The sequence below is a fragment of the Geotrypetes seraphini genome, chromosome 1 (assembly GCF_902459505.1).
Source record: "Geotrypetes seraphini chromosome 1, aGeoSer1.1, whole genome shotgun sequence".
Taxonomy (NCBI): domain Eukaryota; kingdom Metazoa; phylum Chordata; class Amphibia; order Gymnophiona; family Dermophiidae; genus Geotrypetes; species Geotrypetes seraphini.
Window position 1 is genome coordinate 409,029,042 of NC_047084.1, and position 503,509 is coordinate 409,532,550.

The 503,509-nt window shown below is 43.8% G+C and overlaps 3 protein-coding genes across 8 annotated transcripts; all 3 read left to right on the forward strand.

Moving 5' to 3' along the window:
* The first annotated feature begins 56,681 nt into the window (after nt 1–56,681).
* On the forward strand, nt 56,682–258,568 carry FSD1L (fibronectin type III and SPRY domain containing 1 like). Of its 5 annotated transcripts, none has more exons than XM_033918462.1 (14): nt 56,682–56,805; nt 78,869–78,964; nt 100,933–101,064; nt 107,096–107,197; nt 132,190–132,212; nt 156,273–156,394; nt 162,622–162,831; nt 169,900–169,998; nt 176,821–176,950; nt 196,979–197,014; nt 213,207–213,307; nt 221,405–221,656; nt 231,630–231,718; nt 256,118–258,568. In XM_033918462.1, exons 1-14 carry the CDS (start codon nt 56,794–56,796, stop codon nt 256,238–256,240), a joined length of 1,527 nt encoding a protein of 508 aa, XP_033774353.1. In that variant the 5' UTR covers nt 56,682–56,793; the 3' UTR covers nt 256,241–258,568. The 5 variants fall into 5 exon arrangements, with proteins under 5 accessions (XP_033774353.1, XP_033774383.1, XP_033774363.1 ...); XM_033918480.1 differs by lacking the exon at nt 56,682–56,805 and adding an exon at nt 57,371–57,389; XM_033918492.1 differs by lacking the exon at nt 132,190–132,212.
* A 6,605-nt stretch (nt 258,569–265,173) lies between these two features.
* Nucleotides 265,174–337,629, forward strand: FKTN (fukutin). 2 transcript variants are annotated; one of them, XM_033918506.1, is made up of 10 exons: nt 265,174–265,348; nt 270,953–271,124; nt 281,670–281,729; nt 289,387–289,590; nt 292,763–293,040; nt 309,695–309,827; nt 310,671–310,800; nt 321,502–321,635; nt 328,740–328,867; nt 336,408–337,629. In XM_033918506.1, exons 2-10 carry the CDS (start codon nt 271,020–271,022, stop codon nt 336,619–336,621), a joined length of 1,386 nt encoding a protein of 461 aa, XP_033774397.1. In that variant the 5' UTR covers nt 265,174–265,348; nt 270,953–271,019; the 3' UTR covers nt 336,622–337,629. The 2 variants fall into 2 exon arrangements, with proteins under 2 accessions (XP_033774397.1, XP_033774406.1); XM_033918515.1 differs by lacking the exon at nt 281,670–281,729.
* Nucleotides 337,630–442,660: 105,031 nt separating this feature from the next.
* TAL2 (TAL bHLH transcription factor 2) lies at nt 442,661–443,014 on the forward strand. Its single transcript, XM_033961101.1, has one exon. The coding sequence runs from the start codon at nt 442,661–442,663 to the stop codon at nt 443,012–443,014; it is 354 nt and encodes a 117-aa protein (XP_033816992.1).
* Nucleotides 443,015–503,509: the final 60,495 nt, after the last annotated feature.

Genomic DNA, 503,509 nt, shown 5'->3' on the forward strand with positions numbered 1-503,509 from the left:
TTAACTATGATTTTTGTGTTTAATTATGAAGATCTCAAGGAGAGAGGGAAATTGGACTATAAGCAATGATTGAAGAGGAGAAGGTGTGAGGCTGAAAGTTCACCTAGGATAAAATTTTACTGTATGGTAAATGCTGGTTTAGTTTATCAATAACTTAAAATTAATGCATGTGTTATTTCTCCAAATTTATATTTTGGATTTATATATGCCTTATTGATCCCAATATGAGCACCAAAAGTTGTGTTAATGTGTTTTTTACCATTCAGAATGAAAATGAACTCGTAGGGAATTAAACTGGAGAGTTATGGAAAAATAGTCCTACCTTTTCATGATATTGAATATTCCTTTAGTTTTGTGTCATAACTGCCACAGAACAGAGGTGACTTGGTGAAAATGTATGGTCAGTTCCCTTTTTTAAAATTTTCATTGAAATATCTAAAAGATGTGAAAAGATTGTCCTTCTCTTGCAAATTGGAAAAATATCAGATGAGGCATGCTTTCATTTTCTGCAGAGAAGACAGTCTTAACAATATCCAGGTATAAAGAAGCAATAACTCACGGTTTCCTGTTTTTATCCCCTTAAATAACTCTACAGATCCATACTTTATAGGAATTGTAGTCCTTTGTAGCTGTTTTGCTTAGAATGCGATATGATTAAAAGTCTCTTACTACCCCCTGCCTGTGCCCTTGCCATAAACGTGAACATTGTTCGACTAACTGTAATAGAACATGACAAGAATATGGCATATCTATGGGGAGTTTACAGTCATGTCTCTGCTGTTGTGATTTTTCCAAATGTTACTAAAATGTCAAAAGTAATATTGAAGATGAGAAAAATTAAGTTACTTGCACTAAAGCTAGATTGTAATAATGTTTAGACATATGATGCACCCACTCACTGAAGAAGAGGGCAAAAGTTCCAGAACTGCCCAGCCTAAATGTTAGGTTTTGAGCATTTTCTTGATCATGTGCTTTCTTTCCAAAGGATCCTGTGTTGGAATGGACATAAAGCTGTCAGTATATTTGGGATATTTTTTATAATTAATTTGTGCTCTTGGGGCATTGCCAGCTAGAGTCTTTTGCCTGAATTCTAAAATGATAGCACTGTTTTGCACTTTTGGTTCCTGCTAATGTTGTGCATGTAACATAGTATTAAAACATTTTATTCAGTGGACTCTTTGGCATATAATGTGCATTTGACAGCATTACCCCCTTGTATATCTATCTGCAAGTTGCTTTGTAAGGTAAGAGTTAAGATTCTATCATTTTTGAATAGTTCACTGGGAATAAACCAAGGTAGGGAAGCTGGCTATTCTGAAGCAGACTAGCCATCATAAGAACATTTCATACACTAACCATCATACAACTAATTTTCTCTGCTTAATCAAAAATATTCTCCAGTTCTATACTGCTGAATAAATAATAGTTGGTAGCCTGTTAATAAAGTATCTCACCTAACGAATATAAAACAAAATGCTCTTGACAATTCATAAGAGAACTTTAAAGACGCCTGCCCAGTGGCTCTTTAGCAAGTGCTGTGCTTGGCTTTATGAAAGAGACAGGAAGGCCAGCTCATGCCAAGGATGTTGCACAAACTGTTCAGAGCCTCTAAAAAGAAGAATGCTCCAGTCATCACTCAGTGGTGGTGCCCACTGGCTGGAACTGCAGAGCACACTCACTAGGTTCTGAAGGAAGCTGCGGGATTTGGTTCCCAACCAAGGACTGCCAGTGCAATTCCTGGGCTAGGGAATGCTATATAAAAGAAACAGGAGAAATTTTGGATAGTAACAAATAAAGACCCATTACAGTGAAACCCCATACAAGCTAGTATGATTGAGCTGAAAACCCAACAGAGCAGGAAGTAACATTTTGAGCCAAATATTAAAATAAATATATATATATATATAGAGAGAGAGAGTGAGACACTAGAAAAAAAAGACTTTGTGAGAAGTGATCCTTATACATTCGGTTGGCCATGATGATAAAGCAAGACTTTTAAATATGCATTTTGTATGATAGATATTTAAAGTATGTTTCATTCTTTGAAAAGCATTATTACCATTTCAAATTAGAACACACCATTGCTGCAGAAAAAAAGGAAATCCCAGAAACAACAACATAAGAAATTGGATCACAGTACAAGGAATGCCCTGGGTCTATCCTCAGAAGGGATCAAAAACCTAATCACAATTAATAAATTTTAAAAGAGGGGAAGAAAACTGGACCAAAATGTCTCTAGATTTATATAAAAGGTGTTTCCCCACTTTGCTATGTAGTATAGCACCTTAGTGTTAAGTTTTATCACTCAATTTCTTCTCAAATCCTTCAACGGCTTCTGCACATTGCTATGTGCCAAATGAGTTTAGTAGAGAGGACTTTAATCTTTTATGTGTTTCACTTTTTGATGGGTGTATGTGGATCAGCTGCTTTGTACTAAAAGTTTGTAAAACACTAAACCTTTCATATAAAACTTTTTAACATTTTTTTGTGGGGGGGTTACTTTATTGTTTGCCATTTTAGCTTTGTTTTGAATTTGAGAAGGAACAGCAGAAAGCTTCTGTAGCAATAGACTGGTGAAATATCGGAAAAGAACAAAATGCAACCAGATTCCAGCCTAAGACAGAAGGGATCCCATGGGATATGCCATTTCTGTTGCAGCCTTTATCATGCCACAGACATTAAGCATAGGTCTCAGTAAGTTTCTGAAAAAAAGATCTGCTGCACTATGTATACTTAACAGCTAGTGTTAGAGGACTACTATTGTAGATTTGCTGATGTACTGTCTGCAGCATACTGTATGGTTTCCCAATAGACATGTAAAATATGCACTTTTTCTGTTTTGGAAAGATTGTTTTATAACTAAATGAAAAATGACCAAGATGTAATAATCAGACTTTCTCTTCAAGACTTCCTGTTTGTCTGCATTCTGATGCAAACTGTATTTTAATGCTAACATGTACAGAAATTTTTTTATGTAACAAATAAAACTTTTTTAGGAAAACATGTTGGTCTACTCCTTCACTAACAGTGTGCATGTTAATGATGAATATTTATAATGATGTAAACAAGAGGAGAAAAAAGGAACAGAGGAATCATGCAGTGTTTAAGTAGCAAAAATACAAACATCTGTTACATACATAATCATTTTTGGGGGGGTGGAGGGGGTACAGTCAACAGTGTCTCTCCTGGTCCTAAAGCAATGATCACTTTGGTCCTGGCATTCTTTGGCAAGTTCAAGGCAAAGTTCCCATTTATACAGTGTTTATATTGGCTTATGAAGTGCTTTTGAACATAACTAAAGGTAGTTCTGTGAATTATTACCTAAGCCTTTTTGCAAATCTCACCATTCTACTCCTTAGATAACACTGAGACAAAGTTTGTCCCCATTCCTGCGGACTATGTCAAATGCTCTGTTGACAATTTCTGGTGATTGTAAGGATGACAATGAGAAATCGACTGAGGACAAAGCAATGGAGACTTTGATCCAGTGAAATACATGCAGACCAAGGCAGACACTTGCAAATTTTGGATATAAGAAGAAGAAGCAGGAGAAACAGCAGAGCAAAATGTTTTTATTTTAAAATTTTCTATTCCGCCTATTAACTAGGTGGATTATAATTTTCACATGCATAATTTAGGAATGGCAAACATAAAATGTACAAATTTAAAATAAAAATATCAAACCCTGATTTCAAGATTTAGGGCTCCTTTTACAAAGGTGCGCTAGCGTTTTTAGCTCACACACTGGATTAGCGCGGGCTATAGTGCGTGCTACCTGAAAAACTACCGCCTGCTCGAGAGGAGGCGGTAGCGGTTAGCGCGTGCTATTCCGCACATTAAGGCCCTAACGCACCTTTGTAAAAGGAGCCCTTAGTTTTTGTAGGAAACTACCAATATCTTATTTGTAGAATGCTTTGACAAAGCACAGTTACTTACCGTAACAGGTGTTATCCAGGGACTTCAGGCAGATATTCTCACATGTGGGTGACTTCACCGACGGAGCCCCGGTATGGACACTTTAAAAGTGCATCGTCACTTTAAGACCAGTGTTCTCCCCAGAAATTTTTTCCAGCCGGGTGGCATGAAAAAGTAGCCAGGTGGGGCGGGGAAATTTGGTACTGGGGAAAATTAAATGTATACTATTTTTATTAGTTAATTATTATTATTTTCCAATGCTCAATATGACTTCCTCTTTTAAGGTTTGACACTTGTGCCAGAATATTTGAACTAAATTTAAGAAGTATCCAATTCTAGAAGTGAATAATTAGATATTCACCCTCTTTCAAATAGTATAGAGGTTTAAAAAAGGGAAATGCGTTAATGAAGTCATTAGGTTCAATCTAACCATTTATTTCTGCATGAATTTAAACAACTAAAAAAAAAAAAAGATAAATATAGCTCATCCAGTCATACAAGAAATGGCTGTACAACACCTCTAATAATGTTTTGATCACTAGGTTCCTTCCTGAGGTCTCACTGAGGATATGAAATAGATGCTATCCCCACTTCCAGACCTCTTCCACATAATTTATGGAGAGGTATTACTGAGCCTTGAAGGGCACCTGTGTGATTGATCTTTATCTGCTTCTTTTTTATTTTGCTATAGTGCAAAGTAAGAGCTAGGGCAAAACAGTATAGGTAAAGATGCAGGTAATAATTAGCAATTAAAAATATTATTATTATTAAAAATATTTTATTTTTATTTGCTTATAATGTCATTTGAAAGCTGCTTGATGATAATACAACTTTAATTTAATTCTTTATAATGTGTGTGTCTGTGTGTTGGGGGGACAACACCTACGTCAACAGTAAAGTTAGAATAGGGTCATTAAATCCAGTAGTGCACCTAGTATATATGACAGCCAGTGCTAATCATTTTTTTAACAACCCCCTCCTCTATATAAAAAAAGATATTTTTTAGTAATAATCCATGAGTCACACAATAAGGGTGCATCTAGGAAAAGGCAGCATCTTAAACACTGCAGTGAGCACTAGAACACCAACACACGCATTGTAAAACTAAACAAACCAGATCCTACACAGTCAATTGATCCTGTAGTCGATGCTAACAGAAAGCCATGTCCTTTTCATACACACAGAACACAGATACACCCTCGCCCAATATGGAATAATCACAAACTAAAAATAAAAATATGTAGTCAAAAGTTAAACTGAACCAAGAAACCAGACTCTGCATACAATGCAACACCACAGAAACAGTGACACATGTCCCCTAATACTGTGCAAAATATAAAGACAGTAGATGTAAATTTGAAAAAAACTTCTACATAAGTCACCACTTTACAAATTAACAAATAGAAATAAAATAATGAGAAATATGAAAATACCATTTTATTGGACTAATCCATTTTTCAATTAGCTTTCAGAGGCCAAATCTTTCTTCAAGACAGTACAGTATACAGCTGTTATGGTATCCTGTCCTGACCTGAGGAAAGGGGTTTATTCCCCCCCAAAATTGCCTTATTTCCATTTCCTATTGATAAATTTTAATCAATACAGTTACAATACTACTTGATTCTACGTAAAGCAACAAAAATATTTTTTTCTACCTTTTGTCGTTTCTGCTTTAGTCATCTTCTCTTCACTCTCTTCTTTCTATTCAGCATTTGTCCTCGCTCCCTTCCATGCAACATCTGTCTTCTCTCTTTGCCTCTTTCACCCAGTCTCTACCCTCTCTCTACCTCTTCCATCTACTGTCCACCCTATCTCTTCCCCTTGCATCCACTGTCCACCCTTTCTGCCTTTTCCATCCAGTGTCTGCCCTCTCTCTGTTCTATATGGTATCTTCCCTCTTTCTATGTCCCTTCAATAAACTCTATATCCTGTGCCCTTTCTCTCCTTTGTACATGATTTATTTCAGCTTCAACCCCTCTCCATTTTTTGTCTCCACCCCTCCCCTATGCTCTGGCATCTCTCTCTTCTCCTTTCCTTCCTTCCCACTCCACCCCAAGGTCTGACATCTCTATCTCCTTCCCTTCTCTCCCCCCTCTCCAGTATCTGCCTCCTGTCTTTCCCCTTTGGTCCAGGCCTCTCTCTTTCTCTCCGTCTTTCTTCTGTGAGATCATGTTGATATTGAACACTGAATAATTCTTCCACATTCTCCATATCACTGTACTGTAGTCTGGTCTAGCAGACTGCTTTGGCACTATTACATGGGTATTAGTAAATTCATTATGAATCAGCTTTCCACACAGAATGCCCAAGTCTCTATTTCTTGTGCTGTGTTTACATCTGCCAGCAGCAGAAACTTGTGAGACAGATCCCTTGGCAATACTACACTTCGGAGCCCTTTGACCATCTGGTTCTGTATGGCTGCAGGCTTTAAAGCTCTGTTTACTGGAAGAGACTGTCCAGCATACATAGTTGCATCACTCTTAAGGATCTGATCAGAGATTACATTAGACAAGGTGGTATTTTTAGGCATGGAAAAACAGGACATGTTCTCAATCTGTTCAGATGCCTTCAAATGCCCTTTAATGTTTGTCTGATCTCGGGCTAAATCTTGCCTCCTGAGCTGATCTTCAAAGGAGAGCGGAGTGAGAGCCATATTGGTAGTGAGATCCGTTTTGGGCCGCATGTTGTGTGGGGCTGGACTAAGGCAAGTTGTAAGCTTCCTTCCATCGCTGACCTATCTTCCATAAGTCAGCAACAGAGGGAAGCTTACAACTCGCTGCTCTTGCTTGCTTCGGGCCTTCCTCGTTGCCGGGTCCTGCCTTCACGGAAACAGAAAGTAGGCAGGACCCGGCAGCGAGGAAAGCCCGAAGCAAGCAAGAGCAAGTTGTAAGCTGACCTGTCAACTATAGCGAACCCATGCTCCGGGGCATGTGCATGCCGACTTCCCTTTTCCCCCCTCGGGACATGACTTCCGGTTTCGGAGAGAAGTGGCATGCACATGTTAGAGCCCCAGAGCATGGGTTCATGTCTCTTGCTGGCGTTAAAAACTAAAAAAAAAAAGTCAGGCTCCTGCGATTCAGGCTGTGCTGAGTCAGTCTGGTAAATCGCCAAGCCGGTGAGAAGGATTTTTTTTAATGTTGAGCAGAAGGCGGCAGCAGCAGCAGGATTGCGATCGAGATTACAGCCGGGCACTCATCTAAATTAGCTGGGCGGAGCGCCCGGCTGAAAGGCCCTGGGGAGAACACTGAAAACTTTCAGCAAGTTTACAATAGCCTGCACCGCGCATGCGCGAGTGCATTCCCGCCAGGCATAGGCGCGCGGACCCTCAGTTCAGTAAGCCAGCCAAGAAGCCAACCAGGGGAGGTGGGTGAGTTGTGAGAATATCTGCTGGCTGTCCCTGGATAACACCTGTTACAGTAAGTAAATGTGCTTTATCCCAGGACAAGCAGGCAGCATATTATCCCATGTGGGTGACTTCCAAGCTAACCAGAATGGGATGGTGGGAGTGTTGGCCTTTAGGAAAATAAATTTTATAATACTGGCCGAAGTGCCCATCCGATCTGGAGAAAGATTCCAGACAGTAATGTGAGGTGAATGTGCGAACTGAGGACCAAGGTGGCAGCTTTACATATTTCCTCAATAGGGGTAGAACTTAGGAAGCTGCCATAGCTCTAACTTTATGGGCTGTGACACGACTCTCCAGTTGCAGTCCAGCCTGAGCATAACAGAACAATATACAGGAAGTCAACCAGTTGGAAATTGTTCTCTTGGAAATAGGATGCCCCAATTTGTTAGGATCAAAGGAGTTGAAGAGTTGAGATGATATATGCAGCTTTGTTCTGTTGAGATAGTATGCTAAAGCTCACTTGCAATCCAGAGTGTGAAGAACCGCCTCTCCTGAGTGAGAGTGAGGTTTAGGGAAGAAGCACGATTTATTGAGATGAAATTCAGTGACAACTTTCGGCAGAAACTTTGGATGTGTGTGAAGAACCACTTTATCATGGTGGAACACAGTGAATGGTAGGTCTGTTACTAATACTTGCAGTTCACTTACTCTTCTGGCAGAAGTAATTGAAATGAGAAAAACAACTTTCCAGATAAGATACTTGAGATGAGCTGTAAACATTGGTTTAAATGGAGGCTTCATCAATCTAGCAAGAACTACATTAAGGTCCCAGACTATTGGAGGAGGCTTGAGAGGTGGCTTCACATTGAAAAGTCCCTTCATAAATCTGGAGACCAAAGGATGATCAGTAAGAGATTTACCCTCCACTGGTTGGTGAAAAGCTGTAATAGAGCTGAGATGGACTCGAATGGACGTAGTCTTGAGTCCTGACTTCGACAAATGAAGAAGGTAATCCAGGACCAGTGAAACTGAAATGGATTGTGGATCATGATGAAGAAGACACCAGGAGGAGAAACGAGTCCACTTCTGCTGATAACATTGTTTAGTGGCTGGTTTTCTGGAGGCTTTGAGAATAAGTTGCACTGGCTGAGAAAAGCCAAGTTCAGCTGCATTCAGCCTGAGAGATACCAAGCTGTCAGGTGTAGAGACTGAAGGTTGGGATGTAGAAGTGCACCTTTACTCTGCATAAGAAGAAATGGAAATATTGGCAGAGACATTGGCTCTCTGGCATTGAGCTGAAGAAGAAGGGAGAACCAAGGCTGCCTGGGCTACCGAGGAGCTATGAGAATCATGGTGGCTGACTCCTGCTTGACTTTGAATAGAGTCTTTAGAATGAGAGGAGAGGTGGAAACACATAGAGAAATTTGCGTGTCCAATCCAGTAGAAATGCATCTGCCTCCAGACGGTGAGGTGAGTGAAGTCTGGAGCAGAACTGGGGCAACTTGTTGTGGAGAGATGCAAACAAGTCCACTTTAGTGCCCCACTGAGCAAAGATGGAATGGATAGCTGCAGAGTTGAGCGTCCATTCATGAGGTTGAATTCTGCTGAGCTTGTCCGCTAAGCAATTCTGTTCCTCTTGAATGTAGACTGCTCTGAGGTAGATGTTCTGAGCAGTCACCCACCGCCAAATCCTTTGAGCTTCCTGACAAAGGAGGAGAGATCCCGTGCCGCCTTGCTTGTTTGTATAATACATTGCCACTTGATTGTCCGTGTGAAGCAAGAGGACTTGAAAAGCTTTGAGAGCATAGTAAATCGCTTTGAGTTCCAGAAGATTGATATGGAACTTCCGCTATACACAATAATCCCTAAGTAAATGAGCAAATATAACTACTTCTTACACACTAAGTAATTCCTTATAATAATAATTCCTGATTAGCAGCAATCTATTTCAGTTTATCACCCAGAGTAATTAACAACTCCTTTCCTGTAACCAATCAGAGATCTACCTAGTCCCACTTATAAGAAAAATGATTCCTAGCTCACCATTCTGCAGGTCAAGCCCCAGGGAGATAGAATCAATCCTTTCTTGACGTGGCATGATGTAGAATTTCTCCCGGTCAGCAAGAGTCCATTATTTACTGAAGTGAGCTGTAAACGTCTGTCAGCAATATTTCCTTAAGTGATATGAACACCAGGTCTGGATAAAAGTCCTGCTCCTTCACTCCCTGGAAGAAAGCTAATCACAAGAAGTAACTTCTCAGTTCTTAATTATTATAAAAGGTGTGCAGAGAAAACTATGCTAAGATCCAAGCCACCTTACACCTCAGCACAGACTAATTAATTAGACACCTTCTCCTTAGTTCTCATCAGATGATCTCTCAGAACCAATCCAGAAATAGAACTTGGATGAATAGCATTTCTATATAAAGTCCCGTACAGGCCTTGAGAGAGAGGCGCCTTAGTTAGATAAGAACAGCATAGAAGTTGATGACTCCCCCAAGTTCACACGGGCTGAGCATGTAGGCATAGTCAGATGTTCTTGACTGGAGAAACACATAGTTCTGATGAACATACCCAGAATGCGTCTGGCAAGCAGCAAAGATGATTTCTTTTTCTCTTGCATGGTTCATGCTGGAAAGATTGTTCAGGCTTTATGACGTCAGGGAGAAAGCTAACCTTCAGGTGTGTGAGGAAGGAACCACCCCTACAGACCAATGACCTTGAGTCTATAGACCATCCAGATGCGCCCCAGGTGTAAGTGGACACATCCATGATCAAAATGTTTTGATGAGGCATGTGAATAAAAAGGCCTCTGGAGAGATTGGATGAAATCATCCACCACTGCAGTGACTGTCGAAGAGATGATGCAACACAAATGTGTTGTGAGAGAGGATCCGTCACTTGGGACCATTGTGAAGCTAGAGAGCATTGAGGTGCTTTGAGATGGAGCCTTGCCAGAGGAGTCTCGTGGACCATAGATGCCATATGGCCCAGAATAACCATCATTCACCTGGCTGATATGGATTGGAGTTGATCCACTTGATGACAAAGCTGAATCAGAGCATCCTGATGATTCTTGGGAAGGAATGCTCTCAGCGTAGTGTGGAGAATGGCTCCTATAAATTGGAGTCTTTAAGACAGAAGAAGCTGTGATTGAGGGAAGTTGATCTTGAATCCCAAGTTCTGGAGAAACAAGATGGTGTGATTTGTTGCTAGCACATCTTGACAGGATGGGTCCTGAAGACCCTGTGATCTCAAGGCCACTGCTACCACAACCAGGCACTTCATGAAGACTCTGGGAGAAGATGCCAGGCCAAATGGTAGGACCTTGTGATGGGATGGTGATGGGAAGCCACTTGGAAACAGAGATATTTCTGGGAAGCCTGGTGAATTGGGATATGATTGTAAGCTTCCTTGAGATCCAGAGAGCATAGCCAATCGTTGTGAGCCAAGAGGGGATACACAGTGGCTAGAGATAGCATTCAAAATTTTTCTCTGACCCAGAAACTTGTTGAGTTCTCTGAGAACTAAGATGGGTCGCAGACCTCCATCTTTGGCACTAGAAAATAGCGGGAGTAAAACCCTAGGTTTTGTTGATCTACAGGAACTTCTTCAATGGCATTGAGGAGAAGAAGGGACTGAACCTCCTGAAGAAGATGAGAGGACTGTCAAGGGTTGAAATTAGACTCTCTTGGAGAATGATCTGGAGGGAGGGTGGTGAAATGCAGAGAGTAACCCTCCCGAATGATCTGCAGCACCCAAAGATCGGAGGTGATGAGCACCCAATGATGGATATAATGTTGCAGGTACCCTCCGATTGGCTGAGGAAGAGATTGAAGTAAGGGGACTGAGGCTATACTCTCGAGGAGCACATCAAAAAGACTGAGTTGACTTGGCCTGAGCAGCAGGCTGGGTCTTAGGAGGACGTTGTCTCTGTTACTTCTGTGGAGGCCGCACTGGGGCAGAGGATTTGGCAACAAACTGCCTTTGGTAGGATGAAGCAGGCTTGAAAGGTAAAGATGAAGCTGTTTTTTCTTAGGTTTAACCAGTGTCCCAGCGAGTCTCATGTGCTGAGAGCTTTTTGTAGTGGTATCCACTGAATCCCCCGAAAAGCTCTTCTCCCAAACAAGGCTTGTTGGCTAGTTAATCCTGGTGGTTGAAATCCATGTCGGAGACGCTAAGCCACGCTAGTCTCTGCACTGACATGGTAGAGGCTCTGGAGGTGAGTTCAAAGGTGTCATAGGCCGAACGCACCATATACTTCCTCAACTGAAGCACAGAAGAGACAAGATGTTGAAACCCCTTCAACTTGGCTTTTCTCCAAAATGTAACTCCCTCCCTCTCCATTATTCTAAGTCCCCCTTTTTCCTTCTGTTTACCAATTTCCCTTCCTCTTTCCATTGGAGTTCCCTTCTTTTTTTAAGTCCTGTAAACCGTGTCGAGCCCCACTTCTGTGGAGATGATACGGTATATAAACTTAAGGTTTAGTTTAGTTTTAGTTTAACTTGCAGGCAAGGATGTACCGGTACTTGTGGTATGCAGGAAACTGCTTCATAAGGTGCTTGAGGCAGCATGAAAAGTAAAAATTAGTTGACAGCTCTGTTAGCCAACATGGAATTTTGATAGAGTCTCTGACCAAACTTATCCCTAGTACGGCCCTCTCTACCAGGAGGACCAATGTATAGACATTAGCTGAAAAAGACTTTCTTTAAAGTAGACTCTACAACCAGGGATTGATTAGGTAATTGGGGTTATCAAATCTTGGGAGAGAAATTACTTTGTAGAGAGACTCTAGTTTCCTAGGTGCCACCGGTACTGAGAGTGGTGATTCAAGATTCTTATAAAAAGTTTCCCTCAAGATGCCATGCAAGGGGAGCTTCAGCATTTCCTTGGGAGGTTGGTCATAGTCTAGAGTTTCCAAATATTATTTACTATATTTAGAGTCAGCCTCTAATTGCACCGAGAGATCCTTCCCCATCTGTCTTATAAATTGTGAAAGACAGTTTCTCAGTGGGAGAAGTAGCCCTAGTTGGAGAACACCTGGGAGTGGATGATGGAGAGTCCTCAGCAGAAGATGGTGATGGATCCTGGTTGGAATCTTCCTGTAAGTCTGAGACCTGAAGCAGAGAAGGAGAGTGTTGCTTCGACTGGTGTGACTCCAGTGTCTCAGAATGTTTTCTCTTTTGAGACAACTTGCCCAATTTGACGGAGCTTCTGTTAGAATGCCTGGAAGAGGATGAATGACGTCGAGGAGATGGAGATCGATGTTTGGCGGTCTGATGCTTCGGTGCCGATGTGGCTGAGCCGAATCTGTGGGTCGATTTCCTCTGATGCACCGGAGGAGCATCGATGGTGCTGGGAGTCCTGGTCACGTTAAGTTCAGGCTGGACTGGTACCAGAGAAGTCAGTGTCAGGAGTAGCAAGTGAAACTGGTCCCTGAGCTCCTCCCGAAGCAAAGTATCGAACTTTTGCCTCAAACTAAGCACCGGTACTGAAGGCCTCATTGCTGGTACCACAGGTACTGCGATATGTTCCAGCAAGGATGATGCCAATGTTGAGACACTGCTCAATAAAGGAACTGGTTGCTGCCGGGACTTGTGCTTGGTTGGCATAAATTGGCTCAATGCCTTTGTGACCTGTAGCCCTGATGGGGAAGGGGCTGGCTTACCTAAGAGTGTGGTATGCTGCGACACCGGAGTCAATGTCGGTGCCTCTAGCGGTGTTGAAGTCTTTGATGCAAACGGTGTTGAGGGTGGCTCTCCTTCCATGGTGACACGGAAGAGTTTTTCCTCCTGCAAAATACAATTTTTAATTGTTCATTTTTGCAAGGAAAAGTAGCGCTTACAGGTTTGAACATGTTGTTCGAGATCCAAACACTGCAGGCACCAGCTATGAAAGTCCGTAAGTGAAATAGTGCGAGATTTTTAAAACCCGTCAGCGGGTGTGACATGGATGGGAACACCGCTTCAGCCAAATTAAACTCTATGGCTGAGGTGGACGAGAAGGCCCTGCCAGGCCAAAAACTCGCAGATGGTGAAAAAAATGAATAACTTTTTTTAAAATTTATTTCAAGTTTCAAGTTTATTCAAAAATTTTATAAACCGCCCAATCAGCCTTCTAGGCGGTGAACATTATGTTAAAAACATATATGGGGTAACTATACATCCTTAAAACAATAATCATAATTCAAAACATTTAAAAACAATACCAAAACAAACAGGAACGAAAAAGGGAAGAAGGATAGAACTACAATTTATCAAGTAAGAAAGAGAACATATAGAGAAAGGACAAAAGGGAGGGTATCTAAAAGTAGATTAAAACTATGTGGCCCTAAAAAGAGCATTTAGGTCTCGAAAGCATCAAGAAAAAGAAATGTTTTTAATTTTGTTTTAAAATGGTGAAGATTTGATTCTTCCCGTAAGTAGACCGAAGTATTACTCCAAAGAGATGGGGTGCTGACAGAAAAAATGGTAGACCTCATTGCGTTGATAAACTTCAGAGATGGAACATATAGAAAATTTTTCGTCGAAGATCTCAGAGTCTTAGAAGAACAATAGGGAATAAGAAGGTTATTGATAAATTCTGGTTGACTATTTTGTCTAGTTTTAAAGGTTAGTAAAAGAATTTTGTATGTGATTCTATGTTCTACTGGCAACCAATGGGCTTTATAAAGGAGGGGAGTAACATGGTCTGACTTCTTTGCATTAAATATGATCTTCACTGCAGTGTTCTGTATAATTTGGAGTCTTCTTATTTCTTTTTTAGTTATGCCCTTATAGAGCGCATTACTGTAATCAATACAGGAAATCACAAGAGAGTGGATCAAGATATTCAGAGAAGTAGGCTCTAACGCTTTGGATATAGATCTAATCATTTGTAGCTGGTGAAAACAGCGCTGCACAACTACTGATATGGAGATGATAATTGAGTTTACTGTCGAAAGTGATTCCGAGTAATTTTAAGGAAGACACAACTTGAATACATTTAGTTTTAAATGTAATGGGAGATAAAAGGGAGAATCCTTCTTTGTTGGGAAAAATCATTAATTTAGACTTTTCAATGTTCAAAGAGAGCATGTGTAAGTAACCAAGAGTTGATTTTTTTTTCCAATTTTTTATTTATGAGATTTATTTCAGTTAGGTCGCTTAAATCTATTGAATGAATTAATTGCACATCATCTGCATAGGCAAACATTGTAAAGCCAATGGATTGTCCCAATGTTAAAAGAGGTGCAAGGAAAATATTAAAAAGTAAGGGAGATAAAATCGAACCCTGTGGGATACCATAATCTGTTGTAAACGGGTCTGATGAAGTTTTATTAAACACTACCTTAGAGGAACAATCTGTAAAAAAAAAGATGAGAACCAATCCAAGACCTGGTCTGTGATTCCAATGTCATTCAGACGGGCCAGAAGGAGCTTATGATCAATTGTATCAAATGCAGATGATAAATCTAAAGAAATGAGTAAAACAGACTGATGGTGATCGAGATGATAAAGAATTTTTGTAGTCAACCCAATAAGTGAAAGTTCTGTGGAATATTGACGGAACCCTGTTTGGTGTGGATGTAGTACATTTGTTTGCTCAACGAAATCTGAGATTTGATGGAAAACTATTTTCTCTGTAAGCTTAGCAAAAAAAAAGGGGTATTTGAAATGGGTCGGTAATTTGAAACTTCATGTGCACTAATTTTGTAGTCTTTAATTATTGAGTAAATAATTGCTTCTTTCCATGCTTTTGGGAATGTTCCTGTAGTTAAACTAGAGCATATCAGATTTAAAATATCTGAACCGAAGAATGAAAAAAATCGTTTCAGAAAGAGTGGAGGAATAATCTTTGACTTAGAACCTTTTATGTTTAGTGTGTTTAAGGTTCTCTGTAGATCCTGAAGGGTGGGTATGTTAAATCTTGAACATTTAGACAGATGAAGACTTGCAATTTCAGCTGGATTAAATGATGAGTTTGTAAATTCAGATTTGTTTAAAAACTTATTAGCAGAGTCATCTGAACAACAGCTGACAGCACTTGCTTTAGAAAAGCAACTTCTGATCTATTGGACTTTTGTAGTGAAATAAGAGGCAATGGATTGGGCAGAAGGTAATTGTACAGTCAATTGTGACTCTTTCTGCTGCGTAGTCAATTTTTTCACTATGGTATATATAATACAGAAGAGTTTTTAGCTTTTTTATTTGTCTAGAATAGTAATTCTTCTTAGATTGAATTATTTTAGCTTTGTAATATGAAGCTTGGTCCTTAAATTTATTTAAATTTTGTAGTCTTATGCCGCCAGTAGTATAATGGGTACACCTCATGTCAAACTGATTGACAGGTGAGATAAGATAAGGATCGACCAATCAGCGTTCACTTCCGGGTTAAGCCCCGCCCATTGTCCCGCCTTAGTCTCCGCCCATGGCCCCGCCCCCACCCATGGCCACGCCCTAGTCTCTGCCCATGGCCCCGCCCCTCCCATAGGAATGAATGGTGGTAGCCCCGCCCATGGCCACACCCCCGTCCATGGCCCCACCCCACCCTTCACCTAAGCCCCGCCCCTGTCCCCACCCCTCAAGCCACGCCCCCACCCATGACCCCGCCCCCTCAAGCCCCGCCCCCGGAAATGCACTTTTGATGACATCACCGGAAATGGGGCATGTTTAACCCCAAAAATACGCTTTCTGATGACATCACCGGAAATGGGAGTGCCTGCCCCCTACCGGAAATGCGCTTTTTTGATGACATAGGCGGAAATTGGGTAAATGACGCGGCGGAAATGCGCTTTTCTGAACACGTAGGCGGAAGTAGGGTAAATGACGCGGCGGAAATGCGCTTTTCTGAACACGTAGGCGGAAGTAGGGAAACAGACTCGGTCAAAACACCCACCCAGAAAAGAAGCGTCTTTATTTTAACAGTTTTTAGTTAAAAGACAGGGTTTAAGAGCTCACAGATAGAGCAGAGCACAAAACAAAAGGCATTCACAAAATCTTTCCTGCTTTTTAAAACAGAGTAGGGGCAGAAACAAACGAGAAAAAAAAAAAAAAAAGTTGCATTTGCTTTTAACACCCTTTTCAGTAGGAATTCTGAGCTAATGGTTAATGGGTCAGCTCCCCTATTGTCATGGTAACAGCTGATAAGACCCTTGCAACACCCCTCCCCCTGATAAAACCAAGGGGAGAGATGCGGAAGTGTGTTTAAACATGTCTGAACTTGTCCCGGCCCCTACTGTTGTCTTAACAATCTGAAAAAAAAAAAAACACAAGGCAAAAGTCTTTATTGAAGCAAATTTATTATGATCCACATGCGGCAGGAAGCTATGGAGGCATTAACCCTCTACTTCAAGCGGCTAAAAAGAGTGATATAACAGTTCGGAGAAAAGATGTGGTGGATTGGGTCACCGGTCAAAACGCATACAATTTACACAGACCGGCTAGAATCCATTTTAAAAGAAATAAAACAACAGACAGTGGCAAAGTGACTTAGTCAACATGTCAGCCTTTGCCCCCTTATAACAACGGTTACAAATACATCTTAACGGTAATAGATAACCTGTCAAAATATGCACGGGTCGTTTCTTTAAAAACAAAAACCGGTCGTGAAGTTACCGAAGCCTTTGAAACAATATTTAATTTAGGGCGTACATCTGAAAAACTTCAAACAGACAAGGGTAAAGAATTTTGTGACCCATAATGATGTTAAAGCAGCTGTAGTGGAAAGATTTAACAGGACTTTAAAATCCATAATACCTTTACTTACCAAGACGTCCTACAGGCTATGGTGTACATCCGTATGGGCACGCGTTTCCGGTTGCCGCGCGGCGGCACACGTACGGCACAAAGGAAACATAAGTTTAACCCCCACCCTGACAGGTAACACCCCCGGAAATACGCTTTCTGGTGACATCACAGGAAAAGGGAGTGCCTGCCCCGACAGGAAATGCGCTTTTCTGATGACATAGGCGGAAATTGGGTAAATGGAGCGACGGATATGCGCTTTTCTGAACACGTAGGCGGAAACAGACTTAGTCAAAACCCCCCCACCCGGAAATGAAGTGGGGTTTAAGAGCTCACAGATAGAGCAGAGCAGAAAACAAAAGGCATTCACAAAATATTTCCTGCTTTTTAAAACAGAGTAGGGGCAGAAACAAACGAGAAAAGTTGCATTAGCTTTTAACATCCTTTTCAGTAGGAATTCAATGTCTGTCACGAAGGCTCGTAGATTGAGTTACTTTCTTAAAGATCGTGATGTAGAAAAAGAGGGTTACCCAAAGACCGAAAAACTGTACGAATCAGACAAAGAAAATATGGATCCCTTTAACACGCAGGTAACTGAAAAAAGGCCTACCAAGAGGCCTCGTAACTTTCTTAAAGACTGTAATGCGGAGAAAGAGGGTTACTCACCGTCTGAAAAACCGATTGACTTGACGGCAGATACCGGGGAGCATACGCACGAATTAACAGATTCTGAAATACAAGAGTTTCCAGATGCTCAAAAGCTATATGATTCAGACATAGAAAATGAAGATGTAGGCTATGAACTACCAGAGGATAATGCTTCAGATATTGAATTTTATGAAGCCGCTGCTGAAGCCGAAGCAACAGACATGTTGGAAAAGCCAGGATCTTTCACGGTAAGAGAGAGAGAGAGAGAGACACACGCACTTTTTATTACCAGTGGTCGTTGAAGGGGTTTATGAAGCTGTATGTGTTCATGTGTTTTAAAAAGGAAAATTTATTTCTGTATGTTTGTTTTTTTTTGTAGGGAAGTGGCGGATCTTCACGATCACAGAAACCTGTGGACAAGGTGTACAAGCCGATGATAAATCTATCATGTTTGTGTTTTTTCTGCTCGTTTCAAAGAGAACCGGCGGTGAATGTGCGTAAACCTGAAGATTCTTGTGATTATGGACTGTGGACAGGCATAGGCCTTTCCAAAACACCAACAGAACTTAAATCATTTATAAAGGTCGTTGTATACTGCGTTCTAAATAAATGTCTGCAAGGCGTGAAGGATGAAGATTGTGGAGCCTGCTTAATACGTACTGGGGGGCAAAAACACCACGATTGCTTGATATGGGGACATAAGGAAATACAGCAGAAACTCAAAAAAACTTGTGACATGCTATGCCTAGGACGTGTGGTAAATGTAGTCACATTTGTAGGCTATAAAATGAAAATATTGATGCTTTGTAATGAAAGCATTAATATAATCATTGATTTAATCAGAGATATTAAAACCTCTATAAATGGGCCACGGCTACTCAACAGAATGGTCAATGTCATGAGAGATGGTACATATGTAGAGATTGTAAATGATTTAATCCGTGACACCGATTATAAATCATTCTTCAAAAGAAATGCTTTTTAAAACATGTTTTGTTTTTTATTCTCGGGATTGTGGGAAATACAATGTGTAATGGTATGTTTGTTTGTATAAAAGTTTAAACATTTTATTGTTGTAAAATAAAGATTTTCTTAAAAAAAATAAAAAAATATAAAATGTGTGGTGTGTTTTAGAAATGTATTATCAACCCAAACTAAAACAATAGAAGGTGTGACAGGTTATAAGGAACTAGGTTCTAGACACGTAGGGGTCATTTTGGTGTCTAAATTGACTAACCAAGACAAACAAGTTCTATCAGAGGTCTTAGACATACAATAAAGCCTTTGTGAACGGATAACCTCTATAGAGGGGATTGTAAGTGTATAAAATAAACTATGAGAAGACCAGCAAGCATTCTGGTTTTTGTGGGTGCTACACCGGGCCCCCGGATACATCAACTGCTAACATGGTGTGTAGAAAAGGGGCTTTTATTTTTGGTTTTAGGGATATCGTTTTTTCTTTCTCTGAATCTATCATTGCATTTAAAAACAGGAACGGGGATCTGATGGTAGAAATAAACTATCTCTTACCAGAAAAAGACAACGGATATTAAACAGTAAGTGACAAAAGTATTATATGGCACATATGTTGGTTTTTAAAAACAGCATGTACAAAACATTCTTTTTTCGTTATGATTAGACCAAGAAACGGCTGGAGAGCCCACATCTTCTACATCGACATGTTCTAACCAACAACCGGCTCCTTACCGGAAGCCAAAAGATAAACGAAATAGTAGGTATCCTGGTTTTGTAAGGAGACTAGGGTTAAAAGAAAATGTCATTACTTTTATAATGGTTGATGGGGAAAAAGTATTAACGGTTATGCTATGTTATAAATTGTAGATCGGGAAAATGTTAGAAAGTCACAAACAGACACCGTGAAGCCGACAGAAAAAGTTTAACAGCACAGAAGCACAGCCGGACAGCACAGAAGAAGAAGAATGTTATGAAGTTGATAATTATTCTGATAGCAGCAAAAAGTGTCAGAGGATGGTTCAAATAAGGGTGCATTAGGTCCTTCTGAAGATTCAGAACCAATCAACTATGTCCAATTTGTGAAAAGATGGGATCGTAAACTGGACAAGTTTCATGGTGTGCTTTATTCAGAAGAATTTCGTTTCATTAATTTAGACAGGATAACATCATTAAGTGATGCTCAAAATGCTATACGCCAAGGCACCCAACATATCCTGGACGATGTTAACAGCAGAGTATCGCCCGGTGACTACGTACAAGTGCACCTACATTCGTCACTTTTTCACAACTCCTTGTTTTCTGGTAAATTAAATCCCGAATCGCTAGATGCTGATGATTTCTTAGACCAGGTTGCTAAAATCCTTCAAAGTCACAGAGAAACACAGGTCTGTGATTTATACCGTGTTGTTGTACTTGTAATAAGAAACAAGGGTGGTGGGGGGTCGTAGGGTGTTAAAATCTATACTGTTTAGCCAGATTTTGCAGAAAAAAGGATGTATTTAATAGATTTGAATAACACAGGTAATAACCTGTGTTTTGCCGGTAGCCTTACAACCCTTATATCCCCCCCGTAAAACTCACAGATGCTGAACTGTTAATAGGTGCTGAAAAGCTACATAATGATTTGGGGTGGTCGGTACATAAAAAAGTCATGCTCGATGATGTAGCAACCATAGAACAACATTTAAAGATAAATATAAGAGTTGTGTTTTATACAAACTCTTGGTGTTGCTTTAAAACATCAGACCAGCCCATTTATCCAAAAAACGGTTTTCTTATCGCTACATGACGATCATTTCTACGGCATAACCGATGTCAAAAAATTCTATGGTGAGCGTAATTTCTGTACTTTTTGCCAGAAGCCCTATAGTCACGACCACTCCTGTACATTATGGTGCCGTCTTTGTTCGACACAGACATGTTTGAACAATGACGGTATACAGCAGAGGTGTCCTAACTGCAAGATGTGTTGTCGCTCTAAAGACTGTTTAGATAGACATACGCAGCTGGCGCAGAAAAAAGAAGTGGAGTGTTTATCTAAAACACTGTGTCTGAAATGTGAGTCCTATGTGAACGAAAAAACATAAATGTAAGGGTAGGATGTGTAAGCTATGCCGTGAACCCTTAAGCGGTGATGACATACACTTATGTTTTATGACACCCATCGATAAACTCAAAACATCTGAAAAGTATATTATTTACGATTGCGAGTGTATGCAGGAAACAGGCTGGCACATTCCTAATTACATATATGCCGAGGACTTGTACGATACAAGAAAATGGGAATTCAAGGGTCTAGAGTGTATTTTTGCTTTTATACAGGTTTTTTTTTTTTGTGACAAAAAAAAAAAAAAAATTTAAAGACTATACCTTCATAGCCCATAATGCCAAAGGCTATGACGGGTGTTTTGTTCTTAGCCAACTGTTAAAGGAAAAGATGGACACAGATCTGTTGGTTCAAGGTGGTAAGCTTTTACAAATCACAGTAAAACCTTTAGCTATAATAGTTAAAGGTTTTACTGTGATTTGTAAAAGCTTACCACCTTGAACCAACAGATCTGTGTCCATCTTTTCCTTTAACAGTTGGCTAAGAACAAAACACCCGTCATAGCCTTTGGCATTATGGGCTATGAAGGTAGTCTTTAAATTTTTTTTTTTTTTTTTTGTCACAAAAAAAAAAAAAACCTGTATAAAAGCAAAAATACACTCTAGACCCTTGAATTCCCATTTTCTTGTATCGTACAAGTCCTCGGCATATATGTAATTAGGAATGTGCCAGCCTGTTTCCTGCATACACTCGCAATCGTAAATAATATACTTTTCAGATGTTTTGAGTTTATCGATGGGTGTCATAAAACATAAGTGTATGTCATCACCGCTTAAGGGTTCACGGCATAGCTTACACATCCTACCCTTACATTTATGTTTTTTCGTTCACATAGGACTCACATTTCAGACACAGTGTTTTAGATAAACACTCCACTTCTTTTTTCTGCGCCAGCTGCGTATGTCTATCTAAACAGTCTTTAGAGCGACAACACATCTTGCAGTTAGGACACCTCTGCTGTATACCGTCATTGTTCAAACATGTCTGTGTCGAACAAAGACGGCACCATAATGTACAGGAGTGGTCGTGACTATAGGGCTTCTGGCAAAAAGTACAGAAATTACGCTCACCATAGAATTTTTTGACATCGGTTATGCCGTAGAAATGATCGTCATGTAGCGATAAGAAAACCGTTTTTTGGATAAATGGGCTGGTCTGATGTTTTAAAGCAACACCAAGAGTTTGTATAAAACACAACTCTTATATTTATCTTTAAATGTTGTTCTATGGTTGCTACATCATCGAGCATGACTTTTTTATGTACCGACCACCCCAAATCATTATGTAGCTTTTCAGCACCTATTAACAGTTCAGCATCTGTGAGTTTTACGGGGGGGATATAAGGGTTGTAAGGCTACCGGCAAAACACAGGTTATTACCTGTGTTATTCAAATCTATTAAATACATCCTTTTTTCTGCAAAATCTGGCTAAACAGTATAGATTTTAACACCCTACGACCCCCCACCACCCTTGTTTCTTATTACAAGTACAACAACACGGTATAAATCACAGACCTGTGTTTCTCTGTGACTTTGAAGGATTTTAGCAACCTGGTCTAAGAAATCATCAGCATCTAGCGATTCGGGATTTAATTTACCAGAAAACAAGGAGTTGTGAAAAAGTGACGAATGTAGGTGCACTTGTACGTAGTCACCGGGCGATACTCTGCTGTTAACATCGTCCAGGATATGTTGGGTGCCTTGGCGTATAGCATTTTGAGCATCACTTAATGATGTTATCCTGTCTAAATTAATGAAACGAAATTCTTCTGAATAAAGCACACCATGAAACTTGTCCAGTTTACGATCCCATCTTTTCACAAATTGGACATAGTTGATTGGTTCTGAATCTTCAGAAGGACCTAATGCACCCTTATTTGAACCATCCTCTGACACTTTTTGCTGCTATCAGAATAATTATCAACTTCATAACATTCTTCTTCTTCTGTGCTGTCCGGCTGTGCTTCTGTGCTGTTAAACTTTTTCTGTCGGCTTCACGGTGTCTGTTTGTGACTTTCTAACATTTTCCCGATCTACAATTTATAACATAGCATAACCGTTAATACTTTTTCCCCATCAACCATTATAAAAGTAATGACATTTTCTTTTAACCCTAGTCTCCTTACAAAACCAGGATACCTACTATTTTGTTTATCTTTTGGCTTCAGGTAAGGAGCCGGTTGTTGGTTAGAACATGTCGATGTAGAAGATGTGGGCTCTCCAGCCGTTTCTTGGTCTAATCATAACGAAAAAAGAATGTTTTGTACATGCTGTTTTTAAAAACCAACATATGTGCCATATAATACTTTTGTCACTTACTGTTTAATATCCGTTGTCTTTTTCTGGTAAGAGATAGTTTATTTCTACCATCAGATCCCCGTTCCTGTTTTTAAATGCAATGATAGATTCAGAGAAAGAAAAAACGATATCCCTAAAACCAAAAATAAAAGCCCCTTTTCTACACACCATGTTAGCAGTTGATGTATCCGGGGGCCCGGTGTAGCACCCACAAAAACCAGAATGCTTGCTGGTCTTCTCATAGTTTATTTTATACACTTACAATCCCCTCTATAGAGGTTATCCGTTCACAAAGGCTTTATTGTATGTCTAAGACCTCTGATAGAACTTGTTTGTCTTGGTTAGTCAATTTAGACACCAAAATGACCCCTACGTGTCTAGAACCTAGTTCCTTATAACCTGTCACACCTTCTATTGTTTTAGTTTGGGTTGATAATACATTTCTAAAACACACCACACATTTTATATTTTTTTATTTTTTTTAAGAAAATCTTTATTTTACAACAATAAAATGTTTAAACTTTTATACAAACAAACATACCATTACACATTGTATTTCCCACAATCCCGAGAATAAAAAACAAAACATGTTTTAAAAAGCATTTCTTTTGAAGAATGATTTATAATCGGTGTCACGGATTAAATCATTTACAATCTCTACATATGTACCATCTCTCATGACATTGACCATTCTGTTGAGTAGCCGTGGCCCATTTATAGAGGTTTTAATATCTCTGATTAAATCAATGATTATATTAATGCTTTCATTACAAAGCATCAATATTTTCATTTTATAGCCTACAAATGTGACTACATTTACCACACGTCCTAGGCATAGCATGTCACAAGTTTTTTTGAGTTTCTGCTGTATTTCCTTATGTCCCCATATCAAGCAATCGTGGTGTTTTTGCCCCCCAGTACGTATTAAGCAGGCTCCACAATCTTCATCCTTCACGCCTTGCAGACATTTATTTAGAACGCAGTATACAACGACCTTTATAAATGATTTAAGTTCTGTTGGTGTTTTGGAAAGGCCTATGCCTGTCCACAGTCCATAATCACAAGAATCTTCAGGTTTACGCACATTCACCGCCGGTTCTCTTTGAAACGAGCAGAAAAAACACAAACATGATAGATTTATCATCGGCTTGTACACCTTGTCCACAGGTTTCTGTGATCGTGAAGATCCGCCACTTCCCTACAAAAAAAAACAAACATACAGAAATAAATTTTCCTTTTTAAAACACATGAACACATACAGCTTCATAAACCCCTTCAACGACCACTGGTAATAAAAAGTGCGTGTGTGTCTCTCTCTCTCTCTCTTACCGTGAAAGATCCTGGCTTTTCCAACATGTCTGTTGCTTCGGCTTCAGCAGCGGCTTCATAAAATTCAATATCTGAAGCATTATCCTCTGGTAGTTCATAGCCTACATCTTCATTTTCTATGTCTGAATCATATAGCTTTTGAGCATCTGGAAACTCTTGTATTTCAGAATCTGTTAATTCGTGCGTATGCTCCCCGGTATCTGCCGTCAAGTCAATCGGTTTTTCAGACGGTGAGTAACCCTCTTTCTCCGCATTACAGTCTTTAAGAAAGTTACGAGGCCTCTTGGTAGGCCTTTTTTCAGTTACCTGCGTGTTAAAGGGATCCATATTTTCTTTGTCTGATTCGTACAGTTTTTCGGTCTTTGGGTAACCCTCTTTTTCTACATCACGATCTTTAAGAAAGTAACTCAATCTACGAGCCTTCGTGACAGACATTGAATTCCTACTGAAAAGGATGTTAAAAGCTAATGCAACTTTTCTCGTTTGTTTCTGCCCCTACTCTGTTTTAAAAAGCAGGAAATATTTTGTGAATGCCTTTTGTTTTCTGCTCTGCTCTATCTGTGAGCTCTTAAACCCCACTTCATTTCCGGGTGGGGGGGTTTTGACTAAGTCTGTTTCCGCCTACGTGTTCAGAAAAGCGCATATCCGTCGCTCCATTTACCCAATTTCCGCCTATGTCATCAGAAAAGCGCATTTCCTGTCGGGGCAGGCACTCCCTTTTCCTGTGATGTCACCAGAAAGCGTATTTCCGGGGGTGTTACCTGTCAGGGTGGGGGTTAAACTTATGTTTCCTTTGTGCCGTACGTGTGCCGCCGCGCGGCAACCGGAAACGCGTGCCCATACGGATGTACACCATAGCCTGTAGGACGTCTTGGTAAGTAAAGGTATTATGGATTTTAAAGTCCTGTTAAATCTTTCCACTACAGCTGCTTTAACATCATTATGGGTCACAAAATTCTTTACCCTTGTCTGTTTGAAGTTTTTCAGATGTACGCCCTAAATTAAATATTGTTTCAAAGGCTTCGGTAACTTCACGACCGGTTTTTGTTTTTAAAGAAACGACCCGTGCATATTTTGACAGGTTATCTATTACCGTTAAGATGTATTTGTAACCGTTGTTATAAGGGGGCAAAGGCTGACATGTTGACTAAGTCACTTTGCCACTGTCTGTTGTTTTATTTCTTTTAAAATGGATTCTAGCCGGTCTGTGTAAATTGTATGCGTTTTGACCGGTGACCCAATCCACCACATCTTTTCTCCGAACTGTTATATCACTCTTTTTAGCCGCTTGAAGTAGAGGGTTAATGCCTCCATAGCTTCCTGCCGCATGTGGATCATAATAAATTTGCTTCAATAAAGACTTTTGCCTTGTGTTTTGTTTTTTTTCAGATTGTTAAGACAACAGTAGGGGCCGGGACAAGTTCAGACATGTTTAAACACACTTCCGCATCTCTCCCCTTGGTTTTATCAGGGGGAGGGGTGTTGCAAGGGTCTTATCAGCTGTTACCATGACAATAGGGGAGCTGACCCATTAACCATTAGCTCAGAATTCCTACTGAAAAGGGTGTTAAAAGCAAATGCAACTTTTTTTTTTTTTTTTTTCTCGTTTGTTTCTGCCCCTACTCTGTTTTAAAAAGCAGGAAAGATTTTGTGAATGCCTTTTGTTTTGTGCTCTGCTCTATCTGTGAGCTCTTAAACCCTGTCTTTTAACTAAAAACTGTTAAAATAAAGACGCTTCTTTTCTGGGTGGGTGTTTTGACCGAGTCTGTTTCCCTACTTCCGCCTACGTGTTCAGAAAAGCGCATTTCCGCCGCGTCATTTACCCTACTTCCGCCTACGTGTTCAGAAAAGCGCATTTCCGCCGCGTCATTTACCCAATTTCCGCCTATGTCATCAAAAAAGCGCATTTCCGGTAGGGGGCAGGCACTCCCATTTCCGGTGATGTCATCAGAAAGCGTATTTTTGGGGTTAAACATGCCCCCATTTCCGGTGATGTCATCAAAAGTGCATTTCCGGGGGCGGGGCTTGAGGGGGCGGGGTCATGGGTGGGGGCGTGGCTTGAGGGGTGGGGACAGGGGCGGGGCTTGAGGGGTGGGGCCATGGACGGGGGTGTGGCCATGGGCGGGGCTACCACCATTCATTCCTATGGGAGGGGCGGGGCTTAGGTGAAGGGTGGGGTGGGGCCATGGGTGGGGGTGTGGCCATGGGCGGGGCTACCACCATTCATTTCTATGGGAGGGGCGGGGCCATGGGCGGAGACTAGGGCGTGGCCATGGGTGGGGGCGGGGCCATGGGCGGAGACTAAGGCGGGACAATGGGCGGGGCTTAACCCGGAAGTGAACGTTGATTGGTCGATCCTTATCTTATCTCACCTGTCAATCAGTTTGACATGAGGTGTACCCATTATACTACTGCCGCCATTTTCTTTCAAAAGATCTCAATTGTAAATACAGCAACCATGTTGTGCTTTCCTATGATACTGTTTTATTTGGAATGGCTATGAGGAAAGAGAGTCAAATTTCGGCACATAAGAAACTTTTATTAATTATGACAGGGGTGGCCATTCAACATATTACCAATAATTGGAAAAATTACAATAATCTTAATTACACATTCTGGTGGAATTCGTTATGCCATATTTTTAAGATGGAAAGGGCAATAGCGTTACAAAAAGGGAACTATAATAATTTTATAAAGATATGGGGGCCATTGGAAAAGTATTGTGATGAATAGACAAACTCTTTTCTTTTCCTTTTCTTACTCTTTTTTAGATTATTTAGCACACAAGTGGGGTGGGTGGATTTGGAATGAAATTAAAAAAGTTATGTTATGATAAATTGCATAATATAGTATAACTAGTGTTTAAACCCGTTAGATTAACGGGTGCTAGAATATATGTTCAGACTTAAGAGTGAAAACAATTTACTAAAAACTTACCATGAGAAGTTTAATATCCATTGTATGGTTGATTGATTATAAGTTTTTCTATTTTTTCTTGCATGTAGTGGGCTTAAGAAATTTTTACATTTCCCATTTGTCCAGCAGATCTGTTTACAATTTAAAAACCCGAAGTGACTGAAAAATATATAAATGACAGGATTTTATTGTAAAACGCTGTCCCCTTCCTAACTGTCTATTTGTCTCATTGAATGCTGTATGTCCCTCTTTATATTTTTCCTATCTGTCTCCTTTTGTTGATTTTTTTTCTGTGTGTCTCTCTCTCCTTGTGTATTTTTTTTCCTTGCAATCTGTCTCTCTAAGCCTCTGTCCTTTTTTGTGTGTTTGACTACCACCTTCTGTCTATGTGTCTATCTCCTTGTCTGTATTTCTTTATTTCAGTGTCTCTCATTGGCAGTTGTATGTTTTTTTGTGTGTGTGTCTTTCTCTACTTGTGCAATGTTTTTTTTTTTTCAAATCTGTCTCTCTTGCCCCCTGTTCTTCTGTGTGTGTTTGAGGGCCACCTTCTCATTGTGTGTGTGTGTGATGTCAGGGGTCTTTTGGGGGAATAATCCTATTCTCTCACTTACCTTTTTTTTTTTTTGATCGCACAGTAACTGCACGCCGGCACAGAATAGTTGTTATGAATTAAATAGGCAGAGTGACTTGTGGAAGATAAACCGCCACTGGACACTCGATTAAAAGCGAAGTTACCGCGCACCGAACATGCACACACGTGCACGGAAAATTGTTATGGCAACCATAGAACGTGAATGTTGTAACCCCGACGGAAAGTGTAGAAGTAAAGTTGTTTGCATTTTGAAATTAAAACAACAGTTTGTAAAAGCATTAAAGGATCAGGGAGCAAGGCAGAACTTAAAACAGGAAAACCTTGGCATAATTATTAGTAAGTTTATAGTTGCCACGGCGGCTCCTCTCACGATCCCCGCAGGCGGGGATCGTGAGAGGAGCCTCCGCCACATCTTTGAACTTATAAATACAATCGGAAAATACATTAAGGGAGCACAATACATCAAGGGAGCACTTGTGCGCGAGTATGTTCTTACAGGGAACGATGGCGGCGGCGGTGAAATACATCAAGGGAGCACTGGTGCGCGAGTGTGTTCTTACAGGGAATGATGGCGGCGGTGAAATACATTAAGAGAGCACTGGTGGGCGAGTGTGTTCTTACAGGGAACGATGGCAGCGGCGGTGAAATAATTAAGGGAGCAGTCTCTGTGATTTTCTTTGTATGGTAAGACTGTCAGTTGTCCGATCTCAGGTTTTATCCTTAAGACGCCAAGAGCAATACATTAAGGGATTTTCTTTGTATGGCAAGACTCTTACGCATGCGCACTCCTACCTGCGGTGCCCTACAGCTCACGGAAAACGGGCTCACGCAGGTGGGAGTGCACATGCGCGGCTTAGCATTTTATTATATTAGATGCATGCTTGTTGGGAAATTGATGAAGGGTGGGTGGGTAGGGATTTTTTTATACTATTAGATTTTATGTGTTAGAGATTATAGTGCTATATTGGAATTATTTATGATATATTTTTGTGCATTGGCTATTTGATTTAAAAATGAATAAAGATATTTTTTTTAAAAAAGATCAATTGTCTTTTAATAAGGGTAAATTGAGGACTGTACCAGGGATTTCTTTTTTTATGAAAAAGAAAATAAAGAAAGAAGATAAGAAAATCATGAGAGCAGGAAGGCAAGAGACGATCAATGGCCATTGAAATGTGATGACTTAGCTCTGCGGAAACTGAGGGACCGCACACCTACGTCGGGTGGGAAGGCACTCGCGCATGTGTGGTGCGAGCTATTGCAAACTTTCTGAAAGTCTTAAAGTGATGCACTTTTAAAGTTTCTGTACGGGGGCTTCATCGGTGACGTCACCCACAGGTGAGAATATGCTGCCTGCTTGTCCTGGGATAAGAGTTTTCAGCAGTTTTTCTAAACATTTCAAATCAGAACATAGTCTTGAGCCATTCATTGCATTCCACAACCTTGGACCAACCACTGAAATTGCTGCCATCCAGGACTTTTTATAATACACATTATGAGTATGTTAAAGGGACAATCTCATTGTCAATTGTGAGCATAATTCGTGATTTGGCTTGTATTATCTCATGGTTTGTATCAAATAACAGGGTGCCTGTCTGTAGAGTACATGATGTATTATAGTCAACATTTTGTACTCAATATGACATTCAAAAGGCAACCAATGTAATTGTTTCAGTACCAGAGATATATATGATCATAGCAAAACACCCCAGTAATCATCCTTGTAGCTGTGTTTTGTACCACTTGTAAAGCATGTATCTTTGACTTTGTCATATCCAGAAATAGAGCATTACAAAAATCCAATTTAGTAATGACAAGATTTTGAATTATTATTTGAAAATCAAGCATTGATAACATTGACTTCATTCTAGAGAGTATTCTCATCTGCAGGAATGCACTCTTAACATACAAAATATGATTTTCCATTGATAAGTGACTATCTGAATAGACATCCAATAGTCTTATAAACCAGGGGTGCCCCAATGGTTGATTGCGATCGACCAGTAGATCGCAAAGGCAACACGAGTTGATCGCGTTGCCTTTGTGATCTTTTTCTCCCTGCTGCTTCCCCAAGCCAGGCCTGGTGTGTACAAGCGCTGGACTTACAAAACTTCACCTCTGACGTTAATTCTGACGTCGGAAAAGAAGTTCTGGGCCAGCCAATCGCTGCCTGGCTGGCCTGGAACTTCCTCCCTGACATTAGAATTGACGTTGGAAGCAGCAGGGAGAAATCGTGTTGTGGGAGTAGGGAAAGAATCGGAGCAGTGGAGAAATTGGACAAAAAGGTAGGAAAAATTATTTTTTCAATTTAGTGATCAAAATGTATCCGTTTTGAGAATTTATATTTGCTGTCTATATTTTGCACTATGGGCCCCTTTTATTAAACCACAGTAGCAGTTTTTAGCGCAGGGAGCCTATAAGCATGGAGAGCAGTGCAGGGCATTCAGCGCAGCTTCTGCACTAAAAACTGCTATTGCGGTTTAGTAAAAGGGAAGGGGGTATATTTGTCTATTTTTGTATGGTTGTTACTGAGGTGACATTGAATAGAGTCAACTTCCTTGATCTCTTTGGAAAAACCCCCAGAATATGAATGATAATGAACACTTTCTCTGCCTTTCAGTGTGCTTTGTGTTTTGTTTTTTTAATTTTATTGTTGGTAGATCATTTCATCCATCCATTTTTTGATCATATTCATGCAATCTATCAATTTAATCTGCACATGATCTATTTCTGTTTCAGCTGGAAAGGAAAAGCAAACGTCATCTGCATAAATTCGATAGTGGACATCTAATTCCTTCTATACCTGCCCCAACGAAGCAATGTAGACATTAAACAGCAAAGAATTTGCAGAGAGAAGTGGGTTTGTGGTCACAGGGAGGACAGGGGGAAATTTACTTGAGCGGGTGTGGGCTGATAAAAAGACAGGCTTAGGAAAACGAAAGTGAAATTAGCAGGAAAAACACATGCAGAATGTGTACCTAATGATTTTGAGAGATGGCAGTGGAAAGATAAATAACCATTGTGCAAAGGTCAAACAGGCTGAGGGAAGAAGTTTTTGGGATGGTCAAAACTTGACAAGAAAAATAAGAAATGTCATAATGTAAATGTTCCCTAGAATTGACACGGTAATGTGATAAGAGGTCCTGATAAACAATCATGGCCTATATGCATCGTGTAGATTGTACATGCCACCTAGTGGCCATTGTAAATGTCTGATGTTAGATATACAGTGGTGCCTCACACAACGAACTTAATTGGTTCCAGGAGCAAGTTTGTTATGCGAAAAGTTCGTTATGTGAAACGCGTTTTCCCATAACAATACATGTTAAAAAAAATAATTCGTTCTGTAGCATAAAATATGCTAAGATGACATAAAAAAAGATAAATTTTTTGTTATTATTTTTATTTAGATACATCTAAAAACATACATCTCCCTGTCCTTTTACTTCCACTATCTTCCTATCCCATCTCTATTCCCTTTTGTCCCTCTCCCCATGATCAATCATCTCACCACCTCTCTCTTCCCTCACCCTCAGGGTTCAAGATTGCTTCCACCCTTTTTCCTGTTGTTCTCTCTGCCTGTCACCCTATGATTTAGCATCCCTTCTGCCATTGTCCAATATTTCCCCTTCTCTCCCTCCCTCTCATCCCCTGCTCCAACATACCGTATTTTGACTGCCCTTCCATCCCCAGGCCTGCCAACTTCCACTCATTTACTGCTTTCTCCCACCTCTGCCAAAGCCCGCCCCCCCCCCCCCCCCGCAGTGATCGGCAACACCAGACACCCCCCCTCAATCGGTGAAACAGGGCCCCCCCTCGATCGGCAAAACAGGGCCGGCGACTGCTTTCTCCCGCTGCTGTTGAAGTCTGTAAACAACTTTAACACAAGCCACGGGGCTCTAACAGTGCGTATGCTGCCAACGGCTTCCTTCCTCCTTCCCCTCATGATGTAACTTCCCATTTGGTTGATGGAGGAGGAGGAGGGTAGCCGGTAGCGTCACGCACACTGCGCGGAAGGATGCAGCTCGGGCGACTTCGTTGTGTGAAACGAAGTCCGTTGTATGAATCAAGACCTGAAGTTCGTTGTGCGCAGCGTTCGCTGTGCGAGGCGTCCGTTATGCGAGGCACCACTGTATTTTATATGTTATTGTTTATGCCTGTAATTACTCATGCCTAATACCAGATACTGATTTAGCCAATGCTGATCAGAACCCCAGGAGAAACTGCTAGCCACAGAGTAGGAAATGCTTTTGTAGCACCATTGGAATAGTAACACTTTAAGACTAGGATGAAGCATTGTTAAGAGCAGAGAAAGCACTGCATAGATTAAAGTTTTGAATGTCTATCAGGATGGGATGCTTGTAAAGAGATAGAGGAACCCACATTTCTGCAACATGTTCAATATATTTAGAAATAATGTATGATTATGCCGCATGTTTTTAGAAGCAGGAAGTAACTACTGAAAGGGAACCACATTAATTTGTAACCATGGAAAAAATTAATATGTTAATTAAGTGAACTGCCTGGCAAGAAAGCAGCAATAATCAAAAGTTTGACGAGAATGCTTAGACTGAACTTATACATTGTGACTTAGGCGATCTAAAAACAGATATAAGTGCCCAGAAGGTATCCAAAGTGACCAGATACCTACTGTAGACACAAAGTACAGACCCCCCCCCACACACACACACCATCCCCCAGTGAAAGTATAGACCCCCACACACTCCCCAGTGATCACTGGTGCCCCCACCCCACAACACCATAAAAGTCTGAATAAAAACATATAACTGCTTCCAGAACATTAGCACCTGTCATAGTAAAGCTGCACAGAGGTGGCTTAAGTAGTCTGGGGGGTGGGCTAGTGAACCATAGAGAGGAGGACCCAGGCCACTCTAACCACTGCATTCATGGTAAAAAAAAAAAAAAAAGTGAGACTGAAAGGCCACTTTGGGCAGCCACAAAACTTAGAGACTTGAAGAAAGCACAGATGTTTATTCAGCATATGCGAACCTCTGAGCCCCAAGCTGGCTTCAGAAGTCCCGAAACCAGGAAGTTACAGAGATATTTATACATTCTTCTGGCTATCAACTGAATTCTAGAAAACCTTTTTACGTGTTACTTTTCTTAACAATCATTGGTCCTAAGCTCACACTAGCAGGTCACTGTTACATGTCCAGGAGGGCGGAATACAATATTGTGTATGCTGAGATAGCCATAAGAAGCTAGAATGCCCAAGCTAAAACACCCAGTGCAGGCAGGCTAGAACATCAGATAAATTAGGTCTGCAATGAAACATAATTCAGCATTTTATTAAAGAGAAAACTTAGTTCAACCCTTAGAAAAACCAGTCCCAGACTCCTTCAGGCTAGTCGAATGAAGGAGGAAGGAGACGAGCCTGATAAAGTTTAAGAAGGAGGAAGGTCAGGATCAGATGTAGGTACTGGTTCATACTTGGGAAGCGCAAGGGCCATAGCAACAGTGGAATGGTCAACAGCAGAGTCAACAGTTCAGTGGAGCGGCTTTATGGGTATCTGGACCACACAGGGCAGGCAGCAAAGGAGCAGAGAAGACAGCGCGGCAACCAGCAAGATGGTCTTCATTGCTGTGCCAGAGAGCCAGTCTGAAGTGAGGCTACACCAGATCTGGACAGGAACATGAGCCAGTTTGGTGATACAATCCACAATTTCCTCAATCACTTTACCATTGTCATCAAGTTCAAGGCAGCAGTTGGAGAGGTTGAATTTGCCACAGGCACTACCTTCTGCCGCCAGCAAGTAGTCTAGAGCTAGGCAGTTCTGATAGATAGCAGTGCGCATTTTAGCAATGGCCTTGCCAATAGTAGCCAATGCACAAGCTGTTTCATTGGTAATGAGTTCAAGAACAGCCTGCAAGCAAATGATGCGATTAAGCATATAGATAGGGGTCTGATAGCATAGCAACCATCTTCGGCCCAAGTAGCAGGTCCATAAGCAGCGATGATCCATTCTGCAGGACAGTCATCTCCCCATTCACCTATTTTTTTTTTTTTTTTTTAATTTATAATATTTATTTATTGGGCAGTAATAACACCAAATAATACAACACCAATCTTGTACAAAGCATCAATACCAACACAGAAACATAACAAGATAAACCCTGCCAGTACAGGTATGCAGAGCTTCAAAACAGCCCAATACAGTGTTTTACTATTAACCCCCAACCGCCCTACATGTGAAACTCCACTCTTCCCCTTCCCCCCAAACCCCCCCCCCCAAAACCCAAACCCAAACCCGTATGGTGCATAACACTCTAAATGAGAATATACCAAGCGAAGGAGAAAAAGAAAAAGAAGAAGTCCCTAGATAAATAACTCCCTAGAGTAAAGAGACCAGGACAAAAGTCCCAGCACATTCAGTGTGAGGGAAAGAGCGCATGAACCCCCACCCAGGCCTCACTGTCCAAACGATTAGTTATTCAATAATATACTCCGTTCCCTATGAGTAAGGGACAACCAGTACCCCTCCCACACATCCTGAAACTTAGCCCATCTGCCCTCATCATGGGACCCCGTCATCCTGCGCTCCACTAGCGCTAACTCAAATAGGGACCCTTGCCATTGGGGAAAAGATGGGATAGATGGAACCCGCCAGAATATTAAGATGGTCCTCTTGGCCAGGAGCAAAGCCTTAAACACAAACAATTTTTGTCCCCCAGAGCAGCTGGAGAGAGCCGCTCCATCATAGAAGAGCGCCACCTCCGGGGTACATGCTGGGAGCGTGAGGGATATGGAAGACAGGAAAGCCCACACTCGCTTCCAAAAAATCTGTATGAGAGGGCAGCCCCAAAACATATGTCCCAGGGTAGCAGAAGTCACTGAGCATTTGGGACAGCGCTCATGCTCCGCAAAGCCAGCTCTGCAGGCTCTCCGGGGAGAGATATACATTCTCTGGAAGAATTTATACTCCTGTTCTCTGTGTAGCATATTGCATGAAAGGGAGCGCAGGAAAACAAAACAATGGGAAAGCATTGTGGACGTGATAATGCAGCTCAGGTCAGCGCTCCATGCCCCAGCCAGGAAGTCAGCCCTCTCCGATAACAAAGGCAACCTTAGCTCAGTGACATAAAAACGCAGGCGCGGAGCAGAATCCTCCCCCAAAGCCAGGCATTGACCCAGTCTCTTCGCCGCCACAGCGCTTCGGTCGGCCCCCTCAAGCCCAGCAACATAGTGGCGTAGCTGCCCATAACTAAAAGTATCCACTCGATCCAACCCATATAAAGACGCCAGTCCCTCGGCAGACAAAATAACTCCACGGTCGTCAAGAACATCCCCCACTCTGCGAATTCCCCGTGAATGCCAGAGCCGAAAGACCCGATTGTCACTGCCCGGGCTAAACAGGGGGTTCCCCATAAGTGGTAACAGTGGAGAGGCATCATAAGGTACACTCAGATGTTTACAAAGCAATTTCCAGATGAGTCTCATATAGGCCCACACCACGTGTCCCCGTTGTAATGGGTCCAACTGGGCCGAGGGGGCATGTAGCAAGAACAGCCCGGAGACCGGATATAAAAAGTCCCGTTCAACCGAAAAAGTCAAGAAGGAGGAGCTCTCTAGACACCAATCTCGGACCAGTCTCATACCACACGCTAGATTGTAGGCTCTTAAGTCCAAGAGGCCGAACCCTCCCTGCACCTCCGGTAGCATTAACACACTCAGGGGCAGTCGGGGCCGTCGCCCCCTCCACAAAAATATCCGCAGGGCACCATACAATTCGTCTAGGTCCGCCCGGCGCAACCATATTGGCAAAGTCTGTAGCAGGTACAGCCAGCATGGCACTATCATCATATTATATAAAAAAATCCGACCTGCCAAGGAGACCGGCAAAGCTCCCCACAGGCGGAGGCTCTCAATAGACCGCCGAAGCAAGGGTCGTACATTTATCTCATAAAGGCGTGATAGAGATGCAGGGATGAAGACTCCCAAATATTTCACCTGTAGGGAGGCCTCCTTCATGGGGAAATCCGACCAATTATGCGAGATATTTAGATGGATAGGTAAAGCCTCAGATTTAGATACATTAAGCTTTAGACCCGATAAAGCTCCAAATGTAGCAAACAGATCCAACAAAGGAGAGAGATGTGAAACCGGATCGGTGAGGAGAACCATGATATCATCCGCGAAGGCCATGCATCTCAGGGATGAACCCCTAGTCTCCACACCCACGATCGAGGGATGGGTGCGAATACCTAATAATAGAGGTTCTAAAAATAAGATGTAGAGTAAGGGGGACAGGGGGCAGCCCTGCCTAGTGCCTCGCTGTAGAGAAAAAAACGAGGACGGCTGCCCATTGACCAGCACCGCAGCCTCCGGATTTGAATACAGGGCTCGTAAAGCCCCCATAAAAAAACCCCCAACCCCATATCGGTGCAACAATGGGAACAGAAAGGCCCACTCCACCCGATCAAAGGCCTTTTCGGAGTCAAAACTAATGGCTAAAGCTCGCTGTTTCTGTGAAGCGCAATGGGCTAATGCAATCAAAAGCTTACGGACATTGTGACCCGCCTGTCTCCCCTTTACAAAACCCGCCTGTTCCACCCCTACCAACGAGGGAACCAAAGGGGCCAGTCTATTAGCCAATATTCGGGCCAAAATTTTTAAGTCAACGTTGATGAGTGAAATAGGGCGGTAGGACTCCACCATAAGCGGGTCCTTGCCAGGTTTAGGTAGAACTGTTATCAACGCCCGATTGGATCCCACTGGGAACTGTCCCCCGTCCACTGACTGTTGAAAATAGTTTCTCAGCGGGTCCGCCACGTAGCCTTGCAGTATCCTATAGAACTCCCCACTATAGCCGTCCGGGCCCGGGGACTTACAGAGAGGAAGAGTCTTTATTACCCCCAATACCTCCTCCCGGGTAATTGTGGAGGCCAATCTTTCTCTATCCTCCTCTGAGAGGCACGGCAAAGGGAGAGAGTCTAAGTAGTCTTGAATCGGAACATCCCTATCCACCACTTCCGCCGAATAAAGGGTGCTATAATATGTAACAAAAAGCCGTTCTAAGTGGGATTGTGCTGTCACTAGTCGCCCCCCGGCATCTCTGAGAGAGGTAATGGAGGAGGATCCCCTCCGCGCCTTAGTCAACTGAGCCAGCATTCTACCCGGCTTGTTGCCAAAACGGTGTAATCTATACTTATAATAAAAAAGGGTTTTTTGGGCACGCTCATGTAATAGGGCATGGAGCGCTGACTGCGCCATTTGGAATTCCCGTTTATGGGACCCCGTAGGGGACCGCAGGGCCAAAAGCCTGCTCTCCCTAACCTTGCGCTCAAGGGCCAGAATCCTGGCTGCCAACATCTTCTTTTTACGAGCACAGTAAGCCAGCACCGCACCCCTGAGCACCGCCTTAGCTGCTTCCCAGAAAAGACATCCATCCCCAACATGCTCACTATTGAATTCTGCGTAATCGCGCCACTGTTGTTCAAGGAAGGTTTTAAATTCAGGGTCTGAGTACAAAGCTACTGGAAATCTCCATTTTCCCCCTCCACCCTGTTGGCCCCCTGTCAGATTCACATCCATCCACACCGGAGTGTGGTCAGAGATGACCAGCGCACCTATTTCTGAGGTATATACTTCTGAGAAGAAAGAGCGAGATAGAAAGATAAAATCAATTCTAGATGAAGAATCATGTGCTCTAGAAGAATGTGTGTAGTCCTTTTCATCAGGGTGCAAAGTTCTCCAAACATCCACCAGATTCAGTGCATCCATCCACGCCAGGAGCCCATTGTCAGATCTACCCGACGGCCGGAGGTCTCCCCTGACAGAATCCAATACGGGATCCAAGACAGAATTAAAGTCCCCCAAGAATATCATAGGGACCCCCGGCGTCTGAGAGATGGACAGTAGAATCCCCAAAAGTTTCTTGTAAAAGGCTCGTTGGGCACTATTGGGAGCATACACTGATATCAAAAGCACTGGTCTATGAGACAGCATGCCCTGAACTATCACATAGTGGCCCTCTGGATCTGAAAGAACTCGGGAATGTACAAAGGGTATCGCTTTATGGATCAGCAGGGCCACCCCGGCCTTTGCCTTAGGGGAAGAGGCTGAGTAACACTGGCCTACCCACGACCTTCTCAATTTACCATGTTCCTCCTCACTAAGTTTAGTCTCTTGCAACCCCACAATGTCTGCCTGGTGTCTCGCTAAGTGTTGTAAAATCTTAGTCCTCTTAATAGGGGAATTAATACCCGAGACATTCCACGTCACACAGCGCACTCCTCTCTTAGGGGACATCCCACACAAAGATCAGATCAACCCTCAAACCACAGGAAAAAGAAACCGTTGCCAGGAGTCCCAGCCCCCCCCCCAGCAACCAAACATCCAATCCTCTTTTATCCGTGTCCACGTCAGCACCACACACATCCCCCCCCTTCCCTCCCCTCCCATTGCCCCCAAATCCCATCCCCACCCGTCCCCACCCCACCAGATACCACCACTCCAACAGAGGGACTCCCAGAGGCCCAGTCCCCCTCCCCCGACCCATGAAAAACAGTATCCCAGGAAATCACATATCGAAAGCACAACCTAGCAAGCCAGTAACTAAACTTATAAGTGGGTCTGTACCCCATCCCAGCCAAGTATAACAAACCCAATTACTCCAACTGACTACAGCTATTGAACCCATAAGGGAAAACCCACCAAGTGAGTCCCTATAAGCCAGCAAGTAGTATAAGAACTTATTCACACAGACCCCAGTTCCAGAGAAATAGCATACATCAAGAAAATCCCACTGAAAGCCCCTGTAAGGGGCTCACCCACTCTTCAGCAGTCCTAGGGCCGCCAGTCAATAGATGCCAGGAACCAGAGCGCCCACTCAGGTGCGAGCTGCCAAATCAGGGAACCAGACATTCAGCTGTGTGCGGGCCGCCGCACTCGTGTCAAACACTACAGGTTGTCCATTGTAAAGGACCCGAAGTTTGGCAGGAAATTGCAGGGTAAAACGCAGCTGCTTCTCCACCAGGATTTTGCAGACGGGTGAATAGCCTCTCCACAGGGCTGCCACTTGCGCCGAATAATCCTGAAACAGCAGAATCCTATGGTTCTGGAATAAGAGTTCTTTCCGTTGTTTAAAGTTCTTCAACAGCAAATCCTTAAGAGCGAAATTCAGAATGCGTATAATCACTATTCTGGGTTTAGGTGACCCCTCCTGCTTTCTGCCCAGTCTGTGGGCCCTCTCAATCCTGAGCGGGCCGAAGGCAGAGGACACAAGCAGCTCCTCTGCTAGCCATTTTTCTAGCACCGCATGTAGGTCTGAGTCCAGCACAGTCTCTGGGATGCCTACCAGACGTAAGTTGTTTCGCCTGGAGCGATTCTCCAGGTCTTCCAGCTTGTCCGACGTGCTCTGGACTGTGTGCTTGAGCTGGCGCAGTTCTTCCTGCACCATAGTAAGAGAGTCCTCAGTAGTGCTCACTCGTTGCTCCACCTCAGTCACCCGATTATTGAAAGTTGTCACGGAGGCCGAGAGTGTTGCCAGGGATTCAGTGACCTGATCCAGCCTGGTCCCCAGTGCCAGAACCACCGCCTCCGTAATTCGTGCGACCATGTCTTCGCACGTGGCATCCGCGGTTTCCGTGGCGCCCGCCATTTTGCCTTCGGCCCACGCTCCCGACTTCGGCTTTTCACGCTCTTTTCTGCCGCCTCTAGTTGTCATATCCGGGGTTCCTTTGTGGACAAATTTGTCCATATAATCGCTGGCTTGTTGCTAAGTATTCTGGGGTAGTTTTGTGCAAGGATTTTCGATCAAAAGGGCCGGTGCAGAGGGAGAACAGCGGAGCTCAGGGGAAACACGTCTTCCCTGCGCTCTGCACGGCCACGCCCCCCCATTCACCTATTTTAAGGGAATTAGTGGCAGTAGACCGCTTTTGGCGACCCCTGTTGTCGAATACAGGGGCTCCCAGGTGTTCACCATCGGCCAGCGGTAAGAGGAAGAAGCTGGGACGGATCATGCCAAGTACACATGTACCAGTCCAGTTAGCAGGCAACTAAGAGTAGGCAAATCGATCACAGGGCCAATATCGACCATCAGGAGCTGACCATCGTTCATAGGAAATTCCTTTAAGCAGTGTCTGAAGGGTGCTAAAGACAGTGGGAAGCAACAATGGAGGTTCGCAAGGCCCATCGTGAAGGTCGTGGACCTGACGTAAAAGTGAGGTTCAACATTTCCAGCTGCTTTGCCTCCCATGACCACTGTTCTCCCATACCAGTCCCTCTTCATACAAACAATTGCTAACATTAATAGTCTGGCCTATAGTTTCAGCAAACTGTATAAACAGATTTCTAGTGATTACAGGAATATCAGTATCTACTTTCATAATTTCATAAAACTGGGGAAACACTACAGAGTGATGGACAGGAGCACGTGGGCGAGATACAATACAGACATATACAACAGTGCCTGGGTCTAGTCCTTTACCATCAATATACAATGCCATGCGGCCTCTGGCCTTGGACATTGGCATTCCAGTTATGTGGGGCAGTGATAGTGAAAACCATGGGATTGCAGTAGCCTGTAGTACACAAGGGGCCGGGGCTAGGACCTAAAGTAAGGGAGGCAGAGGGGGTATTAGGGGATATTTAGTGGAGATCAACTGCTTTTACATCTAAGCAGCAATGAGACCAGCCACAACCACCGAGAGTACTCAGACCCGATCCTACCAAGAGTGTGAACTCTTCCCCCCCTGCAATCCGCTAAGAAGATCGACTGTCAGTTCCGGGTGGCTTTCCCGCAGAGGAGAGAATCCTGCATTCACCGTGAACCTCATCTGGGGCAGCCTCCTTGGAGCGGCTGGGGCACGGGCAGTGTGTCTGGGAGGGAATGCATGGATGGGAGAACATCGCAGGGGAGGAGACATAGGCATCCTGGGACTGTCGGCCAGAAGAAGCCCTTTCTGGATACGTCAATCGCTCCTCCTAAACTTACTTGCTCCACTTCATCACTGACGCTGACCCATTCTGCTTCTATTCCTTTCTCTCCTCTCTTCTACCTTCCAAAGTATTTAGATCAATGCTGTCTTTTTAAAATGTTTATTTTATTTTTATTTTTCCTCTAACTCTACTTTTCACTTCACTATTACCCTCCAGGTACTTTAGTTAGATTGTGAGCCTTCGGGACAGTAAGGGAATTTTCCAAGTACCTTTCTTATTTCTAATCTTAATGTATATTTTCTGTAAACCGCTTAGAACCTAACGGATGTAGCGGTATATAAGAAATAAATTACATTACATTACATTACATATTTGTGTGGGTTATTGTAGGTAGCCCACGAGACACATTACAATAAAGGACAGGCTCCACCATTAGTGAAGGTTTCCTCATAGGGACATTTCTTAAAAGCATCAGGTTATACAGACATATATACTTAGCACATTTGGTATAATAACGCTGTCAATCTAGGGAGCCACACAAAACTGTATTAGGGGTAGTACCATGACCTTGAGCAACATCAAATAACACACATGCATCAAAATACAAAGACACTGGGCGAGTGAGGTCTACAATAAGAGTCTGGTTAATAAGTGGACCCTCAACATTATCAATGCAGATTTCCGCCCACTTTTAAACTTCAACACCAGTAGGTTGTAAACAAATAATACCCTCTGATGTTTGACACTTTTTGTACTTAACTCCATCATGCAAACAAACATCAGGCAAAGGAGCTAGGGGCACTTATTAAGTACAATAGGAAAGAACTACAGAAGAAACATAAGGCAGTGAGGGCAACACAAATATCAGATATATATAAGACAAAAGGCGCCTACAATGCTAACATAGGAAGCTCATTTTTCTTTCAGGCACAACTTAGAAAATCTCAAACAATTATACTCAAGACACTTGCTAAGTACAGTGGTAAATATTCAGAACTTTTGAGGTCTTAGAAAGCTTCAGTTGAAGATCCGTGTTGTAGTGGAACCAAGTTTCATGTCCGGATACCTTGACAACTTAAGAGAAGAAATTAGGACAGTAAAAGGACCTATCCATCTAGGTTTCAGGGGGTCTGACTTCCAAGTTTTCAGCCATACTGTATCCCCAGGGATGTATCCATGGACTTGTGTAGCTATCGGTAGTGGGGCCCTTTTCCAGAACCCATTTGTGGAGCTCTTGAAGGGCCTTAGCTAAAGATTGGACCTGACTCTGGAAGATATCTGATCCCAGAGTAGCAAAGGAACCAGGGTCTGGATTCACAATGGGTGGTGGCCGGCCAAACATGAGCTGAAACGGGGACTGTTTAGTAGATTTTGACAGGGTACATCTGATCTGAAAAAGAACAGAAGGCAACAGGACAGGCCAGGGCAGATTAGTTTCTTCAATTCGTTTGGTGAGAAGGGTCTTAAGGGTTCTGTTCATCCTTTCAGCTCTGGGGGTGGTAAGCAGTATATAATTTCCATTCAATTTGGAGGGCCTGAACAGTTTGTTGGACGACATCGTAAATGAAAGCGGGGCTGTTGTCACTGCCTATGGAAACAGGGAGACCAAAGCACGGAATTATATCATTCAGGAGGGTGTTTGGTTACTTCCCTGGCACATTCAGTGCAAGTAAGGAAGGCTTTAACTAACCCATCTAGTCAAGGTGTCTGTGAAGTCTAGGAGGTGACTGAGGGAACGGAAGTGGGCATGTGGGTGAAGTCTACAGACAGAACCTGCATCGGATATGTTCCAATGAGTTGGTGTCCAGGAGGTGGCAGTCGTCTGGTTGGGAAATTTATTCTAGAACAGACAACACACTGTCGGACCGTATTCCGGACTAGCTGATCAAGGTGATTGATAAAGAAATGTCTCTTGAGAGTCATTTTCATAGCTGGTTCTCCAGAGTGCGCCAGATCATGGCATCTTTTGACAATCGTGAGGGCCAGATGTTGAGGAATGAATATGAGGGTACCTGCTGTGCTTGCATTTGAAGTATCAGTGTGTGGGTCTGGATTGGCACTTGAATTGGTGCATATTTGTATCCACCCCCCTTTCAGGACAGACTGGCCCGAAAGAGTGCGGGCCCAAGTCTGTTCCTGAGAAGTGTACTGGGATGTAAGGGTGTCCAGAAAAGGAATGATGGTGTACAGAGGAGCCGAAGGAGGGGGGCAGAGGCTGGCAGTTCGGGCTGTGTGGTCGGCAAGGGCACAATGGTGAGCTCGACAGTGCATAACCGCGATACGGGAGGGCAATTTGACGGCCTCTAGGAGGTCAAGAATGAGGGGAGCATGATGGATCAGGTGGCCAGAGGCTGTAATGAAACCTCAATGTTTCCAGATGGCCCTAGGGGCATGCAAGGTAAGGAAAGCATATTTGGAGTCAGTGTAGATGTTGCAAGACTGAGAGGCAGAGTGGCGCAGGGCAGAAGTGAGGGCATACAGCTCAGCTTCTTGGGCGGAAGTGCCAGAGGACAGGGGGCCCATGAGTAAAGGGGAAGTGGCAGAGACTACTGCGTAGCCAGCGATACGGGCATCAAAAGGGGTGACAGACAAACTGCCATCCGTGAAAAGAGTGAGATCAAGGTCCCGGAGTGGGATGTCAGTGAGATCAGGACGGGAAGAATAAACTAAGTCAACGGTGTCAAGGCAGTTGTGCATGACCAGCTGGTAGGAGACGGGAAGGAGAGTGGAGGGGTCAAGGAGGGAAGAGACCTGAGGGTTTTCGCAAAGAAGGGCTTGGTATTTAAGGAGGCACTCATTCGTAAGCTATAGGGAGCCTTTATGTTCTAGAAGAGAGGTCACACAGTGCGGGACAAAGAGGTCAATAGCTGGCCGAAAGTGAGTTTGTTAGCGTGGTGTAAGAGATCTGAGACGGTGGCAATGGCCCAAAGGCAGGGAGGCCACCCGGCAGCAACAGGATCCAGTTGTTGAGAGAGATAGGCAATGGGCCTAAACCAGGAGCCAAGGAACTGGGCAAGGACCCCGGCTGCAATACCGGACCCTTCATGAACATAGAGCTGGAAAGGTTTGAAGGGGTCAGGAAGGCCCAGGGCAGGAGCCTGAGTCAGAAGTTTTGCAGGCAGTGGGTAGCCCGATCCTGGAGTTGGGTCCAGAGAAAATGGACTGAGTCCGCGCCCCTAGTGGAATCGCATAGGGGACGGGCTATGGCAGAGAAATCAGGAATCCAGATGTGACAGTATCCTGCAATATTGAGGAAGGTGCGCAGAGTCTTGCGGTTATCAGGGACAGGGAGACTACAGACGGCCTGAACCTGGGTGTGAGGAAGGCACCGGATACCCTGGGAGATTTGAAAGCCAAAGTAGGTGACACGAGGAAGGCATACTTGAAATCAGTGTAAATATGGCCACAGGAAAATTTAAAAGGCAGACCCACTATCTAAAAGATTCAAGTAAACTGTCTACTAGCACATAAGAATTGTTCTCAATCCCTATTCTGTATCAGGTTCCTACCCCATAGAGCTGACTTGTAAAAATTAAGTAAAATTCAGCTCTGGGTCCACCCACTAAGCAGTGTAGTCTGACACAAGTGCACTCTAAAGCGGAGTCCCTTCACTATCATCTGACTGGCAAAAATATTTACTTCCATATAAAGGTGTGTCACAAAAGCATTCCTAAAAATTACATTCTTATACCTAAAAGTTACATTCTTATACTAAGCTTACACGATTTATAAAAAGAAATACATAAAGCTTGGAATATACAGTAAAACTTTGGATTGCAAATAACTTGGTTTGCAAGTGTTCTGCAAGACAAGCAAAACATTATATTAAATTTTAACTTGATATACCAGCAACGTCTTGCAATACAAGTACATACAGTATACAAGCATCACATTATCACAACTGAGCCAATGGTTCCTCTCTATGATGCTGCAGGAGTGCAGTGACTGTTCCAAACGAGCGAGGTCTTGCAATACAAGTATGTATATTTTTGTATTAAAGTTTTGGGTTGTGGAACAAATCGTCTGAGTTTCCATTATTTCCTATGGGGAAACTCACCTTGATACATGAATGCCCTGGACTACAAGCATGCTTCTGGAATGAATTATGCTCGCAAACCAAGGTTTTACTGTATTCACAAAAGATAAACCAAACACACAATTTAAACCTTTTGTTACAATCAACATGCGTCTCAGTGCTATTAAATTTGTATCCCTGTAAAAGGGAAGCAGGAGAGACCTACTCCCCCTCCCTTCAGAATTTCACAGAGGAGCAAGAGTTGCTTAAAGATCAAAGAGATCAAATTACAGATGTAGTACTTTTCAGAATTTCCTTAGGTTTAAAAGATACATTCACACACATTGTCACTCATGGGATCCCATCACACCACTTACATAAAGCACTAACAAAATCGGCTATTACCCTGAACCAGGTCTGCAAACCCTGATTTACCATGTATTTCAATGTACAGAAAAGATGGGCACTTAACCTCCACCTTTGTTAGGTCAAGTGTAATTAAGTTGATTAATCATCTAATCAGACATTCAGGGCATTACACAATTCTAAACATACTTTATAAAACAAACATGGAGAACAAAAATTCATACTGGATAGACAGAACTCATAAGGAACCCGGGATAGAAATACAAAGGATGGGGATTTTGAATGTCATGCACACACAAAAAACCTACACATATATGCAGATAAACGGTCCATGCAAAAAGCAATCTCTGTACTTTCGTACAATTTTCTACCTTTCCAAATACAGCACAATAGAAATATAGCCAGTTCTAACCAATTCCCTGACTCCTGAAATGTTCAACCTACACCGTTTTTTAGGATGCATCCGAATCGTGCTGAGCCCTGTAAATACAAACAGCTTACGTCTATTGTCTAATTTCTGATCTATAGATTAGTTCAGTTTCGTTTCCCAAACAGACAGACACAGTTCCTAGAATCCCTTCCTGCTATTTTAATGATGGATCAAGTCATTTACTAAAGCAACGGAAAAGAAACAGGAGAGGAATGATCAATTCCTCCACTTACCAGTTTGGTGGCCAACCCCAGACAGATACCTGCACTTTAACCCAGGACTCGATTAATCAGTTGAGCCAGCCAGAGCCACGAGGTCTACCAATCCCAAGGAGAGGGACCAGCTAGCTTTGCAGACAAGTTGGTTCTCAGACCAGACACAAGTGACCAATCGAGTAGCCGGCGGTCAAAAGACCTTCAACTCCCTGTTTGGAAGCGCCAAATGAAAGGTCACTTTGAAGCCACAAACTTTAGAGACTTGAAGAAAACACAGATGTTTATTCAGCATATGCGGACCCCTGAGCCCCAAACTTGCTTCAGAAGTCGCAAAACCAGGAAGTTAGAGATATTTATACATTCTTCTGGCTATACAACTGAATTCTAGAAAAAACTTTTCACGTGTTACTTTTCTTAACAATCATTGGTCCTAAGCTCACACTAGCAGGTCACTTATCTAAGCCCTGCAGTCTCTCTGTTACATGTCCAGGAGGGCGGAATACAATATTGTGTATGCTGAGATAGCCATAAGAAGCTAGAATGCCCAAGCTAAAACACCCAGTGCAGGCAGGCTAGAACATCAGATAAATTAGGTCTGCAATAAAACATAATCCAGCATTTTATTAAAGAGAAAACTTAGTTCAACACTTAGGAAAACCAGTCTCAGACTCCTTCAAGACCACTAAAACATCCCCAAACCCTACTGTACTGCCATATAGGTTCCACCTGCAGCCATAATGGCTATTGGGGTGGTAGACACACAGAACACAGAAAACACCTTCGCCTAGTATGGAATATGTAATCACAAACTAACCCCTCCCCCTTTTACAAAATTGTAGTGTGGTTTTTAGCCTCGGTGGTAACAGCTCAAATGCTCAAAGAATTCTGAGCGTTGGAGCTGTTACCACCACGGCCAGCAGTAAAAAATGCTCTACGGTTTTGCAAAGTGGGGATAAAATAGAAATACGTAGACAAAGGTTAAATTGAACCACCTGCAAAAAAATGCAACACCACAGAAACAGCGATTGCATCTCTCTTAAAGCAAAAAACTTTTTCTACCGTGTCTTCTCTGGTTTCTGCTTTCCTCATCTTCTTGTCACTCTCTTCATTTCATCCACTGTTTACCTTCTTTCTGCCCCTTCTATATGGCATCTTCTCTCCCTTCACCCCCATTGGTCTGGCATCCATTTTCTTCCCTTCCCTGGCATCTCTTTCCTCTCCTCTCTTTCCCTTTCCTCTTCCACACCCCCAAGGTCTGGCATTTTACTTTCTCCTCTCCCTTCCCCCCACTTCCATCAACATCTGCCCCCTTTTTTTCCCTCCAACCCAATTCCCTCCCATATCTTTCCCCCTTATGTCTCGCTCCCCTTTCCCTACACAGCAATTCCATCAGCATCTGCCCCCTTTGTCTCCTTCTACCACTCTTCCATACCACCCTGCCCCCTTTCTCTCCCTCCACCACCCTTCCATGCTCCTTTCTCTCTCCCTCCAAACAAATGCAAGGTCCCATGCTGCCGGCTCTGCTCTCTGATCTCCATGGCAGAAGGCAGCCCGAAAGCAGAAATCATTAGAACAGCTGGTGGCATGGACAGCAACGCAGACGACTCTGCTCCAGGAAGGTCCCGCAATGACTGAGTCTGCCGGTCCATCCCCTTCCGACGTCACTTACTTGCTCCAGAAGAAGTGATGTCGGAAGGGGATGGACCGGCAGATGCAGTCATTGCGGGATCTTTCTGGAGAAGAGCCGGCCATATTGCCGTTGACGCTGGAGGGAGGGGCCATCACCGTTGATGTCGCCGGGGGGGGGGGGGGGCGTTTCTGTTTGAAAAAAATTGCAAGGTGAGTTGACTTTTTACCTTCCTTTAGTGGGCCCCCCACCCCCGACAATTTTGGGCCCTAGGCACTTGCCTACTGGGCCTAACCATTAATCTGGCCCTGGGAAGAGGCACTGCAGATCAATTTGGAAAGAGGGAATGGTAAATATAATTACATTAATGGGAGATATGATAGAAACATTTAAATAACTATGTGGCATAAATGTGAATGAGTCAAGTCTCTTTCATTTGAAAGGAAGCTCTGGAATGAGAAGGCACAGGATGAAGTTAAGAGGTGATAGGTTCAGGACTAATCTAAGGAAATACTTTTTTACAGAAATGATGGAAGAAGTGGTGGAGACTGAATTAAAGAAAGCGTGGGATAGGTACGTGGGATCTCTTAGAGAGAGGAAGAGATAATGGTTACTGCGGATGGGCAGACTGGAATGGACTTTTGGGCCCTGATTCTGCAAAGTGCTCCCGATTGTAGGCAGCTGTATGTGTCTTACAGCTGTCTAATCAGCCAATCAGGAGGCACTTTTTCTAAAAAGAAAAATGCTCCCCAGGCAGGCTGCCTATATTAAAGGCGCCTCCAGGGAACCTAGAGAGGCCCGCAAGCCCGCCTAAGCTCTCCTAATTCTAGGCGGTAGCCTTAAGCGAACCTAGGCGGCCCTACGCGTCTCCCTAGCAGAACGGGAGATGCTTACAATGTAGGCTAGCAAAATGCTGGCCTACATGGTAAGTAGACGCGGCCGCTATACCTAATCGCGGCAAGGATCTCCCTGCCGTAATTAGTATAGCAGCTGCGGCTATGGCCGCAAGTCTCCCCTCCCCCCCCAGCGATCGTGGCAGGAGGGTGCCCAACCCCCCCATGCTGACAGAACCCGCCCCCCCCCCCGACAATCACAGCAGGAAGGTGCTCAACCCTTCCCGCCGACAGAACCTGCCCCCCCCACCAACGATTGCAGCAGGAGGGTGCCCAACCCCTCCTACAGACCCCCCAATGGCCCTCCCGTGGGAGATTTCACTCTATGAGGAGACTGGCATGGAGATTTTTCCTCAGACGTGTCACAAACCTCAGTAGAGGAAATGGAGAAGTCAGCATCTGAATCAAACTGAAGATGCAGACTTCTCCATGCGGTTGTGAAGATGAATTGTGATGATGTCTGTGTTTGCACTGATACCCATCAGATGATGAAGTCTAAGCTGAAGTTGGGGAGCGTGGACATTTAGAAGCATGATCAGGAGGATGCTTCTTTTTGGATGAAGTCATTGAGGAAGACTTGGTATGTTTAGAAGCATGATGAGAAGAGTGATGTTTCTTACATGGGATCAGTGTTAGAGACCTGTGACATTGGGAAGTATCTGCAAGAAAATGGTGTTTCCTCTTGAAAGAACATTTGCTGGAATGAGAAGGCGATGATCGACGATGCCTTGATGAACTTGAATGACAAGAAGATGCTGTGCAGGACTGATGAGTTGATCGGTATTAAGAGGTGCTTCGATGAGGTACCGAAGAGCCAGACCTCACAGTGTCATGCTCAGGCTGAGCCGGTACCAGAGCAGTCAGTGCAGAGGTCATAAGGTGAAACATGTCACCAAATTGTAAGCGGAAAAGCGCATCCAGCTTTTCCCAAAAAGACAGCACCGGTATCGTCGGCTTTTCTGTCGGTACCAAAGGTGCCTCGGCTCGCCTCGGAGAGGGTGACTCCGATGAAGATGCAACTTTCGATGGAAAAGAAGCGAAAAAAAAGCGAGTCATAAGAGAGGTTATCACTTGGCCGGCATGATTGGACTCGATGCCTTAGTGGCCTGCGACACAGATCGGGAAGCTGGTGGCTTCTTAACAGGCTTACCAGAGGGAGCGATGTCCTCCGACACCAGTGTCAGTTTTGATGGCTGGGAAGTTTTATCGACGTTCATGTAGTGCCAAATAACTTTTCCTACTTCAATTTGTAGCTTTTGATGGTATGTTTCTGAAGCAATGAACAGCATGAACAGGACTCAACACGATGTTCCAGGCCCAGGCACTACAGACACCAACAATGTGGGTTTGTGAGAGACATGGGCTATTGACACCTGCTACACTTCTTATAACCCATCAACAGATGGGACATCGATGGGAAGAGCATCTCAGGCAAATCAAACTCAATGAATGAGATAGATATGTGACACTCTGCTCTCTAGACTAGCCCACAAGCAAGTTTCTTTCCTGTTCCTCTTTCTCCTTCCACTGTTATGATTCCCTTACTCCCCCTCCTACTGATATTAATGATCCCCAATCTCTCCCCAAGTCACTGAATCTCTTAACACCTCACCACTCACTCTTTAAACCCATTACCTCTCTCTCTTCCTCTTATCCACTTTCTAAAGATCCAACACTTTCTCTCTCTCATTCAATCATCCACTCTCTCCCTGCTTGAACCTCACCCGCATCACAGCAGCAGGTGCCCCTACCACCTTCACCTCCTCTAGCTCTCTGCCCGCAAGAGGAAAAAAATAAACCCTGCATTATTTTTTTTAAAGAAAGAAAAAAGGGAGAAAAGAAAATACACGAGAGTGGGAAGGCAACAAGGCAAAATTGAATGATATTCAAAAAATACAACTTAGCTCCATGGAAAAACTGAGGAGTCGCAAGCCTAGGTCGGGCAGGAAGGCACTCTCGCAAGTATGGTGTGGTCAGTCGTGAACTTTTTAAAATCCTTAATGTGGCAATACACTTTTTAAGCTGTCTGTACCAGGGCTCCAAGGATTATGTCACCCACATGTGAGAATATGCTGTCTGCTTGATAGGGATAATGGATGTTTCCTGTCTTATAGGTGGTTGAGGGTGCTAAAACCAGATAGATGCAGCCCTTCCTGGGGTCAGAATTGTAGGATCCTGGTACATCCTGAAACATCCTGGCATATCCTGTGCTTTTGATAGGGAAAGAGTGCATAGACTGGATGTTTCCTGCCTTATAGGTGGTTAAAGGTGCTGAATCCAGATAGATGCAGCCCTTCCTGGGGTCAGAATTGTAGGATCCTGGTACATCCTGAAACATCCTGGCATATCCTGTGCTTTTGATAGGGAAAGAGTGCATAGACTGGATGTTTCCTGCCTTATAGGTGGTTGAGGGTGCTAAAACCAGATAGATGCAGCTTTTCCTGGGGTCAGAATTGTAGGATCCTGGTAGGTCCTGTGCTTTTGATAAGGAAGGAGTACAAAATGTGGATATTTCCTGCCACTGTCCCCCGCCCCCACTCCTTCACTTTACTTTGTATGCTATTTTTATTTTTTCTTTCTGGAACAATATTGATTGTATTTTATGCCTCTTTCAGTCCCCCACAATCACTCCCTGCAGCAGCTTCCACTATTTAGCTCTGCAATTTGCACCAACTGTGTTGACTGATTTTCTGTCATTCTGTAGAAGTCCCCTCCCCTTTTGCTGACATCATTGTCTTCTGCCAAGCCCACCCACAGAAGAATAGAACTGCATCATAGAGGGCAGGACTTGACAGCCTATTGCTGTTATTAAAAAATAAGCATTCCATTCTTAAGATGGTCTTGCCCTACATCCTGGAGATCCTGAGAATCCTGGTTTTTACCATGTTCCGCTGGCGATTCTCCTGCTCCTCCAGTTGGTCTTCAGCATGGTCACCTGCATATGTAAGTTTTCTACCATGACACGGGCCCTCTGAGCCTCATCTTCCTGCTCGGAGATTCGTCGTTCCGCCTCCGAGAGTCTTTGAGAGTGGGCATCAAATTTCTCGTTTATCCCATCCACCGCTGATTGCAATTTGTTACGGTGGTCTTCCAGAGCTGTGGTGACCATTCTTGAAATCTCTTGGGCCCATTCTCCCAGGTTAGGAGAAGCGAGGGTTGGTGCTACTGCCATCTTAGAGTCAGGTGTGCTGATTTTACACTTTGAAGCTTTGGCAATTTTTTTTTTTTTTAATAATTTTGAATACATTACAATATCCAATAGTTCAAAAGAAAAAGGAAATCACATAAAACAATACATAATCAAATCATACATACAAAGCTCCTTTCAAGCCCACATTAATGGGGAGTATATCTTGCTATTTCTAATAAAATAAAGTTCAAGAAATATAAAGGATAATGATTCTTGGTTCATATTTAATGAACCCTGAATCATTCCTTAAACTGGGATACTATTTATATTAATTCTCTTCATATTTCTCAGCGAGGTGAAACAAATCTCATTTCTATTTCTTTTCTCTTGCAATTAAAAATTGTTGTAGTTGTATAGGATCCCAAAAAAATATTCAATATCTTGTAGCTTAATCAGACATTTACAGGGAAATTTCAGGTAAAAGGATGCATCCAGTGCCAACACTCTATCCTTCAATTTCAAAAATTATTTCCTCCTCAACTGTGTGGTTCTGGATACATCCGGAAAAATCCTAACCAAGTCCCCACAAAATTTCATTAACCTGTTTTTAAAGTAAAGTCTCATTATCAACATTTTGTCCATCTCGCTCATGCATGTTATTACCAGGGTGGACCGACTCTGAATCACATCCTGTGTATCTTCTAGAAATTCAGTCAAATTTACCTCTGGTGTGGTCAGATGGTCCACCTCCTGGGCAGATTCAAGTTTTTTTGGAGGGATTTAATAATAATTATTTATTGGAAAATTCTCAGCATTGGTCATTCCCAGTACTTCTTTAAAAAACTTCCTTAATAAAATCTCAGGTGACAATAAATGAGTTACTTTATAAGTTTACTGCATTGAAGCTTCATAAATGGGGAAGATTTAACAGACTGTGGTGCTCTTTTGAGCGATGGTATAGTACTTGTTCTTAATGTTCTATGTGTTAGATATTTGTACTAGAATGGGTAGCGGGGTGTATGGGAGGTGAGAGGGCTTGGTTATATTGCTTCACTATGAGAGGGGAGTGGGAACAGTTTTGTAAGCGTTACTTTTGCAATGAGCTTTGCTCCTTTGGTTATGCTGAATGTAGAACATTGTATTTATGATTTTTCTTGTGCTTTTGTTGTTCTTTTTCAATAAAAGGAGCAATAATAAAAAAAGGGATAGTAAACAAGAGTAAGAATGTTAAAATGACTCTATATCGTTCAATGGTGCGACCTCACTTTGAGTAATATGTTCAGTTATGGTCTCCTTATCTCAAAAAATATATAGCAGAACTAGAAAAGGTTCAAAGAAGAGTGACCAAGATGATAAAGGGGATGGAACTCCTCTCATATGAGGAAAGACTAAAGAGGTTAGGGCTCTTTAGCTTGAAAAAGAGATAGCTGAGGGGGAGATATGATCGAAGTCTACAAAATCCTGAGTGATATAGAATGTGTACAAGTGGTTTGATTTTTTACTGCATCAAGAATTACAAAGACTAAGGGACACTTGAAGTTACAGAGTAATACTTTTAAAACCAATAGGAGGAAATTTTTTTTTCACTCAGAGAATAGTTAAGCTCTGGAACGCATTGCCAGAGGATGTGGTAAGAGCGATTAATGTAGCTAGTTTGAAAAAACGTTTGGACAAGTTCCTAGAGGAAAAGTCCATAGTCTGCTGTTGACAGACATAGGGGAAGCCACAGCTTTCCCTGGATTGGTAGCATGGAATGCTGCTACTATTTGGGTTTTTGCCAGGTCCTGTGACTTAAATTGGCCTCTTTGAAGATGGGCTACTGGGCTAGATGGTCTAACCCAGTAAGGCTATTCTTATAGGGGGTTAGAATTGCAAGATCCTACATTTTTAATGGGGAAGGAGTACATGGTATGGATGTTTCTTGCCTTATAGGTGGTGAAGGGTGCTGAATCCAGGTGGATACAGTCTTTCCTGGGGTGCATATTTACTGTATGTGGATTCTGGCAGATCCTGTGGTTTTTTTTTTATGGGCAAGTAGGGCTGGCTATAGGTGTTTTATGCCTTACAGGTCAGGAAGGGTGCCAGTTCAGCTGATCATGGATCTGTACTAGCTCAGCTGAGAGAGACTCTTGTCTGCTGCTGGCTCGGCTGATTGCAGCTCTGGTGCTGGCCAGTTGATCGCAGGCAGGTGAGAAGATTTTTTTGAGGGGGGGGGTTTGTAGTGGGCAGAGAAGGGGTAAGAACTGTGCCTACCTTTGCTCTTCTGAGCAGATGCCAGGCACAGTTCTTCCCACTTTTAATGAGGCTGCGGTACACAAACATGCATATAATTTGCCTGCTATTGTGCTGAGAATCATCCCATAAATTTAAATAGCTCCTAATATGGTATTTATTATCATGTGGTTGGTGTGTTATGCATCCTGCCCTAACCCTCTGAATTTGGGAGGCCAGGCTACTCATTACTCCCAGGGAGTTCCGACTACCAACTGATCCTTGATCCCCTATAAAGAAGGCCAGGTGGCACTGCTAGAGCCAGAAAGAGGGGGATGGGGGACACACTTCTATTTCTCAAAGCCACCTGAAGAGCAAAACTACCCTGCAGCTGGTGTGACTGCAGGCAGAAGAGCTACTGCACTTATTTTATAGGAGGGCTGAAGATAATTTGCACTCTGGATTAGGCTTTTCTGTTAAGGTTGAAAAGTTCTCTTCCAAAGAACATGGGATGACAGCAATAATCTATAGCGCTCCTTGGAATTGTGTAACCTTTGAACACAAGCAGCTTCTTGTGGAAGACAACTTCCACCTTTTGAATAGTTTCATACATTATTCTAGCCCTAGCCAGAAGGTGCTGATCTCCTCCTGCTGCAAGTTTAGAAACTTAAACACAATGAGATAATCACTCAAATAGATTTCAACAACAACAGTTTCAATTTTGTTTATGAATCTTGGTAGCTTTTTGTGCTTGGAATCATGAAGCCCCGACACTACTGTCTCACCGCCCAATCATCGCATCTTAAAGCACCATTTGTAGATGGCATAAGTTTAAACTGAATGGCTTGAAGTGCCAATAAGGCAAAGCTACTTCTTCATCTGTATACTTTTAAACAAAACTGTAACTTATCTTGTAGCTTGCGTGTAACACGTTTCATATCTGCTTCAGGGAACCCACAAAATAGCGAGAAGTTTTTACTTATGAGCAGTGTAGACTTACTGAAAGAACACTTTTTGCTTTGCTGATTAACCTAACATTTAGGTTAATCAGCAAAGCAAATCATAAGTTAGGTTAATCAGCAAAGCAAACAGGGATGAAGTGCGAAGTTATAAAATTTGCGGATGACACAAAACTCTCCAGTAGGGTTAGAACTGTTGAGGAATGTAAAGGACTATGAAGGGAACTGAACAAGCTGAGTGATTGGGCAAATAAATGGCAGATGAGCTTCAATGTAGAGAAATGTAAAGTCTTGCACGTAGGGAAAGGAAACCCAATGTACAACTACACGATGGGGGGGATGGTATTGGGGGAAGGCAACCTAGAAAAGGACTTGGGGGTCTTGGTGGATAAAACAATGAAGCCGGCAGCACAATGCGCAGCGAGTGGCCTCCAAGAAGGCGAACAGAATGTTGGGCATTATCAAAAAAGGTATCACTACCAGAACCAAGGAAGTTATTCTGCTGCTGTATCGGGCGATGATGCGCCCGCATCTGGAGTACTGCGTTCAATACTGGTCGCCATACCTTAAAAGGATATGGCGATACTCGAGAGGGTTCAAAGAAGAGCAACAAAAATGATAAAGGGCATGGAAAACCTTCCATATGATGAGAGGCTGGGGCTCTTTTCCCTGGAAAAGCGGAGACTTAGAGGGGACATGATAGAAACTTACAAGATCATGAAGGGTATAGAGAAGGTAGAGAGGGACAGATTCTTCAGACTGGCGGGGGCAACAAAAACAAGAGGACACTCGAAGAAATTAAAGGGAAACAGATTCAGAACAAATGCTAGAAGTTCTTCACTCAGAGGGTGGTGGACACCTGGAACGCGCTTCCAGAGAATGTGGTAGAGCAGAGTACAATTTTGGGGTTCAAAATGGGATTGGACGAATTCCTGAAGGAAAGGGGGATTGAGGGGTATGGTTAGAGGGATACTATACAAGGCAAAATGTTTTAAGTAAAAGATCACCAACAGGTCTTTGACCTGGAGGGCTGCCGCGGGAGTGGACTGCTGGGCGCGATGGACCTATGGTCTGACTCGGCGGAGGCGATGCTTATGTTCTTATGGGTTTAAGTATATTTCCTTATAATCACTCAAGTGGAAATTCCTTGAGTCCATCTGCCCCTGTTTGTGTGTAAGTTTAGAAACAGCAGAGGAAGGAGGAGCAGCTACATCTGCTGCACTGTTTACAAGACAGTAACATTCAATTGCCTAGTAATCAGTTTAAATAAGTGACCAGCTTATTAAAAATCATCTTTTAAATCCAAAGTGTTACTGAGTTATTTTTTTCCCCAATGCCTGGATAAGCTACAGGCTGTTTTGATTGCCCCTCTGGCTGTCATTTTGCAGGGAGTCCCGATCTCGGCTGGTCCGCCCATACAGGAAGAGAAGGGCACATTATTAGGGCGGGACCAGGCAGAGAATGAATGAAGATGTCAGCAGGGGGACTCCCAGTAAATGGATAGTAGCTGTGGCAATAAGAAAAGAGGTCTGCTGTTAAGGTAGTCCAGGATCCGTGGGATCCTGCCTTTTTACCAGGATTTCAATACTGTTAAATCGTAGAGATCCTGGGTTTACCTTGTTCCCGCATAAACTTGAGTGCAATGAGGGCCCCTAGAAGACGTTTCGCAGGCTCCTGACACACTTTACCGCACACACGCGAAGCCTAAGACAAACTTCAGCTCGTCTCCATTCCTCCAAGTAGTTCCCGGACGACCCCACCCCAGGGGGGGACTCAATGAAGAAGCACTCAACAAGTCACACGTAAGCCCCTCCTCCTCTCTCTCAAACCCAAACCTCCAGCTCCAATCCACTCTCTCTAACTCACAGGTGTCGAATATGCATTGAAAGCAGTGCATGCACATAGATCTCATGCATAGTCGTTGGGGAAATCTTGAAAACCCGACTGGATTGCGGCCCTCGAGGACCGACTTCGACACCCCTGCTCTAACTCATTCTCAGACAGCCCTCATCATTCCCTTCTCGGTTGTTCTTCCCGCCCCCGACGCAACTTCTTCCCTTCCACCGCGGCCGCCCCTGACGCAACTTCCTGTCTCCTGCAGGGTGGAACGCGGCCCAGGCAGAGAAGTTGTGTCAAGGGGCGGGGCGGGGGCCGGAGAAGGAAAGCGGCGGGGCAGGCGGCGAGCGACCTCAAGCATGAGTTTGAAGGTAGGATGGAGGGGGAGGCGGTGGGTGGCGGACGGGAGGCCACGGGAGGGGAGAGGGGAGGGGTCGGGGCGTATGGGAAGGGGAGGGCAGTTAAATGACTTGGTATCTGCAGATTGCCGTCGATGGGAGCTGTCCAGTTTGTTCAATAATGGGAAGGGCTCTGGCTTTTGTGCAAATATGGTGAAAAATTGAGCTTTCTAGTTCACAGTCGGCACAGAGAGAATCTTTTACAAGCACTTTCATTTACGTCGCAAGACTGTCTCCCAGGATTCAGATCTCCTCATCTCCTTTTGTGCATGGCTTCCCCACCCTGAAGCACGCATATCTGATGCGTTGTCGAAGGGATTTGAAGTTTTCGTTTGGCTTCTTCTCTGTCCATTCTGAAATTGGAACAGCATGTGGGACTGGGTTCTTTCCCATTTAGACACATGGGTCAAGAATCGGCAACGACTTCCTGATAACACATGCAATACAATACTGTGTCATATGCGGTTTGCAATAAAACTTAGATCAAGTTTTTAAGTTAAGGGTACATTTTTAGAGTGGGAGAAGCGGTATGTCTTTAGTTTCTTCCTGAAGTCAAGGTATGTAGTGGGTTGTCTTAGTTGTATTGGTAGTTTGTTCCAAAGGAGGTGTGGCCTCGAACATCTTATGCCATATTTTTTTTTTGAGGTGATGAGAGAGATAGCTTGAAGTGTTATGATTATACATGAATTGAAGAAGGATTGTGAGACTTTGATATCAGATGTTTGCCCCTCCAAGTTTTTTCCATTGATAGCCTTCACGGTCCACAAAGCAATCTTGAATTGGATTTTCTTGTTCACAGGTAGCCAAATCAGTTGTTCTAATAGTGGACTTGCCCTATCATATGTTTTCTTTTTGAGAATTAGTCTTGTGGCCATTGCACTCAAGTTGTGGTAGTTGGAGTGTCTTGTGTTCTTTTTCTGTAATGCCACTGTATAGTGAATGTAATGTAATGTAATTTATTTCTTATATACCGCTACATCCGTTAGGTTCTAAGCGGTTTACAGAAAATATACATTAAGATTAGAAATAAGAAAGGTACTTGAAAAATTCCCTTACTGTCCCGAAGGCTCACAATCTAACTAAAGTACCTGGAGGGTAATAGAGAAGTGAAAAGTAGAGTTAGAGGAAAAATAAAAATAAAATAAACATTTTAACAAGACAGCATTGATCTAAATACTTTGGAAGGTAGAAGAGAGGAGAGAAAGGAATAGAAGCAGAAGGGGGAGCCGTTATACAGTAGAATTCTGGAGAAATTTAAATGATAGAAATAGAACAAAACAAAGACAAAAGGCAAAACAATAGATAAGATTAAAGATAAATCATAAGCTGGAAAGAAAAATAAAATAAAACTTTGTCTTCAATCCATGGTTTCAGCGTCAGTGATGAAGTGGAGCAAGTAAGTTTAGGAGGAGCGATTGACGTTTCCAGAAAGGGCTTCTTCAGGGAAGAGACTTGGCAGACAGTCCCAGGATGCCTATGTCTCCTCCCCTGCGATGTTCTCCCATCCATGCATTCCCTCCCAGACACACTGCCCGTTGCAGTAGTCCAGGTGGGGTATTAGGACAGCTTATGCTACTGTCCTGAAGCTGGTCTCTCTTAGGACTGGCCTCATTACCCTCAGTTGTCTCATCTTAAATAACAATTTTTTCACTAGTGAGGTGATATGCATGTTGTAGGTTAGGTTTGAATTAGAGAATGACAGGGGGACAAACTTTTCCCTGTCGCCACGAGTTTTGTCACTGTCCCTGTCCCATTCCTGTTAGCTTTGCCTTAACTGCACAAACCTCAAGCACTTATGATTTTAAAGTGTTTGAGGCTTGTGCAGATGAGGACAGAGCTTACAGGAATGGGGCAGGCACAGGAAAATGAGTTCTTGCATTTATGCCCCGTGTCATTATCTAGTTTTAATCAAGTGGAACTCGCAGTACTTTGGAAGAATTTTCTGTTTAGCCTCTCACCTGTGTATAGTTCTAGTTCTGTGCTTGGTAGAGAATTAGTCTCCGAACCATAATATTTTAGTTTTAGATTTGTTTAGTTTGAGGAAGTTTTTCATTGTCTAGATACTTAGGTCATCGATAGTGGTTTTCAGGTAGTTTAGGCTGCTAGTGAAAGACTCTTGGGTTAAACAGAGAATGAAGATATCATCGGCGTAGGAGAAGAGGTGAGCCTGGATTGAGAGTAGGTTATTTCTCAGTGCTCTTAGGTCAGGGGTGTCCAATGTCGGTCCTCGAGGGCCGCAATCCAGTCGGGCTTTCAGGATTTCCCCAATGAATATGCATGAGATCTATTAGCATACAATGAAAGCAGTGCATGCAAATAGACCTCATGTATATTCATTGGGGAAATCCTGAAAATCCGACTGGACTGCGGCCCTCGAGGACCGACATTGGACACCCCTGTCTTAGGTAGATGTTAAATAGTGCAGGTGATATTGGTGAGCCTTGTGGGACACTACAATTGGCTTTCCATGGTTGGGATCTCTTGTCTTCCTTCCAGACTTCATATGTTCTATATCTTAAGGACTGTGAGAACTGTTGTACCATCACACCTTGCACTGCTAGTTCGTTTAATTTGAGGAGTAAAAGAGAGTGGTATGTTGCAGAGATCTCAAATTGTAACAGTATAGATTGTTTGCCTCTGCTGAGTTGGTTTCTTATTTTGGATGTTAGCTCGAGTAACAGGAATTCAGTGCTGTGCCTTGGTCGGAAGCCATGTTGCAATTTGGTCTATGATGTTAGCTAGTTGAGGCCATGGGATCCCCACTATTGATCCGAACTTAAGGCTTAGTTTAGTTTAGTTCTTTGATCAGGACAAGGTTTGTGGCTTTGAGTATGGGTGTCAGTACTAGGCTGTATAGAGAGAGGCATGACTAGTAGAAGAAAGATGCCCCTGTACAAGTCGATGGTGAGGCCCCACTTGGAGTATTGTGTTTAATTTTGGAGACAGTATTTGGCAAAGGACATAAAAAGACTTGAAGCGGTCCAGAGGAAGGTGACAAAAATGGTAGGAGGTTTGTGCCAGAAGACATATGAGGAGAGATTGGAAGCCCTGAATATGTATACCCTAGAGGCCTAGAGAAAAGAAGGAACAGGAGAGATACGATTCATACGTTCAAATACTTCAAAGGTATTAAAGTAGAACATAATCTATTCTAGAGAAAGGAAAATGGTAAAACCAGAGGGCATAATATGAGGTTGAAGAGTGGTAGATTCAAAAGTAATGTTGGGAAATTCTTCTTTACGGAGAGGGTGGTTGATGCGTGGAATGCGCTCCCGAGGGAGGTGATGGAGAAGAAAATGGTGACAGAGTTCAAACAAGCATAGTATGAACACAGAATATCTCTAATTGGAAAATAATGGGTATACATTAAAGGAACTAAAGCCAGTACTGGGCAGGCTTGCACGGCCTGTGTCCCGTATATGAACATTCAGTTGAGGACGGGCTGGGGAGGGTTTCGATGGCTGGAATGGTTAAGATGGGCTGGAGTGAGCTTTGATGGAGACTCCAGTAGATGGAACCTAAGCACACCACTGGGCAGGGCTCTGGGTTTCTGGCCCAGAAATATCTAAGAAAAAGGACCATTTAAACTTAATTTATGGAGCTTGTATGATTGGGCAGACTGGATGGACCACTTGGGTCTTTATCTGCCATCATTTACTATGTTACTTTGATTGATATAGTTTTGGGATAGTGTCCATTTTGTAAGCATCTGTTTATTAGGTCTCTGTCAGCCATAGCAGAAAGCTAGGGGGGGGGCCTGAGTTAGTACCGTTTCCTCCCCAAAATAAGACCTACCCTGAAAATAAGCCCTAGCATGATTTTCAGGGTAGGTCTTAATGTAAGCCCTACCCCCATCGCCCCCGCCGACCCATCTCTCCCTCCCATGCAAACCCCCGACCGGGAGCTGAAATACTTGGAAACAAATAGCCGTGTAAGCAGTACAGGCTGGATTGTGGCCTGCCCTTCTCACACCCGGCTGTTCCGTGTTGCTGATGACATCATCAGTGATGCGGCAGATGAACGCCCGGATGTGAGAAGGACAGGCTGCGATCCAGCCTGTGCTTCCGACACTGCCGTTTGTTTCCAGATATTCTGGCTCCCGGTCGGGGTTTGCATGGGAGGGAGAGATTGAAGGGTCGAGGGGGGAGGGGAGGTGTGCATGGTGGGGGGATGGGAGGGATAGAAAGATGATGCACAGGGGGATGGGAGGAAGGGAGGGATAGAAGCTTTAAGGGTTCTGCAGCACAGGGGGATGGGTGAGAGGGGAGGAAAGATGCTGCACATGTGGGGGAGAGAAAGGAAATAGGAAGAATCGGGGTGGGGTGGAGTAGAGAAAGGGAGAGATGATTATTGTACATGAATAAAATAAGACCTACCTGAAAATAAGACCTAGTGCTTTTTTTGCTTCCAAAATAAAATTCTTTTATTCCTATAGGAACTTCCACTTTCACAACCTTAAATTGCCTTCCCAGTTTCAAAAGAAAAATAAACTTATGTTTCTCAATAATAGTCCAAAATGTGTCTTCATTACATCACAGCAATAATCTATGGATTCCAACTACTTTCAAAATACTCTTTCTTAGTTGGATACAGTCTCTGCTGGCAAACACTTCTGGCAGCTATAGACTGGACCCGCCTCTAAACTCTCTGGATGCAGAGCTCAGGGCCGAAGGGACCTCCTCCCACAATTACTGTTGGTTGTGGTCCCTCCCAACTAGGATCCATAGGACAGTCTAAGAAAAAACACCAAAAGGAAAAAGGTCTCCCACTATTGCCAAGGCTGGGCAGTGCTAATTGCCTCTGCCTAGAAACTCTGTGGTTCTTGCACAAAAGAATGCAAGGAACCCTCTCAAGCCACTAAGGCATTCAGTAACCTCTATTTTACCTTGTAGGTTACAGAGACAGTCAGCCCATTAAGTAGCACAACCAGTCTCAGCCTAACTTCTTTAAACCCCATTGGTTTCCATAGCCCCACTGGTCAGAATCATCACTTCCTTCTTTATAATCCATGGCTTCTTCCTGGTCTGCAAAGTCTTCACTGTCTGAAGCGTCTCTCATGCATACCTCTAACTTTTCAGCTTCTATACAGTTAGATCTGACTTGGGTGTTAGGCTGAGGTGCATTGCTCCGTGCTCTTGGAACTGGTCTTCTGTCTCCATGCGTTCTCCTCTGGTACAGCGTGGGTTGGTTTAGTGGCAACCTCCTTTCTGACCACTGCTGCTGGTCCCTATAAGCTTCAGGATAATGAGCAAGAGGTGTGGCTTGTTCCTGCCTAAATTGAGGACTGGAATGTTCCTGGTGTTGCCTGGAATTGTGTTCCCCATGAAGGTCAGGTGATGTGTGGTGCATCGTCACCCTAGGAACAATATCCCGAGTACCTTTAGTTCCCCTCACCCATTGTTCTCCCTTCTCTAATTCCGGCGAAAACAAATAGGTACTTCCTTGCTCTTCACTGAACATTCCCTGTCTGGCTGTAGTTCTGGGCTGAGGTGTTGGTGTGGGTAGTGTTTTATCTCTTTGGGTGAGTATTTTCCCTTGCCTAGCCCTAGGCTACCCTGCTCAGTCGCAGGGCCTACCTTGTGACAATGCTTGTACGTGGTGTGCGTGTTGTTGGAGCGGCGCCGGCTTAACAGGGGAGTTCAGAGTTCCTGCGCATGCATCTGGAGGATGGCATCAAGCTTGAATCAGAAGCCGGGAGGTGCTGGTGGACGGCGGAGGTATCGACCGAAGAGGGAGGAGAGCCGCATGGGGACCCCGGGGAAAGGAAACCACCATGCTGCAATCTCTTACAATTATGTCCCCAAGAGACTGTTAGTAGTTCTTTTAGTGGACTGTATTTTGAGACTTGTCCTTCTAGCCGAGGCTCTCTGCCACTTTGGCATAGAAGCCTGCCCAGACTCACTGTCACTTTCCCATTGGTTCTTTTTGGCCAGTCCAGCTTCCTCTTATAATGATTCACTCCTGCACGAGTCTCTGTTGTTAAAAGAAAAATTTAAAAAAGCCAGGTGGATAGAGGCCTTTATAAGCACTATGATGACCTTGAAGTCTTTGTGTTTCTGGGAATAAGTTAATACTGTATAGGTTTCAATTTTACTCCCATCCCAAGTAAACTGCCAAAATCCTATCCTTAATTGTGTAGTAGTGAAGGCAAAGGCCACATCCCAAGGCAAACTGACTCTGTGGTCCCAGTGCTCAGCAGATCAGGTGGTCACAATTAGTAAATAAATACAAAGACTAGAGACAGTATGGAAAGAAGCGCAGGCTAAGTTGGAAGATATGGAGAATTATACTTGGTGATACGACCAGTGGTGTAATAAGGGTAGGAGGTGCCTGGGGGTGACGCCCTCCTCTCCATGCCTCCCCCCCACTCCTTCCTGCCCCCTATTCCACACTTGCGTTCTCCCCCCTGTAGCTCTTAAACATCGCCAGTGTGAGTGGCTTTTGTAGCATGCTGCTCATGCCAGCATTAGCTTTCCCTCTGATGTCACTTCCTGGCCCCATGACCCGGAAGTGATTCAGAGGGGAATCAGGCTGGGGCAAGCAACAGGTAGAAGTTGCTTGTGCTAACGAAGATAATACAGAGCTACGGGGTGGGGAGAGGGATGGTGCAAGCGTAGCGTGGTGTGGCAGGGTGGGGCAGAGAGGTTCCAGCACCCCCACTGACTTAGCACCCCTTACTACGCCAGTGGTTACGACTCAGAATTAGCTTTTACTTCCACCAACCACTATGGAAATATCAGTTTTCAATTTCAATTACCCTTTCAGTTGAGTTAACATGGCTTTCATCACTACACAAATCAAGAAGTCCTGCTGGCTTCCAAATTTGTTGTTGACACTTTCTTGACTCTTTTTGTTGATAGTGTGACTCCAGATGATACAGGAAGCAGAACTCGATCCCATTCAAAAATGATGATGAGACATACTGTAAATATGAGAGCTCTCCAACTAAGCTACCATCTCCTAGAGCAGGGGTAGGCAATTCCGGTTCTCGAGAGCCACAGGCAGGTTAGCTTTTCAGGATATCCACAATGAATATACATGAGATGTATTTGCTTGCACTGCCTCCTTGAGATGCAAATACATCTCATGCATATTTATTGTGGATATCCTGAAAACCTGACCTGCCTGTGGCTCTCGAGAATCGGAATTGCCTACTCCTGTCCTAGAGTGATGTCAGGGTGCATTTTTAATCTCAGAGAGGAAAGCCCAGTTACCCTCTAAATTTTCCTATAAAGGCCAGATCTGAACAAGAAATTAGTTAACAGTTGTGATGGACTTGAAGCAGGTTTTCTAAAACAGTGTTTCTCAACTCGGTCCTGTAGTACCCCCCTTGCCAGTCAGGTTTTCAGGATATCCACAATGAATATGTATAAACTTGATTTGCATACACTGCTTTTATTATATGCAAATTTATTTCATGCAAATTCATTGTGGATATCCTGAAATCCTGCCTGGCAAGTGGGTACTCCAGGATTGAGTTGAGAAACACTGTTTTAAAATACAGATGTATATACTGTATACCTTGAAGGCTTCCCTGAGCATGCCTACCACCGCTCTCTAAGATGAGCAGGAGTCCTCCTTCTGCATTGCTACCAGTAGAGGGTAGTGCTTCAATACTGTGTTTTCAATCTTGCCCATGGAGATCAGAGGCGATTTTTCAAGTTAGAAGTGAGGTAAGAAGAGCAGAACGTTTATCTAATCTAATCTAATCTAAACCTTAAGTTTATATACCGCATCATCTCCATGAGAATGGAGCTCGACACGGTTTACAAGAACTTAAAATAGTGGGTAGAGAAGAAGAAAAAGGATTACATGAACTTATGTGTAGAAGGGGGGAGAGAAAGGGGAGAAGGATAGAGCTACAATTTGCTGAAAAGCCAGGTTTTCAGTTTTTTGCGGAATAACTGAAGGGAGCTCAGGTTCCGCAGTGGGGTGGTGAGGTCGTTCCAAAGACCTGTGATTTTGAAGAGAAGGGATTTTCCCAGTTTGCCTGAATAGTGGATGCCGCGTGGAGAGGGGAAGGCTAGTTTAAGCCTTTGGGCAGTTCTGGAGGAGTCGGGACTGGAGGAGTTGAAAGACAGTGGGATAAGAGGAGGCAGGATTCCGTGAATGATCTTGAAAGCCAGGCAGGAACATTTGAAATGGATTCTGGAGATTATTGGGAGCCAATGAAGTTTGGCAAGGAGTGGGGAGGCATGGTCAGACTTGCGTTTTGAGAAGATCAGTTTGGCTGCAGTATTCTGGATTAGCTGGAGTCTTAGAATACTTTTTTTTGATAGATTTAAGTAGATGGCGTTGCAGTAATCTAGTTTGGAGAGGATGATGGATTGGACAAGGATGGCAAAGTGTTGTTGGCTGAAGTAGGATCTAGCTTTCCTCAGCATGTGAAGGCTGAAAAAGCATGATTTTGCCAAGGAGTTGAGGTGGTCATTGAGGGAGAGAGAGGAATCGATAGTGATACCAAGGACCTTGCATGAGAACTCGAGCTGTAGTGTATCGCCTGTGGGTAGTGTGAAAAGTGTGGGCAGGTGTTCAAATTTTGGGCCGAGCCAGAGTAGTTTTGTTTTAGATTCATTTAGTTTCATCTGTACCGAGAGGGACCAGGCACGGAGTCTCATTATGCAAGCTGTAATGTTTTCATGGAGGTTGGTGAGATTCTGGTCAGACTCAAGAAGGACAAGGATGTCATCTGCATAAGTGTAGATTGTTTCCAGGGGGGATAGTTGAAAGAGTTTCAGGGAGGACATGTAGATGTTAAAGAGAATAGAGGAAAGGGGTGATCCTTGAGGGACACCGCAAGATGGCATAAGACAAAAGATGTTGATGATCATGAAAGCTTTAAACTACGCCTAGTGGAATATTTAGGTCTATGTGAAAATGAAGGAAATCATTAATATAAAGAACGAGTTGTAGGTGTTTTAAATTGACCACAAGAATTATTCACTACAGTTAAATATTTGATTGATGGTGCTGTTGAATGTTATGATATTGATGAAGAGAAATATGCACAATTCTTAACTGACAAAATGGGGGGCGACCAGTTCCACTCATTGGATGAAAATTTGGTTATGGAGACAGATATTGAGAGGAGAGTATGGAAGGTATTTGATGATATTGATGAGAAAGAGGTTTGTAATGCCATTCGTAGCTGTACACCCACAAGTGCTATTCAAGATCCATGTTCATCATCTATCATGAGACAGATGGCAGAGAAGGTGTCCCCTGAAATTACTAGAATAGTTAATAAATCATTGGGTGAGGGAATCTCCCCAAAAGATTATAAACAATCTACTGTAAGACTAGACCTAAAACGGAAAGGACTGGATATGAGTTTTATGAAAAATTTTAGACCAATTTCGATAGTGCCTTATATAGGTAAAATTTGAAGAAAATTGTTTTGCCTCAGATGATTTTGTGCAGGAAACTGGGTGCTTGGATTGTAACCAATTTGGTTTTCAGAAAGCTCATAGTTTAGAGCTATTATTGATATCATTATTAGACACCTTACGTTTGGTTACCTTACGTTTGGATATCATTATTAGACACCTTACTTTAGTTACCTTACATGTAACTTTTTGTTTAATATCTTTAGATATATCAGGAGCTTTTGACTCAGTAGACCTTCAGAAATTGTTGTTATGATTGAAAGATCTCGGGATGGGTGGTATAGTCCTCAAATGGCTTAATTCGTATTTGATAGATCGCTCTTTTCAAGTAAAAAATGAGAATAAGATCTCGAGTAAATTTCAGGTGAGGAGTGGAGTCCCCCAGGGATCGGCGTGTTCAGCATTATTATTCAATATTTATATGGCCACAATTCCAGTCTTTAGGGGTTGAATACCGCATATATGCGGATTATATCATCTTCTTCCCAGTGTGTGTATGGGGGGATTGGTTAGAGAAAATGAGTAGTTATATGAGTGAAATTACTGAATGGATGGAAAGACAAGATTTGAGATTTAACATAGAAAAGACAGAGGTAATGTTTGTGAGTAAATCTGACCGGGTCAGTTGGCCAAAAACATTAAAAGTGATAGATGAGGTATTGCTGGTGAGGGAGTCAATGACAGTTTTGGGAGTAAAACTGGTACCAGGACTTATGAGTTGTCAAGTGGTAAAGACAGTGCAAGTATGCTTTGCACAGATACATTTATTGTATTGTTTAAAACCAATGCTGTCACCAGTTGACTTTCGTGCTGTTGTACAAGCAATGATTTTGTCACGGCTGTACTACTGCAATGTCCTGTACCTAGGAATAACTAAAGCCAGGTGCAGGGCATTGCAGGTGATCCAGAACGCCGCGGCCAGATTGATAACCGGCATGCCAAGATATGAGCATATTACCCCATATCTCCAACAACTGCATTGGCTACCAGTTGTATTTAGAATCCAATATAAAGCAATTATGCTATGTCATCAATTTCTATATGGCACAATTCACAAATTTTTTTTAAGAGTTTGATGTCTGGTTACCAATCATCAAGATCATTATGTTCTGAAAATTCAGCACTGTTGAAAACAAAGGCCAATCCCAAATATGTGGAAACGAATGCTATGACCTTTTCATATGCAGGAGTAAAACTGTGGAATGGCCTTCTTGGCCAGATTCAGAAATGTGGTGATAGGAGTTCATTCAGGAAACTGATGAAAACACAATTATGTTCAAATATATTTTATAGAGCTCAACAAAGCAGCAAACAAGAAATAAACAAATACAAGCAAGCTCAGCATTTTAAATAACAGTACCCAATGCCACAGAACGCAACCTCCCAAGATAACCCCCACATCCCAACACAACACAACCCAAAATAAAGTAACCCCCCCCAAGGTCCTCCTTCCAAGCAATACACTTTCAGAAAATCAAACAATTGTCAGGTTTACCCAATGGAACAAATGGAAACAGAATGCAAAAAGTCAACAATTCAACAAGCGGCTGCGAGCCAGCAGGTTCATAGTTGTCCAGAAAGGCTCCCAGGTACGCTGAAAAATACAGCCTGGAGGAGAAGAAAGATCGATCACATCACATCGTTCCCACATCAAGAGGGAAATCATCCGGCATCTCCAAAGAGAGTAATCTGGAGCTGCAGCTTCAAGCCAGGTAAGTAAAAGGCACTTCAGGGCCACTAGTACAGTCCAGTTTAGGAAGGTGGCAGCTCCCCGCACACGTGGGAAATAATGAGGAACAGTTCCAAATAATAACAAAGGGGAGCGGCAGATGGTAATGGTCCAAATGCGCTCCACAAAGACAAAAACAGCATTCCAAAAAGCCTGAACATTAGGGCAAGTCCAAAACGTGTCCCAAGCCCGCCTCGGGAGCCCGACAACGAAGACAGGCAGCAGATTCCCGCAGGTGGGATAAATAAGCCCTCTTGGGGGAGATATACAAATGGAAAACCAACTTATAATGTTCCCAGAAAGTGGTATATTTCCGAAAGGCAGGCAATCTACGGACAGCATGCAGAAGCACATCATCCGGCAAATCCACCGCCAGGTCACGCGCCCAAGCATCCCGTAATGAGGAATGATCAAACAAGGGGGACTCATCTTTCAAATGGTGATGATGGAATTTGAGGGGGACTAAAAGTTGGGAGCCTATAGTGAAGGTCGTAGATAACAGCTCATGACAAGAGGCATTCAAAGAGCCAGAGGGTGAAGAAGAAATATAATGATGAATTTGCATATAGGCAAAATAATCAGTGGGTGGGAGACCAAACTCCTTCTGCAATTGCAGAAAATACTTAATCTTGCCATCATCATCAACCAAGTGAAATACATAGTGAATTCCCCTCGTTTCCCACTGAGCAAAACTCGGCCCATCAATCCCAGGTAGGAAGGAGCCATTAAAGCGGATAGGCAAGAAGGGAGTTACAGAAGCAGAAAAAGCATGGAATTTACAGACCCAGCGCCAAACCTTCCGCAGGGGACGGTGAAGCACTTTTGCAGGGAGAGATTCAGGCACAAGAGAAGGAAGAGAATGAAAATAGGCACTAAAGTGAGTAGAGCGAAAACAGAAAAGTTCCAAAGAAGTGTTAGTGAACTCTGAAGTACCCCTAAAAAGGTCATTAATGTGGTGCATGCCACAACCGACAGTCAAATAGCGAAGGTTCAATAAACCCAATCCACCCCTGTACCACGGAACCGTGGCTCTCTGATAAGGCATATGAGGCCGCTTTCCAGACCAAAGAAATCGCTGAACCAAGCGTACCAAGCGTCTCTCATCTCGAGAGGACAAATAAAGAGGGAGGACCTGAAAAACATAGAGCCAACAAGGGACAATAAGCATGTTGTAAAGATGCACCCGACCCAAGAGGGAAAAGGGGAGAGTACCCCAGAGCTGCAATTTATTCTGAAGGGCCTGAAACAACGGTTCCACATTCAAGCGATACAAAGTGGACAAGTCCTGAGGGATAAGGACCCCCAAGTTGAAAACACAATTATTTGTTGATGCATTTGACCTATTGTAAGGATTGAATCTTTCTGCCTTTGCTTTTATTTGTTCTGACCTGTTTCAATATTTTTGACAACTTTTTTGTAAACTGTTTTGGAATAAAATGGTATAGAAATTTTAAAAATAATTAATTAAATAAATCTCTAGATACAGGCAGGTTCCCTGGAGTCCTGCAGAACTTGCCTGTCCCTCATTATTGAACATGTGATAGTGAAACAACACCCCCTGCTGCCAGGACTGTAGATAAAGGACTCCCACTCAGCTTAGAAGGAACAGTAATGCCCATTTAAAATTTGTATATTGTTGCTTCCACATATAAATAACACTTTCTCTAAATTATTTTTCCCTATATGCATCATGTTACGCTTGTCCACATGAAATTTCATCTGCTTCCTAGCCTCATCAGGTCCTCCTGCAACTCCTCATAATCTACTTGTGATTTAAAAACTTTTGTCATCTGTAGATTTAGGTGTTCATTTTCAAAAAGGAAAAACGTCCAAACTCTGGCATAAAGTGGCAGATTGATGTTTTTGTTGCCAAAAATTCACTATTTTTAAATCATATTTTGTAGATGGATTTCTATGGTGGCTGTCTGCAGTGCTTCTAAATCTGAAGGGGGTGTGCTGAAGGTATGGTTTGGGAGGGACTAGGGCGAGCATATAATTTGGATATTTTTCTGCAATAATTACCATACCGTACCATATAATTTCTTATATCCCGCAATTTTCAACTAGGATTCATTGTGGGCTACTAAAGAGTTACAAAGACAATTGAAGCTATAGTAAGGTTACTTGGATCCTAGATGGGCATGACCCAAGTGAAATTACAAAAAGAAAAGATATGTCTTTAACATTTTCCTGTAGTAGGTGGGGCACTGTTAGTAGTACGTTATTCCAAACTTTGGGTCCCTGAAATGCGAAGGTAGGTTTGAATAGTTTTTTCCATTTGAACTTGGGGGGAAGGGAAGGCCAGTTTGAAGTACTGCATTGTTCTCAAGTTATGACAAAAGTGTGTGATCTTAATATTTGATAATAGACCATGCAAGCGATCTTAAATTGGACTCTCTTTTTTTCATTGGCAACCAGTGCAACTCATCCATTAATGGACTATCCTTCTTTAGAATATGTTCAGGACACAATTTAGATGTTTGGGGCTAGACCTGTTGTAGCAACTAATAAGTGTCAAAAAAGGTGCCTAAACTGACAAGATGCCCACTGGAGGGATGAAGGCATGATCCCCCCCTCTCCCAGTGGTCACTGACCCCCACCCCCCTCCCACCCACAGAGATGTGAATGACAAATAGTACATACCTGCCTATATGATACTTAGCTTCAGATGTTATGGCCAGTCCTAGTAGAGCAACAAGCAGGTTCTTGGAGTAGTCTAGTCAGCAGTGTAGTAAACTATAAAGATGGGGACTTGGGCCCCTATCCCACTTTAACTAAGTACACTTATGATGGATTATTTGAGCCTTCATATACTGTACCTACATATGGGTGATACCTGTAAGCATAAGGGCTATTGGTTTAGTGGGCTCACCATATGCTATAAGGGGGTTATGGTGAGATATGTACCTAGGGCTTTTTATATGAAGTTCATTGAAGTGAACCGTAGGGTGCCCCATTGTTATGCTGGGATGTCTGTGTGGCCAGTCTACTAAAACTGCTGGCCCCTCCTACATTCCAGTAGCTTATTTTGTGCATTTTTCTTTGGATGTGTTGGGGGGGGGGTTTCCCACAAAAAAATTGGTTCAAAAAGATAGACGTACTTGAGGACAAGCACATAGGCCATTTTTGAATCAAAAAGATAAGACATTTTTCTGTTTTGAAAATGGTTGTGGTCACTACTTGAGTTTTGTGAGTGTTTTGTAAAATGTCCGAACTCTGATTTTGACGTCATATCAAAAATGTCCCTCCACATCACTTTGATTGTTGCTATTCTTAGTTCATATCCTTGGGGAATTCCATTATTTATCGTTTTCCACTGAGAAAACTGACCATTTTGCCTATTCTGTTTCCCATCCTATCCAATGACTTTTTAAAAATTTTCTGAAGAGCCTCTCATGAGGAATTTCTCCAAATGTCTTCTGAAAATTCATATATATACAGTATTAACTTTTTTATTCTTGATTATATGTTCTATTATACCTCCAGAAAGAATCCAAGTTTGGTAAAGCAATATTTCTATTTGCTAAATTCATATTGCTCTCCTCTGTTCATGCAGTGTTCCAAAATTGGATTAGAAATACAGTGTGAAAATTTAAAATTTGGGCAAAAATGGGTTAAACCATGTTGCTCTCAGAACTCTAGGATATATACAGTATAGGGGCATTGTCAAAAAGCTAAAATGTCCCAAAAATGGCATAAATCGGCACTTGGACATCTTAATTGCCAAGGCGTCCAAGTGTCAATTTTCAAAACTGTCTTTCTGGACGTCTTGTGAGTTATTCTACCCACTGTGTGTCCAGAACTACAGGGGGCGTGTTGGAGGCATGTTATGGGCAAGCTTAGACTTGGACATGTTGCAGTAATAATCAAACTTTTCCCAAGATGTCCTGGATGGAACTTAGACATTCTGAGGTAGACTTGTTTTAAAACCATCTAAGTGGTCTCCTAGTGGTGCCGAGGAATGGAGCGGAAGCAGGAATGCTGTGTTCCTCCACACTCTTAATACTACCTGCTAAATATTGGTTTCCCTTTGGGAGACAGACTTGTCCAGTGGATGCTTTCTAATTGATATCAGTGTGGAACCTCTGTTTGGTTATGGAATTCAGAGTGGCACATGGAACCTGCTGGTGACTATTCTGTGTGTTATGACATTGGATATGGGCAATCTTGGGTTGTTTGGGGTTTTTTTTTTTTTTGCTTCTACTACACATCATGCCCTCATGGAATTGGGGGCGCTATAGAGAGCAGGACACTTTCTGACCAGGGACAGAGGTAGCAGTTCAGATGATCTGCTTGAAACCACTTTGTATGTTGGACCAGTTTGCATTTGTCTCACTGTCTATGAATTTTTCTCTTCTTCCCTTTCTGGACATCCATACTGCTTCTGGCTGCAGTGTTGTGATATTCTTCGTCCATGCTTGCTCCTATATGGTCTTTTTACTCTTGTTTTCTTTAACGATATACCCTAAGGCAGTTGTCTCAAACTCAAACCCTTTGCAGGGCCACATTTTGGATTTGTAGGTACTTGGAGGGCCTCAGAAAAAAATAGTTAATGTCTTATTAAAGAAATGACAATTTTGCATGAGGTTAAACTCTCTTTATAGTTTATAAATCTTTCCTTTTGGCTAAGTCTTAATAATATTGTAATTTATAGCTAAAGAGACATATGATCAAGAAGCTGTTTTATTTTACTTTTGTGATTATGATAAACATACCGAGGGCCTCAAAATAGTACCTGGTGAGCCGCATGTGGCCCCTGGGCCGTGAGTTTGAGACCACTGCTCTAAGGGGAACCTACATGTGAATTTATGGTGATGTGCTTTGGCTTCTTTGAGTCATCAACATCAGAGTGTTTTGTTGTGTGGGTGTCTCCTCAGTAAAGAATGAAACATTTTGTTTACTATATAAATATCTGATATCCCATTGCCAATATGCAGGTCAAGTTTCATTTTCTACTGTACTAATACCAGTTTGAATGTTTTAGACTAGGTCTACCTTTGGACATGATACAGAGTGTGAACTGAAAAGTGGATCTTTGTATGCTCAGATATTTAGGAGAGTGGCATAGCATGGAGGAAGAACAGATAAACTACCTTGAATAAGGTGTGAGACCATACAGTTGGTGACACTGCATGGCTTACAGCTGAGATATTTTCTTGCAGTATGGATAGGGATGACTCAGCAGACTAGATGGACATGATTAAAGCTTTTAAAAACACATTGGTGAATGTGAGGTCTGTTTAGGGAAAAGTGTTGAACCAGAAAATTATTGTAGGGAGAGATGATGCCTGGCAGCTAGGGGAAGATTAGACTCAGTGGACCTCTCTGGTCTGCATTCAGCTTAGCAGAAAAGAAAACCCAACAGGTCCGCAGTGAATGTGGTACAGCCGAAAGCAAACAAAAATTGCAAAAGTGATGTAAATGATGCAGGCGTTTATTAAGTCAATAAAAAGATGTAGAATCCAGCATTCAGCTTAACCAGCTTGGTAGCTATTGAACTCTGCAAATTTGGACTCTAGTAGCGATTTTAAGAAAGCAAGTCATTCTCCCAAAAAAACGCTCATGCTAAATGAGGTTGGCAGAGAGTAATGAAGACTTGCTAAATTTGAAAAAAGAAAAAAACACAACAGCAGGAGAGATGTCCACTCTCTCCTGCTGCCAAGCGACCCCTTTTCCTCTTGAGTTAGGAGCTTCATTTCTTTAGGTTCAGGGACTTTCTCTCTCATTTTTTTGCTAATTTGAAAAGCAAAGTCATATTGCTCAGGCAGCTAAAACACCTCTTAATAATTAATTGTAGTGGAAAATAAGGCTCAGTTTACTAGTGAGAGGAAAACAGTCCAGGGAAGCAGAGTAATGTACATGTATGGAGAGGAATCTGTAATAAATTTGCTACATATTGTTTCATCTGTGATCGTTCAATCCAACGTTAGAATGTTTTTTTCCTTTTTTAAAACTGTTGGTATTTTTATGTTGCTTTCTCCTTTTTTTTTTCTTTGTATCTTGTCTCTTCCCCCTCTTCCATGTAGTAGCCCCACTTCTATAAGCTTCTACCTCTTCTTCTTGATACTTTTTTTTCTCCCTAGTAACAAGAGGTAGCTCTGGATGGTGATTTCTCAGGTGTAGAGCTAGGCCTGGCATTGGCATTGGCTTTTGGGGCAATATTCATGACATTGACAGCAGTTTGTCAGGTTGGGTCCCCAACATTTGTTATTTCTGCTTGGAATTGGCTTGACCGGATGCTAAAGAATTGGGTACAGGTTACCTTGCATCTAGCTGTTTTCCAGACCTGTGCATGGAATAGTACTGGTAGCTCCTTCGGTGACTGATTTTGGGGGGATTTTTTGCCACTGTTGTTTTGGTTTCATCAGCTTCTACTTAAGAACATAAGAATTTGCCATACTGGACCAGACCAAAAATCCATCTAGCCTAGTATCCTGCTTCTAACAGTGGCCAATCCATGTTACAAATACTGACAGAGTCCCAAAATTGACAAGATTCCATGCTACATGGCAAAATTAGCTTTTCCCTTATCTACTATAACAGTTTATGGACTTTCCCCTCCAGGAAATTTTTCAAACCATTTTTAAAGCCAGATATGCTAACTGCTTTAACCACATCTGGCAACAAGTCCCAGAGCTTAACTTAAATGAGCGGAGGAGAGGCCTAGAGGTAGAGCAGCTGCCTCAGCATCCTGAGGTTGTGAGTTCAATTCCCACTGCAGCTCCTTGTGACTCTGAGCAAGTCACTTAAAACTTCATTTCCCCAGGTATAAAATAAGTACCTGTCTAAAATATGTAAAAAAAAACCCAAAACAAAACAACCCCCCACAGAAAAAATAGATATGAAACCCTATCCCTTTTATCCTTTAACTATTCATGGAGTGAAAAAGTATTTTTTCTGTTTGAGTATAATCATGTAATTGGAATTGGAAACAGAAATAAGGAATGCCGACCTGGATGTGGTGGCGATATCCGAAACCTGGCTTACAGACTCCCACGGGTGGGACATGGTCATACCGGGTTACAACTTGCTTCGCCGGGACAGAGAGGGTAGGAAGGGAGGGGGTGTAGCATTATATACTAAAGATGACATTAAGGTCACGAGAATCTCAGATGTCCAGTATACTGGGGAATCCCTTTGGGTTAATTTGGCCAGAGGGAAGGACAAATGCTTGTATCTTGGCGTAATTTACAGACCCCCAAGACAACAGGATGACCTGGATATGGAAATAATCGAAGATATAGAAAATATCACCTTGCGTGGGGACACAGTATTGCTAGGTGACTTTAACATGCCTGATGTGGATTGGGTTACACTTACCTCTGCTTCCGGCAGCAGCAGGAGGCTATTAAACTCTATGAAAGGAGCAAGCCTCAGGCAACTGGTGTTGGAACCGACAAGGGATCAGGCAATACTGGACCTGATACTTACCAATGGAGAAAGTGTCACAGAGGTCTCGGTGGGCGACACATTGGCCTCCAGTGACCACAACATGGTATGGTTCAATATCAGGAAAGGTTTCACTAAATCTACTACACTAACCAAAGTCCTCAAATTCAAGGACACAAATTTCAAAGAAATGGGAGACTTCGTTCACCAGGCGCTACAAAGCCAAGAAGAAACCGATAACGTGGAAGACATGTGGTCGACTTTGAAAGCAACCATACAAGAAGCAACAAACCGCTATGTAAAATCAGTAAGTAAACGGCGAAGGAACAATAAGCCACAGTGGTTTACTGTGGAGATCTCAGACCTGATCAAGGAGAAGAAAAAAGCATTCATCTCTTACAAATAATCAGGGAAGCAGGACTCTAGAGCAGACTACCTGGCCAAATCAAAAGCCGTCAAAACAGCAGTCAGGGAGGCTAAATTCCTCATGGAGGAGTCTCTAGCAAAGAACATCCAGAAGGGAGATAAATCCTTCTTCAGGTATATCAGTGATAGAAGAAAAAACTCAGGCGGGATTGTACGTCTTAGGAAACCAGACGGAGACTATGTGGAAAAGGATTCGGAAAAAGCCCAACTATTAAATGAATACTTCTGCTCAGTCTTCACCCGAGAAGCGCCAGGGCTCGGCCCTCAGCTACAGACAAGGGTTGGCTCAGTTGACCCGTTTAGTAACTTTGAGTTTACGCCCAGCAGTGTCTACGGTGAGCTGTCAAAGCTCAAGGTTAACAAAGCAATGGGGCCGGACAACCTGCACCCCAGGGTGCTTAGGGAGCTGAGTGATGTCTTGGCGGAGCCACTGTCCGCACTCTTCAACCTCTCCCTTAGTACAGGCAGCGTCCCGTTGGACTGGAGGACGGCTAACGTCATTCCACTCCACAAGAAAGGCTCAAAGATGGAGACAGCAAACTACAGACCAGTGAGTCTAACATCGATAGTGAGCAAACTAATGGAAACTCTAATCAAACACCAATTAGATAAGATCCTGGATGAGGAGAATCTACGGGATCCCCGACAACATGGATTTACTAAGGGGAGATCCTGCCAATCCAACCTGATCAGCTTCTTTGACTGGGTAACGGGGAAGCTGGATATAGGGGAGTCCCTGGACATCGTGTACCTGGACTTTAGCAAAGCATTCGATAGCGTACCACACCGCAGGTTACTGAGCAAGATGAGTTCTATAGGATTAGGTAACACATTGACGAAATGGGTTGGGAGCTGGCTTGGAGGTAGGCTCCAAAGGGTGGTGGTGAACGGCACCCCCTCCGAAATGACGGAGGTGATTAGTGGAGTACCACAGGGCTCAGTCTTGGGCCCAATCCTATTCAACATCTTTATAAGAGACTTGGCAGAAGGGCTTCGAGGTAAAATAACATTATTCGCCGATGACGCCAAACTGAGTAATGTAGTGGACAAATGCACAACAGACGAAGATTCAGTGCCCGACAACATGATGCACGACCTACTCCTACTGGAGCGATGGTCTAGGACATGGCAACTCAACTTCAATGCCAAAAAATGCAAAGTTATGCACCTGGGCAGCCAGAATCCATGCAAGTCTTATACCCTTAATGGCGAGATCCTAGCAAAAACAGTAGCAGATCGAGACTTGGGGGTAATCGTCAGTGAGGACATGAAGTCTGCCAATCAAGTGGAGCAGGCTTCGTCCAAGGCAAGACAAATCATGGGCTGCATACGAAGGGGTTTCGTCAGTCGTAAGGCGGAAGTCATTATGCCATTGTATAGATCCATGGTGAGGCTCCACCTGGAATACTGTGTGCAATTCTGGAGGCCGCATTATCGCAAGGATGTGCTGAGACTGGAGTCGGTGCAAAGAATGGCCACCCGGATGGTCTCGGGACTCAAGGATCTACCATACGAAAAATGGCTTGACAAATTACAGCTATACTCGCTCGAGGAGCGCAGAGAAAGGGGGGACATGATCGAGATGTTCAAGTATCTTACGGGCCGCATCGAGGCGGAGGAAGATATCTTCTTTTTCAAGGGTCCCACGACAACAAGAGGGCATCCGTTGAAAATCAGGGGCGGGAAACTACGAGGTGACACCAGGAAATTCTTTTTCACTGAAAGAGTGGTTGATCGCTGGAATAGTCTTCCACTACAGGTGATTGAGGCCAGCAGCGTGCCTGATTTTAAGGCCAAATGGGATCGGCACATGGGATCTATTCACAGGGCAAAGGTAGGGGAGGGACATTAAGGTGGGCAGACTAGATGGGCCGTGGGCCCTTATCTGCCGTCTATTTCTATGTTTCTATGTTTCTATCTTGGAGTGTCCCATTCTTTTAGTACTTGGTTTACTCTCTCAAAATTGATTCATGTTTGTTTATCTGTTCAACCCAATTCAGGATTTTCTTAGTGCCAGCTGCAGTATCCTGTATGCTTGGGTTGTATCTTCTAGTAAATGGAGGTAGAAAAGTATATCACCAGTATAAGGGCTAATGCTCTTTGGAAAACTCCAGTATTTTTTCTGCCTCCAGTTCTGGTGCATCTGGTCTTTGGCCTAGCTCCCAGCCATGCAGGCTATAATGATCTTGCTTGGTAGAGCTTAATGCCTTGTTTCCAGTTCACAGACTAGACTTGGTAGAGCACCTTCTGTGGATCCTCAATCTTTTGCTTTGGGGGGTTCACTGTGTAGTATGTTGCGATTTTATGATACTGTGAACCTGCTTGCCCCAAAATGAACAAATTAGTCCTTTACCTTATGTAGGGAAGAAACTCAGATGGTGTTGGTTATGCTTGGAATAGAAACTGGAGTGACTTCAGCTGCTGTATCATGAGTGTTAAGGATATTCCGGCAGCAGCAAGCCCCATCCTCTTTTGTCTCTGTTTTATCTATGAGCTTCTGGGCTTGATCAGAGCTGTGCATGTTGCTAGATTAGTGTGAAGAGTATTGAAGCCCCCTTATCTCTTGCTGACTTGACACTAGCTTATAGTTGCTGTAGTGTACAAGGGACATACCTAGAAATACCTAAGGTATGATTTATGTGTTTTCACTGTGGTACATATTGTACATCCTTTGTGCATTGGGAACAGTAGAATTCTCTAAAGATGCATTATAGAGCTGTCTCTTTTTTCTACTGGGAAGGAGGTCTCTTTATTTTTAGGTAAAATGTGTGCTTGATTTAACACTAACCTTTGGAGTTACATTACATTACATTACATTAGGGATTTCTATTCCGCCATTACCTTGCAATTCAAGGCGGATTACAAAAGAATTATCCAAGATGTATTACAACAAGAACTTACAAAAAAAAAAAAAAAATTGGTCATTTTCAAAAAGAATAAGAAATGGGTATGGTTATTTGTGTGGGTAGTTGGGTTTAGTGAGAGGTGGAGTTTGAGACTTGCGGTATTATTTCTTTTTTCAGAGTTTTCTTGAAGAGTATGGTCTTTATTTCTTTTCTAAAAGAGTTAATTTACATGTTGTGTTTCTCCCTCTGTCAACATTCAGGAAGCTTTGCAAAGGATCATTTCAACTTTGGCAAATAAGAACGATGAAATCCAGAACTTCATTGACACGTTAAATCATACATTAAAAGGAGTACAGGTGTGTTTGTCCTTTTTCTCACTTTTATGTTAAGTTTCTTCCTCTCTCTGATATGTTGGGGTGGTCATGCTTCCTTCCTGACTTCATGTGACACATAATATCCATTTCACTGTTTTGTCACCTGAGGTGCAGCAGATGAATCGAGAGACCAATGGGATAGCCCACATCTACCAGCAGATAGAGATAGAAAAACTGATTAACAGGTGGTCCTATTGGCTGGCATGCCTCCTGTATCTTCAGTATGCTCTATCTCCCAGCAGGTGATGGTCGCTATTCCACTAGCTCCTGGAGTCTGGCTGTGAATGGACACTTACTTCTCCTGTTGAGATTTTCTCTTCAGTGAGTTACAGTGCTATTTCTCCTGCTGAGGTTTCCTCTTCAATGAGACAGGGGTGTCCGGCTGAACGGTGCCGGCTTTAGGGGTTACACCTGGGCCCCCCAGGTCCCTGCCTCACCCTCCCTCCATTGATAGAGGGTCTGCCTGGGTCTCCATTTTTCTTCTTTCCCTTCAATTAAAAAAAAAAAAAAAAAAAAGAAGGTAGACCCAGATACTGTATTATGACCTGTTTGTCCTGTCCAACGTCGACGTTTACCGGCTTCACTCAGCACTATCCAACTGCTTGTGCTTGTTTTGTCTGTTCCGACATACAAGGCGGGTTCTGAGTCCCATGAGTACCACAGCTGTTGTTTTGTGTTCTGTACGCTGAGGTGTTAATTGGGCAGCACTGATATTTGGTATTTCCAGTGTGCAGGTCAGTTTTTGGAGGCCTCTGGTTTTGTATCTTGCAAGCCGTTGCATAGCAGATAGCCGACGGTGTGCACTTTGGCTCTTCTGCTCTCGGCAGAATCAGGTTTCCCGAGGCTGTAATTTTCAGCGGGACTGAGCTCTTTTGCTGTCGGCAGTGCCACAGCGTTTTCTTAGGCTGTGCATTTCATCAGGACCGAGATTGGTTCTTCGCTGTCGGCTGAGCCGCAGTGTTTGCTGAGGCGGGCATTTTCAGTGGGACCGAAGTGCCTGGGTTGTCGGACATAGATGGGTTCGCTGTTCTTTTTTCTGCTTTACAAAAAAAAAAAAGAAACCATAACATATCGCTGACGCGTTTTTTTGGTCTCAAGGAGTGTTTCTTTGCACTTTGCCTGGGGTTTCCAATGCGTGCTTATGTTCGGCGCCCAGCCTTTTAGATACGGCAGAGTGTGGCATGGACACTTTCATTTGGTGTTTGCCTGCCCTGTTCAGATGCCCTGTATTCCGGTTCGGTCCACGACGTATCGCGGCTGAGTGCCATCAGGTTTGGAGTTTCCCAGTACTTTATGCGGGTTTCTCCTTGTCTCTCTTGGGGTCTCTCGATTTCAGGACTTTGCCTTCTGGGATGTTTTGTTCTCTGGATCTCTGCTTATCGCTGCAGATGGTTGGTAACGCTATCGCTAAATCTTTCATTGCAATTTCCTTGAGATTCCTGCATTGCAGCTGAGTATAGGGGGGCGCGTGGTTGCCGAATGCCATTTCTCCTATTCCGGTGACAGGACCATCTTCCTTTCTTTTTTGAGTGGCAGGTCCTCCAGGTTTCGGACTCTGTTGAGAAATAGTCTGGGACCGCCATCTTCTACTTTCTCATATTAGATGGCCCACCTTGCAGCCAGCAAATGCTGTGCAGCTACTTGTGGCCCGGGGCAACCTTTTGGTGGACAAGGGGATGTCAATTATTTCACTGAGCCTACTCCTTGGAAGGTCAGCTTGAATTGATTGAGATCGTATCGAGTCCCCTTTTGCCATTTTACTCCCGGGTCAGGTCTCTATGCTGTCTCTCTGTTTTTGCCGCAGGTTGGTTTTCCAGAGGGGAGAAAGATATCTGGTGGTTGGTTTCTTATCTGAATGAGTCGGTAAATGCAGTATCTTGTATCGTGTATCTTTACTTACTAGGCAATACGTATTTTCGCTACCATTGCACGGAGATAGTAATGTTTTCTGAGTGCCGATCTACTGCTTCGGACATCGCGAACCTGGAATTTTCATAGGAGAGTTCCTTTCTTCTTCCAGATCTTACGGTTCTCGTCCAGCCATTCCCTGACTTTCTGCTCTTCATGCTGAAGGGGACTTGGCTTCCTCTAACTCCTCTTGAGGATTTCTCATGAGTGGAGATATTCTATGATCTCAGGTCAGGGGGCCTTGGCAATTTTTTTTCAGGATGCTTGTGGCTTTTCCGGGTGCTTTGCCTCCTCCGGTTTCCGTTTCCTTCTTGGAGTCCCATGTCTTGAACTTCCTTATGTATTTTTAGTTCTTCCGGAACTAAGGGAAGTTATTCCATTTACTTCATGGTGCCTAGGACGGGGGATTTGGTCTGTCTGGGGTTGGATCTCATTCTGCTGAAGTAGTTTCTCTGCGTTGACCTGTCCGAGGAGAAACTGTGAGAATGTTTTCCTTTTCACTATGGTCACTGACTCTGCACTTGCTTCACTTGCCTCTTTTTGAGCAGCGCTATCGGTTTTGAAAGATGCTCTTTCGCCTAGCCAGGGCTTCCCAAAAGTTATCGAATATGAGGGTTCCTTTCTTAGCTCACTGCTTGCGTTGGACTTCTTCCAGCCGGGTCCGTCTGACGAACTCATATGGGTGATTTCTTTTCTCCTGGTCTTTGGACGTGCATCTTTAATATACCTCAAGCTCCTTTCTCGTGCACTACTTATTGGAATATCAGGGAGATTTTGTTGTTCATGTGGGGGAGCACGGTGTTTCTTGCTGGAGCCAAGGGCAATGGGTTGCTGTCTCAGGTTTGCCGCCTTCTTAGGGCACCAGGAACATGCGCATGGGTTTCGGTAAAGGTGCTGGGTTCCAGGGTGCTGACTCCACTGGAAATTTAGGCTCGCTTGCGCGTGAGCTCGCTACAGCAGTCGCTTTTATTCCGGGGATTCCCGGTATCTCCAGGCTCCAATTGTATTATTTAGTAGGCTCCTCTGGCATCGCTCAGTATCCTTTGGTGGCTCTGCGAGATTCATCCTTTCAGGGGCAGGCCTCGGTATTTGCTGGCTTGGCTCAGAGTCGCCAGGCTGTAGGTTGGGAGGTTTAGTGCCTTTAATCCTCTGCACAAGGAGTTGGGTCTTCAGGGACGGCTCACTACTCGTTCCTCTTCTAGCTTGATGCATGCTCAGGCTACCGTTTCAGGTGTTTTCAGACCTTTCTTCCAGGAAGACGATAATGGTCTTTTAGGGCAGTGTCATGACAGTGGTGTTTCTCTACAGCCAGGAAGTACAGGATGTACTCAGTTGGTGAGTTCTGTATTGGTTCTCCTTCAATGGGTGGAATCTCACCTTCCTATTCTGTCAGCGCATCATTTTACAGGACAGGAGAAGGGTTTCAATGGACTTTCTCGTCACAAAATCTGAGCAGAGTCCGTCTATTGTATGTTACAGGGTGCAGCACTGGGTATGCCTTTCAGCACTTTGGAAATTGTGCCTAGGGATGGTAGTAATAACGTTTTCTACATCCTAGAAATTGGGAACTCTTTGCTCTGGCATTCCAGCTCTTTGTATAAAGGTGAGATCTGCTAGCACCCAACCTCATGGTCTCATCTCGTAGTTCCTGGCTTCCTAGCTTCTTCAGCAGATGCAGAGAGTGGCAGTCAGAGGGGGTAGCAGAGTTTCTTCTTTCTCGCCTCTGGTTTTCTTAAGTGTTTTCTCCTGGCTGATGTTTGGATGGATTTGCCATCTCATGCTCGCTTTCAGGGCACAGTGATCAGAGGATCTCCGGATTGGCTGCACCATCCTTGCTATGCGGATCTGATGCATCTTTCGGCAGCCTACTTGTGGAGATTCCTGGTTTCTCCGGATTTACTCTCCTGGGGTCTGATCAACGTAGCTACCGTATTTTCGCGGATATAACGCGCACCCGTGTAAAACGCGCACACGGGTATAGCGCGCAGAAATCACGATGATATGTACAAAAACTTTTGTATACCGCGCTCACGGGTATACCGCGCATGATGCCCGACGCTCCTTTCGCCCGCCCTGACTTTCCGTGCGCTGTCCCGACTCTCCGTTCACCCCCCCTGACTTCCATGCACTGCCCTGACTTTCCGTGCGCTGTCCCGACTCTCCGTTCACCCCCCCTGACTTCCGTGCACTGCCCTGACTTTCCGTGCGCTGTCCCGACTCTCCGTTCACCCCCCCTGACTTTCCGTGCACTGTCCCCCCTTGAAGTCCTGTCCCCCCTTGAAGGTCTGTCCCCATCCTGAAAGCCTGATGCCCCCCCCCGACGTCCGATACATCCCCCCCCCCGGCAGGACCACTCGCACCCCCACCCCGAAGGACCGCCGACTCCCCAACAATATCGGGCCAGGAGGGAGCCCAAACCCTCCTGGCCACGGCGACCCCCTAACCCCACCCCGCACTACATTACGGGCAGGAGGGATCCCAGGCCCTCCTGCCCTCGACGCAAACCCCCTCCCCCCAACGACCGCCCCCCCCCAAGAACCTCCGCCCGTCCCCCAGCCGACCCGCGACCCCCCTGGCCGACCCCCACGACACCCCCACCCGCCTTCCCCGTACCTTTGTGTAGTTGGGCCAGAAGGGAGCCCAAACCCTCCTGGCCACGGCGACCCCCTAACCCCACCCCGCACTACATTACGGGCAGGAGGGATCCCAGGCCCTCCTGCCCTCGACGCAAACCCCCCTCCCCCCCCAACGACCGCCCCCCCCCAAGAACCTCCGACCGCCCCCCCAGCCGACCCGCGACCCCCCTGGCCGACCCCCACGACCCCCCCACCCCCCTTCCCCGTACCTTTGGTAGTTGGCCGGACAGACGGGAGCCAAACCCGCCTGTCCGGCAGGCAGCCAACGAAGGAATGAGGCCGGATTGGCCCATCCGTCCTAAAGCTCCGCCTACTGGTGGGGCCTAAGGCGCGTGGGCCAATCAGAATAGGCCCTGGAGCCTTAGGTCCCACCTGGGGGCGCGGCCTGAGGCACATGGGCCCAACCCGACCATGTGCCTCAGGCCGCGCCCCCAGGTGGGACCTAAGGCTCCAGGGCCTATTCTGATTGGCCCACGCGCCTTAGGCCCCACCAGTAGGCGGAGCTTTAGGACGGATGGGCCAATCCGGCCTCATTCCTTCGTTGGCTGCCTGCCGGACAGGCGGGTTTGGCTCCCGTCTGTCCGGCCAACTACCAAAAGTACGGGGAAGGGGGGGGGGGGGTCGTGGGGGTCGCCAGGGGGGTCGCGGGTCGGCTGGGGGGGCGGTCGGAGGTTCTTGGGGGGGGCGGTCGTTGGGGGGGGAGGGGTGTTTGCGTCGAGGGCAGGAGGGCCTGGGATCCCTCCTGCCCGTAATGTAGTGCGGGGTGGGGTTAGGGGGTCGCCGTGGCCAGGAGGGTTTGGGCTCCCTTCTGGCCCGATATTGTCGGGAAGTCGGCGGTCCTTCGGGGTGGGGGTGCGAGTGGTCCTGCCGGGGGGGGATGTATCGGACGTCGGGGAGTCGGCCGGGCAAGAGGGCTTGGGCTCCCTCTTGCTCCGATCGTGGATGCGGGTGCGGGTGGGAGCGCGTGCGAGCGGTCGTTCGGGGTGGGGGTGCGGGCGGTCCTGCTGGGGGGGTGAATCGGGCGTCGGGCGGGGTGGGAATTATGTTTAAAAACTTTTGTATACCGTGCTCAGGCATATAACGCGCGAGGGGTATGCGCGGTAGGTAAAAACGCGTATAACGCGCGCGTTATATCCGCGAAAATACGGTATTCGTCCTATGGTGGTGTTAAGTCTTGGCTTTTGAACCGTCATGGATGACGTGTGAGGGTTATATACAGCATGTTTATTCTCTTCTACTGGTGAATCAGACATCTTCACCTGTGGCTTATGCTCCCGTTTGGTGGCTTTTCCTTTCTGGGGTATTTCTCGCCTTTGGCACCCTTATGAGTTGGCTTTCTTTTTGGGCACAAGCGTATTGCCACGGGCTTAGCGTTCAAATCCCTTCAGCTTCACGTGACATTCTTAGCTTGTTAAATGGGCTAGGTATCTCGCTCTTTGCTTGCTTCTCAGCTTCCTGTAGTTCAGGTCCTCAAGGGAGTACGGTGTATTCGTGCACCTCTTAAGATGCCCTGTCTGGAGTTCGATGTTAAGGTGCTTCTTCGCAGTTTACAGGGGGCTTCGTTTCCGCATTGTCTTTTGAGACTCTACCAGGTGGTGATGTTTCCCACGGTGTTTCTTGTGACCTTGGCTTCAGCTCGGCGGTTTTCTGAGTTGCAGGTCTTGTACGGCGGGGATTCTTATTTCTGATTTACTTGTTCTGGGATGTCGGTTCGGACAGTACCTCACTTTCTTCAATGCCAGTCTCACCTTTCCTTCCTTATTCCTGGGAGGCGGAATGGGGGGGGGGGGTGAGCTTTTCTTCACTGCATTTTGTAATAGTGCATGCCTTTCTCTGCAAGCTAGGTTTCTAGCGACTTTTAGCCCAGTGTTCTCCCCAGGGCCTTTTAGCCGGGCACACCACCCAGCTAATTTAGATGACCGCCCGGTGAATCCTTCTGCTGCCGCCAATGCTCCTTTCCGGGCTGAATCCGCCGAAAATTTTGTTTGATGCCAGCTTTTTTTTTTTGTTTTGCCAGCATGCTTTTACTTGCTTTGGGCCTTCCTCGTTGCCAGGTCCTGCCTACGTTCTGTTTCTGCGAACGCATGACCCGGCAGCGAGGAAGGCCCGAAGCAAGTAAAAGCAGTAGGTTGTAAGCTTCCCTCTGGGGCTGTAACGTGTGCGTGCCAGCTTCCCTTCGCTTCCCTCCCCCCCACGGGATGCAACTTCCAGTTTCGGAGAGAAGAGAAGGGAAGCCGGCACTCACACGATAGAACCCGGGAGGGAAGCTTACAACTTACTGCTTTTACTTGCTTCGGACCTTCCTTGCTGCCGGGTCCTGCCTTCGCGGAAACAGAAAGTAGGCAGGACCTGGCAACAAGGAAGGCCCGAAGCAAGTAAAAGCAGCAAGTTGTAAGCTTCCCTCCGTCGCTGACCTATGAAAGATAGGTCAGTGATGGAGGAAAGCTTACAACTTGCCTTGTGACTCTACCAATGGGTTTGTGAGCTGGGAGGGATGGGAAGAGAAATGCTGCTGCTGCTGCACCGAATAGGGGAGGGGGAAGAGAAATATTCTGCTGCTGCACCCATTTTGGGGGAAAGGGAAGAGAAATGTTGCTGCTGCACCCAATTTTTTGGGGGAGAGGGGGAAGAGAAAAGCTGGTGCACCCAATTGGGGGGAGAGAAAAGCTGCTCCTGCACCCAATTGGGGAGGGGGAGGGGAAGAGAAGTGCTGCTGCTGCACCCAATTGGGGAGGGGGAGGGGATGAAAAGTGCTGCAGCAGCACCCAATTGGGGAGGAGGAAGGGGAAGAGAAGTTCTGCAGCAGCACCCAATTGGGGAGGAGGGAGGGGAAGAGAAGTGCTGCTGCTGCTGCACCCAATTGGGGAGAGAGAGGAGAGAAGGAAGACCAGGAAAGGAAGAGGAGAGGCAAGAGACGCCAAGACCATGGGAGGGAGGGAAAGGAAAGGAGCTACCAGACCATGGAGGGGGGGAGATATGTAAGCGCATATGGAGGGAGGGGAGTAGGGAGATACCAGGGCATGGGGGGACAGAAGGGAAGGAGATAGAGATGCCAGACCATGGGGTGAAGTGGGAAGGAAGGAAGGAAAGGAGAAGAGAGAGATGCCAGAGCATAGGGGAGGGGTTAAGCTGAAATGAATCATGTACAAAGGAGAGAAAGGGCACAGGATACACAGTTTATTGAAGGGACATAGAAAGAAGGAAGATACCATATGGAACAGAAAAAGGATGGACACTGGATGGAAACGGCAGAGAGGGTGGATAGAGGATGCAAGGGGCAGAGAGAGGGTGGACAGTAGATGGAAGGGGTAGAGAGAGACGGCAGAGGCTGGGTGGAAGGGGCAAAGAGAGGACAGATGTTGCATGGAAGGAAGTGAGGACAAACGCTGAATAGAAAGAAGAGAGCGAAGAGAAGATGATTAAAGCTTTACGTGGAATCAAGTAGTATTGTAACTGTATTAATTAAAGTTTATAAATAGGAAATTGAAATAAGGCAGTTTTTTTTTGGGACTAAACCCCTTTTCCTCAGATCAGGACAGGATACCATAACAGCAGGGGTGCCCAAATGGTCGATCGCGATCGACCTATAGATCGCAAAGGCAATGTGAGTCGATTGCGTTGCCTTTGCAATCTTTTTCTTCCTGCCTCCTCGAGCCAGACCAGGCAGGTACAAGTGCCAGACTCACAAGACTTCACCTCTAACGTCAATTCTGATGTCGGAGAGGTAGTTCTGGGCCAGCCAATCGCTGTCTGGCTGGCCTGAAACTTCCTCTCTGACGTTAGAATTGACATCAGAGGTGAAGTCTTGTGAGTCCGGCACTTGTACGTGCCTGGCCTAGCTCAGGGAAGCAGCAGGGAGAAATCAGCGTGGTGGCTTGGGGAGGCAGGGGGAGAGAGAAAGAAAGACAGGCAGGGGGGGAGAGAGAGAAAAAGAAAGGCAGAAATAAAGAGGGGGCAGGGGGAGAGAGAAACAGGCAGTCAAGGGGGAGAGAGAAAGAAAGAGAGACAGAAAGAAAAGGGAAGTGGTAGAAAGAAAGAAATATTGGATTTATAGTCAGAAGAAGGCAGTGCAACCAGAGACTCATGAAATCACCAGACAAAAAGGTAGGAAAAATGATTTTATTTTCAATTTAGTGATCAAAATGTGTCCGTTTTGAGAATTTGTATCTGCTGTCTATATTTTGTACTATGGCCCCCTTTTACTAAACCGCAATAGCGGTTTCTAGCGCAGGGAGCCTATGAGCATCGAGAGCAGCGCAGGGCATTCAGCGCATCTCCCTGTGCTAAAAACCGCTATTGTGGTTTAGTAAAAAGGGAGGGGGTATATTTGTCTATTTTTGTATAATTGTTCCTGAGGTGACATTGCATAAAGTCATCTGCCTTGAGCTCTTTGAAAACCCGCGGAATATAAATGATAATTAACATTTTCTCTGCGTACATTGTGCTTTGTGTTTTTTAAAATTTTATTGTTGGTAGATCATTTTGACTTGGTTACTTTAAAAGTAGCTCGCAAGCCCAAACAGTGTGGGCACTCCTGCTGTAGAGCCATTCTTGGATGAACTATATTTATCTTTTTTTTTTTTTAGTTCTTATCCCAGGACAAGCAGGCATGATATTCTCACATGTGGGTGACGTCATCTACGGAGCCCCGGCGCGGACAGCTTTTCAAGCAAACTTGATTGAAGTTTCAAGTTTGCACACTGCACCACGCATGTGCATGCCTTCTCGCCCACTAGAGGGCGCATCCCACCTCGTGGTCCTCAGTTCAAATTTTTCCGCGGAGCAAGAAAGCCCTGTGGATCTGAGCTCCAGTGTTTTTGCCTTCTAGCTGCCGCGTTTAGTTTGTTTTTCCCTTCGAATTAGTTCGCGGTGCTGTTTTCCTTTCGTTTCTTTTCAAAAAAAAAAAAAAAAAAAAAGTCTTTCGTTTTTCGTCGGGCTCCGGGGGCTCCCGGAAGCCGTGGCCGCGGGACGTCGGTACGTTCCCGGCCTTCTTCTTTTTCTTCGTGGATGTCCCGTCCTGTTACGGGATTCAAAAAGTGCAGCCGGTGTGAGAGGTTGCTTTCCATCACTGACCCTCACCGGTGGTGCATTGTCTGTCTTGGGCCCGAACATCCGACAGACTCGTGTGATCGCTGTGCTACCTTCCAAAACAGGGCCCTCCGTCGCCGTAAGGCAAGAATGGCCGAATTGTTCGCCGTCGACGCGCCGCCTAAGGCCTCGACGTCGGCCTCGGCTTCGGCCCCGGCCTTGACCTCGGCCTCGGGGGCCTTGGCCTCGCCTCGGCCCTCCTCCTCGAAGGCGTCGTCAGTGAAGCAAGCTTCGGGTAAGTCCTCTGTTCCATCCCCTTCAGCAAAGAAGCCATCCTCGAGTCAGGCCAAGGCGGGTGGGTCGACCCCGGCCCCGCATCGGACCTCGACTCCGCACACCCCGAGGGAATACTCGAGACCGAGGTCGCCCTCCAGGGAGTGTGCCCCGGACTCGGAACTCCCCACCTTCGTGGGGATTCCGGCCTTCCAGGATCTCCTCCGAGCTCTGATCTCATCGGAGCTGTCGGGAGCCCTGGAAGTGTTGCAGCGTGCTGCGGTTCCGGCGGCCTCGACCTCGGCCTGGGCGCCTTCGGTCTCGGAGGCCCCGGCCTCGGCTCCCTCGGGAGCCCCGGCCTCGGCGACCTCGGTCTCGGGTACTGGGGCCCCGTTCACCTCGGTCTCGGCCCCGCCCCGGACCTCGACCTCGGGGGAACCCCCTGAGCGGAGTGTAAGGCCCAAAGAAAAGTTGCGCAGAGTGCGCCGTCTTTCCTCCTCTTCCTCCGGGTCTTCCAGACACGCCTCGCCCTCGACGCGACCTCGGACGGGGCGTCGATCGAGGAAGTCTAAGCGGCCCCGAGGCTCGCCTCGGCGCGACCGTTCCTCGTCGTTCGGGGGCGAGGCGCTGCAGGTGTCGGAGTTGCGCCTCGACAACCCGAGGCTCCTCCGCTCACCCCATGGGAAGTCTTCCCGGGCCGCCTCGCCGAGGAAACGGGAGAGTGTCCCACGAACCCCGGGGTCCTCACCCAAGGGTTCTGCGAGGAGGATAACTTCCCCTTCCCCCTCGAGGGCCCTCGAGAGGGGATCCTGGGATTCGGGATCGGTTAGGGATCCTCATTATTCCCATGAGGCCTCCCCCCTCTCCTCGGTGGGGCGGTCGAGAACCCCGTCTCCCCAGGCTAGGCCGTCCTCATTTTCATCCTTCGTTCAGGACATGGCCCAAGCCCTGGGGATTGACCTGATGGTAGGCTCTCGGTATTCCAAAGAATTTTTGGAGGAACAGGACCTCCCCAATCTTCCTAGGGAGGTGCCTAGACTCCCTCTCAACAGTGTCCTTCTGCAAACCTGGCTGCAGAACTTGTCAAACCCTCTTACAGTCACGTCTGTGCCTTCAAAAATGGAATCAAAGTATAGGACGATTCCCCCTAAAGGGTTCGATAAGGCGCAGCTCTCACACCAGTCTCTTCTGGTGGAGTCTGCTCTTAAAAAAATCACAACCCTCACGGGTTGCTGCGGCGGTTCCACCAGGCAGGGAGGGGCGGACCCTGGACAAGTTTGGCCGTCGCCTCTATTCAAATTCCCTGATGGCCACCAGGGTTCTAAATTACGCCTTCACCTTTTCCTCCTATTTGCGGGGTATGGTGAAGGACCTTCCTCAATATCGAAACTCGTTACCGGACTCCCAAAGAGCAGGATTCGATAAATTTATGTCCAACCTGTCTCAATTGCGGTTGTACCTATTCCACGCAGTGTACGACGCCTTTGAGCTGGTTTCGAGGGTGTCGGCCCTCGCGGTGGCCATGCGCCGCTTGGCCTGGCTTCGCACCCTCGACATGGACCCAAACCTGCAGGAACGCCTGGCAGACTTGCCTTGTGTGGGGTCCGAGTTATTCGACGAGTCATTGGATGCGGCGACCAAACGCCTGTCGGAACAGGAGCGCTCTCTAGCATCCCTGGTCCGCCCCAAACCTAGACCCCCGCCGCAGAAACCCTTTCGGCCTCCGCCGCGCCGATACCCTCAGAAATCGACCCCGGCTTTCTCGAGACCGCCTCCGAGACGTCCGTCTCAGCGAGGCAGAGGGGGACAAACCCAAGCCCAGGCGCAGGGCCCTTCTAAGCCCGCACCTTCCTTTTGACGGGCTGAGCGGACGGGGCGGGTTCCCCTCCGCACTTTCACAGGAACCCCTTCCTATCGGGGGCCGTCTTCGGTCCTTCCGGGAGGCATGGACCGGGATTACCTCAGACGCTTGGGTGCTCCGGATCGTCTCCGAGGGCTACTCGCTCAACTTTGTGTCCTCGCCGCCGGACAGTCCACCAAGTTTAGTCCCCTGCAACCGTTCGCAGCTACCGACCCTTATAACCGAAGCCAAAGCCCTCTTGAAACTTCGGGCGGTCGAGCCGGTCCCCAAGGACCAGTGGGGTACGGGGTTTTACTCCCGCTACTTTTTGGTCCCAAAAAAGACCGGGGACCTGCGCCCCATACTGGACCTCAGGAAGCTCAACAAATTCCTGGCCCGGGAGAAGTTTCGAATGCTATCTCTCCCGGCTTTGTACCCCCTCTTGGGGGAAGGGGACTGGATGTGCTCCCTCGACCTGAAGGAAGCATACACCCATGTTCCGGTGCACCCCGCCTGTCGAAGATTCTTACGATTCCAGGTGGGGGACCTCCACCTCCAGTACAGGGTACTGCCCTTCGGCCTGGCCGCGTCCCCACGAGTATTCACGAAGTGCATGGTGGTGGTTGCAGCAGCCCTCAGGTCACGTGGACTCCATGTGCTCCCTTACCTGGACGATTGGCTCATCAAAGCCCCGACCAGGGAGGGGGTTATCTCAGCGACCCGACAGTCTATTGCCTTCCTGCAAACTCTCGGGTTCGAGATAAACTTTCCAAAGTCTCAGTTGAGGCCGTCGCAGTCTCTTCAATTCATAGGTGCGGTGCTGGACACGGTGCGCCTACGCTCCTACCTGCCGACCCAGCGGTTGGAAACCTTGGTACGGATGAGCCGCCAGGTCTCCCAACTATCGAGGGTGTCGGCCAAGCGCATGATGATGCTGCTGGGCCATATGGCCTCGACGGTACATGTCACGCCGTTTGCGAGGCTACATCTGAGGATCCCTCAGTGGACCCTCGCGTCCCAGTGGCGTCAGGAGTGCGACCCGGTGTCTCGCCTCATTTCGGTAACTCCGCCCTTGCGGAAATCGCTGCGTTGGTGGACAGACTCTTCAAATCTGTCCATGGGGCTATTGTTTCGCACTCCGCCTTTTCACAAGGTCCTGACCACGGACTCCTCGGAGTACGCGTGGGGAGCCCATCTCGACGGTCTTCGCACGCAGGGCCTGTGGTCGGCAGAAGACCGTCAGTGTCATATCAACGTGCTAGAGCTGCGAGCCATCTTCCTAGCACTTCGAGCCTTCGTTCACATATTGCAGGACCAGGTGGTCCTCGTCCGCACGGACAATCAGGTGGCAATGTATTATGTGAACAAGCAGGGAGGAACGGGGTCATGGCCCCTCTGCTCCGAAGCTCTTCGCCTCTGGGAGTGGGCGGCCTCCCGGAACATCTTCCTCCGGGCGGTCTACATCCAAGGAGAACGGAATTGCCTGGCGGACAAACTGAGTCGACTTCTGCAACCGCACGAGTGGACTCTACACTCAGCAGTTCTACGCGAGGTTTTCGCTCGCTGGGGAACGCCACAGGTGGATCTGTTTGCCTCTCCGGAGACACACAAACTACCATTATATTGTTCTCGGATGTACTCGCAGGACCGTCTGGAAGCGGATGCCTTCCTACTCGACTGGGAAGGGAGGTTCCTGTATGCATTCCCTCCGTTCCCTCTGATCATGCGAACGTTGGTACACCTAAAATCGTCCACGGCCACGATGATTCTCATAGCACCTCGGTGGCCGCGTCAGCACTGGTTCTCCCTGCTGCTCCAGCTCAGTGCCAGGGAGCCTCTCCCCCTGCCTGTCTCTCCTTCTCTGCTGTCTCAGAGTCAAGGATCCATGTTACATCCCAATCTGCAGTCATTGCACCTGACAGCCTGGTTTCTTGTTCCCTGACTCCTCCGGACCTGTCTCAATCGGTGAAGGAGGTGTTGGAAGCCTCCCGCAAGATCTCGACGAGGCTTTGCTATGCGCAGAAATGGACCAGGTTTTCCACCTGGTGCTCGTCTTTTCACCTGGATCCGGTATCAGTTCCGGTATCCTCGGTTTTAGAATATTTGTTTCATTTGTCGCGCTCCGGCTTGAAAACCACTTCGGTGCGGGTTCATCTCAGTGCGATTTCTGCTTTCCACCAACCTCTGGAGGGACGCCCTCTGTCACTCCATCCCTTGGTGACACGCTTCATGAAAGGGTTACTCAGGGTTTGTCCCCCTCTTAAGCCTCCGTCTGTCGTGTGGAATTTGAATGTGGTTCTGGCTCAACTGATGAAACCCCCGTTTGAGCCACTCAACAAGTCCCTCTTGAAATTTCTGACTTGGAAGGCGGTGTTTCTAATTGCCCTCACCTCCGCCAGGCGGATTGGGGAGTTGCAAGCCTTGGTTGCGGACCCTCCTTTCACGGTCTTTCATCACGACAAGGTGGTTCTCCGCACCCATCCTAAGTTTTTACCTAAAGTTGTTTCTGACTTCCACCTCAATCAGTCCATTGTCCTTCCTGTGTTCTTCCCGAAGCCCCACTCCCATCCTGGCGAGACGGCGCTTCACACGCTTGACTGTAAGAGGGCGTTGGCATATTATCTTCAACGCACCAGGTCTCATCGGAAGGTTCCTCAATTGTTTTTGTCCTTCGATCCCAATCGATTAGGGCATCCAGTTTCCAAGCGCACTCTGTCTAACTGGTTGGCCGCTTGCATTTCCTTTTGCTACGCTCAGGCTGGCCTTCCTCCCCCGGGTCGAGTCACGGGGCACAAGGTCCGAGCGATGGCAGCTTTGATAGCTTTCCTCCGATCCACTCCGATGGAGGACATATGTAAGGCTGCCACTTGGTCTTCGGTTCATACATTCACCTCTCATTACTGCCTGGACACTTTATCCAGGAGTGACGGCCGGTTTGGCCAGTCAGTTTTGCAAAATCTGTTTTCCTAAATTGCCATCCTCCCACCTGCCCTTTTTTGGTTAGCTTGGAGGTCACCCACATGTGAGAATATCATGCCTGCTTGTCCTGGGATAAAGCACAGTTACTTACCGTAACAGGTGTTATCCAGGGACAGCAGGCATATATTCTCACAACCCGCCCGCCTCCCCGGGGATGGCTTCCTTGCTAGTTATGGAACTGAGGACCACGAGGTGGGATGCGCCCTCTAGTGGGCGAGAAGGCATGCACATGCGTGGTGCAGTGTGCAAACTTGAAACTTCAATCAAGTTTGCTTGAAAAGCTGTCCGCGCCGGGGCTCCGTAGATGACGTCACCCACATGTGAGAATATATGCCTGCTGTCCCTGGATAACACCTGTTACGGTAAGTAACTGTGCTTTATGCAAATTGAATGTCTGGAGGGTCTTGCTCCATTATTTGGAGAGGACTAATGAATTCCGGCTGTCTGATCACCTTTTTGTTCTAACTGCTGCATCTCGCTGTGGTATGCCGGCGTCCAAGTCCTTGATCGCTCGATGGATTTGAATGGCCATTTCCGCAAATTATATCACCCGCGGTAAGCAGCGATGTAATGGCATGTGGCAAGCAGCAATGTAATGGGCCAATTTCACTTAAAGTACTCTTGACAAGAAGTGTGGCTGCGTCGCTGGCGGAATCTTGCACAATTTATTCTGATGAAATTTGCAGGGTGGCTACTTGGTCCTCTCTTCATACTTTTACCAGGTTTTACCAAATGAATGTGGCGACACGTTCTTATGCCATTTTTCAGGACCTTGGTGTTGAGGGCATGCTCTTCTGTCCCTCCCTAACTACCATGACTTTGGTATGTCACCTAGCGTAAGGAATCTGGAAGGGACGTAACAGAATGGAAGATTAGGTTTATACCTTCGATAATCTTCTTTCTGTTAGTCACTGGAGGATTCCATACGACTTAGTTGTTTGGAGTAGCCTGCTCCTTTCAGCCTCAGTGATTCTCCTTACAGGCTTGAAGATTTTCTAGCCAGTGACCAGATCCTGTGGGGAGTTTCTGTGAGTATGCACATTACCGAAGGCCTTTCTTGGGGTGCTCGTTGCACATAGCAGGTTAGTTCTACATTATTCCTCAATGTTTTTCTGAGTAGCTTTTGTGCCTGTATATCACTTGTTAATATTTTGCAGAGCAAACCAGTTCATGAATTACTTATGTTGATGGGGATTCTCCCCGTACCCCCTTGTCATGAATTTGTTAAGGTATGTTGCTGGGCTTTGGGACTTAACTGAATATGTTTACTAGCTCTCAGGCTAAGGGGATGGAGCATGTGCTCAGAAAATTTGTGGATTTCTGCAACTCCCAGACTGCGGGTTGGGATTGAACACCTAGCATATGGAATGCTCCAGGGACTAACAGAAAGAAGATTATCGAAGGTAAAAATTAGAGAATGACATGGTGGTTATTACCCGCGGCTAGCCGCAGGTAACCCGCCGAAACGGGGAGAGAAAAAATAGTGGTCGCTGCAGGGATGGGGACAAGGTCATTCACCATCCCATGGAGCGGTGAATGGTCTTGTCTCCGCAGTGAGGCAATCAGTTGTTCAATCTTCTCCTGCAACTTCCTGTTTCCGGTTGCATCAGAGGAGAAGATTGAACAACTGGAGCAGTCACGTGTGCGCAGCTTTTTGAAAGCGTGTGGCTGGGCAAAAAAGAAAATCGGCAAACTCGGCATCTAAGGTGAGATGGAGGGAGGGAGTTGGCGGAATGCTGCGATTGGGCGGAAGGGGGCTGCTGTGTTCCCGGCTCACACTAGGAAGGAGGGAGTGAAAGGGAAAGAGATTCTGGGCCAAGGGGTTGAAGAGGGACAGAAAAACACCCACAGCAGGAAAGAAAGGGGAGGGCAAGCAGGTGAGCCAGATGCTGGAAGCATGGGGGGAGGGGAAAGAAGCTAGATGGGTTTGAAGAGAAGAGACACATTGGTGTGGAAGAGGAAGAGAGGGGAAATCTGGACACAGGAAGGTAACAGAAACAGAGGGGAAATTATGTGCATGGTTGCATAGGGACAGAGACCTAAAAGGGACATACATGCCATGGGGATGGTATATGGACACGGGGGGGGGGATGCCAGATACATAAGGGAGATATTAGAAATGGGAAAAATAGGAACACAGAAGCAAGATGGTTTGTGGGGATGGTACAGGGACCGAGCTCGCAGGCTCCAGCGGCTTGCACAAATTACATTGTAACGCACCACGAAGCGGAAGGGAGGGAGGGAGATAGATAGTCCGCGTGAGGGGAGCTGGAGGGTGGTAGAAAGGAACAGACGTTGAAGGAGGGTGGAGAGGAACAGATGCTGAAGGGAAATGTGGAAGACAGAGTAGGGAGAAGACGCTGGAAGGGAAGAAGACAGATGCCAGACTATGGGGGAGCGGAGGGAAGAAGATGGGTGCCAGACCAATTGGGGGGAGTGGTGAAGGGAGAGGCACAGTAACAGAGCAAATGGAAGATGCGGAGAGAAGACACACAGTGGATGGAAGGAATTGAATGAGAAGATGAGGAAAGCAGAAACCAGACAACAAAGGTAGAAAAAAAAATTCTATTCTATTCTATTTACATTACATTACATTACATTAGGGATTTCTATTCCGCCATTACCTTGCGGTTCAAGGCGGATTACAAAAGGTTAATTTAAAAAACAGAGTTACAATGATTAGCTAGAGAGGTAAGTTGTAGATCTTAAGAACATTTAGCGGGTTGTTGAGGGTGGGGTGGTTTGTAAGAGAGTTAATAGGTGGTCATATTGGAGATTCTTTTGTTATTATTAGTGCAGTAATGGGTAGATCAAATGTCAGTTTTAAAGTTACTAAGAGGTCGTGTTGTTATTGCTGCTTCAGGAATTTCTTGAAAAGTGTGGTTTTTATTTCTTTTCTGAACGTCCTATAGTCTGGGGTGGTCATCAGAAGGTTGGAGATCTGGTTGTCCAGCCTTGCGGCTTGAGTGGCTAGGAGGCCGTCGTGTAGTTTTGTTCTTTTTACTTCCTTGATTGGGGGGGGTATGAATGGGGAGTGCGTTTTTCTGTGTCTGGTAGTGGGTGCTTGGATGAGGCGATTGTTCAGGTATGATGGGCTGTCTCCGTGTAGGGTTTTAAATAATATGCAGTAGAATTTGAATTGGATTCTTTCTTGGATTGGGAGCCAGTGTGAGTTGATGAAGGCTTCAGTGATGTGGTCATGTTTTTTCAATGAGTAGATGAGTCTCAAAGCTGTATTTTGGATTGTTTGGAGTTGTCTTATCGTAGTTGCAGGGCATGGAAGGAAGAGTATGTTACAGTAGTCCAATATACCTAGTATTAGGGATTGTACTATAAGTTGGAATTGTGTTCTTTCAAAGAATTTTCGGACTTGTCTCAGATTTCTCATGACTGCGAATGATTTTTGAATTGTTTTATTTATTTGCGGTTGCATAGTGCAGCATCTGTCTATGGTCATGCCTAGTAGTTTTATGGTGGTTTGGATGGGATATTTGATTGCGTTTATATCTAGGTTGGTTGTGGTTTGGATCTTGTCATTTTCTAGGAGGATGAATTTGGTTTTGTCTTGGTTGAGTTTAAGTTTGTGATTTTTCATCCAGGTTGTGACTGTTTCAAGTGTTTGGTGAAGTTTGTCTGTCATGGTAGGTTTAGAATGATCGTATGGGATGAGGATGGTGATGTCATCCGCATAACTATAGGTGGTTATGCCTAGATTATCCAGATGCGTTCCTAGAGAGGCAGTGTAGAGATTGAAGAGGGTAGGGGATAGTGGAGATCCTTGTGGTACGCCGCAGGGGTTTGACCAGGATTCTGACTTTTCTTTGTTTGATTTTACACTGTAGGTTCTGAGTTTTAGGAATCCTTCAAACCAGGAGTATACTTTATCTGAGATGCCTATTGCATCTAAGATCTGTAGAAGGATGTTGTGGTCTACTAAGTCGAATGCCGCCGTTAGGTCCAGTTGTATGAGTAGCATTTTTTTCCCTGTACTAAGTTGTTGTCTGACGGTATCCATAAGGGAGCCTAGTAGTGTCTCTGTACTGAAGTTTGTTCTGAAGCCTGATTGCATGGGGTGGAGTAGGTTGTGGTCCTCTATGTAATTGGTGAGGAGTTTGGCTACTAGGCCTTCTATAATTTTGACATATAGCGGAATTGAGGCTATAGGTCTAAAGTTAGATGGGAGGTTTTGTGGTGCTTTTGGGTCTTTTTGGATTGGGGTGATGACAATTTCGCTGAGGTCAGCAGGGAATGTGCCTTCTGTGAGCGTGAATTGGATCCATTGTAGAGTTATGGTGCGGAATTTTACACTAGAGGTGGTAAGGAGATATGAGGGGCAATGGTTGAGGTCACAGGAGGCATGGCTGTATTTTTTGTAGAATTTGTTGAATTCTGACCATTGTATGTTAGGGAATTGAGTCCAAATTCTGTCTGCTGCGGTTGCCTCTTTTCCTGTAGGGTGGATTGTGATTGGATTTTGATGGGATGGGTTAAGGATGAGTGTGGCTCTGGTGTTGGTAATTTTGTTCTTGTAGTGTTCTGCTAAGAGGGTGGGTGATGGTGGAGGGGTGTTCGTGGTGGTAGTGTATGGTTTGGTGTCTGTTAATTCTTTCAGGATTTGGAATATTTTTTTGGAATCTTGGGTTTCCGTGCCTATGAGATTAGTATAGTAGCTTTTCCTCTTATCTTTTAGTAGATTTTTGTATTGTTTGTTGATTTTTTTCCAGTCGGTTTTTGTTTGATCTTGGTTCTTTTTTCTCCATTTTCTTTCTAATCTTCTACACTGTCTTTTGAGTTGGAGTAATTCATTATCAAACCATTGGTCTGATTTCCTGCTGGTTCTGGTTTTGGTTTGTAGGGGTGCCAGATCATCAAGGATGTTGGTGGATACATTTTTCCAGTGGGAGATGAAGTTTTTTGGGTTGCAGTCTTGGATAGTTTCGTCTACATTTGACCAGAAAATGGTTGGGTCGATATGTTTGCGTGAGGTATATGTGGTTTTTTTTGATTGAGGTGTGTGTTTGGTCTTGGTCCAATTGATGTTGAAGTTATAAATGTAGTGGTCTGACCATAGGGATGGGGACCATGTTCCGTTAGGAGTTTGGATTGCTGGATTGGATGGTTGGTGAGACATGAATGCAGCAATGTCCAGTTGATGACCTTTTTCATGGGTGGTTTGTGGGTTTAGGATCTGGAAGGATAAGGCATTGAGGAAGGATAGACAGTTATTTGCTGGTGTGGAGGTTGTGTCTTCTAGGTGTAGGTTTAGGTCTCCTAGGATGAGGTTATATTCAGCTGTTAGTGAGTTTTGGTAGATGAAGTTTTCAAATTCAGGTCTCACTGTGGTCCAGTTTCCTGGTGTTATGTAGCAGAGCAAGCAGTTTAGAGAGTTTTTTAGTGTTGGGTTTGTGAGTTGACACGCTAGGAAATCCATTTGCGGAGTGGATGTTTTTTCAAGTATGTTTAGAGTTAGGGAGTTCTTGATTATTATTGCTAGTCCTCCTCCTCTTTTTTTCTCTCTGCAGGTTACTGTTATTTTGTATCCTGGCGGGCATACTTCTTTTATTCTAGGGTCTGTGTCTGAGGTTAACCAGGTTTCAGTGAGGAATAGGCAGTCAAGTTTTTCTGTTTTTATCCAATTTTTTATGTTTTCTGTTTTGGGTCCTAGAGCTCTGATGTTAACATAGGCACATGTAAGGGAGGTCGTGTCGGTCTGGGGAATGTAAGTTGTTTCCGGGTATATGAGTGTTGTGGGAGTTGGATGAGATTTTGTTTTCGGAAGTGTTGATCTTCTTCTCCAGGTAACAGTAATGGGGTGTTGAGTGCTGGTGTGGTGGTTCGGGTTTCTTGATGTGAGTATTCTTCTGTTGGGAATTTGGAAGTTGGTTGTACTGGCGGATGTGGTTGTGGTGGGTAAGTTGTTTGCTTTTCTCTTTAGGATAAAGTAGTATATTAGTTGTGTTGATAAAAATTTATAAACAAAGCTCTGCCAGCTGAACATCTCTTTCTCTAGTTCAGCAGCCAGAACTTTGATTTATAAGGAAGGATTACGCTAAATATTGCAGTACTGAGGCTTGTATGGATGCTGCGGGGATGGGACGGTGAATGGGATGGCAGTGACGGTGATGGGGCGGTGAAGGGGATGGCGGTGAAGAGATGGTGAAGGGAATGGCGGTGAAGGGGACGGTGGGCCGGGGACTGGGCAGTAATGGGGACAGATTTTTTTCCCCTTGTCATTCTCTAGTAAAAATCTAATCTTTCAGTCTGACCCTTCTACTTTGTGGCACCGGATGCCTAGAACAAACTAACTGACTTGGTACATCAAGCTCCATCCCTGGTAGTATTCAAATCCAGACTCAAATCCCACTTCTTTGAAGCTGCTTTCAATTCCAAATTCCAATCCAACTGCTAAGCACCCATATCTGTCTTATCATTTCCTCTGTAATTCCCCCACTTGACCACTGTACAGTATATAGATGTACCTTTTTTTTCCCAGTTTGTCTGGCTCAACTAGATTGTAAGCTCATTTGAGCAGGGAGCATCTCTGCCATGTTTTGGTGTTCTGCATTGCATAAGCCTGGTAATGCTATAGAAACGATAAGTAGTAGTATCTGCCAGTGTTTTGATGAGTTTGCTTCTGCTTTATACCTTGGCACATTGTTTTTTAACTTAATAGGTGTCACCTGCCAAAACCACATGCCCTGAGGTAAGTTACTGATAAGAGCTGGGAATTTCAAGTGACTCCATAAACTTTAATAAAAAGTTTACCTTCAACGAGGGGAACTATTAAACTCCTCCAACCTCTAACCCACTCTAACATAAATTGATTATTATGTAGATGAGCCACTCCTTTTCTGAGTCAGCACTTTTTAAGGAAGTGCAGCTTCCTTGAGAGTCAACCTTTCAGAACTGAATTTGGATGTATAATGCAATAGTGTATGCTCCCTACATACGCCAGGGTTATTCCTTGTTCAGTAGCCTGTGGACCTACCATATTTATGTACATTGGTGTATTTCTCTCCATGTCAGAAATGGGAATATGTTCATATTGCAGCAATATAAAAACTCGGTTCTCAAGGGCCACAGTCCAGTGGGATTTTCAGGATCTTCACCATCAATATGCACAGAATACAAATAAAGTTCATGCATATTCATTATGAAAATCCTGAAAAATCTGTCTGGGTATGGGAATCAAGGGACAAATTTAGGCACTCCTGTCGTTCAGTTTACTTGAGAAGAATGTGATAGCAATGTGAATATGATGGTAAATCAGTGGCTCTGTTTCCCAGGCCAACTCTTCAAAAGTCATTACGGACCTGGATGAGGAATTTGATGGTCTGTATTCTGTTCTGGATGAGATGAAAGAGAGCATGACCAACACCATCAAGCAGGAACAGGCTCAGAAGTTTCAGGAGTTGCAGGTGATTTGTTGGGGTTTGTTGGGGACTAAAATGCAGTGATGCACTCTTCAGCTGGACTGGAGGAGATGCAGCCATTGCTGGAGAATTTTGAGTGCACGAAAACACTTGATGAGTTTTGTTATACACTATTTTTCTAATCAAAATCTCATCATGATATGAAGAGGAATAATTGTCTAGTGGTTAGAGTAGTGGACTGAGAACCTCAAATCCAGTGCTTTAAATACTTCTTCTCCTACTGACAAGCGATTTACCTCATTACTACCCCAGGAACAAAACTTCAAGGGCAGGAAAATAACTAAACCATACCTTTAACCCCCAGAGACCCAGTGTTGTAATATTACAACATCACATTTAAGGCTACAAAATAAACCCTCCCCCATTTTTTTTCTTTTTAAAACTTCATGTACATTACTAATAGAACCTATTGTTCAGTTCTGCAACACCATTGGATGGTTGAATGTGTAAATAGGTCTGTTTATCTGGCCATGAAGTCATACAACCCTGTTGCCTGCTTTGGAGTATATCATCTTGTTGTTTTGGACGGGATACATCAGGACTAAAGTAAGTAAAAAGCTTGAAATATTTTTTTATGTGATCATTAATATGTGTAGATCATGCAGATTTTATGACATCATTGAATATACTGATTTTAAGAGATTTAGAGCTGGTTATTTCTATGTTGTAATTTTACAACAGTGGGTCAAAGTGATAGCAAGGTTTTGTCTGCACTCCCCTGAGACCCAGTGTTGTAATATTACAACATCACATTTAAGGCTACAAAATAAACCCTCCCCCATTTTTTTTCTTTTTAAAACTTCATGTACATTACTAATAGAACCTATTGTTCAGTTCTGCAACACCATTGGATGGTTGAATGTGTAAATAGGTCTGTTTATCTGGCCATGAAGTCATACAACCCTGTTGCCTGCTTTGGAGTAATGATGTCCATTCCCTCTGCACACCACTGGAGTACTTTCAGAAGTTTGTGACAGAAGATATGATCAACGCTCTGGCAGATAACACAAATCAGTACAGTTTTCAGAAGAAAGGATCATCTATAAACACAAACACAAAGGAAATAGAGCAGATGATTGGCATGTATCTGAAGATGGGTCTTGTCCAAATGCCTGGAGTCCGTATGTACTGGGAAGCAGACACAAGATACAGTCCTGTCGCTGATGTAATGTCACGAAACAGATTCCAGTCTCTGTTGACATCATTACATTTTGTGAACAATCTAACCGTGTCTGAGATGGAACAAAAAAGTGACAAACTCTGGAAACTCAGACCATGGCTTGATGCTTTCAGAGAGAAATGCCTAAAAGTGGTCCCTGAAGAACATAACTCTGTTGATGAAATGATGATCCCTTTCAGGGGGAAATTCAGCAGCATCAAACAGTACATGCGTGGCAAGCCAAACCCATGGGGGTTCAAGCTGTGGGCAAGGACTGGAATCTCTGGTATACTTTGTGATTTTGATGTGTACCAAGGCAGTGTGAATGGAATACGGGCAAGATCTGAACTTGGACTATCAGGGGATGTTGTGATGAAACTTGCTTCCACACTTCCACATAGTCACAACTACAAGATCTATGCAGACAACTTTTTCACCAGCATCCCATTGATAGTTAGGCTGCTGGATTGTGGAATTCATTACACAGGAACAGCCAGACAAGTGCGCCTTCCAAACTGTAATCTTGAGGATGAGAAAAGCTTGAAGAAAAAGGGAAGAGGAAGCTTTGATGTCAGAGTGGAGTCAAATCACAACATTTGTGCTGTGAAATGGTTTGACAACAGACAGGTTACACTTGTGTCTTCCTTTGCTGGCCCACAACCAGTGGAGAAGATTCAACGCTGGGACAAAACTGCCAAAAGATTTGTTGAAGTTGAGAGGCCTTATATCGTGGCTGCCTATAACAAATTCATGGGCGGAGTGGATTTGTTAGACTCATTTGCAGCAAAATACAAGTTTCCACTGAAGTCCTACCGCTGGTACCTTTACATCTTCTGGCACACCATTAACCTAGCTGTGATCAATGCTTGGCTCCTGTACAAAAGGGACTGCAAAGCTTTGGATATCCCAAAGAAACAGATGCTAAACAGGAGAATGTTTCAGGCCCAGTTGGCATCTTCTCTTATCCTGATCAGAACGGCTGGGTCAGTGTCAAAGCGAGGGCGACCATCTGCAAGCCCAGTTTCATCAAGAGGGGGCACCTTGACTTCCCAAAAGAGGCAGTTTACAGATGATGGAGGTTCTTCAGCTGCCATGACAGCCAAAAAGTCAAATGCACACCCTCCAAAGGAAGTTTGCAAGGACATGATTGGACATTTTCCCATCAAAGCCGATAGAGGACGGTGCCGACACTGTGCAAAAGGCTATACCAACACACTTTGCAGGAAGTGCAATGTTCGCCTGTGCTTTTCAGAGCAAAATAACTGTTTTTGGAACTACCATAACTGAATAAATGAACAAATAAAACATGCACATATAGGGCTCGATTCACAAAACCGTGCTATGAAGATAGCACAAGTGCTATTTCATAGCGTGGCCGTTTTTACCCGTATTTGCGCTAACATGAAATTTTTTGTGCAAAAACACGAAATTTCTTGATTACCGCTGATAGAAGTCAATGGGCGCTTCACAGGGAAAAATTTGCGTTTTTATATGATACTCATTTTTTGTATTAAATTGATAATAAAAATTACTTTTTTCTTTATTATACTATTGTTGTTGTGTATATACATAAACTTAGGTGGGTCTTTATAAGCTGTAAAGTACAAATAAACTTTTAATTATTCCTTACATGTGTTCAGAGAGAGAGTGACACTATTGAAATTCTGCTACCTTACAGGCCCAGCGTTGCAATTTTACAACATCCTCCCCAAAAGTTACTAAAATGTCAAAATAAAAAAAAAAAAACACTGATTTAGGGATCACAAGCCTCCTATAACAACATGTGAACGTTCGAAAAAAATTTTTTACGTTTTTTTCTATATTTGGGTCTCTGGGGGTAACTCACTTTGAACTTGGGTTTGGAAAAGCAAGTGTACAGATTTAAAATCCAGATCTAAAGTGTAAGCTTTGCTCCTCTTCTAGTTTCTTGTTGGATTTCACTGAGTGGGTGCACCAATGCCTAGAACAGGGGTGTCAAACTCAATCACATTAAGAAGCTGAAATATAAAACACAGGTTGTCGTGGGCCAGACCCCGCTCAATCTCCGCCCCAGACCCCACCCCCCATAATACCATGTTTCCCTGAAAATAAGACAGTGGCTTATTCATTTGGGGCCCAAAAATGGTACTAGGTCTTATTTTCGGGTAGGGCTTATTTTTTTCATATACATGATCATCTCTCCCTTCCTCTCCTTCACCCCAATTCTTCCTCTTTGCTTTCCCCCACATGTGAAACATCTTTCTTCCCCTCTCACCCATCCCCTTGTGCCTTCCCTCTGCAGCATCTTTCAGTCCCTCCATCCCTCCCATCCCCCTGTGCAGCAGAACCCTTGCCCAGCTTCCATCCTTCCCTCCCATGTCTCATGCAGCAGAACTCTTTGCCCAGCTTCCATCCTTCCCTCCCAACCATCCCTCTGTGCAGCAGAACCCTTTGCCAAGCTTCCATCCTTCTCTCCCTCCCGTCCCTAAGCAGCAGAACCCTTGAGCACCCGCTGCACAGCCGAACTGCCAATGACCCTCTATCCTTCCCTCCCAACCGATCCCCGCCAACTGCGACCATAAATACCTTGCTGTAGAGGAGCATCATCAGTACACAGAAGGCCCCAGTGAGAAGGCCGTGAAGCAGCCTGTGAGTGCTGATGGCCCGACGCTCCTCTACAGCAAGGTATTTATGGTCGCAGTTGGCGGGGATCAGTTGGGAGGGAAGGATGGAGGGTCAGCGGGGGTGGGGCAGGGGAAGCGCGGCTGCCTATGACTAGGGCTTATTTTTTCCTCTTTCTTCTCACCTATTCCCATCTATCCATAAGAAGCATTTCTTCTTATCTCTTCCTTGCCACACCCCTTGCTGTGCACCATCTCCTCCCTCTGTCTCCCCTTCCCCTCCATCCCTTTCTACCATCTCATTCCTCTCCCATGGTCAGGAAACTCTGTCGTCCCCTTTCCCCCTCATATATTCTTGCATCTTTCTCCTTTCCTTCCCATAGCCTGGAATCTCTCTCCTCTCCTATGGTCTGGCATCTCTCTCTCCTTCCCTCCCCAAGGTCTAACATCTCTCACCTCTGCTCTTCTCCCTGAAGTCTGGCATCTCTCTCCCCTCCTTCCCTTCCATTCCGAGGTCTGGCATCTCTGTCTCTCTGTCTGTGTCTCTCTCTGTCTGTGTCTCTCTCTCTCTTTTCCCTGACCAAAACATATGACGGGTGTTCAATAATTCATCTACCTGAGTATGAAAGAAAGTAGCAAGCTTGTTGAAACAACTCTGTGATTGTTGTGACATGTCTCAAGGTTACTCATGCACAGTTTCGGCTCAGTGCGAGTCTAACATTCCAAGAGACAGGATATCAGGAGAGTCTCATGCAAATCAAGTAAGAAACTGCTAGATTTGGAGCACCATTCTGTGATAAAATTTCTAACAAAAGAAGGGAAAAAGCCAAAGGAGATTTATGAACGCATGACTGCAGTTTATGGTAAGTCTGCCCCATCATCCTACAAAGTAAAATTTTGGTGCAAGCAATTTAAGTGGGGTAGAGAGCCCACTGAAGATGACCCTCACACTGGACAGCCTGCAACTTCCACAGAAATGTGCAAGAAAGTCAAGGATTTAATTTTCTCAGACAGACGAATTAAGGTTTCCCAAATAACTGAAGAAATGGGCGTCTCCGCAGGTACAGTTTGGAAAATAATTCATAAAAGTTGGGCATGTCTAAGGTTAGTGCAAGATGGATTTCAAGGATACTGATGCCATGACAGAAGGCCACCAGGCTCCTGTGCTGTCAGGAGAACTTGGAGATGCTCTGTGAAGATCAAGTGAATTTTTTTACATCATTTGGTGACAGAAGATGAGACTTGGGTTTATCACTGAGATCATGAGTTCAAAATGAAGTCAATGCAGTAGAAGCACACGTTATTCCCCCACACCAAAAAAGTTCAAAACGGAAAAACATGCTGGCAAGGTCATGGCAATTGTCTTCTGGGATGTTGAAGGACTTTTGAATCTGGAGTTTTCTATACAAGACAACCATAACCGGGGAAAAGTTACACCACTTTGCAGGATTCAATCAAGGAGAAAAGATGAGGAAAACTCACAGCAAACGGTGCTGCTTCTTAACGACAATGCACCGGTTCACGTGTCATGACAATCACAGGTTGCCATCTAAAGAATGTGGGTTTCAGCAGCTGAACCATCCATCCTATAGTCCTGACCTGGCTCCTTCGGATTATTTCCTGTTCCGAGTTTTGAAGAAATCTCTCCGTGGACAGTGGTTTTCAAGTGATGAAGACATCAAGGAAGCTGTGATGTCCTGGTCTGAAGGTCAACCATAATGATTCTTTTCAAAGGAGTTAAAAGTTATTGCAGGAAAAGTGGATGAAGTGTATGGAGCTATCAGGGGGACTGTATTGAAAAATAAAACAAAAACTTTTTGAAAACTCTTTTTTGTCCTACTGAGGTAGATAAATTATTGAACGTCCAATGTCGGTTGAGTGTGCTTCCTTGAACGAATGGTTTGTGAACTTCACAAACCACTCGTTCAAGGAAGCACACTCAACCGACGCGAAGACCTTTCAGGTTGAAACACAGACTGTGTTGGGTCTTCTTCATCTTAAGATTGTGGATTACCCTCAGTTTTAATAAAGCCTGCACCAGTGACATCGGATTCCACTGTTTCTTTTGTTTTGGACTCTCATTCCTCTTTGGATTCAAGAGGTCAATTTCTTTGTTTGTTGTTATCCAATTGTGGGCCTGATTAATTTTGCTATCTGAGGAAAACATCTGTTACAAGTATAAAGCAACACTTTATTTTATGGGGTTTACTACAGGTACATTGGATCCTTATAATAACTCCTGTCCTTTCAATCCTAGAATCAACTGGCCCAGTGCACAAATGCTTTGGAAAGTTCTGAGGAGCTGCTGGATTTTGCCTCCCGGTCTTTGGACATTAAGGAGCCTGAGGAATTTTCAAAGGTAGAAATGTAACTTGAAATGAAGACAGCGAATTGGAGACATTCCTGTACTCCTTTCCCTCTTTCTTTCTTTTTTTTTTTTTTTGCACTCTGAGCGGTCTTATTTGTCACAAAAGATTTGCATGAGCTGGGATGTCTTGATATGATATACTGGTACTGAAATCTTTTGCAGAGGATATAAAAAATCTTCTGTCTTATGTAATAATTTTCCACCCAGGGACTTGGTTTGAATAAACTGTAGAAGCTGAGAGAAGGCTGCTGAGAGCAGAATTAGCTCCAGATACTCAGTGCCAGGCCATGTCCAGGCTAGTTAAAGTTGTGTTGGCTGCTAGATCTTAGGTAAGTCCTCGACGATATTCAGCTGAGACCCTCATAAGACACTTATGCAGGCCCTGGCTGAAAATCAACTGGGACCAGCATAAGGGATGCAAAGGCTAGCCAAACCCCCTGCTATCTGCCCTGCCCCCCCTCCTAATCCCACATCATAGACACCTAGGGTACGATGGGGTCTAAAGGGTAGGAGTGATGCCCACTGACTATTGTCCACTGTGGTTGCTGTAACAAAATGGCTGCCAAGTCCTCTAGTGGCATCCTCACCAAATACTACATTTTTAGTGTTCTAACTTTAGCTGCTCATTTAACTAGTTAGTGGTCTGAATATTGCTGATAACTGGTTAAGTCCCAGCTTCTCACAGGCTCTGCCCACAGACCACCCAGGTACTAACTTGACAATGCAGGGGCAGCCTTGGTGATACTCAGTTTCAGGTAACTCGATAGTGCTACTGAACATACTACTGGGTATGATCAATGGTCAATCAATCAGTGCTACTGGGTGAGATCAATGGTCCATCTAGTTTTCAACAACTGTCAATCCAGGCCAAGAGTACGTGGCAGAAACCCAAATAGTAGCAACATTCTATGCTACCAATCCAGGGCAAGCAGTAGCTTCCCCCTTCTCTGACTCAATTGCAGACAAGAACTTGTCCAAACTATTTTTAAAACCCATCTACGCTAACTGCTGTTATCACATCCTCTGGCAACAAGTTCCAGAACTTAATTATTTGTTGAGTGTCCCCTGGTTTTTATATGTTTTGAAAGAGTGAAAAATCAATTCACCTTTACCCATTCTGTACCACTCAGGATTTTGTAGACCTTAATCATATCACCCCTCAGCTCTCTCTCTTTTCTGAGTTGAATAGCCCTAACCTCTTTACATTTTCTTCATACAAGAGGAGTTCCATTCCCTTAATCATTTTGGTTGCTCTTCTTTGAACCTTTTCTAATTCTGTTATATCTATTTTGAGATGCAGCTACCAGAACTGAGCACAATACTCAAGCTGAGGTCTCATCATGGAACATTACAGAGATGTTATAATAATCTTGGTTTTATCATCTCTTTCCTAGTTGCCTATTTGTTTTTTTGGCTGCCACTGGGTGGAAGATTTCAGTGTAGTGACTACAATGACACCTAGATCTTTTTCTTGAGTGCATCAGGGAACTTTGATTTGGATTATTTTTTCCAAAGTGCTTCACTTTGCATTTGTCCACATTAAATTTCATCTGCCATTTCGATGCTCAGTCTTCTAATTTTCTAAGGTCTTCCTGCAAATTTTCACAGTCCATATGTGTTTTGACAACTTTGATTAGTTTTGTGTGATCTGCAAATTTAATCACCTCATTTGCCATTCCAATTTCCGGTACAGAACTCTGCAGCACTCCTCTATTTACCCTCCTTTATTGAAAAAAAAATGGCCATTTAACCCTACCTGTGCAATAACCAGTTCCTAATCCACAACAGAACATTGCCTTTTATCCCATGACTTTTTAAAAATTGTTCTCAGGAGTGTCTCATGAAGAACTTTGTTAAAATCTTTCTGAAAATTTAGATATACTACATTAACCAGCTCACCTTTATTCACATATTTATTCACACCTTCAAAGAAATAAAGCAAATTGGTGAGGCACGGCTTCCCTTGGCTGATCCCATTTTGTTTCTGTCCCATTAAACCATATTTGTATGTGTGTTCCGTAGATCATTCATGATAGTTTCCACTATTTTGATAGTTTCCATGGTTACTAGTCTGTAATTTCCTGGATCATTCCAGAAATCCTTTTTTAAAAAATCAGCATTACAGGGGATGGGGCTTCAGGGGGTGTTAACATAAAATTCTATTGGTGAACATTGTTATCACTGTGCCAACAGATCACTAACAACAGATCAGCAATTGTACGTTTGAGTGTGTATACTATCCAGTCCAGGTGATTGTATACACACTGGGGTGTATAACATTTATCACTCCTTAATTTGTCGATTTAGCTCAGTACATCTTCTAGGTTTATTGAGATTTTTTTTTCAGTTCCCCCTGCATTGTCACCCTTGAAAACTTAAGCAGTCACCAGCAATTTAAATGGGCAGGAGCCTTTCCTGCTGTGTTTTGAATATTGGACAGAAAGGTCCTTTCTGGAACAGGTTTCATCTTGATAAAGAAAGTGCATTATTGGCTAGCCAGTCTGGTAAGCTATTGATTCCCAAAGGTAAAAACTACTTCTCCATGGGAAAATCCAAAAGAAGAAAACAAACTGCAGAATTAGAGGATGGCATGCAATAAACAGAAGTTTATTCTTGAAAAAAGACCTGACACGATTCGTGTTTAGGTCCAATAGCCTGCCTCAGGAGTCCAAACAAAACACATAAAACATAAATATACAAGGGTGAATCAGAAATTAAAGGCAATTGTTAAATTGCAAGATAAATGGAACAGAGCTTTTGAAATGTACTCATACATTGCATGTTGGATAGTTCATCCATACACAGAGCAGTGCTCATCCTTTAGTCATGTGGCAGCCACGAGGTCAGAAACATGGGCACTCCATTGCAAGATTGCACCATCAAAGAACAACGTGCAGTAGTGTGCTTTTTTTGAGCAGAGAGAGTGAAACCTGTGGAAATTAAATGTCTGATATTGACTCATATGGACATAACAAGTAGCACCTTGAATCAATGAAAGGTTTGAGTGGGTAAAAAAAGTTTAAAGCAGGTAGAACAGATATAACTGACAAAGGTCGTTCTGATTGCCCATCAACATCACACACACAAGAGCACATTGACAGGGCAGATGCCTTGATTAGAGAAGACCGACAGATAATGGTGTCTTCAATGGCTGCAAATTGGGATATCAGCATTTGCCATAATGCATGATGACTTGGGATACAAGAAAGTCTGCGCACAAAGAATTCCCAAACAGCTTACTGATGTGCACAAGCAACAGTGTGTTGAGGTTATGACCCAGTTTCTGAGACAGCATGAAGATCTGAGTATTCTGAAGAGAATTGTCACCGGTGACAAGACGGGTGAATCACTGCAACCCGAAGAGCAAAAAACAAAGCATGATGAAGTAAAGAAGCGGTGCTCACCTGGCTTTGGGAGCAGCCAAAAACTTCTCTGCAGGAATGCAAAAGCTAGTTGAACAATACAACAAATGCTTCATCTTGCATGGAGACTATGTGGAAAAGTGACATTTTCAGTTGCTCACAGTTAGTTCTATTAAAGCCGTTAAATGTATTTTGCCTTGATTTACCTTCATATTACAGAAAATCCATCTGCATAAAATCAAATAAAGAGACAATGCATCAGAATAACACCTAACAAAAGGGCAAATACTCGTAAATACAAAATGAATTAAAATATACACAGAATAATAGCATACTTCAATGTATTAAAAACACCATGTAACAAAATTTATTATTATTTTTTTTGTTCCTGGGTAATAAATGTTCTTTCTTAATTGCCTATGCCACAAAAGTATAGAAAATGACTATCGTTCCCTTCAAACTTTGCTTTTGTATCTAGGACATTAATATTTTGAAATTTATCTTTTTTGACAGCAGTAGGAATCTGCTGTGCTAATTTTGTCCATATGCCTTAATAATAGGGCCTCTTAGAATAACTTCTCAAAAGCTTTCTAGAACTTTCCGTCAATATAAATAGTAGTACAGTATAACTATAGATATCATAAGCCCACCAGCTCAGATCAGTTCCAGCTGCCTATGTGGTAACATATTTGCATTGTTTTAGATGGCAACCAGAAACTTCTAACATCTAGCAGATGCATTTTGCTATATATGCGGCCAATATATCAAGACAAGAGGGAAAAAGTTCTCCATAGAAGCATCTGCTAAGATATGTGATGCCTACAAGGCATATTTGAGCATGCCTATTGGGGATCAAGACAAACCTTGGTCACCGCACTTCACATACGAGCACTGCCAAAAAAACTCTCGAAGGTAAGACAATTTTTTCTCACTTGGATGGTGGAATTTTCTGCTATAAAATTTCTTGGAATGTTTAATTTTTTAAAATATTTTAATTTTAAAATTTTCAATGTTGTTTGAAAATATATATGAATATGTTGCAAGAATATCTTACACTTTAGTCATAGGTGAAATAAATGTATTGTTTTCATTACCAAAATTTCATTTTATTCTACAGGATGGTACAGAGGGGAAAAGAGCTAAGAATTTGGTGGGAACCCATTTACCACTCAAGCAACTGCTACTTCTGCATGGTGGTCCCTTCCAAACATCGAACTGGCAAGCATGCATCTGCAATCACATATCCGGACATTCCTTCATGCTCTGAGCTTCCCATACCCACTGCCCCAGAGAGAGAGCAGCTGTCTTCAGAAGAGAGCAGCAAGTCAGAGAGTGAGTTCCAAGTCCAGCATCGAGCTTTTGATGTCAAGGCTCAAGTAGTGGAACTTGTTGGATAAAAGTGTGCAAGTAAAATCAAAGGAAGCGTTGCCAAGCTTTTTCCACCTTCTTCACCCATCAAGATGATCTCTCCTTCTGCCACAATATGACCAGTCTGTTTCAGGCAATTGGAATCGCCTGTAACCTGAAAGAGTGCTGTTTCTTCGTTAAAGCTCATCCAGGAGCATCAAAGTCTTGTTGCTCCATAACAGGAACAAATACCCTTCTCTTCCACTGGCTCACCCAGTGCATCTCAAAAAGGATTACAACAGCATCAGGACCCTATTAGACACCTTGAAGTATGATGAGTACAGCTGAGAGATCATCAGAAACTTCAAAATGGTGGCATTCCTAATGGGTTTCCAAGGTGGTTTTACCATGTTTCCCTGCTATTTCTGTCTTTGGGACAGCAGGGACACAAAGGCACACTACCAAAGGCAGGACTGGCCACAGTGGACTGAGCTCTTTATGGGGAGAAACAACATCAAATAGGAACCACTGTGGACTCCCAGAAGGTGCGGATGCCATCTCTGCACATCAAATTGGGTCTAATGAAACAATTTGTCAGTGCTCTAGATAAAGAGTCGGCAGCCTTCAAGACATCTTCCCTAATCTGTCTGATGCAAAGGTCAAAGCTAGTGTCTTCGTCAGACCACAAATAAAAAAGATCCTGGAGTGCAAGGAATTTCCCCAAAAAGCTAACTAGGAAGGAGAAAGCAGCTTGGAACAGCTTTGTCTCCGTGGTTCTGGGCTTCCTGAGCAGTCACAAGGCTGAAAACTACGTGGAGTTGGTTGAGAATCTGGTAAAGAATTACAGTAAAATGGGCTGTAGGATGTGTCTCAAAGTCCATGCCCTTGATGCTCATCTTGATACATTCAAGGAGAACATGGGAGCATACTCAGAGGAACAAAGTGAGTGCTTCCACCAGGATAATACTGAACTTTGAATGGTGCTACCAAGGACAATATAATGAGAACATGATAGAAGACTACATCTGGGGGCTGATTTGTGAAATCAATATAATCAGAAATCTCAAAAAAACTGCTCGCATCTTAATCTTCTGTGGTCATCTTTGTATAACTTAAATATAAATGCATATATATTGTGATTCATATGTTGCTTTTTATGATTTTATAAGAATGAAAAGATTAAAAATTCAGCATTTTAACATTTTAAATAGTTATATTGCAAAATTTAATTATCCTGGTCACAAAAGCAAAGTTTTTGGGAAATAACAGACATTTTCTATACCTTTTAGGCATAAGCAATTAGGAAATTACACTTACTACAACAAAAATTGTGTTACATAGTATTTATATGAGTTCTTATCCTGTGTATGGTTGATGTCACGTTTAGTGACATGCAGCTTTCTCTCATTTTTAATATAGCTTTCTTGGAAAATAGTTACATGAGTATATTTCTCAAACTTTCTCTCCTTTTCTGTTGTACTAACAGTAATAACTTTCGGTTCTTCACTCACCAATCTCCGGATTGTAGTTAATTATGAATAAGACAGCATTTTTTAGCTTTCATTTTATACTGTGGTGTTGGTACCAGTTGGTAATGTCATAACTACCTGTTTTCTACACATTCGTCTATTTCTGTAGTGCTGGGGCTTTTTAACACTGATAAGTTCATTTTATATTGACAGACATCATTTTGTTTTGTTTTGTTTTAACTGTTTATTTCCATCATTTATGTAATTGTAATCATAAACTACATTGGGAATCCTTTTGTTTTTGTTCTATTGTCTCTGGACTTTTACAGGTTTGTTGACATGTGCATCACTACTTTTTTCAATATCTAGTTTTGGTTTTCAATACATTGAGGTATACTGTTCTGTTTATATTTTAATTCATTTTATATTTACTTGCCCTTTTGTTAGGTGTCATTCTAATGTATTGTCTCTTTATTTGATTTTATGTAGATGGATTTTCTATAATATATTTTATGTGTATTTACATAAGAATGTAAAAACAGCCATACTGGGTCAGACCAATGGTCCATTTAGCCTAGCATCCTGTTTCGACAGTGGCCAATCCAGGTCACAGGTACCTGGCAAAAACCCCAATAGTAGCAATATTCCATGCTACCGATCCCAGGGCAAACAGTGGCTTCCTCCACGTCTGTCTCGATAGCAGACTATGAACTTTTCCTCCAGGAACTTGTCCAAGCCTTTTTTAAAATTAGCTATGGTAACTGCTCTTACCCTATACTTTGAAAATGCATTCCAGAACTTACTATTCTCAGAGTGAAAAAAATATTTTCTTTTATTGGTTTTAAAATATTACCCTGTAACTTCATTGAGCATCCCCTAATCTTTGTAATTTTTGATAGAGTAAAAAGTTGCTTCACTTGTACCCGTTCTATACCACTCAGGATTTTATAGACTTTAATCATATTTCTCCTCAGCTATCTCCTCTCTTAATCTGACGAGCCTTTACTTCTTAGTCTTTCTTAATATGAGAGGAGTTCCATCCCCGTTATCAACTTAGTCGCTCTTCTTTGAACCTTTTCTAATTCCACTGTACCTTTTTGAGATGTGGTGACCAGAATTTAATGTAGTACTCAAGGTGAAGTCACCATGGAGCGATATAGAGGTATTATAACATTCTTAGTCTTATTTACCATTCCTTTTCTAATAATTCCTAGCATCTTGTTGATTTTTTGGGCTGCCACCACACATTGGGCAGAAGGTTTCAGCGTATTGTCTACAATGACACCCAGATCTTTTTCTTGGGCACTGACCCTCAAGGTAGACCTTAGCGTCCAGTATCTATGATTTGGGTGGTTATTACCAATGTGCATCACTTTGCATTTTTCCACATTAAATTTCATCTGCCATTTGGACTCTGAGTCTTCCATTTTCCTAAGATTTTTCTGCCATTTTTCACAGTCTGCATGCATTTTTTAATAACTTTGAACATTTTAGTGTCATCTGCAAATGTAACCACCTCACTCATCATTCCAATTTCCAGATCATTTATAAATATCGCGATCTTAGAATTGCAGGGTTCTAAGTGATAAATTTCAGTATTTTTAACGCCGATGACTTCCAGGTTCTCTCTGACATTATCTTTATATTATCATGTAGAATTTGGAGAAACTCTGTTCTGGTGTTAAATTAATAAATAAATCCACACATGTCATTGAATACTAAATTGCCCCACAAACCTCCACTTCAAATTCCTGAGAATGACTTTCGGTACAGTTAGAACCATGTAATTCTAAGGTCGCGATATGTTAAATGGCACTTTTCCTGCCCTGCAGTACTCCACTATTTACCCTTCTCCAATGGAAAAAAATGGCCATTTAACCCTACCCTATTTTCATATGTTTTAGATTTTGGACTGCTGAGGCTGGCAGTTTGGGCCTAAACAGAAATCATGATGAGTCTTTTTTCAAGTATAAACTTCTACTCATTGCACGCCATCCTTGCCTTTGCTGTTTGTTTTCTATCCATATTGTATGGAGTAACAAACAATCTTTCTAAAATACATACCATTCATGCAATTCATAGTCTGGAAATCTTGTATAGATATGACCACATGTCTGCTTAATAAACTGAAGAATGAAAGCTGTGTTAACAAGCACTGAAAGATGACAGTAATTCTTGAAGAGCTTCAATGAAATGAGTCTTTTCTCCAAGATACTGAGACCTTAACTTCCACATTTTTGATTTTTGCAAATTGAAATGCTTTTACAGTTATCAAGGAACTTCTTTTGAGGAGTTTTGCAGAATTCTACTAGGACCCATAAAATATCATTAAGGATAACCAATGTTAGGTAATATTCTGCTTTTGTGTAATTTGTCCAGGCAGTATTGATACTGGATCACCATCAACCTGATGCAATATTCTACCAATATGTCATCATAGTTCTTGACCAAAGTACTTAGAGCAAAATGCCTAAATAGCCATCTGACCTTGTTCAGAGGATTAAATGCGTGGCTTCTTACCAATGGCAGTATTTACACTGCTCTACTCCAAGAAGGCCTCTATTTCCCTAGATTATGTCAGAATCTGGTGAATTCTTGAATCCTGGTGTGGGGAGTGGCTCTGACTCCCTGAAGAGCTCAGATTTCCAATATTTTGTGGTTTCTGTAGCTAGGACTGGCTCTGAGCTCCCTGAGAGTCCAGGTGGTGGCTCTAGCCAGTTCTCTTGGGAATGCACTGTTCTCAGTCTTGGGAAAGTAAAAAATATCTCTCTGGTTTTGTGTAGGGGTAGCTTATTTGCACTATGGGCTACACTCTTTCTTCCCTTTATGTGTCCTCAATTTGGTGCTCTGGGTGCTGTCTGAGGCTTCATTGGAGCACCTGTACTCGATGTCCACCAAGGACCTTAGGGAAGTGTTTCTGATAGCTGTTACCTCTTCTTGTAGAAGCTCTGAGCTGCTGGTTGTGTGTTGCCTAGACTTGTATTTATCATTCATGAAGGACTCGGGGTCCCTGTGTATGCTCCCCTCCTTTATGCCAAAAGTGATGTCTTCATTCCATGTTAATCAAGAGGTCTGTTTGTCCTCCTTTTTGCCGGAAGCTCCATGAGCTAGATGTCCAGAGGATGCTGTTGAGTACCTGAAGGAGACAAATTTTGTTTCTGTCCACCTCGTTATGCTTTCTATGGCCCTTGGAAGGGCCAGGCAACCTCTTAATCTCCATTGTGAGGTGGATCAAGGCAGCTATTGAATCCACCTATATTGGCAAGAATTGTCCAATGCCTCAAGGCCTGATAGCCCACTCTATTTGGGCTCAGGCTGCCGCCTTGACAAAAGCTCAAGCAGTGTCTCTTGAAGACATTTGCAGGTTAGCAATTCTGGTTATCACTTCATTCCTTTCCTAAGCAGTACAAGTTAGACATGTTGACTAGAGTCTGTTTGGACTTTGGCCAAGATGTCATTTGGGGGAGGGGGGCTTATCTTCCCCTGTCCAGTAGACTACTTTTGGTACATCCCATTTGTGAATGGTGCGAGAGAAGGAGAAATTACGTCTTACTGTATGCATACTGGATTGTTCCAGGAAGCACCTCTGCTTATTCTGGTAATGTCACTTGCAGAATTCAATGTTATATACCTCCACCCATTATGCAGAACAATGTTGCCGACTAAAGAAAAGAAAATTATTTGGTAAGACATAATTTCTCCTTTCTCACATTAGATTTGCGAAAAAAAAAGTATAAATGCTGTGTATAAGCAATTCTGTATCCTCCCATAAATGCAATTTGATTCCAAGCATCATCAATGCCTAAATCCTAATGGAGTGCAACACAGTGGTGGTCTGTCAGATGATGAATGGATTGCTGTCACACCATTATGTCTTCCAAACATTAGCGATGCATTATCCGATGTCATATCAAAATCATTAATTCAAATTGATTACCAGCTTCTTCAGTTCATGCTTACAATATTATGAATTTAATTTACTTATATATCCTCAAATTATGTATAAGTGAATAAATGTTTAAACATATAAAAAGTGCTCAGTGTCTTATCTCTTGCATGCGAGCCACAATGAGATCATTTAGGGACCATCATCGCACTTTTGGGTCCCTTATTGAACTTTATAACTGATCTTATAGTGCAAGACCATCCAACAGGTGCTAATACTGTCTCTTATGCACTATTAAATAAATTATTGCACTTATCTTATTTATCTTGAATGGTCAACTCTTGTGGCTCTGCAGGCTTGCTGTTCCAATGAGAATTGGTGAATAAAAGTGTCCAAATTGTGCAAAAAGTGCAGATATGCAAAATATTGGGTTTTCTCAACTCCCCAACTCAGTCCTGAGTTTCGCCGTGATGGCTTCTTCAGGAGGAAAATTTACTAAAATAAATATATAAATGAATACTTTGCTTAAACAGGGAATGCTCAATATATCTGAGGTAATATATTTTACTTGAATAGCCTTAAATTATAGATCTGGTTCTGTGATCAGACCTGGGAGCTTGTTATTTAACATAAATATATTAATCGGGTAGATGACAATGCAGTGAGTTCTTTTGACCCATGAATCACTTGACAGGGCCAGGACTTCTTGGCATCATTGGTAGCATTAGACAACACATGTAGAGTTTCTTTTTTTTTTTTTTTTTTAATTTCTTCTGAAAATTTATTTTTGAACAGTTGACCAATGTAATTCCAATATTTACAGCTTTAGTGTATGATTGTGAATGTAATCATCTCTCAGAAAGCAGCAGGAAACCATGAGGCCATCTCTTATTCTTCTATACCACTGTAGAGGATAGAAGCTGAAAGCTGTACATATCTTTCTTATATCCTGTTTCATAGTGCTGTATGGCTTTCCCAAATTAAATTTGAGTTGGTGCCATAGCCATACATGATGAATATATTGGATGAATTTATTATAATATAAAGATAATGTAGCAATAAAAGTTAAAATAATAAAATATTTAAGGTTTACTAATGAGCAAGTGCTCGACTATTAAGTTTTAGATTTTAGTTGTTTAAGCAAAGTATTAATTGTGCCTGTTTGGAAACATTTGGAGGCTACTCAATGATTTTTAATTTAATACATAAAATGCAATTGTAGAATTTATATTAATTTTCCATCTAAACCTGCATTGTGAGTAAATGCGCATGGAATGAAGTTAAAATACATACTGTGTTACTTACAGCTGAAAATATGCTTGCTGGTCTAATGATTTATTATGTATTTTTTAACGTACAGTGATGACTGGTAACCTATGTCATTATTCCATAGTAAATACAAAATGTTATCTGTAAACGCTGAATATAGTCCTACATTCATTCAGTATTCATCAGTGTAGCTTTGGAGAAAGTTGGATATGTTTTTCTGTGCTGAGCAAGAAGGCAAAGGAGGAGCTGCTTCTGCTCCTCATTCTTTGTGAGACTTGAATTATACTGCTGCATTAAAGCAATTGCTCTTTTAGCAGTCAGTGACTACTATTATTATTCACGGTTTTTAGCTTGCTGGCTCCTCCCCCCCAAATTACATCAGCTTGCATAGAAAAATCGCTGATTCCAAGTGTTTACAGAGAAAATCACTGATTCCCAGCACTTTCTTCACCGTGTTTTGCCTCTCCTTCAGGAACAGGCCAGGTCTCCCACCATGTTATTCGTGGTTTCACCATATTCACGATGGTTTTTAATAGAAAACAGCGAATAACATATGAAAAAGTTATTCGTGGTTTTTCTGTATTTGGGGTTCTGTTAATCCCCTATCACAGTGAATATGGAGGGAGAAGTGTAGTTTGGATCATCTCTCCAGTATGCAGAATCTATAACCAGAAATCATTGAGCCTTTTCTTGTTAATTTGTGTCAAGAACACCAAAGAAGACATAAGTTTTCTTTGTTATACATGATGCCAGGGCGATGGGACCGAGTGACTCGTGAGGGCAGTCAAAACGTTTCACCAAACTTGTGGATTGTGGAAGCCAGAGGTTTGCCACCATCATGGACTTTATTTCATTGCTTAGTCTGTCATCAAAAAAGGCTAGACCAGCCAAAATTTCTGATAAGTACCACAGTTGTCTGGTGAATATTGTTGACCCAGCCTTGGCAACAGCCCTTTTCTGATTTTTCTGGAGTTCTGAAAGCAAAAGCAAGTCGTTGAGTGGTGCTTTTACAGGAAGAGTTGCTTCATGCTAGTAGTAGATGTAGATGAGGCTAATAAAGAGTATCAGTTCTTTGATGCCCTGCTTTTCTTTGGCAGTAAGATAGAATTGATGCTGGATCAGAAATATCTTAATAATGTAGATGGCCTTCACCATCCACTGTGCATGGTGGAAGGCCATGGGTGCTTGAAATGATGGCTTCGCTTTATCTGCATCTGCCAAGAAAAATTAAACAGAACTCAAGAAGCTCCTTGTGATACATTCAAGGCTGCTCTGCAGAAAGTTGCGATTTCTCTTCAAAGGACCAATGTGTCCACATAAAATGTATTGTCCGCAGCAACATCATGTGAATCTTGGTCTATGTATGGCCAATTTTGCTGAAATCTTTTGAACACTCCAACATCTGGTACTCTACAAACTCCAAACAGTTGGATGAAGATGCGTCCAAACACCAGTTCCATCATATAATGCCAACAGGTGAGCCATGGTAACTCTTGGCCTACTGATGATTCATTGAAGGTGAATGCACTGTTCTTCAGGCCTGTATTACTTGCAGTGGTATCAAATATCAGCTCCCAGACATGTCTCCGAAGACTCCACCCATCCAGTACTGTGAGCTAGGCTTCAGTTTGTTGTTTGCCAGTTCCACGGCCAATTTTTAGAACTCGTTAACCTCTCTTCTCTCTTGCCAGGGACAAGGACTGCTATTCTGTCGATCATGTCTTTAATTTCAGTAATGTCCAGGAGGAGTTCTTTATCCCAATGCAGCAGTAATGAAGTTTCTGTTTCATCAAGGAATTCATCCTTCAGAGTTGGTGCCTCTTCACAGTTATTGCACCGTAAACATCGTTTCATTTACATCATGACCAAGTGCTTTGACAACAGCACCAATGATAAATGTGGCACCCCCCTGTCTGGCAAATTAGCATAAATGCTCCGGCAACTTCAGGATGTGCAAGGATGTTCACCTTTCGGCTATTTTGACTGAGAACTGGAACAAGGGATTCTGCTGACTTCAAAATCAACATCTGAATTTGAAAAATTTTCAGAGTCAATTTCAGTAATATTTTTGGGAAAAAAGTAGCAGTTGGCTGTGTAGAACTACTGGCAATGCCATTTTCTGCCTCTGCTTTGACTGCAAACTTACTAAATCTTTCTTGTGCGCTCTTTCTATCCTCCTTTGCAAGTAGAGTGTCAATGCCGGCCATGCTGCATGACGAAACATCTTGCCTCTGCATGATTAGAAATTGTCTGTCTTTGATTTTCATTGTGACTAAAGCATCACTGGTAGCAACATCAAAAAGATGAATGAGGCATTCTTTGAAGGCTTCTTAATTCACCAGATCACGTACATTGCATCTGTGCCAGTTCTTTTTTAGCTTGTCATATAAGAACATAAGAATTGCTGCTGCTGGGTCAGACCAGTGGTCCATCGTGCCCAGCAGTCCACTCCCGCGGCTGCCCTTAGGTCAAAGACCAGTGCCTTAACTGAGACTAGCCTTATCTGTGTATGTTCTGGTTCAGCAGGAACTTGTCTAGCTTTGTCTTGAATCCCTTGAAGGGTATTTTCCCCTATAACAGCCTCTGGAAGAGTGTTCCAGTTTTTTACCACTCTCTAGAAGAACTTCCTTACGTTTGTATGGAATCTATCACATTTTAACTTTAGAGAGTGCCCTCTCTTTCTCTTCATCTTGGAGAGAGTGAACAACCTGTCTTTATCTACTAAGTCTATTCCCTTCATTATCTTGAATGTTTTGATTATGTTCCCTCTGTCTCCTATTTTCAAGGGAAAAGAGGCCCAGTTTCTCTTAATCTCTCACTGTACGGCAACTCCTCCAGCTCCTTAACCATTTTAGTCGCTTCATTAATATGTGAATCCCTGAGTATTCATTGATGTGGTATTCTTGCATGCTGCCAATTTTTCAAAACCTTGAACATGGCTGGATGAGCTGCTTCTTTCAAAGCAGCCTTTTTGTCAGACTGTAAGTACATCTTCAATCAAATAACATCCCCATTGGCTGGAAGATGTAAACTGAACAGTGCCCTTCCCTAGCAACCATATTTCAGCACTGCTTCTTGTCTTTGACATTTTTGCTGCTTTGTTTTAATCCTAAAATGTGACATCAACTCGGTTTTCAGCTGCCTATTTATCACTAATCTAACTTTCTGCTTTGTATTAGTACTAGTACTAAATTATTATTATTCAAATAACAATAAAACTGTTGTCAATAACAACAGCTTCAAAAATTAGTTATTTAGGATCCAACCAATACTAAGTAATAGTTTCTAACCACATTCTTGTGAATAGCCAGCCGCATTATTGAGGATATTGTAGGGCCATGAGTCTTCTAAATTTCTCCTAAACTACTTCAAATTTTAACTATATCTCATCTACGTAGAACATATTCAGACTTGTAGAGGCATGATCTGATAAGGTTGAATTTTTACCACAGTATTGTGGACCACCCCAATGGTTACAAGCTAATAAATTAATTCCAGCAAACATAGTTGCATATGTAAGATTGCTAGCTTTTCTAAATGTAATGTACCATATCAACGTTTGCAAACAAAAGTATTTGATTTTCACATGCTCACAGTTGAAAGTACAGATTGCCACATTGCATTGAATACTTCACGCTAAGATCGCTATTTACACATCCAGTGAATTCAAATGAATAATCTTTAGTTCTCCAGCTGTCTGCAATTTTTGTGTATTTCTCTATGTAATCTTGAATTTCCTGCACAGACTTGATTGAATTTAGCTTGACAGCTAGCAGGATGTTATCAATTGATCTCATAAGCAAATCCCAAGCTTTATCACAGCATACTCATAAGTTTTATTATTGACATGATTTTTTATACAATCCAGTTTCCATTTACTCCAAATTTTGCCCTCTCCCAGTTAACCCCTGCTTTCAAGCATATTGTAAAGATATCACTTGTTTCAATGTATTCAGAAATGTCTCTGAATTGCGCATTTGTAAAGATGGTAAAGGGGATGGAACTCCTCTCGTATGAGGAAAGACTAAAATGGTTAGGGCTGTTCAGCTTGGAAAAGAGACGACTGAGGGGAGATATGAGTGAAGTCTACAAAATCTTGAGTGGAGTAGAACGGGTACAAGTGGATCGATTTTTCGCTCTGTCAAAAATTACAAATACTAGGGGACACTCGATGAAGTTACACGGAAATACTTTTAAAACCAATAGAAGGAAATTTTTTTTCACTCAGAATAGTTAAGCTCTGGAATGCGTTGCCAGAGGATGTGATAAGAGCGGATAGTGTAACTGGTTTTAAGAAAGGTTTGGACAAGTTCCTGGAGGAAAAGTCCATAGTCTGTTATTGAGAAAGACATGGGGAAAGCCACTGCTTGCCCTGTATTGGTAGCATGGAATATTTCTACACCTTGGGTTTTGGCCAATATGCATGAGAGAGATTTGCATACCTGTCACTTCCATTATATGTAAATCTCTCTCATGCATATTCATTAGGGATATCTTGAAAACCTGACTGGCTGGGGGTCCCCCAGGACAGGTTTGGGAACCACTGCTTTAGAGGATTGAAATGTTTCATAAGGTGTTAGTTAGTCTTCATGGATTTCTTGAATAGCAGGGTTTTTATTTCTTTTCTGAAACTTTTGTAGTCTGGGGTCACAATTAGTAGATTGGAGAGTTGGTGGTCTAGTTTTGCTGCCTGTGTGGCATGATGCTTTCATGTTGAAAACACTTTCTAGTAATGTGTCTGGAAAAGGTGGCATTTGGGGCACTTCCCTTATCCTTGCTGAAGGTAGTGTTGCTGTTTCATGTTAACAAGTCTATTTCACTCCCTATGGCTCAAAATGGCTTAAGTCGCTGGATGTCTTTTCAACATTGAAGAGTTCCAGTGCTCAGATCATATGTTTGTTATAATCGGCAGAAGAAAGAGAAGACAAGAAAAGTGACATGGTTCATTGAATTAAGGGGCCTATAGTGTTAGTGTATTTTTGGGGTAGACCGGTGGCAATAGCCTTGTAGACAATTCTACAAGAGCCCCAGCTATATCAGAGGGAAAACATAGACTGATTCTGCTGCAAGAAATTTGCAGAGCAGCTGTTTGATTGTTATTACATTCATTCACGAAGCACTACAGACTGGACATGCAGACATGACAAGATGTAGAGTTTGGAGCTAGCCTACTGTCTGCAGACTCTGCATTTTCCTGCCCTAATTAGATACTGTTTTGATACTTCACATGCAAAGAAATTGGACATTACCTGCTATTTTATTTCCTGTAGTCCTTCAAGCCCACCCATATACTTTACAGGAGAGAATAAGTAACCAAGGCAGGAAGAGAAGAGTTAGGAGCGTTTTTAGTTGGGGGGGTTTTTTTTCTTCTTTTCTAAAATGTTAATGGCTTCTGTCATTTCTATGAAGAGGAGTGATTCTCATGGCTGTGTTAATAAAATACTGACTAAATGATATCATTGAGTTAGTAGTTCTCAGTCTGCTGATAGGGGAAGGTAAACTGTAGGGACTTGAGGAAAGAAAATTAGCAGGTAAGGTGTAATTTCTCCTATGTGGTATTTCATTTGCTGCTGATGTAAACAAAGATAAATTTGTGGTATTAGGGTAATCCAATTTTTTTCCCTTTTTGTAATGTTTTCTCTGACCAAATATGTTTAGGGAGTAATTCTATAAGGAGCTACCTAATATTAATCAACAAGAATGCACATAAATGGCCTCTTATGGAATATGAAAGTTTGATGACACTGGGTGTGGGCATTTTACCCAAACAAGGTTGGTATAAGCGATTAAAATATAAGCATGTTCTCTGCCACTTACATTAGTATTATATAAAGAAAAGTAGGCACCCACCTACATTTCTTTATAAAATATGCTTAAAACAGGTACCCAATTACCCCCTTTTCCTGGATGCACTATTAAGAATTGTTTTTAAACTGGTAAAAGGCAATAGAAGGGGCAATAAGGAGCATTTGCTTAATTGCAGGATGAAAGTCCAGTTGAAATCATTTCTCATAAACATAATTTACCAGTATTCATATCCAGACATCCCAATTTCAACAGCTGCACAAACAATGAGTGAGATTTTTTGTTTGTTTTTTAATAACAATGTTAGAAAAAAGCCACACTAAAACTAGATTTGAGCTTTCCGGCATATTTGGTTTCTGTACCTGCAGAGGGCCTTCTTCAAAACAGATGATTAATTTTTATGCCAAATTGGCCTGCAGAGCAATAGGTTCAACTACTCATCAGCTTTGATCAAAAACAGGTTAATGGCAACAGTTATGAAAAGGATAGTTCTCAAGCTGGAAAGTGAAGGGGCTTAATTGTCATAGGAAATCTTTTAGGAATGTTGCATTAGTAGTAGATTTGCAGAACAACTCACTGACACTGGACTTGATTGATTCCGTATTGGCCATAATGTCAGTTAATAATTTTAATGTGCACACAGGATAACCCAGGCTGGTCCTGTTGTATGTGGCATGTTTTTTGTGCACTCTTCCAGATGTAGCTGATCTGGGGCTTCAAGGCAATAGCAGGGGAGCTATGAACCCTTTAGGGCCTCATATCTTATAGATCAGTTGTTAATAACCTGAAAATTGAGGCCTCTAAATGTTAAAAGAAATGTCTTCAAGAGTAAATTTTGCAAATAATATGAGAGAAAAAAGTGTTTTGTATATAGATTGTAGTGACATTGCTTTAGCCGTTGTGGTTTATGTTTTTGGGTGGGACATTGGAAGTGCACCTGTGTGCCTGAGTTAAAAATTGAGCATCATAGTGCATAATAGTAACAAGTTATGACTGAGACTCGTTATAGCCACTGAGACTGGGTATAACTGTAAATAAGATTCATTAGATCACATTTGTAGATCATAGTAATTGGACCTAGGGAAGCTGAAGAGGAGGTAGGAGATAAAGGACAACAGGGCTGGCTCCAAAGGTTATGGTGCTCCAGACCTACTTCTGTTTTGGTGCCCCATCCCTCTTCTGATGCTACTGGCCAGTCCTGACAGGATGCAGCTTTATAGGCCAGCTGCCACAAGGAGAGAACGCCATGTCGGTATCAAGCAGCAAGGAAGGACCTCTCTCCTCCAATGCTGGCCCTCCTTCAAGCAGTGGCCTATGAAGCTACATCCTGTCGGGACTGGGCAGCAGTATCGAAGGAGGGAGGAGTTGGAGAGTGTTCAAGCCATCTCATAACTTAACTTATAGGCTGGTGCTGTCATAGCCCTAGGCATTTAGCACCTTGGGTTAGAGCAAGCATGCCAAACTCATGGCCCATGGGCTGCATGCAGCCCACAACAAACATCTTTGCGGCCCAGCCAATGTAATCCAATAAGTCATAACTAGAGTCGTGAAATGGCTCCTGCAATCCATCGGTGCCAAGCAGTCGCCTACCTAAGCCAGTTGAAAACAATACAATGTACGAGTATAACCAGTTGCTTATTCTTATTAAGTACTACGATGCTGATGCCTTTGGTACCCAAAAGAAATTTGCGCCTCTAGTCATAAGAACATAAGAACATAAGCAGTGCCTCCGCTGGGTCAGACCTCAGGTCCATCCTGCCCAGCAGTCCGCTCCCGCGGCGGCCCGAACAGGTCACGGCCTGTCTGAGACACCAGAAGGGGCCCCCTTGCCACCTTGGTTTCCCATTGAGTTTTATCTTCCCATCGAAGTCCTAACCCTCCGGTCTTGCACATGCACGACCTGGTCGGATTTCTATACTTATTACTTGGTTTGCTTTCTATACCTGTGTTACATCCCAGCACCTCTCTCAGTATCCCACGATCCCCCTATCCCTCAGGAATCCGTCCAATCCTTGTTTGAATCCCTGTACCGTACTCTGCCTGATCACTTCCTCCGGTAGCGCATTCCAAGTGTCCACGACCCTTTGGGTGAAGAAAAACTTCCTTGCATTTGTTCTGAACCTATCTCCCTTCAGTTTCTCCGAATGCCCCCTCGTGCCTGTTGACCCCTTCAGCCTGAAGAATCTGTCCCTATCCACCCTCTCTATGCCCCTCATGATCTTGAAGGTCTCTATCATATCTCCCCTGAGCCTCCTTTTTTCCAGAGAGAAGAGCCCCAGCCTATCCAACCTCTCGGCATATGGGCAGTGTTCCAGCCCTCTTACCAGTTTCGTTGCTCTCCTTTGGACTCTCTCAAGCACCGCCATGTCCTTCTTGAGGTACGGCGACCAATATTGAACGCAGTATTCCAGATGTGGACGCACCATAGCTCTATACAATGGCATGATGACTTCCCGCGTCCTGGTTGTTATGCCCCTCTTTATGATGCCCAGCATTCTGTTGGCTTTTTTCGAGGCTGCTGCGCACTGTGCAGATGGCTTCAGTGATGCATCTACCAGCACACCCAAGTCTCTCTCAAGACTGCTGTCTCCCAATAATGCCCCCCCCAATTTGTATTTGAACAGCGGGTTCTTTTTACCTATATGCATGACCTTGCATTTTTCCACGTTAAAGCGCATTTGCCATTTGTTTGCCCAGTCTTCCAGCTTGTCCAGGTCCCTTTGCAGGTCCTCACACTCCTCCCTAGACCTAACTCTGCCGCACAGTTTGGTATCGTCTGCAAATTTTATAACCTCGCACTTTGCCTCTTTTTCCAGGTCATTGATAAATATGTTGAAGAGTAACGGCCCCAGCACCGATCCCTGTGGCACACCGCTCGTGACTCCCCGCCAGTCAGAGTATTGTCCCTTTACTCCGACCCTCTGCAGTCTACCCGACAACCAGTGCTCGATCCATCTGTGCACATCCCCTCCCACCCCGTGGTTCCACAGTTTCCTGAGCAGCCTTTCATGTGGCACCTTGTCGAAAGCCTTTTGAAAATCAAGGTAAATGATGTCTATAGGTTCCCCATTGTCCACCCGACTGCTTATTCCCTCAAAGAAGTGCAGAAGGTTCGTTAAGCATGACCTTCCCTTACAGAATCCATGCTGGCTTGTTCTCAGTAGGCCATATCTCTCGATATGCTCGCAAATACCATCCTTGATCATAGCTTCCACCATCTTCCCTATAATTGAAGTCAGGCTCACCGGCCTGTAGTTTCCGGGGTCACCCCTCGATCCCTTCTTGAAGATAGGTGTGACATTCGCCAATTTCCAGTCCTCTGGTACCTCTCCAGTTTTCAAGGATAGGTTGCAAACATGCTGGATTGTGCCCGCTATTTCTTGTCTTAGTTCTTTCAGAACCCTTGGGTGGATCCCATCCGGGCCCGGCGATTTGCCGCATTTTAACCTGTCTATCTGCTTGAGGACATCCTCCTTACTTACCTCTATGTGTTCTAATTTTTCAGCCTGTTCCCCACTCATGAGCTCCTCTGAGTCTGGTATATTAGATGTGTCTTCTCTCGTGAAAACCGACGAGAAGAACGTGTTCAACCTCTCAGCTACCTCTTTATCCTCCTTGATCACTCCCTTCCTATCCCCATCGTCCAACGGCCCCACCTCCTCTCTCGCTGGTCGCTTCCCCTTTACGTAACTGAAGAATGCCTTGAAGTTTTTCGCCTCCCTGGCCAGCCCCTCTTCATATTTCCCTTTTGCTTTTCTAACCTCTCGGTGGCATTCCTTTTGGCATTTCCTGTGCTCCTGGTGATTTTCCTCCGTTGGGTCCTTTTTCCATCTCCGGAAGGACACTTTCTTGTCGTTTATTGCCCTCTTTACTTCTGTTGAGATCCAAACCGGGTCCTTTGACCGCTTGTTCTTTCCACCTTTCCTGAAACTTGGGATGTACATTCTTTGTGCTTCCTGCAGGGTGTCCCTGAATAGGGTCCAGGCGCTTCCTACAGTCTCCATCTTAAGGACGTTTTTGAGCTTCCTCCCCACCATTTCCCTCATAGCAACATAGTTCCCTTTCCTGAAGTTGAGCGCAGTTGTTGCGGTCCTCTTTACTGTGGGTGTCCCCCTTTCTAATGTGAATCGGATCACGTTGTGGTCACTGTTGCCTAGTGGTCCTCCCACTTCTACCCCTCTTGCAGGCCCCCCTAATCCGTTTAAGATGAGGTCAAGAGTAGCACTCTCTCGTGTTGGTTCCTTGACTAGTTGCTCCATGAAGCAGTCCCTCACAGCTTCTACAAATCCTGTTTCCTTAGTCATAGCCCACCATTTCCTTCCACAAATACTAGCAGTGAATCAGACGATAAAAATAGCTACCACACCATTAGTTTTGTATTGACTTGTTTTGTGCACCTAACAGGAAATATAGGTTTATTTAAGTTACATTTATTAATTTGTGCAATTATTCTGTGTCTGTTAAGTTAATATTTAAGAAAATATATTGATTTTTATTGAAATGTTTTATTTTTTTGTGTTAACGATTACTCGTTTATTTCAGCTCTTTGTATTCAGTATGTCTTTACAGAAACCAAGTGGTAGTAAAACTAAATGGAAAATTGCTGATGAACATCAAAATTTCCAAGAAAAATGGGAATTGGAGTATTTTTGCTGTGAAGTAAAAGATAAAATAATTTACTTCATATGTAATAATGCTATTAGTGTGTCAAAGTTATATAATAATAAACAGCACTATGAACAGCATAAATCAAAATATGACAATTACAAAGGATTAATAAGACAAGAAAAGTTGAAAGAGCTCAAGTTGGGACTGAAAAAACCAACAGTTCATGTTTACTAAAGTATCACAAGAAAGTGGAGCAGTGGTGCATGCAAGCTACGCCTTGTCGGAGTTGATAGCTAAACACTCAAAACCTTTTATCGAAGGTGATTTCATCAAGGAATGTCTAATTAAAGCTGCAGAAATTGTTTGTCCTGGAAATGTGAAGATTTTTCAAACAATCTCTTTGTCATGAAATGCAATTGCAGAAAGAATTACTGATTTGGCCACCAATTTAAGTGATAAAATCAAAGCAAAATCATCTAGGACTCTTTTTACGAAGGTGCACTAAACGTTTTAGCGCATGCACTGGATTAGCGCACTAGCTGAAAATCTACTGCCTGCTCAAAAGGAGGCGGTAGCGGCTAGCGCGCATGGCAATTTAGTACTCGCTATTCTGCGCGTTAAGGCCCTAGCGCGGCTTTGTAAAAGGAACCCCTAGTTTCAAAGCTTTTTCTATTGCCTGTGAAAAGAGTACGGATATTGGGGGCTTAGCTGTGTTTCTTAAGTTCAAACAATTTTTATTGATACAAACACAGCAAATACAACACTAGCACACCCCAAAGGTGCACAGTACAAATAATAATGCATCATATACAATAATAGAACAAGCATATACAATAAAAAAGTAACATCAACCAAACTCCCTTCCCTTCCTTCTCTACATAGGGCAAGCGAGATTAATGAGGGTGAAAAGGTACTCCAAAGCCCTGTACTCTTATGAACCCCAAAAATGTCACACCACCCCTTCTCCCCACCTGAACCACTTATCCTATCTTTGACTAATTGCCAGAACCTTCAATACACCCCATTTCCCCTCCTCAAACCCCCCCTTTCCTCCCCCCCATGACACTCTCCAAACCCAACTAACTAACAAATTAGGACACCCATCTTAAAACCGCACTGCGACCCTTAGGATGTAAGACTTGCAGATAAGGCTCCCATATATTCAAAAACAACATCTTTCATTTCCTAGACCCTCCGGCATCTCGCGCTTCCCAAATGACCAACTGATGCAATTGGTTCCGCCAATACCAATATGCCGGAGGGTCCAGAACCATCCAGCACTGAAGAATACATTTCCTGGCCAGTAAACACATCTTCCTACACAAAGCTCGATGCCCCCTAGGTAAATGGCCAAAAGCCTCTGGCAAATCAAAGACAAAGTGGTCAGGGGAAGCTGTGTTTCTTAATGCTTGCAACACGAATTTCAACATTTTTGAGGAATTATTGGAACTAGTACTGATGCGTGGCATTACAAGATATATTTAATTGTGTTTATGAACTTCTGCAAAAATACAGTTTACCTCTGTCAGAACTAACTTCTGTAGCTACAGAAGCTCCTTCAAAGGCCGGAAAAACCAACGGTTTTGTAGCATTACTGCAAAAATAAATAAAGTGAAACTTGTGACGGATCCAAGATTCATCATACACATTGCATTATACATCAAGAAGTATTATGCACAAAGGTAATAAACATGGAAAATGTGTTGATCAATTTCATAAAATCTTGAGACTTAAATCGGTGACAATTTTCTGCTTTCTTATGTGAATTAGAAAGCGAATATTCCAGTTTGTCCTACTTTACCGAGGTACTTTGGCGATCCTGCTCCAAGGTCCTTAAACAATTCTGGGACTTGAAAGAAGAAATATGTCAGTTTTTAATAACTAAAAATCAAGACACAAGGCTCTTTTCTGATCCAGTATGGTTACAAGATTTATCCTTCATGGTTGATATAACACTTAAATGATTTAAATTTAAAACTGCAAGGAAAAGATCAGATCATTCCGAACATATGTGATCAAGTTAAAGCATTCCAGTGTAAGCTAGTTCTTTGGGAAAAGCAGTTGAAAAATGAAGATTTAACGCACTTTCCGATATGTAGCATAGACAAATCAAGTTTAGGAGAAATTACATCGTACCAAAAATATGCAGAAAAAAATTTTAAACCTTAGAACTGAGTATGAAACAAGATTTGCAGATATTAAATCTTTGGAAGACAAGTTTTCTTAATAAATATAGAATCAGTACATAATCATATGCAAATGGAAGTAATTGAGATCCAGTTTGATTCAGATTTGAAGACAAAATACAGTGATGTTAGCTTGCTTGAATTTTACACATATCTGGCAAAAATTTGCATATGAAATTATTTCCATGTTTGGAAATACTTATCGGTGCAAACTGTTATTTACACTTATGAAAGGAAATAAGTCTCCTATTGGATCCAGAATTACCGACAAGATTTTCCCCAAAATAGGAAAAATAGTAGCAGAGAAGAGATGCCAAATGTCAGAAAGAAAACATTAACTTTATTGTTGCTCTTGTTCTTTTTTTTATACAGTACTTTTCAAAATAAAGTTAAATTTCTGTGAAAAATTACATTTTTGCTTTTTTGCGGCCCACATAAACTTAAACCTAGTTTATTTGGCCCATGTCAGCCTTTGAGTTTGACATGCTTGGGTTAGAGTCTCACCTGGTCCATAGGTTAAGCCAGCCATGAAGGGGCTAGAAGCAAGTGTGTTTGAGATAGGGTCTGGGCCTCTATCGCAAAGTTTTCTGGTTGGCCTCCAGCTTTACCAGTGGTGCAGATTTATTGGCATCCTTATAGAGGACTCTAATTTGTGTGGCAACTCGGAGAGAAAGTTAATGACAAACAAAGTAATTCAACATTTGAAAGAGAAAGTGGAAGATGCTCCGGAATCAGTTTTGTGTGGCTTTTGATTTTTGTATTTATGATAACAGTATTTGTTTTGAAGTAATGACAAATGAAATATTTATCATTGATCCAGAATACAGGGAATTGCTGCATTTCTAATCACTAACTCCAGCTTGGGGTGATGAGCATCTCCATAAAATTGACTGGCTTGCATTGCAGTGTGTGTAGTGAAGAGTCGGGGAGTGGTGTGTGCATCTGGGAATGTGCAGTACATTCTAACTTCTCTCTGCATGAGATTACTGCCTCGGAGACTTGCATGAAAGCACTAACTCTGCCTTCTTTCTTCTCCCTGACTTGCACCAAGGCTGCCAGACAGATCAAAGATAGGTACAGTACCAAAAAACTTTTCCTCCTCCTATTATTACAAATGTGTTTTGTTTTCTTTCTTAACTGCTTTTTGGTTGTTTTAAATTTCATTTCTGTCCAAGACAGTCCTATGCCTTACACTCTCTCAGCTTTTGTGCATTGTCCAGTAGGGCGTGGGGCATAGCTGTTTGACTCCCCCCTCCTCCCCACAGAGCTTTTTTTCCTCTCAGGAGCATAAACACCTCTGGTTTTTTAGGATAATTACAATATGCAAGTTTTGTTCAAGTTTATCCCAGTGTAACTGATGAATATTGTGGATATCTGAAAGCAATGTCTTTTCACAGCCCTCAAGAACCAGAGCTATCAATCCTTGATTTAGGTTGTTATGCAACATTATGAGGTGAGACTGAAGCTCAAAAGCTATCCGTGCCAGTTAGACTCGTTAAAGCAGTCTTACTGGCACGAAAGCTATCCTCCTGATACACAAAAGGGTACTCCTTGGCTGCTACCAATCCTTATAGCAGCCACCGAGAACCCTATTCAAATGCATTACAAGGAGCTCATTAGAATACTCTCCTTGTGATGCATTAAAGAGAACTCCTCCCCCCACCACACCTTTTACAATTGAAACTTTCCAGCAGCTCTAGAACTGCCAGTAGCTGTTGTGCATGTGTTATGTGAGTGCGTAACACTCACACAACAGCTGCGCCCTCCCCAAAACAAAACAAAAAAAAGTCTTCACCTGCTGTTCTCCCCCTCTGCCACTTGGGGCAGGATGCACAACACTAACAACACAGTAAAAAATACCGTGTTGGGAGCAATTTTCTTTTACAGGGTTATATACACACAAATAGCATGCAAATCATATGCTTGCTATTTGTGCAGAGTAACCCTGTAAAAGAGGGGAGGAATGGTGCCTGCTCAGAAGAGCAGTTGCTTGGCATAGCTCCTCCTCCTCTTTGCAGCCACCATTCTCCTCTTCTGCCCAGCTGATGGCAGCTCTGGCTCTGTGATCAGCTGAGAGCCAGCATAGAGGAGAGTGGCGGCTGCTGGCTTAGCTGATTCGGGGCTTCCCCTGCCGGTTCCAGAGCCACAATGAGCCTGCTTGCTCCAATCAGCTGATTACAGCTCTGGAGCCAGCAGGGAAGCCCCGATCAGCTGATCGTGGCTAGCCAGTAGCCTGCACCCTGATCAGCTGGGGCTCTGGAACTGGCAGGGGAAGTCCCAAATCAGCTAAGCTGGCAGCCTCCCCTCTGCTAGCTCTCATCTGATCAGCTCTGGAACCGCTGTCAGTTGGGCAGAGGGGGAGAACGGTGGCTACAGAGGAGCTGTGCCTGGTACCTGCTCTTCAGAGCAGGTACCAGGCACAGTTCCTCCTCTCTTTTACAGGGTTAATCCATACAAATAGCATGCATATGATTTGCATGCTATTTGTGTGTGCATAGCACTTTGAAATAAAATCACTCCCAATATGTACAGTGTTGTACGTCCTGCCTCAAGTGGCATTGAGGGAGTAATCCCTCTAATTATTTTACAATCCATGACCATTAAGCCAGAATAATATCCTTTGTTTAAAGTGTAAGTTTTGATGGTGCTAATTTTACAAATTTATTTTTATCAATTTCCTGTTTCTACTGGTGTGCTCCCTTACTATCACAAAGTTCAGCAAGTCATCCTCTAAATGATAATGAAACCAGGCTCTAGTTTTATCATTTGACTTGATTTAGGAGCATTTGTTTTAAGTTTATGACTAAGACTGATTTTTAAATTGCCTTGTGGAAGGTTTAATTACCAAGTACTAGACTTCTCAAACACAAATAATCAGAGTAAAGAAAAGAGCTGTTATCTCTGCAGTAAATAAGATTTATTTATTCATTAAAAAAAAGAAATAATTTAGCTCACACTTTCAAATGGTTCTAGGCAGGTTACAAAGGGACTTGCACAAAATACTAATCAATACATATCTAGACCAGCTTAGCTAAGAGAAATTACAAAAAATACCGTAAAACAATATTTATTTAAAAAATGGAGCAGGGTGGTGAGTGTTGATCTATACTGGGGAAGGGGAAAGTGAGTGAGGTTTACATAAGAATAGCCATTAGAAATTTTAGCAAATTCAACACTTCATCAGTCTCTGCAGCTTTTCAGTTCAGGATGGAAGAAAATACAGATTCCCCCCTTAACGACCTAATGGAAAAATAGGAAGAAGTGTGTTGCTACCTTCTTGATAAAATAGCCCCAACCACCTGCCTTATCATTACTTCTAAAAAAAATTAACAATCCTTGGTTTACCCGAGTTGGCTCTTCTCAAAAAAACAGCTTAGATCATTAGAGCGACAATGGCATCAAAACAAAACCACAGTCAATCTTTCTAAATATAAAAGCTTACTATCAAGGCACACTACGGGGGTTAGCGCGTCGGACATTTCATCACAAGCTAACCCCCACGGCAGCCTAAAATCCTAACGCCTCGTCGATGGAGGCGTTAGGTACTAGCGCGGCAGGCGGTTTTAAACCGCTACCTTGCAGGACCCCTATAACAGCATCGCAAAAGCCAAAAACACTTCAGCCCTCTATTCCATTCTCAAATCCCTAACTTCATTCACATTAAAAAACCCAAATATTCCCACTAATTCCCCTACTGCCCAAGAATTTGCGGACTTTTTTCAGGAAAAAATAATCAGCATTAGGAACCAGATCAAGACCAAAACTGTTACTGAACCAGTAGAAATAGTAGATGACCACAATCCATTATTCTCCAAATGCTCAGAATTTTCCCTTCCTACAGTCAATGACACAGCGCTTGCTTCAAACATTTAACACAAAAGGATCACAAAACGAGGTCATTCCGCCGTTTATTTTAAAATGTTTCTTTTCCTTTTTTTGGCCCGTTCATACACAAATTTATCTTGAACAGTTTAGCAACTATTACCATTCCTAGTGCTTGGAAGCACTCAATTATTTACCCTATCATCAAGGATTCAAAGTCAGGCCCATCTGTTCTAACTACAGGCCTATAGCAAATATCCCATTTTTGTCAAATGTGACTGAAAGGGTGTTTTTCAATCAAATATCTGAGTTTATCGAAAAAACAAAAACACTCCACCCCAATCAATCCAGTTTTCACAAACTTAATTCAACTGAACATTTTTTACTTGGACTAACAACTACTATTTTATACTTTTTTGATCATATCAATCCATCATACTTGTATCACTCGACTTATCAGCTGCATTCGATACTATCGACCATCAACTTTTACTAAACAGATTATCCTCGGTAGGTTTCAAAGATCAAGTACTCAATTGGTTTTGATCCTATTTCTCAAACTGCACCTCCAAAGTGGTGGCTAATAATTCATCATCTGAAACTTACATTAATAATCATGGATATTTGCTATTGTAGTTAGAACTATCCTTTCCTGCAACAGGATTTTGATTACCTACAGCTCCTCGCTTAGCTGAGCGACTTCCAGGGCCTGAGACTTGGCTTGATTAACAACCAATCCCTTTCTTTCCCCAAGCCTGCCTCTTTAGGCTCCTCCATTTGAGTTTATTCTGAAAGTTAAGGAAACTAACCTGGGCTTGTTGAAGGTCTCTCTTTTTCTCCTAACATTCTCACGGGACAGCTCCTCTACCTTACAAATTAATTCCTGACATTTGTATTCAAGGGATTGCCTAACCTCCTTTAACACTTTTACTATTTCCTCCAGTGCGATCACCTTGGCCTCTACTCCCCACCTAGTCTAGGCACCTTCATCACTCACCCTGTGAAGTTGCTTGACATGCCCTTTCCTGGTTTATGCTAGGGTGGTCACCCACTGGACTACATCCCAATTCGTGAGCTCCTATACTTGTATTAATTCCAAGTCATTCTTATACCTGTATTAATTCCAAGTCATTGAAGGCCCCCTCTTCCACCACTAACTAGAGTTCCTGTTCCTGCTCGCTAGTGCCTGGCTGGGTTCCTCTGAGTGGATAATCTGAGTTCTAGTCTGAGTTCTAGTCTGCTCCCTACTTTTCCAAAGTTTCTCAACCCTATTGGTCAGGTCACTGCATCTACTTTCCAAAGCTTGTTTATATTCAAATATATTTATTGAGCTCAACAATAGTAAGTAACAAGCAAAACAAACAAGCTCAGTATTTTAAATAACAAAATCTATACCTATGAATAACCCAATACAACCCACTCCCCAAAATAAATAAATAACCCCCCTCCCTCCCAGGGTCCTCCTTCCAAATACATTTCAACCCAGAAAAGTTCAACCAGGTAACTACATAAAATAAAGGAAAACAAAATAAAGGAATTCAACAATTTAGCAAGTGGCTTCGGGCCAATGGAGTCATTGTTGTCCAGAAAGGTTCCCAAGTCTGTTGAAAAATCCGGCCTGGAAGAGTAGAAAAATCCAACACATCCCTCCTTTCCCACATCAAAAGGGTAATCATCCGACATCTCCAAAAAGAATGATCAGGAGCTGTTTCTTCAAGCCAATGAATCAAAATACATTTCAGGGCCACCACGACAGTCCATTTCAGAAAAACAGTAGCACCCCTCAGTCGAGGAAAAAAATGAGGAACAATCCCAAATAATAGCAAAGGAGAACAACGAAAGGATATTTTCAAAATGCGCTCCACAAAGACAAAAACAGCATTCCAAAAAACTTGAATAACAGGGCAAGTCCAACACATGTGTCCCAAACTCGCTTCAGAAGCCTGGCATCTCAAACAGGCTGCATTTTCACAAAAGTGAGATAGATATGCCCTCTTCGGAGAAATATACAATCGGAAAACCAACTTATATTGTTGTTCCCAAAAAGTAGTATATTTCCGAAAGGCTGACAATCGACGAACAGCCTGTGAAAGTACATCTTCCGGCAAATTTACAGCAAGATCACGAACCCAGGCTTCCCGTAAATGGGAATGGTCAAACAAGGGGGACTCATCTCTAAAATGGCGATGATGAAATTTAAGGGGAACTGGAAGTTGAGAACCAATAGTAAAAGCTGTGGAAAGCAGTTCTTGACAAGAGGCAGTCAAATAACTAGAGGGCAAAGAAAAAACATAGTGATGAATTTGCATATAAGCAAAATAATCAATGAAGGAAAAACCAAACTCCTCTTGCAACTGTGCAAAAGATTTAATTTTCCCATCATCATCAACCAACTGAAAAATATATTGAATCCCCCTTGTCTCCCACCGAGCAAAACTCGGACCATCTATCCCCGGCAAGAAGGAGCTATTAAAACGAATAGGCAAAAAGGGAGTCACAGAAGCAGAAATAGAATGAAATTTACAGACCCAGTGCCAAACCTTCCGCAAGGGACGGTGAAGCACTTTCATAATGAGAGACTCAGGCACCAGAGAAGGAAGAGAATGAAAATAAGCACTAAAGTGAGTAGAGCGTAAACAAAAAAGTTCTAAAGCAGTGTTAGTGAAGTACCCCTAAAAAAATCATTAATATGTCGCATGCCACAACCCACAGTCAAATAACGAAGATTCAATAAACCTAATCCACCCCGTGAACACGGAGTTGCGGCCCTCGTATAAGGTAAACGAGGACGCTTCCCGGACCAAAGAAACCTCAGAACCAAACATATCAGTCTTCTCTCATCCCTAAAAGACAAATAAAGAGGAAGGACCTGAAAAATATATAACCAACAGGGAACAATAAGCATGTTGTAAAGATGTACCCGACCTAAAAGAGAAAAGGGAAGACTTCCCCAAAGATGTAATTTGTTCTGAAGAGCCTGAAACAGCGGTTCCACATTCAAGCGATACAAATGAGATAAATCCTGTGGAATAAAAACCCCCAAGTATTTCAAGGTAGAGTCCGCCCAACGAAGAGGAAATTCACCCCTCCACTTGGAACGCAACTCAGAGGGAATTGGCATGACCAAAGACTTATCCAAATTAAGAGACAGACCAGAATAAAAACCAAATTTGGAAATAAGATCTAATGCTATCGGTAAGGCCTAGTAAGAACCAAAAACATATCATCCGCAAATGCCAACGTTTTCAACTCAATTCCATCAATATTAAGACCCCGTACATTTGCAAAACCATGAAGAGTACACAGCAAAGGTTCTAAAAAAAGAAGAAACAGTAAAAGGGAGAGAGGGCAACCCTGCCTGGTGCCACGAAGAATAGGAAAAGAATCCGTACGAGTCCCATTGACAAGAAGCGAAGCCAGTGGATTAGAATAAAGAGAACGAATAGCATCAAGATAAAACCCTTCTAACCCAATATATTCAAGAGTACGAAACAAGAAGGACCAATATACATTATCAAACGCCTTAGAAGCGTCAAGACTAACAAACAAAGCTGGAATCTGATATAAATGACAATGGGCAAGTGCAAAGATAACCTTACGAACATTACAGACAGATTGACGCCCCCGAACAAACCCAACTTGATCTTCATGAATAAGCTCAGAGAGATGGCTTCTCTTTCTCAAGGTCTCCACTTCAACATGGGACTGCTAAAGCTCCCTGGACAGTTCAGCCTCTACCTGGGCATGTCCCTGCTGCAACTCTTTTACGTGGGTCTCAGACTTCTGTCACTTGGGCTAATTCCTGTTTTCTTTGCTTGCTATGCATTATCTCTTTTAACAGTTCCTCACGCTGACCTTTGTATTTCTCTCAGAGCTCTTCAACCATCTCTTTTAACTGACTGACCTCTGCTGTTAAACCTTTTTAAGGACTTTCTTTTGCTCCACTTGGGCCAAATAGCGCCCCTCCAGGTCCTTTATGATCCATTTTACCTAGGCCAATTCAGTCTTCCCTCTTTGCCCTCATGGTTTGTTCCACTTTCCACCTAGCCTGCACTTCTTCAAGGAAATTCTCACTTACCTCACTCTGTTTAGAAGCCTTCATTCATTCCGCTTCTAAATAATTTACTAGCTGTGCCCTTTCCTCCTTCTAGTTCCTTCCTGTGGCTGCCTCCCTTTTAAGGATCTCTCATAGGGCTGACCTCATTAAACATGAATCTTTCTTGATCTGTTCAGTTGCTCAGTGGCTACTAATATAGCCTGGGTCCAACCTTTATTCCTTTCTAAAAACCTTCCTCAAACGCTGTTGCTGCTTAGGAGATTCCCCTCAGCTCGGCATCTATCTGGGCTATACTTTTCCTCAGCCCTAGCCTTATGGAGTCTGTATCCTTATTCTCTTGGATGCTACTGGAAACCTCTGTACTAGGTTCTCCCCTAAACCCTTTTCGACGGCCTTTCCTGGAGCTCTTTGGAACCTGGCTCCTTCTGCAGTTTCACATCCTGGATCAGTCCATTCCAGTGCTCTCTTGCTAAGGTCCCCCTCCTCACCCTCAGATATAGGCCCTAAGATTCTTCCTTCCTTTACCCAGTTTCAGGTTTTCCCTTGGGTTCTTTGCCTTATGGCCTTTCTGTTTAGGATGGGCTTTCATCATTAACTCACTCCCCTTGGCCTGCAAACCGACCCAACCTAGAGGACCCTGTGACCGAGACTCCTGCCCTTCTGGGCTTAAATTTGGGGTCTCCTCACACCCATCACCCCCTCCATGAGCATCATCCTCCCTGGACAGTCTCAAGCACCTCAGCCCTCCTGGGCTTTGCTCTAGGGCAGTGGTATTCAACCCAGTTCTCAGGGACCACCTGGCCAGTTGGGTTTTCAGGATATCCACAATGAATATGGATGACAGAGACTTTGAAAACCTGACTGGCCAGATGGTCCCTGAGGGATTGGGTTGAATACAAGTACTCTAGGGTTTCCTCACCACCCCATCAGTCTCCCATGACTGGACTAACTTCTACCCTGGGGAGCCTTGAACACCATTCATCCTTTTGTGGCTATGGCTTCTCTACTTCAACACGCTCCCCTAGCCATCAGGAGTTACTACCAGCTTTTCTTGCTTTCAGTTCAATATTTTGACCTCCCTTATGGTCCCTGGCTTTGGTTCCCTGCTTCCCATTTCTTGAGCCTACTTGCTTTGTGCACTCACCATGGCCCTCCCCCAACCCAGAGTTTCCAAAAAGTCCAAAGGTACCACATTCTTCCTGGTCCCCATTGTCTGTTTCTACAGGCACTCCTCTAGGCTGAGTCCATCTTGGCTCCAGGCACCTCACTTTCACCACCTTCCTCTGTCTTCCACAATCCAGAGCAGTAGTCCGTCAGAGACCCCTGGAGACAAATTGGAGCTACAAAAAACAAGAAAGAGATCTGAATACAGACTGCCTTTCTTCCTAGCTCCACACTTCCCTTCTATTCCCACTCTCAGCTACTCTTACCAGACACTAGGTTATAGCGAGCCTTTTATAAATATCTTCAGCAACCTGTATGACTGCTTCACACTTTGCTAGGTGGACTGACTGGGTTACTTTACTACCTGAACTCTCTGACTCACCTCACACCAATCCTTCCTCTGCTGGCTTGTGGACCAAAATGAACAAGAAACCCATCGCAATCCTTTGGCAATCCAGAAGCCCCAGTTCCAGGACTAAATCCACCACTGCTTGCTCCCCACCCTGCCCAGGTGAGTCTGCACCTTTTCTCACGTCATCCACAACTATGCTACTGCCCTTCTGGTCCACTGGCTCTTGTCCTTATCTCGCTGTGTGCTGGTCTGGCTCATCCTGAACTCTGTCAATCTTTCTCACTGATGACTTAGGGCACCTGCTCCTCCCAACAACTGGATTGAGAAATCCACTGGATCTGGGTCCTGCCTTCAGGCATGCTGGTCACATGATCTCACTCCTGATACCATTATGGCCCCTGCTTCCCAGTCTGACAGGGCGTCACCCTGTCATAGTAATTAATAAATGGCTGGTATTAATATGTGATCAAACACCAGAGCTAGAGCCATTTTTTAAACAATTGTATATCTAGGAAGCCTTGAAAAACAGTGCATAGCCACTGCATTAAGATACAGGATACCTTACTCCATTTACTGGCACAGCAAACAGTTCAGGGAAGCGGCTTGATCAATTCTGGTGAAGTCCACTTGCTTTAAATTTTAGTTTAAATTTTCAACCTTTAAAGACTGTATCCACCAGTAATAATATACCTCTCACCTTATCCCAGAAAGAACAGGAACTGGGGCTGCCTTAATCCATTCCTTTCTCCTGACTTCTTAATAGATAATGTTGGGAGTTTTATTTAATTGGATTTATTATCCACCTTTTCATGAAGAGATTTACCCAAAGTGGTTTACAATACATTTAAGAGTAATCAGATACTCTCTAGGTATTTTTCTTATTTTTTTTTTTTTTTATTAGGATTTTATATACCGCCTATCAAGGTTATCTAAGCGGTTTTTACAATCAGGTACTCAAGCATCTTCCCTCTCTGTCCCGGTGGACTCACAATCTATCTAACGTACCTGGAGCTACGGAGGATTAAGTGACTTGCCCAGGGTCACAAGGAGCAGCGCAGGGTTTGAACCCACAACCCCAGGGTGCTGAGGCTGTAGATCCAACCACTGTGCCACACACTCCTCCACTTATCTGTCCCAGCAGGCTTACAATCCAGCTGTGGTACTTGGGGCAATGAAAGGTTAAGTGACTTGCCACGAGTCATAGGGACCAGGCTGAGATCGAACTCACAACTTCAGGGTGCAGAGACAGCAGCTCTATTCACTAGGCCACTCCTCCCACCCTCCTCCCCAATTTTTATTTTTTTATCTTTAACCTACCCCAGATAACCTGCCCCAGTGACAAGAGCCTTTACTTTCTTTTAGAACTTAAGAATAGCCTTACTGGGACAGACCAATGGTCTATCTAGCCCAGTATCCTGTCTTCACGGCCAATCCAGGTCAAAAGTACCTGGCAAAAACCCAAATAGTAGCAACATTCCATGCTACCAATCGAGGGAAAGCAGTGGCTTTCTCTATGTCTGTCTCAATAGTAGACTATAGACTTCTCCAGGAACTTGTCCAAACTAGAGAATGACACAGGGAAAAAATTTGTCCTCAACCCCGCGACCACCGTCCCTGTCACCGCCCTGTCCCCACTATCACTGTCCCCGCCCCCGCAACCACTGTCCCTGCCCCGTCCCTGCGACTACTATCCCTGCAGCATCCATGCAAGCTTCAGTACTGCAATATTTAGCTTATTCCTTCCTTATAATTCAAAATTCTGGCTGCTAAACTAGAGAAACAGATGTTCAGCTGGCAGGGCTTTGTTTATAAATTTGTATCAACACAACTAATACACTACTTTATCCTAAAGCGAAAAAACAAAACAAAACCAATTTTCTACCTTTGTTGTCTGGTTTCTGCTTTCCTCATCTTCTCATTCAATTCCTTCCATCCACTGTCTGTCTTCTCTCTGCGTCTTCCAGTTGCTGTTACTGTGCCTCTCCCTTCACCCCTCCCCCCCAATTGGTTTGACGTCTCTGTCTTCCCCATTTCCCTTCAGCGTCTGTTCCTTTCCTTTCCACCACCACCTTTCCCTCTTGCCACCTCAGCGCCCTTCGGCATCCCTTCCGGTTGCGTCAGAGAAGAAGCTTCTGCCCACAGATGCACGTGACTGCACGTAGGCTCTGGCAGCTTTCAACAAGTTACTCAAATTTAAAACGTGCCGTGAAGGTAAAGGAGGGAGGGAGATAGATCGATAGATTCAGGTAGATGGGAAGGAGGGAGGGGGCTGCGTGTGATCAGTGACTGCGCATGTTCCCTCCCTTAACTGCGGGGACAAGGCCATTCACCACTCCACACGGCGGTGGATGGCCTTGTCCCCGTACCCACAGTGAGCACTTCCCCCCCCCATTTCGGCGGGTTACCCACGGCTACCCGCAGGTAACAGCCACCGTGTCATTCTCTAGTCCAAACCTTTTTTTAAAACCAGCTACGTTAACCGCTCTTACCACATCCTCTGGCAAAGCATTCCAGAGCTTAAATATTTTCTGTGTGAAAAAAAGATTTCCTACTATTGGTTTTAAAAGTATCTCCCTGTAACTTTGAATATCCCCTAGTGTAGTGGTGTCCAACCTGTGGTCCGAGGGCCCCATGCGGCCCCATGAAGTATTTTGTGCGGCCCCGGTCAAGGGTGATGCAATGTTTTCCTCTGCTGCCCCCGGGTGTTTACCGTCTTGCCGGCTCCCTCCTCTGTCTTGCTGCAGCATTTGCTTGTTTGTGCGGCCCCAGAAACACTTTTTTCAGCCAATGCGGCCCAAGGGAAGCCAAAAGGTTGGACACCCCTGCCCTAGACTTTGTAATTTTTGATGGAGTATAAAATTGATCCACTTGTACCTGTTCTACACCACTCAGAATTTTGTAGACTTTAATTATATCTCCCCTCAGCCCTCTCTTTTCCAAGCTGAAAAGCCCTAATCTCTTTTCTGTTACATCCCTTCCAGATTCCATATGCTAATCCGTAATCCGGGAGTTGCAGAAATCCAGCACTTTTCTGAGCACATGCTCCACTCCCTTAGCCTGAGAGCTAGCAAACATATCTAGTTAAAATTTCTGCAAGCAATCTGTGCAGAAGTTTTTTGCAGTTGCTCTGCATCTTTTCTTGGTTTTTTTGCTTAAAGTTTGCATAAAGTTCACTTTCTTGGTGGTTTCAGTGCCTTGAGACCGCTTCCAAGCAGTCCCTCTATTGAAGGAAAGGATGCAGTCTCGCTGTGCTGGACTGCTGTTTCACAGAGAAACTCTGGTAGATCTGTGAAGCCAGCCTGCTGTATGCTACCCTTACCAAGTTCGGGGCCCCTTCCCCTCGAAGTTTGCTTTCCCGATGACCTTGTCATGGGTTTTAAGTGCAGGCTGTATGCGCCTGGAGTGAAATCCATCTGGGTTTCAATGTGCTTGCTTCCTTTCCTGCCCCTGACCGCATGGTGAGGATCTGTAGGGGTGGAGGTAATCGGTATCCGACCGACTGGCATTCTGAAGATCTTCAACTCTGATCATCTGGAGAAGTTTGAGGCAGAAAATCCTTTTCCTCCACTTAGCTGCTTTTAAAACTACTGACAGGTATAGCACTGCAGAACTGTGAGTAACCCTCCATTATTTCCTACGGGAACTTCGAGGGTGGCTTGCTGAACATTTAAAAAAACATTTTTCACAGTTTCTGAGGGTAGGGTTCTGGTCCCCCACCTCCCCAGACCCCAAATTACATTACATTACATTACAGATTTCTATTCCGCCATTACCTTTCAATTCAAAGCGGATTACAAAAAGAGTTATGGAAGAAGGGTACTATTTTTTATTTTCGGGTTTGTTTTATTTTTGCCATTTTTGGCACAAGTTCCTTGCCGGTGGCCTTCTTGGATTTTTATCTTATCTTTTCTTCAAAGTTTTTTATTTCTGCCTCAATACCCCTCGATTTGTCTAAGGATCTCTTTTCCAAGAGATTTTGGGATGGACTCCCCAGCCCCTAATCTGCTGGATGTGTGTATCGATTGCGCCCGATCAGCAGCCATGTACCACGTGCCATAGCATGAAGGGGGAGGGGCAGGAGCTTCATAATTCATCTCCTCTGTATACTCTAGGGCTGGGGAACTGACCTGGGTCCGTGATTTGGGGGAAAAATATCACCCAGCTGTCCTTCTGGAGTCTGGCGCAAAACACTTGTGTTCCGAATCTAGGGACTCTTTTGGTGGGGCCATGTGCCTCAACAGACCTCTGCTATGGTTGCGGGGAGTCCATTGGAATTTATTCAGCTTCTCTGAAAAGTGTTTTCTGTGGACCCCACTTGTTTGACGAAGCCAAGCATCGGGACTTTCTCAGGTGGCAGAGCTTCCTGTTTGGGAACCTTCTTGTCCTGCAGTGGCAGACCTCGAATGTGCTAGTTGCCATCAGATATTATACCTCTGCTGTCTCCTGGCACTGCTTCTATTTTAGATCTGGCTGATACCCTTGCCGGCACTAGTTAGCTCGGCGGCCCTGAGAGTCCAGATTTAGGTGATGATCCCTCTGTACACAGACTTTTTAAGCATGGTTATGTCCATCTTCTCATTGCTGATGTTCTGAAAGAGCTCAAATTGGATTCTCCACCTTCCACTTCTCAGGCTTCGGTCATGGACCGTTCTAATATGCTGTCTTCCTTTTTTCCATTCCCTCCACAGCTTTGTAGGCTGGTTACAGAACATTGGGACTTTACAGAGAGCTCTTTCAGGTCTAAAGCTATGTCTAAACTTTATCCCCTGGCACCTAATTTTCAGCAAGTTTTTGAACAGCCTAAAGTGAATTCTGCCATAGCAAAGGTTGTCAGGCGCACAGCTCTCCCTAGTGATGGGGGAGTGATGCTTAAGGATATTCAGGATCATTGGATGGATATTCTGTTGAAAAAACTTTTTGAAGTGGCGTCTTTGGGTATAAAAGCAGCTGCTTCCATCACGGCGTGAGCCTGTCATTCCAGATTGCACGATGCGTCCTCTGTGGACGTACCTAACTATCCTCCGCTAGTAATGAATGGTGTAGATTATGTAGTACATGCCCTTTATGATCTCATTCAAGTTCTTATGTCTCTGCTTATGTAGTGTTTGTGTGCTGGACTCTTTGGATCCGTCATTGGACAGGGGACACTGCCTTGAAGGCTACCTTGAGCAGACTTCCTTTTAAGGGCCAGCTTCTTTTTGGTAAAGGTCTGGATGATCTCATGGCCACCCTATGTTTCTCCCTGTGAACAGGTCTCATCAGTCAGCGGGAGGGGATCATAGTAATTTTTGTTCCTCCCACAGTTTTTGACAGGGCTTCACAGGATATTCCTCTTTCATTACAGCAGTTTCAATTCCAGACAGCCTCAGGCCTCTGGTTCCCGAGTAGCGGCTGCTCCTAAGAAACCCCAATGACGCCAGGAGTCAAACAGAGCTTCCTTATATTAGAGATCTCCTTTCTCAATTTTATCAGGAGTGGACTCGTGTGTCATGGGATCAGTGGTACTGGACATCATTCAGGAGGGGCGCAAAATAGACTTCTTTTGTCTGCCTCCAGATCTGTTTCTGGACTCTCCGGCAGGTCAGCCGGAAAAGGAGTCCTGAGTCCACGCTACTGTGCAACATTTCTTAGACATCAGAGCGATAGAACCCATTCTAGAACATGAATCGGGCTTAGGCAGATACTCTTTAAACTTCATCATGCCAAAGAAAGGCTCAGAAGACTGGAGGCCCATTCTGGATCTAAAGTTGGTCAACCGCTTCTTGTGGATTCCTCAGTTCTGCATGGAGACAGTACACACAGTCATAGTGACTATCATTCCAGGAGAGTTTCTAGCGCCTTGGATCTCACGGAAGCTTACCTCCATATTCCAATCTACACGGAGCATCACAGATTTCTGCATTTCCATGTTCTGCAACAGCATTTCCAATTTTTCACTGCCCATTGGCCTCACGATGGCACTCACACTTTCACCAAGGTGATGGTAGTTGTGGTGGCCTCTCTTCACCAGCAGGGGATCCAGGTCTATCCTTACTTGGACGATTGATTGATCTGAGTTCCGCGTCGTCCAGAGTGCAAAAGTGTGGTGGTGTCTGTTGCAGGCATTGGGGTGGATTGTCAATGTCAAGAAGAGCAACTTGACGCCTTCCCAGTCCCTGGATTATCTGGGTCTTCTCTTCGACACCAAACAGGGTTGTGTGTTTCTAAGGCATGCAGACAGAAATTTCAACAGCAGATCAGAGCTCTTCTGGACTGTCCATCTCCAAAGGCCTGGCTTTATCTTCAGGTTCTGGGATCCATGCCAGCCTCCTTAGAGGCGGTCCCCTGGGTCCAAGCTCACATGTGGCCATTAAAGGAGTCCCTTCTTTCTCGGTGATCTCCGCAGCATCATCCCCTTCAGATACCACTTCCGTGGAAGGAGCCAGCTCACAGCAGCTTGAGCTGTTGGCTTCAGGGAGAGGCACTCCGACAGGGCAAGCTTCTTCAGATCTCAGAATGGATGACTCTTATGACAGATGCAGGTTGGGGTGCTCACTGCAGGGACCTTTACATTCAGGAACAGTATACTCCCCGTCAGAAACGTTGGTCGATCAATCGACTAGAGCTCAGGCAATTTAGCTAGCATTACTTGCTCTCCAGCCCCTTCTGGAAAGAAAAGCGGTGTAGGTCTTCTCTGACAATGCCACTGCGGTGGCGTACGTAAATCATCAAGGGGGCACAAGAAGCACTCTCTTGGGCCAGGAGGCTCACATACTGTTTCGCTGGGTGGAACATAAGAACATAAGCAATGCCTCTGCCGGGTCAGACCCGAGGTCCATCGTGCCCAGCAGTCCGCTCACGCGGCGGCCCAACAGGTCCAGGACCTGTGCAGTAATCCTCTATCTATACCCCTCTATCCCCTTTTCCAACAGGAAATTGTCCAATCCTTTCTTAAACCCCAGTACCGTACTCTGCCCTATTACGTCCTCTGGAAGCGCATTCCAGGTATCCACCACCCGCTGAGTAAAGAAAAACTTCCTAGCATTTGTTTTGAATCTATCCCCTTCCAATTTTTCTGAATGCCCTCTTGTTCTTTTATGTTTTGAAAATTTGAAGAATCTATCTCTCTCTACTTTCTCTATGCCCTTCATGATCTTGTAGGTTTCTATCATGTCTCCTCTGAGTCTCCGCTTTTCCAGGGAGAAGAGCTCCAGCCTCTCCAATCTTTCAGTGTATGAAAGGTTTTCCATGCCCTTAATCATTTGTGTCGCTCTCCTCTGGACCCTCTCAAGTATTGCCATATCCTTCTTAAGGTACGGTGACCAATACTGAACACAGTACTCCAGGTGCGGGCGCACCATTGCCCGATACAACGGCAGGATGACTTCTTTTGTTCTGGTCGTAATACCATTTTTAATAATACCCAACATTCTGTTTGCCTTCTTCGCGGCTGCTGCGCATTGCGCCGTTGACTTCATTGTTGTATCCACCAGTACACCCAAATCTCTTTCAAGGTTACTTTCCTCTAATACTAATCCCCCCATTTGGTAGCTGAATATCGGGTTTTTTCTCCCTATATGCATGACTTTGCATTTCCCTACATTGAATTTCATCTGCCATTTATTCGCCCACTCCTCCAGTTTGTTTAGGTCCCTTTGTAGGTCCTCACACTCTTCCGTAGTTCTAACCCTTCTACAGAGTTTAGTGTCGTCCGCAAATTTTATAACTTCACAATTCGTCCCCGTTTCCAGGTCATTTATAAATATATTGAACAGCAGCGGTCCAAGTACAGACCCCTGCGGAACTCCGCTCGTGACTTTCCTCCAGCCCGAGTAGTGACCCTTCACTCCAACCCTCTGTCTCCTGCCTGCCAACCAGTGTTTGATCCATCTGTGTACGTCCCCTTCCACCCCGTGGTTCCACAGCTTCCTAAGTAGCCGCTCATGGGGTACCTTGTCAAAGGCCTTTTGGAAGTCAAGGTAAATGATGTCTACAGGTTCCCCTTTGTCCAACTGGCTGTTTACCCCCTCAAAGAAGTGCAGTAAGTTTGTTTGGCACGATCTTCCCTTGCAGAAGCCATGTTGGCTCGCTTTCATCAGCCCATTTTTTTCGATGTGCTCACAGATGCTGTCCTTTATCAGTGCTTCCACCATCTTGCCCGGAACCGATGTCAAACTTACCGGCCTATAGTTTCCCGGGTCTCCTCTTGACCCCTTTTTAAAGATAGGTGTAACATTTGCTATCTTCCAGTCCTCCGGAATCTCTCCAGTTTTCAAGGATAGGTTGCAAACTCGTTGGAGTATTCCCGCTATCTCATTTCTTAATTCTTTTAGTACCCTAGGGTGGATTCCGTCCGGGCCTGGGGATTTGTCGCTTTTCAATCTATCTATCTATTGGAGGACCTCCTCATGGCTCACCTCTATTGCTGACAGTTTTTCTTCTTGGTCACCATGGAAGATCACGTCAGGTTCCGGTACACTGGATGTGTCCTCGCTTGTGAAGACTGATGAGAAGAATTTGTTTAACCTGTCGGCTACCTCTTTTTGCTCCTTTATCACTCCCTTTTTGTCTCCATCATCCAACGGTCCTACTTCCTCCCTCGCTGGTTTCTTCCCCTTAACATATCTGAAGAATGATTTGAAGTTTTTTGCCTCCCTGGCCAGTCTCTCTTCGTATTCTCTTTTCGCTCTCCTAACCACTTGATGACATTCTCTTTGGCGTTTCCTGTGTTTATTCCAGTTTTCCCCAGTTTGGTCCTTTTTCCATTTCCGGAATGATTTTTTCTTGTCTCCTATCGCTTTCTTCACCTCATTGTTTATCCATGCAGGGTCTTTTGTTCGGTTTTTTTTGCACCCTTTTCTAAATCTGGGGATGTACATATGTTGTGCTTCTTGCACTGTGCCCTTGAATAGAGACCAGGCTTGCTCTACAGTTTCTGTTTTCCTTGAGCTGTTTCTAAGTTTTTTTTTTACCATTGCTCTCATAGCATCATAGTTCCCTTTCTTGAAGTTGAACGTTGTCACTGTGGTTCTCTTCCCTTTTGCTGTACTTACTCCTAATTTGTACTGGATCATGTTGTGATCGCTGTTTCCTAGTGGTCCTACTACTTCCACTTCTTTTGCAGGTCCCCCTATTCCGTTGAGGATTAGGTCAAGAGTGGCATATCCTCTTGTTGGTTCCTTGACAAGCTGATCCATAAAGCAGTCCCTCACAGCCTCTAAGAATTCTGTTTCCCTCGCACAGTTTGAGTTTCCAATATTCCAGTTTATTCCGGGGTAGTTAAAATCTCCCATTACTGTCACATTCCTGTTGTTGCCTTCCCGCCTCAATTCTGCTGCCAGATCTTTGTCGTTTGCTTCCGTTTGTCCAGGTGGACGATAGTATAGACCCAATCTTATGTCAAGGCCACTTTTTCCTGGTAATTTTACCCATAATGACTCCAGTCCTTCCGCCTTTGGTTCTATATCCACCCCGGACGAGGGAATGGAGTCTTTTATGTATAGTGCTATTCCTCCACCCTTCTTGTGGGTCCTGTCTCTTCTATAGAGTTTGTACCCTGACAGCACTACGTCCCATTGGTTATCCTCATTCCACCATGTTTCCGTGATTCCAATGATGTCTAGGTTTTCTTTTTTGGCTATGGCTTCTAATTCTCCCATTTTGGTTTTTAGGCTCCTTGCATTAGCGTACAAGCAATTTAAGTCCTGGTCTTTTCTTTTCTCTGCTGGTTTTACATGTGTTTTGCTCCTCTTACCATCCCCTAGTTGGGCTGCCAGTCCCTCATTTCTGTTCCTTTCTTCCTCATTTTTTGGTGTATCTATTCTGTTCCTTTCTTCCTCATTTTTTGGTGTATCTTTTTCATCTGCAACCTGATTTCCTGATCTCTCCTGTTCCTCTAATTTTATCTGTTTGCCGTTTTTGTTGGTCAACAGCTTCTGTTGTTCGTCTCTTGCCTGTTCCCAGCATTTTTCCCGCTCAGTATCTTCTTTGGATACTCTTGTCCGAACCTTCGACGTCAGGTCGACTATCGGCTTTCCCCTTCTTCTCAGTTTAAAGCCTGCTCAATTCCTCTCTTGACGTTGTTTGCTAGCAGTCTCGTTCCTGCCTTGCTCAGGTGTAGTCCGTCCCTCCTGAAGAGCTTGTTCTTCCCCCAAAAAGTTGTCCAGTTTCTTACAAAAAGGAATCCTTCTTCTTCGCACCATCTCCTCAACCAAGCGTTTATTGCTTGTAGCTCGGTCTGCCTCTTCACGTCTGCCCTCGGTACTGGCAGAATCTCTGAGAATGCTATCTTCTGTGTCCTCAGCTTCAGTTCATCGTCTGTCTCTCTCAGCGGCTCATGTGGCTGGAGTTGACAATGTTCAGACAGACTTTCTCAGCCGACAGATCCTGGACCTGGGAGAATGGTCCCTCTTGCAGAAGGCATTCTGTCTGATTGTGCAATGCTGGGGTCAGCCCCAGATGGACTTGATAGCTTCAGCAGAGAACTCGAAGGCCAGGCGCATTTTCAGTCGATGAATGCAGTGTAGAAGCCTAGGACTGGATGCCTTGGTTCAGCCCTGGCTGGTTCACGAGCTTCTGTATGTGTTCCCTCCATGGCCTCTGGCCAGTTGGCTCATCCGCTGGATAGCGGCACATCGCAGCCTGGTGATTCTAGTAGCTCTGGATTGGCCTCATCGCCCTTGGTATGCGGATCTCATTCATCTTCAGCAGGACGAGAAGCTTTAGCTTCCTCTTCATCACTATTTTCTCAGTCACGGGCTGGTGCCCATGGAGAACCCATAACGCTTTGGTCTTACGGCATGGATTTTGAGTGCTCAGCCTTGATGAAGATTGGTTATTCAGATGTAGTTATCTCGACTCTATTGCTTTCAAAGAAACCCTCTACTATGGCTTCTTATGCCAAAGCCTAGAAGGCTTTCCAATAATGGTGTGCTAAGGATCATGTGGAGTCTGAGAGGGCTCCCATTTCGGTGGTCCTGGCTTTTCTTCAGGAGGGTTTAGTCAAAGGTCTGGAAGTGGCCTCCCTGAAAGTTCAGGTTGCAGACCTTTCATGTTTTCGAGTGCACAGAGGCGCTAGTTTGCTTGCTGGATGTTACTAGATTTATGAGAGGGGTGCTCCTTCTGCGCCCTCCCTTGCATCTTCCTTTCTCTTCATGGAATCTTAACATCATTTTGCAGGGCCTTGGAGAGGCCCCATTTGAACCACTGAAGGATACTTCGCTTCTGGATCTCGCGATCAAGACAGTCTTTCTGATTGCCATTGTCTCGGCACAGCACATATTGGAGCTTCAGGCTCTTTCATGCAGGAAACCTTTTCTCTGTATTATGGTTGCAGGCATCGTTCTCCATACTGTACCTTCCTTTTACCTCCATGTCAACCAGGAGGTTCAGTTGCCTGCGTTTCATTCCACAGGTTACGCAAATTGGATGTCTGGAGAGGACTAACAATTTCAGGCTGTCTGATCACCTTTTTGTCCTGACTACTGCACCTCGCCATGGTTGGCCAGCATCCAAGTCTTCGATCATTCGATGGATTTGAATGGCCATTTCTGCGACTTACATCACCTGCGGCAAGCAGCTGCTGATTTTGCTTAAAGCACATTTGACTAGAAGTGTGGCTGCGTCATGTGTGGAGTCTCGTGTGATTCATCCTGATCAAATTTGCACAGTGGCTACTTGTTCCTCTCTTCATACTTTTACCCGGTTTTACAGAGTGGATGTGGTAGCTCGTTTTGATGCCGCTTTTGGGACCTCGGTATTGAGGGCAGGCTCTTCTGTCCCTCCCTAGCTGCCACCATTGCTTTGGTATGTCACCTAGCGTTAATCCCTATAGGACCCGCCCTCTTTGTATACACTGCGTTGTTTCAAATAGTCTGCTTTTCTGCCTCAGTTATTCTCCTTACAGGTTTGAAGATTTTCCAGCCAGTTGCCGGATCCTGTGGGGATTTTTTTTTGTAAGTATGCACATTACCGAAAGTTTTTCTTGGGATAATAATAATAATAATAACAGTTTATATACCGCAATACCGTGAAGTTCCATGCGGTTTACAAAAGATTAAGCGAGGTACAAATTGATTGAACTTAAAAGGGGAGGAAGAAAGAGAGTTGGTGGGACAGGAAATCCATTTTTGAGGATAGAGAGATTAATAGGATATGGTGATCAATATCGAGGGGGAAGGAGAAGAGGGTCAGTTGTCTAGATATTTTAGGAACAGGTGTGTTTTTGTACGTTTCCTGAAAACCTCTTACGTGGTGGGCGAAAGCAATTGTTCTAGGTCCCTACCCCACAGCGCTGCTTGATGTGAGAGAAGGTGTTCGTGGTGTTTTTTCAGTTTGCAACCTCTAACTGGGGGGGAAACGAAGTTGGAGTGTGAGCTCCTCTTGTGTCTGTTGGCTGAGAAGGAGAAAAGGTCGGTTATGTATGTAGGGGCAAGTCCGTATAGTGCTTTGAAGCAGAAGCAGGCGAACTTAAACTTTACGCGTGCCTCCATCGGTAGCCAATGCAGCTGCCGGTAGTAGGGTGACACGTGATCAAACTTTTTTAGCCCAAAGATCAGTCTGACCGCTGCGTTTTGCATTACTTGTAAACGTTGCATATTTTTTTGGGAAATTGCCAAATAGGCGATGTTACAGTAGTCAAGTAGACACAGTATGAGGGATTGGACCAGGGTTCTGAAAGCCGATGTATCGAAGTAGGCTCTAATGGATTTGAGCTTCCAGAGAGTGAAGAAACCCTTTTTGATTAAGGAGTCCACCTGGTCTTTCATGGTTAGGCGTTGATCCAGAATTACACCTAGTATCTTTATAGTGAGCTGGATAGGGTAACTAAGATTATTGATACTTAGTGGTATTTTGGTGTTAATTGGGTGTGGTAAGGCAACGAAGAATTTCATTTTTTCTGAGTTAAATTTGAGCTTGAAGTCTGTCATCCATTGCTCCATTACGTTTATGGCTTCTGAAGCTTTGGGAATCGTTTCCAAGATGGAGTTAGCAAATGGGATGATAATCGTAAAGTCATCTGCATAACTGAATAGTTTTATCCCCAGCTGGGTTAATTGCATGCCCAGTGAGGACATGTAGACGTTAAATAGCAGTGGGGACAGTGGTGACCCTTGTAGCACACCGGATGGATTGCTCCAGGTTTCGGAAAGCTCATAATTGAAGCGTACTTGATAGGTGCGAGATATAAGGAAGCCACGAAACCAGTTCAACACCTCGTCCCTGATACCGATAGCGTCTAGGCATTTTCTCGTGGTCTACCAGATCAAAGGCTGAACTCATATCGAACTGCATAATCAGGGCATTGAGGCCCCTACTAAACAGTAGATGCAGATTGTCTAAAATGGCCGGGATGCTCGTTGTACACAGCAGTTTAATTTTACATTGTTCCTCAATGTTTTTCTGAGTTGCCTTTGTGCTTGTTATTACTTGTTCAAGTTCAAGACTTGTTTGTGTTTTGGGGGGGATCTTCCCCCATACCCCCTTGTTATGGATTTGTTCAGATATGTTACTTGGTTTTGGGACTTAACTGAATATACTTGCTAGCTCTCAGGCTAAAGGGGTGGAGCATATGCTTAGAAAAGTGTTTCCTTTAACTCCCAGAATGCGGGTTGGGATTGAACACGTAGAGTATGGAATCCTACAGGTACTAACAGAAAGAAGATTATCGAAGGTATAAACCTAATCTTCCATAGGCTTTCCTCATATGAGAGGAGTTTCATCCCCTTTATCATCTTGATCGCTCTTCTTTGAACCTTTTCTAGTTCCACTAAATCTTTTTTGATTGTGTTCCTATGTTAATTGTTTCCCTATAGACTACAAGAATCTCTTGATTTGTAAATTTTGAAATGTATAAAAAGATTCTGTTGTTTTTATTTTTTACTAATCTTCCTGCAATCCTCCCCACTCCCTTTGCTAGCTGAGCTCACTACTCCTAGGCTGAGCCACGATGAAGAAGAGAGTGAGGAGTCTGTATTTGTTGAATACTGTATTTCCACAGCATATAGAACTGTGGCCTGAGTCAGGAGCTGGCTCACCTTTGTCATGTTGTACAACCTGTAATATTATGCTACTGCTACAAATTTATTCAATTTTTTTCAATTTTATTCAAGTAAGTCTGTTTTGAAATATTTATATCATCAAGGTAATTCAATTGTTGCTAGGATGGGGAGGGTTTGCTGCTGAATTACAAAAATATACCAGAGATAGATCTCTCTTATTTAGCATTTTTTAAATTTGGAATGATCAATCCTGACATTTCGGTCATTAAACTTTATGATGATTTACTAAGGATGTGTATAACTCTTCAAAGCCAAACTTAAACCTGGCCCATTTTAGCCTGTTCCAGTTAAACATAATCTGTGTATTTCCCCAAGATCTGTTGGGAAGAATCTGTTAACAAAATTTCCTCAAGATCCTCAACAAATCTGTGGAGCTGTAATGTAGTTCTTTCTGATCCTCTGAACTTGGTGCAGAATTTGCACAGATTGGCATTTAGTTTCAATGAGTCTGTTGTAGATTCTGCTTGCAGTGTATTCATCTTTGAGAAGTTCTTGGAAGCAGATCCATAAAGCCTCTGGGTTTTCAAGATATATGTTGAGTTCTTTTTTTTATGAAGTTCCCACATCCTTCATGTTGATTCTCAGTAAGCCACCTCTCTAGAGCAGTGTTCTTCAACCTTTTTACACTTATGGACCGGCGGAAATAAAATAATTATATTATGGAATGGCAAACTACTAAGACTGAAATAAAAAAAACTCTGTCTCCGCCCCATCCCCGCAGCTCGGTCCCTATTTCCATCACGTGTACAGGGACTGGGGGGGGGGGAGAGAGAGAGATCCATGGTGCATCTTTCCCACTCCCTCTACTGCCATATCCAACATTTTTCCCTCTCTCATCCCCTGGATCATGTGCAGCATTTTTCACTATTGCCCTCCAGCCCCATACCCAACATTTCTCCTATCACCCCTCTCCAACACTATACCACACCTCTCCCTCCATCACTATGTCCAACATTCCTCCCCTTGCATCCCTTTCAATATGTTCCTCTGTTCCCTCTCTACCACCATATCCAACATTTCTCCCTCTCATCCTTCTCTTCCCCATGTATCTCTTACCTCACGCCTCTCTCTATGCCCAACAATTTTCCTCTTTCTTTCTTTCTTTCTCCATGTGCACCATCTTTCCCTCTCACTTACACACTCATCCCTAACAATTCTCCCTTTCTATTCCCTCTTTTGTGTCCCAAGTTCATGCTTTCTCCCTTCCTTCTGTGTCCCGAATTCGTGCCCCTCTCATGTCCCAATGCTCTCCTCCCCCACTCTTTTCTCCCTTACTTGTTCAGGGCCATTCAGCCTCTGCTGAAGCCGAATCAGTGTCCCCTGCAAGCGCGTGTCTGTCTTCCTTCCGGCTTGACTGCTCCTTCAGCGCCAGCTGCATTTGTTTGCTGGGACAGCGCTCAGAGGCTCTTGCATGCTGCTGACCCAGTTCTGGTTCTGGGTCAGCCACATGCAGTGTGCAAGAACCACTGTGCGCTTTCTTGGCAAACAAATGCAGCTGGTGCTGAAGATAAGGAGCAGCCAAGCCGGAAGGAAGATGGACATGCGCTTGCAGGGGACACTTATTTTTTACGGACCGGCAGGAAATTTTTGCGTACCGGCGGTTGAAGAACACTACTCAAGAGAGTATGAATTAGGGAAGAGTAGTAGCTCAGGCCTGATGCTTATGTCTTAATGGTGTGCCTCTCAAATTTTGGCTGTAGGGTCACAATGGCTGCTGCATTTCGCCTCTCTTTGAAACCCAAAGTCAGTGACAACATGAGCCATTTGATGGTGGATTTCTCCCAGGAAAGACAGATGATTCAGACTTTGAAGTTCTTGCCAGGTAAAAAAAAAAGAAAATGAAAACCCCAAAAGCCTTAGAAAAACCTTTTTCTATTTTATGAGGTGATAATGTTTATGCTAAGAAAAATACACCGTATATACTCAAATATAAACTGAGATTTTTGGGCCCAAAAAATGGCCCTAAAATGGGGGGGGGGGGTCTTAGTTTATATTCGGGTCAGTGCAGACCCGCTTCACTCCTGTACAGGCCTCTGCTTGGCCTGCCATGAGACCTGATGGTCCAGCGGTGGCTGGGACAAGAGGGGTCCCTCCTGACCCAGTCAATTCTAATTATTTTCATATTCCTTCCACCTCCCACACATAACTTTAGTTTCCCAGATGGTCCAGCAGTGAATTGCAGCAGTAGCAACCTTCCTTTGCTCCTGCCGTGCAGAGCTGCTAGCTAATTGTCTGCCACGAGTTCTTGCTGGGAAGATCATGAAGGGCATAGAGAGAGTGGAGAGGGACAGATTCTTCAAACTTTCGAAAAATAAAAGAACAAGAGGGCATTTGGAAAAGTTGAAAGGGGACAGATTCAAAACGAATGCCAGGAAGTTCTTCTTTACCCAATGTGTGGTGGACACCTGGAATGCGCTTCCAGAGGGAGTAATAGAGCAGAGTACGGTACTGGGGTTCATGAAAGGATTGGACAATTTCCTGCTGGAAAAGGGGTTAGAGGGGTATAGATAGAGGATTACTGCACAGGTCCTGGAATTGTTGGGTCATCGCGTGAGCGGACTGCTGGGCCCGATGGACCTCAGGTCTGACCCAGCGGAGGCATTGCTTATGTTCTTAGATCACTCCTGCCGTGATTTACCGCTGTACCATCAGGGGTACTAAAAGGCACAGACAGAGCCACTAGTGGCTCTGCATGGGCAGAAGTGAAGGAAGGTCACCAGGGATACTAAAGGTATGCGGGAGAGGCAGGAGGGAGATGATAATAATTAGAATTGGATGGATAGAAGATGAGAGGGATCCCTCCTGTCCTGGCTACCGCTGGATCACCAGGTCTCAAGGTAGGCCCAGCAGAGGCCTGCAAGGCATCAGGAGGGAGGGAGACAGGGTACAGAACCTGGCAGGGAGTGAGGGGGGCTAAGTGCAGAGACGGGGAGGGAGGGAGGGAGTGGGCTAGATGAAGAGCAACGAGGGAGGAGGAACAAGGTGCAGAGCCTGGCAGGGCAAGGCAAGGCAAGGCACTGCACTTGACTATTAAAGAAGGGGATCACGAACAGATCAGAGAAGGTTATCATGCTGCTGTACCGGGCTATGGTGCACCCTCATCTGGAGTACTGCGGTCCAGCACTGGTCACCATACATGAAGAACATAAGAAGTTGCCTCCGCTGAGGCAGACCAGAGGTCCATCTCGCCCAGCGGTCCGCTCCTGCGCCGGCCCATCAGGCCTATTGCCTGAGCAGTGGTCCCTGACTATCCCTATAACCTACCTCTACTCCTATCTGTACCCCTCAATCCCTTTATCCTCTAGGAACCTATCCAAACCTTCATTGAAGCCCTGTAATGTGCTCCGGCCTATCATAGCCTCTGGAAGCACGTTCCATGTATCCACCTCCCTCTGGGTGAAAAAGAACTTCCTAGCGTTTGTTCTAAACCTGTCCCCTTTTAATTTCTCTGAGTGCCCCCTTGTACTTGTGGTTCCCCATAATCTGAAAAATCTGTCCATGTCTACCTTTTCTGTGTCCTTCAGGATCTTGAAGGTTTCTATCATGTCTCCTCTAAGTCTCCGCTTTTCCACGGAGAACAGCCCCAGCTTTTTCAGTCTGTCAGTATATGAGAGGTTTTCCATACCCTTTATCAGTTTAGTTGCTCTTCTCTGGACTTCCTCAAGTACTGCCATGTCCTTCTTGAAGTATAGCGACCAGTACTGGACACAGAACTCCAGATTAGGGCGCACCATTGCATGATACAGTGGCAGGATTACTTCCTTCGTCCTGGTCGTGATACCCTTCTTAATGATACCCAACATTTTGTTTGCTTTCCTTGAGGTTGTGGCGCACTGTGCCGATGCCTTCAATGTTGTGTCTACCATCACTCCCAGGTCTCTTTCAAGGTTGCTTACCCCTAGCAGTGATCCCCCCATTTTGTAGGTGAACATAGGGTTCTTTTTCCCTACATACATGACCTTGCATTTCCCTATGTTAAAGCTCATTTGCCACTTTTTGGCCCACTCTTCCAGTGTCGTTAGGTCCCTTTGGAGATCTTCGCAGTCTTCCGTGGTCTTAACCCTGCTGTAGGACACGGTACTACTCGAAAGGGTCCAGAGAAGAGCGACTAAGATGGTTAAGGAGCTGGAGTTGTCATACAGTGAGAGATTAGAGAAACTCGGCCTCTTCTCCCTTGAAAAGAGGAGACTGAGTAGGGATATGATCGAAACATTCAAGGTACTGAAGGGAATAGACTTAGTAAATAAGGACAGGTTGTTCATCATCTCCAAGGTAGGGAGAACGAGAGGGCACTCTCTAAAATTGAAAGGGGATAGATTCCGTACGAATATAAGGAAGTTCTTCTTTACCCAGAGAGTGGTAGAAAACTGGAACTCTCTTCCGGAGGCTGTCATGGGGAGAACACTCTCCAGGGATTCAAGACAAAGTTAGATAAGTTCCTGCTGAACCAGAACGTACGCAGGTAGGGCTGGTCTTTGACCAGAGGGCAGCCGTGTGAGCGGACTGCTGGGCATGATGGATCACTGGTCTGACCCAGCAGTGGCAATTCTTATGTTCTTAAACACCTCCCCCCCTCGGTTTATATTTGAGTCAACCTTTTTTCCTCCTTTTTGGGGGGGGAAAAAAGGTTACCTCAGTTTATATTCAGGTCTGTTTATATTCAAGTATATATGATATATGTTTTAGGTATTGGTTTTAGAAATCAGTAGTAGTAGTAAAGAGTTTGCTGTTGTGACATGTGTGAGGTGAAGTTTTTTAGTGACACATCAGTTATCTGATTTAAGAAAAAGTTTTTGATATCTTACTACTGACTCCACACGAGATGGGAGGATAGGACTGAGACACTTGGTCGAGTTGGTATCAGAAGTGAGCAATCTTAAGAAGAAGGAGTAAAGTGCTCATGAATTGTTTATGTGTAGGTTATTACAGGAAAGGATGGCTGGTTCTGTATCATGCTGGCTTGAGGTATTTATAAAGAATAGATAGTATCAAGTTATCAAGGATGAATTTTCTTTACGGTTTTAGAAACCCCCATGAGGTATACTGCAGGGGTCTCCTGTTTCTTCTCTGCTATATAATATATATATACGAGTTTTCTGGATAATTTTGTTGGGTTCAGATCAATAGCTCTATTCCTATGCAGATGACATCTTTCTGTTAACAATTGATTTGGATAAAAATTTATTCTCAAAAACATTGACAGATTCTATCAATAAAATTAAAACATGGGCTTTAAAGGTTCAGTTTAAACTTAATACTGAAAAAAAAAGTACTGTTCTTGTACAATCTCTCTTTATTCCGGGGCCAGTGGGTAGGAAGCCTCAAAAATTCAGAAGCTTCCCCCCACCCTACCTCTCTCCATTACATACCTCCTCTCTGAGCATGCTCACCAATCTTTTCTTCCTACAAGCTAGGCTGTAGGAGCTCATCTTTTCTGCTCATGTTTTATTTTGTGATCTTTCAGTATTTTTTGTTCGTGGTTTTCGTCCTCATGCTGTGGAGGTTCCCTGCGGGAACATCCTTGATTGCAGAAAATTGCAAGGCTGTTGGAGAATGTCTGCTTCTGGGCAGGTTCCCTGCTCAGCAGTAATCCCCCTGGACAGCCTGCACATCAGATCGGGACCTTTCCCTTGGGAGCTAGCTCACCCCAGGTTCATCCACTAGTGGGTGTAATGCAGGCTGAAACGGTTCCGTGGAGGCGCGACTAGGATTGGAGCCAGACTGCTTCCCTTTGCCAGGCGTTTGTGCGGCGTGTCCAAGGGTGGTGGAGGTCTCCGGCCATGGTGATCAGGCCAGTGGGGCAGTCAGAAGACTTGAAATCCAGATTTTCAGTTCACTGAGGCAAAGGATCTCCCTGCAAGCTGTATTCAGCTGCATGCAGTTTCTCTCATCAGCACAGTGAGTAAAATGTTTCAGTTTTTCCTGTGAGCATATGGTTATGTGAAAGCAAGCTAACAGCTTGAATAAGAGATTTGGGAGGGTCTTTTAAAAGGGTTTTTTTAGGTGGTTTCCCTGCATGCCCTGTAGGGGACACCGGAATCCCAAGACAACTTAAGAAAGCCATTCCTTTGCCTTTAAAAACTTCTATCAGTAGCAGAGAACAGAGATCCCCTCCCATACATATATCTGAGAATGGACTGAAAAGCCTAACTATCCTGACTGCAGGGACTGACCTGCTCTAATAGAGATTAATCAAACTGAAAGGGAAAGTAGAACTGGATTAGGTAACATGGAATGGCAAAATCTCAAACAATTCCCTTGGGAATTTACAATAGAGTCTAGTCCAGTTTCCTTGGGTGTTTACAACAGTCTAGTCCAATTAGCCCGGCTCCATGTTTTGAAGTTAGAAAATGACGTGGATAATCTTGGGAAACCATCTCCATGTCATTCTTTAAGGAGAGAGGGAAGAATTACAACCACTGACCCTCAAGCCTCGCATTGAAGAATGCTGGTGTAGAAGGACTGAGGTTGAGACAGACACTAAAGAATGACATGGGATTGCTTCTCATGGTTATGTGCAGGGACAGGAAGGGTGATGAATTTTGTTACCGTGTCATTCTCTATTTTGAAGTTCCCCCCTAGTAGTGAGCTCCGCAGCAGGTTAAAAAACTTCTCAGCTGACACAAGTGAGATGGATTGGGAGACTCCTGCTAACCAGGAAAATGAAACTTCCCCGGAGGAGCCTATGGGATGGTATTACTGACTGGCAGATTGGACTCTGAGGAACAATATAATAAACTACTGGAGAATGAGATTTGTTTAAATGGATCAGGGACTACAAAGTAGGGTAGTCCTGAAGAGAAAGGCTAATGAGAGCCCTTCAAAGTGCTGCAAGTGGCTTACTGTATTAGAACTGACAGAGCTAGTGAGTTTTGGTTTGAGAGAAATATTTCCATTGAGTTTTGGTTGTTTGAAGAGACTTTTGGTTTTGTGCCAGCCTTGAAGAAATTCCTCGAGCCTCACTATAATAAATTCCCTTAATCATTTTTGGACTAACTTGTTTACTATGAAAATAGATTTAAGTCTAGACTCTCCAGAAAAGAGTGTAGTCACATGAAACAAATTCACATGAGAACTTCGCAAGGTGTAATTGGGAGTCCTTATGCCAGCCATAAAGCCATAAATATGTGTACTTGTAACTTATAGTATTCTAAGTTACATGTGTAAGTGTGTGCCTCTCCCCCACCTACACACATACCTGGCATGTACATAGTGTGCACACACAAATGCTAGCATTCTCCACATTTATGTGTGTAACTGGCATGTAAATGTTAGCATCTACTTAGGGTGCAGTTTTCTAACTGGATGTCATAATTAAGTGCCCACTTTAAACATGCTTGGAATCTTTTCTTTAATGGTACTTGTGTTAATTGGCATTATAGAATACTAATATAAGTCGGCACCAATGTGCCCACATTTAAGTGCTAACGTGCCGGGTCTGTTGCTCTTGTGAATGCTATTTTGCAAAGGTTGGTCTTGCCCATAACTCTCATCTCCTCTGGAAATCTGCCTTTGCACACTAAGATATTTTAGTTCATAATTATGGAGTAGTAGTTGGTCGCACAACTGCCATTTACTTGCATCAGTGTATACGTCTGTGCATAAATGCTGTATTCTATAAATTTATGTAACACGTAGGTGACGTGTTACAGCATGAGAGGGTCAGTGGTTAATGTAGAATGAGTTGTTGGTCTCCATCTATTTCCCAAATCCATCCCAGATGCTGGCTTCCCATATCAGTTTACCATCCTAGTTGGCAGATCTCAGCAGCATAGTCAGTGGTTGTACACATAAAGATTGATCAGGGATTAAATTATTAAGATATTTTTATAAGAGGTCCTTGCCAGGGTAGGGTTGAAGTATATTGTCAGAGCAGTGTGGGACAATTGCCTTTGTTGAATCAACAGTACTTCCCAATTCTGGTGTCTTTGGTTATATGGACTGAAAAACTGGAAGAAAGCTCGCAACCTCTGGAGTGTATGCATGGTTCTAATACCAAGTTAGAAGTTGCTTGTCTCTGTTTATTAGTTTGCTTTTATTTTCTGGCAGTGCCTAAAGCGCCTGAAATTGATCCAGCAGACTGTCTTGTGGCAGACAACTGTGTGACCGTAGCATGGAGGATGCCAGAAGAGGACAACAAAATTGATCACTATGTGCTGGAGTACAGAAAAACCAATTTTGATGGACTTCCAAGGATAAAAGATGAGAGATGCTGGGAGATAATTGATCATATCAAGAGCACAGAATATACATTGACTGGTAAGGATTATCTAATGTAAATGTTACTATGTGCAGTTTAATAGAGAAATATCAATCAGGCTTTGGTAACAAAGTGGAGAGTAATACTTCTCTCATGCTCCCAGAATAAATATTAGCCTTCCATGGCATTATAATTTATTTCTATGATTACAAAAAAACTCACAAGAATCTGCATGCACCTTCACTATATACCAGGCCCCAAAACTTTATTGTAGAAAACTTTTACCAGTTCCATAACTATTGTAAACATTTTACAAAATGTAAAAAAATAATCTTTATTTGAAATGGAGAGCCTTCATTTACATCAAATTTTATTAAATATTTAATCATGTCCAAAGAAAAATTTCTTAATATTTAAAAAAGTTTTAGAACATGGATATTGCACCTTTTTAAAAATATGCTGGATTTTACAAAGCTGCAGTGGAAGTTTCTACCTTAGGCTGGCCAGGTAAATGCTCTGATGCTCATAGATTTCCTTTGAGTGTCGGAGCATTTACTTTGCTGGCCCACAGTAGAAACATCTGCTGTGGCTTTGTAAAAGGGGCCCTAAGAACATTTTCTTTGGACATGGTTACATATTTGCTAAAATTTGATGTAAATGAAAGATCTATATTTCAAGTAAAGGTCCTTGATTAAAAATGTTTTATATCTATAATAGTCTCCTAGAAATTAGTTTGGGTTTGATTAATTTATTTCTTCAATTTGATGTCCTCTTTCTGTGCACACTTCCAAGTGTTTGGGCAAGGAGGATGCTTCTAGAAGTATTGACAAAGGATATTCATGTCCATGGAAGACTGTGGATACTAATGAGGTTTGCATTAAAACCTACCGTATATACTCTTAATATAAACAGATCCGATTAAACCAAGATAACCTATCCCTCCCCCCCCCAAAAGGGAGAGAAAGGTTCACTGAAATATAAACTGGAGGGAGGGGTTATATTCAATTGCCTTGCCTTGCACCCAGCCCTCCTTCAGTCCCTCCTTCCCTTCCTGCCCAACTCTGCACCCAGCCTCTGATGCCCACTACAGGCCTCCCTTAAGCCCTGGTGGTCCAGCAGTGAGCTGGGACAGGAGCAATCCTTCCATCAAACTGTCCCGGCCAACTATTAACCACCCTGCCTCCCTCCCACCTTCCGGACTTGTTGCAGGCTTCCCTCAAGCCTACCTTAAGCCCTGGTAGTCCAGCAGTGAGCCAGGACAGGAGCAATCCTTCCAATGTCTTGTCTCAGCTAGCTGTTAACCACCCCACCTTCTTCCCACCTCCCGGACCCATTGCAGGCCTCTCCCGGGCCTTCCTTAAGCCCTGGTGGTCCAGCGGTGAGTCGGGATAGGAGCAATCATTCCGGTATCCTGTCCCAGCCAACTGTTAACCACTCCGATTCCCTCCCACCTCCTGGCTCTCTCTCCAGCATACCTTTTGAACCCTGTTGGTCTCTCAGTGAAGTTGGGCAGGAGTAGTTTTTCTTCACTCCTGCCATGTGCAAAGCTGCAATCAAGAAATGACTGCTTAAGTTCCCGGGGCAATCTCATGAGACCGTACTCACGAGACTACCCCAGGAACTTGCACAGCCATTTCTGATCGTGACTCTGCATGGGGCAGGAGCTAAAAAAAATCACTCCTGCCTTGCTTCACTGCTAGACCACCAGGGTTCAAAAAGTATGTTGGAGGAGGGGTCGGGGAGGTGGGAGGGAAGTGGGGTGGTTCACAGTTGGCCAGGACAGGATGCAGGAAGAATCGCTTCTGTCCCGGCTCACCTCTGGACCACTAGGGCTTAAAACAGGCCCACAGGAGGCCTGCAACGGGTTCCGGGTGGGGTCTGGGGGAGCGTGAAAACTCGAGGACCTGAATATAAACTGAGACCATTATTTTTGGGCCATTTTTTTGGCCCCGAAATCTCGGTTTATATTCAAGTATATGCGGTATTAATTGAGTCTGCAGCAAAGATGATAGTAAAAGTGTATGCAGTTATTTTTATTTGTAGTTTCTAAAAGTAGATGCACTTAACGGTATTGCGGTATATAAACTGTTATTATTATTAATGGTTTTTCTGTTACGTCTCTTCTGGAGTCAATACGTTAGGTGTTTTATCTCAACCCACGAACCAGGTCTTGCAGAAAACCACACACTTTTTTTTCCTCTGCTCCTCTGACATGGCTGAGGAACACAGAGTCCCCTACAATTTTTATTTCTACAAGCAAACCGTGCAGAAGTGCTTCTGATTTGTTCTGCTATTTTTTCTTATTTTTTTGCTTAAGTTCATTTTTTTCTTGGTGGCTTCGGTGCCTTCCCTTTTGGAGGGGTTCGCTGCCTGGGAAAGGAAGAAGTTTCAGTGGAGCCAGACTGCAGCTTCACAGGGCAAGCTTCGGGTGGATCTGTGCAGCCAGCCTGCTGTGTGCCGCCATCAGAATTTGGGTCCGTTCCCCTGGCCTTAGATTTAGGGGGATGGGCCGGGAAGGAGCGTGCCGTCTCATTTCCACGAGGCAGACCCGTCGGCTGGATGGCAGCAAGACCCGTTCAGCTGACCAACATTGAAAGGTTAGTTGGGGGAGGGAGATTAGTTGGGGCGGGGGGTCGTTGGGCTTTCTGGCAGGAGGAGTTGGGCATCCTCCTGTCGGCGATTACGAGTTTGGGGGGGAGGGGGTTCCGGGGTTCCGACAGGAGGAGTTGGGCATCCTCCTGTCGGCGATTACGAGTTTGGGGGGGAGGGGGTTCCGGGGTTCCGACAGGAGGAGTTGGGCAAACTCCTGTCGGCGATTACGAGTTTGGGGGGGGAGGGGGTTCCGGGGTTCCGACAGGAGGAGTTGGGCATCCTCCTGTCGGCGATTACGAGTTTGGGGGGGAGGGGGTTCCGGGGTTCCGACAGGAGGAGTTGGGCATCCTCCTGTCGGCGATTACGAGTTTGGGGGGGAGGGGGTTCCGGGGTTCCGACAGGAGGAGTTGGGCATCCTCCTGTCGGCGATTACGAGTTGGGGGGGGAGGGGGTTCCGACAGGAGGAGTTAGGCATCCTCCTGTCGGTGATGGGACAGGCGGCCGCTATACTTTATTGCAGCAGGGAGATCCCTTGCCGCGATCAGTATAGCGGCCGCGTCTACTTACAATGTAGACCAGCATTTTGCTGGCCTACATTTTAAGCGTCTCTTCCTCTACTAGGGAGACGCGTAGGGCCGCCTAAGTTCGCCTAAGGCCTGTAGGCGAGCTTAGGCATCTTGCGGGTCTCCCTAGGCTCCCGGAGGCGCCTTCAGGCCTGCCTGGGGAGCATTTTTTTTTTAAAAACGTGCATCCCGATTGGCTGATTAGACAGCTGTAGGACGTCTACAGTTGCCTAAAATCAGGACGCACTTTTGGAGAATCAGGGCCTTAGGGTCTATCTGCATCAACATTCCAGAGTCAGATTGATATAATGTCCCATAGGCCTTTGCTGATGTTGGTTAGGTCATCTGAAAATGTTAGCTGCTAGCAATGCTAGGCTGACATCGTCCACCCAGAGATATTCTCAGAGCTACAGCCAACACTACAGAAACCCCAGATGCCAGCAGGCTTCAGGTTCTCACACCAGCCCCATCTTCAAGAAATCCCAATGACGCCAGGTCCTTATCCGTGCCTCCTCATATTGGAGGCTGGTTGTCTGAGTTCCTCCAGGAATGGGAATTGATCTTTTCAGACCAGTGGGTGCTAGATATACAGCAGGGACACAAGATAGACTTCTTTCATCTTCCCCCAGAGTTGTTTCTGGATTCTCCTGCAGGTAAACTGGAGAAGGCGTTAAAGGTCTGAGTGATGCTGCAGCGTCTCTTGGACATTCAAGCCGTCAAGCTAGTTCCTAAAAGCTCCAGCAGATACTCCTTATATTTCATTGTGCCAAAGAAGGGCCCAGAGGACTGGAGACCCATACCAGATCTCGAGTTGGTCAGTGCTTTTCTGCCGATTCTACACTTTCAAATGGAGAAGGTGCGGTTGGTCATCACAGAAATGTGTCTAGGAAAATTCCTTGCATCTCTGGATTTGACAGAGGCTTATCTTCATATCCCTATATTCCCAGGGCACCAGAAGTATCTGAGATTTCATGTTCTCCAGCAGCATTACCAGTTTGCAGCCCTTCCCTTTGGGCTAGTGATGGATCACTGCACTTTCATCAAGATGATGGATGTGGTGGCAGCTCAACTCCGCAGGATGGGGTCCAAGATCATCCCTATCTGGATGTCCGGCTGATCAGAGCTCTGTCCATGTCCAGACTGGAGTGCAACCAAGCAATGAAGACAGTTTTCTCTGTTCTACAGCGCCTGGGCTGGATTATCAATTTCAAGAAGAGTCAGCTTACGCCTTCTCAGATGCTGGAACATCTGGGAGTCCAGTTCATGGATGTGTTTTTCTTCCCAAGCCGCACAAACAGAAGCTCCAGGAACAGATCATGAATCTCCTAGTGTTACTGAACACCAGTGCTTGGCATTATCCTCAAGTCTTTGGGTCCATAGCAGCCACCCTGGAAGTTGTGCCCTGGGCCAGGGCACACATGCAGCCTCTGCAGGAGTCCCACCTACTTTGGTGGTATTCTCAATATCATGCTCTTCAGATGCCACTTCCCTGGATGGAGCCAACATGCAGCAGTCTGCGCTGGTGGATTCAGGGAGAATCTCTAGCATGAGACATGCCTCTTCGGGTCACAGAGTGGATTACTCTCATGACCGACGCCAGTCTTTCCAGCTGGGGTGCTCATTGCAAGGACTGTTCCATACAGGACCAGTGGACTCACAACCAGAAGGGTTGGTTGATCAAACGTCTGGAGCTTCAGACCATACACTTGACATTGCAAGCTCTTCAAAACACCCTAGAAGGAAAAGCTGTAAGAGTGTTTTCCAACAATGCCACAGCAATGGTGTACGTGAATCGACAGGCACCAGGAGTGCTCCCCTGAGTCAGGAGGCTCGGATGTTGTTTCGGTAGGCAGAGCTACATCTTCAGGCTCTCTTGGCAGCACACGTGGCTGGAGTGGAAAATGTACAAGCTGACTTTCTCGGTTGCCAAGTCCTGGACTCAGGAGAGTGGTTTCTCTTGCAGAGAGCATTTTGTCTCATTGTGTGGCATTGGACAGACTTGATGGCTTCAGCCAAGAACTCGAAAGTCAGGCATTTCTTCAGTCAAAGAACAGAACCAGGAAGCTTAGGGCTAGATGCATTGGTTCAGCCATGGCCAACTCAGGATCTCCTTTAGGTCATCGAGTCATCTGCAGGATAGCGACTCATCCAGGCCTTGTTATCCTCGTGGCTACAGATTGGCCTCACTGTCCATGGTATGGGGATCTGGGCTGTTTTCAGCGGGACAGGAAGCTCAAGTTCCCTCTTCATCACAACCTGCTCACTCAGGGGCCGGTTCCCATGGAGAATCCCCAGCACTTTGGTCTTATGGCATGGCTCTTGAGCACAGGGCCTTGATTCAGAGAGGATACTTTTATGTTGTTGTTGCCACTCTTTTGAAGTCCAAAACAATGGTGGCTTAAGCCAATGCTTGGAAGGCTTTCCAGCAATAGTGTGCCAGAGACCAGATGAGCCATTGCATGCTCCTATTCCTATCGTCCTTACTTTCCTTCAGGCTGGTCCAGAAAAGGTCTTGCGGTGGCCTGTCTCAAGGTACAGGTGGCAGGTCTTTCCTGTTTTAGAGCACATAGTGATACCAGTTCCTTTACATCTCAACCTGATGTGACCAGATTTTTAGGGGGTGCGTCACTTGGGGCTACTCCTATGACAGCCTTTCCTTTCATGGAATATTAATGTTGTGCTGAGAGAGCTTGTGGAAGCCCGTTTTGAGCAGCTCAAGGATGCGTTTCTTCTGGACCTTACAGCCAAGACAGTTTTCCTTGTGGCAATTGTTTCAGCAAGGTGTATTTCGGAGTTGCAGGCTCTCTTGCAAAGAGCCCTTTCTCCAGTTCATGGAGGTGGGGGTTTCCCTCTGCACAGTTCCCCCTCCTTTCTTCCGAAGGTGGTTTCAAATTTTCACGTCAACCAGGAAGTTCGTCTGCCTGCTTTTCATTCCACAGGGTCAGAATGGAAGGATTAAATTCTTTGAAAATTGAACATGCGAAGAGTCTTACTCCACTACTTAGAGAGGACCAATGATTTTCATCTTTCTGGCCATTTGTTTGTCCTGACTATTCAGTCCAGAAGGGGTAGGCCTCTTCTTGCCCAGTGGATCCACATGGCCATTTTGTCAACTTACATCACTTGTGGCAAGCAGATGCTGTTTTCTCTCAAAACTCACTCAACAAGAGGTGTCGCTGCTTAGTGGGCAGGGTCTCAAGCAATTCTTCCGGCCGAAATTTGTAGAATGGCCACTTAGTCGCCTCTCCATACATTTACACAGTTTTACAGAGTGGATATGGTAGCTTGGTCTGACGCTGTTTTAGGGATCTCGGTATTGTGGGCAGTCTCTTCTGTCCTACCCTAGATGTTGCCATTGCTTTGGTATATCACTTATCATATTGACTCTGGAAGGGATGTAACAGAATGGAAGATTAGGTTTTTACTTTTGATATTCTTTCTGTTAGTCCCTGACTGAGTCAATACAACCCGCCCTCTATCTACTGTGTTTCTCTGTATTGCCTGCTTTTTTTGCCTTGGATGTTTCTCCTTTCAGACCTATGTATCTTCCAACCAACAGACAGGCCCTGTGAGTAGATATCTTTATCGCTGGCTTTGTTTCAGTTGGTGCTCGCTGCACGCAGCAGGTTGGTTTCATGTTCTTGCCTGTTTTTCATGTTGCTTGTTTATTAATTGTTTTCTTATATATTTCCAAGCAGAACAGAACGCTTTTGTATGGTGGGGAAGTTCCCCATGCCACCCTTTGTGTGTATGCTTTGTGCCAGTGCTTTTTGTTTTTTGGACTGAACTGTACAGGGCTCTGTGTTCCTCAGCCATCAACCTCAGCAGAGAAAAAGTGTGCAGTTTTCTGTAAGACCCAGTTCGCAGGTTGAGATAAAACACCTATTGTATTGACTCCATCAAGGACTAACAGAAAGAAGATTACCAAAGGTAAGAACCTAATCTTCCATTATCAATCTAACCCTTGATCAGGCGTGAAATTTGAGGCAAAATACATGAATTTCCGAGCTCGAGCCTGCAACAAAGCAGTGGCTGGGGATTACTCGGATCCTGTGACGCTGGAGACTAAAGGTAACTATTGATTGAGCTTTACAGTTTCTTAGCATTTGTCATCAAGCTATAAAAGCTTGGATTATAGCAGATAGATTCAAATTGAATGTATCTAAATCACAGATTTTGTTTCGATCAGGGAAAACTTCCTCTTCTCCAGTTCCAGAGATCTTTTCATTTGATGGTTTGAAAATTCCCATAGTATAATGTGTAAAGTATCTTGGTGTCTGGGTTAACACTTCTTTATCCTTATCCTTCCAACTTAAAAATATTGTTCAGAAAGTATCTTTTAAATTAAGAATGATTAGAAGAATGAAAGATTTACTTCCATGGTCAAATTTCAGAACTGTGGTTCAATGTTTGATTATTCCATAACTGAACTATTGTAATTCACTATATTTGGGCTTACTAATATATACAGATAGCACAAAATGCAGCTGCGTGTCTTTTAGCAAATGTGTCTTGATTTACTTATTTTACACACATATTAAAAGATTTATACTGGTTATCAATTCAGTGAAGAGTTAAGTGTAAACTTCTGGCTTTGTTTCATAAAGCTGTGAGTGACGGTCATTGCCAATAAGGATTTCTAGTGCAATAGGTGTGTAATTCTGGACGGTGAGGTATTCTCCCCATGTTCGTGAGCCATGCAGAAGGAATCCACTCCAGCTTTTTCACATCTCCTCCTTCACTAGAGGGCTCTTCTGCCCCCTTCAATTTTTCCTTCCGCACGTGAGCCAGAAGGAGTCGTTCTGATCTGCTCTGTATGTTTCTTTATTTTTTCAGGTGTATGTGATTCTCTGGAAAATTTTGAACCATCTATTCAGTCATGGAGCTGCGTTGCCCATGTCCTTTGTGGCATGCACCTGTCTAGCTCAGCAATGAACACCTTTTCCTCAGCTTTGTGGACTGGGATGGCCTGCATGGCGGATGGCTTCTATGACATTTTGAAGGTGCTGGAAAGAGTGTCAGCAGATTCTATTTGGGCCCGCTGAATGCTCTGGGTTCGGCAGTGGGCTGGTTATTTCTCCTCCGAGGCAACTCTGGCGCGGCTACCTTTTCAGGGGCAGTTGTTGTATGGCAAGGATCTGGTTGACCTCTTGAATTTGGTAATGGATCTTCACCCGAAGACCTGGCAGGATAGTAGAGCAAGGCACAAGGGTGCTGGGCATCCTCCCTTGAGTGGTTCCTGATGATATTTTCTTAACTACAGGCAAGATTTTTCATCCTCTTCGCAGAGATTTTCTCAGGATTCCAGGCTGCAGGCGTGCTTTGTCTACTGCTGCTCTTCCTGCCTCACCTTCCTGTATGACCCAATGATGCCAGGATGCCGAGGGCCCCTCTGCGGATAGGAGGTTCGGTCCTTGCAGTTTCGGCCTGCCTGGCTGCACATTATTAAAGTTCAATGGGTCGTGGAATTTATTCAGTTGAGCTGCAAGCTGGTTTTTCTAGCCTCTCACAGACTAGTTCGTGTTTTCTCCTGTCAGGAGTCCAGACATAGTGAGCTTTCTTCTGGCTGCTGTTCAGCGCTTGTTGGATATTCAAGCAGTACAGCTGATGCCAGGCTTACCTTCGGTTTACACAGATACTCTGTTTATTTTATTGTTCCTAAGACTGGATAAAAAGTTTGCAGACCGATTCTGATTTTGCAGCACTTCCATCCGGCTCTTAAGCTTCCTCAGTTCTGGATGAAGACCCTGTGGTGGGTCCTTCTAGCAATGGCGCCGGGGGAATTTCTGGCCTCCCTGGATCTTACAGAGGCAAATTTGCACATTTCCATTTATCCAGATCACCGCAAATTTCTGTGGTTTCATGTACTGGATCAGCTATGTCAACTTTTGGCCCTGTCCTTTGGGCTGACAACCACACCCTGGACCTTCACCACAGTGATGGTGGTAGTAGAGGCTCCTCTGAGTTGGGTGGAGTTGCAGGCTCATCCTTATCTGGTCGCCTGGTAGCTCAGAGTGCCCCTGGAAAAAGGGTTGCACTACAGTAGCGACAGTGCTCCACGTACTGGAATACCTGGGCTGAATTGTCAACTTTAAAAATAAAAAAATGCCCACGCAGTCGCTAGAATAGTTGATACGGTAGCTGGCCATGTTTACCTGTTTGAGGCTCGAAAATAGAAGCTCTGGGCACAGATTTCGTAGATATTGAAGGTGGAGGCCTCTTGCTTGGGACGTCCTACAGTGTATGGGTTCCAGGATTACCAAGCTGGACGTGGTTCCCTGGACGAACACATGCTTGCATTCACTTCAGAATGCTTTCCTCTCTCACTGGGCACTCCACTGAGATGTCTTAGAGCTGAGTCTGTGGTGGATTCTGGAGGCTAGAGTGTGTATGACCTGATGGCTTCATCCTCAATCACTCTGCCAGAGAGTTCCATTAAGCCTTGCCTCCTGGATTGTAGTAACCAAGGATGCTAGCCTTCATGGCTGGGAAAGGCTCACAACGGTTGTCATCCTTTTCAGGACTGTTGGGCTCCGTTACCACAGAAGCGGTCTATCATTGATGGTAGTGGTCTCTGTTAATCGTCAGAGAAGACCCAAGAACTTAATCTTGGCTCAGGAGGCTTGATTTCTTTTCCTTTGGGCGGAAAGTCTTCTGATGCTGACAGCGGCGCATGTGGTCGCGGTGGCCAACATTCCAGCAGACTTCCTCAGCCATCAGTCTAAAGTTCCAGGTGAGTGGGCCCTAGTGCAGTAGGCATTTTGGGCGCTCATGAGGCGCTGGGAGCAGCCCCACCTTGACCTCATGTCTGCGGTGCCAAATTAGATGGTTCCACGCTTCTTCAGTCACAGATCTGGCTCAGAAGTGAGAGAACTGATGCTCTTGAGCAACTGGGGCCTCCAGAGGTTCTTCTCTCCATTTTTCAACCTTGGTTGCTGTTCGGAGGATTGCAACTCACCCTGGCTGCATCATTCTAGGGGTTCCGATTTGCATTGAAGGCCGTGGTGCACAGATCTGATGTGGCTGTAGGTGGCATATAGTCTGCACCTGAGTGTCTTTCCTGACCGTCTCAACTAGGCCCGATTTCCATGAAAGATCTGGGTAGTTTTATCCTTACAGCTTTGCTCTTGAGTGCACAGCTTTAACAAAAAAAAACCCATCAAGGCAATTCGAAGCTTGTCATAGCTAAAGCTTCTTAGGTCTTCCAAATCGTCCGTGGTGTCAGCTTACACTAAGGCATGGAAGACCTTTAGATCGCTGGAGTGACCAAGAACAGGTGAACCCTTATTCGACTCGGGTGTCGCGGGTCCTTGCTTTCTCCAAGCAGGTCTGGATACAGGCCTCATGGAGGCGTCTCTGCGGATCCCGGTGGCTGGTCTCTCTGGTTCTAGATCCCAGGATTGGCAGTTCTCTTTGGAGTTGCATCCAGATGTTGCTTGGTTTTGCAAAAATATCTTTAGGTCTAGTCGCCTGTTATGAATCCATTTCCAGGCTGGGACCTTAATGTAGTGCGGTCTGGTTTGCCAGGCCTCCTTTTGATCCACTGAGAGATGTTTCTCTCCAGGATTTAACTTTCCAGACTTTTTTTGCTGGCCGCTCTCTTAAGACCGTAGAGTTTCCGGATGGCAGGCATTGGCATGTTGACTCCCTTTACTCCAAGTTCCTGAGAGCGGACAGTTCCTTCTTTCTTTTTGCTGAAGGTGGTTTCGGCTTTCCATGTCCATCCGGAAGTGTGTTTTCCTGGTTGTTCAGCTGACGGGTTTCAATCTCAGGATCATCTGCTTAAGTACTTGGACGGGCGCAGGGTTCTCCTGAATTATTGGCGAATCTCTCATGAGTTTTGCTTTCTGACCACGTGTTGTGGTGGCTCATTTGATTCTGCAGGGTTCTTCCATGTCTAAGGCTACGATCTCTAGATGGATCCATACAGCCATTTACTCAACTTACATTCTTGATGGGCTACTATCCCCTATTTATGTTAAGGTGCTTTCTGACAGGTGTGTAGCTTCATCATGGACGGAAGCTAGATCTGTTTCTCCTGAGGAGATTTGCAGGGCGGCAACGTGGTCTTCTTTTCACACGTTTGCCAATTTATGCAGAATGGATGTTGCTGCCAGACAGGACTCTGCCATTTGGGTCCTCGGTCTTAAGGGCCGGTGCAGCATGCCCACCATAGCTTTCATGGGGGACTGCTTTTGTACATCCCTATGGTCTAGATATAATGTCTCACCTATTGCACTGAAAAAGGAGATTATGTACTTACCCTGGAGAGATCTTTTCCAGTAGATAGGCGAGACATTCTAGACGCCTGCCCTGTCCTTGCTGTGCCTGTTTCAGATTCAGATTTCAGTCTTCTGCTTATCCAATCTGTTTCTTGGATACTGGTCAACCCTTTAGGGTTAACAAGAGTTTGTACATATGTATAACCTGTTGTTGGAGTAGTTCTGAACTCCTTTGATGCCTCTGTTGGAGATTAACAGTACTGTTTAGTTGTTTGAGCAGAACAATAGTTTGGTCTGTCGTTACAGGTGCCTCTACTTCACACAGTTGAGTGTGTCTCTCTATGCTTAGATACTGACTGCTAGAGGGTGCTAAACTAGCCCGTGAAGTACTCTAGAGGCAGAATGAACAACCTGTAATGGATTTCTTCTGCAGACCATGTGAGTAGTGAGAAATAACCCTATGGTCTAGAACAGTGTTTTTCAACCTTTTTACACCTATGGACTGGCAGAAATAAAAATTTATTCTGTGGACCGGCATCTGAAGAACACTGGGCTAAGTCGTGGGCCAGACCCCGTCCATCTCTACCCAAAGTCCACCCCAGACCCCGCCCCCATAATAGTACTAATTGCACCTTGCATGTCCCGTGCCTCATCCGGAAGCCTTCCCTCTGAAGTTGGAATGTCAGAGAGAAGGCTTCCAGTTCAGGCGCAGGATGCCCGTAGGAGCCACTGCCTGTGGCTTTGCACTGAATCAGTTAGGAAAGGGAGCTGGCTCGAAGATAACGCCGCATCGATTGCACCGTGGACCAGCGGTTGAAGAACACTGTTTTGGGCCTGATGCACGTACTGGCCCTGTGGACCGGCAGGAAATTTAAGAACACTGGTCTTGAACAAACATGGGCAAACTATGGCCCGTGCGCCATATCCGTCCCATTTAGGTTTTTAATATGGCCTGCCAAACATCTGGCTCTTCTCCACAGCTCATCCAGTGGGGTGGATTCGACACATGGCTAGGCGGGGCTTTTCCTGTGGAGCACCGTTTTTTTCTTCTCGGCTCTACTGCTGATTGGTCAGAATGGTCCCTGGGGTGGGAAGAGTAAGAAAAAGGTCCGCCCCTTAAGTACTGATTGGGGGGAAGTAAGGCATTTCAGCTCCTTCTGGATCTCATTGGATGAGGATGAATTCATGTTATGTCCTGGCGCGCTTTCCAGGTCCCGCCCCCTCCTCTTTTCCTTCGCTTGGCACTCTTGCCCTCGCGCCATAGTAGCGGTTTAAGAATGTGAAGATGCTGCTGGAGGAGGAGATCCCAGGTGGCAATGGGCCTTGCATGACATTTTCATGAACCTAGAGAAGGTAGCCGACTACTGCGAGAACAACTACATCCAGGTGGGAAGAGGTTGCGGCCTTGTGCCCCTTGCAAGCCCCTTTGGGATAGAGATGCGAGTGCTGCTTGGAGGGGAGCCTTGGCCCCCAAGAAGAGGATGGAAAAAGAGCGGTTTTAAAGTAACAGAATGCAAACCCTAAAAAAATCCACCAATCTGTGTCCCAGTCAGAGGACGAGATGGACATTTTCCCTTTTTTTTCCATGCTGCTGAATCAAATGAGGTGAGGAGTCTATATCAGTGAGTGATTGGATACTTGTGAGCATTATGTATATGTGACAGGGAAGTTTTGTAAACTGCATGAAGTAATTAATGAAGTAAGTCGCTTGATGTTGGGAAATTATGCCAATGTGTTTTAAATAAGATACGATTGGAATATAAGTGAAAGTTTGGGAAGGTTTAACATTAAAATAATTTTATAACTACAGAGATAGAGGTATAGTGAGGCGTGGGGAGCAAGAGGGAAAGGCTCGCAAAAATGACAGTATCATAGCAACTCCTCACGCACCGTGGGTCACCCCCCTGTCGACCTACCTTCCAGTCACCTCCCAACCTCCCCGGGTCGTTCCCCCCCACCCAGCCCCTCTGTCAAATTTAAGAACCCATTGTGGCCCACGAGTCAAAAAGTTTGCCCACCCTTGGTCTACAATGCCTCACCTATCTGCTGGAAAAGATTTTACCAGGGTAAGTACATAATCTCCTTTTAACAAGTTTGGATTTTTATAAATCATTTTGCCTCAGATCTCTTGAGATATTTTAGAGAGTTGGTGCTAACCAAAACTATGCTCTCTTATTTATTTATTTATTTAGTCGGATTTCTAGCCTGTCCTCCCAGAAGAGCCCAGAATGAGTTACAAGTTTACATACACAGTAGAAGGTTTAGCAACAAGGTTACAGTTTCACCTAAAAGATTAAAAGGATGAAGAGCTGTAGTAGAAATTCTTATGTGCATGTTTTAGGCACTGAGCTCAATAGCATGGCAAATGATGGGCAACAAGGATGCAAATTCACATTTATGATATATAGAACAACCGATTAAGGGGAGAACAGCAACAGAGGGAAAAACAGTGGGTCATCGAGAGATGGCGAGTTGTCAATCTATAATCCTGAAGAGATCAACCATCTTGTGGAAGTATATAAAGCAGTCCATCTATTCAAATATGATGGTTGTTGCTCCCATAGTGCCCTATATGTTTTGCATAAAATCTTAAATAATACTTGATATTTTACTGGAAGCCAGTGGAACTGTTTTAACAAAGGTTAATTAGGTTTATTTTATTTTCAAACAGCCTTGAACTTCTCCTTCGAAAACTCCTCATCCCATCTGAACCTGAAAGTAGATGATTCATTCGTTGAATGGGATTCTATGGGAGGCAAAAGCCAGGAAACCAAAGTAAAGGGGAAGGAGAACAAAGGAAGGTATGAGCATTCCTGCTGAAAAGCCCTAATCAGTCCATTCTAGATGGAATATCCAAGCATATAATTAGAGCTGCCTGTGATTGCCAGGCTCCTGTGTTTGTTCTATTTGGGGCCCAAAGACCTAGAGAACAGGGGAGAGAGAGCTGGTACTTTCACTAGCAACAGAAGGAGGAATTGCCAGAGCATTGGAAGCCTTGGGCCTGGAGGGGAGTTGGATAAAGGGCAGAAAATGGTATTTTTATTTAGTTCAAATCAGTTTTATTGATGACAGTAAAAAAAACCCTTTTCAAAACAACAATACAATGAATACACAATAAATTGCAGTAGTGATCATTGAGAGACAACATAGAGCCAGTCATCAAAAGTTTTCCAAAAAGTTTTTACACCCCCAGTCCCCCCAACCCCCTTCCCCCCTCAATCAGTAGCCTATTACTGCTATATGGAAATCCCTAAGCACCCCCATCCCCACTTCCCAAGGTCTGCCTAAAGCTCTTCATCCCTACCAAACAATCCCACCATCCAGCTTTACAGAAGACTACACCCACGTGGGTGTAAAATTCGTATATACGGAGCCCAAACCTGCTTTTACCTTTCCTAGAACCTCTTGCATCTCTAGCTTCCTAACAGGCCAATTGGTTCAAATCCGCATGACAATGCCAGAAACTAGGAGCAGCACTGGAGGTCCAATTTTTTCAATATGCCCTTACGGGCCACCAAACACAGTTTACGATATAACAGTTTAGCCTCCATACCCAAAGAACCATATTTCTCTAGAATATAGAAACATAGAAACATGATGCCAGATAAAGGCTGAATGGCCCATCTAGTCTGCCCATTCGCAGTAACCATTATCTCTTTCTCAGAGAGATCCCATGTACCTATCCCAGGCCCTTTTGAATTCAGGCACAGTCTCTGTCTCCACCACCTCTTCTGGGAGACTGTTTCATGCATCTGCCTCCCTTTCTGTAAAAAGTATTTCCTTAGATTACTCCGGAGCCTATCACCTCTTAACTTCATCCTATACCCTCTCATTGCAGAGTTTCCTTTCAAATGAAAGAGACTCGACTCATGCACATTTATATTATATAGGTATTTAAACTTCTCTATCATATCTCCTCTCTCCCTCCTTTCATCCAAAGTATACAGATTGAGATCTTTAAGTCTGTCCCCATACGCCTTATGATGAAGACCACATACCATTTTAGTAGCCTTCCTCTGGACCGACTTCATTCTTTTTATATCTTTTTGAAGGTGCGGCCTCCAGAATTGTACACAATATTCTAAATGAGATCTCTCCAATTATACAGGAGCATCAATACCTCCTTTTTCCTACTGGCCATCCTATGCAACTTAGCATCCTTCTAGATTTCGCCGTAACCTTTTCGATCTGTTTGCCCACCTTAAGATCATCACATACAATCACACATAAGTCCCACTCTTCCGTCGTGCACATAAGTTCTTCACCCCCTAAACCGCATTCCCTCGAGTTTTCGCAATCCAAATGCATGATCTTGCATTTCTTAGCATTAAATTTTAGTTGCCAAATTTCAGACCATTCTTCAAGTTTTGCCAGGTCTTTCTTAATGTTATTCACACCATCCCGCTTATCTACTCTATTACAGATTTTGGTATCATCTGCAAAGAGGCAAATTTTACCCAACAACCTTTCAGCAATATTGTTTATAAAAATGTTAAAAAGAACAGGTCCCAAAACAGAACCTTGAGGCACACTACTGGTAACATCCCTTTCCTCAGATCGATCTCCATAGAACACTATCCTCTGTCGCCTTCCACTCAACCAATTCTTGACCCAGCCCGAGGGCACTCAATTTATTTATTAGAGGTCTGTGTGGAACGCTGTCAGTCTTTGCTAAAATCTAAATACACCACATCTAGTATACATCCTTTATCCAATTCTCTGGTCACCCAGTCAAAGAAATTGATCAGATTTGTCTGACAAGACCTACCTCTAGTGAACCCATGTTGTCTCCAGTCCTGTAATCCACAGGATTACAGAAACTTGACCATTCTCTGTTTTAAAAGTGTTTCCATTAATTTGCTTACCACAAAAGTCAGACTTACCGGCCTGTAATTCCCTACTTTTTCCTTACTCCCACTTTTGTATAGAGGGATCACATCTACCCTTCTCTGGTACTACTCCTGATTCTAGAGACTCGTTGAAAAGGTCAGTCAGCAGAACTACCAGAACTTCCCTAAGTTCCTTCAGCACCCTCAGATGTATACCATCCAGCCCCAATGCTTTATTACCTTTATTTTAACTAGCTCCTCACGAACACAACCCTATGAAAATTGACCAGGGTCTATTATTCCTCCATCCCTATTCACGTTTGTCTTCTGCGGTCCCACTCCCAGCTCTTCAGCCATGAACACAGAACAGAAATATTTGTTAAGCAAGTCGGCCTTTTCTTTATCAGTTTCTACATATTCCTCCCCATCACCTTTAAGTCTCACAATGCCACTTTTGCACTTCTTCCTATCACTAATATATCTAAAAAATGTCTTGTCTCCCTGTTTTACCGTGTCAGCTATTTTTTCTTCCATTTGCATCATTGCTTTCCTGAATACACAGCCAGCCTCTCTTAACTTTTCCAGATATTTTTGCCTGTCTTCCTCTTTCTGCGATCTTTTGTAGGTTTATGAAAGCTAATCTCTTATTCCTTACCTTCTCAGCTACTACTTTTGAGAACCAAAGTGGTCTTATTTTCTTCTTACTTTTAGTTACTTGCCTCACAAAAAGGTTTATTGCCCTTACAATCACTCCTTTCAGTTTTGCCCACCGCATTTCCACTCCTTCCAGACGTTCTCATCCAGACAATAATTCCTTGGCGTGAACCCCCATCCAATCAAAGTTAGTTTTTTAAAAGTCTAGAACCTTTGCTTTTGAATGAGCCCTTTCTATACCCATCTTAATATTAAACCCTACCATGCAGTGATCACTGGTTGTCAGATGATCACCCAATGTAACATAAGAAATACTTTCCTCATTTGTAAGCACTAAGTCCAATATGACCCCATCCTATGTGGGTTCTATTACCAACTTCTGGAACAGTTCTTCTTGAAGAGAATTCAGAATCTCCTTATTTCTAGAAGACCCCGCAATAGGCATACCCAAATCAACATCCGGCATGTTAAAATCACCTATTAGCAAGACTTCCCCTTTTTTAGATATATTCTGAATGTCTACTATTAAATCTCTATCTACTTCTTGTGTCTGTGAAGGAGGCCTGTATATCACACCAATATAAATATATTCACCATTCCCTCTTTCCAAATTGATCCACAGTGCCTATTCCTTGCCCTACAGATCCTGCAGTTGTGTGGCTTTAATATGATCTTTAACATATAATGCTACTCCTCCTCCTTTTCTTCCTACCCTGTCTTTCCTGAACAGATTATAGCTCGGTATAACTACGAGGGCGTTCAAAAAGTATCAGACCTTAATTTTTGTTACGTAAACAAATAAAGCTAGGAAGGAGTGGTTTGGTGCACATATGTAGGCGACCCTAATGTGCATTCTTGAATTTTTTTCCGCCTACAGAAGCTGTCAGTTGCTGGCAGACCGCCGATGAGTGAGGAAGTGTAAGTGAGCGCTGTCAGATTTTCGTTTTTGACAAAATGACAGAAAAAGTTGAACAACGCTACTGCATTAAATTTTGTGTAAAGCTTGGCAATTCCCAAGTGGAAACAATCCGCAAGATTCAACAGGCCTTCGGGGACGAAGCAATGGGCACCACACAGATAAAGGAGTGGTTCAACCGCTTCAGAGATGGCCGCACATCAGTAGAGAGTGAAGCACATTCTGGTAGGCCCTCAATATACAGAAATGAGATCGTCATTGACCAAGCGAGTACCCTGGTGATGTTAGGATTGTTGAATCACGATCAGAGAACTTGCAGACGAGGCGAGCATCAGCGTTGGATCCGTTCATTCCATTTTGAATGAGGATTTGGGCTTCGGGAGAATTTCAGCGAAGTTTGTGCCAAAGCTGCTAACGATGGAACAGAAGCAACTCCGTTTGGAGATTGCACAGGACATGCTGAAGACTGAACAGTGATCCCAACTTCCTCAGCACAGTGATCACTAGCGATGAGTTCTGGGTTTATGAGTACGACCCAGAAACCAAGTTGATGTCATCACAATGGAAGCATTCAACATCCCCGAGGCAAAAAAAAGAAAGGCAGATCCATAGCAGTGTCAGTCATGCTGACCGTCTTCTTTGACTCCAGTGGCATGGCTCATCACGAATACGCACCACAAGGCACAACCATCACCAAGGGGTACTACCAAGAGGTTCTGCGTCACTTTTGTAATGCTGTGAGACGCAAACATCCAGACCTGTGGGCAGCAGGCAATTGGCAGCTCCATCACAATAAGGCACCGGCCCATTCTTCACATTTGATACGAAGTTTCCTGGCCAATTCCTGTGATTCCTCAGGCTCCCTACTCTCCCGACATGGCTCTGTGTTACTTTTGGCTTTTCCCCAAGCTGAAAATGCCCCTGAAAGGGACCAGATTTCAGTCAAGAGAAGACATCATGCAGAATGCGAAGGATCAGTTGCAAGCAATCTCAAAAGAGATGTTCCAGGACTACTTCCAACAGTGGCAGAACTGTTAGAAGTGTGTAGCAGCCCAAGGGGATTACCTTGAAGGAGATTAGTATAAGATTGTTGTATCTGAATACGAGTATTTTTTGTGAATCCCAGTCATCCTCGTACATCCCAGTCATGGTTCTCTGTGAACCATGTCTCTGTGATCGCTGCTTTCCAGACATTGCCCCTTTTTCCCATCCGTGTAGAGGTTTCAGTAATTTACTTACCTGAGGGCTTATACTCACCCAGGAGCTTTTATCACCCTTCTCCATCCCTTCTAGTTAATAGCCCTCTTCAGTAGATTAGCCAGCCTGCTGGCAAAGACACTTCTTCCCTTCTTTGATAGATGCACACCATCCCTGCTCTGCAATCCTTGGAAGATCATTCCATGGTCCAGGAAGCCAAAATGTTCTTGATGACACCATCCATATAGCCACACATTCATCTCTAGGATGCAAGCTTCTTTGCCCTGGCCTTTATCCTCGACAGGGAGGATGAACGAGAATACCACCTGCATACCTGATTGCTTCACCTTCTCTCCCAGAGCCACAAAGTCTCTTTTGACACATTCGCAGGGGTACCTGGCAGTATTGTTAGTGCCAATGTGGATTAGCAGCATCGGATAGTAGTCATCAGGTTTTATGAGTCTCGGCAAGCTCTCTGTAACATCTTGGATTTTGGCACCAGGCAGATAGCATACCTCTCGTGACATCATGTCTGGTCTACAGATAGATGCTTCTGTACCCCTCAGAAGGGAATCACCAATTACCACTACCATATGGATCCAGTAATTTGGGGGATTTCAAGTTTTGATCTTTCCTGAGGTAGCAGACAGAATAAACAAGTTCTTCTCGTCGGTCTTCACGAGCGAGGACACATCTAATGTACCAGAACCCGAGGAGATCATAAGTGAGGATCTAGATGAAAAGCTAGAGCAAATAGAGGTAAGCCATGAGGACGTCCTCCCACAGATAGATAGATTGAAAAGCGACAAATCACCGGGCCCGGACGGAATCCACCCAAGGGTACTAAAAGAACTGAGAAAGGAAATAGCGGAAACACTCCGGCAAATATGTAACCTATCATTAAAAACTGGGGAGATCCCGGAGGACTGGAAAATAGCAAATGTCACGCCTATCTTTAAGAAGGGATCGAGAGGTGACCCGGGAAACTACAGGCCGGTGAGCTTGACTTCGGTTCCGGGTAAGATGATGGAAGCACTGATTAAGGACAGCATCTGCAAGCACATAGAAAAAAATGGGCAGCTGAGGGCGAGCCAAACTTACTACACTTCTTTGAGGGAATAAACAGCCAGATAGACAAAGGGGAACCCATAGACATCATTTACCTCGACTTCCAAAAAGCCTTTGACAAGGTACCCCACGAACAGCTGCTTAAGAAGCTGTGGAACCACGGGGTGGAGGGGGATGTATACCGATGGATTAAACACTGGTTGGCGGGCAGAAAACAGAGGGTTGGAGTGAAGGGCAAATACTCAGACTGGCAATGGGTCACGAGCGGAGTTCCGCAGGGGTCGGTGTTGGGACCGCTCCTGTTCAATATATTTATAAACTATCTGGAGACGGGGACGAAATGTGAGGTTATCAAATTTGCAGATGACACCAAACTTTGCAGCAGGGTTAGAACCACAGAAGACTGTGAAGACCTGCAAAGGGACCTAACGAAATGGAAGAGTGAGCCAAAAAGTGGCAGATGCGTTTTAATATAGAGAAATGCAAGGTCATGCATGTTGGGAAAAAGAACCCGATGTTCAGCTATACAATGGGGGGAACATTGCTAGGGGTAAGTACCCTTGAAAGAGACCTGGGTGTGCTGGTGGATACAACAATGAAAGCATCAGCACAATGCGCGACAGCCTCAAAGAAAGCAAACAGAATGCTGGGTATCATCAAGAAGGGTATCACGACCAGGACAAAGGAAGTCATCATGCCACTGTTTCATGCAATGGTGCGCCCGCATCTGGAGTTCTGTGTCCAGTATTGGTCGCCGTACCTCAAGAAGGACATGGCAATGCTTGAGGGGGTCCAGAGAAGAGCGACGAAAATGATAAGAGGTATGGAAAACCTTTCGTATGCCGACAGGCTAGAATAGCTGGGGCTGTTCTCCCTGGAAAAGAGGAGACATGATACAAACTTTCAAGATCCTGAAAGGCATAGATAAGGTAGACAGGGACAGATTCTTCAGACTGTGGGGAACAACAAATACAAGGGGGCACTCGGAGAAACTGAAAGGGGGACAGGTTTAGAACCAATGCCAGGAAGTTCTTCTTCACCCAGAGAGTGGTGGACATATGGAACGCACTACCGGAGGTTGTGATAGGGCAGAAGACACTACAGGGATTCAAAGAAGGTTTGGATAAATTCCTGAAGGATAAGGGGATTGAGGGATACGGATAGAAGTAGTGATAGGATTTTTAGGATGAGGCAGGAACCACTTGACAGGTCATGGACCTGATGGGCCGCCACGGGTGCGGACCGCTGGGCGCGATGGACCTCTGGTCTGACCCGGTGGAGGCAACTTCTTATGTTCTTATGTTCTGTCTTTGGGATGCTCTCATCTCCACTTCCAGGCAAGCATACTGGTTCTTCTGTTCAAGGGCGGAGGAAGAAACAGTACTAATCTTGCAGTGTTCCGTAATCTGAGTTCAGCTGCCTTCCCTCAGCACAGCCTCTTCTTCCCCACTACTGGAAATCTTTGATGCCTCATGAACCATTTCATCAGTGTACCTCTCATTCTCACCTATGCTTCTCAATATTGCCACCTCCTCTCTCAGTTCTTTTACTTCCTTCATGAGGGATTCAAGCTAAAGACATCTTGTACATGGGTACAATCTGCCTGGGTAACATTTTCTGTCTGCACAGAGTCATAAGTTGTAACCTGAGCAGCAGCTTTGGTGATGTGATGTTTCCCTTCCATACTGTGGTGCAGAAGAACTTACACCTGGAAGTAAACAAAAAAGAAAGGGCAGAAAAATCCTACCAAAGTAATTTCCCTGTTCCAGAGGCAGATAGTAGTTCACAGGTTACTATAAGTAAAGAAATGAGCTAGGGGTGGACCTACCAGAAACTTTAATGCAGATACTCTACAATCTCTCTCTTAGAACCAGGCTTACTGAAGGTTAGGCACTAGGCCAGCATTCCTCCCCTCAAGGGTCACCTGTGAAGTCTGATCTCTTAAGAAAGTACTCGTATCTAACACCAGTTGTTCTAGGGTTCCCTAGAGAGGAATCTCTAAAACAGAATATAACACCACCACTAAAACATATATCCCAAAGTTCTCTCTTTCCTTCCACATTTTATACCTACTACCGTAGATATCCCTCCACAATAATATAGTTGTTGGGAAAAGTACGCTCAGTACAATACCCGAAAGTAAAATTCCTGCAACTGAGCACTACATGTCGGGGCAGGGATGCTGGAGATGTGAACTGTAGTATCCCAAGACTGCAATGATATATGCAAATCCCACTCCCAGCTCCTGTGATATGAGCCCATCTCCTTACAGGGTTCCTCCCTCATGAACCTCTTATAAAGCATTGACACTGAAATCTCTTCCTCAGTGTCCACTTCAAAGACGTCACGAAGGTGGACTCCTTTGTGAGTACCAGCAATCCGTGATCTAAAGAGGCCCAATAGTGTTTAAACTGACAGAAGGCATACCTATTCCCCCACCGCTTCCCAACACACTGTTGTAAATCTGTAAAATCTACCAAGGTCCCCTCAGTTGTCATCACATCCTCCAGTTACCATATATCATATACCTCCTTTTCCCAGTTCCCAAAGACTACATTGTCATTCCCTGGTGTGAAGAGGTAATGGCCCCTCAGCGGTATCTCATCCGTTACATGGGGGTCCCCATCTAAGTGTCTAATCAACCATCGCCACGCCTCCACCGAGTTGCGTAACAGTAAACTCTGTTTAAATTGGACAGGAAGCTGGGCCCCTATCAAGTGCAACAATGAGAAAAAATGATCCGGGGCTAAGAAGCCCTTTCCATCAACACAAGTGTATACCTTTTGGACATCCCCATACACCTCAAATCCCAGCCACCCACTAAATAGGAAAATTGAAGTTTAGACTTTCTATTTGCCCAGCAAAACCAAGCGAAACTCCATTTACTTTATTAACATCCTTCCTGAGCAATCTTAAGAGGAAGAGGTGCAACCATTTTGGCAGAATCATCATCCGTGTAAGATGCACCCTACCCATCAGAGAAAGAGGAAGCATTTTCCAACTACAGCCCCCCCCCCCAACTTTGGAACTTCCTACCAGTCTACATGAGAGAGGAAACAATACTAGATAGATTCAAAGGTTCCCTTAAAAGTTTTCTTTATAGGGATGCCTTTGAAACCTAGGCTTAAGGATCTAGACATAATTGAATCGTTTATATTTTTCTACCTTTTAATTCCTGATAATCTTTTCTTAAAGCCATACTTCTAGTTCTACTCTTACCCCTCCCTATTGTCCTAACCCTACATGTTCTCTTGTTCTATAACCATTGTAGTTCTTCTCCTTTTCCCTAGCTTGTACCAGTCTTAAGTATTGTACGTCTGTTCAAACTTGTCCTGTGTATATTATTGTCCCCCCATTTTAGTATTGTAATTCGCTTAGAAATATTTGATAAGCGTGTGCATCAAATTTTAAATAAAACTTGAAACTATCCAGCAACCGATCAGTCTCCCCCACCATCCTAGGAACATTCAGCCAGTACAAAGATGACACATCCATTGCATGCTGCACACCCAAGTAACAAAATGAACCCTGGGCCCACCTCAAGGGAAACCCTGGTCCCCAACGCTCCCATAGGTCCACAAAAGAAGGCAAAGCCTCTGATTTATCTAAATTAAGGGAAGCCAGCATGATCCTTCACCACTTCCAAAACATTTGAGAGGGAGGTCTCTGTTTCAGAAAGATGTACCAATAAGTCATCTGCATATGCCACCAACTTAAATTGATAAACCCCACCTGTATGCCCTTAATCGCTGGCATTTCAAAAAATCCCTAATAAAGGGAACCAGAGTGAGCGTGAATAATAATGGAGACAACGGACAACTCTGCCTAGTCCCCTGACCAAAAGGGAACAGAGCAGACTCTTGCCCATTAGCCAAAATTTTTGCCCTAGGGGAGGCGTACAAAGCTCGTAAAGCAGATAAAAATTGGCCACCAATACCATTATTCTCCAGTGTTGCAAACATAAAATCTCACTGTACCTTATTAAAGGCTTTTTCAGGCTTTTGAAACTTATAAGCAAAGATCTCAGCTTCTTACTTGATCTCTGTTCCAGGAATAACAAAAGCTTCTGTATGTTTGTCGCTATCGATCTACCCTGCACAAACCCCAATTGCGCTTCATGCAAAAGTTGTGGGAATACTCGAGCCAACCTATTTGCCAAAATTTTTGCTAACAGTTTTACTTCCACATTCAACAATGAGATCGGCCTTTAGTAACGTAGTAGATGATGGCAGATAAAGACCTGAATGGTCCATCCAGTCTGCCCAACCTTACCCTCTCTTTAAATTACTGATTTAAATTAAATTTTCCTTCTTAACTATTTCTTGGCCAAAACCCAAAGTTCTGCCCGGTACTGTGTTTAGGTTCCATCAACTGAATTTTTCATCAAAGCTCATTCCAGCCAATCTAAACCATCCCAGCTGTCAAAGCCCTCCCCATCCCATCCTTAACCAAACGGCCTTATACGGCACAAACCATACAAGTCTGCCCAGTACTGGCCTTAGTTCTTTAATATATACCATTATTTTCTGATTCGAGATCCTCTGTGTTCATCCCATGCTTTTTTGAACTCTCTCACTGTTTTCCTCTCCACCACATCCCTCAGGAGCACATTCCAGGCATCAACCACCCTCTACGAAAGAAGAATTTCCTTACATTATTCTTGAGTCTACCACCCCTCGACTTCAAATCATGTCCTTTGGTTTTACCATTTTCCTGTCTCTGGAAAAGATTTTGTTTCTATGTTAATACCTTTCAAGTATTTGAACATCTGAATCATATCTCCCCTGTCCCTCCTTTCCTCTAGGGTATACATATTCAGGGCTTCCAATCTTTTGGCACAAACCTCCTACCATTTTCGTTGCACTCCTCTGAACTGCTTCAAGTCTTCTTATGTCCTTTGCAAGATACGGTCTCCAAAACTGAACACAGTACTCCAAGTGGGGCCTCACCAACAACCTGTACAGGATCATCAACGCCTTCTTTCTCTTTATACAGCCTAGCATCCTTCTGGCAACAGGTACCACCTTGTCACACTGTTTTTTTGCCTTTAGATCCTCAGACACTATCACCCCAAGGTCCCTCTCCCCATCCGTGCATATCAGCCTTTCACCTCCCAGCATATACGGTTCCTTTCGATTATTAATCCCCAAATGTATTACTCTGCATTTCTTGGCATTGGAATTTTAGTTGCCAGATATTAGACCATTCCTCTAACTTTTGCAGATCCTTTTTCATATAGGATTTGGGCAGTTCAAGGTCCTGGCTGGGCTTAAGTAAAACCAATATATAAGCTATATTCAGGGCCTCTGGCAAAGCCTCTGCTCGGATCATCACAATGAAAGCCTGTGAGGGTGGCCCCAGAATCTCCTCCTCCCAACAGTTTATAAGATTTGTTTCAAAACCCATCATCCCCAGGCACCTTCACAAAAGGACTTTGTGCAATCACTAGATAAACTTCCTCTGGGGTCACAGGGTCCTCCAATTTGGCTCTCCTCCTTTGTCACCTGCAGATGTACAACATTCTGAAGGTACAAGGGCACACTCAATCCACCCCCTCTACCGGGGCTGCATACAAGCACCTGTAATGCTATTGAAAGATCCCACAGATACCCTCATCAGAGTTAACTCTCACCCCCTCTCCATCTCTCAAGCACAGTTTCTGGCCCCTCTCAGTAGCTACTAGATGAGCCAACAGCTTAGCACCCCCTTGATCAAACCTATCAATAATAATAAAACCCTAAGCGTGCATGCGCACTCCTACTTCCGTGATCCCTAGCTCCGTGGCAGAGAAATGTTAAAGCGTGCGGCGCGTGAGCACATGACAGTTTGCTACGAGTGTGTGTGTGGCAGTTTCCTGCATCCTGCGGCGGTTAGTGTGCGCCGGTTGCCCTTTCCACTGTATACAATACAACGTGATTAAAAATAAAGGTAGGTGGGAGAAGGGGCATGATAAACACACAGGCAGTGGGCAGGGACATTGACAGACAAGACAGAAATAGAGACACACACACTGAAAGACAGGTAGGTGGGAGAAGGGGCATGAGAAACATACAGGCAGGGGGCAGGGAGAAAGACTGACAGACATAAATAAAGACAACACACACAGAAGGACAGGAAGCCAGGGAGAGGTATAGAAAGAAAAAAAAACAGACAGACATACAGCGGCCAAGGAGACAGAGAGAAAGAAAGAAAGACAGACATATCTATTCTAGTACCCGTTAATGTAACGGGCTTAAAGACTAGTACATTTGATATTTATAATAATCAAAAGATTTGCGGACTCGCTGAAGGATCAGTTCATTAAGGAACACCTGCAATTCCAGGAATCTCTCCCTATTTGTCACCATATGGGAATGCCCATATTGCCATCTGGCCTGCTGCAATGCCTTCTCCAAGTGCAAGATTTCACAATCTCTCATCTTACGGGCATGGTTGATGTAACTAATGATCAGACCCCACAAAACCTCCTTGGCAGCCTCCCAGAATAATACTGGATGCTCCTGATGTTAGTCATTGTTGTGCATATAATCCTTCCAGGTAGCAAGCAAAGTCTCTTTAAATTTAGGATCACTATAATAAGACAAAAGAAACACCCACCTCGAGATCCATGACCCCTCTCCCTCCAAAATTAACCATACCCAGCCATGATCAGAAATCGCCAGCGAGCCGATCTCCGTCTTGCTTATCAAACCAAATGGGGTGCTCAAAACTAACAAGTAATCTATACGGTACTGGGTGTTGTGTGCCCAAGAGGGATTATTACACTCTATCCCCTGGGTGTAGCATCCTTCATACATCCACCAAGTCTAACAAGTTGCCAAGTTGTTGCAACCCTTTGCTCGATAATCTAGCTCTCCTCACCTGGCCCATGCAGTCCAACTGTGGGTCCCAAACTGCATTAAAATCTCCCCCAACTATAAGAGGCACTCCCTTGAACCGCAAGGTAATGGCGGAATAGAAATCTCTAATGTAATGTAATATTTCAAAAGGGTAGCAGTGATTGTCTTAAAGAAATGGGAATCATAAGTATTAGGAGCATACAGACAACAAAAGAGAATCATTTTCCTAGCCACCAGCCCCTACATACAATATAGCGCTCATTCACATCCCTGTCCAATAATTCCAGGTTCTGCACCACCCCCTTCCTAAACAATATAGCAACCCCTCTCTTTTTCTCCATGGCATTTGCCACCGTACACTCCCTCACTCACCATCTTTTAAGTTTACCATGCTCCAACCTATCAAAATGGGTTTCCTATAGCATTGCCACATCCACTTTACGGCACTGTAAATGTTGCAAGATCTTAGAGCACTTGATGGGTGAATTAATACCCCTCACATTCCAGGTAACTACTTGAAAACAAAGACACGACTGTCCCCAGCCTTTTCACCCTCCCATTGAACCAGAAACAAACACAAGTAGAACACCCCTATCCTAAGGGAACCATAACAAACACTTCACCCTCCATACAGACCTCTCCTCCCACCAACCTATCCCCCAGCACCTTCACAATCACATCACATGACCTGATGAGAGCCAGTCAACATGGCTTCAGGAAAGGGAAATCATGTTTGATGAATTTACTTCAATTTTTTGAGACCGCGGACAAACAAATTGATAGTGGAGAACCGGTGGACATAATATACTTGGACTTCCAGAAAGTGTTCGACAAGGTTCCAGATGAAAGACTTCTCAGGAAACTATGAAGCCATGTCACCCTCCCATTGAACCAGAAACAAACACAAGTAGAACACCCCTATCCTAAGGGAACCATAACAAACACTTCACCCTCCATACAGACCTCTCCTCCCACAAACCTACCCCCCAGCACCTTCACAATTATATTACACGACCTGATGAGAGCCAGCCAACATGGCTTCAGGAAAGAGAAATCATGTTTGACGAATTTACTTCAATTTTTTGAGACCATGAACAAACAAATTGATAGTGGAGAACCGGTGGACATAATATACTTGGACTTCCAGAAAGCGTTCGACAAGGTTCCACATGAAAGACTTCTCAGGAAACTACAAAGCCATGGAATAGAGGGAGATATACTAAGATGGATAGGCAAATGGCTGGAGAACAGAAAGCAGAGAGTGGGCATAAATGGGAGAAAGTGACTAGCGATGTGCCCCAGGGCTCGGTACTTGGGCCCATCTTATTTAATATTTTCATGAATGACCTAGAAGAAGAAACATCCAGTGATCAAGTTTGCAGATGACACAAAGCTATGCCGGGCAATCAGATCGCAGAAGGATAACGAGGAACTCCAGGGTGACTTGTGTCAGTTAGAGAAATGGGCGGAGAAATGGCAGATGAAGTTTAATGTGGAAAAGTGCAAAGTAATGCATTTAGGCAGAAAGAACAAGGAACACGAGTATAGAATGTCAGGTGCAACTCTGGGTAAGAGTGAACAAGAAAAGGACCTGGGTGTACTGATAGATAGGACACTGAAACCATTGGCACAATGCGCGGCAGCGGCAAAGAAAACAAATAGAATGTTAGGCATGATAAAGAAAGGAATCACGAGTAGATCAGAGAAAGTTATAATGCCACTTTATAGAGCAATGGTCAGACCACACTTGGAATACTGTGTACAACATTGGTCTCCCAACCTAAAGAAGAATATAAAACTGCTGGAGAGACAAGCAACAAAGCTAATAAAAGATATGGAGAATTTGGAATACGAGGAATGACTTAAGAGACTGGGATTGTTCTCCCTTGAGAAAAGGAGACTGCGAGGGGATATGATCAAGACTTTCAAAATACTGAAAGGAATCGACAAAATAGAACAGGAAAAAAAATTATTTACAATGTCCAGTATGACACGGACAAGAGGACATGGACTGAAGCTAAGAGAGGACAAGTCCAGGACAAATATCAGGAAGTTCTGCTTCACGCAACAAGTGGTGGACACCTGGAATGCTCTCCCAAAGGAGGTTATTGCGGAATCCGCCATTCTAGAATTTAGATGCACATCTCCTTACGAGAGGCATAGAGGGATATGGGTGACTACAGTGTACACCTGGCTGGGCCTCAGCATGTGCGGTTCTCCGGAGTTGATGGACCGAAGGTCTGATCTGGAGATGGCAATTCTTATGTTCTTATTGTTGCCCCAAACCCTCTAGCAACTCTCCAACACCCAAGCCCATGATAGAGAAAGGCCCTCATAATGGTAAGGCCGCAACGGTAACCCTGCAATATCCCCATACACCTCACTTACTCCCCATTCACTCTCCAACTACCCCAATCTCCCCTCCTATAGCCCCCCAACAATCCAAATCCTCCCCCCCATCCCCAACAGTCATTCAACCACATTCACTCGCACACTAATTCAAATAAGAAAATTGAACCCATACTTCTAGTGCTCTGTTCAGCAAAATCAGAACAGTCCTTCTCCAGAGCATACACTCAGGGTGGCTAGCTGCCGTCCAGTCCAGTTTTGCGTGGTTTCTGAGCCGGATGCACTCTCTGCCATTTTGTGGGTCACTCTCTGCCTCCCTGCACAGTTCCAGACCTCTGACCTTCCTCAGGGAGATGGTCTACTAGCAGAGCTACCAAGACATCCCAAGCCTCTGCAGGAGTTTTCACCACCTTTGTGGTAGCCCCCAATCGTCATTGCCAGCGCAAAGGGGTACTGCCATTGATATTTATATCCTTCTTGCCATAGAAAGTGTGTGACCCCCCTGAAACTCCCTCCTCTTCAGCATGACAGCCGCTAGATCCTGGTACACCACCACCGGGAACCCATTCCACTGATAGGTACTATGCCATCTAGCCATTTGCAGAATTTTTTCTTTAACTCCAAAAGAGGTCAAGCAGATGACTGTGTCTCTGAGCTGATTATTCTGCTGGCGCCCCAGTGCTCTTTGCACTCGTTGTAGGCTCACTTTAGGACTTCCGACCCCTTCTCCTGGCGTAAAGAGCAATCAGTCCTCACAGATATCTTTTGGCCACCTGCCTCGCATCTTTATATTTGTTCTCCTCAGGGACTCCCCGCAGCCACAGATTACAGCATCTGTTCTGATTTTCTAAATCCTCCTGTTTCTCCCAAATGTCCACACCATCCTTTCTGAGGGTATCCAGCTCTGCTCGAGCATCCAGTAAGTCCTCTGCCACTTCATCAAACCAAGATTCCAATTCCTCTTGTTGCCGGTGACCTTGTACAATTCCTGTTTGATATCTAGGACTGCTTGTTTAATGTCAGAGTGTATAATAAGTATGTCCTCTCACAGGCTAGCCATTATATCCGTAAAGCCATCAGCATTTGACTGTCGGAGATCATTCACAGGCTCACCTGCCTCTGCCTCTGCCTCTGCCCACCTAGTGCCACCAGTTAACCAATAAGTGTCCAATTTGCGCCGTATTGTCATTGTGCTTTTACAAAATGGGAGGCTTTCAATTAGAGGGCAAATGTTCACTGCTCACTGTGCAAGGTACAAATTACACATCGACCCTGACAGTTTAACTCCCTCGCGTCCTGCCACATCATGATGTCACTTCCTCCCTGTATTTTTATTTATTTAATTTGGATTTAGCTCACACTTTTTCAGTAATAGTTCAAAACAAATTGGTTACCCACAGTGAAGGAGGGTGAAGTGAGTTGCCTAATGTTACAAGAACAACAGCGAGCCCAAACTCTGGTTTCCCTATCTCTTAGCCTGCTGCTCTAATCACTAGGCTAATTTTTCTTTTGTGGAAGACTGTCTATCCAAGCTCCAAAAGGCCTTTTCTCAACTGGTAAAAACTTGTTTTTCCAGGGGTAATAACAGAAGATTTGATAGTGCTGAGGAGAGGCTGAAGCAAATTACTATGTGGTCATTCCATACCAAGTGGTCTAAAATAAATAAAAAAAGCTCCCCACCATTTTGTCTCAGATTTTGTTCAAAATTTGTATGCAGAACTAGCACAGCATTAAAAAAAAAAGTTTCCCGAAATATCAGATCCTTAGTTGCAGTAGTCACTGCTACCAGCACTCCTTTTTTTACAGGGTGCTGGTAGCATACTGCACAGCAGTGAATAAAATGTCATTTTAGCTGCTCATAAAACTGGCAATAATTGATGAAAAATACTATTTTTTAGCAGTCTAGGACAACTTTTTTTGCTAGGTCATTGATGCTAGTATGAGCATCATGGATGAAAAAGCCTGCTTAAAAGTTTTGCTGAAAAGTGTGCCTTAAAACTTGTTGCAGTTTGTCGTGACAGATTGACAGGTTTATCAGTTGCTATAGCTCCAGAGCAAAAGTAGATACAGACTTCAGATTTTTATCATAGATTATCCTTGCACTGGACACTACACTGTCAAATTTGTAGCAATTCAGTATGAATAGCTGCATCAGAACATTCCTTCAAATTTTGCCACACCCAATAGCCATGCAGCAACAGCTACGGATGGGTTTCTTTTTTCACAGGTTTCCAAGCCTGTTTGTGGGTTTCTTTTCCACAGGATCCCAAGCCTGATTGTGGGTCTCTTAGGATTCCATGCCTGCATTATCTGGACTACTTGAACTTTTGTGAGGCTTCATTAATCTGCAGCTGATTAATTTTAGGAAAACTATACTCCTGCCCAGATGATGTCACTGATGGAGCTGGAGAACTGCAATGATATGCTGCTCTGGAAACCAGCAAGTATCACTTCTTGGCCAGTAAAAGGAATTTGCTGGGCCATGCAGATGCATAAAGCTTATTAAATCTATTGATTTGGCATTATATTCTCTGATTGCATTAAGAATCAAACACTAATATCATTAAGACATGCAATCTTCCATAACTCAGTTAGTTGCAATGTACAATTACCACTACTCAGGATCATCGGAGTAAAACACAGTAATCCTTTATTGATTTTTCAAAATACTGCTCAAATAGAAACATAGAAACATAGAATATGATGGCAGAAGTTTCAAGTTTATTAGGATTTTATATACCGCCTATCAAGGTTATCTAAGCTGTTTTACAATCAGGTACTCAAGCATTTTCCCTCTCTGTCCCGGTGGGCTCACAATCTTTCTAATGTACCTAGGGCTATGGAGGATTAAGTGACTTGCCCAGGGTCACAAAGAGCAGCGCGGGGTTTGAACCCACAACCACAGGGTGCTGAGGCTGTAGCTTCAACCACCATTGGCCCAAAAAGTCTGCCCACTCGAAGAACCCTCCCCTCTAAGCACTTCCTCGAAGTGAACCCACATATTTATCCCATTTTTTCTTAAAATCGAGCACGTTGCTGCCCTCAATTACCTGAAGTGGAAGATCATTCCAACAATCAACCACCCTTTCAGTGAAGAAATATTTCCTAATGTCTCCATGGAATCTCCCACTCTTGATTATTAATGGATGCCTTCTTGTTGCCTTAGGTCCTGTAAGGAAAAAGATGTCTTCTTTCACCTCAATACTTATTTAAATTTTTAGTATTCTTTAAAACTCTTAGCCTAAATAATAGGCATTTATCTTATTAAGTTGAGATTTTGTTGGCTTGGGACTTGCCCAACATGTTTCACCTCACCGGCTGTATCAAGGTTGTCCCCTCACAATGTTATTCACAACCATCAAGCCCGTATAACAGTGGTTCCCAAACCCTGTCCTGAGGGACCCCCAGCCAGTAGGGTTTTCAAGATATCCCTAATGAATATGCATGAGAGAGATTTGCATATCTGTCGCTTCCATTATATGCAAATCTCTCTCATGCATATTCATTAGGGATATCTTGAAAACCCGACTGGCTGGGGGTCCCCCAAGACAGAGTTTGGGAACCACTGACGTATAATATATCTCAGACCTCATTTGGAATATTTGTCTTTCATTGGTGTTCATTTTTTAAACCATGTACTATTACCCAAGATCAATATTTACCAGGGGGGAGGGGAAGAAAAGGGCCCATCCTTTGCAACTGAAAACATAGAAAATTTATTTTTTTGAAAGAGAATTTTAAAAAGACAAAAGCTGCAGGAGTGTGTTATGGGGACATCTGTGTGTACTAAATACACTACACCAAACAGGAGCCAGCTGCAGAGGGTGGAAACTTGGTGAATTTAGGCAGGGCCACCCCAGAGTTGAGCATCAATAGATGAGCTCCTCTTAATGAACCCCAGAGTTGAGCATCAATAGATGAGCTCCTCTTAATGAGTGAAGGTGGTAGGAGGGTGATTTCAAGGGCGAGAGGATTTTGCTTCCATGAATCAAAAAGAAGGAAAATAAATAAGACAAAATAAATTTTGACTTCTAAATATACATTTTTCCCATAAAAAGATTAGAATGGAGCTTTTATTCATTTTAGCAAAGCTAAAGATTTTGGAACATTTTATTTTTTTTTAATATTCAAAAGCCAGAACTTTCCAGTGTGATGCATGTATATAGGCTGTGAGTTGACTGGGTGATAGGGAAGTATAAGGTAAGCTAGAAAGTCCTGCTGGAATGTACAATATCACTTAAGGCCGGAGCTAGCAGATCTCTATTATTCCAGGAGAGCAAGAGTGGCAGATTAATATTGGGGAAGAGGGTGACAGGTAATCCTCAGAAAAATATATGGAATACAATTATAAATGGGGAAAGCGTAGAGCCCTCAGCTTAAGGCAAAACTGGGGAAAAAGTGAAAAGTATAGCAAACCTATTTGTGATGACTTTTATCTTTTTCCCTTAGTGATAGAGTAACTGACAGGGGTTTATAACCCCATAGATTACTTCCAGCTTCCTGATCCCAGCCACTTTTAATGCTTTCCTGGCCAGCTCTGATTTCATGCGTGAAAAATTAAATTGTCTTTTGACTCATCTACTATGTATAAGGGGCACTTAACAATTTTTTAAAAAAATGCGTAATCTTGAGGAGAAAGGTGAGGAGTTTGGGCCATCCTCAGTGGGCTCCAACTTTGCTGACAAGATGATTGCTTAGGATGATACCTTTTGAATTCTGTGCACAAATTGACAGGTTGGATGGGGACAGCTCCTGAAGCCCAGTAAGAAAGCTGAACCTGTTCAGAAACATTAAGAAAGACATCCTGGGATAAAAATGTTGTGTTAAGGAAAGGATGTCATAGAAATGTTAGAATTGTTTTGGAGAAAGCTAATTGTTAATTATTAGCTAATTATATTTAGAGCTTATTTGAAAGGAAACCAAAATAGGAGAGGTTTGATTGAGATTTCTTAACTCTTGCTTATTTCTGTTGTCCAGCAGTGGCCATGTTCCCTTACTGAAGAGCAATACAAGGTGAAGTGCCCATGCCCTTAAACCATTTCTTAGTTCTAGAACTAGACTGACTGAAAACAGTAGTGGTTTCCTTCTAACACTAGCTATGCCACTATATAGTTAATGACTAAAAATCAATCCAACAGCTTTTATCAGGAGGTGGAACAGGGCTTTTAATCAGCTGTATTACATGTCACACATCTACTGGAATCAATTGGCTTGTAGCTTTTCACATGTAAATTTGAAAGATCCCCTGCCAATAAAAAAAAAACAACAAAAAACCTGGGGAATGGATTTAACTGAAAGATACTTAAAAAAAAAAAAAGCATGAACTGTTTTGCTAGTCAGCTTCGAATGCAGTACTGAAATAGCACATCATATGCCCAAGCCAGGGTTGTTTCCTGTGAACATAAGAACTGCTGTTGCTGGGTCAGACCAGTGGTCCATCATGCCCAGCAGTCCCTCTGGTCAAAGACCAGCACCCTAACCGAGACTAGCCCTACCAGTGCACGTTCTTGTTCAGCAGGAACTTGTCTAACTTTGTCTTGAATCCCTGGAGGGTGTTTTCCCCTATAAAAGCCTCCTGTGGCATTTGGAAAAGAAAATTTGCGCTTGGTGGATCATCTTAAGTGTCAGAACTTTGAGTGGCTAAGTGTGCAATACTGATTTTCAGAAGCACACAACCCGTGGGGTCAGCTTGTGCAAACAGTTTGGAATATAGCTGCCTTTAATGTCCTGACTTCTTTTGCAGTCTTTAATTCCTCTGGACAGATGTTTGCAAGGATTGTACACGATGAGTAAACGGGGCTGGATGTGGGTAACTGGCTAAGGGCTAAGCGAAAGCTCAACATCCCATCAACTGCTAAAAAGCTGTTGGATTCCAGTGTTTACCCTGGCTGATCTGGTCAATTACAAATGGTTCTGTACTTGATAAAATATCATGGCTTGGTTATTTATGACCAGAGCTATTTAATTTGTGTTGTGCCATGCAATTATGTAGCTGGTTAAGAAAAATAATGATCGAACAATGCCACATGCAAATGAATTTCTTAGATCTTTGCTGCTTTACACCTGGTTTCTATGAATGAGCATTTCAATATGTGTGTGTGAGAGAGATGAGATGTTCCTTTTGGAAAGGAAAATGTTCATTGCTGCCATCTCCTGGCCAGAGAGGGCTGGAGCTGTTCTCCATGCATGAGGATGAAGTGCTTACTTCCTGGAAGGAAAAAAAAAGTGTTAATTCTTAATTATGCTGTTTTCTTTTTTCCCCCTTTTCATGCTTTCCTTTTGCTTCTTTTTTTGTTTGGTAAGTAATTGCAACTTCTATTTCCTTCTTTGTTCCAATGTGTCCCTTGAGCTTTATTTCATGCATGTGTATGAGCTTCATGTGGCACTTTTTTTGCTGCTGCCTCCCCTATGCTCTCTCTCTCCTCCTCCCTCCAACCCCGCCCTGCCCCAGCAGTTTAAAGATTTTTTCTGACAGGTTTTGTAGGCTGCAATAAGTGGAAATTCTGGAAGGAAATTGAGGCCCCATTACCATTAGATTTCCCTTAATCACAGGATGGAAAACAGGTGCTGTTTGTGGAGTATGCACAGTGGCTTAAACATTGTAGATGGCAAAGAACCTAGCAAAGCTTGAAGAATGGTCTAGAACAGGGGTGCCCAAAAGGTCAATTACGATCAACCAGACAATTGCAAAGGCAACACGAGTTGATCGCGGAGCCCATCCCAGGCTCCGCGATCAACTCGCGTTGCCTTTGCGTTCTCCCTGTTCCCCGACGCCAGAACAGGCCAGCAGCTACTACAGAAGCGCTGGGCAAGCCAGCCTCCCCTACCCCCTGACGTCATTTCTGATGTCAGAGAGGAAATTCAGGGCCAGCCAATTGCTGCGGGGCTGGCCCAGAACATCCTCTCCAATGTCAGAATTGATGTCGGGGGGGAAGACTGCTGGCCTGTTGCGGTGTCGGGAAACAGGGAGAACTCGGCGGAAACAGCGGTGGTGGTTTGGAGGCCTGTTCCCAGATGTTGGCGGTGGCTTGGGGGCCTGTTTCCAGACGTCAGCCCCGGTGGTGGCTTGCGGATAAAGAATGGGGAGGCAGAAAGACAGGGAGGCAGAATGGGGAGACAGAAAGACAGGTAGGCAGAATGGGGAGACAAAAAGACAGATAGGGAGACAGAAAGACAGGGAGGCAGAATGGGGAGACAGAAAGAATGAAAGGGTGGCATGGAGACAGAAAGAATGAAAGGGTGGCATGGAGACAGAAAGAATGAAAGTGGGGTAGGGAGACAAAGAATGAAAGTGGGGGCATGGAGACAGAAAGAAAGATAGGGGGCATGGAGACAGAAAGAAAGATAGGGGGCATGGAGACAGAAAGAAAGACAGCAGAGAGAAAGAAAATAAGGGGGGCAGGGAGACAGAAAGAAAGAAAGGGGAAGGGGGGCAGGGAGAGAGGAAGGAAAATGGGGAGAGAATGGAGTGTGTCGGGTGGCAGGGGGCAGGCAGGGAGAGAGGAAGAAAAAATTGGACTCATGGAAGGACAGAGATGTTGGTTGGGGAATGGAATGAGGTCTGGAGTAGATGAAGCATGCAGGAGGTAGAAAGCATGCAGGAGGCAGAAAGGAGGGAAGAAATATTTGATGCACAGACAGAAGAAGAAAGTGAAAACACAGACTCATGAAATCACCAGACAACAAAGGTAGGAAAAATGATTTTATTTTAAATTTAGTGATCAAAATGTGTCCATTTTGAGAATTTATGTCTGCTGTCTATATTTTGCACTATGGCCCCCTTTTACTAAACCGCAGTAGCGGATTTTAGCGCAGGGAGCCTATGAGCGTCGAGAGCAGCTCGGGGCATTCAGCGCAGCTCCCTGTGCTAGAAACTGCTATTGCGGTTTATTAAAAAGAGAGGGGGGTATATTTGTCTATTTTTGTAAAGTTGTTACTGAGGTGACATTGCATATTTTAAAGTCATCTGCCATGACCTCTTTGAACCCCCCCTCCAAAAAATATAAATGATAATTAACATTTTCTCTGCATACAGTGTGCTTTGTGTTTTTTTAAATTTTATTGTTGGTAGATCATTTTGACTTGGTCATATTAAAAGTAGCTCGCAAGCCAAAAAAGTGTGGGCACCCCTGGTCTAGAATATGGCAGTTAAGATTGATTAATCCTAAAAAAAATGCAGGGTCATGCATTTGGGCTACAAAAACCTGAGGGAACAATACTGTTTAGGGGAACAAAGTGGTTTTGTGCATGATAAAGGGGTGTGATGATTTAAAGGTGGCAAAACAGATAGAAAAGCTGATGACAAAAGGATATTTGGATGCATAGCAAGAGGAATGGCCACTAGGAATAAGTAGGGGATGATGTCATTGTATAAGACTCTGGAGATACCTCATTTAGAATATTGTGTACAGTTTTGGAGATTGCATCTTCAAAAATATATAAACAGTATGGAGTCAGCCCACAGGAAGGCTCTATGTTGTTTATTTATTTAAAAATTTATATACCACATAAAACTATGCGGTTCACATATTAGTTACACACATAATATACTGGTTGCCCTTTAGTTGCATAAATATGAACAAACATCTTATCAATAAAACGTTTAGCATTAAAACTGTAAAAAGTTAAAACCCAGATATTCATTGGCACTATATCTTACACGAAGAATAAAAGTAGGTGCACTTTATAAAAAAGCATTAACAAAGTACTGCGTTTTCAACATTTTCATAAAATTGATCTTTCCAACACAAAAACGCAGTATGCCTGGCAATTTCATACTATTGTCAGACCTTAGATTTCTTTTTGGTTGATAAATTTCAAACAATTCTTTTAGTACCCTTGGAGCAATATGGTACAGTATCTGATGGATAATTGCAATGAGCTTAAAATGTTCTCTTTCTGAATAGACAACCAGTGTAACTGTTTCAATAAGGACTTAATTCTGTAAATGGGCACCAAGCAAAATGTGTGCTAATCACCGATTATATATGGTTCTCAAAGTTGAGTACTGTTTATAGAATTGTGCTTAGTGCTGGGATCTAAGCCCAATTTAGGGTGCAAGAATATACATCAACTGATCCCTTAAGCTGGATCCCTGAGTTCTATAACACTGCATGCAAATCCTAGAAATGCTCCAACCCATCCATATGGTTAGACCCCACCCATCCCTGCCCCATTACGCCCTTGCCACGCCCTGATCTCGCTCCTAGCTCTGCCCCCTCAGGCTTTTCTCGTCAGTTGGAGAGCATGTGCGAATGAGACACAATGACGTCACTGCACTGCATTGCATGCGTGGATGCCCCTCCCAACACAATCTGCTTTTCAAAACCTGGACAAAGTGCCGGGTTTTTAAAAGCTGTCTGGACACCCGGACATGCCCTCTAAAGAGAGCACATGTCTGGGTAAATCCTGGATGTCTGGTAACCCTACCCCTTCATGCCTCTCCCATGGCTATGTCTCCTTTTTGGATTTGTGCAGAAAAATTTACAATACTATATACAAAGGAGTGGAGGAATCACAAAGACCAAATAACCTTAAAACATCTCCACTATTATGATAGAACCACCATTCACCATGCTCTAATGAACTTCAGAGGAAAAAGCCTCAGATTCTTTGTGAGCAAAATGCAAAGAGCTATACCTGCAAGACATCACAGGCATAGAAAACCTCTGGAAAAAAACCCAAAAAAAATACAAGCATTCAACTGCACAGTACATTAAATTTATGTCCTCACCCCCCAAAAAAACCCCAAACAAAATGTTTGCCACTTCCTCAAGACAACAGAACTAGAAAATGCTGTGAACCAAATTTTAATCAAATAATTATTATTATTGTCACAGCAATCACATCCAACATAATAAGAACATAAGCAATGCCTCCGCTGGGTCAGACCTGAGGTCCATCGTGCCCAGCAGTTCGCTCACGCGGCGACCCAACAGGTCCAGGACCTGTGCAGTAATCCTCTATCTATACCCCTCTATCCCCTTTTTCCAGCAGGAAATTGTCCAATCCTTTCTTAAACCCCGTTCTCTGCCCTATTACGTCCTCTGGAAGCGCATTCCAGATATCCACCACGCATTGGGTAAAGAAGAACTTCCTGGCATTTGTTTTGAATCTGTCCCCTTTCAACTTTTCTGAGTGCCCTCTTGTTCTTATATTTTTTGAAAGTTTGAAGAATCTGTCCCTCTCTACTCTCTCTATGCCCTTCATGATCTTGTAAGTCTCTATCATATCCCCTCTAAGTCTCCTCTTCTCCAGGGAAAAGAGTCCCAGTTTCTCCAATCTCTCAGCGTATGAAAGGTTTTCCATCCCTTTTACCAGATGTGTCGCTGTCCTCTGAACCCTTTCGAGTAACGCCATATCCTTCTTAAGGTACGGCGACCAATATTGGACATAGTACTCCAGATGCGGATGCACCATCGCCCGATACAACGGCATTCTTTCATTCTGGTTGTAATACCCTTCTTGATTATACCTAGCATTCTATTCGCTCTCTTAGCGGCCGCCGCACACTGTGCCGTCGGCTTCATTGTCATGTCCACCATTACCCCCAAGTCCCTTTCTTGGGTACTCTCAGTCAATAACATCCCTCCCATCGTATAGTTGTACCTCGGGTTTCTGCTTCCCACATGTAATACTTTACATTTCTCAACGTTGAACTTCATCTGCCATCTCGTCGCCCATTCTCCTAGTTTGTTCAAGTCCCTTTGCAATTCTTCACAGTCCTCTTTAGTCCGAGCTCCACTGAATAGTTTGGTGTCATCCGCAAATTTTATTATCTCACACTTCATCCCTGTTTCTAGATCATTTATGAATATATTAAATTAAATAGCAGCTATCACATCCACATAATGCTGTAGTTGCTTCTTCCCTTCAAACTTAGCCTTCCAATATGCCGCCTCAACATTTAGAGCTCTACCTCAGCCAATTGGGCAAAAATGCTCCTGATTGGTTGGTAGACCGGACAATCTCATTGGCAGAGGAGCTAACAGACTTATCAAACAGACACAAATAACACGTTAGAAGTAAAACCAATCAATAACGGTATTCAGTCTTTTAGGATGAACTGTATTCAAACTGAATATCCAGTACTGTACATGCTGCTGTAAAATTTGCCTCTGATTGCATCCACGGGCAGCTGAGGGAATATAATCCAACACAAAAGCAGTGTAGTGAAGGAACAGTAGTGAAGAAAGGATACAATGTTGCACAATAGGGGGGCATGTGTGATCTCTTGTAATGGAACTGCAATGCTAAGACTTAATTTTCTGGTGGTGTAACCTATGTATAGTTTACAGCAAGGGCACAGTATCACATAAACTACAAAGTCTGTGTCGTAAGTGGTAACATGTTGCAAAACATTTTTTTTTCTGGGGGTCACGTGATGCTGTGCTAGTGAGCTAGTGAGCAGATGTGTGTGCCTCGAATTCGTGAGTCTCTCTCTCAATATCAGCAAATTTAACCCTCATTCTACGCCACAATTTTTCTGAGAGTACCCTACCTGCCAAGATTAGTTCCTTGAGCTTCAAAATCCAGTGTTGGATCATCCATTATCCCATTATGGCAATGAAGCCCCCCAAAAAAAAGACAAGGAGAAAGGGAAACGTGGAGCCTAAGATGGCTGACGGGGATGGAGCGGCCGGCACTATGGTAAGCTCTGCCTGGGTGCAAGAGATTGTTGCTGAAGTTAAAGGTGCTATTAACATAATATAACAAAACATAAAATTGACTTCTAGACCACATTACCTTGAAGATCTATGCGGTTTAAAGAAGATTATACTAAACTCATATCTTTAGACCAACGCTTGCAAACGATCATGGATAAATTAGACATTGTTGATAGACGTTTGAAATTGCTTACCGGTGAAATTTCTGCATGCTGCCAATGAGTGTCGGCGCTGGAGGACAATGTTACATGCATGAACACCGCGCAAACGATGCTCCAAAATAAGGTTCAAGCTCTAGAAGATAAACTCGACAATCTTGAAAACGGATCGCGCCGGGGAAACCTCTGCCTGGTTGGATTACCTGAAAGTATAGCAGATATGGAGCTTCGTAGTTTCCTGGAGCAATGGTTGGTGGAGACTCTAGCCTTGCAGTCGTTTGCAGGACCATGGCGCATAGAACAGGTGCACAGATTAGGCCCAAAACAGGCGCAGGCAGAGAAACCCTGCATTGTGATCTTCAAACTTTTAAATTACGTGCAAGAAATTCTGTGTCTGATTCGGGCAAAGGGTCTACTGATGTATGACAACAAGCAGGTACTTTGTTTCCAGGATTATTCGACTAGGGTATCCATGCAACTCAGAGCTTATGCACCATTATGCGCTGATTTACATCACAAGAATATACAGTTTGCATTGCTCTTTCCTGCCAAGTTGAAGATTTATTATGAAGGGAAACATTATCTTTTTCACAAGCTGGAAGATGCTACCCATTTTGTGGCTCAGATGGCCATTCCATCAACTAGTTCTGCGACTGTGTGACTTGCGTGCTGAATCACCATTCTACCTTAGGTGATCTTTTCTTTGGGTGTCTGTACTGTGAACTGTTCAGGCCGTTCAGATGCTTCTATATACCTCTTCATTAGATGATGTGCTGGGCCCTCATACGGCTGAGCTGCCTTAGCCTTACGTTTCTGTTATGGCGATCTATGTTTGACATAGGTTAACTGCTGGATTGTATACTGGTGTCATTGACTTTGGAATGACTTTCTTAGAGCTTTTGGAGGGCTCAGGGAGCTCTCATGGATGAGTGTGCGGAGCAGGAGACAATCACAGTGGGGTGGCACTTCTTGGCTGTTCTCTGGACCTCCTGCATGCCGGCTTTTGGATATGATTTATAAACTTTATCCACTTAGTGACCCTTTGATCCCTGAACATGAAGTTGTAGTTTCTTTGACCAGTACCAGCTCTAACCTTTTGTTTTTCAGCAAATATGCCATGGACTTGATCATTCGACTGACGACTGCTAGATAAGATACACACGGGACTTTTGTTAGTTTGCCTGCTGATTGAGTTCTGTCTGGAGTGAATTTGTGCTGTATGAGAGGGAGTTGAGGGTTCTTTAGCTGGGGGGTTATAGGGGAGGATGATGGAAGATGTAGAGTGGTGTGAGCGTGGTACAGATGGTGGTAAGTATGTTCACAATGTGGTTGAATTAAAGATGGAATTGTGATATACGGGTCTGGGTCTAAAGGTTAACTATATTTGCCACAAAAAGGTTAAGGATGATTTATGTACACTGCATGTGGCTCCTTTGCCGGGTGGGGCACTGAAGTTTTATGGGATGTGGGGGTTTGGTTTACAGTTGATTATGGATCCTTAAAGTTTCACTGTTTACCACTTGTTGTTATTGGAGATAGAGAGGGGGTTACATAGGTAGCTCTAGGCTGCCCTCTATTGTCCTAAGAGACATGTCTTTTGGGGGTTGTATGGGGAGGATATTTTGAGGGTATGGGTGGGAGGGATTTTTTGCAGTGGTTTTTTTCTCATTTTATATTAATGTTCCCTTTCTTTTTGTTTTTCTTTATACTTTTTCCTTTCTCTTTCCCTGTATTTTGTTTCATTCGGGGGGGGGGGGGGGGGGGGGGAAGGTGGCAGAAGGATCTGACCCCAAGGTTACAGAGGCTACGAGAGGTCTTGTATCCTTATTTTGTGCATATTTGGACGATTCTCATTGGGGTGGGACTGTGGGCTGGGATTGTCCCTCCTACTAACTACTACTTTCCTTAGCAACAGCAGCAGATGAATCCAGAGACCAATGGGATAGCACACATCTACCAGCAGGCGGAGATAGAGAAACTGATTAACAGGTGGTCCTATTGGCTGGCACTCCTCCTATATCTTCAGTATGCTCTATCTCCCAGCAGGTGATGGTCGCTATTCAACTAGCTCCTGGATTCTGGATGTGCCTGGGCAATTATTTTCTCCTGTTGAGGTTTCTCATCAGTGAGACTGCTATTCTATTTCTCCTGTTGAGGTTTCTCTTCAGTGAGATGGCAATTTTATTTCTCCTGTTGAGTTTTCTCTTCAGTGAGACAGGGATGTCCGGCTGAACGGTGCCGGCTTTAGGGGTTAAACCTGGGCCCCCCCCCAGATCCCTGCCTCACCCTCCCTCCATTGCTAGAGGGTCTGACTGGGTCTCGATTTTTTTTCTTTTTTCCCTTCTCTGTTAAAAAAAAAAAAAAAGAGACCACAGTTGCTACATTCTGCCCTGTTAGTGCTGCACAACCAGCTCTTACTGGCTTCAACTGGCCCTAACAACAAGCTTGTGAGTATGTATGTGTTTTTTACTGTTGTTTGAACTTCAGGTTCTGTTTGGAAGTCTTAGTACTGTGGGTTCGGTCAACGTACGTTTAAGGAATGGCTTTATCTATTTATACTCTAGAGCAGTGTTCTTCAACCGCTGGTCCGCGGACCGGTATCGGTCCATAGAAAATTCCTGCCAGTCTGTGCAGGGCCAGCAAGAGCCTCCGACAGTAGCTTTCTCCCTTCCCCTCCCCTCCCAGGAGTTCTCAGTACTTACCTGCAACAGCGATCCACTTAGGCAGCCTTGGGGCTTTTGCTGAGTCATGGCCTGCCTCTGATGATGTAACTTCCTCTTTCTTCAGAGGTGGAGCGACCCATCAAAAGACCCAAAGCTGACTAAGTGAGTCGCTGCTGCAGGCAAGTACTGAGAGCTGCTTTGAGGGGTACGGTGGGAAGGGGAGGAAGCCACTGTTGGAGGCTGGGAAGCTGCTGGATAAAGAGAGAGATGCTACTGGACCTGGAGGGAGGGAGAAGGAGAGATGCTGCTGGGAATGGAGGAGGGAAAGAGAAGGAAAGAGAGTTACTGTTGGATGGGGAAGGATGGAAGGAGAAGGGGTATTGCTGGACAGGGGAGGAGGGAAAAAGGAAGGAAACAGCTGGCAGGGAGATTAGAGGAGGAGAAGGGGTCAGGGTGAAATGGAGAGATCAGATGAGGGAAAGGGGAGAGACAGGAGGTAGAGAGAGATTGATGGGAAAAGGGGTCAGCAGAGAAATAAGAAGAAAGGGACAAAGATGCTAGATCTGATGTAGGAGAGCTAAAAATGAATAGAGCAGTGAGAATGCTGGAATGAATCGTGTAAAAAGAGAGGGGGCACAGGCTGGATGGAAAGGGGAGAGGAGCATAGAAAGAAGGCAGATACCATATGGAAAGGGGAGAGGGCAGACAGTGGATGGAAGGGGCAGATGCTGCATTGAAGAGACAGAGAAGGCAGACGCTGGAAGGAAGAGAGTGAAAAGAAGATGAAACTAGAGACAATAAAAGGTAGAAAAAAAAATTTATTTCTATTTTGTCATTAGAATATATCAGATTTGAAATATGTATCCTGCTAGAGCTGGTGTTAGATATAACTGAGGCCTGGAAAGCCCAGCCAGTGCTTCTTTAGCTTCCAGCTGGCTTAGGGCTCTCTCTGACCAGGGAGCAGTTGCCCTAGTTGTACTTCTCTAACACTATTCCGGTCATGTGTAACTGCGGTATTCTGTTAGCATGATATTTCTGTGTAGCATTCTGTAATAATTTGGCTTATTCCGTTTTCTTGATATCAGAGGGGATATTTATGGAGGGAAGGGGAGACAGGGGTTTTGTGGATCCTTGCTCTGTATTATTTGTATTTATAAAATGACAATTGTACAGAATATTGTTTCTTTTCATACTTTAATAAAATACGTTCAATATAAAATAATAACTGAGGCTTGTGCGGATGGTTTGCGGGGACCGGGCTCACGGGGCGGAAACGGGTTTTTAAAATTTCAGTCTTAGTAGTTTGCCAGTCCACAAAATAATTATTTTATTTCCGCCGGTCCATGGATGTAAAAAGGTTGAAGAGCACTGCTCTAGAGCAGTTTATCTCAAACTGTGCCTCCTGAGATTCCAAGTGTGCCGCGGCACACTGAGGAGAAAGAGAGGTGCTGGCCAGCTGACTTGCCTACAGGACGTGCCTGTCAGCGCTGCATGTCTAGCGACTTCCTCCAGCTTCGTGTATCTCCCAGGACTCCTGCCTTCTTCGTCTTCTCTCCCCACCCCCGGACCAGCAGCAGCAGCTCAGTGTACATTTAACTTCACCACACAGCTGCTGTTGGTATTAGTTTAGACGCGGTTCCATCAGTCAGCTAGGTTGGTCCGCTTTGATGATGCAACTTTCTCTTTCATCAGAGGCAAGCCGGCCTAGCAAAGGAACTGCGTCTAAACTAATGCTAGCGGCAGCTGTGTGGGGAAGTTAAAAGCACAGTGAGCTGCCACTAGAGAGAGGTACTGCTGGACAGAGGAGGAGGGAAAGAGAAGGGAAGAGAGGTGCTGCTGGACATAGGGAGAGGTGCTGCTGGACAGGGGGGAGGAAAGGGAGATGATGTACTGCTGGATCTGGCAGAAGGGGAGGGAAAGGAAAGGTGCTACACACTGGAGGGGAGGGTGAGATGGTGCATGGGGAGAGAGCATATTGGGTTGGGGGCTAGGAAGGAGGGATGTCACTCGAGGGAAGAAGCAAGGAGAGAGAGAAAACTTGCAGAAGGCAGAAAGTGTTGGACTCATGGAAAGGGCGAGATGGATGGGAAGGATAGAAAGGGAAGGAGAAATGTCACATTCGGGGGAAGGGGGAGAGGGCAGAGTTGGATTTGTGGAGAGAAGTTGGATTTGTAGAGAGAAGTTGGTTGGGGGAGGGAAGGGGACTGGAGGAGAAGCAGCATGCAGGAGGAAGAAAGAAAGAAATGTTGGACTGGTGGAAAGGAGGGAGAAATGTTGGACTGGGAGGGGGGCCAGAAAGGAGGAAGGGAAGGGAGATGGACTGCATGGGGCATAAAGGAGGAAGGGAGAGAAATATTTTAAATGGGGGAGAGGAGGGAGATAAATAAAGGAAGAGAGAAATACCAGACCAGGGAATGGAAGGGAAGGAGGGGGAGTCTGGAGAGTGAAGCGGGGAGTGTGTGGCGCAGTGGTTGGAGCTACAGCCTCAGCACCCTGGGGTTGTGTGGGGGGGTGTGGCGGGAAGTGTGTGGCGCAGTGGTTGGAGCTACAGCCTCAGCACCCTGGGATTGTGGGTTCATACCCCGTACTGTTCCTTGTGACCCTGGGCAAGTCACTCAGTCCTCCGTAGCCCCAGGTATGTTAGATAGATTGTGAACCCTCCGGGACAGATAGGGAAAATGCTTGAGTACCTGATTGTAAACTGCTTAGATAACCTTGATAGGCAGTATAGAAAAACCTAATAAACTTGAAATTTGATCCCCGTCCTCAATTGCTGATAGCTGGAACGGATTATATGGTGGATGTCTTATATGACCTCATGAGAGTTTTGGCAAAGGTGTCCGCATACTCCATTTCAGCCCACCAAATGCTCTGATTCCACTTACAAAGCGACATTAGCTAGGCTGCCTTTTAAGGGGCAATTGTTGTTCGGTAAAGGCCTGGATGACCTCATGGATTCTGTGATGGACCGTCGCCCTAAGACCTTGCCTGATAGTAGACCCAGATCCTCCAGAAGTTCTGGTCATTCTCATTTTCGTGGCTCACGGTATTGCAGGCCTTATGTGAATGCCAGGCCGAGGGATGCCGCTCTTTGGATAGGGGCCCAACTCTCAGCATTTCTTCCTGCCTGGATATGCATCATGTCAGACCAGTGGGTCTTGGGCATTATTCGATCGGGCTACAAGTTGGAATTTGTCCAGTCTGTCTGATTGGTTCATAGATTCTCCTGGATGCACAGACAAGGCGCTCAAAGTTCAGACCACCGTGTAGCACTTGCTGGATATTCAAGCTATAGAGCAGGTATCACCCAGCCTCTCGGGCTCAAGCAGATACTCTGTATCATGCCAAATAAAGGCTATTCTGGATCTTCAACTCTCAAGATTCCCCACTTCCGAATGAAGACTGTGTGTTCAATCATTGCAGCAGTGGCTCCAGTGGAGTTTCTTGCCTCGCTGGACCTCACAGAGGCATACTTGCACATTCCCATTTTTCCAGCCCACTACAAATTTCTGCAATTTCATGTTCTGGAACAGCATTACCAGTTCTCGGCCCTGCTGTTTGGGCTGGCGACAGTGCCTTGGGCCTTCACCGAGGTGATGGTGGTAGTTTCAAGTTCAAGTTTCAAGTTTTATTATTATTTGATGAATCGCCTATACAAAACATTCTGAGCGATGAACAATTTTATAAAACAACTTTTTAGAAAACAAACAATTTTAAAAACAACATTTTAAAGGACAAACAATTTTAAGACACAAGTAAAAAGTTAATATACTTATAACACATAAATTTCTTTATACATGTGGCTTAGTGACAAACATGATATAGACGGAAAGGAGGATAAAGTTACAATTCTCTCAGGCAGAAAAACATAAAAGAGGAAAGAGCACGGGGAAGGGAAAAAAAAAAAAATAGGTGTCTGCATTTGCTTAATAAAAGGACTCGTAGTTTAATTAATAAAAGCATCGTTAAATAAAAAAGTTTTTAAAAGTTTTTTAAAAGAGATAATATCTTTTTCTTTTCTGATGTAAAGTGGCAATGCATTCCACGTTTGTGGAGCTATAACAGAAAACATTTAATTTCTCCTTGTACCCACAATTTTTAAGGAAGGGACAGTTAATAGGTCTTGTGATGATGAACGAAGAGAACGAGGGGCATAATAAGGAATGATCATTCTAGACATGAATTGAGGTTCATTGAAAGCTAGTACTTTAAATACCAAGAATAATATCTTAAAAGTAATTCAGTGGCTAATAGGTAGCCAATGGGACTTGATCAATAGCGGTGTAACGTGGTCATATTTTTTTGCTTTAGTGGTGGCTTACCTGTGAAAAATGGGCCTACAGGTTCACCCTTACTTAGATGACTGGCTGATCAGAGCTCCCTCGTTAGCTGAAGGATGACACACAGTGGAGCAGGTACTCTAGGTGCTGGAAGACCTGGACTGGATTGTCAACTTCAGAAAGAGCCATCTGACGTACATGCAGTTGCTGTAATATCTGGGAGTCCTCTTTCATATGGCTGCGGGCTGTGTCTGGTTGCCAGAAGCTTGCAGACAGAACCTCTGTGTCCAGATTTCTTCTCTTTTGGAGCGGCCGGCTCCTTTGTCGTGGGATTATCTTCAGGTTCTAGGATCCATGGTTGCCACTCGGAATGCCTAGCAGACTTGTCTACTGTGGACTCTGGAGGCCCGAGCAAGCATGGACTGGTGGCTTTGCCCACAATCGCTCTGCAGGGGTGTACCGCTCCAATTGCTTCCTGGATAGTGGTGATGACAGATGCCAGCCTTCAGGACTGGGGAGCTCATTGCAATCGTGTCCTTTTCAGGGGTGTTGGACACCCTCTCGGTGAAAGTGATCCATCAGCCAGTTGGAGCTCAGGGCCATTTATCTGGCTCTGATAAGATTGCAGAAGACTCTGGAGTGCCAAGTGGTCAGGGTCTTCTATGACAATGTGATGGCAGTAATCACCAGGTAAAGACTAAGAGCACTCCTCTGGTTCAGGAAGCCTGCCTTCTTTTTCTTTGGGTGGAACATCATCTTCTGGCACTGACAGCAGTGCATGTAGCAGAGTGGACAGTGTTCCTTTACCTGCTTTCAGTTTTCAGTCTGTTTATGCTTCTACAAGCTGATTCTTGGATGCCTGTCAGCTCTGTGGGCATTAATATAAAACTAAATCTTTTCCAGAGAAGAAAAAAATGGTAAAACTAGAGGGCATAATTTGAGGTTACAGGGAGGAAGACTTAGGAGCAATGTCAGGAAATTCTTCTTCACGGAGAAGGTGGTAGATGCTTGGAATGCCCTCCTGAGGGAAGTAGTGGAGAGGAAAACGGTGATGGAATTCAAAAAAGCGGATAAAAATAGAGGATCTCTAATTTGAAAATGAAGGAGGTAAAGTAAAGAACTAAGGCTGGTATTGGACAGACCTGCACGGTCTGTGTCCCATATATGGTGATTCTGTGTACAATGGGCTGGGGTGGGCATCAATGTGAACTCCCTAATATGGAACATGAGGATGTTACTGGCCAGACTTTATGGTAGTTGTCCTGCAAACAACGGGATGGTTGAATAGGCTGCAGTGAACTTGGACGGCAACTTCAGCATTTGGAACCTAGGACAATACCAGACTTTACAGTCTACGGCCCAGAATTATCAAATAAAAGACAAGTTAATCTAATTAAGTATTTTTAATGAGTATAATATATGGGCAGACTGGATGGACCGTTCAGGTCTTTATCTGCAGTCATTACTATGTATATATGTTCCATTTATTGGGGAGTAGTTTCTGAGCTCCTTTGAAGCCTGTTTTGGCAGTTAATGGTACTGTTTGTTTAGTTTTGAGCAGAACCATTTGTTTAAGCCTATTGCTACAGGTGCCTCTATAGGTGCGTCTTGGTGCTTGGATACTAACTGTAGAGGGCGCTAAAATGCAGAGTGAAAAATTTGGAGTGGATTCCTTCTTCAGCATGCGGGTATGGGGAAATAACCCAGCTGTCTAGAACAGGGGCAGGCAATCAGGTCCTTGAGAACCACAGGCAGGTCAAGTTTTCAGGATATCCACAATAAATATGCATGAGATAGATTTGCATCTCAAGGAGGCAGCGAATGCAAATCCATCTCCTGCATATTCATTGTAGATATTCTGAAAATCTGACCTGCTTGTGGCTCTCGAGGACTGCAAGTGCCTACCCCTTGTCTAGAATGTCTCACCTATCTACTGGAAAAGTGCTTACCAGGGTAAGTACATAATCTCTTTTTGAACCTATTTACTGGGATTTGGCGGACTATAAGTACAACATCATATCATACTATAACAGCACCAGTAATGTAACTTGATGCTTAGAAATCTAATTCCACCTATTTTACTCTGAGGGATGGTAATGTGCTCAACCTTATTCAAGATCTTTTCCCTTGCCAAATAAAGCATAATTCTATTCTATTCTATTCTGTCACTGTTGGTATGGATTAGACTGGGGATTTTGCTCCATACAGCAGAAAAAAATTATTTTGAGAAAGAGTGAATTGTATGATGCTGTATTTTTCTAGGGCAGAGTAGGACATGGGAGATTCTCAGTTTTTCACTGGGTCTCTCTAGTACTAGGTGAAGTAGAACATGCTCTTTCCCTTATTTTGTGTGTTGATGTTGGTCTCTGTGGCATTTATCTGGGTCAGGTGCATGCTTCTGCTTGCTTAATGCGATCCTCTGCTTCCTTCCTTTTCAGAAGTGGCACGCCCTCACCAAAGAGGACATCTGTTACTTCACGGCCAGCCCTGGCACGAGGCAGCAGGGACCGCTTTACAGGGGAGTCCTATACTGTGCTGGGTGAGCATTTTTTCCATTGCTGGGAATGAGAGTCATTGAGCTTTCAAGTGGAACCTTGGTTTGTGAGCATAATTCGTTTCAGAAGCATGCTTGTTAACCAAAGTGCTCATATGCTAAAGCAACTTTCCACATAGGAGTGAATGGAAACGCGGGTGATTTGTTCCCAATCCCCCCCCCCCCCCCACCTGAGGCCAGTGGTGGACTTCCACCCCACCATATCATATCCCCAAAAGACTCCCTACCCCCGAGGCCACTGGCATGCTTCCACCCCACCCCCAGGAACAGGCTTCACCCACCTCAACCCTGAAAACCGGCATTGCCCCCCGCCCAAACCCTTACCGCGATCGGACACCAGCACGCAGCACCAACCCACAGGATATGCCGGTGCCAAAAGAGAAGGTTGCGAGGGGATATGATAGAGAATTTCAAAATACTAAAAGGATTCGACAAAATAGAGCAAAAAACATCATTATTCACATTGTCAAATGTGACTTGGGCAAGGGGTCATGGACTGAAACTGAGGGGCACCAGGCCCAGGACAAATATCAGAAAGTTCTGTTTCTCTCAGCAAGTAGTGGACGCTTGGAATGCTCTCCCGGAGGAGGTTGTGTCGGAGACCACCATTCCAGGATTCAAGGGCAAGTTGGATGCACACCTCCTTGCAAAACATATTAGGGGTACGGGTAAACAGGGTCTTTAGCAGGGAACACCGGGATTGGCCTCCGCGTGTGCGGGTCGCCGAACAGGATGGACCTAGGGTCTGATCCGGTGAATGGCATTTCTTATGTTCTTAATCTCTGCAGGACCTTGAGCATCTGCACATGCTCAAGGCCTTCTGGCTCCCACTTTCTCTGAGAATCTCAGTTTTGAGTATTTTAATCTCCTATCTATCTTTTTCACTGCTCAGGAAGAAATACATTTGTTACATTTTCTCTGGGGGGTTGCACTGCATGCAGAATCTTGAATCTTAGGGTGTTTTAAAAAATATATTAGTACTTTTAGTTTTTGGTCCCATATTTGCATAGGGGTTATCTGTGTTCTGGTAGGAATGAATGTTGAGAAGCATAGTGTGTTTTGTGTAGTTGTTTTTTTGTGTGGTTAACCATTACCTTTATGTGTTGTTAAAATTATATTGTGTGTGTATATATGAAAAATGAATGGAAAAAATGCTGTTATAATTAGTATAATTATGGGGGTGGGGTCTGGGGCAGAGATTGAGTGGTGTCTGGCCCACGACTAAGCCTGTGTTTTGGATTTCGGCCCCTTAATATGATTGAGTTTGACACCCCTGTTCTAGAGTATTCACCAAGTGCCTACTGGTTATGGCAGCAACCCTACGTACTCACGGGTTTCAAGTGTTTCCATATAAGGATGATTGGCTGATAAAAGCTACATTTCCTCAAGCAGTATACTCGGCAACACAATTGATGATAACTTTTTCTTCAGCTTCTGGATTCGAAGTCAACTTCTCAAAGTTGCAGCTTCAACCCTCTGAACTACTGCAATTCATAGGAGCCCTACTTGACACCTTTCATCTATGGGCATTTCTACCTCATCAAAGTCAAGACACTTTGCTTCATCTTTGCAAGCAAGTCTGCACTCTACAAACCATCTCAGCAAGACAGATGATGCGACTAATAGGTCACATGGCATCCACAGTTTATGTTACCCCCTTTGCATGACTTCATCTCAGATCAGTTCGGTAGACCCTAGCGTCTCAATGGTCTCAAGCTCTCGATCCCATATCCCAAAGGATCATGGTCACCTCACCTCTTCGTCAGTCTGTTCAAGTGGTGGATGGATCCGTCAAATCTTTCCAGGGGTCTCCTCAGATAGACTTGATTGCATCTCTCCACAACCACAAATTGCCTCAATTCTACTCTAAATAGTACTCTCCTCATTGTCTCAAAATAGATGCCTTTCTTCTGGATTGAATGAACAAGTTGCTCTATGCATTTCCGCCAATCCCTCTCATTCTCAAGACTTTAGTCAAGCTCAAGCGTGAATCAGCAACCATGATCCTGATAGCACCTCGGTGGCCCAGAAAACCTTGGTTCTCTCTACTTCAAGTTTCAAGTTTTATTAAAATTTTGATTCAATCGCAATATCGTGTCAGGGATCCAATTCCTTTACAAATCTTTCCATCTCTGCTCACTCAGAATCAAGGATCTCTTTTACATCCCAATCTGCAATCTCTGCACCTTATAGCTTGGTACCTCTTGGTCTGACTTCAACAGATTTTAATCTTTCTGACTCGATACAAGCTATTATAGCTGCTTCAAGAAAGCCTTCTATTTAGCAATGCTATCAACAGAAGTAGACATGCTTCAGTTTGTGTGTACTCTCCATTACCAAGATGCTTCTTCCTCTCTTCCTTCCGTGTTGGATTATCTTCTTCATTTATCCAATTCTGGACTGAAAACTACTTTGGTCAGAGTTCACCTCAGTGCTATTAGTGCTTTCCATGTTCCTGTCAACAATGAATCTCTGGCCACTCATCCGCTTGTCTCCCAGTTTATGAAAGGACTTTTCAACTCCAGACCTCCACTCAAGCCAACTCCAGTTGTCTGGGATCTTAATGTAATAATAATAATAACAACAGCTTATATACCGCAATACCGTGTAGTCCTAGCCAGTTTGATGAAACCACCATTTGAACAAATGGCATCTACTCATCTTTTTTTATTATTTATTTATTCAATTTAATTAATACAAACAAGCAATAAACATACTTGTACACAGATTACACAAAATATTATAAGAAAAAAAACTATAACCCCAATTCCACTTAACACAGTGTTTTTGGTTACTCAATAATAATTCAAATTATTTAGTCCACAACTTTTGGAGAGAAACTTAAGAAAAAATAAAAATAAGAAATAAGACGAATCTTGTCCAACTTAGAAAGCGGCATTTTTCTGCGGTGCTACAGCCATTCATAGCAGGTTACTCATTTTCAGTTACAGGCCCTACATGCTCTTTAGATTCTATAAATCCTATCAATTGTTTAGGCTCAAAAAATAAGTAATTCTTATTCTGATATGAAACAAAACATTTTACAGGAAATTTCAACATAAAATTTGCTCCCAAGGCTATGACTCTTGGCCGTAATGCCAAGAATTCCTTCCTACGCCTCTGAGATCTCAATGACATATCAGGAAATATTCGACATTAGAGCCTAAAAATTGATCATTAATATGATGAAAAAACAAGCGTAGTATATATTCTCTATCACTTTCTAAAGCAAGAGTTATTAACAGGGTTTTCCTTTCCGTTATAACCTCTAAAGAGTTCTCCAGAAACGTCGTTAAATTCATGTTGTCATTATTTGTCCCTTGAATCTCATTAGGAGTGGAAACTTCTACAGGTTTCTTTAGTTGCAGATAATTAGCTCTAACAATTGGTGGGAAACTTTCTGTGGGAATTAGCAAAATTTCCTTAAAGTATTTTCTTGCCATCTCCATTGGTGAAATTAAGGGACATTTAGGAAAGTTTAGGAGTCTCAGATTATTTTTCCTTAGTTGGTTCTCAAAACTTTCCATTTTCCTGGCAGTAAATGATCTCTCTTTTACCAATTCCAAATCCAAAGTTTTCATTTCGGATATTCTTGACTCCTGTTTTTCTAATTTCTCACTTAAATCTTTAAGGACCAAGCCCTGCTGCTCCACTTTAGAGTGAATAGTCCCATAATCAATTTTTAAAGTGGAAAAGGATAGTTTGAGGTTAGCGTCCATAACTGATATGGCCTGCCATAAAGCCTCCATATTTATTACCTTAGGCTTCTCCAACACCCCAAAGTTGATGTTACTTCCTCCCGAAGCTCCTCTCAACTCCTCTGCAGAGTGGGAAAGCTGCTGCTGTTCTCTAGCTTCTTCAGCTCCCGATAGAATTGGAGCTGGCTGTCCTCCTTCTCTGGGGATCGATGTACCTTCTGGGGTCATCATTTCCTCAGGAACTCCCGACTCTGCACTGCTTCCGGGTTGTGGTGATGGCTGCCTCTGCTCCGGGCTCAACAACGCCCGAATGTGTTGGCTGAGTTCGCCCGACATATTCGGGCTTACCCCTGAAGTAGCCCCCGAAGATTCACTCGAGCGGGCTAACGCTCCCTCGATTGTAGTTTGCACCAGACGCGGTGCCGCTATCGCCGCCGGAGGATTGCTGCGAAGGGCTCCTTTCCTCTTCCCCATATCGAGGTAAGAGGGTTGCTAGGTCACTTCAGCAAAACGCCTGCCGACTGCAAGAGAGGGAGCCTCCTACTCAGGCGTCCGCTCTCGTCGCCATCTTGTTTCCTCTCCCTTAGTGGCATCTACTCATCTTAAGTTCCTCATTTGGAAAGTGGTCATCTTGATTTCTGTCACTTCTGCCCATTGAGTGAGTGAGCTTCAAGCATTGGTTTCTGACCCACCCTCTGTACACAGTATTTCATCATGACAAGGTGGTTCTCCAGACCCATCCATCCTAAATTCCTCCCAAAGGTAGCCAGTTTTCTTCCCAAAGCCTCATTCTGGAGAAACAGCTCTTCATACAGGACTTCACCTCAATTGTTCATCTCTTTTGATCCTAACAAATTGAGCCTGCCTGTAGCCAAGAGAACTATTTTCACATGGCTAGTGGCCTGTATTTCCTTCTGCTATGCTCAGGTTGGGCTGTAGCTCAAGGGATGTGTTACAGCACACAAGGTCTAAGCCAGTGTTCTTCAACCTTTTGACACCTATGGACCGGAGGAAATAAAATAATTATTTTGTGGACCAGCACCGATCCGCGGACCGGCAGTTGAAGAACACTGGGCTAAGTCGTGCCCATCTCCACCCCAGACCCCGCCCCATAATAGTACTAATTGTAACACCATTTGTTCCATTCATTTTTTCATATATACACACACACAATATAATCATATTAACAATACATTAAGGTTAACCACAAAATTAAAATACACAAAGCACACTGTATGCTTTTCAACATTCCTTCCTACCAGAAAACAGATAACCCCATGCAAATGCAGGACCAAAAACTAAAAGTTCTAATATTTACAAACAAACCCTAAGTTGCAAGACTCTGCAAGCAGTACAACCCCAGAGGAAAAGAAACAAATGCATTTCTTCCTGAACAGACAGCAGATGTAAATCAATCACTAAATAAAAAATAAAAGCATTCCCACCTACCGTTGTTGTCTCTCTCCCTCCATGCTGTGCCTTGCCTTCTGGCCTGCCCCCCCTCCCAGTGTTATCTTCGGGCCGGTCCACAGTGCGATCAATGCAGCGTCTTCGGGCCAGCTCCCTGAGTGCTGCATTGCACAAAGCTGTGGGCAGCAGCTCCTCACGCGCATCCTGCACCTCATCTGGAAGCCTTCCCTCTGATGTTGCAACCTAGCTATGCTGTTTTTACCACATGCTCCAAAACCAAAATCCAGATATTCATTGTGCTGAACTTTTAGGCTTTAATGCTGAATAAAGTCACAAATCCTCTTCTGGAGGTTTTTTATGTGGTCTTATCTAAATTCTAGAAACGTGGGACAGGCACATGGAATCTCATAAGGGGAGGAGGAGATAGTGGATGCTGTGAATGGGCAGACTGGATGGGCCATTTGGCCTTTATCTGTTTTCATGTTTCTATGCCAAACCTGACCAATTATGTCTGAAAATTGAGACGTAGCCATACTTTGCCCCCGACATAGCTGGCTTGAAGTTCAATGCTGACCAGTCATTTTCAGTGGCACTAACCAGTTAAATACTGCTGAAAATGACCAGATAGCTGCAAACGAATGAGTTAACTAGTTAGCAGGCATTCCCAATCCGTTAACTCACTATGAATATCAATCAGACAGTTTTCAGTTAGTTGTAAAAATCTGTAGTGGATGCACATGTATTTATTTCTAAAATTTCTTAACCGCCTATAACTAAGCGGTTTACAGCATAAAACATTCACAATGATTCAAAAAGCAACATATAACAATACTTTCAGTACACACATTTAACCCACTAAAAATAGGGACGTAGGATTACATATCACCAGTCGTTAATGAATCAAGAGCATTATTCATAGCTCAGATTCCTCCTTAAACATCTCCTTTCCACATAGCATCAGAGGAAAGCATCTACATACAATTGAGTTTTTAGCATTCACTTAAACCGTAATTGATCCAAACAGATCCTCAGGATGCCAGGGAGGAGATTCCATTGTTTTATTCCTGCCATGGACATCAGTGCTATTCTTGATTTTTCATACTGGACAGTATTCTCCTTCCTCGATATTAATCTCGCTGTGCCTTCAGCATCTTCTCGGTTGGTATACCTCCCAAAGAGTTTGAAAATTCAGAGGAACAAAACCTGATGCACCACTGATAGAACCTTGAAGCACTTCCTTTGTGCCACTGGGAGCCAGTGCAACTGCTTTAACACCAGAGTAATATGCTCTCTACATGGGATTCCCAAAATCAACCTTGCCGCAGAGTTCATCACTTGCTGCAAGGCTTTACATTTGATCTTCGCCAATCCCAGGTAGAGCGCATTACAGTAATCCAACTGTGTCAGGATCAATGCCTGTACTGCTGATCAAAAAACATATGGAAGGAGCATCGGCTTCAATCGATAAAGTGTCCACAGTTGTGAGTATTCACCCTGGATCATCCTGAGGACCTGTTTCCCCATTGAGAGTGTATAATCTAAACATACGCCCAAGATCACCATCTCCCTTTTTACTGTTCACACCTTGAACCTGAATTTCAGTAGGAAGGTTCTCAGCCTGATCATTACTCATTATCATCACTTCAGATTTCCCAACATTCAGTTGTAATCCATGATCGCTCATCCAGTTGGCATTCTTATCATTGTATGTGCACAAAATAATGACCAAGGCTAGCTTCAAGGGGATCTGAACTCTCCCTCAGTCTTATCAGATCTGTCATAATTTCCAGCCTTTTTTATAAGGGAGAAGTAGCCAACGGTATGTTTGGGGTTTTATTTATTGTTTAATAACAGTAGCATATACTCTTTATGTTGTAGATATTTGTTTGTTTGTTTGTTTCTTCAGAAAAGTTTATTTGCAATTCAGTTTACAATATAAAAACATACATTTTAAAAAGTTTATACAGTGGTACCTTGGATTACGAGCATAATCCGTTCCAGGAGCATGCTCGTAATCCAAAATGCTCATATATCAAAGCAAGTTTCCCCATAGGAAATAAGGGAAACTTGCTTTGATATGTTTCCACCCCCCACCTTCCCCCCCCGAGGCCAGCAGCGCTGCTTCCCCCCCCCCCACGAGAACCGGCATTGCTCCCCCCCCACGAGAACCGGCATTGCTCCCCCCGAAGGCCCTCCCCCCGCGAACCGGCACCCTCCCCCCCCCGCCGCCATCGGGCACCCCCCCGCCGTGACCTGAGGTCCCCCCAACCCACCCAAACCCTCTTCTTACTTTTCTGTAGCCTCCGCAGCGGCACCGGCACCAGCATGTCCTGTGCGTGGTGCCGGTGCCTGAAGATCTGCTTCCTGTGCAAGGTCTGAGAGTTCACGTCGAACGTGAACTCTCAAGGCCCAGCACAGGAAGCAGATCTTCAGGCCGGCACCACGCACAGGACATGCTGGTGCCGGTGCCGCTGCGAAGGCTACAGAAAAGTAAGAAGAGGGTTCGGGTGGGTTGGGGGGACCTCAGGTCGCGGCGGGGAGGGGGTGCCCGATGGCAGCGGGGGGGGGCCTGATGGCGGTGGCGGCGGCGGGGGGGGGTGCCGGATCGCGGGGTAGAGGATGCCGGTTCGCAGGGGGGGCGCTCGCAAATCAAAGCGCACTCGGTTTCTGAGGCGCCGATTTTGCGAATGTTTTGCTCGTCTTGCAAAACACTCGCAAACCGGTGCACTTGTAAACCGAGGTACCACTGTATATTAAACAGATGAAATAATACATAGCCACACTGAAATCTTGGTGAGCTTAACTGTGTTGGATGAACTAAATTACTGGATCTTATGTTGTAGATTTTTATTTTTTCTTTCTGTGTATAAAATTGTCAAACACCTCTTTGTTTTGTTGCTTGATATTTCTGAGGGTTGTGTCAACTATCTTAAATAGGAAATAAGTCACCTTTTGTGTGCTCTCTTCGTTACAGGTGACACGGTCATTGAAAGTGGACAGCACTACTGGGAGGTGAAGGCCCAGAAAGACTGTAAGTCATACAGCGTGGGAATTGCCTACAAATCCTTGGGCAAGTTTGATCAGTTAGGGAAGACTGGTACAAGTTGGTGCATTCATGTCAACAACTGGCTGCAGGCTTCCTTCGCTGCCAAGCACAACAATAAAGCAAAGGCCCTGGAGATGAATATGCCAGATCGAATAGGTGTCTTCTGTGACTTCGATGGAGGTAGCCTTTTGGGCCTACAGTTATCCAATGCTACTTAAGATAAGAATATAGCTTTCAAAGAAATACCTGCCACACATATTTTAAGATTATTGTAAATGACCACTGACTATCTTTCTTACAATCAAATTCTATGGTTTTAAAAACTGTACCATAAAATCATGTTCTTCTTATTAGGTCCGCTTCCCTCACTATCTCTTGAAATATAGATAGCTGTGGGGAAGGTTGATGTTATTAAATATAATTCCTTATCACTCATAATGCTCCCCCCAAATCTGCCTTGTGAACTATTTATGAACTTTTTCTCCAAGAACTTGGCCAATCAATTTTTAAACCTAGTTATGCCATTTTTACCACATGCTCCAAAACCAAAATCCAGATATTCATTGTGCTGAACTTTTAGGAGTTAATGTTGAATCTAGTAAACAGTATGCATAAACGACTTTGTAGGATATACCTGTACATACAGGGGAGGTCTCAGTGGAATAGTGTTTTTCAGAGAAGCTCTGCCAACTGTGCAAACAAAAGTAGCCAGCAAGTCACCAGTACAAACACATCCCATAAAGGCACCTGAACAATCCACAGAAACCAGTAAGGCCGATCTCATCTGGTCCACATTCATTACCCTGTCCATCTCTGACACACAAAAGCTGTTAGGCAAACTGGTTACCCAACGTAGCCCCTTAGACAATTGCACCCCCCCTACCTCCTCACATCAGCGTCCAAGGAAATTATCATATGGATCAACTCCCTTCTGAATAAATCCCTAAACCAAGGATGCCTACCGGAAGAAATGGGAAAAATAGCTTTAACCCCCAATTCCCAAATCTTCTAACACAGATCTCGCCACTCCCTCAAATTATAGGCCCATCGCTGGCATCCCCATTCTCACCAAACTTCTTGAAACCCACATAAGCACGCAACTAACAGCATACATAGGGCAACATTCATGCCTCTATCAGACACAATTCGGTTTCAGACAACAGCACAGCACAGAGCTCCTCATCCTGACCTTACTAACCAAAATCAAACAACTACTAAGTTCAGGCCGCCAAGCCATACTCCTTCAATTCGGCATATCCGCAGCTTTTGACTCAGTCGATCATCAATTACTCTCAACAAAACTCTCTGAGATAGGGGTAACAGATACGGTATTGCGCTGGTTCACCGACTTCCTCATGAACAGAGAATACACCGTCAAATAAGATGGTGTTTACTCCAACAACTGGAGGACATTCTGTGGAGTACAGCAGGGATCACCGCTCTCACCAATTGTTTTCAACCTGTTCATAAGCTCACTTGGAGACATCCAACTTGAAGTTGAGAGCATAATGTCATACGCAGACGACATCTTACTCCTCATACCGGTGGCTGGAAATCAGGCTGACACTATCAGGAAAATCTCTGATAATATAGAAAAAATCCAAGCATGGGCAACTGCTCAAAAACTAAAACTAAACGCCACCAAAACCAAGGTCCTCTATTTCCACAATGTCCAACAAACAGTGCCAACAAGCATCACACTTCAATCGGGCAGCATACTCACGGTAGAAAAAACCTCTAAAATTCTAGACTGTATACTAGACTCCACATTATCCATGGAACCTCAAGTATCCTATCTTAGAAAGAAAGCCCTCTTCACTATGAAACAGCTAAGACTCATCAGGCCATACTTCCACCAACATCACTTTGCCACCATTGTCCAGATGATGATTCTATCCCAACTGGATTACTGCAACTCCGCCTACCTAGGAATCAATGCCACCCTCACCCACAAAATACAACTTGTCCAAAACACTGCAGTAACACTCATCTTCAGTCTGAAAAAATGTGACTCCATCTCAACCTATCGCAAACAACTCCACTGACTACCCATCACAGCTCATATAAAATTCAAAACAGCCAGTATCATGCATCACATTATCTATGGCAACTCAGCAGTCCCACTCATCAAACTCTTAACTGATGCATGGTCCAACTCACGCAGAATTCTCAACAGGATCCAATTGAACCTCCCCTCGACAAAAAATCTCAAGTACAAAAGAATCTTCCAGTCTATGTTCACTTCCTTGGAGTCAAAATCTGGAATGACACTGCAGTGACTATAAGAATGGAAACCCAGCATACCCTATTCCAAAAGAAACTGAAAACTTCATTCTTTGGCAACTAATTTTTCTAGAATCATCATAAGCACCTGATCTTTACTTAATTCGCCTAAGTTTTATGTTTCCTGACCCCCTTCTGCTTCTCCTTCCACCCTAACCCTCTTCCTTTCCTTTCCTCAAGTCGCCTAGAGCCTGGTTAGGTGTACGCGACCCTATGCTCTAGAAAGTATATATCTAGAACTTAATGTTCCAGAGCAATGCTAGTACTTGAGGAAGTTGGGTTTTTCCCCCTTATCCATACCAGAACAGCAGAGACAAGTGGATTATGGCTTCCTCTTGGTTATTCTGTTTTTGATGCATCTCTTTGTGAACATAAAGCTTAATCTTCAGGGAATTTTTCTACTGCATATGACTCAGATGGCTGTCTATAGTCCTGTCTTGACCTCTCACTCTGGCTGTAAGGATTGTCAGCAGCTTAAACTCATTGAACCTATATCCTATAATATTATCAGACTGGACTCTGCGGTTCCTTAAACAAAACTTCCTTAATGCAAAACTTAAAACAAAGAAAGAAATAAACTCACAATTCAGTTGATATTAAGCAATTTCTTTTAAAAAGCCCACACTCTACCAGCACATCCTAGAGGTAAGGATAGCCAAGAGAGTATTCTGCATACACTTTGTAGAGGATAATAATGTACTTCAAAACTTAGCGCCCCTTTTTTTTCTGTGTCAAGTTCATCTATTCACAAATTATTTCTTGGTACAACCCGCAAAACTATCTTCTCGGTCACTGCCCCCACTCTATGGAACACCCTTCCATCAGATCTTAGGCTAGATACATCCCTTTAAAAGTTCAAATCTAAACTAAAAACATTTCTCTTTAAGAACACCTACTCATTCTGACTTTCTTCTTTCCAATAAGAGCCCTAAAAGCTTCTATGCAGTCGGCATTACAGAATTGAAACATTTCTTTTGAAGCGACCGATACCCTATCCTAGTGTACTAAGCCCCTCTCTCTCTTTCCTCCCTTTTATGATTTTATTTTCTCATTGTATTTAATCTCTTACCATTTTCCACTTAATCCTTTTGGTACCAGTAAAGTCTGCATGTTTTGTCGCCCCCTCTATTTTTTATTTTTAAATTTTTATTTTATTTTTAATAATATTGTAAACTGTTTAGGTATGTTTTAGATAAACTGTATATCAAAGATTAAATAAACTTGGAAACTTTGTGCCCCCTCCCCCTCACTGCCTTCCAGCCTTTGTCCCAAAATTAAGTTGCACCACTGGGGAACCTTGCCTGTCCCCCCTCCCCCGAAGCTGACCCATCAACAGAAGCTGCCGGGGATCCCTGCCTGCCCCCCCTCCCCTGAAGCCGCCGGGGATCCCTGCCTGTCTGTCTGCCCGCCCGCCGCAACCCCCTCCCCATGAATACCGGCAGGACCGATGACGCACCCCCACCCCCTATGAAGCCCCCTGCAACCCCGAACGTACCCCCACTACCCCGATCTCGCCACTACCCCGGACCCCCCCACTACCCCGTAAGTTGGCCAGATGGACGGGTCCCCGGTCCGGCAGGCCTGCTATCCTTGAAATAGTGGGCCTTCCCCTTCCCAGTGCATTGTGGGATGCACCGGGGAGGGGCCTAGGGCCTGATTGGCCCAAGTGCCTAAGGCCCATCCATAGGAAGGGCCTTAGGCAACTGGGCCAACCGGAATTGCTCCAGTTGTCTGAGGCCCCTCCTATGGGTGAGGCCTTAGGGGCATGGGCATATAATTCCTTGGAGCATCGGAACTGCTACAAAAATTAGATTGTGTTAAAAAAGGTGGAGGGGCATAATAAAAAAAAATATATCTATGTTCCTAGATGCAGAAAGTAGGCCAGAGAAATGTCCATTCTCCAAAAAAAGTCCAAAATTAGGTTTCTTTTGAAAATGGCCTACCTCTACATTCACAAGTTTAATTGCCCAAACCACCACTACGTCTATCCTTAAGACACATTCCCAACCCAAAAATCACCCAAGTCCCAAACGCCCAAAACAAGACCTTTTAGGCGAAGGAGGGGCCAGTCCTTCGCCTAAAAGCAGGATTCTGTAACTGGCATCTGTGAAAAACAACGCTGTTACAGAATCCTATAACTGTCCACCTCCCCCCCAATCACGGCAGGAGGGATCCTAAGCCTTCCTGCTGACATCCCCCCTCGAACCCCCGATGACCAGCAGGAGGGATCCCGAGCTTCCTGCCAGCAAACTCCCCCCCCCCCCGAACTTCCCCCCCAAACCCATCAATGGCAGAAGGGATCCCAAGCCCTCCTGCCGGTAAACCTCCCCCCAACCGGCCACCACCCCACCCTGGACCCCCCCCACTAACCTCAAATGGTGGCTAGATGGACTGGTCCTTTCTCCGGCCTGCTCCATCCCGTTGCATTGTAGGATGCACCGGGGAGGAGCCTAATTGGCCAAGGTGCCTAAGGCCTCGTCCATAAGAGGGGCCTTGGGCAACTGGGCCAACTGGAATTGGGCCAGTTGCCTAAGGCCCCTCCTATGGACAGGGCTTTAGGCACATGAGCCAACCGAATCTTTGGTTGGCATATGTGCCTAAGGCCCCGCCCATAGGAGGTGCCTTAGGCAACTGGCCCACAATGCACTGGGAAGGGGCAGGACTACCATTCTGAGGATGGCAGGCACGCAGGATGGACGTAGAGAGGACCCGACCGGTGGGCCAACTTTTGAGGTTAGTGGGGGGGGCGTGTCTGGGGAGGGATAGGGGCTGGTCAGGGGGGGGAGGATTGCTGGCAAGAGGGCTTGGGATCCCTCCTGTTGTCGACGAGTTCAGTGGGGGGGTTGAGTTTGGGTTTGGGGGGAGGTTTGCCGGCAGGAAAGCATGAGATCCCTCCTGACGGTTCAGGGTTGCATCGCAGGTTTGGGGATGAGGTTTGCCAGCAGGAGGGCTTGGGATCCCTCCTGCCAGTCATTGTATGTGTGTGTGTGGGAGGGGTTGTGTCGGCAGGACAGATTGGGCATCTCTCCTGCCGGGGAGGTTCGGGTGGGGGGGGATTGCGGCAGGAGAGATTAGGCATATCTCTTGCGATCGTTACCAGTGCAGGGGGTGACAGGTTGCCTGGGCTACTGTGCTGATCGCGGCAGCCATGATCAGCTCAGCGGCCCAATTAGGAACTTACACTTAAGAGCATAAGAACATAAGCATAAGAACATAAGCAGTGCCTCTGCCGGGTCAGACCACAGGTCCATCCTGCCCAGCAGTCCGCTCCCGCGGCGGCCCAAACAGGTCAAGACCTGTCTGAATCATCAGAAGGGGCTCCCTTGCCACCTTGGTTTCCCATTTAAGTCCTGCCTTCCTATCGAAGTCCTAGCCCTCCGGTCTTGCACATGCACGACCTGGTTGGTTTATACTCATTTCCTGGTTAACTTCCTATACTTGTGTTACATCCCAGCTCCTCCCTCAGTATCCCACGATCCCTTTATCCCTCAGAAATCCGTCCAATCCCTGTTTGAATCCCTGTACCGTACTCTGCCTGATCACTTCCTCCGGTAGCTCATTCCAAGTGTCCACGACCCTTTGTGTGAAAAAAAACTTCCTTGCATTTGTTTTGAACCTGTCTCCCTTCAGTTTCTCCGAATGCCCCCTCGTACTTGCTTTCCCCTTCAGTCTGAAGAATCTGTCCCTATCCACCCTCTCTATGCCCCTCATGATCTTGAAGGTCTCTATCATATCTCCCCTGAGCCTCCTTTTCTCCAGAGAGAAGAGCCCCAGCCTATCCAGCCTCTCGGCGTATGAGCAGTGTTCCAGCCCTCTTACCAATTTCGTTGCTCTCCTTTGGACTCTCTCAAGTACCGCCATGTCCTTCTTGAGGTGTGGCGACCAAAACTGAACGCAGTATTCCAGATGTGGACGCACCATCGCTCGATACAATGGCATGATGACTTCCCGTGATCTGGTTACTATGCCCTTCTTTATGATTCCCAGCATCCTGTTGGCTTTTTTCGAGGCTGCTGCGCACTGTGCAGATGGCTTCAGTGATGCATCCACCAGCACACCCAAGTCTCTCTCGAGTCTGCTGTCTCCCAATAATACCCCCCCCAATTTGTAGTTGAACAACGGGTTCTTTTTCCCTATATGCATGACCTTGCATTTGTCCACGTTGAAGCGCATTTGCCATTTGTTTGCCCAGTCTTCCAGCTTGTCCAGGTCCCTTTGCATGTCCTCACACTCCTCCCTGGTCCTAACTCTGCCGCACAGTTTGGTATCGTCTGCGAATTTTATAACCTCACATTTAGCCTCCTTTTCCAGGTCATTGATGAATATGTTAAAGAGTAAAGGCCCCAGCACCGATCCCTGTGGCACACTGCTCGTGACTCCCCGCCAGTCAGAATATTGACCCTTTACTCCAACCCTCTGCAGTCTACCCGACAACCAGTGCTTGATCCATCTGTGCACATCCCCTCCCACCCCGTGGTTCCACAGCTTCTTAAGTAGCCTTTCATGTGGCACCTTGTCGAAAGCCTTTTGAAAGTCGAGGTAAATTATGTCTACGGGCTCTCCATTGTCCACCCGACTGCTTATTCCCTCAAAGAAGTACAGAAGGTTCGTTAGGCACGACCTTCCCTTACAGAATCCATGCTGGCTTGTTCTCAGTAGGCCATTCCTCTCGATGTGCTCGCAAATGTCGTCCTTGATCATGGCTTCCACCATCTTCCCTATAATTGAAGTCAGGCTCACCGGCCTGTAGTTACCAGGGTCACCCCTCGATCCCTTCTTGAAGATGGGTGTGACATTTGCCAATTTCCAGTCCTCTGGTACCTCACCAGTTTTCAAGGATAGGTTGCAAACATGTTGGATTGTGCCCGCTATTTCCTGTCTTAGTTCTTTCAGAACCCTTGGGTGGATCCCGTCCGGGCCTGGTGATTTGCCACATTTTAACCTGTCTATCTGTTTGAGGACATCCTCCCTACTTACCTCTATGTGCTCTAATTTTTCAGCCTGTTCCCCACTCATGAGCTCCTCTGAGTCTGGTATATTAGATGTGTCTTCGCTCGTGAAGACCGACGAGAAGAACGTGTTCAACCTCTCAGCTACCTCTTTTTCCTCCTTAATCACTCCCTTCCTGTCCCCATCGTCCAACGGCCCTACCTCCTCTCTCGCTGGTCGTTTCCCCTTAACGTAACTGAAGAATGCCTTGAAGTTTTTCGCCTCCCTGGCCAGCCCCTCTTCGTACTTCCCCTTTGCTTGTCTAACCTCCCGGGGCATTCCTTTTGGCATTTCTTATGCGCCTGGTGATTTTCCTCTGTTGGGTCCTTTTTCCATCTCCGGAAAGATACTTTTTTGTCCTTTATCGCCCTCTTTACTTCTATTGACATCCAAACCGGGTCCTTTGATCGCTTGTTCTTGCAGCCTTTCCTGAAATTGGGGACGTACATTCTCTGTGCTTCCTGCAGGGTGTCCCTGAATAGGGTCCAGGCGCTTCCCACAGTCTCCATCCTAAAGATTTTTCTGAGCTTCCTCCCCACCATTTCCCTCATAGCAACATAGTTCCCTTTCTTGAAGTTCAGCGCAGTTGTTGCGGTCCTCCTAACTATGGGTGTCCCTCTTTCTAATGTGAATCTGATCGTGTTGTGGTCACTGTTGCCTAGTGGTCCTCCCACTTCTACCCCTCTTGCAGGCCCCCCTAATCCGTTTAGGATGAGGTCAAGAGTAGTACCCCCTCACGTCGGTTCTTTGACTAGTTGCTCCATGAAGCAGTCCTTCACAGTTTCTACAAATCCTGTCTCCCTAGTGCAGTTGGAGTGACCCGTACTCCAGTCAATCCCTGGGTAGTTGAAGTCCCCCATCACTGTTACACTTCCAGTCTTGCACTCCTGTCTCAATTCTGCTTCCAAGTCATGTCCAACTCCCTCTGGCGTACCAGGTGGTCGATAGTACAGCCCCAGTTTTATGCCCGCACCCTTGTTTCCCGGTAATTTGACCCACAGCAATTCCAGCCCCTCTGCCTTCGTTGCCATATCCATCCTGACCGAGTGGATAGAGTCCTTTATATATAGTGCTATGCCTCCCCCCTTTTTGTGGGTCCTGTCCCTCCTATAGAGCTTGTACCCCGGCAGTGCTACATCCCATTGATTTTCCTCTGTCCACCAGGTTTCTACAATTCCAATTATATCCAGGTCCTCCCCCTTGGCCACGACTTCTAGTTCACCCATCTTGGCCGTGAGGCTTCTTGCATTTGCATATAAGCATCGCAGGTCCCGTCGTTTTTCTTCCACCTCTGCATTTACCTGGGCCACTTGCCCTTGGATTTCTGGCAGTTTTCCCGCTCTCTGTGTTTCTGCTTTACCCTCAGCCTTTACCTTCTTAGCTTTCAGCTTCCCCACATTCCTGCCACCCCACTTCCCCGCTTTTCCTCTGGGACTTCTAGCCCTACCGGCCCCCTCCTGGGCTATCATCCCTTGCGCCTCTGTTTGATCCCCCTCGCCTTGTGGTACCTCTATATTACCCTCGGCTTTCGCCCTTATGACACCCAGTCCCCCTGTGTCCACAAGCCCCTTAGTCTTCTCCCAGCAAGCTCCCTTTACCTGATGTTTCCCTCGCTGTCTGATTTGGAGATCTTCCGGTCCCTCTGTTTCCTCCCTGCAGTCAGCCCGTTCAGCATCTGTTCTGGATACTGTTGTCCGAAGCGTCAACATCAGATCAGCTGTCGGCTTTCCCCCTCTCCTCAGTTTAAAGCCCTCTCGATCTCCTTCCTCAAATTGGCTGCCAGTAGTCTGGTTCCCGCTGTGCTCAGGTGCAGGCCGTCCCGCCGGTAGAGCTTGCTCTTTCCCCAGAAGGACGTCCAGTTCCTCACAAAGTGGAAGCCCTCCTCCTGGCACCATCTCCTCAACCATGCATTCACAGCTTGTTTTGACTTGGTCTAAGTCAAAACGTACGAGTTCCATCTTGCAACCTGTCAAACCTTTTTGGTTATGGCTACCAGACAAGTCTAGGTCGGCCCAACTCCCGCCCTACCTGCTCCTCAAAAAACGCCCCTTTTTGCTCTAGGCGTTCAGAGGCAGGTAAAGGCCTAAGCTAGTTTTAGAGACGTCTAAAATCAGCTTTGATTATCGGTACTTGGACAATCTGTCGATCATCCAAGTACTGACTTAAGCCACTTTTGAACCTATCTTTTAATTATTATGAGCCCCATAGTATTGTATTCACAAATAGACAATCTTTCCTCAGAATGGCAGCAGTTAGTCTCATCAAGCAGACGTAATGGATCTGTCTTTTTCCTGCTTGTAGCTCATTTGTATGCTTATGTCAGAAGTCATAGTTCATAAATTAAAGCTAAAAACAACTTACAAATGACTCCAAACTCATATATATCTTCTAAATAAGCAACTGATAAGATTGATTTTCCTTGGGGTTTTTAAGGTTTTGAAACAATCTTCTCAAAATATTCAAAATTAAAACTAATGGTCACAGTGAGTAGTTCTCACCCCAAAACATTAATTTATGTAAAAAAAAACACAAAAAAAACCCCACTGCTTAATTCACCTGAAAAATATAAAACGTGTTCCAGTTCCATTTTAAAAGTGAAATAAAGCAGTGTTTAATTCAAATACAGTCTTCCCAGTGGACTGTATTTTAATTCAAGAAGGCATGGGTCAGGCATATGAGATCTCTTAGGGGGAGGAACAGATAGCAGTTGATGTGGATAGGCAGACTGGATGGTCCATAAGGCTTTTATCTGACATCATTTTCTCTGTTTCTAATTGTAATCCAGCATCTGTAAGGAAATTGCTCTGAAAGGTATGGATCTAAAGTATACATGCCTACTTTTTCTGTTAAATAAAAATATTTTCCTTTTTCTGTGTTGCAGGTCTGCTCTCTTTCTATAATGCAAGCTCAAAGCAATTGCTGTACACATTTAAAACCAAATTCATTCAGCCTGTGGTTCCAGGTTTCATGGTTAGTATGGTGTTTTAAAAAGCACAAGTACTATTTCACCTGATGTTTAAAGCTCTGTTCATCTGCTACTCTTATTAATAGTTAATGACTGAATAGTGACTGGTCTGAATACAGATACATAATATCAGCCACCCATCAGAGACAACAAATTGTAGACAACTATGCATATAGAATCTGAACAGAGGTCCTCTAGGCATAGGCTGATTGCTTGGCAGAAAACATTAATGATATTTATGGGCACTAACATCAGTCCACCCTCTCTCTGCTCTTTCCATCTAGTGTCCGCCCTCTCTCTCTTCCATATGGCATCTTCCCTCTTTTTATGTCCCTTCAATAAACTGTATATCCTGTGCCCTTTCTCTCCTTTATACATGATTCATTTAAGCTTCATCCCCTCTCCATTTTTCTGTCTCCACTCCCTCCCCTATGCTCTGGCATCTCTCTCTTCTACTTTCCTTCCTTCCTGCCCACTCCACGCCATGGTCTGGCATCTCTATCTCCTTCCCTTCCCTCCCCCCCCCATGCTCTGGCATCTCTCTCCTCTCCTATCTCTCCCTCTCTGCTCTGGCACCTCCTCTCCTTCCTTTCCCTCTGGTCTGACATTTGTTTGTTTGTTTTTTAAATTTCTTTATTGATATTTTGAACTTGACAATGTATACATTTGAAAAATCGAAAAAAAAACTATATGAAAATACACTATTAACATCAGAAATATTACAATAAAAATTTTAAATCCCTTCTTAACCTATAACAGTAATGATATTATGTTTCCCTTCCCTCCTCCTTGCCCTAGCATCTCTCTCCTCTCCCCCTTCATTATCTGGCATCTCTTCTCCTTCCTTTCTCAACCTCCCTCCTTCCTTTCCCCTGGTCTGGCATCTCCCTCCTTCCCCCATGCCCTGACATCTCTCCCTCCATGGTCTAGTATTGCCTTTCCTTTCCCTCCTTCCCATGGTTTTGGCATCTCTCTTTCCTCTCCTCTCCCTTCCTGCTCTTTCTTCTCCTTCCTTCCCTCTCTCTCCCCAGTTGGGTGCAGCAGCAGCATTTCTCTTCCCCTTCCCTCTCACTCTCCTCCTCCACTGCTCTTCCCCCTTCCCTATCCACTCTCCTCCTCCACTGCTCTCCCCTCAGTCCTGCTGCAGCTTTCCCTCTTCCATTTTAAGTCCAGCAGCACTCTCTTCTGTTCCCAATCCAGCAGCACCTCTCCCTCTCATCTCCCTCCACCACTCAGCTCCAACAGCACCTCTCACTCCCCTCTTCTTCCGTTTCCCCCACTGACTAGCTGCAGCACCTCTCCTTTCCACCCCCAGGGCCAGCAGCACCTCTCCTCTCTGACTAGCAGGGCTCCTCTCCCTTCCCTTATCCATTCAACTCCCAGGTCTAGCAGCACCACTCCTTCCTCTCCTCTTTTCGTCTCCTTCTATCAGCACCCCTCCCTCTTATCTCTCAGGTCCATTGGCACCACTCCCCCCTCCTGATTAACAGGCTTTCTATTGTAACTTGCCTGACTGCTGCCATAGCTTTAGTGAGTAAATTCCCTCCAGCAGCCTCGGGGCCTCTGAGGAAGAAGGAAGTTACATCATTGGAGGTGGAGCGGCCTAGCAAAATCCCCGAGGCTGCAGAAGGGAATCGATTCGATAACACTACTGCAGCTGTCAGACAAATTACAATAAGAAGAGAGCGGTGCTGCTACTAGTCCAGGATATAGAGAATAGAAAATAACAGTGGCAGCAAGAAGGCGGGAAGCTTGCCGGCACTACATATCACGTGTTGGGAACCTCTGTACTAAGGGACTGAAAATGAACTTTTTCCCCTGCCTGGGAAAGCAAGGGGCACTACTTTTAAGATTTACTTCACAAGCAGGTAAACGCAAGAAAGCCAGGGCGGGTGAAAAACGTTTGGCCTCTCAAGAAGTGAAGAAGAACTATATCATGGGGGGGAGGGGGGAGGCGCATGCCAAAGTAAAAGTGTCAAGGAGAGGCGATCCAAATCACCTTGGCACCACACTGGAAACATTTAATTTCCTTTACGGAAGTAGCCTCGAGTTGATAAGTGACGTTTTCACATTCTTTTACCTTGAAACAAGTTTCCCCAAAGCAATTTTCTACCTCCCCAGGCTTGTCTTCCTGATCGGGAATGTGAGCCGCCCAGCGCATACACCCACAAAATATAAATTGCAGGCTAGTGTTACGGGGAGGGTTTGAAAATCGCCAGTTTTTTTCGGGGGGGGGGGGGTATTACTTTCTTTATTAGGAGAGAGTGGTGCTGCTGCTAGTCCAAGGTATAGAGAATAGAAAATGACAGCGGCAGCAGGAAGGCAGGAAGAATGCCGGCGCTGCGTTTCCCCAAAGCAATTTTTTACCTCCCCAGGCCCGTCTTCCTGATTGGGAACGGGAGCCGCCCATCGCAAACACACACCAAATACAAATTGCAGGCTAGTGCCACCTTAGCCCGTAGCGAACGCATACACTGGGGCTCTAACATGTGCATGCCGGCTTCCCTTCTCTTTCCCCCCCCCCCCCCCCCACCGGACATAACTTCCGGTTTCGGAAGGAAGAGAAGGGAAGCCGGCACACACACGTTAGAGCCCTGGAGCATAAGTTCGCTATGGGCTAAGGCGTGAAATCTCCAAGCGGTTTTTATTTGTTTGTTTTGTTTTTTAATGTTGAGCAGCGGGCAGCAGCAGAATTCACGAGTGGATGATAGCCAGGCGCTCATCTAAATTAGCTGGGCGGACCGCCCGGCTAAAAGGCCCTAGGGAGAACACTGGGTAAGCCTCACTTTGGTGCAGGGCAAAATGGTAGAAACGATTATAAAAAATAAAATTATGGAACACGTAGACAAACATGATTTAATGAGACAGAGTCAGCATGGGTTCAGCCGAGGGAGATCTTGCCTCACTAACTTGCTTGACTTCTTTGAAGGTGTGAATAAACATGTGGATAAAGGTGAGCCGGTTAATATAGCATATCTAGATTTTCAGAAAACTTTTGGTAAAGTTCCTCACGAGAGGCTCCTGAGAAAATTAAAGTGTCATGGGATAGGTGGCAAAGTTCAGTTGTGGATTAGGAATTGGTTATTGGATAGAAAACAGAGGGTAGGGTTAAATGGTCATTTTTTTTCAATGGAGGAGAGTAAACAGTGGAGTGCTGCAGGGGTCTGTACTGATTAAATGTGACTTTTTCCCTTTGCACATACATTTTTGAGTTGCGGGGGGGGGGGGATACCTTATGTCATCTTATGCTTAAGGACAATTGCTGGGTATGGGGGGGAGGGATATTTGATGTAAAGTAGACTTTGATAGAATATTAAGTGATGTTTAAAGTGTAAATTGATTTTATCTTATATTGCACTTACTGAAAGTTTAAAAATGAATAAAGAATTTTTTTTTTTTTTAAGGAATTGATTATCAGATAGAAAACAGAAGGTAGGGGAGTGTGGCGCAGTGGTTAAAGCTACAGCCTCAGCACCCTGGGGCTGTGGGTTCAAACCCACGCTGCTCCTTGTGACCCTGGGCAAGTCACTTAATTCCCCCATTGCCCCAGGTACATTAGGTAGATTGTGAGCCTGCCGGGACAGACAGGGAAAATGATTGAGTACCTGAATAAATTCATGTAAACCATTCTGAACTCCCCTGGGAGAACGGTATAGAAAAATTGAATAAATAAAAAAAAATTAAAAAATAGGGTTAAATGGTAATTTTTCTCAATGGAGGAGAGTAAACAGTGGAATACCTCAGGGGTCTGTACTGGGACCAGTGCTATTTAACTTATTCATAAATGATCTGGAAATTGGAACGACAAGGGAGGTGATTAAATTTTCAGATGACACTTAACTGTTCAAAGTTGTTAAAACGCATGCGGATTGTGAAAAATTGCAGGCGGACCTTAGGAAATTGGAAGACTGGGCGTCCAAGTGGCAGCTGAAATTTTTATGTGGATAAATACAAAGTGATATTGGGAAGAATAACCTGAATCACAGTTACCGGATGCCAAGGTCCACCTTGGGGATTAGCGCCCAAGAAAAGGATCTGGGTGTCATCGTAGACAATACGATGACATCTTCCGCCCAATGTGTGGCGGCGGCCAAAAATGCAAATAGGATGCTAAGAATTATTAAAAAAGGGTTAACAAGACTAGGAATGTTATAATGCCCCTGTATCGCTCCATGGTGCGACCTCATCTGGAGTATTGTATTCAGTTCTGGTCTCCTTATCTCAAGAATAATAATAATAATAACTTTATTTTTATATACCGCCAGTAATCTTGCGACTTCTAGGCGGATATAGTGATGCTAGAAAAGGATATAGTGGTGCTAGAAAAGGTTCAAAGAAGAACGACCAAGATGGTAAAGGGGATGGAACCCCTCTCGTATGAGAAAAGACTTAAACGGTTAGGGCTTTTCAGCTTGGAAAAAAGACGGCTGAGGGGAGATATGGTTGAAGTCTACAAAATCTTGAATGGAGTAGAACGGGTACAAGTGGCTCGATTTTTCACTCTATCAAAAATTACAAAGACTAGGAGATTTTTTTTTTTTCTTCAAATATTTCTTTACAATCCTTCAATATAGTCTCATTTTTCCATCCAAGACATCGTTTTTGTTCAGTTGCCGAATGGCTCAGATACCGGCAGAAAAAACTCTTCCAGAGATGCAAAACAATGTCCATGCATAGGTTGTTTCAACTTTGGAAACAAATGACCTTGCCATAGATTGCATGCTGATAATACAGAGTGCTTTCCAGAAGCTGGAAAAAGGGTTGAAATCCTTGGTATGAACTGTGGCCTTTTCTGAAATACTGTCTGCCCATGGAAAAGGTGAGAAAAGATTACAAAATACAGAAAACTTCAATAAGTGGCTAAAAGCCTGGTGCCAAAAAGAAAGTTTGGTGCCAAAAAGAAGGGCAATACTTGAAAAAACAGAAGACTCTTTTGGCTGTTAAATGAGCATCTGAAATTGAAGTTGATACTACACAGTTTACAGAAGAAATATTATGAAAAAACTGAAAGTGGAAAAAGCCATGGGGCCAGATAGGATTCATCCCAGAATCTTGAGAGAGCTCAGAGGGGTTCTGGTGGGTCCTCATAAAGATTTGTATAATAAATCCTTGGAGACAGGAGAGGTTCTGCAGGATTGTAGAACAGCGGATGTGGTCCATCTTCACAAAAGCAGAAACAGAAAAGAGATAGGGAACTATGGGCTGGTTTGCCTTTGATAGTTGGAAAGGTAATGGAGGCACTGTTCAAGGAATGGATAGTGAGTTTCCTGGAATCCAGTAGGTTACAAGATCCGAGGTCACATGGCTTCAGAAAGGAAAATCGTGCCAAATGAATCTGTTCAATTTCTTTGACTAGGTGACCAAAGAATTGGATAATGGACATGCACTGGATGTAGTCTACCTTGATTTCAGTAAGGTTTTGGACAGTACTTCACCAGCAGCTCGTAAATAAATTCAGTGGGCTAAAGTTAGGACATAAAGTGGTGAACTGGTTGACAAACAGATGGCAGAGGGTAGTAGTTAATGGAGTTTTCTCAGAGGATAGAAATGTAAGTAGTGGAGTGCCTCAGGAAACTGTACTTGGGGTGACCTATTCAACATATTTGTAAGCAACATTTCTGAAGAGTTGGTAGGAAAAGTTTACCTTTTTGCAGATGACACCAAGCTTTGCAACAGAGTGGACTCCCCGGTGGCTATGGAAAATATGAGAAGGGATGTACAAAAATTAGAAGAATGGTTTAATGTTTGGCAGCTAAAATTTAATGCAAAAGAGTGCAAAGTGATACATTTGAGGTGCAGAAATCCAAGAGAACAGTATGTGCTAGGGGGTGAGAGACTGATATGCACGGATCAAGAGATAAACCTTGGAGTAATAGCATCTGAAGATTTCAAGGCAGTGAAACAACGTGACAAGGCGGTTTCTGTTGCCCGAAGAATGCTAGGCTGCATAGAGAGAGGTGTAACCAACAGAAGAGAGGAGGTGTTGATGCCCCTGTACAAGTCATTGGTGAGGCCCCACTTAGAGTGTTCCATTTTGGAAGCTGTATCTCTACAAGGATGTAAAAAACTTCAGGCGGAAGGTGACAAAAATGTACCATGAGATGTATGAGAAAAGATTGGAGGACTAGAATATGTATGTGCTGGAAAAAAAGAACAGAGATAATATGATACAGACCTTTAAGTACTTGAAAGGTATTAATATACAAGAAACCTCTTTCAGAGAAGTAGAGGCGGTAGGACTAGAGAACATGAATGGAGGTTGCGTAGACTCAGGAGTAGTGTCAAAATAGCACAGTTGCTTACCATAACAGGTGTTTTCTGGAGACAGCATCCTAAGACTCAGAGTCATTCAAAACTCGGCAGTTCGGCTGATCTTTAGGCTGAAGAAATGGGAACACATAAGCCCCTACTATCAGAAACTCCATTGGCTGCCCCTAGAGGCGCAAATTCTGTTTAAGTTCTCCTGTCTGTGTTACAAATCAATATTTGACCTAGCCCCCACTTACCTCGTTTCCCACTTCAATCTGGCCAGTTATCTTAGACCCACACGAAGAATACATCTGTTCTCCTATCCGACAATAAAGCCTGCCACTACAAAAGATTCTTGGACAGAACTCTTGCCTTCTAGGCAGGCAAATGGAACGATTGGCTTAGTAACGTTTTCGCGCTCTCATCATCCTACTTCAATTTTAGAAAACAGGTAAAAATGAGCTTGTTCAATCAATTTGTTAACTAAGAATCTTCTCAGCTCTGCTTACTCAACCAGTATCCCTAATGAACTACACAGCTTTCATATTCCTTCTTTATGTAAGATTGTATAACTCTCATATTTCTTCATTATGTAAGATTGTATTGCTGACTTTGATTGTAACCTCTTCGCTGACTTTGACTGTAACCTCTTCGCTGATTGTCCAGCGCTTCTTGCTGTAAACCGCCTCGAACTTCTTTGGCTTTGGCGGTATATAAGAATAAAATTATTATTATTTACTTTTTATATTCTCACGTGGGTGACATCATCCACGGAGCCTGACACAGACAGTGAAAAGCGCATTGGCACTTTGAGTTCATAAGCTTTCTGACTGCCTGCACCACACATGCACGAATGCTTTCTTGCCTGACGAGGTACCTCAGTTCCATAAGCAAGCTAAGAAGCCAATCAGGGGAGGTGTGCTTTATCCCAGGACATGCAAGCAGAATATTCTCACATGGGACTCCCTAGCTTAATGAAATGGGATGGAGGTTCGAGAACGAATCAAGATGGCGATGGAGTAGGTCATGCTGGAAGACGTTCCTGACTCGCTTCGGGGAAAAATAATTTTCCTTACTTACGGGTTTTACCCGAGGGGGGGTTCCCCCCTTTTTTTTTTTTCTCCACTTCAGCTCTACTGCCGAAACGATGAGGGAGACAGAGGGTTATTCTTCCTATTCCCTCTGCTGCTTCCACGCCGTGACAGATGGTAATAACATCCTTTACCATACCTGCTAATCTGGGTGTTTCTGCTGTCAGAGGAGGGAAGACCCCTGACTTAGACAACGAAGCTTCGTTGAGCCCTTTTGGACCAGAGGTGCCTCCACAGCCTGGGAAGTTTCAGGGGACACCGACATTTCAGCAGGAGGCATCAGGAGATTTTTGTCTGATGAAAGTCCCTGTGTTGCCTTTGACCCCAGAAAGGAATCCAGATGAGCTGGGCGCTTGCCTAAGGCGCTCAGGCATGAAGGCCCTGGCTTACAAGCAGTGTTTGGAGGAGTGGAGTAGATCTCGTCTGGTCAGATTGCAGGGGAAAATATTGTACCTGCTCTTAAACCTTTGGTAAAGCCTTCAGTGGTGACTATGGATGCATTATGGGGAGCAATTGAGAGTTTATACCAGGTATGCTCCTTTTTCGTCTCTACTGCTACCGATTCTTCTAAACAGATAAACAAATTGGAGGAAAATCTTCAGCAACAAACTTCTAGAATGGACTCTCTTGAAAGATCACTCTCTGATGTAAAAGTTCAGATTAATCAGCAATTGAGGGATAAAAATATGTTAATAAGAAAGGTGGAAAATCTGTAAAATGCAAATAGAAACTGTAATCTGCGTCTTTTAAATTTTCCAGTTTCCAGATTTTTTTCCCCAAAAGATGTTTCAGAAATTTTTGATGACAGTTTTGAAATACTCAGAGACTAATATTCCTCCTGTACAAAAATTGTATTATGTTAATTTGGTTAAACCCGAAGGAAATGTGGCCGAGGAAACTGGTGTACTAGACCTTACAGGGTTTCTAGAATCATCTCAAATGGAAATTGAATCTAGGGCTACGTTATTAGTGACATTTGTCTTTATACAGGATAAGGAAGCTGTTCTTCGTTTGTTTTATAGGTCAGAAAAAGTTGAATTTTTTTACTCCAAAATAGTTATATTTCTTGATATGTCTAAATGAACGCAGTCTAAATGAACTAAATTTTTGTCTTACCATCAATCTGTATTAAATTTAGGAGCAACCTTTCAATTGTATTTCCCCTGTAAATGTTGTATATCTTATCAGAATAATAGATATGGAAGCGCGAATACTATTCAAATTTGCATGTATCTGTTTCAAACAAGTCTGGGGACTAGCACCTTCCTACCTGCAAACTCACTTCATTCTGCACAACCCCACATGAACAACCAGAAACAGAAACATCTTTGCCTACCCAAAGATCTCAGGCTGCAGATACAAATCCTTCCTGGATAGAACCTTCATGTTCCAAGTGAATAGAAAACAAGACTGGTTGCGAAACTGCATAAATGAACCCAAACTGACTTACAATGCATTCTGAAAAGCAATAAAAACCGCCCTATTCGACAAATTCATTGACTAAAACAGACCACCCCCAAACTAAAACAAACCCCCCATAAACGCTATTCAATCTCTCAGGAAGCTCCAATTTTCATGTATCCTTTACCCACGGAACTTAAATTAGTATGTAACTTGTTTATGTAACTTTTCTATTTTAGGCTCCTCATTATTCGCTGACTGTCCAGCCTTCTTTCAATGTGAACCGCCTAGAAGTCGCCCGACTATGGCGGTATAGAAAAATAAAGTTGTTGTTGTTATTATTATGAACTGGAACTACTACAATTTTCCTTAGAAGGGAAAGCTATCTCCAGAACCCCAGATGCTGATGTTAATGCTTAATAATATCTTATTGGTCATTGAATTAGATTAACAGTCTACTCCATTTTTCTTGTCATTTGTTTCCTATTTGAATCTACCTTCTCGTAGAAAGTGTTGTTTCTTTCTCCTCTTTAAGTGAGCTGTAATGTAATGTAAATGATTTTACTTAATCTTCTTTATTTGAATTCTGTATTTCCTTCAAGGTTTATCTTTGTATGTATTATAAAAAGCAATAAAATAAAAAAAGAAGAAAAAAGGTTCTGTAATACTGCTTGGCTGAAATGACCATCTTGTCTGGAATAAGATTCTAGACAGTAGTGAGATGTGAAAGTGTGAATTGAGGTCCAAGTGACTGCTTTGCAAATTTCATCAATGGGAGTGCATCGTAAGAAAGCCACTGAAGTTGCCATCGTTCAAACTTTGTGTGCCATAACACATCCCTTGATTTGTAACCCAGCCCAAGCATAGCAGAAGGAGATACAGGCCGCTAGCCATGTGGAAATAGTTCTTTTGGTGACTGGTCAACCCAATTTGTTGGAATCAAAAAAGATGAACAGTTTAGGTGTGAAGTCCTGTGTGGCATAGTCCTTTAAAGGTAGTATGCCAAGAGCTGCTTTTCCCAGATGAGAATGAGGCTTTGGAAAGAAGACTGGAAGCACAATGGATTAATTAAGATGAAATTTGTGACAACTTTTGGAAGGAATTTAGGATGATTGCAAAGTATTTCATGATGAAATATTGTATATGGTGGAAACCAATACTTGGAACTTGCTGACTCAAAGAGCAGAAGTGACAGCAATCAAGAAAACTACTTTCCAAGTGAGGAACTTGAGATGAGTAGACACTAGTGGCTCAAAGGGTGGTTTCATCAACTTGGAAAGGACTACATTAATATCCCAGTCAACTAGAGGTTTGGAGTTGAAAAATCCTTTCATAAACCTGGAAACTAAAGGATGAGTGGCTAGAGGTTTATCATTGACAGAAGCATGGAAAGCACTAATAGCATTGAGGTGGACTCTGACCGAAATTGTTTTGAGGTCAGAAGTAGAAAGATGGAGAAGGTAATTAAGAACTGAAGGAAGTGAAGAGTATGAAGGTTCTTGGTGATGAAGAGAATACCAGGAGGTAAAACATGGCCACTTCTGTTGATAGCATTGCTGGGTAGATGGTTTTCTAGATGCAGCAATAATTGCTTGAACAGGATCAGAGAGATGAAAATCTGTTGAAGTTACACTGAAAGGCACCAAGCTGTCAAGTGTAGAGACTACAGATTGGGATGTAACATGGATTTGTGACTCTGTAAGTAGAGATGGAAAGATCTATAGTGGAATCAGATCCTTGACGATCAGCTGAATTAGAAGGGAGAACAAAGAGGCACCCTGAGATGTAGGCGAGTGAATGGGGTAACGTGGACTGTGGATGCCATGTGACCTATAAGTCTCATCATCTTTCTGGCTGGTAGTGTTTGCAGATAGGAGACTTGATTGCAAAGATGAATGAAATTGTCTTTTCTCTGTTAAAATATTACTGCTGATATTTCAAGTTATTCATCAAAGCATCCCTTGGTATCTGACACAGATAATGACACTCTATCGGCCGTTGTAAACTTAAGGACATCTGCAATCTCCTTAGCTGGAGTGACATTATGGAAGAAATTAACAGGAGCACTTTAAGATCTACAAAAATTTAAGAAAGTATTGAAAACCACGTTATTTGTGGAAGCATTTAAATGACTGACTATTGGAAATTCATGGGGATATTGGCACCGCCATATGTATATGCTTAAGAGAAGTATTTGTTCTTTGGAAGAAATTATTGTATGTGATTCCTGTCTGTTTTAATATTATGATTGTATTTTGTAAACCGCCTAGGAATAGGCAGGTAAGACATTTTATAAATAAATAAGCTCATAACTGATTGGTGTCTAGTAGTGCTGCCTGATTTCCGATTCAAATTGATTCACTGATTCACTTCGGGTGAACTGATTCGGGGTTTTTTGTTTTTTTTTTAAATCGGCCCCCCGATTCAGTGACTGACCCTCGCCCCCTAAAGCAGGAGCGGCAGCGCTGCCTCTTGCCAGCTGCTGCCGCTCGTGCTTTAGCGGGCGAGGAGGGAGGGTCACTCGGGAAGTGCTGCAGTGTTCTCCGGCTTCCTCCTGGCCTCCCACTCTTTCCTTTACCTAATTACAGCAGCAGAGTTAAGTCCTTTGAGGGCTATGATGTGAAGGAGGTAGGCTATTCCAGAGGTTTCGTAGGAAATGAGAGTAAGATCGTTTCTGGGCTGTCTGGAGTTGGAGGGAGTGTCCTGATGGTGTGTGTAGGCATATTTCATCCTGGGAGTATAGCATTCTCTTTGGAGTATAGAGAGGAATTTTGAGAAGTATTTGAGTGTCATGTTGTAGAGGGATTTATATGCCAGCACTAGGCCTTTGAAAATGCATCGTTTGGTTATGGGCAGCCAGTGGACCAATATCAGTGCTGGAGAGACTGGGTCTTGGGCTTATAGATTTTTCAGTAGTCTTATTGCTGTGTTTTGAACTTGCTGTAATCATTGGATGTTTTTTTGCTGTTAGACCATTCAATAAAGTGTTGCAGTAGTCCAGGCTTGTAAGGACTAAGGCATTGAGTAGTTGGGTGAAGTCTCATTTTGTGAAGTAGTTTCTTCTAGAGTTGACAGAGGTAGTAGAAAGATGAGGAGACTACTTGTGAGATGTGTTTGGAGAGTGATAGGTTTGAGTCGAGCGTAATTCCTAGGCTCCATGTTTCGTCTTTTGCCTTCAAGGTAGTTGATTCCCAGGTTAGAGAAGGGTGGGTGTAGGAGCATTTTTCTTTCCTAATCCATAGTAGGTCAGCCTTGCAGGCATTCAGTTGAAGCTTGTTCAAGGACATCCACTGTTTAATTTTGGTTATGCAGTTGTGCAGGGTTGTGGTCTGGGTGTTGCGATTTGCTCCTAGTGGTAGCTGTAGTTGAATGTCATCAGCGAAGAAGTGAATTTTGATTTGGTATTTTTGAGCTATGTCTAGTACTGGTTTGATGTAGCGATTGAATAGAAGAGGGGATAGTAGGACCCCCTATGGTACTCCATATTTGATTCATTTTGGTTTAGATAGGTTAGTGCCAACTAGTACTCTTTGGGATCTTTGGCTCAGAAAGGATAGGAACCAGCGTAGTGCTGATTTCTGTTAGGCAGGTGAGGAGGATAGAGTGATCAATGGAATTGAAAGCTGCACTCAGGTCAAGCAAGACAAGAAGTTCTGTCTTCACGGAAGAGAATCCTGGAGAAGGACTGAGACTGTCTAGCAAAGTAGCGTGAGAAAATGGAGTTGATTCTGCGTTGTTCATGGAGGAAAGTGTTTATGAACAACTTGAAAAACTGAAGGTGGACAAAGTGATGGGACCGGACGGGATCCATCTCAAGATACTGAGGGAGCTCAGAGAGGTTCTGGTGGGTCCTATTAAAGACTTATTCAACAAATTTCTAGAGACGGGAGTGGTTCCTGGGGACTGGAGGAGAGCGGATGTGGTCCCTATTCACAAAAGTGGTCACAGGGATGAAGTGGGAAACTACAGGCCGGTAAGCCTCACTTCGGTTGTTGGAAAGATAATGGAAGTGTTGCTGAAAGGATAGTGTACTTCCTAGAATCTAATGGGTTACAGGATCCAAGGCAACATGACTTTACTAAAGGTAAATCATGCCAAACGAACCTGATTGAATTTTTTGATTGGGTGACTGGATCGAGGACATATGCTAAATGTAATTTATCTAGATTTCAGCAAAGCCTTTGATACGGTTCCTCATAGGAGACTCTTGAACAAACTTGAAGGGCTGAAGTTAGGACCCAAAGTGGTGAACTGGATTAGAAACTGGCTGTCGGACAGATACCAGAGGGTGTTGGTTAATGGAAGTCGCTTGGAGGAAGGAAAGGTTAGTAGCAGAGTCCCTCAGTGTTCGGTGCTGGGGCTGATCCTGTTCAATATGTTTGTAAGTGACATTGCTGAAGGGTTAGAAGGAAAAGTTTGCCTTTTTGCAGATGATACCAAGATTTGTAACAGAGTAGACACCGAAGAGGGAGTGAAAAATATGAAAAAGGATCTGCAAAAGTTAGAGGAATGGTCTAATATCTGGCAACTAAAATTCAATGCAAAGAAATGCAGAGTAATGCATTTGGGGATTAATAATCGGAAGGAACTGTATATACTGGGAGGTGAGAGGCTGATAGAAACATAGAAATAGACGGCAGATAAGGGCCACGGCCCATCAAGTCTGCCCACCCCAATGACCCTCCCCTACCTTTCTCTGTGAATAGATCCCACGTGTCTATCCCATTTGGCCTTAAAATCAGGCACGCTGCTGGCCTCAATAACCTGAAGTGGAAGACTATTCCAGCGATCAACCACCCTTTCAGTGAAAAAGAATTTCCTGGTGTCCCCGTGCAGTTTCCCGCCCCTGATTTTCCACGGATGCCCCCTTGTTGCCGCGGGACCCTTGAAAAAGAAGATATCTTCTTCCACCTCGATGCGGCCCATGAGATACTTGAATGTCTCGATCATGTCACCCCTCTCTCTGCGTTTCTCGAGTAAGTACAGCTGCAACTTATCCAGCTGTTCCTCGTACGGGAGATCCTTGAGTCCCGAGACCATCCGGGTGGCCATTCTCTGGACCGACTCCAGTCTCAGCACAGCCTTACGGTAATGCGGCCTCCATAATTGCACACAGTATTCCAGGTGGGGCCTCACCATGGATCTATACAATGGCATAATGACTTCAGGCTTACGGCTGACGAAACTCCTGCGTATGCAACCTATGATTTGCCTTGCCTTGGATGAAGCTTGCTCCACTTGATTGGCAGTCTTCATGTTCTCACTGACGATCACCCCTAAGTCTCGTTCTGTTTCAGTTCTTGTTAGGATCTCGCCATTAAGGGTGTAAGTCTTGCATGGATTTTGGCTGCCCAGGTGCATGACTTTGCATTTTTTGGCATTGAAGCTGAGTTGCCAGGACCTAGACCAGCGCTCCAGTAGCAGTAGGTCGTGCATCATGTTGTTGGACATTGAACTTATGTCTGTTGTGCTTTTACCCACTACATTGCTTAGTTTGGCATCATCGGCGAATAATGTTATTTTACCTCACAGCCCTTTTGCCAAGTCTCTTATAAAGATGTTGAATAGGATCGGGCCCAGGACTGAGCCCTGCGGCACTCCACTGATTACTTCCGTCATTTTGGAGGAGGTGCCGTTCACCACTACCCTCTGAAGCCTACCTCCAAGCCAGTTCCCAACCCATTTCATCAATGTGTCGCCCAATCCTATAGAACTCATCTTGCTCAGCAACCTGCGGTGTGGTATGCTATCGAATGCTTTACTGAAGTCCAGATATACGATGTCCATGGACTCCCCAACATCCAGCTTCCTCGTCACCCAGTCAAAGAAGCTGATCAGGTTGGATTGGCAGGATCTCCCCTTAGTAAATCCATGTTGACGGGGATCCCGTAGATTCTTCTTGTTCAGGATCGTATCCAATTGGCGTTTGATTAGAGTTTCCATTAGTTTGCACACTATTGATGTGAGACTCACCAGTCTGTAGTTTGCTATCTCCATCTTGGAGCCTTTCTTGTGGAGTGGAATGACGTTAACCGTCTTCCACTCCAATGGGACGTTACCCGTACTAAGGGAGAGATTGAAAAGCGCGCATAGCAGTTCCGCCAAGACATCACACAACTCCCTGAGCACCCTGGGGTGTAGGTTGTCAGGCCCCATTGCCTTGTTAACCTTAAGCTTTGACAGCTCGCAGTAGACACTGCTGGGTTTAAACTCGAAATTACTAACGGGTCATCTGTGTCAACCCTTGTCTGTAGCTGAGGGCCGAGTCCTGGCGCCTCGCGGGTGAAGACTGAGCAGAAGTATTCATTTAACAGTTGGGCTTTTTCCGAGTCCGCTTCTACATAGTCTCCGTCTGGTTTTCCACCTTATTTCTGTCACTGATATACCTGAAGAAGGATTTATCTCCTTTCTGGATGTTCTTCGCTAGAGACTCCTCCATGCGGAATTTGGCTTCCCTAACTGCTGTTTTGACGGCTTTTGACTTGGCCAGATAGACTTCCCTAGAGTCCTGTTTCCCTGATTGTTTGTAAGAGATGAATGCTTTTTTCTTCTCCTTGATGAGGTCCGAAATCTCCGCACTGTGGCTTATTGTTCCTTCACCATTTACTTACTCATTTAACATAGCGGTTTGTTGCTTCTTGTATGGTGGCTTTCAAAGTCGACCACATTTCTTCCACATTATCGGTTTCTGCTTGGCTTTGTAGCACCTGGTGAACGAAGTCTCCCATTTCTTTGAAGTTTGTGTCCTTGAATTTGAGGACCTTGGTCAGTGTGGTAGATTTAGTGAAACCTTTCCTGAGATTGAACCATACCAAGTTGTGGTCACTGGAGGCCAATGTGTCGCCCACCGAGACCTCTGTGACACTTTCTCCATTGGTAAGTATCAGGTCCAGTATTGCCTGATCCCTTGTTGGTTCCAACACCAGTTGCCTGAGTCTTGCTCCCTTCATAGAGTTTAATAGCCTCCTGCTGCTGCCGGAAGCAGAGGAAAGCGTGTCCCAATCCACATCAGGCATGTTGAAGTCACCTAACAATACTGTGTCCCCACGCAAGGTGATATTCTCTATATCTCCGATTAATTCCATATCTAGGTCATCCTGTTGTCTTGGGGGTCTGTATATTACGCCTTCCCTCTGGCCAAATTTACCCAAAGGGATTCCCCAGTGTAGTGGACATCTGTGATTCTGGTGACCTTAATGTCATCTTTAGTATATAATGCTACACCTCCTCCCATTTTGCCCTCCCTGTCCCGGCGAAGCAAGTTGTAACCTGGTATGACCATGTCCCACCCGTGGGAGTCCGTGAGCCAGGTCTCAGATATCGCCACCACATCCAGGTCGGACAGGGAGAGGGACCTTGGGGTGATAGTGTCTGAGGATCTAAAGGCGAAAAAACAGTGTGACAAGGCGGTGGCTGCTTCCAGAAAGATGCTGGGCTGTATAAAGAGAGGCGTGGCCAGTATAATGAAGAAGGTGTTTTTGCCCCTGTACAGGTCGTTGGTGAGGCCTCACTTGGAGTATTGTGTTAAGTTTTGGAGACCGTAACTGGCAAAGGACATAAGAAGACTTGAAGCGGTCCAGACGAGGGCGACAAAAATGATAAGAGGCTTGCGCCAGAAGACGTATGAGGAGAGACTGGAAGCCCTGAATATGTATACCCTAGAATAAAGGAGGGACAGGGGAGATATGATTCAGACGTTCAAATACTTGAAAAGTATTAACGTAGAACAAAATATTTTCCAGAGAAAGAAAAATGGTAAAACCAGAGGACATAATTTGAGGTTGAAGGGTGGTAGATTTAAGAGCAATGTTAGGAAATTCATTATAGAGAGGGTGGTGGATGCCTGGAATGCGCTTCCGAGAGAGGTGGTGGAGAGGAAAATGGTGACGGAGTTCAAAGAAGCGTGGGATGAACACAGAGGATCTAGAATCTGAAAATAATAGTAAATATTGAAGAACTAAGGCCAGTACTGGGCAGACTTGCACGGTATGTGTCTGTATATGGCCTTTTGATTGAGGATGGGCTGGGAAGGGCTTCATTGGCTGGGAGGATGTGGATCGGCTGGAGTGAGCTTTGATGGAGACTCCAGCAGTTGGAGCCCAAGCACAGTACCGGGTAGAGCTTTGGATTCTTGCCCAGAAATAGCTAAGAAAAAAAAATATATAAATTGAATCAGGTTGGGCAGACTGGATGGACCATTCGGGTCTTTATCTGCTGTCATCTACTATGTTACTATGTATGATGCCATTTCCTTTAGCAGTTGCCAGCAGCCGTCTATGATGTCGAGTAACAGTTTCAGTACTATAGTGGTTTCTGAAGCCTGACTGAAATATAGAAAGGGCCTCTTGTTTGTCAATAAATGTTTGTGGCTGGGTTAATGTTGCCTTTTCCTGTATCTTAGATATGTAAGGCAGGTTGGAGACAGGCCTGAAGTTGGTTAGTGTGTATGAGTCGAGGGATGGTTTTTATTTAGGATCGGCCTTATGATTGCTGATTTCCAACTTTCAAGCACTTCTCCTGTTTTGTAGCAAGGTGTTGATGAGACGAAAGATAGCGTTTATAAAGGAGTCTTTGACTGACATCAAGAGATGTGATAGGCAAGGGTCCAAGATGGAGTTTGAAGGCAGATTGTGCCTACAATTTCGCTGAGTTCTTCATGGGAGATTGTACCAAAGCTGGTTTCTGCTATTGCTAGTGGTGGTTTGGTGAGGAGGGGGTCGTTGTAGGGTTGAGGTATGCATTGGATAGAGGAGTCGAGGTTGGAATGTATTTTATCAATTTTGTCAGCGAAGAAGGTGGAGAATGTTTTCTGACCAGGTTGGTGTTTAGGAGTTGATCGTTTCCTTGGATGAAGTGAAAAATCTGTTAGTCAGCCGATATTTGGAGACTTCAGTAATTGCTGGGAATAGTAAGCCTGTTTTGCTTCAAGGATGACCTGTTTGTATTGTTAATATAGTTCTTTCCATTTCGTCTTATCAATTGGGTGTTTTGTTTTGCACCATTTTCTTTTGGCTCTTCTCAGCTCTCTTGTTTGGGTTCTTAGCTGATTGGTGAACCAGGGAGAGGGTGGATTGTGAGGGTGTTGTTTAATCATATTGATTGTGGCTAGGCTTTTGTAGAGAGATTTGACTCCTGTGTGCCAGTTTGTGGCAGGATCATCAATGGAGATTGGGTTTGGTTTTGCTGATATTGTTAGCTGAGAGATGCCAGAGGAGAAGGTTTCTAAGCCTATAGAATCATTATTACTTCTAAAAAGAGAGAATTAGTATTAACTGTGTAAAAGACTCTGGGGCTTCTCCTTGGTACCTATGTTCAGCTCTGCAGACCACCTCTACAAAAGAGCATTTGTAAGACAGACAATTAAAAAAACTACCACCAAAGTGGTGTAAGGCATATGTAGAAAGCCTCAAGGTCTAAAAGATGTACTCTAGAAGAACAAAAATAGAGATAATAAACATTCAGATATCTAATATTCTTCAATAAAATACCAGCAGGAAGCATTTTCTGCTAGATAGAAGCTCAAGGACATAGGGAGTTGTCATTTGGAGCTAAAAAGGAGGGAGCACAAAAGAATATGTGAAAATACCTTTTTAATACAGTGTGATAAATGCTTGAAACATCCAGCAGAGACTCTGGGATGAAAAAAATGGCAAAATGAAAGCATGTGAACTGACCCAGTTATAAGAAAGTGGCACTTAGACCATTCCAGAAATGCAATTTTAATTTAGCCAGACAGCACTAATATTCCAACACCATGTGGCTAAATTTATCTAAGTAAGTCTTGGATAACTTTAGCCCTTTTTAACCCAGGACAAGCAGGTAGCCTATTCTCACATATGGGTGATGTCATCAGCGGAGCCCAGATGCGGAAGCTCGCAAGCAGACTTGCTTGAAGAAACTAGAAGTTTCAAGTTGACTGCACCGCGCATGCGTGAGTGCCTTCCTGCCCAGCGTAGGGCACGTCTCCTCAGTTCTCAGTTTTCTGCGGAGCCGAGAAGTCCGTCTTTGACTCTCTGCGTTTAACTTCGTTACTTCATGCCTTCTCTGAACCGCGGTTTGTATTTTTTTTCATCACGAATCGCTGTTCTTACTTTATTTCTTTTATTTAAAGTTTAAAAAAAAAATTTTTTTTCAATCTTCTGTCCGACTGCCGGGGCAGGTCACTCAGCCGCAGCCCAAGGGCTTCGATTTTGTGGTGGCCATTTTAGCTTCTATGTCCCGACCAGTAACGGGCTTCAAGAAGTATAGCCAGTGCCAGCATGCGATTTCCCTTACGGACCCACACCGTCGGTGCCTCAAGTGCCTTGGGCCGGATCATCAACCGAAGTCGTGCGAGCGCTGTGCTACTCTTCAACCTCGAGCCCTTAAACGTCGTCATCTTTTGGTGGAGAAGCTCTTCGGGATGGATTCTTCCTCTGATCCCTCGACTTCGAAGGTGGCCTCGACCTCACCTTCGACCGAGATTCCTACTGCTTCTACTGCTTCCACCTTGAGCCTCATCAGACCTTCGTTGTTTGCAGCGGCTCTCTCTTCGACGACTTCTGCTGTATCTTCCCCTGTTTCCTCAGGTCAGATAGCTCAGCAGAAAGTTCCAGCAGTGGTGCTTAAAGTGCCTAAGACTTCCAAATCGAAGCACATTTACACTGCCTCGGTGGAACCTCCAGCCAAAGCAGGTGGTCCGGTTTCAGACGCGAATCCATCCTTGCAGGCTTCTTTCCAGACCATGTTGGAGAAGCAATTCATTCAGTTCCTTACTAATATGGGACCGAAGCTTCTTCCTCTCATCCAGCCTGGGCATTCTGCAGATTCCCGCGAGGTCGAGTCGCTTCCTTTTTCTCAGTCTGAGCTTGCACACTCTTTGCAGGGAGCAGAGTCTCTTCGAGTGTCTGGTCTGGCATCTAAGCACGTGAAGCAAGGAGCAGAATCTTTGCAAGTGCCTCAGCAGGAATCCTCACACTCTATACAAGGAGAAAAGTCTTTGGGAGTGCATCGAGGTTCCTCCATCAAGCCTCGAGCTTCGATCTACAGCCTCCAGTCCTATCCATTCTTTCGTGATATCGGCTGCTTCTGTCTCCAAGGCGAAGTCTCCTCGATCTTCAAGATCTGCTTCCAAGCACCGTTCTCACCAACGATCAAGGCCTTCATTGCAGCATACTTCCAGGCTAGTTCTTCTTCTAAAGAACGTCCCTCTTCAACTAAACTTCTATCTACTCCTACTTCGACTAGACCACCGATTCCTCGATCAAGGTCTCCACTTCCCACACCTCGAGGATGCAGCGGTTTCGATTGCTTCCTCCAAGTCTCCATATTCTTTTGATGCCTTTTTTCCTGCCGAAGCTTCATCTTCGACCCAGGCTGCCTCGACAACCTCGAGTCCTTCTTGAGGCAAAGCATTGGCGGATCAGCTATCTTTTTCATCTTTTCTTCGTCAGATGGCTGTTGACTTGGATCTTCAATTAGATGCTGGTTCCAAATACTCTAAGGAGTACCTCGAAGTCATGCATCTACCTCAACCTCCAGCAGAGTTGCTTAAGCTTCCTCTTCACAAGCTTTTGTCTCAGACTTTTGCCAGATGCCTGGAGACCCCTTATACCAGGGGTGTCCAATGTCGGTCCTCGAGGGCTGCAATCTAGTCGGGTTTTCAGGATTTCCCAAAGGAATATGCATTGAAAGCAGTGCATGCAAATAGATCTCATGCATATTCATTGGGGAAATCCTGAAAACCCGACTGGATTGCGGCCCTCGAGGACCGACATTGGACACCCCTGCCTTATACCATACCAGTTTTTCCAGGCAAATTGGACTCTAGGTATAAAACTGTAGATCGCAAAGGGTTTGACAGCTCACAGTTATCTAATCAATCCCTGCTTGTGGAGTCCTCCTTAAAGCGGTCTCATTCTTCCAAGGTTTATGCCACCGTTCCTCCTGGAAGGGAAGGGAAAATTATGGACAAATTCAGACATCGCATCTATCAAAATTCTATGATGTCCGCTAAAGTAGAGAGTTGTGCGGGGACAGAAATCCCACCCGTCCCCGTCAAATTCCCACCCGTCCCCGTGAGGAATCCCACCCGTCCCCATGAGGAATCCCTCCATCCCCACCCGTCCCTGCGAGGAATCCCCTCCATCCCCACTTGTCCCTGCAAGGAATCCCCTCCGTCCCCGCCTGTCCCTATAAACTTCAGAAATAGTTATTTCATTTAATTATGCTACTGAATTAAAGGCTCTGATAAAAACCCATTTACAAATAAGCTCTACTTCGTCTCTATGCCATCGAACCAGTTCCTTTGGAACAGCAGAACAGGGGGTTTTACTCCCGTTACTTCCTTGTTCCAAAGAAGATGGGCGATCTGCGGCCCATTCTGGATCTCAGGGCTCTCAACCAATTTTTGGTCAAAGAAAAATTTTGCATGTTATCCCTGGCATTCCTTTATCCCCTTCTCGAGCAGAACGACTGGTTATGCTCTCTGGATCTCAAGGAGGCCTACACTCATATTCCCATTCATCCGGCTTCCCGTCAATACCTCAGATTTCAGGTGGGGAATCTGCATTTTCAATACAGAGAGCTGCCCTTCGTCCTAGCTTCATCTCCCAGGGTGTTCACCAAGTGCCTGGTAGTGGTAGCAGCAGCTCTACGGAACCATGGTCTTCAGGTATTTCCCTACCTCGACGACTGGCTCATCAAAGATTCCACATTTCAGTGGGTTATTGTAGCGACCCAACGGACTACCTGGTTCCTACAAAGTTTGGGATTCGAAATCAACTTTCCCAAATCCCAACTTCAGCCCTCACAGAATCTACAATTCATCGGAGCTGTTTTGGATACTATCCAACTCGGAGCATTCCTTTCACAACAACATCTGGAAGCAGTGTCTTCCTGCTCTTCCATCTCAGTAAGACACATGATGGTACTACTAGGTCACATGGCCTCCACAGTACACGTGACTCCTTTTGCCAGACCACCTCAGAATTCCTCAGTGGTCCCTGGCTTCTCAATGGACGCAGGTTTGCGACCCACTTTCTCAACACATAACAGTCACTCCTTCTTTGAAGCAGTCTCTCCGTTGGTGGATGCTCTCTTCCAATCTCTCCAGAGGCTTGCTTTTTCAAACGCCCCCTCATCAGAAGATCCTCACCACAGATTCTTCGACCTACGCTTGGGGCGCTCATCTCGAAGGTCTCCGTACACAAGGCCACTGGACCAGTATGGATCGTCAATGTCACATCAATCTGTTGGAACTCAGAGCGATTTTCAAGGCTCTCAGCGCCTTTCAATATGTTATTCACGACCAGGTAGTCTTCATTCGGATGGACAACCAAGTCGCCTTTGTCAAGAAGCTCTGAAGGTTTGGGACTGGGCAATCCACCACAACACCTTCCTCAAAGCTGTCTACATCCAAGGGGCGAACAATTGCTTGGCGGACAACTTGAGTCGTCTTCTGCAACCTCACAAATGGACACTCCTTTCTTCACCTCTTCATCACATTTTTTCACAGTGGGGAACGCCTCAGATAGACCTCTTTGCAGCTCCCCACAATTACAAACTGCCTCAGTTCTGCTCCAGGATATAATCTCCTCATCGCCTCGAGGCAGATGCTTTTCTTCTGGAATGGACGAATCTCTTCCTCTATACATTCCCTCCATTCCCTCTCATTCTCAAGACTCTGGTCAAGCTAAAGAACGATCATGCTACCATGATTCTGATTGCTCCTTCGTGGCCGAGACAACCTTGCTGCTCCCTTCTACTTCAACTCAACAGCAGGGAGCCATACCTTCTACCAGTTTTTCCATCTCTGCTTCATCCCAACCTGCAGTCTCTACACCTGACAGCTTGGTACCTCTCAACATGACTCCTCTGCAGTTTTCTCAAACTGTCAGAGACATTTTAGAGGCTTCTAGGAAACCTACTACTAGACAATGCTATCACCAAAAATGAACTAGATTTTCTACGTGGTGTTTTTCTCATGATAAGGAGCTCAAACATTCCTCCTTATCTTCTGTTTTGTATTATCTTTTACATTTATCGACTTCTGGCCTCAAGTCTACATCGATCCGAGTCCATCTCAGTGCAATTGCAGCTTTCCATCAGTCTATCGAAGGGAAACCCCTCTCTGCTCCTCCAGTGATTTCCAGATTCATGAAAGGACTTTTAAATGTCAAACCTCCTCCTGTGGTTTGGGACCTCAATGTTGTCCTTGCTCAACTGATGAAGCCTCCATTTGAACCAACTGACAAGGCTCATCTAAAGTATCTCACTTGGAAAGTGATGTTTCTCATTGCCCTCACTTCTGCTCAACGAGTCAGTGAACTGCAAGCTTTAGTTGCTGATCCACATTTCATGGTATTCCATCATGACAAGGTAGTTCTTCGTACTCATCCTAAATTCCTCCCTAAAGTGGTATCGGAATTTCATCTTAACCAATCCATTGTTCTTCCAGTGTTCTTTCCAAAGCCTCATTCTCATCATAGAGAAGTAACTCTTCATACTCTGGACATGCTTTGGAACGCATCAAACCACACAGAACTGCTCCTCAACTTTTTGTCTCCTTCGATCCAAATAAGCTGGGATATCCTATTTCTAAGCGTACCATCTCCAACTGGATGGCTGCTTGTATCTCATTCTGCTATGCCCAAGCTGGATTACCCCTACACAGTAGAGTCACAGCCCATAAAGTCAGAGCAATGGCAGCGTCAGTAACTTTCCTCAGATCTACACCTATTGAGGAAATTTGCAAGGCTGCTACTTGGTCCTCGGTTCATACTTTCACTTCTCGCTTTTGTCTGGATGTTTTCTCCAGACGGGATGGACAGTTTGGCCAAACAGTATTAAAAAATTTATTCTCCTAAATTGCCATCCCATTCTGCTAAGCTTGGAGGTCACCCATATGTGAGAATAGGCTGCCTGCTTGTCCCTGGATAACACCCGTTACGGTAAGTAACTGTGCTATTTGGCAGTTAAACACTTTGTTGTGGTACTGCAAGACTTTCATTAGGGGTCAGAAGCACCATTTTGAATTGAGACACTTCACAGTACAGGATCAACTGGGAATTGCTCTTGCTTTCCTTTAGACTACTAGGGAAACCCCTGGAAAGATCCATGGGGTGCATTGGGAAGGGCTAGAGGGTTTCCATCAGCAACTGCTTCTTCGGGCTGGCACTTGTAGGTGCCTCAAGGCATTTGCAAAAACCGACATGCATATTTTTATAATATAAATGTCTTCTCATTTTATGATGTATATTTAAAATGAGAAGACATACCACTTATCAGACACAGAGATTGATAAAGGAGGCATGATAGGGCAGTAGTTTGAGCATGCCTACAATTCAGCCCTGTCATGTCTCTGTTATCTATATCTGTGTCTGATAGGTAATACATGTGCAAATAGTGGCTCTGTAAAATCACAGTTTGCATGTGTATGTAAATTACATATATAAAAACATTTTACACATGTAAATGTTTCTATAATAAGCCCTGTAACATGTTAACATTATCTGGAACTTCAACAAGAAACTGGATAAAATAACTTTCCTGGTCATCAGCCTGATGGATATTAGACCCATGGTATACACCTTATTATGGATAGCATGACCTGCATTTTCTGTTGGGGTATTTTAACATTTTTCCCCTCTTTGTAATCATACATTCTTCTCTTTTCATTTCTAGGTCTGGTGTGGTGGGCTAACACTGTACACGGGGCTGCAGGTGCCCAGTGCTGTGAGGACTCTGCAGAAGAATGAGAATGGGATGAGTGGTTCTGCTAATAGCCTGACCAGTGCAGCACATTGATGGTCATAACATGTCCTTAAGGGATCGAAAGAGGGGTTTGCTCCAACCTGAGTGCTTGGTTATTTTGCCCCTCTTCTTTTTCTCATCAGCCAGTAGTTTGGGCTGGGTTAGCTGCCTTGCTGCTTCTGTATCCCTCTTCTCTTATCCAGAGAGATCAGGCTCCGAGCTGGAGCCCTAGTGGAATTGGCTGTGATACTCTGAAGCATGTATTTGAAGGGTAGAGAGTAGTGGCAGGGAAAGCTGTAGACAGTCTGTGCTTTCTTTCTTTTAAAATTATGCTTACTTTATCATTTTTATGTTTGCCAGGGAAATCCAGATTTTTTTACCATCATATCTCCTTGATTTGCACACAGCAAAGAATTCTTTATTTTGGTTTTGTTTCCATGCTTTTCTTCTTCAGCTGGAGATTCTCCTCTGAAATTGACTCTACCTAGTATGCTGCTGTAATGTCAGGGGGAGGGGGGGTTAGAGAATGATGTTTCCTTCTTTCAGCCCACAAACATATTGCTTCCATAACCATGCTTGAACTGTGGTGGTCTGAAGCAGAAGAGGTCTGAACACTGCAACTGAGCCTCGTTGATTGATAAGGGCCATTTAAAGTTTTGTGGGGTTTTTGTTTATTAAGGGGTTTTTGGTTATTATTCCCATCAAGAGACAACTTACTCAAGCTCTAAGAACTGGTATTGAGCAAATCACAAGGAACTGAAGGGAAAATGTAGAGACTTGCTAGTAGTGACTTTTCAGTTGCAGAGGAGCCATTTCTTTATGAGAGAGCTGCACCTTGGAGGCCAAGAATGGGCATTTATTGGCATGGAAGGGCTGCTTTATGCCTTAGAAAACATGGCCACCGTCACTCGGTGACTGACAGCAACCATCTGCTAAATTGAGGAATATGCTGCTTTCTAACCTGTCATAAGTTTGTAGCAAGGGTTACACAGCTGCAGCAGCGCACATCTGGGGGCTTGTATGACTCAGCAGTTTGTAGACCTAGCTTGGTGCACATGTGCTTTGATTTCAGTTTTAATTGGAAACTCAGTGCCTTTAGATATTGCTGTTGACCTTTCGGTCTTACATTTCTGAGAAGGGAATGCAAACGAGTATATGTAACTGACATGCCATCTGCCCTCCAAACAGTTACAGTCCTAGAAGTCAGACTGGCATAAATTTTACCTTAAGTGTATTCATGTTTCAAACATGTCTTGTGCACTTGGCTCTGTATTTTAAGAGCAGAAAATACTGGACATTTTAAAGTTTGTGTAGTGTTTTCTTTTCTTTTTATGTTTTGTTCCTGGTTTAAATCTGTCAAAACTAACTTTGGGACAAGTGAAATTGCAGTTTCTGCCTACATTCAATGCAGTGATGTAGCCATGGGTGGCTACAGGTGCACCTGTTTTGGACTCAGGCCCACCCAGCTGTAGCACAGCTGTGATGTGGTTGGCAAGGATCCCCCTGATTCGCTGGCTGAACACTCTTACCTCCACTTCCTCTTCCCCAATCCCCCAGTACCTTTTAAATCATTCTATTCTTCACTGGCAGCAAGCAGTGTATCATCCCCATTGCACATACCAGCCCTGAGCCTTCCCTATGACACAACTTCCTCTTTGCAGGACCAGGAATTAGCATCAGAGAGAAGACTCAGGGCTGGCACATGCGGTGACTGAGTCACTGCTCACTTCTGGTGAAAAGCTAAAGGATTTAAAAGGCACTGGGGGATTGGAGGAGTGGAGGTAAGAGACCCCTTATTACTGTGAGGGGAGGGGGAGGAAAAGGTGCAGAACTGGGTTCTTGTGTCTACCCACTTTGGGCTCAGGCACACCCAAAGTTGGGTGTTTGGCTATGCCCCTGGTTCTGTGGCAGATGGAGAGGGGAAGCAGGACACTTTCAGCCCTGCATGGAATCACTGTGTGTTTGTGACCTTGGCAGACTTGCAGCTTTACAAGCACTTTTTAATTGTTTCTACATGTTCCTTGATAGGGTTTTTTTTTCTCAGTGCTTTACTTGAACATTTTAGAGAATGAGTATACATGTAAAGGTTCTTAAAGGAGCATGTGCATAAGATATGGGATTAGCTCCTTGTTATTTTTTAAACTAGACTAAATTATGGCCTAGTTGCTGTTTACATCGGCACTATGATCTGTTTTAAAATCATTTGCTTTTAATAGTGTTTTGGCCATTCTTCTGCTCAATCTGACTTTGACCCGAAGAGTATTTGGCTGGATTGTTCTTGTAAAAAAAAAAAAAAAAAATGTATGCAAGCAAAGAAATAGAAAAATGAAGAGTTTGTAAATGAACAATAGGTATTGATACAAATAAACCTTGTGGACATGAGAGAGCAATGAGGTCTGTTTATTTTCCTGAGTAATAGTGAGTTTGGTCAGTGAGAGTGATGACTAATTTTATGAAAAGGGGTGGCATAGTATTTAATATATTGGTCTGTAATCCAGGGTTTAAATCACATTTCAAATCCATGTGATCCTGGGCAGATTACTTTATCAATTCTAAGCTTTCTGGGAAAAGAGTTAATGCACGGCACAAATCCAATAAGGGTACAAAATGGTAAGTAAGATCACACATGATCCCTGTTTTCTAAAGATTTTTACTGCCCTCCCAAAAAAATGTCATGGGGCTCATTTTCGAAATAGAAAATTTTTTTTAAAATGGCAGATGGACATTTTTTTGCAAAAACATCTAAATCACTATTTGCGATACTCATTTTTAAGTTGTTTTTCTATGCAGTTAGTCAAAATCTCAAGGTAATGTGTTAGAGGCAGGGATAGAGCGGGCTTACTATTTTGCTGTTTTTCTGCAATAATGGAACAAAAACATCCAGGGCAAAAAAAATGGATGTTTATGGCTAGATCTCTTTCAATAACAACTAAATGCCAAAAACTTTTCCAAACTGACTAGATGACCTCTGGAGGAATAAAGGTATGACCCTCCCCTTAATTCCCCAGTGGTCATTGTCCCTACCCACCACAACCCCAATAGGTGAAAATGACAGTGCATACTAGACTGTATGTCACCTGCAAATATAATTGCCATTCCACTTACAGAAGCAAGCAGGTCCCTGTAGTATCCTAGTGGTCAGTTCGTTTGACTAAACTGGTACCTTTATTCTGGAAAGTGTGAGTGCTTCAAAAACCACAAAATATCTATTGAACCCATTTGTAGATGGCACCTGCAGATAGATATAAGGGTATTGTAGTAGTATACAGTTAGATATAGTACATTTTTTTGCTATTCCTGGAGAGCTCATCATACAATATAAGGGGGTTATGATTAGTGCTGCCCGATTCGCGGTTCGAATCGATTCACTGATTCACTTTGGGTGAATCAATTCAAATCGGTTTGTTATTGAAGAAAATCGGACTTACCGATTTGTTGGCCCCCTTGCTACCGCCGCTTTTGCCTGGGCAGGGAGGAGAGGAGAGAGCCTTGCTGCCCCGATCTGCACCAGAGACTCGTTCGGGCTTTCTCTCTGCCATCGGAGTCCTTGCTTCTGGTGTAATTTCCGGTTTTGCAAAACCGGAAGTTACATCGAAGCAAGGACTCACGTGGCAGGCAGAGGGAAATCCCAAACAGGTCTCAACATGCAGATCAGAGGCAGAAAGGCTCTCTCCTTCCCGCCCAGTTTGCGCTAATCACCACAATTAGTCCTGAATTATCACCGGACTCTGACAGACATTCCTTATACTGTAACTCTCTTTTATTTCCAACAGCCGATTAAACTGCAAATTATCCAGCAGTGTCCCTGTTCCCATCTACCAGTTCAATATCAATTAAGGTAAAAAATCTGGAGCCTCTGAGAGCTCCCAACTGCCTGATAGTGGCACTTATTAGTTTGGAAAACTAGGAAAATACTAATCAACATCCAAGGGAAAGAAGAGGAAACCAAAGAGCTGGAATAAAAAAAAATCCTCTTGTATCTTTGAAATGTTGAATGATTCAAGCAATGGTGTCCCAGAGGTTGTGGTTCTTTCAGGTGACAGCACCAAGTGTTAGAGAGGCTGCAGAATATAAAATGTATTAGATGAGGCAATATCTTCAGCTTATTGAATATCTTCAGCTTATTGAAGTCAGTTTGGAAAATAATGAATCATATCAGTCTGATGGAGGAACAGGAAGGAAAGACAAGCAGATCATCAGGGCTCGATGCAGAAAGGAGCCGAGGACCAAGCAGGACCAGGGATAGTCAAACGTCCACCAGCTGCACAGCGGAGCAGGATCTCCCCCCTCCCCCTCAGCTCCCTCCGACCTCCGCAGAGCCTCTAAGACTAGCAGACCGGCACATAGTGGGTTGACTGCACTTTCTTCACCCGCACATGGTGGAGTCCACTCAGAGCTGTCCTCTAAACAAGATGAACGGAGGCATGTATTGAACATGATAAGGGATCTGAGCTTTCAGTTCCAAATGTAAAATCATTTTTACTTTAAAGAGAAATAGCCTTATATGAAGGTATTTTGGGGCTCAGCATTTGTTTTCAGAGTACATACATGCCCTTAATATGTAATGATAGATTTTATAGTATTTCTCCTCCCTGGCCAAGCAAAAGCGGCGGTAGCGAATGCAATTCACTACCCTGCCGCTACTCTGGGCATTTTCTCTCCATTAGGCCACCCAAGCGGAGGTGGGGGGGGGGGGGCGGGACCACAGCAGAGGGAACGTGCTGCAGAGGCCGATAGCAGCATGCAAGGATCGCTACAGCACCGGCAATCCTCTCTGCAGGCTGCGGTAATTATCTAAAGCTAAGAGCAGGAGGCCAGGGGGAAGCCGGAGGATGCTGCAAAGAGCAGGCAGCACTAGTACAGACAGTGGGCTGCAAAATAGTGCCTGGCGGACCGCATGTGGCGAGTTTGAGACCACTGCCTTAAACAGATGTCCTTTCAAGGGCCAGTTTCTTGTTGGTACAGGTCTAGATGACCTCTACACAGGTGTTGCCAATCGCCGCCCTAAGTCTCTCCCTGAGAACAAGTTTCACCGGATGTCGGGAGGGGGTCATAGTGCTCTTTGTTCCTCCCACAGGTATCATCAGGGATCTACAGGTTTTCCTCCCAGAGACATTCCCAGGGGTATGCTCTCGATACAACAGTTCCAATTCCAGGTGTCCTTGGGTTTCTGGGCAGTGGCTGTGCCTAAAAAGGCCTGACAATGCCAGAGGTTGGGCATGGCTTCTTATCTCGGTGGCTGACTTCTCCGTTTTATCAGAAGTAGATTAGACTTTCATCGGACACTAGTTAGTCCTCCTTTGCCCACCTCCAGGGCCGCCATCAGAAATTTCTGGGCCCCTTACTGAGCAATCCTACTGGGTCCCCAACGCACCCCTTCCCCCCCCCCCCCTTCTTCCATGGGCCGAATACACACATACTTTTCTCTGTCGCCGCACTCTTTGACCAAAAGATTTGTAAGCCTGCAACCACGTCAAGGTAGACTCTTTCAGCAGGGCCCTAACCTAAACTAAACTAATCTATACCTACCTATCCTAAACTAACATATGTCTAATACTGAACTAATAACAAACTAGCAAACATCTGCATAATAAATAACTAATAAATAATAGTGCTAGTAGCTATTATTCACTTTTGAATGTAAAATCTGAGTTAAGGATTTCTTTTGACCTTTGTAGGCCAGAAGTAGATCACAATTGCACAATATTTTTTGTAACAAGTATTAAATGTGTTTTAATAAATACTGTAAGCTTAATAAATATTTCAGAAAAAACTACACATCTGAGCGCATATCTGAACATACACATCTGTATGATCCCATTCTCAGCTTGCCTATAGCTGCATCATGCATGTTAAAAATGTACGATATGTTGATATGTGCACCTTCCTTCCTTCCCATCATCCTCCTCAGCCTGTCCTTACACATCCACAGCTGCATGTTAATGATGATGTATATGTTATGATGATAAATAAGTGCATACGAGCACATCATTAACATGCAGCTATGGATGAATATAAAAAAGAAACAATATTATGTACAATTGTCAATTTATAAATCAGCGTCTTCTCCCCACTCTCTCTTCCCCATTTCCCTTCAGCGTCCTCAGCCCACTCTCTCTTCACTTTCCTTCAGCGCACGCACATAAAAACAAGCAAGTAATTTATATCATTTTCATTCTATTCATTCATAGAAATTAAAGTCTAAATAATGCCAGTCACATAACAAAACATGATTTTACAAAAATAATTCCCTGCACAGTCAAGCCTGCAAGGATTACTAGATGTCTTTCAGCAGCTCCCCTCCCTCCCTCCCCCTTACCTTTGTGGCAAAGTCAAAATGATCTACCAACAATAAAATTTTAAAAACACAAAGCACGCTGTACGCAGAGAAAATGTTAATTATCATTTATATTCCGCGGGTTTTCAAAGAGGTCAAGGCAGATGGCTTTATGCAATGTCACCTCAGTAACAACTATACAAAAATAGACCAATATTCCCCCTCCCTTTTTACTAAACCGCGATAGCGATTTTTAGCACAGGGAGCTGCGCTGAATGCCCCACGCTGCTCTCAACACTCATAAGCTCCCTGCGCTAAAAAACGCTATTGCGGTTTAGTAAAAGGGGGCCATAGTGCAAAATATAGACAGCATATATAAATTCTCAAAGCAGACACATCTTGATCACTAAATTGAAAATAAAATCATTTTTCCTACCTTTGGTAATTTCATCAGTCTCTAGTTGCACTTTATTCTTCTGACTGTGCATCCAATATTTCTTCCCTTCTTTCAGCCTCCTGTATGCTTCCTCTCCTCCAGACCTCATTCCCTCCACAAACCTTTTCTTTGTTTCACCCTGCCCCTTCTTTCTTTTTCTCTCTCTCCATACCCCTTTTATTTCTGTATGTCTGTTTTTCTCTCTCTCTCTCACCCTGCCCCCTTCTTTCTTTCTCTCCACACCCTCTTTCGTTCTGTATGTCTGTCTTTCTCTCTCTCTCCATGCCCCATTTTTCTTTGTTTCACCCTGCCCCCTTTCTTTCTTTCTGGCTTCCTGTCCCCCCCCCCCCTTTCTTTCTTTCTCCCTGCCCTCCCCTATGCCACCACCATTGGGAAAATGCTGCCACCGCCACTGGGGAATAGACTGCCACTGCTCACATCGGGAACAGGCCGGCGCCGAGTTCGCCCTGCTTTTCTTCCCCGCGGGGCCGGCCAACTCTCGCCACCCAACGTCAATTCTAACGTCGGAGAGGACGTTCTAGGCCAGCCAGGCAGCGATTCCCGTTCTTTCCCCCTCTGTCTGCACCTCCCCCATAGTCCTGCTTCTGTCTCCTGTCTTTCCCCTTTGGTCCAGGCCTTTATCTCTCTAGTCTTTTTTCTACTTACAACCCCCGCCCCCTTTCTCTGCCTCTTTCTCTCCTTCTTATGTCCCCCTCATTGCCTTCCAGACTTTGTCCCACCCCCTCCCAAAAAGCCAGCCTGCCTGCCTCCCCCAAAGCCAGCCTGCCTACCTCCCCCAGAGCCAACCTGCCAGCCTACCTCCCTCCCCCAAAACCAGCCTGCTTGCATCCCCCAAAGCCAGCCTGCAGGCCTGCCTCCCCAGAGCCAGCCTGCCTCCCCTAAAGTCAGCCTGTTTACCTCTTCCAGAACCAGCCTGCCTCCCCCAAAGCCAGCCTGCCTGCCTACTTCCCCAAAGCCAGCCTGCCTGCCTACCTCCCCCAGAGCCAGCCTACCTGCCTCCACCAGAGCCAGCCTGCCTACCTCCCCCAAAGCCAGCCAGCCTGCCTCCCTCCCCCCAAAGCCAGCCAGCCTGCTTGCCTACCTCCTTCCCTCCCTGCCGCGGGAAAAAAAAAGCCTCCCTCCAGGCCCGATTTAAACCTCCCCCCATCCACCGCTGTTGCTCCTCTGCTTACTTCCCTGCTGATACTTGCACCTAGAAGCCTTCTTCCCGATGTCAATTCTGACGTCGGAGAGGACGTTCAGGGCTAGCCAATCACTGCCTGGCTGGCCGGAACATCCTCTCCGACGTCAGAATTGACGTCGGGAAGAAGGCTTCTGGGCGCAATTAGCAGCAGGGAGGTAAGCAGAGGAATAGCGGCAGCAGACCGGGAGGTTTAAATTGGGCATGTAGAGAGGCTTTTTTTGTGCGGCAGGGAGGGACAGGAAGCGATTGCCTGTCCCGTTGTCTCCATGCAAAGCTTTAGGACGCTGTCCCTGAAAATGGGACATTTTGGCGTCCCGAAGCTGTGTGTGGGGACAACGGGACAGGGGATCAAAAAACGAGACAGTCCTGTTCAAAACCGGACGTATGGTTACTTTATCCCTGCCCGACACAGCTTTTCAAAACCCAAGTTTCAAGTTTTATTTATATTTGATTAATCGTTTAATTAAAATTGTTTCTAAGCGAATTACAATATATAAAAGTGACATATAATTAAACATAATACTAAAATAAGAAATAACTTATAAGATACTATAAAACTAGCAATTTATACAATGAATACAATTAAAAAACAAACAAACAAACAACAAAAAAATGCCAGGTTTTGAAAAGTCGTCAGGGGAAATGCCCTAGTTGCACTCCCCTAACACTATTACTGTTATGTGTGACCATGGTATTCTGTTAGCATGATTTTTCTGTGAAGCATTCTGTAATAATTTGGCTTATTCAGTTTTCTCCACAGTGGAGGGGGATATTTTTGGAGGGAAGGGGAGACAGGGGTTTTGTTCATCCTTGCTCTGTATTATTTGTATTTATAAAATGACAATTGTACAGCAGCATATTGTTTCTTTTTATATTTTAATAAAATCAGTTCATTGGAGGCTTGTGCAGATGGGATCAGATGGCTTGCGGGGACAGGGCAGGGACGTTTGAGCTGGAGAGGACGGGGAAAATTTTTATATACATAAATTGAAACAATAACTTTATTGGCAAGATACATAACAGCAGCCCACAAACCAGCAAGAAGATCATGTGACTTCAGGATGTCACAGCAGCGACGTCCGATCTGCTTCATCAATAGTTGACCACGTTGGAGTTGTGGGGTGTCGCGTCCAGGGTGATGCTTCTCCCAAGGCATCGATTCGCAATAGAGAGAAGAGGCCACTGTCATTCCGCCCTCCCAGCGGCATGCCTGACCTTAAAGGGGTGCATCCCACATCAGTGCGGGTGAGCTGCTTGCTTTGTTCTGCCTAGTTCCTCTCGCGTTATTTAGTCATGATCTGAGCCGTTCTAATTCCAGTGCAAAACGCCACATCAGCCACATGCAAATGATTTTTTTTTTACAGCACGGATATGATGTGATATTGGAAATCATGGGTGCACTGTTCCTTCCCTTCTGCTTTATTTATTTTAAGGGACTCATTAACCGAGCTTCACCCAGGGTAGTACAGCTATATCTTCACACAGCATGCATTGTGTTAATAAAATAACCACGTGTAAGCATAATGTACAGTCGATGAAGTTACCTTGGAGACAGGCAAATTAAATCCTAATAAATAAGAGAATTGCTAAACAATTGCTTCTGTTCTTTATTATTATAGAGCATCTTCTCCAGGTCAACTCAATTCTGTTCAGTAATCCACCTTCTTATTTCAAGGCATGGACATGGATATATGGGTTTGGTGGTTCTTGGGCTGTATTTTACCATGTGTTTTAGGCTATATAGCCTCTCCTCAACTCTAGAATGCTCACACCCTCATATGACTAGCACAAAAACAAATAGTCTTTGGAAAAAAAAGAAGTGGTGCTTTTATTGCCTTAATTTTGCTACAAACATAGGAGTCCTTTACTTTTTAAACAGAGCGAATATCAAACATAAAAATATCCAGCATTTTCATACTTGTCCTTTTTTGTCCCAAGCTTCCTTTTGAAAGCTCAGAACTTACCTCAGCATTGCTACCCTTGTATAAGGGTTTCTTTACCTCTAGTTACATAGTATATTTCAGTACTTTCATGCTGGCTTTATATCACTCCTCCCCTAACAACGAACATTAGAAATTGCTTGAAAATTTGCTCTGAAGCACACAGAGCTAGATGCACTAAACAGGATTGGTAAGACCGTGTGGGTCCACTCCATTCCAATTTTTGACCAATTCTGAAAGAGCTATTGATGCACTCAAAATTTGGCATGCAAATGATTTGTGCAGAGATTTGTCTTAATCCCTGTCTCTCCCATCTGATTGATCGCTGTGAGAGCAACTCTCACAAATGCGCAGAGCCGGCAGGGGAAGCAGTGGGCACAAATGCTGTGTGTGTTACACACGCACAAATCTGCCCCATTAAAAAAGAAAATCCCCCCTCCCAGCTAATGGCTGCCCTCCACGACTTCCCCCCAACAAACTGGCACCGGGGACTGACTCCCCCCCCCATGAGAAAAAATTGGCAGGAGGGATGCCCCTCCTTAAATATATTAAACAAAACCCTCTTATTTTTAAGACTTAACAGTTTCAGATTGGGTATAATCAGGTCTTTCAAGAAGGAGGTTTTTATGCCAATGAGGTTTCTCCCAAAGTTATAATCTGTTTGCAGATTTATTCTTGGCATCAGATTGGAGTCTGAGGCTTTTCCTTCTTCATTCATGAATGATCTGCTGACTAGCAGGATGTTAACCCTGGTCTGAGCTAGATAATTAAGGGAGTATTTTTGCTAGATATTTGATTCCACTCCTTTTTTTCTGTTGTGTGGAACCCCACTATTTACCCTTCTCCAGTGAGAATTCTGATCATTTAATTCTACTCTGTTTTCTATTTTTTAACCAGCTCTTAATCCATAATAGGACATTATCTCATATCCCATTCTTTCTAATTTCCGCAGAAGTCTTTCATGAGGTACTTTGTCAAATGCTTTTTGAAAATCCAAATATGCAATTAGCAACCAGCTCACCTTTATCCACATGTTTATTCACCCCTTCCTTACAAATTTTCAATCTGTGCTATCTATTTTTACTTTATTGACTAGGTAGTTCCTTTCCCACTCATATTTTTTTTATTATACACCACTCTGATTTTACTGAAGGGCGGTATATCAAGGGTTTTCATATACAATCCGGTGTACTCCTTTAAAGCAAACAATGTAGGACAGCTGTTCTATGCTTTAAGCAGGTTTTGTAGTTAGCTGTTTCTGGGTCAATTCTTCCTTGGTTGGCCTCCCCAAGCAGGAAGGACTTGCTCTGCTTCAGCTTCCTCTTTTATAGGGCAGAAACTTCTCCCCTAAGTCTTGCTATGGCATCTAGTTGGAGGAGCCTAATGGCCTGCCTTCCTCATTGGAAAAGTAGGAGGTCTTATCACTCGGTGTGTTCCCTTTCTGCTCTCCTCCCCTGGGATTGATTTTATGGTTAAGGGTGCCAGTCTGATCTGCAGCTCCCTATAGAAATCTAGAGCTGATTTCTGGGTTCTGGTGTCCACCATCACCCTTTTTTCCCTGGGTTTCTCTTCATGTTGAGATGTAAACCCTGTCACAGATGGTCATCAAAAACAGAATAAAGGGAGAAAGCAAGATGTAGCTTGCTGTATATTCTCGAATATAAACTGATCCGAATATAAACCAAGGTATCCTTTTTTCCCTCCAAAAAGAGGGGAAAAAGGTTGACTTGAATATAAATTGAGGTTAGAAATTTGGGTTATCATGGTGAGCCAATCTATAAAGACTGTTCACCCTCCCTCCCCATTAGCTATCTTGTAAGTCATAAGTCACTATAAACATAATACAAATATCTGTGATACATACATATATCTCAAGCTAACATATTCACAACAAGGCCCTTACATAGGAAAATGCAACTATAAGCAACCACAAACTTAAATGTAGACAAAAATCGAACTTAAACCTCAAGAAGCCATGTGCATTTCAACATCAGAGAAAGAGAAACAGCATTCTACACTGGAATATAAAAAGAAAGCAGTGCAAATTTACAGTAAAATTGCATTTTTTGTTCATGAAATTAAAAATAAAATTATTTTTTCTACCTTTGTTATGCTGCCATTTTATTAATGTTTATCCCAGTTTCTGCTTTCTTCTATCTTTTCTTAATTTTCTTTCCAGGGACTGCAGTCTGTCTGCCTCTTCTCCTTCCTGTCTTCACTTCCTCTCCTATATCCATCTCTTTAACCATTTCCTTTCAGTTTTCCTCCATTTATTTTTCTGCCTCTCTGCCTCTATTTCTCCATTTTTTTTTTTTTTTTGCTAACTCTTCCCTCTCTCACCCCCCCCCCCAGCATCTTTCCTTTCTCTCTTTCCCCCTTTATTTTCACTCTTTTAACCAGTATCTACTGTCTTGTCACTTCCATCCAGCATTTCCTCTCCCCTCTTTACTCCAATACCTAATCTCTCTCTTTCCTTCCACCTACATCCAAGATATCTCCCCATCAACTTTTTACCCTTTGCTTCTTCCAACAGAGTCGCAGGTCTGTGGCAGGCCTGACATGCGAGGCAGGTAGCTGATTCCTCCCGCCATGACAGTCGTCCATGCCATTTGCTGGCTGCCGGGAGGAGGGGGGATTGAGGAGTTGGTGACACATCTGGATTGTGAGCAGCCCTGCCTCAGTCCTGTCTCGATTCCAGTCCTGCTAAACCAACTGGCAATAACAAAGCCAGATGGTGCGAGGGCCCTCCCTCTTGCCAAATTGCTATGGGCTCTTCCAGTCTTGATCCTGCCCCTCAAAATCATGAAGTAACTTCAGAGGGGGGCGGGATCAAGACCAGCAGAGTCTATAGCGAATTGGCAAGAGAGAGGACCCTTGCAGCATCTGGCTTTGTTATTAAGTTTTCAGGATTTCCCCAATGAATATGCATGAGATCTATTTGCATATAGTGGAGACAGTGCATGCAACTAGATCTCATGCATATTCATTGGGAAAATCCGACTAGATTGCGGCCTTTGTTGCCCACCCCTGGATCCAGGGGTTCTCAACCCAGTCATGTTTTCAAGATACCCACAATACTATACATGAGATATATGTTTACATGCACTACCTCCACTGAATGCAAATTTATCATTCGTAGTCATTGTGGATATCCTGAAAACCTGACTGGGTTGAGAACCCCTGATCCAGGGATGGGCAACGAAGGCTGCAATCCAGTCAGATTTTCAGGATTTCCCTAATGAATTTAAAAAAAAAAAAAAAATATATATATATATATGTATGTATGTGTGTGTGTGTGTGTCTATATATATATATATATATATACACACACACACACACACACACACATACAGTACTCCCCCGATATTCACGGGGGTTCAGTTCCAGGAACCCCCGCGAATGTTGAAAAACCACGAATATGGTTTTAGCAGGGGATGTAGTAGAGGGCAGCTGGAGCACCGGCGAGTGAAGGAAATCACTTGCAGTATGCTCCGACTGCCTCTTCCTGTACTAAAGTCGGGCCTCACCAATCAGGAGCTGCTTTGACACGCAGCTCCTGATTGGTGAGGCCCGACTCCTCTCCTGCCTGGTCATTTGTGGTTGGAAAATACCGCGAATGACCGGGACCATGAATCACGGACCACGAATTCGCGAGGGAGCACTGTGTGTGTGTGTGTGTGTGTATATATATATATATATATATATATATATATATATATATTACATTTTATTGTAAACCGTTTAGATACCTGTATGATAAACGGTATATCAAAAATAAAGAAACTTAGCTTGAATATGCGTAAGATCTATTTGCATGCACTCCCTTCATCGTATGCAAATAGATCTCATTCATATTCATTAGGGAAATGCTGAAAATCTAACTGGATTGTGGCCTTTGTTGCCCACCCTTGCCCTGATCTAAACTAAAATCCTTAACAAAGCATTTTTGTCATGGAGGAAAACAAATGTCATCCATAAGGTAATTCTGGACACAATTTTCTTAGTGGTATTCTCCAGTATTCCTGTCCAATTCAAACTATCAGAAGACTCATCCACCACTGCTTCATCTCTGTCAAGGAGTTGAGTGCTTCTTAGGAATTGTTAGCCCCCCCACGCCCCCCCCCAAGTGTCCAGATTGACTATGAGACCAGAGATGGTTTCTCTTATTATATGGGTAGGTGTGTTGGTCATAGGCATGAAAAAAAAAGAGGATATTTTCCTTAAAACAAAAAACAAACAAAAAAACCCCAAACACCTGAAGGATGTATCTGAAGAAGTTGAAAAAGGGGATAGTTCTCTTAAGAGGACAAATGGTTACCCTCTCTTGGTCCTTCTGAAATACAATCTTTACTACCAGCTCTAAATGCTTTCTCCAGGCTCAAAATGTGAAAGCTTCCTTTTGTTTCTAGTAGCCTGTAGTTATACTTCTTGACACTATAGTGCTCCAATATTTCTTCTCTCTTCTCACTTTTTCTGCCATATAAACAGCCTTTAGTTAATCTATTTGCTGATATTAGTGAATTTCCATGGTTAACAAGATGATTTGCATTGGCTTCAGAGGTCAAGTCCCAGTGGAGGAAGAAGTGGCAGAAATAAGTACACAAAGCTGGGGGTGGAGTGCGCTGCAGAATGGGAAGAGGCAAATGAGAGGTTAGAAAATGGGTAGAGGGAGCACAAGAGTGCAGTACATACACTCTGAACCAAAATAAAAACGCACTAAATTTCATAAGAATCGTTCTGTGGAAGATACCCAAAAAAAACATTTTAGTGTCTTTTTTTTTCTGTTCATAGTGTAAATGAATTTCTGCTTTGGTGAGTAAACTCTGGGCACACCTTTGAATATCTGAATAGATCTTATTCTAAAGAGCATCAGTTTTAAAGCTGTATTTGGTTTGTGTTGTATTTGCAGCTTGTGTGCATTAAGATGAGAGGCTGATCTGTAGCGTGCTTACCCAGCAAGTCCCAGTCTGAGACTCATGCTCCGAATCAACCAGAATGTGGTTTTGGCCATTCTTACCCTGGCAAGCTCCCTCTTTCTGCTGTTCCAGTTGTACTACTACAAGCATTACTTATCAACAAAGGTAAATTTCTTTCTTTCTCCGCTAATGGGATCTCCCTATCTTCTACAAATATAGCCACCTTATTCTCTTTATCTAACATGAGAGCTTGTACATATGTTCGCTTTGTAGCTGGGGGTTTTCCTGCTTGTGGAAAAGTCATATTCAAATGCTTTTTGCAAGAGCATAGTGCCTGCAATTTGGCAAAATATTTCATTTCTGACTGGCATCAGGAGATTCAGAGAGATATCTGTTTCCCTAATGCTCAATTCATTACTTCCTCTTTTGGGCCTATTCCTAGCCTTTTCTTTCCTTCTGTTCTAGGGCTTTCCCTCTAGGAGGTCATATTACTTTGTAAAATATTTTTACCTGAGGGGGAAGTGATGTCACCAACATGGCAGGACACCCTTGAGCAGCTGTGGAGCTGCTGAAAAAATTTAGCGAAAACACCCCAAAAAAGATAGTGTTCCTTCCTTAGTGAGAAGTAGATAATGAGAGCAAACATTCGCCATGGCTGCAAGGAGGAAATTTAGAGTGCCATTGATATGCATGAAGTAAACAAGGCTCGCCAAAAGAGGAGATCATGAGTCCTTCGCACTCAGGCAAGATGGCAGAGGCAGGAGATGTGGGGGATATAACACTCAAAAAGTACCCGACCTAGCGTTGGGACCTACTGGAGAGATGGATGACCACTTGGGATTGATCAAAGAATTGCTGCTGGACATTAAAAAAAGAAATGCTTATGATGCGCCAAGATATAACAAAGGTGGTTGAGGGACTGAAGCAGGAACTGGTGGAGATGGCTTGGTGGCAAGATGAAATGGAGGCATACATGGACAGCCCCACCAAGGATCTCATTGAGGTTCAGCATGAATTGAAAACCATGCGCACCAGAGAATCTGACCTGCTGGATAAGAGGTGCAACCAAAGAATCCTAAGATGGCTGAGTTCCAGGATATGAGGCAAATGGCACAGGAAATATGTGCCAATGTGCTGGCCCAAGCACAGGGCCAGGAGGGAACCATGCCGGACATCAACATTGAGTGGGCACATCCGGCATTGGATTGCCGAAGACTAACTTACCAAGAGACATTGTCATTTGGCTAGATTTAGAATAAAGGAGGACATCTTTCATGCAGTCAGACAGATGAGAGATTGACAATGGAAGGACATTAAAGTAGAAATTTACCAGAACGTGGCTGCCGCTACATTGCGTAAGCGCATAGATCTGCAGCCAGTAACAACGTTCCTCAGAAAAGAGGACCTCCGATACTGGTGCCTTTATCCTTTTGCACTAGCACTAATGGTAGGGGACACCATTAAAAAGGTGCATACCCTGGAGAAGGCCTAGTCAGCTTTGAATTCCCTGGCAACACTGAACCTTCCAGAGCAGCCACAGATACCCACCCTTTGGATTGCAGCCTACAGATACCCACCCTTTGGATTGCAGAGTACAGAGGGGGCATGAGAGCATGGCACGCATGAAGGATAGACGCATCAGACTCAGGGAGCTTCGACCAAAAGCCAGTCACTCCATTTGGAGATTACAAAGCACACCTGATTGGAGGCATAGCAGAGTGTCAGGACTAATGTTTTTCCTGCTCCAGGATCTGCTACAGATTTCATGGACAGAGTATCTTGGTAATATGATGAGTAACTGGTTTGTTAGCTTGGAGGCCATTGTGGGGGTTATTGGTTGAATGAGGAGGTGTATGTGGATGATTTGACCCACTGGGATAGTGACCCGTGGGTGGTAATTTGGGAGATGTTGATATGAGGTTCACAGTTCAGGGTGGCAGGCCAGGTTGGAGTTCATTTCTGGATGGGGTCAAGGGCCTGGTTGGGTTAGCTTGAGGCATACTGTGGGGAGGAGGAGTTTCAGGGGATTGGCAGAGGGAGGGGGAGGATGAGGTGTAGGGGGAATGGAGGGCAGGGGAGAACCCGCCTCTTAACCTACTAGGGTTTTACATTCACAGGAGGGCTTCAAGGCAGGTAGTTCCTATTCTTGCAATGTAGAGTGGCAGCTCAGTCAGTGGCTGGGGTGGCCGGGTTCGGTGATGAAGTTAATGCGGATAATGTGCATGGTTACTCCTATTTTGCCATTGTTAATTTTGTAACATGGAATGTAGGAGGATTAATTCACCCATTAAACACTCCAAAATAGTGCAACAGCTGCAACACCACAAAGTAGATGTAGCGATGTTGCAAGAAATCCATTTAGATGATATTGAACGTGCAAAATTAAAGCAGTGGTAGGTGGTTCATAGTCTAAAGCGCGCGAGGACAAAGGCACGCCGACAACCGAGTGCGGACAACTGAGCGCAGGACTTCATTGCGCCGAAGAAAAACCGTATTTTAAAGGGCTCCAACGGGGGGTGTTGGTAGGGAACCCCCCCACTTTACTTAATAGAGATTGCGCTGGCGTTGTGGGGGGTTTGGGGGGTTGTAACCCCCCTCATTATACTGGAAACTTAACTTTTTCCCTGTTTTTTAGGGAAAAAGTTAAGTTTTCAGTATAATGTGGGGGGTTACACCCCCCACATCCCCCCAACATGGCAGCGTGAGACAGCGCGATCCCTATTAAGTAGAGCGGGGGGTTCCCCCCAACCCCTCGTCAGAGCCCTTTAAAATACGGGTTTTCTTCGGCGCGATTAAGCCTTGCGCTCATTTGTCCGCGCTCGGTTGTCGGCGCGCCTTTGTCCTCATGCGCTTTTGACCCGTCACCGTGGTAGGTAGGTGAATGTGTTGCTGCCTCTGCCTCCACTAAATGGAGGGGGGGGTTAGCGATTCTGTTCTGCAGGGGTTTGGTTGATAAACTGCAGGTTTTGGATAAAGATGAGGAGGAGAGGTTTGTGCTCTGTCGAGGGATGATATTAAGACAGGAAATAATAATAATAACAACTTATATACCGCAAAGCCGTAAAGTTCTATGTGGTTTACAATAATTAAAAAGAATACAATAAAGTAAAAGAAACTAATATGTTATAAACCAATAGCTAATACCCTAGAAAATCTGAATAATACATAATAAAATTCTTATAAATCAGTTACCTAAATATTTCAAGAACAGATATGTTTTTAGATGTTTTCTAAATTCCCCGTAAATATTAGTAAGCAGAAACAGTTGTTCTAAATCCTTGCCCCATGTTGCTGCTTGATATGAGAAATGATGTTGATGATGTCTTTTAAGTTTACATCCTCTAACAGGCAGGAAGACAAAATGCAAATGTGAGCTTCTCTGATGTTTATTGGTTGGAAAAAAGAAGAGCTCAGTTATATATTTAGGAGTTAACCGAACAAAACCTTAAAACAAAAACAGCCAAACTTAAACTTCACACACACCTCCATTGGCAGCCAGTGCAGCACTCGATAAGAAGATGTTACATGATTGTATTTCTTCAACCCGAAAATCAACCTGACTGCTGTGTATTGCTGACTAGGCAATCTTGCAGTAGTCAAGTTGGCTTAATATGAGAAATTGCACCAAAACTCTAAATGAAGAAGCATCAAAATATGCCCTAATGGACCGGAGCTTCCAAAGAGTAAAGAAACCTTTTCTAACCAAAGAGTCCACTTGGTCCTTCATTGTCAAACCCATTGTCAAACCCTGATCCAGTATAATAACCAGAACCTTAATAGTAGATTGAAAGGGATAATTAAATTTATTGATACACAATAATGTTTTCGTATCGAATGGATGAGGTGAAGCTACAAAAAATTTCGTTTTTTTTGAATTAAGCTTAAGTTTGAACTCGATCATCCATTGCTCCATCAAAACCAATACTTCTGTTCCCTTAGGAATAATTTCAGAAAGAGAGGTAGCAAATGGAATAATGATTGTAAAATCATCTGCGTAACTAAATAATTTTATTCCCAACTGGGACAATTACGCACCTAATGATGACATATAAACATTAAAGATCAGTGGAGATAATGGTGAGCCTTGCGGAACGCCAGATGGATTACTCCAAGGGCTCCTTTTTCTAAGCTGCACTAGCAGTTTTAGCGCACGCTGCATTGCCATGCGCACTAGATGCTAACACCAGCATTGAGCTGGCGTTAATTCTTGGCACATAGCGTGGGGTTAGCGCGTGTGGCAATGCAGCGTGTGCTAAAAACGCTAGTGCACCTTAGTAAAAGGAGCCCCAAATGTCTGAAAGATCATAATTAAAACAAACTTGATAGGTACGAGACATAAGAAAACCTTGAAACCAATCTAGCACCTCTCCTCTGATGCCAATAGCATCCAAACATTGTAACAATTTCCTATTGTCTACTAAATCAAATGCAGAGCTCATATCAAATTGCATGATCAAGGTATTAAGGCACTTACTGAACAAAAAATGTAAATTGTCCAAAATAGCCGCGATTACTGTTTAAAACCAGATTGAGATTCATGTAAAAGGGAAAATTGAGTAAGATATTCCATTAATTGAAAATGGATCATCCTTCTATAATTTTTACAAAAAGTGGAATGGATGCTACTGATCTGTAATTAGGTATTAATGCTAGAGATTCTTTGAGATTTTTTGGGATTGAAATTATTATAATATGACTATTATTAATAAGGAATTTTCCATTCTTTAAATTATCAGTCAAATTGTTCAACAAATTTAGTTTAAAATCTAAAGGAGCTGCCTTCATAATTTCCGGTGGACAAAAATCCAGAACACAATATGATTTAACATACTTATATAATCCGCTGTAATAAAACCCGTAGCGTGTTTGCGCACTTCAATCTTCGTGATCCCTGCGTCCGTGACCTGTGCTTCCGTGCCACACATGCGCAGTAGAAGGAGCCAGCGGTGGTTTCCCCATCGCCCTCCCTCAGTGACGCTGGCTCCTTCTACTGTGCATGCAGAGGCACCTTAAGCATGGACGCATGAAGGCGGCGACTCCCGCCCTCCATCTAACACAGCGATCTGAAACTTGTGGTTCCCCAGGTACTATTCTGTGGCCCGCAGTCTGGCCAGCTCCCTTACTGAAGTTATTCTTCAGTCCCTTGCCAAAGTTATTTTTGAGTTCAAAGCCTCTGCCGCGGCAGCTCCTCTCATGAGCTGCACCTACGTCGGAAGGCTTCCGACGCAGGCGCAGATCGTGAGAGGAGCCGTGGCGGCAGCTTTGAACTCAAAAATAACTTTGGCAAGGGAGCCAGCCAGAAACGATGAAGAGAAATGGTACTACCCTGCTGCACAGGGAAGGGAGGGGGGAGGAATGCTGCTGCTGCACAGGGAAGGGGGGGAAATGCTGCTGCTGCTGCACAGGGAAGGGAGAAATGCTGCTGCTGCTGCACAGGGAAGTGTGGAGGGGGGAAATGCTGCTGCTGCACAGGGAAGTGGTGGTGGTGGGGGGAGAAATGCTGCTGCTGCTGCACAGGGAAGTTGGGGGGGGGAGGGAAAGGGAGCCAGGGAGCAATCTTGGCTTGCTTTGGGGGGGAGACAGAAGCGGGCCATGGAGAGAAACAGAAAGACAGGCAGGCAGCGCACGAGAACAAAAGACAGACACACAGAAAGACAGTGGGCAGGGAGAGAGACAGAAAAATTGAAAGACAGACAGACAGGGGGCTAGGGAGAGAGACAAACCGAAAGAAAGATAGCGGGAGGGGGAGAGACAGAAAGAAAGGAAGAAAGAGACAGGGGCAGGGAGTGACACAGAGAGGAAGAAAGACAGACATATATTCTAGCATCCTTTAATGTAATGGGCTTAAACAATAGTTTCAAATAAAAAGCTTGCATCTTGAACATCTCCACAGTTCTCTTGTTTTTGGTTGTGTCTTCTTCTCTGTGGAGCACCAAGGGTCAATTTTTGTTTGTTTGTGCTTAATTATGTATTACTATGTTATCAATAAAAATTGTTTAAGCATAAATATTTTTACATTCATTATTAGTGCAGTATGTATGTACCTCATTAATACAAAATTATAAAAAGCAGGCATTCCATGTGTTACAAGTACAAGGAACTGCAAGATTGTTATTAGTTAAAAAAAAAAGATTCACCCATTTTAGTTTGACTGAAAAGATTCAAAATTATTTTTTATCCCAGGACAAGCAGGCAGGTATTCTCACATATGGGTGATGTCATCGACGGAGCCCAGATGCGGACGCCTCACAAGCAGACTAGTTTAAAAAAAAAATAATTTAATCTTCCGTCCGTTTGCCGGGACAGGCTGCTCGGCCGCAGCCCGAGGGCTTCAATCTTGCGGCAGCTATTTTTACTTCTATGTCCCGGCCTATCACGGGCTTCAAGAAGTGTAGCAAGTGCCAGCGTGCGATTTCTCTTACGGACCCACACCGTCGCTACCTCAAGTGCCTTGGGCCGAAACATCAACCGAAGTCATGCCTGCGCTGTGCTACGCTTCAACCTCGAGCCTTCAGTCGTCGTTGTATTTTGGTGGACAAGCTCTTCGAGATGGATTCTTCTTCTGATCCCTCGACTTCAAAGGCAATCTCGGACTTAACTCCTACCGAGGTTCCTCCTGCTTCCACCTTGAGCCTCATCAGACCTTTGTCTTTGCAGCGGTTCTCTCTTCGACGACTTCTGCTGTATCTTCCCCTGTTTCCTCAGGTCAGATAGCTCAGCAGACAGTTCCAGTGGTAGTGATTAAAGTGCCTAAGACTTCCAAATCGAAGCACACTCACACTGCCTCGAAGGAACCTCCAGCCAAAGCAGGTGGTCCGGTTTCAGACGTGGATCCATCCTTGCCGGTTTCTTTCCAGACCATGTTGGAGAAGCAATTCATTCAGTTCCTTACTAATATGGGACTGAAGCTTCTTCTTCTTATCCAGCCTGGGCATTCAGCAGACTCCCGCAAGGTCGAGCCGCTTCCTTTGCCTCAGTCTGAGATTACACACTCTTTGCAGGGAGCAGAGTCTCTGCGAGTGTCTGATCTGGCATCAAAGCACGTGAAGCAAGGAGCAGAATCTTTGCAAGTGCCTCGGCAGGAATCCTCACACTCTATGCAAGGAGCAGAGTCTTTGGGAGTGCATCGAGGTTCCTCCATCAAGCCTCTGGAGCTTCAATCTACAGCCTCCAGTCCTATTCATTCTTTGATAGCATCGGCTGCTTCCATCTCCGAGGTGAAGTCTCCTTGATCTTTGAGATCTGCTTCCAAGCACAGTTCTCATCGACGATCGAGGCCTTCATCGAGGCATACTTCCAGGCATAGTTCTTCTTCTAGACCACCAACTCCTCGTTCGAGGTCTCCAATGCCGGACTTCGAGGATGCCGTGGTTTCAATTGCCTCATCCTTTGATGCCTTTTTTCTTGCCGAAGCTTCATCTTCGACCCAGGATGCCTCGACGTCCTCGAGTCCTTCTCGGGGCAAAGCATTGGCAGATCAGCTATCTTTCTCATCTTTTCTTCGTCAGATGGCTGTGGACTTGGATCTTCAATTAGTTACTGGCTCCAAATATTCTAAGGAGTATCTCGAAGTCATGCATCTTTCTCAACCTCCAGCACAGTCACTTAAGCTTCCTCTTCATAAGCTTTTGAATCAGACTTTTGGTCGATGCATGGAGACACCTTTTTCCATACCAGCTGTTCCAGGAAAATTGGACTTTAGGTATAAAACTGTGCATCGCAAAGGGTTTGACAACTCACAGTTATCTCATCAATCCCTGCTTGTCGAGTCCTCCTTGAAGAGGTCCCATCCTTCCAAGGTTTATGCCACCGTTCCTCCTGGAAGGGAAGGGAAAACGATGGACAAATTCGGATGTCGCATCTTTCAAAATGCCATGATGTCCTCTAAAGTCCTCAATTATAATTTTCAGTTTATTACTTATTTTGAATTCCTCATTTCTCTATTACCAAAGTTCTTGACTTATTTGGATACTCAAAAGCACTTTGAATTTCACGAAGTCCTTGCTTCTTTATCTCAACTTCGATTGCATCTCCTCCAGTTATCTTATGATGCCTTCGAGTTGTCTGCCTGAGCAGCTGCTTGCTCTGTAGCTATGCGTCGCCTTGCCTGGCTTCGTACCATTGACATGGACCCTAATCTTCAAGACCGCTTGGCTAATATTCCTTGTGAAGGCAATGATCTCTTCGATGAATCCATCAAGGCAGCCACCAAGTAATTGTCTGACCATGAAAAACCCTTTGCTTCTATTGTCAGACCTAGGCCAAAGCCAGCTCCTGCCAAACCTGCACGCCCTGCTCCTATCTATCAGCGGTGTTTTGCTCTAAGGAGGCTCCTTATAATCGCCGTCCTCTTAAGAAACAGCAGCCTCAGAAGCAACAAAAACCTCAACCTTTTGCTGCACCTAAGGCTACTCAGCCTTTTTGACTGTTTAAAACTGAGCATAACCTCCACTGTTCTGACTCTATCTTCTTTTCCCCCCTATGGGAGGTCGTCCCCATCTTTTTTACCATTGATGGATGACAATTACATCCGACCTCTGGGTACTTACCATCATCAGGGAAGGATACTCTCTTCATTTCTCTCAGGTTCCACCAGAGCCAGAATAAAAATGGACGCCCCGATTCAGGCCTGCTCTTGGGCTTTCCCTCTGCTGGCGTCCTTCCCTCTGATGTAACTTCCTGTATCGTGAAACAGGAAGTTACCTCAGAAGAAAGGACTCCGGTAGAGGGAAAGCCCGAGAGCAGGCCTTTGAAGAATGGCAGCAAGGGCTGAGGAGGTAGTGGGGTGTGGGTGCGGGGGTGCTATGCTTCCTCTGCCACCACCGCTATCAGACCCGTGGGAGTTACTGCCATTTTTGGACCCACGAAGGGGGTGGAGGTTGCTGCTCTCCACCTCTGCTGCTTCCGATGGATCCTGGTTGGAGCTGGAAGGGAGAGAGTATATTGGTCCCATGGGGTGGAGGGTGATTTGATTGGCTGGAGCTGGTAGGAAGGGAAGAAAGAGAGGGTGCTGCCCACATTGGGTGGGGGGCCTGGAGTGAAGAGAAAAGAGGGTGATGACCATATGGTGTTGGGGGGAGACTGAAGGAAAGGGAAGAGAGAGATGGTGCTGGCTATATGAGGTATAGTGGGGCTGGAGGGAAGGGAAGAGAGAGATGGTGCTGGCTTTGTGTGGTGCTGGCTTTGTGAGGCTTTGTGAGGAAAGGGAAGGGAGAGATAGTACAGGCTATGTGGGGGTGGAGTGGGGCTGGAGAGAAGGGAAGAGAGAGATGGTGCTGGCTTTGTGAGGTGGGGGCTGGAGGAAAGGGAAGGGAGAGATAGTACAGGATATGTGGAGGTGGGGTGGGGCTGGAGGGAAGGGAAGGGAAGAGAGAGATGGCGCTGGCTTTGTGAGGTGGTGGGGGCTGGAGGAAATGGAAGGGACAGTTCTACGTGGGGTAGGGCTGGAGGGAATAGAAGAGAGAGATGGTGCTGGCTAAGTGGGGTGGGTTGGGGCTGGAGGAAAGGAAAGGAAGAGATGGTGCTGGCTATGTGGGGTGGGGGGCTGGAGAAAAGGGAAGAGAGAGAGGATGCTGGCCACACGGAGTAGAGCCATGGTCCCAAACTCAGACCCTTTGCAGGGCCACATTTTGGATTTGTAGGTACTTGGAGGGCCTCAGAAAAAAAATAGTTAATGTCTTATTAAAGAAATGACAATTTTGCATGAGGTAAAACTTTTTATAATATATACATCTTTCCTTTTGGCTTAGTCTTAATAATAATATTGTCATTTATATCTAAAGAGACATATGATCAAGAAACTTTTCTTTTACTTTTGTGATTATGATAAACATACCGAGGGACACCAAATAGTACCTGGCGGGCCGCATGTGGCCCCCAGGCCGTGAGTTTGAGACCACTGGAGTAGAGGGAATGCTTGAGGGAAGGGAGACAGACACTGGACTGGGGGCTGGAGCTGGAGAGGAAGGGAGAGAAGCTGCTGGACCTGCAGGGAGGAGGAGAGAGAAGGGAAGGTACAGAGATGGAAGATGGATGGTGAGCACAGAGAAAGAAGAATATGTTAAATGGGCAGAAGACTCTGGTGAGCAAGTTAACAAAAGACAAACAGAAACCAGAGCCTGGGACCAACATGACTTAAAAGGTAGAAAATAAATAAAATGTATTTTCTATTTTGTGATTATAATGCATCAGATTTGAAATGTGTATTCTGCCAGAGCTGGTGTTGGACAGCAAGTGCGAACTTGGAACTAAGTGTGTTTGTTTTGTTTATACTTGACAGCGCCGGTGTGGGGTTGGAGAGGACAAAAGGTGGTGGGGTGGACAAAGAGGCTGTAAAGTAAACCCGCCAGCTAAAGCTATATCATAGAAAGTGAATCGGATCGAAAAATCAATTCAGTTGGTAAAATTGAAGCAAATCAGTTTGTTTGTTTTTTAATTGAATCAGACAGCTCTAGGAAGCACAAAATGGTATATACTGATTCCTAGATGCAGAAGTAACCAGTTTTTTATTTTATTTATTTTTGGAAATGGATTTCAAGCAGTTTAGTAAAGCTGTTGTTATGCCTGAAATCCCTCTCCTAGTTACTGAAAGGATGGTGCTGATACAGAAGATGAGTTTCCACTCTTACTTTTTGTGTTGAGTTTCAATGTAAAAAGTATGCTTTCTGGGACTAAATAACTTTTTTTTTCCTTTCTGTTGACTCTTGAAAGGATGGGTCAATATTTTCCAAGTTGAAAGGTGAAATGTCTGCACAAGACAGCATACAGTGGGTAAGTGGAGCCCGTGCATGTGTGTGTGTTGCTAAGATAGAGATTTTGGATATTGGAGTGAGGAGAAACTTCATGCTCTGGGCTTTAACAAGCATGTTCAAGTTTCAAGTTTATTTGGTTTTAATGGTTCGCTTAATAAATTCTAAGCGAATTACATAACAGTTAAATTGGGATAGGACAATTAAATAAAAAAACAAAAAGAAACAGGGTCAATACAAACTAACAATACAGACAAAACTGGAATAATTGGGAAAGAACATAAGGGAATAAAAGTTACAAAATTGTTGTTTCCCCACTGGGAAGAGAAGAAAACTATGAAGGATAGGAAAAAACACTAGGGATGGGGTATAAAAAGAGTAAAGACTTTTCACTTTTATTATTTTAAATTATCGAGGAAAAAAATTCCTTTTTAAAGATTAAAAGAAGCTTTGAAGAGAAATGTTTTTAGATTGGTTTTAAATAAAGTGAGGTCTTTTAACGTAATTTTAACGTCCCTCTGTGCTCTTTGAAGGTAAGTTGAATTCAGTTGCTAGGACTGTAGTAGTATGACATGGATTGTCTCCTCCCATCCCCCCATCCCCACCCCCACCTGCCACAATATGGCCACTGCTGCAGCATTTCATATTACAATGATACTTTAAAATGTGTGGTATATACATTTTTTTTAGATAGAATTGATATAAAAATATGTTCTTTCAAAGAAGTCAAGCAAATTGGTGAGGCAAGATCTCCCTTGGCTGAACCCATGCTAACTCCATTTCATTTAATCATGTTTGCCTACATGTTCCACAATTTTATTTTTTACAATTGTTTCCACAATTTTGCCCAGCACTGAAGCCAGGCTTACTGGTCTGTAATTTCCCAGATTTTCCCTTGAGTCCTTTTAAAAAATTGGCATAACATTGGCCACCCTCCAATCTTCAGGTACTACAGACAATTTTAGCAACAGGTTACAGATCACTAACAGCAGGTCAGCAATTTCATGTTTGAGTTCTTTTAGGGGATACAGATGTTCTGGAGATAATTTATTAAACACTGACATATAAAACCATGAAAATTCAATTAAAAAAGTACAATGCTAATGTTTTTATTTTCATCGATGGATTGTTTTCACTGTGAATCATCGGGTCTCCCCATATTTCTTTGTTGAGTTCTTTTAGTACCCTGGGATGTATACCATCCGGTCCTGGTGCTATATCACTTGGATCGGATGATACACATCGTAGGGCAGTGATTTCATAGTTGAAGATTCAATCTGTATCCATCCTGCTAGAAAAGAGAGCATTGTGTATGGCAGTAAAGACAGGCAGTGCTGAGCATGACTTGACTTATTGTTGGCTCTATCTCTTCTGCTTAAGCTAAACCAGTCTTACTTTTACTTTCCATTGCAACTTGGAACTGGCCGTTCTAGGTTTCTTTTAAGGTTATAAGTCTCCAGGTGGAGCATGGCAAAACTCAGGACTGTTAAACCTGTTCCTAAGTCAGGAGCCATATTTCTAATGGTTTTTGTGTCTCAGGCATGTTGTAGGACTGATAAATGAGCAACTTCTTACTGTTGTGGAGTGTACATGTGAAACATCATTATCCCAGGACAAGCAGGCAGGTATTCTCACTAGTGGGTGATGTCATCCGACAGAGCCCCGATACGGACATCTTGCAAGCATGTCTTGCTTGAAGAAACTCAGAAGTTTCGAGATGCCCGCACCGCGCATGCGCCAGTGCCTTCCCGCCCGATGTACCGGGCGTGTCTCCTCAGTTCTTTTCTTTCCGCGGAGCTGAGAAGTTATCTTCAATCTGCGCTGACTGAATTTCAGTTTTTCTTTGCCTTCTTTACCCGCGTTTTAGTTTATTTCTTTGAATTTCTTTCATTTTTACTTTCTCTAAAAAAAATAAAAAAAAAAAAAAGTAAAAAATTATTTCTTCCGGCGGTTCGGCCGGGCCGGCCTTGTGGCTGCGGCCTACCGCTTTCGACCTTGCAGCGTCGATTTTTCGGCCTATGTCACGGCCAATCACCGGTTTTAAAAAGTGCAGCAAGTGCCAGCGTGCGATTTCGTTGACGGACCCGCATCGACGCTGCCTGCAGTGTCTTGGTCTGGACCACGTTCCGAAATCGTGCCGGCCTTGTTCCACGCTCACTGCGCGCTCGTTTAAGAGGCGTTGTTTGCTTTGGGAGTCGATGTTCAAGATGGAGACTGCCAAGGATCTGTCTGCTTCTACATCTGCTGAGGTTTCGCCGGTCCGCTCGAAACCTGCATCGACGACTCCCGCATCCAGCATCGTGAAGCCAGCATCGTTTACACCGGCTGCGGCTTCAAGTTCAGCCACGGCGCCTGCCTCCGTCTCCTCGGTTCAGGTACCGCCTTCCACTGTCCCTCCCGTGGTCATCAAGGTGCCCAAAGCTACCAAGCAGAAGCACTTGGCCGCGAAAGAGCGCGAAGACCGTGCAGGAGGACCCCCTTTCGGTGCGGATCCCTCCATATCGGCTTCGCTTCGATCCCTGCTAGAAGCTCAGTTTGTCGAGCTTATGCAGACTATGGGTCCCCGGCTTATCGCCAACATTCAAGGTGACGTCCGGGCACCGGTTTCAGGGGGCGGTCCGCCCCCTCCCCCTCCCCCTCGCCGTTCGATCTCGCTGCTCGACAAGGGGGATCGGCGGAGGGCGGCGGAAGCCTCCAGGAGGGCTTCCCTTCCTGATATGCCACCTTTAGAGCCCATCACACCTCCACGACAACAGGGCGCTGGGACGGTCCCTGATAATCGGAGTCCTGGGCATACTGCATCGCAGGAAGAGTTCTTCCGCACTCCATACCAGACTTGGGTGGCGCTGCGTGAGTCCGCGTCCTTACCACCTCTGCGATCCACCGCATCGAGCCCCATCCATTCCTTAGAGGCTTCAGGGGATCGTGCGGTGCACAGAAGATCTCGCTCCCCATCCCGTCACCGGGAGGGGCATCGATCTCGACACTCGTCTCGACACTCCTCACGTCATTCGGAGGTGTCTCCACAGAAAAAGATGCAGCGTTTGGGGTACTCATCGTCGGATGTTTCCCAACCGGAGGGACCAGAGTATGAGGAACCATCTACCTCCTATTCTCCATGCCGGTCTCACCTCTCCCTGGACCCGGAGGCTTCCACTTCGTCTAGTCCGTCTCGGCGGCCGGCCTTGGCAGACCAATTATCTTTCTCATCTTTTCTCCGACAGATGGCGGATGACTTAGATGTGACTTTGGACACTGGGTCTAAATATTCTAAAGAGTATTTGGATACTATGCATTTGCCTCACCCTCCGGCGGAGACTCTTCGGCTTCCCTTGCATAAATTACTGGACCAGACTTTCATGCGCTGTTTTGAGACACCGTATTCTATCCCTGCGGTTCCCAGTAAACTGGATGCTCGATACCGCATCGTTCACCACAAGGGGTTTGAGGGGGCTCAACTTTCTCATCAGTCTCTTCTGGTCGAGTCTTCTCTCAAGCGTTCTCACCCTTCCCAGGTCTACGCTTCTGTGCCTCCGGGCAGGGAGGGGAGAACGATGGACAAGTTTGGTAGACGAGTATACCAAAACTCGATGATGGCGACTCGAGTGCTCAATTACAATTTTTTCTTCTCTTCATATTTGGATTTCTTCTTGCCGGTCCTCCGCAAGTTCATCCCTTTCATCGATGCTGAGGCTCGTTTCCAGTTTGAGGAGGTGGTGGCAACCCTGTCCCAGTTGCGGCTGCAGCTGATGCAATCCTCCTACGATGCCTTCGAGCTCTCGGCACGTGCTGCGGCCTGTTCAGTCGCCATGCGTCGCCTGGCCTGGCTTCGCACTATTGATATGGATCCGAACCTCCAAGACCGACTGGCTAATGTGCCTTGTGCGGGAGCTGATCTGTTCGATGAGTCTATCGAGACTGTTACTAAAAAGCTTTCGGACCACGAGAAGTCTTTTCAGTCTATTCTGCGTCCTAAGCCTAAGCCTCAGCAGTCTCGTCCCTCCAGACCGCCTCAAATCTACCAGAGGCATTATCAACCGAGACAGGCTCCCCTGGCGAGACAGCCTGCGAAGCGGCAGCCTCCACAGAAGACCCAACAAAAGCCTCAGATGCCGGCTGCACCCAAGGCCACTCAGCCTTTTTGACTCTCTTCCAGGGAGCATAACCGACTTCGTTCTGTCTCCTCCCGTTTTTCCCATCGGGGGTCGTCTCCACCATTTTTGTCATCGATGGGAGACGATCACCACGGACCTCTGGGTCCTTACCATCGTAAGAGAGGGATACTCTCTTCATTTCCAACGGGTCCCCCCGGACCACCCGCCAAGAGAGTATCCTTCCAACTCGACGCAGACCGCTCTTCTTCTACAGGAGGCGCAGGCTCTGCTTCGGCTTCGAGCCGTCGAGCCGGTGCCAGTAGATCAGCAAAACCAGGGGTTCTACTCCCGGTACTTCTTGGTTCCGAAGAAGACGGGCGATCTGCGTCCCATTTTGGACCTTCGAGTCCTCAACAAGTATTTGGTCAAGGAGCGGTTCCGCATGCTGACCCTTGCTTCTCTCTACCCCCTACTCGAGCAGAACGATTGGTTATGCTCTCTGGATCTCAAGGAGGCCTACACTCACATCCCGATACACCCGGCCTCCCGCAAGTTTCTCAGATTTCGGGTGGGACATCTACATCTGCAATATCGAGTGCTTCCATTCGGCCTTTCCTCGTCTCCCAGAGTCTTCACGAAGTGTCTGGTGGTGGTGGCCGCTGCACTCCGGAACATGGGTCTCCAGGTGTTTCCATACCTCGACGACTGGCTCATCAAGGCACCGTCGGCTCCAGAGGTCATCTCGGCGACCTTGACTACAATTTCTTTTCTGCAGAGTCTGGGCTTCGAGATCAACATCCCCAAATCACATCTTCAGCCCACCCAGTCTCTCCCCTTTATCGGGGCTGTTCTGGATACCATTCAACTTCGAGCATTCCTTCCTCCTCAACGCATGGATGCTCTCCTTCTACTCTGCCAGTCGGTGTCTTCTCGCCCGTCCATCTCGGCGAGACACATGATGGTCCTCTTGGGCCATATGGCCTCTACAGTTCATGTGACGCCTTTTGCCAGACTGCATCTCAGGATTCCTCAATGGACCCTGGCATCTCAGTGGACTCAGGTGTCCGACCCGTTGTCCCGTCACATTGTCGTCACTCCTGCTCTACGGCAGTCTCTTCTCTGGTGGATGACCTCTTCGAATCTATCCAGAGGTTTGCTGTTTCACTCTCTTCCCCACCAGAAAGTTCTCACGACCGATTCATCGAACTATGCCTGGGGGGCCCATCTGGATGGTCTTCGAACTCAGGGGTTCTGGACCACTGCAGAACGACTCCATCAAATCAATCTTCTGGAGCTCAGGGCCATCTTCAATGCTCTCCAAGCTTTTCAGCATCTGCTTCACGACATGGTGGTCCTTATTCGCATGGACAATCAGGTCGCCATGTATTATGTCAACAAACAAGGGGGCACGGGCTCGGCCCCTCTTTGTCAGGAAGCTCTTCGAGTCTGGGATTGGGCGGTTCGCCACAACACCTTCCTCAGAGCTGTCTATATTCAGGGGAAAGACAACGTCCTGGCAGACAAATTGAGTCGTCTTCTCCAGCCTCACGAATGGACGCTCCATTCCAATCCCCTTCATCAGATCTTTGCTCAGTGGGGAACGCCTCAGATAGACCTCTTTGCAGCTCCCCACAACTTCAAACTGCCTCAGTTTTGCTCCAGGATCTACACTCCTCTCCGCCTCGAGGCAGACGCCTTTCTACTGGAGTGGGGGAATCGCTTCCTATATGCGTTTCCTCCCTTCCCTCTCATTCAGAAGACTCTGGTCAAGTTGAGATCAGACCATGCCACCATGATTCTGATTGCTCCTCGGTGGCCCAGACAACCTTGGTACTCCCTTCTACTTCAACTATGCAGCAGGGAGCCAGTACTTCTTCCAGTGTTTCCTTCACTACTTACTCAACATCAAGGTTCACTACTTCATCCCAACCTGCAGTCTCTCCACCTGACAGCTTGGTTCCTTTCAACATAACTCCTCACCAGTTCTCTCAAGCAGTGAGGGAGGTCTTGGAGGCTTCCAGGAAGCCTGCTACTCGACAATGCTATTCCCAAAAATGGACTAGATTCTCTTCCTGGTGTATTTCCAATGCCACGGAACCTCAGCGAGCTTCCCTATCTTCTGTATTGGACTATCTTCTACACCTGTCCCAGTCTGGTCTCAAGTCTACCTCTATACGAGTCCACCTGAGTGCTATTGCGGCTTTCCATCAGCCTCTGCAGGGGAAACCTTTGTCTGCTCATCCTGTGGTTTCCAAATTTATGAAGGGACTTTTTCATGTCAACCCTCCTATCAAACCTCCTCCTGTGGTTTGGGATCTCAATGTTGTCCTGTCTCATCTTATGAAGCCTCCATTTGAACCTCTCAACAAGGCTCCACTTAAGTATCTCACCTGGAAGGTGGTTTTTCTGGTGGCCCTCACGTCAGCTCGCCGGGTCAGTGAGCTTCAGGCCCTAGTGGCGGATCCACCGTTCACTGTATTCCATCATGACAAGGTGGTCCTTCGTACTCATCCAAAATTCTTGCCTAAAGTGGTCTCTGAATTTCACATCAACCAATCCATCGTACTTCCAGTGTTCTTTCCAAAGCCTCATTCTCATCCTGGAGAATCTGCTTTGCACACTCTGGACTGTAAACGTGCTCTAGCTTTCTACTTGGAACGCACCAAGTCACACAGAACTGCTCCTCAACTTTTCGTCTCCTTTGATCCAAACAAGTTGGGACGACCTGTATCGAAGCGCACCATCTCTAACTGGATGGCGGCTTGTATCTCTTCCTGCTATGCCCAGGCTGGATTATCCCTTCCCCGTAAGGTCACAGCCCATAAGGTCAGAGCAATGGCAGCCTCTGTAGCCTTCCTCAGATCGACACCGATTGAGGAGATTTGTAAGGCTGCCACTTGGTCCTCGGTTCATACATTCACCTCTCATTACTGTCTGGATACTTTCTCCAGACGGGATGGACAGTTTGGCCAAACAGTGTTACAAAATTTGTTCTCTTAAGTTGCCAACTCTCCCACCATCCCATTAGGGTTAGCTTGGAGGTCACCCACTAGTGAGAATACCTGCCTGTTTGTCCTGGGATAAAGCAATGTTACTTACCGTAACAGTTGTTATCCAGGGACAGCAGGCAGCTATTCTCACGTCCCACCCACCTCCCCTGGGTTGGCTTCTCAGGCTAGCTACCTGAACTGAGGAGACACGCCCGGTACATCGGGCGGGAAGGCACTGGCGCATGCGCGGTGCGGGCATCTCGAAACTTCTGAGTTTCTTCAAGCAAGACATGCTTGCAAGATGTCCGTATCGGGGCTCTGTCGGATGACATCACCCACTAGTGAGAATAGCTGCCTGCTGTCCCTGGATAACAACTGTTACGGTAAGTAACATTGCTATGCATGACATGTCTTATTGCTTATTTTATAGGGCATCAGTTTCTTTTAAATGTGTATTTCTTTTTGCCTGTATGTAGATAGCCAAATATGTTGAGATTTTTAACAAATTAAACAAATTCTGGGAAGTAAATGAGCAAAAGGCTGTTCTGATCTAATTCTAGAGGTTTCTTGTTTGTTTGTTTTTTGCATCATTCAGCGTGCTGTGAAGAAGTTTCTTGGGTTAATGGCCAGCCACAGTGTGCCTGCTTATCTTATTGATGTATCAGTCTTGGATTTGCTTCAGGACAATGTAGAGCAGCTTGGAAGTTCCCCTGACAGCATCGGTCCAGGATGCAGATATTTCTGTGCCCCACGGGACTTCACTACTTTTGCAGTGTTGGAGAAGTTCTGGAAACATGAGGTAAGGCTGCATAGTAGCCTCCATTCCGTTCATATTTCTCTTTCTATCGTGTTTGTGGTCATTGGCAATATCATGTAATATCCCTAGATTCTTGAAACTGTGATACAAATGTCAAGCTATTGTGCATTCTATTATTTTATTCTGTCTATAGAACCCAGAGGAATAAGATAGCAAGTGCAAGGGTGAAAGCAAGGTTGGAGTTCTAGCCTACAGGTTCGTGTGAGAGATGCTGTGATCTGCTGGTCCTTGGTTCAGTCCCTGCATCAGGTCATCCACTGCCTACGTCAGCTAGAGAAGGGAATGAGGAAAGGGGAATTATGATCATTCCTTCATGACTGGATTCAAGGCCCTCGACTGCATAATTCTAGAAGAACCAGTGCATAGCTCCCAGTTCATAGCAATAACTGAAGTAAAGTGAGTTGGGAAGGGGATATAAAATTGGAGAAAATTCCACAGTGAAACAGTATACCTTCAGGTCCCATGGTTCTGCCTGAGTTGGATGCCCAAAGAAACTGCCTCGGTCAAGAAAAGAAGGAAGTCTCTAAGGAGTTCTAGGTATCTGAAAGCAGCTCTCCCTCTGTTGCTTTCATTGTTGTGGAGATATAGAACTGGCCGCTACTGTTGTGTTAAGCCAGATCAGGACTCTATGCCAGTACATAGCCAAATGGCTAATTTAGGGAAGCTATATAACCTGATGGTGTGACACTGGGCAAGTCACTTAATCCCCCATTGCCCTAGGTACATTAGATAGAGTGTGAGCCCACTGGGAGAGCTAGGGAAAGATGCTTGAGGACCTGAACGTAAACCACTTGGGCTATAAGTGATATATAAATACTAAAAATAAATAAAATAAATAGGGCATAGGGATAAACCTGGATTAATGGAGAAGAAAATGTGTGGATTTAACACAGGAGGTCATGACTTACCACTGAATAATTCTAATAGATTAGTAAGTTGATATGGCTGAGGTGATGCTGGTTGATGTAGTCGATCTGGATTTTTAGAAGGCATTTTGATTAAATATCCTCAGGAGCCTCTCATAAGAAACTCTTAAGTCATGAATTGATAATGTGTATGACTGTTGTGCAGACTGGATGAACCATTCAGGTCTTTATCTGCTGTTCTTTACTATGGGCTAGATTCACAAAGCAAACCAATCGACATTCAAATACATCACGGATCGAATTGAGGTGGAGGAAGAAATCTTTTTTCTTACAGGTCCCACGGCGACAAGAGGGCATCCGCTAAAACTTAAGGGGGGAAGATTTCATAGTGACACCAGGAAATACTTCTTCACCGAACGGGTGATTGATCGATGGAATAAACTTCCACGCCAGGTGGTCGAGGCCAGTAGTGTACCTGACTTCAAAAGTCGATGGGACGAACTGGTGGGAGGGCTACAAAGTTGTGCATGAAAGAGGGGCACCAAGGAGGGAGGTTCTTAAGTGGGCAGACTTGTTGGGCTGCCGGCCCTCTTCTGCCGTCATACTCTATGTTTCTATGTTTCTCCTTTGCGACCAGATTTCCCTCGGGCCCCATTCACTAACCTCTCCTGCGATGCGCTTCGAATCCATGCATGCAAATGAGGAGAAACGAATGCAAAGTAGACAGAGACGCGATTCACCAACCAAATTTTCCAAACCGACTGGGCTGGCCGATCATCCCAAGAAGCGACTGCTGGGGACCAGTCGAAAATGTCTTTTTGACTCTCCGAAGCCCTGCTCTCTGCACGCCCTGCTCTCTGCTGCCCCGAATCTCTCCTGCCTGCCGCCCCAATGCTTTTCTCCTGCCTGCTCTGCCCCGATGCTCTTAAAAAAAGCAAAGTTAAAATTTTTTTTTTAAAAAAGTTGCAGCCCCGAATGCCTCCTGCAGCCCCGACTTTCCCACTGCCCCAGATCGCCTGCCTGTCCCGGATTGCCTGCCTGCCCCGACTCTCCCACCTTTCCCTGCAGTGCAGGTCCATGGTTTTAACCCATGGGCTTAAGCGGGTTGAAACCACGGGCTCCAAAGTTTAAAAAAAAAAAAAAAATTGCTGCCGGGCCCAGAGGTCCAGCGTAGGAGATGGTCTGCGCATGTGCTGGGATCGCTATAGAGCAATCCGGGCATGCAGATGGGGGCGTTCCTCCGATCGCCCCTATCTGCATATTTTAGTTTGCAGAATTCATCGGAGGTTCCTGAATCTAGCCCTATGTTACTATGAGACTGGAGCAGTCAGGATGTGGTAACTGGTTGAAGGATAAGAGAGACTAACCAAGTAGTCAGTTATCCTGATTGAAGGAAGTGAATGTTGTAGTTGTTTAACATATCCATACATGATCTGGAAATAGAATCTATGAGCAAGATGTTCAGATTCATGGATATTACAAAATTATTCAGAGGATAGGGGTGTTTTCCAAGTGTGTGCCTTTAGATCCAATTGGGTATGCCACAGAAAAAAGTCACCATTACCTGATTGATACACAGGTTCTGACCTCAGCACTTCAGAGCAATAAGGGATAGTTATTCACATTTTCAGATAGTACTAGGACCAGAGAATATGTCCTGAAATTAATTGATAGCAGATTGAAAAAGTACTTCTTTAAATTAAAATTAATGGGGGCTGAAACTGAAAATTATTGATAAAGGATCTGATCAAGGACAGTAGTATAATTGGTTTAAAAAATGGTGTGGACAAGTTGCTGGTGGACAGGTCCATTAACAACTATTGATCAGATTAAATTTGGCTTTTTTTTTTAAAATTCTTTATTCATTTTAAAACTGACAAACAAGTGATTAATATTAAAACATTACATTACTAATAAAATATACAGCACTTGACATTCTTATACATATAATCCATTAAAGTAGAAATTATAACCCTTTCCCCCCCACCCAACAATTCTTCAATGAAATTTTCATAATACAACAAAAATCCAATCATTAAATAAAAATATTAATCATCCAATTTCCCAAAATACATGTATCCATCAGAAAGGAAAACGATGTTCATTCATTACAATAATTCTCTAATGGCCCCCATATCTTTATAAAGTTGTTATAATTACCTTTCTGTACAGCAATTAAATTTGGCTTTTGCCACCTCTTCTAGGAATGTGTAATGGAATGGATTTCCCTAGTAGCATCTGCTGAATATTTTTACACGTCTCAGATTAGTCATTGGCTTCTCTTGCAGATGAGCTTGCTATGGGCAGCTGAGAAAGTAGGATTTCACTGTCTAAAGATCCTGGGAAAAGACCCACGCCTGGAGGGAATGGAGGACCTTTCAGGGACTGAGATCCCACTGCACTACATCTTCAAGCTGGCTACTCATGCTATTCATGTGGTGATCTTCTACGAAAGGAGTGGGAACTATCTGTGGCATGGGCATCTGAGGCTGAAGCAGCATATGGACAGGAAGTTTGTACCCTTCCGTCAATTGCAACTGGGGCGATATGCTGGAGCCTATGATAGGTAAGATGAAAGAGGCTCAAATATTTGTCCAGAAAGAGCACTGAGGAATGCTAGTAAATGATGCATATTTTGCCCAGCCTGATCTTTCTATATTTTTATTACTAGGGCTGCAGATTTAGCGTGTTAACGCAATTAATGCACTAAATCTTTAACACAGATTTAAAAAATTAATCGCGATTAATGTGTTTACCTGATCTGCTGCTCCTGCATCGGGACTCGCTGCTTCTGTGGCTCTGAAAGAAGCTGCGATATCAGGGTCTGTGTGTGTGTTTGTGTGTGCTGCCTGACCCAGAAAGTTACCTCAAGCTCTGATGTAGCTTCCTGTTTCTGGGTCAGACAGCCAACAGCAGCAAGGACATGCTTACATCGACACCGCTGCTTCTTTCAAACCATGAACCTGGCATTCCTCCAGTGCCGAGCTGCTGAGACCAGGCACTCAACACTGCTGGCGCCATTTCCTTGATGTGCCCTGCAACTCTGGAGCTCCCCTGACAATTCAGAGTAACCCTGTTAGCCACCGTCTGCCAACCGCAGAACCTTCCTCCCGCAGCCCAATACTGACAGCTTGTCAGGTACTTTTTTTTCCTTCAACTTTAACCCCGTGGGTTACTTTACTCTACTCTTCTCAGCTATTGCAACTATACAGATGCCGCTCCTACTCCCTAGCAAAAACAATATCAGCCTTAGCCTCTCAAGCTCTTCCCCCCCATTCTCATCTCATCCCCAGGTATACCTTTGCAAGAGGTTTTTTTTTTTTTTTTGTAATGCTTGGCCTCTCAAGCTCCCTGCCCCCCCCCCCCCCCCCGGGTGTACCTTTTTAAAAAGTTTTTTTATGGCTGCTCGCATCCTCCCCACAGTCTTAACTCTGACCGTTCCACCTGGGTGGAAACAGGAAGATGTCGGGGTGAAGGGCTATGGATCGGGTGCCAGCAATGGGTATACATCACTGCAGCGTTGCCAGCTACATTCCAATCATAAAACTTTTAAAAAGGAACATTCAGGGTGACTTGAGAAGCCAAGGGAGATGCCAGTTTGCTAGCTAGGGAGGGAACAAGAGGCAGAGATGCAGGGAGGGAGAACAAATGCTGGCCCATTGGGAGCGTGGAAAAATGGTAGGGGGAGAGATATTCTGGACCATTGGCGAGGAAGGGAGATGGAGACATGTTGGACCATTAGGGAGGAGAGGGATGAGAATGGAGAAAGATGTTGGACTATTAGGGAAAGAAGGAAACAGAAGGAGATATGCTGGAACCTTAGAAAGGGAATGGAGATTTGCTGGACCATTGAGAAGGGGCTGGGTTCAGTTGGGCTGGGAAGGGGGGTTGTTGAAAGAATATTCCAGGATGACAGGGCAGATGCGAATTGCAGAAAAGCTGGGAAAAATAGAAGAGAAACTATTTGGGGAGGCTGGGGGATTAAAGCTGAAAAAAGATGAATAAAATATTCAAGGAGGAACAAAAGCTGGGAAAAAGTAAAAAATATTCAGGGAGTCTAGAGGAACAAAAGCTGGCAAAAGAGGAAAAAAGTGGGACAGACTTGCTGAGCGTGTGGAAAGTGGTCTTAAAGGGCACAGAAGCAGTTCTGGCTCTAGGTTTTGGGGACGCACCTTGTACCAGGCTAGAAGCATTCTTGCTCCATATCAGATTTAACCACCATTGCCCAGTCTCCCCCTAGTGGTTGTGCAGTGATTAGTGTGAAAAACAGTATTAGGGGATGAGAGGGGTGATGCATGAGTGGGGGGGAGGCAAAGAGAGGATAAGAAGTGCTAGACTCAGGGCAAGGAGGGAGAGAGGTGCTGCATTGGGGGACAAAGAGGGAGAGAGATGCTGAACTTAGAAAGGGGGTGGGGAGGGAAGAGAGAGTTCCAGTGAAGGGCTTGAGGACAAGAAGGGAGAAACTGGATGCACAGAACTGGGGAGACAGAGACTGGATATGAAGGGTCAGTGGGGAAACTACAGATAAGTGGTTTATGCTTGCTTTCAGGAACTTTTGTGGGTATTAATCATGAATAATTGGCAGCGCACAGCACAATTAATTGTGATTAAAATTATTGATCTTCCTGCAGCCCTATTTTATACCCATTGATGTTTCCAGCAAGTAAGAATGTCTTGCATGTTCCTTCAAACCTCTGAGGAAGACTTGGACAGTAAAGTTTGATACTGAACTAAAATCAAGAGAAACTTATTTTTAAGATCTAAACTGTATGTATATATGATGAGGCTATGAAATAATACAAAATCATCCTTGATCAGTGCCATCTAATTTTACTGTTTTTTTTCATATAATTTAAACAATCTTTCCAATATGATCCCTGGAGGGGCATAATCGAAAGGGACGTCTTAAGTCCGATTACGTCCATCTCGCAAGTTGCCCAAAGTTAAAAAGAGCCTAAAACACATTTTCGAAAGAGACGTCCAACTTTTTTTTACTTTCGAAAATCATCTAATTATACGTCCTGCCGATCTGATCATCCAAGCCGCTAAATCATCCATCTTTATACCACATTTCCGTCCAACTTTTCGTCCAAGTCCAAAACGCCTAGAACAAGCCCTGTTGGACGTGGAAGGGGTCTGCAAAATGATGGACTGAACACCCAGACATGGCACCTAAATAGTGGGGTACCTTACAGGGCACTGCTGTGAACTTCACAAAAAGGGTGCCATGGCTTCTCCTCACTACAGCTCCCTTATAGGTGACGGTGAGCCCCCCCAAACCACCTCCAGAATCCCCTAGACCCACTTATCTACCACCCCAATAGCCCTTATGGCTGCAGGAGCCACTTATAAGCCAGTACAAAAGGGTTTTGGGGGTGTCACAATGTCCAAGTTCCATCTAGGCTCTGTTGTTAAACTTTTGGTTATACATGCTGTACGACTAAGTCTAAGCCGGCCCACGTCCTGCCCAACTCCAGCCCTCGACATGCCTCCCAAAACACCCCTTTTAGCTTTGGACATTGAGCAGCACTATGAAGGCCTAGGTCGTTTAGAAATACGTCCAAAACCCAGTTTTATTATCGGCACTTGGACGTTTTTGAGAAATGTTCGTCCAAGTGCCGACTTAGGCCGGTTTTTGGACGTTTTTCTCTTTCGATTATGAGCCCCTTAATGTATAAGACTCTGGTGAGACCTCATTTAGAATATTGTGTACAATTCTGGAGACTACACCTTCAAAAGATATAAAAAGTATGGAGTCTGTCCAGAGGAAGGCTACTAAAATGGTGCGTGGTCTTCGTCATAATGAGGACAGACATAAAGATCTCACTCTGTATACTTTGGAGGAAAGGTGGGAGAGGGGAGATATGATAGAGATGTTTAAAACCTGTGTGGCATAAAGGCGCATGAGTCGAGTCTCTTTCATTTGAAAGGGCATAGGATGAAGTTAAGAGGTGATAGGCTCCAGAGTAATCTAAGGAAATACGATGGGCAGACTATATGGGCCATTTGACCTTTATCTGCTATCATGTTTCTATGTATGTAAGGTAAGTTTGAATATTTTGCAATGGATTGAGGCCCTGGGTACTGTTCCCTCTAAGCTTCATAACTGCATACCTTTTGGCAGGAGGCTGCACAGCTGGTGGGGTTGGGACCACCATTTTCTCCCTTATGCACCATTCTCCTACCCTCTGCTGCTGCTGCTTTCCTGAAGCAACAGTGGCAAACTGAAATAGAGCAGTCATGGGATCTTCCTGTACATACTGTCACACCTGTGCCCCAAAGAGCGTACCGAGCAGTCAGGTAGTGACACATTGCTTAAATCTGGCATGGTCCCCCTGGAACTAGGGGAGCCTCTCAGGCCATTATTCCCTAGGCAACAGCCTAGAATTTCTCTTTCATTGGTCTTTCAAAGAACATTATTTAGTCAGAATGGCCGTAAGGAAAAAAAATATAAACTTTATTTGGCCAATAAACTCAAAATCATGGTCCATGACAGGTTTCAATGCAAGCATGAAACATAACTAAAAGAAAAGATTCCTCAAAACAAACTTAAACTCTGTTGCCAGCTCTGGACTTTAGTAGGCAAATTATACACAGTCCTCTTCACCAGAGTCTAATGTTAGGCCTGCTTTATGCAGGAAAAAGAATACAATCATTCCATTTAAATGCTTCACTATTTTACAGTAGCTAAAATAAGCAGCTTTCTGCTCCTGAGCAGCAGAATGGGAGTTATGGCAGTGATTAATAAGCCAGCAAAACTGGTCTACTGGCACAGGTAGCCATGAGAAAGAGACAGCACAATTTACCCTTCTGTGAAGCAGGTTCTTTAGCAAGGCCTTATAGCATTTAGGCAGTAGACAGCAAATACTGGTTCTTAAAGATGAACTCAATCCAAAACTGAGATGGTAGTTAACAGAGAAAACAAAGCAGCTTTAAACTCATAGATTTTCAATACGTTACTGAGAAGCATGCAGGCTCCCTGCAATCAACAGGCTGCTCTAGTAACAGCTAACAGCTAGTGTCCCCACACGGAGTTCTGTTAACAGTGAATCAGAGGAACAAACAGGCTAAGTTTCCTGCCTAGCGTTTGGCTTAATTTAATCACTGTTTTGTACAGTGAAGGATACTGTCCCTTTGCTTAAAAGCATAGAGGCAAAAAGATAGAAAAACATCACCAAAATAAGCAGGAGCAAAACAGTCCTATTCAAAAGTGTCCCAACAACAGCAATTCAAAACACAAAGCACTGCCTTTAGTGCTGCTTGATAGCCTGGACTGGCGCTGTAAACTCTGGAGTGGACCCAGATTCCTCCACTTCTGTCAGGTCTAAGGCATTACCCTCACTTGAGCCTGAAACCTCTTCCTTGGGGAGATACCTGTGCCTTCTCCCTAACCTCTCTAACAGCCTAGAGAAATCTACTGGCTTTTCATGTGGGGAGCCACGCCCTGCCTTGGCTGAGATGGGTCTCACCTGGATCTTTCTCTCACTCCTCCGGTGGACACTAGGGAAATGACAGGGACCATGGCAGGCACGGAGCCTGACTGGTCACAATATGTACCTTGTATAATTGTATGTTTCTGTCCTATTTTTAGTGGCGTTCTTTTTCAGTTTATATTAATTTTTAATTGTAAACTGCATAAATTTGCATTTCAACAAAGGCGTATCAAGATTAATAAACGATAACCTCATGAATGGTCACTCAACTGTTTTAATTCAGATATTCAAGGATTGGGGGACTCCAGAAGTGAATCTCTTTGCTTCCCCCCTACATTCACAAGCTTCCAGTCTTCTGTTCCAGAATTTACACTCCAGTCGTCTGGAGTCAGATGCTTTCCTCTTCAACTGGTGGGACAAGTTTCTTCATGCTTTCCCTCCAATACCTCTAATCGGGAAGACTTTATTCAAACTTCACCAAAAACAGGCCACTGTCGTTTGCAACGCTATCTGGGAGTATTGGTACAGGATGATCAGGCGGGCTTTATTCAGTGTCGACAGACTTTTGATAATCTCCGCAGGGTGTTTCATATTATTAACTCTGCCCAGGCTCGGAAGGCCCCTGCTTTGATTTTAGGGATTGACGCTGAGAAGGCCTTTGATAGGGTCTCATGGTCTTTTTTTGTTCCGGACGCTATCTACTATGGGAATATCGGGTCAATTTCTGGAGTGGACTAAATCCTTGTATGTTAAACCTCTGGCATCCCTTAAGGTGAATGGTGCTTACTGTGCGGAATTTGAGCTTGCTAGAGGTACTCATCAGGGGTGCGCTTTGCCTCCCCTCCTCTTTGCATTAGCTATGGAGCCATTTGCGCAGAGGGTGCGAGAGTGTCCTCATATTGCGGGTATTCCTAGTGGAGGATGAAGTATTTGGGTATACATCTTACGGTGGATTTGACTTCTCTATATGATGCTAATTATCCCCGCTTATTACAACAGGTGAGGGAGGATTTGGATAGGTGGGAGAGAGTTTCTGTTTCCTGGTTAGGTAGGGTAAATGTGATCAAAATGATGGTGTTGCCTCGTCTTCTTTATTTTTTTACAGCTTTGCCGATTTTCCTGCCTAGGGCATATTTTTGAGCAATTGCATCGTACTATATTTTCATATATTTGGAGATGTCGGCCTCCGCGAGTTAGCCGTAAAATGTTATTTCAACCGCAGGACAGGGGAGGGATGGTGGTTCCCAATTTGTATTATTATTATATTGCAGCGCAGCTGCAAGTATCTATTGCATGGCAACAGGAGTCTCATAAGACATGGGTACAAATGGATGCTTGGCTTTTGGGTGATATACCTTTGCGTTATGTCCCATGGTATGATTTGGGTAGACTTAGAGCTATTGTTAGAAGGGCCACCCCGGTGTTGGGGGTTATTTTGCGAGTATGGATGTTATTTCGGGAGAAATGGTTTTCGGGACGGGTGTATTTTTCCCAAACCCCTGTGAGGGTGGCTGAGGGGTTTTTACCATGTCGTTCTGATTCTCGTTTTAAGATCTGGGAAGCAGGGGGGTTGGTCACTTTGGGACAGTTTGTGGTGGAAGAGGCCTTGGTCCTGACCTCACAAATGCAGGAGAAATATGGCTTGCAGGGGGCGGATTTATTACAATATAATTAGGTGGTGGATTTTCATAGGAGAAAGGCTTTGCCAAATCTTCTTTTAGATTCCACTGCTTGGGATAGGGTGTGGGAGGCATCTAGTGGGAGGGGTTGTATTTATAGACTATATGGGCTGCTTCTTATGCATGATAAACCCCCAGAGCAATATTTTGCTTATTGGGAGATGTATGAAAAGCTATAATACAACGGAGGAGTCGTGAGGATGAGATGTCAATAATTCAGCCACGGGTACACAGTTCAAGGTATGCTTTATTGGTAGTAGAACTCGTTTAGAACGAGCAGAGTGACCATTAGCATTGCTTTGGACACCAGTTTTTCGTCTCTGCTCATTCTAAACATTTACCTGGGAGATGTTATTGGACTGAACTTTAACAGCAGAGCAGTGGAAATTTACACTGCGTTCTCTCCTTAAGCCGTCTATTGCAAGTAATATGGTGGAAAATGGGTGCAGAATTTTGTATCGATAATATTATACTCCTGAAAGACTTCATAAGATTAATCCTTCTATCCCAGATGAGTGTTGGCGTTGATGTGGGGATTTAGGCACATTTGTCTATTTTTGGTGGGCTTGTTCAAAGGTTGGGTCTCTTTTGGAATATGGTATTTTCTGTTTTATCAGACATCTGTGGAGTGCTCATGGTTAAAGATTTTGGGTGTGCACTTTTGAATTTGACCCCACCGGGAGTTCCTTCTAAATTTTCCCGTATTTTTGCGAGCATGGTTACGGCGGCGTGCTTAGCATTGGCGTCAGGAAACGATACCATCCAAAGTACAAGTGGTCAATAATTGGATTATGTATTTCGTATGTCCAAATTAACTGCAATAAAACGTCATAATTTGGGTATGTTCCTGTATCGGTGGAAGCCATATATTGATTGGAAGGCTTGGCGGGATGGTTGACTACTTTATCTCTAATTTTTTTTTTTTTCTTTCTTTTTCTCCTGGTTCCTAAGTTTTGAAAATTTTGCTTTCTATTTTTGTATACATCTTTATTTTGTATCCAGGACCTTGGAGGGGAGGGTGGGGAGGGTAGTGGGGTGGGTGAGCTTTTGGTACTGTTTTAATTATTGCAATATGTTGGCATTGTCACACAGAGTTATGTCACAACAATTTGGTTTGTACTGGAGTTTTTGGTATGCTATATAGTTTGTATGTTTTCAATTTTTCAATAAAAAATTTTGAAAAAAACCCCAAAAAATAACAAAAACAGGCCACTGTGATTCTCTTAGCACCTTTGTGGCTGTATCAGCCATGGTTCCCTCTTCTCCTACAATTCAGTGTACAATATCCCATCACACTCCAAGTCTTCCCAACATTACTGACAAGGAACAAAGGCTCTTTTCTCTATCCCAGTCTATGTTTGTTAGCTCTCGCAGCGTGGTCTCTTTCTCTCAACAGCAAGAAACTTTTGCATCAGTGTCAGCCATCATTGAAGCCTTTAGAAAGCCTGTTATTGCTTTGTGGACTTGCTTCACAGTCCGGTTTAATCTCAACTTGTTAGATCCAATAACTTGTTCATGCCCATCGGTTCTGGACTGTCTTCTCCACCTCTCTAATGCTGGTCTCAAAACTTCAGTCAGAGATCATCTCAATGCTATTATAGCTTTTCACTAGAGCCCAAAAAGGCCTCAATGACAACAGAAGCACAGCACAACGGAGGATCGTGAGGATGAGATGTCAATAATTCAGCCACGGATATACAGTTTAAAGTACGCTTTATTGGTAGTAGCACTGGGAAGACTCGACATTGACAATGTTTCGGAATCAATACCTTTGTCAAGAGTCTCAAAGGTAGAGAGGAAAACGGTGACTGAGTTCAAAGAAGCGTGGGATGAACACAGATGGTCTAAAATCAGAAAATAATATTAAATATTGAACTAAAGCCAGTACTGGGCAGACTTGTACAGTCTGTGTCTGTATATGGCCGTTTGGGGGAGGATGGGCTGGAGAGGGCTTCAATGACTAGGAGGGTGTAGATGGGCTGGAGTAGGTTTTGACGGAGATTTCGGCAGTTGGAACCCAAGCACAGTACCGGGTTGGGCAGACTGGATGGACCATTCGTGTCTTTATCTGCCGTCATCTACTATGTTATTATGTTACATGAATAGTGCATTAGGCGCAGGTAAATGTTTAGAATGAGCAGAGACGAAAAACTGGTGTCCAAAGCAATGCTAATGGTCACTCTGCTCGTTCTAAACGAGTTCTACTACCAATAAAGCATACCTTGAACTGTGCACCCGTGGCTGAATTATTGACATCTCATCCTCACGACTCCTCAGTTGTATTATAGCTTTTCATACACCTCTGGATAAAAAGCCATTATCAGCACATCCTCCAATTTCTAGATTCATGAAAGGCCTTTTTCATACCCAACCACCAATCAAGCCACTTCCAGTTGATTGGGTTCTTTAATGTTATCCTTTCCACATTGATGAAATCCTCTTTTGAACCACTTTCATCTTCATCAATGAACTTCAAGTACTGATGTCAGAACTACTTTATACACATTCTTCCACAATAGAGTGGTCCTTTGCACACATCCCAAATTCCTCCCAAAAGTCATCTCTGAAATTCAGATGAATCAGTCTATAGTTCTTCCTGTTTTCTTTCCAAGACCACATTCTCATCCTGGTGAAGCAGCTCTCTACACATTGGACTGTAAACATGCTCTTGCTTATTACTTCGATCGAACCAAACCTCATAAAACTTCCACTCAACAGTTCCTGTCATTTGATTCTAGAGAATCATCTCAACATGGCTAGTGGACTGTATCGCCTTTTGCTGTGCTCGGGCTGGGTGCACTTTGGAAGGTCATGTCACTGCACTTAAGTCTGAGCAACGGTGACTTCAGTAGCTCATTTGCATTCCACTTTAATTGAGGACATCTGTAAAACAGCCACCTGGACCTCAATTCACACTTTTACATCCCACTATTGTTTGGAGAATTATTCCAGACGGGATAGTTAGTTTGGCCAAGCAGTTCTACAAAATTTATTCTTCATTTAGATGCCAACTTCCGACCCTTTTGGTTTCGCCAGGCTCATGATAAAACCAAACACATATTCTTAAAGACATGATCCTGACAGCTAGGGAGTCCCAAATGTGAGAATATGTTGCCTATTTGTCACAGATAAGTGTGCTTTATCCTAGAACAGGTGTTATCTAAGGACAGCAGGCAAATATTCTCCGAACCTTCCCACCTCTCCTACTTGGCTTCTTATTTTTTTTTTTACTGAACTGAGGGAAGTCACCAGCACATATGCAGTATGGGTGGTCTTGAGACATTTCAGTCTTTTAAAGTGACAGTACACTTTTGCACTGTCCATACCAGATGTCACCCACATGCAAGAATATCTGCCTGCTGTCCTCTGATAACACCCATTACAAGTAAGTAACTATGCTTTATTTCACATTATGCCTGGCATTGGATTCTAGATTTGGATTTACGCCATCCCTTTCCCATTAATAGCTCAAGACAAGTACATTCAAGTACAGCATGTATTTTCCTGTCCCTGTAGGGCTTATAATTTAAAGCTTTGCATCTGAGGCAATGGAGAGTTAAGTGACTTGTCCGAGACCTAAAGGAGCATCAGTGGTATTTAAACCCTGGCTTCCCTGGTTCTCAGCCTGCTGCTTTAACCATTAGGTATAGCTAATACAAATGTTTGGTACAAGCAAATTAAAAACTAGCAGAGCTGAAGTCTGGTGGCCATTTGGTAACCTATCCCATCAGCTGAAGTTCTCCTCCTGGCTGAAACTCTAGCAACCTGAGCAGCTGGCGACACTGTCCCTAAGCCACCACCAGCCCCCTGGCACTCACCCTATGCATGCTTAGTTTTCATGCATGTGTGGGGCCAGCAGCCATAGTGGTTCAGGGTCTCTGCCAGAGGTCCAGCCAGGAGGAAGATTTTAACTGCTGGGGCTTAGGGATCCTCACCAGCTCAGATATTTCTATTTGTAGTTTGTGGAGGCCAAGGGGGATAGGGCAGAGGCAGAATTTTATGTCTACCCATGTCATGTCTTATCTTGAAAATATTCTGAGATAAGTACTTGGGTTCGCGTCATACCCAAGTACTCGTCTCAGAATATTTTCAAGATACGTATTATTTGTTATTTGCTAAACAATGAGAATTTGTTCTGATCAAATAATATAATAGTACTATAAAGTGCAGTGAAAGACAAAGTCCCCTGGAGATCAAAAAACTGCAATTACAGCCAGTAACACAATCTGTTTTATAATTTGCAAAATATAACTTTCTGGCCCTGATAAATCCTAAGTCAGATTGGCTGGTGCTTTTTGCATATTGGGATTTGAATTTTTTTTCTGAAGATAATCAATTAAATATTTAAAGCTCGATGGAAAAGCTTGTAATTTTGTCTCTGTACAGCTAAAATTCTGATAAGAAACCTTGGTAAGGATAAGGGATTCCTCTGGATAAAAAAATAAAAACGGTAGATGGAGGGAGAGGAGAGATGGGGAGTTAGTGGACTAGAGGAGAGATGGGGAAAAGATAGATGGGAGAAATGAACTTGGTGGAGGGGGGAGATGGACTTGGGAGAGATCATGGAGATGGGGGAAGGATAGAAGAAATAAGGATCTAAATACAGGAGAGTGAGAGAGATGGTGGACAATGGGATTTAGGAAGGGAAGGAACAGAAAGGAAGAGAAGTTGGACACAAGAGATGGGGGGGATAGAGATACTGGATAGGAAGGTAGTTAGAAAGAGAAAGAGAGCTGGTGGGGAAGGAGGGAGAGATGCTGGATGACAGGGTAGTTGAGAAAAGGAGAGATGGTGGATCTAGGCAAGAGACCCTCGCAAGCAAGTTATCAGAAGACGTTTGTTGCAGAGCCTGGGACCAACATTACATTACATTAGCGACTTTCTATTCCACCATTACCTTGCGGTTCAAGGCGGATTACACAAGAGTTGTCAGGAGATTACAAGAATTGTAACATTACATAAGAATTGTAAGAATTACATAAGAATTGTCGAGAAGTTAAGGAGATACATGTTGGGTAATTAGAAACATTTTAGATTAGATATGGGTGGAGTGTGTGGTAGGTTGAGTTTGGGAAGGAACTGGTCGTGTTAGATAGGTTTTATGTATTTTTTGAAGAGTAGGGTTTTGGTTTCTTTTTTGAAGGTTTTGTAGTCTGTAGTCGAAGACAGTAGATTGATTTGACAACATGATTTGAAAAATGACCAGATAACAAAAGATAGAAAAAAATAATTTTATTTTCTGTTTTGTGATTATAATGTGTCAGATTTGAAATTTGTATCCTGCCAGAGCTGAGCTAGGATTTAACAAAGAGAGGAAAAATCTTTTTTGTTTGTTTATTTTGTTTACACTAGTGTGGGTAGGAGAGGGCAAAGAGGGTGAAGAGGCTATAAAATAAACTCACCAGGATGTTTGGAAAAAAACACCCAATTGTGCAGGAAAATTGAATCGAATCAAAATATTTTTTCCTGAATCGGGCAGCACTACTGATAATAGAATGGATGGCGCCTCCAGCTGTGATTAGGTCCGCCAGGCCATGGAAGAATTCAGGACAATCCCTATTGGGCGCATACACATTAAATATAGCCAGCTTGATGTTTTGCAGTGTGATGTTTACTCTCACCTACCATCAGGGTCACACGCTGTAAATTTAAAAGTCATCACCAACATCTTTTCTCACATCAAGCAGCTCTGTGGGGTAAAGACCTAGAACAATTACTCGCGCCTACTACCTATAGGGAATTCAGAAAACGTCTAAAAACACATCTGTTCCTGAAATACTTAGGAAACCAACCTATACAATCCTAGCCCTCAACAAATGATCTCTAGAACTGTCAATCACCAAGTCTATACTTTGTTGATTCCACTCTATCTGTAACTTCTTTAATCATTGTAAACTGCATAGAACTTCATGGTCCTGCAGTATATAAAAAAACTGTTATTAATCTAATCTAATCTAATCCTTAGGTTTGTATACCGCATCATCTCCACGTTTGTAGAGCTTGACGCGGTTTACAGTAGGAGAAATAGGAAGGAACTACAACAGAGGGTTAGAGGTAGAAGTGTGAAGAAAATTTAGAGGACTTGGGATGCCAAGATATAAGAGTTTCCTTGATTCCTAAGTTGGAGGGAGACTTACATTTTTTGAGAAAAGCCAGGTTTTCAGATGTTTGCGGAAAACTTGGAGAGAGCTCAAGTTCCGAAGAGGGGAGGTAAGGTTGTTCCAGAGCTCAGTGATTTTTTTAAATAAGAGTAATGACACCATTCTTTTTGTCAGAGGCAGGTGAATAGAAAGGAGGGAGAGCCCAACTGCATGTGAATTTGGCTGTTTCGGTTGCATCCTGATGCGTTTCTTGAATTAGGGCCACATCCGGATGAAATTGAGAGATGTATTGGATTATTTTGATCTTTTTGATGGGGTTGTTTAGACCTTTCATGTTAAAGAGAGTTGCAATTGAGTGGCATATTGTAGGCAAATCATATGAAAAACAAGTACTATACCAGAAATCAATAGAACAAAGGCACATCCACATTGTAATATCTCCCCGAGCAATAAAAAATACATATTGCGTAGGGAGAAAGACCAATGGGTCAGTGAGAAAGAGAAACAGCAGGAATGAGCACCAGAGAAATGTGGTAGAGAAAACATGTTGAAATAGCATGAACACACTATAAAATACAACTCTAATAAGAACATAAGAATAGCCTTACTGGGTCACACCAATGATCCATCAAGCTTAGTAGCCCATTCTCACGGTGGCCAATCCAGGTCACTAGTACCTGGCCAAAACCCAAGGAGTAGCAACATTCCATGCTACCAATACAAGGCAAGCAGTGGCTTCCCCCATGTCTTTCTCAATAACAGACTATGGATTTTTCCTCCAGGAACTTGTCCAAACCCTTAAAACCAGCTAAGCTATCCGCTCTTACCATATCCTCTGGCAATGTGTTTCAGAGCTTAACTAGTCTCTGAGTGAAAATAAATTCCTCCTATTGGTTTTAAAAATATTTCCCTGTAACTTCATCAAGTGTCTCCTAGTCTTTGTAATTTTTGATGGAGTGAAAAATCGATCCACTTGTACCTGTTCTACTCCACTCAGGATTTTGTAGACTTCAACCATATCTCCCCTCAGCCGTCTCTTTTCCAAGCTGAAGAGCCCTAACCATTCTAGTCTTTCCTCATACGAGAGGAGTTACATCCTCTTTACCATCTTGGTTGCTCTTCTTTGAACCTTTTCTAGCACCACTATATCTTTCTTGAGATAAGGTGACCAGAATTGAATGCAATACTCCAGATGAGGTCGCATCACGGAGCGATACAGGGGCGTTATAACATTCTTAGTCTTGTTGGACTTGTGTTAGTCTGCATTGAGTTTCCTGAAGACTTTGAAATTTATTATGAAGAATTTGCATTTTAGGGCTCCTACAAAGGTGCACCAGGGCCTTAATGCATGGAATAGCACGTGCTAGCCGCTACTGCCTAATGCGCGCTAATCCAGTGTGTTTGCTAAAAACGCTAGCATACCTTTACAAAAGGAGCCCTTAACAAAGACTACTCATCCGGATCATCTGTTCCAACTGGTTTTTACTGTTTTGGCTTTCATATGGGCTTTTCAATCAAGAGTTTGTTCAAAACTTCTTTAAACTATGGCATTATCTGCTTTTGACCGTATCATCCCACTATCTCCTTTACCTTATCCACAAAAAAAAGATTGTCTCTATGGAAGGAAACATCCACTAGCCTCTCCTGAACCGCAGATCCAATGTCGGAGACACAATGCTATGAAAGTATACACACCCACAACAGGTGCACTTTACTATAAATTTTTTGGAGCTCCTTTCTTGTCAATTTTAAGTATAGTTTGTATAAGATTTGGCTGTGCCAGAGTTTGGCAATACATAAAATTTTATAAAGAAAGAGTCTGGATACTACTTGAAAATGTTATAAGCACTCTTGGCCAAACACTTCCGACACTATAGTTCTTCAGCTTGCTCCTGAGAAAAAAAAGGATCTAGATTGTAAACACAGTGTTAACCACTGCAACATGGGATTAAGGAGTAAATAAAGCTAATTCCCTAATACAATTAGCATTCCAGGCAAGACTCCAATACTTAGAGAAAAGGTGAAATGAACCTTAAGAGGTAGGAAGGTAAGAGTAGAACATTATGAAATGGTAGACTTGACCCCAGAATCGCAAGAAACAACAGCAAGTACAAGAAATTAAAGTATAAATTGAATGCTTGAGACCATAGAAGAACAAAGGAAAATACTTGTAACATAACCTGATCAACCTGAGTAGGTAAAGAATAGTAAATTACATATAAACAGTTATGGAATATGATAAAGGGTTCTAATGAACAAGCAAAGGGAAAATATACAACATAAACATTTTCCAGCAAAGTAAACAGTCAGCATTGAAGTAAATAATAACATGGTCGTGTATGAAGCTGCAAATAAAGTCAAATAAAATTATCAAAAAGTCTTGATTGATGCAATGAGCCATCGAAGTTCACCAGCATACAGAACACAGGATTTTCAACGATCTGGGTAGAGAAAACTGCAACAGTCTTCAGGTGTTGTCAATTGTGCTGGGTGAGATGGACTCCAAAAATTCGCTGAGTAGATTTGGGTTTGTGAAATCTTTCGTGCAGTTCTGGAGGGTCACCCTAAGTTGCACCAGATAGAATATTAAGTTCTTTAAGGCAAGGCCTGTATTCCAGCAGTTGTTTCTGCAACTGCGCTGAGGCCTTACTCAAATCTGGAACGAGCATGAGAGAGTGACCCTCAAATTTTAAGGGTGCTTTCAGTTTGGCCTTCTGCATAATTTTGATGGTTTGATTGAAGCAGAGTAGGTTCATAATTACTATCACTGGGGGAACACTGCGCAGATACACGATGAGCCGACTCAATCTTGAAGAGTTGGCTGAAAGAGGTTTCTAGCAAAGAAGAAAGCATGGTGGTCAAAAAGGAAACCAAATTTTGACCCTCCCGTCCCTCCGGTAAGCCAAGTATGCGGATGTTTCTCTTACGAACTCTGTTAGCTTCGTTGAGATCTTTTTCCAATTGAGCCACGCACTTAAAATGGCGCTGGAGGTCTTTTACATTTTCTTCCATGGAGTTCTGTTTAATCTCAAGAGATTCCACTCTAGTATGGAAGTGAAGGAGGTCCGTTTTCATAGTAGAAACATCTTGCTTTATAGCTTCAATATCTGTTTTAGTCTCAGAAAGCAGATCAATTTGTACCTCGCTTAATCTATTGTAAACCGCATAGAACTTAACGGTATTGCGGTATATAAACTGTTATTATTATCTCTCATCGCGCGGACTTCCTCCATTATGAGAGTGATCGGAGTCTCATCCAATTTCTGGCTGGGTTGCTTAGAGGGGGATGGCGGGTCAATTTTAGAATGTTTGCCACAGCCATTCTTAGTTGCAAACTATATACTAGTGACTCACAGTAGAGGTTTTAAGAGGCAATTAAAGCAATTCCAGTTAGGGTGTTCTCGATTTTACTGATTGATTTCGCTGGAGCTCAAATTCAGGCTGCCATTCTTCTTGAAGCTCACTAGCGCCCCCCGTGAATTTAAATGTTAATTTTTATCTGACCCTTACAGATGCCCTGAAACCCATTCATGGACTCCCAGGTTAAGAACCTCTGCTTTAAAAGTCAATTAGTGTCTGCAGTGACATTGCAGGTATTGAGACCATAGGTCCTTTTCTGCTAGAAACAACAGTGTGACTTTCTTTTTATTCCTTGTTAACCAAAGCCAAATGTTCTATCATTTTGGGAATTGGAGACTGCTGCCTTAAAACATCTCCATAAATGATTTAATGTTGCTTGATCCTGCAGAAAACCAAATCCTTTTGACCCTGATCTTATAGCTTAGTGTGGGGAAAGTGATTTAAATGTTTTGATCAAATTGGAACAGTGTTTTTCTAGATATTTCTGCTGATTTTGATTTGTATCAAACAGGTAATGCATGAATTCACATGCTGGCACTTTGGTGGTGCATTTGAGCATATTGGTTAGTCAGTAGGTGATTTTTTTGCCTACTTCAGAGACACAGCTGCCTACTTAACAAGGGTATTCATGGTTTTCCTGCATCCAGGTCAGAATTTGTGCTTGTTTCTATTGATGGATTGAAAACTCAGATTCCCAAAGATGTGCCGCAGTTTCTGGAGGAGGTGTCTCATGCAAGATTTCTTGAATGCCGCTACAGAGAGGCTCGTGCTTTCTCTCAGGTCAGTGCTAATCTGGAAGATTCAGGTTAAGGGTGTGTGGTACGTGTAAATGTTACGTCAGAGTCTTGTTGGACTGAAAAATCATTGCAAATTTACCATACATGAGGAGTTTGTTCTTCAGTTGAGATGAATTTTAAACTAAAACAATGAGTGTATATGAAGGGTATACATTTTGCTGGGGAGGGGTGGGTGATTCTGCTCGTGATATGATATACACAGGATTCATCTGTGTGGAGACCCTTGATAGTGAAGGGTAAGTACAAACACTGCATTTAATATTTCTCTTATTTACAATTTTAGGTTTTCTCTTTCCAAGAACTCTAGGTAATTGTTGAATGTTGTGATTAATTAAATTTGATAAGATAATTTGTAATGCTGCTGCTGCTGCACAGGTTGAGTGGGTGTAATCACTACTGGCCTTTAAGATGTCACTAAAAGCAGTTTTCCCATACTACTCACTCTGACATCAGCCACGGACCAAAGGTGGTTTATCATGCCACTGCAGTTTAATTCCAGAGTAGTGTCTTAGCAACTGAAAGTACCGAGATGCAGATGCTTTCTATAGGTTTTTTTTAATTGATGCTGCCCTACATAATATAAATGCATGTTTGGAAATGTATAGGTAGCTCATTGGCAATCAAATTGTGGTACTTTAATACCATGAAGCATTTAAAGAGGCACAAAATTGAAATAAAACTGAGCCAAAGAGGACCTTTTGAGTGTCCCTTATAATGCTCATAACTAATTTCTAAAATGAGAGAGGCTGTATGAGTGATGTAGGTAATTCCTGTAAGTCTTATCCTTGTGCAAATAAAAGTAATCTAATCACACTTGGTCATTTAGCTATACCCTGACAACACTTCCCAGGATACAGTGGAGTTCCGGAGGAAAGCAAAGGCATTACTGCGTCTGGCAACATTGACGTTGAACAGTCTGGGAGTCAGATTCTGGCTTAGTAGTGGAACATGTCTTGGTAATGTACATGCATTTTATCATCTTGTTTTTTAAAAAAATGAATGTGCCATTTAAGTGATTTATATATATGTATTAAAGCGCATTTATAACCTACCAATCTGAAGTCCCTGGTGGTAAAATAGCAATGTACATTGTGGCCGGACCAGGCCCCAGGTAAGTGGGAAACCCCGGCTCGGACCACAGGTAAGATTTTCAGTGCGCCTTTTATATGGCTGGTGTAAGAAAAACCTGGACACTGGATTTCTTTCAATCCAAACTTCACCGGGTTTATTATAAGGCAAAAGAAAAATTATCCAACTCAAAAGAATTGCCTTTCACAGTCTCTAGTCACACAGTTCACAGTACATAATTCCAGTGTCTGTTGTATGAAATCTAGTCCAGGGACAGGACAGTCCTTGTCGCCACTTTCTAAGCAAAAGGAAAATCAAAAATAGGACTCCTCAATCTCTCAGAATCTCAGATTGCCCTTCTTAGGGCTGCTGGCTTCTACAAGCCACAGTCCTTGCCAGCACTGCTGAGGCCAACACTTCTCCAAGCAATAGTGTAAAAAAACCTTCTTTGCTCAGCTTTTATTGTTAGCACTTTTGTCCCTCTTAGGACTTTCACAGCCCTGCTGTGCAGGCTGTGTGGAAGCAAGCCACCCTTTTTTATCCAGGTGTTCAGGCCCTCCCAAATGCTACTACCGTCCTAGAGCTCTAGTTACCTAGGGACCTTACTTGCTAATAAGGCTTTTAAGCCTGGTTCAAATGGACAGACTCTGCTGCCCTCTGCTTTCATGGCATTAATTAAGCACAGGCTTTTCTGTGCAGTCTTTACTTTAGAAGGAGGAATGACACAGCTTATAACTTATGAATCAGGTTTCCATACATTCCTCTGGCACACTTAAATGAAGGAGGAATGACACAGCTTATAACTTATGAATCAGGTTTCCATACATTCCTCTGGCACACTTAACTCTGCTTCAGCCTCACTGCACCATCCCCACCCTGTGTCACTGGGGCTATAGTCGTTTTCTGTCTCCATAAATTCCCCTGCTTCACTCTCCACCTCTGGGTGTTTGGGAAAGTTTCCTGGCCAGGTGCTTCTCCATCTGAAAGAACCCCTAGCCCTACTCCCTCAGGCTCCCCTGGGAATTCGCAGTACCTAGCTGGCTGCTGGATTCTTCTCCCTGCTTGTTGGCCTGGGGCAATCATACGTTCCTGGTGGTTTGCAGAGAGCATTGGGCTGCTTTCAGTGGGCTGCATTCTGCTCCCCTTGTTAGAGTCAGCTGAAGATAATTTATTCACTTGCAGTCCTCCTGCTTGAAGTTTATGTGAATGCAGAGCTCGTTGGCTAACTCCATCCCCTTCTGGATTGATCTTATATTTCTCCATAGCTCTGGGAAAGGAATAATAGGGGATAGACTGTTTTCTGTGCCCTCCCTGCCTGAATTCCTGGCTGTGACATCACCTGCCTTTTCTTCCTTCTTCCTTGCGGTACTAAACTAGTGCTTTTAGTAGGATGTGTAGGCTTTATCTTAGGGATTGCAGGTTTAAGGGCTGTACTTTTGACTGGGCTAGCAGTCTTTTAACAGTGACAGGAGCTTCCCTGTCACAACATATTCTGTTACGTCCCCTCTGGAGTCAATACCATAGGTGTTTTATCTCAGCTCGCGAACCGGGTCTTGCAGAAAACCACACACTTCTTTTTATTTTTCCTCTGCTTCTCCCACTAGGCTGAGGAACACAGAGCCCCCTATAGTTTTTATTTCTGCAAGTGAACCCTGCAGAAATGCTTCTGATCTGCTCAACTTCCTTTTCTTATTTTTTTCCTTAAGTTCGTCTTTATCTAAGTGGCTTTGATGCCTTGAGACCCCTTTTGCAGGGGTTCTCTGCTTGGGAAAGGAAGCAGTTTCCACAGAGCCAGACTGCAGCTTCACAGAGCAAGCTTTGGTGGGCCTGTGGAGCCAACCTGCTAAGTGCCGCCATTAAAACTCAGGGTCCTTTCTATGGGAGTGAGCTTGCCTTCTAACCTTGTCAGAGGTTTAAGTGCAGGCTGTATGCACCCTGAGTAAGAACCTCGGGGTGTCAAGGCACAGGCTGCGTTTTCCTGCCCCAGTTCGCATGGCAAGGTTCCGAGGTGGTGGAGGCTTTGGTCGCAGTCCTTTTCAACTTCTTTTTTTCTGCCTCATAACCCCTTGATTTTGCAAAAAATCATCAGGGATGGACACCTCCACCTCTGTTCAGATGAACTCGTGTGGATTGTGCCAGAATACTGGCAGAAGAGCGTCCATGTACTGCATGCAAGGGGAGGGAGCAGGAGCTTCAGGCTTTGCCTCCTCCGGGTCCTCCTAGGATTGTGGAGGCAGTGTGGGTCTAGGAAATGGGCAAATCCCACCCAGTACCAGGTTTTGGGCAGCTACTCAAAACACAACTGGGGACACCTCACTAGCATCATTTTGGGAGGGAGCTGTTTGCTATCCCAGTGTGTGGCTTTTCCCTGGAGTTTGTTAGCTTATGTGACGAGCATACCTTACGGACCCAGCTCACACAGAAAAAAACCCCTACAGACCATGGTCTTACCTGAATTCTTTGATATCCTCAGAGATAGATCCAAGTTACGGCACCAAACTGTTTGGTCTATTCCCTTCAGATAAAACTCTTTATAGTTTATAAATCTTTCCTTTTTGCAAAGTCTTAATAATATTGTAATTTTTAGCTAAAGAGACATATGATCAAGAAACTGTTTTATTTTACTTTTGTGATTATGATAAACATACTGAGGGTCTCAAAATAGTAACTGGCAGGCTGCAAGAGACCGCTGGTCTAGAGCTTCGAGCCATATGCTTGGTGTAATGAGCTCTTCAAAACACCCTGGAAGGAAAAGTGATAAGAGTGTTTTCCAACAATGCCATGGCGGTGGCGTACATGAATCAACAGGAAGGCATCAGGAGTGCTCACTTGCATTGGGAGGCTCTGATGTTTCGGTGAGCGGAGCTACACCTTCAGGCTCTCTCTGCAGCATATGTGGCCAGAGTGGAAAATGTGCAAGCCGACTTTCTCAGTCGCCAAGTCCTGGATCCAGGAGAGTAGTCTCTTTCATAGACAGCATTTCGTCTCATTGTGCAGCATTGGAGTAATCCAGCAATAGACTTGATGGCTTCAGCCAAGAATTCGAAAGTCGGGGACTTCTTCAGTTGCAGAACAGAACCAGGAAGCTTAGTGCCAGACACATTGGTTCAGCTCTGGCCAACTCAGGACCTCATTTACATCTTTCCACTGTGGCTGTTTGTGGGCCAAAGTCATCGCAAGATAGCAATTCATCCAGGTTGGGTGATCCTAGTGGCTCTGGATTGGCCTCACCAGCCATGGTATGCAGATCTGGTCGTCTTCAGTGAGACAACAAGATCAAGCTCCTTCTTCATCATGGCTGCTCAGTCAAGGACCAGTTCCCATGGAGAACTCCTAACACTTCGGTCTTGTGACATAATTCTTGAGCACAGGACCTTGATTCAGAGGGGCTACTCTGATGTAGTTGTTGCCACTCTTTTGAGGTCCAGTGGTGTGCCAGAGACCAGGTGGAGCTATTGCAGGCTCCCTGTGGTCCTCGCTTTCCTCCAGGCCAATATTGAGAAAGGCCTGGCTGTAGCCTCCCTCATGGTACAGGTGGCAGGCCTTTCTTGTTTTAGAGCACACAGTTTGCATCTCATCCAAAAGTGACTAGATTTCTCGGTGGGTGGGGGAGGTGTTTCACTTGCAACCATCCCTACAACAGACTTTCCCTACGTGGAATCATAATGTTAGAATATAAGAATTGCCTCTGCTGGGTCAGACCAGTGGTCCATCGTGCCCAGCAGTCTGCTCCCACGGCGGCCCTTAGGTCAAAGACCAGTGCCCTAACTGAGTCTAGCCTTACCTGTGTACGTTCTGGTTCAGCAGGAACTTGTCTAACTTTGTCTTGAATCCCTGGAGGGTGTTTTCCCCTATAACAGCCTCTGAAAGAGTGTTCCAGATTTCTACCACTCTCTGGGTGAAGAAGAATTGAAAGGCCCCTTTTGGGCCATTCAAGGATGCATCTCTTCTGGACCTTATGGTCAAGACTGTTTTCCTTGTGGCAATTGTGTCAGCAAGGCGTATTTCAGAGCTGTAGGCTCTCTCTACCAGAGAGCCCTTTATCCAGTTCACAAAGGTGGGGGTTTCCCTCCACACAGATCCCTCCCTGAACGTGGTTTCAGATTTTCATGTCAATCAGGAAGTTTGTCTGCCTGCTTTTCGTTCCACGGGGTAAGAGTGGAAGGGTCAGGTTCTGGGAAAACTGGACATGTGAAGAGTCTTACTCCATTACTTAGAAAAGACCAATGAATTTTGTCTTTCTGACCATTGTTTGTCCTATCTAGCCATTCCAGATAAGGTCCAAGGCCTCTATTGCTTGACAGATCCACATAGCCATTTCATTGACTTACATCGCCTGTGGCAAGCAGCTGCTGCTTTCTCTCAAAGCTTACTCAACAAGGTGTCACTGCTTCATGGGCAGTCTTGAGTGATTTATCTGGCTGAAATTTGTAGAGCAGCCACTGGGTCAGCTCTTCATACCTGTACACAGTTTTATAGCGTAGATGTGGCAGCTCGATCTGACGCCCCTTTTAGGGCCTTGGTATTGTGGGCAGGCTCTTCTGTTCCACTCTAGACATTGCTATTGCTTTGGTACTTTACCTATCGTATTGACTCTGGAGGGAACGTAAAAGAATGGAAAATTAGATTCTTTCCCTTGGTAATCTTCTTTCTGTTAATCCCCAATGGAGTCAATATAGCCCACCCTCTATCTGCTATGTTTTTCTCTGTATTGCCTGCATTTTTTTCTGCCTCTGATATTTCTCCTTTCAGGCCTGAGTATCTTCCAACCAGCAGATGGGCCCTGTGAGTACCTGTCTTTACTTCTGGCTTTGTTCCAGCTATTGCTTGTTGCACGCATCAGGTTTATTCCATGTTACTACCATATTCTTGCCCGTTTTTCATGTTGCTTTTTTGTTTTCTTATATGTTGCAGAGCAGAACAGAATACTGTTGTGTGGCAGGGAAGTTCCCTGTGCCCCCATTTGTGTGTGTCAGCTTTGTTCCAGTGGTGTTCGTTTGCTTTTGGACTGAACTGTAGGGGACTCTGTGTTCCTCAGCCAGGTAGGAGGAGCAGAGGATAAAAGTGTGTGGGTTTCTGCAAGACGTGGTTTTTGGGTTGAGATAAAATTCCTATCGTATTGACACCGTCAGGGACTAACAGAAGATTACGCTAAACTATGCAACATTGTGGGCAGCGCAACAGAACCCGACAGCGCAACTATGCCCGACACTATGGAGCAGGACCTACTGCTTTTACTGGAACAATGGTCCAGTACTTGGCAACTGAATTTTAATGCCAAAAAGTGTAAGGTAATGCACCTTGGTATCGGAAATCCATGCAGAACATACACACTGAATGGTGAAAACCTAACAAGAACTGTAGCAGAACGGGACTTGGGAGTAATCATCCGGGAAGATATGAAAGCTGCCAATCAGGTGGAGAAAGTTTAGCAAAGGCTAGACAAATGCTGGGTTGCATCAGAAGGAGCTTTATTAGCCGAAAGCCTGAAGTTATACTGCCGTTATACAGATCCATGGTGAGACCTCACCTGGAGTACTGTGTTCAGTTTTGGAGGCCACATTATCAAAAGGATGTGAAGAGAATGGAGTCGATTCAGCGAATGGCCACTAGGATGGTCTCAGGACTTAAAGATCTCCCATATGAAGAATGTTCGAGCAGGCTGCGCTTATATTGTCTCGAAGAAGGTGGGATATGATAGAAACATTCAAATACATCACGGGCCGCATTGAGGTGAAGGAAGAAATCTTTTTTCTTATAGGTCCCACAGCGACAAGAGGGCATTGGCTAAAACTCAGGGGGGAAAGATTTCATGGTGACACCAGGAAATACTTCTTCACCGAAAGTGTAATTGATCGATGGAATAGTCTTCCACGTCAGGTAATTGAGGCCACGCTCGACTTCAAGGGATGATGGGACAGACAGGTGGGGTCGCTCCAGAGGAATGCTTAAAAGATGGATTCTCGAGGGAGGGAGGGTTCTTGAGTGGGCAGACTTGTTGGGCCGCCGGCCCTTTTCTGCCGTCATACTCTATGTATCTTTGTAAAGTAAGAACCTGCTCCTTTTAATTGTCTTTTATCAACGTGGGCTGCTGCTAAGACAGCACGAGTTACCACTAACATGCTGTTTTAGCACAGGTCACATTTTATGCAATGAGATGTAGTTACTAATAACTGGGGTTAACAGTGAAATAATATACAGTATGTTTAATGGTAACCCATGTTGATAACTTCTCCCTAATTGACAACATATAAAATAAAGTAGTATAAGCTTTTTCAAAAAGAAATTATTTTAACTTCTTTATGAAGTTAAATATATCTTGCAAACATCCAAATATCCACGGATATGATATTCCACAAAGTAAGCCCAAAACAGAGTACTGTACTCTAATTTGCATAGATATCTGTAGGATCCAATGTACCCATGAGCAAACTAACCAAAAACTAATATCAGAAAAAGCTCAAACAAAATTACAGACGTAGCAGCAGTTATTACAAATAAGTAAGAGGACCTTCAGCTAAAGGAGAGTAGCATCAGGCAAAACAACCTTATTACAGTTCTGCCATGAAATATGTTCTTATTTACAAGAATCATGAAATGGATTGCAAACAGTTCCACGTGAAAATCTTACTGTTCAAAATGGCAGAAAATAATCAAAGTACTATCTTCCTATTCGCTATAGCAGTACCTTAAATTCAAAGGCAGTGCATATGTTGAGCAACTGTAAAGCATTTAAAGGGCAATTCTATAATAAGGCTTCCACATTTAGTTAAGACGTTTTGGAACCAAAATGCTGCTGCGGTGGCCATCTTGGATTTCCCGATCTGTATGTTAGCTGATCAATCCGTGCTCATGAACTGCTTGCAGAAGGATGTCAATCACATCTTTCATCTCCTCATTTACCTCTGGAGTATAGCGCCCTCTTCAGTTCATACCAAGGCAATCAATATTCACTGTAACAGAAGAAAAGAGGAGGGGCACGGGGAAGTTCCCCAGAGAGAACATACATTTCTGTTCTGCTCAGTAACTCATGAAAAAAGAACACTAATTAGAATGAATTTGCAACATCAATGAACCAATCTGTTGTGTGCAACTAGCACTAACACATAAGGAGCTCCAATGCTTAACAAACTTCGTACTTTATTAGTAATTATTCATACATGTTCATCCAACTGACAGGAAAAAAACTCCAGTTCCAGAGTATAGAGTTGTCTGAGGCAGAAAGCAGGCAAATTGTAGAACCCATAAGGCAGGCTGTATAGACTCTGCCCATGAAGACACCACACTTCTAGTTAAATGAGCTTTGAGAGAAATAGGCAGCTGTTTGCCACAGCCAGTGTACGTCAACAAAATTGCCATTTGAATCCATCTGGCGATAGAAGCCTTGGAGTCTGATCTGCCTCATCATAACTGACTGGTTAGAGCAAAAAGATGGCTATAAAGTTGAGAGTCATTGATCCTTTCCAGATACTGGAGTAAAACTCTCCATACATCCAACCTCTGCAATATCTTATTTTGCTAAGGCTGACACAACTGAAACTCCGAGATCCATCTCACTGAGATTATTGCCACCAGAAATACCATCTTCACTGTGAGATCTAGAAGGGACGCCTCTTGGAGAGGCTCATGCACAGGCTTAGAAAGGCCCTTCAAGATGATATTAAGATTCCAGGATGGAAAAGGCTGGCGCAACAGTGGCTGCAACCTGAGTAGCCTCTTCAAAATCTAGGTCATATCTGGATGAGATGCCAGCGATAGCTTTCCTCCTTGAGCTCAGAAGCATGAGAGACCTGCCACCTGAACTTTGAGACACACCACCACTAGGCCTTTTATAGTCCAACTTGCAGAAACACCAGAATCACAGGAATTGGCACCTTGAAAGACTCTACCTGATCTTTGGCACACAAGATCTGGAATGCCTTGCAGGCATTAGTGTAAGCCACAAATGTCAACGGCTTTTTGTACAAAGAAAAGTCAAAATTACTACTTCCAAATAACCTTTACAGGTTAAGGCCGTGCACTTATGAGCCATGCCATAAGACCAAAGTGCTCTGGGTTCTCCATGGGAATTGGTCCCTAAATGAGGAGCCTATTGTCAACCAATAGTTTGATGTATCTTGTATGGAGATGCACTAAATCTGCACATCAGGGCAGGCGAAGCAAGTCTGGGGCTACAAGATCATAAGTCCAGGTGACTCATGATTCTGCGGATGACCCAGCCCACCATGTACCATAGTGGAAACACATAGAGAAGCCTCTCTTCCAGCCAGGGCTAAACCAACATGTCCAACCCTGCGCTTCCAGGTTCAACTCTTCGACTGTAGAAGCAATTCGTCTTTGCATTCTTTGCTGAATAAAACTTGGAAACTTATTGCTATTCTCCTTAGAGCTAAGAAGCCGGTGATGGTTGCTGCATATGCTAAGACCTGGAAGACATTTCAGCTTTGGTGTACTAAGGACAATGTGGAACCCTACAGGGCTCCAATTTCGACAATCCTATCATTTCTGCAGGCTGGACTCGAAAAGGGTCTAGCAGTGGTGTCTCTCAAGGCTCAGTTAGTTGCCCTTTCACTTTTAGAGCCAAATTGGAAAAGGGCACTCTGGCTTCTCATCCAAATATATCCAGATTCTTGAATGGGGTATTCAGACTGCATTTTCTGGTATATGAACCTTTTCCATCATGGAATCTTAACACTGTGTTTCAGGGTCTCAGAAGTACTCCGTATGATCCTTTACAAGACGTGCCTGTGATGGATCTGATGGTCAAAACAGTCTTTATAATGGCTATACCTTCAGCAAGGCGAGTCTCAAGTTGCAGGTGTTTTCATGCTGAAAGCCATTCCTTAAGATGACAGAAACTGGTGTTTTCCTGTGCATGGTTCCTTCCTTCTTGCCGAAAGTAGTTTCAGCTTTTCACATTAATCAAGAGGGTTTGCCTGCTGGTATTTCAACCCACAGGTTCAAAGAAACAGGACAAACTGTTGAAGATACTGGATGTGAGGAGAATTCTCCTCTGTTATCTCAACTGACAAATAATTTTTGTTTCCTATTGTAGTAATTGTCGAATGCTTCGGTACAAAGTGAAGAGAGGCAGGATAGTCCAGTGAGGAAGGATGCAGAGCTGAAGAAAAAGTATTGATTCCTTCTGCAACAGCTCGCAATTTGGGGGATTCAACCCACTTGTCAGGACTTGTATGCTGTGTTAACAGAAAAAAGATTATCGAGATTAGTACCTAATCTTCCCTAATGTTCTGATGATCATTCCTCTTCAGATACACACTGATGACTGAAATAGTGTAGCATGGACAGTATGGAGACACAGGCAGGAATCTACCTTAGAATGGAGGGGGCCTAATGTTTCTTTTCTGAAAACAATAATGCCTTTGGCAGTGAACATTTTACTGATATATTGGCGATTACCCAACTTGATTCAGTGCAGTATTAGTAAAATGCTGTTTGGTTGGGCTTATGCAAGATGATTGTCGTTGATGATCACTATTATAAAGTGCTCCCCAGTTTAGAGTGGATTCAGTATTAGTGTTGCATAAACTCTTGAAGAACAGAAATAATTGGCCTTCAGTTGCATATTTCTGTGGTACACATGATTTCAGCCCAAACCAAGCATTATTGTCGGGTAAGCAGTGCGAAGATAAAAATGACTCCCAAGATCTCCCTTCCCCTTATAATGTGGGCTATAAATCAATTTCTTTTTGAAATATTTGATAACATTGATTTCTTGTAATTTTTCTTTAGAAGGTTGTTTTGTAAAATTTAAAGGTAACATAAGAACAGAAGAATTGCCGCTGCTGGGTCAGACCAGTGGTCCATCGTGCCCAGCAGTTTGCTCACACGGCGGCCCTTAGGTCAAAGACGAGTGCCCTAACTGAGACTAGCCCTATCTGCATACGTTCTGGTTCAGCAGGAACTTGTCTAACTTTGTCTTGAATCTCTGGAGGGTGTTTTCCCCTATGACAGACTCCAGAAGAACGTTCCAGTTTTCTACCACTCTCTGGGTGAAGAAGAAACTTCCTTACGTTTGTATGGAATCTATCCCCTTTCAACTTTAGAGAGTGCCAAAAACATAAAGGAAAAAAATACCTTTTTTAATGGACTAACTTAACATAGTTTATGATTAGCTTTTAAAGGTATCCCCTTCTTCCTCAGATTACCTTTGAAAGCGAATCATAAACTACATTAAGTTAGTCCAATAAAAAGGTATTTTTTTCCTTTGTTTTTGTTTTATTTCTACATATTACCTGGAAGAGTGAACTAACATGGCTACCATACCTTTTCACTCAAGATGTAAAATTTAAATAAATGTTTCCCAAGCTGTACACTATTTTCATATGTCTCTGATGAAGCCTTTGGTAAAAAGGAATTGACTTGAAGCTAATACTGGTCATTGGACAGGAGACTTAAAGTTTGCCAGTTCTACGAGTAAATAGATAATTATCATCAGCTGAATTTATTTATTCATTCATTCATTCAATTTTCTAGACCATTCTCCCAGAGGAGCTCAGAATGGTTTAAATGGATTTATTCAGGTATTTGTTTGTGAGTATGTGTTTTTTCTTGTTTTTTCTTTTTAGGTTGGTATAGACAGTGCAATATTATTCCCTATGGCAGGGATGTTGATTTGGGGATATTTATACGGGACTACACACCAGATATTATTTCAGCATTTCAGAAGGCAGGTCTTCCACTTAAACACAAATTTGGAAAGGTATGTGCTCCTTGACATGCTTATCTCAAGCTAAAAGATGCTGAAACTTGAAACATGAAACTTGAAACATGTAACATTTCTTGAATGGGAACGCCCACTTTCAAATTTCAAGGAGTTATTTTTAATACACACAATGGCATGACCTTGTTCATTAGATATTAATAGTTCTGTGAAAGATACTAGGGGGTTGGATGCAGCACAAAATAAGAATTTACTTGGGATGTGCATTCATTACTGTGTATTTTGGGGGATAATTATATAATAAGCACCAATATGGACTAGTCACTGTTAGAATCAAAATACAGTGGAACCTTGGTTTACGAGCATAATTCATTCCAAATTACTTGTATATCAAAGCGAGTTTCCCCATAGGAAGTAAGGGAAACTCGCTTGATGGGTTCCACCTCAACACCCCCCCCCCCACCGCGGCCACAGTTGCTGCTAGACCCTCCCACCCCCGAGTCTACTGGTGCGCTTCCACATCCCCCCTCGCAAACACCCCCCCCCCCCCCGTGATTCTTGGAGAGAACGAGAGCCAGAAGGCTTTGAGCATTCGCACTGGCACCTCCTGTGGGTTGGTGCTGTGTGCTGGTGCCAGATGGGGGTAAGGCTTCAGTGCGGGCGGGCGGTCGTTCGCGGGCGAGGGGGGGGAGACAATGCTGGTTCACAGGCAGGGGAACTTGCAAATCGAGTCAACGCTCGGTTTGCGAGTTACGATTTGTGTAAATGTTTTGTTCCTCATGCAAAACACTCGCAAACTGCGGTACTCACAAACCGAGGTTTGACTGTATTGGGCTAGATGGACCATTGGTCTGACCCAGTAGGGCAGACTCTCTTATTTATATGTAGCCATTCTATAAAGGAATACAATTCCTGCTTTCCTTTATAGAAAACTAGTGTAACAGGTAAAATGTGCACTTAATAACTTAGTTGTGAATATTTAATGTCCGCCATATTGCTGGTGTAAGTTCTTGTGCCCAAATGCTGGAGATATGTTCACACATGTGAGTTCTTCCCATGCTCTGCTTAGAAAACTGCTTGAGTACCTGAATAAATGCATATAAACCGTTCTGAGCTCCACTGGGAGAACGGTATAGAAAAAGTTGAATAAATAAATAAAATAAATAAAAAATAGACTCCATCTATGTGTATGCCTACCTGTAAAATTTGTGTCATATAAAACATGCATGTATTTAAAGAATAGTGCTTAAGTGGGAATTCTGTTATGTCCCTTCCAGATTCCATATGTTAGGTGTTCAATCCCAATCCGCAATCTGTGAGTTGCAGAAATCCAAACACTTTTCTGAGTACATGTTACACCCTCTTAGCCTGAGAGCTAGAAAACATATCCAGTTACAGTTTCTGCAAGCAATCCTTGCAGAAGTCTTTTGCAGTTGCTCTGTTTTTTTTCTTGTTTTTTTCAAGGGCCAGGAGACTCGTCTGCTGCTTCGCTGGGCGGAAGCAAATCTTCAGTCTTTCTCAGTGGCCCATGTGGTTGGAGTTGACAACGTTCAGGCAGACTTCACAGTCGACAGCTCCTGGGCCCGGGAGAATGGTTCATCTCACAGAAGGCGTTCCATCTGATCATACAGCACTGGGATCGGCCCCAGATGGACTTGATGTCTTCAGCAGAGAACTCAAAGGCCAGGCACTTTTTCAGTCGATGAACAGCGCGGAAGCCTAGGGCTGGATGCCTTGGTTCAGCCCTGGCTGGGTTATAAGCTCCTGTATGTTTCCCTCCGTGGTCTCTGGTTGATCGGGTTATCTGCTGGATAGCATGGCAATTCTAGTAGTTGCGGTCTGTCCTCGTCGCCCATGGTATGCGGATCTAGTCCGTCTTCAGCGGGATGGGATTCTCTGGCTCCTTCTTCATTGCTTTCTTCTCAGTCAGGGGTGGTGCTCATGGAGAAAAGTGCTTTGGTCTTACGGTTGGCTCTTGAGCACTTAGCCTTGATGAAATGCGGTTATTCGGCTGTAGTTACTTTGACTCTTTTGCACTTGAAGAAATCATCTTCTATGGCTTTTCTTCTGCCATAGCCTGTCAGGCTTTAAAATGGTGGTGTGCTTTGGATCAGGTGGAGCCTGAGTGAGCTCGCCTTTCGGTGGTCCTGGCTTTTCTTCAGGAGGGCCTAGAAAAAGGTTTAGCGGTGGCCTCTCTTACAGTTCAGGTTGCAGGCCTTTCATGGTTTAGAACACGCAGAGGTGCTAGTTCACTTCCTGCTCATCCAGATGGGCCAGGTTTATGAGAGGGGCACTTGGTTTGCGACCTCCCTTAAATCTTACCATCATTCTGCAGGGCCTTGGAGAGACCCCATTCAAACCACTGAAAGATGCTTCTCTTCTAGAGCTAACGATCAAAACTGTCTTTCTGGTCACCGTAGTCTCAGCACGGTGTGTGTCAGAGCTTCAGGCACTTTCATGCAGGAAACCTTTTCTCCGTTTTACGGATGAGGAGTTGTTCTCCACACTGTACCTTCTTTTCTGCCAAAGATGTCTACTGGGAGGTTTTGTTTGCCTGCGTTTCCTTCCACAGGTTCGGAGCGCAAAGATCATATCTTACGCAAATTGGATGTCCATAGAGTTTTGCTCCACTATTTGGGGAGGACTAATGCTTTCAAGCTGTCTGATCACCTTTTTTATCCTGACTGCTGTGGCTTGCCATGGTCAGCCAGCGTCCAAGTCCTCGATTGATGGATTCAAATGGCCATTTCCGCAACTTCCATCACCCCCAGCAGGCAGTCCCCGATTTTGCTTAAAGCCCACTCGACTGGAAGTGTGGCTGCTTCATGGGCGGAGTCTTGCATGATTCATTTTGATGAAATTTGCAGGGTGGCTCCTTGGTCCTCTTTTCATACCTTTACCCAGTGGAATGTTGCTACTCTGGGTTATGGCCAGGAACCTATTGACCTGGATTGGCCACCGTGAGAATGGACTACTGGGCTTGATAGACCTTTGTTCTGACCCAGTAAGGCTATTCTTATGTTCTTATGTGTCATAAGACCATAAGAATTGCCGACAATGAAACTTTCCACCCAATGTGCAGCAGCGGCTGAAAAAGCAAACAAGATGCTAGGAATTATTTTAAAAAGGGATGGTTAACAAGACTAAGAAAGTTATAATGCCTCTGTATCGCTCCATGATGCGACCTCACCTAGAGTATTGCGTTCAGTTCTGTTCTTCTTATCTCAAGAAAGGGGGAGCGACGCGAGCAGGGGGGAGGATGCCGGTTTGCAAGGGGAATGCCGGATTGCCGGGGGGAGGGGGTAAGGAGCAGTGTCGGTGGCCTCAAGGGGGAGGGGATGGCACACTGCCGGTAGCCTCGGGGGGGGGAGGAGGAGGTGGAACGAATCAAAGCGAGTTTCCCTTACTTCCTGTGGGGAAACTCGCTTTGATATACGAGCAATTTGGTTTCCGAGCATACTTCTGGAATGAATTGTGCTTGTAAACCAAGGTTCCACTGTACTTCACTATGTCTGCCACATTCCGCCTGATCCTGATCGGGAATTCGAGCGATCAATAGGTCGGTACAGTACCTAGTTCCCAGGGCCATGGCTGAATTCAAATTCTAAGATGTGACTCTCAGTCTTATATAGCACAGAAAGTGCTGAATTTTACCAGGCTGTCTCTTTCTCACAGACACTGCTGCTTCTGCAGTAACAACAGGTGTCTCCCTTATCTCCTAACTCTCACAGATGTAATGTTAACTACTGCTCGAACCCTCCCTTATAACATGAGAACTCTTTCTCGGCAAGACACGAAACAGTATGAGAGATATGACACAAGCTCTCATGAAAGTAAGTTGTAAGGCTGCCTAATTGTCTGGCACAGATGTAAGGCAAGAACTGCAGCTAAAAAGCAAGCAGACATGAAGATTCACACCTAATAGCCAAAGTGACTACTTGCCATGCCCTCGCCAGCCATGGGCATAACATTCCTCAATGTTGGGCTGGATTGTCTTTGTGCATGTTTATTCCTTGTTTCATGTTTTGCAGAGCAGACCAGTTCAGACTTTCTTTGTGTTGCTGGGGATCTTCCCCTATACCCCTTTGTCATGGATTTGTTCAGGTTTGTTATTTGGCTTTGGGACTTAACTGGATATGTTAGCTCTCAGGCTAAGGGGGTGGAGTATGTGCTCAGAAAAGAGTTTGGATTTCTGCAACTCCCGGATTGCAGGTTGGGATTGAACACCTAGCGTATGGAATCCTACAGGGACTATTATCGAAGGTAGAAACCTAAACTTCCATTTAGTGCATACATCGCCAAGTAAATTCTATTATTCTAATCATGTATGCATGTAATTAGTGCATAAATGTTGGCATCCACTTTATAGAACTACTGGTGCATTAGCTCACCTTAAAAATGTAGACCCTCATTTTACAAATTCTATTTGTATTTGATATGGACATTAATGGGCACATAAACATTTTATAGTGATGGGATATACATTTTTATAAACGATATTGCTGAACGGTTGTTGGGTAAGATTTGCCTCTGTGGATGATACCAAAATCTGCAATAGAGTAGACATGCTGGATGGTGTGAATAACATGAAAAAAGACCTGGCAAAGCTTGAAGAATGGTCTGAAATTTGGCAGCTAAAATTTAATACTAAGAAATGCAAGGTCATGCATTTGAGCTGCAAAAACTTGAGGGAATGATACAGTTTAGGGGGTGAAGAACTTATGTGCACGACAGAAGAGTGGGACTTGGGTGTGATTGGATGTGAAGATTTTAAGATGGCCAAAAGGTGACGGCAAAAGCTAGAAGGATGCTAGGTTGCATAGGGAGAGGTATGGCTAGTAGGATAAAGGAGGTATTGATGCCCTGTATAAGACTTTGATGAGACCTTATTTAGAATATTGTGTACAATTCTGGAGGCCGCACCTTCAAAAAGATATAAAAAGGATGGAGTCGGTCCAGAGGAAGGCTACTGAAATGGTATGTGGAGACAGACTTAAAGATCTCAATCTGTATACTTTGGAGGAAAGGCGGTAGAGGGGAGATATGATAGAGACGTTTAAATACCTACGTAATGTAAATGCTAATAAGTCGAGTCTCTTTCATGTGAAAGGAAACTCTGCAATGAGAGGGCATAGGCTGAAGTTAAGAGGTGATAGGCTGCAGAGTAATCTAAAGAAATACTTTTTTTATAGAAAGGGTAGTAGATGCATGAGACAGTCTCCCAGAAGAGGTGGTAGAAATAGAGACTGTGTCTGAATTCAAAAGGGCCTAGGATAGGCACGTGGGATCTCTCGGAGAGAGAAAGAGATAATGGTTACTGCGGATGGGCAGACTAGATGGGCCATTTGGCCTTTATCTGCCAGCATGTTTCTATGTTTCGGGCACATAAACATTTTACAGTGATGGGATATACATGTTTAAGAAGGAGAGTAAGAGGCTCGTTTCCAGTGCATTTAGACACACAAAGCACCATAGGTCTGTGTGCCAACAGATCGATGTTAGGTGTTACAGTTGCTACCAAGCAGATTTAGGATTTTAGTAAACAGCTTCTATTGAGCAGCACTCCACTGGATGGATGGAAGGGTTCTTCCCCCTCCACCCCCCCCCCCCCCTCCCGCCTGCAAAAATACCAAGCTGGCAAGGAAAATCGGTCACTGACAGTGTCAGGATAATACCCAGTTATATTTCTAAAGTTGCAAAGGTAACCGTTAATGTGCAGACTGTGAATCCATCAATACTACATACGTATATTTAATTTTTTATTCTGCACTGACTGGAACATAAACATCTGTTTCCTCCTATATTGTAGAATGAGCTCTGTCAGCAGATTCTGTTCTAAAGTCCTGGTAAATCCAGGACTGTGGTGTTGGTACAGCAAACTTTTGACTCAGACTCTAACTTTCTACTGTCTGACTCTGACTCCAGCTCCGACTCCAACTACTTACTGATATTAGACTCTGAATTTTTTATTCTGGGTGTTAAATACTGATAAATATAACTTAGATTCACCAAGACTTTAGAACTAGAGCATAGATAGATATAGATATATATACACACAGACACACAATATGGTTTTTGTCATACCTCCCACAGAACTCAGCTGATTCTTATGAAATTTAGTGCAGTGTCTTAAATGAAGTTGATGTAAAATGTTGTAAATATTTCCCACTGCACAACACTACTTGTGAAAATAAATTGTGAACTGAATAAAAAGACATCTTGAAGAAAAATGTAAAGTCAAAAAGTAATGTTTTAATTAAGCAGATGTTTGAAGTGCTCTCCCATTGCACGAAGGCATACACGCAGCCTTGGCCACCACTGATTTATGGACTTATGGCACTGTCCTCTGGGTACTTTGTCAAAAGCTGCTTTCACTGTTTCAGGCATGTTTTTGTTGAATAAAGTTAACTCTTGAGCACAACGCTTTTTCTGTTACGTCCCTTCCGGATTCCATACTCTAGGTGTTCAATCCCTTCCCGCAATCCAGGAGTTGCAGAAATCCAAACACTTTTCTGAGCATGTGCTCCTCCTACCTAGAAAGAGAGTTAGATCCCCCTGCGGTTTCAATTTCTGCAAGCATTCCGTGCTAAATTCTTCTGCTCTGAATCATTTTCTTTTTTTTTTTTTTTCCGCTTAGTTTGTCTTTTTTGGTGGCTTGAGAGCCGTGAGACCTCTTTGCGGTGGTTCTTAATCGCAGGAGAGGAGGGTGCAGTGCCGCTGTGTTGGACTGCTGCTTCACAGAGATACTTCGGTGGACCTGTGGAGCCAGACTGCTGTGTGTCCATTCCTCTGGGAGCTCACTTGCCCTTGACAAGGGTTTAAGCGCAGGCTGTATGTGTCCTGAGTAAAAGCCCCTCCAGGTTTCAGGGTGCAGGCTGCGTTTCCCGCCTTCGGTCGCATGGAGTGGGTGAGGATTGCAGTCTGAGTCTATCTTACTAGCAGTGTAAAAATCTTCAAGTTTGATCATTTGGAGCAATTTCTGAGGCAGAAAATCCTTTTTCTCCATGGTTAATTATTACAAGCAGGTGCCATTTGACAAGAGTACTTAGGAATATATGTGTTGCTTTCTCTAACCTGTCTGTAAATGGCTGGGATTTTGGGGGGTTTGTCTCTAAAGTGAAACCTTGTTTGCTTCATATGCAGGTGGAGGACAGCCTGGAACTCTCGTTTCAGGGAGAAGAGGATGTGAAACTTGATGTGTTTTTTTTCTATGAAGAGGACAACCACATGTGGAATGGAGGGACACAAGCCAAAAGTGGCAAGAAATTTAAGTACGAACAGGACTTAATACTTTCAGTTTGTCTACACTCACTGTCCCATCTCTTTTGTTCTCCTCCTAAAGCAGTCAAGATACTATTTCCAACCTGAGTTTAATGTCTGTTGTTGTTTTTTTTAAAAACAAACAAAACCCACCTTAAATTTTTGACATTTCTTTTTCCAGAAATATATTCAGGGATCTCCCCCCTCCCCCTCCCCCCCAATTTCAATATTACTGTTGCTTAAGATCACAATTTTATTAGTTTAAGTAAATGATGCCCTTTTGGAAAATCTGCAGAGATTTGTTTTTGTCTTTGAGGGAAGTTTTTAAAACAAGTAATGTGAAGATCTAACCCCCTACTTTTACAAAGCCCGATAGCACCGGCTGCTATGGTAACTGCCCCAAAGCCCATAAGGATTTAAAGGGTTTGGGGGCTTTTGTCACATGGCTTTGTAAAAAAAATTAAAAAAAATAGGGGGGTAAGAGAAGTGGTGCAAAAGATGTTTTTGATTTTGGGTGCAAGGTGATTGTTCCTTTATTCCTTTTTTTTTTTTTAATTCTTTATTCATTTTCAAAATTACATTAAGTGTTAAATATATTCATTCAGATTAACATTAACTACATCACTTACAAACAATCATTGATATATTACATAAAAACATATCCCTTCCCTTTTCCCACCCCACCCACCCTTATATTCCTTTATTCCTGAAACTAAAAGGCTTTTTTTTTCTCCTTATATTCTGATTTGGATTTTAAATTTAATTGTTTCTTTTCCAAATCCAAACTCAAGGCAAGTTACAAGCAAGTACATGAATTATTTCCCTGACCCAAGTGGGCTTATAATCTAGGTCACTGGAGGTGACTTGCTTGAGGTCACAAGAACCTCTGTAGGAGAAGTAGGATTTGATCTTGACTTCCCCGATTCTTAGCCTGTTGCTCTAACCATTAGGGTGCTGCTGTTTGTAGGATCTTTTTGTAAAAGACTTTTACTCCCCTGGTCCTCTTTTCTCACAAAAAGCAGCTAGCTGCAAATATAGTACAGTTTCAATTATCCAATGTAATTGGGACTGATCCTTTGTCAGATAAGTGCAAAGTCAGATAATACAGAAAACAATGGTAGCCCCTGAAAAATGAACAGAAAATATACTTTATGCATAAAGAAAATGTGCAGTTTAGGGTATCTAGTGTTCATAACAATATTTTAAAATACAATCAGCAACAAAGAAAAAAAAACTATATAGGACATTATTGTGCTTCTTGTAGAGCAGGCAGTTTGAGCACAAATACAGAGCAGTATATTTCACAATACAAAACAGCAGTTGTGCCGAGGCAGTGTGAACAAAATGCAGAACTGATCAAGGGAACCATATTTATCTACTGCATATTTCAGCCTCACTTGATTTGAGTTACTTACTTGACTGACTTGATTTACTTCCAGGATCGAAATTACAAAGTTAGCTTCAATGACTCTACTTCCTCTACCATCTATCAAAGTTATGGAGTCCCCCCAAGGCTCGATCCTCTCACTACTTCTCTTTAATATTTTCTTGACACTTCTACTCACTCTGGCCCAATCGATAGGTTTCACTGTATTTACGTATACCATTGACATGCAACTGCTTCACCCCATAAATCCTACATCATTTGATAAAATAACTGAAATCGATCATAAACTCAATAAAATCAGCTCCTGGCTCCGGCATATCAAACTCGCATTGAACATCCTTAAAACTACCGGTGTCCTTTTCCTGACCTCCTCAGATGAACATCTATGTTTACCCATTTGCATTGATTCCTCCCCAATTAAAATGGATAACAAAATCAAACTTCTCGGTGTCATCCTTGACAATGACCTTACCTTCCATCAACAGATTATATTAGTTATGCAGAAATGTTTTCATAAGCTCATCTTCTCCATTTTTCTTGATCCTCCCTCTATTAACATCCTGATTCATTCTCTCATAATTTCAACTATAGACTACTGTAATGCACTTTATCAAAGCATAACCCAGAAAGAAATCTGTCAGTTACAACTACTACAAAATACTGCAGTAAAATTAATTTATCATGCAAAAAAATTTGACCATGTCACTCCTCTCCTCTGTAAAGCACATTGGTTACCCATCACTCATCGTCTCACCTATGAAATACACCTCCTCACTTTCAAAACAAAAAAAACTCAAACCAACCAGCATTCATTGATAAACTACTGATCCTATATTCTTCATCCAGAGTCCTCTGATCTAACAACCAAAACCTACTTTCCATGCCATCAGTACGTAAATTGCTCTACAATACCACTCACAAATGCCTGGTTCCAGGTCCAGAAATTAAGGTTCCTTTACAGAAAAGCATGGTCTCGGATCAAAAATGGTTCCTTTGCTGCAGAAGCGAAGACCCAGGTCCAGAAATTGCTGCACATATTGGGAAAGCATGGTTTCAACTCAAATGTTGCTTACTTTCTGCATGTAAAATCGGAAAACAGGAAGAGAAGCTGCATGCTTCTCAAAGGAGACACAGGCCCAGATGCACTAAAGTCAGCGATCATCTAATCGTCGCTAAACCGGTTTTGACTGGTTCAGCGATGATCAGATTTGCCGACCCGATGCGCAAAATGGCTAACCACGTGGTTTTGTGTATGATTGCTCAATCTCCAATCCAGCCATGCAAATAAGGTCATTAATATTGAAATGCCATGTAAACTAGCAGAGTGATTGGTGCTCTAACAAGACTTCCTGATGCACACAAAAAAAGTGGTCACTTTTAGCAATCCGAAAAAAGTGACTGTTCAGGACCTTACCTGTCCTACCCATAGTTCAGCCCTGCAATTAATATAACATACCATACCTTTTTTTTAATGGGCACAGATGCTGTGCATGTGTTACACACACAATATCTGCCCCATTAAAAAAAAAAAAAGTGAGCGGAGGCCCCCCCCCCCCCCGATGATGAGCCGCCTCGGCAACAGCGACGCACCAAAAGAGACAGACAGGAGGGATGCCCGGTTGTGCATTCGGGCCACCTGGATCCCCCCTCCTACCACACCGCCAACAAGACCCCAAAAGACAGAACACCCCCAACTCAAACAGCCACAATCCAGCCCCTCCCTGGTACCTTGTTGTTGAAGCCGGCAAGAAGAATGCCCATTCTTCTTGCCAAAAGGCCTGCATTTTCGAAATGGTGGGCCTTTCCCTTCCCAGTGCATCCTGGGATGCATCAGGGAGGGACCTAAGGCCCTGATTGACCTGGATACCTTAAGTCCCTTCTATGAGAGGGGCCTTAGGTCCTTAGAGGGGCCTTAGAGTCTTAGGCCCCTCCTCAGTGCATTCCAGGATGCACCGAGAAGATAGCCTAAGGCCCTGATTGACCCAGATATCTAAGGCCCCTCCCATAGGGGCTTAAGGTATCCAGGCCAGTCAGGGCCTTAGGTCCTTCCCCAGTGCACTGGAAAGGAGAAAGCCCGCCATTTCGGAGAGGCGGGCCTGCTGGCAAGAGGGAGTGGGAATCTCTTTTGCCAACTTCTACAACGAGGTACAGGGGAGGGGCTGAAAGGGTTGCTTGAGCTGAGGGGGCTCTGAGCTGACCCACCAGGACTGTTTTTGGGGTTATGTTGATGAGGTGGTGGGAGGAGGGATCTTCATGTAGGGTTGGGGGGGTCAGGTGGGAGAGTCAGGGGGGGAGGGTTCCAGGATGCACAACCGTATTGCTAAGGCAGGAGGGAGCGGGCATCCCTCTTGGTGTGTCGTTGTCGCGGGGGGAGGGGAAGGGAGGGGAGGGGAGGGTAAAGGGACCCCTGGTTTGTGTTGGGGTGGGGGGAGGGGCACAACTTTTTTTTTCTAATGGAGACAGTTATTGTGCATGGGTAACATGCACAACATCTGTCCATTAAAAAAAAAAGGTTTCCTGCTCCGGGTCATTAAAGTTTGCATGGGAAGCCACATGTTTCCCTTCTATGCATTGTATGGTGTGCTCTTAGAATACTAATGAGCTCTTTGAAATGCATTAGCATAGGATTCTTGATGGCTGCTACGTTGATCGGTAGGAGCCACAGAGAATCTTTTTGTGCATTGGCAAGAGTTTCCTTGCAAGTAAGACTGGTTAAAACCAGTCTTACTTGCAAGGAAACCTTTTATGCATCAGCGCCTAAATCTTTGCTCTATGTTGACTTATATGGGCAAAATTTATCCAGTTAGCAACTCAGGATATTTACTTAGTGTACCTGAATGTAACTCGCCTTGTTACTACTGAAAAAAGTGTGAACACAATCCAAATAAATAAAGCAAACCACTTAAGCAATCGGTACCCAGTGCTGACAGCACAAATATTTTTGTCTCTGAGGCCCTGATGCACAACACTCCAATGCCACGGTAAAACATACCATGGCAGGAGCAATTTTTGTGCAGTGAAGTCCCATTAAAAGGGGGAGTACCTCAGAAGAGCAGTCACTAGGCACAGCTCCTCCCCTCATCCCTCCTGAAGCCGGCAGCTTTGAGAAGTTTTTCTGGCTCAGCTGATTGGAGATTCCCCTGCCGAGATCAGTTCAGCCAGCAGGATGAGCAGCAGTGGTGGGCAGAACTTCCCCCCCCAAAAAAATTTTTTTTTAAATCGGCAGAAGGGATGCATATTCCCTCCTGCCTGAGGACACCCGACACCACACCCCTAGCTGAAATCAGCAGGAGGGGTGCCCACTCCCTCCTGCCTGAGGACAATCCTGACACTCCCCTCCCCTCATACCTTTTAGTAGAAAAAAATGGCAGGAGGGATATGCACTTCCTCCTGCTGGCCAACCCGCCTCTTCAAAGGTACATCCTGGGATGCACTGGGAAGAGCCAAAGCCCTGATTGGCTCATGTGGATAAGGCCCCTCCCAGGGGCCTTATGCACCGGGAAGGGGAAGGCCCACCATTTTGAAGAGACAGGCCTGCTTTAGTGGGCATTTTAGGAGTAAGACTTGATTCAGGCCTTACAATGAACTGTCAAGTGGTTAAGACAGTACAAATATGTTTAGCATATATACATTTATTGTATCAAGTGAAGCCGATGTTGTCATCTTTTAACTTTCATACTGTAGTACAGGCAATGGTATTGTCGAGGCTTGACTACTGCAGTGCCCTGCACCTTGGAATAACTAAGATTAGGTGCAGGGCATTACAAGTAGCACAAAATGCTGCATCCAGATTGATAACGGGAATGTCGAAATATGTTCATATTACACCTTACCTCCGACAGTTACACTGGTTGCCAGTGGCATTTAGGGTCTAGTATAAGGCAATGACAATTTGCCATCAATTTCTGTATGGTACAATTCCAGAATTTTTCAAGAGCAAGATGACTAATTATCAACCTAAAAGATCATTGCGTTCTGAAAATTCTGCTCTGTTAAAGGCAAATGCTAATCCAAAATATGTAGAAACCAGTGCAATGACTTTTTGTTAATGCAGGGGTAAAATTGTGGAACTCATTTGTAGGGCGGATATGGAAATGTATTGATAGAGGTACTTTTAGGAAACTACTTAAAACAGTGTTTTTTCAACCTTTTTACACCCGTGGCAAACTACTAGGACTAAAATTTAAAAAACCCTGTTTCCGTCCCATCTCTTCAAGCTCGGTCACCTCAGTAACTATAGAAAAATAGACAAATATAGTGCAAAATATAGACATCAGATATAAATTCTCAAAACTGACACGTTTTGATCACTAAATTGAAAATAAAATCGTTTTTCCTACCTTTGCTGTCTGGTGATTTCATGAGTCTCTGGTTGCGTTTCCTTCTGTCTGTGAATCCTTTCTTTCATTTCTTTCTTTCTGTACTCAGGCCCAAGAATTGTCCCTTTCTATTCCCTCCCTTTTTCCTTCCTATGTCCTTAGTGCCCCCGATGCCTCCTTCCCATGTCCTTAGTGCCCCTTCCCATGTCCTTAGTGCCTCCTTCCCATGTCCTTAGTGCCCCAGTGCCTCCTTCCCATGTCCTTAGTGCCTCCTTCCCATGTCCTTAGTGCCCCCAGTGCCTCCTTCCCATGAACTTAGTGCCCCTAGTGCCTCCTTCCCATGTCGTTAGTGCCCCCAGTGCCTCCTTCCTATGTCCATCTCACTGCCTTCCACACTTTGTCCCACCCCCACCCCAGAAGCCAGCCTGCCTGTCTACCTCTCTCCCTCCCTTCCTGGCCAAAGCCAGCCTGCTTGCCTGCCTACCTCCTTCCCTCCCTGCTGCGCAAAAAAAAAAAAAAGCCTCCCTCCTTCCTTTCACCCGGTCCACTGCTCTTACCGCCCTATTGCTGCTGCTAAAGTCGACAGGAAGTCTTCTTTCATTGGAGAGGACGTTCTGGGCCAGCCAGGCAGCGATTGGCTGGCCCAGAACGTCCTCTCCTACGTCAGAATTGACGCCGGAAAGAAGACTTCCTGTCGGCTTTAGCAGCAGCAGCAATCTTGCCGGCCTTGGTGGACCGGCAGAAATTTCCTGCGGACCGGCACTGGTCTGCGGGCCGGCGGTTGAAGAACAGTGACTTAAAACACAACTGTTTGTAAATGCCTTTCTGTAGGGTCTGACTTCTGATTGTAGATTTTCTGAGGATTTCATCATTGATGTTCATTTGTCTTTTGATTTGTTTTAAATTTTATGTATGTAATATTTTGTAAATCGTCTAGGTTTAAGATGGTATAGAAATTTATAAAATAAAATAATAATAATGAGCTCCTTGTAATGCATTAGCATAGGTTTTCTTAGTGGCTGCTACTGACAATCGTTAACAGCCACAGAGAATCCTTTAGTGCATCGGTAGGAGAGTTTCCTTGCAAGTAAGACTGGTTAAAACCAGTCTTATTTGCAAGGAAATCTTTTGTGTATCGGGGCCTAAATGGATTAAAGGTTGGGAGGTTGGGGTCTACAAGACTCACAGGCTCTTTTTTTTCACTAAATTACATTGGGTTTTGCACTTACTGTACATTTAACAGCAAAAATTAACGTGGTAAATGCAGGGGACATGGCCTGCGTTTACCACACATGGCAGACAGTTAACACACAGGCACCGCATTGCAGGCCTGGTCACAGCCAATCATGCCTCTGCTTTTCCATTTCATGCAACTCCTGCCCACTCCCTCACTGTTGGAGTTTGTTTGTTTTTTTACTGCGCTAGCTGCTGTAATAATGCAGAACACATTTTGTGTCGGTCCAAACTGATATTTACCGCACTGTACAATTTGTTTTAGTTGCTTAACACAGCTTATTAAAAGGGTCCCTTAGTATATGCCTTCGTATGAACAAGTCAGATCCATCAAACATTGCCAAATGTCACAGTAATATTTGGCCTGTGTATGCTGTTTTATGCAGATGTAGATGGCTGCATGACACCAGCAGGTAATTGATTTCCTAAGTTATAGAATAATCCTCCTTTTATTTGAAGAACATTTGACAAATGCTCAAAGCTCTTCCCCGAAATAAACTTTACTGCTTGCATTTGTGCCATAAGCAAGATGAAGTAGGTTTTTCTTTTAAAACAGGTTTTATTTTTGCAGGCAGACACTTGATTTTCTCTTGTGGTTTTATCACCATACAGGTACCTGTTTCCTAAGTTCACACTGTGCTGGACTGAATTTGTGGAGCTGAAAGTTCGAGTGCCTTGTGAGACGCTTGCATATGTGGAAGCCAACTATGGACAGAGCTGGGCAGTGCCTGTAGTAGCATGGGATTGGAAGAGCTCTCCCCACAATGTGCAGCCCAATGGCGTGTGGCCTGTGAATGAATGGGACGAGGTTATTCAAGTCTACTGAGGGCGAATGATGGGTCCTTTGGGTGGGTCCAGCACATCATAGTCATCATACTGTTTGGACCTCTCTTGCCTTCTGCTGAGGAAACATTTTATTTAGGTATTTATGGAAAAGATACCCTCGTTGCTTAAGGTGTGAAGAGTGGTGTGCAAGTAGTAGCGAGATTAACTGCTTCCATCAAATCAGCTCTGTTGGACCTCAGAAAAGAGAGGAGAAGAACAGAAAATAAAACTACAAGAGCTGAAACCTGGAAAATTGTGAGCCAAACTCAGAACTCAGATTAAACATCCTGTTCTGTATGAGCTTTGTCTGCTTTTCATACTTGTTCATTGAGAACTGATTTCTCACATTAGTGTTAGTTGTGACTGAGACTGCCTTTGAGGATCGTAATTCCTCCCACCCCTAACTGGCTGTAGCTCTGACCATGTTGCTTTTTATGTTGGTTTTAATTCTAATAGAATCTCAAAGGTATATTAAAGCCGCTGTGGGGTTGGCAAAGTCCTTCTTACAGACACTGTATGCCTGATGAAAGCATTGGCAAGCCAGAATATGACTCCATCACACAGGGTACCATATCTGCGGGGAGTGGGGGAGGGGAAGCTAAAGTTCTGTGACTGAGGGAGGACATAGTCTATATGAATGGTTGGTCTTTTTCCTTGAGTCTGTTATGCCGGTTAGACCATTCAAAGCATCTGTATTGTCATTGGAATAGAGCATGGGTAATTCAGCTGACAGTGAAAGCACTAGTTCTAATATGTAACTTAGGGTGGTGAAGTACCAGACTTCATAATTTGCTTTATTTTGAAAGCTTCTGTTGTTCAGTAGGATCTATCTAATGTAAACAGATTGAGGGCCTACTGTGCTGATTTCTATCAGAGCTTCCCCATTGCATATACGCTGCAGAATAGAGAATGACATGGGAACAAATTTTTCCCCTTCCCATCCCCGTGAGTTATGTCGCGGTCCCTGTCCCTGCCTCATTCCTGTAAGCTCTGCCTTAACTGCACAAGCCTCAAACTCTTTTGATTTTAAAGTGTTTGAGGCATGTGCAGATGAGGATGAAGCTTCAGGAATGGGGCAGGTACAGGAAAAGAACTTGCAGGGACGGGGAGGGAAAATGAGTTCCTGTGGGAATGGGGGAAAAATTATCTCCGTGTCATTCTCTAGTGCAGAAGTAATGATGCTGTCTGCATGCCTCAGTCCCAGGCCTGCTTCTGCTTTCAGTGTTTTGAGATTTTTGTACAGGCACCATTTCTCCTTAAATTAAGACATGGTTTTAAGGTGCAGCATCTTTTGATGTCATCTCCTAAAAGGAAAGGGCCCAATATTCAAAATGATTTAAATGACCAGTAGAGCCTCCTGGCCATTTAAATCACTTATCAGGGCTAACTAGGCATTTTCAGTGGCACTTAACCAGATAGTGCCAATGAAAATGCCTGGTTAGTGCCCAAGCCGAAACTAGCTAGTTTGGGAGCATCGAGTGGAATGAGCACTATTAACCAATTTTCAGTACTTAACTGGCTAAAATAACTACATAAAACCCAGTCCTATGCGGTTCTTCATAGCAAGTTAACCGGCTGTTTTTGCTGGCTCTTTATACCCAGATATTCAGTGCCAGAGCCCGGGCAAGGCCTGGCATTGAATTTCCAGGTATAATGCAGGTTGCGGTCATCAAAACGCTGATTTCTGCTAACTGAATATTGAGCCTGTAACAGCAAAAACTATTGCTGACACTGGATTTGGCCCAGAAGTTTCCTCTTGCTTTTGTGCTGTTGGAATTAGCCTCTTTTGAGCTTTTGATATCGTGAGCCTTCATTTGCAACTACCCTGGGTTTCCCTCTTGTGTATATCACATTTGCTAAAATGGTCTTTAGCCACAGACCACAAATGAGGTAATTATAGTGTCTTTGTAGCATCTCTAGTCCTGGCCAGCAGGGGGGAGTGGAAGACCTGAACAGGGAGGAAAAATCCATAAACTATCAGGTAGACTTGGGGAAAAAACACCTTTTATCTCTAGGCATAAAACAGAATAGATTCTCAAATGCTTTACTTTTTGCTGCTAGTTACTTGTTCTCAGATTGTCTGCTGTTAGAACCAGGATACTGGATTTTATGGAGCTTAACTCTGACCTAAATAACAGAGGCAGATGCATTTTACAGAATAATTAATTTATTGAGACGTGAACTTTTAGGGACCAGAATCTGCTTCAGTTACCCCTTGGCCTGACATAATATGGCCATTGCTATGTATCAAATTAGTGGCAGTGTTTTGCTCTGCCATGTAGAAAGCCCCGGAGATATTGGGCCAGCCCAAAATACCAAAAGTTTTCCAGTGTAAAATGCTACAGTTGTTTAAACATTTTAATATAAAAGTTGGTCTCCATGATGCATTTGGTTGTCATCTCTATAACTTGTTTGTATTAGGAATTTGTTGTAGTTCTGCTGGTAAGGTATACAAGGCTGGAACTTTGTTGGTGCTGTCACTGGATTAAGTTATGTTATCAATATAAACAGCAGTGCTGAATATGCATATAGTGAAGCAATATAGATATAATTCTATAACTGGTCACTTCCAAATAGTTGCCCAGAATGCGTACTGTAGGAGCCTATTCAATAAGGAACATAGGCCACTACATTACTTTATAGAATAGAATCTATATAATAAAACCGTAGGCAGCGCATGCGCAGTCTTATCGGCGTGCTTCCGTGATCCGTATGTCCGTGGCTGCCAAGACTGCAGCATGCCCCGCGCTTACTACGGCCCCACGTGCAGCTCAGTTCGGCACGGCGGTTTCCCCAGATAGGGGAAGCCGAAAAACTCAATCCCGCCTCATGGTCCTGCCGCCGCTCACGAATTCCTCCCCCCCAATCCTCCTGCAACAGCCGCTACCGCTCCTGTTCAAAGCGGCCTGCTGAGGTTCGCGGCCGCTGTAACGAACCTCGCAGGCCGCTCTCCACATGGTAGCACGTTCCCTCTGACGCAATCGCGTCAGAGGGAACATGCTACCGAGTTGGAGAGCGGCCTGCGAGGTTCGTTACAGCGGCCGCGAACCTCAGCAGGCCGCTTTGAACAGGAGCGGTTGCGGGAGGGGGGGGGAGCTTTAACAGGAGGAGTCGCCGAAAAAAACCTTCAGCCGCAGCAGGCCAGCACACGGGAAGGGAAGGGGGAGGGGCCGAACGGAGCAGGGCAGCTCAAGGTAAGAAGGGAATGGGGGGTGGGGGAAAATGTTTCTACTACTCAGCAGGGACCTGGAGGGGAAGGGAAAACCGCTGCTGCTTCTGCAAAGGAAAGTGGTGGTAGGGGAGAGAAGGGAATGGGGGGTGGGTGGGGGAAAATGCTGCTACTACTTCTCAGAGATCTGGAGGGGAAGGGAAATATCACAGCTGCTTCTGCAAAATAAAGTGGGGGGGGGGAGAGAAGGGAATGGGGGGTGGGGGAAAATGCTGCTACTGCTTCAGCAAGGACCTGGAGGGAAAGAGAAATACCGCTGCTGCTTCTGCAAAGGAAAGTGGGGGGGAGAGAAGGGAATGGGGGGGGGAAATGCTGCTACTACTTCACAGGGATCTGGAGGGGAAGGGAAAACCGCTGCTGCTTCTGCAAAGGAAAGTGGTGGTAGGGGAGAGAAGGGAATGGGGGGTGGGTGGGGGAAAATGCTGCTACTACTTCTCAGAGATCTGGAGGGGAAGGGAAATATCACAGCTGCTTCTGCAAAATAAAGTGGGGGGGGAGAGAAGGGAATGGGGGGTGGGGGAAAATGCTGCTACTGCTTCAGCAAGGACCTGGAGGGAAAGAGAAATACCGCTGTTGCTTCTGCAAAGGAAAGTGGGGGGGGAGAGAAGGGAATGGGGGGGGGAAATGCTGCTACTACTTCACAGGGATCTGGAGGGGAAGGGAAATAGCACTGCTGCTTCTGCAAAGGAAAGTGGGGGGGGAGAGAGAAGGGAATGGGGGGTGGGTGGGGGGAAATGCTGCTACTACTTCACAGGGATCTGGAGGGGAAGGGAAATAGCACTGCTGCTTCTGCAAAGGAAAGTGGGGGGGGGGAGACACAGAAAGAAATACAGACAGACAAAGGAGGCTAGGGAGAGAGACAGACAGAAATAAAGACAGACAGGGGACCAGAGAGACACAGAAATAAAGACAGACAGGCAAAGGATGCCAGGGAGAGAGAGAAAAAAATTGCAGGAGGGAGAAAGACAGAAAGAAAGGAAGAAAGAAACAGGAGCAGGGAGAGAGACAGAAAGAAAGAAAGACAGACAGCCATATATTCTAGCACCCGTTAATGTAACGGGCTTAAACACTAGTACTAGTATATTAATGCACCACAGAGCTGATGTAAATGTACACATCTAAGTGCAGCAGGACTCTGCATAACTTGTAGAGTTCTGTAAGTTATATGTGCAAGTGGGGGCCCTGCATGTGTCCAATACACTATGCAAGTTAAGCGGGTATTTGCTGAATAGCACTTAGGTGCCGTACTAGCATTTGCATGTGTAAATGCTAATATTCTAAACAGTAATACACGTAATGTGTGTATAAATGTGAGCACCTAGGCCAGGGGTAGGCAATTCCAGTCCTCGAGAACCGGAGCCAGGTCAGGTTTTCAGGATATCCACAATGAATATGTATGAGATGGATTTGCATGCACTGCCTCCTTGAGATGCAAATTTATCTCATGCATATTTATTGTGGAGATCCTGAAAACCTGACCTGGCTCCTTCTCTCGAGGACTGGAATTGCCTACCCCTGGCCTAGGCTATAGAATTGCCCTGTACCTGTTTAGGTCTGTTCAGCATTTACGGATAATTCCCATGGCCATGACCGCTGCTCCCCAACCTAGTCCCCAATTAGGTGGATAATTTTTCTCTGTTAACTCACTAAACAGTGAAAAATTAGGGACAAGGTTGGGGAGGGGTGGTTATGACACTGGGAATTATCAATTTAGTCTACACCAGCTGAACAAACCCAAACAGGGATTTTGCATATAATTTATACCAGGTTTTCAGAAGGGTACCAGAAATGGAGGAGTGGATGAGTAGCCTTATGGCAAATACAATGGGCTAAGAATCAGGTTCAATTCCCACTGCAACTCCTTGTGACTCGGGGCAAGTCACCTAATCCTCCATTGCTCCAGATACAAAATAAGAACCTGTATATTTATAAATTGCTTTGATTGTAATTTAGAAAGGTGGTAAATTAAATCTCATCCCCCTTTCCCTTATAAATGTGTTTTTTTTGTGTTTTTTTTGCTTCATCTGCATTATACAGTGGTATATTCCAGAAAATAGACTGTGTGGAAATTGAGTGCCATCAAAATAAATAAAACTTCTAGTTCATCTTCAGCTGTACGCTTTTTGCTTTCCTAGAATGAGCTTGATGCCTGGATTAGTGCTAGGTTGCACACACTGTGTAGGGAGCTTGTGCTACTAGTAAACATTTTTGAATATTCTGTTTCCTTTTGAGAGGGAAAGTGTCTCTAATGGTTTGACCAGTAAATTACAAACCAGGAGACCAATGCTGAAAACCCTCATCTCCCACTGATGATTCTTGTAGCTTATGGCTTCAAATCCTCAGTTCTTTGGGGCAGGGGCTTATAAAGTACCCTGATTTAGAATGCTCTATAAATGCTAATGACACCTCTATGGTCTATGGCCTCTTACTGGGTATGGATTTTTCTATGGGGAGACTCAGCATATATACTTTATGGGAGGCAATATTTTCTTGATTTGGTCTATACAGGCTTCTGGGACAGGATCAGTTGAGCTGGGAGGTCATTAGCTGGGATCGTTCACTCTGTCACTTCCACTTCTAAAATGCACAATTAAATTCAGGTTTACTTACCTTTATTCACTTTCCACTTTACTTTATTCGCTGTGTGAATTATTTAAAAATGTAGAATGAAAAACAATGTCAATCCACCTTTTCCCTTTAGTCTGATCTTGGGTAAAATAACTCCTCCTCTGGGATTCCCCATGTGTTGATGGATCCCTTCACTTCTATAAACCCATGAAAATATCTTGCTGGAGATTGGACACAGATGCAAGGTAAGAGACAGTCTTTCTCTATGGACCCTAGTCGTCCTTATCTCAAAACCTGGGCTTGTCCTCTAAATCTTGTTCTTCCAGCATCAGGAATAATCCTTTCTTCCTCCAAAGGTCTCCTGATCAAGTTTCAATTTTTATTTAAATTTGATATACCACACTTAGGAAAATACGTCTAGGTGGTTTACATATAAAAATCTAATATAGCAGGCCTAAACTAAACATATCGGTATATTCAGTACCGTTACCTAAAAGGATAGTAGCTCCAAACCTATGGATGGAGTTAACTATTAGAATTTAAGGCAGAGATATTAGCTGAATATTGATTCTATAATTTCTGCTGCCCCACAAAACAGTGACAGGGGCTACAAAATTTGGCTCTTGCAACAGAATTGCTCTGTCCATAAGGAATCATGGGAAATCTGAGGCTGTGCTCTGCTGAACTACAGATTTCTACCTCCTCCACCTTCATTCTAGGTTCCCAGTAATTCATACCCCCACCCCCATTTATCTCATGTGTCACACAGTCAGTCTAAAGAGAATGCTGGGTGAGTGTCTGAAATGGCAGAGATAGCAGACAACTGAAAAGAGAAAAATGCTACTACTGTCAGGAGATTCCATCATGAGAAGCATTATCTTGGGAACACAGTCCAAAGACCATAAGATATTGAAATGTTTTCCAATAGAAAAGATATCTTATTTTCTTTTATTGCTCTATTTCTAATTATTACTTTTAAAAGCAGACTTACATGGCTATTGACCAGCTGCGATGGTGTAAAGTGCTTCTCATCAAGAATTTAGAGAACTCAGTTTCACCAATAATAATAATAATAATTGTATTTTATCCTTTTCTTTGAGTATACAATAATACTTCAAAAATCAGAGTAAATACAAACTAATATAGGCATACAGCAAATTGAATACAAAGAAACACTGAGGGAGCAAAGCAGTTACAGACTTTGACTGTCTGGTTTGCTCAAAGAAAAATTCCTTTATCTGAGCCCTTCTCCACTGCCAATTCTAGTTCCTTTCATCTCGTTGCCACGTATGCCTGGAATAGACTTACCTGAGTCTATATGTCACGCCCCTTCCCTTGTTCAAAATTAGATTGAAAGCTCACCTTTTCAAGATAGCCTTCAATGCATAATCCTCTCCCTCTGCTCATCACTCTAGCCAGCAGTTTAACCATATCCCTCTAACTGTAACCCCTACCCTGACATCCTTTTTGTCTGTCTTGATTGATTAGATCAGTGTTTTTCAACCGCTGTTCCGCGGCACACTAGTGTGCCGCGAGATGTTGCCTGGTGTGCCGCAGGGCCGCCGGGCCCGGAGCTGACAGGGGGCCCGAGGCAGGGGCGCCAGTAGCTCGCCAAGGCAAAGTGAGTCGATCACCCAGGACTCACTTTGTCTTGGCGATCTAATCTATCGAGCCGATAAGTCTTCTTCTCCCCGACGTCAATTCTGCAGTCGGAGAGGAAGTTCGGGCCAGGCAATCGCTGCCTGGCTGGGCGGAACTTCCTCTCCGATTGCAGAATTGACGTCAGGGAGAGCATGCGTCGGCGTCGGCTTTGGGGCCTGTTATCCATTGGTGGGTCCTGTTCCCCGATGGCAGCGGCAGTGGCAGTGGCTTGGGGAACGGCAGGGAGAAAGAAAGAAAGGGGGCAGGCAGGGAAACAGAAGGAAAGAAGAGAAACAGAAAAAAAGAAAGAAAGGTCAGGGAGAGAGGAAGAAAAAGTTGGGGGAGGGAATGAGGTGTGGAGGAGAGAAAGCATACAGGCTGATAGAAGGGAAGAAAGATTGGATGCACAGTCAGAAGAAGAAAGTGCAACCAGAAATCACCAGACAAGGTAGGAAAAATGATTTTATTTTAAATTTAGCAAAGTGGAGGCAGTATTACCACAGTTTTCAAAGGAATTTGCTCAAATAACTTAATAGTTAACTGGGTAAATTCCCAGAGATGAAAACTTCCCTTCACTTACTATGCACAGTTCTGAATTTATATCTGCTGTCTATATTTTACAATATGGTCACCTTTTACTAAACCGCAATAGTGGTTTTTAGCGCAGGGAGCCTATGAGCGTCAAGAGCAGCGCTGGACATTCAGCGCAGCTCCCTGCGCTAAAAACTGCTATTGTGGTTTAATAAAAAGGATGGAGGGTATATTTGTCTATTTTTGTATGCTATAAAAACCAAATACAGAGAGAGACTGAGAGCTGTTGACGAAGAGCTACGTGTGTGTCTTTCTTCGATTCCAGCCAGAATATCAGCTTTGTGTTCAGCCAAACAGGCCCAGGTTTCGCACTGAATAAAGTATTTTATAATTTTTATTTCGTAATAAAGTAATTATAAAATACTTTCTTTGTGTTTATTTGATTCCTATTCAAGAGAATTACTTTATATATAGTCAATATAGGCAGAGAGTTAAATTTTTTAACATTTTCTAATGGTGGTGTGCCTCGTGATTTTTTTCATGAAACAAGTGTGCCTTTGCCCAAAAAAGGTTGAAAAACACTGGATTAGATTACGAGCTTATTTGAGCAGGCACTGTCTCCATAACTATGTATAGTGCTGTATATATCTGGTATTGTTCTAGAAATAGTATTAGTAGTAGTAGTGCTATAATTACCTTATCTCTAGCTAGGTTCCTTGATATATGTATTCTCATAATTTTTTTTCCAAGGCTGTTCCTTATGGTGCAAAGTGGGGTGGGGTCCTCATGAAAATCTGCTTATAATATGATTTGACGAGTAGAAAGTTTTACGCCTTTTTTTACAAATCAGGCACTAGATGGTAACATAGTAAATGGTTCATCCAGTCTGCACGGTTTTCAATTTCATGATTACATTAAAATGTCTTTTTTTTTCTTTGTTTTTCTGGGCCATAGACTTAGAAGTCTATCTGGTACTGCCCTTAGGTTTCAACTACTGGCGTTGCCGTTAAAGCTCTCTCCAGCCTATCCAAACCATCTCATTTGCGGATTAAAGACCATAAAGTCTGCCCATTCATATTCTAATTAGAGATCCTCTGTGTTCATCCTACACTTTTTTGAATTCCATCACTATTTTTCTCTCCACTACCCCCCTTGGGAGGGCATTCCAGGCATCCACCAACCTTTCTGTGAAAAATAATTTCCTAACATTACTCTTAAGTCTATCACCCTCAACCTCAATTTATGTTCTCTAGTTTTACCAATTTCCCTTCTCTGGAAAAGATTTGTTTCTATATTTCAAATACCTACATGTCTGTATCATATCACCCTTGTCCCTCCTCTCCTCCAGAGTACACATGTTGAGGTTTTCTAGTCTTCTCATTCTTCTTTTGCCACAAACCCCCTACCATTTTCGTCGCTTTCCTTTGGACTGCTTCAAGTCTTCCTAAACCTTTGGCCAGATACAGCCTCCAAAACTGAACACAGTACTCCAAGTGGGGCCTCACCAACGACTTATACAGGGGGAACAACACCTCCTTTCTTCTAGTTATGCCTCTCTCTATACAGCCTAGCATTCTTCTGGCTACAGCCATCGTCTTGTCACACTGTTTCGTCGCCTTCAAATCCTCAGACACTATCACCCCAAGGTCCCTCTCCCCATCAGTGCATATCAGTCTCGCCTCCTAGCACATACATCTCCCTCAGATTTCTACTCCACAAATGTATCACTCTCCGCTTCTTTGCATTGATTTTTAGTTACCAGACATTAGACCATTTTTCCAACTTTTGCAGATCCTTTTTCATGTTTACCATTCCCTCAGGGGTGCCCACATTTCCACTCTTACAAATTCTGGTATCATCTGCAAAAAGGCAAACCTTACCTTCTTAACCCTCTGGCAATATCGCTCACAAACATATTGAACAGAATCAACCCTAGCACCGATCCTTGAGGCATTCCACTACTTACCTTTCCTTTCTCCAAGCAAATTCCATTAACCACCCTCTCACATTAGTCCATCAACCAGTTCTAATCCAGTTCACCACTTTGGGTCCTAACTTCAGTTGGTCAAGTTTGTTCAAGAGCCTCCTATAAGGAACCATTCAAAGGCTTTGCTGAAACCTAAATAAATTATATCTAGTGCATTTCCTTGATCTAATTTTCTGGTAACCTAGTCAAAGAATTAAATCAGATTCATTTGGCAAGATTTACCTTTAGTAAAATTATGTTGTCTTGGATCTTGTAACACATTAGATTCTAGAAATTTCATTATCCTTTCCTTTAGCAACCCTTCCATTATTTTTCCAATAACCGAAGTGAGACTTACAGGCCTATAGCTTCCAGCTTCATCTCTTTGACCACTTTTGTGAAGGGGAACCATATCCATTCTTCTCCAATCCCATGGAACTTCTCCCATCTCTAGGGATTTATTGAACAAATCTTTAAGTGGACCCAGAACCTCTCTGAGCTCCCTCAAGATCCTGGGATGGATTCTGTCCAGTCCCGTGGCTTTGTCCACCTTCAGTTTTTCAAGTTGTTCATAAACGCTGTCTTCCTTGAATGACACACTATCCATTGTCACATGTAACTTTGCCAGCCAATTGCGGTCCTTCTCCAGGATTTTCTTCCTTGAACACAGAAGTATTTGTTTATCACATTTGGTTATTCCTCATCAATCAACTTTTTGTAATGTTTTTTTATACCATTCCTTTTCTAATTAGAGATCTTCTGTTTTCATCCTACACCTTTTGGAATTCTGTCACTGTTTTTGTCTCCAACACCTCCCTTGGGGAGGGTATTCCAGGCATCAAGCACTTTCTCCATGAAAAAGAATTTTCTGATACTACCCCTAGGTCTATCACCCCATAACTTCTAGTTTTCCCATTAATATATTAATACCTTTCAAGTATTTAAACATCTGTATCATATTTCTCCTGTACTTCCTTTCCTTTAGAGTACAGTATTCCCCCGGTCATTCGCGGTTGGCGGTTTGCGGTCCCGGTCATTCGTGGTATTTTACGACCGCGAACTGCAAACCAGGAGAGGACAGCTGGAGAGGAAGGAGAGAGCAGTCGGAGTGCTGGTGAGTGAAGGAAATCACTCGCTGTATGCTCCAACCGCCTCTTCCTGCACTAAAGTCAGGCCTTACCAATCCTGTGTGCAGATTAGGTGTGGATCTCACAAATTCTGTACCACTGCACACTTCTTTAGTGAACACCCATGACCCACCAAAAGCCACACACTCTTTTCAGCTAATGTGCTAAAAAATTTACACATCTTTACAAAATAGCACTTAGAAATATGCATGCATAAATTCAAATTGGTGCTAGTTAACACCAATAATTGTTAGCGCCCAATTATTTGTACTAATTGGCTCATTACTCAATTATATTGCGTGCACAAATTGGATGTGCACCAAATTTGTGCTTGCAATTTTGAGCGCCATATATGAAATCCAGGGATTAGTGCGTAAAAGCAAATGGATGTGCGGGGGGGGGGGGGTGCAGGGCACAGGCTTGTCCAACAGATATGCATGTAACTTACTATTACTAGACTACTAATCATTTCTATAGTGCTACTAGGCATATGCAGCACTGTACGTCAAAACACAGAAGAGGCAGAGCTTACAATCTAGTCATGACAGAGAAATTGAACAAGAAAGTGAATCAAAACGCTGTGTTCTGCTGGGGTAATTACAGAGGAAATGATAAGACAGATTGGTGCTTAGACGGGCGGGGTTGAAATTTGGAATTGAAAGCATCTTCAAAGATGTGGGCTTTGAGTCTGGATTTGAATACTGCCAGAGACGGAGCCTGACGTATCAAGTCAGATAGTTTGTCCCAGGCATACGGTACAGCAAGGTAGAAGGGGCGGAGTCTGGAGTTGGTAGAATACTGTGAATTATTTACTAAAGTGCTGCACTTGGGCATGTCCATTTGACGTGGTGCAAGTGGTAGACAGCAAACCTGGCTAGGCAATTTCATCGATAGAGCCAGGTCGACCTATGGCGCTTTTCGGAAAGAAATTAAGAACACTCTGTTCAATAAATTTATTTCCTAGTCAGACAACTCCCCCCCCTCCCTTTTAAAAAAACTATTACTCAACATGTTGATACTGCGTATTCTCACTAATTGTATTTTGTATTCACTGACTGTTTAGTGACTTCTTCACCATTTGTATTCTGAAATTCGCTGGCTATCCAGCCCCCTTCACTAACATGTTAATATTATATTGTAACATTAATATTATATTTTGTACTAATTTGTACTCTGTAATCACTGACTGCTCAGTGACATCTTCCCTATTTGTACGCTGTAATTCGCTGATTGCACAGCTCTCTTCACTGTGAACCGCCTAGAAGTTGCAAGATTATGGCGGTATAGAAAAAATAAAGTTATTATTATTATATTATTATTAAATGTAGATGCATACATGCTGGCATGCTAGTGTTCTATAACAGAATCTGGGCAACCAGATGCCGTTATATTATTAGCGCTCAGAATGCTACATCAAAACACCACATTTGTGGTACCCAGGTAACGAGTTGCCCCCCTAAGTTTGTACCTGAGATAATGGAGGGTTAAATGACTTGGCCAGGATCGCATGGAACAACAGTGGGATTTGAACTGGGCTTTGATGGTTGTTGGTCTGGTGCTCTAATCACTGGATTACTTCTCCACTCCACTATGTGAGTTAGTTGTGTATTTACAAAACAGTGTGTACAAGTAGGCAGCATATTGGCACATATGCAAGTAAGTATGCACCTAGGTAGCATGGAATTTTGCTGCGATTTGGGTTTCTGCCAGGTACTTGCGACCTGGATTGGCCACTGTGAGAAACAGGATGATGGGCTAGATGGACCATAGTCTGACCCAGTATGGCTATTATGTTCTTATGTATGTGCACATATGCTAGTGTTCTAGACATTTACTCATGCAATGTCTTTTTCATTTGTTTCTTTTTGAAAATATTTTTAAGCATTTGCCCAATGGGAGGTTCGGTTATTCTCATTCCATTGTTGATCTTGCTGTGTGAACAGGTGCTGTACATACTGTGAAAGATTCATATTCTTTATTATTTGGTTGCAGGTTTTGCTCTAGTTGGAAATCCTCACACCCTAATGCTGTTGCTTGCCTAGATCTCACTGCAGTGACATATGTTAATATTTGCTGTGGAGCAGAGCTACTGATTTTTCATTCTTCTGTCTGGTTACTCAGATGTCTGCTGACGCTGCCTGAACAGTGCTGAGATGTTGAAAACTGAATTGCCGAGAGGAGTATGCAAAAGGACATTCTCCACGTTCTTTATATTCTAACTATTATGCCTTTTGTCTACATAGTTTAAGAAATGTATATTCTCTAGATTGTTGGCTGGGAAGAAGGTTATTTTCGCTTTTGGAAAAAGCTGAGACTAAGAAGATGTTTACTGCATGCTAGATCTCTAGTCACCTGTCCTGCTGCTCGATAACAACGCAGTGACATTTTAAAGGCTGATGTCACATCAATAAATCCTAGGGCCTTTGTGTGCAATGTGTAGAAAAGGAGACAGGTGCCTTTTCTTCTGTTTGATTGCCCATTTGTATAACACACACTGAAGTAGTAGGATTTTATGACTCTGGTTTTTGGCATGGCTAAAAATAGATTCATGATTCAAAAACCTTCTTAACGGCAGAGTACCTTACAGCTTTTAAGCACCTACCAAATGACTAGTAAGACCAAGTTATTTTCAAAATGTAGAAGTTTGTAAATTAAACTTAACTGGAGAAAGCTGCTATTAGCATATGAGGGGTTGCTGAAAAGTTCTCAGCCCAATTAAGAAGAGAATGATGTGGAGCCATGAAACTTACAAGTTATTCTTTCACAGTTTTCGTTTCATTTCGCATCATTTTTTTTTGTAAGGCCTAGATTCACTAAACTTACTGATCCTGTAACAACGATTTCAAAACCAGTTCCCTGACCCGATTCACTAAACTGATGCCTGAATAATCTATCCAATCCGATCCACTCATGCAAATGAGTAAAACCCCATGCAAAATAGCTAAGCGATTGATTCATTAACAATTGCTTGGCTATTTTGAATTGGATTTTACTATCCTAAAACCCAATTGCTGCAGACCTGTCGATAACTGTGTTACCGACAAGTCTGCCAGTTTTTGGACAGGTCTGCCTGTCTTTTTCATTTTTTTTTCCATGGCACAGATATTTTGCGTGTGTTATATACACGTCCAGGGTAGGGTGGGGGACTGGGAATATTTCATGATTTCTTTTGCTTATGAATAATTGTTGAGTATAAGGGAGGGGGAATATTTGATGATATATTAAGTGATGTTAAAGTATAAAATGATTGTATTTTAAGTTACACTTATTGTGAGTTTTAAAAATGAATAAAGATTTATAAAAAAATAAAATAAAATAAATGAATAAAAGACAGGCAGATCTGTCAAAAAAACATGGCCCCCCAACCCACAAATGCAGGAGGAATGCCCACTCCCTCCTGCCACCCGACCCTTCCCCATCATGCCACTTAAAAATATGGCAGGAAGGATGCCCACTCCCTCCTGCCATCGCCCCCCCCATTAGATATGGCAGAAGGGATGCCAACTCCCTCCTGCCATCAGAACCCCCCACCACCATCGACCCGTGCCCACCCCCTCCCCAAACCTTTAAAAGTTGGGAGCTGTCCTTCCCGCTCCATAGGCCTCCAGCGATCTTCGGGAGCAGGAGGAACTGCAAAGTCCTCCTGCTCCTCCGCCCGGCTGCAATGCAATGCCAGCTTTCGGCCCTGACCCGGTGCATCATGTGATGCACGGAGAGAGGCTAAGACCCTGATTGGCTCAAGCGCATTGGGCTCCTCCCTTGGGAGGGGCCTGAGGCACCTGAGCCAATCAGAGACAAATGGCCAATAAGGACTTCCTTAGTCTCAGCCCTAAGGAAGTCCCTGATTGGCTCAGGCACCTCAGGCCCCTCCCAAGGGGGGAGGCACCTGAGCCAATCAGAGCTTTAGGCCCCGCCCCGTGGATCACATGATGCACCGGGCAGGGCCTAAGGCCGGCATTGCATCGCGCCTGGGCGGAGGAGCAGGAGGGCTTCGTAGTTCTTCCTGCTCCCGAAGATTCTGGAGGCCTACAGAGCAGGAGGAACTGAGCACCCCTGCTGCTCCCAACTTTTAGTTTGTGGTCCAATTAATACTATTATGGGGACAAGGTCTGGGGCGAAGCTTTCAGCCCCCCCAAACAAAAAAGTGTTCTGCTGCCTATGCCTAGAATGACTATTTGAATAAAGTTGGTATTAAGTATGGTAACATCTATGAGGTGAAAATAATGGTAACATCTTTGAGGTGAAAATAACTAAGTGGATTGCTGGAATGGTGTCTCAGGGTGAGTCTATTAAGACTAAGTATCTTAATAAAAATTTGGCCCGCAACTTAGTGTTTTAGATTTCGGCCCCTTATGTAATTGCGTTTGATACCCCTGTTTTAGACTATAAGTTCAATTGGTTAAGCTGTTGACAATCCTCATAGCCAGAGTGAGAGGTCAAGACAGAAGACAGAAACCAGAGCCTGGGACAATGATAGGACAACAAAAGGTAGAAAAAATATTTTATTGAGCTCAACAAAAAGGAAAAAGAAGTACAGCAAAATGCAGAAAACAAGCTCGCTTTTCAGTAAATAGAAATGCAATACTATGGTCCTGGTAAGGGGATCAGCATTGTCTGTCCCGGGTACAGGCTTATGCTGGAGTAGAAGTCTGAGCTGATCTTATTGCAGGGAATTATTGCAAGGGTGTCTGGTTTCTCTTGTGTTATGCTCAGAAAGGGGAGATTTTTCATACTAATAAACTTGCAGGATAAGGAGAAATGGCTCAGAGGAGGCATTCCCATGGAGAATGGTTTAAAATTTTCAGGCATATTGAAGGACAATCAAAAATAATAGACTTTTAATCATAAAAACATAATAAATAGATGAAAGAAAAGGAATGAAAGGAAAGATTTAAATGAGAGCAGGAGAATCTGATCACTTGGCATGATGAATAGGACAGAGGACAGGTAGGGCTTACATATGCTCTGAAAGGCCTTTTCTAGCTTTTTCTGAGTTCCAAGGGAGCTAATCCTTCCATGGCATTGTCAGATTTTGTCAGCAGTGTATTGCTTGTCCATGGAAAAAAGAGAGTTTAGCATTGAAGAAATGAGCTAAACAGGTTCCACCAGATTGGGTAAAAAAGCTGTTCTCTTTACAGAAACAGATAATTTTAGTCTATATGTATTTTTTTATCATCCAGTAAAGACTGTCAGGCTGTTATTGGAAGGGAGTTGCACATTTGTCATCTGCCAGAGAATACCTAACACCACTATCATTAGATTTTTGCAAATTATATAGATAAGATAGGTAATTTAAATTGCTAAACAGTCAGTTATTATCCAAATAATTGTGGGCTGTTTGATGGAGAGGGGGCAAAGACAGCATTACATTTAGTAACAATATTCAGTGACTAAATAGCTAATTTATATATTTAGTTTATTCATATCTAATAGAATGCCTAAACTAAACAGTTCCTCCACAGTTACTATACTATGGCCCTTATTTTAGAAGCTCTAGTCACAATTTACATGGGTAAATATCAGCATTTATACAGGTAAAGCCTGATTATAGAGCCTGCAAGGGGGTGTGGTTTGGGCAGGACTTGACTGAGTGAAAGCCATATGTACTGGTGCTATTTCACAAAGGAAAAATTTGCACGCTGGCATTTACACCTCCTCTTTCACACATACAGGTATGTCAGAAGTGCACATTTAGGCTGGCATTTTACAGGAGGGAATGAGAAAGATATTCTTCTTAATCCGCCATTGTTTATTTTCCCCTCCAAGTCAGAACTGAATGATAATTGTGGCCTCTGTGTCATGAGTGGCATTTACATGTGTAGATCTACATAATGGCTAACATTTACACATATAAGTTGGTATTTCCACATTTATCTTCCACATTGGCAGACACTGTTCTAAAACACCATCAGAACTGTACATGTCCCAATCTGGACTTATCAATTCTGATTTCTACATTCTATCTAAAATGGGGCGGCTTGTGTATATGAAGATTGACTCTATATAAGATAAGAAAGTCCACAGAACATAGCCAACAGAATGGGGTGGGCCAATGGGGCCATAATCTGACAGTATTTTGCCCAACACAGCATCAGTAAAAAGAAGGCATAGGGGAGGGGCTGTGGATTGGCTTGTTTGGCTCCTCCAACCAAAAACAACTTTGGAGTTAACCAAATCCTCAGAAATAACCAAAATAGACTACTAATTCCCATCAGAAAATGGAAAACCCCAGATTCAAGTTCTTCACCCCACATGAATAATTAAAATGGTACATTCCAATAAGGAAACTCAATGGAAACATACAGGGGACCCAGCATGGTCAGCGTTTTGGCAAGAGTGAACCTTCCTCTAGGGTCTCGCTTTTGGCTTCAATGATGTTATGATGCACAATGATGTAGAGCAGGGGTGTCCAACCTGCAGCACTCAGGCCGCATGCGGCCCCGCTCGAGGGTGATGTGGCATTATCCTCTGCCACCCGTGGATGTTTACTTTCTGGCTGGCTCCCTCCTCTGTCTTGCTGCAGTGTGTTTCTGTTCATAGCCACGGGTAGCGGCTCCTATGCACCTCCCGCAGCTGACACGGAAGTGTTCTTTGTGACGTCGTGACATCAGAGAGAAGGCATTTAGATCAGCTGCTGGAGGTGCGTAGGAGCCCTTTGAGCAGAAAAATGATGATAGCAGTGAGAAGGTTAGCTGGCCTGAAGGTAAACATTGGATGGAGTCACAGAAGGGAGGGAGCGAGAAGGGTGTGTTGGAACTTGGGAGGGAGCACAAACTTAGGACATATGATGGAAGGAAGGAGGGAGGATCATGAACTTAGGACACAGAATTAAGGGAAAGAGGGAGGGGAGCATGAGCCTTAGGGAGTGAGGGAAAGAACTGCTGATGTGAGGGAGGGAATAGAAAAGGGAAAATTGGGTTTCTGAGAGAGGGAAAAAGATGGTGCACATGGGGAGATGAATTAAGAGGAAAACTGTTGGGCAGAGAGAGGAGGGAGTGAGTGAAAGAGAATTACTGGACATGGGTGGGAAAGGAGTGAGGTAGAGGTGCATGGGCACAGAGAGAAGGGGGAGAACATGCTGGGCTGAGGAAGCCTCCTGGAATATGTTTGGTTTTTTTTAAAGTACAGAGGGGTAGGGTATTACAATGAATGCCAGAATGGGCATTGGGGAGAGCTTATGGGGCCAGAAACAAAGGACAGAGAGAGAGAGATGATGAGTAATGGTCTGAAGGGAGAGAAGTTGGACCTGGGGTGGTGTGGAGGAGGAGGGAAAGGGAAAACTGTTGGGAAGAGAAAGGGAGAAGTGGTGGACCTGGGGAAGGGAGGCAGGCAGGCAGGGGGAGAGATGGGATGGAGGCAGTTGGGAAGAGAAAGGGAGAGAAGTTGGATCTGGGGATGGGAGGGAGGGAGAAATGTTAGGCCTGTGGATGGAAGGCAGAGAGATGCAGCATCTCTCTTTTTTCCCTCCATTTCATTGTTCAGCATGAAGGGGGGCAGGGAAGAAGAAAAACAGAAAAGAGAGGGAGCAAAATGTTGAACCATGGGGATAGAGGAGGAGAGATGGACCCATGGGAGGGCAGGAGGGAAGAGAGCTGGGATAAGAAGATGCTAGGCAGGGGATGGAAAGAAAGGGACAGGGAGTTATAGCCTGACCGATGGAGAGAGGGAGGGGGATTCTGAAAGTGGTGAGCCATGTGGATGAGGTCAAAAGGGAGATGACAAGATGAGTGAGAGAGCAGCGAGTACAGTGGTAGAAATGTGGTAATGGGAAGTAGATAGAAGGGAATAGGAGGCTGGGAAAGGAGTGAGATGGGAAATGGGAGAGCTAGGGACTGAGAGAAGATGGAGAATTGAGAAGTAACTGAACATTTAAAAAGAAGAAGGGTGAGAAAGAAGGGAAGATTTGAGTGGACAGAGGCAAAATAGAAAAGAAAAAGTTAAGAAAGTTGAAAGGGAAAAATCAATGTTAGAGACAAGCATAAGAAGGAAATGGAACAAGAGAGGAGAAAAAAATGAACAGCAGACACTGGAAAGAGAATTAGTTGAAGATAGACAAAAAGCTGAAAGAGAAACTGGGACCAAGATGATGGAAAACCAAAATATCCAGACAGCAAGGTAGAAAAATTGTTTTATTTTGAATTTATTAACTGGAATATGTTAGCTTTGGGATATGTGCATCACAATTATTTTTGTATTCAGTGGCGTAGTCATATACAGCTGATTTGGGGGAAGGACTGGAGCCCAAAATTAGTGGATAGGCACCAAAGTTTCTTCCCACCTGAGTGCAATTTATAAATACTTGAGCTAGTGGGGATTCCCAAGCCCTGCCAACTAAAGACATCTTCCTCCAGTCTGGCAACTCAAAATCTCCAAGCTTTGCAGCCAATGGCAATATCCTCAAGCTGCCACTGCTTTCATGCATGCATGAAAGCCAAGGGGGGTGGGGGGGGGGGGCAGGGAGGAGGGAAGGCAACAGCTCTGCAATATTGCTGCCAGCTGCAGAGCATGGGAAGTTAGAGAGGGAGGAGGTGGCCGTCAGTTGGTGAGGATTGGGGATCCCTACTAGCTACAGCAGGGGAGATGTTCATTTTTAGGGAGCCTAAGCTCAAAGTGGGATGCCCCAAAAAACAGTAATATTTACCCTGACTGAACGATCTTCCACATATGCTGTTGACAGCTGATTCAGCATCTCTGCTCTGTAATAGATGTGAATGGGAGAACCATCAGAGTGGGGATGCGGAAGCCTGTGGCTGCTCCCACTGTCAGCGGTGCACGTGGAGGATCACTCAGACAGGGTAAGTATTACTGCTTTTTTGGGTTCCTTTCCATAGTGTCCCTTTAATGAAGATTTATTATTAGATACGTACATCTTCTATATAGTGATTGCATATTTGGGACTTGCTCAACCTTTTTTTGCTCATCAGCTAGTGTTAGTATTTGTGCGGCTCCAGAAAAATTTGTTTCGTCCAATGCAGCCCAGGGAAGCCAAAAGGTTGGACACCCCTGATGTAGAGGGACACCCTGCATTTTAACACAAAAAATACCCTCCTCAATGTTAGCCATCTTTTCTTGTATCACTGCCAATGTGTTCAGCTGCTTGGCAATATATGTAAGTATTCCTATGCATCATTCTCCATGTCTGTTGTCTCTATGATTATGTTTTGTGTTAGTGTACCTACGGTATACTTATACATGGGTAGCAGCCATATTATGGCATCAATCTTGGTTCCTTATTATATTTATTTTGGATTGCATTCATTATTATTTCTTACCCTTGCTCATAATTCTGGCTTGCACATTTTGCTACGATAGTAGTGTCTTTGAGCCATGCATACAATAGGCCCATACTTCTCATTTCAGTCCTATGCCATTCTTTTTTTTTTTTTAAACTCTTTATTAATTTTCCATTCAAAAACAGTGCATTAAAATATACATACAATTGACTTCAAGACAGCACTTACAATCGATCAAAGAAATGCTACTTTACCTGCGAGGCACCAGGGCACGGGCCAAGGCTGGAAACAAAGCAAAGCATGGAAGATCCATTTCAGAATTTTGAGTTCACAACTGCTGATGTGTACAGAGAACTGTCAAGACTCAAGGTGAACAAAGCCATGGGACCGGACAATTTGCACCCACGAGTGCTCAGAGAGCTATGCGATGTTCTAGCGAAACCGTTGGCCATGCTCTTCAATCTCTCCCTAAGTACGGGGAGAGTCCCCCTGGACTGGAAAACAGCTAACGTCGTTCCTCTGCACAAAAAGGGATGCAGAGCAGAGACTGTGAATTACCGACCAGTGAGTCTCACATCAATAGTATGTAAACTCATGGAAACTCTACTTAAAGGTAAATTAGACACGATAATGGATGAAGGGAATCTAAGGGATCCCTGTCAACATGGATTCACCAGAGGCAGGTCATGCCAATCCAATCTTATAAGCTTCTTTGATTGGGTGACAGGAAAGCTGGACTCGGGAGAGTCTCTGGACATAGTATACTTGGATTTCAGCAAAGCGTTTGACAGTGTCCCACACCGTAGACTACTAAACAAGATGAAATCGATGGGTTTAGGCGAGAAGCTAACTGCATGGGTCAGTGATTGGCTGAGTGGAAGACTTCAGAGGGTGGTGGTCAACGGCACCCTCTCTGAGACATCGGAGGTGACTAGCGGAGTACCACAGGGCTCAGTCCTGGGACCATCCCTTTTCAACATATTCATAAGGGACTTGACCCGAGGACTTCAGGGTAAAGTAACACTGTTCGACGACGACGCCAAACTGTGTAATATAGTAAGTGAAAGCAATCTCAAGGATAGTATGACGCAGGATCTGATCACGTTGGAAAACTGGTCCTCGACATGGCAGCTGGGCTTCAACGCTAAGAAATGTAAGGTCATGTATCTCGGCTGCGGAAATCCATGCAAAACTTACACCTTAAATGGGGAAACACTAGCTAGGACTTCAGAAGAACGGGACTTGGGAGTAATCGTCAGTGCAGATATGAAGGCCAAACAAGTGGAGCAGGCCTCATCCAAGGCAAGGCAAATGTTGGGATGTATCAATAGAGGCTTCATCAGCCACAAATCTGAAGTCATAATGCCGCTTTACAGAACCATGGTGAGACCTCACCTGGAATACTGTGTGCAATTTTGGAGACCACACTACCAAAAAGATGTGCTTCGAGCTGAATCTGTCCAGCGAATGGCCACTAGAATGGTCTCCGGACTCAAGAGTCTCTCATACGAAGAAAGACTGGGCAAACTACAGCTATACACTCTTGAGGAGCGTAGAGAAAGGGGAGACATGATTGAGACATTTAAGTATATCATAGGTCGTGTCGAGGAGGAAAGCGATATATTCTTCCCCAGGGGACCCTCGGTCACAAGGGGGCACCCGCTCAAACTCAGAGGAGGGAAATTTAATGGTGACACCAGGAAGTATTTCTTCACAGAAAGGGTTGTAGATCACTGGAACAAACTTCCGGTGCAGGTGGTCAAGGCCACCAGCGTGCTCGACTTTAAGAATAAATGGGACATCCACGTGGGATCCCTATGGGGGTCGAGCTAAGGATCTGGGTCATTAGCACTCAGACTTGATGGGGTGGGTCAGAAGAGTGGGCAGACTTGATGGGCTGTAGCCCTTTTCTGCCGTCATCTTTCTATGTTTCTATCCCCCCCTAATTCAAGAACAAAAACAAAGGGCTCCTTTTACTAAGCTGCGGTAGTGTTTTTAGCGCACGCCAACTCCTGCGCTACACAGAAAATATGCTCTATGGAGGTGTTAGCATCTAGCGCGCGCGGCATTGTAGTGTGCGCTAAAACCGTTAGTGCAGCTTAGTAAAAGGAGCCCAAAGTGGATACATTCAGTAAAAATCATAAACAGCCTTTCTAAGTAGCGCATATGTGCGGCGCTCATAATTGGTTTACATTCCAAACATGAGTTTGACAGGACAGTGTTTTGGCAGCATTCACATAATTTCTCTCCATAGTTATTCCACATTTATTTCAATAAATCACAAACAACCACACTCTCAAAATATTTGCAGCAAATCACACACACCACGTGAATGCTAAGGAGTAATCCACAGATAGTCTCCCAAGAGTCTGAATAAACACAAAATAGGGAATGACAAGCAATAACCAAGCGGCTTAATATTGTAAAAATTATATTATATTATATTATATTAACCCTCATAAAGCCTCCTATTTATCTACAATTTTAACATTTTGTTGGGTTGGAGGAGGAGATATGAGGCTTTTTCCTACCTGGTGATAATTTTCACAATATTAAGCCGTTTGGTTATTGCTTGCCAATCCCTATTTTGTGTTTATTCAGACTCTTGGGAGACTATCTGTGAATTACTCCTTAGCATTCACGTGGTGTGTGTGATTACTGTGCTGCAAATATTTTAAGAGTGTGGTTGTTTGTGATTTTCTAATTTTGTCTCATATAGGCTTGTGTGTGTTGGGACATTTATTTCAGTGCCATACCTTATTTGGCTCATATGTACAACATGCATTTTTACATTGTACAAGGACAGCCGTAGGATTATGGTCTTGTATTACTCTTGTCTTTGACTCAGGCTAGCTATGATTGTTTATCTGTGCAGTATTTTTAATTTTTTATACATTTTCCTACATATTTTCACAGATATCATGATTGGTTTTCTTCCTATGTATAATTTTATTATTGGTACATTACAGTAAGGTATGTAGATCTGGCTATTTATTTGCATAGCATAGTTTTTGCTTCTATACTCTTCATTGATCACAGTTTCACTTTCAATATTCATTGTCTCACATTATCTGTATGTCACTTAGCCCTCACTTCATTTTATCCTTCACTCACTTCATTTTATGTTTACATATTTTTTCCATATGTACACTACTCTGTCTGGCAATAGTACCCCATACATATGATCTTCCACGATCACCCTTATGTCTAACACATACCACGACTTTATAGGTTTATATTTTACTGGGTTAATCACACATATATTCTTTGCATTTCTAGGGCCCCTAAAGAAGACTCACTCTTGCCGAAACATGTACCATGTTCTGTCCCGTGTATGTTTCCATTCAGTTTCCTAATCGAAATGTATCATTTAAATTATTCACACTTGAATCTGTTGTGAAGAATCCTCTCTGTTATATAACAAAACATTTTTATCCAGATAATCTGTCCTGCCTGCTTTTTGATAATTTGGTTACCTGAATCCTCCCCACCTCTCACACAAGATAAGGCATTCTCCATCCCATTCTCCAAAGCCTCCTGTTCATTTGGTGGTACAGGAGCACTCAGAATTTCTCCTGGAGGGTTCTACTTCCTGCTAACTGTACTGATTAAGAAATGTTAAGTATACAGTGTACTAAAGTGTCCTACCGTAACAAGAGAGCAGACATTTTCTTAGAGGAAATTTGAAGAAATAAATATATTACTAAGGTTCTAGAAGGAGGAGGATTAATGTTCCCAGTTTGGTCAGGATCAGTACTGTTTTCTGTCTCCATTGGGATTGGGTTGCTCTTGCAGGATATTATTATACAGTTTCTTCATCTCAGCTATTGTGCTTTGCTCATGACCCAGAGCATACATTTAATCTTAGCCAGAAAGATGAGATGCAAATGTTATGAGGACATAGCTTTCATGAATGGTAAATACTGTACTAATGCTTACTTATTTCTTGTACTACCGATGAATCTGGGTCTGTGCAGCATGCATGGCACAGTCTCCTTATTGCTTCCAAATGGGAGGGGGGGGCATTGTTGGGGGGACTTGGCTTGGGACTTAATAGAGAGAGACTCAAATCTCATTTTCTAGAAAGAAAAATATATATCACAGATTTAATCTTATTTTGCACACTCACTTTTTTTAGATTCATAAGTTGTACAATGTCTTCCTCTTTTTCTTTATTTTCACCCCATTTCTCCCTTCCCATCCTTTAGGAGCAGAGATTCTCCTCAGAAAACTGTGGTGGGATAGGAAGATAAGGATGAAATTGAGTGATGGTTATAAGCCCTTTCATTCTATTTTATTCTTGCACAGGTTGTTAACAAATAGTCACAAGCCTTTCTTATCAGGCTAAAGCAGATTGTCTCCAGTCGTTATCTGGGTGGACCAGTTAGTTGCAGAGTTCTTTCCACAGTAAATAGGAGAATCAAAAAGCCTGGCAATTTCTCTTTCTATCCTTCCAACCCATCTCCCCCACCCTGGCCTGCTTCCTAGAGACATCACCATTATTGTCTATGAACAGACAGATGCTTATTCCCAAATTCCCAAATAAGACGACTGATCAAAATGGCCATAAGTTTAATATTTAGATTTAGCTTTTTCAGTAGTAGCTCAAGGTAAATTACATGTAGGTACACTTCTCCCTCCGTATTCGCTGTGATAGGGGATTAACAGACTCGCGAATACAGAAAAACCATGAATAACTTTTTCATATGTTATTCGCTGTTTTCTATTAAAACCCATCGTGAATATGGTGAAACCGCGAATAACATGGTGGGAGACCCAGCCTGTTCCTGAATAAGAGGCAAAAACACGGTGAAGAAAGTGCCGGGAATCGGTGATTTTCTCTGTAAACGCTTGGAATCTGCGATTTCTCTATGCAAGCTGACATAATTTGGGGGGGGAGGAGCCAGCAAGCTAAAAGCGAAACTGCGAATACGGAGGGAGAAGTGTACACTAAGTATTTTACCTGTCTCTGTCTGTAGAGGTGGTGCAGGTAAAAGAAGCCCCTTGTTCTTCATACCATACCCCAGCACAGTAATGCGAGCCCGTCTTTAGGGCACCAACTCACTGTCAGGAAGACAAAATAAAGGGTGAGGGGGTGAAGAAATATGATGCAGTCAGAAGTCCTTAGATATTTATTGAAAAATCTGCTGATCCCATTTAAAACTCTGGATCTGTAAACATTTGCTTTGTGCCTTTCTTTCTTCAAATGGAGGCTGCTGGCAGCAGGGACCATGCTGCTTTGGAGTGTGGGAGATTTATTGTGAGAGAAATACCTGCTGCTGAAGTGAAGCTTTTGCTTTGCTTCCCTTTTCATTCTCCTCTCTTATATTGTTCTCAGGACGGAGCTATTTATTTTGGGATATTTGGAAGGGAGCTGGGGCAGAACTCTGCAGAGGAAACAAAAGGGTAGAAGAGTGATGGTGGCAGGGATGAAAACTTTAATTGTGCCCTTACAAAAATGCCGACTAATGCATTAGAGTGCCTTCCTGATGGGGCTGCGATTAGGCAGATAAGGCAGATGGATCTGTTTAGATTGCTAGGCTGTGTGAAAGCCGATTATTACTTCCATCTTGTGTATATATTCGTTCCTGATCCGTCCTCCTCTTCTCCTAGTTCGAACTGTTTACAGCATGCACAATGAAGGAAGAATAGTACAGGATAGGATCAAACCCTTAGATATTTGTGGCTTGAGAATTGGCAAGTATTCTCTTTATCTTAACATAGGAATAGACAGCAGAGGCAAAAATCATGAAATTGACTTATTTATATTGAGAATTCTTTACAGAAAGCAAGAGTTTGGTTGATGATGACTATTTGTATAATTTTAATTAGAACTCTTTTTTTTTTTTTCTTCCCACACAGAACTGTCACTGCCAGAAATTGAAGTGACCAGAAGCTAAGAATCGACTAGTTAAAAAGCAAGAATAGCCATACTGGGTCAGACTGATGGTGCATCTAGCCCAGTATCCTGCTACTAGCAGTAGCCAATCCATGTCACAAGTACTTGGCAGAATCCCAATGAGTAGCTAGTTTCCATGCTATTGATCCAGGGGATAAGTAATGGCTTTCCCCAGGTCCGTATCCAGATTATGGACTTTTCCTCCAGGAACTTATCCAACTCACTATACTAGTTAGTAGTTTCTGATTATTTGCATGTGGGTCTTAAGAAGAATAGCTCAGTCTTTGTTCATTCAGGGAAGCCAAGTAAAAGAACAGTGCACACAATATTTTGATTAGCCAAATCCAACATGGGGGAACTGAAGGCAGTGCCAGACAGTCCTGTGAAGCGTTGGCAACTCCAGTGTTATAGATCACTTTATTGTCATGCTAGGAGTGAGGGTGCTGTGCAGCTCAAGGGGGAGGGACGACATCTTGATTGGAAAGCGGAATACTGTCAGAAATACTTGGGTATGATTTGTGATTATAACCAAGATTCCATCTTGTTTCTCTATATGGTTGACACGATGAGAGTTGACAACCAGTGTGTAAGTGTGGGTGACTGGGGTCACAGAGTTCTGGGTGTGGCTCTAGCCAGCTTGTTGGGCAGACTGGATGGACAGTGGAGGCCTTAAGTTGCTGCCATTTACTGTGTTGGTGAATTCATCACCAAAATGTGGAGAGTTCCACAACTTCAATGCATTAAATTAAATGTCTTCTGTTGTGTGATGTGATCTCTTAGAGAGAGGAAGAGATAATGGTTACTGCGGATGGGCAGACTGGCTGGGCCATTTGGCCTTTATCTGTCATCATGTTTCTATGTAAAGTGGGCCTCAAACTGAAGAGTTTGGCAAACTGGGCAGAGAATTTGTGGGAGGGAGTTTGCTGCAGTAGATAACTGTGGGACTGTCTGGGTCCTGCTTTTGTTTTTTTTGTCCTCAGAGGGAGGATAGGGACAGGCCCGAAGCCTGAAGATGAAGGAAATGAACTGTTGACTTTTGAGTCTTAGGGCCATGTTAAGAAAAGACTTTTACTCTTTTGAGTGAACAGTATGTACTGTAAAGCTTAATAAAAAAAATTTAAAAAAAAGGATTTAGTAAAAGAGGTAGCCTGCTGACTTGGCCTGAAAAGTCTGGGAGTCCCAAACTGTTTCATGACCTCTAGCAATATCTTAATATAGTATTTCAATCTCAATTACAGCTGATATGCTGCAGAGGAAGAAAGTAGTTCATCATGGGAATGAAAGTGTATGAACAATGGAGAGGAAATTCTATGACCACTTTCACCCTGGAATCGAACTGGTAATGAGATGACTCAGACCTAGTTCCTGATGCTATGCTGCTGTGAAGCAAAACGATGCAGCATTCCGTTTCATCTTTGAGGTGCTGTGACATAGACCAAACACAGTCTTCTGAGCACTGTGACTAATAATGTATTTGAATGTTCAAAGATAGCAACAGGAGGAAGATAAAATGGAAATGAGCTGCAATGTTAAAAGGCTTCTCTGAGAGTGAAATGCTGCCATTATTCTGTTTGTCATCAGCTACTACCTGTTCCTTCAGGCCACATGCAATAGCAATAAAGAATAGGGGCAGAGTTAGCTCATCTTCCTCTGCACCAAATTATCACAGGAAAGCAGAAAAGGGATAATAATAGTGTTTGAAGCCATAGATGCCAATACAGGCAGACCATGGGTTAAGAACAAATTCTTTTTTTAAACCATTCTTAAGTTGAATTTGTACATAACTCGGATCCTGTATAGTACAGTCTATAGAAACACAGAACATTAAAGAAACAGTCCTCAAAATAAAGTATTGTAGTTTAAGTAGAAAGAAAAGATAGGAGGTTTACACTTACTTTCATTCTTCATTTGTCCCACTGTTCCCTCATCCAACATTTCTCCCTCTCATCTCTCTCTTCCCCTCTCATGCCTCTCCCACCACCATGTCCAATATTTTTCTCTCTCTCCCTAAGCTCTTTCTTCATTTCCCCATGTGCTCCATCTCTTTTTCCGTCTCACTCAGACACCCATGCCTAATTCTCCCTTTCTATTCCTTCCCCCATTTCAGCATCTCTTTCCCCCACTCCCTTCGTTCTTCCATCCTATGTCCCAAGTTCATGCTCCCTCCCTTCCTTCCTTCTGTGTCCCAACATAACCCTGCTTCTCCCTTCCTGCGCCAACGCGCTCCTCTTCTTCCCTTCCGTGTCCCAATGTGCCCCTCATCGTCCCTCCCTCCCTCTGTGCTCTGTCTCAAATTCATGTCTCCCTCCCTTGGGTGTTTACCTCCTCTAGCCAGCTCCCTCCTCACAGCTGCAGTTGCTCCACAAAGCCACAGCCACGGTTGACCCAGAAGCCTTCCCTCTGATGTCAGAGGAAAGGCTTCCAAGTCAGCCGCGTGCCGCAGCTCTTGGCTTTGTGAAGAGAAGTGCGGCTGGGAGGAGGGAGCCGACCAGAGAAGGTAGACACCCACGGGAGGGAGGAAAGCATGAATTTAGGACACAGCACAGAGGGAAGGTTGATGAGGGGTGTGTTGGGACATGGAAGGATGAGAGTCACATTGGGACAGGAAGAGAGGAAGAGGTGCACATTGGCACAGGACGGAAGAAGCAGACACCGATTTATAAGTACAAGTTCGATGTAAGTTGGACGTTCTTAACCCAGGGACTGCCTGTATACAAACTACCCTGCCCCGAACACAATGAAGGAGATTGGGGGTGCTCAGTACTTACATAACTGGATCTTATGTTTGAACTGCATGGAAGTGTACATAAAGAAGGAAAGCTACATGGCTTTTTTTCATTTTCAAACAAATGCTTGAAGATATAGGCAGCAGAACACTGTTTGGTTTGGGGGGGGGGGAGGGAGGCAGGAGCTCCACCTAGCTCCAACGGAATCCTGCAGCATGGCCTGTCACCAGCTCCTGATTCCACCTCCTACCTCCACCCTCCTCCTGGCTTTGTACTTTAAATCTTCGGGGCAGCCGCGCACAGTATCAATGAGCAGACCTGCTCCCGGAAGTAGAATGAAGGGTTCTAGGGCAGGCCTGCTCGTTAACTTTGTGTGGCGACTGCCCAAAGGATATAAAGTACAACACCAGGAAATGAGTGGGAGGGAGGGCACCAACCATCGACCGCCAATTTTTGGGGAGGCCTTGGCTCCTGTAGCCTCCCCCATTCTGACACTTATGCTTGAAGACCATCCAAATTGTACGCAGTGTGGTGCAGTGGTTAAAGCTACAGCCTCAGCACCCTGAGGTTGTGGGTTCAAACCCACGCTGCTCCTTGTGACCCTGGGCAAGCCACTTAATCCCCCCATTGCCCCAGGTACGTTAGATAGATTGTGAGCCTGCCGGGACAGAGACGGAAAACTGCTTGAGTACCTGAATAAATGCATGTAAACCGATCTGAGCTCCCCTGGGAGAACGGTATAGAAAATGGAATAAATAAATATTAAGGGGCCTTTTACTAAGCTGTGGTAAGCACTAGCATGTTCATGCTGCAGTAAAGAAATGCTTACCGTCGGGTGGTAATTTTGCACTCTGCTTCCTATATGGTAAAAAAGTTTACTTTTTAGTGCTAGGGAGGGGCGGACAGCAGGCATGTTCTGCACAAATCAGTTCTAGCACAACTACATTGTGTATGCTAACTGATTAGCATGGGGCTAGCTGCTAGCATGTGAGCCGATACCACCTACATAATAGGTGGCAGTAGGAGCTCATGCATTAATGGGAAAATTAGTGTATGGTCATTAATACAGAAAATAGGATTTTCGGCCATTTTACTACTGAGGTAAAAATGGCCTCAGCATACAGGAAAGACTTGCACAAGGGCATGTTAAGGCCTCCTTTTACTGCAGTTTGGTAAGAGGGCCCCTAAATGACTGCAGATAAAGATTTGTATGCTCCATCAATTTGCCCAACTAGATGACTAGAGCTGTACCTGCCACTTCATGACAGTTACACTCTATTCTCTGTTTAAAGTGCAAAGGTTATTTAAGGTTTGTTTTGATTAAATCCTCATTTTATATTGTTAGGTGCCACTGACTTGTGTTCGAGTCCTAGCGACTGGATGAATTACAGATCTAAAAAGAAATCAGTTTTGTGCTAGTCCGGTACAGTCCTCTAATGCAGTGGTTCCCAACCCTGTCCTGGAGGAACACCAGGCCAATTGGGTTTTCAGGCTAGCCCTAATGAATATGCATGAAGCAAATTTGCATGCCTATCACTTCCATCATATGCAAATCTCTCTCATGCATATTCATTAGGGCTAGCCTGAAAACCCGATTGGCCTGGTGTTCCTCCAGGACAGGGTTGGGAATCACTGCTCTAATGTCCTCTGTATCAGTGGTGTAGTGCCTCAGCTGCCATCTTGGTGAGGGTACCGGCACCTCTCTTCCTCTCGCCCCTTCCCACTCCACCCCTCCCCCACCGCGCACACGCCTTCACTTCTCCCCTTTACCTCTAGCTTCGCCATCGTGAACAGCAACTCCAACCTGCTGCTTGCGCTGAATCGGCTCTCCCTCCTATGTCACCTCCCATGCCTAGGGAAGGAGAGCCGACACCAGTGTGGGCAGCAAGTTGGTGCTACTGCTTGTACCGGGAAAGTTAAAGAGATGTGGGTAAGGGAAGAGATGCGCATGGCAGGGGATGTGGGGTAGGAGCAGGGGGAAACAGAAAAGAGGGTGAGGGAGGGGCACCACCACCCCAGGTCCCTCTTACTCTTGCTACACCTCTGATCCCCAAGGTTGTTTTCAATGTATCTAGCCATCTGATTGCAGGTTGCGCTCTGTGCCTGGTTCCTTTGATCTTCCCAAACATGATGTTCTCCTCCAGTGATCTCTCTCTTCTAACAGTGTGACCAAAATAAGACAGTCATAACGTCATCATTTGGGCTTTGAGTGACATAGCTGGTTTGATCTCTTCCAGAATTGATTTGTTAGTTCTTCTGGTGGTCCACGGCATGCATAAAATCCTTCTCCAACACCATAGCTCAAATGAGTCAATCTTCTTTCTGTCTTGTTTCTGTAGTGTCCAGTTTTCACATCCCTAATTGACTACTGAGAAAATGAGTATGTGGACAAATCTGATCGTCGCTTGGAGTGTTATTTCCTTGCCTTTGAATATTTTGTTGAGAGCCTTCATTGAAGAGAATTTATTCCCTGCTAGTTCCTTTTTTGTTTACCAAAGAACCCAGGAGATTGAAATCCTTTACAACTCTATTCTATTGCCTTCAAGCTCAAAATCTTCATCATTTTCCATGTTCATGAGCTTCGTTTTGCTTATGTTCAGTTCTATTCCCATGTTATTAATTTTGGCTTTAACTTTTCTTATTAGCTACAGCATGTCTTCACTGCTGTTGATGAGCGTTGCGTTGCAGGTTGTTTATATTTCTACTCCCAACTTTGAAACCAATGCTCTCGTCTTCCAAATTTTTGTTTTGATTCCATCCTCTTTCTGTATAGGCAGTGCATTTTTTCTAGCATTTTTTTCTAGCATTTTTTACCAGGCCATTTTTCAGCAGTGGTATAATCATTGAGGGAATTATCCCACAAAAGCCAGGCCCCCTGCAACCAGCCACAGACTCAATGCAAGGCAGCATTGAGTGTGCAGAACCTGAGTTCGTTCTTCTTCTTCTTTTTTTTTTTTTTTTTAATAGTTGGGGACCATGTATCATTTTTATCAAGCAATGGAAAAGGTGCCAATACTCAGTACCCCTGAGTACCGCCTCAAGAAAGCCCTGTGTATAGGGATTCTCTGTGTTTATCTCATGCATTTAAAAATCTCTTTGCTGTTTTTGTCCCCACCATCTCCCCTGGGAGGGAGTCAAGGCAGCCACTACTGTATTTTTGAAAAAATACTTCTTAAGGTTACTTCTAAATCTACCACCCTGCAACTTCAATTCATGTCCTCTAGTTCTACTGCTTCCCCAACTCTGGAAAAAAGTTTGTACCTATCTTTCAAGTATTTAAACTTCTGTATTATATTTCCCCATCCCTCCATTCCTTTAGGTTCTCTGAATACAAAAGTAAAAGAAATTCATAATAACTTATGTGAGCTTTTATCATAGAAATTGAATGAGCATCAGAGCATTCACCTTGCCAACCCATGGTAAAAAGCTCTACCGCAGTTTGATAAATGGAGCCCTTAATGATGGCAGGAAAAATCAGACAAATGTCACATAGTATAAGGTGTGATCAAAAAATACGGTGAATGTTTAAATTAAATTTTTTTTTTTTATAGTAAAAGACACATTGTCATTAATCCCCCTCGCTTTGAACACACATCCCATCGTTCTTGCCACTTTTTTGAAGCAGTTCTGGAAGTCCTCTTTCATGAATGTCTTTAGTTGAGCTGTTGTGGCTGCCTCGATGCCCTGAATTGATTCAAAATGTTTACGTTTCTTGGTCATTTTGACTTTAAGGAAGAGCCAGAAATCACAGGGTGCCAGATCCGGTGAATAAGGTGCATTAGGACACACCACAATGTTTTTATTTGACAGAAATTGCTGTACCAAAAGTGATGTGTGACAGAGTGTGGTCATGATGGAGAATGAAACCGTCTGCCTATTTCTCAAGTTGTTTTTTTACACACATTGAGGCTCATAATCAAAACTTTGAAACATCCAAAAACCAGCTAAAGTTGACACTTGGATGTCATAATAGCAGGGATGTCCAAATGCCAATAATCAAAACCAACTTTCTGGATGCGCAGAAGCATTTTAAACTGCTGTGTATCCAGAGCTCAAAGAGGCATGGTGGGAGGTGTGTTATGGGCGGGAATCAGGCGGGCTTATACCTAGACGTCCTGCATCAATAATCAAAGCTTTCACAGGATGTTCTAGAAGGAACTTAGACGCTGGCAATTAGACCTGTTTTAGTTGCATCTAGTACCTCAAAGCTGCCCAAACTGACCAGATAACCACTGGAGGGATTAAGGCATGATCCCCCCTTACTCCTCCAGTAGTTACAACACCCTCCCACCGCCCAGAGATCGCAGCAGAGGAATTCCCATCAGCTGAGCTGGTTTCAGGGATTTTTGCCAGCTCAGTTGGTGGGGATTCCCCCTGCCAGGATCAACTGGAGCTCTCCCCCCCTTCCCAATATCCCCAGGCCCCCCAACATACCCCCATATCCTACAACATTCCTGGACCCCCTCCCATATCACCCAACACAACACATGAGGCAACCCCCCCACACACACACACCACCACCGCCATTAGGGAAAAGGCCGCTGCCGTAAAGAGGATGCTGAAGCGCTGGGCCGACCAACCTTCCCCATCCGACGTCAATTCTAACATCGGAGAGGAAGTTCCGGGCCAGCCAGGCAGCGATTGGCTTGCCTGGAACTTCCTCTCTGACGTCAGAATTGACGTCGAGTGAAGAACATTGGTTGGCCTGGCGCTTCAGCTCCTCTTTACAGGGTTGGGAAGCAGGTAGAACGGAAGGCAACGCGAGTCTTTCACAGAGCCCAGGATGGGCTCCACGATCGACTCATGTTGCTTTTGTGATCTACTGGTCAAACACGATCGACATTTTGGACACCCCTAGAGTCTAAAAAAACCCAAACCAGCAATACTTAATCATTTGCTTCTTATCCTTTCCCTTTGTGCTGGACATACTGTCCCAATACTCCAGCAACTTCCCTAAGGGGCTTTCTAGAGGAATGCTCCTGAGGTCTCCATCCCCCCCCCCCCTCATTATTTCTGCTAGCTTTTTTTATTCTGGCACCTTCACTCAGAAAAAAAAAAAACTTTCCCTTAGTCTGCAAGTCTTCACTAACTTCACTATCTTTCCATGTCACTGTCATGTCTCACTCCCAGAAGTTGCTCCCAGAATGTATCCAAATAATACCATAATGTACCAATGTAATACTATATTAGCCTCAAATTTCTTACCTTGGCCCATGCGCATAGGTTGCCGGTTGGTCATGTGCCCACTTTTCCCGCTTACTTTACTGAAGTCTCTCCTTAAAAATAGTCTCGGCAGTATATTGCTGGACCCGGTGAACTCAGCAGGATGTGAATCCCCGTTGTTCAACGATGCTGGTCCCAGTCAATGATGATGTTATGATGAGCCCCCAACTGTGAGAAAAGCGCTGCCCACAGGATGAGAAAAACTCGGAGACTTTAGGTAAAGTAAGGCTGTTAAATTTATTTACTTTTTGGCCCAAAAGGGTGTTGATCTGCACAAATAAATGGCAAGGTAGGCACACTTGGCATAGTACAGGGATCTCAAAGTCCCTCCTTGAGGGCCGCAATCCAGTCGGGTTTTCTGCATTTCCCTGATGAATATGCATTGAAAGCAGTGCATGCACATAGATCTCATGCATATTCATTGGGGAAATCCTGAAAACCCGACTGGATTGCGGCACTCAAGGAGGGACTTTGAGATCCCTGGCATAGTACATTCATTGTTTATAGTAAGTACAAACTTTTGTCAGACCCTCCTGCCTGTCTGCTCTTTGGATAGAGCAAAGACAATTCACAACCTACTTCTTGTCTCTCCACCCCTAATTACATCTCTCATTGCCATTATTCCTCAGATCCCTGACTCTGTTTACAATTGCTCATATTTGAGCACTGTCTCATCACTTCACATGCTCATCCCTCATGTGACATGCTTGGATCAGCTTTTCGAATATTGGCCCTTATGGTTAGTTATGCTGCTGACTCCTCTAGTTTAATAGTCACTATACTGCAAGCACTGTATTCAGTGTCCTAGGAATGCCCCCCCTCCCACCTTTTGAGTCAGCAATATTTCTGTTATGTGCACACAGTGTTAGACAAATTCTTTCTGCTGGAATTTTACCAGAATTTCATGTAGTTTTTATTACCACTTATTAATATATCCTTATTTATATAATATTACCTCCTCAGGGTATTTATTATATGACACTCTGCCTTATTAGAATTATATGTATTAGTAATATATTTTAGTTTGTAATCTCTCTGCTTTTGGTTTATCACATCTGGTTAAATATATTATACTAGTATTTTAGCTCGTTACATTAACGGGTGCTAGCTATCTGTCTTTCTTCCCCCCCCACTTCCCTGTGCAGCAGCCACAGCAGCATTCCCTCCCCCTCCATGTCCCTGTGCAGCAGCATTTCCCCCCACCCTACTTCTCTGTACAGCAGCATTTCGATCCCCCCAACTTCCCTGTGCAGCAGCCACAGCAGCAGCATTCCCTCCCCCCACACCACTTCCCTGTGCCGCAGTAGCATTTCCCTTACCCATCCCTTCCCTTCCTGCGGTCCCGACAAATCTGCCGATTCCAGCAGCGTGTGCAGCACTCTACACACGCTGCTTCAGGGCCTTCTACTGCCCTGATTTACTCTGGCACATCCCAGATGACATCATCAGAGATGCGGCAGAGCAAATCAGGGCAGTAGAAGGCCCCAAAGCAGCATGTGTAGAGTGCTGCACACGTTGCTGGAGTCGGGACCACGAAGAACATAGCGGCTGGAGTGGTTTTTTGGCGCTTCCTGCCCCGCGAGGTGTCGCCGCGGCTCCTCTCGATCCCCATCAGCGTCAGAAGCCTTCTCCGACACTGGTGCGGCTGGTGAGAGGAGCCTAATATTGTGGAGAGTCCAGCACTGGTGGCCAGTCCTGTCGGCAGTGTAGGTAGGTGCTGGGAAGAAGGCTGGGGACTCGCGCATGCGCACTCCTGCGGCCACAGACCTACAGATCATGGAAGCACGTAGTTAATTTAATTTAATTTAATTCTTATATACCACTAATAACCGTGAGGTTTCTAAGCGGTTTACAAAAATGATGCATTAAAAGATATAATAAATAAAAATAAATAAGATAGGTACTTGGAAATTCCCTAACAGTCCCAAAGGCTCACAATCTAACTAAAGTACCTGAAGAAACAATTTATGAAAAGTAAAGATAAAAATATAAAGACAGAGGTAGAGATAGAGATAGAAATGAATATTCCAACAAGATGGCGGCCAGTTAGGTCATCTTCTGTGCTGTCTCCCTTGTCCTGTTTTATTTTGCCTTTGTTGATTTTTCTTTTAAATTTCTTTTTTGTTGTTTTTTTGTTCTGTCTCTGCTGTTTTCATTTGGGACTTCCAGTCTCGTTGGTGTTTGCTTCTTTTGAGCTCACCTACCGATTTCCAGTTTGACAGTTGCTCCGATCTGGCAGCTGAGGGAGCCGTTGCCTGATGCCTGAATGGTTCTATGGTGGCGGTTAAGAGTTGAAGAATTGGGTCCTGTTTCTTTTCGTGGTGGATGGGAGAGTTCTGGCTTTCGGAGAGTGCGCATGCGCGGCTAGGGTTTTATTATATAAGATGTACATGTTATTATATCCTATATGTTCACACCTTTGTATTATTTTGCAACAATTAACATCATTAGAAAATATATATATTAGTATTTTCATTTCTCAGACCAACAATATACGGATCTTTTCCAGATAAGCCCCGCCAAAAAGTTAACCCCCGCCACCCAAAAAAGATTATAAAAAAGAGGCGCAGTCTGTAGAAAGTAAAGTAGGGGGGGTTCCCCCCCACACCCTCCTGTCGGAGCCCTTAAAAAAATGGTCGACAGTTTATCCTATTTTTTATAATGTTAAGTTTCATATCCTCTTTTTTATAATCTTTTTTGGGTGCTCCAACGGGGGGGCGTGGGGGGAACCCCCCCCACTTTAATTTTTACACATCGCGCCGCGTTGTGGGGGCGTTGTGCTGAGAACTTCACTGGTTAAGGTTGTGTGCGCTGGCAAAAGGTGGCGGGGCTTAATTTTCGGCGCGTGCACTTTTTCCATTAGTGGTGGGGCTTATCTGGAAAAGATCCCAATATAATACAGTCTCTCTTTTCTTCTACTGTTTGTAAAAAAAACAAACTAAAACCCCCCCCCCAAAAAAACTCAGCTAATCTTTTTGACAAATGAACTTTTTGAGAGAGTGAATATTGAATATCACTTGGCTACTGGAGGTGGAACTTGCTACCAACAACTTATAATAGCTTAACTAGCTACTAAATTCCAGCCTCACTCCTCTGTTGTTTTCAAACTTATTTGGTTGCCCTGGCAACTGAGCAGTATAGAAGAACTATGCCATTGAGTATCACATGAAGGTGGAACGTCTTTAGTGCTGATGGTAATTATTTTGAATACTTCTAGGCTGCTGGTGGATGGATCTTGTTACAAGAAAAATACAAGGTTGGGCAGACTGGATGGACCATTCGGGTCTTTATCTGCCGTCATCTACTATGTTACTATGTATGTTACAACTTAAAGCAATATGATTTAGCAACTGAACTTCAGCTTCTCTTTATTTTTTATCATTAAATATTTTATTGAAATTTTGAGGAAAAACATCACAAACAAACCAAAAATACTAACAAAATATTACATAGTAACATAGTAAATGACAGCAGATAAAGAACTGATAGGGTGTTGTAACATATAATTTAAACTACATATAATATTTACTGCCTCTTTTACAAAGCCGCGTGGCAACAGCCCCGAAGCCCTTTAAATCTCTATGGGCTTCGGGGCCGTTAGCGCAGGGCAGCCTCTAGCGTGGCTTTGTAAAAGAGGCCGTTAATCTTGAACTCAAGTACACAATCCCATACTTTCCTAAATGTTCTTCTTTTAATCAAATTGTTTAGACCTTTAACATTAAGGTTTGAGTTTCAAGTTTATTTTAAAAAATTTTAAACCGCTTAATCAGGTTTCTAAGCGGTTTACAATATAAAAATTACATAAAAACAGATTAAAAGTTAGGGATACTAAACAATACCAAAATGGCTTAGTAAAACACATAATAACACATATGGACTTACTTCAAATAGTAGGAAAGAAAGGGAAGAACTACAATGGTGAGAGAAATAGCATAACAAAAGGGAAAGAACAATAGGTTAGGGTAGAAAGTGATAAAAATTTGTTTGTTTTGTCCTTAAGAGGACAGTTATTGTCCAAAGGAACAAAAATGTTTTAAATTTTGATTTGAATTGCTTTATTTCGGATTTACTGCACAAATGATTGGGCAGTGAATTCCAGAGAGAAGGGGCAGTGACAGCAAAATTATTGGAACACGTGTTGATTAATTTTAATGATGGTATGACAAGAAGATTTTGAGACATTGAACGAAATGATTTTGAAGGATTATAAGGAATTAAAAGTCTGTTAGTGAACTCGGGTTGATTATTTAAACGTGTTGTAAAAGTTAAAAGTAAGATTTTATAATTAATTCTATGTTCAACGGGTAACCAGTGTGCGCTGAACAGGAGAGGTGACACATGATCGTATTTCTTAGCGCCACAAATGAACTTGATATCTGTGTTCTGCACAATATGAAGCCGTCTAATTTCCTTTTTTGTAATGCTTTTATAAAGGGCATTGCAGTAATCTATGCAAGAAATTACTAGAGAGTGGATCAATGTATACAAGGAAGCTGGTTCTAGTAACTTTGCAAGAGAACGTATCATTCTAAGACGATGTAAACATTTCTGAACAACCGTACTAATGTGATTATGATAATTTACTGTCGAAAGTGACTCTTAACAGTTTTAAAGTAGGGACAACTTTGATAGGGAGCGATTCAAATTTCAGGGGAGCCTGAAGAGTTATTCCTTCTTTGAAAGGAAAAATCATAAGTTTTTGATTTATTGATGTTAAGAGACAGTTTGTTTGAATCTAACCATGTTTTAATTTTTTCTAATTTATGGTTTATGGATACAACCTCCTCTATATTGTTAAGATCAATGGGATGGCCCTCTTTTACTAAGGTGTGCTAACCGATTTAGCATGTTAGTTTATGGACGTGTTAGAGTTTAGCGCGCGCTAATCCACTGTTCTTCAACCGCCAGTCCGCGGACCGGTGCTGGTCCACAGGAAATTTCTGCCGGTCCACAAAGGGCCAGCAAGATCGACGAGATATTTTTAGCTGGTCCGTGCTGGGCAGGAGAGATCATGGGGAGCCTTCAACAGTGGCTTTCTCCCCTCTGCAGCTCTCCTTTACTTCCCAGCGCAGCGATTCACAAAGGCAGCCTTGGAGCTTTTGCTGAGTCACGGCTGCCTCTGATGATGCAACTTCCTCTTTCCTCAGAGGCGGTGTGACCCAACAAAGGACCCGAGGCTGCCTTCCTGAATCGCTGTGCTGGGAAGTAAGAAGAGCTGCTGGGAGGGGAGAAAGCCACTATTGGAGTCTGGGAAGCTGCTGGGCAAGGGAAAAAAAGGGACAGCTGCTACCGGAGAGGGAGAAGAAGAGATGCTGCTGGGAGGGGAGGAGGGAAAGGAATCTGGGAAGCTGCTGGGCAAGGGAAAAAAGGGACAGCTGCTACTGGAGGGGGAGGAGAGAAAGGAATCTGGGAAGCTGTTGGGCAAGGGAAAAAAAGGGACAGCTGCTACTGGAGAAGGAGAAGGAGAGATGCTGCTGGGAGGGGAGGAAGGGAAGAGAGTTACTGCTGGACAGGAGAAGGAGGGAAGGGAGAAGGAAAAAAGGAAGGAAACAGCTGGCAGGGAGATTAGAAGAGGGGAAGGGGAGAGACAGGCATGAGAAAGTAGAGAAATTGATGATGGGAAGGGGTCAGCAGAGAAATAAGCAGAGAGGGACAACGATGCTAGATCTGGTGAAGGAGAGATAAAAATGAAGAGAGCAGTGAAGTTGGAATGAATCATGTAAAAAGGAGAGAGGGGGCACAGGCTGGATGGAAAGGGGAGAGGGACATAGAAAGAAGACAGATACCATATGGAAGGGGGAGAGGGCAGATAGTGGATGGAAGGGGCAGATGCTGGATTGAAGAGACAAAGAGGGCAGATGCTGGAGGGAAGAGAGTGAAAAAAAGATGAAAGCAGAAACCAGAGATGACAAAAGGTAGAAAAAAATTATTTTATTTCTATTTTGTGATTAGAATATATTAGATTTGAAATATATATCTTGCTAGAGCTGGTGTTAGACATAACTAGGGACTGCAAAGCCCAGGCAGTGCTTCTTTAGCTTCCAGCTGGCTTAGGGTGCTCTCTGACCAGGGGGCAGTTGCCCTAGTTGCATTCCCCTAACACTATTCCTGGCATGTGTGACTGCAGTATTCTGTTAGCATGATATTTCTGTGTAGCATTCTGTAATAATTTGGCTTGTTCAGTTTTCTTGATAGTAGAGGGGATATATGTGAAGGGGAGGGGAGACAGGGGTTTTGTTGATCCTTGCTCTGAATTATTTGTATTTATAAAATGACAATTGTACAGAATATTGTTTCTTTTTATACTTTAATAAAATACATTCAATATAAAATCATAACTGAGGCTTGTACGGATGGGATCAGATGATTTGCGGGGACCGAGCTCACGGAGATGGGGCGGAAAAGGGGTTTTAAAATTTTAGTCCTAGTAGTTTGCCGGTCCACAAAATAATTCTTTTATTTCTGCTGGTCCACGGGTGTAAAAAGGTTGAAAAACATTGCGCTAATCAGTTAGCGCACCTTAGTAAAAGAGGTGGTAAGTGTTAGACAAGTTAAAGCCATATATAAGAAGTATGGAAATAATTAGCATTAGAAAGAGTAATATGTTGAGAAACCATAATCAAATAATATAATAAACAAAAAGTTATGACACCCTTGACTAAACAATAAACGCATAATACAAAAGAATATTCAGCATTCAAAAACATCTGTTAAGCAAACCACAAAATCGCAGCATTGAAATTTCACATTTCAGAACAATTAAGAAATGTCAATGCCTCTCCATCCCCCTCTTTTACGAACGCATAGCGCAGGTTTTAGCACTGGCAGCGGTGGAAACTGCTCCGACGCTCATAGGAATTCTATGAGCATTGGAGCAGTTACCACTGCTGCCGGCGCTAAAACCCACACTATGCGTTTGTATAAGAGGGAGTATATTTTTTTTATTTATAAACACTTAATTAAAAATGTTAATATGTGATATGCTCAGTAACCACTATGGTCCATATCTCAAAAGATAAAAAGTACCACAATTTGTAAGGAAACATCATAGCACAATCATGTTCCCATGCCTATTCCAGATCAAAATAAATTGCAGTAAGACTAATTTGTTAAATATTCATTACTTTTATGCATATCCAGTTTGAACGTATGGAACCAACATAACTGCACTTATCTGTCCCTCGTAAATGCCAAGGATTGATGACGTCTCCAAATTGGGTCTACTTCAAGACCCAAATTGCCAAAGTGCAGTGAAATTTAAATTTCTTTACTATTCAATCAATCTTTTGAATCGATCCACAAATCTTCATTTTTAAATAGCCAGCCGCCCTCCAACTCAAGCTGAATTTCGAGTTCATCATTGGAGAACAGAAAAACCCTAGGAGGAACTAATTAAACAGACACTAATTAGTGTCCTCGTTTATTTCACTATAAATCATCTTAAACTTATTTTGTCTATCATTCTTCGCATACTCTGTGGCCGAGAGCCATCACGTGGTACTTCATAAGAATGGGCTGTCTAGGACAGACTCCATTTTAAATGTACTAGCTGAGTCACATGTTTGCAGGCCCGCCCTCCCCCCCCTCTCCAGCACAGCATCTATTTGAATTATCCTCTTCCTTCATCAAGTACTGTTGTTGATGCAAAGCCCTGCACCCCTCTCTAGTATAAATTCAAGCAAGTCTACCCTTTCTCCAGCGAGTCCTTCCAGAATGAATGCAATTCAAGTGCTATGGAGCCGAAGAAGAGATTATGCTAAAGTTAAACTTTCTTATAACAATCACTTTCTCTCTTGTATTCAACCTGCCCACTCTAACACAATTAACTCTCTCATGCTTTCATCAGCAAATAGGTCTTTTAAACACTAGAGCAATAAGTTCCAAGAAATGCCATCTTCATAATCACAAACTAAAACACTTTGCAGGGCCATATTTTGGATTTGTAGGAACTTGGAGAGCCTCAGAAAAAATAGTTAATGTCTTATTAAAGAAATGACAACTTTGCATGAGGTAAAACTCATTATAGTTTATAAATCTTTCCTTAATTGCTTCTGATAATTTCAGCTATACACAGGAAGCAGTGCAACATGCAGAATGATGCAGGAAAGCGCTTGCATGAGGTTATAGCAGTGAGGCGGGCAATGTTCCAGAACAATGGTAACATACCGAGAGCCTCAAAATAGTACCTGGCAGGCCACGAGTTTGAGACCACTGCCCTAGATCAAGGGTTACCAAATGTCCTCTTTTTGAGGACTCCATCAGGCATCTGGGCAGCTTTTCCAATTTGCCACTTTAGTCTGGTTTTCGCCATTTTGGGGGTGGCGGCAGCAGCAGCCTGAAAAAAGAAATCACCCTGGCGTTGTGCTCTGGAGCTCCTATCTCTTCCAGCAGCCTTTCCATCTGGCCCTCTCTCATCCACCTGCACCTGGCCATACCCCTGCCCTGCGGCCCTCTTCAGTGATTCATCAGCGGCGGTGATCAAGATAGGCTGCTGACTTAGGGGCCTTCCCTCTGCGAGTCCCACCTATTTTGTTTCAACTTCCTGTTTCCGCAAAGGCAGGATCTATACTAATTTGGCTTGTTTAGTTTTACAACGGGTGTACTGATGTTCTAGTACTCACTGCAAAGGTCATGATGCTGCCATTTCCTAGGTGTGACTCGTGGATTATTACTAAAAATATATTTTTCATATAGAGGAGAGGGAGTTTAAAAATTATTGACTCTGGATGTCAAATATGGTAGGCATACAACAAAGCGGAGAAATCCAACACAATCTGCAGTAAAAAGAGCACAAGCCAAAACAAAGAGAACTGCAGACAAATGTACAAAGATGCAGGCTAAATTTATTAAAACAAAATCATGAATGCAGTTAATGTTACCACCTTGTACCAAACCAAAGGACCCGACACAGTCCGTGTTTCAGTAAACACGCTTTCATCAGGGGTCCCAGGTGGATAAGGTATCAAATACAACCGCAAAACAAGAACTTAGCCTGAGAAAATAACAGCAACAGCAATAAAAACAATCTCTTTGAAAACTCCGCCATGGCGGAAAAACTCTGAGTTCCAAACCCAGTCAGCACCAATGGTTATTGCAGATGCACAGCATGCACCAGTAGAGGTCAGCTCAGGTCACACCAATCACATTATTTTCTAGTGCGTGCAGTGCGGCAAGCAAAAAGAGCCTCCTTTCTTCTCTGATCTTTTGCATTGCACGTAGCCGGCAGCTGCCAAGGCCCAAGGAAAGGAGAAAAGATTGAAGAGGCCAGCCGAGATCCGGAAGGGACTTACTGCTCAGCAGTGCAGGTGCACCAGTATTCTGCTACCTAAGTTAGCCTGAAGTTGGAACAAAATAAAATAATGCTTTTTATCCTAAGATTAGGAGGATGTATCAGGAAGTTCCTCTCAATTGCCTGTTACCTGGGAAAGAGAAAAAGAAAAGGCTATAGATTGGCTGCCAGGTTCTCAAGAAATAAACTAGGAACATAAGCATTGCCCCTGCCGGGTCAGACCAGGGGTCCATCGTGCCCGGCAGTCCGCTCCCGCAGCGGCCCCCCAGGTCCATGGCCTGTAAGTGCTTCTAACCTAAAATGTTCATACCTTACTCACCTAATGTACTGTAAGTAACCCTCTATCTGTATCCTACAATCCCCTTCGCTTCCAGGAAGTCATCCAGTCCCTTTTTGAACCCCAGTATTGTACTCTGTCCTATCACCTCTCCTGGAAGCGCGTTCCAGGTGTCCACCACCCGCTGAGTGAAGAAAAACTTCCTTGCATTCGTTTTGAATCTGTCTCCTCTCAGTTTTTCTGAATGACCTCTTGTTTTTGTTGTCCCCACTAGTCTAAAGAATCTGTTCCTCTCCACCTTCTCTATGCCTTTCATGATTTTATAAGTCTCTATCATGTCCCCACTCAGTCTCCGCTTTTCCAGGGTAAAGAGCCCCAGCTTGTCCAACCTTTCAGCATATGAAAGGTTCTCCATGCCCTTTATCATCCTTGTTGCTCTCCTCTGGACCCTCTCGAGTATCACCATGTCCTTCTTAAGGTACGGCGACCAGTACTGGACACAGTACTCCAGATGTGGGTGCACCATTGCTCGATACAGTGGCAGGATAACTTCCTTTGTTCTGGTAGTGATACCTTTTTTGATAATGCCCAACATTCTGTTCGCTTTTTTGAGGCCGCTGCACATTGTGCCGCCGGCTTCATTGTTTTATCCACCAATACCCCCAGGTCTTTTTCTAGGTTGCCTTCTCCCAGTACCCTCCCTCCCATCATATAGCTGTACATGGGATTCCCCTTCCCTATGTGCAAGACCTTACATTTCTCCACATTGAAGCTCATCTGCCATCTTTTTGCCCACTCACTCCAAATGGAATGGATGCTATGGATTTAAGATAAGTAGAGGATTTTTTTTTTTTTTGGGGGGGGGAGGAGTTGACAAACTGTAACTTGTGCTTTGCATGTGTTACTGAGACCCCTGAGGCTGTTTGCTATATGTGACCATTTACTGAATGTTTTTAAAATGTTGGGAGGGAGAGATACTGAACCTGACTATGATCAGGAAAGAAAGCTAGTTTCACTGGCTAGGCTTTGTAAGTGTGATGTCGGTCTGGAGCAGGGAGAAGCAGGTAGTGGAGGAGTACCTAAGATGGTGGCCTCCTATGTACTTTTCTTTTGTCGTGGTCCACCCCACCTCAGAAGCAACTTTCCTTTTCCGCTTGGGTGGATCACAGCAAAGGAACGGTGCTGGGGAGGCTGCTGGCAGCAAGATAAATTTGATGGTGGCAAACCCATCCAAATTAAGTCCAAAATCCTGACATTGGGAGTACGCTGCAGCTCTGAGCTAAGCTTCAGACCTCAAGTCACATAGTAAAAATGTGCTTCTACCACCTAAAACTATTGTGGCAATTAAAACCTGTGCTGACTACAGATAATCTAGCAAAACTAATTCATGTTTTTATTACTAGTCGGCTAGATTACTGTAACACATTTTTTTTAGGGTATGCTTTTAGGGTCAAACATACCCAACCTCTCCCACCTACAGCTACTCCAAAACACTGTGGCCAGGCGCGCACAGTACTGGCCACATTATGCCAGTACTATTTGAATTACACCGGCTGCCTATAAACAATCAAATTGAATTTAAGCTGCTTTGTCTAGTCTTCAGAGCCTGGCATCTTCCAGAATATCTGTACAAGAAACTGGCCATATATCAACCCAATCGAGCTCTAAGATAAGCAGGAGCACACTACAGGGCTTCAAAGAGGGTCTGGACAGGTACCTGGAGGACAAAGAGATTGAGGGGTACAGATAGAAGTAGAGGTAGGTATTAGGGATAGGATTAGAGGCAGTTACAAAATTAGTCAGGGACACTGTTCAGGCAATTAGGCCTGATGGGCCGCCGCGAGAGCGGACCACTGGGCAGGATGGACCTCTGGTCTGCCCCAGCGGAGGCAACTTCTTATGTTCTTATGTTCTTAAGATCATCTCAACATGACTGATTTGAAATCCCAGGCCTGAGAGATATAAAACTACAATCAACTGGAAAGAGCCTTTTCATATGAGGGTCCTAATCTATGGAACTCCATACTTCAAGGATTCATTGAAGAAATCCCCTACCTTTCCTTCCAGAGACAATTGAAATCAACTCTGTTCCACCATCACTATGGAACCCTATAAGATTACTCGCCATATGAGCATTTAGCATTTAAAACAATGTCTCTAATTCTTACTGATCTTTGTGTCTCTGATTCTTATTTCTTCATTACCCCAGTCCTCTTTCTCATCTCTGCTTTCATGCCCTCTATCGACCCTTTTGCCTTTCTTCTACCTTCTGATGATTTGTAAACCTGTAACTCCTATCCCTAATGTATTTTAGTTGGGTTTTTTTTTGTTGTTGTTGTTTTTTTGTAACCTCCACTGATACTGTAGTGGTATTGTAAACCGCTTAATACTCACATACTAGTGGTATATCAAATGTAATAAATTTAATACAATAATTGAAGAACTGTAGTGTATCTAGATTTTCAAAAAGCTTTTGATAAAGTTCCTCATGAGAGGCTCCTGAGAAAATTAGTCATGGCAAAGTTCAGTTGTGGATTAGGAATTGGTTATTGGATAGAAAACAGAGGGTAGGGTTAAATGGTCATTTTTCTCAATGGCGGAGAGTAAACAGTGGAGTGCCACAGGGGTCTTTACTGGGACCGGTGCTATTTAACTTATTTATTAATGATCTGGAAATTGGAACGACAAGTGAGGCGATTAAATTTGCAGATGACACTAAACTGTTCAAAGTTGTTAAAACGCATGTAGATTGTGAAAAATTGTAGGCAGATCTTAAGAAATTGGAAGACTGGGCATCCAAGTGGCAGATGAAATTTAATGTGGACAAATGCAAAGTAATGGATGCACATTGGGAAGAATAACTCAAATCACAGTTACCAGATGCTTAGGTCCACCTTGGGGGTTACCGCCCAAGAAAAAGATCTGGGTGTCATCATAGACAATATGATGAAAACTTCTGCCCAATGTATGGCAGTGGCCAAAAAAGCAAACAGGATACTAGGAATTATTACAATAGGGATGGTTAACAAGACTAATAATGTTATAATACCCCTGTATCGCTCCATGGTGCGACCTCATCTGGAGTATTGCGTTCAATTCTGGTCTCCTTATCTCAAGAAAGATATAGTGGCGCTAGAAAAGGTTCAAAGAAGAGTGACCAAGATGATAAAGGGGATGGAACTCCTCTCGTATGAGGAAAGACTAAAAAGGTTTGTAAAGAGATGGCTAAGGGGAGATATGATTGAAGTCTACAAAATCCTGAGTGGAGTAGAACGGGTACAAGTGGATCGATTTTTCACTCTGTCAAAAATTACAAAGACTCGAAGTTACAGGGAAACACTTTTAAAACCAAAAGGAGGAAATTTTTTCACTCAGAGAATAATTAAGCTCTGGAATGCATTGCTGGAGGTTATGGTAAGAGCGGATAGCGTAGCTGGTTTTAAGAAAGGTTTGTACAATTTCCTGGAGGAAAAGTCCATAGTCTGTTATTGAGAAAGACATGGGGGAAGCCACTGCTTGCCCTGGATCGGTGGCATGGAATATTGCTACTTCTTGGGTTTTGGATAGTTACTAGGGACCTGGATTGGCCACCATAAGAACAGGCTATTGGTCTGGATGGACCATTGGTCTAACCTATTAAGGCTATTTTTATGTTCTCCAGGGTGGGAATGAATATTAATGGACCAATTGACCACTATAATATGACCACTATTGATTATGCTTCCAGATTTCCTTGGGCTTTTCAAAGTCAGCCAAGAATATAGAGTTGGAGCTCACTGTCCTCTTATATCAGATAGGTTATCCCTGAGAAGTTCCCTGAGAAATACTGACCAATCAGAAGACTAACTTCCAGTCTAATACTTTAAAGCATTTGTGGGATGCATTTGGTATTAAGCATATACTGCTGCTTACCATCCCCAAACCAATGGTCTAATGGAGAGAATTAATCAAACACTTAAAAATATGCTAAAAAAGGGAACCCACGGAGACATAAGAAATTGGGACCAATTGCTCTCTTTTCTGCTTTATGCTGCTAGAGAGAGTAACATAACATAGTGACATAGTAGATGATGGCAGATAAAGACCTGAATGGTCCATCTAGTCTGCCCAACCCGATTCAATCTAAAAATGTTTTTTTTTCTTCTTCTTATCTATTTCTGGGCAAGAATCCAAAGCTCTGCCTGGTACTGTTCTTAGGTTTTAACTGCTGAAGTTTCTGTCAAATCTCACTCCAGTCCATCTATACCCTCCCAGCCATTAAAGCCCTCCCCAGCCCATCTTCCACAAAACGGTCATATGCAGAAACAGACCATGCAAGTCTGCGCAGTACTGGCCTTAATTCTTCAATATTTACTATTATTTTCTGATTCTAGATCCTCTGTGTTCATTTCACGCTTTTATGATTTCCGTCACCGTTTTCATATCCACCACCTTTCTTGGGAGCGCATTCCAGGCATCCACCACCCTCTCTGTAAAGAAGAATTTCCTTACATTGCTCTTCAGTCTACCACCCCTCAACCTCAAATTATGGCTTCTGGTTTTGCCATTTTCCTTTCTCTGGAAAAGATTTTGTTCTACGTTAATACCTTTCAACTATTTGAACGTCTGAATCATATTTCCCCTCACTGTCCTTTCCTCTAAGGGCTTCCAGTCTCTCCTCATACGTCTTTTGGCGCAAACCTCCTATCATTTTCATCGCCCTCCTCTGGACTACTTCAAGCCTTTTTATGTCCTGCGCCCATTACAGTCTCCAAAACTGAACACAATACTCTAAGTGGGGTCTCACCAATGACATGTACAGGGGCATCAACACCTTCATTCTTCTACTGGTTATGCCTCTCTTTATACAGCCCAGCATCCTTCTGGCAGCAGCCACCACCTTGTCACACTGTTTTTTTTGCCTTTAGATCTTCGGACACTATCACCCCAAGGTCCCTCTCCCCATCCGTGCATATCAGCCTCTCACCTCCCAGCATATAGAGTTCCTTCCGATTATTAATCCCCCAAATGCATTACTCTGCATTTCTTTGCATTGAATTTTAGTTACCAGATATTAGACCATTCCTCTAACTTTTGTAGATCCCTTTTCATGTTTTCCACTCCCTCCTCGGTGTCTACTCTGTTACAAATTTTGGTATCATCTGCAAAAAGGCAAACTTTTCCTTCTAACCCTTCAGCAATGTCACTCACAAACATATTGAACAGGATCGGCCCCAGCACCGAACTCTGAGGGACTCCACCACTCACTTTTCCTTCCTCCGAGCGACTTCCATTAACCACCACCCTCTGGCGTTTGTCCGTCAACCAGTTTCAAATCCAGTTCTCCACTTTGGTTCCTAACTTCAGCCCTTCAAATTTGTTCAAGAGCCTCCTATGAGGAACCGTGTCAAAGGCTTTGTTGAAATCTAAGTAAATTACATCTAGAATATGTCCTCGATCCAGCTCTCTGGTCACCCAATAAAAAAATTCAATCAGGTTCGTTTGGCACGATTCACCTTTAGTAAAGCCATATTGCCTCAGATCCTGTAACCCATTAGATTCTAGGAAGTTCACTATCCTTTCTTTCAGCAACACTTCCATTATTTTTCCAACAACCGAAGTGAGGCTTACCGGCCTGTAGTTTGCTGCTTCATCCCTGTGACCACTTTTGTGAATAGGGACCACATCCGCTCTTCTCCAATCCCTAGGAACCACTCCTGTCTCCAGAGATTTGTTGAACAAGTCTTTAATAGGACCCGCCAGAACCTCTCTGAGCTCCCTAGTGCCTAGTGCATGGCTGCTATTTTCTTTCTAACTTTGCAACAGAAACGCACTCAGCCTCTGATGTGCGGTTCTACCTTGTGGCTTTCTGCATTGCCATCTGAACTGGTGTCTGGATTATTCTCGATCAGCTGGCAAATATATGCTGTTTTTAATTTGTAGCTCTTGCTCACTGTACATGGAATTTCACACTGATAATCACAATCAATAGAAAAATCAATTTGTTTTGTTTTTGCCAAACCTCTCACCCAGCCTTTGCCATTTCGGACTACAGAGGATTATGCAACAACTTGCAACCCTTAATAACATTACCCCTGAATTATATTGCTTCATGTGTCTGCTACCATGAACTGAAAAGGCAAATGTGCAACACATTTGTTACTCTCACAGTTGTTGTTCTCCCATATCTACTGTCACCATCTCAACAGCTAATCCCTCGCTGCCAGTCATCATCAGAATGGAAATGGAATGTGAAATGGGGCCATATTTAGTCCCTGTCATAGGCGATGACCCACCCCTCCCCCGCCTAATGGTGCTAACGGGCTCAGTTTTCATTTTTCATCCTCCTCAAGACTAATCCAGACAGATCAATTAAAGGCGGCGTAGACAGGGAACAGCATGCTTCACCCTTTCTTTTCCCGCCTGAAGGATTCCTTGTCCAAGAGGCAGCAGCCCGCACTGCAGGTGCACCCTGTCGCCTGGGGCCAGCAAGAACTATGAATAAGTAAGGGCTTTGGCTCAAGCACACTGTTTAGCGACTACCGGATAATCCTTTCTCTAATCCGCTTATGTAAATTCCTACTTCAGCATTTTACCTTTCCCTTTCCCCTCCTTCCCTTTCCTACCTCCCTAAAGTCCCGGAAAAATGGCAACATTAGAGGTAACGTGTTGACTCGTTTTAAACTGCCAAAGAAATAGAGTAGTACTGTATGTGCTAAAAGGCAAATGTAATAAAGGATGTAAGCTTGCATGGAGCAAAGGAGACAACTGTGTACAGCTCAGTCTCCAATGGTCGGGAGGACAATTTTTACATGTCTACAATATACATATATGGCAGCGCCCTTCTGCTGAAATTGTACCCAAATAAAGATATTGGCTTAAGCTATTAACCCTTAGTGCTGGTAAGTGTGCACATGCCCCTAGGCTTTAAACGTGTGTGGGGGTGGGGGGGGAAAGGTTCACTTTAAATTGTTTATTAATCATTTTCAATAACAGCAAACAAAAGCAACAGTGTTCAACTCTTCACCCCACCTTGGGCCAACAATATCCACCGGACCTTCCACATAGAAATCCAATAAAATACTCCTTTATAGGTTTCACAAATCCCATGAACCCCCCCATAAGCAAAACATACAGTAATGTGTACTGTCCATTGGGGAAAATAAGACAGAGATAATCCCCAAATGCACTATGTAAAGTGCTGAGAACCAAACCATTGCTCAAAGGCATGCCATCCCTTCTTAAAGTTCTGGAGTTGGAAGTGATGCAGAGCAATCAACTTGCTTAGAGGTAATAAGCTTGCTACAATTTCTTGGCAATCAAATCCATAGATGGTAAATTTTTGGAAATCCACAGTTGTGGAATCTCTGATCGGATAACAGCCAAGCACACCTAAAGAACCCTGTAATGAGAGCTTTGGATCCACAAGTACTACATGTCCCAGGAAAGCAGTGAACATCTCAGCACATTTGGATATACACTTCTCCCTCCATATTAGCTGTGATCAGGGATTAACAGAACCGCAAATACAGAAAAACTGCGAACAACATATGAAAAAGTAATTTGCGGTTTTCTATTAAAAACCATCATGAATATGGTGAAACCACGAATAACATGGTGGGAGACCTGGCCTGTTCCTGAAAAAGAGGCAAAACATGGTGAAGAAAGTGCTGGGAATCAGCGATTTCTCTATGCAAGCTGACATAATTTGGGGGGGGGGGGGGGGGGGGGGAGCCAGCAAGCTAAAAACCACAAATAATCGAAACTGCAAATGATGAAACCGTGAATACAGAGGGAGAAGTGTAGGAGCAAGTCCACCATATATGAAAATAAGACCCACACTGCCCACACCTCCTACCACAGAGGAGAATGTCCTGCTACAAAGCAAGAGCGATGAACAGGGTCAAATACCAGCGATATAAAACCTTAATAATAATAATAACAACAGCAGCTTATATACCGCAGGACCGTGAAGTTCTATGCGGTTTACAAAGATTAAAATAAAGGTACAAATAGATTGAATTTAACAGGATGGAAGTTAGAGATTAACAGCTTAAGGGATCAGTTATTGAGGAGAAAGAGTTATACGGATCAACTGCCTAGATATTTCAGGAACAGAAATTTTTAGGCCTTTCCTGAATTCCCCATAAGAAGTAGGCGTAAGCAATTGTTCTAGATCTTTACCCCATAATGCTGCCTGATGTGAGAAAAGGTGTTGATGGCGTCTTTTGAGTTTACATCCTCTAACTGGAGGGGGAACGAAGATCGAATGTGAACTTCTCTTATGTCTGTTAGCTGAGAAGGAGAAAAGGTCAGTTATGTATTTAGGGGCTAGTCCATATAGTACTTTAAAGCAGAAACAGGCAAACTTAAACTTTACACGTGCCTCCATCTGAAGCCAGTGCAGTTGTCGGTAATAAGGTGTCACATGATCAAACTTCTTCAGCTCGAAAATCAGTTTGACCGCTGCATTTTGCATTAGTTGTAAACGTCGCCTATTCTTTTGGGAAATTGCTAAATAGGCTATGTTACAATAATCAAGTTGACTCAGAATGAGGGATTGTACCAGGATTCTAAATGCTGGCATATCAAAATATGCTCTAATGGATCGAAGTTTCCAGAGAGTGAAAAAACCCTTTCTGATTAAGGAGTCTACCTGGTCCTTCATGGTTAAGCACTGGTCTAGTGTTACACCCAATATCTTCATAGTAGACTGAATAGGATAACTAAGGTTATTGATGCATAGCGGTGTTTTGGAGTCAAGTGGGTATGGCGAAGCTACAAAAAATTTTTTTTTTTCTGAATTTAGTTTCAGTTTGAATTCAGTCATCCATTGCTCCATTAAATTTAGTGCTTCTGATGCCTTGGGAGTAATTTCCGAGAGAGAGTTAGTAAATGGAATGATGATCGTAAATTCATCTGTGTAACTGAACAATTTTATCCCTAGCTGGGTCATTGCGCACTTAGTGAGGACATGTAGACATTGAAAAGCAGTGGGGATAGTGGTGATCCTTGCGGTATGCCAGATGGATTGCTCCAGGTATCGGAGAGATCGTAATTGAAACGTACTTGATAGGTACGGGACATAAGGAAGCCTTGGAACCAGTCCAACACCTCTTCCCTAATGCCAATTGCATCTAGGCATTGTAGCATTTTATCATGGTCAACTAGGTCAAAGGCAGAGCTCATATCAAATTGCATGATCAGGGCGTTAAGGCCCTTACTAAACAAGAGACGCAGATTATCTAAGATAGCCACAATTACTGTCTCAGCAGTGGCGTACCAAGAGGGGGGCGAGGGGGGGCGATGCGCCCCGGGTGCCAGCCCTAAGGGGGTGCTCCCGGCCTTGCCATTCAGTCCCCCCCACCCCCGAAGGACCGCTCGCCCCACTGACCTTCCTGCACCACCTGTGAAGCAGTCCGCAGCAGGATCGCGAAGTCAGCGTCAGCGATCTCTGCGCTGCGATCCCGCCCCTCCTCTGACGTCAGAGGAGGGGCGGGACCGTGGCGCAGGAAGCAGCGCAGGGATCGCTGACGCTGACTTCGCGATCCTGCTGCGGCTGCTTCATAGGTGGTGCGGGGAGGCCAGGGGGGCGAGCGGTCCTTCGGGGTGGGTCGAGGCATCAGACCTTCAGGGTGGGGCGGGCGAGCAGGCAGGCAGGCTTTCAAGGGGGAGGGGGTGACAGGCAGGCAGGCAGACCTTCAAGGGGGTGCAGGCCTTCAAGGGGGGGACAGGCCTTCAAGGGGGGAAAGGCAGGCAGGCAGGCCTTCAAGGGGGAGACAGGCCTATAAGGGGGGGACAGGCCTACAAGGGGGTGGGACAGGCCTTCAAGGGGGGGACAGGCCTTCGGGGGGGGGTGCAGACTTTCAAGGGAGTGCAGGCCTTCAAGGGGGGGTGCAGGCCTTCAAGGGGGGGTGCAGGCCTTCAAGGGGGAGACAGGCCTTCAAGGGGGGGAAAGGCAGGCAGGCCTTCAAGGGGGGGACAGGCCTACAAGGGGGGGACAGGCCTACAAGGGGGTGGGACAGGCCTTCAAGGGGGGGGGGACAGGCCTTCGGGGGAGTGCAGACCTTCAAGGGAGTGCAGGCCTTCGGGGGGGGGGGGGTGCAGGCCTTCAAGGGGGGACAGGCCTTCAAGGGGGGGAAAGGCAGGCAGGCAGGCCTTCAAGGGGGGACAGGCCTACAAGGGGGGGAGAAGCTACAAGGGGGTGGGACAGGCCTTCAAGTGGGGGACAGGCCTTCGGGGGGGTGCAGGCCTTCGGGGGGTGCAGACCTTCAAGGGGGGGACAGGCAGGCAGGCCTTCAAGGGGGGACAGGCCTACAAGGGGATGGGACAGGCCTTCAAGGGGGGTGCAGGCCTTCAAGGGGGGACAGGCAGACCTTTAAGGGGGGACAGGCCTTTGGGGGGGACCATGATTTAGAAGTACACGGAGGGAAGGGGGTGTTCAAAGAGACATGCATATGCCAAACTTTGGGGGGGGGAAGAAATAATGGGTCTGAAAATAGAGGAGAGGGAGAGAGATGATGTACCATGGGATTTAGGGAGGGAAGGAACAGAAAGGGAGAGAAATTGGACACAAGGGATGGTGTGGAGGAGGGATAGAGATACTGGATAGGAGGGTAATTAGGAAAAGAAAGGGAGAGATGGTGGACTCTGTGGTGGTGGGGAAGGAGAGAGAGATGCCGGATGAAAGGGTATTTAAGAAAAGGTGGATCTGTAGAGGGAGATGAAAAAAAGGAAAGATACCAGACTTCCTGGGAAGGGAAGGGAAATGGAAAGGGAGGACAGAGTTGGCAGATGGATGGTTAGCATGCAGAAAGAAGGAGACCCTGGCAAGCAAGTTATCAGAAGAAAACCAGAGCCTTGGACCAACAAGATTTGAAATATAACCAGACAACAAAAGGTAGAAAAATTAATTTTATTTTCTGTTTTGTGATTATAATATGTCAGATTTGAAATGTGTATCCTGCCAGAGCTGGTGTTGGACTGCAAACGTGAGCTAGGATTTAACAGAGAGAGGAAAAGTCCTTTTTGTTTCTTTATTTTATTTACACCACAGCGCCAGTGTGGTTAGGAGAAGCCAAAGGGGGTGAAAAAGCTATAAAACCCACCAGGAGTTTTGAAAAAAATCACCCAACTGGGCAGGAAAATCAAATTGAAAAACCAATTCAATAGGGCTGAATCGAATCAAAAATTTTTTTCCTGTATCTAGCAGCATTAGTTTGCGCTACTGTCTTAGACTTTAGGACCTGGGATTGGGGAGAGATGGCATCCTCAGTACTTTATAATGCAAGTGAAACGAGGATTTGGTCAGACTTTTGAAGGGTCTGCAGAAAAAAAATATTGTATAGGCCGGGGACATGAGACAGCAGGAAATGGGAACTTTTCTTCCTTCTATTTTTGTGAATGGAAAGGCTGAGGATGTCAGAGAGTTCAGTTAAAATATGTGCTTTATAAGAAAATATAATAATGTGTTTTATAAAGTTTATAGCATAGCTGGCCTACCCAGTGAGGTGTTCCTAGTGGTGATGGTGGCAGCGTGTCAATGTGTTGAGAGGAAGAGGTGGTCTGGGAAATTCTGCTGAGCAAACTCCGGGCCCATTTCCACCCTCCAGTTAGTCCACTCCACTCAACTGGTTCACACATGGTCTTTGGGTGTTGTTTTGGGATCTCTTCCAGTGGTTTATCTCCTTCTGGTCCAAGGAAGGAAACTTTGTTATCCTTAGCATTGACCTACAGAATATGTTTGTAACAGCGCTGCTTGTGTGGCATTAGGCTATGTAGTGATCGAAAGAAAAAAACAGACCTTTGCACATTTTTGCACTATATGGTGGGTGTATGAGGAGATTCACATTTCCTGCACAGCTAAGTCCATGTGAAGTTACCTTGTGCTGTATTTGACATCTAGCAAGGTCTCTGTTTGAAAGGAAAGATCTAAACTTAAAAATGAAGTGGCCAGAAGTTATGGTAAAAGCAGATAGTGTAGCTGGTTTTAAGAAAGATTTGGACAAATTCCTGGAGGAAAAGTCCATAATCTGTTATTAAGACATGGGGGAAGTGTCTGCTTGCCCTGGATCGGTAGCATGGAATGTTGCTACTCTTTGGGTTTTGACCAGGTATTAGTGTCCTGGATTGGCTACCATGAGAATGGGCTACTGGGCATGATGGACCATTGGTCTGACCCAGTTAGGCTATTCTTATGTTATGTTCTCATCTGTAGGGGCCTTTGTTTTCACTTCTTATTTTAATGTATTTTTTTTCTGGGAACTTATCAGTGTTTTTTATAATGGGAACAAAAATGGAAGAGAATTAATGTGTGTGGGATGAGGGGGTAACTAATTTCTTCAGCTAAATAATTCAATCCACTTCAAACAGACATAGGAGAACTCACGCACCATTCACACACCCTCCAACCAAAAACGTCAAAAGAAAAAAACTGTTCGACAACCTCCTAGCCATTCGAGCTGCAACACTCGACCCCCAACTCTACAACCAATTGACATCGACCACAGACTGCAAAACCTTCAAAAAGAAATAAAAACCCTTCTATTCAAAAAACACATAAAACTGAACTAACACAATCAGAACTGTCCCAAGCATCACCTGCAACTACTCCATATGTACTTCTGATGTCATGACAATTCAGACATAATTTATGTTATGTTATGTTTGGAATATAAGAAAATTTTCACTGCCTGTTTCTATTCTGACCATTTATTCTGTTTCATGGTCATTACAAAAAATATTTTTTTACATAGGGGGGGTGTCAAAAAATGATGGGCCCCGGGTGCCACATACCCTAGGTACGCCACTGTGTCTCAGTACTGAACAAAGGTCTAAAGCCAGATTGAGTTTCATGCAAGAGAGAGAACTGATCAAGATATTCCATCATGGAGTGTACCAATCCTTCCATGATTTTTACGATGAATGGAATGGATGCTACTGGTCTATAGTTGGTTACCAGTGCTGACGATTCTTTATTATTTTTTGGAACTGGGGTTATTATTATGTGACCATTATTAGTGAGAAATTTTCCATTTTTTAGGTTATGGGCTAAGTAATTCAGCAGAGATAGTTTAAATTCTAAAGGAGCCGCTTTCATGATTTCTGGGGGGCATGAATCCAGACTGCAGTATGAGTTATAGTATTTGTTATATAGTTTAATACAATTATTCCATTCTAAATCTTGAAAGGAACTCCAGATCATGTCTGCTGGTATTTAATTTCCTTGTATGTTGGCTACCAGGCCTTGTTCAACCAGATTAGCAGAAATGGACAGTTTCAAAGTGTTCTCATGTATTCATGGCGTCTTTATAGATTGATGCTACTTTTTAAAACGCTAAGATTAAGAACAATAGGCTTGAATAATATTCTTTTACAAGGTGCTGTTAATTATTCACCCAAAGATCTTAATGAAACTTAGATCGGGTGGCCAGCCGTGTGAAAATAACACAAAAGGGATAGTAGCCCTGAAGAAACCCCCTTCTTAGGGGTGAAACATGTTGGCATATGTATCCCTTACCAACAGCTACTAACCATCCCGGTGAAGCTAAGTATCTACCTTAAACTCATTAACCATATTTATTGTTTTAAAATTACAAAAGAGAGTTTAATACATACGAGAAAAATAAGTATAAGTAAAAAAGCAAAAAGAAAAAAGTTTATATCATCTTCACATTTGATATTGACCCGATGACGATAGGGTGTGTAAAGCCAAGGGATATGATTATATTGATCCCTGGGTGGCATCTCTGAGGGCCATATAGATTGATTGATACACCTTAGTTACAAGGTATAAAGGGTGATCTACAACATCACCTTGGGTGGAGAACTTTTTAAAACGCAGCATTATGGCACAATTGCATTAAGTGTTCTGATTCTCTGAAGAAGACATGGTGAAACGGGCTCATCAGAATCAGTTCCTGAAATGATTTGTTTATTACCATTAAGATAAGTGGCTTTTTATACATTTTATAGTATTTAAATATTTAAATTATAGATGGACTGTTTTTTTATAATTATTTAAACACATTGATTTGCACGAGGTGGTGGAGGAGGACCAATGATTAAAACCACAATCTGTATTGGCTAAATGATGTCCTCTATTATTTTATCTCAGTATATGTACCTGATAATCATAAGAACATAACATAAGAACATAAGACTTGCCGCTGCTGGGTCAGACCAGTAGTCCATCCTGCCTAGCAGTTCGCTCACAAGGCGGCCCCTAGGTCAAGACCAGTGCTCCAAATGAGTCCGGTGAGTCTGACCTCGGTACCGGGAAAGATGGTAGAGGCGCTGATAAAGGACCGCATCATTGATCACCTTGACGGACACGATCTGATGAGGACCAGCCAGCACGGTTTCAGTAAAGGCAGATCTTGCCTGACGAACTTGCTGCACTTCTTCGAGGAAGTAAACAGGTGGATAGACAAAGGCGACCCAGTCGACATTGTATATCTGGATTTTCAGAAGGCGTTCGACAAAGTTCCACATGAATGACTACTTCGGAAAATTGCATACCATGGAATCGAGGGTGAAATACTTACATGGATTAAAAACTGGCTGGAGCATAGGAAACAAAAAGTGGGGGTAAATGGACAATTCTCAGACTGGAAGAGCATCACCAGCGGGATACTTCAGGGGTCGGTGCTTGGACCCGTCCTCTTCAACATCTTTATAAACGATCTGGACATTGGTACGACAAGTGAGGTGATAAAATTTGTGGACGATACGAAGTTATTCAGAGTAGTGAAGACACAGGGGAATTGCAAAGATCTGCAACGTGACATAATCAAGCTTGAGAAATGGGCGTCGACATGGCAAATGAGGTTCAACGTAGATAAGTGCAAAGTGATGCATGTCAGGAATAAAAATCTCATGCACGAATTCAGGATGTCAGGGTTGGTACTTGGAGAGACCTCCCAGGAAAAGGACTTGGGAGTTCTGATTGACAAGTCCATGAAGCCATCTGTACAATGCACTGTGGCAGCGAAAAGGGCAAACAGAATGCTAGGAATGATCAAGAAGGGGATCATGAACAGATCGGAGAAGGTTATCATGCTGCTGTACCAGGCCATAGTGCGCCATCACCTGAAGTACTGCGTCCAGAACTGGTCGCTGTACATGAAGAAGGACACGGTACTATTTGAAAGGGTCCAGAGAAGAGCGACTATAATAGTTAAGGGTATGGAGGAATTGCCGTACAGTGAGAGATTGGAGAAACTGAGCCTCTTCTCCCTTGATAAGAGGAGACTGCAAGGGGACATGACTGAAACATTCAAAATACTGAAGGGAATAGACTTAGTAGATAAAGACAGACTGTTCACATTCTCCAAGGTAGGGAGAATGAGCGGACACTCTCTAAAGTTGAAAGGGGATAGATTCCGTACAAACGTAAGGAAATTCTTCTTCACCCAGAGAGTGGTAGAAAACTGGAACGCTCTTCCGGAGTCTGTTATAGGGGAAAACACCCTCCAGGGTTTCAAGACAAAGTTGGACAAGTTCATGCTAAACTGGTGAGACTGGACTCATTTGGAGCACTGGTCTTGACCTAGGGGCTGCCACGTGAGAGGACTGCTGGGCAGGATGGACCACTGGTCTGACCCAGCAGCGGCAATTCTTATGTTCTTATGTTATGTTCTTATGATTATCAGGAGCATATACTGAGACAAAATAATAGAGGACATCATTCAGGTTGACATGGGTAGCAAAATATTTTCCCTATGGATCCAAAATCTGATGTAGTATCCGAACCTGCAGGTGCTCAGAAATGAGAATACCGGTACCAGCAATTTTCCTATTGGATTGAGAAGCAAATATTCATGTAGGGAACTCTCTAGAAGTCAAAATGCGCTCATCACGTTTCCTAAAGTGAGTCTCCTGAACAAAACAAACAGAAGCTCCCAACCTCCCAGCCTCTTTAATCAAACACTGCCTCTTATACGGGCAGTAGCGTACTAAGGGGGGGAGGGGGGCGGTCCGCCCCGGGTGCCAGCCCTGAGGGGGGTGCTCCCGGCCTTGCCGTTCAGTCCCCCCCACCCCCGAAGGACCGCTCGCCCCCCTGGCCTCCCTGCACCACCTATGAAGCAGCCCACAGCGGGATCACGATGTCAGCGATCCCTAAGCAGCTTCGGCGCTGCTTCCTGCATCGCGGTGCCGCCCCTCCCCTCCTCTGACGTCAGAGAAGGGGTGGGACCACGGTGGAGGAAGCAGCTCCGAAGCAGCGAAGGGATCGCTGACATCGTGATCCCGCTGCGGGCTAATTCAGGTGGTGCAGGGAGGCCAGAGGGCCAGCGGTCCTTTGGGGGGGGGGACTGAACTCAAGGCCGGGAGCACCCCCTCAGGGCCTGATTCAGGTGGTGCAGGGAGGCCAGGGGGGGCGAGCGATCCTTCGGGGTGGGGCAGGCAGGCAGGCAGGCCGGCAGGCAGGCCTTCAAGGGGGGGGACAGGCAGGCCTTCAAAGGGGAGACAGGCAGGCAGGCCTTCAAAGGGGGGACAGGCTTTCAAGGGGGGGGGATCAGGCAGGCAGGCAGGCTTTCAAGGGAGGGACAGGCCTTCAAGGGGGGGGCAGGCAGGCAGGCTTTCAAGGGAGGGACAGGCCTTCAAGGGGGGACAGGCAGGCCTTCAAGGGGGGGTACAGGCCTTCAAGGGGGGATAGGCCTTCAAGGGGATCAGGAAGGCAGGCCTTCAAGGGGGGTGCAGGCCTTCGGAGGGGGGTGCAGGCCTTCGGAGGGGGGTGCAGGCCTTCGGAGGGGGTGCAGGCATTCGGGGGGGGACAGGCAGGCCTTCAAGGGGGGGTACAGGCCTTCAAGGGGGGGATAGGCCTTCAAAGGGATCAGGAAGGCAGGCCTTCAAGGGGGGTGCAGGCCTTCGGAGGGGGAGTGCAGGCCTTCGGGGGGGGGTGCAGGCCTTCAGGGGGTGGTGCAGGCCTTCAGGGGTGGGATGCAGACCTTTAAGGGAGGACAGGCCTTCAGGGAGGAGGGCCCTGGTATAGAAATACATGGAGGGAATGAGGGGGTTCAAAGAGACACGCATATGCTGGACTTTGGGTGGGAAGAAATAATGGGTCTGAAAATAGAGAAGAGGGAGAGATGATGGACCATAGTTTTTAGAGAGGGAAGGAACAGAAAGGGAGAGAAGTTAGACACAAGGGATGGTGTGGAGGAGGGGATAGAGATACTGGATAGGAGGGTAGTTGGGAAAAGAAAGGGAGAGATGGTGGACCCTGGGGTGGTGGGGAAGGAGGGAGAGATGCTGGATGAAAGGGTAGTTAAGAAAAGATAGATCTGTGGAGGGAGACAAAAAAAGGATAGATACCAGACCTCCTGGGGAGGGAAGGGAACCGGGGAGGACAGAGATGGCAGATGGATGGTTAGCATGCAGAAAGAAGGAAGAAGGAGACCCTGGCAAGCAAGTTATCAGAAGACAATCAGAGCCTTGGACCAACAAGATTTGAAAAATAAGCAGACAACAAAAGGTAGAAAAACTAATTTTATTTGCTGTTTTGTGATTACAATATGTTAGATTTGAAATGTGTATCCTGCCAGAGCTGGTGTTAGACCGCAAACGTGAGCTAGGATTTAACAGAGAGGAAAAGTCCTTTTTGTTTCTTTATTTTATTTACACCACAGCACCAGTGTGGTTAGGAGAAGCCAAAGAGGGGAGAAAAAGCTATAAAATAAACCCACCAGGATGTTTTAAAAAAAAACAAACAAACACTCAATTGGGCAGGAAAGTTGAATCAAAAAACCAATTCAATAGGCTGAATCGAATCGAAAATTTTTTTTTTCTTGAATTGGGCAGCACTAGTTTGCACTACTGTCTTAGATTTTAGGACCTGGGATTGGAGAGAGATGGCATCCTCAGTACTTTATAATGCAAGTGAAACGAGGATTTGGTCAGACTTTAAAGGGTCTGCAGAAGAAAAATATTATATAGGCCGGGGACATGAGACAGCAGGAAACGGGAACTTTTCTTCCTTCTATTTTTGTGAATGGCAAGGCTGAGGATGTCAGAGAGTTCAATTAAAATATGTGCTTTATAAGAAAATATAATAATGTGTTTTATAAAGTTTATAAGCATTGCTGGCCTACCCGGTGAGGTGTTCCTAGTGGTGGTGGCAGCGTGTCAATGTATTGAGAGGAAGAGGTGGTCTGGGAAATTCTGCTGAGCAAACTCCGGGCCCATTTCCACTCCCCAGTTAGTCCACTCCATTCAACTGGTTCACACACTGAGTGGGTCTTTGGGTGTTGTGCCTGGGTAGTTGTTTTGGGATCTCTTCTGGTGGTTTGTCAGTATCTCCTTGTGGTCCAAGGAAGGAAACTATGTTAACCTTAGCATTGACCTTCAGAATATGTTCATAACAGCGCTGCTTGTGTGGCATCAGACTATGTAGTGATCGAAAGAAAAAACAGATTTTTGCACATTTTTGCATTATATGGTGGGTGTATGAGGAGATTCACATTTCCTGCACAGCTAAGTCCTTGTGAAGTTACCTTGTTCTTTCTGTATTTGACATCTAGCAAGGTCTCTGTTTGGAAGGAAAGAACTAAGCTTAAAAATGAAGTGGCCAGAAGTTATGGTAAAAGCAGATAGCATTGCTGATTTTAAGAAAGGTTTGGACAAATTCCTGGAGGAAAAGTCCATAGTCTGTTATTAAGACATGGGGGATTGGTGGCATGGAATGTTGCTACTCTTTGGGTTTTGACCAGGTACTAATGACCTGGATTGGTTACCATGAGAATGGGCTACTGGGCATGATGGACCATTGGTCTGACCCAGTTAGGCTATTCTTATGTTATGTTCTCATCTGTAGGGGCCTTTGTTTTCACTTCTTATTTTAATGTATTTTTTTTCTGGGAACTTATCAGTTTTTTTTATAATGGGAACAAAAATGGAAGAGAATTAATGTGTGTGGAATGGGGGGGGGGGGGTTTACTAATTTCTTCAGCTAAATAATTAAATCCACTTCAACCAGACATAGGAGAACTCACGCACCATTCACACACCCTCCAACCAAAATCGTCAAAAGAAAAAAAACTGTTCGACAACCTCCTAACACTCGACCCCCAACTCTACAACCTTTTGACCTCGACCACAAACTACAAAACCTTCAAAAAAGAAATAAAAACCCTTCTATTAAAAAAACACATAAAACCGAACTAACACAATCAGAACTGTCCCAAGCATCACCTGCAACTATTCCATATGTACTTCTGATGTCATGACAATTCAGACATAATTTATGTTATGTTTGGATTAATGGTTAAATATATGAGGTTCAATTTCTATTATGACCATATATTTTTCATGGTTATTCCAAAAAATATTTTTTTACATGGGGGAAGGGAGGTGTCAAAAAATGATGGGTCCCGGGTGCCACATACCCTAGGTACGCCACTGTATACGGGGAATGCAATCCCTTTACATTTAAAGAAACTACCTTAGGAGACATCACTAGAATTTGGAAAGACTAAATATAAGAATATAAGAATAGCCTTACTGGGTCAGACCAATGGTCCATTAAGCCCAGTAGCCTGTTCTCATGGTGGCCAATCCAGGTCACTAGTACCTGGCCAAAACCCAAGGAGTAGCAATATTCCATGCTACGGATCCAGGGCAAGCAATGACTTCCCACATGTCTTTCTCAATAACAGACTATGGACTTTTCCTCCAGGAAATTGTTCAAACCTTTCTTAAAACCAGCTACGCTATCTGCAATGTGTTCCAGAGCTTAAGTATTCTCTGAGTGAAAAAAAATTTCCTCCTATTGATTTTAAAAGTATTTTCCTATAACTTCTTCGAGTGTCCCCTAGTCTTTGTAATTTTGTAAATCAATCTACTTGTACCCATTCTACTCCACTCAGGATTTTGTAGACTTCAATCATATCTTCCCTCAGCCGTTTCTTTTCCAAGCTGAAGAGCCCTAACCGTTTTAGTCTTTCCTCATAAGAGAGGAGTTCCATCCCCTTTATCATCTTGGTCACTCTTCTTTGAACCTTTTCTAGCACCACTATATCTTTCTTGAGATAAGAATACCAGAACTGAACGCAATACTTCAGATGAGGTTGCACCATGGAGCAATACAGGAGCATTATAACATTCTTAGTCTTGTTAACCATCCTTTTTTAATAATTTCTAGCATCCTGTTTGCTTTTTTGGCTGCCACCGCACATTGGGCAGAAGGTTTCATCGTATTGTCTACGATGACACCCAGATCCTTTTGTTTGGCGCTAACCCCCAAGGTGGACCCTAGCATCTGGTAACTATGATTTGGGTTATTCTTCCCCCCTGCACCATGCATCATATTGAAACCCCTGGAGGCAAAGCTAGATACCAGAAAGGTGTTCCGATGCAAGGAAGGACCTCCCAACCCCAGATAGTCCATAAAGCAAAACTCAACTCCGTAACATTCACACTTCAAGCATTCTCTAGTAGCATGGTAGCACTACACTCCCATGTGCACGCCACGGAAAACTTTCCCAAGAACTAAGAGCCCCAGAGACTGGAAATAAGAATAGTAGTAAATAGAAACATCAGAATGTTATAAAGTTCCCATTAGTAAAGTCAATAATAATATAAAAGTCACTAGACTTCCAGACTTCTGAAGAGATCTTAGCCTCCCTCTTCCTGTCCTCACTTGTTGCCAGTGAGGAGTTGAAGCACCCACTAGCTAGAGCTCTGGGGCCTTATCTTTGTCTGTGCCCCAGACCAAAACTTAAAAAGTCTGTTGAGCCGTGGCCTGCAATGACATCTTGTATGTCTTCCCGTTGTAGTTGAACTGTAATCCAAAGTGAAATGTCCACCTATAGTGCACTTGCTCAGAGAGAAGCGTAGCCATAAATTTCCCAAACTCTCTTTGCAACTTTAAAGTAACGGGCGAGATATCAGCAAATATTGTAATCTCAAAGGAGTCCCACACAATTGACTCCTGTTTTCTTGCTGCTGCAAAAATTTGCCTCCTTCAAGGCAAAATTGTGGAAGCACACTGCAATATCCTTGGCTACATTAGGCCTTCCAGACCCCAGCTCCCGATTAGCCAACTCAATTTGATCTGCTGAGGAGGTAATTCAGTCGTAGCCAGGGAAAGAATATGCAAAGCAATCTTTTGCACTACTTCTACACAGTCACAGTATTCGGGATGCTAAGGCACCCCTGGTATTCTCAAGTTTTGCCGCCTGCTGCGATTCTCCAAGTCTTCCACACGGTCCATAAGGTCAGTATGCTTCTGAAATAGATCTGTGAATTGTTTCTTCAGTTCAGCAATTTAGTTTGCGTGGTCATCCATTCATTGTTCCACCTCTTTAATACGGCGACCAAAGTCCACCACATCTACATGCAGTTCTGCTACTTGACCCGTCAACTCCAAATGAAAGGCCGCAATATCTGCCTTGATCTCTTTAAGACACAGCTTTATGTCCTCTGCATGAAGAGATTTTGCCTTGTGTGCAGGTTCTATTGAGGCCGCGGCTGAATCCATACTCCCAGCCAAGATAGAGGCAGCCATCTTGTCAGCATCGTGGTGCATCTGACTGTTTCCCAAAAATGCAAAGTCTCTCAAATCTGTGAGTCATTTTTGCTCATAATATTGAAAGACAGATATAAGAGCCAAAAGAGTGAGAAGAGGTGCCGATACAGGTAGATTGGCTGGGGTTAGTGAGGAGCCTTGGGCTTAAGCAGCCATTTGGCCCTGTGACATCACTTCCTCCTCCACCATGTGGTTTTAATGCTGGAAATGTAACCCCTGGCCTGAGGTAGAGTAAAAAGTTAGCTCACATTTCTCATGGGTAGTGAATTTGTGAAGTCTGTTGTGCCAGCATGATAAACCTGTGACTTAGCTCTCTGAAGTAAGGGCTAGAGGAGAAAGAGGAAACAGAGACCAGGGAAGTACTAAGAAAGAAAAGAGAGAAGGATACAACATGCTGTACAGACATAAATTACCTTTTTATATAAATGCTAAAGAAACACACATGCTCAATTATGATTTATTTTAATAAGCTGTATATTAAAAAGAATCAGGTCAAAATTCAGTTGCTGGCTAAATTAGATATTCAGTGCTGCTGAGTCACTGGTGGCACTTAAGTTATGCAGGTACAACCAATATTTAGTGCTGCATTAACTGGGCCAATATTTATTGTTGTCTTGGGCAAATCTTTAAGACTGCCTTTATGTAGTCTTACATGTCCAGATATCTCTGAATATTTCCAGGGTCCACATAACTCCTAGCTCCATTCCCAACTCCATCCCTAAACTATCTTGGTACTAAGTGGTAAGTGCTGTGGGCTTTTTTTCTGCAAATACCTTGTAAGTTCTATATGGATTACATAAAACGAAGCCAGGAATATGTGGAAAAATACATATTTGACCTTTTCATAGTGTACAGGCCCATAAAAATATTTTAGTATAACCTGACCTTTATTGAAGCAAATATCTTTCAAATAACCACATTTCCAAAACTCTCCGAAACAAAAACATATTTATTAAAATATCTGAATTCCACCAGAAAGTCATTCTACATTTTTGTTGCTGCAAATAAAAAAGAAGACTGAGAAATCTTTTAAACCTGACTCCATTCTGTTAAGTACCGCTTCTGGCCTGCTCAGCCTCTTCTACCCACTTAAACCATGCTGAATATCATATCCAAAATATTTTTGCACAAATCTTTACACTATGAAAATTATGTTGGTGCAGATTTGCGGGATGCTTATTGCCTTTCTTAGAGTAAAAATTAGGGTATGTCAGTTTTAAGGATAGATTTTTATTTTTTCAAACTTTACAAATTACTAGTGACCAAATTATGCACTTTTGCATACTGAATCTAAAGCTATCTTCAGAAACTGCTTAAAGGGAGTCTTACCTACATCAAATCCTATTACGGATGCTCAGTATTAATTTCTCTCTGTTCAAAATTTTCAGATTGGTTCTCCTTCCTGTATATGCTTACTTTTTTCGTTTTTCTATACTATAACTGATGTAGTTCCTCCCCCGTTCCCACTGTTTCAGTGTGTCTATCGTATTTGTTGCTCATCTCAACATGTGTGTATGAATTATTTTATGTAATACCCATTTTTAACTTTTATGCACTCCGCTTAGAAGCTTGAATAAGTGGAATAACAAATTTTAAATAAACTTGTAAATCACAGTTGAAATATGTAGAAATTAAGTTATATTTATCTGAATGTACAAAAACTCTGAACTACAACTGTAGCCACTTAATTGTCTTTAAAATGTTCATTTATGTAGTTAATTTAATGTATTTTAACAAAATCCAACAAAGAGGCCATATCTTATTTGCTTCTGTTTTGGCTTATGAGCTTCCAGCTGACCCATAATATAATGTTCCCTCCTCTCCTGATTGGACACACAACCAGCAGCCTCAGTTGTCATTTTTACATACCTTTCTATGGACTGGGTGTGTGATGTCCAATCTGGAACCACCATGGGCTTTCTCAGAAATGCCTTGATCTCTGCTTTTGTCATGATAAAGTAAGAGAAGACTCAGAGACTCCAGAGCTCCAATTAAGTAATTGGGTGAGTGTAGTTGCCTCAGTGTTGATGGATGGTGTTTTCCTGGGTCTCATCCTGCTGCCTCCACACTGTCTTATCTCTGATCATCAATATCTTCTCCACTGCTTCTCTTCACTCCTGTTCCTCTTCATTGCACAACATACCTTGCAGAACAGACTTGCTGTAACCATACCAAGCTGACCTTCTCATTATAGGCATGGCAATCTTACTTACCTCTTCACACTGTTCTTTCAAGAGTTGCAGCTGGCAGAGGAGAAGCCTGGGACCTTATGTCCCAATTGCTAGTTATTTTTATGTTGAACCATTTTACTATGTATACTCCAACAAAGAACTCTAATCATTCTTAAGTTTTTCAGATTCTTTCTTTTCAGATTATGCTTGGAAATCCATATTCTCATGAACTTTAGAGCTGTTGTGAGCCATCTGCTATGTGACTCGGGTCTTATTTCCAACAGAGCTAGATCCTTTGGCAAGATACTTGTTCTAATAGTAGTTACAGTTCTATAACCATAGCTTTGACCTATGCTTAAGTCTTTGATCACTTCATCGGTGAGCTGAGGAAAATCAAGGCCAACAGAGATCTTAGTAAAATCAAGATTTATTTCCAGTTCAATAGCGGAATCCAGCATTTTTTAAAATGGAATCTGCCCATTTGCTTTGCTTAATGTTTTTACCACATCAGCTTCCTTCATAGCTTCTCCTCAATATAATGCATCACTCTTCCCTCCAAACCACTGTTTACATTATTTTTATTAGTTATTTATATATTGCCTATCAAGAGATAGCTTGAAGAGTTTTGTCTGCTCCTCTTTCTCTCAGACATGCAACTAAATTATCAGCAATTATTTCTGAATTAGTCTTCTCTTTAGTTGCATTTGTAAGGACAAAATGTCACAAATACACCTCCTGGCTCCATTCCTGGATATATTTTACCATTCTCTTCTGCCTTTTTACATGACCCTAGTATCATCACAATGACCATCAAAGACTATGTAACTGTTGTCATTCTGCTGCAGTTCCTCCTCAAACTGTACATCCAATTTTTCATGATTCATGTCTGAACTCTCTTCATCTTGTTGTGATCAACCACCATAGCAGTGTCCAAGTGAGTGATGTGTCCTGCATCAGCACCAATATCTTCTGTCTCTCTCAGTCCAGTATGGTGTCTTAAACTGCCATGTGCTATGTTGGTTATATCTTCAGTGTTAGATTTTGACCTCTTCCTAGCTATCTCTACAGCAACAGGAGCTTTCTCCATTGGTTCTTCTGCCACATCATTCAGATCTCCCTGTTCCATTTCAAACACAGATCTCTCCATCAAAACATAACCTAAAAATGTATTTACCGTATTTTTCGCTCCATAAGACACTTTTCCCCCCCAAAAAAGTGGGTAGAAATATAAATGCATCTTATGGAGCGAATATAACACCCCCACCCCACCGGTACCTTTTTTTTAAATTCCAGCGGTCCAGCTCTGTATCGGCAGGAGCTCTCCTGCCCCTCCCTCACTGGACGGCTGCAGAGAAGCACACAAGGCAGGCACAAGCTTTTTTGCGCGCCTGCCTGGCCCTGCTCCCTGAATGGTTGTCAGTTCTCACAGGACTCGCGAAAACTGTGGCAGCCATTCAGGGAGTGCAAAAAGCTCGCACCCGCCTTGTTTGCCACTCTTCCGCAAGGGATGAGGACTCGGAGGCAGCCATCCAGTGAGGGAGGAGCAGGAGAGCGATTGCTGATACAGTGCTTTACCATCAGAATTTAAAAAATGGTACCGGCAAGAGGGGGGGGGGCAGCCTGCCTGCCCTGTGCCCTGTCCCAGCCTGCCACTAGCCCACCAGAGGGGGAACAGAATACCAGGGGTAGATGGTGGGACAGGGTACACCATTTGCGGGAGCAGGTGGTGACGGGATCCCACCTTGCACTGCAGGGTTTCGCTGCTTGTCCCCCTGACCGTGTCGTGCTGCTGGGCGGGGAGGCCCACGGCGGATGCCAGGGGTCAGCGGCAATGTCGGTGACCCACCCGAACCATCTTGAAACACGGACCAAGGAGTCTAACGCGTGCGCTAGTTGGAGAGGATGAGTGGCAAAATCGTGTGGCGCAATGAAGGTGAGGGCCAGCACAGGCTGACCAAGGGATCCCGCTACCGCCTGCTCCCGCAGCGATTGGCGGCGCCCCATTGGGGAAGAGGAGCTGAATGAGAACACAAGAGCTGAGAGCAGCTGGGATTCTACAGACATGCCAGGAGACGTCTGCATGGAGGAACTGAATCCAGCTGAGAGTGAAGAGTGTGTTCCTCAAATGGACTGGGAATGCATTCCAAACGCAGAGCAGTGCCCTGAATCTATGGAGTTTTAGTGAACATAAGAACATAAGAAATGCCTTTGCCGGATCAGACCCTAGGTCTATCATGTCCGGCGACCCGCACATGCGGAGGCCAATCCCGGGGTTCCATGCTGAGACCTTGTTTACCCGTATCACTCAATGTGGTTTGCAAGAAGGTGTGCATCCAACTTGCCCTTGAATCCTGAAATTGTGGTCTCCGACACAACCCCCTCCAGGAGAGCATTCCAAGCGTCCACCACTCGCTGTGAGAAACAGAACTTTATGATATTTGTCACGGGCTTGGTACCCCTCAGTTTCAGTCCACGACCCCTTGTCCAAGTCACATTTGACAATGTGAATAACGATGTTTCTTGCTCTATTTTGTCAAATCCTTTTAGTATTTTGAAAGTCTCTATCATATCCCCTCGCAGCCTTCTCTTCTCAAGGGTGAACAATCCCAGTTTTTCGAGGCGTTCATTGTAGCTCAAATTCTCGATGCCTCTTACTAGCTTTGTGGCTCGCTTCTGCACCCTTTCCAACAGGGTTATATCCTTCTTCAGATAGAGAAACCAATGTTGGATACAGTATTCCAAGTGTGGTCTGACTATTGCTCTGTAAAGCGGCATTATGACGTCCGCCGATCTGCTCGTGATTCCTTTCTTTATCATGCCCAACATCCTGTTTGCTTTCTTTGCCACCGCTGCGCATTGAGCCGATGGCTTCATGTTCTTGTCTATCAGTACCCCCAGATCCCTTTCTTGCTTGCTCTTTCCCAATGCTGCACCTAACATTTTGTATTCATGTGGAGCAGTCTGGAACAGGTTAGAGGTTTCTTTTCCTCTCTGAAAGTTTGCAAAGCTTGTTGCCTTGTTTAGTTTGTTTCACATAGTAGTGTGAGCCCAGTGCTGAATGTTTTGCCCTGTTGGGAGGGGCTCCTTAATAGAGAGAGAGGACCATAGCAGTTTAGGTTTGGCTTTTTGTACTGGGACATTCTTCTGAAAATCCTGTAAGGGATTTTTTCCCCCCAGTGAAGAAAGAATAAGGCAGAGTTGCCTGTCCTTGTTTCCCTGAACCCTAGCTTGGGGAGAAGACTGGGAAATGGCTGGGCTGTACTATATGAAATCCCAGCTTTGCAGTTTGGTGGGACAGCCGACTCAGCCAGGCTAGTGGTGAACAGTCCTGCATGGGCCAAGTGTTTGGCAAAGGAGGAACTGTAAAAATTGGGGTGTGTGTGGGGGGGGGGTGCATATAGGAGGGGGCCAGAATTTTTAATGGAATGGCCACACAGACATGCCAGCAGAGCAGTGGGGCATCCTAGGGGGCACAGCTGTGAACTTCACATTAAGGGTGCCAAGTACATATCTCACCATAATCCCCATACATTATTTGGTTAGCCCTCCAAAACTCCCCCAAAACCTACTATACTCACCTATCACCCCAATAGCTCTTATGCCAGAAGGTGTCACCTATATGGTAGTGTATATATATATATATATATATACACACACACTAGTCGTTAAGCCCGTTACATTAACGGGTGCTAGAATATATGTCTGTCTGTCTTTTTCTTTCTGTCTCTTTCCTCCCTCCATTTCCCTGTGTAGCGCTGTCTCTGCTTTCTTCCTCACTCTGCACTCTCAAGCTGTAACATTACTGCCTCGCTTTTTCTCCCTGCAAGCATCTCTGCTCTCTTTCTCATCCCCAGTCTCTTTGCTCTTTTTCTCTTCTTGCAGAGATCTCTGCTCTCCTTTTTCTATAAGTTCCTGATTCCTGCAAACTTCTGTTTTCTCTGTATGCTCCTGATCCTGTGTTTCCATGTAAGTGGCTCTTCCTTTTTTTTTTTAATTCCATTCCTTCTTCAGTCTCAGTTCTTTATCTGAACATTCCCTTCCTCAGTCTCTCCAACTGCAGCTCTCTTGCCCTCTATGCCCCTGCTGTGCATGTCGCTCCTGATCCCCTCTCACTGACCCTTGCGACTGCATCATTTTTGTTATGCCGGCTGGGTTTCCATGGCAGCCCTGCTCGCGGGTCTGTGAGTGTAGGGCCGTTTTGTTATTTCCTCGTGGGAAGCTGTCCGTGGCGGCACCGTGTCAGGTGGAAGCGGGGAGGCGGGGCCTCAGCATTGGCTGGGGTCCCATGATGGGCTCGCGCCGCCTGCCCCAGGAGCCCGAGCCCGGCGGCGGGGGAAGCAGGGACATGACCTCGGTGCTGAAGCTGCTGCAGAGACAGACCTACACGTGCCTGTCGCACCGGCACGGCCTGTACCTATGCTTCGGAGGCGTGCTGCTGCTCATCGTGCCCACGCTACAGTTAGGAGAGGTCAGTAGGCAGCTCGGCCTCACCTCAAGGGAGGCCACGACGGGTGGTGCGGACTCCCTTGGTGGTTTGCGAAAGGGGAACGGTCCTGTTTGGTCTGCCACTGCCTGGAGGAGTTGAAGAGCAGGGAAGCCTGTGTCCAGATTCTCTGCTGTCACAGCTAGGCGCGCATGTGCACTCCTGCGGCCACAGACCTACTGATCACGGAACACGCAGATAGGAGTGCACATGTACGGCTAGCGTTTTATTATATAGGATACACACACATCTAGCTGGACAAAACATCTAGCTGTGTCATTACAAAAAAGATATTTTCAGTCGCTAAGGACAGGTATGTTCCCTGGAGTCCTGCAGAACTTGCATGTCCCTCACAATTGAAAAATGTGACAGTAAAACAGCACCCTCTATTGGTGAGACTGTGGGTGGAGGACTCCTGCTCAGCTTAGAGGGAACAGTGTTAAATTTAAATTAACCCCCCCTCCCTGTAAAATCACTGTTGGCTGCCAGATATGTCACTGGCACAAAATTACTAGAGACATCCAGCTGTCTCCCACAGCCTGAATATCGGGCAGTTATGTGCCTAAGATTAGGCATGAGCACACCCTTGACCTGCCCATGCCTTACCCAGGTCCACAGCCCCTTAAAGTTGCATGTTCTGGAATTTGAGCACACAATTTATAGAATATTGACTAAGGGCCTCTTCTATTACATTAGCAGTTTTCTAGCATGGGGAGCTGCGCTGAATGACCCGCGCAGCTCCCAATGCTCATAGAGTTCCTATGAGCGTCGGGAGCAGCGCGGGCCATTCATTGCGGCTCTCTGCACTAAAAACTGCTAGCACAGTTTAATAGAAGTGGGGGTAAGTGCAGTTATGCGCCAATTAGCACCAATTAACATAACATAAACTTTTATTTATATACCACAAAATGCCTTTCGGTTCAATGCAGTTACAGAAATATAAGTACAACAGGGAAAAGAAAATTTAACAATAAAATAGTAGAACCATTTATATAAGGCAGTAGGCATATTGAATTTCTCGAACTGACCCAATCTGGGATCACAATTTGAGCTAAAATGCCTGAAATGTATTGTTTTGAACTCTATGAGAAAGAAAGAGAAATAAAGTTCCAAAAGGTTAAGAAAATAACATTTTTAAAATTTTTTAAAGGGAGAGGTGTGATAAATTAACAGGTAAAATAATTAAGCAAGGATTCGACTTGAAACAACAAAGGTAATAAACTCAAAAGAAATAAAAAAAAATAAGATTCAGTCAATAAGGAAAAGTAAAAACAGAACATGTCCATATTCGACGGCAGACAGCGGCAGAAATCATCTGATCTTCAACGGTCAGCTGCTTCCAGCTCCACTGCACCACCAACAAAGATAGAGAGCATGGATGATATGGCTGAATCACACCACTTCACCACAAGGCAGGCAGGCAGGGTCCCAAATGGCCAGTATAACATTACATTACTGACTTCTATTCCGCCCGTACCTTGCAGTTCTAGGCGGTTTACAAAAGAATCTAGCTGGACATTTCCAGGAAAATACAATTTAGGATTTTTGAATTGCAAAAAAAAAAAAAAAAAGATAACTGGACAAGTCCAAGAGAATTATAATTTAGGGATTTGTTTACATTTCCTGGAGAATTGCAATTTAGGGAGTTGTTTACATGGATGGGACTTAGAGGAGAATGAAGTAGCAAAGGAGGAAGAGATTTGGGGGGGGGGAATTACAAGGGAGGGGGGGGCAGGGGGAAGAGCTAAGACAGCTGGATAAATTTTTTGAAAAGCAGGGTTTTAATGTCTTTGCGAAATGATTTAAAGTCGCTCGTTGTCAGTAACTTGGAGATGGTGTGGTCAAGTTTCGCTGCTTGCGTTGCTAGTAGGTTGTCATACATCTTCTTGCGCTGAGTACCTTTGAGTGGGGGGAAGGTAAAAGGGGACTGAGTTCTCCTTTGTCTGCCTTCTCACAGATCCATCCTATCGCTGCAGGGCCCCAAAATGAGCAGGCTGTCTCCGAGGCAGAATGATGGTGCCTTCCTCTGCACGATGGAAGACCTCCTCAAGTGCCGCGTCCTCCGCTGACCCGCATCCTCCACGACGAACCGCTCTCAGGCCGGCAAGCCGCTCAAAAGAAACACGAGCATTACCCCCCACAACTCTCCACCGCCACAGCACCACCAAACCGGCAGGCAAGATGAGAAAGATCACCCCGACACAAAAGATAGGATGCTCACTGCTGTTGGAAACGGATGGTACAGTGAATAAGATAAAAATAAAATTTCTATTAAGGTCAATGAATTGAAAACAAAGGAAAGTTAAAAGATGAATACTAATTAAAGATATATTAAAGATATAGGGGAAAACTGAAAATAAATTTAAAATAAAAAATATGACCTATCCTGGCGCCATCTTGAAAAAAAAAAATATTAAAGACATTTATTTGGTTTTATATTCCATCCTCCCCAGAGAGCTCAGAACAGGTTACAGTTTAACATTTATAATGTTACAATATAATATTACATAGGTTACAGTTTCAAGTTTCTTTATTTTTGATATACCGTCTATCAAAACAAGTATCTAATCGGTGTACAATATAATAAGATTGAAAAAAGCAATAAAATAGGTAAATAAAAGCAATATTTTATCAAATATTAAAATACTAGACGGATTCACATTGACGTACATGGAACAAAAGGGAAGTTGGGGAGGGGAAGGTTTTTTTAAAATACATCGAAGTAAAATTAGTAAAAAGGAAGGTAAATGGGGAATGGTGAGACATTAAGGTGGGGATCGCTTCAAAAGAAGTGTTTGGTGTTTCAAGGCTTCACTAGAGTTAAGGGTTTGAGAAGCGGGAGCTATACTAAAGAGTATAGGCGTCTTTAAAGAGAAAAGTTTTAATTTTGGCTTTAAAATTTTCAAGAGACTTCTCTAATCGAAGATCTAATGGAAGGGCATTCCACAGAGAGGGGGGGGGGGGGGTTTGACTGAAAAAATGGATTTGTGAATGGTATTGTAAAACAGTTTGCGTATTGACGGTATGAAAAGTAGGTTTGATTGTTTGATCGGAGGGCCCTGGATGATGAGTATGGAATCAAAAGTTTATCTATGAATGCCGGTTGGTTAGAGTTTTTTGTTTTAAAGGTGAGGATTATTATTTTATAGGTGAGGCGATGAGTAATGGGTAGCCAATGTGCTTTGCAGAGGAGAGGAGTGACATGGTCAAATTTTTGACAGTAGTATTTTGCAATAGTTGTATTCTTTCTGGGTTATACCTTGATAAAGAGCATTGCAGTAGTCTATAGTTGAAATTACAAGAGAGTGAATCAGGATATTGATAGAGGGGGGATCAAGAAAAGAAGAGATAGAACGGATGAGCCTAAGCTTATGAAAACATTTCTGGCATAACTGCACTAATTTGTTGATGAAAGGTGAGGTCCTTGTCTAGAATGACTCTGAGAAGTTTGACTTTACTGTCCATTTGAATTGGGGAAGAATCAATACAATGGGTAAACACGGATGTTCATCTGGGGAGAGCGATAAAAGGACACTGATAGTTTTAAGGATGTTAAATGAAAATTTGGCAGTGCGAGGGGTAATAACTTTGCAATCAAGGCCTATTACAGCTCATTAACACCAATTAGCTCATCTATAATAATAAAACGCTAAGCGTGCATGCGCACTCTTAACGCCGTGTTGCCTGATCTGTAGTTCCGTGGCCGGCAGTGTGCGCATGCGCGCTTACTATGCATCTCTCTGTCTTGCAGCGGGCTTGCCGGCTCCAGCCAGACAAAGTTCATTTTTTTGTTCAAAGCCCCCACCGCGGCTCTATCGAATATCACCAGCGTCAGCTTTGAACTAAAAAATGAACTTTGGCTGGCCGGAGCCGGCAAGCCCACTGTGAGACAGAGACATGGCTCCCTTACTGCCCCCCCCTTCCCTTCCCGCGGTCCCAACTACAAACCTGCCGATTCCAGCAGCGTGTGCAGCACTCTACACATGCTGCTTTGGGGCCTTCTACTGCCCTGATTTGCTCTGCCGCATCTCTGATGATGTCATCAGGGACGTGCCAGAGTAAATCAGGGCAGTAGAAGGCCACGAAGCAGCGTGTGTACAGTGCTGCAGGAATCAGCAGGTTTGTCAGGACAGCAGAAAGGGAAGGAGGGGGGGCAGTAAGGGAGCCGGCCAGACTGCGGGAAGAGAAAGGGGAGGTAGGGGCAGTGGCGTACCTAGGGGGGGGTGGGGGGGGGGGCGGGCCGCCCCAGGTGCCAGCCCTAAGGGGGTGTTCCCGGCCTTGCCGTTCAGTCCCCCGCCACCCCCGAAGGACCGCTCGCCCCACTGACCTTCCTGCACCACCTGTGAAGCAGCCCGCAGCAGGATCGCGAAGTCAGCGTCAGCATCCCTGCACTGCTTCCTGCGCCGCGATCCCGCCCCTCCTCTGACGTCAGAGGAGGGGCGGGACCGTGGCGCAGGAAGCAGCGCAGGGATCGCTGACGCTGACTTCGCGATCCTGCTGCGGCTGCTTCATAGGTGGTGCGGGGAGGCCAGGGGGGCGAGCGGTCCTTCGGGGTGGGTCGGGGCATCAGGTCTTCAGGGTGGGGCGGGCGGGCAGGCAAGCAGGCTTTCAAGGGGGAGGGGGTGACAGGCAGGCAGGCAGGCCTTCAAGGGGGGACAGGCCCTCGGGGGGGGGGGGTGCAGACCTTCAAGGGGTGCAGGCCTTCAAGGGGGGTGCAGGCCTTCAAGGGGGAGACAGGCCTTCAATGGGGGGAAAGGCAGGCAGGCAGGCCTTAAAGGGGGGACAGGCCTACAAGGGGGGGGGGAGAAGCTACAAGGGGGTGGGACAGGCCTTCAAGTGGGGGACAGGCCTTCGGGGGGGTGCAGGCCTTAGGGGGGTTGAAACCCTTCAAGGGGGGGACAGGCAGGCAGGCCTTCAAGGGGGGGACAGGCCTACAAGGGGAAGGGACAGGCCTTCAAGGGGGGTGCAGGCCTTCAAGGTGGGACAGGCAGACCTTTAAGGGGGGACAGGCCTTTGGGGGGGGGGACCATGATTTAGAAGTACACGGAGGGAAGGGGGTGTTCAAAGAGACATGCATATGCCAAACTTTGGGGGGGAAGAAATAATGGGTCTGAAAATAGAGGAGAGGGAGAGAGATGATGGACCATGGGATTTAGGGAGGGAAGGAACAGAAAGGGAGAGAAATTGGACACAAGGGATGGTGTGGAGGAGGGATAGAGATACTGGATAGGAGGGTAATTAGGAAAAGAAACGGAGAGATGGTGGACTCTGGGATGGTGGGGAAGGAGGGAGAGATGCCGGATGAAAGGGTATTTAAGAAAAGGTGGATCTGTGGAGGGAGATGAAAAAAAGGAAAGATACCAGACTTCCTGGGAAGGGAAGGGAAATGGAAAGGGAGGACAGAGTTGGCAGATGGATGGTTAGCATGCAGAAAGAAGGAGACCCTGGCAAGCAAGTTATCAGAAGAAAACCAGAGCCTTGGACCAACAAGATTTGAAATATAACCAGACAACAAAAGGTAGAAAAATTAATTTTATTTTCTGTTTTGTGATTATAACATGTCAGATTTGAAATGTGTATCCTGCCAGAGCTGGTGTTGGACTGCAAACGTGAGCTAGGATTTAACAGAAAGAGGAAAAGTCCTTTTTGTTTCTTTATTTTATTTACACCACAGTGCCAGTGTGGTTAGGAGAAGCCAAAGGGGGTGAAAAAGCTATAAAACCCACCAGGAGTTTTGAAAAAAATCACCCCACTGGGCAGGAAAATCGAATTGAAAAACCAATTCAATAGGGCTGAATCGAATCAAAATTTTTTTTTCCTGTATCTGGCAGCATTAGTTTGCGCTACTGTCTTAGACTTTAGGACCTGGGATTGGGGAGAGATGGCATCCTCAGTACTTTATAATGCAAGTGAAACGAGGATTTGGTCAGACTTTTGAAGGGTCTGCAGAAAAAAAATATTGTATAGGCCGGGGACATGAGACAGCAGGAAATGGGAACTTTTCTTCCTTCTATTTTTGTGAATGGAAAGGCTGAGGATGTCAGAGAGGTCAGTTAAAATATGTGCTTTATAAGAAAATATAATAATGTGTTTTATAAAGTTTATAGCATAGCTGGCCTACCCAGTGAGGTGTTCCTAGTGGTGATGGTGGCAGCGTGTCAATGTGTTGAGAGGAAGAGGTGGTCTGGGAAATTCTGCTGAGCAAACTCCGGGCCCATTTCCACCCCCCAGTTAGTCCACTCCACTCAACTGATTCACACACTGAGTGGGTCTTTGGGTGTTGTTTTGGGATCTCTTCCAGTGGTTTATCTCCTTCTGGTCCAAGGAAGGAAACTTTGTTATCCTTAGCATTGACCTACAGAATATGTTTGTAACAGCGCTGCTTGTGTGGCATTAGGCTATGTAGTGATCGAAAGAAAAAAACAGACCTTTGCACATTTTTGCACTATATGGTGGGTGTATGAGGAGATTCACATTTCCTGCACAGCTAAGTCCATGTGAAGTTACCTTGTGCTGTATTTGACATCTAGCAAGGTCTCTGTTTGAAAGGAAAGATCTAAACTTAAAAATGAAGTGGCCAGAAGTTATGGTAAAAGCAGATAGTGTAGCTGGTTTTAAGAAAGATTTGGACAAATTCCTGGAGGAAAAGTCCATAATCTGTTATTAAGACATGGGGGAAGTGTCTGCTTGCCCTGGATCGGTAGCATGGAATGTTGCTACTCTTTGGGTTTTGACCAGGTATTAGTGTCCTGGATTGGCTACCATGAGAATGGGCTACTGGGCATGATGGACCATTGGTCTGACCCAGTTAGGCTATTCTTATGTTATGTTCTCATCTGTAGGGGCCTTTGTTTTCACTTCTTATTTTAATGTATTTTTTTTCTGGGAACTTATCAGTGTTTTTTATAATGGGAACAAAAATGGAAGAGAATTAATGTGTGTGGAATGGGGGGGTAACTAATTTCTTCAGCTAAATAATTCAATCCACTTCAAACAGACATAGGAGAACTTGTGTACCATTCACACACCCTCCAACCAAAAACGTCAAAAGAAAAAAACTGTTCGACAACCTCCTAGCCATTCGAGCTGCAACACTCGACCCCCAACTCTACAACCAATTGATATCAACCACAGACTGCAAAACCTTCAAAAAGAAATAAAAACCCTTCTATTCAAAAAACACATAAAACCGAACTAACACAATCAGAACTGTCCCAAGCATCACCTGCAACTACTCCATATGTACTTCTAATGTCATGACAATTTAGACATAATTTATGTTATGTTATGTTTGGAATAATGGTTACATATATGAGGTTCAATAAAAGAAAATTTTCACTGCCTGTTTCTATTCTGACCATTTATTCCATTTCATGGTTATTGCAAAAACTTGGGGGGGGGGGTGTGTGTCAAAAAATGATGGGCCCCGGGTGCCACATACCCTAGGTACGCCACTGGGTAGGGGAAACGCTGCTGCTGCACAGGGAAGTGGTGTGGGGGGAGGAAAATGGAGGGGAGGGAATGCTGCTGCTGTGGCTACTGCACAGGGAAATAGAGGGGGAGGGAATACTGCTGTGGCATGGATATGTACATATTTGGCACAGTTTTCACCTACTTGCTTAACAATTGTATATTGGTTGGGGGTGGGGCTGGTTGGGGTGTGCCGGTCCCGGAGGGAGTTTTTGATTTTTGGGGAGCTTCACTCTGTTATGGTGTGGTGTTGAGGGATGGGGGATCTGTTACAGGGTGTAGGGGGTGGATGTTTTATTATGAATTTGTTTTTGTGTGCTTCTTTCTTCACTGGTAGCCTGGTTGCTTTTGGCTGATTCTCTGAGTTTGTACTTTTGGGGGAGCATGTATGTTGGCTTAGCACCTATATGAACCACTATATGGGGCAGGGAGAGACAAAGAAAGACAGACAGACAAAGGGGGCCAGGGAGAGAGACAGACAGACAGAAAAAAAGATAGCGGGAGGGAAAGAGAGAGAGAGAAATAAAGACAGACAGACATATATACATATATTCTAGCACCCGTTAATGTAATGGGCTAAAATACTAGTTATTAAATAAAGCTACATACACAACCAATCTTATTCTTTAACTTACACATGCAAATTTGCATGCTGGTCCAAATTTGGGCACACAACTTTCTGGAAGTAGAGAGTTACTGTAGCAGGACTTGGTTATCCACTCTTGCTCTAGCTGAGATCAAATGTATGCACCTTTCCGATTTCAATTGCAACTTTCTTTAAGTTAGGCCCCTTATTTTCCAACACCTAATACTCTATCTCAGTGGTTCTCAGTGTGTCACAAAGAGATGGGAGATGTGTCATAAAAAAATTTGGTATAGACAACAAACCTATGTTTCTTTTATAACCACCTCTACCTGTAAGCTGGGAAGACCTTGAGAGTCAGGTTCTTAAAATCCCTGTGACTGGATTTCTGCTTCCCCATTAACAGTAATAATAACTGCTGCCTCCTGATGAAACTGAATATACAGCATTGCAGGTCTGCTATTTGCTATACACAGATCTGGCAATGGAAGAATTATGTGGTGGTGAGACCAGAATCTGAATATCATCATATATAATAAAACGCTAAGCGTGCATGCGCACTCGCGCCGTGTGTTCCCTGATCTGTCGCGGCAGCACGAGTGCGCATGCGCGCTTACTATGTTGCCAGGGATGAGCAGAAGACTCCATTAGCAATTGCACTGGCCGGCCGACACCGGAGCAGGCCAGCGTGCCTCCACTGCAGCGTCAAAGATCTGCTGCCGAAACAAACTCCATCCCAGCATGAAAGGAAGGCCAGCCGGAGGCAGAAGGAAACAACTAAAAATAACACTTCCAGGGCAGGCAGATAGCGCGGTAAGGGTGAGCCGCACCTGTGTCGGAGAAGGCTTCCGACGCAGGCGGCGGTCGTGAGAGGAGCCGGCGGGAGCCGGCCAGAAAGCGGGAAGGCAGGTAGGGAAGTCAAAAGACTACGCCACTAAGTTTTAAAGTCGTGAAAAGCCAATGGCCATGAAGTATGTAGGCGGCATACTTCACGACCGACAGCTTTTCAAACCCCCCCAGCACCGCCGCCGCTGAACCTTTGAAAACCCTCCACCCCCACCAGCACTGCCGGCTGCGGTTAAGGCCGGGCTTCTTACTAATCCAAGCAAGCACCTTGCACTATCGCTGTTGAAGTAACCGGCAGCGTGTGATGTCACCTTGAGGTAATTGCAGGTCTGAGGCAAGCCAGAGCACAATGAAACAAGATTTATTACTCTTCTAAGGTAACAGAGGGGGAGGGAAGAAGAGATGGCAGGGCATGGAAGGAGGAAGGTATGCCAGACCAAGGGAAAAGGAAGCGGCAAAGGAAAGAGGAGATGCCATATGAAACAGAGAGAGAGAGAGAGAGAGAGGGAAGACACTGGATGGAAAGAGAAGAGAGGGCAGTGAATGGAAGAGGCAAGACAGAGGGTGAATAGTAGATAGAGTAGATAAAAGGGGTAGAGAGAGGGAGACAGACAATGAATGGAAGTGTGGGGGAGAGGAGGGACAGCTGCTGAGGGATAAGGGGAGCAGACTTGGAAGGAAGTGGGGAGGAGAAAGAAAAATGGGCACATGTGAGGGAAGAGGATAGAGTTAGAAATAAAGATAGACAGACAGATGGCCAGGGAGAAAGACAGAAAGAATTACAAACAGCATCCAAGGAGAGAGAGACAAATAAAAAACAACAACAGACAGACAGACATAGAAACATAGAATATGACGGCAGAAAAGGACCTACGGCCCAACAAGTCTGCCTACTCAAATAACCCTCCCCTCTAAGTTCCTCTTTGAAGTGAGCCCACGTGTTGATCCCATTTGATCTTAAAATCAGTCACGTTACTGGCCTCAACTACCTGAAGTGGAAGATTATTCCAACGGTCGACCACTATTTCGGTGAAGAAGTACTTCCTAGTGTCACCATGGAATCTCCCGCCTCTGATTTTCAGCGGATGCCCCCTTGTCGCCGTAGGGCCTGTAAGGAAGAAGATATCTTCTTCCACCTCAATGCGACCAGTAACGTATTTGAATGTCTCTATCATGTCACCCCTCTCTCTGCGTTCCTCGAGAGAGTAAAGGTGCAACTTACCTAGTCGTTCTTCATAAGGGACATCCTTGAGCCCTGAGACCATCTTGGTGGCCAATCGTTGAACCGATTCCATTCTTAGCACATCCTTCCGATAGTGTGGCCTCCAAAACTGTACACAGTACTCCAGATGTGGTCTCACCATGGACTTGTACAGCGGCATCACCACCTCGGGCCTTCGGCTGACAAAGCTTCTCCGGATGCAACCTAGCATTTGTCTAGCTTTAGATGAGGCTTTCTCCACCTGATTGACTGCCTTCATATCATCACTAATGATTACTCCCAGGTCTCGATCTGCCACAGTTCTGGTCAAGGTCTCACCATTCAGAGTGTAGGTTCTGCATGGGTTTCTGCCACCAAGGTGCATTATCTTACACTTTTTGGCATTGAAATTCAGCTGCCAAAGAGTAGACTAGTGTTCCAGAACAAGTATGTCCTGTGTCATAGCGTCAGGCATGGTATCTCCGCTCACTATGTTGCACAATTTAGCATCATCGGCAAATAATGCAATTTTTCCCCGAAGTCCTTGAGGCAGATCTTGTATGAAGATATTAAATAGGATTGGGCCCAGGACCGAGCCCTGCGGTACTCCACTGTGCACTTCCGACTTTTCAGGGGGGGTACCATTTACCACCACCCTCTGATGTCTACCACTGAGCCAGTCTTTAACCCATGCAGTTAATATTCCTCCTAGCCCCAATGAACTCATTTTGTTCAAAAGTCTACGGTGTGGGACGCTGTCAAAAGCCTTGCTGAAGTCCAGATACAACACATCCAGGGACTCTCCTTTATCCAGTTCTTTTGTTACCCCGTCAAAGAAGCTGATCAAGTTGGATTGGCAGGATCTCCCCTTAGTAAATCCATGCTGGTGTGGATCCCTCAGTCTCTCGTCATCCATAACCGTGTCCAATTTGTGTTTAATCAATGTTTCCATAAGCTTGCACACTATTGACGTGAGACTTACCGGTCTGTAATTTGCAGTGTCTAACCTGCATCCCTTTTTGTGGAGCGGAATGACGTTAGCTGTTTCCAGTCTAGTGGAACTTTTCCCGTGCCCAGGGAAAGATTGAAGAGCACGGCTAATGGTTCTGCCAGGACATCTCTCAATTCCCTAAGCACTCTGGGGTGCAAATTATCTGGTCCCATGGCTTTATACACTTTGAGCCTTGACAATTCTTGGTAGATGCTGCTGGTGGAAAATTCAAAATTCCTGAACGGGTCTTCTGAGCTCTCTCTTGTTTGTAGCTGTGGGCCGGATCCTGGTGCCTCACAGGTAAATACTGAGCAGAAGTATTTGTTCAGCAGGTCGGCTTTATCGGGGTCCGATTCTGCAAAGTTGCCGTCAGGTTTCCTTAGGCGCACTATCCCATCTGTATTCCTCTTTCTATCACTAACATACCTGAAGAAGGATTTATCCCCTTTTTTAATATTCCTAGCTAAATCTTCTTCCATCCTGAGTTTGGCGTATCTGACCGCCATTTTGACATTACTTTAGCACCCATTAATGTAACAGGCTGGGGGGGGGGTAACAGGAAGGGAGCCCTACTGCTGGACAGGGGAAGCAGAGAACAGGTGCTGCTGGGCAGGGGGAAGGTAAAATGAAGGGAGAAGGGCTGGACAGTCGAGGAAAGAGAGACACAGAAAGAAAGACAGACAGCAGGAGGGAGAGAGACAGAAAGAAAGACAGACAGAAAGCAGCCAAGGAGAGAAAATGAAAAAAAGAAACACAAAGACACACATCTATTCTAGCACCCGTTAATGTAACGGGCCTAAAGACTAGTACTGTATATTTGATTTTATTGTATGACAAGTGAGCAATCTGGAATTGATATGTTGAATAAAGCTTATTGATATGGAATAGTCAAATTCATTCTAAACCTATAATCAAACAATGACATATTTAGGCATGCTTTGTTCAGCTGTGAATTTTAGTATTTAGTGCGTGACATATATTAATATTGTCTGTCAGGTGTGTCACAACAGAAGAAAGGTTGATAACTACTTCTCTATTTTATCTTTCTATAGGTTTTACCTCTGCTTATACCCTATGCCAGTTTCTCTCAAAGTTTCTCGAGCCGGGGCACACTAAAGGTAGTGGCCATGGCTCGAGGCAACCAGATGTGCACGGACGTCGCTGTGATGACATCACACGTATGTGTGACATCATCACGTTGACATCCACGCATGCGCAGAGGCGTGGAATACCAGTAGGGCGTGCCGGCAGAGAAGTCTAACATATCAACTGAGTATCCCCAACCACAGACCTCCCAAGCTCCACCCTACACCCATCCAAGCTCTTCCCCAGATCCCGCCCCTTTACTAACTGTAATACAATTTTTTCCATTCATTTTTCATATACACATAATATACACAGCAGATATAAATTCTCAAAACTGACACATTTCAATCACTATAATGAAAATAAAATCATTTTTCCTACCTTTGTCGTCTGGTGACTTTATTTTTATGTGCTTTTAACTATGTTTCCAGAACCTTTTTATCCATTGATTGTTTTCCTCGGCGTCTTCACTTTCTGCCTTGCATCCATTTTTCAACAGTGAACAAATCAGGGTAACATAAATGAACCAAAGGAGATAAGAAACAGTATACCAAAGTATACCAATAAATAGAATATCCAACATTTCTCCTATTCTTCAAAGCTAAATATGAAAACAGTCAAAGATTGATGTGCTTCCGTATGCTCAGTGGTGTAGAACTCATTGGGGGCTTGTCCACCCTCCTTTAAGAGTTTGTTAGCCAGTTATTGCATATAGATGGTGTGCTCAATCAAAAGCTGTATTCATTTCAAAAGACTGGTATCTTAGAGAAAAGTTTGTTCTAAGAAACTGGTTTCAAATTGACCAACAGATAAGGTAAATTTCACTTATCTTAGATAGTTTAGGGGTCCCAACGCAGCCCCGTTTTGTAATCTGCTTCAGGAGACCCAATATGTAGGGATTCTAAAGTGCTCTGCTGGCGGGACAGACTGCCAATGGGAAACAGTCACTGCGGTCGAAAGTTTTAAGAGATCTCTGTGTAGCTGGAACAAAAACTGCCTTGAAAAGTATATAAAGCCTGCAACACTCTTTGCATCCATCTTTGGCATTAACTTAACATTCAGTTTTTCCATTTTTCTGCTTTCTTCTCAAAACCTACTTTTCCATGTCTTACCTTTCCTTCCTATCTCTCTCTCTCCTTCCTCCCCCCCCTCTTGTCTGACATCTCTCTCCTTCATCTCTTTCCTTCATTTTCCCCCCTTCCCAGTCTGGCATCTCTCTCCTCCCCTTTCCATAATCTGGCATCTCTCTCTACTACTACTATTATTATTATTTCTATAGCGCTAAGGGACTCCCCTCCTTCCCTTCCATTCCCTGGTCTAATATCTCTCCCTTCCTTAAGTCATCTCTCCTCTCCCCCCCAGTATAACATTTCTCTTTCCCTTCCTCCTTTCTGCCCTCTGCAGTCCATCTCCCTTCCCTTCCTCCTTTCTGGCCCCCTCCCAGTCCAACATTTCTCCCTCCTTTCCACCAGTCCAACATTGTTTTCTCTTACTCCTGCATGCTTCTCCTCTGGTCCTCCTTCCCTCCCCCAACCAACATCTCTCTCTCTTTCTCTCCCTCCATGAGTCCAAATTTTCTCTCTCTGCTCTCTCTCCCTTCCCCAGAGTGTAACATTTCTCCTTTCCCCCTTTCTGTTCTCCCCATCCATCTCGCCCTCTCCATGAGTCCAACACTTTCTGCCTCCTGCATGCTTTCTCCCTCTGTTCTTGCCTCTTCCCTTGAGTGGCATCCCTCCTTCCCACCCCCCAACCCAACATGCTCTCTCCCCATGCACAATCTCACCTTCCCCTCCAGTGTGTAGCACCTTTCCTTTCCCTGCCCTTTCTGCCAGGTCCAGCACCTCTTCTCCTTTCCTTTTACCTCCCCCCTGGTCAGCAGTACCCCTTCCCTCCTCCCCTGCCCAGCAGTACCCCTTCTCCCTTCCCTCCTCCCCCCCTCCAGCAGTACTCCTTCTCCCCTGTCCAGCAATACCTCCTCTCTCTAGCCTAGTGGCAGCTCAGTGTGATTTTAACTTAGCTACACAGCTGCCGCTAGCATTAGTTTAGCCGCAGTTTTGGCATTAGTTTAGCCACGGTTTAATCAGGCAGCCTCGGGTCTTTTGCTAGGCCAGCCCACCTTGTATCATCAAAGTGGTCCGGCCTAGCAAGGGCCCTGCGGCTGCCTGATGAAACTGCGACCAAACTAATGCCAGCAGCAGCTGTGTGGATAAGTTAAAATCACATTGAGCTGCCGCTGCTGGTCCGGGGGTGGGGAGAGAAAGGAGGAAAGCAGGAGTCCCAGCAGGAGTCCTTGCAGTACTTGTAGTATCTTTGCTGTCACATGGTTTCCTTTCCTATTGTGGGGTTGTTTTCTTCTCTCCCGCAGGGCGGAAGCTTATTGTCACGTGATCATGAGTTCCCAGTGCCATAAGCGATGTGTAGTCTGTGTGTACTGGACGATTGATGCTGATGAAAATTGTTCTTTTTGTTTGTCCAGAGCCTCTTTGCAGGTAGCAGCATCTCACTTCGGATTGAAACCCAGTACTTCTCGAGAGGTAGCAGAAGTCAGGGGCCTGGAGATTGCAGAGCCAGAATGCATGGGGTTGGCAGCTCCTCTTTTGGTGGGAAGCTGACGCCGGAGCCTCTCTTCCTGCCCTGTATGCCATGGCTCTCTTAAAATATCAGGAGGCACACAGTTTGCGATACACTGCCCTATGCTATCTATTAAGATGTTCTATTGTACTCGTATATTTTAGTGTATCGCAAACTTTGTGCCCCACAAGATCTCAAGTCTGCCACGAGATGCTGGGAAGGAGGAGAGGCGCCAGCACTGGCTGACTGCCTACAGGCCTGCCTCTCGCAGTCAGCCGCCACCAGCACCTCTCCTCCTCCCTGGCATCTGTCCTCCTCTCCACACCTCTTTTCAAGACCCCCCACTGGTGGCTCAGGGCTCCGTCTGGAGGGCTTCCACGCATGCGCAGATGTTGTGATGACATCACACATGCATGTGACATCATCACGGCGACATCCGTGCACTTCCAGGTGCCCTTGAGCCGCTGCTGCCAGTTTAGTGTGCCATGGCTCGTAAATTTTGTAAGACACTGGTATATTGTATTAATATTTAAAGTAGCATACTATTCCATACTACAGTAAAACCTTGGATTGCAAGTAACTTGTTTTGCAAGACAAGCAAAACATTTTATTACATTTTAACTTGATATACAAGCAATGTCTTGCAATACGAGTACATACATTATACATGCGTCACATCATCACAACTGAGCCGATGGTTCTTCTCTCTCTGATGCTGCGGGAGTGTAGTGACTGTTCTAAATGAGCAAGGTCTTGCAATATGAGTACTTGTAGTATTTTGTATTAAAGTTTTGGAGTTGTGGAACGAATCAACTGAGTTTCCATTATTTCCGATGGGGAAATTCGCTTTGATATACGAGTGCTTTGTATTACAAGTGTGCTTCTGGAACGAATTTTGCTCGCAAACCAAAGTTTTACTGTATGTACTATTTGAATATTTTTACTATGATGATTGTCTGTTACCTATGTTCAACTTATTTGTGCCGTACACCATCTTGGCTGAATTTCTTCAAAAAGGTGTAGATAAATATGGTACGAGAATAAATAAAATGCATAATTACTGCTATTATAATCCATCCTGCAATTTATTTTTAATTTCAGGCAGCATCATTCTTAGCTAGGTTTGCCTTAAACAAATAAAAGAACAGCAGTTCTTGCAAGTTAGTCACCAATGAATTAAGTTAATACTATAACTTTTTAGCTGACTTTTATTCTACAGATCCATCAGACAATGATTACTCCAATTTCAGGGTACTGTGTAACCCTATCCTACCTGTCATGGATCTAAACAGGCAAGAAAACTAACAGAAAGACCTCCATGAAGACGAGAGGAGGAGAAAGGGGAGGGAGGATAGAATCTCCCAGGAGATGCCGAACAAGCTCCCTGGCTTAGCAGAACTAGTGGGGACACGCGCCAGACAAAGGAGCGGGTATTGTATAAATGAAACGGCTGTCAGCAGCCTGAGTGCAATGAGAGCATCCCTGCCAGCATCTGCCTGCATGGAGCCAGAGAGCGTAGGGGCCGACTAGTAGCAGACACCTTGTTTCCTTATAGCTGCAGTGACATCTAAAGAAAGGTGGTACCACTTCAGCACCCACACCAGGTCAGAAAGGTAAGAGAAGAGCCTAATTGGTCAGGTGTCCCTGTTTCTATGCAGTTATGTTACTTCCTATCTAAGTACTGGTTCTCAGGTAGGCACAGACTATAGAAAGAAAAATATTGCCAGGAATATTGCCAAGATTTTGATTGTTCAAGCAGCAGTGCTAACAAAATTCCTAAAACATGGCTCTTTTTCTTTGGATCTTTTACTCCAATCATTTTTTTTATATTTAACCTATTTTTCTTAGATTTTCAAGTTACACAGATTTTGTTGTTATTGGGGTTTTTTTTGTGTGTGTATGGGATCTTTGAGAGAAGAAAGGGGAATAAAAAGGTATTCTGGTCAGTTCCTCTATTTAGAAAGGTCTCGCACCAGAGAGCTTATTTCACCGCTCTTCATGTCATATTAATATTTGGCACGGATTACTCTTGATATGTATTTAGTGCTCTTATGAGGAGGCAGCACAGTAACACTCCAGTTTACTTAGATTCAGAATGATTGGAGTGGTTAACATCATCTTGGGAAGGGATCTCAGTGACTGTTTTTTTCACTTCTAGCTAAATTATGTAAGATAATTTTGCTGAGCCTTTTGCTGGAGGTTCTGTCAGCAGAATGGGGGAGATCACAAGGGCTTTTGCCCTACCAAATTTTTGCCACACACAGAATCAACAACCGGAGAGATGGAAGGTTTGCTTGGCCTTCCCAATTAAAAAGATGCTCCTATGCTTCTAGGTCCCATATTTAACTGGAGACATCAGACCAAAATTCACTTCTCAATAAGATTCATCCAATTAGGTGACATTATTTCATAAACATCTGTAAGGACACATCTGAATCTACTATAGACCAATACCTCTTTTAGCACAGAGGAAATGTTTCTGCAGTCTTAAAGATCTATTAACCATAACACCTTATTTACACTGGCTGACTTGTCCATAATACTTAAACACCAAAATCAGGGTATATAATTAACCACAGAAAAACTATATGGCAATAAAAACAACAAATTCAAGTTCAATTTAATTGATATACCGCAAAATATAAACAAATTTAGTCTAAGCAGTTTACAATTTTTTTAAAAAATCACTTTAAAAATATTTCACGCAAATTTACTGTATAAATGAAGTGGAGAGAATAAGACCTCAGACACCCAGGCAGTTATGCCGTTGTTCACTACTGGAACTAATAACACTGTTATATACCAGATTGTAAGTAATCAGAGAAACCTCCACCATATAAATTTGAACAATTCAATAACATACTGTTTGGCAGGACAAAGCAGCACTTATCTAAGATCCCATAAGCTTCATCAGACCATCAAAATGAACAATAATGATTATGGACAAAATAACAGTTACAAAAAAAAACCAACCCAAAATGTACTATCTTCTTGAACTTAATTGTTTTTATTTATCTATTTATTCAGTTTTCTATACTATTCTCCCATGGTAGCTCAGAACGGTTTACATTAATATATTCAGGTACTCAAGCATTTTCCCTGTCTGTCTCGGTGGGCTCGCAATCTATCTAATGTACCTGGGGCAATGGGGGGATTAAGTGACTTGCCCAGGGTCACAAGGTACAGAGTGGGTTATTGCTGTCTGTGAGGTTTGCCTTTTTGCAGATGATACCAAAATCTGCAACAGGGTAGTCACCCTTGATAGTATAGATAACATGAGGAAGAACCTGGCGAAGCTCAAAAAATGGTCTGGAATTTGGCAGCTGAAATTTAATGCATTTGGGCTGCAAAAACCTGAGGGAACATATAGGGCTCCTTTTACGAAGGCGCATTATGGCCTTAACGCGCGGAATAGCGTGTGCTAAAATGCCGCACACGCTAGCCGCTACCGCCTCCTCTTGAGCAGGTGGTAGTTTTTTGGCTAGCACGCACTAATCCGGTGCATGCGCTAAAAACGCTAGCGCACCTTCGTAAAAGGAGCCCATAGTTTAGGGAGGGGACTGAGCATAACGTGGACCTCACAGACCCCACGGACTTCGCAGATCTTAAGTGCATGCCCTTAAAAATAATCCACTCATCTCGGGGGCGAGTGAGATCCATGAGGTCTGCGGGAGTTAAAATGAGAATCTCTGTGGATCCCATGTCATGGCTGCTTTCTTTTTAAGGCTGTGCACTTTAGCTCCATGGGATCTATGGGGCTTCCAGGTAGAAGGCATTTGGGACACTGAGGAACAGAAATTGCGGACCCCACAGAATTAAAAGTGCATGGCCTTAAAAAGCAAGTGGCAGTGGCATCAGATCCGCAGAGATCCTGCAGATCTCACAGATCTTGCTCACTGTATGGATCCTCATTTTAACTCCTGCAAACTTCACAGATCCTGCTGAAGGAGGTAAGATGAAGATACATGGGGTGAGTGAGATCCGTGCAGATCCGATGCTACTTTCTTTTTAAGGCCAAGTGATAGAAATCTGCGAGGTCCATGGGTCCCACAGGATCCTCATTTTATCCAGTCTCTTTATGGAGAAAAGAACATTTGTGCACCAAAGAGGATCAGGACTTGGATATAATCATAAGGTGCCCAAAAAGGTAGAAAAAGTAACAGCAAAAGCTAGAAGGATGCTTGGGTGCATAGCGAGAGGAATGGCAAGTAGGAAAAAGGAGGTAATGATGCCCCTGTATAAGACTCTGGTGTAGGGTTACCAGATTTTATTTTAGTGCCGGATTTTGAAAAGCCATCTGGACCCCCGGACATGTCCTCGAAAAGGAAGACATGTCCAGGGAAACCCGGACGTCAGGTAACCCTACTCTGGTGAGACCTCGTATAGAATACTGTGTACAGTTCTGCACCTTCAAAAAAATATAAACAGGATGGTGTCAGTCCAGAGGAAGGCTATTAAAATGGTCAGTGGTCTAAATCACAAAGCATGCGAGGAGGACAGAATTAAAAATCTCATTGTGTGTACTTTGGAGGAAAGGTGGGATAGAAGCAATATGATAGAGACATTTAAATACCTACATGGCATAAATGAGCATTAGGCAAGTCTCTTTCAATTGAAAGGAAGCTCTGGAATGAGAGGGCATAGGATGAAGGGAATGTTCTCCTGGTGGAGGTTGTATACATGAAAAAAGTTTCTGAATTCATGAAAGCTTAGGATAAGAATATTGAATCTCTACGGAAGAGGAAGGGATAGTAGATGGAATGGATATGTAGACTCGATAGAAAAATGAAGGCAAAGACCATATGGCCTATGTTTCTATGTCAACATCCTCTTTACCATGGCGATCTAAGAATAAAAGAGTAGAAAACTGTCACAATGAAGGGAATGAAAATAAATTCATTTCTAGGAGGATGTATTTCTTATATTTGATATTCTATCATAAGAACATAAGAATAGCCTTACTGGGTCAGCCCAGTAGCTCGTTCTCATGGTGGCCAATCCAGGTCACTAGTACCTGGCCAAAACTCAAGGTGTAGCAACATTCCATGCTACCAATACAGGGCAAGCAGTGGCTTTCCCCGTGTCTTTCTCAATAACAGACTATGGACTTTTCCTGCTATCTATCGATGCTGCTCTGCCTGCATTAGCTCCCAGCCAGCCAGCTTCTCCCACTTGCCTATATTAGCTTCCTTCCATCAAGCTCCCCACCTCTCACCAGCATCAACTCAATTTCAATGAGCTCCTTTCCAGCCAGCTTCCCCTGAGTCCCCATAATCTTAACTTGCCCTGAGGGTGACAGGGGTAGGAGTCTCCACTGTCTTCTGCCACTATGGCTACCTTCTACATAATGATATTACTGATCCCTAGTGATAGTTTTACAGTACTACTGCTAGGGGGTCAAGCTGCCATATAAAGGAAAAAAAAGCCCTTATATGGTAGCTTGAACTCTAGTAGTAGTACAAGAGAATACTATTAGGGGATAGTGGCATTATTTTGAATTAGGCAGTTGCCCCTATCATCCCCTAGGACCCCTGGGGAGAGTCAAGGTTAGGAGAATCTGGCTGAAAGGGAGTTGCCAGGATGGGAACGACTGGGGCTTGTTCATGTCCGTGTTACCTCCGGGATCCCTGGAGTAAGTCAGAGTTCCAGAGGGATATGAGGGTAATGAGAAAAGAAGGGACAAGGTTTGGAAAGGGGAAGAGCATGTGGGACATGGTTACATTGAGAAGTTATGTCAGACCCACTGGACCACCAGGGATTTGAGCCCCCCCCCCAAAGGGAGGGGATTCTGGGGGAAATCAGATTCCCTATGTTGGCACCAGCACTGCTATTGATATAAAACACAAAAATAGTAAATATTTGTCCTCATGTTTAGATTGGAATCTGTTTTTATTAGTAAGTTCAAGAAAATATTACAAAACAATAAAAAAGTGAAACAACAGAGCATTGTACAATTCACAACTCATAAGAACATAAGAATAGCCTCACTGGATCAGACCAATAAATAGTCCATCAAGCCCAGTAGCCCATTCCCACGGTGGGCAATCCAGGTCACCATACCTGGTCAAAACCCAAGGTATAGCAATATTCCATTCTACCGATACAGGGCAAGAGTGGCTTCCCCCGTGTCTTTCTTAATAACATAAGAACATAAGCAGTGCCTCTGCCGGGTCAGACCAGAGGTCCATCCCGCCCAGCAGTCCGCCCCCGCGGCGGCCCAACAGGTCATGACCTGCCTTAATCACCAGAAGGGGCCCCCTTGCCCCCTAGGTTTCTCATCGAAGTCCTATCTTCCCATCAATGTCCTAACCCTCCGGCCTTGCACCTGCACGACCTGGTGAGCTGTCTATACTTATGCAACGCCCCAGCACCTCCCTCAGTACCCCACGATCCCCTTTTCCCTCAGGAATCTGTCCAATCCCTGTTTGAATCCCTGTACTGTACTCTGCCGGATCACTTCCTCCGGGAGCGCATTCCATTTGTCCACGACCCTTTGGGTGAAGAAAAACTTCCTTGCATTTGATTTGAACCTATCTCCCTTCAGTTTCTCTGAGTGCCCCCTCGTACCTGTCGTCCCTTTTAGTCTGAAGAACCTGTCCCTGTCCACCCTCTCTATGCCCCTAAGTATTTTGAAGGTCTCTATCATATCCCCCCTGAGCCTCCTCTTTTTCAGAGAGAAGAGCCCCAGTTTATCCAGCCTCTCAGCATATGGGCAGTTTTCCAGCCCTCTTACCAGTTTCGTTGCCCTCCTTTGGACTCTCTCAAGAACTGCCATGTCCTTCTTGAGGTGCGGCGACCAATATTGAACGCAGTATTCCAGATGTGGGCGCACCATCGCTCGATACAGCGGCATGATGACTTCCCGCGTCCTGGTTGATATGCCCCTCTTGATGATGCCCAGCATCCTGTTGGCTTTCTTCGAGGCTGCTGCACACTGTGCGGATGGTTTCATGGATGGATCCACTAGCACACCCAAGTCTCTCTCAAGTCCGGTGTCTTCCAGCAATCTCCCCCCCATTTTATACTCGAACAACGGGTTCTTTTTCCCTATGTGCATGACCTTGCATTTATCTACGTTAAAGCGCATTTGCCATTTGTTTACCCAGTCCTCCAGCTTATCGAGGTCCCTTTGCAGTTCCTCACACTCCTCCCTGGTCCTAACTCTGGCGCAGAGCTTGGTATCGTCTGCAGACTATGGACTTTTCTTCCAGAACTTGTCTACACCTTTCTTAAAACCAGCTATGCTATCCGCTCTTACCACATCCTCTGGCAATGCATTCCAGAGCTTAACTATTTTCTGAGTGAAAAAAATTTCCCTGAATATGTCACAATGGACTAAGTCCTCTGTATTCTAAAACAACTGTATAAACAGGACTTATATGAATAATTGTTCTCAAAATGTCTCAATATATATACTCATGAGCTCTCAGAAACCTGCTCTGTTCAATCACAGTTGTTTTGAAAGAGTATATGCAGGTATATGGTGTCTTTCATTGAGCTCTGAGTTGCATACTAAATTATTTAAAGTGCTTCATGCTTTGTGCAAAAAATTAATTTTAAAGTGCTAATTCTATAATGCAACCTTACAACAAGAAGCCCAGCACTTATCTTATAGTTCACTGCTTCTGCAGAATATCAGTAGCTTCTTATGGCTTAACGCCCTACGGGACCCGTTTCGCCGTTAAGCTTTAGAACCGAAGCTAAGCTGCACACTGAAGTAGAATTTGACCCCTGAAGAAGCCTTTAGAATGGTGAACGGGTCCCGTAGGGCGTTAAGCCAAAGAAGCTACTGATTGAGGGTCCCCTAGTCTTTGCAATTTTTTGATGGAGTGAAGAATCGATTCACTTGTACCTGTTCTACTCCACTCAGGATTTTGTAGACTTCCATCATATCTCCCCTCAGCTGTCTCTTTTCCAAGCTGAAGAGCTTTAACCTTTTTAGACTTTCCTCATACGAAAGGAGTTCCATCCCCTTTACCATCTTGGTCACTCTTTGAACCTTTTCTAGCGACACTCTTTCTTGAGATAAGGAGACAAGAATTCAACGCAATACTCCAGATGAGGTCGCACCATGGAGTGATATAGGGGCATTATAGCATTCTTAGGGTTCCTTTTACTAAGCTGCGATAGCGTTTTTAGCGCACATAAGATTTTAGCGCACATTAAACCCATGCTACACGGCTAGAACTAATGCCAGCTCACGCGTGGCGTTAAGGTATAGCACGCTAAAACCGCTATCACAGCTTAGTAAAAGGAGCCCTTAGTCTTGTTAGACATCCCTTTGTTAATAATTCCTAGGATCCTATTTGCTTTTTTGGCCACTGCCGCACATTGGGCAGAATATCTCATCGTATTGTCTACGATGACACCCAGATCCTTTACTTGGGCGCTAACCCCAAGCTAACCCCCTAGTATCTAGTAACTGTGATTCAGGTTATTCTTCCCAATAACAAATGCATCACTTTGCATTTGTACACATTAAATTTCATCTGCCATTTGGACGCCCAGTCTTCCAATTTCCTAAGTTCCGCCTGCAATTTTTCACAATCCGCATGCATTTTAACAACTTTGAACAGTTTAGTGAAATCTGCAAATTTAATCACCTCACTCGTCATTTCAATTTCCAGATCATTTACAAATAAGTTAAATAGCACCGGTCCCAGTACAGACCCCTGCGGCACTCCACTGTTTACTCTCCTCCACTGAGAAAAATGACTATTTAATCCTACTCTCTGTTTTCTATCTGAAAACCAGTTCCTAATCCATAACTGAACTTTGCCACCTATCCCATGACACTTTAATTTTTGTCAGGAGCCTCTCGTGAGTAACTTTATCAAAAGCTTTCTGAAAATCTAGATATACTATATCAACCAGCTCACCTTTATCCACATGTTTATTCACACCTTCTAATAAGTCAAGCAAATTTGTGAAGCACGATCTCCCTATAATTGTGCTAGCATCAGTGCAAGAAGGAAAGTACAGTGGCCAGAGTAGAACAGCAAACTCTTGCCACAATGAAGTGTAAGCCAGCGAGGCCGGCTTTTGAGCTTTGATGCCCTGAGCCGGTGCCTCATCCAGTTTATGCCTTAAGCTGACCTTGTTTATTTATTTAGTATGTTTCTGCTTTATAACATCATAAAGCAGATTATGACAAACAACATCATACAATTAATATTTTCAGATTAGATTATGATTTAATATAAGTGGATTCTTCTTTAGTGCTCCTTTTACTAAGCTGCAATAGCATTTTTAGCGCACGCAGGACTTTAGCGTGAGCTAAACCCGCACTACGCAGCTAGAACTAACGCCAGCTCAATGCTAGCGTTAAGGTCTAGAGCGCACTAAAACCACTATCGCAGCTTAGTAAAAGGAGCCCTTAGTGTTGCATCAGAAAATAAAAATCCCAGAGCTGTAAAAGGGATGTAGATGCTGCTCTCTCTCTCTATTTATTGTTTTTGCAATGGGAGATATTTAGGCTGGCGAGTAGGATATTTGGTTCTGCCCTCTGGAGGTTTTAACTGTGTGGATACATTTTTGCTCTTTCCACATTTCACAGATTATAACCTTTAAATTTGAGAACATGTATCTTTTTATTATTTTGTTTTATCATTACTGATATGTTTTTACTTATATGAAGTTATTAATACTGATAGTTGATTTAAGTAACAAACTCAAATGTAGCATTTTTTCAGTATTTTGAAAATCAAAACTGCAAGTTGCTTTAAGAATTGTTTAGTCATGAAAAATAGCCCCATGGAGCAATGAAATACAGGGCTATGCATTTGTGGGTCAAATCTCTCAAGGGCATAGCCACAAGAGTGGGGGGGGGGGGGGTGCGGGTTGTTGGCCCGAGCCCCCTCCAAAATTATGGCATTGGTTTAATGGGGATGCCCAAACCCTGCCAGCCGAAGAGGTCTACTGTCCGAGTCCTCATCCATGCTGCCTGAGCAGCGCTTAAGTTGGTGGCATGCTTCATGTGGGGGAGTGCTGAAGTTGGTAGCCAAAGTGCAGGTTGGGACTGGGCTGTGGACTTCTTTAACTAGTGGAGCTTGGGCATCCCCACCAGCAAAGGTAAGATTTAAACTGGAGCGGGGGAGCCCAGAGCTGAGAGAAAATATGTTACCTCCCAGTCCACATATATACTTCTGGCTAAGCCCTTGTATCTCAGCACATATCATTCTGCAAGAAATTGTAAAATTATTACTACTTACTTACTTTTTGTAACCAGCAATTAACCCCCCCTCCCACTAGATCCTAAATTTTAGATTATCTGTGAAGTATGGTATGAATGTACTTTAAAATTTAAAGCATTGCTGTGCTTAGAATATGGTTTTTCCTTCATGTTAAAACATCAAATAAGGACCAATATTTTGCTAGATTAATTTGGGCTGTTGCTATGTTCCCTTATCCTCTAGGCAGCTTCTTTTAGTTGTTTGTTTTCTAGCTATACATAGGGTTAGATGCACAAGACAGACTTACCCACACATCATAAAGATGTTTGAGGATGAGACATGTAGGGGAAGCATGCACAAGCAGAGCTTCAGAAATGCTTTCCACCATAATTTGTAGAATGCATGATAGTGTGTGTTAGGGAGAAGGAAATTAGGATCAGAGTGTGTTTCGTAGACTGGAGGGTGTGGGTGTGCCAAGGAAAGTGCAAGCATGTGTATATATGAGGAAAGTATGTATTTAGGGATGTAAGGATATGCCCCCCTTTTTACTGAGCCAAGGAAGAGATTTCAATTGCGGCTCGGAGCTCTAAATGATCTGATGTTCATAGAATTCCTTTGTGTCAGAGCATTTAGTGCCTCGGGCCAGGGCCGGATTAACAGATAGGCCCAGGAGGAACGTGTCTAGTAAAAGAGGGCCAAAATAAAGGATTTGGGTCTCTAAGTTCAAGTTCAATTTATTTAATATACCGCAAATATAAACCCAGAAGGCAAATCTAAGCGGTTTACAATAAAAATTAAAATAAAAAAAACACGCATATTAAAAAGGGTAAGAACAAAAGGAAGACAAAACGTAAAGAAAAATAGTTGAGAACATGGGGAAAGAGGGAATCAAGGATTACAATAAAAATAAAAAGGTTGTGGAAAGGGATGAACAATGTGGCAAGGGAGGAAAAAAATAATTTAATTCTGCCCACACAGAAGAAAAGTAGCCATCAGGAGGAAGTAAAGCAAGGGTATAGGACCCAGCTGTTTTTCATTTTAGCTGTCCATGGTATTTTTATGAGTAAATCTGTATTTTACACTGAGAAATAACATTAATTGCCCAGACAATACACATATATACACATAAATTTATCTGACCTGAATGGAAGTATTTTGGGGGGTGGGGTTAGGGAGGGATTAGCTTTTGCAGGGATGCTTTATGAATATTCACATAAGCAGTTTATTTACTTCTTATAAACAATTTTTTTAAACAAGCCAAAAAAACAAGGAACACAGTAGTAGTTACAACATTTGTTCAGGAATCATTTAACAACAATCCCCCAAGCCCAATATCCCCCCTTCCACCCCCCACCCCAAACAATGTATACAAGGAAAGAGCAAGGGTCCCATCCCCCCAAAAGGAGGAGGTCTGAACAAGACCAAAGCGAAAACATGACAATCAGGGCCCTGGACTCTGATGAGCCCCAAAATACAAAACAGAAGACCTCCCCCACCCAAATCCACCCCCCCAAGAACTAAAACACAGCAATCAAAGACGGAAATTAAAGCAAACAAAAACTCCCAAAACCAAAACAATTATTGTTTGAAAACTGGAAGAAGGCAAACCCAAGGCCGCGAACCTTGCACCACTCAAGGCAAATTAGACTGGCAAGGTGTTAAGAATCAGACCACAGGTTCTAGGAGACATGGAATATATATAAGGACCCCAGACCTGCAAAAAACATTTAGATTGTCGCAAGGAATTATGCGCCACACCCTCTCAAGCATCATCAAAACATGTATACGATTACGCCAAGCCCAATAAGGAGTGCAATCCGAAACCCACTCCTCCAAAATAATTTTCTTAGCCACCAATCCTGCCTTCCACAAAAAGAGCTGGCCAACACCAGGGGGGAATGCGCTCCCTAGAGAGGTGGTGGAGAGTAAAACTGTGACTGAGTTCAAAGAAGCGTGGGATGAACACAGAAGATTTAGAATCAGAAAATAATATTAAATATTGAACTAGGCCAGTTACTGGGCAGACTTGCACGGTCTGTGTCTGTGTATGGCCGTTTGGTGGAGGATGGGCAGGGGAGGGCTTCAATGGCTGGGAGGGTGTAGATGGGCAGGAGTAAGTCTTAACAGAGATTTTGGCAGTTGGAACCCAAGCAAAGTACCGGGTAGAGCTTTGGATTCTTGCCCAGAAATAGCTAAGAAGAAAAAATTTAAAATTTAAATTGAATCAGGTTGGGCAGACTGGATGGACCATTCGGGTCTTTATCTGCCGTCATCTACTATGTTACTATGTTAGAACTGAGTACATGTTCCATACTGTCAATCCCAACTGGATCCAACGTCGAAAGGGAGAAAAAGTCCGGCCTGGCGAAAACTGAAGATTCCCCTGGATGGGCAATAAATTAGACATCCAGGCCTTCCCCCCCAAGCCAATCACCACAACTCTCCAAATATCATGTAGAGATCTCAATAATAAACTAGAGCGCAAGTAAAAAGGGAGGGGCGATAAAAGGCCAATTCATAATCAAAACAAGTATATTCATGTTGTTCCAAGATCCAATCCCCAAAATAGCAAAGTAAACAGGCCTGATTATATTTCTGCATATCAGGAATACCCATGGCACCCCTCGACCAAGACCCCAACAAGTAATGAAAAGCCATGCGAGGTTTTTTATATGTAGTTTATTTAAACCAGAATATAGCCAGTGTGTAAATATGTATGTCTATATTCTATGGAGTAATTTTATTTTGCATAGTTTATCCTCTTCTTCCATCCCAAAATTAATTCTGGCCTTAATTCTGGAAATTTTCAATTACCACCTTTTCAGTAGAAGAATCCCATTTACTTACATTTAATGGATGTGTGGTTCTGGAGAGAGAGTTGTATATTCAAGTCTCAAGTTTCAGTTTATTTTTGATATACTGCAAATTATATAAATATACATCTAAGCAGTTAACAAAATATTTTTAAAGAAGAGAACAGAAAAAATAAAACATACAAATCAGGACAAACAGAAAAGACAAGATAAAAACAATAGGAACACACAAAAGGAATAAGAATTAAACTCAATTACAGAACTAGAATTGCAGAGCAACTTAAGAGCTCATTGATTATAGCATGCTGCAGTATTTTTTTTAGCTGTAATTATATGGTAGAGTGTGAGCACTACTGTGAGGCTTTCTGTGGGTGTTAAAACTTTACTCTTTTGCCAGGTACGTGTGACCTGGATTGGCCACTGTTAGAAACAGGATACTGGGCTTAATAAACCTTCAGTCTGTTCCAGTATGGCACCTTTTATGTCCTTATTTCCGCTATTATTCAGCCGGCAGCGGTGAGTGTTGTGCTGCCACATTATTCCCGGATATTCGAGGCCGGGCCCTGTCCAGGCTTTGACATTGAATATTCTTTTTTTTAGATCCAGCTAACGCATAGCCAATTAAGTCAATATTCAGCTCTTGACCGCCTAAGCCAAACTGCTTCAAGATAGAATTGCTACTTTTGAGATCTAATTTACATGGTTTAATTATGCAGTGAGGGGCTGAATATCAGCATACTTAACCTGACTGTCCCTGGAGCACCAGATAACTCATTAAAATGATAAGGTTCATGAAAAAGAAGAAATCAGTGTGATGGCATGTCCTGCGCAAACACCATTAACAGGGAGATGAACCCCTTGCCATGGTCAACCTGGATTTTGGGTCTGGCAGATTGCTCCAGGGGAGGCACCTTCAAATAAAATTCTTGTAACACCAGACTTGCAGATGGGACAGGGCTCATTTGTTGACTGGAGGCAATTTCCAATTGTTGAAGAGCATGGAAAGCTGGGCCTTCAGTAGGTTTGGAGGTGGGGGTTGGTAATGTATTTTAAGGGAGCAACCTCCCATCCTATTTTATTGGACAGGGAAACAAGGGTGTCACGTTACCTTCGTTACGCTATTGTTACTAATTGTTGCAGCTTGGGGGGGGGGGGGCGATCTGTGTCCGATCCGGGCAGGTCCGATGCAGGTGGGGGCTATCAGAAGAACGCCCCCATCTTCCGGCATGGATCGCTGGTGCGCGATCCCGATGCATGTGCAGACCATCTGAAGATGGTCTGCGCATGCCCGTCTGAGCCGCGACTTTTTAATTTTTTTTTAACTTTAAAAACTTTTTTTACTTTTTAGCCCAGCGAGCCCGTGGTTTTAACCTGCTTTAAACCCACGGGTTAAAACCACAGGCTCGCAGTGCGGGGAAGGGCAGGAGAGATTCGGGGCGGCAGGCAGGAGAGATCTGGGGACAAGCAGGGCAGCAATTCGGGGCAAAGTAGGCAGGAGAGATCGGGGAAGAGCAAGGCGGCGATTCAGGGAAGAGCAGGCAGGAGAGATCGGGGAAGAGCAGGCAGGAAAGATCAGGGAAGAGCAGGGCGGCGATTCAGGGAAGAGCAGGCAGGAGAGATCCGGGGACAAGCAGGGCAGCGATTCAGGGAAGAGCAGGCAGGAGAGATCGGGGAAGAGCGGGGCAGCGATTCAGGGAAGAGCAGGCAGGAGAGATCCGGGGACAAGCAGGGCGGCGATTCAGGGAAGAGCAGGCAGGAGAGATTGGGGAAGAGCAGGGCAGCGATTCAGGGAAGAGCAGGCAGGAGAGATCCGGGGACAAGCAGGGTGGCGATTCAGGGAAGAGCAGGCAGGAAAGATCGGGGAAGAGCAGGGCGGCGATTCGGGGCAGAGCAGGCAGGAGAGATCAGGGAAGAGCATCGGGCCAGCAGGCAGGAGAGATTCGGGGCAGCAGAGAACAGGGCTTCAATGGAGCTGGAGAGTCAGAAAGATGTTTGCGACTGGTCCCCAGCAGTCGCTTCTTGGGTTGATCAGCTAGCCCAGTTGGTTTAAAAAATGTCATTGGTAAATCGCATCCCTGTCTACTTTGCATGTGTTTCCCTTCATTTGCATGCATGGATTGGAAGCAGATCGCAGGAGAGGTTAGTGAATCTGGCCGGAGGGAAATCTGGTCACAAACCGATCGGTACATGATCGGTTTGCTTTGTGAATTTTAGCCCTTAATTTTGAAAGATAATTTTCAGTTCTCAGCTTTAATGTTCACCAGGTGGTGGGTCTTAGCCTCTTTTCAATGGGTTTCAACCCAGTGCATGTGATATGGAGGTCCATGCCAATCTATCAAGCCCTTGCTGGATATGGTAAGGGCAAGTTAAGGGCTGTCCTGCTTATGGTGGTGGATAACTTGTAACTTTGCTAAGTTTTATTTACTGCTATTGTATATTCTGCTAGGGTAAATTATGAAGTTTTCATTTTTGGGTAATTACATACAATAAACAAAGCAATGGCCTTTTTACTTCCAACCTATTGTAGTAAGGGCTACTATAAATGTGATAGGGCACTTTTATTCAAGCTAGGACCAATTCTTGGTTAATTTCTAAAAGGAAAACTAGTGGAGGGGCATTTTCAATAGAATATCTAAGTCCAACTTTAGACGTCTACCATATATACTCGAATATAAACTGATCTGAATATAAACTGAGGTAACCTTTTTCCCCCCCAAAAAGGAAAAAAGGTTGACTCGAATATAAACAGAGATTAGAAATTTGATTATGTGAGTGTCATAAGTAATCACACATTTTTCAGTTCGGGCTGTTTTGAGTTCAAAAAAGCACAGGAGAGCCAACAAATATTTTCCTACTTGGGGCCTCGACACCAACCAAAGTTTCTGGACTTCTATCCACACCAGGCCTCAGTCACACATGCAGAAAACAGAAAAAATCCCAGCAACACAAAACCCTTTTCAAATACAAACCCACAAACTAAAAGTACTATTGTACACAAACAAAACCCTAATATGCCATACTCTGCAGTATACCACAAAAGAAATAGAAAGAAATGCATTTCTTCTTGAACAGTTCATATTATAAAAACAGATGTAAATTTTCAAAACTGACTATTTCAATCACTAAATTGAAAATTAAAACATTTTTTTTAACCTTTGTTATCAGTGATTTTATTTTTCTGATCATCTTGTTCTCTCTTTGCTCTTAACTCTGTTTCCAGGACCTCTTTACGTATTTGCTGCTTCTTTCTTCTCCTCCACATCTTGCACTACATCCATCTTTGGCACTGTTTTCATACTCAGTTTTCTTCCATTTTTCTGCCTCCATCTCAAATCTTTCGTTCCAGCTCGTCCACTCTCCTCCATCCATGTGCACCATCTCTACCCTCTCTTCTCTCCCACTTCCCTCCGTCCATGTGCACCATCTGATTCCTCTTTTCCCCTTCCCTCCATCCATGTGCACCATCTCTTCCTTCCTCCCTTTCCCTCCATATGCCACCTCCCATATGCCGCTCCCATTCAGCATCTCTCTTTTCTTTCTCCCTCTTCTCCCCCCCCCCCCCCCCGGTTCCACCAAATGTTCTCCCCAAGGTAGAAAAAATAATTTTATTTTCTATTTTGTGATTACAAATTGTCAAATTTGGAATGTGTATCCTGCCAGAGCTGGTGTTAGACAGCAAGCGTGAACTAGGACCTAAAAGAAAGGAAAAGTCTTTTTTATTTATTTTGTAACCGGTGTGGGGTTGGAGAGGTTGTATCCCTATACTTCTACTAAGTCTTTGCTGGTGCACAGTGTGGGTTTTGGCACTGGTGGTGGCGGCGATTGATCAGACGCTCACAGAAGTCCTGTGAGCATTGGAGCTGCCACCGGCGCTGGTGCCCACACTGTGCGTCAGCAAAGTAGCGGGGTAAGTATCTTAATAAAAAATCCGGCCCACGACTTAGCCTGTGTTTTAGAGTTCAGCCCCTTATGTGATTTGAGTTTGACACCCCTGTTCTATAGTTTGTAGTTGTTTGGTGACAGAGGACTCCAATAATGTTTTCATCTCATTTACTATCTGCATGGCCCGTGTGGATCCTATTGAAGTGTGTTCAGAGGTACTCCCTTCCACCATCTTGCTCTCCCCCAGTCAGCTATGATCCTTATCTTTTCTCAGTTATCTTGAGGCCATAATAAAGAGATATTAGAACTACCATGAACACCCTGGTGCCCGTGATCACAAAAAGCTGCTGGCTGCCCAAAAGACTCTTGAAAATTGTGCAGTCTGGGAATTAAATTTGTGTGGGCCTGAGAGCTCAAACTGCTGACACCCACTCTCTAGCTTGCTACCACATAATCTAGCTTTTGAGATTTTATTTTTTTATTAATATTTATTAATTTTCAAAGCTAATACAAAGTGCCAGGAATTATACAGACATTAATAACAAAATAGGCACTTAAATTCCATCAATAACAATACAGAAGAAAAATATCCCTCCCAAGAGTAGTTTTAAAAAAAATAAAAGTGCAGAACTTTTTGAAGATCCCTTGTAAATAGAACCACATAGTAACCCATAGCCAGTGAAGTGCTGAATACCATTATTAACCAGCTATGTATCAGCCAGTTCTGCAAATGCAGAAATTCAATGTTGGTGCCTGAATATGGCCCAGCATTGAATTCTGAGTTTAGTGCTGGTACGGTTAGCAAAACCCTGATCACTGCTTGCTGAATATTAACTCCTATCTGGATAACTATCCAGATAAAGTGAATGAAGCCATTTTTTCTGCCTTATCTTTATCCCGATAGTTACCCAATTAGTGGCCTGAATATCACTGTGACCTAGGTAACTCCTGGCTCCACCCCTGGATCTTCCCAATACTATCTGGATGGTGCCAGGAAAGTTAGTGGTAATTGGTGGAGTATAACGAATATCAATGTTACTAGGAATCTGGTGGACTATAAATTCTCTAAAATACCTCACAAGGGAAATGGAGCGATGAAGGGTTAATTTTTTGCTAGCAAATTTGGGGCTTATAGATGTGTAGAGTTGCTTAACTTCTTGGAAACATAATTTACTTATTACTCCAATGTGATCAAAGAGTATGCACATGTGGAATATATTCTGTTGCCAGAAACTGTGTTTTCTGAGTTACTTAAGGCTAACATAGAGGCTTTTACTCTATCTGATCACTCTCCAGTAAATACTGAGCTGAAACTACCAGATATAGACAGAGACTTCATGTGAAAAATTAATTCCATCCTGGCATGGGCGGAAACCAGAAATATACTGTGATGCATTGAACACATTGCTCAGGGGGCGGATCATAGCATATACAGTCAGTATTAAAAGGAAAAGGGTTAGGGAACTCCTGCAGCTTACGCAGGAACTGTAAAAAGGTCAACACTCGCTTGTAATAGGTGCCTAGTATCTGTCTCCTCATTTTGAGTTATATAGACCATCAAAGAATACAAGAAGTTCTCACTTATTTGCCCATCCTAAGCCAAATGGTGTCAGATATGACCTTTTTCGTTAGGATCTTAGCGTTTCAAGCAGGTAAACTACAATTCTGGCTTGGTGAATGTATTCATCAAGCCATGTCTTATTGTTCTTTTCGAAAATTAGTTGTCTTCTTTGACAAATTTATTACTTAGTTGGATATTTTAAAATTGTAATCACATTTTTAACTTTTTGTATTGTTTTATTTTTATGGTATGAATGTATTTCGCTGATTGTTCAGTTTCTTATGGTGTAAACCGTCTATAACTTTTGGTAATGGCGGTATAAAAGAATAAATTTATTATTATTATTAGTCTGCTTAATGGTTAAGCTACCCCAAATCTTCAGGATAGTCACAATGAATATGTCTTAGCTACATTTACATACAATGGATCTCAAATTATTGTAGCATTTTATCCTATGTGTATTCACTATGGATTTCTTCAAGCCCTGACCAGCTGTGGCATCATCGGAATAGGCCTAGGAACTGGTGAAGAAGTCTGTCTACCAGTTAGGTTTGTTCAAAGAAAACATGAAAGATTAAACATTTTCATGAATTATTTTTTCCTGTACAAGTGTTTTTTGTGGGAGCAGAGCAGGACATAAAGCTGACAAATGAAATAAGTGGGTCATTTTGTGAAGCATGTCAAAGCATTGTGCCCTTAAAATAATCTGCAGGCAATCCACAGGCACACTTAGGGAACTTTGCTGCTTCACAAAGAGCTGCCCACAGGCTCACATAGAAATCCTGAAATCCCATTTGTGCTGTGTATAGATATTTCTTTCTTTTTTTAAAATAATACTTGGACGTTAAGCATATTTTGCAAGCTCTTTGAAAATGCTCTAAGGCTAGCCATGTTGTAATGGATTAAACTGATACTTTTTGCTATGTTTCCTTGGCAGTGCCAGCTTCCTAACCCCTTCTTGTTGCCCTCTTTTGCTTTTTCTTCAGAAACTTGGGGATGGCACGGAAGATTTTCACCAACACCAGGGAAAGGTGGAGGCAGCAGAATGTCAATAGTGCTTTTGCAGAGCTGAGGAGGCTCATTCCCACTCACCCCCCCGACAAAAAACTAAGCAAGAATGAAACGCTCCGCCTGGCCATGAAGTATATAAACTTTCTCATTAGGATACTTGGAGAGCCAGGGTTGCAGCAAGCAGAAGGGGCATCTCAAGGAACCATTCTGGGACTATTCCAACAAACCACTCACCTACATGACATGGGAGCCTGGACTCTGACAGAAAATTGCGAGGCCCCCTCCCCTGGCCCAAGTGGCAACCATGCAGAGTGCTGGCTGGATTCTCCTTCCCCATAACAGAGGGTTGAGATGGCTTTGGCTTGAAATGTCACCATCCTTATCTGAATCACATGTGGATTTTATTATTGGTATATTTATAACTATTTATGTGAGTTATTCTTGTATTTGATGTTTATTCTGTTGGTAGGAAAACAAAATACTCATGGTTGTACTGTTGCAAACTCTTCTTCTTGCTATTTGTGCTTGTGTGTTTGTACACAGAGAAAAATGGAGGATGGTGAATAAACCACTTCCTACTGTTGTTAATATCAGCACTTATTTCATTCTGCTTGTGGGTATGCACAAAGAGCCCGATTCTATAAATGGTGCTTAGGAACATGGCACTTGCTGTTCTAATGGGACTGGCCATGACATCTGAAGCTATCATACAGGCTGGTATGTACTGTTTCATTCACATCTTGGGGGGGGGGGGGGGGAGGGAGAGTTTGTAACCACTGGGGGAGTAAAGAGGCCATTCCTTCATGCTTCCAGTGGTCATCTAGTCAGTTTGGCCACCATTTTGTCACTTATTTGTTATTGAAACAGGTCCAACCTCAAACGCTCAAGTTTTGTCCTGGACATGGTCTGCAATGCCCCATTATTGCAGAAAAACATCCAAATCACAAGTCCACCCTAACCCTGCCCACAACACCCCCCCCCCTGAGATTTAGATGAACAAACAGCATAGAAAGCAGTCTAAAAATGTGTTTCAAAAATTGCAATTTGGACGTTTTAGCAGATAAAACATCCAAATGCCACTTTATGCCATTGTTTGAATGTTTTCTCTTTCAAAAAGGGGCCCCTCCCCATAGAGGTTGCAGTACCACACATAGCCTGTATGTACTAATAAACTACACTAATTTCCTATTTACTTTAGAGCAGAGAAGTGTGTCAAATTGCAATCCTGGCGAACTGCACACCAGTCAGGTTTTTAGAATATCCCAAAAGTATTGCCTCTACAAAGGGGTGCTGAATAGTTCTCAGCTCAACTTCTTAAATTGAGTGTTATTTTGCCACTGTAGCTGAAAAGTGTTATCTTATTTTGTTTAGTGCCAATTTGCAGAAATGAATTTCTATGTTTTGACATGGTTTCAGATCATTGATTGAACCATATCCACGTCATTCTCTTCTTGGTTGGGCTGAGAACTTTTCAGCACCCCCTCCTATAGTATGCAAATTTATCTTGTGCATATTCATTATGGGTATCCTGAAAACCAGATTGGTTTGTAGCCTTCCAGGATCACATTTTGACACCCTTGCTTTAAAACAGCGTCTCAGACTGTGTGGTAAGGCACAGTGGTGTGCCCTGAAGAGATTCTGGGTGTGCCACGAGAAATTCCAGAATTTTATTTTAATTTTTAAAATTCCCTTCATAGGTTTACACTAGAATAGATGACATGCACATTGCATATGCATTGAGTCTGTCAATGTCATGAGCATCTGTGTTCGTAAGGATACAACCACCCAGACAAGCATCATTCCTGGACATGAATGGTCCTTGAAAACTAATGGCAAGTAATTGTATTTGTATTTTTTATGCAGCAGTTATCCTAGCTTGAGCAACAAAGCAATCAAGGCTTTGTTACTGTTTGGATCTTCTTATCTTTGAGAACTTGGATTTTTCAGCTCTGACAGAAATTAAATTGAAAAAAAAGTGAACTGCAGACAGTAGATGATGAAATGTGTGTTTGCTTATCAACTATCGAGCCACATTTTGGAGTTAATATGTACTAAAAAACAAGAACATCCATTGCATTGATTAGCAATTCTATTCCATCTATTTTAGTTTCACCATTGTTAAAATTACCCATATATAGCTTAAAGAACTTTAAATAAATGACTATCAAATTTAATATTTTGTTGGTTTTGTAATTTTATAATTTCAATTATAATGTGCTGCGAAAAACATTTGCTCCATTTAGTGTGCCAGAGCTAAAATAGTTTGAGAGATACTGCTTTAGAACATTTTTCTCAATAAATCCAGCGCAGTTTCATAATTTCAAGTTAGCCACAGTAAATATGCATGAGATAAATACCCCCTCTTTTACTAAACTGTGCTAGCGTTTTTAGCACGCGCAGAAAATTAGCGTGCGCTAACCCCGTGCTATGCGGCTAAAACTAACTGGCATTAGCATCTAGCGCGCACGGCAATTCTGCACGCTAAGTGTGCGCTAAAACCGCTATCACAGCTTAGTAAAAGGAGCCCATAGACCTGCATGTAATTTATGTCTCAGTCTGCCTCATGCACATTTCCAGTCAATAACCTGAAAACCAATGTATCCTGAGGAATGGGTTGAGAGCCTGCTTTAGAATATATTTCTGCATCAGAGTCAACCTTTTATCAGCTACTGTTGGAGACCAGCAGCCCATTCATCCAATATGTCAGTCTCTTAACAACAAACTAGAGTTTTCTAGGGGGTAGCTCTTTGTTACTGAAAACTGGGATTGCTGTCTTTCTCTCTGAAAAGTTCTAGCGAAATATATATATTTATTTATTTTTAGACAACCTTCCCAGCTTAGTCATCCAAATACGAACCATTGCCTGTGCACTGTGGCTGAAATTTAAGCAAACTCTTAAATCTTATTTCTAGTGGATGAAGCTAAAATTATACATTATTTTTCAAAGACTTTTCATCTTATCCTCAGTCATTAAACCTACTGAAAATAAGGTTTAAAAAGTTAATGCTACACAACCATACATTTCCATATGTGCTAAAACAAATAAGGAATTTTCCATATATTTTGCTTGTTCTTAAGTCTTGTGCCATGTCAGGCTATGTAATAATTAGATGCATCTACCAAAGAGTTTTTTCTGCATGCGCTGTCTTTAAAGTTTGCAAGTTTCACATGTATGAAATAACATATAGTGGGCTATTGTTGCATAAATTCAATAATATATTTTAATAAATTATTGAGGAAAAATCATACAATCATTCTCTTGTAATTTTTGGGGTTGTAGCATTTAAAAAATTATTTTAAAGTACTTTAAATATATTTTTTAAAAGATTTGGACCAACCTTGGTCACCCCAAGGTGTTTCACACAGGTATTTCTTCCTTCTTCTCCACAACATCTTGTCCAATTACACGTGGTTCCAAAGTGACAAAGGCTGGTAGCAACTTACAATATAACTAGCTTATTGAGGCATGAGCTTACATGGACAAGTGCCTCATTCACCCAATGAATCTATTCAGTTGAAATCAATTAAAAGCAGCAATCAGGTAAGAGAACAAGGGTTGACAACTTCATGAACTCATCCTAGAAAAAGTGCTACATACCTTATTGCAGAATATCACCATAGGCCGTCCAGTGTGAGGGTCATCTTCAATGGACTCTCTACCCCACTTAAACTGCTTGCTCCAAAATTTTACTTTGTAGGATGATGGGGCAGACTCACCATAAACTGCAGTCATGTGTTGAGAATGTGGCCCTCAGGCTCACATAAACAAGGGAGTGGCAAACCTTCCTAAGCAGGACAGTATGAGCAGGGCCAGATTAATCAATAGGCCCAGTAGGTACATGCCTAGGGCCCGAAATGGTCAGGGGGGCCCGATGAAGGAGGGCATCAACATTGTTTTTCCAAACGGCGATGGGCCCCAACGGCGATGGGCCCCTCCAGCATCGATTGGCAACGCGGGCCCCCCCGATTGGCAATGCGGCCCCCCCGATCGGCAATGCGGCCTCCATCGACGGAAAGTAAGACAAGCAAGCAACGCGGGTATGAAAGGCAATGGGAACTGTAATTTTGCAAGCGGTGCTGCTTGCCCAAAGCTTCCCTCTGAAGCAAATTCGTGTTTCCGCCTGGGCGCGTCAGAGGGAAGCTTTGGGCAAGCAGCACCGCTTGTAAAATTACAGTTCCTGTTGCCTTTCTTACCCGTGTTGCTTGTTTGTTTTACTTTCCGTCGATGGGGGGCCGTGTTGCCGATCGGGGGGCCCGTGATGCTGATTGGGGGGGGCCACATTGCCAATTAATGCTTGGGGGGGTCGCCATTCTAAAAAAAAAAAAAATCTGGGTGAAAGGTGAGTGGTGAGATGGGCCTGGGGTGGAGGAAGAGAGAGAGAAGGAGGCAAGGCAGAGCAGGGCAGATGATGGAAGTGGGGAGAAGGGAGACAGAAGGAAACAGGGCAGATGATGGAAGTGGGGAGAACTTGTGCCCAGCCCTCACCTCCGCTACTGCTTTCCCACATGCTGGATGGGGGAAGAAGATAGTTAGTGAGATAGTGGAAGGGTAAAGGAAAGGGGTGGCAAGCTGTGAGTAGACATAGTGAAAAGAGGGAAACTGAGGGCTGAATAGTAAGAAAGAATTTAATTTAGACAGAAGCAGAAAATAGAGAAGGAAGACCAGAGAAGAAAAGGAAAGGGAAGAGAGAGGAGAGAGATGCCAAAGAACGGGGAAGGACACAGAGATATCACATCTGAGTGAAGGAAATGAGAAAAGAGATGCTAAAAACCACAGGGGGGAGGGAAGGAGAGTTGGAAGGAGATAGATGCCAGACTATGAGGGGAACAGAGGGAAGGTGATAGATGCCAGACCAAGGGGGAGGGGGGAGGGGGCAGGGGTAGATGGCAGAGGGAAACAAACATTTTGTGGAAGGGGCAGACAGTGGATGGAAGGAAGAGAATGATGAGAAGATGAGGAAAGCAGAAACCAGACAACAAAGGTAGAAAAAAATTTCTATTTGTTTTATTTATTTATTTTTGCTTTAGGATAAGGTATTATTGTAGCTGTGTTGATAATCTTTTATTAACAGAACAACGGCCACGGGAATTACGAAGGGATGAGACTCATGGTGGGGAAGAAGATTAAGAAGAGCATAAGCACTGTAAAAACGCTAGAGCAAGCTTGGTCCCATTTTAAGGACACAGTCATTGAGGCGCAAAATCTATATATACTGTGTATCAACAAGGGATCCAAGAGGAAAAATAACAAGGAACCGGCGTGGCTCACTGTAGTGGTGATGGAAGTGATCAGAGACAAGAAAACTTCATTTAAGGAATGTAATAGGTACAAAACGGACGAAAACTGGAAAAAGTACAAACAGCATCAATGCAGGTGCCATAAAGAGGTAAAAGGGGCCAAAAGAGACTACAAGGAAAAAATAGCCAAGGAGGCGAAAAACTTCATGCCGTTCTTTTGATATATTAAAGGGAAATGACCCGCGAAGGAAGCGGTGGGACCTTTGGATGACCATGGAATAAAGGGAGTGCTAAAGGAGGACAAAGAAATCGCACACAAACTGAACACATTTTTTGCGTCTGTATTTACCGAAGAGGATATACACAGCATATATGCTGGAAATGAAGATGGGAAACTGACAGGGTTGTCAGTAAGTCTAGAAGAGGTATGCAGGCAGATCGATAGGCTTAAGAGCGATAAATCCCGGGGACTGGATGGCATCCATCCGAGGGTCATCAAGAAACTGAAAGGTCATCAAGGAACTACTTCAACTAATAACCAATCTGTCGATTGAATCAGGAAAGATTCCAGAAGACTGGAAGTTGGCGAATGTTACGCCGATCTTCAAAAAAGGTTCGAGGGGAGATTCGGGAAACTACAGACCGGCGAGTCTGACCTCGGTACCGGGAAAGATGGTAGAGGCGCTGATAAAGGACCGCATCATTGATCACCTTGATGGACAGCGGCAATTCTTATGTTCTTATGATAGTGGATTTTGTGATGGACAACAGTCTGCTGGGACCTAGACTGAGACCACCAGCTTGATTCATGAAGGCCTCTGAAGGTCTTTCAGATGGTAATGTCTTTCAGTCACTATTGAACTGAGATGGTTTTTAATCAGAGATCTAGAGGTGAAATACTCTAACCCTGAGACAATCCATTGTATTCTTCCCCTAAAGCTAAAATTAAACAACAAAAAAATCAGTTTCTAGATATTTTAATTCTTTTTAAAACTGATGAAGTTCAGGATGGGCAATTGACTTTATACATATATCAGATATAGTTTAGCCTTTCCACAAATTTCTGCAAATCCTATAAAGTATAATCACGCTCAATGCAAAACTAACCTCTTGCCCATTGCTGGAGGAGAGATAAAAGCTTTACAAAAGAATGGGCAGTTTAACTGATGCCCTGTGTGTCAGAGGTCAGTGCAAAGCCACATCCTTCAATCCAAATATCAAAGAGAAGAAAACAACAAGAATTTAATGCCAGCAGTTTGTATTATATTCAAACATTAAGTTACAAACAAAACTTGCAGGTGGTAAATGAGAGATCCAAATAATATTTAATGGAAAAAGTGACAGGCATTAACATTGCTTTTCAAATACAGTTCTAATTCTGAAATTTGTTCTAAAAAACCCCAACAAAACCCAAAATTTTATTTGTCTGGAAGATTTGTCTTCCAGGTGTAGGTTAAGGACGCCTAGGATTAGGTTGTATGTTGATACGAGGGAGTTTCTGAGTATAAATTCTTCGAATTCTGATTTTGCTATGTTCCATTTTCCTGGTGTTATGTAGCAAAGTAGGCAGGTTAGGCTTCCTTTGAGTGTAGGGCCCAATAATTGGCAGGCGAGTAGATTCATGTGTGGGGTGGAGGTTTTGTCCTGTAGCACTTTATTTAGAGTATTTTTGGCCAGGATGGCTAGTCCTCCTCCTTGTTTTTTGTCTCTGCAAACTACTTGTATTTTGTAGCCTTGTGGGCAAAAATCCGTTATTCTGGGGTCGGTGTCTGAAGTTAGCCATGATTCTGTGAGGAAGAGGCATCCTAGTTTTTCTGTTTCTATCCAGTCCTTTATGATCTCAGTTTTTGGGCCTAGGGATCTGATGTTCATATATGCACATTTTATTGATGTAAATTCTGTTTTAGTGTTGTGTGATATTTTTGGGTAAATAAGGGTGTCTGCTTGGGAGGTGGGTTTGATCTTGAGATGGTTTTGGAGGCGTTTGTGTGTCTTCTTCCCCAGATCTGGGGGATGCTGTAGTGCATGCAGGTGGAGCAGTCAAACACTTTTATATGGTTTCTCCCTGCTGGGTGGTGGCTTCTATTGCTTGTTACTATAACTGCAATTGGTGAGTTATAGTTTTATTTTGCTTTCTGAAATGTTAGGATCAAGAGTAGTAGGGCGATGACTATGTTTCTGTTTTATTATCTTCATTTTTGTGGAGTTGGGAGGTGAGGATTGGGTGGAATGAGCTGTGTTTCTTTTGGTGTTTTCACTGGTGATTGTTGTGGTCAAGGAAATGATTATTTTGTTGTAGGGGGGTCTTTTACTGTGGTTTTTGTATAGTTTAGTATCTTGGTCTGCACGAAGGGCCGCCCAAAGAGTCCTCCGGCAAGATGTGTCCACTTTTCGGTGGCCCTCAAATAGGGTTGAATAGGAACAGGTGGCCCTCAAATAGGATTGAAGAGGAGCAGGAGCTCTGTAGTGGGCAGAGCCAGGCTCGATCCTCGCGTCTGGAGTGGTGTTGGTGGAGGAAGGAGGGACATGATGGAGGGAACCTTCCTCTGCCTTGCTGTTCTCTGGAAAAAACCTTTTGGCGGCCCTCAAATAGGGCTGCAGAGGAGCAGGAACTCTGCAGTGGGTGGGGCCAAGCCCAATCCTCGCATCTGGAGCAGCATCGGGCGAGGGAAGGAGGGAAAATATGGAGGGAACCTTCCTCCTTCCTCTGTGTTGTTGTTCTCTGGAAAAATAAACCTTTCGGCAGCCCTCAAATAGGGCTGAAGAGGTGTGGGAACTCTGCAGTGGACGGAGCCAAGCCCGATCCTCATGTATGGAGCGGCATCAGACAGAGGAAGGAGGGACAGAATGGAGGGAACCTTCCTCCTTCCTCTGCCTTGCTGTTCTCTTGAAAAAAACCTTTCAACTGGCAGGAAATGGCTGTTCAAGCAAGAAGGGGCAGGGCTTCCCGCTGAAGAAAGAATCAAACGTTGCTGTTCTGGTGCAGTGAGGGGGACTGCTGGCCTTCCTTCCCCTCACTGTGCTGGAATAAGCTTGCCATGCTCTGGATCAAAGCCCTGGAAGAGAGCAGCTCTAGCTCTGTGGTTTAAAGCACTACTTTCATTGTCTGAAGGTCAGGGGTTTGAATCCAAAGTATGGTCTAATAAATGTGAAACAGAATCAAGTAGTGCTCTTTATATCAATTGCTAACCTCACATATTTTAATCTTTTTTTTAAGTATGGCAATGTTGTGTTCTTTTATATTAAAATTATATGTATTAAAAGATGCTAGCCACCAGTATTATATTTTATAGGTATCTAGCTTGTAATTTTTTAATGTCTACTCTGTGAGATGAAGCAGTGGGGGATTGAAACCAACAAGGTTTATGTGCTAAAGTTAAAGGTCTAACCACTGTGCTACATAATGAACCATGAAAGCACAGCAATTCAAAAACCAGCAGAACTTTTAAATGCAAGTTTTGACATCCCTTAGGCATCCTTAGGTGCCGTTCGTAAAGCGCCACTAGGATGCCCTAGCGGCGTGCAATGACATCATTGGATCGGCAATTTTCACACAGAAAGCATTCTGGCAAACATGGCAGCTAGAAGACAGCCAAATGTCACCACTGCTGACTCCACATTGCTCACACGCCTCTTCCTCCCCAGAGAACATCATTACTTTGTTGTACCTGGCCGGAAGAGGACATACCTGTAGTACCGAGCCTCATGGGACAGGTTAGCCAGAAAAGGAAGGGAGGGAGATGCACATACCGCGCGAAGGGTGCTGATGGGGGGTGGAGAAAGGGAAGGGGTGGAAAGGAACAGGCGCTGAAGGGGGTGGAGGAGGGGGGTTGGAAAGGAACAGACGCTGAAGAGAGATGGGAAACAGAGAGAGGGGAGAAGATGCTGAAGGGAAATGGGGAAGAGAGAGAGGGGAGAAGATGCTGAAGGGAAATGGGGAACAGAGAGTGGGGAGAAGACGCTGAAGTGAAATGGGGAACAGAGTGGGGAGAAGATACTGGAAGGGAAGAAGACAGACATGCCAGACTATGGGGGGAGCGAAGGGAAGAAGATGGATACCAGACCAATGAGGGAGGTGGGAGAGGCACAGTAACAGCAAATGGAAGAGGCAGTGAGAAGGCAGACAGTGGATGGAAGGAATTGAATGAGGAGATGAAGAAAGCAGAAACCAGACAACAAAGGTAGAAAAATAAATTCTATTTCTTTTCTTTTTTTTTTTTTTTTTTTTGCTTTAGGTTAAAGTAGTATATTAGTTGTGTTGATAAAAATGTATAAACAAAGCCCTGCCAGCTGAACATCTCTTTCTCTAGTTCAGCAGCCAGAACTTTGATTTATAAAATGACAATTGTACAGAATATTGTTTCTTTTTATACTTTAAGAAAATAAGTTCAGTATAAAACTATTCAAGGCTTGTGTGGATGGGATCGGATGGTTTGTGGGGATGGGACAGGGACGGAGACGGGGACTGAGCTTGCAGGGGCGGGGCAGAGATGGGGACAAATTTTTTCCCCATGTCATTCTCTAAACCACATGTCAATTCAGAAGCCAAGCTTATAATCTCTTGATTCACATTCATTTCTCTAGGATACATGTAGCTTAAACTTTTCTTTGGCTTATTTATGTATTCATTCAATTTTCTATGCTGTTCTCCCAGAAGAGTTCAGAATGGTTTACATGAGTTTATTCAGGTACTCAAGCATTTTTCCCTGCCTGTCCTGGTGGGTTTACAGTCTATCTAATGTACCTGAGGCAATGGGGGGATTAACTGACTTGCCCAGGGTGACAAGGAGCAGCGTGGATTTGAACCCACACCCCCAGGGTGCTGAGACTGTAGTTTTAACCACTGCGCCACACTCTCCCAAATGTTTTCATTAATCAATATCACAGAATACAGGTCAGATTAGGGAAATCTGAGAGAGTGTGTGGCACGATGGTTAAAGTGACAGCCTCAATACCCTGAGGTTGGGGGTTCAAACCCATGTTGCTCCTTGTGACCCTGGCCAAGCCATTTAATTCCCCCACTGCCCAGGTACATTAGCTAGATTGTGAGCCTTCTGGGACAATCAAGGAAAAATGCTTGAGTAACTGAATAAACTCATGAAAGTAGATCACTGAGCCAGTGTTCTCCCTAGAGTCTTTAGCATCTTATAGCCGGGCGCTCTGCCCAGCTAATTTAGGTAAGCGCCTGGCTGTCTTGCTCAGATGACACGCTTCCCCCTCAACATCCTCCGTTCTTCCCTTTGGACTATGGAAGCGTGGCGCGTGGCCAGCGTGCTGTTTATGGTACGATGCAATGGATGTCAGAAGCATGATAGTGCAGTATTTTTGTAGCGCCAGTTTTTCATATGATTCTGGGTAATTCTAGTTAGACAAACATCTGTGTTAGTTAAGGACTACGCCCAAATAGAAGCGTACGAAAAACAGGTGAATAAAACATTTAAATATAATGTAGCTAAGGCCAGAGAAAAATATACTAAGGATTAATATAAGGGAAAGCATAATAATATCTGTGTATGTACTTTGCTGTTGAGCCAAATCATGGTGGAAATCAGGATTACATGGAATCCATTTTAGGTTCTTTGTATGTACTATGACTGTCCTGTCTTAGGCCAGCATCTTGTGCCAGTGAATAGTTTCTGTTCTTTGTTCAGCTTCCTGCCTTTAGCCTCGTGGTTCTAATTGAAAACAGATGTGCTTAGACCAGTTAGAAAAAGCATATTAGATTCCTTATTCCAAACTGAGATATAAAATGTATGAAGTATGAATGGCCAAGATATGAATGAAATTATGAATGTTTGGGGCCCATGGATGTGATATGTGGAAATATAAATGGTTTATATAAATTGTTTATAAGCAGAAACATTAAGAAAAACTCTTGAGCACAACATCTGGAAATAATTAGTCAGTCTCCAGCATAGGAAGGGGGGGCATTGGAAGCCCATGCTTATCACTGTGTGTAACATGAAGCTGTCAGCTTTCCTCTTCCAGACTAAAGTTACTGTCAATTTAGGGAGAGGTTGAGAATTTATCAGCACCATGTTAATAATTATAGATTCTCTTGAATGTTATAATGTTAATTCAGAAATCAAAAGTAATTTTCTGAAAACTTTGTATAACTTTTAAACATGGAGGAATGTTTCTTTGTCTAAACTTTGAGACCACCCATAGAAATGTTATTGGTCGTCAAACTTGATGATGTCACTAAACCAAAAGTTATATAATAGACTGTAATGAGATAGAAAAACGAGACCATTGTGAGAAGGCCAGTCTTTGGCCATTATGATGATCTCCCATGAGCGCAACGTAAGCAATTATGCTATTCTTTTGATCTAATAATGGGAAAATAGAACCAATAATTCAATAAATCCTGGTTATAATTTTAAAACCTTGCGCTGGTGTCATTTTGCATGTAGAATTATTTTCAAACCTGAAGCTTTCACAAATGGCGTCAATGCCCCATGCTCAATTTGGTGGCGAAACCCGGGAACTAACTAATTTGACGCATTGAAAAAGCTTATAGGTTATTCATGGAACCTCTAGGAAATTTAGAGATTTCGCATGGTTGTGTAACAAAAGGTAGTCACAGGTTGACTGGCTGCGCAGGAATATGGCGGAAATTAGAGATAAAACGGGACCGGAAAACTGGAAAATTGTGAGTATTACGCCTGTTTAAAGAAAAAAAAAAAATTTAATAAAAAAAAATTAATTAAAAATAATAAAAAAAATAATTTAACAGTAAGGAGCATGCATGCTTGTATATATCTGTACATAATGATATGAAGTTAGTGGAAATTAAATATTAATGGAAAAAGAAAAAGAAAAAAAATTAGAAATAAAAGTAACACAGAAAGAATGTAACAGCCCAGTGGAACAGCAAAGATGGCTTGTGAAAAGAAAGAAAAAACCTTGCAGTGCTGGCATTTTTCCATCTGGCTCTGTCTGAAAGAAGAAAAAAATGTGCCCAGTAGAGAGCAGGTCTCCTCTGTGAACGTAAGTTTTTGCTTGTTTAAAAATGCGTTATTAAGTTTGAAGAAAAAAAACAAATTTGTTCTTTCCTGCTGTGTGTCTAAGCTTTGTCTCTGAACTAACTCTATCTGACTTTGAAAAGTTTCCCTCTGTCCCGTCTTTTTGTTTGAAAAAACGGGCTGAGGGCACCCCCCCTCTTTCTTTGTCTCTCTCTCTGCATTTTCAGTGCCTATCTGAAGTAACTACTTTGAAAAGAAAAAAGAAATTGTGTTTCTCAGCTTTGTCTTTCTAAACTCCAGTTCTGTCTCTCTCTGTCTTTTTTGCTCTGCCCTAACTTTTTCTCTTGTCTCTGGAAAAAGAAAAATAAAGTTAATGGCTTCCCGTTCCCTTCAGTCTCCTTTGTTTGAAAGAGCGGGCTGCAAATGGGGGATTTTCACCCCCACCTTTTTCCTCCCTCGCCTTCCACAGAGCTATCACGTGAGGAAAGAGGGGGAGGGAATAGCAGCAATGGAGTCCTTTGTCTCAGGGCTACAGATTTCCAACAGGTATTTGCTTATATTAGTCAGTTAACGAATTTGATTCTTCTTTTTTGAGAAGTCTCGGAGCAAGTCTGTTTGCATATTAAAAGGGTTTATTGAGAACTGGTAGTTTAGCAAGACATGAGAATCCAATGTGGTCTCTCTCCGATAAAACTTTAACAGGGAAATGCATGCAGGTTGGAGTTCCGATCAGCCGGGTAATTGTTTAGTAAGGCACTTGAAGTTAATTCAAAGTTGTTTTTGATGTTCAGGAAAACAAGAAAGTGTATTGGGGGAGCAGAGTTTACATAGCTAAGTGATCCCTGCGGTGTTAGGAACAATGGAGGTACTTTGGGAGAGTTTCAGAAGCTGTTTGTAGCCTAAGGGCTCTGTATAAGAAGCATTCTAGAAAAAAAAAAAAAAGACGTTATGTAGCTTGAATTTTTCCCTTGTTTCTTTATATTAAAAAAAAAAGGTTATCAGAATGTTGGAAGAACAGAACTGTAGGATCAGAAGGAATTGGAAAGTGATTTTTAAACAAGAAAGTGAAGTGAAAAGGAAAAGAAAGTTAAATGTCTGGCGATTTCAAAGCAGGGAGATAGTTTGTAGAACGAATGTACAGGAATGTGGAAAGAAAGCTTGTGAAATGTTAATTCCTTGATTGTAAGGGATCTGATATGGAGAAGTTCGATAGGGAAGATGAGAGAAGAGAAAAGAATTCTGCTGGACTTGGGAATGAATGGATAATTTTGTGGAAAAGAAAAAGATTTATTCCAAAAAACAGATACCATGCTTAAAAGCAGGCAAGTGTGCATAAGGGAAAAATAAAATCCCTGCCTTTATATTTTTATCTCAGGGTTCAAATTAATTTTGAATATGAATTTTTGTGCCCCTGCATGGTTTATAAAGTATTTTTAAACTTGTGCATTGTCCAAAATGTATGATTAGGGAATAATTAAATTTAAATACATTTTAAAATTAAATTGGGAAGTTTAAAATAAAAAGATTAAAAAAAAAAAATAGAGGTTAAGTACCTATATTTTTTTGAAAATCGAAATAAATGTGAAACAAAGGGCTTGCTAACTTGGTTAACGGAAAAGAACAATTATAATAAACTTTTATTTAAGTGGATGAATTCGGAATTGAAATTTTGCTTACTTTTTACAAGTAAGCTCTTCAGGATAGGAACCTAATAAAGAATATGGAATTGAGAATAATTCCCTGATGTTAGAAAAAAAGAAAGTCTAATTTTACCATGTAGAGAATGTGTCTGCATGTTTAAATTTTCCTGTTGCCAATTTTGGTACTACAGGACCCTGAAAAAAGTCTATTTAATCTGTATGTTTTGTGTTTCAGTTAAGAACCTTCTTTGAATCCTTTCAACAATTCAACACAGAAACTGTAACTCTGCAATACAAGAATTGGTACAGTTTGCAGAGGGGATAAAGTGCTATGTGTTTTTTTCTTTGTTCTTTTGTTAATGAACATGTGCTTTCCTTCCAGGATTTACACTGACCAGCAGTACCACATTCCACCACTAGAGCTGTGGAGAACACAGAGAAAAAATTCCGATGCTGAATTTTCGGCGGGAATTTCAGTGTTCCTTTGTCTTCAACTAATGAGCTGTGCTTACCTTTCATTACAGAAAAGCCAAGCTTGAATTATGAAAATGTTGCAGCATGAACTTTTTAAAGCCATGATTTAAATTTCACTGAAATTAATTTAGAGACTCTGACCTTACAAGTTGCTAAAACTATTTGCAAAAGACATTTCTGGACTCATATAAAAAAATTTTGAACGAGAAAAAACAGACTTTATCTTAAACCATGTTACTTTAAATCACTTCATTTGAATTAGGCTTCTGAACTTTAATTATGCTTTTGCATAATTTCATAGACTTATTCTGATATTGTATTAATAACTGTATTTTCTTTATCATTGTCTTCATGCATTGTTCTCAGAAAATATTTTGTTTATCCTGTATTTTAAATTTTATTTCATATGACTGTATTTCTATACACAGTGGCAGCTTCTAAGCTGTAACACAGTGCCACAATATTGTTTAATTGGGTTTAACAGCTGATATCATCAGTCCTTTTAATGATTTTAATTTAAATTTGAGAAATGAGTTCCTGCAACACACACAGAAAAAGAAAACTTATATCTGATGTGCATGCATTATCTGCACATGAGTACATTTCCATATTAAGCATATATTTGGGTTTTCTTAACACTGTGCATTATTTTACACTTTATTGATATAATTCCAAAAATTTATAACATAACACTTTTGAGCATAGGGACTATTTAAATTAGGTAATACTGAGGTTCTCTTTATCTTAGGGAAATCTAGGGTTCTATTTTTCTTTAACTATACTTTCTCTAAATTTTCTGACTTTTAAACTTCAAAAGTACTGGAGTTTCATGAATACCTCTATGAATAAAACAACAGACGTCTCTGCTCTAGGACTGTACTTGCACCTAGAACAGACACTGTCTAACTACCACTGGAATGGTAAGTTTCCTATATGATATGGTTTAGACAGCAACTTACATAAATGTACACTTAGATGGGTTTTATCTAGAATAGTGGATGGGATTTGCTTGCATTCTCACTAGAGAATTCAAGTAAGCTTTGGGTAAGATCTTCTAGGCACCTGCCGTTGCAGGCCTAGGTAGTACATTTTTCTGGCTTTTGCTATCTAATTGGCATTTAAAAGAATATACTTGCACAGACACACTGATCCATGAGAAGAACCGTACCCAGAGTAAACCCCAGCGCCACAGATAAGACCACGAGCTCAATTCTGAATATTACTTCATAAATTCAGTAATATCCAAGAGGGGATTATGGAAGCGTGGCGCGTGGCCAGCGTGCTGTTTATGGTACGATGCAATGGATGTCAGAAGCATGATAGTGCAGTATTTTTGTAGCGCCAGTTTTTCATATGATTCTGGGTAATTCTAGTTAGACAAACATCTGTGTTAGTTAAGGACTACGCCCAAATAGAAGCGTACGAAAAACAGGTGAATAAAACATTTAAATATAATGTAGCTAAGGCCAGAGAAAAATATACTAAGGATTAATATAAGGGAAAGCATAATAATATCTGTGTATGTACTTTGCTGTTGAGCCAAATCATGGTGGAAATCAGGATTACATGGAATCCATTTTAGGTTCTTTGTATGTACTATGACTGTCCTGTCTTAGGCCAGCATCTTGTGCCAGTGAATAGTTTCTGTTCTTTGTTCAGCTTCCTGCCTTTAGCCTCGTGGTTCTAATTGAAAACAGATGTGCTTAGACCAGTTAGAAAAAGCATATTAGATTCCTTATTCCAAACTGAGATATAAAATGTATGAAGTATGAATGGCCAAGATATGAATGAAATTATGAATGTTTGGGGCCCATGGATGTGATATGTGGAAATATAAATGGTTTATATAAATTGTTTATAAGCAGAAACATTAAGAAAAACTCTTGAGCACAACATCTGGAAATAATTAGTCAGTCTCCAGCATAGGAAGGGGGGGCATTGGAAGCCCATGCTTATCACTGTGTGTAACATGAAGCTGTCAGCTTTCCTCTTCCAGACTAAAGTTACTGTCAATTTAGGGAGAGGTTGAGAATTTATCAGCACCATGTTAATAATTATAGATTCTCTTGAATGTTATAATGTTAATTCAGAAATCAAAAGTAATTTTCTGAAAACTTTGTATAACTTTTAAACATGGAGGAATGTTTCTTTGTCTAAACTTTGAGACCACCCATAGAAATGTTATTGGTCGTCAAACTTGATGATGTCACTAAACCAAAAGTTATATAATAGACTGTAATGAGATAGAAAAACGAGACCATTGTGAGAAGGCCAGTCTTTGGCCATTATGATGATCTCCCATGAGCGCAACGTAAGCAATTATGCTATTCTTTTGATCTAATAATGGGAAAATAGAACCAATAATTCAATAAATCCTGGTTATAATTTTAAAACCTTGCGCTGGTGTCATTTTGCATGTAGAATTATTTTCAAACCTGAAGCTTTCACAAATGGCGTCAATGCCCCATGCTCAGGACCTACCACAGTTGAAAGTTAATTATGGCAGCCTGCAGAGCAAACGTAGAACAGAAAGATGCACGATCATAACAGAGGAGAGAGAGAGAGGGAGACATGTTGCCAATAGGGGTGGAGGAATGAGGAAGAAAAGTTGGAATCCCAGAGGGACAGAAAGAGATGTTGGTTAGGGAATGGAACGAGGTCTGGAGGACAGAAGCGGTGCACACAGTATCTACTATAATAAAATGCTAAGCGTGCATGCGCACACTTACCTGCGTGATCTGTAGGTCCATGGCCAGCAGGAGTGCGCATGAGCGCTTAGATGTGCCAGTGGCCGACAGAGAAATTGTGAAGCGGAAGTCCTCCATCAAGAAAATACGGCCCTATCAGACGACATTTATTTTTAAGTTAAAAGTCGCGGCGGAGCCTCCTCTCACAAGCCGCGGTAGCGCACCGTGGGATGAACGTGGCCAGAGAGCGCTGTGTGCGGTGACTGCGTGCTGCAGAGGGTGTTCGGGGAGGCTTCCTGGTGGCTGGGAACTTTCGACATGCAGCGGCACCGCAGTGTGAGCAACGAGAGGGGGGAAGAGAACGGCACTCTTCAGCGGAGGTGTTATTGTCAGCCGTGGACTGGGTTTAATGCCGACAAATAGTTGTCCGGGTGATAGGAAACAGGCCTACAGATGAAGGGATGGATGGAGGTTTTCCATGGAGACAGCATGTGGACTTTCACTGGCCACATGGAGAGTAGGCTACGGCAGCATGGCTGTGGCAGCTTGACTGAAAGGTTCCTAAGGAAAAAAAGGGGGAATTGGTAGTGGCAAACCTGTTGATTATGAGCTGCTGGATTATGGATGCTGGACAGGGGAATTTAGGGAGGATGGAAGGGGCAGGAGAGAGACAGATGAAGGGACCTGAAACGAAAAGATGACAAAAGGGTCAGAGAGAGGTGCTAGAGGGTGTGAAAGGGGGAAAGGGAGCAATGGAAATGGTATGAGGGCCAAAAGGGTACAGAGGACTACGGAAATGGTGAAAGGTGAGGTGGTGAGACTGGGATCAGTGGGAGGTACGATCCGGCCATGGTAAGGTGGGGCATGGGTGGTGTCAGGGTATTAGGTGGGGCTATTCTAGCACCCGTTACTGTAACAAATGGAACGGGCTTAAACACTAGTATATAATAAATAAATATGGGGGGGGGAGTCTTTTACTAAGGCGCACTAGCCAATTTAGCTCGTGCTAAATGCTAATGCGTCCAAAGAATATAATGGGCGCATTAGCACTCAGCACTCGCTAAATCGGCTACTGCACCTTAGTAAAAGAGGGGGTATATGTTTAGTATTTTTATTGTTTGTAGATAACCAGAGCTGCTATTGTGACATCATAATGCCTCATTCCACCAATAAGAGCCACCCTCCTCAGTGATGTCACAATGGCTTCATTCTCCTCGACTTAGCTCACGTATGCTACATTTTAATTTCTAGCGTGGCACAGTAGTTAAAGCTACAGCCTCAGCACCCTGAGATTGTGGGGTCAAACCCACACTGCTTCTTGTGACCCAGCCCCAAGTTACTTGATCCACCCATAGCTCCAGTGCCATTAGATAAATTGTGAACCCACCAGGACAGAAAGGGAAAAAATCAAAAAAATAATCAAGCCCAACTTGCTTGTTTCCACATTTATCAGTTTCCTCAAAAAAAAAAACCCACAAACTTGTCAGGATGTTCAGTTATCAAGAATAGTCCCAAAAACACTCAAAATATACAGTTAAACAGTCTCTGGGTGAATGTTGGATAGATACAGTTCCAAACACATAAGGCAAATCTTCTCCAAAGCTGTTGCTGGCTCTCCATCCAATTAATAGTCCAATAGCTTCTAAAGCTTCAAGCAAAAACAGTCTCTTGTGCTGATATCTTCAGCCTGAGCCAGTGCTACGGCACTGACCCTCCCAGCAGCTGACGTGTTGGCCAGGCATTGTGCTCCGCATGGTAATAACTTTGCCAATAGTAGGCCCACAATCCCACAACAGAAAATGCGGAACGAACCCCACTGCCTGGGACTGGAACAGTCCTTCCCCTACCCAGGGGAAAGAGAAAAATCTCAAAATTCAAAATAAATCTTTCACAGTTCTCACCGGTGCCTCCAAGCACCCCACCTCCTTCAGGGTTACCAAAAAGAAAATTATGAAGTAGCTTAGATAAGCAAGGTTTCAGTTATTCACTTAGGCAGTTTCAACTACTTGCCTCTGAAACAGCAAACCTCCATGGGTAGGGCTCCATTCTGTAGCTCAGCATATGGCTCTGGCTCCGACTCCATGTCCTGAGGATCTTCAGGCACGCAGAGAGGCGGTTCCACTCCAGCCTCAGTCAGGTCTTTGCTTTCCATATGCTCGTTGCCATTCAGAGCTCTCAACCCTGAGCGCCGCTGCCCGTCCTTTAGCTGCTCCTTCTTCTGTTTCTGTCCCTGCTTCTGCCTCTCTAACAGCTCAGCTCTCTGGGTTAAGAGTCTGCAGCCCCGCCTCAAACCCTCAGGTGAAAATGATTTCCTGGGAACTAACCTAGGATTGTGTGGGGGATGGGAAACCTGCACTTCTGCTCTCCCGCTCCCTCTATAGGTCAGAGAAGGAAAGTCATCTGATTTCTCAGTTTAGGGTTCAAATGGAGCTGTTTGTGGAGTGTCTGCTGCTGAACTGCGCACTGCTCTGGGGACAGACCATATACACACACACACACAGGACCCCCAACCGTTACTCATCAGGCTTAAAAGTTTCCACGATCACTAGACCGCTATGGTAGTCTCGTCAGCCATTTACCTTACTAACTTCTATAATTGCTGAAATTTCTTCCCTTGTTGTGTGGCTGTAAGAATCAGCTGTCCAGGAAGAAATAGAAGTTGCTTACCTGTAATGGTAGTTCTCCTTGGACAGATCTTACAGCCAACACAAACCCGCCCAGCCTCCCCTAGTTACTGATAGCTTTTTACTAAACTGACGTGTAATGGTTGGGGGTCCTGTATAAATGTACAGTGGATACAATCCAGAAGGTTGACGCATGCATTTTAAGCTTACTAGAGCTTTTGCAGCTGGAGTCTGCCGGGTAGGTTCCAACACTACCTGACTGTATCCTGTTTCCATGTTTCCTTCTTGTCTAGCTGAAGCATTGGAAGCACTCCCTGGAGAGGGTGCAGCTGCCGGCCGCAAACCTGATGCCGAGGTGGACGAGGCAGGGGAGGAAGAGGCAAGAGAAGAAGGGCCGGCACAGGCAGCTACCCCCACCCAAACCCCTTCCCTTCACTCTCCTGTTGCTGACCCCATGCAACCCTCTTCCCTGTCTTCCCCCTCTCCCCAGGAGCAACATGACCAGCCTCAGGAGGGGGCTGGACTCCTCCATTCTCCCCCACCCTCTCCAACACAGAGGGATCCAGGGACAGGTGCACCTGCTGCCCCTGTAAACCTTCTATTGGAGAGGATAAGAGTGATAGAGGAAGGCATAGTTATCTTCATAGAGGAGATTTAGTCATAGAGAGAGTGTATGGACAGGGTGGAGCATGCCCTCGGGATCCAGGCTGGTGAGCGAAGGCATGCTTCTACCCAAGTGCCTGACTCCTCTCCATGACTGCCATTTCACCACCTCCTCCTGAGGTAAGTCGAGCTGCTTTGGGGGGCACCTGCCCCTTCTTCCCTATTATTTTTTATATAAAAAATAGTTTTATATTTTATATTAAAAAAAAAGTTATACATTAGTTCATAGGTGTCCTATGTGGTTTTCTCTGTCTGCCATCTTCAGTTTAGTGGACAGAGTGGAAGGGCGATAGTTACACATTATTCAGCAGTACCTCCTAAACCCTATCACTACACTACTGCAAATGAATGGGCCCTGGCCTTCTTTTTGCAAATAAGCACAAGGTCACAGAGAAAAGTTTAAGATTTTTATTGGTCTATATAATTCTATTACTTCCTAGCCACTCAGATGTAGAATCATTGTACAGTCAGGAAAGCAGCATGTGAATGTAACATTATGCTACTGCAGCTAGATGAGATCCCAGCTACACAGGGAGGCAGTCAGGCATATGCAGAGTAAGCCACCCCCGGGTCAAAAAAAAGTGGCAGCCTAGATGAGGAAGGGGAAAATTTCACTGTGATGTAATTGTAAAGGTTGCATAAAGGGCTGCTCAGGAATAGTGAGGACACTGTCAGCCAGGAGAGATCAAGCTCTAGAAAAAGGAAGATGGATTGAGACATCTGGGGTTTTCTTCCTTCCACTGAATGCAATAGAAGTAAGGAGGTTCAGATAGTAAAACCAGAAGTTTCTTCCATTGTAAGCAATGGAATTAAAACCCAGATTTCTCAATCCGTCCTCCAAACCTCAAGAAAGTACCCTACACATAGTGGTTTGGTACACCAGATGTGTAACAAGGAAGGGGTTCTGAATGGGGAAGGTTAGGGGAATTGAGCAAATGTCTCAGCCAAAGAGATTACTAAAAAAATACCACAAAGACACTGTTGCAGTGGATAGCAGCTACTCACCTATGCACAAATATCAGTAAGAGCGAACAAGAAAAGGACCTGGGTGTACTGAAAGATAGGACCCTGAAACCGTCGGCACAATGCGCAGCAGCGGCAAAGAAAGCAAATAGAATGTTAGGCATGATAAAGAAAGGAATCACGAGTAAACATAGAAACATAGAACATGACGGCAGAAAAGGGCCACGGCCCATCTAGTCTGCCCACACTAATGGCCCACCCCCTAACTACCTCCATGAAGAGATCCCACATGCCAATCCCATCTTTTCTTAAAATCTGGCACGCTGCTTGCCTCAATTACCTGTTGTGGAAGATTATTCCAGCGATCAACCACCCTTTCGGTGAAGAAATATTTTCTGGTGTCGCCATGAAATTTCCCACCCCTGATTTTCAACGGATGCCCTCTTGTTGTCGTGGGTCCTTTAAGGAAAAAGAGATCCTCTTCCACCTCGATACAGCCTGTGACATATTTGAACGTCTCGATCAGAGAAAGTTATAATGCCGCTTTATAGAGCAATGGTCAGACCAAACTTGGAATACCGTGTCCAACTTTAGTCTCCCAACCTAAAGAAGGATATAAAACTACTGGAAAGGGTGCAGAGACGAACAACGAAACTAATAAAAGATATGGAGAACCTGGAATACGAGGAACAACTTAAGAGACTGTGATTGTTCTCACTTGAGAAAAGGAGACTGCGAGGGGATATGATCAAGACTTTCAAAATACTGAAAGGAATCGACAAAATAGAGCAGGAAAAAAAATTATTTACAATGTCCAATGTGACACGGACAAGAGGATATGGACTGAAGCTAAGGGGGGACAAGTCCAGGACAAATATCAGGAAGTTCTGATTCGCGCAACGAGTGGTGGACACCTGGAATGCTCTCCCAGAGGAGGTTATTGCGGAATCCACTGTTCTAGGATTTAAAAGCAAACTAGATGCACATCTCCTTACGAGAGGCATAGAGGGATATGGGTGACTAAAATTACGCCAGATGTACACCTGGCTAGGCCTCCGCGTGTGCGGTTCGCTGGACTTGATGGACCGAAGGTCTGATCCGGAGATGGCAGTTCTTATGTAATATGGAACAAGATCTGCCAATCCCACAACAAAAACTTCATGACGAGGATGCCCTTGCATAGCCACATGAGGAGGATGGTTGGTCAAGTTTTTATTAAAATTTGATGTGTATGCATTGTCAAATATTTCAAAGCATATTACAGGCTTAAAAATGAGGGCAAACCAATATGGTACATTAATACAAAATAATATATATAGAACAGCTGAAAAGAAATAAGAGGGGAAGCATGTTAACACATTGGAGAAGTACTCCCAACTTGTCACAAGGGCTAGGGTTACCCTATTGCGTCAGAAAAAGGAGAACAGATTGAGAAATCCAGGTTTTATTTCTACTGAAATGGAATTAAGGAGGACTTGTTCAGATATCAGGCCATTGTCATTTAAGGCAAAAGAGTTTAAACCCTGATATCTCAATCTGTTCTCCCTTTCCTGAAGACATGTGTTACCCCTTTAATCTTGACCTGCTTAGCTTATATGAATAGTGTATTTGTGGCACAATGTATATCTCAGTGTGGTTTAATGGTTAGAGCAACAGCCCTTAGCATCCTGAAGCTATGGGTTCAAGTCTCACCCTATCCCTTGTGACCCTGGCCAGATCATTTTTAATCCTCCACTGCTCTAGGTACATTAGATAAATTGTGATCTTGCCAGAACAGATAATGAAAATGTTTGTGCACCTGATTTGTAACCTATTTTAAGTTCCTTTGAGAGGACAATTGACTTTATAAATAAATAAATAAGACAGTGTAGGTAAGAGTAGGACAGCAAGTTGAAGCAACAATTAGTTACATGAAATGGTGTCATATGAGCACAAATCTACCATCAATATACTGCTCTCAGTACTTTATTCATTTGTTCCTCACATCAGAAACCTTACATGGGAAGGGGATCATGCGGCCTCCTATAGCGCACAGCTATATCAGAACACTGGTTTGTCTAGAGATAGTAGATAGCATGGATGGGCAGATTGGATAGGCCAAATGGTCTTTTTGTGCCATAATTTTCTGTCTTTTTTATTGTATCATGAAGGACAAGTCTCCAATGTATTATACAGGGTGGCTGAATACTTCTATAATGACAGGATCCAGGAGCAGAATGGAGTGATGGAGAGATGCCTGGAAATGGCAGTGAGGGAAGTGAGTGGGAGTGTGCAACAGGGAAGAGATAGGGAGATGTCAGGCTATGAAGGTGGGGAGGAGATGCTGAAAATGGTAGAACCCTGAGGAGGAGGAGGAGAGGGTGACAAAGAAACAGATAAGAGGATAGATATAACAGAGGGTAAAAAATATGATAATGGGAGTACATTGAAGATGGAAGGGAATGGAGGGCTGAGGACGGAATGAGATGGGGAATGGGAGAGAAGATGGAAATTTGATAGGTAGCTGAAAAGTGGAAAAGTGGAAAAGAGGAGAAGGGTAAGAAAGAGGCAGAAAACAAGCTAAAAAGGAATGATCAATATGTCTGAGGCAGGTGTAGTGAGGGAATAGACAGGAGAGAGTAGAAAAGCAAATGGATAGCAACCACTTGAAGGAAAATTAGCAGACGACGGGAAAGCAGAAAAAAGAAACTGGAACCATTGTGATGGAAAAATAAAACATCCAGACAACACAGGTAGAAGAAAACCATTTTATTTTAACTGTTTTAAATGAAATATGGATAATAATTAGCAAAATATTGTTTACATTTTGACAAATATATTTGCATTTTTTTCTAATTTTGTGTGCAGAATTTTGAAATTTTTTTGCATACAATTCTGCTAGGAGTAAACAGAGGTAGAAAGGGGTGAGAGGGAGAAATCTTGCATATGGTGGAGGAGAGGGAGACTGAATAGATAAGAGAAAGAGAGAAATGTTAGACATAGGGTGGAGGGCAGGGAGAGGGAAAGAAATGTTGCACATGATAATGGAGGAGAGGAAGGGAGAGATGCTACGTGAAGGAAAATAGAGAGGTTTGACCCAGGGACAAGGCAGGGAGAGCGAGCGAGAAAGAGAGATATGGCAGACAGTAGGAAAGAAAAAGAAATATTGGATATGGCAGTGGAAGGGAAAGTACAGAGACTAAAGATGAATGATGAGCATGGAGAAAGAAATGGGCAGGAGACCCTGCTGAGCGAGTTAACAGAAAACAAACAAAAACCAGAGCCTGGGACCAACATGATTTGAATAATAAGATGACCAGACAAACAAAGGTAGAAAAAATAATTTTATTTTCTATTTTGTGATTACAATATGTCAGATTTGAAATATGTATCCTGCCAGAGCTGGTGTTAGCGAGCGTGAGCTAGGACCTAACAGAGAGTCTTTAGCACTGGTGTAGGTGATGAGGCTACAAAAATAAACCTGGCAGGCTGTTTAAAAAAAAACACGCCCAATTGGAAAATTGAAGTAAAATCGAATTGAAAAATCAATTCAATAGGCCAAATTGAATTGAATCAAAAAATGTTTCCCTGAGTCGGACAGCACTAGTACATATCCCATGTTTTCTTGGACTTGTTTAGTGTTTCCACTCCCTTTGCAAGGCTATTTCATGTGTCCAACACTTTTTCTAGTAAATATTTTCTGGTATTGTTCCTGAGTAGGATTATTTAACCCAGGACAAGCAAGCAGCATATTCTCACACATGGGTGACATCATTGACGGAGTCCCGGTATGGACACTTGAAAAGTGAATTGCAACTTTAAGTTTTAGAAAGTTTGTGTTCAGCCCGTACCGCTCATGCGTGAGTGCCTTCTCGCCCAACGTAGGCGCGTGATCCCTCAGTTTCTTAGTTTCCGCGGGGCTAAGATGTGTTTCAATGGCCGTTGAAAACTGTTTTGCTTCCTGCTCTTGCGTCAGTGACTTTTTAGTCATTTTCATGTTTTTTTCTTCTTTTGTTTTTCTTAGAGTTACTTCGGTTTAAAAAAAAAAAAAAAAAAAATCTTTTTTTAGCCCTTGCAGGTTTTTGGCCTGGCGGGGCCTGTTGTACCACCTTGGCCTCCGATTTCGATTTTGCCGAGGTGATCTTCCTATCGATGTCACGCTCGCAGATGGGATTTAAGAAGCGTGGTCGCTGTGCACAGCCTATCTCTGTGACTGACCCACATCGCTGGTGTCTCAGTGTCTAGGGCTTAAGCATCGTCCAGAATCCTGTACTCTTTGTTCATCACTTCAAAAAGGGACTTTGAAAAACTACATTCTTCAACAGCAATGTTTTTTCGGTGTCGCTATGGAGGGGGAGCTAACATTGCTACTGACACTGATGGCACTGACCAAGGCGCTGCCGCACTCATTGACACCAGCAGAAACATCTCTGGTGTTGCAACCTCCAGTAGGTAAACCGGCTAAGAAGCCTTCCCCTACCCCATCTGGGACTCAAGTCAAAGTGGCATTGAGTCGAGTCATGCTGACCTCGAACAGGACCCGTAAGTGTCCAATCCTGATTTCGGTGAGTGCCAATGGCACCAATGGTACCGGCTAAAAAGCCTGCGGTACCGGTGCTCTCCCTCAAGCAAAAGATTGACACATTGCTTCGGGAGGAATTGTTGAGCATGTTCAAATGTTGGTGCCGACTCAAATTATGGCCACATCGACCCAGGCTATCTAGGCCACGTCGACACCGATTATTCCGGCCATGCTGACACCGACTTTCCTGGCGGTTCAGTCTGAGCAATGAATGACAAAGACAACACCTCATTCTGATGCTCCACCGGTGCGGAAACCATCGACACGGGAGTTGATTGATCCATCTACACGGCACCAGTCATCCTGGATGAGACGATGGTGCGAAGAGGAAGGTTTTGACTTCGTGCGCAACTGGACGGCGTTCTGGGGAAAAAGCAAGTACTACAGAAAGGACGGACTACACCTCAACAAGGAAGGAGCAAGAGTATTGGCAGGCAACATGAAGGCTGCCATCAAGAAGGCTTTAAACTAAAAGACAGGGGAAAGCTGATAGTCGACCACCAATCGATGGCCAGGGTGACAGGATGCCCCGAAGAAGGAACCATGGGCAACTACTCAGACACAGAAGGGATGACCTCTCAGCTAATAAGGGAGACAAGGCAGGAAGGGACAACCACACAGCAAACAAGGGAGACAACGCAGGAGCAGAAAAGGATACCGTGAAAGAAACAATAAGGACAGCTAAGCGTAGAAAGTCCAAGAAGGTAACACAAAGAGAACTCAAATATATGTATATGAATGCTAGAAGTCTGGGAAACAAAATGGGTGAATTAGAGACAATAGCAAGACATGATGAACTGGAAATCATTGGCATAACAGAAACATGGTAACAAATGGGACACAGTACTACAGGGATACAAACTATAAAGAAGAGATCGAGTAGGGCAGAAAGGTGGAGGTATTGCCCTATATGTTCAGGAGGGAGTAGAATCTGTTGAAATGGTTACGACGGATAGGAAAGAGAAGCTGGAGTCCCTCTGGATCAAGATTCCTAGTAGCAATGGCGCAGACACAAAAATTGGCCTTTACTATCGACCCCCAGGACAGAAGGAGGAAACAGACTCAGAAATGATAGAGGAATTCAAACAAGAATGCAAGACAGGCAATGTAATAATCCTGGGAGACTTCAATTTCCCGGGGATAGATTGGAACCTGGGAACCTCCCAACTGCAGCAAAGAGGCCAAGTTCCTGGAGGCGCTAGGGGATTGCTTCCTGGAACAAATGGTAAGAGAGCCGACAAGAGGCAACGCCACCTTGAACTTGGTCCTAAATGGCCTTGCGGGACCGACAAAAGAAGTAGAAGTCACGGTACCGCTGGGGACGAGCGATCACAACATGATCAACTTTAAATATGACATCGGGACAGGAAAACGTACCAAAACCTTAACCACAGCCTTAAACTTTAAAAAGGGTAAATACGAACACATGAGAGCCATGGTAAAACAACAGCTCAAGAAAAAGATGGACAAAATTGAAATGGTAGATCAGGCATGGTCCCTACTGAAAAATACTATCATGTAAGCACAAAATCTCTACATTCCGCGGATTTCCAAAGAAAGGAGAACTAAAGGCAAAGGAGAACTGGCATGGCTTACCAGACAGGTGAAGGAAGCCATAAAAGAAAAGAAGGATTCTTTTAAAAAATGGAAACGCACGAAAACAACCAAAGCTTGGAATAAACATAAAGATGATCAGAAGAAATGTCACAAGGCGGTGAGGGATGCCAAAAAGGACTACGAGGAGAAAATAGCACAAGAGGCGGTGGGACCGCTGGACGACCAGGGAAGAAAAGGGTACATCAAGGAAGACAAACAGATTGCAGACAGGCTAAATTCCTTCTTCGCATCTGTCTTTACAAAGGATGCCATCGCAACGATACCAGAAGCAGTGGAAGTGTTTAAAGGAGTAATAGAAGACAGCCTCACCACAGTAGAAGTGGACCTGGATAATTATACTACCAGATTGACAAACTTAAAAGTGACAAATCCCCTGGACCGGATGGAATTCACCCAAGAGTCCTAAAAGAATTGAAGGTTGAAATCGGAGTGCTTTTGCAAAAACTTGCCAACCTAACAATTAAAACTGGGCAGATACTGGACGACTGGAAGATAGCAAATGTCACGCCAAGTTTCAAAAAAGGATTGAGAGGAGAACTGGGCAACTACAGATCTGTGAGCCTTACGTCTGTCCCTGGAAAGATGATTGAAGCACTGATTAAAGATAGTATAATCCGGGACTTGGATACACACGACCTGATGAAAGCCAGTCAACATGGCTTCAGGAAAGGGAAATCATGTTTAACGAATTTACTTCAATTTTTTGAGACTGTGAATGAACAAATTGATAGCAGGGAACCAGTGGACATAATATACTTAGACTTCCAGAAAGCTTTTGACAAAGTTCCACACGTAAGACTTCTCAGGAAACTACAAAGCCATGGAATAGAGAGGGATATACAAAGATGGACAGGCAAATGGCTGGAGAACAGAAAACAGAGAGTGGGCATAAATGGGAAGTTCTCCGATTGGGAGAAAGTGACTAGTGGTGTACCCCAGGGCTCGGTACTTGGGCCGATCTTATTTAATATTTATATCAACGACCTAGAAGGAACATCCAGTGAGATCAAGTTTGTAGACAACACAAAGCTATGCCGGGTGATCAGATCGCAGAAGGATAGTGAGGAACTCCATAGCGACTTGTGTCATTTAGAGAAATGGGCAGAAATATGGCAGATGAAGTTTAATGTGGAGAAATGCAAAGTAATGCATTTAGGCAGAAAAAATAAGGAATACGAGTACAGAATGTCAGTTGCAACTCTAGGTAAGAGCGAACAAGAAAAGGACCTGGGTGTACTGATAGATAGAACCCTGAAACCGTCGGCACAATGTGCGGCGGCGGCAAAGAAAGCAAATAGGATGTTGGGCATGATAAAGAATGGAACCGCGAGTAGATCGGAGAGGGTCATAATGCCGCTTTATAGAGCCATGGTCAGACCCCACTTGGAATACTGCATCCAACATTGGTCTCCCAACCTAAAGAAAGATAAAAAACTGCTGGAGAGGGTGCAGAGACGAGCAACGAAACTAGTAAATGGTATGGAAAAACTGGAATATGAGGATCGACTTAAGAAACTGGGATTGTTCTCCCTTGAGAAAAGGAGAATGCGAGGGGATATGATCGAGACCTTCAAAATATTGAAAGGAATCGACAAAATAGAGCAGAAAAAAATTATTTACATTGTCCAATTTGACATGGACAAGAGGACACGGAATGAAGCTAAGGGGGACAAGTTCAGGACAAATATCAGGAAGTTCTGCTTCACGCAGAGTGGTTGACACCTGGAATGCTCTCCCAGAGGAGGTTATTGCGGAATCGACCGTCCTAGGATTCAAAAGCAAACTAGATGCACATCTCCTTACGAGAGGCATAGGAGGATATGGGTGACAAAAAATTGCGCCAGGGCCTCCGCGTGGGCGGTTCGCCGGACTTGATGGACCGAAGGTCTGATCCGGAGATGGCGCTTCTTATGTTCGACTCAAACATCCAGAGAGGTTACTCCAGTGTGGTCCCGGAAGCACTCTCAGGCATCTTGAGGCTTCGACACCAAGTCTTCCACACCGTCCTCATTCCATACAGGATTCGGATTTATTTGGAGACTCGGAACAGATACCACTTTCTCCTGCAGATGAGGGCTCTTCTGGTACAGATTCACCTCAACAATCACCTCAAACACCTTCTGCTTTGTCTGAGCGGTATTTTTTTTCTAAAATTCTCTGTCAGATGTCTGAAGATCTTTCCATCCCACTAGAAGCAGATTCCAAGCATAGTAAGAAGTTCTTGGAGGCTCTGGATTAAGATCAGCCTCCTAAAGACCTGCTGAAGCTCCCGCTCCATGATATTCTATGAGAGACTTTCTATAAGAACCTCGAGACTCCTCTCTCAAGTTTCAAGTTTATTAGGTTTTTATATACCGTCTATCAAGGTTATCTAAGCAGTTTTACAATCAGGCACTCAAGCATTTTCCCTATCTGTCCCGGCAGGCTCACAATCTAACGTACCTGGGGCTATGGAGAACTGAGTAACTTGCCCAGGGTCACAAGGAGCAGCGTGAGGTTTGAACCCACAACCCCAGGGTGCTGAGGCTGTAGCTACAACCACTGCGCCACACACTCCTCCAGTCACAAGGAGCAGCATGGGGTTTGAACCTACAACTCTCCATTCCAGTGGCTCCTAAAAAACTGGACTCTTTGTATAGGGTGGTTCCTATTCCAGGTTTTGCTAAACCACAGCTCCTTCATGAATCTTTAATGGTTGAATCCACTCTAAAGAAATTGTCAGGGCCTAATGTCTATGCATCTGTACCTCCTGGCAGAGAAAGCAGAGCAATGGACAAGTTTGGTAAGTGTCTTTATCAGAATGCAATGTTGGCCAACAGAGCTGGTAATTATAATTTCCATGTTTTGTTTTATCTGAAATATTTGGTCAAATAACTTGCATCTTTTCAAAAGTATATTCCATCTCGTAAGCAATCGAGATTCCAACAACTTATTACTTCGACTTTTCAATTGCGGAAATATATGGTTTGCACTACTTAAGATACTTTTGAACTTACAACATGAGCAGCGGCCATGTTGGTAGCCTTGAGGCACCTTTCCTGGCTTCATGTTTCTGAACTTGATGTAAATCACCAGGATCACTTGGCCGATGCTCCCTGTCCAGGAGATGAACTTTTTGGTACATCAATGGATACGACTACTCAAATGCTATCCGCTCATGAGACCAGATAGGACACTTTGGTTAAACCAAAGAAGAAACCTCAACTGCCCTGTACCTTTCAAACCAGCTTCTTCGAACCAGCGCAGGTTTTCAGCTAAGCCTGCTCCTCCTGCTCCTTTCTCAGCCTAGGAAGCAGAAGTAGCAACCACGCCAGCAACCTAAACAACAGGCTGCTCAATAAAAGCCCACACAGCCTTTTTGATGTGTTCCTCACGAGCATAGCCACAGTTCCCATTCTACAACCGCTACCTCAGCCAATCAGAGGGCAGCTTCAGCATTATGTAAATCATTGGGAGCTCATCACCACAGATCTCTGGGTTCTAGACTTCGTTCGTCAAGGGTATGCTCTCCATTTTCATACCCTACCTCCGATCCATCCTCCAAGAGAGTCTATTTCGGACCCGATAGAGTCTTCTCCTCTCATTCAGGAGATTCAATCCCTCTTCCTTCTCAATGCCATCAAAAAGGTTCCTTTAAATCAGCAAAGTCAGGGATTCTACTCCCAGTATTTTTTAATCCCGAGAAAGACCGGAGGTATACAACCCATTCTCGATCTCAGAGATTTCAACAAATTTCTAGTCAAAGAGAAATTCTGGATGTTCTCCCTTGCCCTTCTTTATCCACTTCTGGATCAGAACTACTGGCTATGCTCTCTGGATCTCAAAGAGGCCTACACATATATACCAATTCATCGGGCTTCCCGCAAGTACCTTCAGTTTCAGGTGAATGGACATCATTACCAATACAAGGTTCTTTCCTTTTGGCCTGGCGTCTTCTCCCAGAGTCTTCAAGAAGTGCCTGATTGTTGTGGCTGCATCTCTTTGATCCCACAGTCTTCAAGTCTTTCCTTACCTGGACGACTGGTTGATCAAAGCTGTGTCATCTCAGGAGGTGGCTCTGGCAACATCTCAGATCATTGCTTTCCTCAAATCTCACCTAATTTTGACTCAACGTCTTCAGTACATTGGGGCTATCCTTGATACTTCTCTGAGGGTGTTTCTCCCTCCAGAGTGCCTGAACACTCTTCTCATTCTCTGTCAACAGATGTTGAAGGTGCACACCATCTCTGCAAGGCGCATGATGGTTCTCCTCGGCCACATGGCTTCCACAGTTCATGTAACTCCACTAGCAAGACTTCATCTTCGCATTCCTCAGTGGGCCCTTGCTTCTCAGTGGTCTCAAGTGACAGATCGTCTCTCTCAACATATTTCTGCCACATCACCTCTTCAGCAGTTGCTTCAATGGTGGCTGACCTCCTCAAATCTATCCAGAGCTTTTCTTTTTCACTTACTCCCCCCCCAACAGGTGATAATGGATGCATCTCCTTATGCCTGGGGGGCGCACCTGGAGGGCCTTCAAACACAAGGTCATTGGTGTGCTAGGGAGTGGAAATTTCACATCAATTTCCTCGAGCTCAGAGTGATATATTATGCTCTCAAAGCTTTCCAGCACTTCTTGAGTCCTCAAGTCCTCCTCCTTTGCACAGACAATCAAGTGGCAATGTACTACATAAACAAGCAAGGAGGCATGGGCTCTCTTCTGTTATGTCAAGAGGCTCCAAATATCTGGCTTTGGGTGACAGCTTGCATTTTTTTTAAAGGCTGTCTACATTCAAGTGGAGAATTATTCCCTGGCAGACAACCTCATCAGAATTCTTCAGCCTCACGAATGGACTCTTAACTTTGTGATTCTTTATCTCATCTTTACTCAATGGGACACTCCTCAGGTGGACTTATTTGCAACTCCCCACAATCACAAGTTGCCCCAGTTTTGCTCCAGACTTTACTCTTCTCACCGTCTGGAAGCCGATGTGTGTCTCCTGGATTGGATGAGCCTGTTTCTATATGCATTCCTTCCAACTCCTCTCCTGTTGAAGACTCTGTTCAAACTCAAACGAAAGTCAGCCATCATGATTCTCATTGCTCCTCGGTGGCCCCGGCACCATTGGTTCTCCCTTCAACTTCAGCTCAGCACCAGGGAGCCAATTCCTCTACCAATCTTTCCTATTCTGCTTACTCTGAATCAAAGATCTCTTCTACATCCCAACCTGCAGTCGTTCACACCTGACAGCTGATTTCTCTTGGGCTGATTTCATATGAATTACATTTTTCTCAGCCTGTTCACTATATTATTGATGCCTCCAGGAAGCCAGCCACTCAACAATGTTATCAACAAAAGTGGACTCTGTTTTCTTCCTGGTGTCTCCTTCATCTTCATGATCCAACTTCCTTGTCAGTGGAATGGTGTTGGATTATCTACTTCATCTGTCTGATTCTGGCCTTAAATCTACATCTATCAGAGTCCATCTCAGTGCTATTATAGCTTTTCATATGCCAGTTGGGCAAAAACCTTTTACTGCTCATCCTTTGGTCTCCAGATTCATAACAGGACTTTTCAATGTGAAACCACCTCTCAAACCTCCTCCAGTGATCTAGGACTTTAATGTGGTTCTTTCCAGATTAATGAAGCCTCATTTGAACCAATGGCCACGGCTCATCTCAAGTTTCTCAGCTGGAAAGTTGTCTTTCTCATTTCTCTCACGTCTGCCAAGAGGGTCAGTGAGTTGCAAGCGTTGGTGGCAGATCTAGTTTTTCACCATGATAAAATGGTTCTGCGCACGCATCCTAAGTTTCTACTGAAAGTGGTCACAGAGTTTCATCTCAATCAGTCAATTGTTCTTCCAGTTTTTTTCCCTAAGCCTCATTCTCATGCTGGAGAAACAGTGCTGCACACTCTAGACTGTAAACGTGTTTTGGCTTATTACATCGACAGGACAAAGCCACATAGAACATCTCCTCAACTTTTCATCTCATTTGATCCTAATAAGTTGGGGCATCCTGTTTCCAAGAGAACAATTTCCAACTGGGTAGCGGCCTGTATATCGTTCTGCTATGCTCAGACTGGACTGCGCCTGGAAACTTTTGTCACAGCTCACAAAGACCGTGCTATGGTAGCTTCTGTAGCTTTCCTTAGATCTACTCCTATTGAGGAAATCTGTAAAGCTGCCACCTGGTCCTCAGTATATACATTCACCTCGCATTATTGTCTGGAATCTTTCTCCAGACGGGATGGGCACTTCTGCTAGTCCGAATTACAAAATTTATTTTCTTAAAGGCCATCTCTCCCACCATCCCAGTCTAGTTAGCTTGGAGGTCACCCATGTGTGAGAATATGCTGCCCGCTTGTCCTGGGAAAAAGCACAGTTACTTACTGTAAGAGGTGTTATCCAGGGATAGCAGGCAGATATTCTCACAACCTCCCCACCTCCCCTGGTTGGCTTCTTAGCTGGCTTATCTTAACTGAGGGACCTTGCGCTTATGTTGGGCGGGAAGGCACTTGCGCATATGAGATGCGGACTGATCGCGAACTGTCTAAAACTTAAAGTTGCGAGCCACTTTTCAAGTGTCTATACCAGGGCTCCGTCGTCGACATCACCCATGTGTAAGAATATCTGCCTGCTGTTCCTGGATAACACCTGTTACGGTAACTATGCTTTCCCAGTCATAGGACTCATTGCATCAAGTTTTTGTGATAGCCACAGTATTTAGATTTGCCTCCAAGTTTAGAGCTTTGCAGTCTCATGTTTTATTACTCTTATAGTGCATGTCTTTGTAGTCCTAGCTTTCCAAATATTCTTTTTTTCCCTCCAAATCTTCTGTCTAACCTCAGACTTCACCTCTTACTTTCCATTTTATTAAAGGGTGAAACAAACAAAGGTATTTATATTTTCCACCAGTACCTTTGTTGGTTTCATTTTCCTTAATAAATGAAAATACCACACAAAAACAAATGCTGAATTTTTTTCACTCTTGTTAAACATAGTTACTCCTTATCAGTCTGCTGCAGTCTCTAAAACTCTTATCTGGATAGACCAGATTAACAGCCTGATCTCCTCTCCATGCTGAGTAGGAATCAAAAGATGCTTTTACACTGTCAGCAAACTGCTCATTCTCCAGATAAATCAATTAATGTGATGCAGAGCCGAGGATTGTTTTCTCACTTTCTTGTTTTAATTTCTGCCCTTCCTTCAGTAAAATGCTTTAATGCCATCTAAGAGTCCTTAGAAGAGGACTTTCCACAACTGCAGGTGCAGGCTTTTAGTGCAGTGCTGATCCTGAGCTCCCCTGTCCCCCAGGCTATCTTTCCTCTTTGTGAAACACTTTTCTTTCTTTCTTCAAATGTAGGAGGCTGCAGCTAATCTGATTATGCTAATTTGTACTTTATGAACCCAAACACCGTAATGAGATCTATGGGCGAATTTGGGGAGGGAGGAGGAATCAGGAGGGCAAAGAAGTTGGGATCAGTGATGGACAGAGCACAATGAGTTCAAACTAGTTTAAAAATTTATGTTAACACAAAGCATGCTCTGCGAAGCTCACAAAACTCTTCAAATTTAGAATGTTTGTAATTGTTTTGAGTAAGTGGAAAGTCACCCATATCCATTAAACTAAGGAATGCTCTATATTCCTGTTACAATGTTTTACATTTTAGAAACTAAGCAAATGATATTCAGTGGCATGACATTCAAGTTGTGCCACTGAATATACCTGGCTAAAGTTAACCAGACAGATTGGTTCATTTTAGACTATTTATGAAGCCCAGCTTAGAATAGTAATTACTAACATTTGTTAAGGAAATCATGCACAATTTTGACCAAATAGCACATGGTGAATATTAATGTGCAATTCAAGCTAAATAATTGAGACCCAAAGTATGCAAATGCATGCAAAGCACCTCATTATTATGCAAATTTGAATAACAGCTCGTTTTTTAACATTGCAAGCTGCATTATTTGAAGAATAATTCCAGCTTCAAGCTATCTTATCTCCTCAGGAGAATGCTCCTGAGGAGATAAGATAGCTTGGATGACTAACATGTGGCTCAGTATTCCTGGAGAGCCTCTTAAATGGCCAGTGGTCTACTAAAGAATTTGTCCATCCCAAACAGATCCCTGCCTATCAGCCTCCCTCTTTATCAAGCACCTCCTCCACAAAAAGAATCCCCCCTCTATCTGAAAAAGGCTGGTGCAAGGATATTAGGTGCTAGACAAACCTAAATTTTTGCACCACCCTCTCAATTATGGTTAAGAAGGAAATCATGTTATTGGGGGTGATACTTGATGCAAAATTGACAATGAGTGCACAAGTGGCAAGAGTAGTTCAGATGGCATATTTTGCTTTGAGAATGTTGGCCCACTTGAGAACAGTGCTTATTGTCTTGGATTTTCAAAATCCCTTGCCGGACCTCACCTGCCCGTCAAACTATCGCCCTGTCTCCCTTCTTCTGTTCCTCTCCAAGCTACTTGAGCGTGCTGTTCTGTCACTGCCTTGACTTCCTTTCATCTTGACAGATTCTTGATCTTCTACAATCAGGTTTTTGCCCCCAACACTCCACAGAGACTGCCCTCACCAAAGTCTGCAGAGACCTGTCCATGGCCAGATCTGTCTGCTGCCTTTGATAACATAACATTATACTTATAAACCGCATAACTGTAAGTTCAATGCAGTGAACAAAAGATTAAAAATAACATAACTTAAGGATGATTTAAATTAGGTCGCTAAATATTTTGAACAGTTGAGTTTTCAATTTAGTTCTAAAGTGCTTGTATGAGCAAGCACTACGCAACAGTGGCCTAAATTATCTGTCCTCGCTTGGATTCCGTGAATCTGTCTTCTCCTATCGCACTTTTAGTATATGTGTTGGTGGGTTCTCTTCTGCTGCCACGCTGCTAGTGGTTGGCATACCCTAGGGTTCTGTCTTAGGACCTCTTCTTTTCTCTCTGAACACCTCTTCCCTCGGTGCCCTGATCTCCTCCCGTGGCTTCCAGTATCACATATATGCTAATGATTCTCAGATCTACCTCACTACACCCGAAATTTCTCCTAAAGTGCAAGAAAAAGTCTCAGCCTGTTAGGCTGACATTGCTGCCTGGATGTCCTGCTGTCATTTGAAACTAAACATGTCCAAGACTGAGCTGCTTCTCTTTCCTCCTAAACCCTCTGCTCTTCTCCCTCTGTTCTCTGTCTCTGTAAATAATACTGTCATCATTCCAGTCTACTCTACTCACAACACTGGAGTCATCTTCAATTCTAAGCACATCCAACAAACTGCTAAGGCCTGTCACTTCTATCTCTACATCACCAAAATTTGACCCTTTCTCTCTGAGCACACTACCCAGACCCTTGTCCCTCTCGTAACCTCACATTTAGATTACTTCAATCTACTTCTAGCTGGTCTCCCGCAGTGCCTCCTCTCCATCCTGCAAATCTGTGCAAAACTCTGCTGCATGACTCATCTTCTACCAACATCGCTACGCTCATGCTATCCCTCTCCTTAAATCACTTCACTGGTTCCCTATCTGCCTTCACATACAATTAAAGTTCCTGTTGCTGACCTACAAGTGTGCTCATTCTGATGCCCCTCAGAATCTTTCCTCTCTCCTTATACACCTTCCAGAGAACTCCATTCCTTGGATAAACTGGTCTTAGCTGTACCCTTTCCTCCACTGCCAATTCCAGATTTCTTTCATCTAGCTGTCCCCTATGCCTGGAATAAATTACTTGAGTTTGTCTACCATGCCAACTTCTCTTACCTTATTTAAAAGCAGACTGACAATCCACCTTTTTGATATAACCCTACTCCCTATCAACCTTGCCAGCAGATTAACCATTCCCCTTACTGTATCCATGGCATCCTATTTGTATGTTTAGATTATAAGCTCCTTCAAGCAGCGACTGTCTTCTTTATGTCTTTATGTCTTCTTTATGTCTTTATGACAGTGCTGCATATGTCTGGTTGCGCTATAGAAATAATTAATAATAGTAGTAGCAGCAGCATTGCAGTGTATGATGCTGTCAGAGTATGGTGCCTTTTATTTTGGTATAACAGCTACTCTGGTATGAGCTCTGCAACTTATACAGAATTCTGTTGTTCACATGTTGATGGGGATGTCATGCTTTGATCATATAGCACATGGACAGCAAGCAGATAGTCTCACACATGTGTGACATCACCGACGGAGACCTGGTACGGTATCGCAACTTTAAAAGTTTAGAAAGTTCTCAATTAGCCCGTACCACTCATGCACGAGTGCCTTCCTACCCAACGTAGGCATGCGGTCCCTCAGTTAAGATAAGCCAGCTAAGAAGCCAACCAGGGAAGTTGGGTAGGTTGTGAGAATATCTGCCTGCTGTCTCTAGATAACACGTTGCGGTAAGTGACTGTGCTTTATCCCAGGACAAGCAGGCAGCATATTCTGGGTGACCTCCAAGCTAACCAGAATGGGATGCTGGGGAAGCTAGACTTTAGGAAAATAAATTTTCCAGACAGTAATATAAAGAGAAGGTATGAACTGAGGACCAGGTGGCAGCTTTACAGATTTCCTCAATAGGAGTAGATCTAAGGAAAGTTACAGAAGCTGTCACAGCTCGGACTTTGTGAGCTGTGACACGACTCTCCAGGTACAGTCCAGTCTGAGCATAGCAGAACAATATACAGGCAGCTACCCAGTTGGAAATCATTCTCTTGGAAACAGAATGCCCCAACTTGTTGGGATCAAATGAGACAAAGAGTTGAGAAGATGTTCGGTGTGACTTTGTCCTGTCAATGTAATAGGCCAAATCACGCTTACAGTCCAGATTGTAAAGAGCCATTTCTCCTGAATGAGGCTTAGGGAAAAAAACTGGAAGAACAATCAACTGATTGAGATGAATCTCCGTCACAACTTTCGGTAAAAACTTGGGATGCATGCGCAGAACCACTTTATCATGGTGAAAAACTGTGAAGGGTGGATCTGCCACAAACGCTTATAACTCACTGATTCTCCTGGCAGAAGTGAGAGAAATGAGAAAGAAAACTTTCCAGGTATGAAATTTGAAATGAGCCCTGGCCATTGGTTCAAATGGAGGCTTCATTAACCTGGAAAGAACCACATTAACGCCCCAGACTACTGGAGGAGGAGTTTGAACAGAGTCTTTAACATGAGAGGAGTGGGTGGAAATGCATAGAGAAACATGTTTGTCCAATCCAGAAGAAACACATTTGCTTCCATACTGTGAGGAGAGTATAGTCTGGAGCAAAACAGGGACAACTTGTGATTGTGGGGATCTGCAAATAAGTCCACTTGTGGAGTGCCCCATTGGGCACAGATGGGATGAAGAGCTATAGAACTGAGAGTCCGTTCGTGAGGTTGAAGAATTCAGCTGAAGTTGTCTGCGAAGGAATTCATCTCCCCTTGAATATAGACAGCCTTCAAAAAAAGCCAAATTTTCTGGGCTTCTTGACATAACAGCAGAGATCCTACGCCTCCTTGTTTTTTTTATGTAATATATCGCTAGTTGATTGTCTTTGTGAAGAAGGAGTACTTGAGGACTCAAAAGAAGTTGGAAAGCTTTGAGAGCATAATACATCGCTCTGAGTTCTAGCAAATTGATATGAAATTTGTGCTCCTTGGCTGACCAAAGTTCTTGGGTTTGAAGGCCATCCATGTGCGCTCCCCAAGCATAAGGAGATGCATTCATTGTTATCACCTTTTGGTAAGAAGGCAAGTGAAAAAGGAGACCTCTGGATAGATTGGAGGAGGTCAACTGCTGAAGAGATGATGTTACAGAGATATATTGTGATAAATGATTTGTCGCTTGAGGCCACTGAGAAACGAGGGTCCACTGAGGAGTGCGAAGATGGAGCCTTGCTAGTGGTGTCACATGTACTGTGGAAGCCATATGGCCTAGTAGAACCATCATGCATCTCACAGAGATATTCTAAACCAGTGGTTCCAAACCTGTCCTGGGGGACCCCCAGCCAGTCAGGTTTTCAATATATCCCTAATGAACTGCTACATCCCCAACGGCAAATGAACTCTCTCAATTTTTCCACAAAAAAGTGATTGATATTAGAACTCATCTTGGACCATCTGTTCCCCCTTTTTCTCCGACCACCAACAATGATTCCTCCTTCTTGCCCCTCAGTTCTCTCTCTCAATTTAAAGTACCCACTTCTTCCCATTTATCCACTATTCTGCACTCAATAAATTCTCCTAACAATATAATCGAAACCTTTCCTCCACACTTACTTAAAAAATTTTTCTCTTTCTTTGGACCTTACATAAAGGAAATGATTTCCAAATCTTTTTCTGAATGTGAAGTTCCAACATCATGGAAAACTGCCCTAGTTTTCCCTAAACTTAAACAATATAACGCTGATCCTTCTTTACCTAATAACTATCGTCCTATCGCAAATCTGTCTCTAATCTCTAAAGTTACTGAAAAAATTATTCACACTCAACTCTCCGATTATTTTGATCAAACACATGCCCTTCATCCATATCAGACCGGCTTTCGCTCTTCACATTCCACCGAGCTATCATTACTAGGTCTCATCTCAACAATACATTACTTTCACGACCATCTAAAATCGGTCATACTAATCTCTCTCGACTTATCTGCGGCATTCGATACCATCGACCATTCTTTACTATTATCCAGACTGTCAGATTGTAACATCACAGGACACGCGCTTAACTGGTTCATATCCTATTTTCACCAGCGAAATTTCAAAGTTTATGCAAAAAACCAAATTTCTTCTTCAGTAATTCAAAATTTTGGAGTCCCTCAGGGCTCCATCTTGTCTCCACTACTGTTCAATATCTTTCTATCCCCTCTTCTTTCTCTCGCACAATCACTAGGTTTCTCTATTTTCGCCTACGCTGACGATATTCAGTTGCTATACCCGATTAACACCTCAAATCTTTTAGATATTACCGATCTAAACGCCAAACTGGTTATCTTAAGTGATTGGCTTCTCTCTAATAAACTCTCACTCAATGTCGACAAATCTTGCGGTCTTCTTCTCCCCATTAAAAAATCTGAAATAATACCTGGAACAATTTACATCAAATCTACTCCATTACGTATGGAAACTAAAATAAAATTATTAGGCGTCTTCCTAGATAGCGAACTTACATTTCACGATCACATTAGTTCTGTTATAAAAACTTGTTTCTTCAAACTACGTATCATTCGCTCCCTCAGATCTATTCTAACTTCCGACTCGATTACCATACTAATTCACTCACTAGTCATCTCTCACTTAGATTATAGTAATTCTCTTCTCAATGGACTCCCCCAAAAAGAACTTCGGCGGCTGCAACTTATTCAAAATACTGCTATTAAACTCATTTACAATGTTGGCAAATATGAACATGTCACTCCTCTTTTTAAAGAGGCTCATTGGCTCCCTATCACTCATCGGATTCTTTATAAAATCATATTACTTACTTTCAAAATCAAACAATCTCACCTGCCCTTGTTTCTAGATAAACTTCTAATCCCCCAAAGTTCTTCTCGTTCTTTAAGATCATCTGATCAAAAACTCCTTTTCATTCCTTCTCTAAAAGAATCTTTCTACACCAGGACTACTAACTTTGCCATAACTGCACCCACATTGTGGAACTCTCTCCCCCAATTTCTTCGGGACGAAATCCAATTACCAAAATTTAAGATTCTCCTTAAAACTTATCTATTTAAAGATGCCTATGCCAAATCTTAATCTTTTTTTTTTTTTTTTTTTCTTTGGTCCACTTGTTGATTTCTTCTTCAATCTAATTATCATTCTCTCAGCATATCTCTCATACCAGGCACCCCCGCCCCCCATGTTTTATCCCTTCCCTCTATCTCATTTCTTCTAAGATTATGTAACTTTCTCCCAACCTTCCCAATTACCCTCACTGTCAGGTTTGTCCATATGTTCTAAATGTTTCTATTTTTTCTTCCTCACTAATCTCTCCCAACACATCTAAATACTTCTTTCTTTTCTATCTAGATTTTATTGTTAACCGGTCAGATATTTGTTTTATGATCGGGTTATAAAAAACCAATAAACTTGAAACTTGAAACTTGAATATACATGAGAGAGATTTGCATACCTGTCACTTCCATTATATGCAAATCTCTCTCATGCATATTCATTAGGGATATCTTGAAAACCTGACTGGCTGGGGGTCCCCCAGGACAGGTTTGGGAACCACTGTTCTAAACAGTCAACAGCTGTTGGCAGAGAATGAGGAGAGCATTCCGACATTCTGAGGGAAGAAATGCTCTCATGAGAGTAGTGTCTAGGATAGTTCCAATGAACTGAAGACGTTGTGTTGGAAGGAGATGGGATTTGGGAAGGAAATGGTCTGAGATGTTGCTAGAGCCACTTCTTGAGATGAAAGAGCTTTGATCAACCAGTCGTCCAGAAAAGGAAAAACCTGAAGACTGTGAGATCGGAGAGATGCGACCATTACAATCAGGCACTTCATGAAGACTCTTAAAAACATAAGAATAGTCTTACTGGGTCAGACCAATGGTCCATCAAGCCCAGTAACCTGTTCTCATGGTGGCCAATCCAGGTCACTAGTACCTGACCAAAACCCAAGGAGTAGCAATATTCTATGCTATCAATCTAGGGCAGGCAGTGGCTTCCCCCATGTCTTTCTCAATAACATACAATAGACTTTTCCTCCAGGAACTTGTCCAAACCTTTCTTAAAACCAGCTACGCTATCCGCTCTTAACACATCCTCTGGCAACGCATTCCAGAACTTAACTATTCTCCAAGTGAAAAAAAATTTACTCCTATTGGTTTTAAAAGTATTTCCCTGTAACTTCATTGAAGTCTCCTAGTCTTTGTAATTTTTGATGGCGTGAAAAATTAATCCATTTGTACCCATTCTACTCCACTCAGGATTTTGTAGACTTCAATTATATCTTCCTTCAGCTGTCTCTTTTCCAAGCTGAAGAGCCCTAACCACACCCGCTTGATACCAAAACATCACTATGCATCAATAAACTTAGTTATCCTATTCAATCTACTATGAAGGTATTGGGTGTAACACTGGACTAGAGCCTAACCATGAAAGATCAGGTGGACTCCATAATCAGAAAGGGTTTTTTCACTCTTTGGAAGCTTCAGGCAATTAGAGCATATTTTGATGTGTCATCATTCAGAATTCTGGTACAATCCTTCATACTGAGTCAACTTGATTACTGTAATATCGCCTACTTGGCAATTTCCTAGAAGAATATGTGGTGACTACAACTGGTGCAAAATGCAGCTGTCAAATAGATTTTTGGGTTGAAGAAGTTCGATCATGTAACACCTTCCTACTGACTTCTGCATTGGCTGCTGATGGAGGCACGTGTGAAGTTTAAAAGTATTTCCCTGTAACTTCATTGAGTGTCCCCTAGACTTTGCAAGTTTTGACGGAGTAAAAAATTGATCTACTTGTACCCATTATACACCACTCACGATTTTGTAGACTTCAATCGTTACTCCCCTCAGCTGTCCAAAGTGCCGGGTTTTGAAAAGCCGTCCGGACACCCAGACATGTCCTCTTAATGGAGGGGAAATCTGGACGTCTTGTAACCCTACTATTGGTTACCCTAACCAGTACGTGGATGGGAGACCACCTGGGAATACCAGGTGCTGTAGGCTGAGGGACCCCATGTTGGGCAGCAGTGACACAGTGGAGCTACATACTTTACAGAAGGCACATACTGCAGAGGAGAAAGCAATTGCAAACCACTCCTGTACTCTGCAGTGAAACATCAAAGAGTAGATTCCTCACTGTACAGTAGGTGTTGCCATGAGTCAGTGGCCAACTCAATGGTATATGGTAGAGGGTTGGTGGGTAGTGGTTGTCATGGCTTCCAGAAAGACCCCTGGAAAAAATACTGCATCCTTAGCTGAAGGGAGAAAGGCAAATAAGGGCAGGTCTGACTGGGCAGACTCAGGGGAAGTTACCAACATGTACTACTGCTAAGTTGGGTTATTTTACCATAAACATAGTAACATAGTAACATAGTAGATGACGGCAGATAAAGACCCGAATGGTCCATCCAGTCTGCCCAACCTGATTCAATTTAAATTTTTTTTTTTTTTTTTTTTTCTTCTTAGCTATTTTTGGGCAAGAATCCAAAGCTTTACCCAGTACTATGCTTGGGTTCCAACTGCCGAAATCTCTGTTAAGACTTACTCCAGCCCATCTACACCCTCCCAGCCATTGAAGCCCTCCACTGCCCATCCTCCACCAAACGGCCATACACAGACACAGACCGTGCAAGTCTGCCCAGTAACTGGCCTTAGTTCAATATTTAATATTATTTTCTGATTCTAAATCTTCTGTGTTCATCCCACGCTTCTTTGAACTCAGTCACAGTTTTACTCTCCACCACCTCTCTCGAGAGCGCATTCCAGGCATCCACCACCCTCTCCGTAAAATAGAATTTCCTAACATTGCCCCTGAATCTACCACCCCTCAACCTCAAATTATGTCCTCTGGTTTTACCATTTTCCTTTCTCTGGAAAAGATTTTGTTCTACGTTAATACCCTTTAAGTATTTGAACGTCTGAATCATATCTCCCCTGTCTCTCCTTTCCTCTAGGGTATACATATTCAGGGCTTCCAGTCTCTCCTCATACGTCTTCTGGCGCAAGCCTCCTATCATTTTCGTCGCCCTCCTCTGGACCGCCTCAAGTCTTCTTACGTCTTTCGCCAGATACGGTCTCCAAAACTGAACACAATACTCCAAGTGGGGCCTCACCAATGACCTGTACAGGGGCATCAACACCTTCTTCCTTCTACTGACTACGCCTCTCTTTATACAGCCCAGAATCCTTCTGGCAGCAACCACTGCCTTGTCACACTGTTTTTTCGCCTTTAGATCTTCGGACACTATCACCCCAAGGTCCCTCTCCCCATCCGTGCATATCAGCTTCTCTCCTCCCAGCATATACGGTTCCTTCCTATTATTAATCCCCAAATGCATTACTCTGCATTTCTTTGCATTGAATTTTAGTTGTCAGGCATTAGACCATTCCTCTAACTTTTGCAGATCCTTTTTCATATTCTCCACTCCCTCTTCGGTGTCTACTCTGTTACAAATCTTGGTATCATCTGCAAAAAGGCACACTTTTCCTTCTAACCCTTCAGCAATGTCACTTACATACATATTGAACAGGATTGGCCCCAGCACCGAACCCTGAGGGACTCCACTAGTCACCTTTCCTTCCTTCGAGCGACTTCCATTAATCACCACCCTCTGGCGTCTGTCCGACAGCCAGTTTCTGACCCAGTTCACCACTTTGGGTCCTAACTTCAGCCCTTCAAGTTTGTTCAACAGCCTCCTATGAGGAACTGTATCAAAGGCTTTGCTGAAATCCAAGTAAATTACATCTAGCATATGTCCTCGATCCAGCTCTCTGGTTACCCAATCAAAAAATTCAACCAGGTTCGTTTGGCACGATTTACCTTTTGTAAAGCCATGTTGCCTCAGATCCTGTAACCCATTAGATTCAAGGAAATACACTATCCTTTCTTTCAGCAACACTTCCATTATTTTTCCAACAACTGAAGTGAGGCTCACCGGCCTGTAGTTTCCTGCTTCATCCCTGTGACCACTTTTATGAATAGGGACCACATCCGCTCTCCTCCAATCCCCAGGAATCACTCCCGTCTCCAGAGATTTGTTGAACAAGTCTTTAATAGGACTCGCCAGAACCTCTCTGAGCTCCCTTAGTATCCTGGGATGGATCCCGTCTGGTCCCATCGCTTTGTCCACCTTCAGTTTTTCAAGTTGCTCATAAACACCCTCCTCCGTGAACGGCGCAGAATCTACTCCATTTTCTCGTGTAACTTTGCCAGACAATCTCGGTCCTTCTCCAGGATTTTCTTCTGTGAACACAGAACAGAAGTATTTGTTTAGCACATTTGCTTTCTCCTCATCACTCTCCACATATTTGTTCCCAGTATCTTTTAGCCTAGCAATTCCATTTTTTATCTTCCTCCTTTCACTAATATATCTGAAAAAATTTTTATCTCCCTTTTTTACATTTTTAGCCATTTGTTCTTCCGCCTGTGCCTTCGCCAAACGTATCTCTCTCTTGGCTTCTTTCAGTTTCACCCTGTAGTCCTTTCTGCTCTCCTCTTCTTGGTTTTTTTTATATTTCATGAAAGTTTAAGTTTGGTTGTTTTTGTTTTAAGGTACTATTCGGTTTAGCCCCTAAATATATAACTGACCTTTTCTCTTTCCCAGCCAACAACATAAAAGAAGCTCACAATTGAATTTTATTTTCTCTCTGGTTAGAAGATGTAAATTTAAAAGACGGTATCAACATCTTTTCTCACATCAGGCAGCATTATGGGGTAAAGATCTGGAACAATTGCTTATGCCTACTACTTATGGGGAATTTAGGAAACGCCTAAAAACATATCTGTTCCTGAAGTATTTAGGCAACTAACCTGTACAGTCTTATTCCACAATAACTGATCCCTAGAGATGTTAATCACTAGCTTTTAACTTTGTTAATTCCACTCTTTTTGTAACATCTTTTAAATCACTGTAAACTGCATAGAACTTCACGGTCCTGCGGTATATAAACTGTTATTATTATTAATAACCGTTTTAATTTTTCCTTATACGAGAGGCGTTCCATCCCCTTTACCATCTTGGTCGCTCTTCTTTGAACCTTTTCTAGCGCCATTATATCTTTCTTGAGATAAGGAGACCAGAATTGAATACTCCAGATGAGGTCGCACCATGGAGCGAATACAGGGGCATTATAACATTCTTAGTCTTTTAACCATCCCTTTCTTAATAATTCCTAGCATCCTGTTAGATTTTTTGGCTGTCGCCGCACATTGGGCAGAAGGTTTCATCGTATTGTCTACGATGACACCCAGATCCTTTTCTTGGGCGCTAATCCCCAAGGTGGACCCTAGCATCCGGTAACTGTGATTCAGGTTATTCTTCCCAATGTGCATCACTTTGCATTTGTCCACATTAAATTTCATTTGCCATTTGGATGCCCAGTCTTCCAATTTCCTAAGGTCCGCCTGCAATTTTTCACAATCTGCATGCGTTTTAACAACAGTTTAGTGTCTTCTGCAAATTTAATCACCTCACTCGTCGTTCCAATTTCCAGATCATTTATAAATAAGTTAAATAGCACCGGTCCCAGTACAGACCTCTGTGGCACTCCACTGTTTACTCTCCTCTATTGAGAAAAATGTCCATTTAACCCTACCCTCTGTTTTCTATCTAATAACCAATTCCTGATCCACAACTGAACTTTGCCACCTATCCCATGACACTAATTTTCTCAGGAGCCTCTCATGAGTAACTTTATTAAAAGGTTTCTGAAAATTTAGATATACTATATCAACTATAAGACTCTTAGAGAAGATGCCAGGCCGAAAGGAAGAACTTTGTATTGGTAATGGCGCTGATTCACTTGAAAGCGAAGGTATTTGGAACTTGGAGGCGAGGAGGATGGCAGTTTGAGTGCAGAGCTCCTCTCCCTGGACAATCTGCCTGCTTTTAAATATCAGCAGCAGTGGGAGATCAATTGCTTTTACACCTAAGCAGCAACGGGACCAACCCACCAAAAACCCACAGTCCCGGTCCTGCAAAAATATGAGCTCCACCCTCCCTGCAGTTCGCTAGGAAAATCAACTGCTTTTACACCTAAGCAGCAGCAGGACCAGCCACCACTACCAAGAGCCCTTTGCCCCGATCCAGCCAGGCATGTGAGCTCCTCCCTCTGCAGTCCATTGGAGAGATCAATCTACCTGCTTTTAAATATCAGCAACAGTGGGAAATCAACTGCTTTTACACCTCAGCAGCAGCGGAACTATCCGCAACTACCAAGAGCACACAGACCCGATCCAGCCAAGAGTGTGAGCTCCACCTCCCCCTGCAGTCCACTAGGAAGATCAACTGTTTTTTACACCTAAGCAGCAACAGGACCAGCCTCCACTACCGAGAGCCCTTTGCCCTGATCCAGCCAAACAAGTAAGCTCTTCCCCCAGCATTCCGTTGGAAAAATCAATATGCTTGCTTTTAAATATTATCAGAAGTAGGAGATCAACTGCTTTTAACACCTAAGCAGCCTATAATAGGAGCCCTTGCCCCGATCCAACCAGGCATGTGAGCTCCTCCCCCTATATCCCGTTTAAGAGATCAATCTACCTGCTTTAAATATCAGCAGCAGTAGAAAAACAACTGCTTTTACATACAAGCAGCAGCGAGACCTACCACAACCACCAAGAGCCCACAGACCCGATCCTACCAAGAGTGTGAACTCTTCCCCCCATGCAATCCGCTAAGAAGATCGACTGTCGGCTCCGGGCGGCTTTCCCGCAGAGGAGAGAATCCTGTATTCACCGTGGGCCTCATCTGGGGCAGCCTCCTTGGAGCGGCTGGGGCACGGGCAGTGTGTCTGGGAGGGAATGCATGGATGGGAGAACATCGCAGGGGAGGAGACATAGGCATCCTGGGACTGTCTGCCAAGTCTCTTCCCTGAAGAAGCCCTTTCTGGAAACGTCAATCGCTCCTCCTAAACTTACTTGCTCCACTTCATCACTGACGCTGAAACCGTGGATTGAAGACAAAGTTTTATTTTATTTTTCTTTCCAGCTTATGATTTATCTTTAATCTTATCTATTGTTTTGCCTTTTGTCTTTGTTTTGTTCTATTTCTATCATTTAAATTTCTCCAGAATTCTACTGTTCAATGGCTCCCCCTTCTGCTTCTATTCCTTTCTCTCCTCTCTTCTACCTTCCAAAGTAATTAGATCAATGCTGTCTTGTTAAAATGTTTATTTTATTTTTATTTTTCCTCTAACTCTACTTTTCACTTCTCTATTATCCTCCAGGTACTTTAGTTAGATTGTGAGCCTTCGGGACAGTAAGGGAATTTTTCAAGTACCTTTCTTATTTCTAATCTTAATGTATATTTTCTGTAAACCGCTTAGAACCTAACGGATGTAGCGGTATATAAGAAATAAATTACATTACATTACATATTTGTGAGAAGCAAGATGGATTGGTATATGAGTATAGGCTTCTCTGAGATCTAGAGAGCATAGCCAGTCGTTCCAATCCAGAAGAGGATAAAGGAGGGTGAGGAAGAGCATCCACAACTTCTCCTTGACTAGAAATTTGTTGAGATCCAGAATGGGTCACAGTCCTCCCGTTGTCTTTGGAATTAAAAAATAACGGGAGTAAAATCCCTGATGTTGTTGGGATAGAGAAACTTCTTTTATGACATTGAGAAGAACAAGGGCTTGAACCTCTTGAAGAAGAAGAGAGGATTGTGCAGGGTCCGAAATAGACTCTCTTGGAGGATGTGAAAATGGAGAGTGTAACCCTGGTGAATGATGGTGAGAACCCAGAGATCTGTGGAATTGAGCTCCCAACAATGGAAGCAATGCTGAAGCCAACCTCCGATCAGCTGAGGCAGGGGGTAGAAAATGGGAACTGTGGCTATGCTCCTGAGGAACACGTCAAAAAGGCTGTGTAGATTTTTGTTGGGCAGCCAATTGTTTAGGCTGTTGACGTGGTTGCTGCTTTTGTTTTCTAGGTTGAGGAGGAGTAGGAGGAGCATATTTAGTAGTATACCTATGTTGGTAAGAATAAGAAGGTTTGAAAGCACGAGGAGGTTGAGGCTTCTTCTTGGGTTTGACTAATGTGTCCCAACGGGTCTCATGGTCAGAGCGCTTCTGGGTGGCAGTGTCCATGGATGGTTCAAAGAATTCATCTCCGAGACACGGAGCATTGGCCAACTGATCCTGGTGGTTAACATCCAGTTCGGAGACACGAAGCCACACCAAACTTGTCATAGCTACCAACATGGCTGCAGCCCGTGAGGTGAGCTCAAAGGTATCATAAGTAGTTCGGACCATATACTTCCGCAGTTAATCTGGAAAGCTTGGGTCTTACATGCTGGAATGTATTTCTGAAAAGCTGAAAATTGTTTGATCAGATGTTTCAGGTAAAAGGAAAAATGAAAATTATAATTTCCAGATCAGTTTGCCAGCATTGCATTCTGATAAAGGCGTTTACCAAACTTGTCCATTGCTCTACCTTCTCTGCCAGGAGGTAAGGACACATAAACATTAGCTCCTGAAGACTTTTTTAAAGTAGACTCTACCACTAAAGACTCATGCAGGAGTTGAGGCTTATCAAAACCAGGAACAGAAACCACTCTGTATACAGATTTCAACTTTTTAGGCACCAAAGGAATGGAGAGAGGCGTCTCTAGATTTTTGTAGAAAGTCTCCCTCAAGATATCATGGAGAGGGAGCTTCAGCATATCCTTAGGAGGTTGGTCGTAATCTAAAGCCTCTAAGAACTCTTTACTATGTTTAGAGTCTGCCTCCAAAGGGATGGAAAGTTCATCCGATGGAGAAATTTTGAAAACGAAGACGGTTCAGACAGGAAATCAGCCCTTGGAGAACGATGAGGTGAATCTGAAGGTGAAGAATCATCATCAGTAGAAAGTAGTTCCTGGTCAGAGTCCCCAAACAAGTCCGAATCCTGGATGGAATGAGGACGGTGCCGAGAACTCGGTGTCAAAGCCTCAAGATGTTTAGTTTTACAAGAAGCCTTCCTGGATAGAACCGTAGAAACCTATCTAGAAGTCTGAGTCAAGGATGACTGATGCCGTGGAGAGGGATCATTCGACTCCTGTGCCGAAGGCCTCCACACCAGTGGAGCATCAGTTAGAGGTGTGGTTGGTGTCGTGAGTTGTTCAGAATGGACCTGCACCGGAAGAGTCAGTGTCGACATGGGCATAAGCTGCGTCGGCACCAACATGTGAAAATACTCACCCAGTTCCTCCTGAAGCAAATTGTCAATTTTTTGGTTGAGGAAGAGCACCGGTACCTTTGGCTTCTTCGCCAGTACCACTGGTGTGGCTCTCCGGTCTGGCGATGAAGATGCCAATGTCGAGGCACTCACCGAGATCTGGACCGGGCACTTAAGGGACTTTTTCGAGGTCGGCATGACTTTGCTCAATGTCATTTTGACCTGAGTCCCAGATGGAGAAGGGGAAGGCTTCTTAGCCGGCTTACTCACTGGATGATGTGACACCAGAGACAGGTCAGAAGTCTCTGCCGGTGTCGATATGAGCAGTATCATATTGGTCGGCGTCGATGTCGGAAGCGATGTTGGCTCCCCCTCCAAAGCGACACCGAACAGACGTTGCTGTTGTAGAAGGTGGATTTTTAAAGTTCTCTTCTGAAGCGATGAACAGTCCGTGCAGGTTTCGGGATGGTGCTCTGGCCCTAAACACTGGAAACACCAGCGATGTGGGTCAGTCACAGAGATAGGCCAAGCACAGCGAATGCACTTCTTAAATCCCGCCAGCTGGCGTGACATGAACAGGAATATCGCCTTGGCTAAATTGAAACCGGTGGCCAAGGTGGATGAACAAGCCCTGCCGGGCCAAGATCCATGAGGGAGAAAAAAAGAAAGATAGATTCTTTTTACTTATTTTTTTTTAATAAAAATAATTAACCAAAGGAAAAAGAAAAGACTATTAAATGTCAAAAACATGAGAGCAGGAAGACTCAAAGAATTTCAACATCCATTGAAACATCTTCTTAGCTCCGTGGAAACTAAAAAACCAAGGGACCGCGCGCCTATGTCGGGTGGGAAGGCACTCGCGCATGCACGATGCGGGCTAATTGCGAACTTTCTAAACTCTTAAAGTTGTGATACACTTAAAGTGTCCGTATAGGGACTCCATCGGAGATGTCACCCAAGTGTGAAAATATGCTGCCTGCTTGTTCTGGGATAAATTCCCTATATTAAAGAAGCTTCACTGGCTTCTAGTGCAATTTTGTTTACATTATATAATTCTGAAATTGGTCCATCAAAAAATCTGTGGTAAATTGCCCAGGTATTTTAATGATATTTTTCAAATATAAAAGCCAGGGAGTACATTGAGGTCTGAAAAATACATGTTATTGGTTGGGGAATAAGAGGAGAGATACATTAGATAAATCCAGCAAAATCTTCTTTTTCAGTGGCTGGTCCGGTTCTGTGGAACAGTATTCCTGGAACTTTACATTTTTGTGAGAATGTGCTGAGATTTAGGAAGTTATTAAAAACTCATCTTTTGGTCCAGGCATTTCAATGAAATGAATACTTTCTGTATTTAGGACGATTTCTGTATTATGCTGATCTCACAGATATTTCTTCTATTGTACTGATCTAAATGATGACTTTTTTGAAAATGTTTGTTTAATGATTTTGGGTGTTTTTATTGTAAGCCGCCTAGGTCTTATGTGGATAATAAATATTTTAAATAAATAAATAAATAATTTTTAAGGTCTCTAGGCACCCCCTTCTTCAGGATTTTGATAATCATGATCACTTCAATCCTGCATAACTAGATTTTTATTATTTTTTTTTTTAATAAAAGGGAGTAGACAAAAAGATATAGAGGATGAGAAAATAAATAGCCTGAAAGCGATGTACACAAATGCTTGCAGTCTAAACAACAAAGGCAGGATCTGCAAACCCTGATGTTAGAAGCAGATTTAGATATTATGGCGTACACAGAGCAATGGTTCAATGATTCTCATTGAGTGGGATGCAATCATACCAGTTATAATCTACTTAGGAAGAAATTAGCTGGAAAAACTGAAGGTGTAGCGCTGTAAAAAATAATACTAAGGCACTTGAAATGGATGACCCTACTGATGCACTGTGCACTCGAACGCTCGCTGGAAGAGAGATCATTCTCCCAGATCCAGGGTCTGATGACTGAGAAAATCCGCTTGAACGAAAGGAAAGGAAGGAAGCGATATGGGTTGTCTTGGAAAGAGAAGATGTTGCCTATTTACAGCAGGTCAATTATTCTCACAACTGGGTGAAATCATCCAATGGAGTCCAACGTGAACACTGTCCACCATACTATCCTTTTAAGAAGCCTTAGCAGCATCTCACCATGCATGCGTGGGTGCCTTCCTGCCTAACTTGCAAGGGCAGGACCAACAATCTAGTAACAGAGCTAGAAAAGACAACTCCAAGGAAGAAAGGGTGGGTTTGTGAGAATAACTGGCCTGCAGTAAAGTGGTGTCCACTGTTTATTTATTTGGTTTTATATCCTGTCCTCCCCAAAGAGCTCAGGACAGGTTACAGTTTTACAGTCATGGAGTTACAATGTACAGTTACATAAGACTACTTTTGGAACATTGCGTGGAGTTACAGAATATTCTGCATGACAGCGTACACTTTTGAATGCAGTGATAATTTGCATTTTATTTGCTTATAGCACCAGGGAATAAAATTTTGCTATAAGAACATAAGCATTGCCTCTGCCGGGTCAGACCAGGGGTCCATCGTGCCCAGCAGTCCGCTCCCGCGGCGACCCCCCCAGGTCCTTGACCACCTACATTGTTTATGCCCTAATCCTGAAGTACCCTGTATAGTAACCCTCTATCTATACCCTGTAATCCCTTTCTCCTTCAAGAAGTCATTCAAGCCCTTTTTTAAACCCAACATTGTACTCTGTCCTATCACCTCTCTTGGAAGCGCATTCCAGGTGTCCACCACCCTCTGAGTCCACCATCCTAGCATTCGTCTTGAATCTGTCTCCTTTCAGTTTTTCTGAATGCCCTTTTGTTTTTGATGTCCCCGCTAGCCTGAAGAATCTGTCCCTCTCCACCTTCTCTATGCCTTTCATGATTTTATAAGTCTCTATCATGTCCCCTTAAGCCTCCGCTTTTCCAGGGTAAAGAGCCCCAGCTTCTCTAGCCTTTCGGTATATGCAAGGTTTTCCATGCCCTTAATCATCTTTGTTGCTCTTCTCTGGATCCTCTCGAGCATCGCCATATCTTTCTTAAGGTGCGGCGACCAGTATTGGACATAGTACTCCAGATGCGGGCGCACCATTACTCGATACAGTGGCAGGATAACTTCTTTTGTTCTAGTAGTGATACCTTTTTTGATAATGCCCAACATTCTGTTCGCATTTTTTGAGGCCGCTGCACATTGTGCCGCTGACTTCATCGTAGTATCCACCAATATCCTCAAGTCCTTTTCTAGGTTGCCTTCCCCTACTACCCTCCCTCCCATCGTATAGCTGTACATCGGGTTCCCTTTCCCTATGTGAAAGACTTTACATTTCTCTACATATAAGCTCATCTGCCATCTTTTTGCCCACTCACTCAGCTTTTTCAGGTCACTTTGTAGTTCTTTGCATTTCTCAGCAGTTCTGACCCTACTGGAGAGTTCTGTGTTGTTGCGAATTTTATAACTTCGCATTTCGTCCCTGTTTCCAGATCATTAATGAATATATTGAACAACAACGGCCCCAGCACTGACCCCTGTGGGACACCACTCGTGACCCCTTTCCAGTCAAGAGTAGTGTCCCTTTACTCCTACCCTCTGCTTTCTGTCTGCCAGCTAATTTTTGACACATCTGTGCACGTCCCCTTCCACCCCGTGTTAGCAAGCCATATGCACAGCTCTATCATGAGTTTACTGCATTGATTCCTGAGAGGAGTGGCTAAGTAGCAGAATCAAAGCATTTGGTTTTTCAAAAATGAAATAAAACCAGAGCTCAGTAAAAGAGTGCGATGTTGTCTTGTTGGCATTAACTATAAACTGAATTAAGCTCAACTGAACTTGAGGTCTCTAAGTGCATGACTGGTTGTAGATGACCATATATCCAGTACGCTGCAGGGACCTTGATGTCTCTCCAGTATGATACGTCTATTGTTGCAGTTTAAGATTTTCCAAATCTACAACAGGTTAAGTTGTTTTCAATTTATTTTATCCAAGCTTCCTTGATGTACTTATTTGAACTTCCATTGAGGTGAACATAATCTTCAGAGTAGCCTGTATGGATATCATAATGGATCCATTCTACAAAAGTGCCAGTACCATTCTGTTGGGTTTTTATTTTATCAGATGTGGTGGTCTGCTTGCAGCATTGCTAGTGGATGGTTTCGGTCCTCATTTGGTATCTGGGAGAAGTGCCAAGGATCTTCCAGAGACAAGGTGTTTGAAGTTTCTAGTTTTTTTGATGATTGGTTCTATACAGTATCTACATTTTGGCGTGTACAGTAATGTTTGACTTCAGGCACCAGATGAGTGACACAAATGCTGCTGTGGTAGCACCAGTTTGATTTCATTTTTTAATTTCAGGTGTTAATATTATTATTTAATTTCTTATATTCTATTCAAAGTAGTTTATATTCAGATACTTTAAGTTTTTCTCTCTATCTGTCCTAGCAGGCTCACAATCTAACTATCTGGGGCAACGGAGGGTCACAAGGAGTGGCATGGAGATTGCACCTTCAACCTCAGGGTGCTGAGGCATGGGTTATAACCACTAGAATACTCCTCCTGTTGAGGTAACGTTTTTCTGTGCTATGGAGTCAAGGTATCTCAAATGCTGCGCATGTTCTAATTACACTAGGTTTAGGGGTATGACTATTAGAAAGCCATCGGTAGTAAGCACTTTAGTCTTCTCCATACTGATGACCAGTATGAATAGCCAAACTGCATATATATTGTAACTTCATAAAATATATCAGTAGCTTCTGCTTCATTGTCAGCAAAACTATATGACCAATGGGCTATGTTAAGTAAAATGATTTGGCTGTACTGTTATTTTAACCTCTTAAATTCAGTCCAATATTTTTGGCAACTAGATGTGTGGTAAGATCTTCAACAGGCAGAAGCATTTAGTTAAAATCTCTCTCTGTGGCTGTTTATTGCATGTAATTTTTTTTCTAGATGATAACAAAAAAGACACAAGAGAGTTTGGCTTTGAATCCAATCCAGATATTCGAAGAATTCAGTCTATGGCACCCTGCCAGCCAGCACTTAAATTTCCATACACAGCAGCCTGTCTGTTGTTTCATATGCTTTCTTATAACATTTAAAATATGTAGCAATCAACTCTGACTGTCCATGTTTGACCACTGCTGGCTTCTTTCTTCCCTCACCAATTTCCTAAAGCTAGACAATAAGGACATTTCATTTTCCATGACTAACCTCAAAGAAATGTGTGTCTGTTGCCACTCTGTGGTTTACTAAGGCAATTACAATCTGTTATGAAAAAAAACTGCAGGGGAATTATCTTTAGAACATGTAGAGCAGGGGTGCCCACACTTTTGGGGCTTGCGAGCTACGTTTAAAATGGCCAAGTCAAAATGATCTACCAACAATAAAATTTTAAAAAACACAAAGCACACTGTACGCAGAGAAAATGTTAACTATCATTTATATTCCGGGGTTTTTTCAAAGAGATCAAGGCAGATGACTTTATGCAATGTCACCTCAGTAACAACTATACAAAAATAGACAGATATACCCCCTCCCTTTTTACTAAACCGCGATAGTGGTTTTTAGCGCATGGAGCTGCGCTGAATGCCCTGCTCTCAATGCTCATAGGCTCCCTGCGCTAAAAAACACTATTGCAGTTTAGTAAATGGGGGCCATAGTGCAAAATATAGATATAAATATAGATATAAATTCTCAAAACGGGACACATTTTAAGAACATAAGAATTGCCGCTGCTGGGTCAGACCAGTGGTCCATCATGACCAGCAGTCCGCCCACGTGGCAGCCCTCTGGTCAAAGACCAGTACCCTAACTGAGACTAGCCCTACCAGCGCATATTCTTGTTCAGCAGAAACTTGTCTAACTTTGTCTTGAATCCTTGAAGGGTGTTTTCCCCATAACAGCCTCTGGAAGAGCGTTCCAGCTTTCTATCACTCTCTGGGTGAAGAACTTCCTTACGTTTGTACGGAATCTATCCCCTTTCAACTTTAGAGATCACTAAATTGAAAATAAAATCAGTTTTCCTACCTTTGTTGTCTGGTCATTATTCGAATCATTTTGGTCCCAGGCTCTGCTTGTCTTCTGATAACTCGCTTGCCAGGGTCTCCTGCCCATTTATCGTTTTCTTCTTTCTTCGTGCTAACCATCCATCTTCCATCTCTGTCCTCCCTTCTGTTTCCCTTCCCTCCCCTGGAAATCTGGCATCTTTCCTTTTTTCATCTCCATCCCAAGATCCACCTTTTCTCAACTACCCTTTCTTCCTTCATCTCTCCCTCCTTCCCCACCACCCCAGGGTCTACCATCTCTCCCTTTCTCTTCACAACTACCTTCCTATCCAGTATCTCTGTGCCCCCCTCCACACCATCCCTTGTGTTCACTTCTTCCCTTTCGGTTCCTTCCCTCCCTAAATCCCATTGTCCATCATCTCTCTCCCTCTCCTCTGTTTTTAGACCCATTATTACTTCCCCCAAAGTCCAGCATATGCACATCTCTTTGAACCCCCCTTTCCCTCCCTCCCTCCATGTACTTCTACACCAGGGCCTCCCTCCTCCAAAGGCCTGTCCCCCCTGAAGTCCCGCACCCCACCCCAAAGGCCTTCCTCCTCCCTCTCCCGACTGCCCCCCCGAAGGCCTGCGTGTTCCTCAGGAGCTGTGTTCCCTCTGCCACAGTTCTGCCCCTCCTCTGGTGTCAGAGGCAGGATTGTGGCAAAGGGAAGATAGCTCCTGAGGCCTATGGCAACCTGCAAGGATCGCTAAAGTACCGGTGATCCTCTCTGCAGGCTGCTCCCTGTTGGAATTAGGTAAAGGGATGTGCGGGAGGCCAGGGGGAAAGCCGGACACCACAGCACTTCCCGACTGACCCTCCTCCCTCGCCCTCTAAAGCAGGAGCAGTAGCGGCCAGCCAGCAAGAGGCAGTGCTGCTGATCCTGCTTTAGGGGGCGAGGGGAGGACGGTCGGTGACTGAATCAGGAGGCCCATTTTTTTTTGTTTTTTTAAATCAAATCGATTCACCTGGGCAGCATTATTCCCAACCTCGGCTCTTACCACAACAGGCGGTTTGAACAAGCAACAAACGGCCCAGAGCTGGAAGTGCTTCATCTGGTTGTCCAAACACCTGCGCACCACTTCCGTCTCACGTCATACCGCGCTAAGCTCCATCCCCTGCATACCTTCTAACCCTGATTGGCCGGCATTCTCCACGAGTCGGATTAATTTCACACTGGTCAGGAGGGGAAAAAAAGAGAAGGGAAACTCCATGGCCCCGCGATTGACTTGCGTTGCCCAAGCGATCGACCGGTTGATCGCGATCGACGTATTGGGCATCTCTGATGTAGAGGCTACAGTCAGCTGAAAGCATCACAAAAAGTAAAATTATATTTGATGCATTTGTTTCACTCTTTCAATGAAATTCACAGTGCAGCTATAGGCCAAATGAAGTGTGCACCTTCATCTAAAATTTATTGGGCTTTGTTAACCAACTTTGGACTCCTTTTACAAAGCTGCAGTAGAGGTCTTTTTTACTGTGGGCCAGTGAGGTAAATGCTCCAAAACATAGGAATTCTATGAGCTTCAGAGCATTTACCTTGCTGGCCTGCGGTAGAAACCTCTACCAAAGCTTTGTAAAAGCCAGCATTTATGAAATGATCCTTTGGTCTCTAGCAGTGTTCAAATCTAGGCTAAAAGCCTACTTTTTCAAGGCTTCTTTTAACTCCTAATTCATTTTATTTATTTAAAAATCTTATAGCCCACTAGAAACCTAAACGGGTACCATAACAAACATACATAATAAAACACAACATAAAACAATAAAAGATTCTTCACATTAAAACAAATAAATTAATCATTCTGTAATCATCTAAAAATCAATATTCTTTAACCATTAAAAAAAAAAAGCTTCTGCAAATAAGAAAGTCTTCAAAAGCTTTTTGAACATCTGTTTTATCATTTTGTCTGTGAGAAATTCCCTAACCCCTATATGTTTGTTTTGATTAGATTGTAAGCTCTATCGAACAGGGATTGTCTGTTACATGTTTAATGTACAACACTGTGTATGTCTGGCAGCACTACAGAAATGATACATAGTAGTAGTAGATTCACAAAAGGTGGTATGTATATAAAGTTTATAAACCCAAGTGTGATAAGAAATACAAGTTCTTACCATGATATCCATGTATAATTGAAACTAGTTTTTTCTTATGCAATAAAAAGATATAAATTATACAATTCCATCTTACAGCAACAATGATGTACAAAGTGAGAACAATGGACCCAATATACAAAAGTATTTAACTGGGCAGGAGAGGCGCTCCTCAGTTTCACTAACTACAGTACATTAGACTAGGCATTGATAGTTGCAGAGATGTGCTTCTTGCCTTCCTTGACTTATCCATGATCTTTTTACCTAGGCAGTCATTCTAGGTTTCTCCAAAAACTTGCAGACTTGCACATCTCTGAAACTGCTCTATCTCATTAAGAGAACATTTGTGGTTCAAGGGGCTCAGTCATCATCCACTTGTTTTCAGTGTTCCCTATGGTTTTATCCTAGGATTGATCCTCTAGTATTTTCCTTGTACCCTTGGCATTGCTCATTCAACCTCTCAGTTGAATGAAGCAGTCAGGTGCATAGTGGTATTCTTGTCAATCCAGCCTGATGAGAGTATAGACCCGAGCACAGAAGCTTACATACTGGAGAAGAATGTATGGCTGTATGGATAGTGTTGTCGACAGCGTTTCAGCTTCCTGGACCATGGGATGATTTTCCAAAGGCACGTTGTGGTTCTGGGTCTAGGAGAGTACAAAACATGCGTATAATGCTAAAAGTGTCCAAGTAGCTCAAGCGGGAATATCCCCACTGAGACGTAACAAAAATACAACATGGAGGGCTATGTACGTCAACGCATACAGTCTGGGAAACAAGATCCTGGAATTGGAAACAGAAATAAGGAATGCCGACCTGGATGTGGTGGCGATATCTGAGACCTGGCTCACGGACTCCCATGGGTGGGACATGGTCATACTGGGTTACAACTTGCTTTGCCGGGACAGGGAGGGCAAAATGGGAGGAGGTGTAGCATTATATACTAAAGATGACATTAAGGTCACCAGAATCGCAGATGTCCAGTATACTGGGGAATCCCTTTGGGTTAATTTGGCCAGAGGGATGGACAAATGCCTTTATCTTGGCGTAATATACAGACCCCCAAGACAACAGGATGACCTGGATATGGAATTAATCGGAAATATAGCTAATATCACCTTGCGTGGGGATACAGTATTATTAGGTGACTTCAACATGCCTGATGTGGATTGGGACACACTTTCCTCTGCTTCCGGCAGCAGCAGGAGGCTATTAAACTCTATGAAGGGAGCACGACTCAGGCAACTGGTGATGGACCCAACAAGGGATCAGGCAATACTGGACCTGATACTTACCAATGGAGAAAGTGTCATAGAGGTCTCGGTGGGCAACACATTGGCCTCCAGTGACCACAACATGGTATGGCTCAATCTTAGGAAAGGTTTCACTAAATCTACCACACTGACCAAGGTCCTCAAATTCAAGGACACAAACTTCCAAGACATGGGAGACTTTGTTCACCAGGTGCTACAAAGCCAAGCAGAAACCGATAACATGGAAGAAATGTGGTCGACTTTGAAAGCCACCATACAGGAAGCAACAAACCGCTTTGTTAAATTAGTAAGTAAACGGCAAAGAAACAATAAGCCGCAGTGGTTCACTGTGGAGATCTCAGACCTCATCAAGGAGAAGAAAAAAGCATTCATCTCTTACAAACAATCGGGGAAACAGGACTCTAGACTAGACTATCTGACCAAGTCAAAAGCCGTCAAAACAGCAATTAGGGAGGCCAAATTCCAAATGGAGGAGTCTCTAGCGAAGAACATCCAGAAGGGAGATAAATCCTTCTTCAGGTACATCAGTGACGGAAGTAAAAACTCAGGCGGGATAGTACGTCTTAGGAAACCAGACGGAGAATATGTAGAAAAGGACTCGGAAAAAGCCCAACTGTTAAATGAATACTTCTGCTCAGTCTTCACCCGAGAGGCGCCGGGACTCGGCCCTCAGCTACAGACAAGGGTTGACTCAGTTGATCCGTTTAGTAATTTTGAGTTTACGCCCAGCAGTGTCTCACTGTGAGCTGTCAAAGCTCAAGGTTAACAAGGCAATGGGGTCTGACAATCTACACCCCAGGGTGCTCAGGGAATTGAGTGATGTCTTAGCGGAACCGCTATCCGCGCTCTTCAATTTCTCCCTTAGTACAGGCAGTGTCCCGTTGGACTGGAAGACGGCTAACGTCATTCCACTCCACAAGAAAGGCTCAATGATGGAGGCAGCAAACTACAGACCAGTGAGTCTAACATCGATAGTGAGCAAACTAATGGAAACTCTAATCAAGCGCCAATTGGATATGATCCTGAACGAGGAGAATCTACGGGATCCCCGTCAACATGAATTTACTAAGGGGAGATCCTGCCAATCCAACCTGATCAGCTTCTGACTGGGTGACGGGGAAGCTGGATGTTGGGGAGTCCCTGGACATCGTATACCTGGACTTTAGCAAAGCATTCAATAGCGTACCACACCGCAGGTTGCTGAGCAAG

Bases quoted from the DNA above. Each gene is read 5' to 3' on its own strand.
- FSD1L (XM_033918462.1), top strand. The intron at 101,065-107,095 runs GTGATTTGTTGG...TTTCAATCCTAG, and splicing joins AGAAGTTTCAGGAGTTGCAG to AATCAACTGGCCCAGTGCAC. The intron at 176,951-196,978 runs GTATGAGCATTC...TCTGTTGTCCAG, and splicing joins GGGAAGGAGAACAAAGGAAG to CAGTGGCCATGTTCCCTTAC.
- FKTN (XM_033918506.1), top strand. From the start codon at position 271,020: ATGCTCCGAATCAACCAGAATGTGGTTTTGGCCATTCTTACCCTGGCA. The intron at 309,828-310,670 runs GTCAGTGCTAAT...TTGGTCATTTAG, and splicing joins AGGCTCGTGCTTTCTCTCAG to CTATACCCTGACAACACTTC. The intron at 321,636-328,739 runs GTATGTGCTCCT...CTTCATATGCAG, and splicing joins TTAAACACAAATTTGGAAAG to GTGGAGGACAGCCTGGAACT.
- TAL2 (XM_033961101.1), top strand. From the start codon at position 442,661: ATGGCACGGAAGATTTTCACCAACACCAGGGAAAGGTGGAGGCAGCAG.